The following is a 546,232-nucleotide window of genomic DNA, read 5'->3' on the forward strand; positions in this document are numbered from 1 at the left end:
CTAATTGTATAATTAGTATTAATTAATCAATAAACTTCTCGAATATTATAATTAGATTAGAAGTGTCAATGAGAATGTTGTATAGCAACATGAGAAACTCCTGATACAACTTCCTGTTGCTCAATACGTGCTACATAAAAGTGTTTTTCCGAGCTTGAAAGAAGCCCGCAAATGCGAGCAAGATTGCTACGCGACTGGCCGCTCGAGGCCAAGTGCATTTTTTCACGTTGTAGAGGCCATTCAGAAACGGCCGATGCAATTTTTTTGAGGCCACGTACATGCTGCTCAGTAATATTCTTTTTTTTGCGTTTAACGAAAGCCCGCGAAATATGAAATAAAACCACGTGACTGCGCTCATGCGCTATCGTATTCAGGGTGTCTACCAACCGGCAAAACCAGGAATACTCAGGGATTTTGAATAGTCTGGAAATACGCAGGGAAAACTCGGGGAATTTCTGCTGTCAGGGAACATCAGCTGTTATTTCATTGAAAGTGAACGAAAGTCGCACTAATGCTCGCTCGAGTAACAGAGAGGAATCGTGACGAATCATCTTTTGACGCCGTGTCGTCGGCCGGAGGAGTTTCCAGTGTACAATCAAACGACCGGCTTTCAGGACGCCCGATAATTCGGATGGCTTCGCTGCACCACTACGTACCCCATAGAGTTGCAATGTATAAGAACGTCTGAAATTTCGGACGCAAGAAGCCTTCGCCGTCCGAGTTTCCGGACTTTTTGCCGTGACCGTAGGTCCGGAAAGCATTAATCAAAGCCACCACCGCCACCATTTTGATTATTTCGCCGCCTCGAACCGGCGCTCTCGCAGGCAGATTCACTGGCAACCGCAGCCAACACCCTGGAAACGCTAGGCCTAGCTGCTTCGACGTTCGCTATTGAGCTTCTAGCTGTTCGGTGCCGTGCTTTTCATTAAATAAATTCGCCGCTGTCAGCAATATAACCGACTCCGCCTTTGTAATTCTCGCGACTAACTTCGAAGCTCGGAAAGCACCGCGCGTTGCATAATGCCGGTTGCCGAAAGTTAGCTTCGTCTATATACAGAAATGTAACGTGGTGAAGCATACGCAAAGCATTGCGGTGAAGCTTAATAAGCTTGAGAAGGGGCAATTGTCACGAGACACAGTGTGTATTCCTTAATTATACACGCGTGTACCCGCCGTCTTCTGTGACAGTACGCGCACCGATATGCCTAATAAGCGTACTGGCAGTCCTTGAGAACTTTTTCAGACGTGCCTGTGGCGATTTGATCCCTTAAGGGCTTTGAGAGACATGCATTCATATTTTCGGACGTTTTGGCGGCCCCTAGAGAGTCCGAAAAATTGTACGTTGACTGCACAACAGACCAAGAGGATGCTTCAAGCGGCCCATGGGGCGAACGCGCGGCGAAACGACCACGAGAACAGAAATGACCGTCTCACTGAGGAATGGTCGGGAAAGGAACTGTGCCGCCTCTCCTTTGAACTCAAAAAGCAGTGCTGGCTGACGCCGAGATGCACGTGACCCTGATCCAAACCAAAATAAGCTCTTTAAAGCAGTGAAACGCAACACTGAGGTGTTGTGCGCAGGCTGAGAGTATGTCAGGACAGTTGAGGTTGACTTTCCAGCCGCTGAGAGAGAATCTCACATGCGACAAAGTTCGGGCCTCATACCAGTTAGCTTGCTATCAGGTGGTAGAAATAGCTCAAATTCGAAAATATTTGGTTTTGTAGGCGTCTTTTTTTTTTATTTGCACTTGAAGATGTTCGACTCGATTTGCAATGGGCCTTACCATTTCTTTCGTAGATATTTTACTCGCTGCGCATTGTACTAACCCGTCCCTTCTGTTTTCTTCTTGAATAAAATAAACACTATTCCTTAGTATTCAAAATGCTTTGTCATTGTTAAAAAAATTTTAACATGGGTTTCAGCCCGTCTTGACGTAACACAAAGTTCTATGTCACTGGCGAGTTTTGCGAAGGCACTCAGGGAAAACCTGGGAAACTCAGGGAATTTGAAAATGTCAACTTGGTAGACACCCTGGTATTGCAGTGATCTCAACTGTGCTTCGAGCGAAGGTTTCCAAGGTGTGTCCACTTGTACTGACTCTCAATAATGACGCCAGTTTGGAGGTACGCGTCATCAAACTTGCCGTAGAAATGCGCTGTTGTTTTATTACTTTTCTTAACAAAAAGCTATTTCATGCATTGAAGCACAGAAGCAACTGGAACGCCCATGTAATTCGTTCCACACTTTGGGAAATAATATCACGAAACTGGCGTCATCTTGGAAATTCATTTCGAGCGGATACGTCTCGCATGTTCACTTGGTGTAGAATTCGTAAATTGCAATATGTGCCGCAAAGTAACTAATGAAGAAGTTAATTAGTGAATTTTCATTAATTAGTTCAATGTGTGTTTCGATTTCTCGTGCTAGTAATGTCCTCTTCGAATAATCCAGCTCAAGGACAAGAATTAGGCTAGCTGCCACAGGCAATATTTAAAAAATCCATAAAACTTACAAGTGATTGCCCTGTGTGACCTGATATATCAGATAATTGAGAAAATCGAGGCATTTGCATGCGTCATACATTTAACCGCAGCTTGTGTATATAGCCCCATATATGCACGCAGAAAAATCAAACGATTGCACGCGCAAATTTTTAACTATAGCGTTTTCCACTACATCCTATATAAAGTTTCTTTTATTCGTCAAATCTCCCTTCTCGCTTTCTCAGCGATATCACGCAGGAAAAACGGCAGCACTGTTTAGCGAAATTCGAGAAATTGCAAAAATGTTAACATATGATGCATCAGTTAAATTCCACCCGATGCACCCAAATATTGCTGATTGGTGATGGCAGGTGCGGTCGTCTTCAGAACTGCGAAATACATGACCACGCAAAGCATTAAACAACTGCGCCAAATGTATGTATGTATGTATGTATGTATGTATGTATGTATGTATGTATGTATGTATGTATGTATGTATGTATGTATGTATGTATGTATGTATGTATGTATGTATGTATGTATGTATGTATGTATGCATGCATGCTTGCTTGCTTGCTTGCTTGCGTGTGCGTGCGTGTGTGTGTGAGCGTGAGTGAGTGAGTGAGTGAGTGAGTGAGTGAGTGAGTGAGTGAGTGAGTGAGTGAGTGAGTGAGTGAGTGAGTGAGTGAGTGAGTGAGTGAGTGAGTGAGTGAGTGAGTGAGTGAGTGAGTGAGTGAGTGAGTGAGTGAGTGAGTGAGTGAGTGAGTGAGTGCGCGCCCTCACCTGATGTAGACGTCCTCCAGCGTGCAGTAAGTCAGGCTCATGAACGCGATGCCCAAGATGGCGCACCGCTTCTCCAGGTAATGAAGCATGGTGGCCATGCGGTTGGTGTGCTGCGCGATTAAAAAAAGCACATACGCATGCGCAAAGGACTACCCGACCCACCACTGGACACCTGAGTCGTGCGATCAACGGCGCCCAACAAGTTTCCATCCCTCTCCAGCGAGTTTACAAGCGATTCCTTCAACTAACGACCGATGCATGGAATTTTTCCAAATACACGCAGTCCGACAAATAGGGTGGTTTTGGCGCATGCATTTACTACACAGAATGGAACCGCGGCAAGTCAAAAATAGCAAGGCTGCGTGCGCAAGTTCGCAAGTACACAGGGATGCAAAAGCTTAGCTTGAATATTGATATTCGATTCCACATTACTGCAACTTTTTTTCTTTTCCGCATCATTGGGGTGTCCGGACAACAAAATTTTCGAATACGAATATTCGAGAATAACGACCGCTTAACAGCAAATCGAGTACAGAACACTTTCTCGTTTCTTAACAAAGAACAATCGTTGCGTGCCGTTAGTTTGGTAAGAAGAAATCGCATATTTACTAGAGGTAGGCGAATTTCGAATATGAATGGAATAACGCGCTCTAATTATTTCTAATCGTATTCCAAAAGTAAGTATTCGGTATTTTCGAATACCGAAAGTTACCAAATATTTCGAAGAAGTCGACTGCTAATGCCTCGTTACTGTTCAGTCTGCTAAACAAGATACCGCAAATTATGAGAATTGAAGCAACGACAAAAGTTTTAGCAGAAATGAATACAAGTTTCGGTTCCGGCTTTGCGGCGGAAGCCAACACGACAACCTGTGAGTGTTGCTTGGAGTCTATCATTTAGTATATTTAGCACTTTAGTCATGTACCATTTCTATTTTTCACGCTATGGTCAGTTATGTTTTTCTTGCAATGGCTTGCGTTTACATTTTTACGGCCTACAATTCCTGCAGCAGCTCTTTTTTCTTTTTCCACTGCTTCCTACTTCTTTTTTTTCGGCAACCATTTATTAGCATTTTCCAAAACCTCCATTTCATACAGCAGTCATTCATTCTTGGAAATCTTGTTTGCAACCAGGCTCTAAAAATTTTGAGATGCTATTTTTGCAGCTTCCTAATGACATTTGGTAACATTGTGGTTAAACTGGTCTCTTGTCTCTCATAGTCAGCTGTTGTTTTTGAACTAGTCAGTACAGGCGTGGTACTGATCTATAGCGAAATAACTGTGCCTGCCGTAAATACATCTATATGCATCCGTGTATATACATCTGCGTTTCTCTATTCAATATCTGGTACTTCGATTCCATTCGTGCTCGAAAAAGTTGTATTCGCCGACCTCTAATATTTACATCATTTGATGCATGTAATACCGTTCACAGTCAGTACACCCGGTCAACTAAGGAGCTCTTGAATAAGAAAAACTGAAGTGTTCGTACCTGGTGCATTAATTGTAACACTGAAAATAACGAAACTGAGGAGGAAGAGCACGTAAACATGTGGGCGTAGTTGTGTTCGTTAAAGGATATAAGCGCACTGCAGCACCGCACATCGTTTTAAAGAGATATAAACGTGATAGGATTTGTCAAATAGCTAATTTATTTGTCTAGACCGAGACGACAAATATATTAGGCCGTGTTAAAAGGAAGCTTTAGCCTGGCGTCACCGGTCTAACTACACGTGAACGGAGAAAAAAAATTGTTCTCGACCACTGCGCCGAATTTAATAAGGCTTTTTGGCGTTAGAAAGTTCAAATCTGGTGACTGTTGGGCCGGATTTGCAATTTATACCATCAATTGGTTTAAATAAAAAAAAAATCACCCGAGTAGTGGGTGCATTGCGCACGAGTTAAAAGATCCCCGGGTGGTCAAAATTACTACGGCGCGCTTCCAAAATCAGATCGTCGTTAATGGCATGTTAAAACCCAAGAATTTAATTTTAATCATAGACATAGCTTATTTTTTCCCCTGCGTTGAAGTATATATAATCTGCATGCATGCCTCTCATGCCTTAAGATTTCGTGTGTGTGTGTGTATGTATGATCTCATTTTTTTGTCCGGCACGTAGCGGCTCAATGGCTATGGCGTTGCACTGCTAAAAGCGCGAGGTCGCGGCTTCGAATCCCGCAGGTCGCACTAAACCGGATACCTCCGCAATTGGCGTCCCGCATAACGTACTGTATTTACTGTATTTCATTCTTCTTATTATTATTATTTCTCTTTTTGCAGATCTCGTGGACATTTTTTGAGTTTCGGCCTTGTCGGTACGATATCTTTTCCAGCGTTTATCGCAGAAACACCAAAAACAAAAAAACGAGACAAACGCACACACACAAACACACGCAAACACACACGCGAGTGTTTGTATGTGTCTCGTCTGCTGTCCGTCGGTTTTCTTCTTTCTTTAAGTACCTGCGTTAAACGCTGTAGAAAAAGGCCTTGATGCAAGTTAATCGCAACTGGTACCAGTTGACATTTCTCCCGATAAGACCACTATAGTGAGTGCTATCTCGTATGTTCGAACAGAACTAACAGCAAATTTCATTTCATTTTATTTCCTTAAAGGCCCCATTGAAGTGGTATTACATAAGGGGTGGGTATATACATACATAAAAAAATTGAAGGCCATATTTTTATTACAGGGTAAGATAATTTGTCGCGGTGTTTAAAAATGTGCTAGGACAGGTTATGACTGATTTCGTTGGAAAGGCCGTTCCAGTCTGTTGCTGCTCGAAAAAAGAATGACGACGAAAAAGTGACAGTGCGTGTACGTGGGCGCGCGACCTTGTTGCGCGTGACCGGTGCGGCTGGATATGCGTGCCGGGGGGAGAATGTATGGTGCTTTGCCAAGTGAGTTGTAAAAGAACTTGTGAAAAAGACAAAGACTAGCAATGCGGCGGCGAGATGCAAGCAATGATAAGCCAGATTCTGTTTTTAGTGCCGATAGACTGATGTTGTAGGAGTGCTTAGAATGAATAAATCTTGCAGCTCGATTTTGAAGCGGTTCCAGTTGATTGATGAGATATACTTGATGAGGGTTCCAAATGGGGGATGCATATTCTAATACTCGAATGTCGAATGCAAATCAAATTCCAGCATTGCCATTTGTTGGGCGTGTTGGTGAACTGACATTGAAAGCATTGAGCGCATTGTGGCGTCGTCTCCCTTCTGTCCTCGTTCGCTGGCGCTGAACGGGCTTGCAAATCAAATACCGGAGACTTTTTCGACTTGCAATTTTTTTTTAAATCGAACATTCGCACATCCACAAAAAAGCATAAACTGATCCTGAAATGCTTGTATAATGCGAAGAAAGCGAGTCTTCTACGCGACCTTTATCGCACGTCTCACCTGGAGAGATTCGCTCAGGTTGAACACCATCTCGAGCTTGGTGACGCGCTTGGGTTCGACCGCGCCCATGTGGTACTTGACGACTCGCGTCACGTCGCGTTCCCTGCGGCCGCGCGCAGGGGGACGAGTGAGAGCCGATTTCCGTGTATATTTAGGAGTTTACCAGACAATTCCCAATTTATCGCACCCCGAACAAGGTTTTCCTTTTTTTTTTTCAGAGTTGGTTTAGGCCCGATTACTCCTCGAAGTTATAGCGCTTTAGTACTGGATAATAGTAAATGTAGGTGTTTAATGAATGCTGACTCCATATCGTGTGCAAGTAGTCAATATATATCATACCAGTAATAGTATTCATGCGGTATTCAAACATGAATATCTGAATATGATTATACGATTCATACACGAATATGATATATACTTCCTTTCGTGAGACCTTCAAGCGAAAACTGGCATACAGTATAATTTATTCAGTGCCTTTCGATTTTGAGTAAAGAAAAGCTTGATTATTTATGTAGTCGCGTTTACATGACTGCGAGAATCGCCCATCGCACCGCATTTTTCCGCACGTCGCATACATGTGAACGGCGGCAATGCGCTAGGAAGCGGACGTTGCAACGCTGACGTCGTTGCTTCTGCATTGTGAACGGTATAGCTGTGTCGTTGAGGGGACGTTTGCTCAACGTTACTTTCACAGAACGCTGTCAAGTTGGTTTGATATTCCAATAATTTGGTTACAAGTACGGACGGCTTGAAACGGTAAAACGGCACCACAACAGACAAGAAAGAAATGTCCAACAGGTACATAGGATGCACACAAATATGCTCGAAAATACGCACGATAATGTATGTATGACAACGAGAGCTCGTAAGACAAGAAAAGGCATCTGGCCTCTTGCGAAGCATGCCCGTGTGCAATAGTGCTTTTTTCCCCTCTTAGTTATAAGTAAGGTGCAGGGAGATACGATAAGGAGCTAGAAACCAACTACATTTATTACGCAGGAAAATGTGGCTGTCCGTAAGAAAGTCCTCGGGAGCGTGATTTCTGAAATTGTACAAGAGTATTTGCGAAACGATCGACTGACTGTTATCGGAAGAGGGTCGCAAATCGACTCGCATACACGCATGAAATATAAACAGAATATTTCACGTATACTGTCCCAAAGCGAGTTGTACCCCTGCGATCGACTAACAACTTTCCAGGTTTTTTCACCAGTCTACGAAGAGCAGACTAAAAAAAAAAAAAATCATGTTGAAAGACGGACTGTAATTGGTTGTTGAAATAGTGCATCGCGGTTCGCTGCATTAAAGGCGTTCACAGAATAAATGGGGAGAGAGCAGGAAAATACGTGGATTTAGAACACTTGAGTTTCACTGAAGCAGTGGAGCTGTGCGCAGGAAGGAAGGTAAACGCGAGAGCTAAAATACAGAGTTGCGCGAGTGTCAAGCCAAACGCGCAAAGGGCGCGGGCTGTACTTCAGCCTTGGGGTACTATTATATAAGCACCATCCCGCCATATTGTCGAGTTCTGCCATGTTGGCATATTGAGCCAATCGGAGAGTCCGTAGCGGCCCAGTGAGGCAGTCAGAGCTGATGAGATGGTGAACTTGATAAAATGGCGGAATATGATGGCACCCGAAATAGCATCCCACTTTTCGATTGACAAACACGGGGGGCAGATTTTTTGTTTGCTTTGTTTTGTTTGTTTGTTTTCATCCTCCAGGCGGCTGTACTTCAAATGCGATTGCTGGCATCTTATTTATTTAATTATTTATTTATTTATAATCTTACGACAGTGAACCATTGTCGTAGAACTAGCTTCTTTCCTGTCTTGGAGACGAACAGCGCGAAAAAAAAAACACTTATTGCGAAGGCGAGGAGTATACAGACACAGTGCCCTCACAACTAGTCTTACATTCGCACTTCTCGCCCGAAAATACTGGAATACCAACTCGGCCAGCAAACTATCCTTCTTGTCCTTTCTTTCTTACTTAATTCCATAAAAGCACCCTTATCGTCGCGAATCATCGCGTATGCATACTGTCGACTCAACTTCTCACAAGCGCACGCCAATCTGTTTCCAGGGACGCGTCCGCATGTGCACACACACCTGAAGTTGGACAGCTTGGTGAATCGCAGGAAGAAGCCGGAGTCGAACTTGGTCTTGAGCCACGTGGGGGAGCCGGCGCACACGACGCGTCCCTCGCGCATGATGACCAGCCTGTCGGCGAGCACGTCGGCCTCCTCGATGCTCGAGGTGGTGACCAGGACGCTGCTGCGCCGGCTCAGGCGTGCCAGCACGTCCCACACCTCGTGCCGCGCCTTGGGGTCCATCAGCCTGGTCGGCTCGGGGAAGATCACCAGGGGCGTCTGCGCGTGCGCCGCAGCCGCGACACGGCGCGTGCGCGTTACGGAGTGATGTCTGAGGCCGCGGGGAGTAGGTGTTCTGTGGCGGAGCTTTCTTTCGCCGTTTCCGCTGCTGACACCGTCGCACCGTGTGAAGTTTTCTACTACGTTGAAAAGTTTGCTAGGGAGACTCTGGAGCTAGCTCCTGCGCTACACCTTAGTGTCCCCTTTATATGCTACCGCGTGTACAGGACGGGCCACTAAATGAATAAACCGCGCAGCACAGTTTTCCTGGTCTCTACAAACTACCTGCTCAGAGCCTCGCATATACCCCACTTCCTTTCGGAGCCGGAGTAGTCGCGGTCCACGGTGAGAAGTTTCGCAGTCGGAGGCGCATAACTAAGTGGCCGTCCCGCATGTAACTGCGCGTAGAAGTCTCTGTTGCTTTCGGCGCGGTTCGTACAGTTGGGCGCGCTACACCCGAGTCATACCGGATCGCAAGTTGTGTCAGTGTGGCGTGGTTCATATCACTCAACTGCGGAAATACGAGAGTAGACGGGGGCGATATTCTCCAGCGCCCGATTGCGATGTCAATGGCACTAAACCGTAATAATAAAGTTGATCAGAACATCTGACATTATTTCGGAGCGCGTGATATAGCACTCGGCGAACAGAGCTGTTATCGCTACGGAGAAAACGGTCGCGCCACTCTGCTCTCCCGAGGGGGGATTATGGAGGGACACCATATCGGTAGTTGCAAGTACGACAATTCGGCCAGCGTGGGAATAATGCGTAGTATACGCGTGTTCGTCCCATACTCGTCCTTCTGGCTTCGAACGCCCTGGCGACTTTGCAAAAAGAGCATTTTTAGACACAGGTCTGCTCTACTAAATGCGGCGAATAACAATAATTGTGCATCTGCGCGGTTACATTTCTGGCTTTGCCGTGTTTACGAAAGTACGCTTTTTTTCGGATTTCGCAAGATAAAGCGCATAAAGGATAACGCCACAAGAAGAACTTCTGAAGCCCCGAGCACGACTATTGGACGAACCTATGCTTACTATATACCCTTCGTTGCCATGGTAACCGAACTTTGGCAGCGCTGCAGTTCCCCCTCTAGCGATTTTTGTACGAAGCTCTATTGTTTTGATGGTTTGCGCTGCTCAGACCATCGCACACACTAATGTCGGAAGCTGGGTGCCGGGAAGTGCTCCTATGGTTATTGTCGAGCACTACAGCCCCGACGAATGCGCAAGCGAAAATAACAGGGTCGGGTAAACTCGGCGATTCCAGTCGAATTACTTTTCTTTTCACGCTAGGCCAATAGTCCCATAGAGGCTCCTACGTTAGTTAATGCGAGCATAGGCCGGTCATGCGGGTTATAACGAATAGCATCGAGTGAAAGGAATCGTTAAACAGTATGCCGGCCCCACGAGACGGCTGACCCGACCCTGGTTGGGTCAGAGCCAATTGGTGACCAGCAACTGGATATTTAAAACAAGCCCACGTGAGGCGGTGCAGCAGATTATAAACGAGACAAGAAAGTGAATTCCTTGAACAGACCTAAAAACGCGGATTAGCCTCAATTCAAATTACACCTTCTGCGTTGCATCTCTCTCGAATGCGCTTTGCGAGATCCAGCTGAGAAAAGCGGTGTACGAAAGTGGACGCCGTCGTTTAATACAACGAAATTACGGAACGTACTCCGCCTTGCGCTAGGCAGTGATCGTATTATCCGTTAGCTCATTCGTACCGCGCTTTCGGCGAGAGCGAGCTTAGGCTGCGCAGTTCAGGACGCGTGGAAAACTGATAAACCACGTGGGCCGCAGCTCGGCGGCGTCAGTGTTGCTAGTGTACTCAGGTTCGCATTAAACAACTCTGGCTACAGCCGAATCAGCCACCAAATCATCCGATATACAGCGCTTATTTCCTTATAGTGCATACGTTGCTTTGGCTAAGCGTAATCTAAGCGTAATGCTAAGCGTAATCAGTCTCGCTGTGAAAAAAATACTATGCGGCCTCGCGCGTATGCATGTAATACCTGTTCGACGTCATCCAATTTACAGCACTTACTCCCATATATATAGCGCAGACGTTCCTTTGGCTAAGCATAATGTAATGTAATCTAAGCGTAATGCTAAGCGTAATCAGTCTCGCTGTGAAAATACTCTGCGGCCTTGCGCGTATGTAAGACCTGTTCGACGTCATCCAATTTACAGCGCTTATTTCCATATAGTGCATATACGTTGCTTTGGCTAAGCGTAATCTAATGTGATCTAAGCGTAATGCTAAGCGTAATCAGTCTCGCTGTGGAAAAAAGATACTCTGCGGCCTCGCGCGTATGTAGTACCTGTTCGACGTCATCCAATTTACAGCGCTTATTCCCATGTAGTGCCGACGTTGCGTTGGCTAAGCGTAATGCTAAGCGTAATCAGTCTAGCTGTGAAAAAAATAATCTGCGGCCTCGCGCGTATGTAATACCTGTTCGACGCTATCCAATTTACAGCGCTTATTTCCATATAGTGCAGACGTAGCTTTGGCTAAGCGTAATCCAACGTAGTCTAAGCGTAATGCTAAGCGTAATCAGTCTCGCTGTGAAAAAAATACTATGCGGCCGCGCGCGCATGTAATACCTGTTCGACGGCACAGGCCGCGATGGCGACGCACAGGACGCGCTGCAGTCGTGGCGACAGCTGGGACACCAGGGTGTCCTTGTATTGCTCGATGTTCAGCTGCCGCATGAGCGTGGCGACGTACGCCTCGCCGGTGTTCCCCGGCAGTTCGCGGAGCTGCGCATGCGCAGAGCGCCGCGACGAGGCAAGGTATTATTGTATTTTTACCCACTTTATAAGGGGGACGTTTTTTCTAGCACGTTTTATGGCAGCTAGCCTGACAACTTCATTCATTGTATTTTTGCTTTTTTTTTCATTTGCTGCGCTGTGGCTAGAAGTCACCACCCGTCGCGATGCAGCTTATAATGAACGTGGTGTTGCGCTGGTGAGATCGAGGTCGCGGGTTCGATCCTCCATGGCCGCGCCAGCCGCATTTCGATGGCGGCGAAATGCAAAAAAAAAAAAAAAATGCTCGCGCGCAAAGATTGAGGTGTACGTTTTAAAGAACTCCCGACGGTCAAAATTTAACATGAGTCGGGCCCCCACCCCTCCAGAGCTCCAGGGCGTGGCTTATTATCATATTGTGATTTTCGCTCGTATAAAACCTCTTAATTCAATTAAGTACATTCGCTACTTGTTCCTGGGCTATAGTTGGTTCATACTGGGTGTGGTGTAAAAGGACGCGAAGCGAAATGAAGCGGAGATTAACACTGTGTTGATCGACACCTCCGCTGGTTCTCCGCCGTTATATATATGGTGCTGATGAAAGAAGGACACTACGGCGCTGGTGCTCTGTCCCGTACCGTCTTGTACTTTGCTTCATTTTGTTTCGCGTCCCTTGCCCCATAGGCTATAGAAGTCTTCGTCACTGTAGTATATGCTCCTCTACGTGTAATGTTCATCAAACGCTATTTCGAATCCGCCGTTAATAACGAACTTTGCCACCGTGACCCTGTGGTATGTAGTCCTTCACAATGTCCTGCACCGCGCCTGCGATCGCAATCCATAATCGCGAATCGTCTTATCACATATCACTCCACTTCGAAGTCTCTCCCCACCGCGTTTTCTATCTCCTGTTATATATCCGCTCTGTTATTTTGGTCAGTCGCCGGTTACCTGTATGCCGCACACTGCGTGTCCTGACCAATATCGCTCCTTGTTCTTTGCTTCTACTTTACTCCAACTCACGCTTTATCTCAGACCGATTCTGCTTTCTTTTAGTGTGGCGTCTGTCATTCTCTCTTCTGATGGTTCTTCGCATGGTCCTTGCTTTACCTTTTGAGTTTATTTGATAGCTTCAAAGCGTGTCTCCGCTATGCTTCTCTGTGGGAGAGCATTGGCAAGTCAAACTGATTAAGGGTAAAAATGACACAGTGTGGGGAAAAAACAGAAGCAGGGGGAAAAAACAGAAACACAGGAATATGGCGCTTTTGTTTTGGTGTGATGTGTCGTGCTGTTAGGTTTTAACTTTACCAAGATGTACAAACAATCCTAGCTGAGCAGCGTGTTCTCCGATTCAAGATTTTTTTTTTTAAGAAGATCGGCGTTTCATTATTTGGAAAACTTACTCTATATGACGGAACGTATTTTCCGACGAATGTTGTATTGTGCGCTGTAGGGCGTCTAGTCTCAGTCAGGCATCGAGATTCACAGTTGATAATTACGCAGCCGTCATAATATTCGATGATACTGCGAGTGAGACCAACAAGGAAGGTGCGGGTCAGACGATTTTCTTTCTTAATTACGAAATAAAGAAAGCAGACAACGGAGTCATGGAAAGCGTAGCGTAAGCCAATTGTTACGTTTACCCGAACTGTAAAAAATAATAAGGAAAGCGGACGAAAAGACAACTTGCCGCAGGTGGGAGTCGAACGCAACAGGCTCATCACGTGTGCGATGCTTTAGCATTAAGCTACCGCAGCGCCATCCTCACGCCCGAGTTCTTGGGTGTTTGTGTGTTATGATAGCATTTACATTTGCAAGATGCGTAAGGGTTTCCTTGACAGCGACTGTCTCGCCTGTGAAATAGTTTTTTTTTTCCTTCTTTGTTTTGCTTTTTTTTTTAATTCGATAGTATATCTTGAAGTACCCCAACCGAATTCTCGAATCTAGCTATCCGACCTCGAAGCTTTACCACATAACCTACGCAGCAGGCTCTATTTGTCAAAATAATTCGCCTCTATAGTCAACCAGATTGAGTTCTACACAAAGATATTTTAGATTAGTTGATATATTTCAGATATTTTTGATATTCGAACTGTAATACCTAACATTTCAGATTCGTCTCACAAGCTATGTGGCTTCGAAGCTGCACCAACGTAAGGTAAGGAGAAAAAAAACTTATATATGTTGTTTATATTATAACCACGGCTTTGACACCGGCATATTGGGTTGCCCGTAAAAAAACAAGACTACAATTCTAGCTTTATTCACCGAGTACACAAAATGGCTTTAACGGGTCACAATAACGATAGTACCACAAGATATGAAATCTATTCTTCCGTGATGAACATTAAGCCTCAGATATATAGCACCCACACCAAAGAGCGGATGTATAACTGATCGTGTATTCGCGTGAGGTGTGCGAAATTTTTCAATTGGCAAGATGTTTATGGGCCTTTCGCATGCACCACTTCCTGTTTTCTGTCATGCACAGTGAATCGTATACAGAGCACAATAATAGTCACAATGAAAATATAAGAACATATAATTTAGTCGCAATTCCACGGGAAGAAGCAAAGTAAGGCCAGAGAAAACGTAGAAAGGGATTGCCATTTTTAATTGAAGTGCAGCATTATTAAGGTACAGGGAAACGAAACTGTACGAAACGGTAACTTGCCGCACGTGGTAGTAAAACTGCCATCTTCCTCATTACGCGTGCCGTGCTACACCGATTATGCTACCGCGGCGCCATCTTGCCGCCCACTTTCTTTGGTATTTGTTTGGCATGCAAGATTAGCCCTGGTAGTGTTAGCCAGCACCTGTCACGATGCTGGCTGCGGATGTGCAACATCCTTTGGGTCGGCGCATCGTAACGCTGAAACGATATCGCATTCCCTATAGATAGTCATTAGGTACGGTTTCTGCAACATCTTTTTGGCGCTGATCCCGCTAAAATGTGCCGAAGTTAAAAAAAATATGGCCACGAGATGGAGCTGCAAACGCACGTTCCGCTTGGTGGCGCAACCCACCGCCCCGTTCCAAAGGGGACGCTCATAACATCCATCCACCCATCCGCTTGGGAAACCCTTCAATTATGCAGCCGAGTTCTTGGCAGCACTCACGAACAAAAAGAAGAGCAGGTGCTCTTCGACGGTCAAGTCGTCGTACAGCTCGCTCTCGTTGGGGCAGACGCTAAAATACTCCCACGTTCGGCCCGAATAGCTGGAAGCGTCGAAGTTGCACACGTAAGCTTCGCCGCCTGTCGGGAGTTGCCTGCCTGCAAAGCAAATGCCCGCCGCCCCATCGAAGGACGCTGTCAGTGAGTGCGACGAGTGACAGAAATATGCATCATCATCATAATCATCATCAGCGTCATTAACAGTAGCAGCAGCAGCAGTAGTCTATTTTTATGTCCTCTGCAGGACGAAGGCTGCTCTCAGCGCTCCAATTACCCCGAGCTCAATTATCCCCGATCTTTAATTAGGCGCAAGCCGATTCCAACTTGCGCCTAAAAATTTCCTAAATTTCATCACCCATCACCCCACCTAATTTTCCGCCGTCTTCGACTGCGCTTCTCTTCCCTTGGCACCCATTTCTGCAACTCTCATTGTCCACCGGTTATCTACCCTATGCGTTACATGGCCTGCCCAGATCCATTTTTTTCTCTCTTAATGTCAACTAGAATATCCGCTATCCCCGTTTGCTCTCCGATCCTCACCGCTCTCTTCCTGTCGCTTAACGTTACGCCTAACATTTTTCGTTCCATCGCTCCTTGCGCGGTCCTTAACTTGTTCTCGGGCTTCCTTGTTAACCTCCAAGTTTCTGCCCCATATGTTAGCACCTGTATAATGCAACGATTGCACACTTTTCATTTCAACGACAGTGTTAAGCTCTCAGTCGGTGGTAATGCCTGTCGTATGCACTCTAAGCATTTTTTTTTTATTCTTCTGTAAATTTTATTTTCATGGTCAGGGTCGCCTCTGAGTAATTGACCGAGATAAACGTACTCCTGTACAGACTCTAAAGGCTGACTGGCAATCATGAATTCTTGTTTCCTTGCCAGACTATTGAACATTACGTTTGTATTCTGCAAACTAATCTTCAACCCCACTCTTGTACTTTCTCGATTAAGGTCCTCAATCATTTGTCGTCATTCATCTCCAGTGTTGCAGAACAGGACACTGTCGTCTGCACACCGAAATATGCGTACAGTGGTATTTAATAACTACCGACTTAGTTTGCAGACAAACGTCTCACATAGTACGTCAGTACGTCAGGTGCACAGTGCTGTACGTCTACAACAACAGTCGCCTATTAATAACGATGGCCTACTAATGATATCATAAAAATGTGAGCATGTCTGTTGATTTGTCATCAATAATGTCACTCAATACAAATAAATCCTTATCTAGAAATCCTTATCTACATGATGGTATATTTCTTCAAGTGTTTGGCGCAGTACGTCAACCGCTTATCTATTATGAAAGCCTATTCTTGTGATCGTAAACATGTGAGGATGCCGGTCGATTTGTCATCAGAAACGACAATAAACATTTATTGCAGGCTTTGTTTATGTAAAGGCAAACTGTTTTCTTAGTTATCCAGTAAATTTTCACTTGCGCTTCGGCATTACTTCACGTGCTTCCATCACCACATGCTTGACAAGCACGACTGCATGAAGTTGGCGAGGTCAGTGTGTGCCATGGCTTGGCTACGGCAGCCACAGTGCGCTATAGCCGTGGGCTGTGTCCAATCGCGTGAGCGCAAGCGAATAGTTTGCTTTCAGAACCGTTATGAGATAGCAGGATGCAGATGCCTCGCTTCCGACAGTGTTTGGCTTTGCCTCCTTTCTGTCGCTTCTTTCTTTCTTTTTTTTTATGGAGGTTTCACTACAACCGAGAAAGTGAATCAGATCAGCAGTCCACTGTTCCGCGGCGCGCTGCCGTTTTACCATGAGTGAAAAGCCTATTCGGCACTACAGGTATGGTCCCAGGACCCGCCACGGGACAGGTATTTCGGTACAACTCGGGGTCCGGAGACGCCAAAGCGGGACAAAAAATCCCGTCCCACACGTATAAGCCACGGCATAGCGGGGACTCCGGCGGTCTGATCATCTTAGGCTAGCTTCCAGGTGGCTGCCAGGAGAGGCGACTGTCACGCAGCGAGTCTAAAAGCGTATTCACACCAGCGATTTACGCGGGTCGCGCGACCGACCACGACAGCCGACGCTGGAGTGAATCTCGGCGACCAATCTTCACACATGCCGGCAAGCGTCACTCCGGAGTGAGGCGTACGTCACTCCGAAGTGTCTCGTTCAAAGACAACACCTCTTGTAAGTGGTGCCATGCGCGCCTGCTTTATCAACGAACGAGTTTCTGCAGACACAACACACACGAAGTAATAGAACAGCTACAGAGATGCGCCTCTGCATACCAGCGCGAACACGTCAACTGCAGGGGGAGAATTTCTGCCGTGTGGCAGTTGTCGAAGTCACACGCTGAAACATTACGGGTTTTTTTTTTTTTTTTTTTTTGCTTAGACGTTATCTGTGAACGGTTACAAACAACATAGTTTTCACCTGTAGAGTTCAAAATGCAATTTCATTGATATGCCTTGAGAGGTTGAATGCCACAGTCTCATGAACATGCACGGTATTTTTCTTCCCCGAAAGAACGACAATCTTGGTGTGCACCATAAACAGGAAGAGGCAACGTCCGCTCACCAGTGATAATATCCAGGAGAGTCATGTGTCCACAGTCTTGTGGGCCGAGTATCACAGTGATCTGCTTGTTGTAGATGGTCAGGGTGATATTCTTGATGTCGCCGCCGTTCTGTTTGCTGGTCTGTGCAAAGAAGCACTGCGGCGTCACAAACTGGCATGACCGGCAAACTGGCAAGCCGACTGGAAAATTACCGCGAGGGTGATTATGATGGCGATGAGGTTGATGATCCCAAAACGTATTCCCTTTAAAGTGAGGTGACGACAAAAGAAAAATCGCCTGCCCTGTGCGAGCTGTTATGAAATCACAACGCTACACGACAGCGAGTTGTTCACGCGTAAGTAAAAGCACAGTGTTATTTCCCCGCTTGCGAACGGATAACAAATGTCGGTCATTAGAACATAACATTCCCTTCATTTCGAACGTGTGTAATCGCCGCACTGTACATTTCACGAAGGGCGAACGTCTGCGAAGTATTTTGTTAACTGCAGAACTTAACGGGGTCTGTCGCAAACTCTTCTTTCGTGTAAAATGTCGTAATATTCTTAATGAGTTCATTCGTCTCCTTTATCTGTTATAGTTACCAATTATTTACAATGTACTTATGTGTTCTTTTTTTTCGTATCATGTATCGTATACTTATGAATCTATTGCACGAGACACTGTATTATGGTTTGATTGTTCATTGGTACCATTCTCTTTTCTCTTGCTTTTTCGGTGTACTAATTTTACCATTGTGTGTTCTCGCATTTTCCCGAGAATTTCGTGTTGCTGTATAAAACGGTTTTCTAGGCTTCGTCAAACGGCAAAAAGAATATTTTAATTCAGAGATCTTCCTCTCAAAAATGAATTGAACCTAGCATGGGGGACCGCAATATGACAGTGCTGCTTTGACGAAGTGCTCACACAAAACCGAACAAAGCTTTGCTTTGACTTGGAAATGAGTTCGCAAGTATCATCATTACCGCACGAAGGGCAACAAAGAATGCGTCTTACGTCCCAAAGTTCTGGCTTATTCTGCTACCGTGGAATTTTCCTTTTTAACATTTACAGCAAGGTTATTTGCAGTAATCCGATCAGGCATATCCCAACCTAGCAGCCAAGCGAAAATTTGCACCTAAGTGGTAGATGGGCGTATAGTCGCAACTACGAATACGTATTTCATCCAGAGTAAATCGGAGATTACCCTCACCTTTGGCGATGCCAGACAAAATTATAAAGTAAAACACAACCATTTTGCTAGAACAGTACGGCGAAACCGTTCTCTGTTGAGGCAATTCGTCGTTACAGTGACGCAACCGGTTAATTTCTGCGATTTTTTTTTTCTTTTGCCCGGCGCTGCCACACAAGACGTGTACGTGTGATTTTTGTGTGGATGAAACAGGTGAAGTATTAGACTGCATGCACAACCAAACGTAACGTCAGTGCAATATTTCACACGAAACTAGCCAGCGCTATAGCCAGATGAGTTGAAGCTCTTTGCTTACGCAACGTTCAATGCGGGGTTGAACACAGTGTCGCAAAGTGTCTAGCTGCGTATCCACAATCGCGCTAACGTGGCAGGAGTAATACGTGTGCTTGGCCGAAAGTTCAAATTTAGTGCATTGAATCTATTCGAAATAGATTCGATTCAGTAAATAGATTCAAATAGAAAACTGTACTGTACAAGTGATAACGGGTCATTACTGCAATATTTATTTTTCGAAGTCACACATTGTCTCTACACGGCCTATTGACTTATGGCCTTAACTTTGTTCCCGCTGTCGTCTACATCGTACATGCATGTATAAACGACTGCTTAGAAATGTCCGGACCACAAATATACCAAAATAACATACATAAACCAGTCAATCATTTTTTTTTTGCCTGTGAGCGCTCTTTATTTTTTATAGACAAAAGTACAAGTATATACATGGAGGCCAATGCCCTCTATAAATAGTTTATAGACTGCTTAAATCTTTTTTTTTTTTATCGCAGTTGACTCAACTCACGGCGCTCAAGTTGATCAAGTGGACGATGGGATCGGCGTTCTTGGGGTCCTGTTCGAAGTACATTTTGTCCTGAGCGTTCGCCGTGTTTCGGATGTTCCACTTTCTGTAAGGAGACCAGTAGTCGGCCTGCGCAGAAAAAAAAAGAAGAGCGGTGTCAGTACTCACTCGAACTTCCGTAAATTAGATGCGCGGAGAAAAAAAAAAGCGAGAATTCTTTCAAGACGCCGCGAAAGGAGCGTCAATGCGGCGCGAATTTGCTGTCCCTGCATAGCCCCGAGCGTCGTGGCAAAGCCGATGCGGGAAGTCCTGGACGGCAGCCACATTACAGCGTATTTGCGATGTGTTTCAAGAGCGGAGTCACGTCAGAAGCAGAAAGAGTTATTGCTAATTTGTTCCGTATATTAACTAAAAAGCTCAGTTTTTTTTTTTTTTTTTTTTTGTTATGCGAATGGCATTTCTCGCACACTCGGAGCAGATTTCTTTCTGACTACCTACCTGTCCACCTATCCTGCCAAAAATATGGACCCACCCCGGAGATAGTGCAGTCTAAAAAGAAATGCAGGCCGTTCTCGCAGGTGCGTGCCACTGGATACGGGCTGTTACACTCGGTGAACGTCTCTGACGCCAGCTGGAGCCGCTGTGTGTGTGGCGCTGGGTGTACCATGGCCTCCGAGATTTATACCCCCACGCGCGTTTAACGCGCGCACCGCGGTGGATCTCGGAGGCCATGGGTGTACGCGTGGACTGCGTCGGGGGGTGCACCGCCAGCGTGCACCCCCACGTGGCAGCTGGAACGCTTCCTCGCTTATGCGACGTGCGAGTATGGCGCAAAAAAAAAAAAACTTAAAGAGCGCCAGATGAAACAAGTACCTTAATATAGAATACATTGAATTTAAGATGAATGTTGTGCGCACAATATATAAGGTGGAAAGAAAACAAAATGCCCAACTGTTCAGACTAATAACATGCGTAGTATAATGACACACTGGCAATTATTTAACTGAGAGATACTGTCAGCCTTGTACATGCTTTTACGGGAAGTGCGTTATAAAGTGCACACAGTAGCACATATGGTAGACATATTTGCATAACGCAACAACAACAGCAGGCACAATAAACAAATAGTTAAGCCTCGTTAAGCCTCACAATCTGGGTTGGCGATAGAGTGGGCACTCAAGACAATTTATTTAATTATTTATTTATTTACAATACTGCTACTCTCATTTGAGAGCGTGGCAGTTGGGCGATACAGTATACATGTATATGAGTACGCATTTAGGCAGAACAGTTAATCGAAAAAAAAATTAGCAACAAGAAAAGAATACACGACTTTAGCAGACAAAATCGTGTTTGAGCGGCAAACATTTAGTTAAGCCAGTACGAACTATTTTTTATGTATTATGTTTATGTTCTAAGCTTGTAGCTCAAGTTCGCTGGCTGTACGAAAAATAACTTTTTAACTCGGCAGATGAACTAATATTTCATGTAAAATTTATCAGTGTTCGGAGACGAAGACAACTTTACCTCACTGCAGTGGTCATGCAGTAGTTGTATTAGATAACACCAAGGAACCTACGGTATTTCTAAAGATACGATGCTATGGAAAGCTACCCGAAAAAAACTCCAGTAAGTTAGCGTTTCATCGAACGACAGAAAGGTTAGAAAAGGGAAAATAAATATATGAGAGAAAAATACATTGTGATTATTTGTGCAACTGTTGATGTGTGGAAGTCCTTGTCAAGCCATCCCATCTGCAAACAGCTTCCTTTATTTCTATATTGTTGTATCCATCTTGATGGAATTTGAAACAAAGAATTAAGTGCGTGATAGCTAGCCGAGTCAAATTAGGCAACCAGCATGGGTATACTACAGTTAATGACGTTTTTAGGAACATCAGTGTCGGTGAAGATTGCTCTTCTTTTTTTTTTTTTTCAAGGCAGGTGCGTTTCCTTTGTGCGGATTGGTGTTACGGATCTTTCTGTCCCCAACGATCGTAGAGGTTTATCTCAAAACGACGTGATATCGTGCCGTTTGGTGGTCATCGCAGCGAGACATTCTGAGCGCGGACGAAACACCAATAAGAAGCCGGACAATTAAGCGCTTTTTGATGACGTCTCGTTGTCACTCAACATGTACCATTGTGGGATTGTTTTTTTTTTTTGTTTTTTTTCCCGAGCCTGGTGCGTTTCGTTAGTGCGAACTGGTGTTACGGATATTTGTGGCCCAAACGATCACAGAGGTTTATTTCAAAACGACGTGATATTGGGCCGGTTGGTGATCATCGCAGCGAGACTTTGTGAGCGCTGACCAAACACCAATAAGTCGGACAATTAAGCGCTTCTTCGTGACGTCTCGCTCTCGATCAACATGCACCGTTGTGGGACCATATTAAAAAAACCACGTCTCATTAAAACAACTCAGCACGCGCTATACGAAACGGCCGTTAAGAAATCTCCGCTGGGCTTGTAGTATGCGCATGCGCCTCGCGTCCACGTTCATTATGCATCACGCTCCCGGTGCCCGTTCAAGGCGCAATATGCGCCCATTCACGGCACATAATAAGCGAACAGCAGCAGCCAAGGGACCGGCACACCGTGTGTGTATACACATACGCACCGAGAAGATGAAGTACGGAGGCTTGGGGACGCCGTATCCCCAGGGTACCACGTTGTCCAGGTACCAGATGAGGCCCACCATGACAAGCGCCGAGGACAGGCTGAGCAGGCTTAGCTCGCCCACGCTCACGTTGTCCAACGTGGTGGCGCTGTCGAAGATGGTCTTCCACGTCAGCCGAACCTCTGCAGGATGATGACGTCATTTGGTCACAGTTGGCGAACACGTTGCCGCCAGTGTAGCAGAGGTGCGAAGCCGCGCAGGAGTAGTACTGTTAACAATGACGGACTAGTTTTGCACCTGTAAAACTCCTGGTGCGATGAGGAGGTACCGCCCGTCTTCCCCCAGAATTTTTTTTGAGCTGTGCCGATGCGTTCGAAAGCTGACAGAGAGCGTATTCGATTGGTTATTTCAGAGCGCTCGGATTGCGCTGAAGAAAGTCGCGTAAGGCAGCAACTGGGTTTTATTGCATGCATAAGAATGCTCCACTTGCCATAGTGAAGCCGTATCAATATTACTAGACACGCTTAATCGCCTAATTTTATACGATACAGCTTTGGGTTGTTTTACCCAGTTTTCTTTACAGTGCCAGAGTGCTCTTGAACGACCGGAGGAATGAGTCATAAGCTTCGCGGAGTTGCCTGCGTGTGGTGATCCGCGCAACAGTCTTGTTTATTATGACGAATTCTGCATCTGCAGTGCGGTCTACATTTAAAGGGAGCACTCCAACGAGTGGCTCACTTCGCTGGCGCTCCAGCTGCAAAAAAGCGCCGGCTGAGGTGACGTCACTGGTGCACTGTATAAAGGTAACAGAGCCACTAACCACACGTGACCTGCTGCAGAGCCAGGCGGCTTCCACACTTGCGCCACAGGTGACAATATGCACGTGTTCCACCCTCGCGTGTCCCTTATAGACCGTGCCACACTCTGTCCATGACACTCTGTCCGCGGAGGAGGGAAGATAACCGATGGTCATTAAGGGTTACGGACTGGATTCCGAAGGAAGGGAAGCGTAGCAGGAGGCGACAGAAAGTTAGGTGGGCAGATGAGATTAGAAAGTTTGGAAAGTCAACATGGTCCCAATTAGTACATGACCGGGGTAGTTGGAGAAGTATGGGAGAGGCCTTTGCCCTGCATTGGGCGTAACCAGGCTGATGATGATGATGATGATGAAGACGACGACGACGATGATGATGATGATGATGATGATGATGATAATGATGATGATGACGACGATGACGACGACGACACTCTGTCCATGACCAGTAAAACTTGCCGCCCGGTTCGCGTAGGTCAAGGACAACGAACGTCCACGAGTCCGCGGTCCTATCGATTCTTCGATAGGGCGGCGATTCGCTAACCGCGTACGCACAGACTGGGCGCGGACACAGCTCTCACCGTATTTCTCGAAGCGCTCGATGACCCGCAAGCACCAGTGCAGGTACATGAAGGGAGTGAGCGCCGAGACCAGCTTGGTGGGCCTCGACGTCAGGTAGTATCCGAGCCCGAACGGGTTCTGCAGGAGCGCGTACGGGCACAGGCCCAACGCGAACCAGTAGATGACGGCCGCCGCAAACGCCACCCCGGCTGCGAGGGCATGCACAGCGCGGAGGCAGGCGTTGTCCACGAGACGGGCGTCATCATATTTCTCTTCTACTATATGCGGTCGCACCGCAAGCCTTACTCTCGATCGAGCAATTTTTATTGGCGTGATTATTGTTACGAATTATTCTAAGCGGTCCCGAGAGACTGTTTATTAAGTTCCGTGCGTCGTCAACGTTTCATAGTCAAGTTTTATCATCCGTCGCCGCACTGTGGCCGTACGTTATGCAATAAGTGTTACTTTTGCCGTTGCTGTTGTTGCTGCTGTCGCTGTTGCTGTTGCTGTCACGGCTGCTTCTGTTACGCTGCGGTCGTCAATACAATTAAAAATGAAGACACGCTTCACTGTGCTTCCAGCCGCACCCCATATTTTGCGGCTCCCGCTTTTACAAGGCACAGCATGTTCAGCGTTTTTTCGGAGCTGCAGAGAATGTAGCGTTAATTTGAGCGATTTGGTGGGCATTCATGAACGTTGCAACCACAGGTATAGAGTGATTCGCTTTGTGAGGTGCTGTGATTATGAAATTGATTGAGCTGGTGTCGCTCTTTAAGGAACCGAACGCTCACATGACCTACTGTAATCAAAATTGAATTCTGGGGCATTACGTGCCAAAACCACGATATGTTTATGTGTTGCGTTCAGGAATATGTGGCTGTCCGAAAATATTCTACGATTGAATCGCGCCGCTACTAAACTCAGCACATTTACCCAGATGTGTACACGAGTAACTTTTACTGTTACAGTTACTACATGGTATCCATTCCTCTCTCCTATCTTATCTGCTCCTGTTCATCCAGTCTGCCTCTTCTGGCCACCGTTGAGGTGTCTGCCGCAACGCTACAGACATATATAGGGAGGTCAGCAGGAGTTTTCTCCTTTCCACCGTTAGTATATTAAAGCAATGGTATATAACTACGTCTTCAGGATTCCCGCAGGAACTTTGTTTTTTCTCTTTCTTTTATATTGGTCACGCTCGGCCTGCAACAAGCGCAAACGTTAAGCTCGCGTGCTTACGTCCCCAGAGGAACACGGAGAGCAGCATGGCGTGCAGTATGGTGAGCACGCCGAATAGCAGCAGCACGGTCATGAAGACGACCGGGTTGGCGAACTCGAGGAAGGCCGTGCCGCTGGGGTTGCGGATCACGAACAGCGGCACGTACATGAGCAGCACGGCGCAGAGGACCACGAAGCCGGACTCGAAGAAGTGGCCCAGCCAGTAGGCCACGTCGCTCAGGCCCGCGCGACGCAGCATCTCCTACAGGGATCAACGGACGCGGGAGAAAAGAGAAAAGAAAAGAGGGGGGGGGGGGGGCAAATAAAGCCTGCTAAGGGTGGGAAACCAGTTTATGAAGGATAACAAACAAACATGGCAAAAGGGAGAGATACATTTTATTGAGCGCAAAGAGGCAGGTGGAGAAATACTTCAGTGCTACTCCACCAGCTGGCACCCCGAGTCGGCCACACATCTTTTTTCGAAGTGAGATCAGGATGCCTTAGAACACGTAGTTATAGAGCGAGGCACACCAAGGAAGAAGCAGCATGTGCTTGCGGCGGTAAAGCTAGCGAAACGATGGAACAAGTTTTATTGGAATGTGAAGATATTTACACAGCTGTCAGTGTATAGCTCCGCTAGCCTCCTTCAAGCCCTTGGGTACACGGATAGCAGGGGTAAAAGAAACCCCACAAACTCCTCTAGGGGTGGCTTAAGTATATGCGTAAGCATTGTGCCACGTTTGCTTATCTCCACACAGCCCGGTGTTATTACCAACGTGGTGAAACTTTATCCGACCAGTAAAAACCTTTATCAGCCCTTACCGGTCGTTATCGGACTAGATTCGACCCTTATCAACCATTATCGGTTGTTATCAACCTTATCGAACTCGATCCGAGCCTTATCGAGCCTTATATGTAGATCCGAGACTCATATATCAACGCTTATCGGTCGGAATCAACCTTATCGCAATCGATCCGATCCTTATCAACCCTTAACTGCTCTAATCAACCTTATAGGACATGATCCGACTCTTATCAACTTTTATCTGTCCTTATCAACCTTATCGGACTTGATCCGATCATTACCAACCGTTATAGATGCTATTAAACTTATCAGAATTGCTCCATTATAAGCCCTCATCGCTCCTTAGCACCATATCCATCCGCGTCGAACCATTATCAACCTTGATGAGACTCATAACTCCTCATCACTCCTTGTTGTCCTTATCAACTAATTGACTGCTTATCTGTCAGTCTTGCGCGACGTGAAGAGGATGAGTCCTCGGAAATCCGTGACACTTCGGTCGGTGAAGGAACGCTCCAACGGAAGGCGCAACTCGCGACCTCCGAAACGCATCGAGGATGTGGCGCGTTTGGCATTAAATTTTCGCGAAATATGAATTTTCCTGATGTCTAAAGTACTCCAACTCGGCTCTACATGTGGTCCTACAGCTGGCTTTTATTCCACCGTCACCAAATATTTCAACAAAGCCTTCATAGAAACTGTTCTCCCTTGACATTAGTTTTGTACCGCCGGTAAAACACATACTAAGTTCATTAGAATGCCTACCGCAATTAGAAAGCCTACCGCGAGGTGGAAAGAGCGAGAGAGAGAAAAATTAACATCTTGGGGTTGGTTACGGCCGACATTGAGGCGGTTGTTCATCGCAGATGCACGTAGAAGGTTAAGCTTCGCGGAATAAAGTAAGGTGTGTGTTTGGGCATGGTGGAAGGAGCACGCTGGGGTGGCGAGGTATAGAGATGGATGTGGAGAAGGGATAACCCGTCGAGCTTGGCGATGTGTGGTTTAAGGGAAACTTGTGAACAATCTGAAGACCACGCAAGGAGCGAGGAAACGAAAAGTCGTAGGCGTGACGATGACAGGCAGCGGCGTCAGAGCAAACATATAGCCGATATTCTGGTGGAGATGAAGAGAAGAATCAGGATAAGGGTACACGCCGCGCATCGCGTCGAGGCGATAACCGAGTGCCATTTAGAGTAACAAAACGTTCGAAGCAAGAAAAAGACGCAGTCGAGGACGGCAGAGAATGAGTTGGTGCAATGAAATCAGTAAATTCGCAAACATATAACTTATAGAGTCAGCTCGCGCAAAACAAGGGTAATTGGAGATCGTTGGGAGAGGCCTTCGTCATGCAGTGGACATACAAATAGGCAGATTATGAAGGGCGAGGGGAGGGTGCACCTCCTGCCGTGTCGCATATACCACCAATACTGTATACGGTTAGCACGTCGCCACTGCGCTACCGTTACCGTCACACACTGTAACATAATTTACGCCCTTCTTCGTCTTTGTCTTGTTAGTTATCTAACAGTGCAGTCTCCTCCACCTGTCATCTTCGTTAGTGCTAGCAATGACTGGGCTAAGTGCACTGTGGACTCCGCGCTTGTACATGCAACGCTTGTAAGGAGCAGAAGTGATAACGGTAAGGGTATCGCGGTAGCGGTATGTGATAAAAATCTCGTTTAACCAACATCAAGCTTTCCCAGTTCTTTCTCCTTCCGAGGACTGACTGCAAGCCAATGCTGCTTCATGTCGGAGACGTGACGAGGGCGGTGAATCCGACACATCTCACGCACGCGAGGCTTTTGAGTTAATCTTATCGCAAAGCCAAAATGTGAATGAGTGTAAGTCGATAATAAGGACACTTCGTCTCGTCGGAAAGTGAATCCATACTGACGAGAGACATAATGCCAGCCAATAATTAAGTGATCTCCGGCCTCACTTGCATCCGTGCGGAAGGCGAAACCGCGTGTAAGCCAGTTGATCACTCGACTTTCGTCGGCGTTCTGTCTTTCCTTTCCTTGCAGTGTGAGTGACCAAGTGGAAAACCAATGAGTATAGACAGCAATCTCTCAACAAAAGCCAAGATAAAAAGAACCGGATGTCTGGACTAATCCGACGGAAGCGGTTTATCTCGCAAAGTAATTGTTGTTGATACGCGGCCCGTGCAACATTGAACTTTCGACTTGCCTTTCCATGCGCGTTTAGAGATGCAGCTTTTTATATATGTGAAACATCTCGAAAAGCCTTGGAAAATATTTTGTCGATTACGTCACTATCTCGCATAGAGCAGTAGTAGTCTTTTATGTGTTCACTTTTTCGACGCGTCTTAAGCAGCTAGGTAAATTTTTCAATCATATGGACCAGTGGACGTTGAAGACAATCATAGCCCAAAACGAGACACGTACGGGTGAGGCTAGACACCCGAGCGCCAACTTTCAACAAATACTTATTTGAAACAGGACAGAAAATGCATACGCATGATTTTGCAGAAAGTGCGATGTCACAAAGTCATGGGTTTTAAAAGGTTATCTATAAAGTCGGTCTGAAGAAACTACGCAAGCTATTTTCTGAGATGGCGAGCTCATTTCAGCCTCACTTACCTCTTTTACTAGCCTCTCTCTATTCCTCCGCATTATATTTACATCAACTTCTCTAAATTGTGGCTGACGTCCGCAGACGTTGCGAAATGAGGAGCTAACAGACCGTCCTTTTCATTTGTATGCGTTGCCGTGTTCCCTCCGTCCGTGTCTCGCTTTTGCGCGTATGTACTCTGTTGTTACCTATCAACAAGTCCAAACTTCTCATATCAACCGTGAAGATAAGCATATGTGAAGGGAATCCGGTGGGCAGCATTACGCGTGCAATGTTTTGGAACAATAACCATGAATGACAACAAGTCTAGAAAGCCGCGAAGTTCGAGTATGTCGCAGGCGAACAGACGAAAACAAATTATATCTGTTTTTAATAGGCGTAAAAACTAAAGAAGATCATTTTCTGCGTGTTTTACGTGCCAGAACCCCGATCTGATTATGAGGCACGCCGCAATGGGAAACTGCGCAATAATTTTCGCCACCTGGGGGTTTTTTGACGCGCACCTAACGCATATCGCTAACTGAAATGCGGTCCGGTATACTGTCGAAGCCCGCCATATTGTGTTTACCATCTTGCCCGCTCTTGGCTCAAGAGGAGTCTATGCCTTCTTTAATTCGCTGAAAACAAGCATAGCGAAAAGGCAGCATTTTGAATGGGACGATTACAAAATGCAATTGATTGATTGATTGATTGATTGATTGATTGATTGATTGATTGATTGATTGATTGATTGATTGATTGATTGATTGATTGATTGATTGATTGATTGATTGATTGATTGATTGATTGATTGATTGATTGAAGCTGACGTTTTGGAGGGCTGCAAAATAGCCTGCTCGTAAAATAACACGAGCGTTAACAGCGTCCCTATTACGACGCCGTGCTGGACACGAAGCTTTGCACCTCAGCCTTCTGCGCATTTTCACAGCCAACATTCACGTCCATTCACGCTTAGACCTTGTCGAAAGCACCGGGAGCAAGTGGCTGCAGCTTCGCGCAGAGTCGGGATCCGTCCCTCTGCTGAGGCCGGCACTGTCCTGTGAGCGAGCGTTGCAAGTCTTTGATGATGCGGGATCGGGCATCCTACGCATGGTGTAATAGCGCGGGGGTGCATTTCTCGGCACAGCTGCAGGGACCTATGATCTCCCGACTCTCCAACCCCATTGGCCTTAATAAGCCGATGAGTCGCCCATATTTTAATTATTCTTTAGCATCATCATAGGGAGCAGTGCAGGGGCTGGTTTGCGCTTATATTGTTTTATTAAATTTGTGAGCCTCGCAGCAGCCATTTTGCGTTGGTTTGGGCAAAGAAAACACCTGTTCACTAAAGCTTTAAAGAATTAAGCGCTATGCTTCTTTTCTTGACCAAGGAGCAAGCACCACCTTCGTCCGTGATTTTCACCAAGCATCTCCAAACTTACATATCCAAGACAACACTTCACTTTAAACGTTTGTTATCACATGATTTTATTCGCACGCTCCATTACCAATGCGCCATTCTACATGCCCTGACCAGGCTCGAATACGACTAGGCGGAGCCTAGGCCAATTGCACGGGTATTTACCGCTGTACGATAAACGTAATCCCAATTTTTTTTTTTTTGCCCAATTCTTCCGTCATAATTTGGTAGCAAGGCCCGTGCGACAACTCAAGAGCTTCCGAAGTCTTGCGGGTTGTCGAGCGGCAATCTACATGAATATTTCCGCGGAACTTTTCGCCACGTTTGCGTCGGTTATCTCGGTTGGCCGGTTTCCGGAGTGGTCATCATCCTCTCCGCAGATATTCTGCCATTGCTGAACAGCTTGGACCACTCGCTGCTTGGCTGTGGCTCCTGGTTTCGTCACACCAGCTGCCTGCTGTGGCATTCGACGGGTATCCGCGGTCGTTTTTTTTTTTTTTTTTTCAGTCCAAAACAAGACTTGGAAGGTGTAGGAACGTAGAGTATATGGGGAGCTAGACAGGTATATGTTGGTGGCAGAGCGCCATCAACAAAGCTTTACGAAAGCAGACGGTGGGAATGAGTGCTACTATTCTCGACAAGTCTGCATCGCTTATCAAAACACAGTCTTTACTGCAAACCTTTCGTAATGGGATCTTTATTATCGGGAATATTGAGACAAAACATACCACGGAAGCACCATCACGGATTTGTAAAGAAATTCTTAATGTCCCCTGAGAGAGGGGAAGGAGTGCGCTGTTTTACACAATAAATAAGATTCATCAGTTTTACATACACCAACTCTATAATGTCGATAACACGATATGTACACCCAGCAGCAGAAAAATGTTGAGACCGGCAATGGTCGACTCGCTTTTGCTTTTTTGCAATCGGTGGTAAAGAGTGTGTTATGTATATCGCGATGTAATTAACATACATACATTCGTAACTTCCTCCGAGCCATGAACAACACAGGATATTACGATAGTATACAGTGTCAGCAATAGGTTGGGCGGGTTTATTTTGATGAATGCATCATTACCTTTTCATTGACGTTCGTGTATATATTCCACACTTCATGCTGGCTATTCATATACAAGAAAATATTAATAATTGATATTTATACCAAATATTGATATTTATACCATATGGTATGATATTTATACCACAGATATTTTATAGCGAGCATCGCGATATTGATGACGTATGCGAGCATCATCATCTAACACATAACATGACCGACGATTCCAAGAGAAGTGCATAGTTTAATTCCTGCAATGCTACTCGTACAGTTTTTGCGAACATATATACGTAATATACTACAAACTTGAATTACAACAATACACACGAGAAGTGATTACAAACAGGTTACATACATAGTATTAGCACGTAAAGTAAAATGAATGCTTTTCCGCGTATTTTACAAATATCGCGATGTGAATGACACGAGTTCTTAACTTCACGTATATACGTGTGCTACGAGTACAAATGTATACCGCAAGCACGTACATTTGACAAATATATCAGGGCGTGCAACGTACAACTTCACCGCGATGCCGATTACACACGCACATAATTCTTAACCGTTATACGTTCGGGAGCACAGCTGCGTACAAACGCAATTTCCGCGCGGGCATATGCACACTCTTCGGACGAATATCGTCGCCGGTTGTCGGCGAATGTTAACACAAGTGTCACGAGCTTATATACGTGCCCATATACGTTCGCGGCCACGACAGCCATTGTCGCGCGCACCTTGGCGCCGACGCGCTTCTCTTGCACCAGCTTGACGACGAGCGCGCAGAAAGGCACGAAGAAGGCGATGCCGAACCGCAGCACCACGTGGCTCAGCGTGCGATCCTCGGAGCCGTAGAAGAGTCGGGGGTACGGAAAACGCATCAGCTCCACCTGCGGGACCCACAGCGGCACGGGTGTACATGTATATATAGGGCATGCGCAGCCGTATGTGGCCCCACTATCGACATGTTTGCACAGCGCAGAAGACGAGGGCTGAAGGAAGAACACAACACGGGCGCTTCCTCCAGTCCTCGTCTTTTGTGCTGTGCGTGCACGCGTCGATATTGAATCACCAACTCGTCCAAGCTTTCACCTTATCAACGTATGGTCACAATTTGCGAGTGGTTTTGGGGAGCACATGTCCAGGGGGCAAGTGGAAGTGTGCGTGCAAAAAAAAAAAAAAAGTATGGAAGGGCCGCTCAAAGAACTGCGATGTGTGTTCCCAGAACAGCTATCACTTTACAGCTGTGTTCTTTGAGCAGAAAAAAGCGATAGTTGGACAGAAAGTATATAATTTCCGGGTTCAGAGGAGTATATTAATTAGGCTGGATTGGTCAGTTAGGAGTTCTCGAATCGCAAAAAAATAACAGTTGCGTTATTGTGGTAAGAAGCGCGATAGTTAGTTGCTCGATTCGTTAGATTCGTCGGATCGGCCCGCCCAATCGTTGCAGTATAGTGTAGTCTAGTTAGTTAGTTAGTTAGTTAGTTAGTTAACTGTTAGTTAGTTAGTTAGTTAGTTAGTTAGTTAGTTAGTTAGTTAGTTAGTTAGTTAGTTAGTTAGTTAGTTAGTTAGTTAGTTAGTTAGTTAGTTAGTTAGTTAGTTAGTTAGTTAGTTAGTTAGTTAGTTAGTTTTAGTTATTTTTCTCATGGCGCAAGCGTGACCGAGTCTGATGCTTAGCGCATGGTTAAAAGCATACAAGATCGACGTAATAAATAATGTGGATTCAGAACAGGCATTGAGAGCCACCAAAAGAGACAACTTCTCTTCCAAAAGTGTAATTTCCCACTTTAGCTTTACCCAATGCATCTATTTACTGTCTCTTTATTGTTTGCTTAGGTGCCTAAGATGTTAAGTAAAGTTATCTAACAAGCAAGACATACGTGAATGAACTGCAAAACTGTTGTCGCGACACTGACGAAATCCATCCTGGTAGCAAGTACTTGTTTGCAACGCTAGCCCTTATCCCAATATTTGCCAGCTCTCATATGCGTTCTTACAGTAAAAAAAATCTTTATAAGAAAACATTCCGGCTCCAAGAAATGTATTTTTGTAGCGATCCTTGTAGTATTTATTTCTTTCCGTCCCCCACTGCGAAGGGTACGATAGCAGTGTAATATAATTTACACCCTTAAAAGCGAAAAAGGGTGTAAATGTGTCTATAGCTCGCACCCGTAGGGTGTGATTTATATAACTGACACCCTAAGGGTGTGAGTTATAAACACATTTGAACCCCTTTTTCACTTTTAAGGGTGTGAATTATTTTACATTGTGAGCCATCCGCGAGGACATTACGAAGTGAACGTAAGCGGAAGAAGAAAACAAAATCATGTACCAACTGTGGCCTCAAATCTACGTTAAGCGGCACTCCGCCGCCCAATCAGGCACCCATTTCACAGTCGACGTCACGCAGGAGATAATGAGCGCGATATCTGCTTCCTCTCGCAATTGTGCCGCTCACCTTTATGTTGATCTCTTTCTCTAGGGATTCGGCTATCATGTGTATATACGTCGATTCGACGAAGTACTGCAGCGGAAGCAGCAGCCCTGAAAAAAAAAAAAAGATCGAGTGGTTCAGTAGACGTTTCCACTGTTAGAACTCGACTCCGATTTCAATGCCATTTCGCTGATAAAGGTTGCCGTACTTCAGGGCCGTAGTTAAAAAAAGTTGTTTGGTAAGAACCAAGGAGGTTAAAGAAAAAGTTTTTCTTTAACGTCGTTGGTAAGAATTGATGGCCACTATTCGCGCCCCCCCCCCCCCCTTCGGCCGATGTGTAGCTGTCACGATTGGTCGACTCTTAAATTTGCTAGTAACATGGTAAAACAGTGTACTGTATTTTTTATAGATATGGGGTAAAAATTATAAATAAGGAATGATTGAAAATACAGGAGATATAGGAGTTCGTAGTGTTTACGAAAGAAGGAAAGATCAATCCAGTGCGAAAATTTACGGCAGGCAGGAAGGCCGAATTCGCAAAGCTTTTCGATCGTAAGTGCTTTTCCCCATTGACCGTCGGCTCTTCGTTTTATATGCCCGACATCATATATCTACCCTTACAGAAAGCAATATAGCCGAATACCGTTTTGTGAATGCAGGCCGTGCTCTGTATACGATGTCCATACTAAAGTAATTTGGGGTCCCCTCGTTTAAACAGCCTATAATATGCTTTTTAAACAACCTAAGATGCGCTTTTCTTTAACACTTAACTGCTTAAACAGAGAAAGTTAGTGCGGGTTTACGGCGTTAACTATAAGAGGGCTGCAAAGGAAAGGTCAGCAACGCAACACTGTGACGCTGCCCTTATATACATACTTTGTTGAGATTGTTAATAGTAAGGCATTCGAGACATAACAATAAATTTTGCTGGCCAAGGTTCGAGCAACGAGCCTATGTTCACAAAAAGTTATTATACCCTAAAATTGATGGCAAGAGAAGATGCGCCAGCCATTCGCGCGATGTCGGGCGTATATATTAGAGACGGCTGCCGACCAACGACAATATGCAGTTGCGCACAATATACTTCGCGAATTTGGCCCTACAGAATTTGAGCGGTATAGCCGCCAACACGGTTACCGGCAGGCAAATTTGCACTAAATTATTCCTACCTCATGACTTTAGGGGAAATATTTTAAATTGAATTTGTAAGAGCGAGCCGCTCAAAGCATCGCCTTTTTATAAGGCGCAGCGTTCCTAGCTCTCAAAGGACTTAAAGTATGCACAGAAGTATACGAGGCACCCATAGTGCGCTTTTTGGCTGTTGATCTCGTCGTCCTGCATGCACACTGCCTAAATTAGCTAGGAATACGCAACAAACTCGTCTGTGCCTACGCACTTTTGGTTTCTTGCAGCGTAATGCTAGTGTCGCACTGAGTGCCGTTTCACGGCTATAACTTGCACGCAGTAAAAAAAGTACGGGTGGGAGAATACTTGAAGTTTCGAATACGAGTCGAATATTGCACACTGACTATTCGTATTCGTATTCGAAGAGCAGCTACTCGGTGTTTGCCAATATTCAGAACAGGCCGAGTACTTCGACACAACCGAACGTTAGCCTGCTTGCTGTTCCCGCCTGCCGCCTGCCAAACGAAGTGCCGCAAGTTATCAGACACGATTTCTTTCTATATTTCCGGATTCGTGGCCGCATCTTACATGACAACTTGTGATCTTTAGTAGTATGGTCCTTCATTTTGCATTTTTGATACTGTATTCATGTAGCAGTTTTCTCTTTTAGGTTAGAAGCGGTGCTGTTATCGTCACAACTGGCACGTTAACAGAGTCTATAGGAAACACTAGTCCAACAGTTTTCTTCTTTTTTTTCTTATTTAAGAGACTTTTCATCTCTTTGTACAACCATTTAGCGTCTTAGAAAAGCTACAGTAACACAGCAGTCGTTGTTTCTTAAAAAGCTTATTTGCAACCGCACTCTAAAGATGGCTTGCGGCTATGCGTGCATTTTTCGTCGCTTTAATATGCATCGAGATTTCCTGTAAATCGGTCTTGCGAAGAATTCTAATCCAAGAGTTGTGAGTACGCACCCATATATGCATACGGCGGGAGAAGGTTGTCGCATAACATATGGGACCTTGTACCTCCAAAGTCAAGATGGGGGCCGACAGATGCAAGCACAATGTGGGATAAAAGTTGCACGTAAACAGGTGTAAAGTGTCTCAGACAGGCTGGCCAACGTTTCGATAGGTGCATGCATTCTATTGCGATAGCAATTATATCGACACTCGAGACGAATTTTCGCCGTCGCCGTGAGGTTCCGCTCACACACATGCCGTATATGCAAGGCAGACGCTATACTGTTCAACCGCTAAAGTCAACCTATAGGTCCATGTTCTTGATTGAATTCCGTACTTGAGAATCGCGGCGCGCGAAGAAATGTTTTAAACTCGTTCATAGCGTATGCATTTTATCCTAAATCTTATGACTATTAAAATAATGTACATAATGTAAGGGCTCATAATATCAACACGATCTAATTTCAGTTGCACCGCTCTTTACGGGCAGTTAGAAAATGTAGAACACCGTCCGAAGAGTTCAAGGGCAACACTAAGCCTTGCTGTCGCTGTCAGTGAAGCACTGACAGCGAAACCTCTATCTTCTTTTATCTATCTATCTATCTATCTATCTATCTATCTATCTATCTATCTATCTATCTATCTATCTATCTATCTATCTATCTATCTATCTATCTATCTATCTACTATCTATCTATCTATCTATCTATCTATCTATCTATCTATCTATCTATCTATCTATCTATCTATCTATCTATCTATCTATCTAGCTCCTTTTTACTTTCTCTCTTATTTAGGCGGAAGCCTTAGATGGCTCATAGGTCGAAAAATCGCACGACCATCCGGCGTTATGGCATCGAAATTCAAGTGACGTTTTAGACAGAGATAAGTCTAAGATAAGATAAGTGATTAAATGTGATACGCTTAAATGTGAATGAAGTGTTAGAAGTGTTCAAAAAAAGGTGAATTAAGCGAAGTAATACAGTTAATGGCATGATAAGTTATTGGAGGTGATACGTATAAAGGTGAATTAAGCGTTTTAAGTGTTCAACGTGAAACTAAGGTAAATTGTTAATCAAGATGTGCATTAAGTGAAGTGAATTAGAGTGAATCAAATGTGAATTAACGCGAATGTAAGGTGAGAAAAGTTCATAAAATGTGAATTATGTGCCTACCATGCCTACCGCGACCAATCATATGGTGTCTACGTGTACATCCGATTAGGCGCGCCATTGAAGAAACCGTGCGATGACGTGGCGCTTCGTATAAAAACGCGGTGCGGAGGCGGCGCACTTGGCTGTCGCGTCCTACTGAACGCGCTGTGTGGCGTGATGGAAAGCACGTCTTCGGAAGACGTGCTTTCCTAAACCTAAACCTATACAACCTAAACCTACAGCGAAAAAGAAAGCAAGCAAAGCAAAAACAAGTAATAGGAAGTAACAACGCAAGCGGAAGTAACGCAATCGAATGAGAATGTCAAAGTAATTTAATTAATGCCTCGTGAGCGCGCACGCTTTCGCCTCCATCATCTCTAGCGCATGCTAACGTGACTGCCAACTTTTATTATTCTTTTTTTCTGTGAAAGGCGCCTTCGACAAAGACAGGCCCACCTCATCGAAACGTCGGCCAGCCTGTACACAGTCTGAGCGACTTCACCCCTGTATTACACAATGTCTATCTGACTTCGCACTCGTATTAGTATGTATATTCGTTAGGCATCGCTCAACTGGTCTCGTCTTGGGTGTCGATGTTGGCCGGTCCGGGCACGAGCAGGCTGCGCTTGTAGTCTTCGCGCAAGTCGAAGGCGGCTTCCGGAAAGCGCACGTGGTACGTCAGCTGGTCGGTCTCGGGACGGTCGAACCACACGGCCACGCGTCGGTGCACCACGGCGCCATCGTGGCCGGCCGCCGGTGAGGGCGGCTCAGCCTCGGTGGTCGCCTCCGCGTACTGCGTCGCCTCGGCAGCGTCGTTGAAGGGCATCGGCGCTGAAGACCGAAGACGAAAGATTGATTTGAAGATTATACAAGACAAGACAAGACAAGACAAGACAAGACAAGACAAGACAAGACAAGACAAGACAAGACAAGACAAGACAAGACAAGACAAGACAAGACAAGACAAGACAAGACAAGACAGACAGACAGACAGACAGACAGACAGACAGACAGACAGACAGACAGACAGACAGACAGACAGACAGACAGACAGACAGACAGACAGACAGACAGACAGATAGATAGATAGATAGATAGATAGATAGATAGATAGATAGATAGATAGATAGATAGATAGATAGATAGATAGATAGATAGATAGATAGATAGATAGATAGATAGATAGATAGATAGATAGATTTTGTGCATTTCTGCTACCAAATTCATGTAATCAGGCCTTCTCCACTAATCCTCTAATCTTTATATTCATTTACACCTCGACCTTCGCAGGTTAATCTACTCTTGGCTGATATTGAAATCATGAAAAAACGCGCACATACCACGCACTGTGAGAATCAACGTAAGCCAAGCTTCTGTGCTGCTTGCGTTCATTGACGATATTTGGCGGTGGTGTGGACGGCACACGACAGTCGTGGTGTGACGTTAAAGGGACACTAAAGGCAAATGCTAGCTAAATGGACGTGCACTATTGTAGTAGCATTCTAGTAACCTCGTGGCGCTTGTTTCGTGCCAAGAAAAGACTTACGAAGGCAAATCAGAAAGTCTTTGCTCCTATTTTTTTAGCCAAATTACGGCTGTAGATGTGAAGTCAACATACCCATTCCCGGCGGTGGACCTTTATTGGACCGACCCAGCCTTATCATATCCATTCCCAGCGGTGGGCCTTTATTGGACCGACCCGGCCTTATCGCCGGTAGCTCCGCAGCACGGCGCTGCTATCAGTTGTTGAAGATGGTGGTTGTGCTTTGCACGTCGACGGCGTACGAGAAACGAAGTGTGATTCGTTTTCTGTGGAGAAAAAAGGGACTAACGCCCATCAAAATCCACAGGGAAATGCAGCCCACGTATGGGGAAAGGTGTATTACTTTGACAAGTGTGAGGTGATGACGTTGTCAGTTCGCAAAAGATCGTGAGCGCAAAAGAGCGTGAAAAGAGCCGGACGAATTCTACCACAAGGGCATCACAAATTTAATGCTGCGATGGGACAAATGTCTGAACAGGTGTGGGGACTCTGTGAAAAAATAGGGTAAGGTACGTAGAATAGTACGTAAATCTAATTACCTGTATGTACCTTGTTTTGGCGCATAAAAATAGGGACAAAGAATTTCTGGTTCGCCCTCGTAGTTCACGAGAAATCGCGTACCTTTAGCGCAATTCCTATCACACCTACCGATCGAGCGGGGGAGAGGTGACGCTGCCTACGCCATCCCCGCCTTTTACTGCCGTCGGTGAGTAAAACGGCGCCCGACAGACGGCGCTGCCGTTTTTGTTTCAAACAGAAGAGCTATCGGCCCCGGGTGCCAGACGACCTATAGCTACGCCACTGGTTTCTGGAATGGTATGTAAACAGTACCCGTCGACTTAGTATTTGCCTTTAGTGTCCCTTTAAAAGCTGTGTGCGTGTGAGTGGTGGCTGTCAAACGGTCATGTTAATCAATCAATCAGATTATCTCAGTTTCATTACAAAAAGAAGCCGAGGGTGGCAAAGGAAAACAAAACAGTCTTAACGACAGCTTGGCATCCCTCGCCAACAGATCAAGCTTACAGATCCAACAATTTCCGCCGTACCTAAACGATACGGTACAGTACATTCAGAATTACATACGGCATGTCGTAGGTTGTAGATAGCAATAGCTTGCACAGGCATAGGGGAACATAAACACTTTTTACATTTATAAGCATAATAGACACCAGATTTCATGTGGTACTTGTGGTGACACCGGCATAGTAATATGACGCAACCTGCACGTATATATGAATGCTACGAAACAAATATAAGCAGTCATAATTAGAAGTTATTAAATTTAAAACCTGCGGCATGCAGGGTCACATTTATGTGGCGCCCCCTGCATCGTGTCGCGTACATATATACACCGATTCTCATCGATCTGTGGAGTAGCATTGCGCTTCGTAAATTGCCGTGAGGAACGCCAACTTATTGTTAGTGCCTACTGCTGGCAGCTCCTTTTCTGCAGCGGTTCATGTGACAACCTTGAACGAGACAGTTTCCAGGGCGGCAGGGGCCATGATCGCCGTCGAGCTTGCGTTCTACGCATGCGCACCATTCATTCGAAACTGTCTGGCGTGCGTACGTACGTACGTTGCGTACGCTAAACTAAAGCTGTCTAATAGAAAGATTTATCTTGATTGCATAAACTTATTACCGGGTTACCGGAGAGACCGGTAACCCGGTAATACCGGTAGTGACATCTTGTGACGCGGAGTTTAACCAGCGGGCACACAAAGCTAATGCAGCAGCGACCTATCATATTCTACATAACAGCTGGTGCTAGAAGGAGGCTAGTTTGTGAATGTTCATTATTATATTGCGCTTAGTGTTACACTGACGATTTTAGGTGAAGGACAGGACGTGGGCGTAGATTATATTGCGCTTAGTGTTCACTGACGATTTTAGGTGAACGGCAGGACGTGCACGTCCTGTCCTTCACTTAAAATCGTCAGTGTAACACTAAGCGCAATATAATCATGAACGTTCACCAACTAGCCCCCTTCATTGCTTTAAAAAGCTTCGTAAATTCGGCACCCGGTGATCCGTAAACGGTTATAGAAAGTTTACGAACAAGCTTAAAGACCCTCCGCCGTCAGCCACTCGACTCACTCCACTTCGGTCCTAGTGACTTGCAGACCCTGGTGGCCAGGTCCGCGAAGAAGGGCTGGTTGGGCGCGAACGCGAGCGACCCCTCGCTCCAGGACTCGTTGGGACGGCCCCAGAACTCGGTCGCGTCGGCGCTGTCGAAGAACTGGTCCTTGTTGGGCCGCGCCCGGTACGGCGCCACCGACTCCTCCCACACCGAGCTCAGCAGGAGCAGCATGCACGCCAGCTCGAGCAGCGTGACCAGGTAGTGGCGCCTCACCCGGGCCAGCCACACCTGGCGCCACATCACCAGGCCCAGCTGGCTCCAGCAACCCGCGGTCTCCATGGCGCGCCCTTGTCGTTCTCGCCTTCAGACTCCGCGAGGCGATCAGGCTCCGAGACGGTCTGCTGTGTATGCGCGCGCGAGATGTGACAACCGAGGATAGAAAGTTGCGCGAGTTGGTACGTTAACTCGATCTTGGATTGTACCGCGAAGTGACACGGACAGAGACTAGAAGCAGACAGGACGAGCGCTAAAGAGTTAGCGCTCGTCCTGTCTGCTTCTAGTCTCTGTCCGTGTCACTTCGCGCTACAATCCAAGATCGAGTGTGCAGGTCGAACCTTCCATGTCACGGAGAAGGGAACAAATTTAAGATAGTATAGACAAAGCGTGGCCAGGCAAGTCAGACGTACTCGAGAGAACTCACCGTATCATTCAATAGCTGCATCATAACGTGGCCCTCGAGAAGGGCCGGTAGGCGCAGAAGTTCGTGAAAAGTATCGAATCTGACAAAAGCTATAGCACATTATTGCGCATTATTAGATTACGAGCAAGTTTGGTCACTTCTTGAATAGAGGATGGCGCGAGGCCTAGTTAGAGAGGAGGGAAACAAGGATTACCACTAATTGTAGTCCTGCAGATCAATCTCCATGACAAGAAGTAACAAAATGTAAGAATTCCCACGCTGCATAATTGCAGCGTTCAGCTGGTCGTGCAGAATTCCGCGCTGGCTCTGATATATGTGTGTAAGTGCGGTTGGTTACGGAAGGCTTCTTATAGTTCTCTTGGACATTATCACAAGTGTGGAACATCGAACTGTACTCTCAGCACTGAACACATGCCGCGTGCACTGTTGAGAATCACTGCTGTCTGTACGGATTGATCTCAACGGCAGGCGAACAAGGGAAGCGCAGCCAATATGTTTCGGCAAGTCTGATCCCCTTGCCGAAACGTCCGCTCCATGCAGGCTGAGATGCACCCCTTGTTTGGCCGCAGTTTATCTTCTTGTGATTCCCTTGTCTGGTTTGGACTGATGCGAGCAGTAGTAGTGACGTGCAAGGTTCACATAGCGCGAGAGGCTTTGGTCTACATAAGGAGCAGCTTGCCGAATTCGCAGGCCTAACGGTCTACTCATGGTCATTCCTGTTTGGCGGAAATAATCGGCGAGAAACGCGTGCTCATAAACAGCCAATGAAGTCGTTTATATTGCGTCATCTTTAACGTGGTTGCATTCTGCGTCGCCAGTGAAGCACGAGAAAGAAAAAAAAAAAAGACCAAGCTGCGCTTTTGCCTGTCTGGATGGCAGCGCTGTCAATCGTGTTTTCAAAGAACGAAACCCGCGTGCCCGTCCTTAATAAAGAAAACAAAAACGACGAGAGTGTGTGTGTGCATCCACCGTGGAGTGCCTGCCTATATCATTATTTAGGACCATGGCGGATTTCGATACGTCTACGAACAATAGACTGTCATATTTGTTTAAGGTGTACCAATCTATTTTTGGAAGTTCTAGTTACACGAAACCCCCAGTGGACAGTAACTATATGATTCACAAGTGTGAGCCGTCCTCACTATAAAGGCGGGCCTCCGACTCAAAGCAACCACTGTAGCGACCGGTTACTGTGCGGTCGGGTCACCTTGACCTTCGAGACTGCAAGCGTCTCGTGGACAGTTAGGATTTCGCAAGAACCATCAGTCGCGATTTCCTCTGCATTTAAGTATGCGCCAGATCCCAGCCTGCATAAAACAAACGTCGCGAACACCCATAGGTTATGAAGAATCCACAAGCCTACATCTAACACTTTATCGGTATACATAGCTTGTGGAATCTGAACCTGGCAACGTTTAACGCTAGAACGTTATCTAGTGAGGCGAGTCTAGAAGTGCTATTGGAGGAATTAGAGGGCAGTAAATGAAATATAATAGGGCTCAGTGAAGTTAGGAGGATAAATGAAGCATATACAGTGCTAAAGAGCGGGCACGTCATGTGCTACCGGGGCTTAGCGGAGAGGTTAGAACTAGGAGTCGGATTCCTGATTAATAATAATATAGCTGGTAACGTACAGGAATTCTATAGCATTAACGAGAGGGTGGCAGGTCTTGTTGTGAACCTTAATAAGAGGTACAAATTGAAGGTCGTACAGGTGTACGCCCCTACATCCAGTCATGATGACCAGGAAGTCGAAAGCTTCTATGAAGACGTGGAATCGGCGATGGGTAAGGTCAAAACAAAATACACTGTACTGATGGGCGACTTCAATGCCAAGGTAGGCAAGAAGCAGGCTGGAGACAAGGCAGTGGGGGAATATGGCATAGGCACTAGGAATAGCAGGGGAGAGTTATTAGTAGACTTTGCAGAACAGAATAAGATGCGGATAATGAATACCTTCTTCCGCAAGCGGGATGGCTGAAAGTGGACGTGGAGGAGCCCGAATGACGAGACTAGAAATGAAATAGACTTTATACTCTGCGCTAACCCTGGCATCATACAAGATGTGGACGTGCTCGGCAAGGTGCGCTGCAGTGACCATAGGATGGTAGGAACTCGAATTAGCCTAGACTTGAGGAGGGAACGGAAGAAACTGGTACATAAGAAGCCGATCAATGAGTTAGCGGTAAGAGGGAAAATAGAGGAATTCCGGATCAAGCTACAGAACAGGTATTCGGCTTTAACACAGGAAGAGGACCTTAGTGTTGAAGCAATGAACGACAATCTTATGGGCATCATTACGAAGTCTGCAATAGAAGTCGGTGGCAACTCCGTTAAACAGGATACCAGTAAGCTATCGCAGGAGACGAAAGATCTGATCAAGAAACGGCCAATGTATGAAAGCCTCTAGCCCTACAGCTAGAATAGATCTGGCAGAACTTTCCAAGTTAATCAACAATCGTAAGACAGCTGACATAAGGAAGTATAATATGGATAGAATTGAACATGCTCTCAGGAACGGAGGAATCCTAAAAGCAGTGAAGAAACTAGGAATAGGCAAGAATCAGATGTATGCGTTAAGAGAAAGCCGGCGATATCATTACTAATATGGATGAGATCGCTCAAGTGGCTGAGGAGTTCTATAGAGACTTATACAGTGCCAGTGGCACCCACGACGATAATGGAAGAGAGAATAGTCTAGAGGAATCTGAAATCCCACAAGTAACGCCGGAAGAAGTAAAGAAAGCCTTGGGAGCTATGCAAAGGGGGAAGGCAGCTGGGGAGGATCAGGTAACAGCAGATTTGTTGATGGACGGTGGGCAGATTGTTCTAGAAAAACTGGCCACCCTGTATAAGCAATGTCTCATGACTTCGAGCTTACCGGAATCTTGGAAAAACGCTAACATAATCCTAATTCATAAGAAATGGGAAGCCAAAGACTTGAAAAATTATAGACCGATCAGCTTACTGTCCGTTGCCTACAAAGTATTTACTAAGGTAATTGCAAATAGAATCAGGAACACCTTAGACTTCCGTCAACCAAAGGACCAGGCAGGATTCCGTAAAGGCTACCCAACAATAGACCATATTCACACTATCAATCAGGTGATAGAGAAATGTGCGGAATATAACCAACCCTTATAATAGCTTTCATTGATTACGAGAAAGCGTTTGATTCAGTCGAAACATCAGCAGTCATGGAGGCATTGCGGAATCAGGGTGTAGACGAGCCGTATGTAAAAATACTGAAAGATATCTATAGCGGCTCCACAGCCACCGTAATCCTCCATAAAGAAAGCAACAAAATCCCAATAAAGAAAGGCGTCAGGCAGGGAGATACTATCTCTCCAATGCTATTCACACCGTGTTTACAGGAGGTATTCAGAGACCTGGATTGGGAAGAATTGGGGATAAGAGTAAATGGAGAATACCTTAGTAACTTGCGATTCGCTAACGATATTGCCTTGCTTAGTAACTCAGGGGACCAACTGCAATGCATGCTCACTGACCTGGAGAGGCAAAGCCGAAGGGTGGAAAAATTAATCTGCAGAAAACTGAAGTAATGTTTAACAGTCTCGGAAGAGAACAGCAGTTTACAATAGGTAGTGAGGCATTGGAAGTGGTAAGGGAATACATCTACTTAGGACAGGTAGTGACTGCGAATCCGGATCATGAGACTGAAATAATCAGAAGAATAAGAATGGGCTGGGGTGCGTTTGGCAGGCATTCTCAGATCATGAACAGTATGCAGGTTGCCATTATCCCTCAAGAGAAAAGTATATCACAGCTGTGTCTTACCAGTACTCACGTACGGGGCAGAAACCTGGGGGCTTACGAAAAGGGTTCTACTTAAATTGAGGACGAAGCAACGAGCTATGGAAAGAAGAATGATAGGTGTAACGTTAAGGGATAAGAAAAGAGCAGATTGGGTGAGAGAACAAACGCGAGTTAATGATATCCTAGTTGAAATCAAGAAAAAGAAATGGGCATGGGCAGGACATGTAATGAGGAGGGAAGATAACCGATGGTCATTAAGGGTTACGGACTGGATTCCAAGGGAAGGTAAGCGTAGCAGGGGGCGACGGAAAGTTAGGTGGGCGGATGAGATCAATAAGTTTACAGGGACAACGTGGCCACAATTAGTACATGACCGGGGTAGTTGGAGAAGTATGGGAGAGGCCTTTGCCCTGCAGTGGGCGTAACCAGGCTGCTGCTGATGATGATAGCTTGCATGTGGCATCACTCTATATTTATACATGGCTTGCATGTGACGTCACATGTGCCGGCTCGTCCATGCGGCGGCCATGTTGAGGAATCACGCGAAGACTGGGACGCGGCCGTGACCGCATACCAGCGGTGACGCATACCAGCGGTGACGTGCCGCAAGCTTCCCAGTCTTCAGCTCAGAATGCCGCCACCTACGCCTAATCAGTGCTTTCACGCTGAGTATACTGCTCGCAGCTGACCGGATCGACGCGTTCACGCTAAGAGTGAGGGGGGGAATGTGGCAAGGATGCCATGCCGCACGCCTTCAGCGGCGCGGTCAGTCGGCTTTCGGTGGTTCACCGCAGTGGCGGATTGCTATCCCATGATTCCAAGCTGTGACGTCAATGCAAGCTATGTATGGAGTTCTCGTCCTTAGTGCCCTTTAATATCGTACAACGTTGCAGCAGAACGGTTCGGATATCGAGTAGAATGTGTTACTGAGCGAGTTGGTTGAAGTCTGTAGGGTGGTACACATTAGCGCGACGCGGAAACAAATTCTTTGTAGGAGGGAGTAGGAAAGAACAGTGCTTAGCGCTCACTCAGTCCTTTGTATTTTGTAGGCCCTCCTACAAAGTGTTTCCACTTCGCGCTAGTATGTACCCCCTGCAGGTTGAGATATCCCTTCTAGGTTCCATCAATCACAGCGCACCTCGTTAGCCGATCCTGGCATCAAGCGGTGGAGAAGTTTCAAAATCACTGTCGAGGAACGCATTAAAAGCAGCTATATATATACAGCCGAGAGTACGGCTCACGTTACCGTAAAGGCGTCTTCGATCGTGTCGATGATGGCCAAAGCCCGAGTGCGAAGCGTCCAGAGGTGCGATTGGCGAGACTCGTTCGGGCAAGCAGCAATCTCGCTCGACCAGGCCTGCGTCACGCAAAGGCGCTGACTGCTATTGCACCGCCGAGAAACGCCACAGGCGAGTGCTTGAGCGTGAAAGGCCAAATGCACCGTACAGTCTACCTTACCCGTTATGCCTTCGACGAATGGGTCACGAGCCGCCACGCGTCGCGAGAATGCGAGGTTTCTTCTTCGTTTCACGAGGACAACGCACGATCGAGCTGTCGATTGGTCTGTGCCAAGCGCGAAAGTGTGAACACGATATCCAGAGGCCGGGCTAAGTGACATATATATATGTAAGCGAGGAAAAATGTTAGCGGTGAGTGTCTTTAGGTAAAGAAATAGGTAATGAAGAAAAAGAAAAAAAGAACCGTCATTGTCAGTGACGCGCAGGAGACGTGCGAAACCACGCTGCGCTGCATGTCCGATGTTCAGGCTCCCGTTTCGGAATTACTGTTCCATTCTCGCGACGCTTAAGTAACGAGTGCAAGGGAACGTTGCAGTGTACCTAATTGGAGGCACTTGTGTTCATTTAATCCCACAGTGGTTTGGTGCCATTATTGAAGGAATCATTATCATCATCATTACCACGGAACCCCCCCACGGGCCAACTGTGAGCTCAACACACTGCGACGAACCCACGACCAGTAAACGTGCTTGGTATATTGTGACGTCAGACGCTCGACGCCTGCTTTTTGGATGTGCCCTGGAACGCGCACGCGATCAGAATGAGGAGTTTATAAGGAAGACTGGACTGAAGCCAGACCTATATATATATGCCTCAAAACTGTACGACCATTGGGTAGTGCAGAAGTTTGCAAAGACAGCGCTGCAGTTCTTGCACGGCGCAAAGTTGTAAGCTTTCATTGAACTTTTGATTTTAATTTTAATGCCTTGCCGCAAATCTTTCCGAATAAAAAAAAAATTGAGACGGACATAGTCAGTACTTTTACTTTTTCTCCCACTTCTGGCGCATGACCGGCTCTGTAAACTGACCTGGTGGTTCCCAACGTGTATCTTTCGTTTCGCTGCATTCGATAGCTCAGAATGTGTTGTTGTTGTTGTTGTTGTTGTTGTTGTTGTTGTTGTTGTTAATTTTATTCGCATCACGCGCATTCATGACGCAGCTGATGCGTCCTGCAGAACAAGTTGTCATAATGGCAGCTTGACAAGGCCGCACTCCCCCGCATTGCCAACTTCACATAGCGGTCAGAAAATCATGCAAAACTTAACATAGAAATTTACAAGCGTTGAAGTTCGTGCACACACACAAAAGAAGGAGTACCTTCAACTTATATGGCGTCGCGTTACAATGTCCAAAAGTACCAACAGCACGCATTCAAACCTCAAGACACCACACATCTAACAAAGTTTAAATTTACAGTGAACAAACATAAGTTACTGCATACATTCAAATTTCAAGACAGCGTACATCTAAGAAAATTTAAATTCACAATCAACAAACAAGTTGCGGCATTAATAAAGATAAATCCACATAGTGGTGGTGGTGGTAAAAACGTTAATTCGTCAACAGAAAATGATCTATTAGATTAGATGTGGGAAGTCATGATGGCTTCGTGAGGTGGCCGTCAGACTGTGTCTTACGGCGACTTCTAAAGTCCAGGTCACGGCCCGCAGTTGAACCGTGGGTTCCGAGCTGGTCACCGCAGCCTCCCACTGCTCTCGGTTGGATAGCTGCCATTCGGCTCTATAGTTTGAGCTCAGGGCATCCGTGCAAGATGTGTGCTAAATCGGCTTTGTCGGCCTCGCATAGCGTAGATTCGGGGGCGTGTATCAGTGGGTAGACTATGGAAGGTTTTTACGGGTTGGGGAAGGTGTGTGTTTGGAGTTGCCTCCACGTCGCCTGCTAGTTTTTGGTTAAGGAATTGTCAGGGGGTGGGTATTCGAGTCTTTCGTTTCTATAGTATTGCGTACTTTCGTGGTAGGTTATCATGCGCTCTTTTGCTCCTCGCAGGATCGGTTGGCTCACTGCCCGGTTGACGAGTCCTCGGGCGAAATTGTGAGCCGCTTCGTTCCCGGGATGGGACGAGTGCGCAGGGATCCAGATGATTTTGATCTGGCGGGGCGTGAAATGTACTTTCTTTAGAATTTGTAGCGCCGGTTCGTGGGCTCTGCCTTTGGCAAAATTACGCACTGCCGTCTTGGAGTCGCAGAAAATTATTTTGGCTGCGGTATTTGTGATAGCTATTGCTATCGCGGCTTCTTCCGCTTCTTCCGCGTGCCTTCCAAAAATGGTGACCGCGGTGATTGGTTTGAGGTCGTTTCCTACTACCCCTGCATGCGGAGAAAGCGTCGCGTTCTCCGATTTTGGCTACGTCTACGTAGACCACCTCCTCGTGGTTTGCGTAGTGTTTCTGGAGTGCTTTGGCCCGGGCCTGTCTCCGTTTGGTGTGATACTCCGGGTGCATGTTCTTTGGGATTGCGTCGACCCTGAGGCGACTGAAGATGTCTCTGGGTATGGGCCCGACGTTTATTTGAGTGCTCTAGTACGGGATGTTTAATTTCCTTATGATGTGTCTTCCCGCAGGTGTCTTGGTTAATCTTTCGTATTGGGCTGTTCTGTGTGCTTCAACTAGTTCGTCGAGCGTGTTGTGGACGCCCATTTTCAGGACTCTCTCGGTGGATGTGTATCTCGTCAGGTGGAGCGCCGCCTTGTAGGTTTGTCTTGTGAGGCAGTTTACCTTTTCCTTCTCCGCTTTATACAGGTTGAGATATGGGAGGGAGTACACGAAACGGCTGAGCACGAAAGGCTGGATTAGACGCCTAAGATCCACTTCCTTCATCCCAAAGTGTTTGTTGGCGATGCGTCGGATCAAACGGTTGGTTTGGTTCACCCACGCCGTACGTTTGTTGATAGTCACTGTGTTTTTGCCGTTGCTTTGTAGGTGCATACCTAGTATCGGATCGTTTGGACCTCGGGAACTAGGGTGTCGTCCACGTATATTTCTATAGGGACTGAGGTTTTTCTATGGCCTCGTGGATTATATCTCATGACGAGAAGTTCAGATTTTTGCGGGGAGCACGATAATCCTATCTTTCTGGCGTGTTCTGAGACTACGTCTACTCCAGTTTGCAGTAGGTGCTCGATCTCTCTGTCGTTCCATTTGGTAACCCAGAGTGTAATGTCGTCTGCGTATAGTGAATGCAATAGGTTTGGTATTCCTTCGAGCAGCTGTGCCATGGGTATGAGCGTGACATTGAAAAGGAGGGGTGAGAGTACCAATCCTTGCGGCGTTCCTCTGCTTCCCAGTGTGAAATGGTCGGATGTGAGTGACCCGAATAAATCCACATAAAGGCTTGGCTCAAGACAGAGGACATAATTCCAATAGTGTATTACCGCCGTAAAGATGTACAAAAAGCATTGTAATGGAACTAAAGCAAATGGAGGGCTAACGAAATGATTTCCTTTTTTTTTTAATTTAGTCAAATGTATTTAACAATCTCGGTAGCCGGTTCTTTAACGCTTTACGCATCGAAAACCGCTGAAAATTCAAGCCTCCCGCGCTGCCATTAAATCGAATAAGTCCCTCGTCTCTCACCCTAGATGGCGCAACACTCAAGGCGCGCGTACACGGAAGCCTCAACCGGTCAGCAGTCGAGATCAGCAGGAGACGTGTAGAGTATTGGTGTGGGAAAAAGCAGGAAAGAGATTGATACGACTGGTATGCATGTATATAGCATACCTGACTAACTCAAGCAGACTAGGTGACTATTTGTCACCGCCCTGTTTCAAAGGGGATGCCAATAGATCACCATCATCATAAGCGTTTCATCTGCAGCGGGCAAATTACCAAGCAGCAGCATAAGCAACACTTCCCGTGAAACGCCCTCCCCGGCCCCTTGATGCCATAGAGCTTCATACTCTACGCTTGATGCCATAGAGTTAATATAACAAACTCTAGAGGTAGAGCTCCCCACAGCGCGCGTGCTTTGAAGTAGGTAGCCGCAGGGGCGCCGCCATGTTGCTACTCTGTGCAGGCGCGCAGGTGCAGACGACAAGACGCGATTCTGGCGAGACGCGTAATCTACGCGATCCCGAGCTACAGTAGCCACTGTACCCGAGCCTCCCTCTCTATAGTAGCTCCATCTAGTTCAGGAGCCTGCAAACGCATCCAATCACGCATCATAAGTTTTCCATCAAAATTTGTAGGCGTAGCCATCAGATATTCATGAAAATATACGGAATGAACTTCACGCAGTATCCACAGGTACGTGCTGCGTGTAAGTGCTTATTTGTGCATCATATTTTGAATATATTTAGCGTTACAAGAATGATAGGTAGCAACATGGCGGCGCATTTGCGGTTATCACTTTTCTCACCCAGCTTTTCCTCTAGAGTTCGTATACCAGCTCTATGCTTGATGCTATTGTGAATCCAACCGTTACATGGATACTCAATTTTGTAAAGAATCCCAGTTTCGTTACTGTTTCTTTAACGTCAAATAAGCACGAAGATATATTGGCCTATCCCGGAACTGACACGTGCATTGGTACCGTGTGTGCGGCAGTGGCGTAGCCAAAATTTTTTCTTCGGTTGGGTAGGGGGTGTCACCCATTTCACCGGGGACGAGGAGGGTAAGAAAGGAAGAGGGGAGACCGCATACCAGCACAGAAATTTCAGGGAGGGGATGAGGCACGTGCCCGGCGTGCCACCCCCTGGCTACGCCACTGGTTTGGGGATTTGGCAGAGCGAGGACCCTTATCAGATTCCAAAAACTGCAATCCTAAATTTACCGCGAGGCCGAGTCCACGTCTCTGCTTTTTACATACTGGACTTGCCCGTTGCAACCCCGCTCCGTCATGAGGAGCTGATTTGGGTGCCCGCGCACTGCGGGAATCCTGGTAACGAGGCCGCCGACTTGTTCTTCAAACCGGGCTCTTGCAGCCTCCGATCCGGGATTCACGAAGGATCGTGCGCACACTTTCAACAAGCTCACGCGCGCCTCAAAGGTGGCGCGTCAGCTGTTCCCTCCACCACACAAGTTCCTCAGCAATCGACAAGGAACCCTCTGGCACCAATTATCTTCTTTCTTTCTAACTATCACCCACTTTTCCTCAGTTCAGCCTGCAAAATCTGTCCCGAACCTCGCTCTTAATTCTGCTCTCCATCTCCTTTCTCATTGCCCGGCGGATCCTCCCCTCGCGGGGCTATGGAGCACTTGAAGACCTGGGAGAACAGGGAGACCCTGTTGCGCTCTGGAGACCCGGTCGTGCAGACCATGACTGTACTGACCGGGCTGCAAGCGTAATGGACCGACGTAACATAAACGCTTGAGTGCAGTGGGTTCGTGCGGGGGCCCGGGAACCTGCGTTCTCCAAACTCCTCAGTCTCTACAATAAAGTTTGATGACGATGATGATGATGAGCTTTGGCCGACGGTGCGGTCAAGCATATGATGCCTGTGCTATGCAAGTTCTACTCAGATTCGAGCGTATACAGAAGCATGCGCCACCACCTGGAACTAATATACCGCAAACAAACAAAAATGCTACCTAGTACCTGCATCATCGGACTTCGGGAACAGCCTCCCTTAGCCACTTTTCACATCCTAGTTGTCTTATCTCAATGCGAAGTGTCCCTGCTCCCATAACGACCCTTTTCTCGGCGATCTCTTGGGCACCGCCATGTTTGATCACGTGGTGACGCGTCCATAGCTTGCCTCAGCATGTGTTTACAATGGATGTTCGTGACGCCCGGTGCGGCTCAGCAAACCTCTGTTTCGGCGGATATCGTAGACGGTAATTGGGTGGGCGACACGAAGCTTTCGTCACAGCTTCAGAGGACATATGTAAGCACTTTTGGCCTCATTACGCCTTGTCCAAACAGCTCGAGCAGCGTATACGGTGCTTGTATTAAAAGCAGGATTATAAATGTATTCCAAGCTGTCCAAACTTTCCGCTTATGAATTAAATCAGGATCGGTGTGTTTTGCCCTTCGTTATTTTTTTATTTTTTTTGACAATCTTTGAATCAGCGGCTTGTCGTGTTTCTGACTCCGTAAAGTTCCTCGGTGCGGTCACTATCTGCCCAAGCGCTCGTAAGTATGCTCAGTTGCGATAGATTTCTTCTTGCTTAGCACAAGGCTTGGAACGTAGATGATCGGTACTTTGTAATAAACTGTAGGAAAACACTTTTGACCTCATTACGCCTTGTCCAAACAGCTCGAGCAGCGTATACGGTGCTTGTGTTAAAAGCAGGACTATAAATGTGTTCCAAGCTGTCCAAACTTTCCGCTTATGAATTAAATCAGGATCAGTGTGTCTTGCCCTTGGTTTTTTTTTTTTTTTTTGGCAATCTTTGAATCAGCGTCTTGTCATGTTTCTGACTCCGTAAAGTTCCTCGGTGCGGTCACTACCTGCCCAAGCGCTCGTAAGTATGCTCAGTTGCGATATACTTGGAATTACTCAACGATTTCTATTAGACCCCAAATCGACATCTACGGCTGCGGAACTTGCGGGAATACGGGAGGCTGTCCGTTTTATGAGAACGCAGACACCCCATAAATGGACGATATTGTGCGATGCCAAATCAGCGCTACAGGCGCTAAAATACTTTTTAAAGAAAGGACCATACTATTTGCTCGTGCTGGAAATCGTCGAACTTCATCACAGTGCCGAGTTAAGGTGCCACGTGATCACCTTTCAATGGGTGCCTAGCCATTGTGGTGTTTTTGGTAATGAACTCGCTGACAGTGAGGCAAGATAGGCCTCCTCTTCCTCTGATGAAGTACGGATTGCCTACTCGCGACCTGACACCAACTCCATGATCAAGGCACTCATGCAGGACCTTACAAAGGCTTACAGAGCCCACTCTGATAACATTCACAGACGTCTACATATGATTGACCCAGACGGTAAATTCTGTTTGCCCCCGAAGCTTACACGGAGCAAAGCATCATTGCTACACAGGATTCGGCTCAGCGTTGCTTTCACCCGTCGCTACGCACACCTCATCGGCCAATCGAACAGCCCTGATTGTGTACATTGCCAGATGCCCGAAACACTGCAACACGTAATGTGCGACTGCCCAGCATATATGCTGGAGCGAAGGATGTTAGACAGTTTCCTAGCCAGCGTTGGCAGACAACTACTGTCGCAGGAAGCGATCCTCGGCCCATGGCCTGACACTGCAATTTCAATGCGTGCAACAAAAGTATTGTTGAAGTTCCTGCAGGATACCAAGCTCGACGAGCGGCTCTAGCGAGGCAACTGTCTCATGTACATAAGCGCTCACCACTTCTCTTATCATCATCATCCATCCCAATACTTTCACTCCCCTTCCCTCTTCCCCAGTGCAGAGTAGCAGACTAGAGCGCACTAGCTCAGGTCGACCTCTCTGTCTTTCCTATCAATAAATTCTATTCATTCATTCAGTTGCGATAGATTTGTTCTTGCTTCGCACAAGGCTTTGAACGTAGATGATCGGTACTTTGTAATAAACTGCAGCAAAGATGTATGATCGCTAGTCACTCGCTTACTCTGTGGACTGTCACGAATCGTTCAGCTTCGAACATTCGTGTGTTTTCGCTGCCACTCATGCTTCGACGCATTGATTTAAGAGTGAGCCCATTCACTCATTCATGATACGTGGGCGTGATATAGTGCGCGGGAGTTTGTGTGTAGATAACGTACGTACGAGAAACTTGCTTTGCGAGGAAGCGGCGCTACTCTCTTTGTCACTGTGCAACGAATACGCGGTACTCCCTCTTGCCGATGTTCCGGAGTCCTCTCATTGGAGGTTCGTGTACAACGCTGACGGTGGAGTGAATTTATCCTCGAGGAAAGACGCGCATCACGCAAGGCGGCCGGCGACACGTGCAGGCAGTCTTTATGTAGCAGTGGTCCGTGGACTTGGTCCCACGTATTCATTGCATTCCTTAATATGCCAGTCACCATTTTTACAGCCAGCTACTGCACGTTTTCAATCCACCGCTCCACATTTTTGCAGCATGAAGGGAGCGCGGTGCGTCAACGAAAACACCCGTTGCATTTCCGACAGCATATCGCACAGAAACAAGGCCGAAGCGGTAATGGTTTCGTATCCGTGCGTGTTCGCTTGAGGCAACGTGCGGCGCGCCGCCGAAAGTGCCATCTGTTTTCTCCAGAACAAACTGCTCCGCGAAAAAGGTGAATATTCCACGCTCGGTAGTTCGAGCAACACCTATGTCACCGCTTTTAATGCACTCTGGACCGTCCAGCAGGTCCACGACGCCGCCAGGAAACTGAACCTCCCGGTTCCGTCGTGGGAGACGCCCACTCCATGAGAGCCGAAAGCTCTCGTGGCCTGCAAGACCTCGAATAAAGTTGATTTCCTTCCTTCCTTCCACCGTGTTTTGTCTGCAGTGTTTCAGTACGTTTCAGATGACGTTGAATTTTTTTACACACGGTTAGTGGCAGCCGTATTGGGCCTCCAATAAAAACTAAACTGGTTGTGGGAATTCAGAAACGAAATAAGAGCGTCTGTAGAGAAGAGGTTCTTGAGGGGAAAAGAAAAGGTTGACGCTATTTTCTGCAGCCCTTGTGGGAGCACGGGTCAGTGCCAGGAAGCGGTGCGGCTTCACCCTCCTCAAGTCTGCGACATTCGGGGATGTCGGAAGTGCTTGACCTATCGGGAAGGAGACGACCGGAGTGACTGCAGAGGCAGACTAGGCAAGGGAAGAAAAACAAAACAAAACAAAAACATTCGCACACTTTGACCACACCCCCCTACCGTCCGCCGCCACCGCTTGGAACCCCAACGTACGTAGCTATTCCGCCGACCGCAAACTGCCATGTTTTCTTTTCTTTTTTTCCACGCATCTTCTGGGGTGTCTTTTGTGCCGACACTGTTCTCGGTATAGCGACATCCCCCCCCCCCCCCCCCGGAGCTCGTTGTCGCACGTCGCGTTTTATGGTTTTCCGACTGGTTTGAGCGGTTGGGAACCACGTTGCGTCCTCCCCTCTCCCATTTCCCTACCAGACCCACTGCAATGGGAGACGGCGTGAGAGAAAATGGTCGGCTAAACCACGTGCGCAGCTTCCGAAGCTGTTGCCGAAGAAATGCGTGCTAACGTTGTTGTCTCGCTGCGGGACGCCTGTTTACCGCGTTGGCCACGTGCGTCCACTGTCGCAGCACCCACAGCGCCCTTAATTGGCGTTTCACCCGCCGCAGTAGCCACGTGGCTATGGCTTGGCGCTGCTGAACTGGAGGTGACCCCGACCGCGCATTCCAATGGGGGCGGAATGCAAAAGTGTGTGTGTGTGTGTGTGTGCGTGCGTGTGTGTGTGTGTTTGAGTGTGTGCGTGCGCGTATGTCTGTGTGTGTGTGTGTGTGTGCGTGTGCGTGCGTGTGTGTGTGTGTGTGCGTGTGTGTGTGCGTGTGTGTGCGTGTGTGTGTGGTGTGTACGTGCGTGTGCGTATGTCTGTGTGTGCGTGTGCGTATGTCTGTGTGTGTGTGTGTGTGTGTGCGTGTGGTGTGTGTGTTTGAGTGTGTGCGTGCGTGCGTGTGTGTGTACGCGTGTTGTGTGTGTGTGTGCGTGTGTGTGTGTGTGTTTGAGTGTGTGTGTGTTTGAGTGTGTGCGTGTGTGTGTGTGCGCGTGTGTGTGTGTGTGGCGTCTACAGTATCTACTCGTCGAAGAGGCAGGACGTATGTCGAGTGAGCTCCTGAACAACACTTCGCAAAAAGTGGTGAACGCGGCTTAAATCGTGAATCCGGTTACTCAGAGAGGCGAGACGTGATACAGACGCATTTCTCTCGTCTCGCATTTACCGTTTCGTTGCACTGAATTTTTTTGTTTTAATTGGCGCCCGAACTAGAACTGATGCAGATAACAGTAGCGAGTGCTGTATTGGGGGGGAGGGGGGGGGGGGGGCTCGTTGTATTTCACGTCGAAGGGACTGACCACGTATACGTGAACTTTTTTATTTTGCTTCTTTTTGTGTGGATGTACTAACGGAAACGTTACCTACGCGCTGCGACGTTCGCTAACCATGTAAAGTCCGCGCTGCAGAGCTGGGGCAATGCTGGAACGTGGAGCGATGATAGGTGCATAAATGTGTCTCTCCGTTTGTGTCAAGGATTGTGTCAAATCCTTACTTTCGTTGGGCTAATTGTTTTCTAAATTTGAGGATCATCATCATCAGTAGCAGCAGCAGCAGCCTATTTTATGTCCAAAGAGCTTACCTGTTCAGGACAACGCGGGTTGCTGGAGGACTATTCCAGTACGAACCAGATAATATACGCGGTCAGCGCTGAGGTGCTAAGTACATGCAGTGTACGAGGAAAGAAGGGGAACCGAGGGGCCCGATCTTTTTGTTAGTCGCACCCCTGTGAAGCCCGGACGAAAGAATGAAGCCAATTAAAGCACTGCGTAAATTGTTCGTTGTTGTTAGTCAAAATTTAGAAATGACAAAGCTAAGGGAAATGAAAGTGGACGAAAAAAACAAAAAAAAACTTGCCACTGCGGTGGGAACCGAACCCGCAACTTTTCGACGAGTGCGTCCACAGGGTAGGCACAATCGACGCCCGAGGTTGCCTTGAGCATTCTTCCCTTGGCCTCGGCGTGCGATACTGTCAAATTGACGTTCTAGAAATCATATCAAGCGAGGCTAAGTACTAACATAGGTGTACTCGCTGCCTCTAGATACGTTTTCTTTCGTTCCCTTGAGACGTAAATCCGTCGCTGTAAAACCATCAGGTTTTGCTGTGAAAGAATGAGAAAACCAAGGACGATGTATAAAGCTTTCTCGGAGAAAACACTTATAACGTACCCAGGTGCCTTCTTGTTTCGAATGCATGCAAGTTGCGAGACTTACCTTTTGTGACAAGCAAGTGGTGACAGGCGAACACGTCCAACGCTTCGTGCTGCTTTCGAAAAGCCCGCGGTCATAAGAGCGCATGCGGCTACGCATGCGTAGTCTCTTTAATCGACGGCTGCGCGCATGGCCTCCAAGATACCGCGCACCCACAAAAAAAAAAAAAAACCTGGCCAGCATGTGCAATCTCGGAGGCCATGCTACGCGCAAGGAGGTTGCGGCGTTTCGTTACCTCCGCGTTTGGTTTCGGTTTTATGGAGCACAGGCAAGCGCAGATGCCACTGTGGTGATACCCAAGTAGTGTCTTTTCGTATTGAATAAATAACACATCACATATAAAGTTTTTCATTCTTGATAAAAAATTTCTGTCTTTTAAACGGTAAGTTCAAGTTCGAAACCGAATACGAACATAACACTTCGCATAGCTAGCGCCGTCTACGTTAAGACATAGCGCGCTATTGCGCGAACTGATAAGCACTTTCATGTAAACTTAAAGAAGAGAACAAATGTTAGAATTTATGGTTTCGGTTCCTGCATAGTGCGCTAGCTTACCGCATACCGCAGAACATTTACATATTCTAGCGATACGATTAAAGTGAAGCAATATGTAGGTTGTAGCACCAATCTAACGCACTTCCCATCTGTTGTCGGTAAAACAAATAATCCTCAAAATTATGAACTTTATATTTACTCTAAGGCAACAAAAAGACCAATGTGCCGTTTTTCATATTCATTTTCAAGCTGCCTGACCACGAATTGGGGGCGCAATTCGGTGTACGACACGCACCTTCAAGCGACAGGCTTACTGTTTTCGGCGTTATTGTTGAAAAATGCCAGAGCGCTCGCGAAGCCGATAAGGTCAAGGGTCAGCACAAAAAATATGCAGCTATGTAAACGGCTACTATTCCAGCTCCATCGCGTTGCTTTGCAAACGCTCACGGTATTTCCAGCGAGCTGTAGGCGTTGCGAGATCCCCGGGCACACTATTTCGGAATATGACCTTCAGGTCGCCTTTCCTAGGCGAGAAGCAGACAAGAGCAAAAGAGCGTTTATGCATCGCCTCATCTCGTTCGTGAGAGCTGCGAAATAAACCAAGTATACAGCGCCTCTCGCTGCTAAGAATCGTCCGAGCGATCAAAAGACCCGCTAAAAGGTGAAGTTGCGTAATTCTTCCACGGTAAACACTTCCTTTGCGTCTGTCACACATGGCGCATTGCAAAAGGAAACAACTGGACAAGGAGTCAACATAGTGCGGCCACCGTACGAAATTTGGAACTTCAAACGCGAGTCAAGCGCCGCTCTGCAAGCCTTACAATGACTACCTGTCGCCTAGCGTAAATACATCTAACAATAAATTACATTTAAAAAACTAAAAATGCTTTTGTATATGCCTAACAGAGGGCGCGACCATCGGTAAGTAGTCAAAAAAGGCTGCATAGATTGTTTACAAATTGATGTTGGAAGTGCGTTTCTAGTTACTTTATTCAGTGAGCGGAAGGGGGCTGGGATGCACGCCGACCAATGGCGTGCCGACGCGGTCCGTCACGTGACGACCCATCACACATGGCGTTTGCGATCATGGAGGCAGTCCATGGCCGTCGGCCCTTGCGCACCGCCGCGGTCGTCTTCGGGCGACCCGAGGTCGTCGATTAAGCACTCATGGAGTTACGGCTCCACAGCCCCGCCGGTGCCGAGCCGGCGGTCTACCCCTGGCCGCTCTCCACCTCGGTGAGTACCTTATAGTGAGAGCAAAAATAGCGTGTGAACGAGGGGTAGTAGCCCTTCTTTCTACTGCACTTCGGGTCCCATTGGAGGCTTAGGCCTAAGCTCGTTTCCGAGCTCCGATACTGGGAAAGGAGCGTCGTGGATACGTGCCCGCCTGCACGTCGTAGCGTTGGGCTTCAATTTTGCGCATGCCGACGTGAGCAATTACCTGTCGTCTCATCGGCTTGTTTCAGACTGCCTGCGAGAGCTCTGCGGGCACGACGAGATGATGCCCGTGTCTTATGTGTGTGTGTGTTTTTTTCTCTCTCTGCCCCATTCGCAGGACAAGCATGACGGTGCCATCGAAATCGTCGAGACAATACGGTGAGTCCTTCAGCGGGCGAATCATCGGTGCTCGATCCAAAGTTCGCAATGCTGTCGTCACCTCACCTATTTATCGCTCGGTTTCCGTGTGCTGCCTTCTACGCCAGCAGTGTGCGGATCGGCTTGCTCGCGCGCGCGTGTGTGCGTGCGTGCGAACTTTCAGCAATGTGCACAGCTTGTGTGCGTGGAGTGGTGGTAGTCGCACATCACCGCGACTCGCGCAGGTGATTGACTTCACGCGTGGCTTGCTCCAGGCAGTACACGAACGTAGCTCTTGGTAACGCTGCAACAGGCGACATTTGCACCTGTCCTCGTTCGTTCGTCGCCGATCGTAAAGAAAAGTGTCTTTTCGTCTGTGACGATACACTGTTGCGCGCAGCAACTTGGCGCACGCCGGCCTTCCAATTTTGTTTTGTTCTTATCGTTGTGCGGCGTCGCTCACGTATCTGCTCGGGCGCACCTGCCCGTAAAGCCGAGTGCAGCGTAAATTACGGCAGATGTGTGATTCGTTGCTTGCATGCGGCGGCATTGTTCCCGGCGGAGCTTTCTGACGGGGTGTTGAGAACTCGATTCGCGTTCGATAGTGGTGTGCTGCTTCGCCTGTGGCCCGCACGGAACCTGTTAAAACCGCCCAGAGAGCGAGCGTCGCGGATCTCTGCTTTTCCGTCGCCTCGCAGAAGTGCAAAAAGCCTTCTTTTTTCCATCGCCTCGCAAAAGTACAAAAGTGTTCTTTCTTTTTCTTTTTTCTTTCTTTTTCGTTCATTGTGCCGTCGTCGATGTCGTCGTCCTCTTGTGCAATGGTGTCGTGGAGAAATGGTTGATCGTCCGATTGTTTTGGTTTTGACTTCACGGTCCGAGTTCAGTTTCTCGTGTTACTGTGCAGACGTGCGTGTCGCGTTCGTACCTATTTCAAGCGTCTCGGCTAAGCTGTTGTTTTATGCGCTTGTTCATTTCCTAGCGAACGCTGACGTGTGCGATAGTTGCTGGGGGGCATGAATACTAATTGCCTGCAAATGTCGATACATCTGGAGCCGACATTTCGGTGCAGTTAAAAGAAAGAACCGCAGGCACTTGGCGATATTGCGTGAAAAAAAAAAGTAAACGTGCATATTTTATTGGTATAGCACGTGCAGTTAATTGTAGGACGTGATCGTTTGAGAATTCTGATCAGCATTACTTCACGCAACGTTGTTCTTGATTCTGTCGCAATAAAATTAACAGGAATGGCTTCTTTTCAGACTTATGTATGCGCATTTCGACAGTGAAACATGTATCGAAAGATTCAACTTTTGTGCCTATGTGTCTCGCATAAATGTCACCAATCTGAAAACCAAGGTCCTGGTCTTATCAGAAAGGTCATTTACATTTGCTGGCTGCATTACGCATACCATTGTATGCCTTCTTTTTCTTTCACGCATTTTTTGTTTATAATGCTGTTGTAACAGTAATGGCATCAGAGGCTCTATCATTTCGTGGTGTCATTGACACTTGCGTGAATGAGGAAGCCATCCAGACTACAAAGGTCTGTGCTGATATTTAGACGTGCTACTAGTTGATTTTTATTTCACCACAATGCATATCTGATGTGTCTTGCATAAAATCAAGACTTGTATCTGTCAGGTGTACTTCAAGGCAGTGCCTGATGTACATTTGTCTCTGTTTAATTCTTGGTTTTGTTGCCCTTCAGGCATAATTCTATTTACTTCACTTGCGTGGGTGCATTTGGCTATAATTGCATGTGCACATTGGATACTTCTTATTTTTATTTGTAGTACTTCCTGCTTTTTCTGACTAAGCTGATCTGCAAGGTGTGTGCAGATGTCAGCAAAAAAGCAGTTCAAGACTTGCTTCAAATCTTCAGCCCACTACTTAAATCTAGAGTCCCCTGTCAAGTTTTGTTTGTTTTATGAGGGAAATTAGAGGTTTGGGTTGTCAGGTGCCCAAAATTCTGGACATTCTGGTAACTTTCACTAACAAATAGCACAGGCAATTATCGCCTTTTTGGACAAATATTTATACAGGCGTGTGAACAGTGTATTTTGTATTTTCAGCCTTTCTTGATGTCCGCTTTTGTTGAGCCCTTGAACGTACCTTAGTTGGGAAAGAATCCTTTTAATGTCACAGCTACCGTCTGCAAATGTGGCTTGTAAGAAGGCCACACCGTTTTCTTCACTGAAGGCCGGCCAGCATTGAACATATTGTATAGTATATCGTTCCTTGCTAGACTATTGAGTGATAATGAAGCATATGTGAGTAATAATAATAATATAAATCTTGACCACTTGTTCATACTAAGTGGGGAATGTTCATTGGCTTTGTAAAACCTGCTATTCTTGCCCTTTACGAAGGGTTGGAACTTCAAGGAGAAATCATGTTTGACCAGATTTTAATAAAACTTGTGTAGGTTGAAAAAAAATCAATTATTGAATTTCCATTTCGTTTGACATACCTTGTGGGGAAAATTAAAATTGGAACATGTAGACCATTGAGCCAACAGGCATGATTTTCTAGAAAACATAAGCATTCAGTGTTTTTGGTCTGGGAGGTGAGGTGTGTAAAGCAGCAGCTGGTTATGGTATTCATGGTAAGGGTTGTAACAGTGCAACCAAGACAAGGGCAACAGAAGGATTAAAACGACGACACAGCGCTGTTACAACCCTTACCATGAATCCCAACCAACTGGCCCAACTTGCTGTTCTGATGGTTGTGGTATGTTGACAAAAGAATATTGGTGGTGCATCGGTTAACAATTATAAATAAATGTGATTGGACATGAGTCCTCCTCTACAGCTTACCTCATAATGAGATAGTGGTTCTGGCACGTATTACCCTAGAATTTACTCGATTATTGTTTTGCTTTTTTAACCTTGGATAGTCAGTGTGTCATTAAGTCAGTTCAATCTTTTCTTTTAAATAGTTTTAAAGCAAATAACTGCTTTGCCTCTTTCACCGATTTTCATGGTTTGTTGGTGGTTGAACTTGGAATAATTTTGTTCGTTTGGACCATTCGTTTACATTGACAAAGTGATTGTCAATGGTTTCTGCTTAATTTTTTTCAATAATTTGGTTTACGAGAAAACTTAATGCTGTAAAGCAACTAGCAAGCTGTGAGAAATTCTGTGCCTAGGGATTCCAGATTAATTTGGACCACCTGTAGTTTTTCTAAAGTACAGTGTGACACATTTTCCAAGCTGTAGCTCTCCCACTTGCTTCTTGCTTGTAAATTGATGATAGTAAAGGCTAAACCCCATTAGCTCGATTTTGTGCGCGACGGATCGGGCCGTCGCTTGAACAGATCGCTCGGTCTTGTCGCGCGATCGCTCGGTTTTGCAAATCTAGAATCCGTCGCTCGTCGCCCGAATGTGCTGTGAGCGACTAGCCAATAGTAGGCAGCCAGAACAGGATGTACATTAATGACGTACTACCGGTTTGCGCACATGCGCGCTTCTCAGTATACAAACGGAACGAGCAAACTACCAAATTTTGATATGTAAACAAAATAAGCCTATTGCAAGGCCTTCAGAAGACTTTACGTTACTTCGTACAGCCAAACAAATTAACTTAAACAATTATGGCAAGTGCCACGCCAGGTTTGGCGCTAACTCGATCCCCTCATACCGGCAACACTGGAGAGCTGTCGCGCGAAGCGGTCGCTCGCTTGGAGTTTGACTTCTGGGCGACCAGCGAACGCGACAGCCATCTCTAGCGCGTCGCTTGTCGCTGTCGCGCAAGAAATCGCTTGCATGGGGTTTATACTTAAGTACAAAGGGTGAGAAATGCTTATAAAATAAGTTAATAATTTGACACTAAAGTGGGATGTCCACCATGAGGAGAAAACCTAGAATTTGGGGGAATTGGTCAGTGCTGGAAAAGAAATTCAGAAAATAAAGAAAATTCTTACCATGCTTGCTTTGAACTGGTGAAGTTGGGTACCCACAGTGGTTATGGCAAAGCTAGAAATATGTGAGTAGGAAGCACAGTTTTCAAGTGAACCTATGAAATCTGCAGATAAGGGTGTCCTTTGCTGGTTCTGTGAGTGTGAGTCTGGCCGGGTGGCCGAAATGTTGCATAACGCTGGATTCAGTCAAATCTGACAGTGCATCTCACCTGATTAGCAGCCTAATGGCAGTGGTAGCTGAAAATTATGGTCTGACATAGTAACTTGGCAGGTTATAAATTACCATTTCTTTCTTGCAGCTGAGCCTGTGGTGTCCCAGAAAGCTGGGGAATATTGATAAACATATTTCAGGGAAACCATGGAATTTAAAAGTGCCAATGTAGTAGACAAAATGCGAAGTTGTCTTGAAGTGTCATAACCAGCATCATCAATTTAATAATACTCTGCTTTCATCATCACATCGTTAACGTCATCCTTCTGTAGTACAGACGGTGTAGGAGTGTCAGGGACAATATTTGGCCACGTGACTTCATTACATTTGTATACGTGTTCCCGTAAACATGCAGACAGTGGCGGCGATTCAAACGCAATAATCGGCCTCCACGGCGGCTGGCACTTCTTGCAGCACAAGCGAGCGTTGGGTGATTGCTGGGGGGGGGGGGATTCAGTCACAATGCTTCACAAATTCCCTCGCTTTCATTGCGCACCATAGTGCATAAGTTCGGTGTCCCCAGCACCCACCGGTGGCACAAAAAGCACCGGCCACCTTGTGGCCCGATTATTGCGTTTGAATCACTGAGCACTTTACGTTAGCTTAAGCTATCTCCATAAAAACAACGTTTAAACTCTCTTGCTTCACTTTGCACTACGTGAAGCTGAGCGAGAGAGATGAAAAGCAGAAAGATCAACCAGAATAATTGTTCAGTTGGTTACTCTGCAGTGGGGAAAACGGAAAAGATAGAAAAGATAGGTGAAAGATATGAAAAGATTCTGTCCACACAAGCAGGAAGAAGGTAAACTGACGACGACTAGTCTTTCGCACAGTTCCAACGCTTTTAAAAGACATGCTTCAACTTCAGCTGACATCAGCAGTCGGAGTGAGGCAACTCAGGCCAGTGTTAGTCCAAGGGAGCTGTTTTCAAGCCTGTGCACCACAACAAGGGTGTTCACACAGAAGGTGCCTAACCATCTCTCTGATGAGTATCAGTGCCTTACACCACTGAGGCAGTCCTTGTAATTCTCTTAAAAAGTAGCATGGACAGAGTTGCACACAGAGCAGAGTGATTTGACTCAGTTTGTGACATTTATAGGGCTTGTTTATGCTCGGTTCCTTGTCTTCTGTGCCATTTCAGGCTTAGATTATACTAGCAGCCCATCCCCAAGTCTTGCCGACTTTTATTTGTCTGCTGTGGTTGTATTCTTTCCATGCCATATTTAAGAAGAATGTTACTTGATTTGCCCACTCCGGTAGTCTACCATGGTCGATTTCCATTTGTTCCTTGTGATACCATTATGTCTGTCTTTTTTATTTGTTTATTTATTTATTTATTTATTTAATACATACTGCAGACCTCAATGTGGTCTAAGCAGGACAGTCACGCATAACAAAAGGCAGATACTTATAAAGCACAATTGTGAAGATTGTAAACATATTTATAACACTATTGAAAACACAATCATAACAAACAACAAAAATGAATATGTAACACTAATGTATTGTACATCACAAAATAAAAAGTCTAATCCACATGCATTTCATAAGGCTCAGTTAGGCAGTTCCAGTCAGATAGTGTATGTGGAAAAAATGAAAACTGAAGCATGTTTATTTTAGGAAAATGTTAAGTTGGAGAATGGGCTCAATGATGTTTTGTATGTCTCATGGACAGAGGAGATAACTAAATTCTGGGGTCAAGGGCGAACTTATGATTTAGAAGGGAATAAAGAAAGTTTAGACGGTTCTTTGTCTATCGTATTTTCAGTGTGTCAATATTTTTGGCTGTCATGAGCTCACCTGGTGAGTTTGTAAGCTTAAATTTAGCATACATAAGCCTTACAGCCGTTCTTTGGATAACTTTTAGTTTATTGATATTAACTTTAGTAAAAGGATCCCATATGACACAAGAATATTATATTTTAGGTATATGTACGTGAAATAAGTGAACTTTAGCTCAGAAAAGTGAATTCCTAAGCTTATGTATTAAAAAACACAACTTGCAGAAGGCATAAAAACAAATGTTGTCTATATGCATGTTCCAGGAAAGATCACTAGTTATTGTAATGCCGTGGAATGTGTAGCTAGCTGCTGATCTGTTTTAGTGAAGATGAGCCCAGTTTATAAGTGTAATTAAATGTATTTTTTTTTTTCAGGGCTTGTAGCCATGCTAAGTTCCTTACACCATTTCATTATTATTATTATTATTATTATTATTATTATTATTATTATTATTATTGAGATGAGTTCAGTTTATTCTGATCAATAGTACAAGTAATTTCGTTGAACAACACACAAGCATCAGCACACAGTCTGATTTGTGCTTACTACGTTTACAGTATCATTTACATAAAGTAAAAACAACAGAGACCACGGAATGCTGCCCTGGGGCACACCTGATGTTACAGGAAGACTGCTTGAATCAGTTCCCTCCACTGAAACGCGCTCATTCAGTTCGGTCAATCTCCAATCTATGCAGTTAGTATATCGGGCAGAGTAATAGCTTTGGGATTTGAAATTAGCTTTTGATCCATTGCCCTGTCGAATGCCTTACTAAAATCTTAAGAATATGCCATCAGTTTGATCATTCTTATTCAGAGCATCTGCAAATGCATGAATTATTGTAATTAACTGCATTACAGTCGAATAACCTTTCCTAAATCTATGTTGGAGGTTTGTCAATATAGAGTTTCTTTTTTTTTTTTCAAGAAATTGTACAATGTGATTACATGTTCAAGGAGTTTACAAATTGATGTTAATGATACAGGATGGTAATTCTCTAATAATTAATGGTTACCATTCTTAAAGGGACACTAAAGGCAAATATTAAGTCAAGCTAAAGGGATAGTTCAGTGCTTGAGAACTTCTGAAGTGTCTATATTATAGCGAACATAGCTATAGTAATTGAGAAACTGTGGTAAATGCAAGACAAGATTAAACAGTCCCCCGGTACATCTAAGTACTAGCACAATAATGGAGGCACTCCTCAATATAATTATGCGACTAGTACTCAACCACTCACAATAAAAAATAATTGTACTGCATTGTAAGACTAAAGAAAAATGCTACTTGTCCAATCCTATTTGATTTTTTAGAAGAAAACAAAGTTCATTAACGGTACCCTTGACAATGACGCGATCAGTCGAAAAGTTTCGTTTTCTCCACTCTGTGCCGCCTGCTCTTTTGCATTTCAGTGGTTTCATTATCGCATAGTTCTGTACTGGTTTTCCTGGCTCACGAAACTTGCTCGAACTGCAAGTAGCAGCGAATGCCACGTCCATGTGATGTCACGGAATTTCCGAGGGGTCCACGCCGCTTGACCAAGTGCAGCTGCAGCAGCAAATACAACGCTTTGTCTTGGCCCCGTTTCTCCATGGCAGCGTGTTTGCATTTTGAGGAGGAAACCGTAGCTCCATCTGTCAGGCACCGTTTTACTGACCGAGGGAAGCGAAAGGCTGTGATGACATATGCAATGTCACCACTCTTATGCCTCGCCTTTTGTGCGACTACCTGCCCCATCGGACACAGCGCGACTCCGGCCTGTAGCAGCTTCGTGGTGCAGTCGTGGGCTCGAAGCCCCAACAGTACTTCCAAGTGTTTCTGAAATCGTACACGGCAGAATTTGTGTGCTTCGTGCTGTCGAAGAAAGGGAAGGAGTTCGGATTCTGTACCACGTGGGCCTGTGATGTGAACATCTCGCGTGGCGGCAAGTCTGACATCAAGGTCCGCATCGCTTCAAAAAAGCATCAGCAATACGTGCGAGCCGCGAACAGCCAGCCAAGCCGAGCAAGTTTTGTACGCAGTGACGATGACCTCGATGGGATTCGTGCAGACTGCCTCTCCACAGCGATTTTAGTTGGACACAACATCACGCTGAGTGTTAGCGATCATGCCGGACCGTTTTTCTGGAAGATGTTCTCCAAGTGCGAAGAAGCAAAACTCTATGCCTATGGACGAACAAAGACGACGTCAACTGTTCAGGAAATTGCCGCCAATGCAGAGACTCCATTTCTGGATGCCCTTAAACAGCAAGTATTTTCGATCACTGTGGATTGCAGTAACAATAGGGATACGCAGCTTTACCCTATTGTTGCGACATATTTCCTTAAAGGGACACTAAAGGTTACCAGAAACTCAAGTTAAAGTGGTAGAGCAATGTTCTAGAACGTCTAAGGCGTCGATATAATCGCGAACAGAGCTTTAGTAACCGAGAAATTGAGGTAAATGCATGACACGATTTGAGACCCCCCAGCGACATTCCGGTACTAGCCCGATGACGAAAGCACTCCTCATAATTTGTGTTACTAATACTCAACTACTCGTATTAAAAATATCATTTCATTTGATTATAAGATGGAAAAAAATGCTACTTGTCTACGTCTATTCGATTCTAAGAAAAAATAATATTTTGAGGTTACCCTTCAGTAATATGGGTGTTCGAAAGGTTTCGTTTTCGCTCGACTCTGCGCCGCGCACGCTTTGGAGTTTCAGTAGTTTCGTTAACGCGTCGTGCTGTGAGGGTTCTGCTGGCTCGCGAAAGTTTCATTTGGAACAAGCAGCGAGAATGCCACGTCCATGTGATGTCGTGGGAAGCCCTCGTTGCTTTCCCGCTCCGGAGAGCCGGTGTCGAGGCCGCCGTCGTAGTACGCAATGACTCCGGCAGTGCGAGCCCTCAGCAGCAGGTCGCGCTCGTCGGTGTTCAAATCGCTGAAGTTGAGCCCACCATCGCGAGCCAATCTGTCGGTGTCAGGGTCCATTGCGACGAGCGTCGAAGTTTGCGTCATAAAATGAAGTACCAGCTTATGGGCGTCTTGCGCTGGAGTTTGAGGTATAGTAGCGGCGCCTGGTGGCGGTGCGGGAAACGACATTTGGGTCGTGCCAGCTTGGGTCGTATTGAGCCCTGGCTGTGGCGAAGCACGTTTCTAGGCCGAGTTTTGCGTCAATTCGCACTTTTTTATGCCCTGTTGCAAGTGCGAAAAGGCTCGTCACTTCTCACAGACCACGCTGCGAGCTCGCCGCAGCCTATAGTTTAACGAAAACGGACTCTCCGTGTGCCGTGGGACATAATGTGGGACGCAATTCGTTTCTCCTTCCGCTAGCCACCATACTCCCGCTTTCGCTCTGCTGTCGGCTCTGTCTTGGCTCTGTTTCTGGCCGCGCGTTTGCGTTTTGCGCAGAAAAGCCGTAGCGCCGTCTGCGGACGCCGTTCTACTCACCGATGGCGCAACGTCACTATGAGACCATGATGTCAGTACTCCTCGATCGGAGGGTGGGCGATTTGAACTGCGCTAGAGGTACGCGGGCGCTTCAGAACGCATTTTCTCTTAAAATAAGTCTCTCCTTGGCACGAAACAAGCGTTTCGAGGTTTCTGTGATGGTATTTCAACAGTCCACGTTGACTTAATAGTAACCTTTAGTGTCCCTTTAAAGAAACGAGTAGAGTCGAAAGCCGCCTTCTTTGCCTTGGGACAATCCAAGGGAAAGCGACGGGTCACAAGATTGCAAATTTGGTTAGATGAAGCCTCAGAATTTACCTGTTGGAAACCTGTTGGCTATGTGTCGGACAATTCCAATAACATGATCAGCAAGAAAAACAGCGTTTCTACTGTATTCAGAGAGGCTCAACCAGGTTTCATAGGGGTTGGTTGCCCGTGCCATCTCATCAACTTGGCCACCCAAAAAGGAGCTTCATGTTTTCCTGTAAATGTTGATGAGGCTTTGGTTGGCATTTTTTTTTACCTAGAAAAAAGCTCAAGGCGGAAAGATTGACTTAAAAAGTTCCAAAAAATGCCCGACGCCCAGGTCAGAAAGATGTTGAAGCATTCGCAGACACCTTGGCTGCCGTTGGGAAAGTGTTTGTCTAGGCTGCTCGACCAGTGGAAACCATTACTCAGCTTTTTTTTTTATTCGAAACAAAGCAGTGCAACAAGCAGAGCTTGTTTTTGGAGTCATACCAAATTAGTAGTTGTACCAATCAGTAGTCGTACCAAATTAGTATGAAGTATGAGTCCTTTGCCTTGCAGTGGGCGTAACCAGGCTGATGATCATGATGACCAAATTCCGATTACTTCCTCACAAACCCCCAAGAATCTTGCATTGGCCCCAAAGTCTGCTACACATCTTCACAAAACTGCTGCAGGCCTCGGGCAAAAAAAGCACTTACGTCGATGAACGCTCGCTAAAGAGGAAAGAAGCTCATTCTGGAACTCACGCAAAAAAACTGAAACTTCATACCAAGAATTCTGGGGAAGCCAGTCACAGGACCCGTGAGGAGCGGCTGTTTTATTTTTTGTCATCAGAGCTAAGCAGGGCATGCTGTCTTTTTCTCCAAAATGTTATACCGCTTTTCGAGAAGGCAAACTGCCTTCTTCAGGCACAGGCTCCTCAGATTCATGTACTGAGGGGCCTCTTGAACCGCCTTTTCGAGGATCTCCTGATTAGATTTGTGTGCCCAGGTGTTGTCAAGGCATGTCATTCATTGCTGGAAGTTGACTATGGAGCTGCAGAGAACCAGAAAGGTGATGAAGACATAGTCATTGGCAGCACAACCTACTCTGTGGTTGAGATACTGAGCTGCATTGAGAGGGAGCAGTTCTCTGCTGTACGTATGTACTTTACAGAAGCATGCAATTACACTCGCCACAAATTCCCGCTAGAAGATGTCAATCTCAATATGGCTGAAGTTGCCCAAATAAAAGCTCTGGAAACTGCTTTATTCAACGGCATACATAATTTTATTATGGCGTTCCCTGCTATCCTACCCCAGCAGAGTGGCAAATCAAAAGAAGGAGCAATCGTCGACGCATTTGAAGTCGTGTTTGCCAACTTGCAAGCATATCAGTTTCCAGTCGACATATTGAATGAGCCAAGGTGTGACGTGCAGCGGTTGCAATTAGGAGGCGTTCAAAGTGTTGGCGGGTCGCTCAGGTTCCACAAAATTTCAATGGTTATGCTGGGTATTCTCTCCATTCCCCGCTGCAGTGCTGAATGTGAGAGAATATTCAACACTGTGAACAAAACTAGGAGTTTCGCTCATCTGTGTGTAAGAAAACATTAGAAAGTCTGCTGATGGTCAAGGGGCACCAGAGTAGTACTTGCTTTAAGCAAACCTACACGGAGAAGTTTCTGAAGCAGGCAAAGTCAGCAACAGCAGAATCATTGTAGAAATAAATTGTGCCCCAGTGGAGATTTCGCTCTTTGCTCTCCAAGACACGGATTTCACTTGTGGTTGTGAAAACGTAAGCTTGTTGCAAAAAGCAAATCCCTTAAAAAAGAAAGTGCTGCCGCACAACCCCCCCCCCCCGCCCTCCCCCCTCCCTAACACGATAGTTTTACGAATTTCCAAATCTTCAGGTTGGCAGTTGTGCATTTTAGAATTCTGCGCATTTTTAATGCAACTAATGTCGTGATCATGGTAGCTGCAGTGTATGCAGCAAGTTTGCGGCAGTAATATAATAAAATATTTAGCTGGGGAAGGGGAAAAGTGGAAATGGAAACTTAACAGCCATATTTCAGGTGGGAAAACTACTTTAGAAGTGTGTGTGTGTGTGGCTGTAATTAAGAGTGGTGTGGGAGGGGGCTTCATTGCGCGCGGTTAGTTTTAATGCCACCAAGTATATCCATGTAGCACCAGGTGAATGGCACTAGTGGGCACTAAAATAATAATTCCAGCTGCATTTGGTGAATCACCCTTCTACAGTACCAGAAAATCCTCTCGCGCGCCGCGATAAGACACCTGGAAAGAAGGAAAGCCAGGTGGCGACTCCGCCGTGGAGTTCCCGCACCTGCTTGCTGTGACGTCATTGATTTTGATGGTGTCTGCTAGGGCCAAGTATAGGTTGTTTATCGGTAAAGATTTAATACTTTATGCTCCACGGAAGCCAGATTCCTGAACGTGGCAACGTTTACGAACGTTCTCTGATGCAACGCGGCCCAAATACGACAAAAGATACTTTGAAATTTGTGACGTCACGCTGACGTACTGAAGGGGTTTCAGCGCGAAATTTTAAAATGTGGTAACTTTGAGCTCCATTTTCTCTTACGATCAACCCATTATCACAAGAATTAACAACTAGAGTTTTCAAAGTATACTTTATCAGTCTAAACTGACAGCGTTTATCTTTATAAGTAGTAGTGTTTGTTTTGAAAACATGTATACACGCTTGACAGGAAATACTGCCAGCGGAAGAGGCACAGCGCCTGACTACTGCTCTTTGGTGTTCCTTGAAACATCAAGGCATCAAGCAGTTGATGTCGTGTGTTTCTGTGCCCGTCTGGGCGCGGGTACTAGTTCTGGGCACGCACGGGTGCTAGCCCAAGGTAATCTACAGCACGCACTCCCAACTCGAAACTGCCGCGGCTCTTGGCAACGTCGCCGGCAGCACTGCAGGCAGCGCGTTCTCAATCAAGGAAGTTGCCGTCGCGACTCGTCGCCGCGTCGCCGTTTCTCTTACTGGCGCCAGGAAGTTGACCTTGCGCGATCGCTTTGGTTACCGGTGGTGAGGACGTAACAGGACAAGGAGCACGCATCTAACTGGTTACCTGGATGCTTTTCTTCTCGCGTCCCACACGCGCGCGCTGCCAAAAAAAGAAACATCCTGTTTTCCTCGGACGGCGGCATTCCCGGGGAGTTTTCTCGCGTAGTCTAGAGGCGCGCCTCCGCGTACCTATATACTTTTTTCTCGGAGGTCCGTTTTGCAGAGGGATGCCGTGAGTTCTTTATCACGCCATCCAGTTCTGCAATTTTTCGTTATTTTTTTTTCCTCTTTAACGCGCACGTGGTTGGCGCGTAGTTGTATTCCGGGTTGTGTTGTTACCTGGCGGCAAGTTTCGCAGTAGTTTGTGTTTCTCTGGAGGTACGTAACCCCCCTTGCTTCCGCGATTTCCCGATGGCGCTCGCGGTACGGCGCTCCCGGTTGTCGTTTATTTCGTTCCTCCCCGCGTCCGCTGCCCCCTGCGACCTGGGCGCCACCCCCCACCCCCCTCTGAGCTCCCTTACCGGTTATTTTGATAGCGAATTTCGGGGCATTGCACCTGTCGACCTTGAACTGGTGAAAGCACACGACCTCCTTACCTATGCCAGCCGGCGGAGTGGCGTGTCGTCTGCCCCGCTCCCAGCGGCGCGACTTCTGCTTCGCGTGCGGCTCGCGCGACGTCTGCGCTCGCTGGGGGCCCGCGTCGATTGGTCAGTCCGGGGCGACCGGCACGTCTTTTCCGGCCTGCCGGCGAAAAAGAGGATGTGCGGAGAAAACAATAAGACAAACTGGTCCGCTGCCCTCTTTCTTTCGCGGGCCACGTTCGTTGCACCGCTGGTGGACGCCTGCGCGCACACACCCTTGAGATCGTTGTGCTGCCCGTGAGCCGGAGGGTCGCGTCGTTTGGCGGCGCCGGATGGATTTTTGTTGGACTTTTGGCTTTGCGCCAGTTGCCGGACGCCGCCGCCGTGTTGTCCACATGCTGCTGCCCGTCTCGTGACCGCGCGCGATTTCCCCATCGCCGCTCGAGATACATCACGAGTTCCATCAGTCATGCCAATTGCGGAGCAATTTCACAAGCCATCCTTCATCCGTGGCCACTTTTCGGGCGCCAGCAGATGCAGCCGGCCCCTGTTAGCAACTGAAAGAGATAAACGCGTGTTTATCTGTAGTAATCTGCACTTAACAACCGGAGCCCATTATAGTTGTCGGTTCGCGGAGGCTGCGACATCTGTCATAGGAACATTTATTGTTTTAGCAGTCGAGTCCGCTGTTAAGACCACTATCGCGCGGGACATGTTCGCTTTATCCGAGAGTTCATAAGTAGCGGGATAACCTTAAGGGAGGCAAACATTACTTTGTTTATCCGAAACATGCCAGCAGTAAAATTATTTCTTCACCTTGCACTTGTAACTGCGGTTTCCGGGCCGTTCGGAACCGACAAGCCTTCGTCACCGAGGCCTCCGGCGAAGGCCCGCTGCTTCAAGGATTGTGTATACTGAGCAATTGCGGCTGAAGTGCTCGGATCGTTAGCAGCGCTACTAAGAAAGCAAGGTGGTGAACAAGGCACGTTCAGCAGTGCCAAACAAGCTTGAGGAAGCGTGCAAGCATTTGAAAACTACAAAAAAGCTTGAGTGATTCTTGTCGACTTTGTCATTACTGTCAAAGAAATGGTAACCCAGGAAATTCGTGCTCAGTGGGCCGCGCGCAGTGAACAAATTTGAGCGCGGCGGAACGTGCCGCTGTCTCGGGCCCGCGGTGTGCGCTTGTGCTAGTTCGTTATAACGAATTTCGGTGTCTGGTCGTGTTCGTTATATCTGGCGCGCGGTGCCATCGATCGACGTGCAAATTGTGACGGTCACACTGTCACTCTTTGTTATCCCCGAGTGATCGCTGCAACTAGTTGAAACCGGTTATAAGGGAATTCGGGTGTTCCAAGTAGATCCCTCAGAACGATTATTATATTACCGAAGCGAGGATTGAGACAGGAGACGCACTTCACGTTGGGCACACCACAAACAGAACAAACGAACGCTTCGCCGTTTCGAACGCACCCACATACCTCTGGGAAGTAATTTTCCAGAAACTTGGCCACGTGACATCTGTTAACTTTGCCTTCCAAAAACACTCGTGCCAGTAGAGCTTTTTTTGTGTGTATTTTCACTAGTTATATATTTTTTTTTTTTTTTTGCCTGCACTAAATGCGATAGCAGCGCCACCTCGTCTTCGTGACGTAAGTAAGGCTCTGCAGCTTGCCAGCTGCAATGCTGGACACTTTGGGCGAGGCTGTGCATTTTATCCATGAGTAAAAATTTTCCCGCGCATTGGAAAGGACAAAGGAAGGGAGATGATGATGACAAAATGTATTTATTAAAGGATGGCGCGAAGGCCTATAATGGGGAATAGGAAGAGGAGGGGGGAGGCGTATTCAGAGCCGTCCTAGAAGCTGCGCGTCCTTGGCGAAAGCCAAGAGCGAGTCCAGAATGGCCCTGTCAGAATCCATCGAGCCAGTTGCCGGTCTAATCCACTCCTCGTAGGAGGACACTCGCACCGCCCTCAGGTGGTGGTCCCGCTGTTGAGCGTGTCGCTGGCACTCCCAAAACAGATGGACTGCGGATGGCCGCGTGGCCATGTCGCAGTCAGGGCACTTGTGTGTCGTCTGGAGTAAGGAAGGGAGAAAAAAAAAAGCAAATGGACAGAAAGAACGCTGGTCTTCGACCCCCTGATTTCTTACTGTACGAAAAAGACATTACAACATATGTGACATCAGATAGGGATATAGTCAATGCGCACGCCCATCGCATGCGTAACGCGCAGCCGCTGACAAAGGTAACCAAATTCTTGAAATCGCGATTGACGCTGTGCTTGCGCAGCTGTCGCCTTTTTTATTGCGTAAGGCTTCATGTATCAATCTGCCGTTTTTCATTTCTCTACTTCCCCCGAACACGCCTGTCTTCAAACAGAGGTGTGAAGTGGCATCTTTTGTACAATTATCTACAATATGTACCGACCAGCGTTCCTTCACGTTTTTCACCAAACGCTGGAAAATTTGAAATTATGTCATGGTTCCAACTAGACCAATTTTATGTAAAAATTTGGCGGAGACGCTTAGAACTGCTTACGCGTGGGAATGCGAAACATTACAGTCCTTTTGGTGACGTCTTTATTTTTTATTGCGAAAGCAATACTGCTCGCACTTTCGGCCCATCGGTGGTCGTGGCGCCTCCTTACACAGTTGCGCGTCACGTGACCGTGTGACGTCACGCCAGACCGAGAGACGGGGCCCCAGCTCGCGGCATCGATGGTGGAGGCGAAGCCTTGCGCGCCGCTGCTGCGGCGCTACCGAGAGAGGGCGCTCGCTTGTATGACGTTAGGATGGATAGTTGGGCGTGTTGGTTAAGCATGATCTGAAGTGAACGCGCTAAAATGACGTCATGCTTGTATGACGTCACGCTAGGAGGATAAATTGGGCCACAGCTCGGCTCCTCGCAGTGGTCGGCGCGCTGCCTTGCGCTATGTCGGATGATGTATAGCCATAAGTTTAACAAAGGGCAACCATGTCCACACCATCAGCCGAACCAAGGCGCAGCCAAGGGTATTGCTTTCGCAATCTTCCAGGCTTAACCAAGCTGAGCCGTCAGCCAATTTTTTTCTGCGCGTTCCTTGTATGCGTAAGCTCTCGCCTGCGTTTTAACTGCGACTAATGAAAACGCGCCAAGCGTCTCAACGCTCTTGCTTGCCCGGGAGTAGTACGTAATTCGAAGGACCGCTCAGCGGCGTTCAATTGGTCATTAATGATTTTAAGGCCATAGCGTTAAAGGTCCCCATGTCGCAGAAAATCCAGCGTCGACCGTCGTTTCGGCAAAAATCATTTGGAACCGCGCGTACCGAACCACTCGGGCCCTCCATGTAGCGCAAGGAAGTTACTAATTGAATTTCTCCAGGTAAAATACGTCACAGAAATCGTAAAATACGACTGACACAACCTGCAGGCATGATAGCGTCGGATTGTAATTTGAATATACGAGAAAACATAATCCTGTACCGCGAAAACTCAAAACACAAACCCCTTTTCCAGCGTGTTTCTACCATTCGTAAAGCGGCCGTGGCCTCAGAGATTCGAGCGCGCCGGCGCGCGCGAATCTCAAATGCCATAAAGCGGCGCGCCCGGTACCTTGCAACCATAGAGTTTCTCACAATAATTATTGTACGAAACTCTATGCTTGCAACACCTCCAACTCGCGCTCGCATCCGCCGCATCGCGGCCCTCGCAAAGGGCCGCGTTTCTACCAGCAAAGCTCGCCTTCGTGCATATAGCGTTCGCCGCCAGCGTTTCCCAGCAAACATTATGGTTACATAAGCTGCAGTTGCCGGGAAGCGTGAGAAGCAGTTAGTGATCTTTGCATGCTATCGCGTTCCACTCTTTAAAGGCGAAGCTTAAGCGTCCCCAAACTTTTTATTTTATATACTAGGTGGCGCCACCTCCTGCCCATTGGATGCGCTGCCACCTGCCAAACGACGCACGCTGTAGGTCACACGTTTAGTCAGCCAGATGGCTGTGATGTGACGTGCGCAGTGACACACGCACTACAGGCACACATTTACTCAACCAGAACCGTGGAGCCGCCTTGGCGTCGGGGAAGCGCCTCGAGCTCCGGTGGCACGGGTTCGACACCAGCCAAAACCGAAATTTACCTGATATAATTCTCAAAGCCACTCGTTTACTTCGTCTACAGGAAGCTCCCCGAGAAATTGTCTGACGTCAGTCAGCGTATTTCTCGACATATTTTTACTCTTTGCCGTCGGCCATTTTTGGTACCATCAGTCGGTCGCACCGCCGACTACAACGCCGGGTTTTCGCGTTATGGGGCATATAATGTTTTCGCATTATTTTTTTATTTATTTTTATTTGTACATACTGCAGCCCGTAGGGCTATGGCAGGAGTGGGTGTACGTGCGAGTAAAAATAATTATGATACGCGGAAACGGGAACATAGAAATGGAAAAATGTAAAGGAACTATACATCAGCAATAGCGTTTAAAAATTGAGAAATGGGTGACAAACGAACTTCGGCAGGTAACAAATTCCACTGTTCAATCATGCGGGGGAAAAACTGTATTTTAAAGCGTTGTTGCGTGGATGGAGTGGTCTAATATTAAAGGCATTATAAGCTCTAGTTGAAGTTGGGCAAGCAGGCGTTAAAAGGGAGGGATCTGATAGGTGACAAATAGAGTTCTTATAAGAATAGGAAATCTTCAGAGATTCTATGTGCCGCCGTCTAGAAAGAAACTGGAGGTTTAATTCAGCAAGAGCAGCTGACGGTGAAAAGTCTCGTAAACACGGTAAACAAAACGAATAGCCTTCCTCTAGACGGACTCAGTACAATCAATTTCGCATTGTTTATATGGGTTCCATACGGAAGACGCATATTCTAAAATTGGGCGAATCAGTGTTTTGTATGCTGCTATTTAATGTCCCTCGGAGCAGCAGACAAAGTCCGGCGGATGTAACCAAGTTTTTGTAATCAAGTACTGCGTTGTGGGTGTGCTCGACCTTTGGAACAGCCTGTGTGATTTGCCGGTTTCTCGGTCAGAGCGCTGCGTAACAGGTGTGCTTGGTGAGCTTTTCGTAAAAGAAAAGAAAGTGGGTGGGCGTCTAGCATAATGGGTGGGCGTATAGTCTTGGCAGGGCGGATGCCCATAGACTGTTGTGTTTGCAGTGGCGTCCTCGTGAACTCGTTTCCATCGGGGGCGGAAGACAACGACTCCTCCGCAGGACGCTGCCAGCGGGGGAAGACCCGCGACAAAACGGGCCCGAGATTTGACGGCTGCCATCGGCGTGCCGTAACGCGATTAGATACGTGCGAGCGCCCACTCGGCGAGAAAGTTTCACTTTCGCTTGTCGCCGCTCGGTGGTCGCGTTATCTCGCGGTGGTCGGAAACACGTGTGTGTTTGCACGCGTCGCGTTGGTCTGGCGCCTAATCTGCGATCGAGTGGCACGCACGTTGTAATCGAGCTTCATTGCGTATCGCTGTTTTAAAAGGTCACTGAAGGGGGGAAAAAAAGCTTCTTTCTTTTTTAGCTGCATTAGTAAAACACCCTTCTGCATTGTCGAAAAACTCTTACACTGCGAAAGAGGCTTCACAAGTTATGATGGCGGTAGCGCACAACTGAAACGTGGGACAGAAAAAAAAAGTGTTAGAAGGACATAGCGCTTGCATTCTTGGTCTTTTGTCGCAGTTCTTTGGGTTGTGCGCTGACCGCCATCACGACTGAAATGTTGTTCCGACCAAAATCTATTAACGTTGGTTCCGACTAGCCTAAATCGATAGGCTGAATGACCTGTGACGACGACGCCTCGAAATGTATTCACAAAGAGCCAAGGAACGAACTTGACAAGTTATAAGAACTTTTACTGAACATTTTAATTAAGAACTTTGACCTTCATGTGCTCTTCTAGTAATAAACCTATTACCACAATATTAACGAACATAGAGAATACTTTATCAGTCTAATCTGATTTAAACCCCTTTAGATACCCCTTGGTTTCTTTCTTATGGGCGGTCCCGACTTCAATTTCCGCAAACTATAGATGGTGTGCCCATGTGAATTGCGCGTTCTTGATTGTATGTATTTTGTACTGCTTTCGAAGCCTTACACTCGCAGTCTCGCGTCTAATGGTTATGTATGTTGCGCTGCTTTCCAAGCCCTACACTCGCAATTTCGGGTCTGATAGTTTTTGTGCTGCTTTCTAAGCCTTACGCTCGCAGTCTCGTGTGTAATGGTTTTTTTTTTTTTTTTGTACGGATATCTAAGCCCTTTACTCGCAGTCTCGCATCTAATAGTTATGTATTTTGTGCTGCTTTCTAAGCCTTACGCTCGCATTCTCCATTCTCTCATGTAATAGGTTTTGTACTGTTTTCTAAACCCTAAACTCGCAGTCTCGAGTCTAATAGCTCTTGTACTGCTCTTACGCTCGCAGTCTCGCGTCTAATAGTTTTTGCATTGCTTTCTAAGCCTTACGCTCGCAGTCTCGCGTTTAATAGCTCTTGTACTGCTTTCTAAGCCTTACACTCGCAGTCGCGCGTCTAATAGTTAATTTTGTACATTTTATCCGGCGCGGTAGCTCATGTGGCTAGGACGTACTGCTCCTCAGCGCGAGGTTGCGGGTCCGATTGCCGGCCGCGACAAATCTGATCACCGTTGCACGCTTCAAAGTTGCTGCGCGGGTGTGCACCCCCTTCCCTTGTTACGTCACTGTTTCTGTCCCAGTAATTCAATTTCCAGCTAGCCCCGACGCAAGTAGCAATCAATGCTATGTCGTGAACTTGACTGCAAGATGGCGGCGCCCACGTTTCAAGAATGAATGTACGAACGAATGGGTACAGCCCTTACTGTTATAAAGCTGGCTCTGTGGCCCAAATGTGAAGGAGAGAGGTGGGTAATGATGTCTATAATTTCCACGGTGCGCGTCGTACCGGCCACGAGGAGATATTTTTTTTGCATTCGCCATTTTTCGTGTCTTCGGCCCGTCGAAGAAAATCTGCCGCAGGCGCGTCTCATCGCGCCCAGCTACCCTGTCTCGGCGTACGTGAGGCACGATCGTCAAATCGAGCGCCGCTTTTCTTTCTCCGTCGGTCCGATGATCGCGCGGGACGAGGGGCGGCTGCGGAAGGGATCGTCTGTCGGCGTCAGGCATTCCGTCGACCTTGGCCCTCCCCCACTTCTTTTGACGTCGTTCGTGTTTGTTTTCTCTCTGTTGTTTTCCGCATCCGTACCCATTTTTTTTTTTTTTTTTTTTCTGCCGTTCGCGGGCACCGCGTCATTTTCGAGCGCTACCTTTTCCGTCGTCGATCCTTCGGTCCATGTTTCCGTGTCTGCGTGCGTGCGCGCAATCTGTGTGCGAGTTAAGGTTGTGGGGTTTTTGTTGTGCTTGATGCCTGACCTTGAATTATTCGTTTATTGGTGGATTTACGAGCAGGCGTATCGATAGAAGGGGTAGATTGGATGGTTGTACCGATCTCGTGTCGATATATGGACGGATTGGATTGAATGGATCGATAGATCGAGCAAATTCAACGTCCTAAAGCAATGCATGGGCTAGGGAAAGAAAAAAAAAGCCATTGTAGTGCTCCTGCTTATTTCTGCGCGTCGCCCTTGTCCGATTGTGGCCGGGAATTGAACCCTGAACCTCGTGACGAGCACCAGAACGCCATTGCCACTGAACCACCATTGCCATGGCACCAAACATAGTCATCCATTGTCTCCACCTGCCTTGGCGCCTTCCTTTCGTTTCGGGAGCCAAACCTGCAGATCCATTTTATTCACCCCCTCCCCCCATCCCACCCCTTCCAATGGTGGGGGTGGAGATCCAAAGGTTGTGCACTGGGAAGTCTCGCGTTTGAATTAGTAAAGGCAAGGCGCACAAGACCAGGACTCGAGAAGGACGCAGACAACAGGATGCCGGTCCTGTCGTTTGTGTTTTTCTTCTTGAGTCCTGGTCTTCTGCGCCTTGCCTTTACTAATCCAAGCATGAACCAACTAGCCCAAGCAAGAGTTTTACTTAAGTCTCATGTGTTTTATTATTATTATTATTATTATTATTACTTTGATTTTTTTTTCTTTTCCATCCGTGGCGAGCACTTGTGCACTGTGATTTGGCACTTGCAATTTCGAGTTTGGATTCATGCACGCGAAGCCGCCATGCCGACAAAAAAAAATGTGCGAGTATTGAACGGTAGTATTCGATGGGCTTCCTGCAGTTTCGGAATAGTTCTGCATGGTAAGTTAACTTGCGGAAGCAGTAGAATGAAACATTCATGGTTGTTCGTGCCTCTTCTCATCTTCTGCTCGATTGTTGATAACAGTGGAAACGAGAAAAAAAGAAAGCCAGCAATAACGAGAGAATGCGATAAATAAAGGTAACGAAGGAACAAAGAGGACAAATTCTGGTCTAGAAATGAAGAATTACTTTGCCACTCTCATAAAATGGTGTGAAGCTTTTACCGTTGCCACTGTCAGTTTGTATGCAGGTGTGGTGTTCTTGCATGCAAGCCTTCTTTTTTTATTTTATTGTGCTTGAGGTATTTGCGGAGTGAAGCAGGGACTCCTTTAAAGCGAGGTAGACTTATCTCAGTTTTTTTGCCGTGCTTCATGTCAATAAGCCTAGAGGGTACTGAAGGGCCTTCACGGCTTTTTGACCACTTGATGTGATTGTGCGAACATGAAAACCTTCAAACATAGAGCCGGTAACACTAGCTCTGGTTAGGCCTCGAATAAGATTGCCTTTTGGCAGATTGGGACATTTCTAAACTGTATCGAAGTCTGCGAATATTTCATGGATTTAAAGGTCTAGAAAACCCATGCTGAAACATATGGTATGCATATCAGAAAGCTAGGTGGTGAGAGTTGGTTACAGTATTGCTGGAACTTTATTTTAGTCTTTGGGCCCAGAACGAGAGCATTGATACGTTTGTTTCTTCTGCCTGGCACGATTGCCATATTTTGCTTCTATGACCCTGTGCCATGCCATGAATGAATATCACTGCAGCCACATTGGTGCTATTTCTGATTTATCAATGCAAGCTTTGACTAGCAATAAAACTTTGTCTAAAAGCTGCACTTTGACTGTTTTCACAATTCTGTCCATACAAGGTGCAACAGATTCCTGCAATGCTAGTGCTGTCTTTGCAGTCAAGTTGGACTTCACTGTGTGGTTAAGCCAGCTGATACAAATTTACAATGTACATAAGTTAGGGCGGATCTCTGGCACTCCTTGCAAGAGATCATTGTAAAATGCTTTTTATGTGTGGCTATTGGAAAATTAGTATTTGTTGGAGATGCTTAGGGGAATGAGCATCCCAGTTCAACATTATATAGTAGAACCCCTTTAGTATGTTTCATATGGGACTACTGCAATAGAAGCTGGTTGCCAGGAAGGAAACAGAACTGTTGCCATCCACCAGAAAATACCGGAAACTCAAGGCACACTTGCGCTTTAAGTTTTTCGGTAGTCTGCTCTTCGCCTACCATCTGGTTAGCTTGAGCAGTAGCACGACAGCCTCGGAAAGGTAGTAAGTAATGCCAGGTTTGATCCTTAGACCCACATGAGTTTCTCTTGTATCCTTGTGGCTACCTTCAGGAGGATGCCAACAGTTTCATTCTTGAAACTTGCTTCACCATGTGGATTTCCACTGGCTTTGTTTCCTTATTCAGTAGCCAGGATAGCTATCGCATCAACATGCTGTTAGCAGCGGGAGCAAGGCTTCAGCGATGTTAATAAACTGAAAAATACATCAGCCCTATAGACATTACCAAGGTTCTACTGTGATTGCTTGCATTGTTCATGCTCACAGATTGCATGTATCAACCATATTTTACAATGCTATTATAAAATGCCCAATTTTTAGTGCTCATTTACAATTTTCGTATTGAACAAATATTTTACAATTTTTCATTTGCATATAGTCTAGGGCAAAAATAACTAACCTTGAAAAATAAAGCCAAATACAGTGGCTGAGTGATTTTTGATGGCCCAATGTTTTGGACCCATTGATTATATGGACTGACCCTTGTGGCAAGGACATCAACTGGCAAAACCAGTTTATAACAGCAACCTAATCTTCAAAAGCCATTAGGGGAATATGTCATCAATAAACTTCATGAGCATTTCTGGTTACTGCAGCGCAGGTTATTGTTGCTGCGACTATATGGAGCAGAGTGGCTATTCACAGCATCCGTCAGAACAAAGTGTGCATATCTTTAATAAAAGTCAACATGTTAAATAACTAAATAATGTTGTGGTTTTGTTTGCTTGCTTGTTTGTTTGTTTGTTCAAGCGTCATGTTTCTTTAAAGGGACACTAAAGGTTACCAAAAACTCAAGTTAAAGTGGTAGAGCAATGTTCTAGAACGTCTAAGGCGTCAATGTAATCGCGAACAGAGCTTTAGTAACCGAGAAATTGAGGTAAATGCATGACACGATTTGAGACCCCCCAGCGACATTCCGGTACTAGCCCGATGACGAAAGCACTCCTCACAATTTGTGTTACTAATACTGAACTACTCGTATTAAAAATATCATTTCATTCGATGATTATAAGGCGGAAAAAAATGCTACTTGTCTACGTCTATTCGATTCTAAGAAAAAATAACATTTTGACGTTACCCTTCAGTAATATGGGTGTTCGAAAGGTTTCGTTTTCGCTCGACTCTGCGCGCTCGACTCTGCGCCGCGCACACTTTGGAGTTTCAGTAGTTTCGTTATCGCGTCGTGCTGTGAGGGTTCTGCTGGCTCGCGAAACTTTCATTTGGAACAAGCAGCGAGAATGCCACGTCCATGTGATGTCGTGGGAAGCCCTCGTTGCTTTCCCGCTCCAGAGAGTTGGTGTCGAGGCCGCCGTCGTAGTACGCAACGACGCCGGCAGTGCGAGCCCTCAGCAGCAGGTCGCGCTCGCCGGTGCTCAAATCGCTGAAGTTGAGCCCACCATCGCGAGCCAATCTGTCGGTGTCAGGGTCCATTGCGACGAGCGTCGAAGTTTGCGTCATAGAATGAAGTACCAGCTTATGGGCGTCTTGCGCTGGAGTTTGAGGTATAGTAGCGGCGCCTGGTGGCAGTGCGGGAAACGACATCTGGTTCGTGCCAGTTTGGGTCGTATTGAGCCCTGGCTGTGGCGAAGCACGTTTCTAGGCCGAGTTTTGCGTCGATTCGCACTTTTTTATGCCCTGTTGCGAGTGCGAAAAGGCTCGTCACTTCTCACAGACCACGCCGACCACGCTGCGAGCTCGCCGCAGCCTATAGTTTAACGAAAACGGACTCTCCGTGTGCCGTGGGACGTAATTCGTTTCTCTTTCCGCTAGCCACCATACTCCCGCTTTCGCTCTGCTGTCGGCTCTGTCTTGGCTCTGTTTCTGGCCGCGCGTTTGCGTTTTGCGCAGAAAAGCCGTAGCGCCGTCTGTGGACGCTGTTCTACTCACCGATGGCGCAACGTCACTATGAGACCATGATGTCAGTACTCCTCGATCGGAGGGCGGGCGATTTGAACTGCGCTAGAGGTACGCGGACGCTTCAGAACGCATTTTCTCTTAAAATAAGTCTCTCCTTGGCACGAAACAAGCGTTTCGAGGTTTCTGTGATGGTATTTCAACAGTCCACGTTGACTTAATAGTAACCTTTAGTGTCCCTTTAATTCTAAGGCTGGCTGGCCTGGTATAAAGCTCTGAGGTCACTTTCAGTTTTTGCATTGTCATTCATTCTCATAATGTCGTGAACATGACATTGTGCTCTAACTTTTAGCATGTGTGTTACATTTTCTGTCCTTTCTTTCTTTTATAGCTGGGTCTGTGAGGACTTTCCAGAGCTCAAGGCGGCCATGGAAAACCACGTCCTCAATGACTATGATACCAAAAGGTGCGTGCGGATTACCCAAGCCTGGTTTTTAGTTCTGTGCCCACAGTGCTTCAACATGCAGAAAGATTTATGAGGTGTAGGATCGCACAGGCATTGCACTCAGATCATAACAAGTTGTACTGTGGCGTGGCATCATATTTACAGGAAACAGTGATAATGGATTGAACAAGGGAACACACAGATGCACACACACACTGAGCACTGATGTAAACATTCTGGCATTGGAGATGTCTTGAAATAAGAGAGCTAGAGAAACGTGAGGAACGGTCAAGGCTGACACAAAAGGATGATGAGTGGTGTAGAAATATACTGCATTCAAGTCTGAATCTAAGCTGTTTAGTTGAGCACCACATTGACAGGGAACCAGATTAAATCTAGACTTTCAGTTCGGGCTCAATGTGAGAGCATTGGATTGCCATTTGCTAAGCTCGAATACCAAATAGCGCAAAGCTGGAAGAGTTGCACAGGTCACTTAATGAAAGCTAAATCATGAAATTTGTGTGTGGCTCTAAACTACATACCATAGCTGGGATTAGTTGCTCTGACCCATGCTGTTGTGCCCTCTTGCACGAAGGTTTGATTTGCCCATTCCTTCTTTTTTTTTCCATGACTGCAGCTATGAGAGCATGCGGACCCTGTGTGACAAGTACAACCGGGCAATCGACAGCTTCTTGCAACTCGTGAGTTGACCTTCGAAGCTGCAAGCTTGGCTTTGTTGATAGGGTGCTGTTGGCTGTGCCTTGGTCATCTGCTTGTGGCACAAAAACTGTGCAGGTTGCACTAGCATGCCATTGAATATAGTCAATGTTGCCAAGTTAGAGTCAGATGTCTGTTCAGAACCTTGTCGGGATTGGGGGGGGGTTGCCAATGGCCTATGCCTCGGGACACTGAGTGCCGCAGTTGGCACATGCCTGCCCGTCAACCGCAATATGGTACAAGCTCGAGGAAACAATAAACAACCATGTGTACACTCGGAAAGAATTTATTATGATTGCAACTAACACTTCAATCAGGCCAGCTAGGTAGAGTTGATATCACTGGGGGTTCCCTTGAAGAGAACAATACGCTAGGTAAAGAAGGGCTTTCGACTTACCAGCTGGGAATATGGGTGGCCGCGGCGATTGCCATGATAAAAACGCAGTTGACTAACCTTCAGTAAAACAAGTTCTTGGGCGAATTGGCAGGTATAACAGCAGCAGCAGCAATTGTCCACGTCTGTCAGTGTTCCTTTCTTTCTTGTGTGTTTTTTGGCACTGCTGTTAGTGCCTGCAGTTGACTCACCCCGTGCGGTAAACGGGAGCAGCGGCAGAGACTTCCACACCCACCACATGCTGGTGACCATAGAGAGTAGGGCAATGTCAGAGGGATCTCATGTGACACACCCGGTGGCACTGATAGTGCTTGCGAATCCTGCGTGCCACCCGCAAAAGGACGGTTTCCCCTGTCTGCAGTGTGCTTGGCACGCGTGCGCCCGACGTGACGTTCGTCACGTGTGCGACAGTCACGGAACTTGAGAATTCACAGAACCCAAAGGCCTAAAGTGCACTCAGAATCGAAGTGGCATGCCTCTAAGCTGCACCCTTTTGTTGCCAACAGGCATTTCTAGGTATCAAATGCAGGCGGAGGCATTTTCAAACACCACTTTCAACAGTTATTTTCATTGTAAGCTCTTGAGTTGTCCACACCGATATGTGAGCAGGACAGAGTACAAATGCAAGAAAAGTACTGTGGCCAGCTGTCTGTAACCTACTCCCAAAATCCTTTATAAAGTGCATGTACACTACCCTTTACAGTTATAGTGTATGGACTGTCGGGTACTTACTGGGAAGGTTGCCAACAGAGGTGCTGTTTGTAGAGGGCATTGACTGTTACAACAGCTCATTGTATGTGCTGTGATTGTCAAACTTTGCCGATATACAAGCTTAGTTCAACTTTGCGCCATTCAAATGCATTCTATTAACTACATTGTTTCTAAAACATAGTGAGCCCTAGCGAACAAGTGCCACGGGTCCTTGCTGTCCCCGCTTATTTCCCTTGCACTTGGAACGTAACGTAAGTAATGTCTTTTTCTCCCCCCCCCCCATACAAGTCTCAGTTGTCAGCGCCTTCTCAGTTGTCGGGGCTCTGGCATGGGCCCTCTTAGTGAAGTTGTTCCCCTCATTGCCTCGGTGAAGTCATGCTCATGGCCTTGAACAATGTGCGAACGCTTCTCCCCTCGTCCCGATTCCTTACCCTTGTTGCTGACACGCTGTCTCGCTGCTGCCGTCGTTTGGCCGCCCCAACCCCTTATCCCGCTTGGCCTCTTCTGCCTCCTGCTGTGCTGACTACCCGCCCTGCCCCTGCCGTGTGCGTCACATTCGTACCATCACCATCACTGCTGCTGCCACTTCGCCAACCCCTGTGTCTCCTTGGCTGGCTCTGGGGATTGCATCACGCCAAACAACGGTTACGTCACTTCCTTGTCACGCATGGGGGAGGGGAACGGAGTCTGTCAACCCCATTATTTCAGCATAAAATGCTTATGTAGGTGGTTATGGGCAATGTTACTTTGGTCCTGAACCATATTCTTGCACAGCCTTGCTCTAGTGTTTTGCTCAATGGCTGTGTGAGAAATTGAGCAAAATTTATGTCCATATATACAGCCATGTTCTGGAGGGAATGTGTATAGTTTCTAAGTTGCCTTTTTTTTTTTTTCCCAAGGCTCAGTGAGTCGAGCGGTTATCTATATTAGCACCTGCAAGTATGTGAAAGAAGCAGTTGTGCAGGCACAGCAGGTAACATATATGGAAGGCTCTAATGTCAGTGATAAGCTGAGGTATGAACTTCTTAACGCAGCAGAATGCACAGGACTAAGGAGTTAGTCAGATGGATTACCAACTAGCCTTAACCACTAAGCTTATAAGCTAAAGCAGAACTCTAACCTAAGCTAAACGGGTATTCTACCCTTTGGAAACCTCGTAGTGATCAATTTGGGCTTGAAGCAATATGCCTATTCAGTAAACACATCTCAGCTAAAGCCTAAGCTACGTTTTGTTCCCAGACTCCTCATGTACTCGGACTGTGGAGGCAATACGTGTCACTGCATCATGTCTCACATGTTGATGTACTTTCAGGGATTTGTTTATTCCTTGGTTTCGTTGTTGCATAAAAATTCTACACATCTCACTGCACTGAATTTTTCTTTGTGTGTGTGTAGTGTACCGTAACAGTCCTCATATGAAATTACAAATACAAGAGGCAATTTTTTGGCCACGAAACAGAACTAAGACGAAGACAGTGTAAAGAACTGATGGGTTGAAGGCTGAAATTATGTGAGAGGATAGGTCAGTGACACATTAAGGCAGCATTGCTGCCGACGAAGTAGGAGGAGAGTAAATTCATCTCGCCTTTCGCTGTCCAAGAAGTGAAACCAGAACAATGTCCAAGATGACTGAAGCCAGCCATGAGTAGATAATACTGAAGTGTATAGTGCAAGGTGCTAGATGAACGACTATAGTGCACAGAACTGCATCATTCCAAGCTGTATCAGCTTACTCAGGATTGCTAATGATGTGCACACATAAGCATTTCTTGCTTAATGATGTTCTCGGCATGTAAAACAGCCGCCAGTATTTTTTCAACACTGGATTGCTTCTTAGGAGCACCTGGCTCTTTCTTTTTTTTTCCACCCATCGTATGGAAAATGCAGCCTGCTTCTTGGATGACTTACACCTTCAGAACCATTGTCCGGCTTGCCTTGCCACTGTCCCACCCAGCAGCATTCTCTTCTGCTTGTGCATGATACTGCGCTATGCCTAGTCTTCTGGCAATTCCCACTTTTGAAGACAAGGTCTCCTTTGCTGACTTCACATGAGTTTGGCATATCTGGGATCTGGCTATCTTGTAACCACTTCCAGAAAAAAAATGGGGGTCATTCAATTCTCGACACTTAAGAATGCAAGGTCTGCTTAATTGCTTGTGAAATAGATATGAATAAAATATAAAATGAGTGAATAATGAACATGAAAAAGAAACAGAATAGCTAGATATAATCAACATTAATCATCGAATCATTTGAAACACCATGTACATTGACCTTGTATACTTTATTTTTATTGTTGACACTTGGCTGACCTTTTCTTCTTTTTTGATAATATTATGCAACTGTAATTGCTGATGTGCATGTTCTGGATCACATTGTGCCTTGCCATTTATTGTCATGGTGGCACACCTGTGTGGAAAGAAAAACTGGCTTTACCGTTGTTACTGCTTTCCTTACACTGGCACCTCTTTTGTTATACCCAACTTAATTTGTGGGCGGGTTCACCTATTTGTTCTGTTTCTGTTTTTGTCAGATCTTGTCTATTTGATCTCTTCTCACTGTCTGATTGTCTTCCGAGTTGGTCCTAAGCCCCCTCTGTTGTTTGCCATAATCTGACTGTCACTTCTGCATGCTGTAATATATGCAGTGAGTAGTGAAGGATTCTGCTTCTTCTGGCCGAATTCCTATCTATAGTGTGTGTGTGTGCGTGCGTGCGTGCGCCCGCGCGCGCTTATACACACACATACATACATACAGGGTGTTTCAGCAAACACTTTCAAAAATCTTCATAAGTTGCCTGTGGTGGATATCACAATTCTAGTTCATGAGCTGGTCTACTTGAAGCGGCGGACAGTTAGATGCAAAATGGACTAATTAATAAAATTTCACTAATTAAGTTCTGAACTAATTACACTATGGCCCATATTGCAATTTACAAATTCTAGCCGTGGAGTTCCACTTGGAACGAATTTTCTTGATGACACCAGTTTAGAGATATAAATTCCCCGAACTTTGCGTTCCAGTTACTTCTGTGCTTCAGTGCATGAAACATTTTGTCAACAAACTGGAACGCCAATGCATTTCTTCGCAAAGTTCGGGAACTTATATCTCGAAACTAGTGTCGTCCTGAGAACTTGTTCCTAGTAGATCTGCCTTACGCAGTCCACTGCTAGAATTTGTAAATTGCAGTATGGGTCATAAGATCATTAGCTAAAAGGTTACTTGGTGAATTGTTAATTAGTCGATTTTGCATTTCATTTTTTTGTACAAGCAGTGTCCGCTGCTTCGACTAGACTGGCTCATATAAACTAGAATTGAGCTATCTGCCACAGGCAGGCAAACATTAAATAATTTTCAAAGTGTTCGCTGAAACACCCTGTATATATACAGGGTGTTTCAGTGAACACTTTCCAAACTTCTTAAAGGTTGCCTGTGACCGATAGCACAACTCTAGTTCCTGAGGTGGTCTACTCGAAACAGCGGACGGACGCAGCTTGCAAAAAAAATTGAAATGCATAGTCGACTAATTAATAAAAAATACTAATAATTTTTAACTAATTACCTTATGGCCCATATTGCAATTTACAAATTCTAGCCATAGAGTTCGAAGGCGTTGCAGTTACTCTTGTGCTTGAATGCATAAAATGATGTTTTGTTAAGAAGGCAACTGCAACGGCAATGCATTTCTCCGCAACGTTCGGAAATGTAAATCTCGAAACTGGTGACATCCCGAGAGTTCGCTCCAAGTGTATCCACCTTGTGAACTCCACAGCTAAAATTTGCAAATTGCAATATGGGCCAAAAGCTAATTCGTTAAATCTTTATTAGTAACTTTTGGTTAATTGGCCGATTATGCATTCATACTTTTTGTGAAAGTAATGTCCGCCTCTTCAAGTAGACTAGCTCATGAACCAGAATTGCGCTATCTGCCACAGGCAAGCTTTAAAAGATTTTGAAGTTGTGCAGAAAATTCTTTTTGCCGAGTGGTCTTAGCCTCTTTTGTTGGGAGCGGTACTATGAACAAACTCTACAGCAAAGTGACCTTTATAGCGAAGAAATTCAGAGGTCCTCAACGCTTTGTTATAAAAGCATTTGACGGCATGTGTTCATGTTAACGAGTTGGGCATGTGGTCTTGCAATGCCAGTGATGAGCTCAGTGAATGCCTGCCCTCACAAGAGCTGGTAACCTTAGTGTTTAATGGAACCATTCTTCTTTGGTTTGAAGGGTTGAACAAATGGCCATTATGCCAACATACAATTGATGACAGAAGTGTGTGGGACGTGGGCATTGTGAAGGGAAGCTGAATTCGCACGGTGACTGCAGTGAACCGCACATGCGCACTAGTTTTCTGGTCACTCGAATGTGCCTTTCAAGCCGAGGCTATGGGCCAATGTCACAACATTATTTATTCTTCTTGCGTGAGTGCAGCGCTTTATAAACCTTTATGGCTGGTTATACCTGCTGCACGATTCTTGCGAGCACATTTAGTCCCAGAGCGTGACGTGTGGCTTGCTTGCCAATTGGCTGGACCGGCAGTGTGAGGGCTGTTCGTTCAACGAGGATGCCTCTTGCCTGTTTTGCAGTGGAAGGGCACGTCACGTCCTGAGCGCCTGCATACGCGACCATCGACGGCACTCCTGCGGCACATCCTGCAGCAGGTCTACAACACGGCCATCGTTGATCCTGAGCGGCTCAACTCTTACGAGCCCTTCTCCCCCGAGGTGAGCGAAACGGGATGTGGTCAGCTTACAGCCAGTGGAATTAGTCATTTTTGTTTGTCAAATAGAAATATGTCTTGGACTTACTGGTGTTGTGCTTGTGCTGCAAGACCAGGGAATTCTCTTCCTCCTCTTCTTCCTCTCTATTCATGTACTTTCGTTTTGGGCACTATGTTTCGATTAGTTAATTGGGTAAAATTGGGAAATTAGGAAAAAGCATTCTTAAAGGCACACTAAAGAGAAACATTTCATCTGTTTAAAAAGTTTCCTTTAACCCTTTCGCTGTCACTGACGTACCGGTACGTCATCGCGCTTCCCCCCCACGGTGTCACTGACGTACCGGTACGTTCTCTATCGTGCGTTCAAAATTTCGCGCCTGAGCGCAAAAGCAGGCGCTCCTGGATTGGCCACGCCATCTGTTGACTCTTTCTACAAGTTCGTATATTCGCTCCGACCTGTGTTAACCCATGTATTGAAGAGTACGGTGCGACTGCCACTCCCCACTTTCTCTTTGCTGAGTGGCGCGGTGGCTCCGCGTTCGCTGGATCATGCGTCGCGCGCGTGTGGTTATGGGTTCAAGGGTTGTTCTGTAATCTCCGCTGGTTTGAAGGTTTTTATTTTTCTTCTGTTGGTGTGCCTGCTACGGCGCGTCAAGTTCAGGCGCACGTGCCGTTGCCTCTCCAAAAAGGGTGACTCGATTGCTGCTTTCGCTCTCTCGCCGCACCCTCGCTTCCGACTTGCAGCAGTAAACGTAAAGCCCTTCGAACTTTGTTTAGCCTTTTTCTATCTCCCTCTGTCTTCTTGATCATGCAACGTCCCATTTCTCTCCGTTGCGCGGGCGACTGAAAGCGCATCCTCCCTGCGCGCGGTTACTTTCGGATGGCTCGGCGCGCGGGACCTTCGTCTGCTCATGGGAGCGGTGGCGGAATTCCGATTCAGAATACGAGCCGAGCTCGGATTCGGACTCGGACAAAGTCGCTTGAGACGAAGAGGGTTCCGCATCGTCAGATTCGGATGTTGAAAAGATTTTATAGTCAGGCTGATGATGATGATGATGTTTACTAACAACAGCTGCAGAACACTGAAATGTGCATATTGCATTGACTATGTTATTTGTATACCAATCATAATCAAAAATAAATTGCTATGTTCATTCCCTGTTATGCTCGTTCCCTGAAACCAAGCCGACACTGGGGGTGCGTCACGGCCAGAAACGTCCGACAGCGAAAGGGTTAAAAACTGTATTTCAATTGATTTCGCGGTGATTGGTTGATTATTTGCGAAGAAAAAGTAAAGGTCTAAGTTCCAGTGTTCTCGAATTTCACACCGAAACCCCCATACCTGTACGTCAGTATGATGTCATGGATTTCGAAGCATTCTTTTTGTATTTGGGCCATCGTGCCTTGGTAAAGGTTTTCGAAACTTGCTCAGTTCAGTCTTTGGCTCTCTTAAGGTAACTAAAACGGTAACTAGACCTACGCTGTCAAAATCCATGACGTCGTTGCAAGCAGGTGCGGCAACATCAAGGCAACATTGCAACCTGTCTTTAATTTTTGCAGTTTTATTAATTTTTCCAAGCCTCTTCTCATGGTAAGAGTGGCTTTTTTGTTATTACGGGAAGTCAGTATATTAATAAGGCTCATACGATTTATATTAATATTAATAAGGCTCAAACTTTAGGGACAGCTTCTCTGTTCAAGTTACCCAGCTTTGGTTGCAGCAGTATATCCATACTAGCGCTGTTTCTGTTCACTAGAAATACTCAAACTAACTTATAGTGATGGAAACCACAATCCTGGAATGTGATCATAGCATAACACCAACAATGTAGCTCTTTGCAAATTCTACTTTCTCCTTTGTTGGAGACCTGGGCCGTGATTTCGTAGCAATGCTTTCTGCTTGATTATGTGCCACTCTTATCAACCACCTTTCACGGCCGACTGATCCCATTGATAATGTGGGTCCCTCTGGTCACTGATGAAGTGCTAAAGGTAATAGCATTGGAGAAAGCATCCCTACAAAATCAAGGCCTTGACCCTCAAGCTAAATGCATAGATTTGTTCTGTGTTAATGCGTGTGGGTCAGCAGGACCAATTAACCAGTCAAATAACCCTTTAAGTAGCCCATTTTATTTTGAATGTTGTTGCGAATAGAGATGGCCCGTTGTCTCACATGCCTTGTCTGCTCTGTGCCTTGCAGGTGTACGGCGAGACATCCTTTGAGTTTGTGGCACAGATGATCAACGAACTGGCGTTCACACCCGACGATGTCTTCATCGACCTGGGCAGCGGTGTGGGCCAGGTTAGCACTGGTGGAAGCGTTTTGGCAATTGCGCCAAAGTTAACCACAAATGCAGTGTTGCTGCATGTTCAGTGCAATTGCCCTTCCTCGTGATTACTGCACACCTTTACTCAAGACACGCCTAAGCTACAAATAGGCGAGAAATTAAGCGACTATGTCCACATGAAAAAATTTGAGGTGAATTCCATTGGTTGATCTGGAGCGGGCTTTTCTTGCTCTGCAGTGGAGAATTAGTTTTCCATTGGTTGATTCTGAGTGCATTCACATAGTTTGTTGGCTGTTATGGGTCAATTTGTACCACGGCAGATTGCTTTTTCTTGTTCCATTACTGGGGCACTGATTCAACTGGAACGCTTTAAAAATGCATAAACTGGAGTCCCTGGACAATTGTGGACAGTACTACATAAGCTCACATCGGCTGTGCGTTGCAACATTTTCATGATCTGGCACGGCATATGTTGTCTCTCTAGGCCAAATCTGCATTTGTAAAAACAAAGCGTTGAGTCAAGAATTCGGGTTGCACCTACAGGACAACCAGTGGAATTCACCTAATATTAGCATGAGAAGATCCAAGACCAACAGTGCCAGCGCCAGTTAGGCAAGCCCATCAAGCTTCATACAACACAGCAACAGCAACGTGAAGTGCATTTTGACCACACCAGCCGATCCTTCAGCATGGCCATCACACAGCTCTCTTCAGCAGCAAGCATGTCACATAGCTTTCCTAGCTAGTAAAGATGACAGTCTTCGAAGCAATGTCAATCCACTCGATGTCGATACATGTGACGTTTCCAACTCTGGCACTTCTCACTGACATTAAGCAATTTTCAACCCTTTCAATTTCTCTGTTGTTCCTTGATCCCTTAGATACCTGAGCTAACTTGCTTAGGGATCGCCTCAAAATTTCATGCACCCCTTGACCAGCCAGCGGGTCTGGCCACTGTGGGTCTGGCTCCCTGCGTTGTGCTGCTTAGGCGTCTGCACTGGTAGATCACCTGTAACAATTGACACTTGCCTGCACCTATAGTTTTTAACTCTTGCTTCAGGCTAGGCCACAGATATATCTACAGCGCTCACGCCAAAACTGTAGCCGTGATTTGTTATGTGTAGCTGCCATTTCATATGTGTGCTGTTGGTAAAGCAATGAGGCATCATTGTTGTGGCTGAAATAGATCACCAGGTAATTTCGCTTTCATAATTCTGTATGCAACAATAGTGGTAAGCAAAGTGGATCTGTTACACAGAAGCCAAGTAGTATCCAAGAAACTTTCAGCTCTCATGGTTTAAAAGTAATTTCTCATGAAGGATGTCACTGCAAATTATGTGCATGTTGTTACCATATCTGAAAATGCATATAAGCCTCAACTCGAAGGATTGAAGGTTATCTAGTATGCTTTGGCTAGGCTGTTTCATAGGAATGCTGGAATCGAAAGAATATTTAGCGAGAGTTGCCATTTCTTGAATGAGTGCAGCAAGCCTTCCAGTGCAAATGCAAATGGACTCGTTCAACAAGAACACTTTACCGAGTATGTGGCCCACATGCATCACCTGTTCCGGTGAAAAGTCTAGTATGGTTAAGCATATCAAGATCTTGTACAGACTGTACTAGCAACAGCTTTCTGCAAAAAGCATGCTGTCAGCCAAGAAAATCGTATCTTACCAAGATATGAGGTTTTCAAACATGTCTGAAGACTCGAATGTACATAGTGTACGTGTGAAAATTCAGCCTTTATATATGATGATTGCCAACAGAGAACTGCATCAAAGAGGCTGAAGGCTAAAGCGCATCATCATATTTAATATATATATGTGTGTGCTACTAAACCAAGGGCAATCAAAGCATGCAAATTTTTACAAGCTCAAGGAATCGAGAAGCAAGTCTATCAGATGCCTGTAGGTGTGCAATTTGCAGTTGTACTTTTGTCTGGCTTAGCACTTACCATACCCTTTAGGCGATCATTGTTTGAACGGTACCTTATATTCTCCAGTCGTGAGCGGCATTTTTGAGCGAATGAGCTTTGCCATTCCTCTTGAGAAGTCCGTATCATTCATGCTAGCCTACAATCCCGATCTGCAACATCTGTTGTGCTACTAGAACCTGCATCAATCAGTCGGTGAACCAACGCGGTGAATTAGCCTGACCGATTGCCATGGTATTCCTGTCCAGGTGGTTCTGCAAGTCGCATCCTCTACGCCTTGCAAGATGTGCATTGGCATCGAGAAGGCCGAGGTGCCGTCGCGGTATGCACAGTCGATGGACGCGCACTTCCAGTTTTGGATGCGCTGGTATGGCAAGACGCACGGGGACTACCGGCTCATCAAGGGCGACTTCCTCCACGAAGCACACCGGGATATGGTCATGAATGCCTCGTGAGTGAATGCGCATGTTTTTACTCTATCGAAAAGCAAAAAAAAAAAATTTCGCAAGTTACTGCGTTCTTTGGGGGGGGGGGGGGGGGATAACTGTTACAGGCTCATTTCCCTCACTTGAAATGACCTTGATCTATCTAGCTCTACCTGCATTCAGGTTGCTGGGGTTGTATGTGGCAGTGGCAACAGCAACCTTGCACCTGACACCACAGCATCTTTGCACCAGTTTGGGTGTCACACACTGGTGTTGAAGGTTTCAGTCAGATAAAATTAGTCGTTAGAAGTTTTCTACAGGATAATATAAGGATGTATAACTTCTGATTAGGCCTCTTTTACTTCCTTCAGTTTGTGTAACAGAGCTGGCTCACGTCAACAGTTGTTCAGCAGCTATCAACAGGGACCTGATAGTGTTGCCGTCAACACTGGGCCTCTTCAACGTGTTTCCCTGGCCTGTCCAGGACTGCCTTAGACGCTGCGCACACCACATTCATTGATTGAAAGCACCGCCTCAGGCAGCCTGATACTGTCAGGGATGGATGATGGAAGAAGTCCACCGTGTCAACAGTTAAACACATCAAACGTTGGCCATGAACTGGCCCTTTTTACAGTGCTACTTGAGCCATTCCTGTGTAGAGTCCTGTTCACTATTCTTTGCAGCCTACTGTGCGCCGACGTATACAGTGCCTTCTTTTCCCCCCTTTTTTTACACAAAACAGGATTGTTTTTGTCAACAACTTTGCATTTGGACCAACAGTAGACCACATGGTAAGTCTACCACTCCTTCACCCTTTTTCATTCTATGCTGTGTGCAAGCCACAGAATGACCCCCTGCTCCCTCCGCGTCTCCATTTCACAGCTGAAGGAGAAGTTTGCCGAGATGAAGGATGGCTCACGGATTGTCTCCTCCAAGGCCTTCTGTCCTCTCAACTTCCGGATCACGGACAGAAACCTGAGTGGTGAGTGACGCTTCGTCACCTCTTGTTTCCAACAGGAGTGATTGACGTGAGACAATGCCACTGCAGGGTTTTTTTTTACGAGTGCTGACCACAGTGCCCGCCCTTTCTTCTGCTTTCTCGCCCTCTTGTGCCCAGACATTGGAACCATCATGCATGTCAAGGAGATCCAGCCCCTGAAGGGCTCGGTCTCTTGGACGGGCAAGCCAGTATCCTACTACCTCCATGTCATAGACCGGACAAAGGTCAGTCGCAGTCTTTTGCAGTTGCTCAGGCTAGAGATGAGCCTCTGTGGGCCGCATTCTTGATTGGTCGCTATCATTACTGTTGGCCTGAATCAGTTGAATGAATCAGTTCGTGCAAGATCCTGTTTTCGCAGAACAAAATCGGCGGGGGCATTGGCAGCGTGGGCTGTAAATGTGATGTTACAACTACAAACGCTCACCTCTATGCGAAAAACATTGTCAGGGTCTCGGTAATGCGAAAGTGAAAACATTGCAGAGTTATTCAAGAACACGGCCCCAGCTGCTGATGCTTCTTGCTGCAAAACGTGTTCGTCCCTTGCAATGTTTCAATGTGCCTCAGCGACATCAAAATTCATGTAGAAATCAAGTCACTGGTGAAAGCACTTATAATGTTAAGCATGAAAACGATGACCATTAGTGCTAGTAATTGTTGGTTATTGACGGGGGTGATTGCTAGCTGGCTCATTGTGAGAAACTTGAGTGTTTATCTAAAAGTAAGTTACGTGTAGTTTTTCCTTTGTAGCTACTCTAGAGATGCAGGATTGGGCTGTGTTGTGTCTGTCTTTCTGTTCTTGCTTTTCTTCCTGTCAGACGCCCTGAGCACAGATAAAGTTACTCTTGCACACTAAATAACCCTGTAGGGCCTGCAGTTACCTTCAGTGCAGTGCTTCACAGTGTGCTCGCGCTTTTTCAGTCTGCAAGGAGGCTGGCCTCGTTTCGTGCTTGCCTTGCTGTGACTGAATTATGGTTGCTTGATTTGCAGCTTATACACGTGCTAGCATATTATTACAAATGAAAATTGCACTTAGTCCTGGAGCAGCATAAGCGGCGGAAGGTGACTAGTCTAAATCAAGCTATTTAACATAAAGAAAAAACTATTTCTTATAAGGTGCAGCTTATTTCTTTCTCTTTTCTTTTGTTTTTCTTCATCTTTTTCTTCATAGGGGCATCTGTGTTGCATGTTACGGCACTCAATGGAGGACTCCATTCTCTTTTTTTTTTCTTTTATGTCTCATTTCCATTAGCAGTCTGTTCACACAAAAGTTAACAAAGTATCATTGACTGTCTGAACCAGTGTTGTCATCTCCTCTTACACTCCCACAGATTGTGAAATCAGTTAGGTGTGGTTCCTTGACACATGCTTGTGTGTGGGCAGCAGTTGCCCTACATTAAAGTACACCTAGAAGAGTTGTGCTAGTTTACTAGGGGTGTCATTATTGACTATTGAACAAAAGTTGCGTGCAAGATATAAATTAACCGTGGCTGAACAAAGGAAGGCATCAGCCCGGAGCCAGCGTTTCAACAGAAAGGCACTTGTCTCCTTGTTGAAATGCCAACTTCAGGCAAAGTATTTCCTTGTTTATCTGCTGTTTATCATTTCGAAAACTCCGTCCTCCTGCGTGCTTCTTGTCTTCATAAAAGGATTCTTCAAGGTGTAGCAATGCTCAATATGTTGTCTTCAGGTGATGCTTCAAGATCAGCTTTGTCACTGACAAGTATCAGTTCCTTTCATCACAGCACAGGTGGCAAAAATTAAAGGAAAACAAAATAAATAAAGGCTTAACTTAGAAGTGACAGCAAAAATGCAGAATAACGTGCTTTTTGCATCAGCGAGCCTAACACTTGCTTTGCTGTGAGGCGGGGCAGTGGCTTGAGGTGGAGGAGTGGACTACGGGTGGCAGTGGCGTCCACTCGCTGCCAGACTGGGAGGTGGTGACGAGATCTGGCGACGGTGTGGTGGACGCAAAAGGATGTGGTGACGTTTGGCGAATGGCGCGCGCGTGTGGCGATGTTCGAGAAGGGCGCAAGGTGGCATCGCCGCTTGCGCTCGTGCAAGGTGAGAGGTGTGACGTGAGCGGCGTGTCTTAACGGAGGATTCGTTTTTTGTTTTTCTTTCTGCCGACCTTTTCAGCTTGAGCAGTATTTTCAACGCCTCAAGAATCCTAAGCTGAGGGTGAGGCTCTTTTGCATTTTGTGAACGTCCCTTGCCTAGTTAGTGCATAGCGATTTGCATATAGTATTTTGTTCTCCTAAATCAAGGCCTCGAAGGGTCTGAAACTGAGAAAGAAAAGTCTGTGTGGTCATATGTTCAGGGTGGCCTATTAAGTTTTTGCCCAAGCGGTAGCTCGTGCAACTAATAGTGCACCTATTAATTATTAAGAGTGCTAATTGATCAGCTCTTTGAAAGAAACAAACAATGCTTCTGCAGTATTACTGTCTTTTTCAGTTCATTACTTTGAAAGTAGCTTACGCCACCCTAGTAGTACTATATTGTTCAGTTTGAAAAAGAGAAAAAGCTCTCATACTTCCTTCATAGCAGCTTAAGGTAACCAGTTCAGCTTATTTTTGCCATCAATATGTGCTTTATAACATCATATTTTTCTCTGCACTTTAAAAAAATAAGGAATATGACATCTTTGCTATTTTTACTGTAAATGAAGTAGAGGGAGATGGGAGAGAAAGTATTGCTTAGTGTCATAGTGTTCAAATTAGTGGCTCGTTAAGCGGTGGTAGGATAGAAAGAGGCCATCATAAAAAAAAAGCTAAAATTCATTTATTACGGCTAGGCATCGCTCAAAGTATTGAGCCCGATTAATTGCCTTATTTAGCTGGATCTTGGTGTGATGCATATTCTACTACTGCTATTCATGCATGCATAGGCCCAAGTTCAGATGCAGGTATGGTCACGCGTGAATGCCGTTGTCATATTGGATCACATGTGCAGTACCTTAAATATTGCGAGTAGTCGGTTTGCATTGCCGCTGTGACCTTTTTTATGACTTGTGAAACTTTTTTTCTTCTTCTTTCTCGCGAAGCAAGTAAGACAATTGGCAGGTTAATCAACATGCTTAGGCTTATCAAAAAAGTTAGGTATGAGCAAGGTGCGTCTTGTCTGTCTTGGGCAGATGCGCTAGAGTCTGAAAGCCTTGACAGCTTGTGCTTGTGGTGGAGGGTTGTTCGTGGCAAGACATCTGCTGTCCACTCCAGCCAGAACTTGTTGGATGGTGTTGACCGGCAGATGCGACGTGTGGAATGAAAATAGATTTGGAAGTGCTCCGCCGAATAATTGCTCTTGGCTCTGCTTGTTACATACAACCTGTGCTGAGATGAGCTACCATTTGACACCTAGTTTGCTTTAGGCTAATGTTAAGCATTGTTGTAACGGGAACTGCCATTGGCAGACTACATTATGCCATGTTCAATATTTACTATCTAGAGTGAATTTGATTTACCATGTCAATGTTAGGTGCACAGTATTACTCTTGATTCAAACAGGGTTGCAACTTGCTTCTCACTCATTCTCCATTTTTGTGTATGCTACTGGGTCATCTACAATAATGGAAGCAGTTTATATTATTACGGTAAAGATATCCTGTGGTAGGTATCACAGTTCTGTCACATCAGCTGGATTATGTAAAGTGGAAGGCACAAACTGCAAGGCAAATTGAAGAGTGATGCCTGCTAATTAACAAAATTTACTAATTGATTATGTCATTTAACACTGTAGAGCACATATTCCATTTATTGGATTGAATCCACGCAGTAATGAGGTACTAATTTAGTATCCAGTTATCAAAAACCCTGCGCTTAGCACAAGTGTTAAGGAACGAGTCTCCAAAACATGGCGAAATGCATTGATGTTCTGGTTAACACTTCAATACTCTGAAAAATGAAGTGCTGATAATTGTTAACTGAAACATTTCACCTCAGATATCGGACATATTTTTTTAACTGGTTCTAGGTGCAGGATTTCGGCTAAATATATTACTGCTCAGCGTCATTTCCACAATTGGGATAGGTGTTCTAAAGTATTTTATTACAAACTTGATTTGTTAGATTTTTCTAACCAGCTAACCTAGCTAGCAATTACCTTGCAAGTAGCGTCCGCATTTTAAGTTATCCAGTTGATGTGACAGAATTGTTATATCCACGACACATCTCCTATAAGTCTATTTCTATTAAAGTAGGTAACCCAGTATATATTTGTTCATGGGATTGCATTGAAGGCGTATGTTGTAGTTGCTGTGGTTTTCAGTCGCACTCCAGTGAGTGTCTCGTAACGCTGTAGCTGGCATTATCTGATGATGCCTGTTCAGCCGAGTAAGGCGTATGGGCAGCATTGTACAGGGGAAGCCATTGTGTCTTGCGCACGCCTGAGTGTTGGGCTGACTCTCACCACCCGTCACAGGACGACGATTCATCATGCAACTCGTCGCGGAGCCGCCGCAGCAATGGCCACAGTGGCCACGGGACACGCTCGGCAAATGGCAGTGTCTGCAACGGCAGTCTGAGCCACGACTCTTCGTCCAATGACTCGAGGGTTGACGACTGCCTCGTGCTCGGACCCACAACACGCCGGGCCTGGTCCGACTGGTGCAACAAGGGGCCGATGCCGGGCGCGAAGCAAGGCAGCAGCGTGTCTGCCCTCAGCAGCGGGCACGAGAGCAACGATGAGAACGGTTCGTCTTGCGCGCTGTTGATTTGGGCTACCATGTCGGGAGACCCACTAGTGGGGATGTGTGCTAAAAAAATGAACAAAAGAAGCTGCTGTTCTGGCAACATATTGTGACACTATGTTAAAGCAGAGCACAACATCAGCCGACTGTATTCAGATTTTCTGTTAGCGTAAACATGTCAGCACTGACGTAGCCATCACAAAGTATTTCCATGTCTTTTCCTTATCAAAGAGGAAATTATTGCGACACAAGCATGTTTTCCAGCACGAGATAGCACCACCAGAGCTGCCGTTTTTCTGATCAAGTTACGTTTGTGCAAATACAACTCCACTATGCTAAAACTCTCTTCACGATTTCAGACACTGAGGTTCATCTTGGGATACGTGCATGCAATGAGGAAATGGAAGAAAAGCCACTTTCATACGCGCATGTCAGACCCAACTCCTGTCTTTTTTGTGCAGAGCCGGTAAAGAGACGACCCAAGGCACCTAGGCGAACACCACGGCGAAAGAAACCAAGCAGGGTGGACTCCGGGGCATCATCAGTGGCATCGGTTGAGGTGCGCAAGGGACCGGGCCGACCAAAGAAATCGCCCCAGCGTAACAACAGGCGCGTAGGGCGTAAGCCAATGAAATTCAGCGGCCTCGATCTCCTGCATGCCCAGACGGTGCTGAGCACGTCTAGTGCAGGTGAGTGGCGAATTTGATGTGCACACAGTTTCGCATTGCAAATGTATGTGCTGTAAGAAAGTTTGCCGTTGAGCGACTTCTAATCGCCACTGTCTGTGCAGCTGCCATGCACACAGAGCCTGCTCCTGGCTGTGTTGACCAGAAGCTCGGGGGCCTGGCTCCGGAAGAAGGATCACTCTCGAGCGAGTTGCCAACCGGCTTCCACGAAGTGACTGTGAAGACCGAGCCACCCACAGAAACCTCCATGGACAGCATTGCAGCAGCTGCCATGACCAACTCCATGGCTGTGTCCGGCCCACCGCCACGTCCACTGACGCCGTTGGCAGAGCCGCCTGAGCTGAAGGCCATGCTGAATGACTTCCGGGCACAGTACATGGCCATGTTGAACCACATGCGGACTGAGCAGTACCGGCAGCAGGTCAAGGAGCACATTGCCAGGGAGAGGGTCAGTGTTCTTTCTAAGCTTACGTATCGCATAAATTTACAGTAATGGCTGTTACCTTATTTACTCAATTCCAATGCATCCTCGATTGTAACATGCACCCGTTTTCCGTGACCAAAAGAAAGGGGACAAAAAATCGCCCTCAATTGTAACGCGCACCGTCACCTGAAAAAGGAAAAGTCCTTTACAGTACCGCACACCTCATTCTTTCATTTAGAAATGCAACTTTCTCTCATTTGGAAAAACGAAAGATTTACCACAGTGCACTAAGGTTACAATAAAAAAGTTGCAGTTTCGCCCGAAAGGCAAAGCATCGATTTCGATAGCAAATTAGTCGACAGCTATACAAAAAGTAAGGATAGTTTTATCGGCCGTATAATCTTCTAAACATTGGCTTACTAACTAAATTAACAAACGTGGTGTCACGTGCACAAACAATCATGAACACATCACTCAATGACCGCAGAAACTCTTTATTAAAACGCTGGAGTGAGGAAGTGCGGTAGCTGGAGTGAGCGAATTGACATTTGTGTGGCCTTTCGCTTCAACACAAACTAAGCGACGAGGACACAGCGCAGTGTACCTAGATGCATAGACTCTCTCCATCGCAGATCGCTTTCAAAAGTGCGTGTTAGATTCGAGTAAATACGGTATGTGGGCTTCTCCCTGGACTTTAAGCTAAAAGCGAACAGTGATTTCAGTGAAACAGATACAGTGAAACCTCGTTAAAGGGACACTAAAGCGAAACAATAAATCAGTTTAGACTAATGAATCATTGTTTGAGAACCCTCCAGGCAGTCATTTCAAAAAAAATAGTTTGATTATTAGATGAGAAAATGAAGGTGCAAGTATCAGTAGTTGAATTTCGCGCCGAAACCTTAGCGCCGTTACGTCAGCTTGACGTCAGGGATTCCATAGTATGTTTTCGCATTTGGGCCACGTTGGCTGAATAAAGGTTCCCGAAACTTGCCATGTTTAATATTTGGTTCCTTTAGAACACAATGCAGTCAATCTGTACCGCTATATATAATTAGTAGGCCCTAGAAGATGCCATCAAAATCCAAGACGTCACAGCCCCCAGGTGCGAGAACTTAAGTAGGCGTTGCCACCCATATTTCGTTCTTGCGCTTTTTCTGACTTACCAAACGTCTTATCGTTGTAAGAGTGGTGTTTTTAGTGTTGTAGAACGGTAATTTCCTGATGCAGAAGAAGCCATATTTCACTATAAGTGTCCCTTTAAACCGTAGTTGGCTTGAGCTCAGGAAAAGTACGAACTAAACGGTAGGTAGTGCTTAACCGAAATAGCACGAGATCGTCCACTTGCCAGTCAAAAACTGAACTCGGAGAGAGTGCAATGAAAGGGTAAAAACTTGCAGTATTTATTCACTTCGCACGATAACTGTCTGTTATTTTTGTTTGATGCCGAGGCGACCTTGTAGCAATGACAGCAGCCTCAAACCTACTGAAGCTGCAAGCCAGCTTTTCAGCCGGCCCCTCTTCTCGCCAAATACTCGCAACAGCAGATTCCTCGTTGGCGTTGCATATTCTCTGTACATGGGTGCAGTAACGCTGCAGGAGTCGGTGGGGTGCTGTTCCCGTCGCAACAATTGCATTCATGAGGCTGACTTAACGTGCAGCTTCTGTCACTGCTGGGCCTGAATCGCCCATGCTGTCGCTTTCCATGCCGTCCTCATCACTGCCATTAGGCAATACTTCGGCTATAACAGAGGCGACGATGGCGAAAAGGCGAACCTCGTAGCCGACATCTTTTCGCGGTTGCAGCAGCGCTGCCAAGCAACCGCCTCTCGTTCCAAATGCCACACATTGTAGTCAACGGTAGATCCCTGTCGCGTGCCAGCGCTGACTTCTTGGTGCCACATTCGATCGCATGAATGATGTCCTATTTTTCTTCTATGCTGCGCACCCGGTGCTTTTTATACGAGCTTTGGCATGACGCTAGTGCCGGCTTGCACGCCATAACAGTCTCTGGCATGGCGCCGAAATGACATTGACGTTGATGTGGCTTCATGCACAAACACACAGGGCGCTTCGAGGCCATTGTTCTGATCTCTGAGGTTTGTTATTATGCTGGGCCGCCCGATGGGGACAATGCAACGCCGTGATTGCGCGACGAAAAGTGGAAACACTACGTGTAACCGATACGTACGCAATAACTGGTACAGTTTATGCAGATACAAAACGCATTATATTATGTTCAATGGCTGCTGAGTCGGGGATTTGACTTCACCACTTTTTAAGCGAAACTACTGTTTAAGCATGTACGGTTTAGCGAGGTTTTACTGTATTTACATGAGATGGTAAAGGCTGATCATGTTTAACTGTTAGGAATTTAGTAATTTGTCGTCACCATTGAAATAATGCCTGGGCCTTCATGAATGTCATGATGCAGAACTTCACATTCATTTTCAGCATCTGAACTCTTGCACTTTCGGGGAAATGGAAAGTGTAGACTTGTCTTAAACTTTACACGCACATGTTATGAAGGTATGCCTAACGCCGGCCCCGCATTCTCTCCCGCCCTTTTCCTTGGGCAGGAGCGCAACGAGAGGCTAGTGGCCAAGGCAGCGCACTTGGAGCGACAGATCAAGCACCTCATTGACGACAGCGTGGTCCTGTTGAAGGCGCGCATGAACGAGCTGGGAGTGCAAAGCCATACGCCCGCTGACCTTATCAACATGGTAAGCACCTGCCGTCAACTTGAAACGCGTAGTTTCTTGCATACTAGCCATCAAGCTCCCCCACCTCAGTAACGCCAAATTCTGGTGGCATATTAAGAGCACTTCTGGGGTGCAGCGTCGTCTGCTCTGTCCTGGAGCAACGTTTGCCATACTAATAGACAGATCGAGTTGAGATCACTCCATGGAGAATGGGAGACTGCTCTGCTAAAATCGCATGTGGGCTCAAGCTCCAGAACATTGGGGAACACCGGAACTGCTTTAGCAAGTGCATTCTCTAGCCTCCTTTATGTTTGGATGGCGGTGATGGTGTTCTGGTTGCTGGTTTCCAGTTGTTGCAATATGCTGTTAGATGCTGCCTGCTTATAGAGTTGCTCGCCTGCTCTGTATCTGCCATTGACAGTGTGATGTAACATTACTAGAGCGTCTGAAATTGAACCTCACTATGAGGATACAGTTGAACCTCGCAATAACGAAATCGGCGGGGAAAATTCGCTTTTGCGAGAATTTCGTTGTTGCGAAAAGAGACGGCATAGATAGGTAATACATTGCAGAACGAAACTTTACTGTCCAAATTCCATTAGCCTACTTTGCAAGCTTTGCTCGAGGATATAGAACCGCTTTGCCGACAGTACAAAGTATGCCACATGCATCGACCAGCAGTGGCAGTTCTGCCGTAGCGCAGTATTCTCGGTCAATTGCTTTCGGAGATGCGATCACCTTGCGAGATTTTGCGTAACTCGGCACCAGACGCAGAGCAACGGTGCATGCAGCAGCATTTCTCCAGCGCATGCTGTTGCCCGTAGGTGCCAATCGCTAAAGTGATCGTATCTCGTGTATGCGAAGGCAAACGATCGGAGATAACGTCCCTTTCGCGCAAATCTACGTCCGGCGCCGAATCCGCACACGATGCCTGTCGGTTGGCACCACCAAAACCACCGTTCTTGAAGCAAGGGATGCGTATTCCCGGATGATCGCTTACTCATGGCCCGCTGCGTGACACTCCATACGCCGTAAACGGATCTCAAACGCCGTAAACAGTTCCATGTAAGTGGGACGTGGATGTTTTTGTTTTTGCTGCATTTTGCTCACCAAGGCTCACATTGCACAGTGCGTTGCCGCCCAGTGTCGCCTCACGCAATTGGCCGAGGCCTCGCCGAGTCATCGGCCGCGGGGAATGCAAACTGAACGAACAACGATCTCGCCTAGTAGGCGTGCAAACACCGTCGTCACATGTCAGTAGCAACGTGCGTGCAGCTCATGGTGGCGCTTCAAACGGGCAATCAACAAACAAGATGGCGGCCATGACGTACTTCCAGCACACTGATCGCTTCCGGCGCTTGGTTGTTTTTGTGAACAAAAATGCCGGCGCCCACACAAGTTTAATGTGGTGGTGCTTTACACAATTTAGTGCAATACAGTCGCATTTGAGCACATTTTGGAGCCCGCTAGCCTTACGCAATATGCGGAGTTACGGTCCAGCAAATTTCGTTGATGCAGTATTGCAGTACAGCGACATTTCGTTGCCAAGAGGTACGAAATCCTTTGAGTCCTATGGGCGTTCGCCGGGGATACGATAATGTTTCGTTGTTGCAAGAATTTCGTAGTTGCGGTATTTCGTTATCGCAGGTTCCGACTGTGTACTAGAAGGGTGTTGGTGCTGGGTGTCTGCAGGTGGTGCCAGTATGCTGGCAGATACAGCATGGAAACATGAGATGGGACATTGCCCACCTATAGTGTGCCTATAAAGAGCGTGCAGCTTTTTGATTAGGCCTGCTTTGCAAGGCGGTATTGCTTACCTAACGCCTTTTGGACCCTCAGCTGCGCCTGTGTAATTGTGCCAGATTTAATTGGGTGGAGCGCTGTCGAGACTGTACTTAACAATTTGCGAAACAGTTCCCTGGGAACAATAACAGTGCCAAGCGGACTTCACAGTGTATATCACCACGTCAAATTGTTTGTACAGTGTCATCTTCTGAGAGCAAGTGGCTACAGCCATCGCAGGCTACTTCAGGTAAATAAACGTTTGTGGCAGAATACTTTGACAATTCAGTTGGTTGATTTGATAATGCAAGCTGATCTTTAGTATGCCTTGGAGAGGTAGAATGTCGAATCTTGTTGTAATGAACACTATATACTAGAAAGGTGGTATGTAACCAAAACTCGGTGTATAATTTCATGTCAGCACAATTCAACTGACAATAACTCAACAGGGCTCCCTGTGTAAGGGAAAAAAAATTGGCTCTGAGGTGCAGATTGCTGTCGCAAGTGACAGCTGCATGCAGGCAACACGATGCAGGCTCGGTGCACTAATCTTGATAATGCAGTGTTAGGCTTTGGCACCTCTAGTTAGTAAACACACCTCACAATTTTCGCTGTGATTTGACTAAACGAGAAAGCTAAGCAGTGGCACCACAACCATTTCAGCACCCACGGCGCAGTTGTGTCGGTATTGAAAAATAAAGCAGCCACACACTTCAAATTTTGCTTTTTACTGCGCATTCCTGTAATACATACTAAGCATTGCCATGCTAGATGTGTTATGAGGCACTCAAACATTTTTCTTGACTTTTTTGTTGCACATAAAAAAATTGTGAAAACGGGAGCAGAACTTAGCGTTTAGGTTTGTATCCTTACTACAGTAATCGCAGCAGTGATTAGCATGCTGCGTTGGGTTTGCCAAGATGTTCTCCACCTCGGTGCATTAAGTAATGGAGCCTTGCCAGAAGCACACGTTCAGCTGTGTAGTGTTTCATTCTGCTGTTTACTTGGGAAATCTATCAATTATTTCTAGAAATGCACAACCGTGCACTCATGCGTGCGATTCCGCGAGCAACCTTGTTGCCACACAACAGCGATGAGTTAAGCCATGACCATGCTCTTGCTGGCTCAAATAAACGGCCATGGCAGCCTTGTTTCCGCAGTTGGGAAATGGCTTCCGAAACCGGGAAGTACACCGTTGCATGGGTCGTTTGAGAGGTCATGGTTAATAGGAAGCTTTAGCTCACGTGCTTCTATCTAAATACCTACATGTAAACGGAGAATTCATTTTTCTCGGCAACCACTCCACCGAACTTGAAGGGGTTTGTTGCATTTAAAAGAAATACTTAAAATCTAGGGACTGTTCATTTTGAATTTTTGATTTAGGTCGTCAACTCCTTTACTAAAAATTGGCAAAAATCACTAATTTTCAGAAAACGAAACTATCAAGTTAACAGCTCTGTAACTCAGCAATGAAAAATTATATCACAGTTCTGTTAGTTGCATCTAATGGCACACCTAAAGCTGACAAAATTGATATCTTACACATGAATCTCAAAGAAATTTAGTAATATGGAAATACAGCTTTTGCAGAACCCCTTTACACAACATAAAAAATTCATGTAACATATAAATTGACATACTGAATTTGTCCACTTTGAATTATATAATGGACGACATTTACAGAATTGCGATATCTGTTCTTGATGGAGAGCTATTAATTCGTAAACTTCGTGCTTCTACTTTTTTCGAACTTCTGAATATTTTGAAATTCTTTCAACAAAATTCAGGCCTTAAATCAAGAATCTGCTTCCAAAAGTCACTAGAATATAACTTTCTCTCTCAAATGCAACAAATTTCTTTAAAATCGGTCCAAGGGTTATCTCAGGAAAGCATTCTTGCGTTTTAAGTGTATTTGAATAGGTCACGTCGGAGTTGGGCCAGAGCTAAAGCTTCCTCTTATTAAGCCATTTGTCCTGCGTCATTACACTTCTGAGCTCATACGCAGGCCTGCCGCTTGCATCTGGTGTGCTCTTCTCATGCTGGAAATTCAGTGTACCCATAGCGTAGCCAAGTGGATTCAGTGCACATAAATTAAAATGCATGTAATTAATAAAACTTAATGAGTTCAGCAACATAACCGGTAATATGTTATCCATGTTCATTGTAACAATCTTTCCGTTTGCACAAGTGGGACAGAGTGGTGGATGTTGGGTTTCAAAACATGTTATGTGACTGCAAACACATGACTGCAAAGAAATGTTGCAAGTTGGAGTTTCCCCAGTTGTATAACACGCAAGGCTGTCCGTGTGAGCTTCACATAACCAGGAAATAGTGCACCCGCACAGCAGTTGGTGCTGATTGGGTCATTTGCAGAACGCATCATTGATTGTCTCATTTTCCTCTCTCCTTTCTTTCTTTTTCCCCCCCTGCAGGCAAAAGAAATTGTGGTGCGCCACAAGGAGTTGCAATCGAAGGCAGCAACCCTAGAGCGAGAGGTGATTCACTTGGAGGAGCAGCAGGCGGAACTGCTGGCAAGGCAGGTTCCCAGTGCCAGGGTCCCACCCCTACCCTCCACACCAGGGGTCGCCAACCCTCCTGCTTCAACCGGAGGAGACAGCACCACCACTGCTGCTGTCCCCACTATCACCACCTCCGCGGCAACTGCGGCAACCACCAACGGCTTTTTTCTGCCCCCCAACCCAGAGGTAAGGCTGTGCTGGAATTTTTGAGAGATCTCTAGAAGTCCTGAGCAAAGAGAGGAGGGAAGGCAGGAAGGTTATAACGAGGCTGCTCCCTTGGTTTGCTAACCTACAGTGGAGGAGAATGAAAAAAATAAGAGTCCTCGCATGGGAACGCCAGACTCTGTGACAGCCGCTGACAGCAATAGTGGGATGATGGGAAGTCTCTCGTCATAGTTGCATAGACTCATCATAGGTGGCGCTGCTCACACCCCTATTTGCCAAAACATGGTCACGTGTGTTGAACGTATCCTTCCTTGCAGAAAAGCGAACTTCACAGCTGTGCTGCACCCCCCCCCCCAAAAAAAAAAAACAAGGAAAGAAATGCCATGCTCTGCACTGCAGTTTCTTGTATGCTGCATTGCATGTGGCATCAGTTGGTCCAGTTTTGAAAGATCAGTGCTTCCCAGCATGGCTGAGTTACAGCTATGACTGAGTGCTGCGCAATAAATTGCATAAACTGAGCAGAAAATGCAGGTGACTCGGTAGAATGGCCTGTAGCACTCCCCCATTATTCGCTAGACACTAGAGGATTGACTAGAAATCAACCACAGAACAAACTTTGAGCCAAAGACGATAACAAAGCGTAAACTGCAGTTGGATGGGAAACAAGTTCTGCATGTATGCTGCAGAAGATGCTGCAGACTCTGCATATAGCTCAGCCCCGCCTTTCAGCACAGCCATTATAAGAAAGAAAAAAGAAATGTAGACTTATAAGCAGCCATGTTGTATTAATTTGAAATAAGTAATTTGCCTGTGTGTCCATTTAATTCAGTCATTCACATCCTCTGTGACAAACGCCTCTTGCAGGGCCTGAGCCAGCTGTCGCACGAGCACATTCTGCGTGAGATCAGCAGCACCTTGTCGCAGCGCCGCAAGCTTCACAACAAAGTCCAGAAGCTGGAAGGTGAAGTGCAGGAGCTGGAGCGCACCCTTGTCTCGCCACCTCCGCGGAGGCCGCCCACACTTGCCTCTCCCTTCACCACAATGCAACAGCAGCAGCACCTACAACCTTCAGTGCCACTCTCTCTTGCGGGACCAGTCCCCGACATTGTCTCCGAGCCTGGTGTGATGCAGCAGGCCGATATCAAGCCAGATGACTTGTCAAACCGAGCGGTTCGTACGGCAACACCACCACCGCCAAAACTGGGACCACAGGCAACTGCCACTTTGCCAGCTGCTGCTTGGTCATCCTCTTCTGTTTCAGCAAAGGCACCCATTCAGGAGCCGTCAGCACCGACAGATTTAAGCAGTGTTGTTTCAGACCGTGGCCCTCCCGACAGTGGGCCACCTAGTGTCATACAGAGTGCCCCTCCAAAGGAGAAAGGCACCAAGGACAAAAATATTGCCGCTTCTGTTCCAAAGATCGCAGCACCACTGACATCAACTGCTGAGGAGGCCCCGCCCGAGAGACCACGCCCCCCAGTAATCCGAAGTGGTATCAAGGACATTGTTGATGCGAGCTGCTTCTCGATGACCTACTCGCCAGTCACACCTGGGCGGGTCCCAGGCACGCATACCGAAACCATGCCAGCTGCTGCACCCTCAGCCGTGGCAACGAAGACCGCGGATGTGTTGCACACGAGCCGAGATAAGTCTCCAACAAAGTCAAGCCACCACAAGACAGTATTGCCTGTGCCACAGCGGACGGCCGCCCCACCAGAGTCACCGGTGCATTGTGCCACCCAAGAGGAATTGCCGCCGACGCCAAAGACGCCTGTTGAGGATTCGTCTGCTATGAGCAGTAGCAGTGGTGCCGCACACCAGTCGTCACGCAAGAGCAGCTCGCCGTCCAAGTCCAAGCACAGGAAGTCGCCCCGGAAACGGGAGCCCAGCCCTCCGCCGCCACCTCCACCGCCGCCGCCGCCACTGCCGCCGCCGGTGTCTGTGTCACCGTCTCCGCCTCAGCAGCCCAAAAAGAAAGCGGAGCTTGACGATGCAGCTTCACCGGCGGCAGTGCCGCTGTCAAAACCGTCCAATGGGCTCATCTTAAACCTGGGCAGCCTTCTGGCTTCACGAAACGGCTACAGCCCAAAGCGGGAAGACAGAGCATCACGAAAGCTCAAACGAAAACACTCGCCGCACAAGCTGCGGGGTACAGAGGCGACGGCGGAGAGCATCAGGCCTCCCTTGGGGCTTGGCGACAAGACTGTGTGCATACGGATGAAGTCAGAAACGGGAGTGGATGTCGAAGGTAAGCGGGGCCAGACTAGTGGCATTTGTTGCTGTGCAAATTTGGGCCTCTTGTTTTTAACTACAGCTCAGAAATTCTTCCATCTGAAGTGATCACAAAACTGCAAGCTATGTATTCTCTTGTACAGTGCACGATGGCAATGTGACATTTAGGGACGCCTTGGGAGCCATTATTGCTGGGGCATGCTCATTTTGTGGCACAAAATCAGTTTAGGGAACCCCACGGGGCAGGGCATCTGACAGGATTTGGAAAAAGCAGTGGCTTAAGTGACCGGATGCAAAACAATCTCCCATTTGCTTTGTTTGATGGCTAATTTAATCATATTTTCACTTTTGGGTCATGTGAAATATTTATTGTTATGACTTAACTAACAAGGCACACAAGCTGTGCTTGTGGGGAATACGAGGAAGCAGAAGTAGAGATCAGCTCAAAGGCACTGGCCTCATAGGACTCGTAATGATTGTGTATGTAAGCAAGCACTACTTGCCTTGCTGTGTTTAAAAAACACTGAGTGCTTGGTAGAAAATGTGTGACAAATTACGTCAGAAGAACGTTTGAGGCCACAAGTATAAATATTAGACAAATCTGTGTACTAACCATTATTCCTGTGGTTACATAACAATTAAGCACCACAGTTCCTTCTATTAATTTTTGGTGGAACTGCTATGGCACGTGCCGAACAACTTAATAAGCCAGTTTTTTTTTTTTTTTTTTTTTCATATTATCGGCCAATCAGCCAAGTTTGACAACTGTTGTGCGTGGGACAGACCACTGACGGATTCCCTTTAAGGCAGACATAATGGTACTTTTGTATTCAGATCATATTGCGAGACTATTAGATGCAGTAAACCTATAGAGAACTGAAGCGATATCCCAAAACTCTTCAGCTTGTTAGGGAACACATCAGTCTGCAATATGCATAAAGCACGTTTTCCATCTAGAAAAGAGCTGACAATGTTTGCTTTTCTGCTAACACAAACATAATGAGTGAACCATTTGGTGTGGAGTGTTCTAACTTGATAATGCAAGACCATGGCTTTATCGTAAGTCTTTGTGCATAATAATGCTGCATGAAGAATGCTGACTTTTACAAGGTCTAGGCGCTGAACTTTTTAGTGAAACATCGTTAGTTCATAACATTTAAACATCACAGTCGTTGATGCTTGCCTTTAGACTCCATGTCCCTTGATTTGCTATCGACTTTAGGTTCTCTCATGCGTTTTTAGGCATTAAGACAGTGTTGCTTGTGTCTACAGGACCTCTGTGTACACCTCTCATGTTATGGCACATGACTGAAGCTGGTGACCATATTCTGCTCCTGTGAATATCACCCTGACTGTATCCTTGCTCGTTTCTCTCTTTGCCCCACCTCCTCCCTGCTGGCCTCTGCTTGATCTCCCTTTCCACCTTTGGTTTTGTCTTGTCTTCTCTCTTCACACTGTTCAAATCACTTTGCCTTTCCTTGCACCATTATTTTCCCCTTGACTTCACGCACCCCTGGCCATCTCCCTGTTGGCACCTACCCCTCTTCCCTTCCCCCTATGGCATTCTACTTGGCCCCTCGGCTTGCTGCTGCCCCCTTTCCCCTCATAGAGAAGTTCACCATCAAGGCTGAAGCACTGTCCCGGAGGCCCGAGGGCTCGTCGCACGGCCGCCACCATTGGCAGGCGCGCGTGAGCAGCGGCTTCGACAAACTGGTCGCACTTGCCTCCTCCAACCAGCAGCCCGAGTCGGTGCCGGCCACATCACGAAAGGAGCCAGCGGCCACCACTGGTGGGGCCTCGTCGTCCTCCACATCGTCTTCGTCCTCATCATCCTCGTCGGAGCACTGCGAGGCCCCCCGACAGGCAGCTCTGCAGCAGCAGCCGCACAAGAAGTGGGTGGTCGATAGGGTTCACCGGAAGGACCGCGGAGGGGAGAGCGGCACGCAGCTCGAGAGCCTGTCCATCAAGATCAAGGCCGTGAACGCGGGCCCGCCCTCGCCCACGGCCCGCAAGAGGCACCGGAGTCCGCCGGCGCCTTCCCCCTGCTCCTCTTCCTCCAAGAAGGGGGGCGGGCCGACGACGGCCGGCCGTTCTCCGCTGCCCAAGAGGCGGGGCCCGCGCACCCCGCCAGACACGCCCCCTCGGACTCCATCTGCCTCCCCCGAGCGGCCCGTTACGCCACGCACGCCGCTGTCACCCACGCCGCCCTCGCACCGTGTCCGCCGCGACGATGAGCGCCCGCACAGCCCCATCAGCAGCGTGGACAGCCCGTTCAGCCGGCGCAGCCGGTCCACAAGCCCGCTCCCCGGCAGCCCTGTTGAGGAGGACGATGGCGACGATGTTGACCGTGCCACGCCACGCAGTGGCACCTCCAGCACCGACGACCCGCCGCACCCGCCGCTTGATAACACCGTGTATAACAAGCTAGGGCTCGGCACCCGGGACATTTCAGTCACCTCCGAGCAACAGCAGGCTTCCTCCGTGGGCATTGCTCCTGACAAGGACGGTCTCTGGGACTGGGCCAAGGAGCAGCCGGCGGCCACGACAACCCTTCCGGGGGCGCCATCTCGCTCGGACCCTGCGTCGTCGTACGCCGCCGCTGTGTCGTACGCAGCTGCCAGCCTCGACTCGTCGTCACTGCGGCCACAGGCACCCCTGATGCTGGTCACGTCGTCCAGTTTGGCCCCACCTCCGATGCCACCCCCGCTAACGCCGCAGATGGCAGCGGCCCCTCCTCCCCCACCGCCTCCGCCACCACACTGCTCGCTGCCGCCACCGTTGGTGGCCAACGTGTCGGTGCCGCCGCCCTTCAACATGCCTCCTCCCCCGCCCCCTCCACGCACAGCACCCGTGTACAACCCGTCGCAGTTGGTGTTGCCGGACACATCAGTTCCGCCCCCATTCCTTGGCCCCACCTCCATGGCACCTCCCCCGTGCAACTTCACCGTGCCCCCACCCAACATACTGGCTGCTGCAGCGGCCGGCCATCCGGCTTCGCAGCATACAGCGGGAACTGAGCCGCCGCCTCAGCACAGGCCCCGCCCCCACTTGGCCCCGCCCCAATACACGGCAGGGCCTTACACGCTACCCCTGGAGTCGGCTCAGCGAGTGCCCCATTACGCCGCGCACCCGCCAGGACTGACGCCTCACAAGATGCCCCATCCTGGTGAGGCTGCCTCTGCAGTCTGAGTTGATTTGGCCTCTTTATTATGCTATGCTTATGCCATGAATGCAGCTTACTTGCTTCACTAAGCTTTTATCTCAAGTACTTTTCACATCCGGAGAGCCAAATCTTAGGCCTTATCACGTTATCCAACTGTCTGAACTTCTGCTCTGATCATTGCAGTTCAGCTTGTGTGACTTCCAGTTGTGCAAAATGGAAAGTGTAAACTTGACTGGTGCTGTTCGTGTGGATGCAGTCATCATCTGAACATGCAGCTGTCCACCATCGTAGTGTGTGGACAATGTGCTATGGAATAGTGCTTTTAAATATCCAGTGAAGTTGACTGAAGTGAAAGGTGCGTAAGGGACAATTGTTTCATTTATTAAACTGAAAGAAGCGAGTGAACTTTTTAGTAGTCAACAGCGCTAACAAGAACAACGTAGCGCTAGCTTGCTGTTGCTTCACAGAAAAGTAAATTAGTTGAAGTAGTTTTACATGACAGCACCCTTGCCCTTCTTTTACATTTACGCCAAGGTATTGCAGATGTGTAGCTTTGTCCAGACGAAGGTTTAGTTGCTTTTTCCTTGGTATATACAAGGTTTTATGCAGAGGCAGTTGGGCTCAGTGTAGCATACTCTCAACGATTTCTCTCTAGATTGAGACATAATTATCGTGGCAGTTTTTCTGCTGCTACCCAGGAGTGAGCAAAGCAGCTCCTTTGACATGTTTCCAGCACCATGTGACCGTTTGCATTTGCAAGGCTTAGTTTCCATTTCTCACTAGTGTGTGATGTGATAAGCCTTCAGGTATCAGTTTCACCAAACATTTTCAAGGACGTCGGTGGCCTCTTTGAGCGATGCTTGCACCTTTGTAGCAACTGGCAGCCTGATGATGTGGCACCCTGTTTTCGCTCTCCACACAGTGCACACACAGCACTACCTGACTTGACGTCGGCGTCACCGGGGCTCGACCCGCAAGCGGAAACGACGAGATTCTCACCATCGCCACCCCCACACTGCCACAGCGCCCGTCAGCGAAGCGACAAGCGCAGAGTCCCTGGGACACAGTTCGGTCGATGCCTGATGATCCTACGTGACAGAAGTGTGTGCAGACGTGTTTGAAACAATCTTGTTTTGTTCCATTTTAAATTTCTGCGGGCCAACAACCGACGCTGGAAAGTGAAGAGGTGATGGGAGTCATCGTCATCGTTCGGTTCCTCGGGTTCCGGATTTCTCCTCAGAAAGGCGCCGTGTCGTTTTTCTTGTTGTTTATATTTTATGGGGAGGGGAGGAGCACTTTTGTTCTGTTTAGAACAGGGTGTTGCACATTTAGGTACTGTCCAATGAAAAGCTCTCGCATTAAAACTACTGCATTGCGTTCATGACAGCCTGTTTTCAGGAAACCATGTTTCGTGGTGCATGCTATTAACTTTTTTGTTCTTTAGTTATTTATTCAGCACGAGCTGTTGATGCAGAGTGAGTTGGTGGTAAGCAAATGAAAGGAGAATGCCATGACCGATGGCTTACATAATATGGTTTGTAATTGGCCTCTGAACTACACATGGTCATAAGCATGAATTGGAACTAGGCAATGCTTTTTTTTTGTTGTTGTTGTCCGTGACCATTCAGGGGTTCTACCTGATTGTGCAGCTCCCTGGTCTTTCGTGCCTCTTGTGTCTGATGTTAGAATTTATTGGAGGGTTGCCCGGCACGGTCAAAAGCATGTTTTACACAGACTTTTTGAACACGGCCGTGAAATCGGTCACCAATTTGTGGACTGCCCACCATGCTAGGGCTCTTGCAGACCCCATGGAGTCTCTGAGCTATGGAGTCTGCATATATGCACCGTTACTTGTGGCACCTGATTGAATTGTGTGGCAAACTGGTTTCCAGTGTTTTTTACAGAGCAGCAAGCGCATTGAAGCTTCTGTGTGCTGTGAAATTGTTGAGCTTCTGATACTGGAATGCTTATACCAAGCGTATTTATGCTGTTTCCATGGTGGCCTGCTTTTTGAATCGTGTGCAAAGCTTGTCTAAATGTTAAGGCCCTCAGTTATCAGCCGGAAAACAACCCTCCTCTGTGCCGTTTGCTTGTTGTATTTATTGCATTATTGTTTTCCTGGAGCATTTCCCCTCCCCTAACCAAAGCGTGCCATGGATAGGCACTGTAGCTCATTAAAGACTGATCACTGCCACCAACATTTTTCTTTTTTTTTTTCATTTTTGATGCAAAACTAGTCAGAAGAGTGAATCGTAGTGTTCTTCCTCTAGTTTGTTCATGTCCTTACTCTCTGTTTCCCCTTCCCAGCTTTAACTTCTGTGTTTTCCACGTAACATGGGAGCAGGGAAATAAAGGTCTTAGTTGTTTTTTTCTTAACTGTTTTGTACACATTCTTTAAGGAAGCAGTTTGTGCACAGTAGTGCTCGCAAAAGCTGGATAATTTCATGCAAAACGTAATGTCCCTTTTTGTTTGCAGGGCTAACAGGCTGTGCATGCTTCCATGCTTAGTGTTTTTTTTTTTTCCCAGACTGACATGCAGACTTAGTGCAGGTGCTATGAAAGCCAAAAAAAAAAATTGCATTTTGTAGATGCTTTCTTGCAATGTTGCGAAACCAAGAGACCAAAAATAAGTGAGCCAGTGAGACCAAAGTGTGTTCATTTGCATGACTGCTGGTTAGTCCACACGGGACTTTGCTGTCAGCTGTTTGTTGGCTTTGTCTTTCCGGTCTTCCTTCAGTGGCAGACTAGCGGACCTTTTTGTTTAAGTTGGGGTGGCCAAATTACTGGAAGCTGCTCTAATGCTAAGAATGGCACCTCCAGGCAGCCTTTTCACAGAGGCAGAGGAGTTCTTACTTTACAGCTTCACGTTTCACATTTTCGTACGGAACGTATTTGGAAACCATACTGCCTGTTCTTTGCTGCACAGTGGCCAAGTTGCAAGTTGCAGAAGTGCTTTTGACTTTTCACAGAATTTCCAGGCAACTTGGGAGTTTTACTTTTTGGTCTTAACATAACTTGGCCGTCATGTCTCACACTTATTACTCCGTTTCAGCTGAGATTTGGATGAAAGTAGCATAGAGGTGCATGAGATTGCTTTGAGAGCACTCAGGTTATAGTTCAGGAGCATTTGGGTACAGCTAGAGTTTTCGCTAAAGCAACATTTAAGCAGAGTGTAATGAGCTTGCCAGCTTTGAATTGCCTACTAGTTGCCATTCACAAGCAATGCTTCGAAACTGCACCTTTCGGCTGATGACGCTTGCAAGAGAGGGAGTAAACTGTCTCCCGAATCTTGAGGCCAGTACTGCCTACAGGATTGAAGTGTCGCGGCAATTACTAGCGACAAGTTGCACAGCTAAAAGCAATGCAGATTACATCTCTTGGTTTGAAGTCCTGTCTATTGTTACATGGCCAAGGTTTCGGAAAGCTTCAGCTGCTTTTAGCTGCTCATTAAGGAGGAGCCATTTTTTTCCTCTTTCATGGTGTACGAAGGCTCCAAAGAAGCGCAATCACGATGTCGGCACCCTTGGCCCTGCTCAAAGAAACCTGCTAAGATCTAGGCAGCCAGTGCGTTCAAACGTTAATCAAGACACTCCCCGTGTTTACTTTGGCAGCGTTTCCAACTGTTTCCTATGCTACGCTGCAAATTTGTACATTGTGATGCCATACGTGTCTTGGCTGACGTCTCTCTTGTTGTGTTGTGTGCAAAGGTCTCCTCCAGCCAATTGGCCTCTTTGACATTGACGAGCTTGCTTCCTCGTGTATTTATTTGCCTTTTTCTCTCCAACCTGCTTTTCCTCCGTGCATCATTCCACGTCGCCTGGCCAGCAGTTAATTTTAGAAGCAAAAAACAATCACTGCCAGTGTTTGCGTGTGAGAACATTGTGCACCGTGGTTCTCCCGACACCCTTCGATTGTGCACTCCAAGATGCCGATTGTGAACGAGTGACCTGAAAGACCCTCTTCAAGAAGATCCCCTCCCTTTCTTTCCCTTACGGTTGTTTGTCTCCTTTGTGTTGCCAAGCAAAGCAAGAGACTTCCCTCTCCGCGGCAGACTATGATGTGGCTACATGTTCCGATTGCTGCTTTTTTACCATCGTGTGCTGCAAAACACCTGGCTTCCTTCCCCTCAAATCCTCTCTGCCTGCATTTGTTGTATGTAACCCCGCTATGTGTACCTGTGCCGGAATGCTTCAACTTTTTCAGGGAGTCTGCCTTTTATACGTGGGAGAAATAGCGCAGGTTTTGTTTTCTTTGACGCTTGTGTTTGCTCTTTCGAAATCTAGTGCGAGAGGCATGCTTGAAGACACTGCTTCTTGTTGGACGTGCATGCTCTCCGGGCGTTGCAGTTGTGCAGATTGCTTCCTTCGCTGGTCAAGGTTTATTCTCGTAGCCGCATTCTGTTGGGTTGACGCCTTCCTTTCTTTTGTCTGATCTGTGCATATTTTTGTCGGGGACGCGAGTAGTGTCTCGTCGAGGACCCCGCAAACTCACACACCTGAGAATAAACACTGCCACTTGATGCATAGCTTGTACATTGTCTATTCATGCCACGATGTTGTAAAACATTACTTTTCTGTGCGTGTGCGTTTTAGCATCCATTGTTTTAGGTGAAGGAACTGTGCGAAAGTGCTGTGCTTTGTTGTGGAGGGCTCATCCTCGTGCACTGTCAGCTGCTAGAAAAGATGAGCTCGCAAGCTTCTCTTCTGTTGCTCCGGGTCGACTTTAGAGGAGCGTGAGCGGACGCGTGCTTGCTGCTGTGTATGTGTGCGCAAGTCTCGGCTACATTGGCAATCTCTATTTTCCTGTGGCCGTGTCTACACGCTACCCTTTTCCGAGTGTGCATAGCTGTAGCATGACAAGTTTTTTTTCCTTCCTTGCTCTCGTTAAAGTTTTGGTGATGGAAGATGGCACAGTATTGTAAATAGCATTTCTAGTGCTGGCGCACGAGAATCAAGCAGGGATTAAGTCCCACTTTGCTTTTGGTGAGAGGAAAATGATATGTTGAGAAAGAAGCTTGTATATGTACACATATTTTTTCCTTCTCCGTGAGGTAAGCTCGTAGTTTGAAGAGGGGACGTTGTGCGTTGGTATGGCCGCCGAGTAGTTAGGTGTTGTGATTAAGCTTGCTCGCTAGACTCGTGTTTCCGGTAGCCTCAGTGTAGGAACAGTGCGCATATGGTCATGGATGATGTAGGAAACCTATTTATAAGGAAGCAAGTAAGCTTGGCCGTCATGCAACGTGTCGAGTCATGTATGGTTCGCGGTACGAGAAAAGGTGGTGGGAGTTTCAGCTTGATAGCATGCACGCTGTTCATGTTTACGCCTTATATGCGACACCTGGCATCTTGTGGGATTCCCCCTACTGCTTCAGAGTTTTGCCAAGCCTGCATTGTCTGAATGGCTTTGAATAATTGGCTACCATCTCTTGATGTAGCCATAGCTGATGTGCGTTTCTTGAGGACTGCGTAGTTGGGGCATCTGGTGTGCTGCCTTGGGTTCTTGTCTAGAAAGTAGAAAAAAAAGGGGGGTTGGAGGATGGAGCCTGGCAAAAGAAAGCTTTAATCTGGAATTCTTATGACTACTTTTGTACAGCAGCAGTGGTAGCTACCAAAATAGGGAAGCATGATCATCTGTTGAAATTTTTACCTGTTATAAACCTGTCAAGTGGTAGCTTCTGTCCTTTTTGAGTGAAGCTGTGTCAAAATTATTGAGCACACTGAAACATAATTGATCCCCCTCAGAATGTTGATCCTAGTTGATATGCTTGATCTCCAAGTTCATTTAAGGTTTCTACTGTTTTGCATCTGGTAGCCAACTGAGTCAGAGCATGTCAACAGCAGCCTTCAAGAACACTAGAGGTTTTTATTCTGATTAATGAAGCACTCAAGCAAGATTGAAGGCACCCATGTGATAGGATATGGAAGTTTAGCGAAAGTAGCTCCTTTTGGAGTGCTGAATGGAATATGTGTAATAATTTAACATACGCATTGTTTCATACTGCATTCTTTTTCTGTTGCTTATTGCAACACACTGACAGGAAACCAGTGCTGAAAGCATCTGTACACAGTAGTTTCTAAACCACTGCAGCACACCATACTCCACTTTTCGAACTACATGCAGTACAGTAAAAGCTGTGGGTTGCGTAAACCAACAAGGAGATTGTCTGCTGTTGATTGCCCTCTGTGCAGTGCTAACTAAGCAGAAGCATCATGGCAGTATCAGCATTAATGGCAGCTGGCTGTCCTGTAGGTTGATGCAAGCCATACACTTCACTGTACTGGATGGAGTATATCAGTGTTGAGGCGAAATGATGCAAATGTGTAAAAAACGTCCTCTGCCTTTCCTTAGCAAAATCGTAGCCAAGCAGGAATGCGGGTTCTTCCAAACTCAGATCGGCTGTGGGAATGACGCGAGGTGCCTGGAGTTCTGCACGCGTATTAGAGCAGTGATATTTCGTGGCTGCAAGGGGTGAGAACACTGTGTGCATTGTTGCCGACGAGCCCTTGACAGGGCAGACTAAGATCATCCTAGCCTGCCAGATTGCAAGTGCATACAGTGTGGTGTGTTATGCCTGGTGATGTTGGAACGTTTGTTGGAGGTGATCGCCGGAAGTGTTGTTTTAAATGGGTGTTGTGAGCACATCCCCTCTGAGCTGCGGCTACAAGGACTTTGTGCGTTGTGGGCATTCTCAAGGAGCGTCGCTTATTTAAATACACCCGTTTTCTTTCCATTCTTGCTCTTTCGCTCTTATTTTTCATGTGTACAGACACCGTTTTTGTTGGGCATTTTTTGAAGTTGGAGCACAACCTTTTCTTTCTTTTTCTCTGTCTTCACCAATGTGGTTTACTCAGTATGTGTAGTGGATCACATTCTGTTGCTGGCACTGTATGGAAATGCACAACATTCTCAATTGCAAAGTGAGTTGGTTGTGGAGGGGGGGCTCTCTTTCCTAGTGTTGTGTGTGTTACTTAGCATGAGAAAGCTTGGCCTCATTGTGATGGAACTGTTTCATTGGCTTTCTTGCGTAACCAAACATATATCATCAGTGTGACTATGTCTCATCGTAGCCTTAGTTCCAGACAGGTGATGATGGTGCCGTACACGGCGTGTATTTTGTGGAGACCCACAAATTTCCCTTTTTTTTCCGCATGGATGAGCCTAGGCGAGAACCGTTTATAACTTTGTGAAAACCACGGAAGCTTAAAAGAAAGCATCACATGTTTCTTCCCCACTGCCCAAGAGTTCTTGTGCCTGCAATACCAGGCCAACTTAATTTTATTTCCATCACCCTTCAGCAGCCCACGGGGCGCGGAAGATGTGTACCTGTGTCCAAGATGTCCACTGCGGTGTGGCGTTGGTGTACCATTTTTTACTGCCAAAACTGCAACTCCTTGAATCTGGGATTGAGTTTGTTTGACTTGAACTCTGAGACTCGGGAGGGAGCTCTTGTGCTTGAGAGCAGGGTACTTGCACAGCCAAAGTTTGTATTGAATTGCAGCCTTTTCACCTATAGCATTCAGTGGTAAATGTCTTGCTTCATTCAGATGTGTACCTGAGTTTTCAAAGAGCTGCCAAGCGTCACATCGCTGCACTGTTACCTGCTTACACCTCTTAAGAATTAACCATCTATGTGTTCGTTTTCGACACAAGGCATCAGTATTTCTGTATGTGCAGCGAGTGAATTCATATTCATGCTGCTTGCTCATCAACCATCTTAATTTATTCTGTTCAGTATGACGGCCAAAGCGCGTGATGCTATCAACATACATGCCTGCTTGTATGTGGTAGGTTTCCTTTTTTTTCTCCATTTGCTATTGCTCTAATGACGTTTTTGCCATTAGACAGAATGACTGGTGCACCTACAGCAGGTTGAGTTTAATACATGCCTCAATAAATTGTTCAGGACTTTGTGCGAGTTCAGTTTTTACATTATATAGTGTCTAAGGCATAAATGTGTGCTCAGTTGGGTAGTTTAGTTAGGGCACTCGTGCATCGGAGAAGCCAGTTTATTAAACTAGTTCTTCAGTGCTAGCACGATAAAAAAAAAGCAAACTACATAGCTGTAGAATTGCTTCGTTCAAAAGAGGAATGTTGCTCCAGATCATTTAAGATTCGAGGTGAGGTAAGGTTAATGAATACATTTTGTAGCGCACTGCCTCTTTTTGTGCTATTTGTTTTGTATTTATTTAGCTGCTAGTTCAAATGTCTCATCATGCCATACCGCAGTGGACACAGTGCCACCCGAGGTGCTGTGGTACACTATTGCTCCCACAGCGTGTGTAACAACTGTGTCCGAGTTTTTTCTTTTTGGTGCACATACAAGGACGCTGCTTTGTCAACGCGTTCTATCAAGCTGTCGCAGATCAATTGTGCCGAATTTGGAAAATGCCAATAATTGACTTTTTTTGCAAGTGTGGAACAGATTTAACGCAAGGATAATAGTGTGACGGGTTTACCTTTCTTTTCCTTTTTTTTTTCCTATTGTATTTTTAGACAGAACACTGAAACTGTTGCATGTTACCCAGTTTGTTGTTGATGCTGTGTTTTTCATTTTAGAGATATTTATAAGCCTGTACAGGAAGCACACACTCTACGACTACTGCCGACAGAAATCATTTGTACCATACCTCAAAAGTGTCTATTGTAACAAATGGGAAAAAGAGAAATCCACACTTCCAACTGTAGCATTTGGAATTAAAAACACCCCTCTTTTTAGCAAAACTGTGTTTTGAGTGCCTGTGTGTTTTGTTTTATATGGCTGAAAGCAGCAGTGGGCCAATTAATTTGAGTTTCTACTGCCACGCAGGCACAAAAAGTGACATTCAGTCGTTAATCTCATAAGTTCCCTAATGACCTTCTTTTTTGCCTACTGAAGCTGCCACACATCCTAAGGGACACTAAAGGTTACCAGAAAGTCGAGTCAAAGCGATAAAGCAATGCTCTAGAACGTCTAAGGTGTGAATATAATCGCGAACAGAGCTTTAGTTACCGAGAAATTGAGGTAAATGCACGACACGATTTGAGACCCCCCCAGCGACATTCCGGTACTAGCCCAATGACGAAAGCACTCCTCGTCATAATTTGTCACTAGTACTCAACTACTTGTATTAAAAAGATCATTTCATTAGAGCATAAGACGGAAGAAAATGCTACTTGTCTACTTCTATTCGATTCTACGAAAGAAAAAAAAAACATTTTGACGTTACCCTTGAGTAGTATGGGTGATCGAAAGGTTTCGTTTTCGCACGACTCTGCGCGCTCGACTTAGCGTCCCGCGCGCTTTGGAGTTTCAGTTTCTTTATCGCGTCGTGCTGCGGTGGTCCTGCTGGCTCGCGAAACTTGCATTTGGAACAAGCAGCGAGAATGCCACGTCCATGTGATGCCGTGGGATGCGCGAACGGTCCGCGGAACTTGGCCAAGGGCAGTTGCAGCGGCGAATCCAACGTTACTTATCACTGTGCCAACGAGTGAACCTCTCCGTTCGAAGTGGTTAAGTGCCGTACCTCTGCCACAGCGCGCTGGCAAAGCGCCGAAGAATCACGTAGTGTGCTCGCTGCACTTTCGTCCAGAGGATTACGAGTTCAACACCGACTTACTGAAGTCGCGTGAAGTGCCTTTCAAAGCAGGCCGTCGTCGTAGTAGTACGCAACGACGCCGGCAGCGCGAGCCCTCAACAGCAGGTCACGTTCATCGGTGCCCAGCATCGCGAGCTAATGTGTCGTTGTCAGGGTCATCCATTGCAACGAGCATCGAAGTTGGCGTCATAAAATAACCAGCTTATCGTCGTGCGCTTTCCCTTCCGCTAGCCACCATAGTTCCGCTTTCGCCATGGCTTTCGCGCTGCTGTCGGCTCTGTCTTGGCTCTGTTTCTGGCCGCGCGTTTGCGTTTTGTGCAGAAAAGCCGTAGCGCTAGTAGCGCTGTCTGCGGGAGCAGTTTTCCTCGCCGACGGCGCAACGTCACTATGAGACCATGACGTCAATACTTCTTGATCGGAGGGCGGGCGATTTGAACTGCGCTAGAGGTACGCGGACGCTTCAGAACGCATTTTCTCTTAAAATAAGTCTCTTCTTCGCACGAAACAAGTGTTTCGAGGTTTCTGGGATGGTATTTCAACAGTCCACGTTGACTTAATATTAACCTTTAGTGTCCCTTTAATGACATTTGACACGAAATCCAAAGCCCAGAAGCAAAATGGCGCCTGCTGCGACAAGGCCTTTGCACTGCCCACCTGAAAAAGTTCGCTGCATGCAGCTTGTGATAGAAGCTTTGTAGCTGAACATTAAGTATAAGTTATTTTTTATAGAATAAGACGCTGTTTTGCATACTTTAATTATACTGATCTGCATAAGCTATGGCATCGACAGTAAACCGACGAACGCGCAAAACTATGGGTAAGGAGAATGACATTGGGTTTGTCCGTGTGGCATCATGCGTATGGCGTTAAAATTTCAGGCATTAGCAAGTTGATCTTTTTGTGCCTGTGTGTGGCACAAGGGGGACTTCGAATGCAGAAGCGCAGATGAAAAGCTAAACGAGGCTATCATTTATCAAGCTCAGTTATGTGCACTTGCAGAGATTACAACACTTAGGTGCGCCAGTATGCACTGTAATAAAGTTCTGCAGAAATGCGGCGTTGATCGCTTTCACGTGACGGCACGGACCCAGCTTATCGCCGTACCAGTGCACAAGCATGGCGACTACGATGACGTCAGTGCAAGCCATCGAAGTTTGAGCATTTCTCAACCAACAAAACATGCCGCGTGGATAACGCGGTGACGATCGTATCCATAATTTATGTACAGAGACGCGCGCCGTGGCAGCTGACGATTCAAGCAAAGGACTGCGCTTGTAGAGGTACTCTACCCGCCAACCAAATGACGTCGCACACATGGCGACTGCAAAGCATAAATAGACTATCGTAGCGCGAACTTTGGGATTCCAGTGAAGTACAGCACCCAAATCTGCCTCGTGAAATGCGCCGCGCAGCAAGAAAGAATGAATGGGGCAAGGGTCGTTGCCAAAGGAGGAGGTGGACTGCATAAAACCCCTTAAACGTCGCAAAGTAGCGGCACTCTCCTCCTCCGCCTTCACTCCTTGTTTCGCTCCCTCCTCGACCGTGGCGCCGCCTACACCGCTCGAGCGTAGCAGGCGCAGAATAGCAATTGCCAGGTCACGGCAATTGAAAGGTGATACAAGCTGCGTAATAGCTGAAGCGCATGGTCGCCGGCGCTGATGCATCGTCTGTGAAGCGAGAACCTCTGCGACGCATAGCGACTGCATTTGGCCCCAAGGCGATCACCTAGAGCTCACCTGTGACACAAAAAAAGGGGGAGGGGAAGAAAATGGCAGCCGCGTTCTTCGAGTATTGCTTTTCATTAAAATTAAATTATGGGGTTTTACGTGCCAAAACCACGATCTGATTATGAGGCACGCCGTAGTAGGGGTCTCCGGAAATGTGGACCACCTGGGGTTCTTTAACGTGCACCTAAATCTGTATTGCGTTTCAATTGCTGAGAACTGTACATTTCCGACGCTGATTTGTTATGGTCTAGTAGTTCTAGCATTGAAAAAGGAGCCGTTCATGTGCGCAAGAGCTTCGTGTCCCGGCCGCGGGAATTGCCTGTCTTCGCCTGCGCAGGAGTAACGGCTCCGGAGCTTGGGCTACGAAGGCGAACACTCAGATTTGTAGTCGTCGTTTTAGCGTCATATCCGTGCATCAATCTTCCTTTCAGGGTATACATTCCTTCCTTGCGCTTCCGAACTCTACTTGAGTCCGGCACATGACTGTTTGCTGTGCATCGACGGCGAACGAAAAACGCACCAGCGTGTTCACACTTGCCGCCACCGACGGCTCTCGTCGCGCTAAGCTGTGTGAAATGGACCATGACTGAAAATTGGGCACGTTTTTAAGACATTACTGTTGCCGAAGCATTGCAAAGATAAACATGATTACAACTGACAGAGAACGGTATACTTACCGACACATGTGTGATCGACGAAGCAACACCGAGAGACGCTGGCAGCGAAACCAGTGCAGGAAGGCGAGCTTTTTGGTAGAAGCGCGGGGGCCGATCTTCTGTTATTGTTTCGAACGTTTGATATTTCAGTTTTTGTGAATAATTAACATAAAAGGCATGCGCTGTGGGTGTTTTGTTTCGTGACATTTGTTTGTGGGCTGCCATTCTCAAAATTCCGAGGAGGAATAACTTTGTAAGGAATTTTGTATGAATGCACGTGTGCTATGTGCGAGATCGATGTAGCGTATAGAAAAAGGTCACTATTTGAAGAGAAATTCGGAATGCGTTTTCCCGTTGGCGGATTCGAGCCCAGGCCACCCCGAGGAAGCTTTGCAGTGAGACTCATAGGCGCTACCTCTACTCCACACGAGCAGGTGTTATCCGCGAGACGAAAGAGCGCCTAGCGGTTCGTGACGTCATGGGAGAGGGGGCTTCTCTCTTTCGCGCTCCCTCCTCGACCGTGGCGGCGGCTACACTGCTCGAGCGTAGCAAAGGCGCCAACATGCGCTCCTCCCCTCGCCACTCCGTAGGCGCTTCTCGAGCAAAAATGGAGCTGATGCATGGCGCGAGGGCCCACGTGATGCTGTTAGGCCAATAGCGACACGGCGTCGGCCTCGGCCAGAGTGCGCGAGGAGGAGGCGGCATTCTTCAAAGTGTGGCACTGCTTTACGAAGTTTAAGGGGCTTTACGGTGCACCTGTGGCGCGTCGCGCATACGGGTCGTGACGTCACGGGAGAGTGCTCGCCACTTCTATAAAAACGACGCGCGCGTTGGCTTGTCTCCATTGCGTGTTGCGAAATGGATCCAGGAACGCCTACTTCGGTGGCGTCTACGAAGTCACGTGGTCGACCGCGAAAGTACGCCTCGGAAGAAGCAGCACGTGCCCAGCGCAACGCGGCTCGGCATGCAGTGCAACTGTAACGCAATCACGTTTCTAAAGTATGCATCTACGTACTTTACGGACCATAAGATAATGAACGTTGGCGTTGAACCTGCTCTGCCAGCAAGGGCACCGTCACCTCATTTGTCAATGGAGTAAATAAAGAAGAGATTGTGATGGTTCTGAGTTTGTGTGTTTCCATTAAAACGGTCTTCCCTACCATTGGGGTCGAATAATACACGCACAAGCCTACATGTTATAGCTCATAACCACTGCAGTCACTCTGGTAATCTTTGTAGTCTTCTGACAACTAATTCGTCCATGTATGATCAACGAGAAAATCAGAACAGTCTTTGTGGACCGCTTCGGTAGCAGTGCAACTCTCTTAGCTCAATATATCCCATGAAAAGCAAACGCGATGTTGAAGGTCATGTTTGGCATGAATGCGCTTATTGAGAGCCGAAAAAGAAAAACACGAAAGCCCCACAACGTCGACGCCGACCCTCATTTGCAAGAAAAAATTTGAAAGACGCTTAAGCGTCGCACCCCTGACTGTTTCCCACGTTTCCGGGCAACTGCACCTACATCTCTCATTCGGTGTGTAGATTTTACTATCTCTTTAAACTTTAATTAGTCTATTGAAGCAACAGATCAAACAAATAACTGTTGTTGCCTTGAATAATTCTCAGTCACGTGCCACTATGAGCGACGTCACAGCACTGCCATGTACGTATGCGCACTTGTGCGATATTGACCCTTTTTGGCGGATCAGTTAGTTCTAGAGAAACGAGATGGCGCTTTTGGTGGCACGTCGCCTCGGCGACAGCGCACGAATACGAAACCATTACCGCTTCAACCTTGCTTCTGTGCGGTCAGCTGTCAGAAATGCAACTGAGTTATCGCTAGCGCACTGTGCTCCAATCATGCCGCATTGAATCATGTGGATTGAAGACCTGTGCAGTAGTTGGCTGAAAAAAATAGTGACTGGCATATTAAGGAATGGAATGAACCTGTGTAGCGAAGTTCGCGGACCGTTGCTGCAACTGTCCGTACGTGTTACCGGCACTTCGAGATGTACGGCTTTCTTCAAGGGTAAACAGAAATTTGATCATCCCCCAGCGTTGCATCGCTAACCTTCAAAGAAAGTGCTTCAGCCCCGGAACATCGGCAAGGGTGAGTGCCGCTCGTTAAACAATGACACCGAGAATAGCACCGCTTTCTTTCATAGTACGTTTCGCGCATAGTATCTACATACATCTACCCCTACTGGCACGGAATCTTACCCCAACTCTATCGCCAACGTGTCAATAAGTGATGGGCGCACTTGAATATATGCGCACAATAAATGACGGACTGCACCGATAGCGCACGAATGGTCGAAGCTGAGTGTTTTGTGACGGTCTACAAGAGTAGGCGAGTTACTAGCGATTATACACCTTTACTACAAAGTATTATTACAATGTACAAAACGGCAACGTTTCAAGCCTTTCGCGCGGCAAGAACAAATCTATCGGAACTGAGCACACCCGCGAGCGATTAGGCAGAAATAAGCAGATAGTGATCGCCCCAAGGAAATTTACTGAGTTAGAAATGTTACAAGCCGCTGCTTCAAAATATTTATCAAATAAAGAACGAAGAGCCAAACTCGCTAATCCTTATAGAATTCATGAGCGGAAAGTTTGGATAGCTTGAAATACATATTTAGCCTTGCTTTTAAATTAAACGAGCACCACATACGCTACTCGCGCCGTTTGGACATAGCTTAATCAGTTTCCAAAGCGCTTTTGCATGTTCTCTGAAGCTGTGGCCAAAGCTTCTTGTCGTCCACACAGTCACGCCTACGATATCTGCCGTAACAGAGGTTTGCTAAGCCGCACCGGCGTCATACACGCCCATTGTAAACGCGGAGGCAGTTGAGGCAAGCAATGGACGCGTCACCACGTAATCAAACATGGCAGCGCCTACGGGATCGCCCATGGGATCGCCGCAAAAAGGGTCATTACGCTGACTCTCCGGCTGGGAGCGCGGTGCCCGCGAGGAGGAGAGCGAACGTCGTTTGGTTTTTTAGCTCTTTCCACGGCGCGCAGAGATGTAATACTTAGCAGGCACGATGGTTAGTGCGCATTGTATGCACTGCGCTTGTCAGCTCGAAATGGCCAGACCTGGTGAGGGGCCCGCAGTGGGAAATCACTGGAGGCACCGTGACCGCCTTCGTACCATCGTCTGCTTCACATGGCAGTGCTCTGACTTCTGCCGTTCGCGGCGAGTTTAACTCTAGCACGTCGCTGGCGCCTTGTGACGGCCGCCCGGTGCCTGGCGCCGATTGGCGTTGGTAGAGGATATAGCCCGCCTCCTCGCACCATTGCTTTTGAGACATTCCATTTGCTTCCATCGCGGCTGAAACTAAGTCCTTTTCAACAATCCATGCGTTAGAAGGCTTTCTGGCTGGTGCTTTACAAATTTTAGCGTATAGAGTCAACATTCCCGACGGAGCCTGGCTAGGGGCTCTAAATTGCAAGGTTAGATTATTCGACAACGCTGCAAACTTAGATCGACCGATGTGGCATTTCCACGACAGTTACGTGAAAGCATGGCCACTTAATTTCGTGCGTTTCTTACTTCACATTGCGCATATATGCTTAGGTATGTGCACTTAAGAAATTCGATGTGATGCGACACAGGTAGGTGCCGAACAATGGCAGAGATTGGCCTACGCTGTTCTGACGTTGACGACGCTGCGTCGGTTGATACATGTGCTATGTTGTACGTATACATTTTGTTTTAGCTAGTCGTCCCTGCATGTTCGCATGCACGCGTATGCGGGGAGAAAGATTTATCCGACAGATAGAACCGATAAGGGAGAGGTTAACCTAGCTGGCCGGCTGAGCCTGACTGGCTTTTCCTTGTGCTGGGGAAACGTGAGGAGAGAAGCTGCCAGTACGCACACTGGAGTGTTCATATAGTTCATTCAGTTATAGTCATAATTATGCTGCACCTCGAAATACGCAGCATCGCTTTTGTGGCCCGAAGGGCAAAACCTAGCCCGACAGGTGAGTTTAATTCTTAAAGCGCAATCGAAGTGATGGATACGAGTACGACAAGTATCGAAATACATTTAAGGTTGTCGCGGACAGTGGCACGTACGTGCACTGTCTCCTATAACACTTGGCTAATCCGCTATCCTGGAGGACTGGCCTGTAGAGTGGACACATACGATTGTAACACGTGCATATATCCATACGTATGCAGTGTCTCAAGAATGGCGGGACCCAAATATGAACTTTCTTTCTTTCTTTTTTTTTAGAGCGCACTTCTTAGGCACCCGTTCCTGCGTTGAGTGTCGGTCATTGTGTCGGAACGTAACGAAAACGATATTTTTGACCGGAACGAAAACGTAACCGAAACGTGATTTATTCTTTCTGTTTCGGAGTGACACCGAAATATTTTTGATCGGTTTTCGGTTCAAGGGGAAAATCGGCAATCCGAAACAATCGACGTCAGGCAACGTCAGAATTAGCGTGCATCTCGGAGGTCCGCATAGAGGCAGGGACAGTGCGAACGAAAGCTGGTTGAGTACGCCACTCTAACCTAAGCCTGCCGCTCGGTGCGCTAGCAGATCGGCACCGTAGCAAAACCCAGGGCTAGCGCGCTGATGAGCTTATCGTTTCGTTTTCTACGGATACAACGCTTTGCTGCCGAAATTCTACCGTTTGTTCAAGTTCGTTTTATCGGCACAGCGGTCTCGCATTTCGGCGAGTACACTCCATCACGTGGTGCTTCTGACATCATGTTCAAGGCATTGAGCATGATCTCGCAATTCATAATTCACTTATTGATAAAAATAAATACTATGTTTTTATCGTTACATTGCTTAAAAAATTTTTGCTTGCGAACGAAAACCGTTACGATACGTTATGGATCATATTTTTTTTCGTTCCGGAGCAGAACCGGAACGGGACTTTTTTCAGTGGAACGAAACTAAAACCAGAAAGCAAAACATTTCGTTACACACCCTCGCGTCAGCCTCAGCGTAACCGGCAGAACGAACGAGCGGAGGGCACTGGAGGTTGAAAGACGGCGATAAAGAGAGCGCGAGGAGGATAGCGGCGAAAGGGTGAGGAGGAAAGCGGAGTGCTGCACGAGGCGACGAGACGTTCGATCATTTGAGGGATCGCCAGTCGCTTGCGCGCAGGCGCGAGTAAGAGCGGGCGCGAGAGAGAAAATCTGGGGGCTTTTGCTCCTCGAACGTATGACTACAGCCACCATAGTATGACTCTGCCTAGGCACTACGGAGGAGGTTTCTGAGCATGCATTGTAGCATTTGTCCCCTAGACATGCCGGCGTTGTGGAGTGAGGTCGAGTTCACGCTCCGCCACTGGCTGCCCGCGCGGTGAGGCAGTGGGCACGGACGCCCCATTTGGTGATCGCTGTGTCCGACGGGGCAAGGTTCTGACTGGTGTTGCATAAGTCGCTGGTCGCTTTTTTCGTCGCTACGATAGATTGTACTTTTTACAAGCACTGCTCCAGGAGAGCACATGTAACCGGCAAACGGAGGCCTCAGGAGCGCACCTGAGGTTATAATAAAGCAGGCGGCGCAGAATCTCCAGGGCATCCAAGGGGTAGCGGGGGGTCAAAGCTGGAAGCAGGGCGGCCCGTGGGTTGGGGCCGCGGACGCCGAAGCGTGCCAGGGGGTGTTCGCATAAAAAATTGAGTGTCCGCCATAGCGGACAGCCGATCTTATACACCTCTGGCACGCGCAGGCTTCGGCGAGCCCATGGTCCGGTCCGGGTTCTAACTTTGGTGTCCCCGTTGCCGCTTTGGTGTCATGGAGGCACCGCCAATAATACGACATAATGACGCGTTGTTAAGATTAGCAAAGAAACACGATTGAGTAAATATAATTACGTCCAGCCGCCAACTTGTGACGCTATATATAAGTTCAACAGTACTGCGCCCCGCGACTTTTGCGACACCAGTCAGAACTTTGCCTCTGAAGGTACGTCGGACAGAATTTCTAGCGCCTGTGGCGCTGGTGCTGAGTCAGTCATCGTCACCGGCGGCCTTCCAGCCACTTGCGCTCAACCGACATTGCTTAGGCGCGTTCTGCCTCCTAGATTTTAAATCTATGCGGCCCGAACTCTACTAAGGTCGCTACTGCTCCCACACAAACATATGTGATGTTATTTACAAGGTACATTGCCGCAAGGCGCGAGGAAGCTACATCCGCCACGACTGACTTAGCACGAGCGATGCAGCTTCCGACACAGCGGTCGCCAAATCGGGCGTCAGTGTTCCTGCTGCTTCACCTATTGCCGGAACGCCTCGGGACAAACGCCTACAACACGCGCTAAAAAACCTCCTCCTTAGTACCTAGGCAGAGTCATACATTCAAGGAGCAAAAGCCCCCAGATTTTCTCTCTCGCGCCCGCTCTTACTCGCGCCTGCGCAAGAAGGACTGGTGATCCCTCAAATGACCGTATCGTGTGGTGGCGTCATCGTGGCGTGGACTGCACCCACTGCTCCTTATGACACGTCAGTGAGGTCCCAAAACCTTTATTCAAGTAATAAAACACAAGTTTTAATAACGTAGGTTTAATAAAAAGTATTGTCTGTTTCTTTCGCGAGAAATTGCACGTTAACTATGTTTGACGGTTACTATATGTACATTTATAGATCCAATATCTACACTCTTAGGCAAAGTTACACCCTGTGGGGTAACCTTGTCTTTGAGGCACTCACCCGCAACAAGAACGCCATCCCCTCTGTGGTGCTTGAAAAAGCATCCTGTGTACCTTGCTGTTCCGGGAATAGTGAAGAAAGCTAGCCTGACCACCGCGGCTCGATCTCAAGCAGATCACATTGCAACTTTTGCATTAATTGTTCATACGTTAACCGAAACCATGTTTACGCGGATGGTTCCGTCTCGGAAAATTCGACGGGCGCCATTTTTATACCATCTCAATCGGTCGTCATCAAGTTTAAGACTTCACGCGTAACGACATCTACAGGTTCCGAACTGGCCGCTCTTCGCGCTGCTGTCGAATATTACATTGAAAAAGAACCACCCAACAAATGGGCAATATTTTGTGATTCGAAAGCAGCCCTCCAGTGCTTGCGAAGTTTACGACGTGGCAATTATGAACAGCTGGTGTCACAAATCAACGAAACTTGCCATTGCGCTTCTGAACGAGGACATGATATCATCTTTTAGTGGCTGCCGGGACCTTGTGGCGTCGTTGGTAATCACCTCGCCGATGATGCTGCCCGACGTGCCCAGGCTGGCGCACCGACACTCCTTATACCTTTATCGAGGGTAGACGCTGCAAGAGAGCTTCGCAGTCTCGCTCGTACCATCACGTCAAGTTACTGGCATACACCACAGAAATCTAAGTGTCATTTATACAGCCTCGACCCATCACTGTACCAGCGAACCTTTCACGATGTGACGCAACACTGCTGTGTCGGCTGTGGATAGGAGTAGCATTCACCAACTCCTACAGCTATCGTATGGCGGACTCACCAATGTGCGCTAAGAGCAAGTGTGAAGAGACCATCAGTCATCTTCTGTGCCACTGTTCTCGCTTCGATAATCAACGTCAGACTCTCCAGTGTGCCTTGAATAGACTGGATGACAGGCCATTTACGGAAGCGAAGATCTTGGGAGCCTGGCCTCACAGTTCATTAGCCCAGGAATCAGTTCGAGCGCTTTTTCACTACCTGAAGGCAACAGACTTGAGTGCCCGACTATAGACTTCCTACACCTAACTTTTCTCTCTCTCTCTCTCTTTCACTCCCCATTCCCCTCCGCACGTGTAGGGTAGCAAACTGGACTAAGTCTGGTTAACCTCCCTGCCTTTCCTTCTTCCCTTCTCTTTTTTTGGGGTGTATCTCTGCCACACAACGATAATCGTCATCTGCCTTGCTTGCGTTTCCTTTCTTGAAAAGGCCGCGCCCGCTACTTTCCTGTCGGGAATGCTAAACTCTATGGCTATGTCATGCTGATAACGCGCATGCCGTTCATTACTGAAAAGTACCGGGCTCGTCATGTTAAAGAAAGGAAATGCGGAGAAGACAAATGACGATTATAGTTGTGTGGCAAAAAGGTGTAATTTTGCTTAAGAGTGTAGCCGCGTTGAGCGCCCCTAGCAGAAAAAATACAAATGAAACTATGCGACCAAATTACAGTCCCTCCCCTTGCGCGCTTATGCTGGAACGCGCCGCGGTTGATTTCTCGCCCTCTGTGGCGATCACTAGAACATGAGAGTGTGCGGGGCCTGGTACGATGCCATCACTGCACGCTTCATTGCAGCCTCATCGTTGGAATTGTTCCGTAACATGTCGATGAGGGCCTTTGTCAGGCTGCTCTTCCCTCCTAAAGCCTTGTCACTTTTCTGCACAAGGTTGCGCAGTGCTGTCCCTATCCTCTTCTGGACGTGGTTCAGGCATTGCTCTTTCGAAATGGGGACCAGTCCACAAACATTTTCTTGCACAAGGGCAGAGAAGGTGGCGCTATCTCCGTCAGACACGAGACGTGAGAAAAGGCCGGATGACAGCTGCCTCAGCCTCCATCCTCCCAGACTTAGTGTTTTTCTGGCACACGTGATCCTCCTGCCAGCTAGCGTAGCCTGGGTCGCCTGGCTCTCCAGGCTTTGGTCCTACTTGGCAACCAATACACTGGTTCGATAAAACAATGGCGTCTAAGGTGAGGCCCGTATGATATTCAATTATTGCACCAACTCCAATATGGGACGTGTGGCCACGCTTGTGCCATGTTCCATCAAAGTTTACTGTGACATCCCTGCTGAAATACGGATCCATTTCTTTCTATGAATGAATGAACTTTATTCGCCTTTTAAGAGAGGGGAGGGGCCGGGTGGGAGAGAGGGAGGTCTTTGTAGGTGGTTTTCACAGCAGAAGCAGATTCTGCATAGAACTTGTCTATGCACTGTGTCTGTGGTTCCCTGAATTTCTTCAAGTGCTTCTGAAAAGTCTTATGATGCAGGCCACGATGGGACACGTTCATCGCTGCCCAAAAGTCATTGAGGGCTGTTTGTCCCTTCCCTATCTGTTTTTCTTATATTCGCGTCAAAGGCCATTGAGTCATCCTGACGAGCAGAACTCCACGAGCTTGCAACTACTCCACATAGCAGCTCAAGCTTTGTTGCAAGTCCAAGTTGGGTGCCTCCTTGAACCTTCATCCCAGTCGCGAAGCACCGCTGGCACGGGGTCCCGGATAGCAGGTCGCCTAAGGCATCCATTTTCACAACGAGAAATTTTTCGCCTTCACTTGTAGCGGTGGGAGCTTCAGGATCGAGCTCCATTGCTTGAAATTTTCGCTCCGTCGCTGACATAGCGCCAAGTTCTCGTTGCACAGCAGCGCGTTTTTTATCCGCCGCCTCTTTCTCCTCACACGCCAGGAAACGCGTTTTCAAGTGCACAGTGGACAACGTGATCGCACTATCCGAGGCAGATGAAAGAGAGGACGTGGAAGCCGCTATCGATGAGCACGAGACACCAGGCGCACCTGTCACGACAAATTCTTGCGCCGGTGGAGCAGGAGTCACGTTGCTAGAAGCGTCGACGCAACCACGCTCTTGCGTAGATGAAGCAGAAGCTGCCCCACATCGGTGCGATCAACGTCGGCGCGCGGGCGAGCTTCATAGAACGCTTCCTTGCACTGAACGCGTGTAGCGTCTTGAGTTCCTTTGGGCGCATTGTGGCCGACCGCACAAGAATCGGCAGGCTAAACGCAACGGTTTCGTAAAGACGGTAGAAACTTGGAGAATATGCGAATGGCTGCAAAGATAGACGATGGCAAGCGGAACGCACAAAGGGCGCCGGCGATGGAGGAGCCGAAGCAGACGACGGCAGGACGTATTACTAGGTCATCGCACGCAGCAGCCAATGCGAGTCGCGGGCTCGCCCGCGTCCTTGAGGAGCGCCGCGCTTCGCCCAATCTCAGCTTCGCGTTTGAAAGCTCTCGCAAACCTTCCAATCATGAGCGATTTACGCCTCTCCCGCGTAAGGTTCCTCTATAATTTTTAAGGGAGCGACGTTAAAACCCCTTGATAATTTGAGAGCAGCGACACTCTCCTACTTGCGGCGCTTTCCTCCTCGATTCTCCTCGCCCGCCAGCTGCGCACGGCACGCTTTTTCTCCTAGGCTCCCGCGGACGGGCCGCAACATTCTATGTAGGCGTTATTTTGGGCCAGTTACGCGCCCCAGTGGTGAAAATTTTGAGAAATGCTGATATTTACAGCATCGATAATGCTGAAGGCAACGTTTATGAGGAGGCTGGTTTTTTTTTTAAAGCCGTACGAACGGGGTATAGCGATGTAAGAGGACTTTTGAGGTGAGTTCTATACTCCAATTTTTCTGCCACATGATGAGATGCTTTACTTTGTGCATATAATATAGTATTGCTTGTGGCACATCCCTTTGTGTGTGGCTAACTAAGCGAAAGCCTTTCGCGTTGTGAGCTACAGAAAATATCACGCAAGCGAAGGCAGGCCGGTAGCGAACCAGAGCATGTGCAGCCGTGTATAAGAGATGATTATTGATTAACAAAGTAATGATTGATTAGTGATTGGATAAAGATGAATTAAGGTTATTACGGTTTATTAAGGCGTATTAAGGATAATTAAGGTGAATTAAAGTCGTTGAAGGTGGCTTAGAGTGAATGAAGGTAGGTAAAGGTGCATTAGAGATGATTATGGTAGATTAAGGGGATTACAGTGAATGAAGAAGGATTAGGGTGGATAAAAGAGCATTAAGGTGCATTGAGGACGATTAGGGTGGAATAAAGTCGATGAAGGTGGATTAGGGTGCATTAAGGAGAATTATCGTGGATTAAGGTGAATGAAGGAGGATTAGGTTGGAGTATCATGGATTAAGGTGTATGAAGGAGGATTCGTGTGGGTTAAGGAGGGTTCACTTTCACTTTATTTCCTTAAAGACCCCTCTTCGGGGTATTACCTAAGGGGTGGGTTACAAAGAATATGACAAACAAAGAATATCGAAATGTTATAAGGCATAATGTGAGGCAATTCCTTCTATGAAGGCAGATGAGCTGGGTATAGAAACGACGTTGTGCGCAAGGCCATTCGAGTCTTTGGCTGTTCGAGGGAAAAAAGAAGATGCAAAAGTGATAGTACGCGCCTGTGGACGAGCTACGTTTAAGAAATGTCCTATGCGATGGGATATGCGTGATGGTGGCAAGATAGATGCACAATTGAGTATGCTGTGGTAGAATATGTGAAATAATGATAAGCTGGGCAATTAAACGGCGGTGGGAAAGGGTTTGTATGCCAGATTCCGCTTTTAACGAAGTTACGCTGACATCGTATGAAAAAGCGGAGTGAATGAACCGGATGGCCCGATTCTGAAATGCCTCAAGGGCGCTAATGAGGGAAGTCTGGCGAGGGTTCCAAATGGCTGATGCGTATTCTAGTTTGGGTCGTATTACTGTCTTATAAGCTAATAGTTTCGCATGCTGAGGTGCGTTTTTTAACGCCTCAGCATGCGGGGAAAAGAAAATCACAAGAATGCACGACCACCAAAATGGCGGCGCTCGGGGTAACGGTGGAGAAATAGCGTTCGCGCCAAGTAGGGGTATTTTGAGTACTCGTTCACCGCTCAAGGGCTGCCGCGGCTCGTTGTAAACTTTATTTGAAACATTTTCGCCATGAATTAGACGTTGATATTTACAGAAATGGTTGCTTATAAGACATACTGCCCGAATATGTGGTTTTCCAAAAATCGACTGTTTCGCGATTTTTCGGTTTTAAAATGCATTTGCAGTTTTCATATTTATATTTATGTTATCAGCATTTTGCACATTGTTTCCCATGACAGGAATGTGAGTTATGCCCATATCGCTGGCTTTTGAAACATCTATTTGAGTTCAGGATGAATAGCCTGACTGGACAGCTGAGGAAAGCTAAGCTGACTTCACGCAAGCACATTCGTTTAAGGTGAGGGCTAGATTGTTGTTTATCTCCATCGCTTCCTTTTTTATTGTTTTGCACCCAACCGCAGCGACTACTTGGTCAAGCAGTGTATATAGAATGACTGTCTTTCTCATTTAACAAATCTCTTTTAAGTAGGTTATAGAAATAAAAATACAAGAGTGTGAGGACCATACTAAGGTTGCATGTGCCATTATGCATGCCATTTTTTCCCTTCCAAATAATTAGATATAAGTCATTGTTTCTTCTATATTATCTGGGAGGAAGAAACGACACTGAAAGGGTTAAGGATGCATAAAAATTGAAGGGCCTTCAGTCCACGAGAACAATGTTTTATTATGAAGCAATTTTCAAGGTTCTCAAAGGTCTGCAAGGATCTTTATGAGCAAGAAAATTTCATACCAGTGCATTTAGTATCACTGAAACCAGTTGAATCATAGTAGGAATCAAAAAAGCACATAATTGCATAATTTCAATTCCCGAGAAAAGGTTGTTTTAACTGCATTACATAGCAATAGTAAATAGCCACTCAAATTCTCTTGAAGTGTTCAGCACAATAAATGCGAATTGAAACATTACATGCTATTAGTGGAAGTATTGAAATATCAATAATTAACAAAACCCAATCCCGAATTTTATTTAGTGCATTGAAACGAACTCGCACAACTGATTTAGTAAAGAGCAGTTAAACGCTTTAATACAGAAAGAAGTGCTTGTCTGCAACAAAGAGCTTAAACATCATAATAACGAAAAGTGAAAACTTACAATGTTTCATCCTAGTATAGAACTACAGGCCTACATGCATGCAGAGCTTCCATGGAAAAACTAAGGAAGACATGAAAAGCAAGAAGGAACAATGAGGAGTGCACACAACTCAGCACTGCTGCACTGCATGTGTGGTGCACTTGTGACAAGGTGCCTATTGAGATGGCTTTTATGTCCGAAGGTTTGAGGGTAGAAATGGCATTGAAACAGCCTCTTGCTTATGTGGGTTGTGCATGTGTCAGTTCAGTGCGAACTTCTGCAAGTAGCTCTGAGGACATGAGCCCTGACATGGCGTTTCCCCGAGTGGATACACAGGTAATCCTTCACTACGGACTGTATGGACAAGCAGGTGTCGGTACAGTGAATACTTCGATGACAAGTTCTCAGGACATGAAGGACCCTGAAACAGCCTCTCACATTAGTGGAAGTGAAGTTCAGTGCAAACTTCCATGAGTACATTCGAGTACATGAAGAGCATTGACATGGCCTCTCGCTGAGTGGATGCACACATGGTCCTTCAGTAAGAACTTTTGAGAATTGCTGAGGGCATGCAGGGCACTGAAATGGCCGCCCGCCTGAGTGACTGTTGGTTTAATGCAGGCTTCCACAAGAACTTCTCAGGACATGAACAGCTCTGAAACAGTCTCTCACTTTAGTGGAAGTGCAGGTGAACCTTCCATGTCGACTTATGTGAGAAGCTTTGAGGGCATAAGGGCACTGAAATGGCTTCTCTCCTGTGTGGGTGCGCAGGTGTTGGTTCAGAGCATTCTTCTTTGAAAAGCTCAGAGGGCATGCGAGGCACTGATATGGCCTCTCACCTGTGAGTGCACAGGTGTTGGTTCAGAGTATTTTTCCGTGAGAAGCTCCGAGGGCATGAAGGGCATTGAAATGGCTTCTCGCCTGTGTGGGAGCACAGGTGCTGGTTCAGACTACGCTTTTGTGAGAAGCTTTGAGGGCACGAAGGGCATTGAAATGGCTTCTCGCCTGTGTGGGTGCAGAGGTGCTGGTTCAGAGTACTCTTTAGTGAGAAGCTTCGAGGACACGAAGGGCATTGAAATGGCTTCTCGCCTGTGTGGGTGCGCACATGCTGGTTCAGACTACCCTTTTGTGAAAATCTCTGAGGGCACGAAGGGCAAGGAAATGGCTTCTCGCCTGTATGGGTGCGCACGTGTTGGTTCAAAGTACTCTTTTGTGAGAAGCTCTGAGGGCATGAAGGGCATTGAAATGGCTTCTCGCCTGTGTGGGTGTGCAGGTGTTGGTTCACAGTATTCTTTTGCGAGAAGCTTTGAGGGCACAAAGGGCACTGAAATGGCTTCTCTCCTGTGTGAGTGCACAGGTGTCGGTTCAGACTACCCTTTTGTGAAAATCTCTGAGGGCACGAAGGGCAATGAAATGGCTTCTCGCCTGTATGGGTGCGCAGGTGTTGGTTCAAAGTACTCTTTTGTGAGAAGCTCTGAGGGCATGAAGGGCATTGAAATGGCTTCTCGCCTGTGTGGGTGTGCAGGTGTTGGTTCACAGCATTCTTTTGCGAGAAGCTTTGAGGGCACAAAGGGCACTGAAATGGCTTCTCTCCTGTGTGAGTGCACAGGTGTCGGTTCAGATTACCCTTTTGTGAAAATCTCTGAGGGCACGAAGGGCAATGAAATGGCTTCTCGCCTGTATGGGTGTGCAGGTGTTGGTTCAGAGTACTCTTTCGTGAGAAACTCTGAGGGCACGATGGGCATTGAAATGGCTTTTCACCTGTGTGTGTGCACAGGTGCTGGTTCAGAGTACCCTTTTGTGAAAATCTCTGAGGACACGAAGGGCAATGAAATGGCTTCTCGCCTGTATGGGTGTGCAAGTGTTGGTTCAGAGTACTCTTTTGTGAGAAACTCTGAGGGCACGATGGGCATTGAAATGGCTTTTCACCTGTGTGTGCGCATAGGTGCTGGGTCAGATGACTCTTTAGTGAGAAGCTTTGAGGGCACGAAGGGCAATGGAATTGCTTCTCACCTGTATGGGTGTGCAGGTGTCGGTTCAGAGTACTCTTTTGTGAGAAGCTCTGAGAGCATGAAGGGCATTGAAATGGCTTCTCGCCTGTGTGGGCGCACAGGTGTCGATTAAGATTTCTCTTTTGTGGGAATCTTCGAGGACACGAAGGGCACTGTAATGGCTTCTCTCCTGTGTGAATGCACAGGTGTTCCTTCAACATAGACTTCACCGTGAAGTTCCTAGCGCATAAATGGCAATGAAATGGCATCTCACTTCTGGATGTACAGGTGTTGCTTTAGAATAACTTTTTGTGAGAAGCTCTGAGAGCATGAAGGGCATTGAAATGAAACACGTTGGCTTGCACGGATCCCGGTGAGCACTTCAGATCAGTTTATCCATCCAGACACAGGAGTTACAGTGGTAGCGGTATCCTTCATGAAACTGCACCATCTGCATTTGCTGGACAGCTGGAATGCTTCAATGCTGCACCAAGAAAACAAGACAAGTTACCCGAGTAATACTTTTCACTTAAAAAAAAATTAATTATAATATGCCGAAGAAATGAAATGACATAGATAGTAGTGGTAAAGATCAGCCTTTTCTTCATTCAATGTCTTGGTAGTGATTTCAGATCAAATCAGAGCACAGCAGGTCAACCATTTTGATTTGGAAAATACAAATATATTTTATGATTGCTCATGGCCAAGTTTATGAAATTTGCACAAGTTTTTGCTTAAAACATTGTTTAACTGTAAGATAAAGTGAGAAGACTGGGAGCATGGTATTAGTTCAAGCTGCCATTGCAGTCAAGTGCGACAGCCCAAACATTCGGTAATACCATCATGGGCCTGATGACCAAATTACGAACAGCAGCACTTCATCTCAAACTAGGTCTCATGGTATTGTCTGTTGTGGTAGATAGTTACATTTCTGAAATTTATTTATAAATGCTGCCGACTCACTTGAGTCCAAGGAGGAATAAATATACAGAAAATGTAATCAAGGGACAAAAAATACAAACATTTGAAAACAATATTATAGCCAAACAATACAAATCACAAATATGACAACATATCTACTTTCAACAAGTTCTTAGGCTATGCATTCCGTTCTTTGTCTTAGAAAAAAATTACTATCTATAAACATTATTCACAGCACATAGGTCCTGTATCATTCTACTGTGGTACTGACGAATGCTAGCACAAGAAGCAGGACACAGGTAAAATTATTTCATAATGCTGGACTCTGTTGTACACTAAATGCAATAGTTGTACCCTGTCTAGCACGTTTTCCCTGTAACTATTCAAGATGGAGAGTACTCAGCATCTGCAACACACTATCAGTTTTTCTGCAGAAATTGCAGATGAACCTAACTTCTATTTGCTGTAATAACTCTAATTTAACAATACTTTATTGGCATATGGATCCCGCAAAGCTTATGCATATTCATAGCTAGGTCTGACAGCATAGCGAATGTCCCTATACACTGACCTGTATAGGGGCTCCTTTGAAATTGAGACAAAGGTCCATAAATTTCTGAGATCGCTCATGCAAATGTTTTCAATATGCTCGTCCCACTTCATATGTTCTGTTAGAATTACCTCAAGGTACTAATAGGTAGAAACATGTTAGGTGCTGTTGCCAATAAAATGGAGAAAGTGTAAAGGTGTCTCCTTGCTGCTTATCAACACAGCACTAATTAATGTTCAAGCTCATTTTCTACCCTTCACACTAGTGGCAAATCTTATGGTCATTGCTGAGCTTAGTTTCATCAGCTTGTGATTTAACTACCGTGTACAATGCATCCAATCATATTTGCTGTCATTGACTATTAGGAACAGAAAAGGTCCCAAGAATGACCCCTATCCTATGCTACACCTGACGTGAAATGAAATGCCTCAAATACGATTGCCGACTGACGTACTGAACACGGTTTTCAATATAGGCTCTGATAAAATGCAGATTTGGTGTCTATTCGACTGTGTAAAGCTTACATGGAGTTTTATGTTCAGGTACTTAATCAAAGGCATTGGCAAAATCTAAAAAATACTGTCTCTATTTGTTCCCTGTTATCAACTGCTAAGTCGTTATATGAGGCAATAAGCTGAGTGACAGTAAAAGCCTTCCATAAAACCATGCTGGACTCCAAACAGCATGTTGTCTTCATCTAGGTATTGTTTAGGGTGCCAACAGATCACATGCTCTAACCTACTGCAGCAAATTTGGGTCAGTGAGACCGGACGATATTTTGCATGTTTAGGGGATGCACCCACAGTGTTGGAAACAGGCGCATTTGGTAATGAATGGATGGACACACAATATGCTGTATGGCCAACAATAGTATATACTTTAGGAATACTACTTGGCCGGCAGTTTCACGGAGGATATGTTCTTGTTCAACAAGAGCCAAGCCAATAAATGTTCCACAGTGGCCTGCAGCAGCATTCATTTGATGATACGGCACACATCTCTCCCAATGGCACCGACTGTTCTTACAATGAGTCACTTATTGCTTGCGAAACCCATTCGTTCACTATAACTTTGAATTGAAACCATGAAGCAGTCCTTTAGGGCACCAGTTGGAGTGCTAGAGTATAGTTGAGGCAGTGGAGTTCCATAACATAAGGCACAGTTTCCGCCAGAAGGCCATTTGACCTTCTGGTGCAGATCTTAGCACCAGCAAGAAGCTCATTTTGCACTGCAACTAGCACTTCTGGCACAGTGTCGAACCTATGTCAATTTTTCTTTCTTTCATTTAGATTATTCAAGCCAAATTTGGCACAAAACCATATAGTGTAGTTTTAACTGAAATAGACAATTAATATAGCTGACACCTGTTTATGTGCATAAATAAGGCATTCGGGATAAAAAGACCCCAACTTTTAAAGTAATGGTCAACCCTTTGCATACATCACGGTAAGGCTGTTTATTGATGGTATTGCTCAGCACTCATTAATAATTGGAAAGTTTCGTCGTCAGCAGGCACTGACAATATTAACTCTAAATTACTAAAGAATACTGCTCTGAGCAGGTTTTTATTCCATATTTTTCATCAATCTTTAATGACTGGTCAGATTCCACAAGATTGGAAGCCGCCAGTCATACCAATCATCAAAGACGTCAACAAAAACATGGCTGAAAACTACTAACAGATATTGTTGACGTGTATATACTATAAAATGATAGAACATTATGTCACGGTGCGACGGGAGGGACAAAGACGATGATCACCAACAAGACGTAAGAGACGATGTAGTGGGGCTAACCTAAAGTTCGACCATACCGGTTTTATCGGCCGTATCTTCTGCAGAGTAATAATGGTCCTATTTAACCTTATATCTCTGCCCGTTTCATTTTTGGTGGAGGTGCTGGGTATTGCAAAAGACAGAACTCTGCAGCGGGCTTGTCCTCGGCCATCCTACCATGCTGACAGACGACCAGGCCTTGCGAGCATCACTGTCGGGTTCCATCGGTTGTTTGCAAAGACACGTTTGTATATGCCAAGCCATTCTTTGATGTTGACTTTGTTGGTGCCGTTACTAGAGAAGGTGCCGGGGTCGCCTGGATGGGTCAAGATGATTGACGGTTGCGGTGTCGCGGATGCTGAAGGCATGGGTGTGCAGGGCGCTGACGCGAAGCACGGAAAAAGTTGTGGGAATTCGAGAGCGTGGGAATTTTGACAGGACAGTTTAAAAAAACTCAATGCTTTTATCAGTCCTTGAACTGTTTCAAAGCAAAGTTGGATTTGATGGTGGTCGCTATGAGGTAGCCTTCTCATGGAAAGAAGATTGTGGTATAAATTTGCATGCAAATATTTGAACTCTATCACTCAGTGACACTGAAGAGCTGCTTACGCAGCTGCCAGATTGCATTTTTATACAGTAAGCTTCATAGATTTCTCGGCTCAGTTGTGACGCAAACATCTTCAAGACTTTAGTGTCGCAGAACCTAGGCGTGCAATTACGACAGTGGCGACAATGGTCAGCCAATTTGCCACCCCCCGCCAATCCTTCTACCCCTGCGCGGTGCTCCTGCAGCAGCTACATAGGACAGACGGGACGGTGCCTAAACGTCAGACTGCAGGAGCCTGTCCGCGCCTATCCTGTGGTTTCCTTCTTTGTCCTTTGTTGTTTGCATGGTTACATGATGCATTCCAATAAAATAGGTCTAACCTTTTTGAACCAATTCTACAGTCACGCCGCATTGCATCAGAGGATCACCATTCCAGTGGCAGCATTTTGTTGGCCAGCAGTGTCAGAAATTCAATGCAACTCTCACAAAACAAGTGCATTGTTCAACAGTACTGCTCTCAAAGGAGGTTTGAGTGGAAGCTTATTGCAGAAAAGGCAGCATGGTAGTGAGGCTTTTGGGAGAGGATGTTAATAACTGCAGTTCCAGCCTCCAGAAGGTTCTCAGCAAGGTGAAGCTGATACCTCAAGAATTTGGGAGTGTTGTATAAGGTAAAGGCAGTAATGAAACGCAGGCCTGTAATTAAATGTCCTCGTCACCAGAGAAAATGGAAGTAGTTACTCCAGTCCATTTCTCTAATGGTAAGCGACTCAAAAGGCTTTCTCTATCACAAAAAAGAGAGACATTTCAGTTCCAAAATCCACAGTGACGAGAAGATACTGTTATGGCACAGTTCGTTGATAGGGTGTCTACCAAGTTGACATTTCCAAATTCCCCGAGTTTTCCAGGTTTTCCCTGAGCCCCTTTGGAAAATTCCCTGAATGAGCCAGAACTTTGTTTTATATCAAGGCGGGCTGACACCATGTTGCCCGATGCAGTCACTCTATAGTAAGCATGTTGAAACAAAAAAAATGATTTAATCCAGTTTGAATAGTAAGAAGTAATAGCTATATTATTCAAAAAGAAAACAGAAACAAGGTGACAGTAAAATGCACAGCGGAAAAATGGTAAAACCCATTCCGAATCGAGTCGAACATTTTCAAATACGAATGAAAAGGAGATGCATACACAAGTAAATGTTTTCAAATATGAGCTATTTCTATCTACTGATAGCAAGCTCATCAGTATGAGGGCTGAACTGTGTCACAACTAAGATTCTCACTCAGCAGCTGGGAAGTCAACCCCACCTGTCCTGACATACTCTCAGCTCGTACACATCTCAGTGTTGGGTTTCACTGCTTTAAAGAGTTTATTTTGGTTTGAATGAGGGACACCTGCAACTCGGCGTCAGCCAACACTGTTTTTTGAGCTCAAGCTCCTTCAAAGAGGCGGCAGCAAGCTTCCTTTCTCGTTAATTCCTCAGTGCGTCGGTCCTTTCTGTTCTCATCCTCCTTCCACCACGCGTGTGCTCCATGCATCATTTGAAGCATCTGCTTGGTCAGTTGTACAGTCAAAGTCCTATGGGCTGCGAAAACATCCGAAAAAAATGAATGCATGTCTTTAACTGCCCTTAACTCTTTTGTTACCACGCATATTAAAATCGATCACAGGGGATTGATACTTTAGGTCGCCGATTTCGACATGTTGGAGCCGTTTCATATCCACTTCGTGCCATTCAGGCACTGAGCTTTCCGAACCAGTTAAAATTTTCGCACTCCGGTGATGTGATTTTTTTATGGACCTTTTTGTGAACGAATGCGCATATGTTGTAGTGAAAAGAGGAGTGGCCGTCACCTTCACCGCATTTGAGAAAAAATCATGTCGCTCACGATTACACTGCACTAGCATCAAAATTTTGTAATAAAATGACTCCCAGCACGTCAAGAATTAAATTATATCGCCGGATTTGCCGTCCGACAATGCTGAGTGGTGATAATTAACTGAAAATGACGCCAGCTGTTTACTAGTGAGCTTCGGTTTGGAGTCCGACTCGTTTTATTCCACCAAAGTGATTTCTGAAGGTCCGCCGCATGTCTAGCATGTGGACCTGGCATTTTCAACCAGTTTCCAAGAGCATCGGTTTCGCTTCTCTTGTAAAATTCAGGCAAGGGGGGCCGCCGGTGTCACTGCGCAGTTATTGAAAGTGGCTCGCAACGCGTCATCCCGCGCGGCTGCGTTGTGAGAAAAGCGTCGTGCTCGAAACTTTGCTGCACCCGCACTTGAATTTAGTGATGAGGACTCTAGCTATGATTCCGAAGATGAAAGCAAAGTAGATTCAAGCTCAGACGGCTACTATGTTTTGAGTCAGCATGGGACATCCGCAACTGTTCACTGGCGAGTTTAGGTTACGGCCTTGAGCGGTCTCCTTCCTAGCACGCACTAATCTGCCGACTTTTTTGCACAACCTGAGAACTCCCCGCCCGCCCGCCCGCCCGCTCGCCATCCATCCATCCATCCATCCATCCATCCATCCATCCATCCATCCATCCTCGTGCCTCTCAACTCTAAGGGTGAATTTGTGTGCAAGTTGCGAGTCAGCCCCAGTAGTGTGTGTCGTTCTTCGCATCTGTCCTGCATTTTATTGTATTTTCTTTGTGCCCTCATATATAGAAATGCTTATCATGTGCCGCGATCGTCAAACTTGCAGTCAACATGCCTCGTTGAGCGATATTGTATATACAATTGCAATGCTCACTCCAAGCAGCGATTCTGAAAGCTTGTGTGGTAGAGCTTAATTTACTAATTCGTTTCGCAGCCGATAAATGTAGTTCGAACAAAAGGCCACCTAATGGGCCACTGCTTCGCTAAACAATCAAGTGTCAGCCGTGTCCCACCGAACTCGTAGGATCTCAGCAGCCGCGTTTCGCAGCGCGTTCCATGCCGATGGCGTTGAAACATTTAGATCCCAAAACGAGAGACGAAACGCAGTAATATATATGTATATTTACGCTTTTCTGCCAAAGGACAGAAAACACTCAGCTTGGTGCATTTTACCCGTGGGTAAACTTGATCACGAGAAATGCGAAAGTGGCCCAAGACATCAGCAAGACTACAAATTTGGTAGGTATCTTGTGTGCCAGTACGATACCTGGGCCCTCTTCGTCCTGAGACAGCCACTCAACCAACTGTTCCATAAGAACACCGAGTACACCTGCGAATGCTATGAGTACATACTAGAAAGCCTTTGCATGTAGTTACCATTCATTTACCCTAAAGGCCACAGCAAATGCTCGTACGATATGCTCGCACGTGCCTGAAGCGGAATACACGAATGGCCAACGATTGACAAAATGTTTGGAGAGAATTGGCTGCCAGTTATAATTAATCTTGGCGATCGAGCTATAAGCATGGAATAGGGGCTCTCTGAACTAGGAGCTTGCCAAAGGGTGCCCTTTCCCAACACGCTGAAGCCTTGTGACGGACGAGCAGGCACAAGTCCTACCTAACCTAACCATACCTAACCCGTGCGGTTAGGAGAGAGAGCGACAACTCCTTATTGCCAACACCACATTTTGATGATCATTTCTAAAATCCCGTTTGAGACAGGGCAGCGGCAAATAGTCACATAGGCTATGCTGCTTGAACTATAATCAAGTTCTACTACATCTATATATATATATATATGTAAATATATATGTATATGATCATTCCCTGTGGTCCCGGCTGGGTGAATATATTGGTATTCCATTACGTGCCGAGTCGCCTCCCAATTTTTTCTGCAGAAGGCGCACGTGCCTAATTCTGTTGCGAATAGTTGCTCTCGTATTTAAGCCATCGCTGTGATGTTCCATATAAGGTCCAAGGGTGATAACGTCGTCGTCGCGCGCTGTATGTGCCAGTGAAAGAGTGCGAGGGCGAGCGATGATGGCGGCTCAGTCTTGCGCGCGCAAGGCACCGGCGAATGGGGCGGGAGAGGGAGCGTTATACTGTGGCAGCGGCTGTGCACGGCGCGGCCGCGTGCTCGGGCCCCGTCTTGAAAGCGTTCTGCGATCGGGACAGAGTGCACCGAGTGTTGATAGCTTCATGTGCGCTGTTTTCGCCGTTCAGTTCGCGTTGAAGCGATAGGCAGCACGAAGGTCAATTCAATCGCTGCTGCTGCGGTGCTTCGTCACTCCAGCGTATTGAGAGCGAGTTCCCGCAGTCATCGAGCGAGATCTGTTCATGTTTGCTTATGCGTGCGTGACACCATATGCTTGTTAATTTAGTTAGTAAGCGAATGTGTACCAGTTTATACAGCCGATAAAATTACTATCCTCACTTCGTATAGCTCTGTCTACTAATTTGATATCGCAATCGATGTTTCGCCTTTCAAGCGAAACTGACTATCCTCAGGCAGATCGGGGCCTCAAATAGTTAATTGGTGCTCTTTGCGTTATTGCAAAAATTTTATCCATCGATTTCTTGTTGTGCATTTGCAAATCATCAACATCATTTATTATTCCCTTAAAAGCCCCATGTGGGGTATTACATAAGGGGCGGGGGGCAAACCAATAATACTAACATCGAAGGAATGGTCATGTACAAAGCACCAAAAAGCAACTGAAAAGACACTAAAAGAACAGGTTTTTGCATTATTACTTGCAAATAAGGGTGGGTAGTGACTCTCGAAATTTCGAAGGGTTTTGCTCTACAACAACGGATTCCGGGAGCCAGTTCCATTGTTCTATTGCAACGGGAAGGATTTGTTGAAAGCGTTTGTAGAATTATGAAAGCGTTGGATACTTAAAGAATTGAATAGGCAATGTGATGAGCTGACGGGTGGAAATAAAAGTGAGGAACGAAGGTCAGGAAAGTTATAGTACAATTTATGAAATAGGCAGAGTTGCGAAATTATACGTCTTGATGCTCAAAGGGGTAGACCAATAGATAACTTCAAGTTAGTAACGCTGATAGTGTTGGCATAATTTGATAAGATAAAATGGGAGGCATGATTTTGAGTAGCTTCTAAAATGTACTTCTGATGCGGATTCCAAATAGTAGACGCATATTCTAATTTGGTACGGATGAAAATTTCATGTGCTAGTTTACGAATCAATAGAGGAGACAAGGATTGGGCTCTTCTAATATAGTTAAGGGATCTTGAGGTATCAGCGGCTATTTGTAGAACGTGGTTTAACCAATTTATTTTGTTAGTGATGACGCCAAGGTAGCAGTAACTGTCGACCTCAGATAAATTCACATAGCCTAAAGAGTATGGAAATTTGGATATAAAGCGTTTACGTGACACACGCATTAACTTGCATTTGAAGACATTTAGTTCCATCATCCAGCGTGAGCACCACTTGTCAATAGACAAGTTAGGCCATTTTGCAGAATGGGCTGGTCAGTGTTAGTACTGACACGACGGTAAATAACAGTCATCGGCGAATAGACGTATTGTAGATGATATGTCTGTTGGGAGGTCGTTAATGTATATTAGAAAAAGGAGTGGGCCGAGGACGGATTCCTTTGGTACACCCGATATTACTTTGGTAGTATCTGAACAGCGACTGCTAACACAGGTGAAATGGAGGCGATCTGTCAGGAAGCAAATGATCCATGATAGGATTAGCGGGTCGAGGTGAAGGCATGAAAGTTTGGACACTAGTTGATGACGACGGACGCAATCGAAAGCCTTTGAAAAATCTAAGTAAATTACGTCAGTCTGCAATGAAGAATCTAAGTTTAGGTGATCTGTGGTGAATTCAAAAAGTTGTGTTTTGCATGATAAGCCCAGATGAAATCTATGTTGTTTGCTAAAGAAAAAAGAATTTCTGTCGAGGTGGGACACTATATGGGAATATATGATATGTTCTAAAAGTTTACAGGCAATACATGTAAGTGAGATCAGGCGATAATTGGACGGGTCGGAACGCTTACCAGATTTAAAGACTGGGGCTACTTTGCTTAGTTTCCAGTCTTTGGGCATGGTACCCTCGCCTACAGACTGGGTAAAAATGATTTGTAATACCTGGCTAGAAATGACCTTAGTGGCTTTTAGTATCTTCACCGGTATGTTGTCAGGTCTGGGGGAGCTAGATATTCTAAGTTTATTGATTAGGCTCGCGATACCTTCAGCAGTTACATCAACGGGAGGCATTTCAGCGCTGCAAAATGTTGGTAAAACAGGAATGTTGGTGGAAGATTCACAAGTAAAGACGGAACTATGAATTCAAGACATCAGAACGCTTTTCAACTGGAACATGGGACCCATCAGGATTAGTTATGGTAATGTTATGCGACTGATTTCTACTTGGTGCGAGTATTTTCCTAAATTTTTTTCGGGTTTACACGGACGATATTGAGAAGATCCTGGTGATAAAATTTTTTCTGGGAAAGCTTCAGAAGGTTGTATTCGTGCAGGCAGGTGACATATTTCTTCCATTTCGGGGCAGAACCACATTTTTTTGCCACTCTAAAAAGGCGCTTTTTCTTCTGTGCTAGTTTTTTTAGTTGGTTTATGTACCAAGGCTTTCCCATGACACCACGAATGCAAACAAGGGGTATGTAATTATTAAGCTGAGTAGCTTTTGCTTGTACAACAGCCAGTTTCCATCAACAGACCTTCTGAAGGCAGTTTCATTAAGGTAATCAAAAAAAAAATATTTAGTTCCCTGTTAATTTTGGAACAGTCAGCTTTATTGTAGTCCCATATTAATTTTATAGAATGCTGTTTGATTGGAACAGGGATATTCAAATTGAAAAGGACAATACTGTGATCGCTCAGCCCATTAACACACACTAACGACTGATTGTATTCAAGTTGAGAAGTGAGGACCAGGTCAAGGGTGTTTGGGCCATGTGTAGGAAAGTTTACTGTTTGTGTAAGGTTGAAGTTTAAGGCTAAATCAAGGAAATCTTTTGACTGGCGGGATGATGCTGTTAAATTGTCCCAGTTTATATCCGGAAAGTTAAAATCACCACAAATAAAATAGTTAGCCAGTGGGAATTGAGAGGTTGCATCTAAAATGACAGTGTTAAGTTTGTCGATAAAGAAACGATCATAATCGGGTAGGCGATAACAAGATACGAATATGCATGTACATGTAGGCATGGATATCTGTACACAAAGAATTTCGTGAGTCCAATTGTTCGGGAGCTGGCAACAAAAAGTGCTGTTTTTCATGAAGACAAGAACGCCACCACCCCTTCGTTCCTTCCTATCGCGTCTGAAAACAGAGTAGGAGGAATCTGCATGCAGTAGCTCAGTGCTATCTATGTCAGGGGTTAACCAAGACTCAGTGAAAATGGCCATGTCTGCATTATTGTCGTCGAGAAGGGCTTCAATGATATCTTTTTTGACATGCAACTGCAAACATTAGCCAGTATAACAGATAGTATGTGATTGCGTGATGCGTCAACAGGGTTTAGTAGCGGCTGGAAGGGAAAGGAGAGTGCTGGGCAAGCCTGCAGTGATGGCTAGGATTTAACTTCTAAAACTGAGTCGGATTGCACGTCATAAAAAAACTGCCTTTCATTCATCTGAAGCTTATCGAAGCGTATCTTGAAAGTGGAGGCGTTGTTTTATTTCGTATAGGGGTACAACTTTTTCCTAGCAAGCTGGACGCGCGACGAAAAGTCTTTCCGGATAGAAATTGGCGAACCTTTAAGCTTTGGCCCCGGCAGACAGAATGCTACACTTATCTTTGAACCGCGGAAGTTTCACTATAATAGGTCGGTGTTTACCGGCCTGGAAACGGCCAAGCCTGTGTGCGCATTTTATGTCATTTTTGGTGATGGCAATTTGAAGTTTATCTGCACACAGTGAAATAACACGAGACTCTGATTGCTCCCAATTTTTATCACGCGCATCCTCAACACCGAAAAAAAAGTAGGTTGTCCCGGCGAAGGTTGTTTTCCGAGTCATCGCATTTCTGTACGGCGTTGTTCGCGAAGTGAGTTTAATTATTTCAGGGTTGTCACTGGATACAGGTATCGAGTGACTTGATTTATGAGCGCCTACAATTTTCTCAAGGGCGTCGACACGGGTGGATAGACGACCGACCTGGTTTTTAATGGTAGCCTGTGTAGCACGAACTAGAGCGAGCTCAGACAGAACGGTGTTCTGAGAGGTTTCCAAACGGGATAGGACGCTAGCAATGGATTCAAGGGATACCGGAGTGGGAATGTCATTAACAGGACCGGGGTTAAGCTCAATGTCCCCAGAAAGGGCTTAGTAAACGAAAAGTGAGGTGAGCATTCACACATAATGAACATAGCGAGTGGCACAAAATTTTCCGAGTGGCATCAAATGTGTCAGAGGGGCACGACACCGCAATAAACATTCGGTCACTAAAACGTACACATCTTGCACAAGGTAGGTGACTAACCTGTGCAAACAAAGTCGGCGTTAAGACCACGCTCGGTGCGGTGCCGTGCCCGAAGTGGTTCCAAGACGGAGGTAGAAATAACGAGTCTCCCGCGCAGGAAGTTGCTCGCTGTGGCCAGGCAGAAAGCACGGTTGGGGCTAGAATTGGCGGGCTTGAGGCTGAATTGGTTGGAAATGGGAAAAGTAAGAGGCGATTGGTAGAATAAAAGTAGGGAAAAAAAACGCAGACATACAAAAGCACAGTTTGCAATAGGGGATCAGAAAATTTTGTTGTGGGAATTCATAGTGTTTCTTTTTTTTCTTCTTTTTTTATTGTTTAATCTAGGTAGGACATTAGACAGTATATAACAGCAAGAGCTTGGTGGCGCAACCCACCGCCCCGTTCCAAAGGGGGCGCTCATAACATCCATCCATCCATCCATCCATGGTTTCTTCGTTCAAAGGCAGGGAAAGTTGGCAGGCGATGTCATTCCAGTGTACAACGTTCGCTACGCCGAGCTAAAGCGCAGAGTCAGCCGTGCTCAGGAGGAAAATGGCGCGAACGAAAAAGAAAGACACAAGCAAAACTCAAGATCCGCGCGTTTCCAAGGGCAACGGCAGGGAGACCAATCGTCGTGCAGAAAAACGGGGGCAAAACTGGTTGCCGCGGGGGAATGCGCAAGGGGCGAGGAGGTCGCGCGGCGGCGGCAGAGTTCAAAGAGTGTCGCTACTTTCTTTAAAACACGTTGGCGGACTAGTTGGTTAGAATCCATGGTAGTGTGTATAAGCACGACTGGACGAGAACGAAGAAGGAAACAGATACACAGACACAACGCTTTCTGTCTGACCCTGTCTGTGTATCTGTTTCCTTCTTCGTCCTCGTCCAGTCGCGCTTATACACACTACCATGGGTCGCTACTTTCAAATTATCAAGTGACTTTGGGGCTACTTGGGCGCGGAAAGGAGGAGGCTCTTCCTCTTTGGTTCGAGTTCGGCAAGCGATGCGGACGTTCCGCGCTTGCGCCGATCCATGCTTCTGCGAAACCGTCTCGCGAGGCCACGTTCGAACGCGCCACCGTTCGCCTGACCGTACGCGCGAACGACCAGGCGTTGATGGTTCGCGCGTACGGTCCCGCATGGGGCGAACATATTTGCTCGTTATCCGGTCGCGGTGAGTCGGACTTGCGCGATTTGCAACTCGGCTATCAGGCATTGGTCTATGAAAGGTGCAATAAATGCCCTTGTGATTGTTTGCACTACTGTGTTGTCATTCCTTTGTCGCAAGAGCACGGGTGAGAAATCCACAAATTACTTCACTATTTTTTTTAATCGCACTCGAAATACGGCACACAGCCCCCTCAGAAATTTGGCAACGCACGCATTCGTGCCTGCATTGATGGAAACTCGCGTATGTACATGTTTTTCATACTGCACGAATCTTACCAGAGAACCCCTGTTTAAATATTGTGCAGTTCAACTCTTTTCGATACTAATACCACCTGAATTATTGTCAGTGCCGCAATCCAGGTGGCAATTAAAACTATAAGCTTTAATTCACCTCTTCTGTTATGGACCAGCAGGTGGTTCTGTTCCCCGCTCCAAGGTGAATTGCAGTCACAATTGCTGCTTCTTCACACGAGGAAAACGCGAGAAGGTTTCAAGTTTTCTCCCGAGTTCAGTGTGCCTCCAAGCAGCATGCAGCATTTGCCAACTCAGTGTCAAGCTGCTTTTGAGTAAATTGGGAGAGAAAGAAAGAGCGGAGGGAAATAACATGTTAATTTTCCTATATTAAAGGCATCCCTATTTCGATGCCTTAAGGTCGGGCCACCTCTTGAGCACTCAATCGTGACCAGCTGAATCTGATCCTCGAGATTGGCGATATTTTGCCTGACTCTTGCAGAAAAATACCTCGAGTAAAGCAAGGCGTGAACTAATGTTAGCTGAGAACATGGCTCAGTAAATACCAAAAGCTTCATGAATAAATCGGAAAAGAAATTCTTTGGTTCATTGTAACACTTAAGTGACGTCTAAACCCACGTCTGAGTGGCAGCTCTCACTAGAATTCTTTACGTAGATCTTGATGCCAATGTTGTGTTAGGTGCATACGGCAGAAGTAATTTTAGAGCCGGAAAAATATGCGGAGAGATTTGGACACCATCTACACCATCTAATAGACACCTGCAGAACAACATTATGGTGTACTGGAATAAGGTAGTGTGTCGTCCGGCAGCGAAAACGTGCCTCTTTTTGTGACGAAGGCTGGGGGGTGCTGGAGCACAGATGAATGGATGTTATGATGGTCCCCTTTGGAATGGGGCGGTGGGTTGCATCACCAAGCACGCTAGTCTACTGCAGCGTCACCTGTCGCTGCAGCTTGGGGTCATTGCTGACAAGAGGGAAAATAATGGTGCAACACAGGGCCTCCGATATTGACAGTTATGGTTGTCACGGAGGTCATGCATGTATGTACGGAGCTCGCTGATTGCTTGTTGTAGTTTTCCCTGCCGCGTTCGCACATTATTTATGAGCACGGGAAGTACTGGATTTCTAAATATTTGTGTATGTGCGTGTGTATTTGTTCGTTTTCTTCAGTGAAACCTGGCAACTGCCTTTCTGGCTCAGGCAACATGAAAGGAATCCCCTGCAACCCACCAGGCACAGTGCAGGCACTCCTTCCAGGCTTCTTATCGTCGTGTGTTTCGAATGACTAAAAACACATGCGTGCTTACCGAACAGAACGAGTAGACGAGTGTTTGTTTCATCTTCTGCAACCAAAACGCTGAGCATACGAACAGGAACACTGCATGATCTGTGGCTGGAAACGTGCAAACTTAGACGCTGTTTCGATATATCCTACCAGTTTGTAGTGCTTATTTTTTGTGAATTATACTAATCTCAATTGTTTTGAGAGGGTTTTAGTTCATAAATACAGAAAGTCTTGCACAAAATATTTAAATTTTGCATGCTAGGCACACTAGTCGATCGCAGCACCCCACTGATGGCGTCCTTGCAGAAGCCAACGTTGGCAGAAGCGTCCTCGGTTCTGCCATTGTTTTGCTGTACGGACGACACACTATCCCATTCCAGTACACCATAGCAACATAAAACGTTTTGGCGACTTTTCGCTCACGAAAAATTAAGGTTTGCCTATGTTTGAGTTACATTTTAAGATCATTTGGCTATCTTTTGTTGGAACCATCTGGCAACCCTGACTACAGCGTCTTCTGCTCTAGCGTGGACGACTAAAGTGCTTTCGCATTTGGTCGGCAGTGCCGCGGCAAAAAACAAATCGCAAAAGCAGCGTTGCGCTCCCCATAATACCTCAACCAGATTACAATGACGCAAGGTGTCATTCCATCCTATTGCGATTGACAGCGAGCCGAAGAGCAGGCAGCTTCGAAATGTAAAATACGCCAACGAATGACGGTGCCAGCTGCTTCGCAAAGCTTTCGTCGACACGACTCCGTCTTGCCAGGTGCCACTAATTTTCTCTACTTTCTGCTTGTCTCTGAAAACAGGCGGTCCAAACTGAATTTCTGCATGACAGTAGGCTCTTGCTGTTGCTTCGTCATCCGTGCACAATAGTAAGCTCTCGCTTATTACGCGAAATGCGTTACGAGCAGAAACAAAATTTGCCTTGCGTTAATTGTTTCGTACTTTGCTAACTGCAGAATTTTTTACGTGATCAGTCATAGTGAAATCGCTACAAATCGTACCGCGCTTATCGCATGTGTCTCAGAACCTGCCTTCTCTGGAAGCATTGGGTTATAATGCGTGTTACCGGTAACTGCTGCATTTGTTGGGGGTCCTCTAGAGTTATGCGAGTCAAAGCAATCACTGCAGACATGCCCCACAGTGATGGTCTGGTACATTTCATACAGTTTTCGCCTAAGTACACTTTACGTCACTGCAACGGAGGTACAAAGGCTAGCACATCGGTTGCCAAGAATAATGTGCCGAGCTTACAGATGCAACGAAACTCGCACCATGCACGCTTGCTGTAGTGTTGGCGATTTATATGGGGCACTGCCTAGCTGAACTTCCTGCTGAGTGCTGTCGGGCATACTAAATCTCGTCAAGACCACGCGAATCAGGACCATACTATGCTCGATTCATTCCGAGTGACAGAGATGATCTAAATATGGCTTCCCCCAAATACAGCAGAGTTCATTACTTGTGCTTGATTGCATTATCCTTATAAGAACGCACTCACATGCACTGGATCGGTGAAATGCATATTCTACATTGCATTGCCTCTCGCACTTATATGCCAAATATAGGTCACACATTATGCATGTCATGGCACAATGTACATAGTAGGCCTCGATACCCAGGAAAACACATGCGCGAAGCCATAAGTTGCCAGCCTCGTTGGCTTTTTTCCTGTCTGCAATGTGCACCTTTGCCTGCACCTTTTGCAGTTAACATTTCTAAACTGATGAATTAATAAATTTCTACCACATTTGTTTTGGCATTAGTCCTGATGGTTCGTGTTCCTCTGGTACTCGCGCTACACGACTACTGTTAGCTGTAGATGTCAACACAACTGTACCTGACTACCACAATGTAGACAAGTGAACTTCTTTGGCATTGTGTTTATTTACACATGAATGATGATGATGTGCCTGCCCATTGAGGGCAAGGGAGGACGGGCTATCTGCTGAGCCGGAGGAACATGGCGTGCTTGCACTCCTTGGAGTCAGCTGGGAAGTATTTGTCGTAGAAATCCAGGATGAGTTCTTCCACCTTGAAGCCAAACTTCTGGTACAGAAGTATTGCTGGATTGGTTGCAGATACATGCAGTGTGACATCCTTTCCCATGCACGTCTGCACACAGAAGAAAATGGGTTACATTTGTTGTCCAACCCTTTGCTCTTGACGTGGCATGAAGCCCAACATTCATAGAGCACTGTGTACATACTTGGCTACATTGTGTAAGCGTATGTGTCTTGGAACTGGTCTGCACCTGTCATGAGTCTTGCATAGGTGGTAGATAGGTCTGTACTACAGGCCAGATTTTGGTTCACAGATACTGGCCATAACACAACTGTAACTGGTAGCCAAATACTAAATGGGTGCTCCCTTTTAAAGGAAACTAAAGAGAAAAATAATTTCATCTATATTAGTAGATTACCCTTGTACAATTCCAAAAAAGCCGCTCTTACTTTGAGAAGACGCTTGATGAACTGGAAAGGATGCATGAATGAAAGCTGATTGGCGATGCTGTTTTTAAGTTACTGCACCACCTTACTGTGATGTCATGGATTTCGATGGTGTTTGTTCAAACGTAGTTCATTTTGTGTTAATGAAGACAGTCTACACTGTATTCTAAAAGAGTAAAAGAAAACCTAGAAAGTATCAAAAACATTTACTGAGCCACAATGGCCCAGTTACGGGAAGATACCTTGAAATCAGTGATGTCACACTGATGTACTGGCACGAAATTTGATAAATGAAAGTGTAACAAAGAAGAGTAGCCGCCTGCGCCACAGCACCATCGCCACCGGCATGAGCTCGTGGTTGCTGTCTTTCGCTGAACGCTTGTGACAGCTACCCGTTCGCACCCGTTGCTAATAAATCGCTTAGCAAGTGGTGGAGGTGCTGGGTTTCGACCACCCTGGAACTTCGGAGTCGCACTCTACCCCCCATCATGCCTGACGATGCACGCACTCCTCCAGCTCCTCCAACGGCGCCGGCCACCTTGGTTTGTGCCTGTGCCTTGCGTCAGCGAGATCCCCCTATCTTCTCCGGCACAGATGACAAAGACGTTGAAGATTGGATCTCGTCTTATGAGCGAGTGAGTGCCCATAACCAGTGGGACGACGTTACCAAGTTGAGAAACGTCGCATTTTATCTTACGGACGTTGCGAAACTATGGTTTCTAAACCATGAAGCCGACCTCACTTCGCGGTTGGTCTTCAAGACCAACTTCACCTAAGTTTTCGGTCGGCCTGCAGTAAGAAAGCTTCGTGCAGAACAACGTTTGCGCACACGATCCCAAGAGGCCGGAGAAAACTTCACAAGCTACATTGAGGACATTGTCGACCTTTGCAAACGGGTGAATGCGTCGATGTCAGAGGAGGAGAAGATCAAACATATAATGAAGGGTATTCAGGACGACGCATTTCAATTGTTATTATCGAAGAGTCCACACACTGTCGCTGAAGTGATAGAATTGTGCCAGAGTTACGACGAGTTGCGCAGGCAACGGCTTCACACCCGACGTCCCACCCCACCCGCCGACTCTCTATCAAGCCTTACGACAACCATGCTGCTCTCTTCGTAAAAATCCAGGAATTCGTTCGCGCAGAGGTCGCCCGCCAGCTATCTTTGATATCTTCTGTCCAGGAACCACCCCCTGCTTTGCATCCTACGATCCGCGACTTCATTCAAGAACAAGTCTCTCAAGCCATTCCTCCAGCCGTTGAGCAGACACCAGTCACGGCTCCTCTCACTTACGCTGAAGCAGTTTCCCGATCTCGTCCACAAACGCCCCTGCCGCCCTCTATGCATCGACCACCGACATTTTTGCTGCCATCTATGCCGCTTCACGACCGCCGGCATTTTCCTCCTATGCCGCTGCCCGACTGACAGCATTTTCCGAATCCTCAACCGCGACTCGGACCTTACCCCCACCAGTGGCGCACCTTCGATGACCGCCCAATATGTTTTGCTTGCGGTGGTGCTGGTCACGTGGTGCGCCATTGTCGTCGTGGCATGCTTCCTCTTCAGAACATCCGGCGAGCGCCACCTTTCCCCGCTCCGTTTTCCTCTTCGCCTTCTAGCCTTCCTACCTCTTCCTTTTCCCCTGACCGCCCAACCGCCTCTACTCGCCGCTCACCATCTCCCCGTCGTTGCTCGCTTTCTCCGATGCGGCGTCGTCCCGTGTCCACCAAGCAGGAAAACTGATGGCCGCAGTTCCCGAGGCACGAACTGCGTCCACGTCGCAACGCCCAAGTCCTCGTCCCTCTCCAGCCAACGTCATTGAAGTCTCTGTCGAAGGAATCACCGTCCTGGCACTTGTAGATACAGGAGCCGCCGTATCCGTAATTTCCGCCGAACTCTGCCGCACACTACGAAAGGTTTTGACGCCTCTCTCCGACTTCTCCCTTCGAACCGCGAATGCTCAAAATATAACGCCTCTCGCTGCCTGTACTGCTCGCGTCTTCATTCAAGGTCTACTGTATACCGTCGAATTCGTCGTGCTGCCCACTTGTTCATATGACATCATATTAGGCTGGGACTTCCTTGCAAATAATAACGCCGTTATTGACTGTTGTCACGCCGAACTCGAACTTTCTGCACTTCCCGACGTCGAGCCTATCGAAAACGACCCTTCCAGTGTTAAACTGTTTGTTTCCGAAGACAATTCCGTCCCTCCACGCTCTTCCCTGCTTGTGCCTGTGTCGTGCGCCGCTATTTCTGATGCCACTGTTCTCTTTACGCCCTCTGAGCTGTTCATTCACGGCCGATGTTCTCCGCTGCCCTTTGCTCTCCTTACTCTTCGCAATGGCGTCACGAAAATGGTCGTCGACAATCCCACAGCCTGCCCTTCAGCTTTATCTCATGGTGAATGCCTAGGCCTTGTTCAACCGGTCGACACCTTTTGCATCTTTGACACTCCTGCCGTTTCTACTTCTGCGGGCCTTGGCGCACTTACTTGTGACTCTGCGATTGATCAGTCACTCCTCGACGCTTTCCACTGCTCCATCGACGATGGCACGTCATCTTCAGAACGAAGCCAGCTTATTGCTCTCCTGCAGAGGTTCAGTGCTTCTTTCGACAGCCATGCTTCCGGTTTAGGCCGCACATTGACCGTTTTTCACCAGATAGATACCGGCAGTCATGCACCTTTACGGCAGCGCCCTTACCGAGTTTCCGCCTTTGAGCGCCGTGTCATTGACCACCAGGTTGCTGACATGCTCAAGCGTGGCGTTGTGCAGCCTTCCAACAGTCCCTGGGCATCACCGGTCGTCCTCGTTAAGAAAAAGGATGGCTCTATTCGATTCTGCGTCGACTACCGACGTCTGAACAAGATAACGCGCAGGGACGTTTACCCGTTACCGCGCATCGACGACGCCCTCGACTGTTTGCAGGGAGCTGAGTTCTTTTCTTCGCTGGATTTACGTTCCGGATACTGGCAAGTCCCCTTGGCACCATCTGATCGACCTAAAACAGCATTTGTAACACCTGATGGATTGTACGAATTCATCGTAATGCCTTTTGGCCTGTGCAACGCTCCAGCCACTTTTGAGAGAATGATGGATAATATTTTACGCGGCCTCAAATGGAACACATGTTTATGCTACCTGGATGACGTAGTTGTCTTTTCCGCTGATTTCCGAACCCATCTCAGCCGTCTCGAGCAAGTTCTCAAATGCCTTACTGACGCGGGACTTCAACTTAACTTAAAAAAATGTCGTTTCGGCACCCGAAAGCTCACTATTCTTGGCCATGTTGTATCACGAGACGGTGTCCTTCCAGATCCAGCCAAGCTCCGCGCTGTCACCGACTTTCCGCAACCAAAGAAGTTATAGGAGCTTGAAAGTTTCCTTGGTTTATGCTCATACTTCCGACGTTTCATTCAAAATTTCGCTTCCATAAGTGCACCCCTGACAGGCCTTCTAAGTGGCGACAAAGAACTTTCTGCTTGGTCACCCGCCTGTGATGACGCCTTCACGAAATTACGCCGCCTGCTAACCTCGCCACCTATCCTCCGCCACTTTGATCCTGCAGCGCCCACAGAGGTCCACACCGATGCCAGCGGCGTCGGACTTGGCGCCGTACTCGCACAACGAAAAGCGGGCTTTGATGAATATGTCGTTGCCTACGCAAGCCGAACTCTGACAAAGGCCGAGGCTAATTACTCTGTTACAGAGAAAGAGTGTTTAGCCATTATTTGGGCCCTTGGAAAATTCTGTCCTTATTTGTATGGCCACGCTTTCGATGTCGTCACTGACCATCATGCCCTTTGTTGGCTGTCTACCCTTAAAGACCCATCTGGCCGACTTGCTCGCTGGGCCCTTAAGCTACAGGAGTACGACATCCGTGTCCTCTACCGTTCCGGCCGCAAACACACGGACGCTGACGCCCTTTCTCGCTCACCGGTCTCCGCTGACTGCGCTTGCCTATCCGCCCTTGAGCCCACAGTACCATCTCATGCACTGCGCAACATGCCGTCGGAGCAGCGCAAGGATCCCTGGATCGGTGCTCTCATCAGCATCCTTTCTGATCCATCCACCTCTTCACCATCTCGCGCTCTTCGCCGCCAGGCTACCCACTTCTGCATTCGCGACGGCCTTCTTTATCGTCGTAATTACCTCTCTGACGGTCGCAAGTGGCTTCTCGTGATACCCCGCCATCTCCGTGATCTTATTTGCGACGCTTTCCACGCAGACCCTCAGTGCGCACATGCCGGCCTCTTCAAGACCTATGCTCGACTACGCATCAGATTTTATTGGCGCGGCATGTATAACTATGTCAGAAAGTTCATTCGCTCCTGTGCTCAGTGCCAACGCCGAAAATTACCTCCCGGACAAGTCTACCCGTCACAACCCCTTCCCTGCCCTCGTCGGCCCTTTGATCGTGTTGGTATCGACATCTACGGACCGCTACCCTCCACTCCAGCAGGCAACCGCTGGATTATTGTTGCAGTGGATCACTTGACCCGCTATGCTGAAACAGCTGCTCTGCCGACTGCCACCGCCCGCGACGTTGCATCGTTTCTGTTACGACATTTCGTTCTTCGCCACGGTGCCCCTCGCGAACTTCTGAGCGATAGAGGCCGCGCCTTTCTTTCCGATGCTTTGAAGGCACTACTCGACGAATGCCGAATCGTTCACCGCACCAGTACAGCGTACCATCCGCAAACTAACGGCATGACTGAGCGCTTCAACCGTACTCTTGGCGATATGCTCTCCATGTACGTCGCCTCTGATCATTCAAACTGGGACCAAGTTCTCCCTTTCGTGACGTATGCGTACAATACTGCGACCCAAGCAACTACTGGTTTTTCCCCTTACTTTCTCCTATACGGACGAGAACCTTCTACTACTCTCGATACCATTCTGTCATATACACCTGACGCGTCCGAAAGTACTCCGCTATCTGAAGCTGCTCGTCATGCCGAGGAATGCCGCCAGCTTGCCCGCTCTTTTTCCACCGAGGACCAGTGGCAGCAGCAATCCCGTCAACCTGCCGGCCGTTCTGCACCAACTTTTTTGCCTGGCTCTCTTATATGGCTTCGGGTACCCGCTACTACACCCGGCCTCTCCTCAAAACTTGTCGCAAAGTACCTAGGACCCTACCGCGTTCTCGAGCAAACGTTCTCCGTCAATTACATCGTAGAGCCGCTCACGCCATCGACGGACCTACACCATCGCGGCCGGGAACTTGTCCACGTCTCTCGCATTAAGCCGTACTACGACCCAATAGTAGTCTCTTCGCCTTAAGCCGCCAGGATGGCGCCTTTTTCTGCGGAGGGCGATTGTAACGAAGAAGAGTAGCTGCCTGCGCCACAGCACCATCGCCACCGACATGAGCTCGTGGTTGCTGTCTTTGGCCGAACGCTTGTGATAGCTACCCGTTCGCGCCCGTTGCTAATAAATCTCTTAGCAAAAGCTTGGTCTTCGTTTCCTCTTCTAGTAATCAACCTCTTGCAGGAAAAATAACGAAAATATGGTTTCAAAGAATACCTTATCACTCTATACTGACCTATGTTTATCTTTAGGGGCCCTTTAACCCTTTAAAGACAAGATATAAAATACCTGAAGGAAGCAGTCACTGTATTTGCACCTAAATAACGTGACCGCAAATATAATGTGAGGGGGGACTTTTGGGTCTCTCTCTGTGTGAAGTTGTGCCGCAAATAAACAGAAAGCTATGCATAAAATCGGATGCCTGCAGGGCTTTATTCATCATTATTGTGAACCGCCATTGCAAAATAAAGGAAAGGACGAATGCTGATGCCTTTGTCGCTATGGTGTTGTGGTGTGACACTGGTGTTGTGCTATGTGACACCCTCCAATGTTATTGGACTAAGCACTCCAGAAATGTTTGCGACACAATCTAACATGGCAAAACTGTTCACAGATTGTGCGATGATGCAACGCCTGACATCAAAGACTGCTCACCGACACATCTGCTCAATAGTGCTGATCGTCTTGTTCAAGGTTGCAATTAACACGCCATAACCACATTGATTCAGCACTAACGGATTTCTAAATTAGCAGGAGAAAGACTGCACAAAATGCACAGTAGCAACTTGCAGTTTGTTGCTCTTGCATGCGTGCTTCCGATAACATGACGCCACAGTAAGAAGCAGGCCATTCTGCTCGGGTCATCAAAAGACGTGAGATGAGGCAGGCAGCAGCCATGCACTGTATTCTAGTTTGGCCATTCTATGCACTGCTGGCTTCTAGGAGCACACAACTAATTGTGTACCGTGAAGGTAACTGCTCTTTCCACAGTTACAGCATGCATACAGTGCTCGAGAAATAAAATGCGACAGAGAAACTGTCAATAGAACTCTCCATACAGGCAATTAGTACTCAAAAGTACCATGTCGTCACGCTATGAATCTGGTCACTAAAGGTGATGTGAAAACTGATCTAGGTGTACAAGTCAAAATTATGTAGACATCACAAGAATGCAGATGGTGGAAACAAAAGTATGCACATTAGTTAGCCGTAAAATGACGTGTTTCATTCGATGAGCACTGTACTGACTCCAAGACATATAGCCTGACAAGAGGCCTCTGCAGACATATTTGCAGAGCTCCATGTCATTTCAGCTTATTATAATAGAGTCAAGAGGGCTAGCCACTAACTGTAATACAGAGAAATCTTCTCAAGAAATGAAAAAATTCAGCAACTCTTTCATATTTTGGGGTACAGCGGATACAGCCATGCATGCATGCATGACTTCATGCATCTGACAAAAGCATAAACACAAAGTTGTGCAGTTAATTTGAGAATTGAACATATAAGTGGTGATGAGGCAGATACACCTGCTACTTACAATGCAGCACTTTCTGGCCACTCCCCTAGGTCCATATCTTCTGATACATGTTCATCATGAGCTTCCAATACTCAAGGACACTACTACCATCAAGAGTGGCTGTTAACCAATAAGATATTACTACCAGCAGTAATGTAAGGCGCTGATTTAGGTTCCATTTATAGTATGCGTTATTGATGTTATTCCAAAATTTACCATGTAGATAAAATTCAAAGTGACATTATGTTGTAGATACAGAGCAATAAATCTACCTTGCTGTGTCAGCTAATTTAATCCTGCAAAAACTTATTAGTTCATTTTTGCATCTGAGAAACTGATCAATAATTAGTGATCCTAAGCGGCATGCCATTCCACTGACCCAGCACTGCAATGATGAGCCTCAAACCCACGAACACCTTTTCCAACAAGGATTGCCTCGGAGGTGCCACAATAAGCTATTTTGTAGCATTCACAACTGGCACACGTCAGAGTACCTGAATGAGGTGGTAGAGCATGAACTTGGCAATGCCTGATTTTCGCCACTCGGGGTGTGTGAAGATGAACGGGATGTATGCCTCGTTGAACTTGACATCAGGCACCATGAAGGCAAAGCCCACCACCAGTTTCCTGCAAGGCATTAGAAGGTTTAGACTAAGTGATGCAAACAGCCTGTGTATTCAGGTACGGTCGAACCCACTTGCAATGATACCGGTTTTAACAATATATCAATATAACAATGTGCAGCAAATGCATCGTCATCTTTTGGGCGTATTTTCTATGGTGAAGTAAACTGCTTGCTACAATTCTCCCATGTCTCATTATCGGTTGTAACAACTAAATCTGCCTAATGGGTGCGTGTGTGTGTTGAAAGGGCAAAGAGCGCAAATCCTTGGAAAAAAGAAAAAGAAAGTGCGAGCCACCACGTTCGCCAGTGTGCCCCACACCTTCACCACACCTGCCTTTGTTACTATACACCCTGCACAGCATGCATTTGTCACTTCGCAAGCCTCGCGCACTCCTCTCCCGTTTCCCTTTAACCTCCCCAAGGTCGGCGCAGTCAACTCACTCATTGGAGAGGTGGAAGGAAGGCAGAAGAGGGGTGCGCAAAGCCCGCAATGTGACGAAAGCATGCCGTGCAGGGTGTGTGGCACAAAGGCGGGTGAGGTGAAGGTGTGTGGCACGCCGGCGAATGCAGTGGCTCGAATTATTTTTTCACGCACCTGCGCCCCTCTTTTCCTGAATTTCGCATTCCTCTTCGTTTCGGTGCAGAGACCTAGTAGCCAGATTTAATTGTTATAGCCAATAGTGTCGCATGGGAACATTGCAGTAAACAGTTTTTTACACACAAACGTTCACAGTGTGGCAGCTTCTCATTGTTGCATCTAAGTAGTTTTGTTAAACCTTGTGGGTTTAACAACTATAATACATAGCTACTATAACTATAAGTGGGTTCGACAGCACTTTTTTCTGTCTAATTAAAATCTTTGGTTGCTTATCCCCTTTGCTTTTTTCGTGCAATCCAGTTATTACAATTGTCAGTTATAACAATGGGATTTGCTAGGCACTTCAATACTGTATAAGTAGGCTCGACTGTACCACCAGCGGCAGCACGTGCTGGACCCTGAACATTCAAGCCTTCCTTAAAATTTTTTACGCTCATCACAGCATCCTCTATTTTTACAGTGCCTGCCAAATCACACCAAAATACATGGGAGCCAGTGTCTCCCTATACTGGTGCCACATTTCGAGACATTTCATACTTGTTAGGATATGGTCAAGTTATGCTGTGCACTGGTTCCACTGTTCTGCTCCCGCATGAAACGCGACGAAATAGGCTTAACATGACCCTAACCATGCCTGATAAACTGTGACCAACTAATGGAAAAGTGGTGCCCTCTATGTCAGCCCAGATTGTGGTGTCACAGGGCAGGCATAGAAAAAATACAGTATTGAGGCTATGACTCAACGCTCCATCTTGATTCCAGAAAGTGGAGGGAAGACCTGCCTTTTAAGTGAGATGGTCGCCAGGCTACATGATGCTGTTTCTTGAGTCTACATTTCACAGCAAGGCACTCATCATGGCATGAATTGCTGAGAAGTGTTACTGATCTGTAGCGTCCCCTATGTTCAAAAGGCACCATTGCTCTGTGCTTTGCAAGGTTGAGGAAAAATGGCAAGTTGAGGTCAACTTCAGGCCATAGGGGTTGAGCTATGGAGGAATGCCAGCCCTGTGCCTTACACCTTGATTTGTAAATTGCAGGGTGTAAAGCCATGCAACATAGTGCAGCACTATCGGCTGAAGTTCTATGCAGCATGGTGAGGTTTTTAAAGGGGCCTCTAGTTTAACATACTGCATTTTTCAAGGTTTAATATATGTCACGAGGTGCACGTTGTGCTGCAAAAGAAAGCTGACGACGACGACGAGGATGAAGGCACGAGTATGATTGTGCAATGGCACCCGAAAAAGGTGAAAAAGAAAAAGAATTTCCGGGGAGCCTCATGGCGGGAGCTTGGAACGCGGGAGTGGCGCCATTGTGAGGGAGAAAGCCGAGAGAAGGAGGCAGCAGCAGCGGAAGAAGCAGCCTGTAGGACGATGGGTCTGGGCTTCTGCATATGCCTGGTGCTCCTGAGCCTGTTTCAACCATTGAAGCTGGTGTATGTCTGCAGGGTGTCCAGCGGAGCACAGCCTCTATGATTCTGGACTTCCCTTCTTGCCTACGTTCCTGGCCCGTTGTTACAAGTCATCTCGCCGCGCGGCCCCAGCTGGGTACATCAGCAGCAGCCCTCTCGATGCCTGTATTATTCCAGCCGTGACCTCCTCTGACATCCAACACCGAATCGTATGGTGAAGTGTGAACTTCCAATGAATTAATTTTGTAGTGTGCAGACTAGTTAGACTCCATACCTAGAAGTGTTCCATAGTAATGTTTGTTCAAAGGTTTATGTCGTTGAATTGATGTAGATATGTTTGCATGTGTGTGAGTGAGAGTATACACTCCTTATTTTATTTCCTAAATCAGTATGTATTCACCACGTTCCAGAACCTACTACGGTGAAAATATCTATGCTGTGACAATATAGTAATGACAGGGGACTGGACGGATGAACAGCCAAGAGGCACATGTTGTGTGCATACTCGCACCTGTTTGTTTTTTTAAAGCTGTTAGCATTGCATGCTGGTCAAAGAGTGGGGCGATTTTAAAATCGCCGCGGCACAATAGACAGTTTGCATTGATGTCATCGTAGCCACGAGAGGCTGCATAAACAAGAAACACGGGAGCATGACGGGATGCATTTCTTGTGGTGCAAGCACATCACACGGGTGTTTTCTAATGGCTCTGGCACAGGTGCCAGCAGCATTCTGGTCGGGCCTCTATCGCAATGAGGTGGCAGTGGATATTCTGCACCGACATCATCGCAGCCGCCATGACGGTAAACCAGGACGGCGAAAAGCCACGTCCCTGACGTCTGCTGAAAGCTAGCTATAGAATGTCATTGTTGACGCATATACAAAAAGAGTGGAGATAAGAAAGTACATTTTGGTTAAAAAGAAAAGAACAGCTGAAGTGCATGATCCGAACGGGGTATCTTGAGTGTCCTTAGACCAGTTGTACAAATTGGGGAACACAATGTGGTTCTACTGCATACATACATATTTGAGACCTCAAAAACTTAGAGCCCTTGTGTTATGTTGAGGTACATAATTAAATATGGCAATTGATTTAAAGTTGTTGTGGTAGAGGTGCCTATCAGGGCAGCACCTATAGTAATGCTTACCTGTACATGGCGACACAGCTGAAATCTGGGTACTGGAGGCTTTCCGACACTGCAAAAATGTGAAGGGAGGATGAGGATTCGGACAAAGATAACTTAGGCCGTATGCACTAGAGTGCACTCTGCTATAGCCACAGACAACACGCATTCCTAATTTAGTCTGGATAGTATGTACAGGTGCTTAACTGGCCCACAGGACTGCCTTTTAAAACAACGTTCTGATAATGCTTGACCATGTGCAGTCAAACCTCGATTTAACTGAATTTGTGATGTAATGACCTATTTTAATTTCCTGATCTTGGTTCCATTGGAAACCATGCATTATCTTTTTTCTGCGATTTAACGAAGTAATTTCGTGACACAGTTTTCATTTAATGAAGTTTTCAGCCAGTTCAAGGATGTACTTGGAGCCTGTATAGCCAGTATATCTAGCAAAAATGTATAAAAATGTCGGCTGAGGCAAATTATTTCAAGCGGCCTACAGGAAAAAAAATTTTGAGCAGCAAAAACGCCGTCAAAGTGCACGCATTGGGACACTGTGGGCTGGGCACCGCTGCGCCATTCGTCGCGTTGATAAACAATTTCTTGCAGGGCGCGGAGTAACACGAGAGCTAACGATTCCTTTTGCGCTAAGGGGATGCAGAAGGAGTGAACGTGCGGTAACGTGAATCAAGAATGCGTTAAGGGAGGGGGGTAGGGGGGCAGGCATGTGGGCTTATGTGCCCTCTGTTTGTAGCATGCACGTCTCCTCTTTGTGCCTGTGCATACACGGGCCACATGCCGTATCTTGGAGGTAACCTTTCTTCCCTGCATGCGCTCATAATTGCACTATTATGGCCCGACCTTCACGCAATTTGTTTACTGCTAACAACATACTATTTACCAGGAATTCTCAGGGAATTTGTGAAGTTGTTTTTGCTACTGAAACATTAAAACTTCTAATTAACGAAATTCGCGATTTAGAGAAGTTTTTTGCTGAAAGTGCAATTTCCTTATATCGAGGTTTGACTGCAGTTTACTCTGAAGAGTCCCGACTATATGAACAAACTGCTCATTTATTCTCAGAGCTCCATACATATTTAATAAACCCTGCTTCGTTATGTTTGATAAAATGACTGACAGTATTTGCTAATGTTGTGGATATACAAGAATGTGAATATTGTTTTGTATAGTGAAAAAGGCTGTTCATTACTCGGCTAGATTTGCTTTGCTCACTGTTGGTTTTGTGTTTCATTTGATCCCAAAAATTACTATTCCCATTCTCCTATATTAGTGCTGTGCCAAGTAAAGGCATGTTTCAATTCCCTCCAATAAGGAAAATTGTGTATGTTGACATCAAAAGAGACAGCTTTCTGCATGCATTATGGCAATAACTGTTCTCACAGATACAGTGGAAATCTTACAGTCAATTCCAGGCCAAAAAAAGGTTCGGCACATGGCGTTGACAACAGGTATGTGTTGTGGGCGTACGTAGCAGAAGTCGATGGGATGGCGTTCTGCAGATTGTGTCACAGACTCCTCCCTGAACCTGTTGCACAAATGAAAAATAAAAGAAGAACGTAAGATACTATTGGGTGAGACATCACATGACCACAGATCGTGTGAATGCAGCACTTGTTTTTTGTGCTTTGGAGACGAAGTTGAACATTCTTGCCTATTACAGTTGTATCTTGATATAACGACTTCCAGACGTAACAAATTATTGCATATCATGAAGTAAATATAAAATCTGGCTAGCCTTATTTTATTTCAATGAGCATTTACTTCCATAACGAAACCAATACTCTAAGATCCACAAAATAATTTGCAGCGAGGCAAGCATTTGTTGACTCGCTGCTAAAAGCATGTATATTCTGGTAGCAAAAATGTCACATAGGAAGCCATAGCAACTTGAAACAGCACATTCCAGGCACACGTACATGTTTCGGAAACGGCTTGGCTTGGATGGCCCATAGCCAGCAAGTCACTGTGCCACTTCTGTACGATCACACCAATTACATGAAAGTGCGTTAACGACACTCTCAAAGACGTTTTTAATTTGGCACTGCTCACATGGCACCAGTAAGCCGCTGTTAAAAAAAAAAAAAGATAACTACAGAAGACCCTTTGCTGACCTGTTGGAATCATCATGGGTACATTTCTTTCCCACAAAAAACAAATTGTGAGATTCTTTTCACGACTCACAATTGAAGAACCACTGCATGCTTTCTTTCAGTAAACCAGCCCGTCAAGGTAATTCCAAAATGAAATGGCTAGTGCACATGCATGGCTACAACTTCAATGGGATTTTTTTCTCTTTGCTTGTGACTTGCCTCGCATTGAGCTTGTGGGACAGTATTTCTTCCAGAAGTTTCAGCCTCAGTGGCCTCGCTTCAAAGTCCCTGAAGATGAATGGCTTCAGTGTCCTGGAAGCAAATACACCATGCAGTCGATGTAAGCTAAAGTTATTTATTTATTTATTTCAAGATACCTTATAGGTCCCATGAGGAGCATTGAGTAAGGGGGGGGCACCATTGCAATACAGTTGTACATGTGAATACAGCAAAGATGAGTAGAAATCATCATTACAAAACAGGATTATGGATGAAGAAGATGCGGTAGCAAACAAAACATTAAATAAATTTTGACATCCACACTGCTTGCAGGCGTAATCAAACATTGTGTAAGAAAAAGTGTAGTTTAAAGCATGAAAGAGAGAGAGAGAGAGAAAAAAAAATCAGCCTGACATTACATAGATATATAGAATGACACATTTTTAGGGCAGAAGCTGCATGTTCAGGAGTTGCCTAAATTTATCTCTGTCTGTTTGCATGACAGTGCTGTCAGGAAGGGAATTCCACAAGCGGGTGGTGGCTCGTGGCAAAGCTGACAAACGCATCCGTGTTTCCGTAGATACATGTACGAGCGAAGCTTAAATCATTATGCAGTCGTTGCGATGTGCAACTTGCACGCTCCAGCAGCAAGGATGATGACTTCATTTGATGAACACATTTATGGAGCAAGGACAGCAACGCCACGTCACGACGACTGCTTAATGGATAAAGTGAAAGGTCAAGTTTCATTAGAGTTATGCTTGACTGCCTATAGTAATTGCAGGAAATGAATCAACTAGCTCAGTTTTGGATGGCTTCTAATATGCAGAATAAGTACTCATGATGAGGAAACAATATCGGTTATGCGAACTCGAGCTGCAGATGGACGAAAGTCAGAAAGGCTAATTTTCGGATGTTACGTGGGGATTTACGTAGGTTGCGACGAATTTACCCTAGCGCTTTTGAAGCAGTAGCACATATGGTTGTTACATGAGAGGCCCAGGGAAGATTTGGTGTGAGATTAATGACTAGATATTTGTACATTCAAGAGTCAGACACTAGATCGAAATTTATATAGTAAGAAAAATTTGAGTTAAAGCGTTTGTGTGCGAGTCATTACCTTGCATTTAGATGAATTAAGTATCATTTGCCAGGCATTGCACCAGTCGCTAATGCGCTGAAGGTTACCTTGAAGAATAAAGTGGTTTTCAAAGCTGGCAATCGGTCAGCATGTTATACAATCACTGGCAAAAATTTGCGTGTAAGAAGAGATGTTATTGGGCATACCTAAATCATACATATTCATACCTATTCATACCTATTCCAAACTTACACCTGGAACTCTCATCGTGCTTCAAGTGCCAACCTGCAGAAATTAATTGGCTGATGTACACCCAGTGTTGTGACCAACTTGAACATCTTTTGGATGTGTCATTGACTGATGACATTGCCTATTACTTGCTAAAAATTGCTCGAAATGGCACATCTGGGTGAAAATACAGTGCTGATCGTAAAATATTGATATGTTACCTATTACTTTTTTTCCTTGTTACTGTGCTGGGAAAGTGGTGTTCTATATTTATTTTTGGTGTCCATATGTGATGTAATAATCAGCAAAGCCCCACAATACAAACACAATGGAATATCACAGGTACCCCAAGAGCGGTATACAGTGAAACCTCGTTGATACGATTCTGTTACATACGATTTCCCGGCACCAACGTTAGTAATCGAGAACACAAGAAATGACGCAATACAGTTACACTTCCTTTTTCTTGGTTCATACATTCCTGAAAAACGCGACCTTTCGGCACCGATCATCAGCACATTGCCAAACTGAGATCGCATGATACGTTTTCCAGCCGCTAGATGCCATGCGAGCAAGAAAAGAAGTGAGGCATGTGCGACAGAGCAGTAAGTACCTACCATGGCAACTTCTCCACAGTACTCACCCACCCATGTCACGTGACAAAATACGGCACACACTCAGTTTTCTTTTTTTGGTAGTGCTAACAAATCTCCTCTTGGATCGTAGGAGGTTGCATTCACAGCTATGGCCGCCGATCATATTGCAATAAGCATCTTCACCTATCTGTTTCACAGTGCATGTAGCCTAGCACCATTGGAAGCATACTGCACGGCTTTAATAGGTGGTAACCAAAACATGCCGCCGTTCCCTGCTGCAGGTTACGTGAAGTGAGCATCTGGCGGCATTGTATTCCAGCACTGAGTGCTAGCTTGATTCCGCTTCAGTTTCACGTTGTCGTCTTAAAACACTATGCAATAGGAAAATGACGTGTGTCGTGGGTTGCTCAAGCCCCGCCAGTTCGATGCATGTCAGAATCTCATTAATATGTTGGCACGTTAGTGCGTTAGTACATTCTTTTCTCAAAACTTAAGAATGAGATTCTGCTGTACTTAAGCATTAAAGTGATACAATGAAAGCAGATAACTGGACTGGACTTGTGCTATGGAACCTACTTAGGTGGAAAAAAATATTGTACTCATAAAGTACTCTTTTAATTATTTCATGGTAATTTCACGTTGAAACCCCAGCTCCAGTATGCCAGTGCAATGTCGCATATTTCAAAATAATTTTTCATATTTCGGCCATTGCAGCTCAATAAACATTCTTGATACGTACTCGCAAAGTTCAGTCTTTGGTTCCCTTAGAATACAATGTAATCCATCTTTACCTATGAAAAATTGACTAGGGCTAAGCAGGTGCTGTCAAAACCTTGTCGTCGTGGAGAGCTGGTGTGTGAGCTTCGTGGCATCCCCACCCATCTTTTGTTTCTGCGTCTTTTCTTGCCTTACCAAGCCCTATCTCAGGGTAAGAGTGGCTTTTGTTGGTAATTTAGAAGGGTGTAATGTAATAAGAAAGGTGAAACTAATTTTCCTTTTTAGAATCCCTTTAAGAAAAAGCACTCTCAAAAGTGTACAGAAACAACTAGTACTTGAATTCTGCTGGAGTGTCCAGTGGAAAAGCTTCGCAGTCCTGCAGTGTTCAAAACGCCACTGCGTAATGTCACTTCTGAGTGGGCGAATGGGAGCACACTGCGAACATACTCTCACGAGGGCTTGCACTTGTGTAAGCGGTGTTGCCAAGACAAGCTCGAGCCACGGCGACAAAACTTTTTGAGAAGTTACACAAGTGGCCTCATTTGCTTACGGGAAAGTGCTATCAAGAGAGTGGTTGTTACAAGTGCCGACTTTTGCATCTTACACTGCTTACCTCTGAGTGTACGGGCTGGCTATGCACTCCAACTGTTCCTCTTCAAGACCAAGTATGCGCGTCACGAATGACACGTGATTTGGGACTCCCACCATGCGAGCAGTTCCTATAGTCACCTGGACAATGAAAGATGCAGGTTAAACAACACCTCGATTCCTTTCAGCATAGAGAGCGGCTATCCAAAGAAACAATCGAGGCGTTCGAGATAAGAACATTAGATCATGCACGTGGCAGCCATCCTTCGAATGCTTCACCTGGCTGCAAGTGTGTGTACCTGCACGCATGTAGCAAGCACAACCAATTTATCCCAGTTTTCTTGTTCTCTGCATGTAAGCAGAGCTGCAGGTTGAGGAAGTACTGGTACAAAATTCTTTTTATTTGTAATTGTTCTTGTGTTAAATGAAAGTCTTAGCTCTCTAAGCCTCAGCAGAAATACTGCGAGCATCAGTGTGCTCTGAATAATTTACTAAAATACTTGTTTTTATCAACCAGTTTTGGTACACAGAATGTTAATGCGTCATAATCCAAGAGCTCATTTCATTTCTGTGATCACTGTATCTGCAAAATGTGAGCACAAAGAGAAGAAACCTGCACCATACTTTTTCTTTCCTTTTTTGTTAGCAGTATCATATAGCCTTACGCTACATGATGTCATGATAATGTTGGTGACACAAGCACAGCATTTTGAAACAAAACTTGGTACTAAATTCAAACAGTAAGCATGTTACGTTTTCCGTTCTTTGTACTCATTTACTGCATCCTTTTACATGCAAAAAAAGTGTGTGGTATAGGGTTTCTACAACATCAAAAATATGTGTCTGTGCTCCTTTATTCAGTGTGTGCATTTTTTTAGCGCTGTTGAGCATTTTCAAACTTCGATGATGTATTCTGGACTATTGTATTTATGCGAACCCATACCAGCTAGCACAGCTTGCCGTTTTTCTCACGAGAGCTCAGACACTGTATTGTGGCACACACCCAATATAAAGAGGCCTGAACATCAACTGAGCAACTTCAGTAGCAAGCAGGATGCATGGAAAGAATCACACAGCACAGCTTATGAAGCAGACCACCCAACCCTGAAAATGCAACAAGAGTGCAAAGATTAGCCTAGGCATCTTCATTCTGTGTTGTCTCGTCTTAGCACTGTTTTGCATGTAAGAATGTAGCATACTGAGCGGGCAGACTTGGTGTCTCAAAACTTTACAACACACTAAGCACGCTGTGCCAGCTTGCAGTTCTTAATTTCGAAACGCTAACAATGATCACAAAAGTTGCCGAATGCAGTTAGCTTTGCATTCTTTAGCAGCTGGCAAAACATCAGAGACATTGCATGGTTGCACAGTACTCGCAAGGCAAATGCAAAGAAAAGCAAGTACAGCTTTACAATTTCTCAAACAGCTTGCGGCACGCACCCTCAATGTAAGTGCAATGCAGCAGGCACAAATATGAACACCCATGGCCAGACGGAGTATACATGGCGAAAATGTGCAAAGCATGTGGCAGTGCTTCTTAAGTTTTTGTTACTGTTTTCTTGTTCTCATATTGAGTGAAGATGAAGAGTGTGAGCACTATGTGAATTACGGCACTCACCTGAAATCTGTCCAACACGTCTTTCGTGTTCCGCCTGGGCTGGTGAACTTCCTGTACCAATGAGAGAACACTGATTTAATGATCTTGCCACCACACACAGCAGATGATTTGCTGCTTGACTTGCTAAAGTTGGTGCACTAGGCTCATTAAAAACAGCATAGTTTAAGAGTGGGGACCATTCTGTGGATGAAATAAGGCGTGGATAAGAAGCTGGCCCACAGTAGACTAAAATCACTTCTGTTGTCTTTTTCTTTTTGTACATGTCTCTATATCAGGCAGTCACACTGGCCCTAAGTGCCTACCTTAGTTGCAAAAAGAGAGTGTTATAGCTAACTTTTCCTGGCATGCGGTAACAAAAATGATTTTTCCTCAATTTTCGTAGTGACACAATGACAAAAGGACAAAACACAACACAAGATGCAACGTGTTCGTCTTTTGTCACCTTAGCCTCCTGCTACTAACATCGAAACTCAAGTACCAGCACACCCACACTTTCCCCATTCTTTTTGTTCAGGGTTATGTGCTCTATTGCATGTTGTTAGTAGCTCCACCTACCACAGTTGCTCAGTGACTGCTATGTCATTCTGGCACACAGCACGAGTATATGAGTCGGCGAATATATGAGTCAATATGGAGATTGTCGCATGTGTAAAACACCAGGTAGCTAAAAATAAATGCAGAGCCGTCCACTACCATGTCATGTTTAAGCAAGCGCTGTGCAAAGACACTTTCAAGTGATATCTTGAAGCTGCATTGCCTTGTAATGTACAATGCCAAAAAAAATGTGTAACCTCTCTGGATATCAGGTGATCTTTCATGGCAGACCTGTCATTGGTTCTTTCAGCTGACAATGTGTCCATAGTCCAAGAAACTAAACTATGTATATACCTGACTGAACTTCTATAGCTGCTACAGGTATATGAAGGTTGTTCAATGCTTATCCTAAATAAATTACCTACATGAACAAGTTTACTTCATTTGTGAGATAATTACTTTACTTATTGTCATTAACCTTTTCTTAACACCAGAAACTATCAACTAGCATGTTGATAACTGGTTGGAAGTCTGTTTTACTGGCTAGAGCCTCCCCATGAGTGTCTACGCCATTGGCAAAACTTGTACAGCTCCCTTATTCTACACAGACTAGACATTTTGGTTATGCGACGGTGTGCAAACTTTAACTTTCCTGACTGTAGTCCAGGTTCACTTAATTATCTTTTTGCACTTGTCCACTGTACTGTGGCTGCAGGTGACTTGTACGTGTACACTACTACTTTGTTCTTTGTACTCGTTTGTTCTGTACTATCATAGCTGTATTCACCATTCATTAAAGCCTTAGCTTTTCTTCGCTGGTTGCAGTCTTGTGCTATTGGTGCCGTTCACGCTTTCTGCAGTGGGGGCCGATCCAGGAGATAATGCAGTCTACATTTCCCATGGGTATGTGCTGCTGGGTATGTAGTCATGCCAGTGGGCATGTCATCATCGTCTTGCTGTCACCATCATCGCCACGGCACCTCCCAATTATCGCCATAGAGTTGTTGTGTGTCTTTGTCATACCATCATTGTCATACAGTCATCATCATCTCAATGTTGTCACAATGTCTTCATCATACCACCTTTGTTGTTCCATCGACATAATTTTATCGCAATCATGCTGTCATCATTCAGTCGTAATTATGACACCGATTTTAAGCAACTGTGGTCATACACTTGTGTCATACCGTCATTGTGGTCGTTCCATCGTCATCATCCCATTGTCCTCATGCTGTCATTGTCATAGCGCTTTTGGTTGCGCCAGTGTATGCTTTGAAGGTTGGTAAGCGCTGAGCATCAGAGAGGGGCATAGAAGTTTAAACGAGAATGTTGTAAACCATCCTTTGCACTCAACTGTCAAGGAAGAAGCAGGACCTACAGATGCCGAGGCGATTCAGTGAGCTCAAGATCAGGAGCGAAAATGCCTGGTCCACACCATAGTTAACGCTTAAACATTCGTGTTGTAAAGTCGTAACCATCCTATGAGTTTCTTTTTACTCTGTTCACCATCTAGATTGTTCATTGCACAATAAAGGAATGTTTCTGCACAAAAACATGCCCTCTACCGAGATGAATTCTGCAGAAACCTGCAAAGTGGTAAAAGACAACTGAAACTTTTTTTTTTTTAATCTAGTGAATTATGAAATACTTCCTTTTGCATACGCTCTATGTTGTCAACAAGGCTTACACAGGAGAGTTTGCTGTTGGGCTAGTTGGTTCATGGTATACTTGAAATGAAGACAGTGCAAAGAACTGGACAAGAAAGAGGCATAGACACAGCGCTGTGTCTCTTCGTTGTCCCACTGTTTGCAGTGTTTCCATTCCAAATGACTTACATAGTACAAACAAAGTGACATGGAAGCAATAACACCTCTTCTTGACATCTTACCTGTTGCAAATCTTTGTCTGGCCGATGTGAAAGCTGCCCCACTAGGGCGTCAAGGTCAAAAACTGGAAGATTCCGTGCTCGCTTGATCTAAAAAAAGATGGAGAAATAAAAAGACTAACACGGTACCAAAACAAGTAGAGATTTCAGAATTCTAATGGCCTGGAGTACCAGAAACGCCACTGCTAATTATCATTTATATACAAGGTAGAACGTGTCAACACAACTATAGTTTCTTAGGTTGATTACCTTTTCTGATTCATTCACTCATGGGGAAGTACAGACTGCATGTACTGCCTGTCTGATATCTCTGGAAAAGCAATTTCCAATTGTCTTTCCAATCTTAAATCAATCTGTAGTCCAGAAAAATAGATAGTGGTTGACAACTGTACTCAATGTTAACACTGTCTTGCTTAAGCCTGGAAAGCCCAAAATTTCATTTCTGCTGCACCGAGTTGTTTGACAGCTCAAAATATGCATTCAAGCGTGTGACATGCAACGCCCATCATAGTGCTTTTGATACGCTGGAGCAAGTGTCAGTTGTGGATAGTTCAGCAAAGTGATTACTAATTAAGTAATTACTATGCTAATTAATTTATTATACTCTAGTAAACTTTCATTGTTTTGCTGGTAAAAATGTACTCTTCATGCCCAGACATAAAGTTGAAGGAATTGTTTTAATTTTCCTTGGTATAGATTATGGGTATAAAGGGTATAGAATCAATACCCTTTAATTGAATAATTATTCAAATAATTGGATTTACACACGTAAGTGAAAAAAGTCAAAGCCAGTGTTTGTCATGATACATAATACACTTCGAAGAAGAAAAATCGATGGTTGCCCTTATTATTACTTCAATGAAACTCTGCGAAAATGGACATTCAAGCATGTCTAACCCAGTCAACTCCCCCCCGCCTCACATTTACTTTGAATTCAAACTTTCCTGCGAGGTTTCCCTTCATACTCCTACAGTCATTCATGCTTGCACCTTGCTGGAAATTTAAAACACAGGAACACATAAAATTTACAAGTGTCTTGACGAGTTCAGGCTCGCTTTAATTTATCAAGTCGTCAGCTCTCTCGGTCAAAAAGTCGAAGGGGGCGATGTCTGTTTTTGTTCTGCGCCACACCTCCTATTTTGTTTAGGCACCAAAGGAAAGTAAGATGTCTTTGGCGATTTCTCCTTTAATTTTTGGCTAGAGCACACAACGAGGAATAATAAAACTAAACAGTTAATAGATTTTGCTTCAATTGCGCAATGCATATGTATGGTGGCAGTCAGTACTCGTTCCCTTCCTTACTATTAGCAAGAGGGGGTTCAATGCTGGTGCCAAAAATTGTTCTAATTAAAGCTTTAATTGATTAATTAATCAATCAACCTGTCCTAGTGTGGATTTCTGTCGGGTTTTGTGGGGTTAATAGAGCACTGTTTATAGTAAAAGCGGCATGTGTTTTATAATTTATTGATATACTTACTAAAGACCATTGGATTCGTGTTTATAGTGCATTTAATCAGCTGGCAACCCTCAGAGGAAATATTTCATAGGAAGCAAGTAGTTTGTCTATTTTGTGTAATTACATTCGCACACATTGACATGTTACATGTTGTGTTTTAAGTTAAAGAACTACAGATGGTCAACATTAATCCGGTGTCCTCCACTACGGTGTGCTTCAAACTCAGATTGTGGTTGTAGCACGTAAAACCCCATAATTTGTGTTTTAAGATTACCCATGTACATGTCCTTCCTGTTATGAGCCTTGATGGGATCTACAGTATTAACAGAAAATTTGAGTTTTCTTGCACACTTACCTGCCTGACAAGGAGCTTCCTTCTAAGCCTCTGTGCTTCGGGGGGAAGAGGAACTTTCAGGGCATACTTCTCTATCTGGCTCAGCAGTTGGTGCTCCTCGTAGATGCTCATGGGGACACACCTGCATGGCGGATAACAGAAACAGCAGCAACTCACTTGTTAGGCTTGTGTTAGCTTTTGCTTTCCACTTGGTGGCGAACTTTGTAGGCTGTTGCCTATTGGCCATTTTGTGAGCATATCTATGCATGATTTGCATATCTATGCATGATTTGCATATCTATGCAGGCAATTTTAAGTTTAGAAAGAAAATAGTCTTTCTTGATTGTGATCTCCGCCATGACTGAGTTGCCACTCGGCACGGAAAATTTGCAGAGGCATTCCCAGAGACGCAGTGTACTGGTCCAGCTTGAATTAAAGGAAGTACTGACAGAAAATTATTGTCTCTTCTTTGTTGCTTTATTGTATATGTACCTGTTATCCAGTAGTTACGCTATGAAGCCTGAATTCCCCAAGTCCAACCAATAATTAATTATGTTACATTTTAACGCAACAAGTTCAAAATGTGCGCCATGAGAAGCGTGGCTTCAGCTGTGAAAAAGGCAACCCACCAGGTCACTGTAACCTGTTGTGATGGTCTTGTTGCACTAGATACCACTGACATGTACAGGCACCGACAAAAGTGGTATACTCCACGCAGTCCACGCAGCGGGAGCCAGAGCAGCGGCACGCTGCATCGTGACGCCATCTCTGGGATCGAGACAGCCAATGGGTGCCCTTTATTATCGGCAGACATGATCCCAGATGCTGCCTGTAGATGGCGTTGCGATGCAGTTTGCTGTTGCTCCGGCTCCCGCTGCGTGGAGTATACCACTTTTGTCGGCACCTGTACACACAAACTATAGCTGTGCAGAGTCTATTGAGCACTTGGTGAGACAAGAGGGGAGAGCATGTCCTGCAGCATTTCAAAGAGAAAGGGCCTGTAAGGAAGCTTTTGGTGAGACGGCCATTGTATGGCCTTCAACAAGCACACTCTGCCATCTCCACTTTTGCTAACGAGATGAGTGTCCTTTTTCATGCCCGAACCTGCGCTGCACTTGACAAGCGTTTCCAACGGGTTGTACAAAAGGTGCTGTTATTAATAAGTTGCGGTGCTCTTGGAGGAATTGAGGCCTCATACTGTAATTATGGACTCGACAGCCACTTAAAAAGGCATGATAAGTGGAACAAAAATTTCTTTTCGTCACTACTCCTTCAGAGTAGCTCTAACAGCACTACCCTTGAAACCTGAGCAACACGCTGGAATAAATGAGGTACCTTTCAAGGACTTATAATACTGGAGTAATTTTTTTTTAAATACTTAATACGAATGGAGATATGTTTACATATCTAGATATGTAATGTTGATATTGACACGTGTACTTATCTTTATCGGGCGACCACGTTTCGCCGTTTAACAACTGTAATCGCACAGCGCGGGACGTGCCTGCATGTATCCGAAGTTTCTGGAAAGTTATCGATACTTCTACCCGGCTGTCTGTTGTCGCCGAACGTTGTGTTATCTGATTTCATCGTGTGGCGCGAATGGTGTAGAACTTTGTGGAAGGCACGCGGGTCCAAACGATTAGTCTGGAACATTCGACGACTGCTCTATAAAAGCCGACGCGCTTGACCCGCTGGTCAGATTTTCGACGAGTTCAAGCACATCAACAAGGGCACGACAATCGCATACATCGAGGAAATTGTGGAAACCAGCAATGCCTTTGTCCTCTCGGATTCAGCCGCGTCTACCCCGATGAGCATTGTCCCTGAACCAGACTTCGACGTGAATCCAAGTCTTCCTATGAGTAAGCAGCAACAGATCAGAAGTCTTCTCCGACGATACAAAGACTGCTTTTTGATGTCATCGAGGATTCGACAAACACCAGTTGCAAAGCATCGCATAATAACCGAAGAGAGCGCTCGACCACTCCGCCAGAGCCCTTACCGAGTTTCGACGCGAGAACGTGAAGCTATTAGGGAACAAGTCGACGAAATGCTGCGCGACGACATCATCCAGCCGTCGAAAAGCCCGTGGGCTTCTCCTGTAGTCCTGGTAAAGAAAAAGGACGGAACCCTACGCTTCTGCGTCGATTATCGTCGACTGAACAAGATCACGAAGAAGGATGTGTACCCCCTTCCACGGATAGACGACGCATTGGATCGGCTCTGCAACGCTAAACACTTCTCGTCGATGGACCTCAAGTCTGGCTACTGGCAAATAGAAGTCGACGAGAGAGATCGCGAAAAGACTGCCTTCATCACGCCAGACGGCCTCTACGAGTTCAAGGTCATGCCATTCGGACTGTGCTCGGCGCCTGCAACGTTTCAGCGCGTCATGGACACGGTGTTAGCCGGACTGAAGTGGCAGACGTGCCTTGTTTACCTGGATGACGTCGTTGTCTTCGCCGCAAATTTCGACGATCACCTTAGGCGGCTTGCGACAGTGTTAGAAGCCATCAAGTCATCAGGGCTCACTCTGAAGCCGGAAAAGTGCCGTTTCGCTTACGATGAGCTTTTGTTCCTAGGCCACGTGATTAGCAAATCAGGAGTACGCCCCGACCCACAGAAGACAGCTGCCATCACAAAGTTCCCGCAGCCAACCGACAAGAAGGCAGTGCGCAGATTCCTTGGCATGTGTGCCTACTATAGGCGCTTTGTCAAGGACTTTTCACGCATCGCGGAGCCGCTAACACATCTAACCAAATGTGATGTCGTGTTCAAGTGGGAAACGCCGCAGGCCAAGGCATTTGAAGAACTCAAACGACGCATGCAGTCGCCGCCGGTACTTGCACACTTCGACGAGGACGCCGATACCGAAATCCACACTGACGCCAGTAGCCTGGGCCTCGGTGCCGTCCTAGTCCAGAGGAAAGAAGGACTTGAAAGGGTGATATCGTATGCTAGCCGGTCGCTGTCAAAAGCGGAAAGCAACTATTCTACGACTGAAAAGGAATGCCTCGCCATCATTTGGGCTACAGCTAAATTCCGTCCTTACCTCTATGGCAGGCCATTCAAAGTCGTCAGTGACCATCACGCATTGTGTTGGCTAGCTAACTTAAAGGACCCTTCAGGACGGCTGGCGCGGTGGAGCCTCAGACTACAAGAATATGACGTCACGGTAATATACAAGTCCGGAAGAAAACACTCCGACGCCGACTGCTTATCGCGCGCCCCCATTGATCCCCCGCCGCAATACGACGAGGACGACGACGCCTTCCTTGGGATAATAAGCGCGGAAGACTTCACTAAACAGCAACGAGCCGACCCGGAGCTAAAAGATCTCGTCGAGTATTTGGAAGGGAACACCGACGTTGTCCCTAGGGCATTTAAGCGCGGGTTGTCTTCGTTCACGCTACAAAACAACCTGCTCGTGAAGAAGAACTTCTCACCAGTCCGCACCAGCTACCTTCTTGTTGTACCGTCAGCGCTGCGTCCAGAAATACTGCACGCCCTACACGACGATCCAACCGCTGGGCACCTCGGATTCTCCCGGACGCTGTCGAGAATACAGGAAAGGTATTATTGGCCGCGTCTGACCGCCGACGTCGCCCGTTACGTCAAGACATGCCGAGACTGTCAACGACGCAAGACACCACCGACAAGGCCAGCAGGATTACTACAGCCGATCGAACCTCCTCGCTGACCATTCCAGCAGATTGGGATGGATTTGTTGGGGCCATTTCCGATATCAACATCCGGGAATAAGTGGATCGTCGTGGCGACGGACTATCTCACCCGTTTTGCTGAAACTAAAGCTCTACCAAAAGGCAGCGCAGCCGAAGTGGCGAAATTTTTCGTCGAGAACATCCTGCTGCGACATGGTGCCCCAGAAGTCCTCATCACCGATAGAGGAACGGCTTTTACAGCAGAGCTCACCCAATCCATTCTGCAGTACAGCCAGACAAGCCACAGGAGGACAACTGCCTACCATCCGCAGACGAATGGTCTCACGGAGCGCCTGAACAAGACCCTCGCCGACATGCTAGCAATGTACGTCGACGTCGAACACAAGACGTGGGACGCGGTCCTGCCGTATGTAACCTTTGCGTACAACACGGCGGTGCAAGAAACAACACAGATCACGCCGTTTAAGCTGGTTTACGGCAGGAACCCGACGACGACGCTTGACGCCATGCTGCCGCACGTAACTGACGAAGAGAATGTCGACGTCACTAGCTATCTCCAGCGCGCCGAAGAAGCCCGACAGCTCGCCCGCCTGCGAATCAAGAGACAGCAGAGGACCGACAGCCGACACTACAACCTCCGACGACGCTTCGTCGAGTACCAGCCTGGCGACCGTGTTTGGGTCTGGACCCCGATACGCCGACGAGGACTCAGTGAGAAACTACTCCGACGCTATTTCGGACCCTACAAGGTCATCCGACGTATTGGCGCTCTGGACTATGAGGTCGTGCCAGACGGCATTTCGCATTCACAGCGGCGCCGCGCACGATCTGAAGTGGTCCACGTGGTGCGCCTTAAACCCTTTTACGGACGCTGACGAACTTCGTCATTTTTGTTCTTTTCTTTGCTACGAGTGCTTTTGTTTATTATCTTCGTTGGTTTGCAGCATCGGGTCGATGCTTTTTAAGAGGGGGGTATTGACACGTGTACTTATCTTTATCGGGCGACCACGTTTCGCCGCTTAACAACTGTAATCGCACAGCGCGGGACGCGCCTGCATGTATCCGAAGTTTCTGGAAAGTTATCGATACTTCTACCAGGCTATCTGTTGTCGCCGAACGTTGTGTTATCTGATTTCATCGTGTGGCGCGAATGGTGTAGAACTTTGTGGAAGGCACGCGGGTCCAAACGATTAGTCTGGAACATTCGACGACTGCTCTATAAAAGCCGACGCGCTTGACCCGCTGGTCAGATTTTCGACGATCACCGACCATGTTCGCCGCTATCGTTGTGCTATAAGTGTAGCCTGTTTTTGTGGGCACAGGTTCGCCCAATAAAAGTTAGTTTTGTCTTTCACAGTACTATTACTACTGTGTTCTTCAACGTCACCACCACGTGACAATATGATATGTTAGATATGTTTACTATGTCTACATTCCCATTCCACCTCAACACTGTTTCCTCTCAGCTGGGACAGCACTGATTAGCAAGGCCCTGCCTATTCCTCCTTTCTAAATTCTTTTGCATACGGTTCACTTATGCTAGCCTTCCATGGTTGGCATCTGGCAACGGAGAAGCGACAGGATGGGCGGAATGCATTAACAGCTGCTGCTTCCTTCTATCTTACGTTCGGAAGGGTGGACACACGTGCACGAGCTTTTTTTTTTTCTTGCAATTCACGGTCACAAATGATTGCCCACTGGTTGGCGTCTCTGGGCTGTCATGCCGGCTGTAACGCCATCGCTCATTCCACATAAAGCGTAAAACAAAGAGAGAGAGAGAGAGAGAGAGAGAGAGACGGGGGCCACGCAAACTGCAGGAGAGAGAGGAAGTGATCTACTGTGCGAGGTTGTAGGTTCGCTGCTGCATGCAGTGGCAAAATCTGCGATTTGCGTATTCACAACAGCATCATCCGAAGATCGGAAATGTTTTGTTACTGTGCTCAACAGGTGTTTCAGTGCCCTTTAATGTTTGCCTTTTAGTTACCCCTGAAAATAAACTGATAGCAAAAGCCCAGTGACATCTCCCTGGATCTTCTTGCTGAAGAGCTATCCCGAGGTGCACACATCCTTTTAAATGCAGGCAGAGCAGGATGCTCCATGAAAAATAATGTCGTCACCTTTTGGCAGTGACAATGCTAGGCATACACAAATGAGTTAACTTTTAACTCCAAGTGTTCATCACATGGTGTGGTCGTGTAAAGGAATAGAGACATTTTGGGAAAAGTACTGGCCTTAGGAGGTAATGTCATTCGAGGAATGGGTCTGGCCACATGCTGTCAAAGAGAAACTTGACTCGTTATGGAGCTTCTCATGAAGAGCCTCCATAGCGAGCCAAACTTAGCCTGGTCTGCCTCCCATTTACCATTACCTCAAATAAGCCTTGAACCATCATTTTAATGCTGTACTATTGTTGCACTGTCTGACTTACTTTGGCTTCTTGGGTGAGGCTTCTTCTTTGATGGTGGCCTGCCGTCCTCTTTCGTCCATCCTGTGCTTTCTCGCGGTCCCCGATGCACGTGAGTGAGATGTCTCTGTTGAGCAGCTCTCCGAGTCGCTCACTGGTTCCTCCTTGATGCTTGCCACAGATCCGTCGTCGTCATCAATGTTGCCTGCCACAACCTCTTCAGTTGCAGCCACTTCACCTGCAAAAGAGTGGAAGCAGTCTCGGTGGATGTTTCTGAGCCTTTTCTTTAAGGCAAGGTTTCAAACTTGCATTGGGAATTGTGTTACACTGTAGCATTTCATTTGGTATAAGCAGAGGAAGAGTTGCCTAAAGCTTATAAAACTAAAAAAATGGGGGGGGGGAGAGGAGGAAGATATTTTCACATGGAAGTGACTAGTGCAGACAGGCCATCAGGCGAGGAAGACCTTCGTCAAACATATACAGCTCAGCTTGGCTGTAACTGTGATGTATAAGGTTGAAATGTGATGTTTAGGTTAAAAGAAATATCCTTGTACAGTAAAACCTGGTTAAACCATACCCGCTTAAACAGTAGTTTCGTTTTTAAAGTAGTAAAGTCAAATCCCTGACTCAGCGGCCATTGAACGTAATGTGTTTTGTATCCATATAAACCATGCCCGCTTATTGCGCACGCATCGGTTAAAACGTAGCGTTTCCACTTTCCGTCGCGCAAACACGGCGGTGCACTGTCTCCATCGGGCGGCCCGGCAGAACAACAAGCCTCAGAGATCGGAACAATGGCCTCCAAGCGCCCTGTGCGTTTGTGCGTGAAGCCACATCAACATCAACATCATTTAGACGCCGTGCCACAGAGCGTTGTGGCGTCGTGCTAGCGAGGACTCACGTCATGCGGAAGCTTGGATAAAAAAAGACGCCGGGTGCTCAGCATAGAAGAAAAAATTAGACATCGTCCGTGCTATCAAATGTGACACGAAGAAGTCGGCGCTGGCACGTGACAGGGATCTGCTTTTGACTATGGTGTGTGGCATTTGTAATGCGACGAAGTTGCTCGGCAGCGCTGCTGCGACCACAAAGAGATGTCGGCTACGAGGTTCGACTTTTCGCCATTGTTGCCTCTGTGGTTGCCGAAGTGCTGACTAGCGACAGTGAGGAGGACAACACGGAAAGCGACGGCACGGGCGATTCAGGCCCAACAGTGGCAGAAGCTGTGCGTTATGTCAGCCTCATGAATGCAATCGTCGCGACGAGAACAGGGGTGCGATAACGTAACTCTATTCCAAATGAAAAGTATTCCAAACTCCGGCACCCGGCAATGAAAAAGGTGCCCCGGGACTTCTGCAGCACTACTGCGCGTGCACGGAGAATACGTAACGCCAACGAGCAATCTTCCATGCGAGTGTTTGCCGAGAAGAGGGGGCTGGCTGGAAAGTTGGCACGCAGCTTCAGTAAGTTTGAGGCCGCTGTCGTTGTCCTAGGCCACCACGGCATCAAACGAAAATACCACTTTTGTTGCGTGAAGTGAATAAATACTGCATGTTTTTTTTCCCCTTTCATCGCACTCTCTCTGAGTTCCGTTTTTGACAGGTAAGCGGGCGATCTCGATGCTATTTCGGTTAAGCAGTACTACCGTTTAGTACATACTTTTTCCGAGCTCCGGCCAAATACGGTTTAACGAGGTTTCACTGTACGATAATTATTTTTCGCTACTGTCGGTGCTTTTTTACTATCATGAGTACCAAAGAAATATTTAGGCAACTTTCATGCAGATTCATCTCGAAACAATGTGAAAAGACTGGACGTGGTGACGGAAAAGACAAGACAGCGGCGCTGGCTATAAACTGAATCTTTATTGATGAGAGTAACCTATCATATGGGGTGATACACAATGTTGGTGACAATAAAGCAAATGCACGAAGCATCAACAGAAACAGACACAACACTGTGGCTTTAAGGCTACAATACTTCTAGAGCCATTTCTTTCTTTGACAGGGCGATAATTGGCTTGCTTACACATAACTAAAAAAAAAAAAAAAAAAAAGATTATGGAGTTTAACGGGCCAAAACCACTTTCGTATCATGAGGCATGGCGTAGCCGAGGACTCCGGAAATTTCGACCCCTGGGGTTCCTTAACGTGTACCTAAATCTAAGTATACGGGTGTTTTCGCATTTCGCCCCCATCGAAATGCGGCCACCACGGCCACACATAACTCAGCTTCTTTGTCTATATGTTAAGCCTCAATTATTTTCTCATGTTTTGATAGCGATGCCCACACAATATTACGTTGTTGTTAAAGAAAGCAACATAGCCACATTCTTGGCTATGCGCACCTAAGTGCGACATTACCTTTTTTTTTTTCTTTTTTTTTTTTTTTTTACTGCATCCTTGTGTTTATTCAGGCGCACACCCACATACTGCCCGGTATGACTGACGTCTTGTCTTCGTGTTCGATCTTCTCGCGCTGTTTCGAGAATAAAGCAATGCCAACTCGCCAGACTTTCGGTACTACAACTCCGTGCAGATATCTGAAGCAACTACGCAGGTTGTGTAATGTAGTCATACACGCCAAGAGCTGCCAGAGCCAAAATTAGTACTCACCATCGGTCTGCAAGATGCCGACAATCTCTTCAACCTTGGGAGACCTCACGCCAAAGTAGCTGGCATCCATGGTAGCGGCTTCTTGGACGTTGAAATCTTCCAGGTCCAGCATCTCATCATCTTCAACCTCTACTTTCACTGGCAAGAGGCCATCTGTGAAAGCATGGGTGCATGATATGCACACTACTGACACTACTGAGGTTCACAGGAATGTGGAGACTTGGCAGTAGCCAACAGTGGTCAAACCAAGAGAAACCTCAGGGTTCATTCACACTATCAAACCACAAAGACTGGGCAGCCAAGTTGGTCGCAAATGGCTGGTTTGGTTGAAAAGGAATCGTCAAGGGTCAGTTATTCGTTGCTTGATTTTTCAATTTCGCAACTGCAGCTGTAAGCTGACTCAACTAACCCGCGACAAAGGAGAAGGATGTCTGTATACGTTGACACTTATTTTACGTAGCGATGGTGGTGCGAGCCGACGTGAACAGCATCAATCGCGACACATTTCGGCGTGGTGACGGGCAGGTCGCACTTGCTAGTGTGAACATTGGTCATCACGACTCACTTCTCGGTCACCAATTGTGGTCAGTCGTGCAACCCCTGTCAATGACTGGTATGAATGCACACTTAGACTGAGGCCAACGTTTTGATAAGGGGAGTTATTTTCATCAGGAATCAGGAATGGGACTTGTTCTTGCTGTGATGACGACAGGTTTCCCTGCTGAAATGTTGGCTAAAGGCTGAGGCTTAACCTTGCTCAACCCAAGATGACAAATGCGACTGTTTAAATTATCCAGCAAATATTTCCATAAGAAATTGCATGACCTCAGAAGATTTACGAATTAGCATTCAGGATTTTGAGTAAACCAATATTTATCTGGCTAGGTTTTAGCAGACACAAGCACAGCTGACAGTTGCGCTACAGTAATTTATCACCAGCAAATTAACTGCAGCTAAAGAACTTTGCACAACAGCAAAATACAGCAAAATGCAACTCTCTACTTTCGCAGTTAACACAAGAAAATGGCATTTTTGTCTTCAAGCTCACCGGAAGGCGTAGAAACAATGTCTACAGGATCACTTGCAGGCTCGGGCACATGAAGCAAATCTTGCCGGAATAGGTCGCTACCGAAGAGATCGTGGTCAGAACTCCAACTGCACAAACAAAACAGAAAAAACAGTGGGCAAGCGTTTTAAATAGGGCCACCTACAGTTTGGCACAAGTGTCATCAAACCAGATAGCTTTGAAATGTAAACCCTCAGGACCACATGTGGCCATGCAGCACATGGGAACTACTCAAGCGGCACTGTGTAACGCTCCGATAACACAGACGTGACATGCTCACTGCACAAGTAAGGGCATTCAAATTCGTATTATGCGAATTTTGGGAGGACATCAGTGCTCCAAGATGATGTGCTTCCCAATGATTATCAACTGTAAAAGCAACGAACAGACACAAGACAAGCCCCATACACAGCGTGATAACCTCTATTCACAATGTTGATAGTGCGAGACGATAGCACGTGTTCATGTTGCAGGGCTGACGCCTAGGAAGGGGAGTGTAGCCTATGCACGAATAGTAACTTCTGGAATACTTCTTAAAAATAATTATGCCTGCATTTTGAAATGTGGCCATGGCACAATGATATACAGTATTTAATAATGATGATGCTTAGTGTAGTCATGGTAACATTCTTTGTACTGGGAAAAAAACAATCAATGAAGTAGGCTTGTCTAAACAAAAGGTTCCACTGTGGAGGAGCCATCTCACATGAATGCTTTTCAAGAAGCTACCCACATGCAGTCACTTTCAAAACCATATTAAAGTTTGCATATAAAGGTTATCATACACAGTTTCAGAAAAGTGGGAAACGACAACAAAAAAAAACCCAACAACTATAAGCTGCCACAAACGAGCTTGCAAAGAAAATGCATGACATATGAAAGTCTAAAAAATATTACTGGAAGTCCTCGGGCGTCATCAGGCTGTCGTGCATGTCGAACGATGAACCTGTTGTATCATCATACGAGTCTACAGGCTCCGTCTTGATGCAAACCTTCTCGGGAGTGCTTGAGTTTGATGAGTCTGCTGCAGGCTGTGTGAAAAAAGAATAAATGAAGATAAAATATGCATCACATTTTTCTGCCTGGAGGCTTTTTCTCAAAAAGATATTTCTCAACTCAAACGAAAATTCCACCATGCTGAACCTAAATGCTTGAACTTTAGAGTTCACCTGAACCTTTATTTTACAGCATTTAAGTGAGTTGTAAATAAATTAATAGTACTGTGATTCAATGCCAACCACACAAGTTGTGTAACTAGGTTCAGATGAAAAGCGAAATTCTGAAAAGCATGCACCCAATTGGTCACCACTTTTACCGGAAAGTACATAAAAATGTTGGATATGTTTGGACCGTGCTTGAATAGAACATTTAGAATATTACTGCAGTATTAAATGTTGAGTTCATGATGCCAGTTGCCTGGTTGTGCATCATGAATTTGTTCCAAGAGAACACAGATTCTCTTAGTAGCACTTCACCTGTATAAGCTGTGGATGACTATGTTTTTTGAAAACTGTTGAATGGCTAAAGTATCCAATTCCTCCGAGATACACAAGATCGCGGGAGTACCGGCACATATATTTTCGAATTTGTAGAAACTCTACCACACGCATCTCACATGTAAAAGGATCACACTTAGCAAATACAAATGTTTGGAAGTGTTTATAAGACGTACTATTATGATTACTCAAGTTAGTATGTTCCGCATCCACCTGCCATGGCTCTCAGTGGCAGTAGCTAACACTCCCAGGGCTAGATCTAATACACATAAATACCCAAGTTGGTGGACGTATTGACGGCCGTCGCTGTAGCACAATTGGTAATGCATCGTACGTGCCATGTGAAGGCTGTGCGTCCAGTCCCCACCGGCAACAAGTTATATTTCCCTCCACTTTAATTTCTATTTATTTTCATTATATTATACATTTCAACATCAACCACAGCTACTTACCTCTATGCTTTCCTTGGCTTTATCTGGTCGTGATTAAAAAAAAATTGAGCCCCTCTGTTTCCCTTCTTCTCAATGACTAATAATAGCCACATGTGATCTAAGCAGTAGAATTTTAAAGAGGTAAAGGTGCTGGATGCATTGCAAATGTCATTACATGATGAGGTTGCCTTCAAATGTTTTTATACCTCGCACTCAACTGCACTAGATGTGACTATCTGAAAAAGTGAAAATGTACAGACCTTGAAAGTGTGCAAACACATTCCTGCATTTTTGTCAGTGGTTTGGGCCTCTAGCCCAGGTTTGTTCCATTCATTTCAGTTTAGTCATACTATGGAGGGAGCAATACCTTTAGAAAGATGTGCAGGTAACTTCCAATTGGCCAACAATAACATGCGTGCATATTGCTATGAACAGTTCTGAGCAATCCCTCACCAATGAATTAGTGCGCCTCCCTCTCCCAGTCATTTTTCTTTTCTAACCTTGGTAAGCAGGGACCGCTTCTCCTTGAGGTTTATGGCTGCCTGCAGGGAGTTTGCAACATTACGGCGGCGAGGGCCATCCAAAACTGGTGGATTCTCATCTACCGCTGCTGCAGGATTCATCTTTGCCTTTCGGCACTTTGCCAGCAATGTGTTAGGGCCCTCTGAAATGAAGCAAATTGAATTATGATCAATTGATTCTTGTCTGAATGCAGCATCATGGGCTGAAAGGAACACTGTAAGGCTGTCGCCCGAGTTCATTTTCAACACGGAGGATTCTTTCTCAGGGAATTAAGAAAAAACAAAACAAAAAATATATAGGAGCTACTTCAAATTCTTAGTGACAAACAGTTGACTTCACCTAAACAGCACGTTGACAGAACACAATTCTAGAGGAACGACAATGACATCTATGGGGTATGGTACTCGTTTATGTCCTCCTGCTCCTCTTCATCGTCATCCCATTTTATGCCCACTGCTGGACGAAGGTCTGGCGATAATTCTAATCTCTGTACTATTGTGAACTAATGAAATTTTGTTGGATGGCCTTAAAGGGGTCCTGAACCACCCCTCGGGCTTGGTGAAAAGACAGTCCACAGATAGTATATGCTGCTGTGAACATCTCAGCCAAGATGCAGCTGCTATTGGCCAATAGCTAACATCAATCAAGAAGGGTGTTTGGGTCAGTGCGCCAGTTCGCTTCTGCCTACTGCTACTGTGTATATTTATTGATGTAGTTTAATAAACAGGCTGTAAGCAAAACCTTTCTTTCGAATTTCGATAATAATTACGCACGTCCGGAACAAGCCGACTATGGTCTGCTAATGCTCGGCCGCGGCCCCCCGTGAAGGAACTAAACTTCGGCAACCCTATTAGTGCCGTAACTGTCGGGTCTGCTTAATTGCGACTAGTTTTGAACACTCAACTAGCCTATAACCATGCGAAACTTGTCAGACCACACGCACTCTTGCCAGCGCATGCTCACTCCTGGCCCCTCCTGGTTAGAAGTCTTGGCAGAATTTGCTTCGTATTGAGCTATTGACAGCACTTCAAAAGGTGCAAGTTTGATGTGGCTACTATCCTTCGGTCAAGCTGGTGCAGGACAAAGCCAGTCTGCACCACCTAGCACAGCCAGGCTGGAGCATATGAGGGCGAGTGGGCACTCAAGCCCTGTGGTGCACAAAGCAAATGCTGTGCTTATGCGCTGCAGTTGCATACGCACTGCAGTTGCATACGCACTGCAGTTGCATACACGCCACAGTTGCATGTAGTTGTGGTCTGCCACATAGGGTAGACACTGAGGCTGGCGCAGGGTGCCACAATTAGTCGACTGGCAAGTGCCCTGCAGCTCACTGAGAGGCGTTTGGCATGTCGTAAGCACAATAATGAGAAATAGTGGCATCTATGTGAACATTAAAACCAAATTTGAACTGTGTGCCACGGTGATGCTCAGTAGGTGGAGCATTATGGGCACGTCGCATTGTGGGCACGTCCTGCTTTGCCGTAGCCTTTGCAGTGCAAGTAATTGAAGAAGGAACGGAAGCACTGCTAATGTGATGTTTGAGAGCCAATAATTCTGCTTGTGCTGAATACATTGAAGTACAGTGAACTCTCGTTAAGACAAACTCGTTTAAGACGAATTCTTGCATTTTTACGAACAACATGGGAATGTTTGCTTGGTTTTCCAAAGATTCAATGCAAAAAAAAAAACAGAAAGAATGCTTAGACGAACCGACTCAGATGTGCTCTTCGGTTAGGACGAACATTCGGAGTGACCGCCACCGCTTCTGATCCTGGAGGCTAGGGTGCCTCGATGCACCATGCCCGGGGGCGTGCGCATCAAGGCACCCTACTGGAGGCTTGCGGCGCACAGCACCCGTGGACAGAGGAGGAAACAAAAAATTTGGAGGACGCTTAAGCTTCGCCTTTAAGAGTGGAACACGATAGCATTCAAAGATCCCTGACTGCTTCTCATGCTTCCCGGCAACTGGAGCGTATGAAACCGTAGTGTTTACCGGGGAAATGCTGGCTGCGAACGCTATGCACGAAGGCAAGCTTTGTGGTAGAAACACAGCCTCTTGTGTGGGCCGTGATGCGGCGGAGGTGAGTGCCAGCTGGAGGTATTGCAAGGAACCGGGCACGTCACTCCGTGGCCCCGAAGACACCCATTGCACCGGCGTGCATAAAATGGAGGACGCCGCGGCCGGTTTATGTGCATGAAGGGGTTTCTTTGAGTTTTCGTGTAACAAAATTGTTTTCTTGTATAGTCAAATTACAATCTGAGTGCTATCATGTATGTAGGTTATGTGTAAGTCGTATTTTACGATTTTTACACGTACTTTATCTTGAGAAATTCAATTAGTTCAGTAAATTCCTTGCGTCAAATGGAGGGCCTGGGTATGGGTGGTTCAAAAATCTTCTTGCAGAAACGTCCGACGCGGGACGCTGACGTAGGATTTTCTGCGACACAGGCGCCTTAACGCTATCGCGTTAAGAGACAGTGACATTTCACTTCGTGAATGCGGATGACGAGCATGTGATAAAAAGCTATCGGCGCTCGGTGCCCCTGGACTGTCCGCATCGCAGATCGTATTCAAGACAGGGCTCACGTGGCCACGCCATATGCAGCTGCCAGCGGAGTAGAACCTCCCTTGCAAACATTCGCCTACTAACTAAACTAACACATCACACTCTATGACCACGGACGCTCACTGTCAAAATGCTGTCGTTTTGCAGCAGCAGCGAGCGAAGTGACTCTCGTGCTCTCTATCACTTCAGCACAAACTGAGCGGCGAGAACACAGCGCACACAAAGCTACGAGCCATCGGCCCACCTAGACTGTGCCCCCAAAGCAGATCGTGTTCAAGATAAAGCCCCCACGACCGAAGTACAACAACCCCCTCCCTTCCCGGTGTCATGCGCGTGACGGAAGACGGCGCGCTCCCCCTCCCCCTTTCCTCCTTAGCGCATGCGAGATAGAGCTGCCATCGTCAGCTCACCGGCGCTCACTTTCACTCGCACACACATTGTGCGGCGCGCGAGGACGATGTTATCCCGATACGGACCCGGTACGCCCATATCGCAAACGAAAGCTGTAGCAACTGCCAGAGGAGGTCAACCCAATGCGCTTCTGCCTACCTTCCTGCTTCGCGACGCTTCACCTTGTTTCTCCTTCTCCAATTCGCTTGACATCACCTAGACTTTCCTCTAGGTTGCATTGCTTTGCTGTGCGCTCCTCCGTACTTTCGCTAGCTCGGAGCCTGCACCGATAACCTGTGACGTAACAGATACCTGCTTTAACTCCCTAGTGAACTTTTTCCAGCAGCATGAAGTCATGGAAGGACTTTATATGTCATTAGGCGAGATGACATCATTTGTGGCTGCTTGCCGATTAGCACAGAAGCGCCAAACATCCATCATGGACTGGATGAAATCAAGCAAGAGTACCACTTGAAAACAGTTCTCTATGAAGTTCAGCTAAATAAATGCTTTTTCTTATCCCCCCCCCGTCTACTGCATTTACCGTTTTGAAGTAAGATATTTGGATGCACCTGGCAATGTTTCCAATACTTCTTCTGATAAAACGAAAAAATTTTCATGGTCCCTTCAAGTTCGTCTTAAAGGGAGTCTACTGTACCTTTTGTGGCATAGTATTTCTGAAGTAGTCTAATTTAACGTCAAGAGAATTTCTAGACGTCAATTAAAAGCGGTTCAGGGCCTGTTTAAAGGGCAACTCCGGTGATTTTTTTACCATGTCAAGGTAATGAAATATTTAGGTTCCGAAGACCCCCCTGAAAGGTGCCTGATAGTAGAATTGTTCTGCAAGTTTGACATTAATTTTAAATAAGCAAGAAAATGGAAAAATGAAACTGGAACCTGATTGAGCAGCCGAGTGAGCCTCTTCATGTGACGTCACGAGAGGCACACCAGAGGGGAGGGCATGCAAGGCCTTGCCAGCGGGACAAACGAAAGCAGCGAAGTGCAGACGCTCAACTGATTCGTGACGACGATGGACCTTCGGGTGACAATGTCAGCTGCGCCGGCTCTTTGGATGCGCACCCAAAGCTTGCTACTCAATACAATGCCACATTACAACACCACAGATAGAACAGATGACAATACCCACCTCCACAAAAGACCCTCTCATGCGCAGATGCTGTAGCATGGCGAAAATTACAAAATAACACATACCTCCATTTAAGCAGACTACACGAAATACATCCTACACTATACTGGTACAGATGTCCCCTTTGTAACGACTACGCCTCCCTATACCATACCACATGGGCGTGCCCCAAAGTAAAGGCAGCCTCACAAGCACCCAACCCGACGCCCGAGTAGTGGGAAGCTGTGCTGACTAGCTCGGTGCCTCGTGACCAGCAGCAACTTGTGCGGTGGGCCCGGAAAAGCAAGAGCAGCGGGAGCCCTGGACTGAGGGTGCCTCCCCACACAAGCAGAAGGACACCTGCTTGTCTTTCTTTTTTCAATAAATGGTTTTCCGCCTCCTCGCAAGTGTTTTTGCATTCAGCCCCCATTGGAATGTGGCTGGGAATCGAATTAGCGTTCTTCTTGTGCTCAGCAATCGAATGCCTTAGCCACTGCGGTGAGGTATGAATGACATGTGAGAAAGATAATTAAAATGCAAATGTAACAAAAAAGGGTATGTGTTGACGAATTTTGCACGAAGGTGCAACTTTTTTCCGACAAAGAACAGTGTATTGCAAGCTGATGTTCTGATTGAATGAACACTCTAATGAGTCTACATCAAGCACAATTGTTTGATTCCACTGTTGCAGTTTGAATTTTCTTTCTCAGGTTTCAATTATCGACAGTGGTATGGAATATGCAGTTCTGAAGAGAGTTCTTTCTTTTATTTCATGTTAGGCAGGGGAGGTGTACGATAAACGGCAGAAAAGCTCTTTATCTTGCACACCTGAATACCTTAAGTTATCAGGGCATCTCAAAAAGCCCTCTACAATCGACCCTAAAATTGGAGCCACAAGTGTGCATGCGTGAAGAACCTCGTAGTGCATGCTATTGCCACCCAGGAAATACTGTCCCCTGGAAAACTGATGTGGTACCAAAATCAGCAGGCGACGGGGGCTTCATTGAGGTCAGCGTCCACCATCCACTCTCTCCAAGTTCAGCTGATCCGGAACGAAACAGGAGTGGACAACCAGATGACAGCACTCCAGCGACTGTGCCGCGAAATGTAGCTGTCCGCTTCCTGTGGGGCCATTTATATCACCCAAGAGTTAGTGAACATTGCAAAAAATTATTAAATGAAAAGCTACCTGAGTGTGCCAGACACAAAATAGCACGCTATGTGTATTTGCGTTAGTTTCTAATTTTGCACTGGCATGCTAGCTTAAGAATTTTTTAGACAGAATGAAAGAATGATGACCTCTGCCCCCTTCACAAGTTTGCACGTGGTTGTGGTTGTTATTCAGCACTGTCTAAACTCAGCGCTAACGTGTCGAGAAACAAGTGCTTGTCACTGCAAGCCGAGGCCATATGTTCGACTGATCACTCTAAGGGCACTTCTACATTTGCACAAATGTCCAACTTAATGCCTCACATGGAATTTAAGCATTCTGTCAATGAATTTGAGAACTATGTGATGTGAAAGCAAGGCTGATGAGATGTGTGCCATTCCTTTAGTTATAAGCACTTTCCCTGGCATAGCCAGTCAACCTGCACTGAAAGATATTCCCAGAAGTGGTCAACTGGAAATATGGGCCTTGATATATCGTGTCAAGCAAGCAGATGCACAAGATACAAGCTAGTGAAGTTATTTTTATTTGCCTTTTAAAAGCTACTCGCACAAGTTTACACCAATTTGTCAGACTAGCTGGCTTTGGAACATGCGACTCCTCCACAAAGATTTTGTGAAAAAGGCTGCTGTGCGGGAGCCGAAACGTAAGTTGTTCTTGCTTTGAACCTTCAGGTCTTCTTATGCAGTAAGTGCTCATATGTTTGCACAGCTGTGCCACTAAGTATTATGTCTGACAGAATGACACCACAAATAACTAAAGTATAAGAAAGAGGAGTGTAGCACCTACCACACAAAGGACATTCAGTACAGTAACCTTTAAATAAGACAGAAAAAAAAGAAGACAGAAAAGCCTAACTTTTTTATCGCCTAAGTCTTCTGCGTACCTTGATTCTCCAAAGAATATTGTCCAGTGCCGGTCGATGAAGTTGCAAATGTGCTCCCGCCAGCGGAAGTAGCCAAGCTTTCCACTGGCGCCAGTGACGTGGAGGTTGTACAGGGTGAGCATGATGACCTGGATCCTGCGGTCACATGTCAGTGGTGAGAGGTCACTCTTACCAAAAGCAATCATCATGTTACCGCCAGAGCAGAATGAAACACGAACTGAAGAAAGCAAACTAGAAGGTTCTTTTTCCCCCTCCGCATCTTGCAAGCGACACTTGTGCCATTAGTTTTCACAGACAGCTAGCTTCAGGTCTAGAGCATGCCTGTTGGCAGCGTGACAACGCCCCTAGCAACTTCTAGGAATTACTTTATGTCTTCCTATTAACAGTTTATTCCAGGGTGATAGCACAGAACTCTTCCATGGGATTTGATGGCTTCTGTTCACGCATTCTCAATCACACATACATTGTGTGTGCAGCAATGGCTGTGCTACCTGTAGTACAGCCAGTGCTACAGGTACAGTGCAGTGGACAATGTAGTGCAGGATTCCAGATGAATCTTCACCATCTGGTGTTCGTGAACATGCCCTCATACCCAAGTGTATGAGCATTCTCGAAATTCTGCCCTCATTCGAACGCAGTTGCAACAGCTGGGAAATGAACCCGTCGCTTCATTCCCGAGCCCTTGAGCCACAGAAGCGGGCTATGAAAGGGGCAGGTTTGTACAGATAAAGCTAAGAAGGCATGCGGTGCAGTGGAAGAGCAGTGCGTTCAACTGCTTTGCACCGTTGTCTACTTTCTCCTTTGCTACGTTTCAGTTCAGGAAAGTGCGTCCAGCAGTGGAAAATGCTATAACTGCTCAGCCACTGCTGCGGGTTGTGTTGAGAATTGTTGTTTAAGAAATGTTTTCTGTTGTGTACAAGTCGGTACCATGTGAGGACACCAGTGTTGTATGTTGGGATCATGAAACAACATGAGGGGAATCTGTACTTGCCACTGGTATTTGGTCATATAACATGAACACACACATAAAACAAAATTTTACCCTTAACAACTTTGAACCTGGAGCAACACCTTGTGTTATACAGTGATTACAACGAAGGCGCCAAATAAAACAACAGATGTAGGAAGGAGACATGAGACAACCACTTAGGCGTGGTTGTATCGTGTCTCCTTCATACGTCCGTTGTTTTATTTGGCGCCTTCATTGTAATCATGCATAACCAACTCACCCACCAGTACGTGCTCAGTGTTATACAGTAAACCCTCAGTTGTATGAACGTTGGTTTAACGAATATTTCAGAATAACAAACCTTTAGAAAATCCTTGGCAGTTTTTCTATGCATTCAATGCAAAAATGTTTCAGTTAAACTAATTTCTGAATAGCGAATATTTCCCTTGAGCTAACTTGATCAGTGGACCCGGGCTCATTTTTGAAATCAGTTCAATGAAGCTTTGCGCTCTGCAGCACTGGCGTAGCCGATGCCTGCGCCCCCGAATCACCCCTCCAGCGGTGGCTATGTGCACTGAGCTGGTTACCTGTGCTGAACTATCAGGTCTGGAAATTGTTGCCAGTTTTCGTCCCGAAGAAGAAGAGTGCGACGAGGAAAATGCAATGGCCGAGGCAGATTCAAATCCTGTCATTCTAGCCGAGGCTGTAGGATGCCGTGGAAAGTTGCGAGACTTGGTGTCTCAGCAACAAGCTGTGCCAGAGGTAGTGCACAAAAACATAGACTCTCTGGACAGCTTTGTTACTTTTCGCGCTTTAACAGCAGCAGTGCAAATGAAAATTACATGTATATATTTGTTCAAAATGACATAGGCCCAGCAACATAACTTTTATGGATTTCGTATATACTGATGTACATAACTCCATAAATTGCATTTCACACTTTTGACTTGATGGCTGCTGTGCCCCATGCTTTCCATATTCTAGTGAATATTCAGTTTAGTAAACTATTTCCGTGGGTCCCTCGAAGTTCAATGGAGTGAGATTTCACTGTATGCGAGTTTATGGCATATGCACCAGCCAGTTATATTTGCAGATTCTCTTTCTCTATACTTTTTAGGATCCGAATCTGTGCGTTCATTGGTCTCTGTTCAAAAGATAAAAGCTATAGCTGTGGCTATGGAGGGTTTACCTTGGCCTTTAGTGATGTGTCTTTGTGGCAATGCACACTGTGCAGTTCATGTTTCATGGGGAGGACTGACGGCGAGAGGGCCTTTTAAGCGAGGGTCAAATTTCTCTATACTACTGTATGCACACACTGTGAGCTAGCTGTCTTTCTTGTGACCTACTGCTCGTGCAAATGGTGTGTGACTGTGGAATATGTTTGTTGCCACTGGGGCATTCTGTATGTGCCTTCGTAACTCCCCACGAATTAATACAAGCAATATAGGGACGGAGCAAAGGTGCCATGCACTCCTACATTCTTCATGCACTCCAGAGTATCACTACGGCAGAGCAAGATGTGACCTGCTGGCTGCAACCCTCTCGCCCTGCTAAGCTGCCCTGCTGCACGAAAACCGTGCCTGCAGTATACAAGAGGTGCTATGGCAGATGACTGGGCACTTTTTATCATATTGATGTAAAGTTGGCACTACTTTTCAGTATAAACGCGTCTCGTCAGTCAGCAGTGTATTTCTTTTCAAGCCCTTATCCTTCGTGCTGCAGTCACAATCCTCCTGACCGATCCGTTGGCTGATCTACATGGTTTTAAAAGTAGCGCTAACGATTATATGAAAATCGCACCAGTCGTTTCATTACGTCTGTTGTGAATTTTTTTACCCTGATATTACTACAAGTAACAGTGGTTTATTATTTATTAAATTATGGGGTTTTACATGCCAAAACCACTTTCTGATTATGAGGCACGCCGTAGTGGAGGTTTCCGGAAATTTCGACCACCTGGGGTTCTTCAAAATGCACCTTTAAGTACACAGGTGTTTTTGCATTTCGCCCCCATCGAAATGCGGCCGTCGTGGATGGATGGATGTTATGAGCGTCCCCTTTGGAGCGGGGGGTGGGTTATGCCACCAAGCTTTTGCTATTATACTGCCTAACGTGCTACGCAGATTAAACAATAAAAATAAAAAAAAAACACTATGAACTCCTACAACCAAATTTTCTGATCCCCTGTTGCGAATTGTGCTTTACGTCTCCGTTTTTTGTCGTTTCCTTACTTCTACCAATTGGACATGTTTACTTTTCCACTGCTCTCGCTGAACCCAAGGGCATCAAGGAGGCCAGTGGTGCCTAAATCGACCACTGGGCAGATGTCTTCACATTCAAATATAACATGCTCCATCGTTTCTCTCGGGGCCGGGATTCGAACCCGCCACCTCGTGCTCAGCAGCCCAACACCATAGCCACTAAGCAACCACGGCGGGTCAAGTAACAGTGGTCAGAACCACACAATTCATTAAGATGTAGAGAATTAATTTAGCTCCGAGGACTGCTCTGGATCACCAAAACAGTCCTCCAGGCTTCTCAGGCGGCTCCGCGAAAAAAAAAAAAAAATTATTGCACATGTTTTCTCCAAACGCTGAGCGACAATACCTCGAATCAACCAGCAGGACTTGGGTGAGCAACAGCTACCAACATTAGTTACCATTGCATCTTCAGGCGCTCCAGGACTTCTACGTTATCAGGGGTGCATCGGTCGCAGGTTAGCTTGAAGAATAGGTCGCCGACAAGTGTGCTACGATGGCTGCTTTTCAGACACCCTGGAAGAGTCGGTAGCTGTCAGTTGCTTTGCGCGGTCACACATGATCCGCCGCGTCGCCGAAAAAGAAGAAAAGTTTCGTTCCGAACTTGCCTGAGTGGAAATAAAGCTTGCACCCAGTACACTGTAGCATCATCGTACGGTCAACGTCCGCTGTATTGCAGTAACAGTGCAGAGAGTCCATGGCGCAAGATTTCAGCGCCGACTCGCTTGAGGGAATCTGCCGAAGCTATCCGTCCGGCTCGGTTGCCGCCGAAGCAGGCATGAATACTCCCGGATCAAAACTGAAATCTAGATAGTCCGTCTCAGAAGCGATGTCAAAAGAAAAAGAAAAACGCGACTTAACTAGGCGAACCCATTCAAAGACCGGACGACTCCTACGGAACTCCACACGACGACGCGCTCATGTAGGCTGCCATCTTTGATATGCTCACCTCGTGGATGAACACAAACCAACGGAAGAGGGCGTTGGCGTACCATTTGCTTCGAGCAAAACAGTGCAGCGTTACTCCAGTTGCAAAATGTTCTCTATCACATGGGGCCCCCTGCAAGCAACATAACGCGGCGGCTGCTCGTATTTCGGCTTGTTTTCGTGCATAATTTTTCTCACAATTTTCTTGATGTAAACGCGTAATACGCTGTTACCCCGCCACGTCGGGAGTCAAATGAAAGACCATGGCAGCGGAGGACGTGGAAGAAGTCAGTGCTTTTTTTGCATCTCTCCCGACTATATGCTTGCGAAAACTGAGCCCAATTTTGTTTTTGTTTCTTCTCTCTGTCGCACCGAGCTCGGCGCGTATGGTTTCTAAATGTGCGGGCAGCGGCTATCGACTGAACTCCTTCGGCGAGATATCCGAGAGTAATCGCGCTCTAATCTTTCCCTCGCCCTCTCTCCGTTCTTTTTGCTGCCAGCCGTGTTTGTCTCGGGCGGCGCTTATCAACTTTCTCCCGGGCTCCGTTCTCGCAAAGCGCACCCGCAAGCTGCGCGATTGTTTCTCGCTCTGTCGCCGGTAGTTCGGCGCCTGGATGTCCGAAAGACACGCTACAACAATGCCCTTTTGAAAGCTGTTTTCTGTGCTCGCGCCTCACGTTGTTTCCGGAGCTTGCTGCGGCGATGATGTGACCCATAAGTTGCACGTTGATCGGTTCCTGACCGGCGCCCGCGATGTTTGCCGTGTCCAAAACGCAGGGATCTCCACCGACGCTGGAGGCGGACTGCGTTTACGTGCAGATGAAGAAACAGTACCGCGTGTCGAGGTACATCAGGGCGCAGTGGTTTGTCAACCAGATCGGCAAAGTCATCCAACTGAAGCATCCATGCGAGGTATATGCGTGTCTTTTGTCGTCTGGATTCTGTGTTCGTTCACTGTGGTTCGTAGCAGCGCGTGATTTCTTGGGTTTGTGCAGATTTTTTTCACGCTAAGGATGTACAGTTCAGTTGGTCAAAACATTGTGAGCTTTTTCGGGACAACAGCCTGTGTATAGACTGTTTGCTGTGGTTATTTTACAATCATCTGTTTGATGGTAATCAAATGCACTTGCGCAGCGGTATCAGGCTCATTGCTTTTTTGAGCGCTCGTCCGTGTCGTTTCTCCCTGCTTGTCACCGTGAAAACCGCGCTGTTCCGTTTCAAATATGTCTTACCAACTCACCTAAACGTCTGTTTTAACATGCTCATTGCGCTTGCGCCAGTGTTTGCAGGTGTGCCACAATATTGTCACGTTGTAGTGACAGACAAGACCACAGTAGCAAAACTGTGAATGATGACATGAACTCTTTATAGGGCAAACTCGTGCCCCTAAAAGCAAGCGACACTCAAAGCCCAACAATAGCAGCGAACACAGTCGGCGATCGTTGAAAATCTGATCTGTGAGTCAAGCGCATTGGCCTTTATACATGACTCTTCGAAGGTTCCGGCGGAATCGCTGGTGCTCGCGTGCCTAACAGAAAGTACTACACAGTTGGCATTGCGCATACAATTTGATTACACAAGGTTTGGCAAGAACGTACAGAACAGATGGAATCAACAATAACGTTCGAGTAAGTTCCAACCATGCAGGCGCGTCTTGTGCTGAGCTGAGTGCTGAGTGAAATGTATTCCCCGAGAAAGGAATAAATAAGTACGCATGTCAATATTTTGAGTTGTTGCTGGTAGAAACATAAACCATTGCAAGTCTGTTCTCACCCGAAGGCCCAGCTACTTGCAAAGAGGCTAGGGATGAAGTTTTTTGGCTTTATGTAGAATGCAGTGCAGCTTGTGCACATAGCACTTAAGACCTTGACCTAAATATAGGCCCACTTGCTTTGCTTGCAACTCCTCAACTAGCTTGCTAGATGGGACACTGCAATTCGCTTCACCACTGCAACATGACATCATGTGTGTGTCGCCACTCATTTCATCCGGTGAAGGCTGAAGGTGAAAGGTAGTTCATGGTTTGTGTAGGAGGTGATTTGAATGGACCCTAAGGAAGGCATTTTCAATTTCTTCTTCTTATGGAATGCCACCAGTTTTTGAGACATACTGAGAAAGTCCAGTGGCCTTATTTTCCCTAGATTGCCTCTGCATGCAGTGATGGCTAGATGCATGGCCTTTGTGTTTAACTTTCTAATTCAGTCAGTCATATCGTTGAACTAATTTATTGCTGTAAAAAATGAAAGCATCAAGTCTCTGTAGGATTCAGTTACATTCGGGTCAGGTATGACATCTGCTGCCATTTCCGACCACCTCTGATGCTTACCTTTTTTATCGGTCTCTGTTTATCAAGTCTCTGTAGGATTCAGTTACACTCGGGTCAGGTATGACATCTGTTGCCATTTCCGACCACCTCTGATGCTTACCTTTTTTATCGGCTTGTGCCAAAAGTTGTTGCTCACGGACATATTGTAGTGGTGATAAAAAGAGGCACATCCACTGTTGCCGAAAATTAAAAAGCACATAAGCAGGCTACATTCGGGTGCATGCATCAGGATGTATGCTTGTAGAGCAAAAACCTGCTGCTTGCAGTACTCTGTGTTCCCCTAATTACAACTTTGGAATCTGTGCTATAAGGAACCTGCAATGGAAAATTCTGTAACGTAATGCACACAAGTAAAAAGACACGGAATGTGTGTCAGGACTTGTGCGATTTTCGGGATGAAGGTTGACTGCAGTTCATCAAGGATGCACTAAAGGTGATAAATGGCAATGCTTAAAAAAAAAAAAAAATTCTCGGCATTTGTTTTGCACCTCAAAATCACTAATTTGCTAAGTAAATTTTGATTCAAAGCAGTAGATCTTCCGAGAAAACAGTAGAGTATGTATCATTCACTCTCGTGTGCTGTGCTCGTGGTCCTGGAGGCCATGCCTCACTAAATGCTACTGGCCACTGCATATCAGAGGCCTGCGTAGAGTTTGCACTGCACTTCCACAACGAGCGGTGCAAAGTGGTAGCATTATTCTAGAAGAAAATTTAGTTAACAGCATCTTCTGATATGTTAAAGCACAGTGTAGTTATTATTATTGTTTGGCTGCACATAGTGAATTATGATCAGGACCATGGTTGCAGAGATGTCATCTCAGAATTGGAGCTATTTTGGAAACATTTAGTTTCATTCTTTCTGTAAAAGCCCGGAAGAGATTATATGTATATAATAGTCGATTCTGCAGGGATGGAATGGGAATGGCATTGAGCTCATTTTGGTCAGGATGGAATGAGAATGAAATGACTTTTTTTCCATGGACGTAATCGCTTATGGCACTTAGTTGCTTATGGTGCATTCAACTAGTCGCTTTCAAGTGGTCTCATGATGCAATTTGTATTCGGCTGGTCGAATTCGAGTGCTCTGAACATGTTCACTTGGTTCATTCAGAGTGCCTTCCTCCAGCTTGGAGAGCTCGGAGGGGCTCACCATCACGCTGGGAGCATGACGGAGATCCAACAGAATCTCGGTCATGTAGTTACTCTGATTCTCTGGAAGCAGCTGAATGGTTGGCTGGGCTGGCTTTCTCTGACTTTAATATCCAGAAGGCTCCGCATAGCTGCGGAGCAATTTAGAGTGCGGTAGGAACCAGTCGAATGTACCATTACTTTCACCCTGGTGACGCCGCACGCATCTACAAGAATGCAGAAATCTTCCACAATTCCTGCCACGCTGTATAGAGCCCAGGAAACTCCATGTTGCCAAGGCTGTTATCGGATTCGGCATTTACCCCCCCCCCCCTCAACACCTACTAGGTGCTAAGATCAGCTAGTTCAAGCAAACTTTGCCACGGTGTCAGTGCTATTCTCCTCTAGGAATGCTGCCAGGCTGGCATCGGCCCTTTCACAAGACCTTGAGGTGCTCTTGGAAAATAGCACTGCAGTCTTGGAGTCTGTTGTGAGCCCCAAGTGCCTGAAGGTAGACAGGAGTCGGCGGGTATTCTGTTCCACCACTCATTGTGTTATGCCTAATCCTCTTGAGTCCTTCGTTATTTGTTTATTCTGCAAGTTTCAGTCGGATAGGTGTATTTGAAAATTATATGCAGTAGCATTTTATCTGTAATGGCTCAAGCTTGCTTGAACATGTCCTTGCAACATGGTATCAATCTCCTGTCCGTGAAACACTTCCTCAACTTCTTTGATGCAACACTGAGCAATGTAGCTCCCAAGCTTACAATTTATCCTGTTGTTTGATGCAGCAATTCTGATGGCAAACAGTGCAACTATTGTATGGTGCAAATGTGCGAGTGCTTATCTTCACTGATGACCCCTAGAGGTCGCGTGACCGTTTGTCGCTAATGGTCACTTTGGTCTAAAAACGACTGTTTCGGTTCAGGAGCAGGATGTTAGTACACACTGACACTTACTTTACGTTGCGATGACGATGCAAGCAGGGTGAGCGGCACATATTGCGAGACATTTGGGTGTCACTATGGGCAAGTCGCACTTGCTGGTGTGACCTCGGTGACCGTGAGTTGCTCCTTGGTCACCATTCGTGGTCGGTCACACAGTCTCTTTCTGTAGCTGGTGTGAACGTGCTCTAATATGTTGGTCAAACTGCTGTAATGCATTCTTTACAGAGTGACATTGCAGAGGAGGTCGAGGTTCTCTCGGCTCTTCCGAGGGACAAGCCAACTGGATGGCGACCGAACAGGGCGCATGAGTTTGCGTATTTGGTGACACCGGCAACAAAGGTCACTTTCCTTGCCAAAAAGTACCGCTTCGTCTTTTGCCTTGACCTCAGTGTCTCCATCGCAAATGTGGTGAGTATTATTGATTTACAAACTGTGGGAAATGTATTTCGTTGTAGTCCAAGCAGTGGTGGTAGGGGTGGGGGTGGTCATGGAATGGTTACGAGTGTCTTTGATAAGAAAAGTACAGAAAAATACAACATGCGGATAGAAATAATCGAAAGGTTGAAACAGTACTGCGCAGTGGGGAGACCGAGAGCAGATCAGCGCTGAGCAAAGGTGTCTTGACAGTGACGTAAAGGGACGTGTATTGATAGAATAAAAATTTCCTATATGAATCATGGGTGAATGGTTTGAAGGGTGGATGTGGTTACAGATGATGTGGGAAGATTGTACTTCTCCGGTAATCCGGCTAACTGCAAGCGCCAAGAAGTTTGAGGGCTTGCTAAAATTCTCTAGTATTATTATAATGAGAGTCGCACACAGCTTGGCGATCTATTCGGATTGTGGCAACGTTTTGTTAATGGAACCTGAGTACGCTTGGGATTGTTGCAGCCTGCACCATAACTTCAAGATAGCGCTGTAACCTGTTTATCTATGTCCACAAGTTTTCCTTTTTTCTTTATTCATCGTTCTTGCAATGTGTTGCACTTATCTGAGCCAGTATCATTTTGGGGGAATTTCCATTGTTTTCCACGGTTAAGGTTCGTTCCTGCACATTGACCCTTGTGCTTGTGGAGGTTGCTTGTGTTGGCATTCCTGCTGCCCGCTCATTCATAAGTGTAGGCGACCGACATAGACTGTGCACTTTGCGTGTTACCTTTGCATCACACTGTGCGGCATGTGAGATGTCTTGTTGGTTTTAATCTTTGCAGGACATTAGGAGTGAAACATTCCTGTTTGACGAGGTGTTTGCAACGCTTTCGAAATGTGTCGAGAAACTTGTAAAGCCTGTGAGTACCCCTTGGTTTTATTTAGGTAGCACAAATAAATGGAGCCGTGTGAATATTTGCACATTTCATTTGGCTTGGTATTCGATCCTTCAAACGAATGGCTGCAGTTTGAATTTAAGTATTTCTTCAAATAGCAGTTTTTGAATGAGCTTACACCGATACAGGGATGATTGCCAAGTCGATTTAAAACAAGGTTGGTGTTATTTCCTTTTCTGAATTATGAATTCAAGGACAACAAATAGGCTGTCAGCTGGCTTAATCATAAAACTGTTAAGTAGGTCTTGGCAGTACTTGATTTGACACTGTTGCAGTAACATTTACATATTTGGCTTATTAGCACAATTGTCTGATTCATATTTTATTTGGCACCATCAAAATCTGATTTGTATTCTGTTTGGTGTCATCCAGTTCTTATTTGATTCAGTTTCTAAGATTACTGTTGTCATATTCTTGCATACTACTTTCCCAAGCACATAAGCTTTTAAAAATTACTGGATACTGTTACGACTTTGCACCGCTGCACCACTATTACGACTTTGTGGTCCCGTAGCGCTCGTCACCCGTTTCGTGACAGAGCGTTGGTAGCGAAGACTCCGAGCCAGGCGTCGATGAGAATAACAAAAGGGACTTTATACACTATATACAGGTCATTATACAGGACATGAAGGGATCGGCACTGGGGCCGAGAGCTCACTGCAAACGCGACTGTTCCCGCACGGCAACGTCCGGCGAAAACGCGTGACACATCTCGCTCCAGTCGAGAGCGGCACTGGCTCCCGGTGGGTCGGCGGATCCGGTTTTTCAGGCGGCACGCCTCCGCTTATAAGCCCCCAAAACCATTGTCACCCAACACAAAGCGAGCACTCGATGGTCGTCCGAGAGGTCCAACCGGCGACCGCGCTGGCCACCTGGTTCAATTGTGGCGGGCGCGGTGACCTTCAGGCAAGGGCCGGAGGTCACCTAGTGGGTGTCTACGGCGCCGGGCTGTCTGGCACTTGGCGACACGTCCGAACAAAGTGGCTCGCCGATGCTTCTCTCGCAGGACACCGCTGCCTGACGGCTCAGCATCTTGACTTTTCAAGGGAGAATTTGGGCGCTCGAAGGATAATTTTGCATCTTGCAGATTCGGAATCCGGGCTGGAGGTAATGGCACAACAATACGGAACGAGAAGCCAAATTATGTGCAATTGTGCTTGCACATTAGTGACAACACTGATCATATTCATGCCCTTGCCTATCATATGTGGACTCTATATGGTATGTAAATTCTTGTATTGTGTATGCAAATGTTTGTTTGTCTTGCAACTGATATATCAGTCTATCTATACTACTATAGCATGAGGGCAGTGGATTTATACAAAACCATATTTCTGAAGGCTAAATATAAGCTTTGGGAGGTGCATTTTCAATTAAACTATGCGCAGGATGATTTGGTTCTAAAAAAAATTGCGGAACGCCACTTAAAACATGTTATTTTTTTCTTTGCCCTGTGTGAAATTTGCATTGTTTCCATCAAGACTCATAGGAAAGCTTTGTTGAGGGGGAATCTTACTTTCACATGACTGCTGTACCCAAGGTGTGACAAAACTGAAGCATTTCAAGTGCAGTAGAACCTTGTTGATGTGTTCACAATTTATATGCTTGCAATAGAGAACATTGAAAGTGCCTCACCTGGCTCGTACAAATCAGATCATGAATTTTACCTGATAATGGGTTACCTTTTGAGGCGAAGCTTTCGTAGCCTCTTCCCCCTTTCTTTGATGTCCATTTCTAACCACTTGCCATTTCTAACTTGCTTTGAGTGCGCTGCCCACGTGCTCATTGATGTCGAGTGAAAGCTGTCGCTCAGCAAAAAAAATAAAAAAAAATAAAATAAACGCCTGGTGTTCGGGGTATTGAACCTGGTTCCCCCAGCACAGAAGCCCGATGCTCTAACTGTTAGTCCTCAAACGCATGCCTAAAAAGGTGCAATAAAACACCACCCTTATGATGTCGTGCAAGCCAGTGCTTTGAGATGCTTGGCACGTTAGCCGCGTTGCATAGTGACAATTTACTTGTAAAAAGTGAGTGCGCACACTTTCTAGCCGATGATAAAAACAAAGGTTACGGGATGTATTTGTTGCCAGAATTTGCTGCACGTATCGCATTGTACCGTGGCGCATTTCCACAAAGCCGAGCACGTCATGTCCTGTGATTCAATGCATTTTAATGCTGAATAAACCTTCCCATTGCTCTGCAAGATCTGCCATGGTGGCCGCAGAACTGAGATATGCAGTTTTCCTCTTGATATAATGTGCCATTTTGGCCTCGCTGGCTCATGTAAGCTTTGCGTGCACCGATTCCCATGGAGCATGGGATCTGTGTAACTTTTTTTAATCTCATTCTTCTTCTAAGTATATTCACAATTTCTCACTAAATTATGATGTGGATGTGTTCGTTTATTTTAGTTTATGGACAGGCATGGTGGTTTGACACTGCTGGTGTAGCACAGATCACTTGTCATTATTGGTTCATGGAACCGATAACAAAGATAATAAGCAGGTGACATTTTGTTCCTGTGCCTGAATGTGTTGTTTCCACAATGCAGCATGCCACATTTCACATTCAAAATTTTTTGAACTGCGTATAGTCAATTTATCCAAGTATGCTTTAATTGTTGCTGTGAATCAATGCGCTAGGTTTTTTTTTTTCCACAGCAGAGTTGTTAAGGGGAGTTTCGCAGCCATTATCGTGCAGCGAAGGCTGACTTGCGGGGGTTTGCTCGGTACCAATCTGTAACGCAACCTGCATCAAAGACATTGATTATCAATAATTATAGTGAAGTAAAAGTTACCTTGCATACACCTTACACAAATAGATAACAGCTCCTTTTGCGCTGCTTTTTTAGCCAGTAATCCATAGTTTTTGTTTCTCGCGTCGTGTTTTACTGGCTCCACATTGGAAATCAGCTAAGAGTTTGTATAGCTGCAGGGGTAAAGAACCGCCAGCAATGTAGCCTTCGTGGGAACCCTGAAGCGACCGTATGACCAAGGCATCAGTGAGAATGTGTACGCAGCACTATTGATGAATCATCAGTAAGAAGAGCCAGAAAATGGACCCCTGTCCGAAGGGTGCGGGAACTTGCTTGTACTGCTTCACTATCCTTGATGTGTCAGTTGCTCAGATTCACGTACGTCTGCGATGGTTTTTTTTTTACAACTTATTACGGCTTCCTGTGTGCAGTTCAATGTTCCGGGGAGCTGCGTGGTGTTCCAGCCCGAGATCTACGTCACTGTCATTGCGTACATCCCTCACTATACCCCATCGGTGCAGCAGGTGAGCCGTACACATTTGATGAAGGTACAAAAGTCCGAAGTTGGGGTGGTTGATGTGCTTTCAACCTGGTAAAAACTACAGGTGCCTGAACAAGAAAGACAATGAATTTGCCTCATCTCTCTAGTGCTTTGTCATCTATGTTGTTTCTCATGCTTAGGAATAGCCCGAATTAGATGGAGTGTTACAATCAAAGGAGCTGCTTAACACTTGCCTTGTTTGACTTAAGAATGCACATTGTGCATTAAAGTAAAACCTCAGTAATTCAACTTTTGTTAATTTGGAAAATCGGATCATTTGGACTAGTCCTCTGGTCCCGGCAGGTGTATGCATTATTTAATGCAATCGTACTCTTGTTAATTCAGAGGTATTTGGCCGCACCTTGGTTAATTCGGACAACTCTCGGAGCGCGGAGTGCCGCAAATGTGTGACAAAATAGAGCAAAAACTGCACCAGTGACCAACTGAAACGAAGCGGTGGAGTCCACATTTCCATAGTCATCAGCGGAAATCATATGTCAGCGACAGCAATGTCGGAATGCTTCGTGTCTATCTCTGCTTTTGAAGCCTTTATTCTTGTGTTTACTGCCGCGCATAACACTACGTCGGCTGTGCGCCTTCATAGCCGTGTAGTCGCCATCCACGATTGTGTCAATAGCGACTGTGGTTTTGTCCGCAGAGGTGCTGGCCAACAGTGCTTCTGTTTTGACTTCGCGCAAAGCTGTTACAGATCAAGAGCACCAGATATATCGTGATGGACGGACGGTCTGTTGGTGACCAGCTCACTTGTGAAAAAATAACCGGGATGTGTGCATGATAGTGAAAAGCGTGTCTCTGATGAAGGCACGTGCTGCGGATGCGCTGCGAAGAAAGTCGCGAGGCCTTCACCACTGCGAGAGCCAATGAGGCACGAGATGGCGAGGATTGCAGCTTTTGCACTGGTTTTGCACAAAATAGAAACAGGAGTTGCTCATTCATTCAGTAAATAAAAGCGTGTTGACGTAGTAAGCATTTGTTTATTGTTTTCTTGATACCCTCGATAATTCGATATTTGGTTCATTCGGACATTTTTTTTTCAGTCTCATGAAATCTGAATTAACAAGGTTTTACTGGATACTGTTACACATGCTTTTACATGTGGCTGAACTTGTGAGCAGTCCAGAGGAAAAACTGAAAAACTTGTGATCATTAATTCCTCTGCTTCACGGTGGGGAATGACAGTCATACCTTTGGGTTGTTAATTCTTCGTGGAGAGCTCTTGTGGTGGCAAAAGCTTGCAAGGTATGGGAACTCCATGCTACCGTGTCCCTAAAAAGTTTCTTGTGCGCCCTTGTGCTACTTCTGCCCTCTTTTAGTGTCAGCTGCATAACTCTTGTGCCATCTCCCATTGTGTGTGCAACTGCAACATGATTCTGAGACGACGTTTTAGAAATTCTATTGTGTAACTAAGATTTGCAAATGGGGCCTGGTGAGGCACCCTCTAAAGAAGGTATGTAGAAGGATTTCACTGACCACTTGCACAAGCACCTCCCTGCTAACAACTGCTCCTTCCCCTTTCTTGTGTGGGTACGTGTCACTGTCGAGTTGTAACAGCAAAGGTTGAAGCACCTGTTGAATCCTTCACAGATGTACAGTTATAACTCAGCCTAACAAAACCCGATTTTACGAAGTTCCCCATCTAACGAAGAAATGTCCATGCTCTAGCAAGTACCCATAAGGCTCAATGTTGTCATCAACCCGAATTAACGAAACTAGCTTGCATTAAAGCCGATTTAATGAAGCTTTTCCAGAAATAAATGAGTAAAAAAAAGCTGCGATTTCTTTCTAATTTGGACGCAAATGGGTTTTCCTTCAAACATGTGTTCTAACGCTATCGTGTTTAGACATCTAGGCACCCTAGTCACGGCCCGAGCTCTATTTTGACGAGGCTGCACGCCGCACCCATGCACGGAACAATGGACTCTGCATTCGCTAGCGTTCTTACATACCAGATGGCGCTAGGTGCGGCAGCAGTTGGGCTGCCCTCGCGGCCTTTTTACACGCGCAGGCGTGGGTTAGTGGCAAATATACTGCCACACTACTTTTGGGTGTCACTACTTTACAGTTTTAGATTTCGGAGGACTGAAATACCTCTTACTCGATTTTCTAAACTTCCCAACTTAACGAAATAATTAGAGCGTGGTTATCACTTCGTTAAATCGAGTTTCAGCTGTATCAAGCTAAAAAGCTCCCTTAGCAGGGCAAAGAATTTGGTGGCAAGGAAGTGATGGAGGAAATTGAAGGTGGGTATTCAAGAGCCAGTTTACATGCAGCTACAGACTTAACACGGTCTCTTGTGGGCATCATGTTGCATGGCAACAAGTTGCTTATAAAAGGGAGAGAGTGCCAGTTTCTTCCAATCGTCTCTCGTGGCAGTTAGCAGTTTGAGACGGTGTGATAGACTGCACCCGCCATCGGAATCGGCCCGCATTCCCCAGTCCTCACCTCATAGTAGGTGGGTCTACATCTACGTGTGACATTGTACTGCCTTCAGTATATGCTCAGGTCACGGAGCAGATTGTAACGTTTCTTCGCTGGAGTGCAATAAATGTCAGTTCTCACACCGTCACCGCCATCACTGTCTTGCTGCTGTTGTCACGTACACATTGGCCCATCTGGTAATGCTTTGCAGGACCCCAAATGATATCCAGATAGCTTGCAAAATACCATCCACGACATTGATTCCTACAGTGTGTGGGATCTGCATAATTTTATTTCTTGTTGACGTATTTTTTTCTTTATTATCAATTGTTGTTGTTCTGTTCTGTTGCTTGCTGCATTCTTGCACCATGGAGTCAACAAGGGACATTTCTTTTTCTTTGTTTATTGCCTCATAAAGAAAAGTGTGGCAGTTTGGAGACGTACTTGAATCCTTGTTGTCTAGGTCCTGATTCAAGGATGGCCGTTGACACCAGACAACTGTGCCTTGTTCCTGAGCAAGGTGTCGACTGGACTGAGCGAGATCTGCATTGTCCTGGCTGAAGCAACAGCGGGTGTTGCTGAACTCCATGACCAACTCCGGGTGTGTACTGTCTCTTGCGAGGATGGTGGCATCGACCTTTGGGGAGGCATAAACTTTTCCTGGAACAGTATGTAGTTTTACCGGGTGTTCCAGCTAACATGGAGCAAGTAAAGAAAAAGAGGAAGGTGAAGCCTGGGCAGGTGATAGCAGCTATGTGTTGTTAGCAAAGTCCTAAAAAAGCCTCGAGGATTTTTCATTGTGATAATTAGTAGCGTGTTATTAACACACATATTTATGACCACATTGTCAATACAAGGTTTGGTGAGCACATTTGAAAACATCACTTTCAGTTGTCTGTGGAGCAGCTGACTGAAACCAGTCTCATTGCAGACACTACGCTTTGAGCTGAACTCATAGCGCAAGAAACATCCTTGAAAGTACTTGCTGGCATGTGTAATTTGCCACTTTAAATACACGGTCCAGTTTCGCTGCTGTCTCATCACTGCTTATTGATGCTGCTTCACTTTGCATTTACGACGAAGGGTGCACTTTCGTTTCAAGCCATTAATTGCTGTGTGTCGACGCTGCTCCGTTTTTTTCGTTGTGAACTGAATGTTCGCTGCATTGCTTTATTTTAGCACATTACCTTAGTTGCTTTTGCCACCGCTCCCCCAATGCGAGTGTACGGTGCACCGACCACACTAAAACAAGACAAAAGCCATGACAGTATTCTGGCACCGTCTGCAGGGCTCTAGTGTTGCATAGGGAAAGGATATGCAAACCGTTACTAGAGGGTGCGGCTTATCAGTGTGAGAGTGCTTGTGTGATCCCGGCTGCTGTGTCTACTCTGCAAGGCAGCAGTAGCAGCAGCACTAAAAAAGGAGGGTGAAGAAGCAAAGAAAGCGTCACTTTAAATATAGTCAGCATGCCTTCATGCCATAGTTTAGCTGTTAGCTGTAATCAAGTACTAATGACAGGCATTCACTGCAGCCGTTTTGGCTGTCAGGTCATCGGGCTCAGCAACGACGGCTAAAAAAAAAACTCAACGAGAATGGGCTTCATTTGTATGGCATGGTTACACAGATGGACATCTGAACTCAGCTATCGGTATCAATCTTGTGAATACGACAACCTAGAATAGTCTTGTAAATGCACTTGCGTCGTATCATTCTTTAACCTTCCAGTTGACCGTCTCCTCTTTCCACAACTTGCTCAAGAGTCTCTCCCCTCCATGTGCAAAGTGTGCTGTTGTATGCCTTTTCTTTTTTCTTAATGGGCACCATTGGAGGCCTTTGCATTCACCTCATAGAGCCGAAACACCATTCCACACCAGAGAAAATTAAACCAACTTGTTCACATTTATTTCTGACCATGGAAAGTATACTTGTATGAAGAAAACAGTTAAAACAACAATCGAGTAAAATAATTTGTACAGTAATTACATGATTTTTTTGGAAAAAATGCGCTGTTATGCACAGGGACAGAACTGAACGGAGCACACATCGCACAGAGTATGAATTAGTAACTGTTTATTTTAGATTTAGACAATTTGTTGAAACATATTTATAGTTATTAAAATTCAGAACTGACACAAGGGACAAAGAAGAAAATGCACGACACGAGCGCTCATGTCGTGCATTTCCTTCTTTGTTCCTTGTGTCTGCGCTGATTTTTTGTAATTATGAATACGACATTTCAACTAGTCCAATTAGAAGTCTTGATTCAACATATTTATACCCATGTGTTAACAAAATGATTGCGCAAAGACAGACAAAGATACAAGTACAGCGCACATGCATATTCCTTTTACATCCCCAAGATCAGGTTGGTTAGCCCAAATTACTTAATTAGTGATTAATTTGCTGAAGTATCCACAACTGAGACCCCCTCCAGCTTATCACAAACGCTAACATTCTATTCTAAGAAAATGTATCAGCAATGCTAACTACATAATTTGCTGACTTTGCTCCAGATAAATATGCCTCTCTGATATTTCACAAAGATTGATGCGTTGCATCACACTGAGGTTCGGCCTCTGTGATATATCCTTGGAGTCTCTTGCCTAACGCATATCATCTGCTTTAGGTGGCACAAAAATGATCTTCGAATAAATAATCTGTGGCCATATTACACACCATTGTAACTGCAAATTGAGAAATCAGAAAAGCTGCAAGCTGCTTACACCGCCTTGAGTTGTTGGCAGTTCACGAGAAAGACCCTTAATCCATTGCCATGAATGCCAGTGGGAATCTTTTCTTTACTTTCCCAGTCTTTTGTCTGTCCAGATGCATATAATATAAAACAGTCACTTCATTGAAAAAATTCGGACCAAAAAGGTTGAAAATGGACTGTAGTGTATGTTCTATCTGTTGCTTGAATGCAAAGGTGGTATCAGTCTTGCTGTTTGCACCTTCCCGTTGATGAAACAGCTCCAGTCCGAGAAGTTGACGGGAGGCCTGTTCGAGGAAAGTGACGAGCAGGCGTGCACCACACCCCTCGTCAACATGGTGTCCTCGGACATGAGCACGCTGAGCATGCTCCGGTATGGGATGCTGGCTCTGCAGCTGCTGCCCGAAAACAGCAGCGCAGGTGAGTGTATTGTTGTTTCTCGGAAAGGCGAACGCCAGCTTCCCTTGAAGTTCATCTGCCATTTGAATGTAGGAAAGCTACCATGTGCTTTTTCCATGTGAAAATGTGACACTTAACAAGTGGGAAGATCTGGAAACACTTGTAAGATTTTAATTTTATATTGAAATCGGCATCAATATGCCGAACCCGGCTTCATGAACATTATTATGCCAAATCAGTTTTGCAGAAGTCTGCTAGGTAAAGGCAGTTTCATGAAAGAAAAAAAAATGCCATCCACCCAACATTAGCACAAAGCTATAAGGAACCTCATATGGGTTTCTCAGAAAGAAAGCGTTGCAGTTCTACTTGGTTTGTAGCTTCGGCTCACTTTCTAATATTCATATATTTTTTTATACTGTAAACTTCTGTTAATTAGACCCTGATGAGACTGACAACATTTTCTCTAATTATCCGGCGGGGCGAATTAAACAAGGTGCAGAAAAAATGCTAAAACACACTGCTGATTCATTTGGCACCATTTGCCTGATTCTAACACGTCCCCGAAAAAACTGTGCCCCCTTTCTATGTGTTCAAAGTAGCAAACTAATGTGGAAATGACATTAACGCTCTAAATAAAGCAGAAATGAAAACGCACCCGATTTTTAGCGAGAAAAATTGTCACACAATAAAGGCTGGTTTCTTATGGTCAGCTTCACTGTGATACATGTATGTTATGCATCAAAGCTTGCGAACATAGCTATGGTAGTTTTGGTTTTGTGTCGGATAAACTGTAGTATGGGAGCTAGCTGAGCGATTCGGTGCATCTGAATTATTATTACTTAAAGCGTGCACTAAAAACACGGACACAGAAACGCTTGTGTTTCGTTTCTCTTCTGTGTCCGTGTTTTTAGTGTGCACTGTAATAATAATATTTATGTTCGATTGCACCTCGCAGGCAATTTTCTGCCCAATTTCCTTTTTAAGAACATTGTGCACATTAGAATCGGGTAAATACCATAATCAAACATTGTGATCTATGGCTATTGCTTGAAAGTCTTTCTAGGGTGAGCTGAAAATAGACATTTTCGACCAGAGATGACATCTGTTCAACGCATTCACTGTCCACTAAGCCGTGCTGAGACAGACACCACCACTAAAGGGGCCACTATTGGGGTCTCTATAGGGGTGAGGTGCATGTGTGGTGACTGGTTAAGTTCGAATTATCCGGCGAAGGCCAATTTTAGGATTGAAATAATGGAAGTTTGGGCCAATAGAAATGCATAAGTGCCGGCCGAGATTGAATTAACTGAAAAGTCTAATTAGCTGGAGTTTAATTGATGGAATTGAACCGTTTTCTATTCGATATTCAGCTTTTTCTTTCTTAGTCTATCAATACTCAAATTGAAATCTACTATTTGGTAATTGCATGCTCCTAACGAAAGGGCTATTTAAGTAAAATAAATAGTGTGAAGTGATAGCCAGCACAAGACACAAGTTCATTGCAGGGGCCATGCCAAATAAGTTATCCATTACTTTTGGCCCTTCAGCCATGGATTACCAGTGAATGTTTACTCATGGCAGTCTAGGCAGTGCAACCCGAAGTGGTCGACTGAGAATACAGAACTGGACTGTTGAAAAGGAGCCTGGCATGCACAGCACTCCATTTCACTAACTTTGTGCAATGCAGTGAGCGCTGCGGCTTGTGTCAGTCGTTCAGTAACATGTGCCGGCTGCGTGTTCCAAAAAATGGGAGGAAGGCTCACTCATTGTGCGCTGCTAATCCTTCAATGATGCTTCCATTCAGTTGGCTTTACACGGACGGGGATCAGAGGTCGACACTGGAGGAGCCCTTCCTCTGGTTCTCTTCTCCAATTGGTTGATGCAACCCATAATTTTACAGCACTGCATGGAGTCACTTGGGTGGAGCACGGAACGTAGCACAAAGCTACGAAAAATTGTAGCTTTGTACCACACTCTGGTGGATGCCGTTTCACTTTCATGAATTTGGCTCCACCATCCGGATTTTCACAATGCTCCCATGGAAAATTGGACTGTTCTTGCAGGCATTGTGGTGATCACAGACGGTGTGATCAGCGTGCCCAATAGCCAACAGCTGGAGCTCCTCCTCGGCAGCCTGCGGGGCGGCACGGTGGCCTGCTCTTTCTTGCATCTCGGCGGCGGCTACCACGCCCAGAGCAGTCTCGGATATGTACCATACGACGATCTGATGCGCTTCATAGCGCGCGCGACTTTCGGTGCCTACCTCAACAGTGGTTGCCTGGTTGGACCGGTCAGTTGTGTCCTGCTCTTGTATCGCTGGTGCTAATTAGATCAGTTGACATTCACCTTTTGAAAACGTTGTGGTGGCTTGGATTCTTTGGTGTTCTTTTGGGAATGGGGTCATGGGTTATGTTCATGGGTCAGTCACATAAAAGATAACAGTAGGTAAGGAACTTCATTAGGTGTTTCTGAACACGCTCTACAACTTCTTGACTGCGACTTATGCCCTAAAACATATATTTAAAATTTTGCTTCAACCCCAGTTTAAGCACTGGAAGCCAATGTAGAGTTCATACTACTGTTTTTGATATGCTGGAGGGAGTTTTTGGTCATGGATAGAGCAAATCAATTACAGTCAAATCTCGATAATTCGAACTTGAAGGGGCCCAAAATTTTGTTAAAATTAAAAGAAGTTCAAATTAAAAGAAGGACTTCTTTTTGAGGTATTTGCACACCATAGCACGATGCACAAATGGTGCAAGTTGTGAAATATTGCAGTGCGCAAGCACCCAGCGAGTGAGAACCACAAAACTGCCCATGCCAACCTACGCTTGCTTCTTGATAAAGAGAGAAAACGAAACTTCAAGGAGTAAGCTAAGTTGGCGGCGCCATCGCCGGCGCGGAGACGGGTGTGCACGGATACTGTCAAAGATGAGGGAGTTGAGAGGGAGGGCGACAGGAGTGTAGTTGCAAGGGCGGGAGGGAAGCGTATTTGCTTTCCCACCAGCTTGCTGGATGGCACTAATTACCTCTGCCACCTACTGCCACTGAAGCTGCGGAGTTGCCGAGGCCAGACTGGGCCTCCATTGCTGCTTCCCTCTGCGTGCTCGCGTGTTTTTTCCTTCGTCTCCGGAAAGATTGGCGCTGTGTTTACCTTCTTCGTCCTGCTTTCTTAACGCGAATCATGTCTTATCAACGTGACGAAGTCGTTGCTGCTGATCATAATCATGTTGGTGTGCTCCCTTCTGTTGTGGCGTCGCCGCGTTCATAAGACACGGAAAAGGAGGTACTGGGTGTTGCCTTCGCGACCTTGTATTCAGGGTCTGTCTTGTCATGCGGAATTGGATATGGCGCACCATCTCCAACAACCTTACCATCGGGACGTCTGGGTTTAGACGTGCCATTGTAAAAAAAAAGTGAACGAGACCAACCAAGCCAACCAAAACAAGCACGAGCAAGAGCTGACGCGAGCAGATGACAGTGCGAAACAAGCGGTCCAGCAGAACCAGACGCGAGTATGAATAGGGCGGTCGGGCGGGTCCGCATGATCCTAGTTTCCCGTGCGTACATCACTCTAGAGGCCACTCTTATTGGTCTCCTCTGGTTATTGGTCTCCTCACTGCCGTGGTGAGCCACGAAAAATCATCCCAGGACTGATCCCTTCCGTGGCGCGCATTTTGCTGCTAGTGTGGCTGGGGTATTATGGCGCGGTGCTGAAACGGCGGCCTTGCCATTGTAGAGAGAGTTAAATTTCAGCCATGTCCCCCCCTCCCCCCCCCTGCGTGCGGCGTTGAGCGATTTCTCCTTAGCCTTTCTTTTATGGCGGGGTCAGAGCAATGTTGGTCGGAGGTGCCGCCGTGATTTGGTGTGCTGCTGAGAGCAATGTCGGAGTGTGGTATGTTTGAATTAACCGTTGCAAACGCTTGCGCTTTCGAATTAGCAGGCATTTTCACCCGTTGGAATGCACGTGACGTTGATGGGACTACACCAGTTCGAATAAACCAGAAGTTCTAATTAAGTGTGTGCGAATTAACAAGATTTGACTTTACTAACTAAGTAATTACCGTCCTAAATAACTTTTACTCAATTATCATTTCACTGTTTTCTTCATACCAATGTACTTTCAATGGACAGATAGATGTGACCAACTTGTCTTAATTTTTGTTTCTTTTTGCATGTGAAAGGGTGTTTAGGCTTTGTGGGGTTAATTAAATATAACTTATTTGTTAACTAATTACACTTCAAGAAATGACTACAAACGATATGCTGTGGGTTTCACTTGTCTAAGGTGTACCGCCTTCTTTTTTTTTTGGTAGCTTGGTTCTAGTTGCATGAGATACCTGGTGCACAGGGTGCCTCATGAGGGAGAAAACTGGGAGTGGGTTTGAACCACAAAAGGGAGCAGCTGCCCATTGACTGTATTGACGGACTTGCAGAGCTGATCGAGTAGCCTAGCACGAGAACTGTAGGCCACATTGAATTCTGACAAAAAGTAATTGTCACTGTTTTTAAAGTCAAGCCTTTTTAGTAAACCTCCCCAGGCTTTACTGACCATTTCTGCTGGGTGCCGCTGTGTCGTTGAAGTTGCTCACATACAGGAAACGAAAGAGTTAAGTGTTGGATGCTGGGGCAGAAATTCAGACTCTCAGCACAGCAGTCCAGTGTTCTAGCCATTTGGCCGCAATCGCACTCATACTTCTCTTGTGCCAGCACCAAGTAGCTCTTCGAGATGATTGGCATGTGTTTCACATTACGTAGCACATGTGTGCGAGCGAATGCAAGAAAATGCAAGAGCCTGTATGTGTGCATGAGAGAACTGCTTCACAAAAGCTTCGATTCACATAGATTCCAACATGTGCACTGGATATGCATAATTTTTTTTTACAATGTTGTTCTGGTAGTTTTTCTTCTCTTGTTGTGGGCCGGGACAAGAGATGATTTTTTAGGATTAGGTGATAGCTTGAAATTCTGGAGAGTCTCTAGTACAGGAAAGGCATAGTCTCTATTCACTGTTTTATGTGTACAAGAAAGGCATAGAGAATTGCCTATGTGGTCTAGGATTTTACATTGACTTAGAGTTTTTCTTTTCTACCATTGAGGGAACATTGAAATCCACTTTTGCTTCTATGTCTTGTTCGACACGGTCACTGGAAGCTGTGTGTTGGTCTTGTCGGGGCACACTCTGCGTGAGATTAGGGCTGAAGGCAAACTCCGGATCTAGCCACACAGTCATTTCGTGGTACTCCCCAACCCATAGAACCAGCGGTGTAAACTTAACTATGTTTATTGCTACAAGCAATAAGTAACACTTGCAGAGGGAAGTCCACTCTGTAATAAGTAATTAATAAGCTTTCCTCATTGTGTTTAATAGTTAGGCAAATAAGCCAACTCACGGGTTGCAGCAGGTGCAGTTAACATCCAATTTTTCTGATTCCCTAATGGCCATGAAACCGTCCGAAAAATCGGGCAGTCCGAGAAAAACGAATGCATGCTTTTTACTGCCCCCAAGGGCTGAAATCACCACAGGGACGTCCGAAATTGCTCTGAAGGCCTGCCAATACATTTAACAGGTGTATTAGTGCTCATACTGTGACAGGAGATGGTGGGTGCATGCGTTTGTAATTCAGGAATACTTGCTGTGTCCCGTGGCAATTGCCTCTTCCCACTTTTGGCATGCTTCACCGCAATACTTTGCGTATGCTTCACCGCTTAACACAACTATATTGAGGCGAAGCTGACTTTTGGGACCTGGCGTTATGCAATGCGTTTTGCTTTCCGAGCTTAGAAGCCATTGGTGAGGATTACAAAGGCGAAGTCGGCGCCATTGCTTACAGCGGCGAATTATTTTAGGGAAGAACACGGCACCGAACAACAAGAAGCTTGGTGTTGCATGTCCAGCAATCCAAAGATTTTCTTGACACAATCCTTACATTCAACTTTACTCAGATGGTTAATATGGCAACCTGTGGGGAGAACATTCTAGACCTTGTCCTTGTCTCTAACCCCAAAATAATAAAATCGCTATCATCCGTAGCTGGTCTAAGCGACCACAAATTACTGCTATTTAATCTCTGCATCCCAGTTCCTTTCAGACAGCCCTCGACCAAATACATTAGGGACTACAACAAAGCAGATTTTAGCAAAATTAACACTGAACTGAACACTTTCTCACATTTTTTTCGTGAGACTGCTCCTTCTCGTACAGTAGATGAAAACTGGTTGTTATTTAAGAATAAATTATTATGGCTTGTTGAGAGACATGTACCTCTTGTTCGCATTCGCGGTGATTTAGGAAAACCCTGGTTTTCCAACACACTTCGGAGGCTGTCGGGAAGGAAAAAACGTCTGTTTCGTGATGCGAAACGCTCTAAATCTTGTTCAAAGTGGGACAAGTACTTCAAATGCCTGCGCAAATACACTAGCACTTTGAGACAATCCAAAAAGAAGTTCTTCCACCACGATTTGCCTAACATCATACGTGTCAAACCCAAGAAATTTTGGAATATTTTGAAACCAAACAATAGCTCCAATAACATTTCCTTGACTTATCCTGACGGTTCAAACGTGCCGCTTGATCAGCGGTCAGACGTAATGAACTCATATTTTTCTTCTGTTTTCACTCGTGAGCCTGCACTGAAGGACTTTGATTTGCCCATCCACAGTTTTCCCCTCATGTTTCCCATTACAATTACTTCTCAAGGCATTATGAAACTTATTGATAACCTAAAGATTTCTAGTGCCCCCGGGCCAGATAACATCACTGCTAAGGTACTAAAAGGTACGAAAGAAATTTCCAGTCATATATTACAAATAATTTTTACCCAGTCCATTACTGACAGTTCACTTCCAAATGACTGGAAGATTAGTAAAGTGGTACCGGTATATAAGTCAGGCAGCCGCTCTGATCCTTCCAACTATCGCCCCATTTCCCTAACGAGTATTCCCTGTAAACTACTAGAACATATAATATATTCGCAAATAGCATGTCATCTCGGTGATCATTCCTTCTTTTTTCACAATCAGCATGGTTTCCGGCCTGGTTTGTCATGCGATACACAGCTTTTTGAATTTATTACTGAACTTCACCTGAATTTAGACTCATCACTTCAAACTGACGTCATATATCTAGACTTCGCCAAAGCATTTGACTGTGTTCCCCATCAGCGGCTTTTGGCCAAACTTTCATGCCTCGGTCTCGACCCTCTCGCACTGTCATGGATCCGTTGCTTTCTTACTAATCGATTCCATTACACAGCTATCGGAAATCATTGCTCAACCACTGCTAGCGTCATCTCCGGAGTACCACAGGGGTCCGTCCTCGGTCCCCTTCTCTTTCTCATCTTCATAAACGACCTTCCCAACGGCATATCATCCAATATCCGACTTTTTGCAGATGACTGCGTAATCTACCGTCGCATTACAGACCCAGCCGACCATGCAACGCTCCAAAAAGACTTACATTCATTAGAAACCTGGTGTTCCAACTCATTAATGAAACTTAACATCTCCAAATGTAAAGTTACGCAGGTATCCCGTAAACACTCTAACAAGAATCACTCGTACTTTTTAAACTCGACAGCCCTATCCACCATTGAGTCGTATCGTTATCTCGGTATTACTATTAATAGCAAGTTGACCTGGTCCGACCATATAACAAAATTGGCTACCGACACTAATAAATCACTTAGTTACGTCAGACGTACCCTTGCGCTGTGCCCCTCATCCACAAGAAAACTAGCTTATGAAACTTTTATTCGAAGTAAACTTGACTACGCCTCAGCTATTTGGAGCCCGCACCAAGCTTACTTAATTAATATGTTAGAATCAATACAAAATCGTGCCGCTAGATTCATCACTTCCAGATACAGCCGTGAAGAAAGTGTCAGTGCGATTAAATCATCTCTAGGACTCGAACCATTGGTGTTGCGTCAGAAAATTGCGAAACTGTGCCTTTTCCAGCGACTTTATTATAACTTCCCCGAACTGCATGGAAGGCTTCTAATCCCACCAACCCGTACATCTCGTCGCCTTTTTAACTCTTGCAGCATCCAGCGCTTGCATGGTTCAACAGCTTCCTTTAATCAATCGTTTTTGCCTAGCGCCATTATAGAGTGGAACAATTTACCAGATAGAGTTGTCAATGAGCGCAACCCCATTATCTTCAAGCAGCTGCTTACTGATCACCTTAAACCCTAACCTTACAATGACCGTACTGTGCCTTCATTCTTTTGCGATTGCTGTCTCACATTGTGACTGTTCTGCTGATTTGCTTTTGCATTCTATTCAGTGTGCCTCTTGTTGTTGTTGTTGTTTTATTTTTTTATTTTTTTTTTAATGCGAATCCACAGGCTGAGTCTTGTAAGAAATTGTAACCATATCTTTGTTTCTATCCTTATCTTCTGTAACCCCCCCTTATGTAATACCCCGACAGGGGTCCTTAAGGAAAAATAAATGATGATGATGATGATGAAGTAGCTAGGCCTAGCATTGCCGTGGTGGTAACTATGGCTGCCAGCAGATCTGTGTGCAAGAGCGCCTGTTCGAGGCGGCTGGATAATGAAAATGGTCGCGATGGTGGCTTTGATCAATGCTGTTTTGAACCAGAAAATCGGACGCCAAAGGGCTTTTTCGTCTGAAATTTCAACGTTTTTATAAATTGACTCTATGGGGTGCTGTGAAGGCATCTGAATTATTGGGCATGTGCGAAAAATCGGGCATCTGGAAAATTGGTCGTTGACTGTTTTACTATCTGGCAGGTTCGAGATAGGGGCGCTAGAGAGAAGGAGTCTCCCCCGGTGATGCTGTTTTATGCCTTTTTACCTTTGTGAGAGGAATATCCTCTTTGCTAGTCTGATACCTTCCCCACGAGTAGGGGGAAGGGTGAGCGCCTCGTAAGAGTGAGGGAGAACCGGGAGAGGGCGTAGTGCGCCTCTCCTGTGTCTACCCCAGCTCTCGATGCATCCGTAGCATGTGAATGCGACAACATGAGTACGTGGTAAGGAATAGATGCATGTGCTCCCCACAGTCTACAAGAAACGGCTCCTAATGGGTAATTCAGTTTTGCCAGTGGCATTGCAGAATGTGTCATAAAAGTCTGCCGTAGCATCTTAAATTGTCTGGGGGGCTCATTTCAATGCTGTGCTTTGGTGTTGATATTATCTAACTCAAATTAGTGAAACTGTGTGATTAAGTCAGGCTGCAGACATGCTTGATGGGTTTTTATTTTCCAGGACGAAATCGAAGGGTCAACAGGCACAGAGAACATATTCCACAGGGCACTGCTCTTCTGGAGTTTTCAGGAGGAATTCATCAATCAGCGACTAGAGCTTGCCAAGGACGCCGGAATGCAGTACAAGCTGCTGGCTTGCAAGTGAGTGAGCTCGTTGGCTAGTAAGAACAGACATTGGTTGTTGGGTCAGAAAGTGACTTACAAAGATGCTGTTGACAAATGTTCGGTGTCATTATGCTTATTGTTGTTTTATAGCCTTAGCACAACTGCTGTACTTCAGAAAACAAAGTAGGCTGTCCTCTGGGGCAGTGTGAAACATGGCATTACACATTTTTTTTTTTTTTTACATACAAGGCATTGTGGCTCTAGAAATTCAGTGCCTAATGTCCTAACTGTGAACAACACTTATGTGCTGCTGCACAAAGAGATGTAAGTGGATTAAAACTCAGTCATCAGCACTCCACTAAACTTCAGCAACTCATTTGGCCATCTGATGCAGTCTACGGCTCTTTATTTGTGCTTTGAACACTTGTGTTGACATGTGGCTGAACAAGTTTGTTCAGTGGGCCTATCTGTGAAGTGTAAGAAAACACTCACCTGCTCAGTGACTTAGTGACTCACTTATTTTCACTGTAACTTGCTCAAACTCTTGAATCTGTGAAGTGAATGAACCATTGCACTAACAAAATGCTTTCTTGCAAACTCATCTGCTTGGCTGCTCACTCGCTTTCGCACTTGCTCACTCAATCTCTTCCGAGCTTGCGAGCTCACTCAAGCTCGCGAATCTCTTCTGTACGGTAAACAAACCTGTGCACTAACAATGTGCTCTCTCACTGACTAGCCTACACACATACTTGCTTTCTCACTCAGTCGCTTGCCCGCTCGCTCGCTGGCTTGCTTGCTTGCTTGCTTCTGCCTTGATTGAGTGCCATTGTCTAGATTTGCTATGGTTCCTTACAGGGGCAACACGGCATTTGAGCCGAACCAAGGTTGTATGCCGCAGCTGCGCAAGAAGAGCTCAGATGGCAGCCTCAACACGTCGTTGTCAAGTGTCCTCTCCTGCAAGCTTCGTGAAGGCTACGCCCTGCGGAGCATCTCTACGGCCAAAGGTAAGTAGGCGTTGCAGCATCCACGTGTGCCCTATACCTCAGAATGACCACGCTACCATGCAGTCACATGTGGAGGCATTTCCCAGCTGTTTTAATGTGCTGGTAGAGCAAAAATAACTACGCTATGTATCTTGGCAGCAAAAAGGTCAGGTGGACTAATGCGTATCAAGAGTAACTTGATAGATTTAGTCTCTAAAAAAAGGTGCTTGTATTCTTCATGTCTTTCTTTCTGTTCCACGTGTTTCACGCTAGTTTAACCTTTTTTTTTATTGAAGTCCTGACTGGCCAAAATGTCTATCCTTCTGGACTTGTTCTAGACACACTTGTGAGTTCTGGTGAACAGCTAAGCTTGGCTCGCCCACAGCCAAGAAGCCAGTGTACCAATCCTGTATAATCACGCCGATTGCACAGCTGCATATTAACGTCAGCGCAATGTGCATGTTTGTAATGTAGCATTGTTTACGTGCTATGTATTGGCACAGAAAGCTACCTGATGGGCCACCAATCTTTGCTGACTCGCCACGGGCATCATGCTTGCATTTATTTCGTATATACCATATTGCGAACTTTTATATGATATATTTTATATAGATGTGACTTTGTTATAACCAGGTTTGATTGTATTACACATGATTTTCCTAACTCCAGAACTTCAGCAAACAAATGGCAGGTCTTCTCAATTTCACTGCAATTTCACACGCACCAGTGTTTTTAGTGCTACATATGATAGCACACATGTTGCATGATAACATGCGAACTTGTGTAAGTATGGTGTGGAGCTTATGTGCTTGTAGCATATGCAAATGCACTGTGTGTTGGTGATTACAAAAACTATATGCAATAAACATCCGTTAATTCAAATCCGGTTTGTTTAACTTTTCGGTTAATTTGATTCTGGCCGAAAGTCCTGGCTGGCGCCCATGCATTTCTATGGGCCCAAAGTTTCGTTATTTTGATCCTAAAATTGGCCTCCACCAGATAATTTGAACTTGACCACTCATCACACACATGCATGACCTCTGTGGTGACCCCGATAGTGACCCCCTTTAGGGGCAGCGTCTGTCCTGGAAGAGCTTATGGGACAGTGAGTGCGTTAAATATGTCTCCTTTCATCGAAAATGCCTTTTTTCGGCTGTTACTAGGAAGATTTTCAAAGAATAACCATCGCTTACAATGTCTGATTACGATATTTTCCTATTTCTAACATGTGCTTTTTTTTTTTTTCGAGGCAATTGGGCCGAAATTTGCTTGCATGGTGCAATCGAACACAATACCAAAACAGCCTTCACGGCGTTTGTGTGCTTTACCGCATAACAGTAATACATTGCGGCGAGGCTGACTTTCAACTACTGTGCAGCGAAGCTGACTTTAGAAAACTGGCCGCTGTTGCGCAGCATATGTTCACCCCTTGTCCATTTTCCTTGCCAGAAAATCGGGTGCGCGTTAGAGTTATGCTTTTGTGTAGGAGTTGTGTGTCATTTCTACATTAGTTTTCTACTACGAACACAAAAAAAAGTGGGTGTGTATTTGATTTTGTGGTGTGTTATTATCAGGAAATACTGTGCAATGAATTGGTGGTGTGTATTGGCGTTTTTTCTTCATCTTGCTTAATTCGACCTGCTGGTAATTCAGTCAATTTCGTCGGTCCCTTTAGGGTTGAATTAATGGAAGTCAATTGTATATGTTAACTGCTTTTGTCGTCATATCGCAGATCAAAAAGCACTGTGCCATCATTTCACCTGGCTCAAAGAGCTCAGATGGTATCTGCATGACTTGTTCTTTCACACTGATGACTCCAATTCCTTGGTTTTTGAACAACAATGACAGTAGCAGTATTAGTAGTAGTAGTATTAAATTAGCAAACTATTGCTCATAGGCCAACAACTAGTCCAGTAAGTGCAATCAAATGAACAGCAATAACAGTATGTGAAATGAAGAGTGATAACAGTATCTGATGACATTTTGTTTTATTCCAACTGCCTTTTTGTGGTAAATGGCATTGAAGGGCATAAATCAACAGCAGTTTGCAGGAACCTTTTTCTTTTTCTGTAACTTTTGTTTAGGAGAGCTGGAAATCAAGCTGGTGCTTCCATGGAAGTTCGATGTGAACATCGAGTATGTTGTCATGGTGCCATGGCAGTCTTCAAGCAAGAAGTAAGTTGTGAAATTTGTGCATTTTCTTCAAGCATTTTTTGTTGAAGATCATTTACAATTATCTTTAATACAGTAACATTTGAGTGCTCTCTTTAATAACACAATTGAGAATTTATTGGCAATGATAATGCCATTTTAATACTGCCATGATTTCATGTTTGTTTTTGTTGTTACAAGTAACAACATTTTATTTTTTTACATGTTGCTTTACATTTGTATTTTGCACAGTGGGAGTCCAAGTTCCAAGTTATTCGTGTATTAAACCCATTGAAATAGTTGCTATTGGTGTGCTTGCTATACTGTTATGGGTGCAGCTTCCTGTCTGTCTCAAATATGTCATTCCATACAAGAACAGAATCAAAGATGCTGCCTGCTATTTGCGAGATCCTTTCAGAGTCCTTGAAATGTTCCATGGTTGTTGAAATGTTGCTCAGATATTTCCTTGCAAAGACATCATACAAACTACTGAAGGTGCTCTCAATGTTCTGTTGTAGACAAATTAAATGCAAACTAGACATTATTACACCTCCTACAAGTAATAATTCAAGAGTGTGATTTCTTGTGGCTATTGTCTCGCTGCCAAAGATGGTGCAGGTCTCAAACTAAATGTACCATCAGTATACATTGGCATGTGAACAGGAAATAACTGATCACAGTACCTGTTATGCATAATTACATGGAAGTGGGACGTGTAATAGCTCTCTAGCCACTTTTTAAGCATGAAGCATACTTAACATATACAGTAGAATCTCAGCAAATGAAAATAATAAATATGGAATAGTCGCTTAAATGGACAACTGCGTTACGATTGGTTGGTTTTTCATTAAGCCAGTGCCACAAAAAAGCTCATTAAACAAAACCACATTTTTTCAAACTCTAGGTAAACAGAACTACAAATATTATTGAAAATGAAACTGAGTGGCCAGTCTCAGCACCATTGTGTTAGGCATTGCTGTTAGCGCCTTTGCTTTTTAGCTTTTCTCATCAGTTCTCTACATTGGCCACGGCGGCCGCATTTCGATGGGGGCGAAATGTGAAAACACCCGTGTACTTAGATTTAGGTGCACGTTAAAGAACCCCAGGTGGTCGAAATTTCCGGAGTCCTCCACTACGGCGTGCCTCATAATCAGAAAGTGGTTTTGGCATGTAAAACCCCATAATTTAATTTAATCAGTTCTCTACATTATTGCTAAGGTGGCTTTTGCTGGGTTTTGTTGGTGCTGTGGTTAGTGGAGCTCTGTCATGGTTGTGATTTGCTTTGGTTTCTTTGTGTTGGCAATATCGATGAGCTCTGAGCTTGGTTAGCGGTTCCAATGCTGGCACAACAATGCCTGCTGTAGACAATCAAAGTTATCGATGACTTTGAGAGTGTTGCTTCACAAAAATGGCAACACTTTTTTTACTAAACGACTTCTTTTTCCTCTTTGTTATTATCTTTTGTGCTGCTAGCTCTAGTCAGTGGTTGTGTGCAGGTAGAAACTTTGTAAGAAGAAGCTTTCTTATCAGATCTGCCTCACCTATTATCTGCTGTTGACCATAAATTATCTGCCCCTTTCAAAATCTCATCTTGTGTACCCTCGGGCTCAATCTTGAAACTCCTTATAAATGGAACCTATTTTTCTGGTCCCTTGTGGCTTCGTTAAATAAGTGTCTATTGTATGTGCAGCAAGTTGTCGAAATTAAGACATTAAACACTACCAGTGTCATAGAAATGTTTTTGTAATCCTAAGTGCTATGTATAGTGTTGTGTGCTTTGTATACGTCTTTTCAGCCTGCTTAGAACTACGATGCCTATTATGTTCTTTTGCTTTAAATGTATCAGTGTTTTGAATTCTTTTCCTTTTTTTTCTTTTTTACTTATTTACACTGTTTTTACACTTTCATTGCTCCTGTTGAGTGGGTGGTGCTTTGTCAAGCTGCATTAGTTTCAACTTTCTTACCACTGCCCTTTTTCAACGACGTAAAATGTTCGGTGAAATAAATGCTGATTGATCAAGTGGTCCCAGTGTACGTTGGGGAGTCTGAGTTAGGCCGCAATTACAAATGCAGGTGAACCTGGAAACAGAACAGCACAGTGGAGTAGTTTTGAAAATATTTGTGTTTGAATTTGGGCTGATAGTACATAGTACAAGTCAACATCATGGTGACACCAAGCAAACTGGTGAAAGCGGAAACAAAACGACGCCTTCCAATCAGCCCCAACTTCTTCCCGTTCAACTCGTCTGCAATAGTGTACACTAGCATCGCATCGCATGTTTCACGCTTTGTCACTCAAGTTGTCATGATACTATCCCTCTGCACATTCTCGAACGTGTGCTGGCTGGTTGAGCCTGCGTCTGGACGTCCTCGTGCGCAGATCTTCCTAGCTGGACCCTTCTTGTGGAGACACAAAGAAAATATCTCCCTAACAGTAATGGTTGCCATCACATTCATCTGCTCAAAGTTATTATGCGTGTTTTACAATTTGCCAGCTTATTTGCCATATTGGCTGAGTGTCCGTAACGTTCCAACGCCGAGCACAAAGTCCCAAGTTTGAGTCCCAGCCATGACGGCCACATATCGATGGAGGCAGAGTGCAAAAATGCTCCTGTACTATGTTTCAGTTACAAATTAAAGAATTACATATTCCTCAATTTTCTTTTAAATTTTTGGCGGTGCGTCTTGTACAACTGTGCGACTTGTACATGCGTAAAGCCATGTGTGCTGGTGCAACTAACAGGCCTATAAGCATTCTTTTTTTATGCATACAAGAAAACATGCACGGCAGCATCGTGAAAGAAATCAAATCTTGTGCGAACAGTGCAGCGAAGCATTGGTACAGATGCTAACTCCTAGGTCTTGCTGTGTAGGTAGTGCGGCAGTGGCAGTGAAGGTCGCCAGTGTGGCCTCGGTTAACATAGGTGGCTCCGCGACGAAAGATCATGCGTACTAGTTTACTGTTACAGTTTAAATTTTCCCAATGAAAAGAGTAAACCCATTCAACTGAAGCAGTAAATAACTAAAGGGTGCCATAGATTTTTACTTGTACATTGTGGCATCCGAAATACACCTGTTAGAGAAATCACCACCTCATCACCTCATCATCAGTTACCTGCACGAGAAGTAGCAGCATTTCCAGCTTCCATTTGCTGCTTCACTTTTGTATGCACATGTTCGGGCAGCTTCAGGAGTGTTGTGATCGTTCTCGTGTTCTTCCAGAGCAAACGACGCCGCAGAGGCAACGCCAGCATGGTGCCTACAGCGTTGCGTAAAAGTTATTCAGGGGCTGACGAGACTTACCCAGAGATGCTGCTGGCTGAAGTTCTTGATAGCGCACCAGAGGTTGTGACCTTCGATTGATTTGAGTGAACTGCAATATTTGTTTTCTGTGTCTAAAAGGCGTGTGGGTCTAGTTTTTTTTTTTTAAGCTAGAATTTGCAGCTCGTAGAAATTTTGTGCTAAGAAATTTAGTGCCCCAAAATGGGTAAGTACGGCATTTCAGAATGACTGAACTTGTGCGCTCCATTTTGTTATGCAGACTGAATTAAATAGGTGCAACTTATGTACCAATTTTTTTCTTAGAGACTTACAGAAAGTGTGGGGGTGGGACTCATACAAAGGTGTGGCTTATAATGGGAAAAGATGGTTCTAGTGGATAGAATGAGTTTGTGGCTCCTCACTGGGCTGTGTCTCATAGTCATAGCTTGTGTGTCGTGTTGGGATGTTCAAGCATATCAGCCAATTAATGAATCAATCAACCAGTCAGTCAACTTGTTTGCGAAATGAGGTGACTGGTTATTAAATATGCGATAGAGCAGTCAGTTACAGTTATCACTTTGTGTGAAAGAACCGAGCAATCATTTACAAGATAGTAAAAAACATGTAACTTATTACAAGTGACCAATTTCCAATAACACATTACATTGCAAGTACCGTATTTACTCGCATATTGATCGCACTCTCTTGTAAAAAAAATTGACGCAAATTCAGAGGTGCGATCATTACACGGGTTAAATTTCCCACGAAAAGAAACATTTTCTTTTTTCATCCCGCATTTGTTGCGGGATGATAAGCAGGCAGCTGCTGCTGTCAGTGCGGGACACTAAAACAAAAATGGCGGCCGGAGGAGCAAGCCGAATGCACATTACATTACCCGCATTGAAACAATTTCTTCCATATCAGTAATGAATATTATCGTTAATATCGGCAAGTTTGCTACAATAACATAGCCATGGCCACTTTGAGGGGACAGAAACAGAGATGGGCAGCCTTAGCTGCCAGTGACATGGAAACACATGGCGGGCATGCTGCGAAAACTGCGGCATTTGTTTTCACTGCCATTCTAATACAGCACGTTTCCGCTAAGGGTGAGCGAATATCTTAGCTGCAATACAAGCGTCAGCATATATATGGGGTAGACTTCTAATGTATCAGTGTAAACGTGGCCACTATCGTTGCTGCTCGCGATTTGTTGTGTGCCCATGAGTGCAGATGAGAAGAATCGAAACGCACCTTTTTTGTTGTTGTTGTTGACCGAAACCCTTATGAAGCCTACAAATAATAAAGCCGAGGCAAGTTTGGTTGTAGGTTTTTTTTTATAGAAGTGCGGAAAGTGATGAACGGAATGAAATGGGGCATCTGCTTAAGAATGTTGGGTGCGTGCAGACCGCTTGGTATGTCTTCAAGAGTCGTTCGCATAGCATTCGACAGATGGCAAGCGCGATCATTATTAGGTAGACTTTGCACACGACATATCGCTGAGACAAGTGCAGGGCGCGATCATTACACGAGAAAGGAAAAAAAAATCGAATTTCGATGACAAAATTCAGGGGTGCGATCATTGTGCGAGTAAATACGGTACATTGGAAACATATTCATGCATGCAATGTGTCGATAAAAATAGTTGGTGAGAGTTAAGAGTGGCTTCTATCAATGTCTGCAGTCGAGATTCGTCTGGGAGTGGCTCACAGCCTAAGCAGCGGGCGGGCTGCAAGTTCGAGGTATGCGTGGAGGCCAGCTATGACTTCCTGCATGATGTCACATGCGAGTACTTCAAGCCCAACAAGACCCGCAGCCCCTTCCGCCTCATGGTGGCCCAGCAGTACTGGAATGCGCTTAAAAAGTGAGCATAGCCCCTTTGCAGCCTTTTCTTATAGATGGTTTTGCACGCACCATAGTAGCAGCAAGCATGCAGTCCCAAAAGAACTTCCAGTTGCATGTCATTGGTCTACTATGCCGTAAAAAAGCATGTTTTCGAGTTAGTCTCATGTACTGCATACGAATTTTTTACATTTCCAGATTTAAAAAATATTGCATAGTGCTTCAAGACTGACAGTCATACTATATATATATGTATATATATATGTATGGCAAACTGGTAAAATTGTGATTATGTGCTTCGGAATATTGTTGAAAATCTGCTGGCTTCTGTTCTAAAACACTTCTGGTACTTGGCTTGTTTTTCTTGTCTGCCAATTTTAACTGTCTATGTTTCAATGGACAAAACCGGAAGCCGTGCAGGTCCCCATGTTGTATGCAGTGAAAGGGTTTATACCTGTGCACACAGGTGTGCAAAACCACTATGGGGGTTCAGTAAACGAACCATTACTTCTTCGACCATCACAGATTTGACTGAAAGAAGTTTGAATGTGTTGGCAGCCACGCTAAATTGCATTTCCCGCTTTATGTAATCCATAAAAAATTTCCCATCATATGGTAAGGCTTACATTTTTGGTAAAAGCCAGTTCCAAAGTCTACCTTGAGACAGTGGCACATGTCTGATTTTTTGTAGTGCTTGTTTTGGGAAGCAAATGAGTTGACCTTATCCCTGAAATAAATTTTATTTCACACTTGTAATATTCAATTCTGGTACTGAAAGGTGGAGTCAAAATCGGAAGGTTCAGGTTTTTTTTTACTGATCTATTGAAACAAAAGGCTATGAAACGAATATTGAGATGAGCTGTTAGATGTCTAACTAAAGTAGATGTTAGAATCATTTGAACCTACAAATGTCCAACATTGTTTGTGGTCTGGTTTTTACTGAAAGTGTAAGCCCAGCCGTATGATAAGAAAATTGTTTTCATGGATGAAATAAAATGTGAAACACAACTTTTCGCATCACCAATGCATTCAGGTTTCTCAGTTGAATCCATGACAGTTGAAAAAGACTTATTCACATGGCAAGGAATGGTCCTATGGTGTTCTGCCCCACATGAGGTTGTGGGTTTGATTCTTATATGCAGTAGCCACATTCTGATGGGCATGGAATGAAAAAATAATCATGCGCTTCTATTTAGACATATGTTAAAGAACCTCCAGCTGGTTGAAATCGCAGATTGACAGAATAAGTGAATGCTTATCGATATTTTCACAGGCTATGTGCTCACTTGCACTCATGTGCACTCACTCTCATCATATACTCACATACCTATCCGCTCCCAATCATACTCCGAAAATACAGTCAAATTTCATTAATTCGACCCTGGCGGGACTGGCGAAATTGATCGAGTTATCCGGCAAATCGAATTAAACAAGATGCGGAAGAAACGGCAAAACACACTGCTGATTCGTTTGGCAATATTTGCCTGATACTAGCATGCCCTTGAATCAAATGCATGCCCTCTTCCAGTGTGTCCAAAGTAGAAAACTAACGTAGAGATAGCATTTAAGTTAAAAAAAAAAGAGCAGAAATTTAACGCGCACCTGATTTTTTAGCGAGAAAAATGGTCAAAGGTCTAATACGTGTAGCACAGTGGCAGCCAGTTTCCTAAAATCAGCTTCGCTGCGGCAGAACATACGAGCGTCGCGAATGCGGTTTACGGCTCAATTTTCTTAAAGAAATAGAACAAGAAACATGCGCATTATAATCAAGTAAATATCATAGTCATGCATTGTGAGCTACCAGTATTGCTTGGAAATCTTGCTGGGACAGGTAGAAACTAGGCAATTTCAATGGGCAGTGACATTGTTTTCAACACATTCACTGTCCCTCAAGCTCTTCTGAGACAGATGCCACCAGTAAAAGGGTGGCCAAGTTCGAATTATCCGGTGAAGGCCAATTTTAGAATCGGAATAACGAAAGTTTGAGCCGATAGAAATGCATGTGTGCCTGCTGGCACCTTCAGTCGGGACCGAATTAACTGAACAATCGGAATTATGCAGAGTCAAATTAATGGAAGTCTACTGCACCGACTCGCATTCGTTGTCACTACGATTCACACTTACAGGCACCCACACATACTCACAGTTGCATTCACTCACCGGCACTCACCTAAATAGAGTGTTTTTTGTTTGTTATTTTAGCTGCATCAAATTTTTAAATTTGCCTGCGGCAAAAGTCACTATGATAACACTCGATCTAAATTATTCGCTGAGGCAGCCATTACTTTTCTTCAGGAAGCCAACATACTTAAATAAGTACCATAATTATGCTAATTACATTTCTAAATAATTACTTTACGGCACATATTTCAATTTAAGAATTTTAACTAGTGAGTTTGCAAGGCATATCGACCTAGAACGAATTCTGAGAATGGCACTGGTTTCTTCTGGCTCTTTGGCTCGTGTCTATGCATACTCGTGTCTATGCACACTGGCCAACAGTCACTCACACTCGCTCTTACGTCCACTCAAGATCACCATCACTGACTTTCATTCGAATTCACGTTAACCGGCTCTCATTTCCCTTTATACTTGCATTCACTCATGCATTCAGTCGTCCTTTGTCACTCGCTTATGTGCTCCAGTGTCCATGTCATGCCTGTAAAACGAGTGGGGAGTGAAAGTGTACTCATGAGTGACTATGCCAACCTATGGTTGAAAATAATCTGGCGCCCATCACCACAGGTGTTTCTCATACATCGCCCGTATGTTGTTTTGGGATGTCAAACCCCCAAATTTAGCTTGATTTTATTTTGATGTGGGGCGCAAGAAATGACTCTAAGTGTTTTAAAAAAGCCTTAAGGTTTAATGTCACTCATTTGGTGCCACTTCGGGCAAACTGGACAACATTAGCCATAGTTTCAGTCTCTGTTTGATGTGCTTTACACAAGTCGCTTGCCCATTAAATGTCACCACTTGATTCCATTCTTTGCCCAAAGTAATAGTTTTTCATTTATGGTGGCAGGTTATGTTTCTCAGCCATATGAAGGGTCATTAAGTGCCAATATGAAATGCAGTTCAAATGTTTTTCTTCTATAAAAAAATATTCAGCTCATAAGATGTTCAAAAAATTTTGATTGGCTGAGGCTCTTTAAACAAACGTACAGAAGCCTCACTATAGGTTCCAGTGACACGCATAGTCATATGCACACTGGCCAGTGGCCATAAGAGCTGCTTCTTGTGGTGTGTTTGGGGAAAAAAAAGAATAAAAAAAGAGTTGCTGAGAAAAAAAAAAGTATCAAGTGACGAACGCAGTACATAGCTTTTGTGTTCCTGCAGCATCTCGAGCACAGACCAGCTCCTGGTACACCTGCACTCTTTCAACCAGAACCCCGTGTACTACTCGGTGCCTGAAAGTTTCCGCAATGGTGTCCCTGTGTTTGTGATGCCTCCCAACTCTTCAGGCCATCCGGTCCTCTCCTCCAAGTGAGTGCCGAGTCATCTTACCTGTTCACCTGCTATTCTTTGTTCCCCCATGTAAGGTTCAAGACATTTCGTAAAAGTTTCGGTACACATATGGTTGTTTGAATCCTTGTGCCGTGTCCAAACTCTGCCTTGCCAGCTGCGACCTTCACCCCATTCTCGCAGGTGTACATGAGATGCTTGCCGGCTACTGTGGGGCACATTCTTGGTAACAAAGGAAGAGATGATGCAACTGTTCAAACAAAAGGCATTTATGGCTCTTGTGTGCAAAATGCTAGCTTGCCTAAATGTAAAAAGTGCCTCAGAGATACTGTGCTGAGAAATGGATCGTGTTCAACCAAACATGTAGAGAAGTTTCCAAAGCATGATCGAAGGGGCATCGTTTGCTGGTGCCATCCCACAAGCTGAAGTGTGTCCAAGTGATCATTTCTGCGCCTTCGTGGCCAAGTTAAAATTTGCCCTAAGTTTGTTCTGTGACGCTGGCAGACGATCATATAATTAGTCCATTCGTATGCGCTAAGGTCTTCGGAAGCCAAATAGAATGAACCATATGCATCAAATTATTCGCACATCAGTGCTACCTATGTTGTCGGGCAACAAAAATGTTGAAGTGCTTGCTCCACTTCCCTTCGTAGGGGCCGGAAATATGACGAGGTTCTACTGCACATGAATGCTGTTTAATACCTGGTGTATCTGGTGGCAAGGTGGAGTTCTTTTACTTTAATACAGGCAGTAGCAGGCTTGTACGTGTCACAAAAACTAACGGATTACAGTTACTTCATACAATTCAAAATACAATTCATTACAGTGGCCAATTACTGCCGCGTAACAACCACTGTTCCGCAAAAGTAATTCAGCAATTGATAAGAGGAAATGGTTACCTTTACGTTACTTTGTTCCCAAATTTTGTTGACCCTGCACAAGTACAGCAAATAAAATAAGCTGGCCTGGCTCTTTCAGTGTGTCCTCTGCAGCTTTTTGCATGTTGTTTATCTTCAATAACAGTGACTTTTCACATTTTTCTTTGGCCATCTTCTCATGTTCCATTGTGAGGGAATCAGCTGCGACATCGAAAGCTCGCTCAATGTGCGTGCCTGGAAAGATGAGCAGTATTGCAGCTTACAAACACTGAACAGGGAAATTAACAGTTCGGAAACTACAAGATGACAATGGAAAAAGGGAAGTCTGACCTCACTGAACATGAGTGTTCTGACATCCGGCATGTCGTGAATGCAGCGTCAACCATATAAGCCATGTGACCTGCCTTTACGATAAGGAAGCAAGTACTGACTGTAGGGTTTGCCTGTCCCAACATGCGCATCTGTGAGGCTGCTGCATCTTACAGTTGTGGGTGTTCTGCAGTGGTTCCCACCAAACTCAAGTGCTCAAAGCTGCGTCGCGTGTTACAGCTTGTCTCATCAATAAAGTGACTGGTTACATGCAATTGGTTGCTTAAAAAAAGTAATAGAATGACAATGAGTGTTACTGAGCAAAAATGTAATATATCAATTACAGAATTTGAAAAATTGTTTACAAGACTACATGTAATTGATTGCAAGTAATTAATCACATGTAATTCATTGTATACAATTCTGGATAATATTGGCGATTAGCCTTTTTGGAGATAAAATGGACACATTAACTGTTTGCCCAATATGTCAGCCCTTCACTTGGCGCGGTACAATTTCTTGTGGCCAACATGCATGCAGCGTGAAATTCACTGGACATGTTTACATGGTTTCTAAAAGGATGCCTGAGGAGCCCTTTAAAGAGAGTTAGATAATCTCATTAATTCTGGACACTTCACTAGTATCCTGCACTGCTCCCACACTTCTTAGGGTGTATCCTCGTGATAGCATTTTACTTTGTATGCATTTGTTTATTTCAAATACTGTGGGTCAACTTGGCCTGTGCAGGAGGTGCAGTGTAGACTTTCTATACAGCTACTATCACAGATGTCATAGTAACAACACAGCACCACCCTGCTGTCGCATTTGAATGTTCTTCAGTGAAGCATTCAGATAGGCTGCCTGACTTATTGGTTGTTTTGGAGTGAACTAATTAATTTATGCCAATTTAGTTGCAACAGCTTTTGCAGAAATGGTTGCAAATTGGTCACCTTACCTTTCGCATTTCTTTCAAATATGGGATGCATAGCAGTGATGTGACTGGTTGTTTCTTTTGGCTTGCAGTGTGAAGAACAACAGCGCGTACGCACCTTTTGTGTCCTTCTGGAAGCCAGTGTGCATGTTGGACATCAGCATCTGGTGGGTTCCTTGATCGAGATCTCTTCACCTCTTAGCGATTTATTTGAAACCAGCTGTGATGACTGGTTTTCAGCGTTAATTCGAGAACTTGCTTTCTTTTCTTTGTGACCAGTTAGATCAGTGTTAGTTTTATGTCACTACTAAAGCCTCGAAATTAATGGGACACTAAAGAGAAAAATAGCCTGAGCTGCATTAGTCAATTAAATTAAGTTAACCTTCTACAATACCAAACTAGACTCTCATACGGTGATGAAGAAAGTTGATTGGGGTAAAAGGTGAAAGCAGCTCAAATGGTGGAGCATTGCATGGGTCATGCAGAGGCTTAGGGTTTGACTTCCACTGGTATTTAACAAGGAGAGGTGGGCTAGTTGGTGGTCGATATTGGAATGCATCACGTAACTGCATGTCCGTTCGTTGCATCATGTAACCACATCTCATCATGTCCGTTGTCGTGTGCGTGGTTACATGATGCATTCTGATTTCCACTGGTAGCAGGTTGTTTTTTCTTCCACCTTCATTTAATTTTTTTCTCGTAAATACACATTTCAGTATAAAAAAAGAACAGTTCCCCTATGCCTTTCTTACCTTCATTGTCGGTCTGCTTCATACGGTCATTACTGAACAACAAATTAACCCCCTCAATTTCTGTCATCATGTACAAATGCAAAAAACATGCCACTCTTTGGTTCTTGTTCCTTCTTTTAGCTTCTGAAAACACTTGACACCGTGTCTATGAAATCGCAGTAAGTTTTTTTAAATGATGAGCAGTGCCTGTGATCTATTCACAGCAGCACCCATCACTGATTGGTGCTGCCTGTCAGAAAATTTTGGCGGTTGCCTCTGTGCAGGCAGCGATGGATGCACATGCACCGGGTGGGCATGCTCTTGGAGCATGACCTGCCGCTGCCCAAGCACCTGCAGCAGCCAAACAGCAGCGGCCGCTACGACTCTGTCCAGTGCCGTCAGGCCCTGCACCGCCTGCTGGCCCTGCTCCGGGATCGTTCCAGCTTCGTGCTGGCCGACGGTCATTCTTACGTCACCTTCCTCGGGTGAGGGCGGTCTCCTTCAAACGCCACTCGAGAGGAAGCTTTTGCTCGAGGCCAATTCCATTTTCAATTTCTCCGTTGAAATACCACTCGTAAAACACAGAAGTGCTTTTATGAGACAACCACCGGACCAATTTCAGTGAAGTTTTGCTGCATTTGAGCGATCAAGTGAAATTCTGGTGCTGCTAGGAAGCAGAATTTTGATTTAGGACCTCATACTTTTCACATATATTGCCAAAAATTGGTAAGCTGAAAAAAAGAAATGGCGTGATGTTTACAAATCTAATTGTGCACGAAAAACAGATATCGCAGTTCTGTAAGCTGCATCTGTTAGAGCATCTCAAGCAGACAAATGCGATATAGTCGAAGAACGTTGTAAGGAAGTCGCGTTGAACACAAAAATAGCTTCATAATATCCGATATTCATAATAAGCTTACGTACAAATATTGGTGAAAAAAAACAAAACAAGAAAAACTCTATAAAGTGTATGCGAAAGAAACAGAAATAGGATGGAACAACAATAAATTAGTACATACATGCGCTCTGCAAGCACTCAGCTATGCGACCGGTATTATCGCATTGTATTGGCATGTTGGTTTGCCAACTGCGGTCCAATGAAGCCTATCCACTGGCCAAAGCGTGCACGCCACAGACAGACTTATCAGACACAGAGGGAACCACACGTGGATTTGTATCCCTCTATTATGGCTGTCAATCTAGCCCATGCATCTGGTCTCATGCTTGATTGCCGGTAAGACCTATAAATGTGAACATACTGGTACAAGCTTCCTGCGACAGCATGTGACCAGCTGCTCTTCTGGCTGCATGGCTTAGGCCACTAGGCCTAACCAGTGCTGCTTTGCCGTGAGTCTGCAACTGAAGTTGCAGTTCCGTGTCAGTCGACATGGCAGCAACTTTTGTTCATGGCTGGCCTGTTTGCGGCATTGCATGCACAGTTCATGCTCTACACCCCATGTGGTATCCGAAATTCCAGTTTTTGTTGCTATGCATCAGTGCTAGGGGTAGGTGGCAGGGCTGCAGGAATCGTGCAGGTTCAAAAAATAAAGTGTGAAATATCTATATATTCTAGAATACATATATTGAGGCAGGTACAAACAAAAATTTGCTTTGCTATAACCGACACCATGTCGAATATTGAATCTTTGGTTACCTCATAGCAGGAGAATGCTCCAGTGAATTAGAGCATAACCAACATAATTTTTTATTTACTTGTTTACATCCTATAATTCATTATATCGATGTTTATTATATCAAGGTATGACTGTATTTGCCCTTCACTAAATCTCTTTCTTAAATTTTCTTTTTGCCAGCAGACACTGTATCCCTCGTGATTTGTTAAGACTTCAGAACTTTGTATCTCTTCATTTATGTAATACGTGGCATCCGTGCAGTCAAACATGTCGAGCTTATTGAAGTGCTAAATGTCGTGTCATTTGCAGGGAAGGTGAAAAGCCGCCAGTGTCGTTCTATGTGACTCGGGTGACCTACAAGGCGCCCTGTGTGGTGATCCGATTTGCCTTCCTGGGTGGCACACCCGGCGAGCAGCGCAATGTTGTGAGTTCACGATTCTGTCAGATGAGGTCTGTGTCGTCATGGTGGTTGCAGGTGGTCGGGCACACGTAATTGCACACCCGACAAGCTTCTAGAAGTAGCTGTGAAATGTGTGGCGTCAAGTAAAGGGTCTCCCAGAAATCATATATAATCACCGCACATACGTGAGAGATTTGAAAATGGATACCACCAGAGAAAAATGAAGCCAAAAGGCACCGCAATGTGTGGGAATGAGTGTCTACGACCTGTGCGGAACACAATGCAGATAGCATGCATGTATAACAGCGCGGCAAGCTGTCATCACCTCTTGTATCACAACACCTCTTAAGGCGAAAAGGTGCATCAAAACATTAGAAGATAATGCTAGAAAGTATGAAGACCTAAGGTTGCTGTAGCCAATTGGCTGAGCAAGGCAAAAGTCCTCAAGCGCTTCTGTTGCAATGTGTCAGGTCCCCACAAAGGTGGTGGTGAGCACCCATTGACTCCTTTTTGTCATCTGCTAGCCAGAGAGCTGCCATACTCCACCAGATGCCAGACTCCACCAGATCAAAATCGTACTGGCTGTTTCTGGCAGCCAGCCCGTGTGCAGCCAGAACAGTCCAGTTCGATAAAAATTAATGCGCAGCACGGTGTGCGGAAAAATTGAAAGAAAATAACGAAGGCATTCTTGATCAATTGTAATAGCCATTGTGATGACAATATTTTTTTTACCTGCTTCTTACGACAGTAACAATTATTTGTCATTATTTGTGATTATTGCACTTGGTAAATGTTCACTTGAGGTAAGCATTCAGTAAAAATGAAAAAAAAAGTGAGTAGGTTTAAATGAAGAATGTTGTTATGTCCTGCTTGTCACTTTTGTTTCTTTTGCTTGCTTTTCATACTTGCTGCATCTTGAGCTGGCAACCACCACGTGTCCTGGAAAGGCTGTGTGCAGGGCAAAGCTGACCGTGCGTCTTCGACAAACCGAACAGTAGATAATTCAATTTGTGCGTTGGACTGCTTAAAAAGTTATTGTTTGGTTCTCGCTCGCATATTAAAGCGAAAGGTCATCAGGATGAGCAAGAGCTGGCTCTCAAGACTGCCTTTGACTTTTCATGTCTGTTCTGGCTGCCTTTGTAGATTGTGAAGGACCTGACTCAGCAGATCCTGAGCCTGGAGTTGAGCAAGCGTGTTGCCAAGGATGCACACTCAGATGGCGGCCTCTGCATCCGGCCTCCTGTGCCACGAACCTACCGCAAGGCCAGCTGCTGCATCCTCTTCCGCAAGCCCCTTGAAAGGATCCTAATCAGGTAGATTGTGCGCTCCCTCCCAGTGGACTCGAGTTCAGGGAAATCGCCATTCCTTGTGTAGTTAGCATTGTTTAGGGGAGAGGCAGACAGCATTGATGAAGCTCCCCTAGGCTTCTGGACAAGCTTTGATGTGAAGAAAAATTTCCAGTCACTTATTACAGAATGCTACAAACAAAGCCAAGTGTCAGACATTATAGTGGATAAAAAGATATTTCTGAAAGAAAACGCGGCCTCTAGCAGCAGCCTTCGCACGCGCTGGGAAGCTGCACTGCTCAGCCCTGCCCTCGAGGATCAACTATGGGCCGTCCAGCGGGCCGAGGATGCCGCCAGGACCCACAAACTCCTGGCCGTCACCTAGGCGGGACCTTTGGCCCTCCCCACCAGCTCACAGGGCACACAATAAAGTTCTTTCCTCCTCCTTGTGCTTTCTAGGCACACAAGTGAAGTCGCCCATAGTTGTAGGCCATACACGAGCATGCAATTCTAACTAGCTGCTATGAGCTAAGCACACATATTTAATTAGCAGCGCTGTACATAAGCCCTTGTTTGTATGTACACGTCAAAAACATACTAATATTTAAATGCGATTGCAATGAATCCTCGACCGAGTTTCTACAGAATCTAATGTACAGTAGAACCCCTCTAACACATTTTCCACAGGACTGTGAAAAAGAAATGTAACACCTGGGAAGCATATTGTGCGAACAAGGGCCATATTCTGTATCGGTTCACTTTGGAACCGGTTCACGAACACCATTGGTCGGCGCTTCATTGTCATCATACCTGGTGGGCATGACAACAAATTTTGTTGTTGTCACACAGGTTGTCAACCATCTGAAAAGGAACCCATCATCTGCTACGAGAGGAACTGCGGAGAAGTGGTTTCCTCAAGGGTCGCGTGCAGTGGCGAGCATGATCTTGAGGGTTGCTAGAGCAACCATGGCCATCTGCTAGTCTCGTGCTGGCCGGCGCGACGATAGGGATACCAATAGTGGCTTCTTTGGTTGTGTTGCTGGCGAGCGTTGGCCAAAGACAACGACGTGATGAGAGGCAACGGTGCGACGCGTACGACATGAGCGAAGGCGAGTTCCGAAGGCATTTTAGGTGCCCCAAAAACAAAATGCGATGGATTTGCGACAAGCTAGAATATTGTGGACCACAAGATTTAGTATCATTTACACTACACTGTAAGTGCTTTGCGGCGTACTTTTTTTTTTGCTACGGTTGTTTTCAGCAGTGCATCCGGAATGTAGAAGCTATTGGGTTGTCGCAACCGTCAGTCAGTCGCATCATTACCGCCGTCGTTAGGGTTATTACGGTTGAGGGAAAAGAAAAAGGGGTGTGAGATTTCTGTCCACACTGCAGGAGAAAGCCGCAGTCGGGAACGCTTCCTTGACCGCAGCAAGATTCTCGAAGTTGTGGGGTGTGTGAACGGAACTCTCATTGTAATCGTCCGCCCTAAGAAGCTCAGCCGCGGCTAAATGAAATCGTTTTAGAGCTGTGGCCTAAACACAGAGAACCGCTTTGATTGCTTAACGTATGGCGCACCACCTAGTGACAAGAAAATAAATAAAGCAATGCAGATAAAATTAAACCACTAGCTGTCTGCGCCGGAAGCTCAGAAATTGCAAAGCTGCACGGCCAGCATGGTGATGCCGGCATCGCCAGTGGGCTCCCGCGCACTAGCACTCTCTCAATCCACGATGGCACAGAGTTCGAATTATTGGTGGTGAATTAGCGGGACGCATTGCGTATTGCTTTCAATACATTACTGGATGGATCGTGGTGGCTACTTCAAGTTATCCGAAATTTCGAATTAACCCTTTCAGGGTCGATTTTTTTAGCCATATGCTACCGCCCAGGGTCGATTTTTTTGAAATGCAGATTCCAATTCTTATGAGGGACCTATTTCGAAAAAAATTTACCTACATTTTTCTAGGGTGACCGTAATGTGAGAAATAAATATTTTGTGTTGGTATATATGTACTCTTTATTCGTGAATAACAGCAGTAAAAGAGGCAGTAAACTTAGAATAAAAAAATTGATGCATTGTTATAGTTCAAGGCTTAGAATATGCGCACACGAGAATATTTCACAAGTCTCAAATGTTCCTGCTCTTACACTAATATTTGCTTCCATAGCCTAATTGAACTGTGAAGTGAGCGCACCCAAGAAAACCATGTGATTGTGTGCCCGTCAAAAAGCGAAACGTGTGACAAACTTCTGGTAATCTTCATCTTATAGCCAACCAGAGGCAATTAGATATTGCGAGTCTCCCCCCAAAAAAGGAAAGGAAACGCACGCACGCTGGCATCCTTCCTATGCTCACCTCTGTGAGCACTAAATGAGCAAGAAACAGGCGGCCGACCTTTGAGCGATTAGTAATGAGATAGCCATCAGTTTTGTGAGCGCAAGAAGCCAATGTATGAGTGGTGGTATATGAACTCGCTGGAGCAAACTAGCTCTAAAACAAACCATGCCATGAAAACTGAGATAGGGAGGCGTGAGAAAAAAATTCCCTGTATTCCCACATAGTCACAGCGCATGCCAGGAAAGAAACAAATTAGGAAATTGTCACGCTTTTTAAACGTACAGACAGCGTCATAAATATATGGCATCGACCATTTTGGACTTGCTTGCGGCGCCGTATATTTACGTCATTGACCCTGAAAGGGTTAACGAGTTGGGAATTAACGAGCTTTTACTGTGGTATTCGGCAGAGCATGAGTTTATTATTCCAACAGTTTATTATTCTCAGATTGTCACTTTCGGGGATACGTTATCTATCGCAAGATTTTGCATGAATAGCGCTAGAACACATCGGCATCTACGAGCAAAAGCTTTCTTGTCACAGGGCTCGTTGGCCCGTCTGGTGCTACCAAGTTTGTCATGCACATGATTGCCTGTGACCTGGTCAGGCCGTATTTCGGCCATTGTCATGCCGTTGCTACAAATAGACAAAACTACAGTCAATGCATGTACCAAAACTTTATCCTCTAACAACATAACCGAAGTAAACTGAGTTGCAATAGCTGAATGATCACGGATTTCTTGCAACATTCATTGTCTGGCACTTCCCTCACGTAATCACTGCCCTTGTCTGGGCCGACATTGAGGTTGGAGCTGGTGTCACCTGGAACTGCATGAAGAATTCAGCTGGGATCATGTCACTATTAACATGCTGGACATGCAGAACTCGCATGACAGACAGCAAATGCAGCTTTTCAACACTTAGCAGTTTGGCGAGGCTTGGCTTAGCCTGTCCTGCAGTTTGAGTGGGTTCGGTGGCTACTGGATTGACTAGGTTTCGCTAGTTCCTGTTTCGAGGAGGAAGTGGCGACATGGCCGACAGTGTAATAAAACCAAAATATAGCTATTTGTTCTCATTTTTGTGACCAGGTTGGCATGTGGTCGTGCAGAAGGAATCCCAATATGAAAAGGCGTGCTGTAAGGTATCTGAAATTTAGGAAATTTCTGCCAATACAACACCTGCCAAGACCATGGCGTGTCAAAAGCGCACATCGGTCGTGCTAGGAAATGCACAGATAAAGGGTGTCTATCACGGCTAGTTCACGATTTTGTTTAAGATTTTTTTCGTTCTATGCGGTAGAATTGATATTTCTTCATAATTATGCAACAAAGTTGAAAGTATTGCGCGGAAACGTTGTGGAAATGACGATGTATGTAAAAGAATTCTAATACATAGGTGTCTATTAGCCTTTTGCCAGGGCTGGGCTTCAGCGACGTTATACCAGGGAAAACATATGAATAAGGAACAAATCTGCGGGGTTCTACTGTATTGGCTGACTGATTAAACTGTAGTGACTTGTCGCAGGTCTACCATTTAATGCATGCCAGGACCTGCCACGGTATCCCAGTGGCTGTGGTGTTGTGCTGCTCAGCTCGAGGTCACAGGTTCGATCCCGGCTGCGGCGGCTGCATTTCAGTGGCAGTGAAATGAAAATATTTTTATGTACTTAGATTTAGGTGTGCATTAAGGAACCCCACGTAATAAAGATTAATGTGGGGTCCCTCACTATGACCTCATAATCGTATTGTGGTTTTATCGATTATAGCCCCAGTATTTAAAATGCTTGCCATGATCATTTTTTGTCGTGTAGGGGCATTGCCTCGGCTCACCATGTGAGTGATGTCATGCTGCATTGCAGATCTTCTGCGTGCTTTTTTGGAAAGCAGTGAAGCAGGTCCGCCAATTATTTCAGCTTCAGTGCGGGTGCAGAAATGCCTGGTAGGTTCGGATAAGCGCTGGAAATGCACAAATGTGTGGCGGTGGCCTCGGCAAAGAGTACAGCCACTCCAGAAGAACTTCACTTTGGCCTAGTTGGTATTTACTGCATATCAAATTGACCACAAATAAAGACGGGGACAGAGGGAGAGAACACATAAACAGCACGGGCGGTTTAGTACAGCCACTGGCAGGCACACCTCTATGTCGCCGCCAATGTAACCGGTGATGTTTTTACCTGTCCCTGTGGTGTTCTGTCGTACTTGTGATTACATAAACGGAGACGGCACTATTCAGGTGTGAAAGTCAAGCACACATTCAACAGAGGACTTGACCAAGATACACAATTTGCTGAAATGGCCGTCGCCCTTTCTCTGATTTCTACAAAGGCACGAGAAGATTCCGAAGGACATTCTTAGCCCCATTGTGGCGCTTATGGACGTGACACTGGCGCACCCGCTCCTGCACACCACCCCGCATCTGCACCGGCATTCTAGCAGCGGCAGCAGTGGCTCAGCAGCACGCAAGGGAAATGGCATCACTACTGTGGTGGACCCGACGGGCCAGCTGAGCCGGTACCTTCACCACCGGCGGTGGATCTGGACTGTGCAGCGGCTCCCCAGCGTGCCCCTTCCCCTGCACGCCATCACCCGTATCCTCAAAACGCTGGCCAAGTGAGTGAGGGGCAATTGATTAAAGAAACTGAGCCATTTGGGTATAACTGCGCAATCTAATTAACAGAGTGGTAAAGACAAGTATGAGAACAAAAAGCACTTTACAAGCACTGATCTTAATTCGTGCTCTATACTGAAAACGTGTTCAAATAATTTACCTGCAAATGCAAACTTCTCTGGGAAGCTTCTAAGAAAATATCAAAATGTGGCAACTCAGTTGAAATCATTCAATTGAATGATACAGAAAGTTAGTTGAAGTAATTCACCACGCAGATAAAATTTCAAGGGATGACATTAGAAATTGCCTTTGGAACCAAAGGGTAATACAATAGGTGGCACTATGTTCACATAAAGTGTGTACCTGCATATAACTGTTTCCCTACACGAATGTACAATGAAGGTTTCCTGCTTTAGGATGCCAGCTTCAAATAGGTATGTTTAGACTTAACACTGGCATAAAAGAAGTATGAAGATAACAAACAAACTATGCATTTAAGCAAACTCTCAAGATAGATTGCCTAAATCATTTTAAGTATGTTCTTTCTTTGCGAAAAAGCTGGCAATCTAAAAGGCCATGTGTTGGAGGTCCCTCCCCGGTCTTTGACTATGGGACCTCCTAAAGTTACTTTTTTTGTACAAAATTTAAATCGCATTAATAAACCGAAACTGAAAACTGAAATAATAGTCCAGTGTTTCTGTAATGCAAATCTTTGTTTATTTGCGGGCGGTCTAGAGAAAATGTACTTCGCTTTGTGCTGCCTCGAAAAACAAACTACTGCCTCATTTCAATGTTTGCAGCTGATAAGTATATTTTTCTTGCTTTGTGTTCTCTGTGCAGGATGCGCCTTGAAGAAGGCTTTCATTTTGCCCACTCAAGCTCAGGCATTTTGAACATGGCCCTAGAGATTGAAATGAAGGTGAGCCTTTACCATCATTCTTATTTTCCATGCTTTGCTGCCTTTTGTGACTTGCATGGTGATGTGACTTGCTGCCTTGTGTGAAGCTAGTGTGATGGAAATGGATTTAAACAATAGTTCTAGAACTGTACTGAAAACCTGGTCAAGTAATTTTACCTCCAAGTCCAAGCTTCTTTGCAAAGCTTTTTAGAAAACACTAAAATATCTACTTTGCATCCTTTCTCGGAAGTAAGGAATCTGGGACCTTTGCTGTAGACTTTTAGTATGCACCCACCAAAGGGCTGATGTGCTTCTTGAAGACAACTGTGCTAGATGAGCACTTGTGGCAACCTATTATCATGTGTACAACTTGCCCTCTGCACATAACCCACACCCCCACTTGCAGCGCGGCATAAAAAAGAAAAGTGTATCCTCACCTATTGCCTGCACATTTAACTGTGTAAAGCTGCACCCAAGCTACTACACAAGAGCAACACGACACATTTGCAAGCACACACACACACACACACACACAAAATTCATATTCTGTGGGGATGCGTGACTCTCACGCCTCCCCTGAGATCTAGTTTTCCCGCATAGCTCGTCTCCTGCAGGGAGGCTTCGCCCGCCGCATGGCCTAGCGCCCGCGGCGGTCGGAGTGGTTGAAGCGCAGTGCGAGAGATGGCACTAGTGTTGCGCTTCGGCGGGGTTACTTAGGCGCGGGAAAGAAAGGCTCTTGGCTCTTGAGCGGCGGACTGGCGAACGCGCCGGACATACCGCGCGCGCGCGCCAGTCTATGCTTCTGCGAGACCGTCTCGCGTGGCCGCTTTGGAACGTGCCACCGTTCACGTGACCGTACACGCGAACGACCAGGCGTTGGGATCCAGCATGGGGGCGAACATATTCGCTTGCTCGGTGAGTCGGACTTCTAGATTTGTCGCGCGCCCATCGGCATGTTTTCTGGATAGCAACTCGGCTAGCTGGCATTGATCTATGAAAGGTGCAATAAATGCCCTTGTGACTGTTTGCACTACTGTGTTGTCGTTCCTTTGTCCCAAGAGTACGGGAGGAGAATCCCACATCTCCCACAATTCATACACAATCACCTGTTTGGAGCTTTCTGTCCACATTCAAATTCCAAAAGACAGACCAACTTAGTACACAGACCACCTTAGTACACAGGCATGCAGACCCGAACGCCACTTCAACAGCTGTCAATCAGGCCATTATAGGCCTAACCGGCGTTGCTTTGTTGAGCGTCGGTGGCTGAAGTTGCGGTTTGGTGCCGAATCAACTCGGATCTATTTGGAGCAGCCGCATGATACTCCGAAAGCTGACTTCCTCACCAATGAAAGCGAGTGTACAACATAGCACCCAGGTTGTTCACGGCCGCCGTATTTGTGACGCACCGTATGACAGCCTCTTGTTCCCAGTGCCCTATGTAGGCACACATCAGTCTTTTTTTTTTACCTTCAGGCAATCCCTCACAAGACTAGCTGTACACTTTACGGCGTGTGCAAAGGTGTCATGTGACTAATACGCTGACCACCCGGCTGCAGACATCAGCCCCACCACCACTTTACCACTTTAGTTGTCGCATTTTTGGTGAAGGTCATTTGTTCAAGAATACGGTGTATATAGAGTAAACATTCATCCGCACACTGAGTCTCCATCTCTCGACCTTGTCTTTCTTTCTCCTTTACCCAAGATGTTACTGATGCTACTCTAACGCAGATTTGTGTGATTACTAGTTAGGCTTGCTTAGAGCACACATTAAAAGGCGTGCTCTAAATTAATAAAAAGCAATCTTGTAGGTAACAAATTACATGTAATTGATAAATTAATTTCCTAACTCTGTGACTGTAATTCAATTGCTCTTTCTGGTAGCCAATTACATGATGTCAATTAATTCATTAACGAGACAAACTGTAACTGGCGATGCAGCTTTGCGCTCTTGCATTTGGTGGGAGATGCAGTAGAATGTCCACCTGCATGCCCCAGAGCAGCCTCTCAAATGCACATGTTTAGACAGGTAAACCCCTGTGCTCGGTATTTGTTTACTCATCTTAAATCCACACCGGACCATTGCAGACGAACTGAACCGGCGCTTCTGTGTCTCGATAGCCAGGGCCACATCGAACATTGATCGCAGGAAATTGCCTGCGGACAATTGTTTCAGCTTTCCATTGGTCCTACCAAGCGTGCCTTCTCTGAATCTTGGAGACAAGGAAGCACTGTGCTTCTTAGAGGGCCCGGACATGAGCATTGGGCTATTCAGGGAGCACAATCTTGTGCACAAGGTGTTTGCATTTTACAACACCAGCCTGCTCTTCAGCACACATATTGAAAGAGTTTTCGGTGTTGCTGCAGATGGTGTTAGAAAAAAATGAGGGGATATGATCGAAGAAAATTATGCAAAGCAATTGTAACTGAAAGTAATATTAGAAGAGCTGTAGAGGATGCACTGAAAGAGCTAGGCCAGATTATCCTATTTACTGTGCTTGTGGTAAAAATTGTGAGGAGAGTAATGCAAAAGGAATTGATTGCATTTTAGTAATTGCTGAATTACTCTTGCAGGTCAGTAATTGTTCCCTGTAATCAATTACATTTTTGAACGAAATCACTGTAAGCGTAATCAGTAATTTTTTTTTTTTTCTGTAACGTGTCGGTAACAAGCTGCTAACATGTTTCAGAAATGTTCCAAATTGTTAGTGTGATGCTGGTAATAGCTCTTGCAGTTATGAAATCTACCATTCCATGTAAGCCTACCTGCCGACTCCCCTAAATTCTTCGTAAAGTTTACGAATTCCGACTTGTTTTGTGGTTTCATAATTTTTTTGTTATTTATTTGATTCATTGAATACACACAATACACAATACTGTTTGGACCCATAACCTTGGTGGCTAGTTTGGGGTCCAATAACAAAATGTACATAAGAAGAACAGCATACTTATTGTACAAGACAACTTAAGCACACATTATTTTAAAGCATTTTTACAGAGAAAATGTAGGATAAACAAAAGACTATGTTATGGCAACAGGGGATACAAATAGAAAGACCCCGTCAGCATTCATGAAACAAGTTTGTTTAGGCACTGTACAAAGTTTTGGCTAGTCTTTACACTGTGTGGGAGTGCGTTCCATAATATAGCACCATTGAACTTCACCAGTCTCTGTCCATATACATTGTGACGTGGTGGTAAGTTAATACAGTTGTTAGTAGCTGTCCTCGTGTTTCGTGCCGGAAAATTAAATATTGTGATGGGTAGCAGATTATTAAAACGTATTACTGTGTTAACTGCCTGAGCAACATTTACTTTATATGCCTCACTGAACGGCAGAACACGAAGCAATTGTAACAGAGGTAAATATTGCATCAATATTTACGCAAAATTACTTCTTTTTTTTCCAAAAAAGTTTTGCATCTTCAGTCTCGAGCTTTACATCTGAAGTCTTTTGTAGGTAAAAGGATGCAAGAGGGGTGGATGCTTGCTTCAAGCTAGCTTATACAGACAAGTTCCTGAATCAGGCAGAATTGGCAACGGCAAATTTGCTGGTAAAGTCACTGTGATTTAAAAACATTGTGCTTGTCAGTCATTGCTGCTGCTTATGTGCTGCATCTAAAGGTAAATCATCATTAATAAAGTGCATACGTATCTCTAAAGGAATGTGTGGATCTTTCAAAAAAACAATAATGTGTGCTACACCCCTAATCGTCCCCTTTCTTGGGGTCATATCTGCCAGATTTTAACAAATTCTAATGTTCACAAGTTGGCAGGTAGGTGTTATGGTTCATCGGCTTGTGTGTCTTATTCTCTTATTTACTTTTCATTGGTCTTGACACCTTTATGGCTCACCAACCATAATATCCATTGCTTATGATTCATGGTGCTTCTCATTTTCAATTAATATACAGTGAAGAACAAAAGGGGGAGCTGCATTTTTATTGCCATATATATTTTCTTCTCTCTCAGAATACGGTGACAACTGACTCTTCAGAAGCGTCTTTGCTTCCATGCGTGGTGCAGTACATGCTGTTTCCTCCTCACTCGAACACTACTATCCGGGAGAGGTGAGTGCACTTACTGTCAACTTTGCATATACCCTTCAGGTAAGGCTGAAAAGAAGGGCAGAAAATGCTGTAAGCAGTAATAAAACATCACTTGTCTCGCGGTGCCGGTTAATGGCTTCGTTTTCATCTGAGCTCATCCTGTATTTGCATGAGCATTACGTGACCCAGCTTTAGTGCTGCTGTTGTCGTCGTCATTGTCGTCGTGTCGTGGTTGTGCCTCGATTTCGTCACCTCGTCATCATTGTCAAGACATCATTGCCAAGACATTGTTGTCGTCGCTGTTACTATGTTGTGTCGTTGCCATACAGTGCCATCACCACTGTTATTCCTCAACTATTGTTGCTGTCATTGTGTTGCCATAGTGCCATTGTCATTGTGCCTTCATCATAATCATGCCATTCTCATTACATTGCCATACATGCTGCCGTTTTCATCGTGCCTTCATCGTGCCATCATGATTGTCATTGTGCTGCCATACTGCCCCTGTCGTCGTGCCTTCACCATTATCGTGACACCCTAATTTTCACTGTCGCCAAGCTGTCATTGTGCCTCTGCCATATTGCTGGTGTCATGCCATCATGACGGTGAGGCTTGTTTCTGAAGTGGATTCTCCCCACTGTGCACAGCCTCTCGGATGACGAGGACAATGAGATGGAGACGGCCGAGGCAGACGGTGAGCTGCAGCTGGTCAGCGAGTGCTGGGTGGAACCACAGTGCGGCGTCGTGGTGAACTGCCCTTTCTCCAGCTCCTACCTGGACGGCAAGCAGTACACCGAGATCCCAAAAGCTGTGAGTGACCCTCGGGCTTCTGTTCCTGGCATTCTCATGGGCAGGGTGCATGAAAGTCATGCGTGTCCTTTCTTGACTTGGCAAAGTGTGTTGTTGGACGAGCTGGTACATACTCAGGTGTTAGAAACGAGTACAGCAACAACAAAAGATTTGTCAGGCTTTACCAGTTTTTCTGGTTAAATGATTGGCTGTGACGGCTGCAGGCTCTTGCAGTAGACGCTTCTCTCAAGATCTTTTTTGCGATGCATACACCATCGCTTTCGCCTGCTACATTATTGGCTGTTGTGGTCTCCGAAATATATGCGAGGACACCACCACCCTCGTGGTCTGTGTGGTGCCTAGAACCCCTTGCACATACAAGCAAACTCGTTCATAACTAACTCAATATTTCTGAGAAAAGTGGTCTTTGTTTCAGTAGTTGGTTATATGTGGACTTGCCCTTCAAATCACGCAAAAATTAGCGACACTGTAGCTGGAGTCAGCACTTGGTGATTCGGCACTACTTTGGTCCATAAACAGGATTTTTAGTGCCTTCATTTTTATTTTGTTCCTGGAATTTTTCCACATTTAACTGCAAGTTTACATTAAAAACGTCATCTAAAGGGCAAAATGCAGTGTTGTAGCCTCTTCAAAACGGTGCCCGGTTGGTTCCGATCACCTGCCATTTCGAAACTACAATGGCAACCGCCAGCATTTTTCCCTCCAGAGCTTGTGGTATATTATACTCGCAGCAGGACATCATTGGATTCTGCATACTATAGCAAAGCATTCTAGTTTACTGGAAGCGGAAACTACTGTGGTATGCCGACATTTTGCTAAGATCTTTCCACTACGGCTGCAGCATTGACCACGCATGCTGAGAGCTGTGAAGTGAAATTTTTTTGTAACCGCCATTAGGAACTGTTATCAGCAACAGCACAAACGAAGCGCTGACAAACTTTACCTGCCGACTCTTTGCAACTTTACGTGGTGGCAGCACGTTGTGCGTCCAGTTTGGTCATGCTTCCATGCTTCAAAACTTCGCGTGCACCCTCCTTTTACAGCGACTGGGTTTTAACTGTTCATTGTAACAGCACGGTGCTTTTGAAAATGTTCTTTATATCTGGATGCCGTTTCAATAGGCCAAATTGGAAAACCTTAAATGTCGTGAAATGGGGTCATTAGAAGCGATAGATCATTATATGTGGGATCGTTAGACGTGGTTTCAACTGTATTACCAAGTGGCAGGGCTGCCCCGGAAAGCCGGTTGTCCCAGGTTTGAGTCCCAGACCAGGACGAATTTTTCTTCAACTGCGAGGCTATTCTTTCGAGGAACCCGTATGGGTTTCCTTTGTTGCAATTGCTACGAACGGGTGGATGTCTGCTTTTCCATTTATTAATCACTTCTCTCCACCTTGTGGGTTTCCACAGAACAATTACGTCAAACTCTTGCCTTTGCTTCGAGTTGTTGACAAATTCGACTTCGCCCTGCCACCTGCTAGCCGCCTGGTTAGCTCAGATGGTAGAGCGGCTGCCCCGGAAAGTTGGTGGTCTTGAGTTCGAGTCCCGGACCAGGATGAATTTTTCTTCAACTGTGAGGCTTTTCTTTCAAGGAACTCGTATGGGTTTCCTTTGTTGCAATTGCTACGAATGGGTGGACGTCTCATTTTCCATTTATTGATTGTATTACCAAGTGCAAGTGCTACATGGCAGCCCATTGATAACCATGTCCTGCTCCCATGTGCAGATTTCACAGGGACGTGAGTTCTGTTTATGCTGGTGGACAGTTAACTGTGAGCAAGCACCCATTTTGCTACACTCAGTGCAGTTTTCCGGCATCCATTTAAACCAAGGGTTCTCAATCTTGCTGGCCTTAAGGGAACCCCAAGGCCGGCACTTATCCTGGTCAGAACACATACTCAGGCTTGCTGCTGATACCTCCAAGACTCTCATCTTCATCAAACGATCCCTCACTCCTTCTCCCCCTTTCATCCGTCGGCTAGCCGACGAAACTTTTTCCGCACCAGACTTGAGTATGCATCCTCCACATGGAGTCCCCATCAAGCTTATTTAATCGACGCGTTAGAAGTAATTCAGAGCCGAGCCTCACGTTTGATTACATCTAAATATGACGGAAATATTAGTATTACCAATATCAAATCATCCCTACGTCTTCCATCTTTAGCAGTGCGCCGCAGGATCACTCGTCTTTCTCTTATCCACAATATATACTATAATTTTCCGGATATTCAGGGTGTTCTCCTGCTGCCTCCTAATTGTACTTCCCGCCGTATTTTCAGTTCTTGTAGTTTACAACGATTCCACGGATCTACCAAATCCTTTAATCAATCTTTCCTACCATGCACTATTGAAGATTGGAACAAACTTCCCAAGTCTATAGTCAATGAGAGAAATCCCTCAAAGTTCAAAGGTAGCCTTACAACCCTTTTTATTACCTAAATGTGTTCTTGCGCTTTTTGTCTTTCCCTCAGGAAGGAAGAGACAACTTTATTGAATCACCAGTCAATGAACGCCATGAGAGAAATCTCTCCCCCGTCGCCCCTTAACACTATATTTTCTGTATGTGGTTCTTGGTATATATAGTTGGTCTTTAATTCGCTCTTTATTTCTTGTTCACTCTTATCTTTTATGTCATAACACGCCCTGTTTTCATGCAAACGAACAGTCGATGCACAAAATTTTATTTCATTTTTTGCAAACAAACATTAACAGTCACTCGCAGTGTCGATTTGTCTTGTATATACTCATCAAAACTCTAAGCCTAAATGCCCGCGTCGCCCGGCAAGCTGCAGTGCCCCTGGAGCGGATCAAAATGCTTGTTGTGCGTTTTTGTGTTGAAACAAGCGCAGTGCAGTAGTAAGTCAGCCTGTTGAAACTGCGTTGTGCCTGAGCCACAAATAACAGGTAAACATGCCCTCCCGTGTCAGTTACAATGTGTCGTATAAATGCGGCCAGTATCGTCGTCCCTCAGCAACAAGAGTCGGCCATGCAGACAAGCGGCTCTCAGCTTGCAGAACTTCTGAGCTGGTTCCCATTCACGTGTTACAAACTCTGTCGGCGAGCACGAATTAAACGGTGCTTGGCACGGCCAGCGTGGCCTGCAAATCGTGCAATGATGAGTCTTCTGGGCCGATGCTGGATGGGTCTCCCGCTTCTCGCAGACTACAGTAGAACCTCGTTAAACCGTACCCGCTTAAACAGTAGTTCCGTTTAAAAAGTAGTGAAGTCAAATCCCCGACTCAGCGGCCATTGAACATAATGTGTTTTGTGACCGCATAAACTGCACCAGCTTACTGCGTACGTATTGGTTAACACGTAGTGTTTCCACTTTTCATCGCGCAAACACGGCGGTGCGTCGTCTTCATCGGGCGGCCCCGCAGAACAACGAGCCTCGGAGATCACAACGGGCTCCAAGTGCCTTGTGTGTTTGTAAGTGAAGTCACACCAACATCAACATCATTTCGGCGCCGTGCCAGAGTGTGTTGTGTCGTCGTGCAAGAAGTGCGAGCAAGGACTCGCGTTATTGCCGAAGCTCGGATAAAAAAAAGACACCGGGGCTCAGCACAGAAGGAAAATTAGACATTGTTCGTGCTATCGAACGTGACACGAAGTCGGCACTGGCACGCGACACGGGTCTACTGTTGACTACGGTGTGTGGCATTTGGAATGCGAAGAAGTTGCTCGGCAGAGTTGGTGTGACTGTGAAGAGATGTCGGCTACGAGGTTCGACGTTTTGCCATTGTTGCCTCTGTTGTTGCCGAAGCGTCGCCTAGCGACAGTGATGAGGACTACACGGGAAGCGACAGCATGGGTGATTCAGGCCCGGCAGTGGCAGGAGTTGCGCGTTACGTCAGCCTCATGAATGCAATTGTTGCGATGAGAACAGCATCCCGCAATGAAAAAGGCGCCCGCGACTTCCGCAACGCTACCGCGCCTCTGCACAGAGAATATGCAACGCCAACGAGGAATCTGCCATGCGAGTGTTTGCCGAGAGGAGGGCGCTGGCCAAAAAGCTGGCTCGCAGCTTCAGTAAGTTTGAGGCCGCGGTCGTCACTGTTAGGCTGCCGTGGCATCAAACGAAAATAACACTTTTGTTGCGCAAAGTGAATAAATACTGCATGTCCTTTTCCTCTTTTCATCGCACTCTGAGTTCTGTTTTTGACAGGTAAGTGCGCAATCTCATGCTATTTCGGTTAAGCAGTACTACCGTTTAGTACGTACTTTTTCCGAGCTCCGGCCAACTATGGTTTAACGAGGTTTCACTGTACCAATGTGTGACTGTGGCATGTGATGACTTTACTAAATTGCAATGCGAAATTTCTTTTCTAAATTGATAAATTGTGTAAGTGAATGGGGAAACATGCAGATGGGGTTAGATTCGTTCTGACCTCTCGTGAAACCCTAAGTTGCCATTAGCAGAATCCCTGTGTACCGTGAAACCCAGTTTGAGACCCCTGGTAGAGCATGTGCTCTGGCAACTTCTTTTATTTTGGCCTTTGGTTTTTTTTTTTTTTTGAGCAGCGGGTTTGCAACAGTCACTGAAATTGAGACGTCATAATTGTGGCAAGTGTATCAGTGACCTGCCAGTTTTGTTTGGGAAAAGTGAGTTCAGTATGACTGAAGTTATGGCCTTGATTTTATGCAGCCTTGATTGTTTGATGGGACCGATTCAGATTGAGGCAGTATACAAAGACGCATATAAGCGTACTCATTAGTGTCACACTTTCATATTTCGGTTGAAACTGCAGATTTTTTCTAAATCATGTAGTAATGCACTTTAACACTTTCAGGGTCAATGACTTAAATATATGGCGCCGCGAACAAGTGCAAAATGGTTGATGCCGTATATTTACGGTGCCGTCTGTATGTTTAAAAAGCGCACCAATTTCCTAACTTTTTCTTTTCTGTCATGTGCTGCCACTATGTGGGAATAAAGGGAATTTTTTTCGTGCTCCTCCCTCTCTCGGTTTTCGTTGCATGGTTTGTTTTAGAGGTAGTTTGCTCCCGTGCATCTATATACTACCGCTCGCGCATTGGTGCGCGTTTGGGCAGGCGGCAGTTTGGGTCTTGTTCCACGAGCGGTTTCGGCTTCTTGTGCTTGCAAAACTGATGGCTATCTCATTACTAATCGCTCAAAGGGCGACCAATCTCACTGGGGTGCGTATAGGAAGGATGCCGCCATGTATGCTTTCCGTTGCTTTCTTTTTGGAGACTCGCGAAAACTAATTGCCTCTGGTTGGCGATAAGATGAAGATTAGTGGAAGTTTGTCGCACATTTTGCTTTTTTGATGGGCACACAACCACAGTTTTCTTGAGCGAGTGTACCTACGCAGTTCGATTACACTATGGATATACATATTAGTGTAAGAGCAGGAACATTTGAGTCTTGCGAAATATTCTCATGTGCACATTTTCAAAGCCTCAAACTATGTGTATAACAATGCATCAAATTTTTAATTCTTATACGTTTATTTCCTTTTTTATTGTTGTTATTCATGAATGAAGAGTACATATATACCAATACAAAATATTTTTTTCTCACTTTACGGTCACCCTAGAAAAATTACAGTAAATTTTGTTTTGAAATAAGTCCCTAAGAAGAATTGAAATTTGCAATAAAGAAAAATCTACCCTGGGCGGTCGCATATGGCGAAAAAAAATCAATCCTCAAAGGGTTAATTCAGTTCACTTTATTTCGACACCATAATGTTGAGAACTGCGGACAAAAAGCCTTTGCTTAGCTTGATGTGGTCTGCGGCTCTTCATAACAGGCAGTAGCGGAGCAGAAGGTGAAGTGTTACATATTCAAGGAATGAAGCACAGTACAAATAAAAAGACAAGTAACATACATAGAAGAAGAATTTTATTCATTCACTCAAGGAAACAAAGCACAGCAACAAACATACAGAAGGAGATCCCAAAGCTCAGGGCTGTAACGGGACCTCCTGTTCTAATTAAAAACAAAAAACAAATTAGGTTAAAGCAAATTCAGCAAAAATATGTCAACAAGTAAATACACAAGACAGCAAAAGAACTAAAGCATGATATAATAGGATACAGAATTACCTCTTATGCAAGTTAAAAAGAACAAATCAGGTTAATTCAAATGCAGCAAAGAGGTAGAAGTGTCAACATGTACTAATTTAGAATGAAACAAATCAGGTTAAGTGAAATGTAGCAAAGAGGCAGAGTTGTAACAAGTACTAATACAAGAAAACAAGTGAACTGAGATATGGTGAAACATTACACAGATATTATGTTTGACACCACCTAAGTAAAGCAAGCAAAGCATTCTAGATTGCATCACCACAGTCACAAGTTGAGTAAATATAAGAATAAATGCTTTTTAAAACTGCCTATACTAGGAGACAGCTTTATGCCAGTTGAAATACAGTTCCAGGAGGACATTGCTGTGAACACGGAAGTGAATTTACCATAATTAGTTCTAATTTTAGGCATAAGAAGTTATTAGCTGTTGCAAATTGAGTTTTATTGTGATTGCCATGTTTAATTTAAGTAGCTTATGAATTGTGAGAATGTGATGCTCTTGCAAAAGAGCAGATGCACTACATTGGGGTGAGTGGAAACCAATGATATGGATGGCCTGTTGCTGAATGTAATGTAAAAGAGCAAAATTACAGCTATATGTGTTGCCCAAGATGCAATGAAGTAGGTGAAGTGACTGTGATTGAACACATGATAAAGAGAAAGCAAGGTTAGTGGACTAAAGTATGGACATGCTTTTATAAGAATCCGGATGCCATATGTAATCTTTTACTTTAGATGTGAGATATGGGTAATGTGCTTTAAATTAGAGTCAAGGACAACCTCCCAAAATCAACAATAATTAGAAGCCCATATAGAACATTGGAAATGAAAGAGAGAGAAAAAATAAATATAGCTCAGTCTAATTCTCATTGCACATTGCACATACAGTCAACATTGCAGAAGTAAACACAAATGTATCAACTAATATATTCTGCACTGTACAATTCAGCAAATACATGGCTACAAAATACACATTTATTACTTTTTTTGTGCGTGTGGAAACGAAAGAAAGAAACAACGGCAAATAGTAGATAATGTACATTTTTCTTTGGCAAGACTGTAATTCACACCCCAAGTTTGGTAAGTGTAATCAGTCCTTGCCCTTGGTATCTCCAAGAGTTCGCTACTGCACATATTTGGCTTAACTTCTTATCTCTCATTTTTAAGTTTTGGCCGTTAAGCCGCTTAATTTGCGTTGTTTTTTTTTTTAAATGGTGTTTTAGACTGTGTGTTAAACCATTGCGATAACAGTGTTGAAAGACTCAAGCTGCACGCTTGTATAAAGTACACCTGATATTCAGGATGTCGAACAGCATTGGCGGTGTTTCTTGTTCCTCATGCTCCACTTGGATCTTGCCTCTTTTGCGTTTCTTGACCACGTGCTCTGAGCCGCTTGGCCGAGCTGATAGCCTTAGCATGCCCCGTTTATCGAGACCCGGGCTTCGTGCGCAACATCACTCAAGTTGTTCTGGGAAAACACTTGTGCCACGGTTGCCGATAGATTGTGCACTTGGGAGCGGCGCCTTATCTTGGAATTGTTCTCTCACGATGCGGCTCCGGGTGGACCGCGCCAAGGAAATGGCGTGCTTGCTAGTCCGATCGCTCGGACGTCACACACTTTTCAGCAGAGATCCTTTTGAGATTCCGGTACCTTTGCACCTGAACTGCCTCGTGGGAGGGTTGAAGTGGTCCTCAAGATGCGGCGTGCGTTGGTGTGATGCATCGGTCGTGCACTGAAAATTAAGCGAGGATTAAGAAAAAAAAAAAGCTGAAACATGGGTCATTTTGAATTTGTTAACTTGTTAACTACTGCATCTACATGAATGTACCAATGCCTTGTGATTGCTGATGCAATACAAACAATAGTGATATCAGGAACAGTAACTTCAGAAGTTCTCTAATAGAATAGAGGAGTTTTATAGTTGTTTTATTGCACAGGATCATCAATTATGCCTTCTATTTAACGTACAAATATTATTGACAAATAGAAATGCCATACATATGACAAACACAGTTTTGTCATGCAGCGTATCACGTAAATGTTTTGGTGACAGGTACACAAGCATTGAAAAAACTTTAACACCGCAGAAAGACTTAAAAATGCTGTCACTTCAGCTTTAGTTTATCTGCGCAGTGTCACGGTGTACTGCTGATATCAGTTGTGGTGTCTTGGGCTGCAGGCCTGCACGTAGTAAGCTTGCTAAGTTATTGATTCAGCAATGCCTACTGGGGATTTTGGCAAGGTGGGTTACAAAACAAAACTGATTACCAAATTTTCAATATTGTACAAATACATACGCAAATTGCAGCATATAAAGCAGCAGAACACTGTTCCAACAAGTAAAACGAAAAAGAAAAGAAAGAACGAAAAGCAAGAAAAATGAAAATAATAAAAAGAAACACAATTTCATGACATTAGTTTCAAAACAAGTCAACACTTGACTGAAGAATTTGATCATTGGTTAGATTGTTCCACTTGTTAAAAACTCACAAGTGCTGATAATGATTGATAGTATTTTGCATGCCAAAGCTACATGTGGCCTTTAAATTCCACTATGGATGGCTTCAGGTTAGTCTAGATAAACTGGGATTCTGCATTGTGCTGTTGAGAGTGCACAAGTGCTATTGCAATTCTTGTTGGAGTCGAACCCCTGACCTTGCGTTCAGCAGCAGAACAACGGGGCCACTGTAGCAGGTAGAAACCAAAAAGCTGATTTGATTTATTGATTAATTGACTGACCTGACCTGACCTGACCCGACTTGACCTGACCCGACCTGACCTGACTTGACTTGACTTGTATTTAATGTCTCAACAACACACAGAGTCTATGAGAGATGCCATAGGGGAGGGCACCGGGTTAATTCTGATCAACTGGGTTTATTCAGTATGCACTCAGTGTGTGGCGCATGAATGCTTTAGCATTTGGCTCCCATATGAGTGCAAGCACCGCAGTTAAGAACTGAACGGGTGACTTTGTGCTTAGCAGCAAGACATTATAGCTACCAAGCCGCCATAGCAGGTGACTGAGGAACAGCTGTGTGCACACACATGCATGCACATGTGTGCAGACATGCAAAACACACTCGGTAAACAGATCCAAGCAATGTGTAGAAACTGCGAAAAAGTGCATCATGTCGACACTTCTTTGCGCTACTTTGGTGTGGTGGGGGTGGCTATACAGTTCTAGGCAGAAGTTTTTAAATCACCGTGTACTACACCGTGGTGTAGTGTTGCCATGGTCCTGCTGCTCCAAAGTGCTTGAGGAGGAGCATGGGAGCTCTTTTCATTCTCCAGTACTCAGGAGAACAATGGCAGTACCAAACAGCAAGCTGGGCGAGTTTATAGGTGGCCATAGTTAAAACTTACCGTTGCAAAAGGCAACACAGATGAAGTCATATAGGGATGCTGCATTCTCAATTTAGGCATGCAGCACCGCATACAGCATTAAGGGACCGAATGACAAGCACTGACGCAATTGAATTGCATAGTACTCATGAACTGCTTCTCTATTTGGTGATGCAAGACAGATTTCTTGGTAACACCTGAGGCGTACGTATTCAGGCAGTGCTGACAATGGGACGAGAAGCAGATGGGACACGTGCGCATGTACGTACCTCAAATTCCTTGAATAATAATTTTGAAAACATTGCATATCTGCCAACTCTTCTTAATTTTTTTGTAATGTTTATGATTTTACTAATGTTGCGTCAATATTTACGAAAAATAAATTCAGTACACGAAAAAGTTTCCCTCGTCGTCAGGCTTTGAAGTCTTCATATTCTGAGAAGACGCAAGAGGAGTGCTTGCTTTGAGCCAGTTTAAACAGACAAGTTTCAGAAACAGGCGACATTGGCAGCAGCAGAGTTGCTGAAAATGTCACTGGGATTTAAGAACTATGTCTTGCTTGTCAGCTTCTCCTGTTCTTAGTTTACTGCTGCTGCTTGTGTGCCGAGTCTAAAGGTACGCCATCATTAATAAAGTGCGCATGCATCCCCATAAAAGGGGTGTGTTCGGGGTGAGCTTTAAAAAAAGTGCACTTTTGTTATGTCCTTTCAAGCTGTCCTTGATACATTTTACTATGCTAGCCAAGTCTTTGAAAACAGGACAATGCTTTTTACACCTGACGGCACAGTTCCTCATTTAGCCGGCACTCTTCCATGAAACAGCTAGTTGACAGCATTGTGTGGGAGACAACAGAATACTGGGAGATTCAGAACTCACACGCTCAGAAGAGCGCCAGTGCATTTCGCCAAATATCAATAATCACCAGTGTTCTTTCGTGCTGTTTCTTGACGTGAATGCATCACCACGTAGAAATTCTTTCAATAGGCAACCACTTATTTGATTTGTATGAATTTTGTTGGTTTGGTGAAAAGAAGTGAAATTGTAATGGCTCTTTGGATAGAGGCTTGGGCAAGGTGGTAATTCATGGGTAAATGAGCACAATGTGGAAGACGGGGACACGGGGAACGGCACCATGCATGTCTTTCTTTTTCTTTAGAAACCCGATGTTCCTGAGCCCGACTGGCTCCTTCTTCAGGAGTGAGGTGGAATGAGGCGTAGCAGTGCATAAATGTGTTTTTGGCACTTTGACAGGCGTACAGACACTTTTTGTAGACCTCGAGAACAAACAGCGGGATCTGTTCTTGACGAACAATTTGTGTTACCCGGTGGTTGGAGTTTTCCTTTTCTTTAATTCAATTGTCCCCAACCAGGCAGATATCTGCCGAATGTTTACTTTGATGCATTTCGTTCTGTGCACCTGTCTTCTATGCTTTGCTCGTTTTGCCATTGACTCTTAGGAGCTGTTTTTTTTTTAGACTGCCAATATTGCTTAACCCTTTCAGGCATCACTTCTTGCTTTAGAAAGTGAGAGACACATATCTCCCTGCAGTTGCAGTGAATTAGGCCCATTAATAGCAGAGAGATCAAAATTTCACTGGCTGTTTCAATTTGAACTTACACCCTAACATGCATTGAAAGGAGTGTAGGTGCTTACAAAACCTAATGAACACCTCTTTAAACAGAAAGTGGGCTGCTTTTGTCTCACGTGGGGAGACTGCAATGTCAATACCATAATTGGAACCCATGTCAGCACCAAGAACCGTGCCTGGACTGGGGTACTATAGTCACTACTGAGAATCATGCCTGGCTATCAGCGCGTAGGGCAGCTATGGAGACCTCTGAGCAAGCGGACAGGAGGGCAAGCATAAGAGATCGCCAGCTCAAGGTGAAAGTTCGGAGATAGGATGCAGACTTATTGTTCTCCCCTCGTGACTTCGTAACGCGTGGGCTGGGAGGAAAAAGAAAGAAAGAAAGAATGAGATACGGGGGGAGCAGCAGCTTTTGCATTGACATTCACCTTGTAGCCAAGGGGCTATTGTCCTGCATTTGCGTATCAGTTGGCCTTAATGCAGTTTCAGGGCACCCTTCTTGGACACCCAGCACATACAGACAGAGGTGTGGGAAGAGAGGCATCTGAATGCCCTAAATAATTTACTATAACGCTTCTTTATACGAACCAGTTTAGGTACCTAGGGGGTGGATGCGTCGTTACGCTATGATAGGATTAGCTTGCTTTGTTCCTGTGATCAGGATAGCTGCCACACACAAATGCTGCTAGGAGAAATGTGCACAGTCTTCTCGTTTTATATTCTCATTATGCCAATCCTTACTGCTACATGTGAGCAAATTTTGCTGTGTAATGGTGTCATGATAATGTTGATGATGTCTGCCATTTTGAGACCAAATTAAAGCACCTCGTGTTTCCCAACCTTCCTTCTTGCTACGCATAATCCTTTTATGTGCTAGAAGTGTGCAGTAGAATTTCAACTTCGAAAATATGTGCCAGTACTCATTTAAAGGGTTTACTTCTTTCACCTCGTTGGTGAACTTGAACTGCCCACTTGCACTGTGGTGGGCCGAGAGAGAAGCACTGTATTGCGTTTCTTTGTTTAACTTGACTCTAGACAGCGAGGCTCTCAAAAGTCGTGAGGCAAGGCGGGCTGAAAGGGCTCTCAATGCATGGAGAGGGAGCAGGCAGGATGGGCACCTGGCGAGGCAATGATAGCAGGTCACTGTGAAATGTAGGGGAAGAATTGATGGTCTGGCGTCAAGGGGCGATATCTGTTGGCATGACTCAGCTGTCTGTATATTTTAGTATCTTTCTTTTTTTTTTCTTTTAATCTATTCTGGTTCAGGAAAATGTGAGGGAAGGGGGAGGGGGGGAGGAGGTGAGCGCTGATAGCATTATCTCGTGTTATGCCTGCTGTACAGCAGTGTTGTGCAGTTTCCTCCTAACGTAACTCAAACACTGAAGATGCATATCTAGTGGTTTAACTTCCATAAAACTAGGTCTGTAAGCAGGGTACATTGAAATCTTTGGAAGGAACACAATATTAAATCTGGCACATTCGAGTTTGGCCAAACCAGAAATCTCCAGCACCCTTTGCAGGAGAAGCAAAAAGGCACTTTAGGCCTGTTCAAATTATTATGGAGGCTGTGTGCGTAGAAGGTTGTGTGCAATAATTGATTCCCATTGCTGACATCCTTTTTCTTCTCTTGGTGGCCTGCAGATTCTAGAAATGATAGCTGTCGGTTATATTGGGTATTTTAGCAAGGAGCTTCGGTTTGATGAGATGGAACAAACAGGCTTCACATCATCTCATGTTAAATCGTCGCTAGCACTACTGTTTCATCTGTTCTCGTGGCTTTCACGGTGGAGTTTCTGTTGATTCAGTGATGTGCCGAACTGACCTAACTGATTGGGAAAATATAATGTTGCGCCAACGGTTTGCAAACTTTATATTTGTTAACTATACAATTTGCGTGTCTGAGTTCCACATCTTTGACAAGCTCTGCCCCTCTGACTGAAATTAAGTCGACTGTGCAGGCTGAAATTTAAATTTGTCGAATTGAGCAATGACCTGCTGCAGTGGTTCAGTTACCTTATGGCCTTTTGTTGCTGAGAACAAGGTTCCCGGGTTCGATTCCCTACCATGGCAGTTGCAATTTAATGGCGCTAAAATGCAAAGAAAAGCTCATGTACTTAGATTTAGGTGCATGTTAAACAACAGAGGAAATGAATTTGAAAGAAATTAATCTGAAACCTTCCACTATGGCTCATAACCCCCTGTGCTGTTTCACAATGTTCCCCTATTTAGTTTAATTTTGATTCAGACTGATAAAAAGCCAGAACTTAGTGCTTCGTTGTAGTCAGTAACAATCGTGCACCACGTTTCATAAACAGCACCTTTCATAGCTTGTGCATTGCTTTGGGATGTTGTCTTCACCACTCTGTCTAGTCAGTGCACTCAGTGTGCTAAACGTGAGGTCCCACAGAGAAAGGCCAAATTTTGCATCAGCCACAGTTCCGAGGGAGTGGCAGACGTGCTGCGTCATGCACAGGCACAAGGCTTGTTTGGTGCCACTGTGTTTGTGTGCCAGTAAGCATTACCATATTCTACTTCAGGCGACAGAGCTGAGTACAGTGAGTGTTTCGTAGTCTGGACAAGCATTAAGAGTGTAATCTTGATGGCATGAATTAATTTTTTATTTGCTATAGCCTCAGGGCCAGAGGCATTACAGAGGAGCATGGTTATGAACAATGAATGAGAAACAATGAAACATTCAGGTTGCTTACATACAAAGAACCTAGCTGCTAACACAACGTTAATATTACTGGTAACGGAGGATATAAACTTAGAGCAAATGCAAAACAGTGACAAAGTAGTAAGCAGTGGATAGTATAAATAAGAGCAATTTAGGCAATCTTAGCTAATGCTTGGTTAAAGGCTTGGTTATCGTTTATTGCAACAATATCAGCAGGGAGGTAGTTCCATTCTTGGGATGCGCAAGGAAGAAAAGACATGAAATGAGTGTTCTTGCTACATGAAATCGTCCATACCTTATGATGATATTATGATAGCTTCAAGAAACTCTAGAGTTGCTTTCGCAATGAAGTCACGGGATCAAATCCTGGCCTAGACGACCGCATTTTGATGGGGGCGAAATGCTAAAACACCCGTGTACCGTGTTTTGAGAGCACGTTAAAGAACCCCAGGGGGTCAAAATTATTCCGGACTCGTCCACTATGGCATGCCTCATAATCAGATTTGTTTTTGGCACATAAAACCCCAGATTTAAAAAAAATTGCTTTTACAATTTCATGCAGGTAAGGTTGTAAAACTAAGCCCACTGTCTGGACATTAAAACTAAGTCGTGCAGCAGCGGTCATCAGTACCTGTAGTTGAGGAACCTGTATAGTGTTCGCCAGCTTGTGAACCCACAGTTCATTGACATGGGCTGCTGTATCAGAATTTGCATTCACTGATGATGTTTCATTGACTCAGTTTTAGTCGCTGTTTCTTGCAACACGTCATTCTCCTCATTCATGCTTCACTGATACTGATAGCTGAACAGGAATCACGTGCTTCAGGCTAATTATTGCACTACGCTTGGCTTATCTAAGCATTCTGCTGCTGGTGGTCTTCCATCAGTTGTCTTCTCTTGGGTTTTTGCTGAATTAATATTGCACAACATCTAGTCTATCAGGTAGTAGCAGGACTATATTGCATTGCATCCTCGTGATCAGCATATCAGTTGCCATGTTGTATTGTTTCATGCACTTGCCACAGAACAAAGTCTCGTTGAGCAAACAGCTGGGACGTGTGTATCCGATAGAGATCAAGGGCTGCGGTTTTGTCCATCCACTTGAGGGGCTGTTTGTTTGCCTGTTCTCGTTCAACAGTGAAATAAGTGATGTCAGCAGTGATTGTTGCGTGGCAGGATCTTGCTCATCGCTGACGTGGAGCAGCGTTTATCTCCTAGTTGCACAGCACTTTTCTCTTACCTTTGGAGCATTACACATACTTTTTAGCTGAGACAATTACCATGGTGCAGATGTCGGCAGCATATGTTTACGGCATAGCGCTAAGGTGGCAATTTGGACAAGTTGGTTGATGTTTACTCTTGAAGCAGCATAAGAACCACTAATTGAGAAAGGAAACACGTGTGAGGGCTGATTACCAACTGTAGGTTTAATTGACTGGCACAAATCTTCTTGTGCACAGATAACATCTTAACACAGAAGCATCCATGACAACACGTGCAGAGCAAGTAAAAATCATCACATGACACATCTTACTCAACTTTTTTTGTTAAATGAAAGTCGAAACCCTTATAAACATTAGAAAACTTACCGGAAATCTCCATATGCATAGCACTTTTGATTATTTTTTTATGAACAGTGCCATATTATGCATGATGTCAGCAAATTATACTTTATATAATGATGCCAAAATAATGTTGATGATGAAATTAAATTATGTGTTTCCCAACCTTCACACACTCCTAATGTGGTTCTTTTACGTCCAAGAAGCATTTGTATGGTTCCTGTAATTTTGAAAATAAGTGTCAGTACTTGTTTAAAGAAAATGAAGTATGACAAATTGAATAAGTAGGCTCTACAACATATGATCATTATTGTACGATGAGGATTTGCCACACAATTGCTAACAGCTGCATTTCAGTCTTATTGTTTGATAAAAAGTTGTATAAAAAATCTTTGCTGATAAGTGTTGTTTCAGCTCATTCTTGTTTAGTAAGTTTGCTTATGGCACTTCCTCTACCTAGTCTGGCTAGTCCTTCACTGCATCATCAGCCCATTTGCTTGGGCCTCTACATTGTAGATTTACTGTTGTATTAAGTTAATACAGTCTTTGTTTGCTTAACATCCAATATTGTTCTGCTTTCTACCAATACAGGTTTGATGTATCTCCCGCCGAATTACCATCTTTCGAAAGCTTCATGGATATATTCTTTGCTTACGTAGTAGCTACTTCACGTCTGATTTAAATATAATCTTGTTTAAACCAAAAAACATAATAAGTGCAACCACTCCATTCTATTCTTATGCAGAAGTTACAAGTATGAAGTAGAAGGAACAAATAGCGATCAACGTATAAGCACTGTTATTATTATTTTTTTACAGAGAGGGGGGGGGGGGGAATGCTGATAGAAAATATATTTAAGAAAGGAAGGGAAGTATTACAATATCTTAAATGAAATCTGATAGTTTATTTTTGCAGTGAACAGATAAGGAAGTGGAAGCATGCCTGACAGCATGATGATGTCGTGAAGACACCCTCTTAGGCAAAAATAATTGTCACTGTAATGCCAACTGAAGGTTCTTTTCGTTTATTATATTTTTTATCTGTAAAGTTTACATAATTGTAATGTTTTTATACATAAAACAGCATGTAAGTTAAGTCTTGCTATCATATGGACCTGCCAGACCCAGCAGTAGCTTGCTCACAAAAAGTATTATGCTTTTTATTCACTTATACCTTTGGTTGCCGAGGGTGAAAAGCACTACAGCTGCATAAGCTGTCTTCATTACATATCTTTTAATTGTGAACTTTGCGACATACCATGTTGCAACTGCTCAACTCCCTCAGTTCTGGCCAATTCCCTTATCCTGACCACTCTGTGATTTACATCCCATCATCTGGTTTGGCATTCTTGCAGCCAAAAGGGAAAAGGTCCTCGTTTTATTGCTGTACGAATACTCATCATGGAAAGCAATAGCCATAGTTGTTTTCTTTACACAAAAGAATCGTATGCCCCGCAACGTCCTGGTTTCTTTACGCATATCCAAACTCCTGCAAAACTCTTGCGTCTGCTCTGAGCAGTCATTTCCGCTCCGAGATGGATCGTTCCTCGCCACATGGTGGCTTGTGCAGGGCGGGGAGTGAGGGCAGGAGCCCTCTTTGCCTTATCTTATCAGTGCTTCTCAAGAGGGGCCCGAAGCTGAACAAATTGTGTTATCAGCAGCCTGCCTCGTGGGCTGTTTGCCGTCACCTGTACCTTGCTTCTTCTTGGGTCTGCTGGCGGCATCGGCGGCGGCGGCGCTTTCCCACTGTCTCTCGAAAGAATGTGCGCTGGCAGTCTCTTGAAGTGACCTCTGCTCCTTTGGCGTTGCTTCCTTCTCGGAGGAGGCACTCGAGATGACAGCAGCTCCTGCAAGTGGCGGTCATCTCCCCTCTCCCATTCTCTTTCTCTCTACATCGTGGGTGGCTTCGAATCGGGGTAGACGAGATGAGGAGGAGGGAAAAGAGTGGTGTCGGTCGCCCTCGTCGTCTCCAGCAAGCTGGCAGTATCTCGCTTGCCTTTCCACTCCTCTTTCATTGTCTTCTTGTCCTCTGCCTGTGCTCAACATTGGTGCTCCGGTGCCGCTTCTGTCGTTGCCATTCAAGAAAGACTGCAGTGATGTTTGCGTCGAGTGGATGCTATCCGCCTCATGAGAGCGCTGATTCTCTTTCATTTTCTATTTTTTTGCTACTACTTGGTGTGCAAAAAGAAAGAAGGATCAAGGAATCGGAGCAGCAACCTCTCGACCTGTTCTTGAGGAAGCAACCACTTTACTGTCTCTGGTATTCTTGTAGTTATCTTGTTTCTTTCTAATCTGCCCAGCGGTACTTCTTCAAGGTAACCTCATTGAATTTCCTTATCCTCTTGCCTCATTGCCAAGGCCTTGATGGCTTGCAAAGGTAGATATTTTTTTTGCATGACCTGGGAGACATGTCAGATGTCTTTGTGCATTGAAAATATGCGTTGCTGTTGTTTCTGTGGTTGTCTGTATTGCTCCCTGCACTGTAATTGTGTGCTTAGTGCACCTTGTCTGACTATGCTTTAATCAGGGCAGGCACTTAGCACCTCGTGGTAGGAAAGTAAAAAAAAAAAAAAACTGTTGAACTGAGTTTGGTCTATTCCAAGCATTTCCACATTAATGGAAGCTTTTTTGCCAGAAGTGCTGTGGGTTTTCTTGTCGATTACTTGTGATCAAGAATTGCTAGCTATAGTAGCTACTATTTGATATTGTTCTGTTGAGCTCCTTACAATCTGGGGATTTAATATGTGTTTCAATTCCTGCATTCCTCAAGGGCATTGGGCCTTGCATAGTGGTGAGTCCCTGGAGTTTTCATCCTTTCTCGCTTCTTGAAAAGCTGCGAGCAGTGCGTGTTGCACGAGCGCTTCCCTTCCCAATGACCGGCCATTAGGCATACCTTTGTGGTGCCGTGCCGACAAGCCCCTTTGAAGAGGCGGCAAGGCGCTGGCCACATTATCTTAGGTGCTCTAGTGCTCTGGCGACTCTTTCGCTCGACGCCCTCCTGTACCCGTCTTCTGTGGCTCACTCTCTTCGCTTGCTTCGTCTCAACCTTCTCTCCACCCCTCCCTCTTGAAGTGGTCGCCATTGTGCATTCACTCCAGTTGGCGACAGTGCTGATTACTTAAATGGGAGGACATCTGGAACGTTCAGCCTCTTTCTCGGTGTGCTCTAGAATGTCGTTCCGGACCCTCGTCGTGATGTCGTCGGATCACTTGAGCCATCGCCGTCGGCGCCCCAGGTTGCGTCCCTGCCACGCCTTTCGCCTTGTCCGCAGCAGACACTGCCTCATTGTGCACGATCACAGGAGGTCGTCTGCTCGTTTGTCTGATGCTCTGCTCGAGACTCGCTTCTTGTGCTTCCGTTCGCTGTGCCGGCCAGCGTGCCACAGCCTTCCCTCCTTCTGCTGTCCCACCTGAGTTGGAAGTGGGATCCTGACACGTGAGGACTTTCGCTGGTGCCAGATCTAACTCTTCCAGCTCACGTGAGGTTCGAGCAACACGCCGTCATACGTGTTGCTTTCACTGCTTGCTGTGCTTGTATGCATTCTGTTTGTCCTGTCGCTTTCCTGTCTTGTTTCGGATGTCTTCTCCCGGCAGTTAGTATGCAGTTGATAGTTGAATGCTTCCCCATTTTGTATCTGAAATCAATTTCAAAAGCTTCATCATGGCCAGCTAATGTGAAGCTCATAGCTTTTTGCACCAAGTCATTCGTAGTGTAATGAAGCTTATGAATCCAAGCTGTTGTATTGATACCTCGTAGTAAATCACTTTTCCTGGCTTTATATATACTACCAGTGGTATGAAAGGAGACAGACATCCATAACACTCGACTCCAGTTCAGCATTCACTTCAAAGGGAAGTCAGTGCGTGTTGCTATTAAGTGATTTCAGTGGCTTTGCTGTGAGAAACCTTAGCAGTTGGGAGCAAATTTCTTTGTTGTTGATCAATGCAAAGCAGTGTAGGTTTTAGTTAAATTATCTTGTGCACCATCCCAGTTCATTTGCTTGCTGATATTCTTCCAAGGGACACATTTCCGTAGCTTTAATCTTGAACATTGCGTTAAAAACTCCAGCAAGTTGTATTCATCCTGAGATCTCTGCATTAAGACTAAGTTGAAAAGTCAAGTGGTGCTTTTGATTATACAGATTCAGGATATTGTGGCTTGGGTGTAACCATTGTGCACAAGTAAGAGCTAGTCAGAAGGCAGTCATTTCAGCAGGTCAAATAATAATGCTGGCCTCATTGTATGATGCAGGTGTAATTGGGTCTCGTTTGGAATATAGCATGTGCCTGAGAAAACTTGCTAGAGGCTGGGTTGAGGTAGCATTCAAAAAGAAGCAAGTCTGGTGGTATGATATCTAACTTTCACAGCTGCGTTTCACTTGTAGGGTGTTTCCATCTGCTGATATTGCTCCACATTGAGCTGCAACTTCCTTAGTAAGAAGTTAGCTTATTCCTCAGCATGGGGCAATAGGAAGAGAAGTACTGTTCTCTCTTGATTCATTGAGCATGCTAGTGCTGCAGTCCAAGCCACGAAACTGTCTACTAATGTTTTTAGTCGCAAGTGGAATGTGTGGGTATCTGTGTGCACTCGTTGGAGCCTCCATTGTTTGCGAACTCTCACTAGTCCAGGACATCGTCTTTCGTCAATACGTGTTGCACCCAGTTTGGAAAAGGTGGCAATTGTTGCTTGGCAATGTACTGTTCCTTGTTTGTTGCCGTCTGTTGGAATCATTGTCACAGTTCTGTTGGTCTTGTGCAGAGGTGGTGGTGGCCGGCGCGAATTGCCCGCGTCTGTAGGGCATTGTCTTTTGTCTGTTGTGATGCAGGCGTGCACTTGTTTCTCGTCTCTGTGCACATTGTGCAAAGCGTGCCATGATGACCCCTCAACATTCCAGCCGGGGGTGATTTCGGGGGTAAGTGGAGGAGGGGTCTCCTCTCTTTGAATCACTAAAGTGAGATTCAACTCCTCCAACTTCTCTCCGCTCACCGACTCTCACCGATTGATCCAGTCACTGGGACGACGATGTGTGGGTTTTTGTGCTTGCTTACTGTCTTGTGTTATGTTTATGTTTTTGTTTGGGATGAGCGTATGTCTGTGAATGTCCTGTATTTAATGGGAAGTTATGGTTTTACCAAGATGTAAGCAGGCAGATTCAAGTATGTTGACAGCGATGGGAACAATGGGAGTGATGCCGACAGGCAGCTGTGCTTTGATAGGAAGTTGCGTTTTATTTTTTGCCTAGTTGACATGGTGTAAGGTTAGTACTTGTGTAGTGCTGGTCCTTACTGTCCTTGTCTTCTTTGAACTTCTGAACCCGCCACGGTTGCTCAGTGGCTATGGCATTGGGCTGCTGAGCACGAGGTTGCGGGATCAAATCCCGGCCACGACGGCTGCATTTCGATGGGGGTGAAATGCAAAAACACCCGTGTCCTTATATTTAAGTGCACGTTAAAGAACCCCAGGTGGTCGAAATTTCCGGAGTCGTCCACTAGGGCGTGCCTCATAATCGGAAAGTGGTTTTGGCATGTAAAACCCCATAATATAATTTTTAACTTCTGAACATAAATATTTTAAATGAACATCATCCTTGTAAAGTTTCTTTCAGCTAATTTCTATTCCCACAAGTTTATCCAAGAACTCACAAATTTTTTGTTTAGCTTGTTTCACAAAACTTCGGCAAAATCTTTCAAGTGGCTACTCTGCAGAAAGTTGGAGCAATTCTGAGGAGAGGGCCAGACTACATCAACTAGGCAGTCTGCAACATTAGTGAATGCTGCCTCTGTGTACATAGTGAGCCTATTCAGTACCTCTTAATATTGTGGAATAGCTTGAAATTCCTGCATGCTATTAGTTTGATAGTCAAAAGTTGGGGACTGTTCAGACGGGCTTTCTACCAAACAGTTTTTTCATTGGTTCCTTGATTTGTCACTTGCAAGTTACGGTTCACCTCCAGAAGCACACTGGTGAGTTTTCTTTTGCATTGGAACATGGTCCCCGACATCAGCAAATACTGATAATGATAATTATGTCCTTGTGCATTTTACTGCAGTAACAAAATTCAGACTTTGAGCACTCAGCTAAAGCTTTCGACACAGCACAGCAGCAGAGTTACAGGGACATCTTGCTGAAGGCAGATTTTTGAAAAACAAGCCAATGCAGCAGTGTTGAAAATTATGTGATTCATTACCTGTTCTTCTAAACAGGACACTAAATGACAACGTTAATTAAGAGAAATTTGTAAATTGCACTTTTTGAGTTCGAGAAACATGTTTAATTATTCGTTTTTCAATAAGTAGTGATTACATTCTACACCAAAGGGACCAAATTGTCAACATAGTGAACGTCAAGAACTTTTTCCCTCAGCAAAACCTGCCCAAACATGAAAAAAATACATTGAAATTTGTGCCACACTAATGCACCAGTCAAACATAAAAAAAAAAGGAAGCTACTTTCTTCAGTTTATCCACCGGTGATCACCTTTCTGCACTGAATAAATGAAAACCAATCCTTGAAGATACTTCACATTACTAAACTAGTGTTGCTCTTTAGTATCTTGTTGAAGCATACAAATGATCAAAATTGATGCAGAGCTCACCACTAGTACATTGTTTCATAGCTCCAGCTTCGGTTTGGCAGGTTGTATTCCATAAATCATTCACCTGTGTATTTCAGTGCATCAGCAAAAGCATTCCTCTCCAGCAGCTATTCACTCACTGAACCTGGACTCGAATCAACTGCATAACCACGCTTATGTAAAACAGCCTTTCAGCATATGTGGCTCTGAAAAGTTGAAATAACAGCTCGAGAAAAGTACTTCTGTTGCTTTTTTTTTTTCAATAAACTTGCGTTGAACCTATCCTATTCTGCCTCTGTTTGCTTGCCTCTTTAAGTATTTTGATCTTGTGTGTGTTTCCCAGAGAAAAGAGGAAAGAGTCAGATTGAATAGCATGGTTTTAATTTTCTGTATAAATGAAGTTGCGGCATGGCAACACCTGGAGTTTAGCATTGAAGTCCTGTGGTCAGCCACTAGGTCATGTGGACTTAGTATGAGCTTTATTTGAACATCTATAAGGAAGCAGAACAGATATAGAGGTAAATTTTAATGTTATCTATTTAATGTTACATTTGTTGCCCAACATTGACAAGAACAGGAGGTATAACTGTGTTGGAAAATGTTTAATGCACCCCTCCCACTACCCTCCTTCTTGCAGACTCATAACTTTTTGTCGCCCAGACAGCTTTGTTCTATTATGTCAATAAATATGCTGAATTTGAATACAGAAAGAGCTTGGATTTCTTTTCTTTCTTTCGGATCTCTTCACATGGTCAAGTAACACCTTAGATTTTTTTTCTACATGTCTTGCTTCACAAAAAGAAAGGCAGTATCTGACAGCACGTTCCTCCAGTTTCTTCTCTCGGGCCTTGCATCTCAAACATAGCAAAGAACGAAATGAGAAGGAAGAGCCAGAAACAGGTGCTGTGCTAATTATTCTTATCAAGCACTAAGGGCAAACAGTAAAAAGATACTTGGAGATAACCGGAACTAATTGTCACAAGCAGCCAGAATCTTGCTATTGCTGGAAAAATGCCAAAGAAAGAACTCTTAGTGTGTTCCTCTTTCTTTTTTTTTTTTTCTCGCCATTTCCTTCCCCTACACTTTGCCCCGGAGGTGCACTTCAACACTAAGGTCAGGCCTAATCTGCCCTCCACTACCCCCTCCCGACCCCTTCCTGGCGGAGTGTGCGTTGTTGTTTCCGTCGCTCAGTGGTGTTTGCTTTCCGATAACTATGGTTGGCATAGCTACTCAAAGGAAGGCATGCGACGGAGAGCTTTTGGACCGGCATATGTTCGAGGCAAAGCCATCAACATCTCTCTATTTCTTTGCCCACTTGTTCTCTTCCCCGACCTGCAATGCAGGCCACTCTAGGTTGAAGCAAAATGTCGAATTCGGTTCAATGAAAAACCAGTACAAAGAAACACTGCACTTTCAAGAAAGGGTGGCTTGGAAAAGGAATGAGCTTGCAAATATATATATATGAGAATGAAGATGTGTACGCATTGTTTCAGGGATGGCTAAGTAATAATTAAAATTGGTGCAGCAGCAGTAGCCTCCTGAGACCTTATGTCCATTCTCATCAGCCTTTATTCTTTTCCGAATCGAACCAGAACAGATAATCAAAAAAAGAAAAAAAAGGAAGGTCTAACATGAAGTTGGATCTGTGTAGCACCATATATATAATATAATGATGTTCTTCTAGCCATCGGTGTTTAAGAAAAATTGTATTACATTGTGCGAGACCATTGTGGCACCACAAATGAATAAAAATGCCTGCAAAGTGCATTTGCAGTGCTATGAGTTGCACCATTATCCAGGGTGAAGGATCAGCACAACGAACTACTATGTTGGTTAGCTTTACCAATGAATGCCTGTCAGTTACTACAATTTTATCGTAAAATGCCTGTCTTCTTTTTTTAGAGCTTGTTTACTATTGTCATATTGACAGCAATTATTTTACAATGTTTAATTTTGTGTCTATGTAAGGGCAAACCTTATTCTGAAAGAACACAAGTACAGTTGCTCACAGATTTAGCACAGCTTGCTTTTTCTGGCTTGTCATGCATACGGACTTGCCTGCGCAGCAACAACAGCAATTTAAAGAGCCACTTTGCAAAGGCAATCGAAATTTTGGTTACCGTTACATGAATACTTTATGAATAAACTTTGTACACGCCTGTTTATAGTGTCCATACAGAACGAAGTCTTATGAAAATCTTTATTAATAAACAGCCGGCATCTTCAGTAACCAATCAGTTTTCAGTGTCTTACGTCAAACGTATAGTAATTTTTGGCTTCGACTGTAGTGATTGGCAGGTCTATCCGTGTGTTTAGATAAACAAAATAGCTTTTTGCATGAACCATCTTGGGAATGAATTAATTTGCCCACGTAAATGGGGATGCTTCTGTGCATGTGTACCCATGCCATCTGGTCAAACTATGGGTTTTTCATGTTTGTATGTTGTTAACAAGAGCTGACTATAAAAGCTATTGCATCCATAGGTTTCTCCTGGGTCTGCAGAGAATAAAAAGCGAACTTTCTTGTGGCACACTTTTTATGCAGGCAGGCATTGTAAATTGTGATAGTCAATTATGAACTACTAAACGTACTAAATGATTTCTTAATGAATTTTTTGGAACAAGTGAGTACTGCAATGAAACTTTGTACAGTAACAAATCTCGTATCCAAGATTAGCAACACCTCTGGGATCTACGTTCACAAATCTGCAGGAAAAAAAAAATGCATTGTCATTTGACTTATTTTTTCAGGAAGCTTTCCTTGCACACTGAGAGACAAAACTGTGGAGCACCAGCATATTTTGTGGCATATTTTAGGCATGAACATCGTGAAACTCGCGCTAGTTTCAGTATTCCTAGTACTAACCGAACATGCCTTGAGCACCGACCACCTCTGATTTGCCAATTGCAATTGGTTAAGAAGCCTGCTTTTGTCGCTGTACGACGTCAGCGTAAGCATTGGACTCGGAGGTGGTGTTTGTTCATGTTACCAAGTGAGGTAGAGGTGCGTGGAAGTGGTCAGGTGCGCACCGGAGGCTGTTGTGCACCCCTCGTACAAGACTGTCATCAGAGAGCATCATATCTGCTCCTTCAACACTGCCCGTGTATGATTTCCAAGCAACGAGTCACGCAGCAGCAACAGTAAGACAACGCTGACAGTGCTCTGCAGGAAGGCTGGGCTGGTTGAGTAACTGTGTCCAAAGCAGCAACATTGGACAGCCACAGAAAACAGCTACAACTTCAGGTGTGGTTACCCTTTCATTTATGTAACACTCATAAAAGCAATGATGATCAAATCTTTGTTGTCCTTGGTGGCCAGAATTTGTTGGTGGAGTGGATAGCCATCTGTCAGTCGTTAGCACTCAATTAATGACTATTCGCAACTGCAATGCTTCCTCGCACATCATAAGTTTATTCTTTCATTCGTTTATTCATGAACAGCTGAAGGCCTTGGGGATGATCCACTTATGTAATACGAATAGTTTGAAAAATAAAAATGAAACGGAAACCTAAAGTAGGGATACAGCAAAAATGAGTACAAGAAAGTGTAACATGTTCTTCAATTACATGTAAAACATGAAATCAGTGAAAGGGCAAGCATGAGAGTCAAACCTGTCAACATGAAAATGCACCAAATCAAGTTCACATATGTGCTCATCTGCCTTGCCCTTCTTAGCAAAGGCAAAAATATACCATGGATTTCACAGACTGAAAGTACTGCCTAAATATAGGGCAGAATGTGAGGCAATAACCTATTGGCTAGATCATTTATCAGATATCAGCTGGATAACCTGATTAGCTAGATCAGTCGTTTTCAGCTTTTCCTTTAGCCTCTGCTGACTGTGTAGTCTCTGTAGACAACGTTTGGTTGCAGTTTATGACAGTTGTTGATGCTGCATATTGGCTTATATGCCTGCCGAAACTAAAACAACAAACAAATCTAATCCACGGGCTTGCAGAAGATCATACTCTTAAAATGGAAAATTTCTAGGTTCAGAAAACTTAATATGAACTGTCCATCGGCCCTCTACTCTCATAGAATCTGGGAGCTATCCTGTACCCTGAAATCGACGCTTCAGAAAGCCGAATGTAACTGCCTAAATATAAAATTAGAGTTTTATTAAGACCCCACCTCACAAATTCTGATGATGTGTAAATTCTAAGGAATACAAAATTTCCCCCCTGACGAAGTCAGAAAAGAAGCAAACAAGTTTAATGAATAGTTTAAATCAGTTTTTGCTGTAGACTATCAAGTTTTGCCTGCTACTGCATGCCAGAACTTGCACAGCACTCCTCGATTAGGTGACATAATCTTTTAAGAGGCTGGCATCCTATCTCTTTTGCTTCACCTTGATACAAAAAGTTTACAGAGCCTGTTAGAATTCCCAATACATTTTACAAATGGCATGCACAGTGGATGGCTATTTACTTGGTGCTCCTTAAAAAAAATATTAATAATGGGCACCGGTACAGTGCCTAGACAGTGGAAAATTGCAAAGGTTATACCTGCTCTTAAATTCGGAGATGTTACGCAACTGCGTAATTATTGGCCCATATAGCTTACTTGTACTCCCTCGAAAATGCTGGAACATAGAATATTAAAACACATTATAACATTTGTTGAAGATAATAACTTACTAAACCAGAACCAAGATGGGTTCAGGAAAGGTCTACCTACAATAAATCAGCCACTATTAACAATACACAATCTTTCATTTGCAGTGGACAAATGCCAACAGATCAATAAATTTTTTTGGTCTATCAAAGGCTTTTGATCCTGTATCACACCAGAAACTCCACTACAAGATCTGTAATTTTTTTGGATCCAGTGAGATAACTGATACATTAACAGATTAGCTTGCTGAGTGCTAGCAGTTTGTCCAGTTAGAGGTTGAGTCATCCGCTCTCGTTGAGGTGTTATTGGGAGTGCCCCAGGGCACAGTCCTGGCACCAGTCCTTTTTCTTCTCTATAATAATGATTTAGCTAATGACATTAATGCTACAGTTCATATGTTTGCAGGTGACAGCATAATTTATAAGGATATTAATATCTATAATGACCATGTCTCACTTACATATGCTATTAGAAGGTTGTGGAGTGGTGCTGTAAATGGCAGATGAAACTCAACCTCAAGAAGACTTTGTGCATGACAGTTATTAAAAAAAAAGAACAACTCATCTCCCCCTATAAAATTTGGCTCAGAAAAATATGCAGGGTTGAGGACTACAAGTACCTTGGTGTTATTATTTAATCTGACTTTTGATGGGGTAAGCATGTAATTCACATCAAAATAACGCCTTGTCAGCACTCTATTTACTAAAATGTTCTCTGAGCTCTGCCTCTTCTGATACCAAACTGCTAGCATGCACAACACTGGTACATTCTGTCCTGGAATATGCTATTATTTGCTGGTTCTCTCACACACAACAGTATAGTCGTCACAGTTCACTCTCGGAACCTACGAACAGAACCAGCATATCAACAATTTGCACTAAAGCAAAGTTTCTACATCTGAGGTTTATAGTTCTATAAAATAATGACTTTCATATTGACTCACTAAAGTATCTCATACCTCCGAGCTCTAGAAACACAAGAACCAAGCACAGGAAGCATGTTACAAAATATAGATATTATAGTGATCCTTTCAGATTTTCATTTTTTCCTAGGTATGTAAGCTAGTGGAACTTACTCCCAGGTGTTCTTGTTAATGCCTCTTTAAATTGTTTTATTTCGGGTCTTGTGAATTCGATTTAGCATTCTACTAATCATGAAATTGCCTGGCCATGTTGCTTGTTAACTTTTTAATGCCTAAGCGTTCTAAGGCTGCTTCCTTCAGAAACTGTTCATCTGTCTGTAATGCGGGACATGATGCACTCTATAGGTTTACATGAGGTCATATGGGGGCATGTATGAAATGCCTTATGACTGTGTATGACTACTGAGATTTATGATTATGACTATATTGTCACATAGTAGTGACGGTGAAAACACAGTAGCAAAGGTGTGAATAACTTAACTAATATTTTATTGGGTGAACCTGTGCCCACAAAAGCAAGTTACACTCAAAGCATAACGATAGCGCAAATACAGTCGGCAGTCTGCGAAATCTGACTTGCCGGTTAAGCGTGTCGGCTTTTATACACAAGTCATTGAAGTTTCCAGAGTAATCACTGGTGCCCATGTGTCTTCCAGAAAGTGCTACAAATTTGTATTGTGCATACAATCAGAATACACAAGCCTTGGTGACAATAGACAATGCATAGAACTATTCATAACATTCCAGTAAGTTCCAATCATGCATGCATGTCTTGCTCCGAGTGATAACCTTAAGTTGTTACTGGGTGAAATGCAGTCCCCCAAAAAGGATAAGTAAGTATGTGTCAATATATAGCGAGTACTGAAGAGGTGTTAAAAGTAATTAAGGTTAATAAAATATCAGTAATATTGTTGTGAAGAAATGGTTTTATTTACAGGAGATGGATGATGATCGTAGCATGATCGTAGCGCAGTCCGGCCTCTCAAACTCCTCGTTCTCTTCGTCTTCTCTTCAATTTCTTCTTGTACTTGCCTTTCGTATTCATTACAATATTAATTATGATTAAATAATTAAGTAAGGCTAAGGAAGCCCGATGGAGATAAACACAGTGAAATTACTTAGGTGTAATGGTGATTAATTGAGGACAATTAAGAATGGTCAGGCCTATTAAAATTATTTAGGTTAAATTAATTAGTCTAATCAATATTAGTTATTATTAGTGTTATAGTAACCTGAATTTTGAGTTTTGTTGTACCTTGCGAATACAAATTATCTATGTGACTTCCTACAATGTCCTAATTCCTGCCACAGCCTACATAAAGGCTAGAGCAGTATGATTAAATAAATTGATAAATGAACAAAGTAAATATGCAAATTGTGCATTTCAAAAGACATACTCATCAGAAGTTATTGCAATGCTGTTGGAGCTTTAAAATTAAAAGAAAAATTTCACTTAAAGGGACCCTAAAGTGAAAAATGATTCCTTCTGCATCAGTAAATTACCGTTCTACAACACCAAAAACACTACTCTTACAACGATAAGACATTTGGTAAGCCAGAAAAAGCGCAAGAACGAAATACGGGTGGCGACGCCTACTTGAGTTCCCGCGCCTGGGAGCTGTGACGTCTTAGATTTTGATGGAATCTTCTAGGGCCTACTAAATATATATAGCGGCACAGATTGACTACATTGTGTTCTAAAGGAACCAAATATTAAACATGGCAAGTTTCGGGAACCTTTATTCAGCCAACGCGGCCCATGTGCGAAAACATACTTTGGAATCCCTGACGTCACGCTGACGTACCAGCGCAGGGGTTTCGGTGCGAAATTCAACTACTGATACTTGGACCTTCATTTTCTCATGTAATAATCAAACTATTTTTTTTAAATGACTGCCTGCAGGGTTCTCTAACAATGCTTCATTAGTCTAAACTGATTTATTGTTTCGCTTTAGTGTCCCTTTAATTTTGATTTTTGTTGAACCTTGTGGACACAAATTATCTATGCGACCTTGTAGAATGTCCTAATTACTGCCACAGCCTGCATAAAGGCTAGAGCAGTATGTTTAAGTAAATAGATGAATATATAAAGCAAGTATGCTAATAGTTCATTTTAAAAGACACTCATCAGAAGTTATTGCGATGCAATGGAGCTATAAATTTAAAAAAATATTTATTTTGTGATTTTCTTTAAAATTTGTATTAGGAAGACCATCTCAAGTCAGCAGTTACATACTGCGGGCTCTTGGGACTTCTTGAGATAATGTAAGGCATAAATATTGCAACGTTTCTTCTTTTTTTATGTCCAAATGATGGTACAGTCACATTAAGCTAATGGACAGTGAAGCCAGGGAAAGCATATGGAAAATTAACTTTTTGTTTATTTGTTTGTTTGTTTGAAGTGTAGACCTAATAAGGAAAAAGGAAATGAAAGTGTGCAAGAAGTGCAAATGGCAGCTTAATCCACATTTTCGACATTATGTTTGTGATGCTCTATCATTGAGCTACTGGGGTGGCTGTCCGCCCATGCACTTTCTTGCGGCATTCGTGTATGTGTGCTGTGGGGTCTCAAACATGCTCTTGTGACAAAAGAAAGGCAACATGGTAGTGCAAACAATCAAAAGGGCATTGTGCCTTCTGTACAGCATTCTAGCCAGCCGAATTACTGCAAATAGAACATGCCGATGGGCGCTGACAAGTCGAGGAAGTCCAACTCAGCACAACAGTATGTTGAGCGAATATGTTCGTCCCACGCTGAATGCCAATGCCTAATCGTTCACTTTTACAGTCATGCAAATGCTGGTAAATTCGAACGATTGCTTGAACCCTTTCGTGGGACAGTTCCGCCAAGCGCACCGACGGGCACGCGACGCATCCACTTGCTCCGCCAACCCCAAGCCAAAGAGAAGGAAGCTCGCTCCCTTTATGCCCGACTATCAACAGTGTGAGGTAACGCTAGCATCAGAACATCAGCACCATCTCTCGTACCGCTGCGCAGCTACCGACTGCCGGTGGCGTACGTGTAACGCGAGGAAGACAGATTTCGGGAGACGCGAGAGCCATGCGGAGAAAGCAACATCGGGGGATGCAAGGGTCGGGCTTCCCCTTCAGTGCTAGATCTATCGCTGGGAATGTTAGCTAGCACCACTCACGCCCATGTTATGTCACATGTTGCGTGAACTGAGGAGTGCGCAATTGACCAAAAGCCCGGCCACACCGAAATGCATAGGAGCTAATTGGTGGTGCCATCTTCCCCGGTGGTTTTGTCTGTTGTTTCTTGAACATAGACAGCTTTCACTTTGTGCTGCTTCTGCTCCCTGTATTCCATGTGCAACACTACAAGCTCCACTAACGAGCATGGGCAGTTGTCGCCTCCCTAACCATGATCTGTGAGCGGTGACCACCCAGCAAAGTGGCAAGCCTCTAGTGGCCCTCTAGTCTTATCACAACTGGGCAGCCATTGTTAAGATTGCACAGGAGCATGTGTAAAAAGGTTTCAGGTGGGCACACATGCGCATGAGTGAGCCATGCAACAAAGAGGATGTCATATTCGAATGAAGGCTTCTGTTTCTGCACAAAACCAATGTTTTGGTACAACATTTGCATATAGGAATGGGTTGAAAAGCAAATAACAATCTCTCTATAAAGCTCATTATTTTTGCTGCAAGGCTATGTTATGTTACGGAGAAATCAGAAAATGTGGAAAATTTTTAATCAATACATTATAGATTCTGACCGAGCTTGAGCAGCAGTTTTACAACTTTTGAAGTTCTCTTTCCTGGTATTTATTTGCAGAATGCATACCATCAAAGGCTGGTTTCTTGTGTCTACTGATCAGTTCACAGGGCTATATTTGAAATTGAAAAATTCTTATTTTTCGTATTTATATGCACAAGGTCTTGTATGTGTGGCTGGTCAGTTCAAAGTTTCGTATAGGCATAATACGTCCAAAGGAAACATCTAAATCTTCAGAGGTTCTAAACTAAGAAAAGCACCGCAATAAAACCAACAAATATAACAGGGCAAGAATCACTATAAAGAATAAATGCTCAAATGGAGAATGATATTGCATTGAAGACAAGGTACAAATATGTGCTAGATGTTTTCTATAATTCATGACCTTATGTATTTCTTAATTTATTTTATGGTTGTTAGTGTTGGGTACACAGGTAAGCTATTAAAGTTAAATGGCACATAAAAATCAGTTCTTTACCCATAATTTATATATATATGTATAATATATGTCGTATATGTAACATATTAAATTTAGATGACACATAAAAAGCACATGTGCTTTTTCCATAGTTCAGTCGTGGGCCAAAATTCAACATGGTGTTAAAATAGTCAGGACAAAAAAAAAGGGGTGGGGGGTGGGGGGGGGGAAACGGGAAATACACCACAGCTTTCATTTGACTAAAAAGCATCCATTTATTGTTTTTGTTCTGGGTCATTCCTCTTTTGTTCAGTAGTTGGTTGGAGCCAATTTCAAATCGCTGGAAAAGTGGACAAGGGAGTGCTTGCACAGGTAGAGGTGGTTGCGTGGGATTTTACGCTAGTCTTTACAAGCTGACTATACTGCTGCCTAGGTTTATTTAATCAACAATTCCAAGGAAACCCACTTGTTAAGGAAGAAGCATGGCAAATAAAGTTAAAGCAAGCACTTGCCGTAGTGCAAAAATAAAACAACTAAAGATTGACGTTTCAGGGTCTGTTGGGTCTCTTGAGCATCTTTTGTTGTGCATTGTAAACAGGGCAGCCGTACAGGCCGTAAAATGTCAAGTTTTAGTCTTTTTATTTTTACAATTTGGCAAATCTCTGCTTTCTTCATATTTTTAATTTTATTTTAGCATGTCTAGATTTACATAATTGAAAAAGCAGGCCTTTTGTGTTGGAATGTATGGCTTACAGAACGCTCCTTCTTTAGTGACTGTTCTGCCAAAACTAGAAGCTTTTCCGCCTCTTCCATGTTGAAGTATCTGGATTAGCCTGGCTTCCTGGCGAGTGGTTCTGCATACTTTTTGGTGCCAGGCTCTTTGATGATTGAGATGATCGAGGAAACTGTGAACTTTAGTTATGGCTTTGTGCTGATAGTTGAAGGAAAAAAAACAGTCACGAAAGACAAAGGACAAGAAGAGAGGTTCACACCACAACGACTGGTGGTAGTTGTGGTGTGAACCTCTCTTCTTGTCCTTTGTTTTCGTGGCTGGTTTTTTTCCTTCAACTGTGCCAACTGGCCCAGATTTTCAGCCCTTTGTGCTCATGCCAGCCTAAAATGCCAATTGCAAGGCAGTCATAGCTGAACATGTGAATAAAAGCAGTTCAGAGGCAACATATGTCCAGGCATTGCTGTTCAGTGAATCTGAATCAGTTCAGTAAAAATGAATCAGTTTAAAGTATTGTCTGAAAACATCATCTTCATTAATTTCAGGGCAGGACATTAATCACTAAAGGAGAAAATGAAGGGCCAACTCTGATTTTAAAACTTTTCTGCTGATACCCCAGCATCGGTACGTCACTGTGCAGTCATGAATTTTTAAGTATTTAAGTGTTTAAAAAAATTTTTATTTAGGTCATTGTGGCACAGTAAATGTTATCTAAGCTTACTTACTTCAGCCTTACAGCATTAGTTGATCTTTAGCATTAAAATAAGTGAGAGCCTGCCAAATACATAACATCATTGCTACATAGTGTGGGAACTTAAGGCACTGAACCACAGTTCTTTCATTTTTGTGTCTTTCCTGGCTTTCAATATCTCTTGTATCGGTGAGACAAGGTTTTTTTGGTATTGTAGGTTATTAATTTACCAATACAGTTCAATTTATTTTCTGTTTAGTGCCCCTTTGACAAGCTTTTTTCTTTCTTTTTTTTTCTCCACATTATAGCTCTCAAATTCGTAAGCGCTGTCCTCGCAATATCTCTCATGCCATGATAAGAAGCACTCACTAAGTAAACACTCAGTGAGTAAGCTCAGTAATCAGAAGGCAACGATAGTGCTGTGTGCTTTGATGTACAGCATGTTATCGCACTTTTGTTAACACTAAGGAGACAGTGGATTGTTACATCACTTGTTTCTGAGCCTAGCCAGTCTTCTTCTCATCGTTCTGATTGTGCAAACAGAGAGCTTGCGAAAAGTGCAATGATATTCGGGGTGTGAAGGATCGCTGTAGATTGTATTGCACTGGTACTGTCTGGCACATTGCCCAGCTTCATTTGCTGGCAGGTGATAGCTTGATCTGTCCGCATGGCCCCAAATGAACATTAAGGAAATGCTTGTAGCTTACTATAATATTACAGCTGCATTAGAAATTGTGCTATAGTCACTAAACTTTTCATATACACAGATCCAGTGATTACCTCTTGAATTAATTACTTTAGGAAGCATATTGCAGTTGCAGTTTGGTAGGATAGACCGCTTTTACAAGGAAACTAGAGAGAAACACTAAAGTAGTTTAGACTGATGAAACATTCATTCATAACTTCGCTTTTGTTAATTGTGCCATAAGATGTTGACTACTAAAATAAAAAATGAAGGCCAGACATGCATTTGTTGAATTGTGCATCGAAATCTCAGTGCCAGTACGTCAGCGTGATGCCACTGATTTCTATGTATTTTCTCGTACTTGGGCCATTGTGGTGCACTTCGCGTTCTTGGAACTTGCCGAATTCAACCTTTTGCCCCACCTTTACTGTTTCATAGTTAACTAGGCCCTAGCAGAGGCAGTCAAGATCCATGACATCATGTCAGGCTAATGCAAGAACTGCAAGACAGTATGGCTATGCTTCTTTCGTTTTTGTGTCTTTTCTGGTTTATCAAGCACCCATTCACTGTAAGAGGGACATTTTTGGTATTGGATAAGAGTAATTTACTAAAGCAGCTCAACTTGTTTTCCCTTTGAGTGCTCCTTCAAAGCATGTCCGCTAAGAAAGAAGTTAGCTGGATGTTAGCTTCAGCTTCTAGACATACATCTGTAGACTTAGCAAAGTGTGTTGGCTTTTCGTTCAGGCACAATACTATGTGTAACACTTATGTATTCTGTTACATATTGCGGCTGTGAATAACTAGAATACAGCATATCTTCTTGATTTGCTAATGGAAAGGTAATATTGGTTTTAGGTAAATTTATTATTGCACAAATTGTGATGTCAGCAAGTACTAACAATGTGTCACCAAAAAGGTAATCTCTGTGCCTCTATAGATTACTTCTGCTTCGAATAATTACCATGCTTACTCGGTCGTAACATTCACCTGATTTTCATGGCCAGAAATGAAAAAGCAATGTCCTTATGAACCAAGGTTTGCAGCATAAAAAATAAAATGGACGACTGAAGGAAGACACATGAAAACAGGGCCAGTGACGGTTCTGTTTTGATGTGTGTTACTTCAGTCCTTTTTTTTTTCCACTGCAAACCTTTGTTCATTATGAACCAACTAGGCTACTCTAAGATTCTTCTGCAATAGCTTGGTTTATCAGATTTTATTGTAAGAGAGAAAGTAATGACAATTTGTTTGCACTTAGGGGAAAATAAGAACATTGCATTCAAGCAACAGTAGACGAGAGCCAGTATAACATAAAACTATTCCAATCTGTTTTTATTCCACATTGGTCATTAGCATTACGTTATAGGTCATTAACCCTTCGCGCCCATGGGCATGCCGCCCGCCCAGAGGGGCTTGACCCGAACCATTCTGACCTATTATGAAGGGCTAATGGCCAATTTCGAATAAAAACAGTTTGGAATAGTTTTACGTTATACTAGGCCAGGCTTTGTTTATTGTAGCCATTGCAGGCCTCCTCGTTACTATGTCAACAGCCCATAGCATCTTTGGTACCATCCATAGCTTCTGAGATAACAAATTTCTTAAGCGCTTTGCAGAATATGGCACTCTGATGAACTTGCAAAGCAAGCAGAAACAATGTTGCAGCTTCTAACGACGCAGCAAGCATGTGGTTTGTTTGGATAACAGCAATCTTAGATGCTAACGAAGATAGCCTGTCGCTATTGCAGTTTTAGTTATCAACTCAATTCTAATTCACATGTCGTTTTTTAGCAGTTTTTTTTTTCAGAAAGAAAGTTTGCATTAGAATCGGGTAAATGCGGCACTTGATGTCATTCCTGAAACGCCCAGTGTGTAAACAGCTCTTGGCTATCACATTCAGTTTTGCATAGCGCTACGCAGCGATAGCTTCTTTTTTACCTGAACCAGCTTAGCCGTAACTATTGACAGCGTGAAATGGCACAAACTACACAAGAAAGATACACGAACAAGTGCTGACTATCAACAGACAACTTAATTGAAAGCACACACATAAATAAGCGATGATGCCACATGACAACAACCAAAAATGACGCAGTAAAGGTGCACTTGGCATTAAATGGCGGTATCAGCAAATCCCTAATGAAACTTGTTCATGCCTTTCGCGCTGTCAATAGTTTTAATATGGAATACCAGCGTGCCCAACGTACTGCTCTTTTGCAGCTTAGCTGTGGCACATAACACATCATCATTATTAGGCCAATTAAATCTACTGTGGCATGAAAGCCTTTAGTAGGATGAAAGTAGGATAAAAGTAGGATGAAAACCTACTGTGGATGAAATGCATCTCTGCACAGCTGAATTTCTAGTCAGCTTATGCACACTGCCCAAGGTCAAGGAGCACATTATTCTCCACATGTAATTGTGTTCCCTGCAGTGCATCTCACACTTACAGGGGACATCCAAGTCATCACTGCAGTGTGGCTTGTAGTAAGTGGCCACACTAATAACATACAATGAAATCTTGATGTAACAAAGCTGTACTTTCAGAAAGCTTCGCTAGGTTAAGAATTTCATTAATGTAAGGTGTTTACTTTTCAGCAGTATTCCAAAACAACTATAATGCTTCCAGGTTGTTTCTGGTGGTGAAAGCTTTGCCTGCTGTCATTTATTACCCTGCAATGGCAAAACACTGTTCCTTTTATTTCTGGTCGAGTACCTTTGTGCATTTGTAAAAAAAAAAAAAAAGAGAAGAGAAGAAACAAGAGAAAAAAAAAAAAACAAGAATGAAATGATATTTGAGTTAACCTTATTTAGTATAGTAATTAAATAATTTTAAATTGGTTTCTGAAATAACTTCAACAGAAATTTCGCACCAGCATATAAAAAATATGCTAGCATAGGCTCTGTGTGAATTTTTTCGTGTTTAAATCAGAATTATGAGGTATCAAACTTAGCAAATGAAAAAAGATATTTGGGCTTTGTTAAGTCACAAATTTATTATGTATTTGAAAGTTCAACACCATGCAGCACGATATTTTATTGTTTTAGCTAAACATGGTTGCTGCTTCTCCCATTTACCATTATGTCTAAGAAGTCCAATCTAAAGCCTAGAAATTTATGAAAGTCATCATTTGAGCACGTTGTCTTTCCTGATGCCTACATTTTACTTCCCTTGGTGTCTACTACTTTTCTTTTCTTTTTTGCATTGATAATCTACTATTCATCTGTTCTGTAAATTCTGTGTCCTGCCCAAATCCTCTTGATCCTCATATATTTAGCAGTAGCATAATGCTTTGACATCTCCTTTGTATTGTTTGTTGCTCTCTTTCTTTAATGCAGTGGGCTCTCATTAAATGGAACCTAAATGAATCAGAGAAATAAGTTCTGTTTACCAGGAGTTCCATTTACCAAGAGAATGAGCTCAGGGGCACACACGATGCTCTTTTGGAAGGGGTCGAAATTTTATTGTCAACAGCAGGTAATAGGTGCAGCAGATCTTATTACAAAGCTTCTTATAAATTTTCTACTTGCATGCAGCCGTTGACTAGAGCTAGCAGCACAAAACATAATTCTCTCTGCCACCCCTCTCACTCCCCCCACAAGAAAGAGAGAGAAACTGTAAAAAAAAATATCTCCGTTTAGTGAAGCAACCAGTCTTGAAGTCATCGGTAGCTTTGGCCTTCATCTCAAGTTTGAGCGCATCGTGTGGGCATATCTGTGTCACGATTGGAGACACTAACAAGACACCAACACAAACAAGCTACAGAAAGCTGTGACCATGGCAGAGCCAGAAAAACCACGGCACCAAGAAAATCTAGCAAAGGCCACCTTGGCAAAAACATGGAAAACTGTGAATCGGAGACGCTCCGCTGCAACCAAAAGGGAATCGGGTTAACAGTCCCGAACACGGCTACAGAGATCGGTCCTTCAGGGCCCAGTGCGGCAACGCAAACCAGCTAACTAGTGAGAAAACCTGTAAAGGAAAAGCGCAAACAGTGATGCCTCTCGTGATGATGCTGAAATTGGCTGTTCAGTTTCCTTTTCGGTAATATTTTTAGTTCCGTTTACCCAGAGTGGGTAAAAAATGTGGTTCTGTGGAACTTCTCTTTCCTTTGCCTTAATACAAAGCTAAGCAAACATAAGACTGTTGGTCTGTTTAAGCATCAATATGGTTAAAGTAATTTCTATTTACTAACATTCTACTGCATTTTCTTTCTACAGCAATGGGCTCTTGTTGCCAAGTAACAATGGTAATTTCTTGATTCTCATTTTCTGCTGCAGAAATGATCATGGTACAGTTGAACCTCAATGTTACAAATTATCAGATATAACTAAGTAAATATAAATTTCATGACTTTCTTTCTTGCTGATATTGGCATGTATGCTTATAATGAATATTGTATACAGCAAAGTTGTTTTTGTGTGTCGGATGCAAATGTCTTAAGGAAATAAGGCACTATAACAGCTATTGAAGCTAGGACATCTAACTCTTAGAATTAGTGCTGGAGCTGACACTGCCATGACAACATTGTCAAAACATCAATGTTTAAGGCATTAATTGCTCATGGGGATACAGAGGGCAGAGAAGACATTCTTAAACGAACAGGCCAACAAAGAAGATCTCACCGTTGATGAGAAGGGTGTTGGCGCAAACGCCCGAGGGGAAAAGTAATTTCTTGTCTTACTCGCTGTCTTCGAAGAGTGCGATCATCTCAGTGAAGCTTCACAGATGTGCACCACTGCCGCATGTCGTCTGCTGTGGTTGATATTTCCTTGCTCCTCTCAGCAGCTTTGGTGGCTGCACATGTGGCAACACAAAATGCTCTGCATGTCTGCCACTGTTCTTCACCGCATCTTGTGCGCCAACCAGAACATAATAGGAAAAGGACAGACGACAGCACTCAAGGACAGCGAGCAATGGCATCCTCTTCCTATTGTGTTGTGCCTGGTGTTTAAGACCCATGATGAATCTGTACCAACTACATAATAAATGTATTTAGTTTGCTTACATTGTCTTTCAAGACAGCTGTTGGAGTTGTTGGCTCTCTTGTGAAGACAAGACACCTGGGCACTTTCAAGAACCAGTGAAATCAAAGATAATTGAAATCTGTGATCCCTGTTGGCTCCATTCCATGAGCTCGCACAAAGGAGCCAATTACGTCATAGATTTCTTCAACCCTTGGTTTCATTTTTTAATACTCTATGTAGTTATTGTAGGTACAAATTTATTCATTGTCTGTAAAGTGAATAAGTGCTGCATGAAACAAAATATAAGTAAATGAGTGCAGAATTCATTGTAAGCAGGCACCCAAAGCAAGACATAGGAAAGAAAAGACAGGACAAGTATTATTTTGCAACTGCAGCTTTCTTGAAATGAAAGGGGTGTTGGTCCCACATGAAATCAGCAGAATGGCATGCTCACATGCACACGGGCAAGTGCAACAAAGCCTATGACCAGATTGCACAATCGAGAAGAACGCCTTTCGTATGGCATTTGATTGAAATGTGTGTCCAAATTTTCATATGCTTCCGTGGTGTACCTGGCGTGTTGGTCTCACTTTCTCTAGCTTGCCCACGTTGCCGATGTGGTAGTGCAGAATTTGAGGACGAGTGTTTGCTCGTGAGACATGGGCTGCTCACTAGCTTTCCAGTTTCAGCAGCTGCATTTTGATAGAGAGCAGTTGCAAAACCACCAGTGTGTTAAAATCATTATGTGCATCGGGCATCATAAGTGATGGGATTAACCCAATACCATTCACTGTAACACCTCCTGGAATGTTTTTTATGGTTCCCCACATATATCTCATCTGCAGCTTTGAATCACATTCTTGTGATTAGTGACTGTGATTATGTGGCTGAGTGGGTTGGTAAGCAGTGGGGAGCTAACTTTACATTGGAAAATGTTTTGCAAATCAAAGGGAAAAGTTGTTGTACACTCCAGTGTAACATGAAGCTATGTCGTGTTTCTATGGGCTTTCTCAGAACTGATTTTCCATATGGAGAATGTTCTTAGGAACACGACCTAACCTACGCTCTTTCAAGTTCTTAGGAACGTTGTAAAGGCATCTTTTTTAAAAAATTAGAACCTGTCATGCTTGCTCAGTACTTGCAGCAACCTGCTGCTTAGTACAAAGTCGTAGGTTTCATTTCCGGTCATGGTAGCCACATTTGAACATACCTTGGTTTAGATACATACTGTAGGTAACGTGAGGTGATAGAAATTAATGTGAAGCCTCCCACTACAGCATCTCAAATATTTCGAGTGTTGCTTTAGGATATTAGGCCCCTTCATTGAGTCAGCCAGTCTTGCGTAAGATGAACTGCGTTTCAGTTTACTGTGGGTTGGCCACCACTTGTTACTTTGACACACTGAGCAGCTTTTCGTTTGAGTAATTTTCATCTTGACAAGTGCACAATGTACCCTTTGATATTATACAAAAAGATGCAGATTGTAGCGCAGTGGAAAGGCCTCCCATGGTTGCTGATTGTCTGCTGCAATTGCCATGTTCCTTGGTTGTACCCATTGCCACCAAGAATAACTTAGGTAAAAGTGAGGACGACAGTGTACAGACTGCTTCACACCAAAAAGAGAAGGAAACAAGTGGACGGGTGTCTTATCGCCTTGATAGGCACGGCACCTCAAGTGGCTGTCCCATGCCCCTATTGCAAGATCATTTGCCCAATCCCTATGCTTTCCAGGTATCTATGGGGCAGAGAGAGCTGAGAAACATGAAATGCGAAGTGAAGCAGATAGCAATCTCTGATTGTAGTTAGGTGTCTCTGTCTACTGTGTAGTGCTCACTGTCTGCTTGTGTTCCATCTACACCGTCAAACATGTTGATGGTGTCCCATTATGTGACTTTGTCATTGTGTGCTTGCACATTAGTTTAACCATGTATTTAATGTATTTGTCACACGCACGCACTGTCGGGCACTGTTTAACAGTATTCATGGATGTCTGGGGCAGGAACAATCCTCATGCTGCAAATATATCTGAGGCTTTCTGCTAGTTACATGATTTCTGCTGGCCTCCTCATATATAAACTGATACTTTAAAACAGTGGGCTGTGTTAACACCTACTAAGCTGAGCAGCAGTGCAGTAAATTTTCATTGAATCAGACCCAATATGACTTGCAAAACCACTTCAAAGTGAAAAAAGTGGTTAATCATAGGAACATTTTGAGACTTTTAATGATTCACATTAACACTCATGTCAAATTAATGAATGTCAGCTGCACAGAACTAAAGAAGTAGGCTAAGAAAGAATGCTAAAGCACAGGTGTATACACTTGGGCATGTGCTGGTATAATGTAGATGATAACAATAGTATTGGTGGCAACATGTGATCATGGCTGTCTGTGACTAAAGTATGCAAAACCGCAATTGCAGTGAGCAACTATGTTCCACTTACTAAAGCTTTTATAGACATGTTGTCAGTAAAGCAATTACCATGAAGGTACTTTTTGAGGTTTCGTATGCATGTTTTTCTTTAAGGAGATTGGTTACGTACCACAGTAATCTTTCTAATGCATTATAAAATAATGTTACACTGCATCGATGAGTGCTGTTTTTTTGGGTGTCTTTCACTATATTAAAGGCTGGTACATCTATGCTATGCTAAAACGCTACCATATCATCTTTTTGTTTAAATTATATAATAGTTACAAGTTAGGAGTTATGAATGCAAAGCGTCTGTAGAAGTTGTGGGCGTTATGCCGACACTTCAGGTAGACTTTTTGAAGAGGCTGAAATGCTCCAACATCTCTCAACACTACCGTCCCCCCCCCCCCCCCCTTTTCTTTTGCTATAAGATTTATATTAAAAAATTGTGGATACCAGTTGGGGTAGTTTTCTCTTCAGCTAAACTGCCTAATAAAGAGGTGAACTTTTATTAGAGAGAGAGAAATTACAATTAGGCACTTAACAACATTCTTCTAATTAACTTCTTAATTGTTTAAAATTGAAGCCAAGCTGCAGTGAAGTCACATGCTAGTAGCAGAAATTCCGAGACAAGCACCAGTTTAGAGATGTCTGTCCTAAAAAACAAGCCACAGAATGCATTGGTGCACTGCACATTTTTTTCATTCCGCAGTAAACAAACTTTTGCGTTTGTCCATTTCTCGTTTCTTGGTCCTGTTCTTTGTGTTGTTTACCTTATAAACTCTGAATTTCAAGGTTGTCATGGAGATTTACGCATCACTTTTTTGTGGCATTGCATATTTTGACAGTGTGAAAAAAAGGTCACAATGCTGGGGAAAAAAGGCTGTGGAAGCCATGTTTCGATGGGGGCTGAATGCAGATTGAGCTCATGTACCATGCTGGGTGCGTGTGGAGTACCATAGGTGGTTCAAATTAATCCCAAGCCCTTCACTGCAGTGCCCTACATAAGCCCTTGTGCTGCTTCCTGACGTTGAATTCCACTAGTCGATTTTAGTGGCATCTGTTTGAGGCTGGTTACAGTTATGCATAAATAGGATAGGGCCACATTGTTGTCGATAATCTGATGAAATTTCATCTGGTTTGGAAGAATGACACACACACACACACACACACACACACACACACACACACACACACACGCACGCACGCACGCACGCACGCACGCACGCACGCACGCACGCACGCACGCACGCACACACACACAAAGTGGAAAGACGTCGGCTAAGAGAAAGAGATTAACGAAAACTTAATGTTTTGACTCCCACATGGGAGTCCTGTTTGTGAACAAGGCTCCCGTAATTTCTCTATTTTGGTTGGTGCCTGTCTTGATTTTCTTTTTCAGAGTTGCATGGTATTTGAAACTAAATAAGGACTTAAACCTGCAATGTTTAGGAGCCTTTCATGCACAAAAACAGCCAAAATACATGAAAACTTCTCAATTTCTTTTCTTCTCCTCCAGTATTTATGCATGAAATTTGTTTCCCAATACAATTGCTACTGCGGATGCCCATTCATGCCTACAATCACTGTTGTGGAGTTTGCTTTCCTAAATGTAATTAGTTCTTGTTCCTTCATTCAGATAGTTGCAGTGCTTGTATTTATACTTGCTGCTTTTGTTAACTGCAGATTTGTACCTCATTTACTGTTTTTGACTCAATTTCTTTCTTTTTTTAAAATCTTTCATACTACTACTGCCATACTGTCTTTGCTTTCAAACTCTTGGCACCATTGTGTTGTTATATGATATGCTTCTGCCATGGTTATTTTTCCTAATGCCATTTAGAGTCCTGAGCCTTTTTTGCTTCATAGTGTATAATTGTCTATATCTTTTTACAGTGAAACTGTATATAGCTACCCTCTGGCAGTAGTCGATGTCTGTTCGTCTACGTGTTGCGTCGACACGAAAAAATTTTCGTCTCCGATTTCTCGCGAATGCTCTGGAACTCTTAATCTAATGTAGGTATATTGGAAAAAAATTATACTAAAATTGGCTGCTAAGACAACTCCGTCATTACGCCAAGTTTCATTTACTTGTCATAATTAGTTCGCAGTGAAGTTGTAAACGTTACAAAATTCACATCTGCTGTCAATAATACATGGCCACCTGTGGAGGGAGAATGGTTACAGAAAACGGCTTTAATTCTTGTTTTATCGAAACTATCCCGAAACAGATTACATGACAATTAGCCACTAAGGTGACTCAAACATTACGCTGAGTTTCATGTACTTTTCATAATTGTGTAGTTCACAGTGAAGATGTAAATATTGTGGAATTCTCGTCTGCCTTGCGGTGGTACTTGCACACATCACTACTTCATAAAAAAATAAGAATAAATCACTCCAGAGTCAAAAAATGTATTCGTTGTCTGTGTCCATCAATAATAATAATAATGATAATAATAACAACACCTCTATATACATGGATGCATTGATTGAGGTAAAACACACCACAGCTTTGCTACTCATCCTTCACAGAGTGGAAGGGCTGATGATTTTTTTTTTGTATCCTTTGCAATGTGCCTTCCCTAAAATAATGCTGAATTATTATAATGCTGAATGAATTATAATGAATATATGAGTGATTTACTTATGAATAATAAAAATATGTATTCTTGAACTGATATCATTGGTGCCATGATTAAGGAGCGAAATTCGAAATGGAAAGCCTTGTCCACCATCATTTTAACAGGCTGTACCTATGGGCAAGTCAGTAATCCATGATAGCAAGTATTTTTAGCCCCAGAGGAAAGATAGGAGCAATGAGACTGCTTGTGTATAATCTTGTCATTGTCCCCCCCCCCCCCCCCCCTCTTTCCCTTTTTTGCACTAAGTATTCTTTCTTCACCATATCTGCTAATAGTTAACACTTTCATTTTGCCAAAGAAATTCATAATAATTTTTGAAAGGATTATCTACCAGTCTAAACTGATTTGGTGTTTAGTGCTCTTTTAGTTACCTTGTAGCCATAGTCATAAGCTGTGCTCGTGCTTTGCTTAAATATTGGGTCATTGATGCACTCACTATTTGACCATATTGCAGCAACTAGTGCACATTAGCCATATTGTCATGTTCTAGTGATGATGAAGAACCAGACACATGTGACCAAATTGCAGTTTAAAAATCTGCTCTCTTTTTGGCTAAACTTGTGCCCAGAAAGGCAAGTGCCACCCTAATCACAATGATAGAGGCGAGTTACGTTGTCGGTTGTCGAAATGTAATCTGTTCTCACAGGTTGTGTTCGTTCGCTATTTATACATGTCTTGCCGTACATTCCAGATAGATCACTGGCACTCATGTACATTCGTGAATGTACAATATTATTTGCAACACACACAAAGTGTGATCAGACATACGTCCTTCATCATAAAATTAGTGGCAACAATAAAGAAATTGCAAGTACTGTAGGTATGTCTTGTACTGGCCAACAACTTGGTAATGATGCTAATCCAGTGAAAAGAAACGCTACTAAAAAGTAAAACAACAACACATGACAATATGCCTGGCGTTCTTTCTGTTTTGTTTCATTGTTGCTGTGCAAATTTTATGATCTTCATTATCGAAAAAAAAAAAAAAATCCACAACAGGTTTTGACATTCGTGAGAATGCATGGTAGACATTGACCAGTCACAGCAGTCACTCTTGCATACTATTGCCATATTGACGAAATATGATCCCTAGTTATTCAGTGACAAGAATCGGGGACTGAGGGTTTCAATCTTTAACAGCAAGCGCATACTAAGCCAACGGGCAGGTCTAACTTTAGTCATCATTGTCGTCATCATCATTATTTTATGTGCTCTGCAGGACAAAGGCCTCTTCCGGCAATCTGCCAATTATCTCCATTTTATGCCTGCAAATTTTTCTAATTTAATCACACCACCTAGTTCTCAGCTATCCTCTACTGCACTTCCCCTCTCTTGGCACCGATTCTGTAACTTTTAATAGATTCCCGGTTATCTGCCTTATGCATTACATGGCCTGCCCCACTCGATTTCATCCTCCTCTTCTCAACTAGAATATTGGCTACTCATGTTTGCTCTCTAATCCACACAGCTGTCTTCCTGTCTGGATTAGACAGGAACAATTAATACCTTGGCATAGGTGCCAAAGAAAGTAGATGGGATGACAGTGCCTGCCATAGCTCAGTTGGTGGAGCACTGCATGCATTATGCAGAGGTTGTGGGTTCAGTTTCCACTGATGGCAACTCATCTTTTTTCTCTTTGGTTTCTTTCTTTTACTTTATTAAGAATAACTAGCTTATAGCAGTATTAACCCTCACTCACAATGTAACATTTTCGATTTCTCATATGCTTTCCTTGGCTTCACTGTTGACCAGCTTGATGTAGTTACAAACAGTAGGGTGGTATGCCTGGCAGCCATTAGTGTATTTGGTCAAGTTTAGTTTTGGCTTGATCTAATTGGACACTCATCATGATGGCACCAGGTGCACAGGTAAAGCTGCATTAACAAAAAATTGCAATGGCTATGACTTGGTGCAGCTGTCACGGTTCGCTCTGCCAACCATGAACTTTTTTTTACTTAAAATGCTAGAGGGGATTCCGATGCCCATGTCCTCATGCAATGCCAATGGGATTATTCAACCAACATGGGAATAGCGGGAATTAAGAGAAAATGAGGCATTCACCCAATCGTAGCATTTGCTACAAAGGAAACGCATATGGGTTCCTCAAAAGAAAAGTCTTGCAGTTGAAGAAAAATTTGTCCTGGTCCGGGGCTCAAACACGGGACCACCGCCTTTCTGGGGCAGCTGCTCTACCATCTGAGCTAACCAGGCGGCTAACAGAGGGCAGGGCGAAGTCGAATTTGTCAACAACTCGAAGCAAAGGCAAGAGTTTGACGTAATAGTTCTGCGGAAACCTGCAAGGGAATAAAATTAAATTATGGGGTTTTACGTGCGAAAACCACTTTCTGATTATGAGGCACGCCGTAGTGGTGGACTCTGGATATTTCGATAACCTGGGGTTCTTTAACGTGCACCTAAATCTAAGCAAATGGGTGTTTTCGCATTTTTCCCCCATCAAAATGCAGCCGCCGTGGCCGGGATTCGATCCCGTGACTTCGTGCTCAGCAGCCTAACACAATAGCCACTGAGCAACCATGGTGGGTTGCAAGGGAATAGTGGAATGTTTATGAATTCGCCAAACTTTGTTCTTCTGTCTTTAGTTGATCTCGTGGACGCTCGTACTAACATTTTTGAAGCCCATTCCTACATGTTACATGCAAGCATCTTCTGTGTTCATGCCTGCATAGCTAAAACAAAAAGCAATTTCCTTTTACTAAAACCCCAGTCACCTCCCATTCGTCAGATTTTACTACATGCTATCATCATTGCTCTCTTATCCTTGTTGCCAGCACCCGTGCTCAGTAAAAACTAAGTTTGCTGATCTAAAAATTATGTTCCATCACTTTTTTTATGTCACATGCATTGTGAAGTAACTGCTATGGATCTGAGTTCATTTGACGATACATTTTCTGTTGGGACATAGAAAAGGGGTTTCTTAAAAAGTAGTTCTCAGTCACCTTAATATCCTTTATATGTGTATGTATGTAGCTTTGCTCCGTTGCTGAAAGTCTCTAAAATCATTGTATTTCTCTTTATAGCATAATGCTATTTGAGTGAGTGTAGTGACATGAATAAATGAACAAATGCAAAGATAAATTCTTCAACTTAAGTGTTTCCCTGTGTATTAAAGGGTCCATAGTCAAGGGCTTCCCCCTCCCTTCCTTATATGATTATTCTGGAAGTAATATGTGGTGGAACTTTTGATGTTCTTTGTTGCTTGCAATGTTGTAATCTTGCTAGCATAATACCCCAAAGAACAGCAAAAACTACTTTGCCGTGTGAGGGTGGTTTCGAGATTGTACATGTGTTTCATCTCAAGCCACTTATTTGAAACCACGGCAACAGCGATCTGTAGGAACTTCGATAGGAATGGTATGGCTATTCACAGGAAACAGAGAGAGAGAGAAATACAAGACAGGAAAGGCAGGGAGGTTAAGGTTTGTTCTGTAACTGTAGGGTCCACACCAGTAGGGACCAATAAAACGTAAGAGAAACTTCTTAGCTGGTTTAGGCAAGAAAGAAGCTCGGAATTCAAGGTGAGGGTCGCTTACCTCTATGTGCGAGGGTTGAGCGTTTTATTTCATTTTTCTCAATTTCTACCTGCTGCAGTATCTTGGTGACTGTGGCATTCTGCTACTGACCATGACGTCGTGGATTATATACCCCGCTGTGGTGGCCATATTCCAAGGGAAGGCGGTGGAATGAAAAAAAAAAAAAAACGCTTGCGTTTTTAGATTAAGATTATGTTGTGAACAACTGCAGCTGGTCAAAATTGATTCGAGGCACCACAGTACTGCATCCTTCGCAAGAAAGGTTCTTTACAGTACGTTCCAGAAGGGCCCACTCTGCATATGCTCCACCCAGCCATAAACATGAACTTCCTTCTAGCTTCTAAGTGGATATGTTACAACAAAAAGCTTTGCAGTAACAAAGTGCCAGTTTACATTGGTCTGCGGCCGTCAAAGCAGTATCTACCTATCTTTTCTCCCCTCAGCACTGCATACTCAGTCACTTTGCTTCCCTTGCCAAGAATTCTTCGTGCCAGATCTTGTGGCCAAGCATAGTACTAAAGAAAATGTGCTGCGGACAGGGAAAAAAGATTATATACAGGTATACAGAAGAGGTGCGTCTCCATTCCTAGACGACATGTGACTGGGCCCAGCATACGTGGAGGGGACCTTTCTAGAATGTACTGTAAAGAACTTTTCCTGTTCCTCAGAGCCACAGTAGTGCTTTTTGAGGTTAAAATGAATGAATGAATGAATGAATGAAAACGAACGGACAAACGAACGAACGAATCAATCAGTCAACTAATCTGTCAATCGAAAATTTATCTCAGTGTTGCCTTTTTTTCTTTTTTTTTTTTGTGGCCCAGCTCTTTGAAATGGACTTCGAGTGCCTCTCATCACTCATCACGTTAGAGCACCTGAGCCTGAGCTGCCTCAAGCCAGAGATGGCATGCCTGGTGAGCGCACACTCGCAATGCCCACCGCCACCGACACCACCAGTCACGCCTGCCCTTGCCGGAGTCCAGCCGTCATTTGTGTCCCGGTCCACACCTGACATCACACTGGCACAGGTGCGTGCAAGGATATGGGAAGAAACCTGAAAACGAGTTTGTGCATGGCCAAATATTGCTCATAAAGTTGGGTTCTGCACGCATATAGAGCGCTGCTCTTAGGCATCCATTCCTGCGGCGAGTGGCGGCATTCCCGGCATAACCGAGCGAACGAACATCACGAAAGATGAGAATGAATGTGGCGCACAGCGGGGAATGAAAAAATGACGATCGAAGAGGCATGAGGAGGAAAGCGGAGAGGAGTATGTTACTGAACCATGAGGCAGAAAGTGGAAGAGGGTAGGGCGAAAGCGTGAAAAGGAGAGCATAGTGCGCCAGTGGGGGCTACAAGATGGCACCAGAGTAGCAGGCATTGTCTGGGAGGTTTGGTGGTGGCGGTATTTGTGAATTGCGCCCCTATGTCACCCACGCGCTGGCCCCACGCGCTGGCTCTCGCAATCTCCAGATTAGGGGGGCAGTGACGCCACACATTGCTGTGTTTTCAATGTGCCACATGAGACCGATTGTCTACCAATATATTGTGAAATGAAAACACGTATAGAGCTGTGTTCAAATTTCTCATTAGAGAGTATTGTAATTGTCGGTGAATTTTTTTCCAGTTAGACAATGAGAACGAATGTTTCTAGACACCAGCCTGCCTGCATTCGTTTATGTGCCGAAATTGTAAGCGTCACATCCGTGATACCGACATTTGCACAAGCTGACAGATGGTGTTCATTCCAAGTCAAAATAGATACAATGATAGTAAATTAGATAGAAAGACCTGCTTATGTACCTCATGCAGAGTGTTGGGGTTTTGTAACACGTCTGTAACTTCCATGCTGCAGCAGTATGAGGCATGAAAATGTTTTGCCATGGTCTCAAAACATCAAGAAACACTTTTTAAGTGCAAATGAAATACCTTTCTTCTGACAAAATAAAAAAAAGTTCTAGTTGTAAAAGCTGGAGGTTCTCTTTAGTGGCCCTATGCTATTTCTAATTTACGTTTTGAATTTATTTTGTTTAGGAGTGTGCAAATAGTAATCTTTTTGGTTGAATTGAATAGGGCCAGAAGTAAATCAAATCTAATCGAATGTTGAATACTTTTCAAATAGCCTTTGAGTAATGAACAGCCATTTTCACAATTAATATAAAGTGATGTTCACTTGGGTTACTGTATTCGTAACATTATCAAGTTTGTGCCATTACATTGCACATTATGAAGCGGTGTTTATTAAAAGCACAAATGGATCATTATAAACAAATAAGCAGTTGGTTTGCGTACCTAGGACTCATAGGAGATTGCATATGATTGCTGATAAGTCTGGCCCCCTGAGGGACGTAGCTTGTTCCAGTACAACGCGAGTTCTTATGTTTTCCTATACTATGTCTGCAAGGATGAAATTTATTAGACTTTTGCTCCAATTTTATGTTTGATTGCATGCATTTGGCATCCCAAAATATTAGAAAAATATTCATGTTTAAGAATTGTCTAAAGTTGCACATTGGGCTTGTTGGTGCTATATCCTGATGGAGGCAAAAGGCGTAGCGCATCAAAAACAGGAAAAAAAAAAATAATAACACGGCATTCAAACATGTGTGTTGTCTGTGTTCTTCTTTTGTCGTGTTTCTGATGCGCTTCGCCTTTTGCCTCCATTAAGAATGGTGGCTGTTTTGATTCAAAGACCGAATTGGTTAGGACACTATTCAATTTGTTATTCAAAGGTTTCGAATATTCGCACACCCCTAGTTCCCCTGTTGTGCACTAAAATAGGAGGATTATGATGATGGCGCTTTTACCTCTTGCCTTGCTTACACCTGACCAGCTGAGCACCTTGCCTTCATGCCTCTCTGTTAATCTTGCAGAATATGCCCCTGCTCCAATCGGTGGCACCAGAGCCAGCCGTGAGTGTGGTGCCATTTCCATTTAGCATCATGAAGTTGCTGTCCAAATGCCAGCAGACCGAGATCCTCTTCTCCACCTTCATCCAAGGTCAGAGTTCGCTTTATCCCTCATTTTGTGGGCACAACTTGAGCCCTGAAGTAACCTTGCCCAGTGCCAAAACAGCATCATCAAGCAGGGTTTGTAGTGGTCCTCGAAACCCTTTAAAAATTCTTAGATGTGAAACTGCCATTTTCAAGGCCTTTAAAAGGCCTTATGTTTCACAGAACGATTTGGAACCCTAGAATTTTGCTTTTGGCTAAGCTTAGTGGACTTTATTTGCATATTTGACCAAGGCGCTTATGCAACCCAAGGGCCAGTCCAACCCAACCCATTTAGCATCTCTTTGGTAAGGAGCCATCTTGTTTGGGTGAGCTGGTGATGGTTTACATGGAAAAGGCTTAGTGAATACCTTTCTTCTTTTCTTTTCTTTTTTGTTCCATATGCAAGTAAACAAACGTTTGTTGGTTGTAATGGAGTGCTTTTTTCAAGCTGTTGAGCATCATGGCGCTTTTTTCTGTGCTTCGAAAGTCTTGAAAACCTTTAGTTATTTTTGCAGAAGCTGCTACAAATTTTGATCGTGCTTGATCTGGACTGGGCATGAATGCGACCTTGTTGCATTGTTTCTTTGCATGTTGCACGCTGCCACTTCATGCTATGCTAAATGCTCATTTATGGCAACAGCCGTTTTGGTTGTTCCTGCCCTCAAAATGTCTGTAAGTCATCTGTCAGTAGTGTCTCAAGACCAGCTATCCCACAAAGCCTCCATAGTTGCTTTGGTTACCTGCGTGGAGGTTTATTCAACCCTTGTAATAGTCCTGGGGCACTAATATCATTAATAGAGAATTCTAATGCAAGCATATTTCTTTTAACCTTCTACCACTGTTAACACAAAGGTGGCTCTTTTGTTCAATATTATAAACAATATCAGGGAATTTAAGATTGGTAGGTGCCCATCTTTGGCCAATTCCCCAGAATGAGTGTTGTAAGGTGCCACAAGTGGTATGCAAACACCCATTGTGGAGGGTATTTGCATACCCTTTGTGCAAATAGGGGTGGGTATGCAAATACCCCACAAAAGCTAGTGCAAATATAAATTTTTTGTGAGGTGAAGTCGAAGCAAATAGTAATTAGTGTTGAATAATTTTGTAGCGAATAGTTCGGATAGTTGTGGGACATGCATAAAACCTTCACATAAGTACCAGATGTTGAAAAATCTAAGGAAGCTCGTTTGTTACTTATTTAAAAAAGAAAAGTTCATCTAGCCAATTTATTTTCAAAGTGCCGTTATTGAGATATTTTCATGCAAAAATGCAAGAAAACTCCAGCTTCATGGAAAGTTTGTTTACAGACTTTCCATGAAGCTGGAGACTGGAGACATTTACAGACTGTGCTTCAGTCTACATGGTGGTTGAGGCTGCAGAAGCATCTTGTGTTCGCCTGTTGTGCATTGTTGCAATGCTGCGAAGTGAGACCTTGACTGCATGATGCCTGCAGTTTATGCTGTGTTGCGAAAATTCAGCTTGATACTTTCTGTCTACATGCGAGCTTAAACGTTCTGTTCTGCAAGAAGGGCGCAAACGAAATTTCTTTTTTTTTTTTGACAGTAAAATCAGGTTGCGGGTTACATGCGAAATTCAATTTCAGGCGTGGCTTCATAACAGTGCATGTTTTGCCTCGAGATGTGATTTCACTGCAATGTGTCTTGCACTGCCATAGAACCACCTTTAAGGCAAAGTTCGCCGCCATCAATGGCGCCGAAGACATGGGGAGCAGAGCAGCTAGCTGAAGATATGACGTGGACGGTTTGTGCAACGATGAATGGAGTCTGTTCTTTTTTAAAAAGAAATCGAGTGTTGTAAGCAATTATTGTCCTGGAGTTATACATGTTAATTTTTTTTTTCTTTCTGGGGTGTTGTAATTAGGGGGTGCAACTTATACACAGAGAAATATGCATATTCATATACTCATTCGTTTCAAATTCTATCGAATATTAAAAGGTTTCAAATATTCCAACAAGCCTAGTATGTATCCTTACACAGCACAGTGCCCCATGCACAACAGAGACCTCCTTATCGAATGCTTGATCGGCATTGCAGCAGAGTTTCAGCCAAAATAATAAAGATACTGTGGGGTTTTAGCTGGGGTCGTGATATCATCCATACCATTTGGCATTGTGGTTGGCAGTGAGATTGCCACTTCATGCATCTGTGGTGTCAATACAGTGCGTCGCTACATTGCATTAATGCTAATTGCACTAATGCTGACATTCATCATGAGGTGGGTTCTGCTGGAATTTCTTGTTCTTTTGTAGTTGACATGTGAAAGTCATGTTCGTTTGAATGCTAATTAGGTGTCTTCTCTTGAAGTGGAGTGTACTGTACTAACGGTACCAATTCAGACGCAAGCAATTCTGAAGCTGCTCCAGTGCATTCTTTTATTTTCAGGTTCACCTTCACTTGTAACAGTGGCTTACTTTTTAGGCTCCTAAACATTCACTTGGGACCACTCCACGCTTAGAAACCAGCTGCAGGGAAATTACATGTCATATTTTCATGTTACTAGTCCAAATAGGCATTCTGATCGGCTATTCCCTGTTTCTGCTTCAATTTATGCTGGCGGTGCACGTACAGCAGTGACCCTCGAAAGGTCACTGCTGCTAGAAAGGTTCTGCTTCCGTTGCCTGCTGTCATATGCATGTGTTACTAACACGGTCACACACCACAGCTTTTCACAAAACCTGGTCTCATTTGACATGGGTTGTGCTTGCAGAGCTGAGGCCCCTTGGCGGGGACGGTGTGAACAACCACCCTGTGGACTGTGAGGGGCGTCCACGTCCTCAGCCCAATGACCTCCTCTACGAGCAGCTGCTGGACAACCTGCATGCAATACATGACCGCGAAGTGCCACTTGGGCTTGAGGAACAAGCGCTGCTGCCGAATGAGATTCACAACCGCCCACGCGACCAGCATGCCTACACCGTGCCATTTGCTGTGCCCCCTGTGCAGGGAACTCCTGTCTCGTGAGTAGCTTTCTTTCTTTTCTTTTTCCCCTTTTGTTTTTGTGAATTTGTTCCTTGTTCGCATTTATTTTTTATGTTATCCTCTCATCTCTCCCTTATTGCTCTCCCTTATTGCTCTGCCTTGTTGTGGGCTTTCTGGCTTGAGATAAGTGCAAGTAGTACTAGCAGTGGGAGGAGGAAGAGGTAGTAGTAGCAGCAGGATCAGGAATAATAGTAGCGGCAGTATTAGTAGTATTTGTAGCAGTAGGACTACAAGCAGTAGGAGTAAAAGCGAATGGTGGTAGTAGCACAATAATATTAGCAGTAGTATTAGAGAAAGAAGATGTAATTGTAGTCACAGTAGTAGTAGTAGTAGTACCTTATTTTATCAAAAAAAAGCTTCTTTAATATTTCTCTGTACGTACACTGGTGAGCTTGAGAAAATTACAATAATAGGCTCCATGTGGGCAGAGGAATCCACACAGTGTAAATCACTAAAATGCCATGGCACTAATTGTTCACTGAATCAGGTACTTTACACATATTCATGGCTACTAAACCATGCGATTTTGCATTCCTTTCCCCCTTCTCCATTACAGAGTAGCCAGCCAGAGATATAATTTGGTTAACCTGCTTCTATTTCCTTTGCCTTTATCTCCCTCTCCCTCTTGTGCACGATTTCAGGCTTGTGCTGTACAGATCAGTTGGGCCACAGAAGCTCTTTTGCATTCTTTTTGCATGTCTTTTTGCAAAGACATGCAAAAGGTATAAAGAATAATGAAGGTGAGCGACTTGTGGATCACTGCAGGGCTTGCACCGATTGTTTTCCACGGTTCCGCGAAGCGAGGATTTTGGGTAGAGGCATGCATCAGACATCGCGTGAAATATTGGAAGCCTTCTACATCAAGAAAGCGGGTCCTAACTGTGTTAGTGATACATCGGTTTTTCTTTACGAGGCTGAGTTGAAGTTTCTATCACGCCTACTCTGATAAAACTTCGTACTCCATGATGCGTTGTACGCATGCGCGGTGTTTTGGAGGGCTATATATGTCGAGTGCTTTCACCCTCATTAAACAGTTGAAGTAGCGCCCGTGGTGTCGTCGTCTTTCTTGTGTGTGTTGTTTTTTGGCGCAAAATCTTTTCGGTATGCAAGATCGCCAGCTAGCCCTGCAGTTAACTCTTCTAAAGCATATGTTAAAGGGCCTCTCACCAGGTCTGACCATTTTGAGCTGACAAGCGCAGAGAATACCTTGCACGGTAATGATCGCATCTGCAGAGTATTGCATCGCTACGTGCTACGGAAAAAACTTGAAATTTAAAACCCTAGGTCATTTTCACTTCTCCTCGCGGCTGCTGTACTCCAAGCTGGAGGAGGACGTACACGTGCTAGTGCGCCTACACACACGTGTTCGCACTGTGATGTCACTCGTGGTGACATGTGACTTCGAGAATTATTCAAGGCAACATCTGTTATTTGTGTAATATATTGCTTGAATAGACGAAATAAAGCTTAGAGAAATAATAAAACACACAAACTGAATGTCTGCATGGTTTTGTTTTACTTCGCACCGCAGCAAGAGATGTACTTCTGTTTCGTCTGCTTGTTCCCATGTCATGCAGTCGCATGCACAGACACTGAAACTATGTCATTTTCTACCGTGTTCCTGCACGAGATCATGTTCTGTGATCCACTTGTGTCTGCCTCATTATTCATGTAGCACAGACTTATACCACTAGTCAGGTGTCCTCGTGCACAGCACGCAAAATGGTGCGCTGCGCAAAACTAGACAATTGCAACAGCTTGCACGTGATGCTGTCAGTGGAAATGTGCCGCGCCGTGAGAAAGTGCGGAGGGTAAAAAAAAAAAAAATGAAGGCGGGGCCCGTGACGTATGTGTCATGCGATCCTTGAGGCTCGGTATGGGAGAATGCAGGGAAGGAATTTCGCTTGAGGAGGCTGGACGGGGCAAGTGGAAAGAGTGTCCCACTTGGTAGTGGAGCTTGCCTCCTGAAATCATGGGTTCGCGGCACTGAAATAGTATTTCTATCTCGGCTATTAATGAACTGAGTAGAAATTTTTTACAGCAGAACGCTCCCTAGAGGACACGTAACAACTTCCAGTGTATAACAAAAATTTGCTATGGGGCCTGGTGAGGGGCCCTTTAGCACTTTATTTTATGCTGAGACAATTGTGACACAGCTCAAGCATGGAAAAGATGAAAAAATTGCGTGGAAACCATCAACAATGATTGTCCATGTAAGCAAATAGCCCTAACGAATGAACAAGCGAGCGAGCGACAGTCCCTCCCCTCCTTGCCACCCATCCCTGCAACTAGGTTGCCCGAGAGCCATGCACCCTTTCCTTCAGCACCTTCCCTTGCATTGCTGGAGTTTCTTTATGGCAGCCGTGCAGAGAGAATGTGGCCATTTGCTCTCCTTGGTGTGGTGTCAGTGCCGTCATTGTTCGATGGAACGCTCGCCTGCTTCTGTGATGTATTTCTTGTAGGCAAGAATCCGCTATGGATTCTTGTCTGCCGTATCATCCACGATGGGCTAGTCACTGTTGGGCAGCCAGCAATATGAGCAAAAGAGCAAGCGACAGCCTCCCCTCCTCCTCCCACCAGTTTCCTTGCCGCCACTCGCTTGCCTGAGAACATGTGCCCTTTCCCTCGTCTTCCCGGGATGAACGAGTGAGCTAGCTAATGAGTAACAGTGCAAACCCCTACTCCTCCCTGCCACTTCCAATCACTTGGCAACAATCCCCCTCTCCTCCACTTTACCCCTCGCCTCTCTTCGCAACTCGATTGCTTGAGAGCATGCGCCCTTTCTTTCAGTAATTTCCTCGCCTTTCCTCACCCAAATTCTACCACTTTTGTGCGGCCGATCTATCACAATATCGTCCAAAAGAGCCAAAGAGAGCTATTCACTTTGAAAATGCGTCTAACTGCCTCACTGATGAAGCCACTGCATGCCTCCAGGCTCATCAAAGTTTGGCTCTCCTCTGCAAGGCAAGATATTCCCCATACAGTATTTGAAAGGACTGGCGTAGTGAAATCTTGCACAGTCGCCTAACTCGAACGCACCACATTTTAGAGGGTACAGCCAGCAAAACCAGCTGGCGAAATAAATTCATAGTTTTTAACATAGCTTTCACTACACATGGTGGCATTCTGTTGTCCCTGAAAATTTTGTGTGTCCTTAAATCTTGCGACATTTTTCTATAGCAAAATTCATGTAAATTAAGGATAGGTGAAAATAAATTGTTTTACAGCATATTTTGTGTGTCATTGATGCACTAGTAAACAATGACAAAGCAGATCGATAGCCATTAATGACAGCCTTTGCAACTACATGTCACTGTACTGATGACTCAGTTCATCATGATCATCATCATCAGTCTACTCTAAGTCCACTGCAAGATAAAGGCTTCTCCAAGAGATCTTCACTTGCTATTTGCCTGCAGCCAATCGAACTTAACCTATGCTCGCCCATTTCTTAGTGCCATTGCACCATAATCCTTTGTTGCCCTCAACTGTGTTTCTCTTACCTCAGGTTCCAGTCTGTTGCTCTGAGCAGGGCCAGCGTAAAGTAAAACTACTCCACTCTTTTTATCACAAATCCGCCATTAGCCCTCTGTGATTAGTAGAAATGGCTCGGGCCCCGCCCACTATAAAATAAAGATATTCCTCGCTCACATGGGGGGGACATGGGCCATTTTGGCCAATTACAAAGCGCTAATGGTGGATTTGGAATAAACACAGAATGGTATAGTTCTACGTTATCCCAAACTGAATATCATGAAAGTTGCCGAAGTGGTGCCATCATTAATTCCTAGCTAAGAGACTGAGTGCAAGAGGAAAACGATGACTAGCGTGCATTGTTTCATGTTCGTAGAATGCTTTGCTTGTGAGCGATGGGTGCCTTCACAGTCTCTCCCTTTGCAGCTGGCGCTGTTTCGTGGCCAGCTTTTCAAGTGCCAACAGCACTGCGGGAAGCAGCCCTACCACTCCCATTTCGCACGTGGTTCTCACCTTCATTCCTGCGACGTTTGAAAACCTCCAGCGCCTCATGATGTGCCCAGACGATGAAATTGCTTCACTGGAGGCAGAGGTTCATCACAGTCATGGCAGTCACGGTACCAGTGGTGTACCTAAGGACTATGCTGTGTTGAAGACTGAGTCATCGTCCGAGCCAGTCGCTGTCAGCTGTAGTGACCGCGATGCTCTCACGTCGTCTGCCGCAGAGGATCCTGCTGCCGGCGAAGTGTGCGATTTGTACAATGCAGCAGAATCTCAAACTTTTCGGCAGCTGGCGACTTCACACTCTGACCCAGCACTGTCTTCGCACGGAGCCGAGAAGCATGAGTTGTTGCCACGGCAACGATCGGCTGACTTGCCAGACTTTGGCAGCCAAAGTCAGTGCAGGACTTCGACACCGTGCCCGTCTGTTGCGAGGGACGACGATGGCAGCACATCTCCCAAATCGCAGGAACCCAAAGCGGCCGCTCGGCGCCTGGTGTCTGTGAGTCTTCCGGTGTACGTCTACGATGCGCCAGTGTCGGCTGTGATTGGCCGACTGGTTTACCAAGGCGGTGTGAGGCAGTGGAAGGACACATACCTTGACCTGACAACCCGATCAGAAGAGAATATGCGGGCTGGCTCAGAACCTGGTTGGGTGGAATACAAGGCAGATGGCTCAGAAGGTGAGTCTCTTGGTATCATCACTCAGCCTGTGTTATGGGTTATCATTCTTATCAATCTCAAGCATTGAGAGATTGGATGCTTTCTTAAAAAAAAAACTTTAGTCACATCAACTGCAGGCACAGTCAGGCTAACTGATGTGAACAAAGATGTGAGATGATGTGAGCTTTCTGCTCCTTTTTTTGCGATAGGGACTACAAAGCCATGACTGACAATGCCACCACAAATTTCTAGGCACTTGTACAATCTCACCATCAAAGTAGGTTATGAAAGCATAAGAACAGCATCAGTGAAAAGAAGTGACAGGCGAGCGAGTGTACGATAAAATGCAGACTCGCATGTGACCCATTGATCCGGGTCACACAAAGCTTTGTATACTTGAGGTAAAGAAGATCATCTTCTGTGTTGTCTTGTCTATTATGCTACTTAATCAAGAAGGCCCAAGCCCACTCATTCAGTGTAAAAGCAGTCATGAATGGCATCAATCTCAAGACCGTTCGGTGGGGTGACAGGCAGCTTGTGTTTGCCATCGGTCGCTGTGAGTCACTCCTTGGTGACCATTCACGATCTGTTGCCATTCACAGTCAATCGTGCAACTGTTGTCCTTTGTCAGTGTGGGTGTGCTTTAATGGAAATGATACAGCAGACAAGATGAACAGGAGCAGACACACAGCACTGTGCATGTCAATTCCTGTTTGTGTTGTTGACTACACTTCCAGGTTTTCTTTTATGCCAGATTGTGTGCTGCACTAAGAGTGAAACCGAAGTTCCTGGAATAAAGTGCTCATAAAAATTGTATTTGGTCAAAAGGCCAATAACATACCTAAATATATATATATTTTTTTTAATGGAAGAAGATTTTATAAAGAGACATGCAATGTTGTATGCCACGAAGACATCATATGGTATATCCTTTATCATTGCACGAGTGGAATTTTGTTTTCAGCAGTTAATGTTCTTATAACTCTTCTGTTAGCTCCTTTACAACATCTGAATTACTTGTTCTACCATTCTCAGTCAGCTGACCGCATATGTATGCGAAAGCACTTGTGGTTCAGTGTAGCTTGGTAGGAAGGCATTGCTTGTTGATAAAGCGTTGTATGCAACATTGTTTCCACTTTATAAGAAAACAGAGAATTGAAGCCAAGTTTTATTTATTTGTGCATTTCAGGCAGTAAATGGGAGTGAGCAATGAATACAGAATTCTGCAGTAACGTAGCATATGCTTTGCAACTAAAGAAAAGGATCTACATGACAAAGAACATGTGCACGCAACCGAAAAAAGCATACAGTCGACTTCCGTTAATTCGACTCCAGTTGATTTGATTTTTTTGGTTACTTCAATCCCTAACGAGGGTCCTGGCTAAAGTTGGCTTTCGCTAGGTAATATGAACTTGATCATTCAGCACGCACATGCCTGACCCCTTGGTGGCCCCAATAGTGCCCCCTTCAGTGGCAGCGTTCGTCTCGCAAGAGCTTAGGGGACAGCAAATTCATTGAACACGTGTCATCTCCCGTCAAATAGCCTATTTTCAATATGCCCTAGGTAGATTTTCAAAAAATAACAGTAGCTCACAATGTCTGATTACGGTGTTTACCCAATCCGGTGCTCGTCTTTTTTTTCTTTTTTTTTCCTCAAGAAAATTGGGCCAAGAATTGCCTGCGCCGGTGCAATCGAATACAAAACCAAAACCACCTTCGCGAAGTTTGTATGCTTTACTGAATAACATGAATGTATTGCGGCAAAGATGACTTTTAAGACTGTGCGGCAAAACTGACTTTAAAACACCCGCCACCATTGTTCAACACATGAGATCCTTGCCTCTGTTCTTGCTAAAAGATCAGGTGCGTTATTAGATTTCTACTTTATTTAGGAACTTTCATGTCATTTCTATGTTAGTTTTCTACTTTGGGCACATAGAAAGTGCGGACACATTTCACTCAGGGGAGCGTTATACCTCTGTCACAGTGTAAATCAAATGGGATTTCTAACGAATGACATTTGCTGAGGTTAATATCATTATCGCCGCACGCTCTCACACAGTGAAAACTAATATAGACAAGAATAGCGTCAAACCCACCTTTGTCCAATTATTATTTTCCAGTAAGCTAAACTTCGTTTTAATATGTGATCCTCCCTTTCATACCGTGCTTTGGATCACTAACTTGTCGACACTACCAACCAAGTCGAGTCAAGCCAAATCGAAAGATCAACATGACTGAAAGCACGATGGGTGCATCCGCTACTTCTGCTGAAGAGGAACGAGAACACCAGTTGTGTGTCATTGCCACTCTGATGTTCATGTAGGTCTCTAACATCCACATCGTTAGTGCATGCCATAGCAAAACACACACATGCATTTATGTAAATTCAATCGGAGTGCCGTCTGATTGCTGGATTGAGAGTAGCTTTCTTTAATTATGCAGTGTGATGCACATAAAGGTCATTAAAATAATAATTAGGTAATAAAATTGACAGAACAATAGTTAGTGTTTTTTGTTAAAAACAAAAAAGCATATACTGCTTGCGAAGCTCACCAGCAGGCTCCTGATGTCCAGGATACACACCAGGCTCCAAAACGAATGCGAGTGAGTTTGGCAAACTCATTCGTTTCGAAATGTTGTTGTCAACTAATGTCATTACGTTTTACGGTGTGATGGCAAGCAAATGGCAATATGAACAAATGTCATTCGTTGTAAATGACATTAGATTTGCTGTGTAACAGGGGTACGAGAATCGGGGAATTATTGCCAAATGAGTAAGTGGTCTGTTTTGGCATTTTTTATGCATTTGTTTAGTTCGATCGGACAGACAATTCAATCAATTTCGTCGTTACCATCAAGGTCGAATTAACATCGACTGTTAAATAGAAGGCTCCCAAAGCACACTCTGATGCACGTATGTATTGATATAGCAATGAACTACACAAGTAACACAACATATAGGAATGATCAAACCAAGCAATGCAAAATATATTTGGAAGAACACTTACCAATGTAATTTAAAAAAAAAAGTTGTGTGGTGTAAAATGGATTGTTAGTGCAATAGGAAATCACAGTTCAGTGTTGGAAATCGCTTGTAATCATGAATCTCATGTTAAACATGCGACTACATCTGCAACTAGAACATACCAGTTGGAGATAGTTTGAGGAAAGAATCATTTTTTTAAGGAATTTGTTTTACGTGCTTACTCAATTACTTTCTTACGATATGCATTTCATTGACATCTCCGATTGTTAGAAAGGAGGGATTCAGTACTAAATGATAATTTTTCCGGACAAATGTGCAGCCTGTGCAAGTTAGTGGGCTAGCGTCTACTAATTATCCCTTTAAGAGTTTGGCACGCACTTCGCAGTTGTGGAATTGGCACCATCTGGGCTCAAGGTTGTGGGGATGCGTTACTCTCACGTGTCCCCTGATATCTTGTTTTCCCGCATAGCTCCTGTCTTCTGCAGTGCGGCTTCGCCGCGTGGCCTGGCGCCCGCGATGATCAGAGTGGTTGAGGCGCACTGCGAGAGATGGCACGAGTGTTGCACTGCTAGCGCCGCCTCACGGCAGGGTTACTTGGGGGTGCAGGAAAGATAAGGGTCGCTCTTGGGCGGCGGGGCGGCGAGCGCGGCGGACGTCTCGCGCGTCCCCGATCCATGCTTCTGCGAGACCGTCTCGTGTGGCCGCCTTCGAACGCGCCACCGTTCACGTGACCGTGCACGCGAACGACCAGGTGTTAGGATCCAGCATGGGGCGAACATATTCGCTCGCTATCCGGTCGCGGTGAGTTAGACTTCTAGATTTGTCGCGCGCCCATCGGCATGTTTTGTGGATAGCAACTCGGCTAGCAGGCATTGATCTATGAAAGGTGCAGTAAATGCCCTTGTGTTGTTTGCACCACTGTGTTGTCGTTCCTTTGTCCCAAGAGCATGTGTATGAGAACCCCACAAGGTACATCTACTTGGTAGAAGTCCTAAGGCTAGCGCCAATTTTCAAGACATCCATCTTCAAATTGGCAATGAAAAGCTTCAGTGTTCACTATCGCAACTGACAGCCAGAACCTTCAAGATGACCTTGATATTTGTCAAAGTGGGGCAGTGACTGGTTCATGAAGCTTAATGCTATGAAATGTAAAATCATGCATGTATCCCATCTACCTAACAGCTCGAACATGTGCAAGTATCTTAATGGCACGGCCCTCTCATCTGTTGATGCATATGAGTGTCTTAGTATCCACAATTCCAAGGATATCTCATGGAAAATGCATGTTGCTAAGGCTGCTAACATTTCTGACCGCACCCTAGGATACTTAGGTTGTAATTTTTCATCTGCACCCACATCGCTGAAGCTAACCCTCGTAAAACTCTGGTAATACCTAAATGGAATATGCATGCACTATATGGGACTCAAATCAAAAGTGATCTTAGTCTAACCCTTGAACTCATCCAGAATCGCTCCGCTCGTTTTATTCTGCCAAACTACACTCATGACTCTTCTGTCATGGTTATGAAGAACGCCCTTAATCTTCCAGCCTTATCACTGTGCCATAAATCCACACATTTATGCCTCTTCCACAAAATATATTTTCATAATCCAGTTTTGAGAGATTCTCTCCTTACTCCCCCTCAGTACATTTCTTCTTGCATTTACCAAAGACACAACGTAGCTGTTCCGTCTTGTCATACCAATGCACATAGCCACTTTTTTATCCCAAGAACTTGCATCGACTGGAGCCTCCTTCCTAGCACCATTGCTGTCATTGGTCAAAAGGCCAAAGACATGAATATTTTTTGGACTCTTTTGATGTCAAACCAACTTTAGAGAATGTTCTTTAGTTTACGTATATTGTCTGTCTTTTTTTGTCTAGCCCAATGCACCAATGTAATTATATGTATTGCTAATCAAATGTATTATGTTACATCATTTCCCACTTTGATTGTGTTTGACGTATTGTGCACTTCCAAGAATGCCTTACCACTCCTTTCTGTAATTCTCTCTCTGTGTGTGTGTGTGTGTGTGGACACATGCATGCACATGTTGAAATTTAGCAAGTGTGTGCCTCGATTAAAGAAGTACTGACACATTCTGTCTTGTAATTTTTTTTAAAGTTAAATGAGGGACCATACCTTCTAAACCTAAGAAGAGAAATGCTGGCAAGCACCAGAGCTTCCTTAAGGTGGTCTGAACCACTTTTTATCAAAGTGAAGAAATGCATTTGAAGTTAAAATAGGCTATTTCAGAAATACTTTGCTGCAAAAAGAGCTTCAATGCATTTAGTGGAGGCAGAGTTATTGGCAATCAAACATGCCCTTTGTGGTGCTTCTGCTCCTTCAATGCCTTGCACTGTGAAGGCTATGAAGGAACAGGGCGTGCCCACAACGCTCCACCTACTGAACGTCACCATGGTGTGCAGTTCAGGTTTGATTTTGGATGTTAACGTAGACGTCGCTACTTCCGATTTTGGTGCCTATGGCGCTAAACTTAAGACAAACACAGGTGTTCTCAGAGAGCCAAAGTGCGCTTAGCCAGTGGACTCGTCAGGAGATGCCGTGAAGGCTGCGGTATCTATGCTACATGACAGACTACAGCTACATGTAACTGGAGTGCATATGCGCAGTGTTTGCTTTGTGCACCACAGGGCTTGAGTGCATGCTCGGGCTCATATGCTCTAGTTTGACCGTGCTACACGGTGCGGACCAGCTTTGTCCTTCACCAGCTTTACCGATGGATAGCAGCCGCATCCAACTTGTGCATCTTGAAGCGCTATCAATTAGTCTGCCAATGCGTCTAACCAGGAGCAGGCAGCCAGGAGAGCCACTGGCAAGCATACATGTGGTCTGACCTTAAGTTTTGCATGGCATGAGGCTAGTTGAAATTTGCGGGGCCCAGTGGCTACAACACCAACCAATAAGTAGGGTGGTCCAAGTTTTAATTCCTGCGCTGGCGGCCGCGGCTGAGCGTATTTCTTACGTATTTCTGGAAGAAATACGTAATGATTATTGAAATTTGAAAGCATATTTTCGTTTACTTCAGCCTGTTTATCAGACTTCGTCAATAAATATGCACAGTAACAGTAGGAATAAGCGCACTGATCCAAGCACCCTTCTTGATTGATGTAAGGTATTGGCCAATAACAGGCATGTATGGGAATCTGCTATATTACGAAATAAAGCATCCAGAAAAGAGCGAGGAGCAGGTATCTGTTGAAAAGAGAATGTTTGAGAGAAAGGTGACTTCACACTCCCCTTGCAAGCTCTGTGCGCTGTGCACAACTGCAAAACTTGACTTAGATGTTCACAGCGGCATATGCTATTCACGGACTATGTTTTTTCTCCAAACCCGAATGGTGGTTCAGGACCCCTTTAATAGTTTACCATGATACTCGTTTCCACTAACCAGCTTCAATTTCAGTACACCCAGGATGTGGGTGCATCGTGATGTGACAATACACAGGATCATTTCATTCCTGTAATCACTATGGCTACCACATGTCAGTGTAGCCAGACTAAACTAAACCAAACTAAAGCCGAATACCCCTGACGACTTCACTGGTTGGGTAACGGACAGCAAGTGCCTGAATTCATTGCTGCAGTGCGTGCATCAAACAGGGCTGCATGCATTTTAACAGACGCCTCTTGCCAATTTTTGCATGCATGCAGCACTCCTGTTACATGTTTATGAAAAAACATTAGCGTAACTAGCCTTACCGTTATATGACGTCAGCAAACTTTACTCCACATCGAGACATCACAATGTTGGTGACCCCATGTCCAGCATTTTGAGACATCTTTTGTATAATATGAGAAACCTCATGAGTGTTTCCCAACTTTTTCACTTCCCAAGTGTCATCTTTTTACGTTTGAGAATTGTGTGGTAGAGGTTCCACAGTTTTAAAAATATGTGTCAGTACTCCTTCAACCCTCCCAAGTTCTCTCATAAAAAGGAATAAAAGTTCTTGTATATACATTATATTCGGATTCAAAAAATGTGTTACATGTACGGTTTACATGTTATATTCACCCGAATGAAATACACCTGCTCTAAACAAGAGGCTTGCCCTCAGCACAAATGTAAGGCTCGACTGTGATTGTTCAAACAGATAATAGCTAGACGAATAGATTAAATGCGCAGCTTGAACTGAGTTGGTTGACCTGGCTTGTTTCTGGCAAGCAAAGCAGAAGAGGCTGCAGCCTGGACAAGTTCGTCTTTTAGCGACGTTAGTACAAGCAGCTAGGATGATTACAGTTCAGGATGGGTAGTTAAAGGGTCAATATGTATTTTTCTGCATTGCATGTTTTCAAATCTATTTCAGGCTCACCTTACAAGACCATTTCGCCAGAGCCCAAGTCGGATGACTCTGAGCTTGGCAGTGACCGCTTTCCAGCAAGGAAGCACTGTTCACGCCTGCGCAAGGCTTTCTCCAAAAGCTTTGTGTATGGTGTGTTTAGGTAAGTTTGTCATGAATGCCAGATGGGTGACAAAGGAATTGCTGCCAACAGACTTGCCTGTTTGTTGGCTTGATTGATTCCTAGTCATTTTGTCATCCACTTCAAAACTGTCTAGTACATTTAAGAGCAACATAGCAACTGCTTCAAGAAGAAATGCCAACTTTCTTGAAGACAATGCAGTACAACATCTCGGCTTGGCAAAACTCCCAGACGCAGTGTTCCAGCGCTGTTCGCATTAAATGCCTATGTGTCTCAAACAATGCATGAGGTTGCTTCAGAGGCAAGTGAGAGAAATTCTAGCCTAACTTCATATGCCACAAAATCTTCACACATGCAAGCCCTCGTGACAATTTTTTTTTATTTTGCTCTTGAGGTCTGCCTGGTAGCACGACCTCATGAATCTCGGTATATGCAGGGAGCGAGAGAAAAGAAAAGAAGAACCCAGACTTTGAAAAACAACCGAGACTTCTTGCAGCATCAGCTTTCTTTTTACATCTAAATATAAAAACTGGAAAAATAGAAACAAGAACAATCGTGCAGTCAATTGCGACCCCATTGCCCTTATTAGGAATTCCTTATTCAAGGGGAACAATTGCAAGCCCCTAACCCAACCGTGAAAAGAAGTTCCATGGGTTATCCAGTCTTTTCAGATAGGGATAAAGGTGTGCTGCTTCCTTCAGTGTAAGGCGCTTGTGGCCCCGGACATCTGAGGACATCACAGACCTGTTATTGCTCTGTTTCGCGCGGCTAGGAGCCGTTCCTCTAAGAAGGTTGTAAGTTGCTGGGAACCCTGCACCTACTTAATAGGCTAGTCTTATTCATTATCGGAATTAACCAGACAAATTGCTCCACCAACTAAGAAAGGCCATGCACCACCGTCCGCTGAATTAAGAAAGAGCTCTCAATCTGCTAATCCAGTTTTGGACTGCGTAATAAGCATGGTTTAAGATAATGTAGATACAGAAGATTGTCCAAGCAACCTTTAACATTTGAAATACGAGTGGAAATGTCACGAAAATCCAGCAAAGATAGCTCTTTTTGATAGCGAAACTGAAAAAAAATATCGCCATCACTGCTCGTCAGAGGTCACGCATTACAACTCTTTGGCAGGACTTTCCAGATTGCAACTGCGCACCCATGCAATCTCGGAGGCCACACTGCTGCGTAGCGTAGATACCATGGCTGCCACAGGGTGCCGCGACGAGCCGTCTCACCATCTAGACATTGGGAGAAAAGCATGCTCTGATTGGTCTCTGTGGTTCTCCAGGTGCACTGACGCACAGCAGCCTGAGTGCCTGACACCCACAGCACACTTGCTGGGATTTACCACATTTACTTGCATAATGAACGAACTTTTGTGCCCAAAAATTTGTGCAAAGTTCGTCATGCGGGGTAAAATTCTGAGCGATTTTTTCTTCCGCGGCCACCTTTAAAAAAGACCGTTTCGCCCAAAATGCGAACCATCGATTGCGATAGCAAATGTGTAGACAGCTACACAAAGTAAGGATAGTAGTTTTATCGGCTGTATAAGCTTCCAAACATTCTCTTCAACGCAAACTGAGTGGCGAGAATGCAGCGCGCGTGCACAAAGGTGTGAGCCGCCATTGACTCGGCCCTCGACCCAGATCACTTTATTTTGTATTGCGGGGCCTCCTTCTGTACTAATGATGAATGATGTAAAAATAAAAATAAAATAATAAAGATAGGGTGCGCCACAGCCGCGCATTGCGCAGTTGCGGCCAGAGTAAAACAGCGCCCTCTTCCCCCGGTGCCATGCGCGCAACGGAAGCCGGCATGTTTCTTTCCTGCTTTCTTCCCTTGTTCACGGGAGATTCAGCCGCGATTGTCGGCGCCTCTCGGGCGTGGTTTTGCAATATCCAGTTGCTGCCAGAGTACGATGCTGCCATCCCTTCCTCTCCCCCCCCCCCTCGCCCCAAGGCCTCTTGCACGACGAAGGACAGCGCGCGATATTGAGCCATGCTCGTCGGCTTCCCTCGCATGCTTTCACTCACACCTACATCGTGCGATGCGCGGCAACGACGGTGGAGGCAAAACTGCACCTGGGGCGTCCACGTAATTGCTATCGCAATAAAAGTAGGAGACACGGTGCGATTTGGCATCCGACACGCCATTGGACACAATCGCACCAGCCGAACGCCATATCAGATGCCAAATCGTACCGTGTGTCTCCTACAATCACGGCAGCAAGTTCATGGTGCAATCATTATGCAAAAAAAAAAAAAGGAAAAACACACTGCTTGATTGGAAAAGTGGAGGCTGCGTTCATTAGCGAGAGCATTCATTATGTGAATAAGTACGGTGCATCATAGCGACACCACCAGGTGCACACATCACCTGCTTTGGTGCTGTTTAAAGGCTGCTAACAGAAAAAAACAAATTACCAAGATTGCTTAAGTGGTATATACTACTCACTTCTAACAAATTTAGCCTAATGGAAATTTTGTTGCAGTTCGCCTTTAAATAACATTAGTCTGTAAGTCTCTGCTGGAATGCCCTTGTATACGCAGCATTTCTCTCTCAGCTCTTAATTGTTCTCACTTCTCAGAGCCCTTTGTGAGGGACTCCCCGTGGACATGCAAGATGTCTCGACCGTTGTGGAGGATGCCTGCGAGGAAACGGCTCTCACTCTCGACATCACGGAATTCATCCAAGCAATCTGTGGTCACACTCGCGACTTCCGCATCAAGTCCACTGTCGAGCACTCCCACCGCACGAGCACTGGAGCTCTTCGGCAGGATGGCACTAGCAGCAATGAGGCCAGCTGTGAAGGTGCTCTGGGTCCGCCCGTTGAAGAAGCAGATGCCACCGCCAGTGCAGATGAAAGTTGTCACCCTTCGAGTGATGCGTAAGTGTTGCACTGCTTCATTGGTCGTTGTGTGGTAATGTGCATGCCTCCTTGGGTGAGTGGCACTAAGCAGACTGCTTACACCTGCTTCCTCGCATCTTGAGTCTATGTCATGTGTATTATACGCACCTCGGCGTGATGCTTAAGCTGTGGGGTTTCAGATGTTCTTGGTAGCAAGAGACAAAGCACACACAATAGTGTGAACATTGTGGGGATGCGTGACTCTCACGCGTCCCCAGGTATCTTGTTTTCCGGCATAGCTCCTGCGGTGCGGCTTCGCCGCGTGGCCTGCGTGATGCCTGCGGCGGTCGATGTGGTTGAGGCGCAGTGCGAGAGATGGCGCGAGTGTTGCGCTGCTAACGCCGCCTCACGGCAGGGTTACTTGGGGGCGCAGGGGAGAACAGGCTGCCTCTTGGGGTCGGGACAGCAAGCAGTGCGGACGTGCCGTGCCGCGCGTGCGCCGATCCATGCTTCTGCGAGACTGCCTCGCGTGGCCTGCCTTCGAACGCGCCACCATTCGCGTGACCGTACACGCGAAGGACCAGGCGTTGGGATCCAGCATGGGGCGAACATATTCGCTCGCTATCCGGTCGCGGTAAGTCAGACTTCTAGATTTGTCGCGCGGCCATCGGCATGTTTTGTGGATAGCAACTTGGCTAGCAGGCATTGATCTATGAAAGGTGCAATAAATGCCCTTGTGATTGTTTGCACTACTGTGTTGTCGTTCCTTTGTCCCAAGAGTACGGGTGAGAGACCCCACAACATACAAAAAGGTCATTCATTGCTTCTTCTACTGCCTATGCAAGAATGACAGCAGGCTGAAATGCATACAAGGCATAGTTCCTCAATGGAGACATGCTGAAGAATCGAGAGAGGTAAATTCACCAGGCAAGGTTATTGAGTGAGTGTTTGCAAATGCTTAATTCCATTCATGGGTGCTGCTGTGCTGCAAATTAAATCGCTTCTGAGTGATTGTGTTTTCCCAAGGCAGCATCACACTCCAGCCGAATTGTAACCTTTTACAAGGTAATTCTGCAAAGCGCACCACTAAGTGTGCAGTCGGTGCATTGCCATCCACAACTGAAGAACCGGAAGCAAGCACCTCTTGCGACCCAAGTTATTCACGCCCTCAAATGGAGCCACTATCTGAACACTCGCACTATCTCTTGTCATAGCTGCATAACTATGCACCGACTCTCCCCATCGTGTTTGTGTTTTGTGGGGAAGCCGAATGACGGGAGATGCAAGAGTCATGCACGGAAGACAAGTGTCATGGGATGTGAGAGAGTTAAGCTTCTCTTCACAAAGCAGAGCTAAAAGTAAAGTTCAGTGAGTTTTTCTCTGCACTTCATCCTTTTTTTTACTCTTTGTTGCCTCGTGAGCCCCTGCATACTCAACTAGGCCAAGCCTGTCGCTTCTCCTGTGTCATGTCCTGCTTGGCAACACCGCCCTTTTACATGTCTCGACTCAGAGTCGGTGCATATTGGTTACTTTCACCGGCATAATTTTGGACGGGTGGGGTAGAAAAGTATGTTCATGTTCCTCCTTATCTATTGTCCCTGTTTAAAGTTGGGCTGGCAAAAGGCAGTTTCTGCTGAGTCTGCGGCTGGTTCAATAATGGTGGCGTGATTTCATTTATAAATGTGGTGCTGTTGAGTTTATTAATATGTGAAGGCTACGATTGCTGCCAATAGATCGATTTCATAGGCGCTTCACTACACTGCTTCCACATCAAGGTATGCCAGGGACTGTGCTTATCAGGCTAAATGGCATCTATTATGGGAAACACGTACTTTCCTATTGTTATTTATTTAATGTTTCCTTATCATGGGGAGATAACATGGAATAACCTTTCTGATGAAGGGGCACAGAGGTGAAGCTGAGGAAATTAGGAGAGGTACTGTTTGGATGGAATTGAAAAGATTTGCCTGCACCAATACACTATGTACAACTTTGCCTCGCCCCTCCTGAAAGGGCAGAATATTGAGAAAAGAAAGTGCTAATATGTTGTAAGAACAGCTGCCCTGATTGTTCAACTGAAAGTTAACTTTAGCTTGAGTACAGCCAAAACTCCACGAGATCTACTGGCACAATGGCATCACCAGGACTGGTGTGCTTTTGAGCTCCAAGCCTGGAGTTGTTAATGCCATTGCCCTTCCAGTGATCTACAGCACAAGGAATATATTAATGTCGAACTTTTTCAAATGTTTCCCAGACTTCCACATATGTGGATGACTTGAAGATGTTTCGACTTTTTTTTTTCTTTTTTTGCTTCTTTGCCAATGCCAGAGTGAGCAGCCTCTTCCCAGTGAATCTGCTCAAACGCCACCACCCGTGCGATGTAGTGCAGCAGCTCCACCTGAGCATTAAGCAGCGCTTCCATGAGCTGCTTGAGGAGGTGTTTCAGCGCATTCCTTCACACCCAGACTACTATTACTTCTGCCCGCCATGCCATGCACGAACCATGGTGAGTTTTTATTGGAAGGGTATGGTGGTAAATAGAAGGAATTTATAGTCACACTGGAAGATCTGTTGGTATTTGCATTGAATGGAGTTGACATTCAATGTCACTTGTTTGCTATTGTGCAAGGACATTTACAGTCATTACATGAAAGCACTTGTAGTCGAACAAGTTAGGTTAAAAAAAGAAGTCTTACTAAAATGGGAAAGTAAAGCAAAAAAATTTGCTTTCATGAAAATGTCATTGTGAAATGAGACAGGACAGACAGAGGATGCACTGAAAAATGAAAGTTCACTGTCAAAGTTTCATTAGCCTACCTTGGTGAGCCTTGCTTGAGACTATTCAGAACTGCATTGCCGACAGCGCTAAGGGCTCCCCATGCACCAATTAGTCAGCGATGGCGACATTAGCATGGACGGGTATTCTTGATTGTTTTGCGGGGTGCAATCACTTTGTGAGATTTCACTTGACTCTGCGCCAAACAGATCTATGAGCAGCAGCATTCCTGCAGTGATAAAGAAGTCGTTATGGCACTGGAAACACTGTTGCCCATGAGCTTGGAGCGTTGTTGCTTGTAGATGCTGCAGCAGCCGGTACCAAGCCGTGCACAATTTCACAAAAGTGATGCACCAAGAATACAGGCTCCTTGCGGCATACCTGAGCCTGGCGACACCAAATCCTCAAGCGATGCCTGCTGTGTGTCGCCGAAGCCAGCATGATTGAATCAGGGGCCGTATCCCCGAACAATAACTTTCGTTGACTCAATACAGCCCCAGTACTCAATCACGACGAGAGACGTGGCGACCCATGCAGTGGCCACCATCTCAAGTGCAATAAAAAAGTCCATGTGTGTGCCCTTGTCAACTTCTTTGTCTTCGCAGCACTTTGTTTTTTCTGCACACTAGAGGTAAACAACGCACACTGAGAGGTGGAGTGTTTGCACGCACTACGCATGGTATGCAAATTTTTGTCGCATGTCAGTACCACTCGTTGGTCATGTGGCTGTACCATTTGAAATGGGCAATTAACAAACAAGATGGTGGCTATTACATGTTTTTGTCACTCCAGTCGTTTCGTTTGCCTTGCCGTTTCACTAAAAAAAAATAATAATGGCGATGGCCACGTAAGCATGCTGTGGCAGTATTTTACGCAATTCTAGACGACAGAAAATACATTCGAGCAATTTTTGAACTCTGTTAGCGTTACATGAATAAATAAAAAAGGAGCTAACACGTCGTCAAATTTCATTAATGCGGTATTCCAGTTTAGTCACATCTCGCTGTCAAGAGATATGAAATGCATTGAGTCCTATAGGCATTCACCAGAGATCTGAAAATATTTCTTGTGGCGAGCATTTTGTTGTCTAGGCCTTTCATTATTCCAAGGTTTGACTGTACTCCATGGCAAAACGGGCTGCTTATGGCACAGGGATGCCGACACGTGTAGCAAGTGAATGTAAAGATGCAGATGAAAAGATGTACAATTTGTTTTTCTTTGTGTTGTGTTGATGCTCACTTGTTACATGTGTCTTCTTGAGTGAGTTGGGGGGTGAGAATGGGGCAAAGTCACTGCACAAGGCACTCTATCGTGTCACCCCCCGCTTGAGGAGAGTAGCAGGAGCGTTGGACTGTTCAAAATTTTTGATGCACCATCTTCTGGATCGGCCCACATTTTTACACTGCGCTATCTCCAGGATTGGCCCATGAAACAGGCTAGAAACAGACATGCCTGATATGGAAAAAGGGGTGGTAACTTGTTAAGGAAGACATTGTCATCAAAAAAAAATTTTTTTTTGATTGCGGAGCTGTCATAGAAACTCGTATAGATGTACCTTTGTAGATTTATCATAGTCTCAGGTGGACAGCAACTTTCCCTTCCATTAAACTTCCTCCACCTTGCAAGCTTCTGCAGAACTGATTTGCCAACTCTGTTTACATTCGTGTTACCCCGTGTCTTTTTGTGTGCTGCATATGTGTTTCGCGTTTAGGTGTCAGTCTTGCAAGTAATTGCAGCATTTTCCCACCATCTTGCCTGCCACCTAGTGGGGGCTGACCGAAGGGGCTGGCGGTGGTGTTCCCCACAATGCTGATGCGAACGCTGAGGAAGAGGGTGCGCTGTGTGACTGGGATGACACTGACACGGACCGGTCTCACAATGTCGAGTTCTCCATGGACGCTGAGCGTAAGTGCTGCATGTCTGTAACCATGCATGCTGTGCCTTCAAAACGAAATGCCTATTGACACGGACCGGTTTCACAATGTTGAGTTCTCCATGGACGCTGAGCGTAAGTGCTGCATGTCTGTAACCATGCATGCTGTGCCTTCAAAACGAAATGCCTATTTGAACTGATGCACAAGTGTACTTGGGGCGCACAAGGAAGGAAGAGTTTTCTGAAGGTGTGTTGCTGGCAGTTTGCTAAACTGACGTGAAGCAACTAATCTTTCTGCCTCGAAAGAATAAACATAAGCATAAGAATAAGCAGCAGAAACACAATATCATTGGGATAGCAGGCTCTTTGGTAGCCATACCTCCCTTTTCTTTTTTTGCAGTTAATAAGCAACAACAGCATAATAAGAGTTGATGTACTGCAGAACAGAAGGTAACACGTTCTCCCTCCTTCACTGTTGTCCTCTTCAGTCTCATTTTCACCCAGCACATAAAAATAAATATCCTTGGGCATATTTTTATCTGCATTCTCTGGCTATCACATGCAGGAGACAGTGCCTCATATGAGGCGTTGCTGTGTAACGCAGTGTCATCTACATACAAGCCCAAGGTTTTCCACATTAAAGAATTGAGTCATAGCCCTTCCTAGCCACACAGACACCTTTTTGTTTACAATGTTTTACTGTCCAACTCATGCTGTGCTGTTTCAAAAGGTAATTGTTGACTGCTTTCTCTTAGAAATTTCTGTCATTTAGGTGCGTATGGTTTTCGGGGACTTTTATTACGACAGTGTATCTTTGTTGCAGTGCACACAGTCTTGCTGGTGATTAGCAGTATGCCAGTGTAGTGCCCATGACTCAGTTGTTCATTAACAAGGAATTTGTTCAGCTTCTTTGTTTTACTCGCTGCTTTACCGTGACGGCAGTTGTATGAAAAAAATGCGCTTGGCCTGAAGCATGTCGGAGCCATGTCGTGGAGACTACACTGGTGGCCTTTTCTCAGCAGGGTAGTCATGTGGCAGTAGCTCATTGTTGCGCCCTCTTGTCCCGTGTGGGCATTGCCGAGACTGCACGCCTCGTTTTACCCCAATGCTTTGTGCAAAACCATTGCCATACTGCGGTATCACTTTCGTCAATTCTGATTTGCTTTCCGTCTTTCAGCTGCTGAAAAAAATAAAAGGGTCTTGAACCTATCTTTGCAGCAGATGCGTATTTCTGCCATGCGTAGCATTAGACTGCTGTGTTAAATGTGCGCTTCTGCTGCTAGTGTGGCACTAATGTTAGTGTAACACTAGTGTTACACTAAAAACGTGTCTTTTGGCTTAGCAGGTAATGCCTCGTCTCTTTTCTCTAGTGCATTACCCTCCCTCCTTAAGCACAGAGCTACCTTCCCCCAGCTTTTTTCTGATACACGCACATAACAACGGGGGGATAGGGGTCTCCGTACTCCTCTGCTCCCTGTTCCGGCTGAAGGTGGTCACGTCATGTGCAACCCATTTGCTCTCTGTGCTTCATTCAGAGTAACATGACACCTCATCTCAAGGTTCTAATGCAACAGCGTTAAGAAGCCCATGTCGCAGAAAATCTGGTGTTGGCGTCCGGCGGCGGACATCGTTTCGGCGAAAAAATTTTCGAACCACGCACACCCAGGCTTTCCATGTGACGCAAGGAATTGACTGAACTAATTGAGTTTCTCAAGCTAAAATACGTGGAAAAATCGTAAGCTTTGACTTACACACAACTAAAACATGATATCTCTTCGACTGTAATTTGAATAGACGAGAAAACATAATTCTGTTACTCGAAAACTTAAACAAACCCCTTTTCCAGGGTTTCTACAATGCATGGACCGGAGACGGCGGGGTCCATTTAGGCACGCCGGCGCGTAAATATCTCAGGGTCCACGGAGTGGCGCGCCCATTTTCTTGAAGCACTTCCAGATGGCGCTTGCCTCCGCCGCATTGTGGCCCCTGCAAGACACCGCGTTTCTACCAGAAATTCCGCCTTCAGGCATAGAGTTCGTCGCCAGCGTTTCCCGGTAAACATTACAGTTACATAAGCTGCAGTTGCCGGGAAGCGTGAGAAGCAGTCGGGGATCTTTGAATGGTATCGCATTCCACTCTTAAAGGCGAAGCTTAAGCATCCTCAAAATTTTTGTCTACGGAAGAGATTGAATTACACACACAGTGGCAGGCTACACCGAAGTACAAGGGCGAGCAGATAGCATGATGGGCATTTAGCTCTGTGTGTGGCTGCACAGGTCAGCATCATGGCCCAACGGTGACTTATACGCTGCTGCCACTGCCTTTACGTGATCCGTGGTGGTAGTTTGAAGGCTATGGCATTCTGCCTCTGAGTACAAGGTCGTGGGTTCGATTTTCCATCGCTGCCTCTGCTTTCCACCTTTGGCGGAATGTAAGAACACTTGCATCTACTTAGATTTAGGAGCTTGTTAAAAACAAAAAACAAGTAGTGAAACTTAAACCACAGCTCTCTACAACAGCATACCCATAAACCCAGTGTTTCTTTCTTAATTTTTTATTTATACATTACTGCAGACCTTGCACAGGTCCAAGCGGGGTGTGTACAAAAGCATTTGAACAGACACAGTAAAAGAAAGTAACATATTTCAATCAGTAGTAGGTACAATTGGGGACGGCATCAATTTCTGGTTGTTCGTAGTTCGTGGAAAAAGGAATTTCGACTCAGTAAGCCGAATTGAATGAAGTATTGTGCACATTTGCATAAAACTGGACTTATTGTTTGTTTATTCTGTTGCTTTAAACCAGCTATGCTGACCAAATCATCTACCCCTTCAGCCACCTTTCCGGATACCTACATAGTAGGTTATGCAGAATGTCATTCTAGAAATTAATCTAGAAAACACAGAGACAATTATCACTCAACTTTATTGCTACTGTTGCTTGTATTTCATACCTTCGTGCAAATGTATTGTGAATGTTATCTTGTCAGTGTGCAACATTTCTGCATGATGCAATCAGGGGATTACCCACAGATTTCTCTATATATATGCTCTATTACTGCGGTGACCAAAGCGTCCGAGCAGCCAGTCGGAGCAGACACTGGAGGGATAGCCAGGCTGGTGAGAAAAGCTTATAGAGCGGAAATTAAGAATGTTTTGCTTGGAGCTGACATTTCACAGGAATATCTTAGGTAGGTTTTTTTCAGTTCATCAATGTTGACACAGTTATGATGGCTACTCATGCAAGGACTACCACACATGCTGAGGTTAGAGAGAAACGATTGAACAAGGATGGATAGCATTCTTGGTAGCACTAGCAGCATGGCAAATACAAGGGAGAAGAAAGACCTGCGACACAGCACAGGCGCCTAATTGTCCGTCTGTGATCGCCTTGCCCAGTTCTCTCTCCCTCTTGAAAGATAGAGAAATGGGCAAGGCAATGCTCTGTCTCCCCTTGAGGGAGAGAGAACTGGGCAAGGCAATGCTCTCTCTCCTTCTGGAGGGAGAGAAAGCATTGCCTTCTGAATTTACGCCTTGCTTTCTAAGTCTGCTTCTTATGACATGCATGAGATCTTTGGCTGTGAAATTTCACATGCAGCTTGTGGAAACATGCATGTGCTTCCTGATTCACCCGTGGCCGTTAAAGACACCGAGACCGTGCAGAACTACCAAAGTTTGTTGTTAGCTCCTGTCAAAGGGATCGAGCCTTCACTTCAGAGGAGTCTGCGAGCCCGGAACGACTTGACAAGAAATCCACTGAATGCTACTTGCTCACTGCTTATCAATCCTAGCAGTCTTGTGCTACAGCCCGTGGTCATGCTCTTTTGCATGACCAGGGGCTGTAGTTTCAGTTGTCCACTTTTAATGCATTAGCAGTAGGAGTGTCAGTGGAAAAAAGTGTGCGTGTGAGAAGTGTGGGAAGTTGGTGACATTGTAGAAGTAGAAAGAGGATGAGAGAGCTTAGAAGAGCATGTAGGTATGTATGTGTATGTATATATATATATCCTGCCGGATACCATATTAGTGTCCCGTGAGCTTACAATTTAGAATGAGTGGAGTCGCAAAAGATTCGGTCACATTTTATGAATAGGAGCTATTCGAAGGATGGCATTTATTAAAGCGAAAGTTGATTTAATATATATATATATATCGTGTAACAGGTAGTGGTCTGCTCTGTACCACCGTCAGTTGCACTTCGCTCCTCGAAGAGGCCGGGCACGTGTCAAGTGAGCTCCTGAACAACACTTCACGGTGCGATGAACGCAGCTTAAATCATGGATATATAACCTCATAGAGGGACGTTGTAATGCTAATGCATTTCTCTCACATTTACTACTAAATTGCTGCTGCATTTTTAAAAAAATATAATCACTTTCATGATATTTTGTGGGACGAGCAAGTGGATGCATTGATGTTTACGGGTGACAGCTTTCCTGGAACTGTGCTAAGACAGCAAGCTTAGCGCTATCAGGAATGCTGTTGACAGCATCCAGTGCTACACGTGTGCAATCTTATGAAAGTGATTGAGTGAGAATACTGCTCCAGAGAATAAAGTGCAAGGAGCACCTAGGACATGCACAGTCCAACTTTCAGGTGCAGCTGTACTCCAGAAGAAGGTATCCCACACACACTGATCTTGTGCATGAAGCATTGGAGCATGCATACTCACAGTGCGCAAGCACCATACAGAGGTCGCGGAACTGATACAGTGAAACTGGCCTAGCTGTGCCCGCTGAGCACATCAGGGTGCGTGCTTCTTGGTACTGACCATACATGGTGTGCCTCGCTAGTAGTGTCTCCAGTTGCCACCTAGTGTCATAACACAACTGTTGATGAGGGTGATGACAGTGGGCCTCCTTCCTTCTGAGCACAACGTAACCTGTGGTGGTGGCTTATCACTGCAGCTGCCCCCGACACTGGCCAATCATGCGATGAGAAGGGAGCAGCTGCAGCACATTCCAAGATGGGCAACGCTGCTGCAACTGAGGTCACGAGCATCGAGTCCTGCGCCGGGTCGGCACGATCGCCCCCTTCGCCGGGCGAAAATGATTCTTGTGATGAGGATGAAGAAGATGAGGAGGAAGTGATGGAAACCATTCGAGAAGCAGAGCCCATAGTTCCACCCCTGTTCGCCCACCTGACATGCTTGGTGACAACAAAATCGGGCTGTGGGTCGTGTTCGCTGACCTCACTGCCGACCTGCCTTGGTGAGTGCCCACTCTTGCTCCCTCAGTCCACAACAGAGTCTTCAACCTGTTCCTCGACTCTGTTGAGCAGAGGGCAGCACCTCCCTTACACTGCTGTAGTTTTGGTTTTGATTTCACTTTCCAGTGATTGCTGAGCTGTGGTTTCATGATCGAGTATTTTCAGCTTCCAGAGTGCTTAAAGTGAAAGGGTGTCCTTAAGGCATGCATCGGAGGAATCGCTGAAGAGACTTATTAAAATACAGTGACATCTTTAGACAAGGACTAGTGCTGCCTCATAAGGATCTCATAATGGCGTGATGAAGCTGCCGTCGGAAGCAACCATGTATTGTAAGGCAGACTAAGAGCATTCATGGCCAAGCATTTTGCATCCCGGCAACTATGCAATGCCTTATACTGTAGGACATGTGCAGTGATAAATTTATTTCAGGAAGTATAACAAAATGTTTTAGCAGTAGGTTTACAATGTTTGGCAGCTGATGATTTTTTCACTGAAGAGGAAATTTACACGGCTGTGATCACATTGTGCTCTAGGCCGCCAATGCCTGTATTTCACATCAAAAGTTTGCTTCTGTATTTCACATCAAATGAAGCATCGCTTTATGGAAATTCATATACACCTTGGTACCACATATTTTCAATTGTAATTTAACATGAAAGTCTATGGTTCAGTGCTGATGTCTACGTATATGAGTTTCTTGGTGTAAATTGCAGCGTGTTCAGATATTTCAATGTACCAGCCTTCAAAGTCGACTCCCAGTGGGATAGCCTGATGCGCTTACTCTTAAGCCACAATTGCATCCATTCTTCAAATGAAGGTTTTATTTATTCAGTATTCATACAAAAATGGTGCTTTCTTTTTCTTATTGGATATGAATTATCGTCTATAAGGCGGTATTCACACCGCTGACTGAGAGGTTCCTGACCAATGCAAAGAAGGGGTAAGGCATGCCGACACGGACACATGAGGAGAGAAGTGGACAACACGAATGCCCGCCTGACTAGCTCAGCTTTCTGTTATTCTAAGTTCTGGACTAAATTGGTTACAAAGTGACAATCGCCAGTGATTGCTTTGGCCAAATGTAGTGATAGGGTTGTAGCAACGGCAGTGCAAGTAGACGGGAACAGTACAAATTGTGAGAAATTTCAGTGTGGTGACAAGTAGATTGTGCTCTTTCATACCAAAGCGCTGGTATGAAAATCAGTGGCTGTGAGTAACTCTTTCGTTGCCAGTCGCAGTTGGACGTGTGACCTCTGGCAGTTGCCGGTGTGAATGCCGCCTAAGGGGCCATGATTTGGGATTGGAACTTTTCACTCTCCTATGTCCAGGGGAAGTCATCAGCTGTCTTGACGAGTCCCAGCCCGAGGTGGACCTCGAAAGCATCAAAATCCGACTGGATTTTCTCTGCCTGACATTGCCCCTGGACGTTGAGAAGCTGTCACCTGGTGATGCACGCCTGTCATCATCGTCCATCATGTTTGATTCAGAACGACAGCGCCAAGATGAGGATGCTGAGAGCGTCGCCTCCATTGGGTAAACTTCAGAATCCAGGCTGTTGGTGGTGGGGCTTGTGTTCAGTTTTTCATGTATGCCCATTGTGCCAGATAACACATACAGTTGTGCGAGTGCTACTTGTTACTTTTGCAGTTTGGCAAGCCATGGCTCTTATAAAGGTTTGTTAACATGATCAGAGGGTCCGATAAGCAATAATATTTGGCAAATGGTGCATGTACTGTACACTGGAAGCTGTGGGGCAGCTATCTACTTCTTGCAGCTTCTTGTGTTATGTGCCATGTGGGGAAATGTTAGGTACATAAAAGAAATGTGATTGCTCTTTGCACTGCTCTGTGCGCATCAATCTAGGGTGCTTTTCCATGAAGCCGAATTACTAGACAGAATTTATATATGGCCGTGCCTTCTCACTGTGTGCTTTAAACTTGATTTTCTTGTATGTATATAACTTGTGTAAATGTAATGTATAACATCTTCCTCACTTTTAATGTGAATGGCATGCCCTGCACATTCTCACAGGCATTTATGCTTGCATGCATGGATATCTGTGTGCAAATGCAACACGTGTCGTAGGAACTCATGGACCGTATACAGTCGATCCTGGATATATCGAACCCGGATATATTGAATCTTTGTCTGCGGGGATCAGGTGTGAAATCCTCTTGAATATCCCATGCAAAAGTATAGCGATGCACTACGCATACATCGAACTCCCGTTCACTGCCACATTTGATATATTGAATGCTGAGCTGTGCCACGTCCCTGCAAGTGCGCTGCTCCTAACGGAGGCACGATCGCTTCTCGCATTGTCAAAAAGATTTTATGCCGACAAATTTTAAATGGCGCTGTTTTGGCAGATGCTGTTAAACAAGAGATTGAATCCGATGGGCAGTACGTGCCTTTGAGGAAAAATGAGCAGGGTGCTCTCAGTTTTGCTCGCTGTGCATATTGATGGCTCGTGCAAACTATGGTTGTTTGTTATTGGCAAGATCAGATCGCCACTGTGCTTCAAGAATGCAAAAGGCCACCTGGCCCAATATGTATTCCACAAGAAAGCGTGGATGACATCCAGTCTTTAGTTTTGAATGGCTCCGGGCATGGTGTAGGCCGAACTGGAGATGCTGCTCCGCCGGGTTTGTCTTCTCGTAGATGAAGGCTTTCCACAAATGGCGTTACGATTCCGTGAGCTGCCAAACTGAATGCAACTCTAACCTCCACTTGGACGAATCTTTACATTGCAGTTTGAATTTAACAAAACCACCGCATGCCACATCCCAGACTTTGCGGAAGGATCCCCCCCCCCCCTCTAATGCGGCAGTGGCACGCAAGACTCATTGTCGTATCATTTGTGGGTCCGCATTGAACTTGCTTCATTCATGCTCGCATCTTTACCTGTGAATGGGATGTTCTGCAAGCTGAAAGCCATACTTTCGAAACTAACAGTGTGTGTGTTGTTTTGACAGTCACCGATATAGGGGCCGAAGGGGAAGGGCCGATAACAAAGGGACATAACAGCCACGATGCATTGAATTGCTAAGTGGCGCTTAAGAAGACACATGTGGACTTTTTTCGGGGGTTCGATAAGCGAGGATTACTGGTTCCAACAGGAAGTTGGTTCCAAAACCTGACATCCGCCATGCTCGTTGCCCACGTATGACAATTGGCCATTTAAGTGGCATATTGTAACGGACACGCGACTGGGCATATTCACATGCAATACGCAATACTGGTGCACTGATGGCGACACAGTGCATTTTCATACAGGCTAGTTTGCTTCTGTACTGCATTTATTTTTGCCTTATCTTGAATTAAAGCATGCAAAATCACTCCGACACGTGTGCAGTGCACCACGATCTCGTGTCCGGGCTGTGCAGGCTTTTAGGATTAGCATTCAACATAGCCTTGGAGAAGGAGATTGGTTTTCGTTGTTGATAGTTAGCGCCTGTCTTCGTCTTCGTTTGTTCTTGTGTCTTTGTTTTGTTGCGCTAACAGATACCTTTCTATGGTAAGTTTCTGCTTTTCATGGTCTCGGGAAACTGTACAAGATGTGCATAGATCTCGGATGAGCTTCAGATAGGCATATTTTATATTTAAAATTATCGATATATCGAACTATTTTGCAATACCCTTCGAGTTCGATATGTCTGGGATCGATTACAAATATGCAGTTAGCTATTTTTTAAGCCAAGCCCACAAAAAGTTAAAGAAAAAAAAAATTGAATCATATATTTGGAAGGGGAGTTGCAATAAATGTACTGCAACAAGAGAGTTCAAATTAAGCAGGTACGTTTCTGAATGTGCAAAGAGTGCGACTGGATATTTAAAATTTTTAGCAATATCTTGGTTTGGGCGAGTTGATTCATCTTCACATTTTTCATAAAAAAGCACTATACAAAAACAAAGCTCACATACGGCAGGACAGGCACTGAACTTCCAACTAACGAGATCATTGTTTGAAATAAACGCCAGTTGGAAGTTCAGCACCCGTCCTGTCATGTGTGTCTTTTTGTCTTTGTCTTCAGTGTTTTTTAATGAAAACTGTTACATTATTAATGTTTGTATATATAGCTTAGATGGAGTTATGAAATTCTACAGGTGCATCATCGCAGGTGTGGATTTTTGTTGGTAATTTCTACAAGATTTCAAAATGTTGGCATTTCCTGAAATACTATATTACAGTGGCTCTGCACTCCAAGACTCTCTAGCATTTAGAAAAAAAAAGAAGTCAGGATAATTGAATGTGCAGCAGAGAGACAGTGCCGCTCCCAAATTTATGACTTGCAAAAATATTTTTTTAAAGAAAGATGCACAGAGAAACAACACTAATGAGCGCAATATACATTTGAAGCTACAAAACCGGGTAGCCTTCTTTTGAAGCAGCATTGAAGGATCGTTTTTTGACAGGAAAGCAAGCTTTATGCTCCTTTAAATTACACCAAGATGACCTGGCTCTGATAAGGGGTTTTGGACTTTAAATGGCACAAAATCGGTCACTTTCGGAAGTTTCAAGGACAAAACTGAGTATCTTGAAGTATAAGTACAGTGTTTCTTTCCCCAACGACATGTCGTATTGAGCTAGTTTTTTGCCAGCAGGGCTGCGTCATGATCTGCAGATAACGAAATAGCAGAAATGAAAAATAGGTTCTTTTATAGTCTTTTTGTTTCCAAGGCCGATGTCCCCTCCTTTAGGCAAGTTCTACTAGACTGAACCGTCTGATCTACTGAGCAGTCTTGGTAGATGAATTTATTCTGGATTTGTTGTGCTTCTTTTAACCTTAGCTTGAATAATTTCAAAGTCCCTTTGGGTTTCTCCTAAATTGAGCCAACTGCATAAGGTTTCGATAGACCAACTCAAAAACTAGTTTTTTAGAACGCAACTTTAACTTGTGCATTCCTGCGGCAAGCATTAGCATCGGTGCAACCGAGCAAATGAGCACAGCAACGAATGAAAGTGCGAACGCGGAGTGCAGCGGCAGATGAAAGGCAGTGATAGCGAAAATAGTGTGAGGAGGAAAGCGGAGGAGGAGGATATGGTGAAAGCATCAGAAGAAAAGCGTAGTGCCATGCAAGACGCAGGCTCCACAGCGACGATGGCTACTAGATGGCGCCAGAGTAGCATGTGTCATCTGGAAGTGCTATCTGCGGCAATGCGCTGTCGCTTGTGATCTCCAGATTAGCCAGGCAGTCACACCACACTTCACTCCATTTACAACGTGCTGCATATGACGGATTGTCTGCGTCAGCCAATATATCGCGAAATGAGAGCACGTATAGAGCTGCGCTCAAATTTCACATTAGAGAGTATTGTAATCGTCAGTGAACTTTTTGTGATTGGGTTGCCATAAAAAATGGCAAACTTACTTCTGTGCTTGAACCAAAAAAGGCCATACCCCTGCTACCTTACCTTTGCTATCTGATAAAACCATTAAAGTATGCTGTCATATGCACTTTCATGGTGAGACAACAGTTGGCAAACATTGACTACGGAATACACACTGCTATTGTTCTTCAGTTATCAGCTGGAGCTTCCGAGGGACCCACTTCACCACTTGCCTGAATTCCAAAACGAAGTCATCAGCAGGTGCATTGAAAAGGTGAGCCACCGTTGGCACTGAGCTTTAAGGTGTCATTTTGACAAAAGTGATGGTTGGGCAAAATGCCGATTATGCTGTGCGGTGTGCAAGGAACCACACATCTCTTCATCTCATCATGCTTGACTTTACATCACCTATTACCCGCACTGGCTCAGATGTGAAGATTCCTCTCCTAGAAACATCTTGTTCCTGAGACCCCTTGTGCATTATGTTGCACATTCATTCAGTCCTTCTCAAAATTTACAAGACAGAGATTACATGGCATATCCTACTCACATATGATGCTAAATGCATGTGGAACTGTATGAAAGTGGTTCAGTCAAATTCTAGCCACCACCTTTAAAGAAAATCGACACCAATTTGACAGCACAGATCGCTGCGTCGTCACAGACAATAAAAACTAAGCATGACGTGTGTTTACAGTGAAATAGCAAGAAAACCAGGATGCAGAGTCAACATAGCAACTTGGCACACCGTGTAGCATCGTCATCTCCATTTTTATGCAAATAAAGAAGGCAGTATTTGCCATGTCAAACATTGGGAAGTGCTTACTTTGTCGACGTACGTGGAGGTGCTGCTTCTGGTACCTAACAGTAGGCATTTAGGCTATAAATTAATTTCTCGGGAGGTTGTACTGGCTGTTGCTTACACTTTCCATCGCCGCCGCTTCATTGTGCAGCTGAAGTGGATGTTGAAGGACGAGATGGCCTCGGCTGCCCTCAACAGCTTCCCGCTGACAGCGGAGGCGTTGCACATGGTTGCAGACCATGTTCGCAGCACTGCGGAGGCGCGCACCACCACACGTTTGCACGCCACTACGGGCGCCCCCGGGTGCCAAGTGCAAAAGGTGCCACTGCAATTTGTCTTTGGGCCTGAGCAGAGTTTTGGCAAGTTTCTGCAGGTCAGTGGTGCTACAGGGTTGTCGCATTCTGCTTGTGGAAGATAAATGTGCATTTACCTCCTTTCTTTTCTTTATTATTACTTTTTTTTAGTCTCCACATTAAACAGCATGTTCTGTGCATGCCTTAGAATCATGTGAGCAAGCATCTCGGGGTAACACTGAATGATTAGGAACGAGATGGAAGTCTGTTATCTGGATGTCCATAACCTGAAGCAGCACATGGCAATACCACATCTGAACCGCACAAGTGCGGGCAAGAGCACACAGCAGTATACAAGATGAAGTGTGAATAGTACCTAGGCCACCGCACCGCGTTGGTAGCCATTGCGGGACAAAGCGAGAAATCAGTTCTGGTTGAAGTGGTGACAGTACAGCAAAGAAATTTTGTTGTTTTTGTTGTTCAAAACCACAGATGGTTACAAGCACCTCTGGAGTGATGATGCGTGGTGGCACTGCATTACAAAAAGACACAATTTTTTTTTTTTTCGAATTTGCAGTTGACACCCTACATGTACAAATGTGATGCTAAGAACACTTTTGGGTAGGATCTTAACCCTTTAAACCACAAATTCTTTTGTAAAGAAGTGTAGAATATTTGTCACTATTTTTTATTCCAGCAGACTATACTGCAATGCACCCAGATTTTGAAAATAGGTTATACAGTAGAACGTCGTTCGAACGTTTTAGAAAAATGTGCCAGAAAAGACATACTAACTGGGAAAACGTACAGTGTGAAGTCAAGAAAAAGATTTGGCAGCCTCAAATTTAGTTGACATCTACGTAATGCGAAGCGTTGCGCAAATCGTTGCAGCACGAGACGTCGACGCGTGTCAAGCCACTGTGGCCCGAGCAGCTCAAGAGTTGAGTTGTCGATTTTGCGGCTTCGGCAAACTTACGTTTGCGTTCCTTAAGTTAGGTCTGGCCAGCAACTTCTTCAGGCAGGGAATTTTGGCGGGAAGTTCTGATGTGTACACTCGGCGAGGAGTGTTGCCGCACAAGATGCCTACGCGAGATGCTGACGCGCATTGAGCTGGTGGCGCTCCAGCAGCCGACAGGAGATGCCCTTCGCTGTTTTCCTATTGCGTAGTGTTGTAAGATGGCAAAGGGAAGCTAAAACAAAATCAAGCTGGTGCGCAATGGCGGAAGATGATACCATCATAGCGAAACATGATGCTCACATCGCACCGCCTGCATCCGGGAACGGCAGCCCATTTGGATTATCGCCTACTAAAAGCGTGTAGTAAGCTAGAAATGGCACTATGCGTCACGCGCTTTAAAAACAGATAGGCAAAGATGCTTATTTTAATAGGTTTGGCGGCAATAGCTGTGAATACGGCATGCGACGACCCGGGCGGAGATTTGCAGGTACCGGAATAAGAAACTGAGCGCGCCGTCATCTTGTGCATGCCGTCGTGTTCATGTGAGATGTGCGGCTATATACTGTTCTCAATTGCGTGCGCCTTGCGCCTTTTCTTGTTCACACGGGATCTACCGGCCGGAAGACGTATACGATCGCAGTCTGCAGTAGGGAACAGTGGTGTGTTTTGGTTATTACCTATTAAAAGCATGCACTACGCTTCCAACGGCACCACACACTGTGAAACTGATAGGCGAAGATGATTATCGAAATAGGATTGGTGGTGTTAACTGTGAAAGCCGCATGCAACGACCCCGGAGAAGATTTGCCGGTACCGACATGAGGAAGTGAGTGCGCTCTGGCATTTTCACGCGAGACGGGCGGGCGAGTATTGCAGTGAAGCTGGCGTGGCAGGCAGTTATATACTGTTCTCGATTGTGTGCACCTCGCGCATTTTCTTGTTTACATGGGACCTAGCGGCTGGAAAACGTATAATACGATTGCAGTTTGGTGATGCACTGAATGTTGCTGCTGAAAATCGTGTTTTCCGAGAACATATAAACCAGTAAAATATGAGCATAACTCTATTTGGTCATCTTGTTCTTGATAACGAACATTGATGCCGGGAAAATGTGCTTAACGGGAACATATCAACGAGGTTCTACTGTAATGTGGGGAAGCTGCTGTGGCGAGTGGTTGTTCTTGATTGCATGCACCTCTTGTCCACATAAGATCTTGCAACCGAAAAACTTATCATATGATCACAGTTTGGCGATTTACTGAACCTTGGTGCCAAAAGATTGTGGTTTCTGGGAACATATTAACCAGCAAGAAAGGGTCGTTCTTTGTATTCTCAGTCGCAAACGTTGGCACTGGAAAATTGTACGAAACAGGATCGTATCACCGAGGTCCTACTGTATGTGCATTTTACCACTTATAATGACCCAAATTATTAATGAGACAGCTAGCCTAAAAAAATTCTGGCAGAACCCATCCCATTTCATGATGAATGTTGACGTTAATGCGATTGACATTGAAGCAGTGTAGCAGCACTGTATTGCCACTTCCGAAACAATTAATGTATGTGGTGTGTACAGCAGCCGGGTTCCTTTCTCGCCCTTCCCTTTGCTGTGGCATCTAGTGGTGCCTCTGTGAAGAACGTGCATTGCCTCAGAGATGCTTGGCATAGTAGTGCATGCAAACTCTGAGAATTTCTCCCTCGCTGCCCACGCGCATTGGCGTGTAATGCGCTGAAGCATCAGGCTGCCGTGCTTGAGGGACCCATGTGACATGGATTCAGTTCCACTGAGCACCAGAGAAATTTTAAATGACTCCTTCTTCTTTTTAAAGAGCGTGGCATATACCCATTCTGGGGGATTTACAACAAGAATGGGCACATACCTATTGGCGTATACCCAGTGGCCCAAATTGTGCCATGACCCGCCGTGGTTGCTCAGTGGCTATGGTGTTGGGCTGCTGAGCACGAGGTCGCGGGATCGAATCCCGGCCACGGCGGCCGCATTTCGATGGGGGCGAAATGCGAAAACACCCGTGTACTTAGATTTAGGTGCACGTTAAAGATCCCCAGGTGGTCGAAATTTCCGGAGTCCTCCACTACGGCGTGCCTCATAATCAGAAAGTGGTTTTGGCACGTTAAACCCCATAATTTAATTTTTTTTTTTTAAATTGTGCCATGAAAGAGGTTGCATACAAACATACTACAAAGTGAGTGAAGTTCCCAAAAATTACCAGTCACATTAAAAGGCACTTTCCCTCATCGCATATGTAAACTGCAAGCGTAATTGTCTGCGCAGATGATAACGAAGGGAATTGAAATCATTGAAGGATATGTTCAAGTTCTGATACTCAAAGGCATGGTGACAATTGAGTTTGAGGCTCGCCTTTAATGGTGCTGGTACAAACAGCTTGGACAAGTACAGCTTGGGATTGTTAGTTAAAGGGTTAATTTGTTCTAGTTCATTGAGCTACAGTTTATGTACCACTCCGCTGTGCTAATGTCTATGACTTGTACTTAAGGATAAAAAAATTCAATGATTATGATACTCCCTAATGTGAAATTTGAGTGCAGCTGTATATGTGCTTTCATTTCGCAATATATTGGCTGGCATAGACAATCTGTTTCTTGTGGCATGTTGCAAATGGAGTGAAATGTTGCGCGACTGCCTCGCTAATAGGGAGATCGCGAGAGGCAGCGCATGGGCACGATTCACAGCAGCCACCGCACACAGACCTCCACTCATGCAACGCTTTGTTTCCATACAGACGACGTGCACTACTCTGGTGCCATCTCGTAGCCATTGTTGCCGCAAAGCCTGTCTTGCACCGCATTACGCTTTTCTTCTCACTTTTTTAGCTATACCCTCCTCCTCCGCTTTCCACTTCGTGGTTCTGCTGCACCCTCCTGCTCTGCTTTCCTCCTCACACTCTCTTCGCTATCGCTGTCTTTCATCATCTGCTGTGCTAAGTGTTCGCTTTCATCCTCTGCCGTGTTCATTCGCTCGGTTACGAGGGACAATGCCGACTCTCGCTGCAGGAACAGGTGCCTAAGAGCTGTGCTCTAAAGGAAGGACTCATGTAGTCATTAATTTGCTTGAGGAATTCTTTCCCTCAGAGACAAGATGTTTGACAGGCACAGCCACATCAGGCATGGTTTGACAGGGCTGTCTTACCCTCTCAAACCACGGCCACGCCAATTGTCTCTTCGCTGTGCTCCTTGTGCAGGAGTTCAAGCACCTCACGCTGCCAGGCTACCAGCTGGAGCAGGTAGACAAGGACCACTACTGTGTTGTCCTGGATGACAAGGATTCCAAGGTGGTGCGGAGGCCCTTTGGGTCGCTTGTGCCTCCCCTTGGGGTGAGTCATGTGCCCTTAAAGATTAAGAACCTTGCTGCCGTCTTAAGGATTGAATACTTTGACCCATAGAAACATACTTTATAGTTGCATTTGATGCTGTCGGTGCGGCAAGATTGTCTGTATAACTTTGGACCATTTGCTGTCCCGTGATAAAGCGATTGTAACCCCTTATTACCTCAAACTCTTATGTTTCAATATAATCTAAAAAATTCTTCCTCCGCAATGTTAACACCATGTGTTCTTCACCCCTTATCTCGAAAAGTTCTTGCACTGAATGTTTCGAAGTCTCAATTCCAGTTCTACGAGGGAACGCCTTCCGTTATTCTTCTCGTACGCATTTCAGGAAATAGCTGAATTAGACCGCTTGTAATGTAAGTCGCTGGAGCTAATATCTGCTCTATAAGCAGCATTGCACTTCAACAAAAACAAAAATTTTCAGAAACCTGCTCCTGTGCAAAGCATGTAGACCAAGCGTATGCTATCCAACAGTATGCTATCTCCAACAGTCCAACAGTATGCTATCTGACGCACCCCATTGAGAAGCACTTCTGAAGCTTTTGGCCAAAACATTGCGTAGTTCACCCAGTCATTGTTGATGACAGCTGTCGAAACAGCGGCTTGATGCTTTTCGCACTGGTATCACTTCTGCCATCGTGGACAGGCACAGTGGAGGCTGTGGAGGCAGGCAAGGCAAGCAGTGGAAGTGTCACCACGTTATCAAACATTGTGGCACTCATGGTAGCACAGTGAAAAGCATATAAAAAAATTTGTAGAGCAATTATAGTGTTCAAGTCAGCATTGGAGGTCACTATCATATAGAAGGCGTGTTGATGGGCAAGCTGATAAGGTGTGGTAGATATAAGAGCATGAATGGGATGATAAGGACAGAAGGTGACACATGATAACACCTGATCATGTGTCAGCATCCTTTCCTTCTGTCATAGCAACAACTTGATTTGGGCGAATCGGTTCGTTAAGTTGAAGCAGCGCGAAGGGATGACGACATGAACGAGAAAAACAACCACAACAGGACGAGCGCTGGCTGCCAACTGAAGTTTTATTCCAGAAGCACCTGCCATTTATAAACAGTCAAAAGCACAACAAGAACCATCAGGATTGACAGGTCAAGCAGAAGATAAGTGCTTCAGCGTGGTGCCACTTGGCTTATCAAAGTTAGAGATGATTTTTCTGGTTGAACACCTGGGCACTTGGTAGTGCCCCTGTGTGGATGCTTGTCGATCCTGATGGTTCTTGTTGTGCTCTTGACAGTTTATAAATGGCTGGTGGTTCTCGACTGAAACTTCAGTTGGAAGTTAGCAGTTGTCCTGTTGTGGTTGTTTTCTTGTTCACATCCTCGTCTCGTCGCGCTGCTTCAAGTTATAGTCCTTCTGTCTTTGTGCCACTTGTGCTCTTATTGTAATGTAGTGCACCTGAAGGGATGAAACCATGCAGCTTTCTCAATCGTCCAGCCTTGTTGAATCCATGTGTAAAACTACGTAACAATGAGAAATGGGGGATATGCTTACCTGATGTTCTGCCCAAAGCGCTACCGCGAGGTGATTGCGTTTAGCAGAAAGACCAACTTGTCTTTGAGACAATCTGGATGCATACGTGCAAAGGGGGGTCTGCGAAGAAATAAAAGTGCAGCAACGAGGAAGGATAGTATGTCATGCAAGCCCACGCCTGTACTTATTTTGCGAATTATAAATTGGCATTGTTGGCTCAGTTGGCATTAGAAGCTTAACACAATTAAAAATATTTTTTGATTAATCAAAGGGCCCTTCTCACATCATATTCAAGGTTGCATTATAGTCATGCAACTATGATTCAGTCAAACATCGACATAATGAACACACTGTAAAAACTGGAATATAGATTGAGTTATTATATTAAAAAAAAAAAAGTGGACAAATGCCTATTCGTCTTATATTGGGGTCTTTGGCACAATGTCACCTGTCATCTGGCCACTACGGGACAAAGAAAGAAGAACGAAGAGACAGTGTCACCATTTTGTTGCCATTGCAGACTTGCGAACTTTACAAACGAAATGCAAACATGTGTTACTGCTGTCTCAGGGTGCAAAATTAGCAAGTTTTGGCTTGATTTTAGTGCTGCATTCAAAAATGATGCAAAAAAAAATATGTGGAATCGAATAGGAGCACGGTAGTGGCATTGCACTGTTTGATTTCCGTGAATTGAAAGTGAAACTGTGCAACCACGGTGGGTGCGACTTTTGATTTTCACTGAAAGCTTCATGTCGCTGTTCATGCTGAACTGAAGACGTTGTGGGGGAATTTATTCAACTACCCACCGGAACAAATTAGCGGCACGGAAGAGAGGTCTCGTCAGCCACCACGGTCTGCAAACATTGTGTGAAAAACCTGAAGCGGCTGTTAGCGGGAGCTAGACCATCAAAACGAGTGAATGTCCCGCAGTCAGACAAGGATGCCTACAGTTAGCTGCAGTGATCTCCAGCATGCACCTTGGGTGCCTAGCGCTTATGCCACTCATTGCTCGATGGCCTGCATAACAAATGCTTTGAACATCACCAATGATGTGGTGTGAGATGTCATACATGTCTAGCGGCCATCGCCGGATGAGTATCCAAACAGTTAAAGTGCGGTTTTCATCGTTGACAATGAATGAGCTTATTGATAGAATAGGGTGTGTTCTGTAGTTAACTGCATTGAAGCAATCTTTTTTTTTTCAATTTTATTCAAAACCAGAGGCCGATGTATATTTCGGTTTTTACGGTACATATAAGGAGTTATCAGATACAACAAAGTAAACCTTTAGTAAATTGCCAATATCGTTGTGTAACAAATATTCACTTATAATGAAAGTTGGATGTTACAAAGGTTTTCTTGTTGGACCAGGGTGCGACCACATTGTAACTTGGTTTGACTGCACTTGATTGCAATCCTAGTTCACAGAATAAAGTCCATTGCAGGGCCTGAATTTCTTTGTTGTACCATTTTCAAAAAGGTGGTAAGTATCGGAGAGTGTGAAAGGGGTCATGACACACACGACACAGCTGAACTACTAAAGCTGAAGCTTCAAAGATTGGTGCAACGGTGTCGTGCAGCTGAGAAGCAAGGCATTGGAAATGACAGCGGCACTGCCTCACGAAAAGGCAGGCGCTGACGTCACCGAATTGAGGGTCTCGCGCCAGAAGGCCGTCGGCCCCGACGCCAAAGTGAGTGGCGAGCTTAAGAGGATCTCCGTCTCGCATGCCTTGTCAGTAGCATTAGGCATCGTGGCATGCAGAGCTCAAGTGGCAGAGTGGCCAGATGAATCTGAACCAAGAGACAGACAGCCCTCCCCGAACAGGCCTGAACGGTTCTTTCCAATGACCCGAAACAAACGACATGCAGAAATTGTGGGACACACAAACAAGGGCCACTACCTCCAACTGCTTAATGAAAAGAAGGTATCGAAACAGTGCATATTTTTCTATACATATGCACTTCATTAGCGGTATTGTATGCATCTGTGAGCATTATGTGCATATTGTGCGTCGTCTGCATTTGCAGACAGTTTAGCCAGCACGTGTCTGTGCCTGCATGGCAGAATTCAGTCTCTATTTTGTCGGCATCTGTGTAATGCATGTGCTCATACAATATGCACTGTTTCGACGCCTTTTATGAAACTTATGGCAGTGGCACCTGTGTGTGTGTTTTCCCATATTTTGTGTGTCGTTTGCTTCACACAGTTGAAAGGAAGGCTCGGCAAACCACATCAACTTACTTGGCAGCATATTCTTTTGAAATTAGAATGTTTCAGTATGAGTGGGATATTTCGTTCAAGGAACTGGCTGAAAACATGGCCTTAATTGAGTGAGTTGGTAATGTACCTCTACACTGCTTTTCTCATACACATTTTAGGAGGTGGCTGAATTAGTTTTAAGCATTGATTAAAAGCCACCAAAAACGTAGTCATTTAAATTGCTAACTTGAGTTAAGCAACTATGCTGGCAATGTTTGTGCTCTTTTTCTAGTTTCTGACAATTTCTGATATTAACCTAAGATGCTTAGAAATTTGGCCATCTAGAGAAGACTCACAAATGTGATTTGTGTAACGATACCTTATGAGCAAAGTAAAGCCTGAAAAGCTGCAGCAGCTGACAGGAGAATTTTACAAGTAACTTAGCAAAATTGATTTCTCATAATAAGTGGAACTGGTCACTCTGCCAGGAGAGCAAGTCGTGGGGCTTTCCGTGCGAGATGCTGACGATAGAGTGGTTGCTGCAGTCCGTGGTCTGCTTGTCTGGCATACGCATTCCTTGACTGGGAGGGGACGACAAAAACATGCTGAAGTGTTGGTAGTGATTTGCTTGTTGTTTGTTGTTTGTGGAAATTTTGCCAGCGTTTGTCATGGTGCATGCACATGGCTGGTGTAACAGATGTGGATGTGTCTAGATGTGGAACTGCGAGCATTTGTTCCCAGTGGTGTGGGAGCGTATTCTTTGAGACTGCTAAAAAAATATCATTTAATGATGCCGGTTCTTCACTTTCTTGCATAGCATCGTCAAAGGATGTCTTCAATGTGAATTTGCTTGTTTGTTATTCCGTATGTGTGCTTTAACTTGTTGTGAAGTAATGTAGGTAGTAGCAATGTAGGTAGGAGTCGGAAATGGCTGACCAGAACGGCAAGATGCAGCAGGCATTTGTGGGCTAACTATAGTGCTTCGTTCCTGTCATATCTGAAGGCCACTATTATTCAGTGACCTATGAACCTCACAACTATGTGGACACTAATGCTTAAATTGATGCTTCATTGATGAACTAATGTACAATAACATACATTAATGAACATACGCTAATGCTTAGTTTGGGGAACATTTTCCTTGCACTGAAATGCTAGCCATTTATGTTGTACTACCCTGGAACACCTTGCAAGCTACTTGGTTGACAGATCCTCTCCTTTGTGCATTGTGATTGCCTGCTTTGGTGTCTTTCTGGTGCAGATCATATGTTGTTGCATGATTGGTGGGATGGATGTCATCAATTGCCATAGAAATTAAAGATCGCATCTCAGTTGAGCCATGTTAGCTGGTTTTATGTAAGTGTATGTTGAACTGCAATGTAATGAGCGATTACCATTTCTTTTCTTTTGGTACAGGATGTTTGGAATTGTCAGATTGCTTTTAAGTCCACTTTAACTTTCCTGTTACCTTATCATTTCTACAATTCAATCAAAAATGGCAAGTAATTTCCTCAGTGCTTTCTTTGGCTTCATTAATTGTTGGCTTCATATAGTTGTGACCAACACAAATTAAGCCCCTCTCTGGTCCCCTTCTTTTCACTTATGACTTGCAGAGATACAATACTATTATCAAAGCTCTTAATGCTTGCCTTATGTTTATGTGGATTTCAAAGAATGTGGTTCTTGCTAGTTCTTAATATTTTAATATAGCATTCGCCTCTAAATTCTTCCAACTATGTGCCTAGTTGTCTGTTTTTCGTGGGAAGCTTACAATTATGTTGTGATCTTGTACACTGTTGTCCGAAGGTGTCAATCAGCCACTCACGTTATCTGTGAACACTTAGAATTGTTCATGGCATGCTGATAAATGGCACAATATTCATAACATAGGGTTGTCCTGTAATTGTTCATTGACAGTTTTGTTCATGGCATGGCTAATCAACACTGCATGCACATTATTCATTACTGTCATTAACGTTGCCTGTATGGTTCAGATGTGCCAGACGGGCATGGTTAAGTGCATTAAGTTATTGCACTTAACTTTTAACTTCATTAAAATTTTTATTTATCGCTGACGCCATTAAACTTCTAAAATTGCAACTGCTGTATGTCAGTCTTGCCATGCATGGACACTTCGTGCACTTGAAGGAGTGTAAACAGAATAATTGTCAATGCTGCCTTAATGTGAAATCATAGATTTTGACCGATGCAATTATGGTTGTTTGCTATAGCCAGAAACATGCACATGCTATCAAAAATAAGCAAAACACTCAATTACATGTTTCTCGTGGAAGGCCCAGGTACGCAAGAACATGCAAAAATATTAGCCATCACAGTGATGTCATTATTCATCGATGCTGAGGTTTAGGCATGAAGTTCATTTTCCTCCCTAATGTGTTATCCTTTTCCACGACACTTTACAAGTTTTGAAAATGTAGTTTAGTGGTCTAGACTACCTCCATAGTTGTCCATGGGGCAGAAGTGTAAATTGCGGTATTAAAGAAATAAACTAATGCAGTTATCAGATGAAGATGAGTCCGGTGACGGAGGTGCGCCACACACATCCTTCCGAGCCTGGCGGCGGCAAACTGGAAAAAGCGTGCGGACGAAAAGTGTCGAGCGTCGCCTGGAACGAGCGTCATCGCTACCGCTGGACTCTTTAGTGACACAAGAAGAGCCAAAGCCAGAAGTTCGGATTCCAGGGGCGTCGTGTCCGCTGGAGTTACTCGACCTGCGACGGAAGCTTCAGGAGGAAGCTGACACTCTTGAAGCAGACAGCGGCACGGCCGATCACGCTGCCAATTTGTCATCGGAGACCATTGTTCAGGAGCAAAAGGCGGCAGACAGCCAGGTACGTGCTTATCTCAACTGAACTATTCTTTCAGTGTCATTGCCAGTTTATTCTGAGCTCACTGCAGGATAATAGCTGCTCTGAGAAATCACTGATTATCCATGTTGTGCATCAAGCAAGGTCATTCTATGACTGTGAATTTCCTGAACTTGTCATTCCAACTGATCTTCTGCTAGCTTGAATAGCATCTTTTTACCCCTACCGTCTGATCCATTACTCTAGCACATCATCTGTTATCTATTCAACAAGTTGGATGACTTAAGCCACTCCACATCTTTTTCTTAATCTCACTTAATACATCCATTTTATATTAATTTGATCTCTAGCCAATAAGAGAGATTCACAGTGGACAAAAGTCTTGCCCATCGATGTGAGGAGTACGCATCATGTGACAATGCGACAGTTTTGCGAAATGACATGATGCCGGCTGATGTCCCCAGCGGAAAGAGGAGCTTCCTACTGAGTGGAGTGAACCATCCCTGCTTGGAAGGGCATACAACAGTATTCCGTGCTGGTGGCTGGTACCAAATTGCTGCTCAAGAGGGTGGTAACCATATCGCAGTTGCTTTGTTATTATGGTTACTGAAGTTACAGGGACCCGGTGACACTTTGGAAGGCGTGTTCCATGTGCAGGCACCGTGATGGCAAGATGAGTCAAGGATACTACAGTCAGCTACCATTAATTAGACTCTGGCTAATTCAATTTTTGATCCCAACCGAAGGTCCCGGCTGGTGCTCTTGCATTTCTATTGGCCCAAGCTTTCTTTCTTTCTTTTAATCCTAATGTTGGCCTTTGCAGGATAATTCGAAATTTACCAGTAAGCACACACATGCCTGAGCCCTCTGGGGACTCCAATAGTGGCCCCTTTAGTAGCAGTGCCTGTCTCGGCTAAGCTTAGGGGACAGTGATTGCCTGGAACACGTGTCATCTCCCATCAAAAACACCGATTTTCGGCCGGCCAAGTTCCGACGTGCACTGGTTTTTAAAAATTTTTAAAGATAATTGGGTCGAAAATTGCCCGTGCGGTGAAAATACGAAACCAAAACTGCCTTCGCGTCTTTCGTAGGCGTTTCTGCATAAGACAGTATCACGCCGAGGCTGACTTAAGGAAACAGATTACCATTGTGCCACACATATTAGACTCTTGCCCATTTTCCATGCTAAAAAATTAGGTCCACGTTAGAGTTCTACTATGTTTGGAGCTTTAATGTTATATATAAAAATTAGTTTTCTGCTTTGGAAAAATAGAACGTGGGCACACATTTGGTTCGGGCAACAACTGCCAAATGAAAGAGCGGTGTGTTCTGGCATCTTTTCTGCATCTTATTTAGTTCAACACACTGTATAATTAAATCAATCTCGTCAGTCCCATTAGGGCTGAATTAACAGAAGTCAACTGCACTCTTAACGAAGTGTGCTGGTGCTGCCATCATCAACAAGTGATCAAAAGTGGTGTCGAAAGTAGAAGCCACCAAAGTAGTCTGACAACAGTGATTTCCCTCCGTGATCACCTCACCTACGTGAGCAGGGTAGGTCTACAGGGAATTCTCTGTGGCAAATGATGCCACATTGCTTCTCCCATATCCTCCACATAACATTTACTGTCTTACTGTTACCATTACCATCCACCAAAATTTTGCATGCATGCAGTTTGGTAATTTTGGTAATTTTACCAAAATGGCTTCCACTGGTTACCGCGACTGCGTAGCAACATGGCAGTACTCGGATTGTCCACTTCAATCCTAACTCGCCTGTGTTACTTGCTCTCAGCAGTGACAGCAAAAAATAAATGGTGAAATCGGCCATCACTTAGTCTCGTCTTATTGCAGAGGACAAAGTATGAATACTGTTTTGTTGTTATATTGAGATTAGTTGCTCAATTTGACACTGCTAGTCCTAGAGGGACGGCACCAGGATGGGAAAGGTTATCGATTTTCGCCCAACCGATGGCACAACAGCACTACACAGGGTTTATAAATGCCAAGTGCTGTGGCAATAAGGCACTGTCGCTATGCTAAATCTCTCTGCTGTTCGTTCCCTCGAGTTAAGAAGCTGCGGCATGTTGATCTTTATTACTGGCATCCTAACAGGCGGCAGCTGAAGCTCCTGCAGAGCTCGTAGAGGAGAGTGGCTCCTCGGAGCAGCAAGACGGAGGGTTCCGCGATCGCACTGACAGCCTGGCCTCGTCCCTGGGCCACGGCATGGCATTCCGACCACCACAACACCTGCTGGAGTCGACACGCTCCACGCCCAACGCACTTAGCGAGGTTGGCGGGCAGATCAGCAACACCGAGGATGGTACGCCTTGTGGTTATTGATAGCTGTATTTATTCAGCCTTTTATTGGGCCCAGGAGAAGAGAGAAAAAAAAAGTTAATGAACAAGTTTAGGCGCAGCATGACAGGCTGTTGGATTCAAGTGCACTTCGGTTTTTGTAGCCTACTGTTGGAGCCAAATACAGAACCCTTAAAATTGAAACCTATGAATGCGTTCATAACTGCATATCCTTTGCGATCTGCCTTTGTGGGTTTTCATTAAGCTATTTGTTTGTTTTTGTGAGCCTCAAGGCACAACTAAGCATTACAGATGGGAGTGCTACATACGTGTAATCACAAGCAGCAAATGAGCATAAGAATATTTGATTATAACACTTCCAGGTTCATGTCAGAATTTTTGCATGTATAGAAAGGGAGGGAAACAGTGACAAAACAACATTCATGGCACAAGGTCACAGGTCATAAAGCACGGTTGTGTTTGACTGCTAAGGTGATAATTTAAACCTTAATTAAGGAACCTTGAGAATAAAAACCAGCATCTGAGAAATGCAGTTCCACTAGTTGATTATTTGTAGTGAAAAAAATAATAGACAGCATTTGTGTCGCATAAAAACAGTCTGTCTAATCTTAAGATGATTGTCTATGCACAGTTATCTGCAAGATACACAATGGGGTAGACAAAAGCAAGTCGCTGAGTGCATCGTAGACTATTAAGTTAGACTTTTGTCTGTGCAACTCATGTTATTAATAAAGATCAAAATTACAGGCGTCTCTCTTTATGAAGGGGCTCTTCTTTCTGATAGTGGTTAACAGAAATGCAGTTCATCATATGGTGTTGGGTTTCACAATTTGATCAACTTATCAGTCTTTACTTACCTCATTCGAAAAACACTAGTGCTGTTTTTTTTTTTTTCAAATCTTTATCTCTTATATTATGGAGCTGAAAACTTGTACATGAGCCATTTTATTGGAACACTAACTATATGGACACCCTAGGCAAATTTTTGCCATCCCTAGGCACTCCTTTATGAAGGCCAAGTGCGACACAATGTGCTGCCTGGACATCATATGCTGTGGGTGTGCAAGGGTGAGACCAGAAGATTGGTGGCTTGATAAACGCCATCCTTCTGCATGCCCAATGTTGGAGGTTGATGATCAAGCACATGCTTCACTCCCCTAGCCCTGTTGTGGCTGGGTGTAGTTGTTCCTTCACCTGAGTGCATATTCGGCCCGCACACCATGTGTACGAGGTAATCTGCGAAAGTGTCAGGGCTAAGGGCGAAGGAAGGAAGAACACATTATTGCATGACGACTCTAGTCCGAGACACCCCTGCATGTGGAGGTTGCACTCCGCGGTTCCAGTAGACCTTTTTCAGGCAATTCTACAATGCTCCACAGGTGCGCGCTGCATTGTAAGGAAAGAGTGTACGTTGAGCAAGCAAGCTCGCCCAGCTGCCCATTTGCCGTGTTGCAGCCATAGGAGTATGAAAAAAAAAAAAAAAATGGTTGGGCGCATATGTTGTGAAAAGGAAAGAAGCAAGGCGCCGCTTCTTTCTTCATGCTCCTCACGACATACGTACACGTGCCCACCAGCATGAACGTTTGTGTCTCTATGCAACAGATGGGAAAGAAATAATGCTGTCTATGCAGTTATCACCGAGCTGCGACTCTTTCACGAAGAGCTAAGCTCTGCCATAATCATATCTCCTCAATAATTTTAACCTTCATTTCCAGAATTGTGCGTTGCTGGGCGGTGCATAAACAAAGAGACCGTGCCTTCCTAGAAGAAAAGGTGTATGCACCTCTTCTGCTGCCATAGTGGTCTGACAAAATAAGCGCACATACATTGTGAAGTTTCAAAAATGGCCAGGGCACTCATGTATTCTTAACTCTAAAAACAGTATCTTTAAAAGAAAGAAGAAAAAATAAGAAATGTCGCCTATGCTCCTTATCTTGTTCATGAGAAAACATTGTGCTAGGATCGAATTTATGACTCGGCTACTGCCAGTACTCATTCATGTGCTACGATCTTCCGAAACTAGGTACTAGTTCGCAGTGCTGTTTTCATTTGAGCACATTGGTCACAAGTGATGTAGGTTGCTGCTTCACGGTGACAATCTCTGTAAAAGTCAATCTATTCAGTTGGTATACATAAAAAAAGTTAGTAGGGCGTTTTCCTTGTATCTCTGGGCACATGCCATATGCAGCACGGCTCAGACATTGAACTACCAATTGCATTTAAGCAATATGCTTCGTCAGAGCACTTACACAACATCGTGGAGCACATAAAAAATTTTACATCTTCCCTCTCAGATGTGGCGCTAGACATTTATGAAATGGTGCACTTTCCATTACCGCACAGCAAACGCGGAACAAAATTAATTGATTTTTTAAACTTTAGGAAATTGTGTGGGATACTGTAAAGCAAACTCTTCTCGCTTGACTTTGCATTAAAAAGTCAAATAATGTTCACTTGCAAAAAACAGATTATTAAATAACGTGGACCATTAACCAAGTCTACCAAGCCTCTGCAACAGTGGAAGATGCTGCTGGATTTAGTATTCAATCTGGACATTGTTAGCTATGCCAAATTTTAAATTTTGGCCATCACCCAGGATTATTCAGTTGGAGAGAGAGAGAGACAATGAACTTTAATGGAAAGGATGTCTCAGTGGCTTAAGCAAGGGTGTGGGTAAATGGTGGAGATGATCAAAGAAAATAAAAAAAATCAAGAACAAAAAACAAACAAAACACTACATGTTCATAACCTACCGGCCAAGCTGGCCAGAGGGGTTTGTACACTAAATAGGCAAAGAGGGTTCCCAGCTCAGCTGTTAAAAGAAGAATGATAACAGTGGTGCGTAGGAACACTAGACAGTTCACATCACAAGGAGGTGAGAGGTAGTTGCAGCCATACAGTAAACAAGATGTTCTTGTTTGTATTAGGTAGTAACATGCGCCACTTTGCCAAATTTGGTGCAGTTATTGCTGCTGACAGGTGCTTGCACGGTGCAGGAGGAAAGAAAAAGTGTGATGCCCGTCTCTGCTGCATACACACATTTCCCAAAAGCACTTGCATGGCCATAAGAAGCGTTCTCTCTGCTGCCAGTGCTCCTCATCTTGTCAATGTTGGGACGGCGAGTGCTCACGGTCATCGAGTGAGATCTGTTTATGTTTGTCGGTGCGCATGTGACACCGTGCTTGCTTAGTTAGTAAGTGAATATTTACTGCAATTTATATGTCTGATAAAACTATGAACCTTACATCCTGTAATTGTCTAATACATTCGACTTCGGATATTTCGGCCCTGATGAAATTACTGAAATTGATCGCATTATCCGGCAGTACAATTTAAACAAGATGCAGAAGAAAAAACGCCACAACACACTATTGATTCCCGCGGCAGTCTTTGCTCGATTCTAACACGCCCCTGAACCAAATGCGCACCCACTTTTTATGTGTCCGAAGTAGGAAACTAATGAAGAAATGACATTAAAGCTCCTAAACAAAGTAGAAATCTTATGCACACCCGATTCTTTAGCAAGAAGAATGGGCAAGGATCTAATAAAATTGCACAAGGAAGGCCAGTTTTGTAAAGTCAGCTTCACCACTATACATGTATGTTATGTGGCAGAGCGTACAAATTCCGCAAAGGCAGTTTTGGTTTTGTATGATTTAGAAAATTTTCGGCCCATTAATTTTTTTAAAGACCTGCATTGCAATCAGGTAAATGCCATAATCAGACATTGTGAGCTATGGCTATTGCTTGAAAATTTTTCTATGGGAGTACTACATACATGTAATCACAAGCAGCAGATGAACATATGAACATTTGGTTATAATACTTCAAGAAGCATGTCCTTCTCAGATAGGCGATTTCGACAGGAGATTACGTGTTAAATACATTCTCTGTCCCCTAACCTCCGCCGAGACAGATGCTGCCACTAAAAGGGACACTATTGGAGTCATCATATGGCTCATACATGTGCATGTCGACTTGTCAAGTTGGAATTATCCGACAAAGGCCAACCTGAGGAGCAAAATAACGAAGGTTCTGGCCCATAGAAATGCATAGGCACTGGCCGGAACCTTCAGCTGGGATCGCATTAACAGCAAAATTGAATTAACTGCAGTCGAATCAACAGAAGTCTAGTGTGCTTTGCTGTCGCTATCAATGCTTTGCCTTTTGGGAAATAATGGAACTTTCTATGTGCTTATTTTCAGTATGTAATCCATTTTTATTTATCTCACCTTTGTTCTAATTTTATGCAATATTTCTAGAAATTCTAAATTTCCTAATTTTCTAGAAAATTTAGCAAAATATTAGTTACTTTTATCTCGCTTAACTTTATATCAGTGGCTTCTGAATGATTTAAGAAATAATATAAGATCAGTTTTATCGTTCTGTCTTATCTAGAACAAGCGTTGCGAGACTTTGAATAAGACTTCCAGAAAAACACTGTGTAGGTGAAACTGGAAACACTGCAAAACATTGCCCTTGTTCTCACCTTATTTGTATTTGAATTCAAGCTGATAACACGTGTCTTACTATTCAGGCGCTGACTTTATTGGGTAATATCTGCAGGCTATGATGGTGACAGCAGTGAATCGGACAGTGACCGTGACTGGATGAACGCACTGGAGACCCAGCGTTCCCACTTGCCTCCCTTCTGGCTGATCCTCTGCCCATTTCTCGACCACGTGGACATCTTTTTCCACGTTCGGTGAGACCATGTGCATCGTGTATTAGCTTGCTGTGAGAAATTTGTATGTACGTACATACAACACTCGCTATAATTGACCATAATGGTCCAGCGGAAAAGTTCATTTTATCCAAAAATGAGGGCCACGGAATGCTAAAATAATTGCAAAAGCAGTGGAAACATTGAAATTAAAATAAATAATAGAAAAATTTACCGTTTGTGACAAGCAGTGAACACTGTCAAATCAAGTTTAGCTGTTTAGCTGCTCTCATTTTAATGAAGCCGCATCCAGCACAAAGATATCTTCAATATATCCAATGGTTATAAGTATATATTCATTATTCATTAATATTGCAGCAAAATTGTTTATATTTACTTCATTCTGGCCGATTTCATTATATCAAGGTTTGAGTATATTGGTAAATTGCACTCTGAAATGGCTCAACGGATAGCGTTGTTGTGAGAGGAAGTGAAACATGATGCTTGATGAAAAAAATTGAATATACTAGAACACGCAATAACAATACCTGGTGTAGTGATATTGACAGTCTGGAGACATGCAGAGCCAAGGCGAGACCTGACCATTAGGCAAGATGGCTAAAGGGATGGCTGAGCAAGCATTTCACTAAAATCATCTTTATCGCTCTATCAGACATCCTTTTCATCCTTCTACTGAGTTGCTTTGTGCAATGAATGAATGGTGCTTTATTTATGCATAAATATTGTGGGGAGATATGGGGTTCTCCTCCGTACTCTTCGGACAAAGGAACGACAACACAGTAGTGCAAACACAAGGGCATTTATTGCAGCTTTCATAGATCAATGCCTGCTAGCCGAGTTGCTATCCACAAAACATGCCGATGGGCGTGCGACAAATCTAGAAGTCTGACTCACTGAGCGACCGGATAGCGAGCGAATATGTTCGCCCCATGCTGGATCCCAACGCCTGGTCGTTCGCGTGTTCGGTCACGCCAACGGTAGCGCGTTCGAAGGCGGCCACGCGAGGTGGTCTCGCAGAAGCATGGGTTGCCGCGCGCGCGGGACGTCCACGTCGTGCGCCGACCCGCCGGGAAAAAGCAAGCGCCTTGTCTTCCGGCGCCCAAGTAACCTCGCCGCAGCGCAACACTAGCGCCATCTCTCGCACTGCGCTTCAACTACTCCGACCGCCGCGGGCGCTAGGCCACGCGGCGGGCGAAGCCGCCCTGCACGAGACGAGCTATGCGGGAAAACTAGATCTCGGGGGGGGCGTGAGAGTCACGCATCCCCACAATATAAGTAATCAAATCACCTCTGAACGTAATGGAAATGTGGCATTTAAATGCTCATAATAACAAAGAACACAACACACAGTAGTGCAAACATATTCGGGTTTTACGAATAGTAGTTTTCGAGTTCGAAGCGAATAGTAGTAACTTTGGCTGAATACTTTCGAATCAAATAGTTGCCATTCAAAAATATTGGCCGCCAAGTGGCATGCAAGATAATTATTGGATACAAGCAATTATTAACCCCATAAAGCCCAACATATCCTTTTTGATATATTGAATTTAGTGCCTGAAAAATCTGGTTTAGTGCTGTAAACCCAACCAACGTACAGCCCATATGGAAGAAGTGTTCAGTTGGTAAACAGTTCAGCGAACAAATTACTAATTAAGTAATTACCCCACTAATCAAGTTGTACTCAATTATAATTTTGCTGTTTCCTTCATGCCAACATACTCTCCGTGACCCGAAATATGTGTGAGCAAGTACTTTTAATTTTCTTTGATGTGAAATGGTGTTGAACCTTTGTGGGATTAAGTGGGCTAATTTATGAGAATGATACCGCAATTAACTCAAGTATGACTTATTTATTGAAACTCCGGGCTTCCTTTTTAGGGAGAAGTTTGAGAAATACTTCCAAACTGGATTTTTCATGCTATCGTTCGAGTCCATCTTGACGATGGGGGGATGCGCGACTCTCGTGCATCCCCTGATGTGTTGTTTTCCCGCATAGCTCCCGTCTCCTGTAGTCCGGCTTCGCCGCGTGCCTTTACGGAAGCTGTCGATATGCTTGCAGGTTAGTACGAGAGATGGCGTGAGTTTTGCTCTCCTAACGCCACTTAAGAGCGGGGTTACTTGCGTGCAAAAAAGGAGATGGGTCTTGGTTCTTTGGCTTGGGATTGGCAAGCAGCACGGACGTTCTGCGTGTGTGCCGATCCATACTTCTGTGAGACCGTCTCGCGAGGCCTACCCTGGCATGGACGAACACGATCATTCGAACATGCCACCGTTCGCATGCACAAATGACCAGGCGTTGGAGTCCAGCATAGGGCGAACATATTTGCTCACTATGGGATCGCGGTGAGTCAGACTTCTGCGATTTGTCATGCGCCCATGAGCATGTTTTGTGGATAGCAACTCTGCTAGCAGGCATTGGTCTATGAAAGGTGCAGTAAATGCCCTTGTTATTGTTTGCACTACTGTGTTGTCATTCCTTTGTCCCAAGAGCATGGGTGAGAACCCCACAACGACCAACCGAGCTTCTGCTATTTTGATAATGTTGACGTCATTCACTCATTGCTTTCTTTCTGAATATAATTGTTTAAATGTCTTGAAACGATGTTTATGAGTTTTCTCACAAATAAGAGCTTATAAGAAAGGAAGGTTATGAGAAATTTTTAAAGGTATTTATTTTTATCCGAAACTTGTTTTGCGAAGTTACCCCCATATTCAGAAATGCATCTTAACTTGAAGCCCACGCTTGACTTGATTTAAATGACCCCTGTCATGAATGCACCAAGGTAAATGCAATAAGTGTCTTGGGCGCATTCGCACCAGGCGTCGTTTATATCAAGTCAAGCATGGGCTTCAATTAAGGTGCATTTCTGAATATGGGGGTTAGTGTATGGACGCAGTGGTGGTGAGAAAAAAGTGCGGGCAACCAAGGCCGCAAGATTGGCATTGATGGCACCAGCATATACCGGCATATCTGGAGCTTGTTGCTCAGTTTCTATTGCCCGTTGTTTAATAAAGTTGATGAATTAATTGCAATTAATATATTTGCAAGATCCCACTATAATATTTATACAGTTTTGCCAAACATGTGACTCTATTCTTATTTTAACAATCATGTCTTACTGGTTACAGTCAAGGTCTAATTTTTCGGACTCCCTAGGGGCTGTGAAAGCATCCGAAAAATCAGGCAGTTTGAAAAACTGAATGCATGCCTTTTACTGCCCCCTATTGCTCAAATCGCCACAGGGATGTCCGAAATAGCTCTGAAGATATGATATACGCTCCGAGATATGCCATTACACTTATTAGGCGTATCAGTGTACTTGCTGTGACAGCAGATGGCAGATGCATGCGTGTATAATTAAGGAATGCATACTGTGTCTTCTTCCCACTCTGGGTACGCTTCACCGCAATACTTTCCGCATGCTTCACCGCGTAACTTTGCTGTATTGAGGTGAAGCTGACTTTCGGTGACCGACATTATAGCAATGCATCGTGCTTTCCGAGCTTCTAAGCCATTGGCGCGGATTATAATGGCGGAATCGGCGCCATTGAGAACAGCGGCGAATCGTTTTAATGAAAAACACGACATTGAATACCAAGAATCATAGTAACGAACGTCGATGTAGCTAGGCTTAGCATTGCTGCGGTGGTGGCTACGCCTGCCAGCGGATTTGCATGCGAGAGCACCTGTTCGATGCGGCGAGATAATCAAAATGGCGGCATTGGTGGTTTCAATCAATGCCGTTTCGGACATGCGGTCATGGCAGAAAGACCGGAAAATCGGACGGTGACGGGTGTTTGCGTTCAAAATTTCAGACGTTCTTATCATTGACTCTATGGGGTACCATGGCGGCGCCGCAGAGGTGTCCTAATTATTTGGCGTCCGGAAATTGGGTCGTTGACTGTATTAGACTGTAAAAAAAACTCATGATCATGAGTTTTCCAGCACTTCAAAAAGCACGAATATTATAGCTGCTCTCGAAGCGAATATAGAATAGTGTACTATTCGAAACTACTATTCGGAAATACGAATATTTGCATAACACTAGCAAACATACAAGAATGGAATTTTTTTTAATTCTTTTATGGAACAATGCCAGCTAGCCAAAATATTAGTAATCATGCTGAGAGAAATAAAACTCTCCACACAAGGATACGAAGCGAATGTTAGTTCATGCTAGTCAGCAATTGAGGCCCAACCCATTTGAATCCACGGTCCTGTAAACAGCAGTGCGTTTCAGCGATTCTGTTTGCCCATTCCAGTGCCACACTCCTAACCTGAACGGGAACTTTTTTGCTGCAGGCTTGCAAAGCACACTGTTAAAGGCACGGTGAATTTGTGCACATTGCTGTTCTCCAGCCAAAGAAAAGGAAGCAAGTTGTCACACTCGAATATCTACCTGAAAACTAGCGTTGTCACTTGTATCTGCATAATGATGTCACGAACTCCTACCGTCGCATGTCGTCATGCAGGGAAGCTGAACATCAGATGCGAGTCTTGCAAGGAAGACAGCCAAGATTTGAGCATACCCACAACTGGCGCTGGAAAAATTCAGGGGAGGGGATGGGGTTTCAAATGTGTAAACTAATCACAGTAATAATTGCAGTGATCATATGACTTTATTTGCCTTCTTTTACAGAGAGCAGCCAGGCGAGAGTACAGAACTCAGACAGGGCTTAGTTGTGTTTGAAAGCATTGTGGGACTGATCCAGGACACCTGCAAGATTGTTAATCAGGTAAGAGAACACAGATTTCCATTTGAACATGGAAAATAGACCTACCCCGCAGCTGAACAGTGCTGTTATGAACACTTCAGTCAAACTTTGTCAAACCAGCTTTTTCTGAATTCCATCTATATATATGTATGTATAATTCCTTGCACTTGAAGAAAATTTTTTTGACCTCAAAGCATTGAGTGGTGAACTGATGGCGCTATATGAGTATGTACAAGACCTCATAGTAGGAGACAGTTCAATTTTGCAGCCTGAGTCCTCTCAGTGGTATAATCTTCCTCCATGTAATTGTCACATACTTGGCTATCACTAATGCTGCTTCACCTTTCCGACAAAGCTGCAGCCTCTCTGTCTTTTTTTTTTTTCTTTTTCTGCGAGTCCAAGTGTAAGTGCTCTTGTGCATGATTGCTGTTGATTCTGATTTCAAGTGAATCCGGCTTGGCCTCATTTCAGTTACTGAGTGAATTATACTGTGTTCCCCAACTATTATGTACCAATACATTAATAAAGAGCAGTTGCGTTACTCGAAGAAAGCCAGTGCATATTGTTTCCAGTACAGTGGAGTAGCCGCCAGTAAATATTTCGTTATTGAGATTTAATTCGGTAATTGCAATTAATTTTCTAACTCGAGAAGTACTGTCCTAATTTTCAGAATGTCAACGCGGCATTTGTAGGCACACCAAAATTACATATAAGTGCAGCGTTTTCAGCGACCTACTAATTGCATATAATATCTTTCCGACTGGAAAAAGACCTCACGAAATATCAAAAACACCACGTGAGTGCGCTCTCACCCGCATAATAAAGCAGTGCGCTCAAATAAGCTGATTAAAAGCAACTGCATTGTCTGTCGCAAACCCAAAGAGACAGTGCATCACCTTGATAATGGCACGGAAGGATCGCCAACAGCAGGTTTCGCGGCTTCGCAGCTATTCCTCCCTCTCATTTCTATGTCACCCATATTATCCGTCTCTCAAGGCCGACTGATCACATTGATAACAAAAGCCCCTTGATAATGCGGCTGAAGTGCTGCTCTGACCACGCACGCAATGCAAAAAGCAATGTAATAGGCATAGGATGTTTCAAAACCCCGGCATTGCTCACACCGCATCGAAAGAGTGCGCACGAAGCTATATTTCACGCCAGAAACTTGCTTCGAACGAAAGCCACATTAAAGTGAGCATTTTCTTTTTCATGAAAGTGTATGCGTGCTGCAAAAACGGGTTCATGTCAAAAATTAAAAGCGAAATAAACGTACAGGGAAGCGACCAACGTGTAGAGAAAAAGCAAAACCGATGCGTTCAAGAAACTAAATATACCACTTCTAAATGAGCCCAATTGACCGTCAGGATGTCTGCAAAAAAAATAATAATACATAATACCTAATACATAATACATAATACATAATAAATAATACCACAGAAGTGGAAGACATGACAGCGGGACTTCGCTAAGAAACCTATCCACCACTCCTTCAAGGATTTCGTTCATGTAACGCTGTCCATGCAGTCAGTATGTGATTGAAGAAGATGGAACCGATTATAGCACCGGTGTAAATTCTGAACCACACGTTCAGCGACCACTAGTACCGTTGCAGATTGCGCTTTGCCCAGTGTAGATTGGAGTCCTTCCATAGTGTGCATTATGCAAATTTACCTAGGTGTTTCTGCGAAAATTGGCTTCATCTGTTCACGTGATGTTGCTCAAAAAGTCCGGTGATTCATTGGCTTTTGTGAGGACCCAATTAGAGGAATCTAGACGATTGTTCAGGTCCCTACCTTCCAATAATTGGTGCTGGTTAAGGTGGTACGGGTGAAAGGCCGTCATTTAGAATCCTCCAAACCGATGACTTGGAAATTGGTACCTGGGCGACCACGTCCTGCACGCTGGCATGAGGGTTTGAGGCCATAAATGCTAGAACATCCGTGTGTAGGCTAGGATGGAGTCCTCCGCCACAGTTTTTTGAAGCTGCTGGTTTGTCACAGGTTTTCATAATTTCTGATGATAGTTGATTCGTTTGGTCTACCACCACACTTCCACGACTGATATACCTATATATTTTCGTCCTTCCTCTTGTTGCCATTTGCAAATCCCAATGCAAAAACCACGTTTACCTTCTGCTCATTAGAGAAAGACATGGCGATTCGGACGAAACAAAACGCACATTTAAACCTTTGCACTGACATTGTCAATTCACTTTTGTGGGGGTAGGTTTTGTGGGAAAAAGAAAGACATCTGTGCACTTTATCTACGTTAAGACTACAGCTATCACAGCTTGTTTCCAACTAACACCAAACGCGATGTGTTGCTTCAACCGGGGCACGGCAGATAAAGCACTAGCTCGATCACGATGTTTTTCTTTATTTCTTTATTTCGTTCAGAATAACTCAGAGGGAGCCTATTCAAAAGCTCTGTTTATGATCTGGGCAGGAGCGCAGTCACATGGTATTCTCCATATTTCGCGGGGTTTATTTATCGGTCGGAAAAAGAATTGGTACTCGATTAGTACGTCGCTGAAAATACCCCAGTTAGATGTCCCTTGGCTGTGCCTTCAAATGCCTCATTGACACTTTGATCATTAGGATAGTATGTCTTGACCTCGATAATTAATTACAATTACCTAATTAAATCTCAGTAACAAAACATTACTTGCAGCTACTCCACTGTACTGTAGACAACATGCACTAGGTTTTCTTCGAGTAACACACTGCTCTTTTTTTAAATCTTGGAGCATGATAGTTAATTGGGAAACTTACAATGTTTCCATCCCTAATAAATGTTGTAAATTATTAGAAATGTTTTTTCCTGAGTCATTAGCACAGCTTACTGCAAAGAGAAGCAATACTGAGACACACAACATTCACATGCATTTCACACGCCATTGATAAAAAACTCAGCCGAAGGGGTCACTGAAGTCTTTAGGTTATTTTCATGGTCCAAAAACCACGCAAAGCAATTTGAAGCATGGTGAACCTACAGCAACATATTTATTCTCTAGACATAGGCTATCTATACCTTCAGAAATAATTCTTAATTGGCTACCTCCATCTCTTTCGAAAATATAATAAACCTTTTCCTGTGCGTATATATACATAGATTGTATATTTAAATAGATTGTATATGTGCACGGTGTTTACAGTGGAAATTTAAAACAAAGGTGAAGTGAGAAAATATGGATGAGGCAACCGCCGCTAGTGCTTCTAATGCGTTTGTCCTCCTATTGTCAGGATTTGCAGAAATAAAGCGAAAGTATGAATTAAAGGTCATGCATGTCCCTGCCAACAATGATGCGGTAAGTTATTAGTCACAATCAAATTTTAAGTGAGAAGGTCGAGGAAAGTCAAAAGAAATATCAAATGATGTGGGTGACAAAGCTCTGCTAATGGCACCTTAGGTGTGTGTGGGGGGCGGGGGAGGGGGCCTCGGCATTGCCCGGGGGCCACAGCCCCCCCGCCACCCCTTAGGAAACTCCAGAGGGGGCTTGGGCCCCGGAGCCGCCCCTGTAGTCAGTGCCTGTGACGTGTGACCACTTGTTTGTTTGCAACAGATCCTGCTGCTTCAGCATCTCAACAACACACACATGTGCAATCGGCTGCTTGTGCCAGAAGCATCTGAGGATATCTGGAACCGAGAGTCTGAGATTGAGCCCAACAATAGCACGGCATCAGTGTACGGTATGTACCCATTATCACCTCTTAGACACACTGGTGTGAGTTGTTCTGTCATATATGTGCGGCACGACTGCTGGAAGCTGAGTGTAACAGACATCTGTATTAAGAGCAAGTAGTTGCTGGTGGGCTTGGCAAGCCTCGGGTAGCACTCTTAAACTTAGTGACTGCAACTACACCTCATAAATTGTCGAGTTTAACAGTGTTGTGAAGCTGATTGCATGAAAGAGTATGCTTACTGTGCGTACTCACATGCATCTACTGTAATAAATTTTTAGAATAATTAGATTGTTACTTTAAGATTGATACTGTGCCATAGGAGTGCAAACAAGTTACCTGTGACCACAATTGCGAAAACAAAAGGATACTGCTTAAGTCTGAAATATTATTGATGGAATCAAGACTGCATCACAAATGTAGAATTTTGGTGTGTCTTGGTAACAAGGGAAAAAGGCAGGGAAGGCAAAGACTGCTAGAAGTCCTACAAGAGCATACAGTAGACCACCGCTAATCAACCTTCACGGGACCAACTAAATTTAATTGTCCGTGTTCAATTCAAAGAGAGGCAGAAAAAAAGACTAAACGCACTGCTGCTTAATTTGCCAGTGTATATCTGATTCTAAAATGCTCCCCAATCTGACACACATTCACTTTCTGTGGGTTCAAAGTAGAAAACTGATGTAAAAATGACAATAAAGCTCCTCAACAAATTAGGCATCTAATGCACACCACATTTTTAGCATGCCTCCAAATCTGGCAGTCAGAAAAAGATTAAACGAGCAATACTTACAGTTACAGAATGGACATTTATTTACCCTTAATGTCCATCGTCGTCACTCTCAGACAACACTCTGTCGCTGTCTATGGACCCTAACATGTCACATGCCTTCCTTACGGGCCATTGCATGTTTTGTGTTCTGCATTTGTTGAATGCCTCTGCCGCAATTGCAAATGGGATGGTTTTACCACGCCTAGACTAAGCACTTCACCAGTTCACGTGGCGAGCTATGCACTTCTCAGCAACATTGAAACAATGTGATGCAACTTTGTGGCCACTGGCTTAGCATGTAAATAACCTTTAAAATAACCTTTAAAATAAATTAGCTTTTGTAATTAAAGACTGAAAACAGTGCATAGCCTTTGTCATTCCATCCAAAAACTTATTCTGTTGCCATTTTAAGATGACGGTAATGATGCCGCTTGCGCTGAGAGTAAGCTGATGTGAATGCGTTTTTTTAATTTCGTATCCAATTCCACCATGCAGGTAATTTTTCGACCAATTTTCTAGGGAAAAGAAGACACAGAATCGCGAAAATATGGTAATTATTTATTTAAGCTGTTGTCACTAGGAAATCCTCATAGCGCAGGCCAAAAATAGTCATTTTCAGGGGGAGGTTATGTCGATGCATTCCCTCTCCTTTAGCACCACCAAGACAGCACCGCTATGGCCATTGGCGTCCCCATTGAGATAAGGCACGTTCACGCTGACCAGTCAAATCTGAATTATTCGGCGAGGGCCAATTTCAGAATTCAAATAACTAAACGTTTGACCCATAGAAATGCATGGGTGCCAGCCGGAACATTCAACCAGGGTCAAATTAACAGAAATGTAAAATTAACTGGAGTTTAATTAACTAAATTCCACCATATTTTACATTTGTGGAGAGATTGGAGTAAGTGAAACAAGTACTTCTAACAGCATGCAAGTTGATGCAAGGATGTGCAAGTTGATAGTATTAAGTAGGAATCTTTCAGCTGCTTAAATGGTTGTCAGTAATATAGTACCTAACTTGGAGTGTCTGTACCATGAATGAAAGGTACAGTACTCGTCTGTAATTTTAGTAGAAAGAAAAATAATGAGTAGAAAGAAAAATAATGAGTGGCCTCACGAGCACAATCATTTTGTTAATGTAATTTATTCTTTGACAATAACATAGGGTGCAGTAAGTTTGGGTGTGCGACATTTGTTTCTCACGATACTTCAGATTGAGAAACATCTGACCAGCAACTTTTGATGTTCCTCTAGTCTTTTAAGGAGAAAATCTGAGGAAAATTTTTAAAACGTACACCATGTGGGTTTGGGCTTCTACTCGTGCTCTCACTTCCCTTTCTTAAAGGGACACTAAATGGAAATACTAAGTCAATGTGGACTGTTAAGGTACCATTCCAGAGCTTCACATCGCTTGTTTCCTGCCAAGGAAAGACTTAGTTTACAAGAAAATTACATCTGAAGGGTCCAAATACCTTTACTGCAATCCAAATCTCCCGCCACCTAACCAGGGAGCGGTGACGTTGCATGCACCATCACCACCCTTTGCAGTCGTCGGTGAGTAGAACAGCGCCAAACAGACGGCGCTACAGTCTTCGGCACAAAACGCAAATGCGCGGCCATGGACAAACCGAGCCAAGACAAAGCGGTGAATTCGCCTCTGCAGCTGCTTTTGGTCAAGTGGCACAAAATATTCGGGCATCCCGCGACATCACATAATCGTGGAATTCTCTACTGCTTGCAGTGTGTGCGAGTTTCATGAACCAGCAAAACCAGTGCAACACTAGGTGATAATGAAACGACTGAAATGCGAAAGCGTGGGTGGCGTAGAGTCAGGCAAAAACAATATGTTTTGACCGCGTGCGTCATTGTCAAACGTAATGTCAATGAGTTCTTTTTTCTAGAAATGAAATAGAAGTGGTCAAGTAGCATTTTCTTTCGTCTTATAATGCAATACAATGATTGGCTAGGTACTGTGAAAGAATTTAAATGAGGAGTGCTTTCGTCATAGGGCAAGTAGTTGAATGTCCCAGAGGAGTCTCTAATCGTGTCCTGCATTTACCTGAATTTCTTGATTACTAAGGCTTTGTTTGCGATAATATTGATTCCTTATATATAGATTGTCAAGCTCTGATCTGTCACTTTAACTTGACTTAATGTTTGCATTTCGTGTTCGTTTAATCTTTCTAGTGTGTTTAAATTTGGGCTTTTATGTCTTCATAATTTATGAAATAATTGATCCATCAACAAGGATCTTGCTTGTTTTTTTCTCCTAAAGATAATGATGGTTCTGGAGAGGGCCACGGCGATTACCTGGAGGCAACGCTCAAGTTCAAGCCGGGGGCCTTCGACTGTAGCATTGTGTGGTCCACCCACTTCAGTCTCCACCCCCGGCTCAACACGGGAGCTGGAGGCGGACGCAGTGGCATTTCTCGAGGTGTGTCACATTTTGTCACGCGTGTGTTGCTAAAAGTTGAAACATGCCATGAGGCCCGGTTCATTGCATCTGTTATTTAATTTTTTTCTTCTCTCGCTTCATTACTATTTAGGAAGCCGCTTGCTTCCATTCAGTTGCAGCTTTAGTCTGTGGTGAAAGCATGTTCGAGGGTACAGCAAGTCTCACGGGACATGCACTAGTACAACATCTTCTTTACAAAGGTGACATTTGGACAATAAAATAAACTTATTAAGTGTTTGATGGTACAATCGAGCCTCGGTCTCCCAACACAACAGCCCGGTGCTCTAATCATTAGGCTACAACCACCTGTATATTTCTCTCAAGGCAATGCCAAGTAATTCTCTGAGACAATTGGCATGTATGTTACATCGAGTAGCAGATGCATGCATGCAGTTTTCGTTAAATGGACACTAAAGAGAAAAATGATTTGAGCTGTGTTGGTCAGTTACTCTTTCCACAATGCAAAAAAAGCTACTCTTATCATGAGAGGAAGCTTGGTAAGCTAGAAGAGATGCAAGAACAGAAGACTGGTGGCAACATCCCCTTGAAATCCCCGCACCAGCTTTCCATGTGGTCATGGATTCAGACGGTGCCTCTTTGAGCCGAGTTAAATTTTTATCTGTAAAAATGAACTAAATTGCATTCTAAAAGAGTCAAGGACTGAACTTGGGAAGTTTCAAAAACTTTTACCGAATTACAACAGGCGGAATGTGAAGAAATAGTTTACAATCTGTGACGTCACGCTGATGCACCAGCCATGGGGCTTCGGTGCGAAATTCAATATTGGAACAGTAACCGTCTGTTTTAAAAGCGAAGCTTTTCTTTGGGAACCGCGCTGTGTTTCGTGACCGTGGGAGCTGTTGCCTGGCTGTTCCCTTGCTGAGTTGGCCAACCGATCACAGTGCAACACCTGAAGTTCATAACTCGAAGGACACACACACTAGGCACACCTTTAGTCAACCAAAATCGTGGAGTCACCATGGCGTTGAGAAAGCATGCTCGTCTCGCACTCCGGAGGCCCGGGTTTGATTCCCATCCAGAACGAAATTTTCCAAATTTTCTTTTCAAAGCCATTGATTTACTTTGCTTACAGGAACCTTCCTGAGAAATTTGACGTCATTCCGAGCAATTTTTTACGCGCTTTTACTCTTTGCGCCTTCGGCCATTCTTGGTACCATCACTCAGTGGTGCCACCGCCACCACTTTATCTTCACATAATGGGGCATATAATGCTTTTGAATTAAAAGCAGTTTCTACAAAAGGAAGTCGTTTTTAATTAAATACAGGCTACCAGTGCAAACAAACTGTAGGAAATTTTTGCATGCTTCTTCTTGTGCCACAATCATGCATTGCAATCAATTAGGGGGGGGAAATTATTAATGTAATTGTGTGTTTTTTATAGTGAACATTGTATTCCATGATCTGCTATCTACTTCTTCCAGGTTTGCAATCCCTGAGAGCTGTGCTGACTAGCTTTTCGGTCAACAACCGCAAGAACATGTTTGTCTATCAGGAGAACTCAGGCTCCGTCTTCTACCTGCGGTAAGAAAAGGACAGTAACTAGTGCCATCTAGTAGCGGCTTGTAGTAATTAACCAGCATGCATGTGTGCACGTGATGCATAGTGAAGCTTATCCCCCAAATTTTCGTGCTCCAAAGTGGGTGTGTGGGCCTTACATGAGGGTGGGCATTACACAAGTAAATACAGGATGTAGTCAGTATGAGGAACAAGTAAATTGCTCTTCACTAATCGAATTTCATGTTAAATTGTTGATGTTTGTTTTTCTACACTGTGTAAGCAGTTTCCATTTGCATTTGTCATTTAACAGTCTTACCTGCTCACATGAGTATTTGCAAACCACAACCTTATTATAGCTTTGCATTTTTATCATCTTTATCATATATCTTTATTCATGCTAGCACAGGCTGTGAATTTTATTTTCGATTTGCTTTTGCCTTGTCACAGGCTTCACGAAATGCCCTGTCATGGACGACATGGCCGTGCTGAAGATGACGTGTCATTTTCAGGTATGCTGACAAGCACTTCTTTAGCGCACTCAACTTGTGGGAATGACTTGGGGAAATGCATAGCCCAGATGGAGCGACTACTAAACTGTATGTTGTAGGAGTTTAGCCTTACCAGCTAAAATGTGCTCACCATTACAACAGTAGTTTCCACCAGCCGCGAGGTGTGCATGTCGTCTGCTTAGGAGCTGCAGGCTGCCAATAAGAAAATCGGACAATTACAGTCGATCCCGGATATATCGAACTCGAGGGGAACTGCGAAATATTTTGATGTATCGATAATTCGAAATATGAAATATGCCTATGTGAAGCTTTATAGCTGAGATCTCCGCATGTGTTGGACAGTTTCCAGAGATTCTGGAAAGTAGTAAATAACCTGTGTGCTTTTCAAAGGCCATGTTGAATGCACAAAAGTTGAGTTATTTCTTGTTCACGAACATTACAAGTCGGTTGTGCTGTGGAATGGTCTTTGACACAGCAGAACCTCGTTCATACGGTTTGGTAAAAAATGGGGGGAAAAAATGTACTAACCAGAAAAACTTACGATCTGAAGTCGCTAAAAAATTCAGCACACTCAACTGTAGTTGACGTTTATGTAATGTGAAGCATTGCATGAAGCGTTGCAGCACAAGATGCTGGCATTTGCCAACCTGGTGGGTCTAAGTGGCTCGAGGCGATTGTTGCTGTTCTTGCAGTTTCGGTGAACTCACGTTTGCGCTCATCAAATTTGGCCTTGTTGAGCAGCTTTTTCGGGCAGAGAATTTTGGCTGGAAGTTCTGACGGGCCCACTCGGCAAGAATTGTTGTTGCATGAGATGCCGACATGCAATAATTCGTGTATGATTCACCGCGTAACACTCCTGCATTGAGGCGTAGCTGACTTTTGCGAACCGGCATTTTGCATCGCGTCATGCTTCCTGAGCTTCCAAGACATTGACGAGGGTTACAAAGGTGGAGTTGGCGCGATTGCTAACAGTGGTGATTTGGTTCAATGGAAAACACAGCACCGAACAGAAAGGAGCTTGATAGTGAACATCAAAGTAGCTAGACTTAGCGTCGCTGCGGTAGTGGCTACGGCTGCCAACGGATCTGTGTGTGAGAGCACCGGTTAGGGGAGGCAAGATAATCAAAATGGCGGCAGTGGTGGATACAGTTAGTGCCGTTTTAGACCTGCGGTCATGGCAAAAAGTCCGGAAAATCGGACGGCGAAGGTTTTTTGCGTCCAAAATTTCAGATGTTCTTATACGTTGACTCTTTTGGGTACGTGGCAGTGCCACGAAGGCGTCCGAATTATTGGACATGTCTGGAAAATTGGGCATCCAGAAAATTGGATGTTGACTGTATAAGAGTTTTGACTTTAGGCAAGTTCAGACACATGTGCACCATAGTTTCTTTATTTCTTTTTTTGCTTGACCAGGACCTGTTGGTGTCATAAAACACTTCGCCCAGATGCACCATGCAGAGATGCACCATGCTTGTGCATGATTTGTGCAAGCATTAAAGAAGAATTTTCACATTCACATAGCAAGTTGCATGTTACAATGAAGACCTTCTCATTTCTTATGACCGTGAAAATCAGATACATATTACGCATGATAGTCTGTTACAGTCAAGTAAATATGGTGCCCTATTCGCACAATCCAGATTAGGTATTCAGTGTACTGGGGATCTTTCGATGCAGTACTACTGTGATATTGGTGCCAAGAGTTACAGAGCACAGAATTTAGGAGAAAGCTGAATTTGTGTGAAGTGTGGGCACACAGCCCATACTGAAACTTTTGAAAGAGTGCCAAACAAGCTTTCCTGTGCCATACATTGCTCAAAATATGGTGACTCACAGATAGCATAAGTGCTGATTAATCTGAGGCTAGTGTGTTCTTTTTGCTTTTGTACATTCCTACGCATCATATTTAACTCATGAAAGCATTAACAGAGCACCAACTGCAGATTAATCAACATTTTAAGAGGGTGCTGGCAGCCATACATTGGGCATTTCGGCATTGTAATGAAAGCCAGCTTGGCACTTTCCTAAAAGGGCTGTGACCTATCTGCATGACCAACACGAGTACTCCACTCACTCACTGGCTGCATATGTAAACTGCACAGATATTCAGCCTGTTTAGGACTCGTGCCTTCTACTGCTTTGAAGGTCAATGCCATAAATGCATGTGCCGTGAACAAGTCCCAAATGGTTGATGCCATATATTTACAGTGCCATCTGTATGTTTGAAAAACATGCCAATTTTTCAACTCTCTGTTGCCCAGCAAGTGCTGTCACCCTGTGTGGATACAAGGAATTTTTTTTTCTCCGAAGTCTCTTGGTTTTCATTCCACAGGTTATTTATGCTGGCATTTCATTGACCACTTGTGCATCCCCGCATGTGAGGGCGCGCAGCGGTTAGTTTCAGTTGTTTCAGTTCAGTTTCAGTTTGGGCTGTTTCTGTTCGTTGTGGTCGTAAAAACTGATGTTTGTCTGCTTTCTAATCTCTCGAAGGTTCGTTGCTGGGTGCTTGCTCGTCTGTTGCTCACAGGGATGTGATTACATTTTTTCACAGGCCGGCACTGGCATATTACAAGCAATGCCGCCACATACAAACAATGCTGCCATGCTTGCGTTTCTTTTCTTAAGACATGGCTCGCAAAAACTGATTGCCCCTCGTTGGCAACGAAATGAAGGATAACTGCAAGTTTATGACTCGTTTGGGTTTTGTGACGGGTGGACAACCATCGAGTTTGCTTGTGTGCGCTCACATACACGAGTTGATTACGCTATGGCCGTGTGCATTGGTCGCTCTGCTGCAAGAGAGCCGAGTGGCGATTCCTCCAATGCACACTATGTCCCATGTGCCGAATCGCAATATATCTATTTCAGTGTGTCTGCATTTTTATTGATATTATAAGTATTTGTGGAAGCCCATCTGAATTTGTGAATAAACAATGCATGTCTACCTACGGAAAATATTTTTTTGTCACTTTATGGTCACTCTAAAAAAATTGCAGTAAATGTATTTTGAAACAGATCAGTCTGAAGATTTTAAATCTGCAACAAAAAAATTCGACCTGGGGGGTCGCATTTGGTGAACAAATTTGACCCTCATAGGTTTAAATAATTGCCGTCATTTCTGAATATGTTACGAGCTTGCACAACAGCACATTTTTGAAAGTAGAAACTCTGTGGTATCCAGCGTGTCATTCTGTTTTTACAGTTGTCCTCAGAACTCGCCCTGTTCACCTGTTCTTTACATTATCATCATCGTGTTCCCGACAGGTTCAAGGAGCTCCTCACTGGTCAGCTTGGTACAGAAGAAAGCAGTCTGCGATCAGGATGAGGAATTTGTAAGTCTCAGTTGTGGATTTATTTTAGCTACAATTTGCCTACAGATGCTGATTCACTTTCTCTGCTTTTCCTAGTTACACTTTGATATATTGAAAGCCAATGAAGAATTCTTTATGTTACTAGTAATCTATAAAAAGAAATGAATTTCCCCAGAATTTAATTTAATTTTTGCCTTTAGAAGAATCAAGGAAAATTTCAACACCAAGGAACCCAGATATGTCCTCAACAACGAAGACTCCTGATGGGGCTCCTTCCACGTCAGCACTGTGGAAAGACTTTGATAAGCTCATTAACCAGCAGCAATCTTAATGCGATAACATAAAGGAGCCCCTATCGCAGAAAATCAGGCATCAGCGGTGGCAGCCCGTATCTGCATCTGGCATTGGACATCGTTTCGGCAAAATGATTTTCAAACCACACATACCCAGGCTGTTCCTGTGACGCAAACACTTCACTGAACTAATTGAATTTCCCAAGCTAAAACACGTGGAAAAATCGTAAACTACGACTTACACACAACCTGCATACATGATAGCTCTCGGATTGTAGTCTGAATATACGGGAAAACATAAATCTGTTACGCGAAAACTCAAATAAACCCCTTTTCCAGCATTTCTACAATGCACAGACTGGAGACGGCGTCCGCCATTTGCACGTGCCGGTGCGTAAATATCTCAGAGTCCACGGAGCGACGCGCCCGCTTCCTTGAAACACTTCCAGATGGCGCTCGCCTCCGCCGCATCGCGGCCCATGCAAGAGGCCACATTTCAACCAGAAGGCCTGCTTCGTGCATAGCGTTCGCCGCAAACGTTTCCTGGTGAACATTGCAGTTACATACGCTGCAGTTGCCGGGAAGCATGAGAAGCAGTCAAGGATCTTTGAATGCTATCGCGTTCCACTCTTAAAGGCGAAGCTTAAGCATCCTCCAAATTTTCTCTTGCTTATTGCAACAGCTCTCACTGCCATAAGGACAGGTTAAAAGATATCTGCATCATTAAATTTTGGGTCGAGAAGAAGATCCGTGGGAGTTGGGGTGTAAGCGTGGTGCCCACTGTTGACGTGACTTACGAAGCGATATCTGCTGATAACTTGTAGTTGAGAATTTCGTTGACCACAAGGCATAATTTTCCTGTACATTATTTGCTGTGCAATTAACTTGCTTATCTTTTTCTTACGTTAGGTTGATGAAAACGGCTACATTTTTGCAAAATCAACAGTACAGTAGAATCTTGTTAACTTGAACTTTGAGGGGACTGGAAATTTATTTGTATAAAATGGACTGCAAACTGAAGAGAGCCCCTTTAAACATAGCGCCCGATCAATAGTCTGGTACAGTGCACAAAACCAAAACCGTGACTGGGCTCGCATTTAAAAAGTGTTATCTGTGTCCTCCATCAGCACACGACATGTACCAGAGGAAGCCTAGGTTCTGTATAATGTCCCAATGCGATAAGGTTGCACGTCACGCACTGTTTGTTGTGGGTGCGAGGGAAAACATGTGAGAGTGAGCCCAGAAGGATGGCGACTTTAGGCACGTACTCTCGCTTGCCCAATGTTGGAGATGATGTGATCAAGTGCTCGCTAGGAAGGGGGTGTAGTGATTGTTCAGTGATGTGATCAAGTGGGCTCTGGGGGCTCCTTCCTGCTCCTTTTAAGCCAGATGGGAAAGGAGGGCACACGCTGCTATACTTGCTCTGGTTTGCTCTTGGCTTTCTGTGCACCTTTCCTCATCATTTTTACGGCATGTCACATTGTGGTCATGTGCCGTAAAAATTATGAGGAAAGATGGGCAGGAAGAAAGAGTTACATGCTTCGAATTCGCTGGAGTTTTTCTGAATTCAAATGCATAGGTCTTTGCCCTGACAAAGGGAGCAGTTTGAATTATCCGTCAATTACGAATTAAGAGGTTTCGAATTATCGAGAGTTCACTGTATTCGTATTTGAAAAATATTTGAAAATAATTCTATTCGACTCGCACTTGGTTTTTCATTATTGGAATTAGCTTCGAAATCGAAAATTTGATATTCACACTCTCCTAATATGAGTGTATGCACTGTGGTATAATGGAGTGTGACTGAGATTATATAATTGCACAGTCCTTGTGATGACATCTCTAGTTCACGCATCACTGTACTACTTAGTGAACCAATTGTGTGTATTGGGTAGTCTGTGAAGCTGTAGGTAAACCCATTCAGGCATAAATTAGTGCACGGCAGAAAAAAAGTGAATCATTTCGATGTGAAGTTAACCTTGGTAAAATGTATGAATAATGACAGAGACACTGTACATATCATTCGGCAGATATTTATTGCATATTTCTTATTAGGATTATGTTATTTTCAGACATTTTCACAAGACCAACGTTTATTTCTATTGCATTGCACTTGGGGCAATTTTTCAGGCTTAATAGAAATGAATATGTACAGGAAGAAACAATCCAAAAAGTAGCTTGAATTTATGAAGAGTGAGAAGTGGTGCACGCACATGTGTAAGTCCCTCAAAGTGATGTTCTTGTGGCATTACAGGAATTGACGCACTTGAGTGGTGCGTACATCTTTGTCAGCATTTGGAAATTAGAGCCTGATCTTTCTAATTATAGCAGTCTTGTCTTGGAAATATTCATTGGTGCACCTCTTGTAGGGCCAGTTAAGTCGTGTGATTCCAAATTAAATTACTTGGATAGAAAAAGGTTAATTGTTCCGCACTTGTAAACTAATGGCGGAACAGATTTGATGTGCTTTTCAGTTACTTTCTGAGCATTGTTCGCATGGCCTTTTACTTTGTTACTGATGACAGGACTTCCGACCCCGGCTGAGCTCAGGTCACTCAGATCGGGACCAGTCTCACGATACGGTCAGTGTGACGTCGCATGCCTCGGGCAGCCGCAGCAAACCACAGCAGTGTGTCGTCATGAATGTGCACGGAATTGTCCAACCAGGTGAGAGAGCAAGGATTGGTTAATTTTCACCATGATCATTTTGAAGAACTTTTTGCAGCTATTGCTATTATTATATCTTCGATCGTTATAAGTGGGTTTGACTCTATATTTCAGGTAAAGTACATGCACCCTGGTGTGAATTCAAAGCATGTAAACCAAGAAAGTGAAGAGATTGTTGGCATACCTTTTCAGCTTCTCTGCAATGCATTGCTTAGACTAATGCCACCTGTATCCATCCTTGAACGTTTCATTTGCCAGGGAAACAAAAGCCACAGGGAAAGTTATTTGAACAGTTGTGGCAACTTGTACTTTGTGGGCACACAAGTAGTACTCTTCTCTTCACAAATTGTGCCGGCATCAGTAACCAGCTTCACAAGATATTTAAGCCTGCAAATGGCAGGGAAGGGTCAGTTGAGGGCAAGTCTAGTTGAAGTTTTCAGGTATTCTTGTGTTTCGCATTGAAGGCCAGAGTGGTGCAGACTGCAAGCACTGGGCTTTACTTAAAGGGCAGAAGTGTTGTTGAGAAAAGTCTTTCAGCTGGCCTCATTGTGTTTCTCATTATTAGTTCAAGTTTGTGGGCCCTCAGGTGTTCTTTGCAACAAAGGACATTCAGAACAAAGTAGTGCAAACATTCAACAAAGGGCATTTATCGCTTTTTGTATTTCTTTTATACAATACCAGCTAACCAATGTACATACAATAGATAGCTTCTCAATTAAATGTGCTGAGGAATAGAAAAAGTTGGACCCACTGCACAAGGATAAAGAGTGAATGTTGGCCCATGCTGGACACTAATTGTTGCCCAAGTTATTCATTGGCGTAGTCTCGCTGACAGAAACGTGTTGGAGTGAACACGTATGCCCAGGCCTGCACTGTGCTCCGAATCTGTACAGGAAGCCCTTCGCAGGACAGTTCCACTAAGGGCACCTGTGAGGGTGCAGTTGGTCCACGTATGCGAATATCTTGCATTGAAAGAGAGGGAACCAAATTCCTCACACTGCTGAGTTATCCACTTCGTATGGTGCCAGTAGCATTGAAACACTTGTGCCATCTCACCCTGTGCCCGCAGCTACAGCACCAACTCTCTCTGCTAAATGTGTGTTGCGGGGATGCCGAATGTCGGGAGTCGCAAGATTTATGTTATGCGATGAAAGTGAATGTCAGGGGACGCAAGATAGGCGAGTGCTCTCACAAGTTTTAGCTTCCATTGGGGAGCAGATGACTCACCCATGTTTATTTCCTGTGCAGGTTTTGCCATCAAAGAGGACCTAGTCTCAGTCATGCAGAATCGTCTGGATGATGCAGTCTTGGAAGTTCTCACAACCACCTTGGCACGAAACCCTGCGTGCAATCTCACCATTGACGATGTCCAGGTATGCAAGGATTACAAGAGTGATTGTAACTCTAGTAAAAATTTGAATATGAAGGTGGGTATAGCAAAAAAATGGGTATATAAAAGAAAAAAAGAATATAAGCTTCCTTAATATATTCAGAGCAATAGGAATAGCCGTGCCATTGAACAAAACAAAAGTAATAAGTACAAGGAGGAATGCATGAGAAATTGTGACTTCGGGACAATGACGAAGTAAACGATTGTACTCACCGAGCTGTCAACTCACAGTTTCAGTAATTGTGACAATCTGTGCAATTACTGACTGCCTTGAATTCTTGTCATGGTGGTCACCATGCTTTCCTATCACGGTGCACTTGTCAAATGTTGGCAGCGTCTGCACATGTGAAGATAGCAGTCCCTCCTTTCCTTTGGTCTGCATCTTACGCACTAACAGTGTCGTGCAGCCTTAGGCAATGCAAACCATCCCTGTGAGGCTATCCACTGCTTGCATACAAGTGCCAATGTTGGGTTGTGTTAACAGAGTCTATCATAAGGCTATCTGAGAAGTGTAGCGCAGGACAGAGGCTATGATGTTTTGTGCTGCACTTGGCTGTCTGGATTGTAGCGAATCACAGCAGACTGCGCGTCATCTTCTGCATTAGCAGACGAAAAGCACCTGACTTCGCACATTGCCTGACTTCGCACCCACTGGCTATATAGTCGCTCTTGCCTGAGCACTAAAAGCTGATGTACTAGTTTCTTTTCATCAACGAATTTAGACAAACTGCACCTAAATGCATCGTGAATGCACAGTGCAAGAAAACAACTTCATTATGCATGTAACACAGTACGGAGTCTGAAGTAGCCTATTCATATATACACTATCCATGAGTAATACAATTCTATCATGTTGGAAGTTAAGGTCACCTTTCTCTGTGACACACGGTCACTTCAGCACTTTACTGCCATCCGTGCAGTATACCACGTCACTGTCGTCGCCATATATGTATACCGACTGCACCGACAGTCGCAGACAAAATGGCACCACATGTTTGCGACATTGCATGTTTGTCGTCTGCTGCCTATACTCATCGAAACTGTGGTGTAGAAAGTGTAGTTTTCATGCTAAACTTCTGCTGTAAAAATAGCTTCAGGTAGGTAGATGGAGCTGCACCTTTCTAGCATAAATAAAAGAGAAAGAAATGATGATTTTTTATACTAGCTATACTCTTGTTTCCAGTACAGTTGCCGACCGTTTATTCGGACCTCATGGGGACTGCGGAAATGTCTGAATAAACAGGTGTCCGAAAAAGCAGATTAAGAAAAAAAAAAAGCAAAATCCTTTATTTCCACGCACTTATTTGAGCTCGGCAGTAGGCTTGAAGAAATTGTGAATGTGCCGTTGTACGCCGTTTCATTTACGCACAATCAGATAAGCCTGAATCTCAGAGAGGGGCGTACGGTCACCATAGGCGGCTGAAAGCACAGTCACTGCTTGTACATGCTCCACATGTGACGGCAGCGTAGCACATGGTGCGTCATCTTCCGACTCGGAGTCGTCATCCGGCGGTGCAGCAGAAACCTGACCAATGATCTCGCCGTTGTTGAGTTCTGCGCATGTCAGTGCAGCATCTGTGAAACTGTTAAATGAGACGGTGTCCAAAATTGCAATGCAACCACTGCGCAGGTCTCGGCAGAACATTTTCGGCGTTAGTAGGGAGCACACTGGCAAGCGACAAATTTTAGGCCTCCTGGCACCCGCTTGCCGGCATTCCCCAGCGCAATCTGCGCGGGCACTGTCGGTGCCGTTAGACACTTGACGCGGTGTTTCCGTATGCCGTGTACAGCACACATAGCAAACACCACCATGCCGTCACGCCGACACCAGTCGCACAAACGAAAAATGTGGCCTACTCGCAGCGTCATGCACGAAGAAAGAAACAAATCAGCTGCTGGATTGTCTTGACATGGCCCACTAAGCTGAGACCGGAACTGCTGTAGCCACTCTATCAAACCAGGCAGAAACGATGATGATGAGTGGGGATTCGCAGTAGTGCCACTTCATGGGGCAGCAAGGAGGCTCCGTTCAAAACAAAAATGGCGTTCAGCAAGTCGAACCATGCACCGGTCAGAGTTGGTACATGGTGCTCTCGATCGAGTTGGCTCAACAAGTGTCCGAAAAATCAGATGACAGGTTGCAAGTGTCCGAACTTTTGGCAGTTGTTATGCATTATGGTCTATGGGGAGTATGGCGGTGCCGCGAAGCAGACCGAATAATCGAGCATGTCCGAAAAATCAGTCGGCAACTGTATAGGCAAAGAGAAAATACCATATTTACTCGGATCTAAGGCAGCCCCGATTCTAAGCCAACCCCATAAAGCCAGAAAAAAAAAAGCTTGCTTTGAATGTAGACTGAACAAAAAAGCGAGGATGGCACTCAAAAATTGAAAACAGAATTTATTGAATGTGAACATGCCAAGCTCATTCTATGTCATCATCGCTGCTGTGGTCCGGTAAATGCCATCCTCATTGCAGCACAAGCAAAGAGCATCTCCCATTGCCACCTCCAACAATGGAAGTTTTTAAATGCGTAAGCATTTCTATACCTACCCAATGAGAAATTTGTCCATCACGTAAGATAATGAATGGCTCATGCCCACGTAACGCAGAGGCAGTAAGTGCTTGGCAAAGTGAAGCGAACAGTGCATACATTCATTGAAATCACCCATACAACACGCAGAATGGCATAGGTTGTAGTAAAGAACAAGCTGAAAACAAGCATCCTAACCAACAATAAGGAATTTTATACCCCCGTCAGCAAATGTAGTAGTAGTTTTGCAACAGCTTTGCTGAATTAACCTTAATTCACCTCAACACCAAAGTTCATGGGTTAGACTCCCACCAAAAGTAGAGGGTTTGAGTGCTTTGAATTAACAATGTATTAACTGTGACTAATTAAATTAACCCTGATTAACACCAATGGTCGTGGGTTCGAGTGCTGTTAGGAACTCTATCTTAATTAAACCTGCCTTATCATTTTCGATGGCGAACATGATAAGCGAACGACCAATCAGGTTTGATAAGGGTTTATACTGGTCAGATCAAGTTCCATAACATTGATAATGACACCAGGCTGCGTGGAGACGAGCAAGTTGCACAGTGCTTGTGCATACTTAGACAACTACCAGAGGAGTTACTGCGTGAATTTTTCTCTTCGATGCCGAAGTCCCGCCCTGCTTGAACGTTTGAAGATGCCTCTGCGGCTAGCACAACTTTTCGTTTGAAAGCGGCACTATAGTGGCATTGCCTGTTTGGTGCCATTACGATAATGCCATGCCACACATCGATATGACACAGGTCAATTGCAGTGCCACTCGTATGTTTCACTTGGCTACTGGCACATTAGTAGGAGCTGCGTTACTGACTTTTCTAAATGGCACTAGCTATGTGCCATATTTATCAATTTCAATTAGAAACTGGCTCATATTTTTTGAAATCCTCCAATCTAAGCTGACATTAGAGTTTCATATATAATTATTTGAAAAAAAAAAAAAAAACTGTTGGCCTAGATTTGAATAAGTACGGTAGCCCTCATGTCAAAACAGAATGTTCCGTCTTGACTTGACAAGCAGAAGCTGCTTTATGATGTCGATGCTGAGACAATGAAATACAAGGGCATAGCCAAAAAAGGGTAATCTGTATTTCAATAAAGAAGGACGTTGCACTCTTTTTATTGAAAATAAACCAACCATGCTTAGAAAATTTTTTATCGGAGTTACAGAAAGGAAAAACAGTGAACTACAGCTATAGCAAAAGTACTGATACTAAAGCGAATATTTTTTCTGGTCCCAACGGCCTCACTATAATGAAGTTTTACAATCAAAGACACCCTGAGAACACTGACCCTGTTTAAATTGTGCACTTACAAGGCATATGCTAAAGTAATTCAAAGTAATTTTTAGTTAATTAGTGACTGTCACATTCACTAATGTCTGCGGCTGCCACTGTTATGTTGCCAAAGAAAGACATTATGGTCTCCACTGCACTGATAGTAAGCAGGTGGTAAGCAGGTTATTCTAAATGTCCCCAAGAAAGGATAGTAATGCAGCGGTGGATGTGTTCTTATGGAACTGATGGTCTGCATATAAGTGAAGTCACAAGGCACATCAGTTATGGCGCTCAGTGCTACAGATGTCTCCCACTTCTCGGGTTGGATGAGTTATGAGTTCCTTCAAGTGCAGTTTGCCAAATTCTTCACGACAGCAAGCAGCAGTCGGTCGAGCATTCTGTTGTGTTCCCTCTGATGCGGTGCAGTTCATCCAGAAGCCCCAGAAGGAGCCGACGACACAGCTGTACTGCACAGTCCAGGCCCAGCTGCTGCCATACCTGCAGGCACTGATGGAATACTTGCGCCAGGACCTGCACACTTTCTTGCCAACACCCAAATACACTGACCCCAAACCAGAGAACCATTTCAAGGTGAGGGCTTAAGAGACACATTCTCTGACTTTTTTTTTTTTTTTTTTTCGGTAAGGAAAGTGCTTGTTTATGAGGAAAGCATTTCCTGTCCCCTTTTGCTGCAACAGCAGTTGAAAGGTCCTAACTGGATTTGGTGTGTCAATCCTTTTTTTTTTTCCATTGTGCCACTGGCCTTGTAATTGTCAAGACATCATTATTGTGTAATTATTGACTCAGGCCACCTCTTCCTCAGCTTTATCCTTGACATAGGGTAGAGAAAATATTGTACAGAAGCCATCAATGATGATTGTCAATGTGAGCAAATAGCGTATCCCATTCCTAGGAAACTTTAAGTAAGTTATCAGGGAAACGGTGCTCTGAGAGTCATCGCTACTAGGTGCCATGTTTTTTTCTTTTCTTTTTTTCGTTAACTGCAAAAGCATGGCTAAACACTGAGCCAAGACATCACATAGACATATCTTATTCTGCTGCTTGCAGTTAGTATAAGCTTCAAAAGCCAGCAAAACCAGTGCTGCACTACGCGATACTGAAACTACCAAAACGTGAGAGTGCAGGCAGTGTGGGATTGAGCAGAAACTAAACCATTTGACTGCCGGTGTTGTGTGCCAAGGGTAACGTCAATGATTTTTTTTCTCAGACTGAAATAGAAGTGGACAAGTAGCATCTTCTTCCGCCTTATAATTCAAGGCAATTATCTTTTTATTATCAGCGGTTGAGTACTAGTGACGCTGTTATAATCGGGTGTTACGACATAATCAGGCTAGTACTGGAATCTCTCGGTAGAATGTCAAATCATGTTTTATATTTACACTTTAATTTCTTGCTTATTAAAGCTCTGTTCCCTATAATAATGACGCCTTAGACGTTCTCCAGTATTAATCTATCACTTTAGCTTAACTTAACATTTGCCTCTAGTGTCCTTTTAACTCTTTAATGATAGCACATATATATATACCCAAGTTCATTTTCTATCTAAATGTGCTAAACACACAGAGGATAAATGTAATAAACAAAAAGAGGAAAATTCTTCTGGGACCTTTTTTCGGTGGGAAACCCCAGGCAGAACGCTGGAATTGGGCTTCACCCCAAGTCACCCATGGCTTCATTTGGAATTTGCACAGACAGCTCTCGTCACATGTGAACCATAGGTGCACATTTCATATGCTGTACATCACTTATATGGCAGCACTGCATCTGGTGATCCTGCATGTCTCCTCTGATTGTGATTTCAAAAGAAAACGAGTCGCACATTGGACTTCTAGCTCATCCGGTGTTCCTCCTGTAAACCAATAAAGAATGCTGCTTGCTTCCTATCATTCAGGATTGGACGAAGACATTTAGCTAGAAACTTCGTACTGACTACCACAATTCAGCAAGAAAAAAAAAACATTTTTTTTCTTGCTCAGGCCGACCTCTCTGCTTTTCTGTGAATGAATTTTTCCCTCTCTCTCTCTTTTTTTTCTTGCCTTACCTCTAGAATTTTCAGTAAAGGCTTAAACCTTAAAAAACCTAACTGCATACTGAAAGCATATTTAGCGCCAGCAAACAAGGACAGAAGGGAGACGACACCACAATGCGCTATAACAACTTCATTTTCAGGAAATACACCTTTATAACCCATGCACAGTGGCACCACCTCATCCAAATCTTAACCATCCAAAAAAGCCGTCTCCTTATCTAACAAGTCGACCGAAGAGGCACTAACACACGTATCACTATTCCGCCAGGTAGCCTGAACCTCAATAATCGTCTCCCTTCCGTCCTTGTTTGCTGGCGCTAAATATGCTTTCAGTTTACCAACACACCCAACAAACGGCAATGCTAACTGCATAGATTGGTCCCTAAAATAATCTTGCTTTTAATATATGGAGTTAAAATGTGTTGCTTTGTTGTTGTTTTTTCCCTCTCATTTTTGGTCTAGTTCTCTGTCTTGAAAAGTCGTCTGAAAAAGCATTGTGTCATTCAACCTAAATTGACAACCATTTTTGATGCGTTATCACCATTACTATAATTATTCAGCATTGCCTGCATCTGTACACAGCAAAATTGAGAAGAGATCAGGGACTGAGAAAACCTGTAAAAAATGTTGTTCCCCATGTGTTCTGAAGTAAGCGTTGCAGATACTTTTAATGGCACGCTTCGTATCGTGCCCAAGAAAATATGCTCATTATGATTGTCGGTCCATTTGTCTCATCGCCCCTGTTAACAATGGGGACAGAGTTTTCTCTGTCACCCATTGACCTCCTAAATGTGTCATATGCGCCCCTCTCCCCTGTTGCTTTTCAGTGCTGCGGAGGGATCCCCAGTGCCTTTGTTACAAAGAACCAGTGATAGAGCTGTCTCCAAAATACTGGAATTTGCACTGTTAAGACACTGTGTAATTGTGACTTGTTTTGGCCATATTGGGATTTGCAAGACTGTTTAATTTAGGCTTGTGCGAATATAAATTTTTTAGTTCAAAGTGAAGTCGAAATGAATATAGTTATTAGTTTCAAATAGTTGAAAAGTGGATAGTTCAAGCACTGTATTTTCGCATGTATAACCTGCCACCGCGTATAATCCGCAACCCCCAATTTTAACAGCCCGGAAAGAAAAAAATTACCCCCATGTATAATCGACGGAAGTAACCGTATACATGTACAACACTGCTCAGATCTTTGCAAAAGCAGTTTCGTCGGCCAGCAGCTCTATCCCCCCATTCTTCGGCCATGCTGACAAAGCTGAATTCACACACCGGATGTTATCATTGACGAATCAGTCACTGATATGGCGACCGAGACAAAGATCACAACGGTGATTTGGCTCACCGCCATATTGCAAAGCACTTTGCGCAGACTGAGGGAGCGCCACGGGAATGGGTGACATATGAGTTCGCCGGAGCTGCGTGCGCTATTTGCTAACTACTAAACGCAATATGGCGACGTCTAAAGCGGAGGAGAATGGGCGACTGTGAAGGAGAGAAGAAGGGAGCTTAACATGCAGGGGTGAGGAGAAGTTGGGGTTCCCTAGGAGATAACGATACTTCGAATGGCGAAGAACCCTGCCTTGAGGTGTTAAAGTTTTGTGGTGGTTGAGGCCATTGGAGCATTTCACGTTCGCCTGTCATGCATCACGATGATGCTGTGAAGTGTGGGCTTGACTGCATGGCTCTGGCAGTTCATGTTGTATTTCACAAATTCACCTTGATGTTTTCCATCACATGCAAGCTTAACCTGTTTTGCTGTGTAAGTGGACAGACAAACTAGGTAGGCACGCTTGCTGGTCTTGAGCACTGCAGTCTAGCCCACGTGCTTAATCTGAGGCATGATCTGCAACAAAACTCCTGCAATGGTTTGCAGTCCACCGCCGTTTTGCCAAGCATCAGCCACCAAAGTCATATTTTAATGCTGCATCGACGCAAATCTATTCAGAGCATCCTTACGCTCTTGGGAAGCTGTGTGGCTGCTGCAGATAATTTTTGAATAACGTTTGGCTCTCTTTCTGTCCCTTCTTTTTTCAACTTAGCTTTCCTTGCACCAAAACCACATTTAACGCATAACCCAACTAGCCCAACATTGCATTCTGTTGAATAATCGAAAACAAATTCGTCTTTGCCTTGTCTTTGCTGTGACCTATGTGATGCAACTTACTCACCAAAACCAAAGCTGCTGATTATACCTGTTTTAAAATTTACAATATTATAATTTTTTTTTCATTTATTAGTGAAATCGGGGTTTGGGTTTAAGGTGAATTTCGACTTTAGGTGTGGCTTCACTGCAGCGTGAATTGCCCCTCGAAGTGTGGTTTCACAGCATCATGGTCTGCGCTGCCATGAATTTGTCTTTGGGGCAAAGTTCTCTGCCATCAGCATCGCTGAAAAGGTGGGGAACAGAGCTGCTAGTCGAAGATACAGCTTGGACAATGTGTGCATCCACGAATGGAGACTGTTTTTCAGAGATTTGGGCATTGTATGCAGTTATCTCTGTGGCTTATACAGGCAAGTTTTCTTTCTTCTGAGTTTTGTCATTGGGGATGCGGATTATTAGTGGAAAAATGTTATATTCGTCCATTTGAGTGCTTCGAAAATTTCGAATACTGAAATTCAAGCCGAAGTGAATATCAAGTAGCATGATATTCTATCGAATATTCGAAAATATAGAATATTTGCACATGCCTGGTTTTGTGGCTAATGGTGCGTGTGTGCTGAGCTGAGAAGGTACATTATGCAGCTCCTAGCTGACCGTGCAGTGCTACTTGGCATAGAGTTTTTCTTAATGGTGCCACTGTGATTAACATTGTTCATGTTGCTGTAGAACACATTTCTGAATGTGCTTGTGTAGTGCCAATTTTAATAATGTGTGCATGTTTACAGCCATACGTGGAGCACCCTGCGCATGCCTTGTTCCACAAGGATGAGGATGTCTTCCTCTTCAACCGTTTCATGGCCAGGGGCACTCCCAGCAATGGTAGGGTGCCTGTGTACTTTCAGGACCTCTCTATGCTTTGTTGTTGAATGCCAGCTCTAGCACTGTTCGCATGGATAGCTTAACTCATTAAGCACAGAGAATGAGCACATTTTGTCCACGTCTCACCTGACTGCCCCGGTAAAACAAACAAAAACAAGGATGCCATCGGCTAGTCATGTAAGGCATCACTAATACAGGTTTACTCTCTGTTTTAGTAGGACAGCCATTGCTGATTCTTCTGGCTTCTGGCACGCCCATTCTAAATGTGCCAAAATACTATTATTTATTTATTTATTTTTTAAAATTTGTTTACAAGTACTGCCATCTTGCATAGCAGGATTGAGCAAAGATTACACGCAAACATAAAAGCAGAGAATACAGAGTGTTCCCTAGTGTACGTAACAGGAACAAAAAAAGAAAGTAATGAAAAATCACACAGTTTCAAAATTGCTTAAAACTTATCCAGAGGTATGCACGGAACCTTCTAGATGATTCCACTGCTCAATAGTGTTAGGAAAAAAAAAGAAAATTTAAAAGAATCTAAATATGACCTAAGAGGAACAATATTTAGTCTTATCACAATAGATGAAGAAATAGCTAGAAAGAGCACCCAGTTTTTTTCCCCTTTCATGGTTCAACAATGGGCCTGGTACACACAAGTCATCTCCATGCCATCATCAGTGCTCTTTTCGACATGTCATTATTGTGTCGGTATCATTGCACTGCTCTCATCATTGTGTCATTGTCATCTGGCATGACACATGTGCAATTATGAGAGTTGTGCGGATATGATGTGAGAGGGTGTGGGCGTTCTGATGCTAGCGCCACCTGACAGCATGGGTAACTTAGGTGCAAGAGGAACTTGCAAGAGTCAGCACGCATAGCACAACCGCAGGCTCATCAGCACACATTTTGGGCCGGTCCCCCAGAATGTTTCCCATTTGGCTTCGGAATGCATTCCGTAGCCGGGATTGCACTTGCAAGTGACTTAGGCCTCTGTATCTGATGACATGGGTGAACATTCACTAAGTAACCTTGCATTGCCAATTGAACCTTCTCTATTCATCAGAGGAACTATTCTTAGTGTGTATTTGGTTAGCTGGCAGTGTTCTTTAAAAGGATGAATAAAATGCCCTTATTGTATGTTCACACTACTGTGAGTTGTGTCCTTTGTTACCTAGAGCACTTGACACCCCACCTGCTTCAATGATTATTATTGCTTTTGATTAGCTTTTTTCTTTAATTGCAATTTATCACTTAGCTAGTTTCTCCTGGAGACTTAGTATCAAGGCTGTTCTCATGTCTCCTTGCCACCTCTTCTTATTTGTATGGAAGAGGTGGCTAGGCGTCTTGTTTCCTCTTGCCACCAGCATTAACTGTTGTTGCCTCCTTGACAGTGTTGCTCATCAGGAAAAAATAGCTGAATGCTATGCTGATCAAATCTCCATTTTGATTTCAACAAGAAAAATTCAGTGGCAATTTAGCAGTGAATGCGGGAGAAATGCGTGAGCTATCATCACACTTCCTTGAGGTCCTGGATCCATGATTTGAGCTGTGTATACTACATTGAAAAGTGGTGTCCAGGAGCTCACTTGACACACATCCTGCTTCTTCGTGGAGTGAAGTGTAACTGACGGTGGTGCGGAGCTTACCACTATCAGTTGCACTATATGTATTGTACTTGCAGCGAAAAACTTCATTAAATTGCGAATTTCGTTAATTCGCGGTTTTAAAGTTTCAACAGTCAAAATAATTTCACGAATTTCCAGAACATTCCTGGTGGATAGTATCTTGTTAGTAATGACTTATAAACAAATCACGAGTAGGTCTGGCCATTATAGTGGGGTTATGAGCATCCGCGCGCGCAGTGCAGATCGTGCTGAGAGCAGTGCACTAGCATGGCTCCTGGAGCCCGAGATTAGCATGTTGCATCGTGCGGTGCCGTAAATCTTGGACACATGGCTGACCGCGCTTAGTGCCTGCATTGTGGGAGATACGGGGTTCTCCTCCGTACTCTTGGGACAAAGGAACGACAGTACACAGTAGTGCAAACAGTCACAAGGGCATTTATTGCACCTTTCATAGATCAATGCCTGCTAGCCGAGTTCATATCCCCAAAACATGCCGATGGGCGCGCGACAAATCTAGAAGTCAGACTTACCGCGATCGCATTGCGAGCGAATATGTTCGCCCCATGCTGGATCCCAACGCCTGGTCGTTCGCGTGTACAGTCACGCCAACGGTGTCCAAGGCGGCGACGCGAGACGGTCTCGCCGAACCATGGATTGGCGCGCGCGCGCAGTACGTCCGGCGCTGTTCGCCGACCCGCCGGGAAAGAGGCAGCGCCTGTCCCTCGGTGCCCGAGTAACCCCGCCGCGACGGTGGCGCCATCTCTCGCACCGCGCTTGTACCACGCCGCGGGCGCCAGGCCACGCGAGCCGTGCGGGAAAACAGCATATCAGGGGATGCGCTATGCGGGAAAAACATCAGGGGACGCGCGAGAGTCGCGCATCCCCACATCCCCCCAACCTTAAATCACTTCTTATTCCGGCGAAACATGTGACACGGTCTAACATTAACCCGTGCTTCGCGAACAAGGTGGTACATGCAACAGTGGCCGCGCCGGGGAAATGTCCACACGCTGTCCGTAACATGCGAGCCGACTGTCCTTGGGGTACACCGCTGGCGTCCGCCGGTCACAGCAGCAGCTTTGCAGACTCGACGGCATCATTCCAGGCCAGGACTCCGGAGACGACGACGCAGTAGTCGGTACGAGCAAGCGTCGCTCGCGCCGACGCGCCCTGCTGGCAAGAGCCGCCGTAGCTGTCGGTGACCGCTGGCTCCTTTGTCCGCCGCCGAGGGTTGTGAGCTGGATGCAGGAGGCCGCCGAAGTCGCTGCGCCGAACTGGCCACAGCATCACCATCGCCCGGGGTGACTCGATCGTAGTCCGGGGCAGCAGCGGACGATGTGCAGGTGACAGCAAGCCAGGGGTGACTCCAATCACGCTGCGTAAACTCAACACACTCGGCAAACACTACAGTAGTGCAAGGGAGAGGAATTCTGCATGCGCATCGCCCACGTGGTACGATGTTCAACTCGGCTAGCAAAAGATCGGGCAGCTACTCAGATGCTAAGTTCACGTGAACGAAGCTCGCTTTCTTGAGTCGAACGAGTAATTTCAATTCGTGCGAGGCTAACTAGAATGAGGGAAGCAACTTGCAACACCTCAACGCCACGGTCCACCAGGTTGTGTCCCTCCACGTGCGACAGGCAGCTTCGTAAAGCCTTAGGCCTAAAGCGTCGCTACTCTGACAACAACCGGCATCCAAAAACACTCAAAATGAGCGCAAAACAGGCAGCCGCGAGGAGACGTTAGCTCTGTGAGGTGGTCCTACTCCGCTCGGTGCACACAGCATCCGAGTTGACGGCGCCCACCGTCCCAGACGGTGTCGGAGCGCCCGGTGCCAGGCCGCAATACCAGTCAGCCCGTCGTGGCACCCGTGGCCCGCGGCCACCCGGCTCCCAGAGCCGCGACTTCATCCGAGTCAAAGAGATAGAAGAAGCTATTTACATAAGAAATTCGGACCACCCACGAGGCTTCCGTACTCACTCGCTTCAGGCTTGCCACTGCTCCGCGGGCGCTCAGCCTCGCTCTCCCAGGATGCAGACCACGTGGCTCTCGTACCAACGAATGCCATTAAAAAAAAACACTTGCGAAAAGGCTTAGCATGTTGACATGTTCAAACACACTACAGCCACCGTCGCCTCGCTCAAGAACGCACGCCGCCGACGCTAGCGATCAAAATCCACGCTAGGCCTACGCTTCGGTTCAAACAAAGGTCTCGAACGAAGCAAAAATGTTAACTCTATCGTCCGATGCCCCAAGAGCCCCACGTTGGGCGCCAGATGTGGGAGATACAGGGTTCTCCTCCGTACTCTTGGGACAAAGGAACGACAGTACACAGTAGTGCAAACAGTCACAAGGGCATTTATTGCACCTTTCATAGATCAATGCCTGCTAGCCGAGTTCATATCCCCAAAACATGCCGATGGGCGCGCGACAAATCTAGAAGTCAGACTTACCGCGATCGCATTGCGAGCGAATATGTTCGCCCCATGCTGGATCCCAACGCCTGGTCGTTCGCGTGTACAGTCACGCCAACGGTGTCCAAGGCGGCGACGCGAGACGGTCTCGCCGAACCATGGATTGGCGCGCGCGCGCAGTACGTCCGGCGCTGTTCGCCGACCCGCCGGGAAAGAGGCAGCGCCTGTCCCTCGGTGCCCGAGTAACCCCGCCGCGACGGTGGCGCCATCTCTCGCACCGCGCTTGTACCACGCCGCGGGCGCCAGGCCACGCGAGCCGTGCGGGAAAACAGCATATCAGGGGATGCGCTATGCGGGAAAAACATCAGGGGACGCGCGAGAGTCGCGCATCCCCACAGCATCTGTCATCTGATGGCGTGCTCAAATTCAAGACAAACATGTGAGAAGATACAGGTATTTGCCCTGAGAAAAGAAAAAAAGAAATGTTGCAGTTTCGCCAGAAAGGCAGAGCATTGATGGCGACAGCGAAGAGACAACTACACGACGTAAGGTTTGTAGTTTTATGGGTGTCACGTGCACTCAGGCAAAGATTTCACTCAATGACCATGCATACTCGCTGTCGCAACACGACAAACGCTTCGCAATGTGCCTTGAAAACTTGAGGTTACGCGACTGCCAACACTAGAAGCGTGCAGACAAAATGTGCATCAAGGCACCAACCATCTCGATTTTTTTCCTGTGCACTTGCCAAAGATTAACACCAAGATACGGCACATGGCCCCCATATGGACAGCTATGTGAAGCTACAGCTAGGGTAGAGGAAGAGGAGACAAACATGCTATGCTAGGGGAAGAGGGCTGATAGATGCGCATTAAATTGAAACCATATCACGAAATTACTTCATTAAATCGTGAAACAAAAATAGTTTGTTACATTGTGAATTTCATTAAATCGAGGTTCATTATATTGAGGTTTAATTGTATATAGTGTATATATACAGTAGAACGTTGTTGATACATTCCCATTAAGTACGTTTCCCCGGCGCCAACGTTCGTAATCGAGAGCGCAAAAAATGGCCCAATATAGTTACACTCATTTTTTACCTGTTCACATGTCCCTGGAAAACAAGTTTTTTTGGCACCAACGTTCATAACATTGCCAAACTGTGATCCTACGATACATTTTCCTGTCGCTAGATCCCATGTAAACAAGAAAATGCGCGAGACACGCACAATCGAGAACAGTATATAGGGCTGCTCGGCACGGCAGCTTCACTGCAATACTCACCCACATGTGAACGTGCCGGCGCATACTCAATTTCTCATTTCGGTACCAGCAAATCTTCCTTGAGGTCATTGCACGCGACATTCAAGGTTGTCACCGCCAATCCTATTGCAATAATCATCTTCACCTATCTGTTTCACAGTGCATAGTGCCGTCGGAAGCGCAGCACATGCTTTTAATGCGCGATAACCGAAACGTGCTGCCACTCGCTGCTGCACACTGCGATCATATTCGTTTTTCGGTGGCTAGATACTATGTAAACAATAAAGTGCGTGAGGCGCACGCGATGCAGTAACAGTATATAGCGGCCCGTCATGGGAGCTTCACTGCAATACTCTCCCACCCATCTCACATGAGAACGCCAGTGCACACTCATTTTCTAATTTCTGTACCAGCTAATCTACCCCGGAGTCGTCGCATGCCACATCCACAGCTATCTCCGCCAAACCTATTGCGATAAGCATCTTCACCTATCTGTTTTACAGCATGTGTTGCATAATGCCATTGGTAGCATACTGCACACTTTTAGTAGGCGATAATGTAGGTGCAGATAATGTAGGTGCACCGGTGCAATGTGGGCATCACGTTTCGCTTCGGTGGCATCCGGCGTCGCCCACCAGCTCGATTTCGTTTAGGTTTCCGGTTGCCCTCTTAGAACACCACACAGTAGGAAAACAACAAAACGCGTCTTCTCTGGCCACCGGAGCACCACCAGCTCAACACGTGTCGGCATCTCATGCTGCAAAGATCTGTGCGACGCTTTGCATTATGTAGATGTCAACAGTAGTTGAGTCTGTCAAATTTTTTAGCTACTACAGATCGTATGTTTTCTCGGTTAGTACGCTTTTCTCACATTTCTTTTTCCTAAACATATGGGCGAGGTTCTACTGTGTATACACACGCCGTGTGACCAGTTTCCCACACTTCACAAATGTGCACTTTTGTCCACTTAGCTTGGCCAAGCCAAGCTAAGTGGTAGGATATAGCAGTGCTATTATTGCAGTGCTGGACCCATTCACGGTGCAATTCGTTGGGGGCATTTTGTATCTCACAGTGGCTACAGAACTCGGGCCACTAACTTGAAAACGTGTGAGTACAACAGCCCTCATGTGCGCCGCAATGCACTGAACAGCTCTACCTGCTCTACCACTCCATTCGTTACCATGAAGGCAGCGTCGCTCATTAGCATGCACTTCATTTACTTCGTAATACACATAGAATAAAGTGTAAATGCCTAATAATATACGAACTGCAATTTTAAGCAATAATTTACTAACAACCGACTTACTTATAGTAATCTCATATACTACATCCGAAGTACCAATACTTCACTGCCAGGCCGTGCCAGTCACTGGTTTTTAAGGTTTTGAGCAAACAGCGTGCTAAATTCTATCACTATAAATGATGGTCATTTCATTTCTATCAACGTCTCACAACACACTCTGGCCAGTTCTCAATAAAGAAGAAAAGAAGGTCGTACTTCTAGCGTCTGTTGCTCCCACTTGAATTTCTGTTGTACAAACATTTGTGTTTTTCATGCTGGTCACTTTGCACCATTTTCTGTTTTCATGTTCGCATTTGATTTCTCCCACTGCGCAGGGATTGCCTGCATCATACTGTCCGTGGTGGACGCCCAGGGACGGCCAGTGCAGTTCCTGAACAGCCCAGTGCTCAACGCGGGTGCCTTCAGCGGCACCGAACCGCCCACTGAATACCAGGAGGTCTCGTTTCTCTCTCACGAGGAAGTCAGTGATGCCGGAGCCGATGGAACACCTGGTAAGAGATTCCGAGTTTATTAATGCGTGAGCAAGCGCTTGAATGTAAACAAGTTGAGTTGCGTACCGCGGTGAATGGAAATGCAATTTCAGATGACTTTGGGTGACTCCATAGAGATGGCAGCACCTTGTCGAATATGCAAAAAATATTGAACATAGAATCAGTGCCGGATGTATGTCAAAAATCATGCAGGATGGATCAGCAACATGTGTAGCAAGAATCCTCAAATGGTTGAGCTTGCAAAAATTGGGTACACATTAGATTCAGGGGCGTGTTAGAACCATGCAAATGCGGTATATGTTTACGAATATTTAATGCAAATGTAGAAATTTCGCTAAATCATGGCTGCTTCTGATTGTGCAGAAATGTCATGTCCTACCAGTGACCAATCAGTGTGTCATGGCACATCTAAGGTATGCACATTTGACTGGAAACTGGTAGGTCACATCATATACCATGTGACTCACAGGTGCAAGAGTGGCCTTGGTATGGCATGTATGACACTATATTTACATGTGTAACGCCCACACTTTTCGTTTTTCTTTCTTTTTCTTTTATTTTTTTGTAAGATCTTTTACAAGGTGCAGGCCTTGCACAAGGAAGGCTTATGGCTACACACTAAAGTCTCGGACTACGTTTGGACTGCTATGCAGAATAATGCACCCAATTAGAGTCAGCTGTCAATGCTTTTATTGTCCTTGTCGGTGCCTTCCCAACGCTGGTTGTCGTCCATGCCATTTGAGTTGTTTGAGATTCTGTTCACTTCATAGCTATTTACGACATTTTTCAACAGAACCGCATACATATGCAAACCTCTGCAGCTTAAAGGCCGGAGCAGGTACTTCCCCATCGTTACATGAGCGGAACGCACCCTAAACCACGATGCAGCTGAACGATTCCCAGCATCACAGCTGATATTGCTGAAGTGTGCTGGATTTTCCTACGATATCCGGCAAGGTATGAGGTGGCGATGATGGTGCCATCGTCATCTGCAGAACAGTAATCAGTCCCTTCTAGTAGTGGCTTGTGAAAATTTGGTAGCATATGAATATGTACGTGGTGCCTACTGAAACTTTCTTTTCCCAAGTTTTTATTTTTACACTTCATCACTTCAATATGAGCGTGCAGCCCTTAACGAGGGCAGGCCTTACACGAGTAAATACAGTATGGCATGTGATGCACTGATGAGTTGTGATGTACAGGGTCATCCACTGTTCGGGAGACACCTTATTTCCATTCAAATGCTCATAGTAGCTTCAATTTGCCATGAAACATTTTAATAAATCTTTTGCTAATATATATCTACATAAGGCATTGTACTATAAGGCACATGTACAGCATGGTGTGGAAGAAGTGCTTAAATTACACTAGCTTGAGTACTAACAAGCTATTTTCCCTAGGATGGGTGACCCTGTAACTATCGGGACACCAAAGAAGTCAGTTTAGTCTTATAAAGTTTTATTTTATTTTTTGTCATCTTCAAGGTACTAGGTGGACGAGCAGAAGAAAAAATGATGTTCAAAGTTTCATCTATTTAATTTCACATCAACAGCCCCAGCGTTAGTACGATAGTGTAACGCCACAGCTTTCAAGGCTCTTTTTTTTTTTTTTTTTTACTAAGTGCAGTCATTTAGAATACAGTGAGAGCCGATCATTGTTGATTAAAAAAAATTTAATGAACTAGGCTTGAGCAGAGACTGTCCATATCCATGACATCATGGTGAGCTGGTTTGGGAACTTACACTGTCACCGGTCTTTTGTTCTGGTGGTTTTTCTGTCTTACCAAGCTTTTTCTCTCGGTAAGGGTGGGTTTTTTGTTTTGTTGAAGGGCAGTTTAGTAATAATTTTTCTCTTTGGTGTTCCTTCACACCTCTTACACAAGACTGGCCTGTCCTTGTGCAGGACCCATGGCGATGATCCGCTTCCAAGTGTGGTGTGTGGGCAAGGACTACCAGGAGCACCTGGTGCAGCGCCTGCAGAGCACGGTGCAGCACGCCTACTGGGATGTCCTGATGGAGTACCGGCTCCTCACCTGTCCCGTCTTCCATGAGGCCTACGAGGAGGGGGAGCCCGCCTGCTTCAGCGAGCCTCCGACGCCCGTGAAAGGTGAATGGGTTTTTCATTCTAAGCAAAGCTTTCTCTGCCACTTCACTCCACTTCGCATGGCCGACTCCTTCTCTGAGTAAAGTAGGTTGAGACCGTGGACGATGTCCTACCTGCCAAACTCTCTCGAATTTTTTGTAAAGTTTATAAATTTGGGCTTGTTTTATGAGTTTACAAACGTTGCATCAACTTTTATGAGCAATAAACTGTATTCGTGAAAAAGTTTCACTCATTGGTCCCCGAACCTTTAGTTGGAAATCTGATGGTGAAAGGACACAAGAAAGGGTACCTGCTCTCAGCAAGTTTCTAGAAACAAGCTTCTGAGGTGGACAGAATTGGCAGCCGCAAGGTCACTGTGATCTAAAACAATGCGTTGCTTGTCACTGTTCGAAGTTTGCTGCTGCTTGCTTGCTTTGCCTAAAAATAAGTTCTTTGTTAATAAGGTCTGTATGTATCTCTCAAAAGATGTGCCCTACATATGAGTCAAACTTTTTTTCACTGCAAATACATCTAAACTGTCGTGAATGGTTCAGTGTACGTACTACATGCTGCTCCATTCTGCGACGTCATTGTGCAACTGCGACAACGCACCCCTTTAATTTTAGGCCGATAGGCAAAGCTGGAAGAAATTTTTTTTTTCTTTTTGTGACTTCTATGTTTCTAAAGACTTATTTCCCAATCCGATGCATACTGCATAATGTGAAATCTGGCAGCCTGTGGTGTGTCACCTTGGAGCAGGAAGGTTTTCTGCAAGTATAATCGTTCTTCTGATTGCAGTGCGCAGAACAGGTCGTGTCCTTGCTGAACAAGCACGTGACAAGCCCTTCCTGTTCGGCATGTTCACATCCCGAGGCAAGGAGATGTCTTCTTCTGTGCCTGACGTCTCTGAAAAAGTCAAATCGCCCAAGGAAAACCCTACTGAGTTCAATGTGAGTACGTGGTTGTATGACTTGAAGCAGGGTGCACTTCCCAGACATACCAGCGGCAGTCACATTTGGGCCAATACAATAGAAAGATTACTTTCGTACGATTTTGGTGCATTATCATTCTGGGTCTACTTCCCTCGGAAATCTGTCCATCCGTTTGTAACGCGTGACATGATGTGCTCCATAGCTATACATGGGGTCTATGGGGGTATACATGAGAATGGCTTATGACTACGTCTAACTACTGAGGTTCACAATTATGAATATATGTAGTGAGTGCTGAAGAGGTGCTAAGAGTAATTAAGGTTAATAAAAGACTAATAAGATTGATTACAATGAAATTATTTAATTTATAAGACTCCTTAAGACTAATGAATAGTAAGGAAGCCTAATGGAGATTAACTACGACAATATTACATAAGCATAATGACAAGTAATTGAGGATAATTAAGAATAGTGAGGTTCATTATAATTCATTATTGCTAAATACAATTGCCCTAATTAATAGAGTAATTAAAGTTAAATTAAGGCAACAAACAAAGGCAACACATAGAAAAACAAACAATGAAACGGTAGCATGAAACTCCACAAGCCACAAACTTGCAGGAAAGGAAGCTATGATGACAATTAACTGATTTGTTATGTGAGCAAACACTGCAAGGCAGATCAGGATAATCTTTTATACAGGGGGGCCCTGCCACGACGTAGTAGAACCACGCAGGCACAGCTAGGCTATATCACTTCTTCCAAGGGGACGTGGTAGCTCGCCTGGGCGCCGTGTGGAAAAGATAACTTCTGGGCAGGTTCGTGCTGTTTGAAGTTCGATACATCAGCAGTGGCAGCTATATTTGTTCGATGTAAGCATACTTTTTGCTATATATTCTCATTGCAACTTTACGGTGAGAAATTGTTCGATGGAAACGATCATTTAATGCAAACAGGCTAGATATAGCCTGGTCAAAATATAGTCAGGGGCGTCCATATTCGTTACCTGTTACTATCAAAAACATTTCTAGATTTACATCGTTATATTGGATAATTTGTTATTTAGTGTTCGTTATGTTGAGTTTCAACTTTACTGACACATGATGACTGCCATTTGTGTTCCTTCCAGTTCTCCGATTCACTGTTTGCCGATGTTGCACCATCTTTGACTTCTGGTGGCACCAAGGGCCCCATGCGTTCCATGGAGGCAGAGTTTCTTGCATCCGACAACTGGGCCTCGAGCAGCAGCAAGAAGCTCAACGCCATGTTTCAACATGGTGTCCACGGGTTTCTTGAAGGCGGGGTTCAAATCCGTAAGTGACAACATTATTGAGTGAAGATGTAATTAAGGTCCGAGATAAGTTCCAAGGTAATACTATTCTTCATTTCCTGTTCTCCTCCTCTAATCCTCCCCCTACATGAAGCTCCCCCAGCCTCCCAAAAGCTTCCAAACCTCTTACCGTATTTACACGATTGTAAGTCGACCCCCATATCACGTGACAGGAAAAAAAAAAAAAGAGCATACCCAACGACGCATTCCATAACGAAAATTTATTAGTAGCTGGCATGGTCACTGGACTACTCGTCTTCACTTGTGCCATCATCCTCACTAGTGCTGCCATCATCATCGCTGCTACGGTCTCACAGCACGTCGTCGGCCAGCGAAATTCCACGTTTGGCAAACGACCGTACTACGACATCTTGGGGAACAGCAGCCGACACCAAATGCACCCAACCACATGCAGGCTTCAGGGAGACTCTTTTGACAGGTCCGGTTGGCCTAAGTTTGCGGTCTTCTACTGCCAGCCACTCGTTGTACTCACGGCGGTGCATGTCCTTAAAAGGCGAAGATCCAGGCGTGTTTCATGACCATGTCTCACTTCACTGGCAGGGACCGATCATGCACTTCAGCGACGTACCCTGCAAGCTCCGGAAAGCGTCTCTTACAGCTCCAGAAAGCGTCCCAACTTCGGCCTGTGGAAAATTCTTCGCTTGCCGTCACAGGTGAAAATTTCGCTTTGCTGCAGTCGCCACTCTTGCACCACCTGTTCAGAAACATCGAACTTGCGACCCGCTACGCAGTGATTTGTTTCTTCAGCGTAAAGGATGGCAGCCCTCTTGAACGCTGCTGTGAACAAGGGCCGAATGTTTAGTGGGCCTGAAGTACTCATGACGACTGAGAAAGCATGGAAGTAGCACGTAGCCGAGTCGAACGCATCTCTATGCTAAGACAATGGCTAAGAGCTACAGGGAAATAGAAACATGTGAGCAGCGCCTGCTCTTCCATGAACTATCGGTACTTTCCATAGAATAAAGAACCAAATGACTGCCTGCAAGTATCGCCGTTCTGGGGTGCCGCCACGAATGGAACAGCAGCACTTCCATCGACTATTGACACGCCCCCATGAGTGTTGTGTGCGCTGTAAAACTCTAAAAAATGTTGAAAAACCCTTCCGAAAAGCGAACAAGTGTGCGGGATAGCGAAAAATACGGGTAGGGCCATAGAGCAATCATAAAATGGTAACTACGTTGTAGCTCCCCTCATATCTCGTTGGTCTCACTTTTTTGGTGGTGCCATGCTTTGGTTTCGATCGTAAGTTAATTTAAAAAATAGGTTGACTTACAATCGTGTAAATACGGTAATATGTGTACAAAAACAAATGGCTTCTAGTTTGGGTCGTTCATGTGCAGGGGTAGGAATCCTGCACCACTTGCATCATTCTGATACTCAAGCAAATCTGTGTACAAAATTACACAAAAAGCGGAACAATGACCAAAATTGTGCCACACTGCGCCAAACTGGCAGCTTTGGCTTTGGCAGGAATCATTGGAAGACCACCAGTGCAGTGAAGGGCGTTGTGTCATTGGTTATCTTGGCACCTGCGCTGCCAGCAAGGGCAGGTGAAAACGTCTGGGGCTTTTCCACGCCTCCCTATTGGTTCAGTGGCGTCACAGGGTTGTGCTGGCGTAGTTTTCGCGGAAACGTGGGTGAGCGTCCGCGCACTGCTGGCAGTGCCTTTTGTTTTCTTGTCTTTTTTGTTTTGACTCGTGCTGGCACCCTGACAGTTGCTCTTGATCATGATGCACATCCCCACGTTCGCGGTGATAGTGAATCCTAATATCATGCCGATCGCATTGCTGCATAGCGCGATAGCTGCAATCAAAAACTGAAAACTGAGAGGATGAGTGGTGAAAGAAGATGAGTATGTCGAGGAAGGGGACTCCATAAAGGGAAGTGCAAGAGAGGAGGAATGTCACCCCCTTTAGCTTATTCAGGTGGCTCACACCCAATCACTCTATCAGAACTGCAGATGTCTAGGTATTCCTAGTGAGTCTAGTGAGTGGCAAAGCGAAGTTATTCACATGTAGAATGTTGATTTGAGTTAATATGTGCTGTCAAATTACCTTGAAATGCCTTTGAAAAACCACTGTGGTGTTCACTAATTTTAACTTCTTCACAACCTCTGTTGAAAAGCATCTCCAGTCACTTCACCAGCACATGGTAAAAGTACATTACCATGCGAAAACAGCCGACGCATGCGCAACTTCTACTCCTCCCAAGACTGGTGCATCAATGTCAGTTTTTTATTAATCATCTTTTACCTACTGTAATGTACTTTCGAGGTGTTAAATATGCACATGTCTTGGGAGGAGTTGAAGATGCGCATGTGTTGGAAGCTATGTGTGGCAATGTGAATTTCAATAAAGTACACTTGAAAGTCCGGCATCCGTCCGTGTCTAATGCCTTTTCCTTGTCTGCGCATCCTTTGTGTTTCGCTGGTACCCCCTTTTTCAAGTTCATCATGCACCAAATGGCCCAAGAGCTTGCGCTAATGCTTACAACTGTATAGTTGAAAAAAAAATATATATATATAACTGTTTTGTAAATTTTACCTACTGGGACATTTAAAGCAAGCAAAATTGATGTATTATGCACTGCTCAGAAATATACTAAAGGGTGCGACACAAGCATTGCAACAATTTTACGTGAGCTGTAAAGTTGTGCTATATTTTTTTATTACTATATATCTTTGTAGACACAATTTCTTGGGATAAAATGCATTTGTCTGCTTCAGGTGCTGTAACAGAAGCTGCTTACAGAACTCTGATATGTGTTTTTCGTGCATAGTTACAAATTTGTAAACTTCTGGAGTCTCACACGTGCTCTTAGGACAAAGGAACAACAACGCAGTAATGCAAACAATCACAAACGCATTTATTGCACCTTTTGTACACGAATCTATAGCCAGCTGAATTATTACCAATAGAATGTGCTGATTGGCGTGCGACAAATCGAGAAAGTCCGACTCACCGCGACCGGATACTGAGCGAACATGTTCGCCTGCGTGCTGGACACCAATGCTTAATCATTCGCGTGTACGGTCACACGAATGGTGGCATGTTCGAACGATTGTGTTCGTCCATTCCGGTGCCTTGGTCCTAAGCCTTTCTCAGAACGGTCCCACGAAGGATGGATTGGCGCACGCGCGAAACATCTGCGCCGTTTACCGATCACAAGCCCAACAGGAACAGCTTACTCCCTTTTGCAACTGAGTAACCCTGCCGTTAGGTGGCGTTAGGTGGCCATCTCTCGTAAGAGGCTGCAACCACACCAACCGCTGGTGGTGGTTAGCTATGCGGAAAAGCCAGATTACAGGAGATCTGAGAGCCATGCGGGGAGAACATCAGGTGCACGTAAGAGTTGAGCTTCCCCACAAGCTGCAGTTCTTTTTTCTTTAGTCTTGCCAATTTATTCCAGTTTTTTGTTAGAGCTGTGAGGCTCTATATAAAAATTCTGCTTCCTACGGCCGGTAGAGTTTAGCTTTTCAACTATATTGCTAAATTTCATTCGAATTGGTTGGCTACTTGTCTAATGAGAGCATTTTTGCATTTAGAACCTATTTAAATTGGGAAACTGAAGTTGGTCCTGAACTGAAAGCCTCCTATTAAGCTAAATTGTTATCAAATGAAGACCAGAGGTTCACCTGCTTCGGGAAACTGAATCGAAGACTAGGCATGCTTCACTCATAAGAGCTGCTTGTCATTGGCCTCTCACTTCATTGTCGAAGATTTTCACTGTCGTCATTGCCCAGTGCCTTTTCCCTACAAGCTGTTCTTCACTATGAACAACTTTGTGTATCTGGGCCCTAGTACCAGAAACATTAAAGTCAAGCTTTCTTTGCAAGCCCTCCCTGAATTTGCTAGCCATGGTTGCTCCTGTCCTGCCAAACAGCTTAAACAACGGACAGCCCTGGTATAACGAATCATCTTATCTGTAGCCGCATCTGTAATACCTCTGCAGATTTGCCTGTGGCCTGCGCTGTTCTTTACTGAATTAGGCTGCAAAACAACAAATGTTACCCTAAATATCCTCGCTGCAACAAACATACACCTAAAGTGCATAATTCCTTTATTAGAGTGTTAGGCCTTTTTTCCTAGGCTTTCCTGAGGCCAGTTTCTCACAGAGTAAAGGGGGCTGACCCTGGAGGCAGTTTCATTGCAAAGTGGGCCAATCTCAGAGACATTAGAGAGCTTTAGAATAGGGAACTCAAAGCTTTGGGAAAAGCTTTGGGGACCCATTTGCAGGGTTGGGTTGCACGCTTGAGATGGTGCAGTGGGGAAAATAGAAGATGCTTGAAAGCAAAAAACCAGCAAAAAGAGGAGTCTTTTTAGAAACAAAACCTAAACGAATTCATTTTTTAACAAACAAGACGGTTTGAAATCAAATATGTAATAAAATGATAACTATGTTATTATTTGTGCGACCTGTTTCTGCCCTTTCTAAGCTACCATGAGGGGGGGAGTCGAAGGATGCCGACCTGACCTCTGCTAGCGTCTTCTTGCATTGCGCTGCATCTCTTGCCTCTGAATATGCCAAAAATCACCTGGAACATGCTGAGTTTGCTCTGCAACTAACTGTTGTATGCCGATTTAAGTTGGAGTGAAATGTGACTACGCATACGAAGCTTTGTGTCCAGTCATGCTTGGCGTCATAACTTGACTGAGCGACATGATGGCTGCGGCTTGTATGTTTCTCTTGGCTATCACGCGACTGATTGTCGCCTGCTCAAGCCACCCAAGGCGGCTTGGGGACCCACGCTATTTTTCAAGTTTAGGGTCCTTGTGTTGACCCTAACGCAAAGAGCCAAGGCTGCTTTGCATTCTGCGCATTCTCAGTGGTGACCCACTATCTTCTTGGAGCCCCTAGGCGCTTGGGGCCCAAATTTTAAAACTCTCCATTGTAATGGGCAGCCACATGGGTCCCATGGTGGGGGTCTCGGCGCTTTGCTGCCAGGCAGACATGTAATCGCTGTGCTGCAAAATGCTGTGCAGAAGGTAAACAGTTTCGTAACATTTACTAAAGCGCTTCATAAAAGTTTCACTTTCCAGATTCCAAAATGTGCGTTGGATCTGTCCACTTCTTCTTTTTTTCTCACGCACCTTTTTTTTCACACTTTATTTCTTTGGTCAGGTGTTCCCAGCTTGGCTGTGCACCGCTGCACCGTCAAGGCTCGACGGGCTGTCCCGCTGATCCTGAAGGAATTCCAGAATGGCCTCAAGAACCTGGCACCTGAAATATCACTCACCATGTTCACCGAAGAAGGCACGAGGCGCCCAAGCCGGCCCACCGAATTCATCCACTTCAACCCGCTCGTTAAGCATGCTATGGTAAGCTTAGTGAGCTTTCACTGTGGCTGCGTGGTGTCGGGTAATGCAAGTTACGCAAACTTTTTTTTTAAGGGTAACTTTAGTTCTGGCAAGTTGGCATGGTATCAATAATCGACACCATTAGTGTATTTTAAGGGGCATTGAAACACTTTATGTATGTGGTAAGAAAAAGTTCTATACCTGTAGACAATGCTGCATGTGAGCCAGATATTATTCCACTGTATGCAGCATGGTGCCTACGATCTTGCATGATACGTCACTTGCTTTCTCTTGGAAAGTGTTCCGTGGGCTTTCTAATGTAGAACCTCTTTAACTCAGATTTCACAGCACTGAAAAAAATGTCCGAAGTAACCAAAAGTAAAATTATCGAGGATATCGAGAAAGCAATAAACAAATGCTTACTACATCAAAACGCTTTTATTTACTAAATGAAAAGGAAATCCTGTCTTTATTTCGTACAAAAGCCATGCGGAAGCTACACTTCTCATCTTTTCATGACTGATAAGCACTCGCAACGGTGAAGGCCTCGCGGCTTTCTTTGCAGCACGGCTGCGGCGTGCATCTTCATCCAAGACATGCTTTTCACTGCCACGGGAACATCCTGATTATCCTTTTGCCAGTGAGCTGGTTGCCAGCAGATTGTCCTGGCGCTCTTCAACTTCGACAGCTCCCGCCATGTTTGGGACGTTGCGCACGCAGCGCTTGATTGCACTGATTTAAAAGAAAACTACTGTTTGGCGCAACTGCTGTGGACGAAACCGCTGTCGCCATTGGTGTAATCATGGATGGTGAATACACAGTTATGAAGGCACGCAGCCAGTGTGCTGTCCTGCATGGCAGTAAATGCAAGAATAAAGGCCATGAAGGTGCAAATAAACGTTCTGGCATTTTTGTCATTCGCATACAATTTTCGCTGCTGACTATAGCAGAGCAGACTCTGCCGCTTCATTTCAGTTGGACAATAGTGCCACTTTTACTCTTTTGTATGGCACATTTGTGGCTCTTGCCAAGCTCCGAGAGTTGTCCAGATTAACCGGCGTGTGACTAAATATTCCGAATTGGTGAGAGTTTGATTCCCATGAATAATGCATATGCCTGTTGGGGCCAGAGGACGAGTTTAAATTATCCGATTTTCCCAACTAATAAAGGCAGAATTAAGAAGATCTTACTGTATCTTCTTTACTAGCTGATCTGTGATTGTGATTATATTCAGCCATTCAAATAAATACCAATGCCAGTGTACATATTGTTGCAAAAGGAGTATAGACAACGATATGGGCACACAACAAAACGGTTATTGCTGCCTAGATTTTCTTTGCTGTCTAATGTGACAAGTGGTACTGTAAATACACCCCTGCTTACAGCTGTATGTCCATTTCTTTCTCGCAGTGATATACAGTAATGCGCTGTTGCACTCCCCAGTGTCACAGAGATTATGGAAGGTTACAGAGGAGTGAAACACAGGAAAGGGCTAACAGCATTGTTGGAGAGCTACATTATATAGGAATTTATGGGGCATCTTTCGTTGTTGAATAGGCACAGTAACTTAACACATCTGGGGATGATATGTATATAATTACTCTCATTGTGTAAATGTGCATTTGTAACTTTACAGTAACATTGGTGTAATTGTGACCACAATCCCAGTTTCCCGAGAAGTACGCTGAAACAGCTGTTCCTGGCAGCCAGCGATGTTTCATTGTCGTTGGTCGAGACATGGCCCAGTGGAAGGCTTTCATGGGGATCTCGAGCTTGTCCACTTATCTTGAGAGCAGCCGGACAGCCAAAGGTGAGTGATCATGCTGCCGATTTGCGATTTTGTCTGCTGGATGTTTCGTTTACATTAAGGCTGTGTAGAAAAGCTCCACAACGGCTTTTTTTGCAGCACTGTGGTCTCTATCAAAGGAATACAGGTGCATAGTTCAGAGTGAAGTTGACACAGTAGAGCTGACACAGTTTGCACGAACGTGCGTTGGAAATAACGGAGAGTACGGAAGTACTAAGTAAAGCATTTGAAAAAGCTTGGGTATACTGAAAAAATTGCGTCGGATATGGTGAAGCAGGAGTACTCTTGTTGGGCTAGTTGGTAGAAGGTAACTATTAGAAGAGGTTGAGAACAAAGGAGGTCAGTGTCCTCCAATTTGCATCCCTCTTTCAGTAGTAAGGTAGTGTAGTGTTGCAAAGTCTCAGATAGATTTAGGGCACTGGCATACCAGACCCATAGGACTTGCACAGGGTTTGAGAACTTATGCAGCTTCGCTGCTTTTGATGTACGAATAGCTAGGATTTGCGACATCACAGTGACTTGGTGGTGATGGCGTTGTGCGCAAAGTCGGAGGATCGATTCCAGGCCACCAGCGCCACATTCCAATGGGGGCAGAATGCATAAACACTCGTGCGCCATGCTTTAGGTGCACATTAAAGAACTCTAAGGCTGTGCTCAAATGCGTACTTGCCTAGACTACAAATTAGGTGGCTTTGGCTAAGCAGACATTCTAGAGAAGCCGAAAAAAAACCAGACAGGATCGTAGTTAACAAAACTGGTGAGCTTGTTGGTGTGATTGAATCTGTGAGAGCAGATATAGTAGCTGGAACAGAATTTATGCTTAACCTAACAATTGCAGATGTAGAAGTGTTCAGGCGATTTCATCACCTATCGTAGATATATGCCTCACCTTGGCAGGGGCATGTTATTACTGATTCATTCTACTCTGAATTATTCTTGTGCCTTAGATACAAACTGTGATAATATTGAAACTGTGTGGGTGAAAATTGCTTGTCTGCTTGCTTTTCGTTTGTTGTTGGAGCAGCTTATCGACCACCAAGCTCAGATACGAGAATGCTCAGTGTTCTGTATCATGTTGTTCTAGAAGCTTCTGGTGAAGATATGTTGTTGGGTGGCGATTTCAACCTGCCTGATTTATGTTGTCGATTTTAATACTGCAGTGAACATTGCAATCAAAAATATTGTTGATATGTGTGGCCTATTTCAGTATGTTATAGAGCAAACCCATGGGAAGAACATATTAGGCTTGTTATTTTGTAACATGCCAAGCATTATCAATTCCACAATCATACCAGGTATTAGAGATCATTCTGCTAATATAGCAACTGCCGAATGTCAATTTCATTGATGGGTATCCTGTGAGAATAGAATATTCTTTTTTGATAGAAGCAAGTTTTGCAGAATAGACAGCAAACTACTTGATTACTTGCCATTTCTGGAGTAGCTGGTAGAGGATATCAATGTGCATGCATTATTGTCTGCATTTAAACTGACGCTGACTGAAATAACAAAGTGGTACTTACCATATACATTCATTCAAACTGAAGATGCATCGCAAACCATGGGTAAAATGGGTAAAGCACCTGTTTTAGGTTAATAACAAAAACAGAATGTGTATTTGCAAAGTTCAAGAGAACTAAAAGTATGTTTTACCTAGAAAAACTGCTCTAAATTACCCAAGAACACAAAGCAAAGATAAAGATTGCGAGGGACAAATACTTCCAGGAACTGAATGACAAACCAAAACCTAATTTAAAACACTTGTGGAAATATAAAGGAATGCAGCTATGACTCCTTGGGCATACAATAAATTGCGTGCAATAAACAAGGGCTCACTGAAAGGAGTATTACTGAGTGGAACGGTTTGTCTGAAGAACAAGTGTGCTGTAAAAATGAAGACGTGTTTGTTTTTTGAAATGTTATAACCCCCCCACGCTATAACGCCTTCTGGCAATGCAGGATGATTTCTGAATAAAGAAGAGGTGGAGAAAATGACGCAGGCTGCTGTGCTGTCTGAACAAGATGGTGGCTGAGCTGGAAGCTTGTAAACTCTATGGGAAGATTGCCTGCTCGCAGGAAAACGTAGTCACGCTTTCTTACATGCCTAACGCAAGGGATGTGTTTTTCATAGGTCTGCGCACGCCAAAAGCTAAACTCAGAGATAGTACAGTGAAATCTCGATAATTTGAAATTGATGGATAATTCGAGCCGCTTGTTGGTCCAAGCAAAGTCCTGTGTTCTTCAATAGTGAAAAATCCCATGAATTTGAACTCCAAAGACTGCACAATGGTCATTTCAAACAAAATTCCTCACTCCCATGGACCTTTTCAGACAAACTCGAGCCGTGGACGAAGGTTCCGTGTGTCACTAGTTACCGTACTGTCGCATGAGGAAAGGTGTACCCTCCTTTCCCATCTGGCTTAAAAGGAGCAGGAAGGAGCCCCAGGGCATGCTTGATCATTTTACCACTCACTCAGACTGTCTTATGATGCTGGCCAGGATTGGAACCCACCCCAAGGGGTCGAAATTGATCCGGAGCCATTCACTAACGGTGGCGTCTCTGATAAACTACTGTGCAGTTTTAGGATATAATGTGCCATAACTTAATATCTGCAAAGGATTTACTCCCTCATCTGACTGCAGGAGCACAGTACTTTTGCTGCTGTGGCAAATTCAATCTCGTGAGGCCACAATGTTGTGGACAATATACCAAAAGTAGAGGGTATACCATTACCTATTGTCAGGCTGATATTTGTTTGTTCCTCCTGCAATATGCAGTTCAATAAACAAATGTTTACTGTACCTTATACGGCCGATAAAACTACAACCCTTACTTTGCTATCACTATCAATGCTTTGCCTTTCAGACGCAATTGCAACTTTTCTTTTTGTTCTGTATTTTCTCATACAGTATGTCTTAAAAAAAATGAAGAAAGATAAAAAAAACACACACACACACTCCTCCAGTCTTTCACAGTGCTTTTTTTTTTTTTTTTTTTTTTTTTTTTTTTTTTTTTTTTAGTCGGGAACCCTATTTTACCTGATGATATTGGCAGGAATCATTTGAAATTTGACAAGGTTTGACTGCATAACCAAATTTTTTTGACAGGCCCTGGCCCCTCACAGTGCCTGAGGTAGTCAAAATTAATCCGGAGCCTTCTGCTGTGGCATTCTTCACGTCCGACTGTGAAGCTTTGGAACGTTAAAAACCCTGTGATTTAACCTTTCTTAATACAGGCCACAAGTCCACTCAGCTTTTCGAGCCACACATGCTGCCAGTGGCAGCTTCTCTGGACACACCCGCCCTCTGCCGAACGCCAAGCACGCCATCATCGGTGCCACCAACCATCGTCGCGCCGCCAGAGAAGGCCAAAAGCGCCACTGCTGGGGCCGATGCTGGGGAAGCTCGGCAGCCAGCGTTGATACCCAGGCAACGACTGCTCTTCTTGCGAGTGGAGGACAAGTCTGTGAGTTTGTTTATACACGCACTGTAAAGAGGGGGGAAATGCTAAATCAACTCATTATTCTTTATCAGTGCCAGTGGCCATTAACAGCTTAGCATCATTATCAGCTACCCTTAACAGCTTTAATCATTATTCTTCAACGGTTATGATTGTCAGTAACCATTAACGGCTAAATAAAGCCATTATTCTTTATCATTGGCAGTGGCTGTTAACAGCTAAAAAATTCATTATTCTTTATTAGTGTCAGTGACAGTTCACAGCCTAGCACCATTAATCATCATCATCATGATGAATGGTGCTAGGCTGTGAATCGGCACCATTAATCAGTGACCGTTTATAGGCAAATGAATTTATTATTCTTTATCAGTATCAGGAACCATTACCAGCTTTAGCACCATCAGCATGGTGCCCATCATTAAAAAGACATTTAAAAGAGCTGCTAGACTCATAAGTGAATGTACAAAACAAAAGAAATATCTAATACAGTCCACCCCATTACACTGGATCTGCATATATAATGTACTTTCAGATATAGCAGACTGTTCTTATCACTTAGTTTGGTCAGCCTATGTTATCAATGCAACAAATTCTGCTTTTAATGGATACGGGTATAATGAACTGTCAACTACAATGGGCAAATTTTGGGAAAGATTGTGTCTAGGTGGTGTAAAAACAATATACTTTGCTGCAGCAATGCGTGCATATTCACTGCACTGCACGCAACTACTTGCAACTACAGTGCACTGCATGCAACTACAGTGCACTGCATGCAACTACTTGTGTGAAAAAGCACTTTTTCATGTGTGAAAATGCAATTTTTCTTAAAGAACACATTAGCAGCAAGCTTCTCGCAATGGCATGCTGCGCAACGTCCAAAAGAGAGTTTTCGGGTCGACAACACAAGCGGCTCACTGCCGCCCACAGTTGCCTCCATGTGCTGAGGTTGTCACTAGGCCTAACCAGCTTAGTTGATCACTTGATCACTTGATCACTTGATGCAAAAGATTGTATTAAGACATCAGTTTATTCTATCGACCACTGTATTGTGTGAAATACTGTAGCCAATGTTTGTGTAACCATCAACGGCGACGTGCTCGGCATGACGGGGAAGCCGGCCAGCCATTAATCTTACCGTTGAAGGAAACTGCCATTTTTCGGCTACCAGCGTCCAAAAACAGTGAAAGGCAGGACACCGTGCCGCGAGGTAGTACAATCACCACGTAAACCCATTTATCTGTTTGTTGAATTTCGATGTTTTTATAATTTTTGCAATTACCTTTGGTTGAGACTGCGGTATATGTGAAGTTCCGCCATTTCACAACATACCACGGACCTACTAGATAGAATAAACTTCGGATATAACAGACCTATCTCGCTGGATTATTACAGTTTGTCGTAATGAGCGTCATCTGTAGCATACAAAAAGTTAAAAATTATGAAGGTACCTGCAGCCACTGTGATAAAATAGGGTATTGTACAGGCAAGTGATTATGAAAGGCACCGTGACAGCAGGGAGGAACGTTAATGTTTTGGTGAAACACTGTAAGGGAAACTGAAGGACAGTCTTGCTGCATTCAAATTTCTCATCCAAGCCATGCTGCCGATAAACTTAGTATGGGCATTGTGTATTTCAGGGTATTTTTGTTGTATTTTCACCTTTGTGACCGATCATTATTATTATTTTTTTTTCATGCAGCAAAAGCTTGTAAAAGTTACCACATTGAGTCTTTGGATACTTCTATGAGTGATTTATGTGTATTGTGCTCATTTTGTATTTATGAACAATTCACTAGACCCTATTAGATTCAGTCAAAGTTGGTATTATGTGACCCTGGTACAGGAATCCATGCCCTGTCTTTCGTTTTAGTATCCTTTCTAGTTTGCCAAACCTCCACTTCTTTCAACAAACAATTTCATTGTCTGTCTGACACAATAAGAGAGCAACAATGTAGCTGGTGAACAGCTTGACGCTCACTTTAATGTTACAACTTTGCAGACCACATAGCAAGCATGCTTCAAGCTTACAGCATGTTCGAAATGTAATTTACACACTGCGTTTCAGAAGCACTTGCTTGAAAAAGAATTGCAAGAAAAGCTCTGCTGAGAGTAACAGTGTTGTTTGTTAACAGTGGATGATTGTTGAAAGCATATGCTGGCTTTTTGCTCTGAAAATTTGTAAAAAGCTTTATTCTATTAAAATGATGTTTTTGAGATAATAATGCTCTTTTCTCTCACTCTGTTAAGTTTATTATCTTGTGTAAGCATCTTAATTATAACATTAATTCATCGTTCATTTGTTTCACATTTCTTCAATTTTGTTATCATAATTTAACCTTAGAGCATCCCTCACTACCATGACTTTAAAACGGTCTTACACAGAGGCTTCTTTTCTTATGTTTAGCACAGTCATCTGATGGTTTTTACTTTTCTTATAAGTGTGTCACATGTTAATAGAGAACATGTCGACCTATGTTGACCACCTAACTTTTGGTGCTCTTTGCACTGCTCTGACCCTGAAGTAAGTAAAATCTTCCCATCTCACTATGTTTGCTGCAGTTGACCCTTTACCTGTACAACTGGACGTCCGATCAGGGCCAGGAGCTCTTCAAACTGCTGGGCCACCTGGTCGAGTGGCAGGACCTGCGCAATGACTTTTTGCGGAGCATTGTTGTCCAGAAAATGGGGCTGTTCTTCCACCAACCTGCGGCAAGCACCCCCGCTCCCTGCCTACGACAGCAGCAACAGCAGCAGCAACAGCAGCAGCAGCAGGTCAGCTAAACCATTGCCGGGCTGGTCGCTTGTAATTCATGAGAACAGTGCGAGGTAGGCATAGCAGTTGAATGGTTGAAGAAGCAAAGCACTAAGTCTGCAACCAGCATTTCGACAAGGGGACGTGTCTTCATCGCAGTAGACAACTCTTTTGTCAGGACTTCAGAAGGGTGGGCAGCTGGGCTAGTTGACATACGTATATTCATGGTATTGAGGTGCAAACAAAGACACACGCTCAGAGTGATATACAAGAGTCGCTTACTGAACTCTCTTGTTTTCTTTAGACAAAGCAGCAGCACAATCTTTGACACTACGTAAACTGCCCACTTCTGGAACCCTGTGTGCAACTGACCATGCAGTTATAGGTCATAAGTCATAGTCATAGGTCATAGTCATAGGTGCCATGCAGTGCTTGGGACCCATTCGCAGAACATGTAGTGCTCTAATAGAATCTGACAACTCGCCAGGACCATCACATCCCACTTCTCGACATTCATCTTTGTCGTCGTAGATAGGGTTGGCCGCACAGTAGAGCACAAAAGGTGATTGCCGAGTATCAAGATGAGATGTCCTGGTGAATTGTCAGGTTTCATTAGAGCACCTGCATGTTCTGCAGGTAAAACAGACATTGTCCAAGGCATTAAACCTTGCCTCGCTTTCACGGCGTTGTGTTTCACAAATTCTTTGTAGAGACATTCAAAAAATTGTCATTGCTAAAGTAAGCAAAGCTGCTAAGCGAAGTTCTACTGTCTTGGCTTCCTCTCACCGTTGTCGAGCTTTTAGTCTTTGGCTAAAGCCGCTTCGCATGCTGAGTCGTTCTTCACTGATCGATGGGCCATTTCATTTGGAACTGTCTCTGTAGCATTAGAAAATGTGCTAACCCAAAAACAGATGTGATGCGCCACTGAGGCACATCTCCTCTGCATAACCAAGCACATCTGCCATGGTGGGCATGACGTCATCACTGATGCAACCATTCAGTTAGTACCATGCCAAACACATCCCTTACCTCTCCACATTTCCCTCTCCTCTTGGCAATCTGACCATCACAGCATCGAAACCCATCTTGCTCCACAAAGAAAGCTTCATTTCAACTTTGCAGGCAGTGACTGGTCATCAGCTGCACAGCATGGCTGTGGCAACACAGACATCAGCCCCGATATCCGGCATGCCGAGCCACCTGTGGGCTTTCGTGGACCACATGGTCTTACGCCACAACCCTACGAGCCGGCACCAGGAAACCACGGCTGCGGCGACAAGGCTCGCAGTGCACAATCTCGTTGGGCAGGTTCTGCGTGGTGTGAAGCCGAGGACGCCCATGCAGGGAGCCTCATACGCGAGCTGCGATGACCCCGTGACTCGCCATGGGCGCCAGGTGCAGGAGATGCGAGGAATGCGGAGAAGGGGTGAGCAGTGACTCCACAACATTGGTGAAGGGGGTAGTTGGTACAGATCCAGTTGAAGAAAAGAGGCACATAATAAAATATACAGGGAGAGGTCTACACTGCCCACCTCATCTATGTTTCTGCACCTCGTGTTATTTGTCTGTCAAGCCGCGTAGACGGGGGCAGTGCGAACTGGAGAACAGCACAACACGTGTTACATATTCAATACGCCATCATTTTGCTGTCGTCACCGTACACAACGCTGCTCGCTTTACACGAACACACTGTGCCACCTGGTAACACACTATGGAACCCCAGCTACCTGCAAAATGTCTAGCTTAACATTGTTTCACACTGTGCATGGAAGCTGTCTAATCATTCTTCCACACATTTCGTAATTACCTTACTTACAGTAAAGCTTCATTTATGTCTTGGAAAATGAAACGCAAGGGCAAAAAAAAAAGACATATTAACCAGGAAAACATACGATCTGAAGTCCCTAAAAAATTTGGCAGACTCAACACCAGCTGATATCAACATATTATGAAGTGTTGCACAAATAATTGCAGCACGAAACACTGGCGTGCACCAAGCTGGTTGGGCCTGGGCGACCTGAGATGCCCATTGTTATAGCGGCTTCCGCAAGCTTACGCTTGTGTTTCTCAAATTTGGCATGGGTCAGCAGCGTCTTCTGAATCTGGTAATAAGAAAACGATGAAACGGACGAACTTTACCTGCAGAGGATAGAAATTTGCTCGCCTTATGTCCATGGTCATCACTCTCAGACAGCACTTCATAGCTGTCCATGAAGAAGCGCAGCATGTCATCCTCCATACAGTCCATAGCACGTTTGATATTCTGCACTTATCAAATGACTTTGCAACAATCACAAATAGGACAGTGCCCATGCCTAAACTAACCCCTTTGCTAGTTCGCCCTGCAGGGCATGCAATCCTCCGTAACCTGAAGAACATGTGACGTGACCTGTTCCAACTAGCTTATTACTACGTAAAATAATTTGTCGTTTGTATGTCATTTCGTAAACAGACTGAAAGCAGCGCATCATCATGCTATGCGAGCTTTTCTGTTGCCATCCATAATCATCATCTTGTGATGCTAGTAGCAGTGATGCTGGCTAGGCTTGCTCAGATGTTAGGTTCTTTGAAACACTGTTTTGGTTTTGGTTTCGTATTGTATTGCACAGCGTGGACAATTTTCTGACTACATTTCTTGGGAAAAAAGGCGCACATTAGGATTTCGTAAATACTGTAATAATTTATTGTGAGCTACCATTTTCACTTTTGAAAGCTCCCCGTGGCAGTCCAAAGATAGGTGTCTTTGACGGGAGATTACATTTGTTCGACGCATTAAGCGCACCCTAAGTGCTGCCAGGACATGCTGTCACTGTTAGAATCACTGCTGAAATCACTATTGGGGTCAGGCATGTGATGTGTGCTGACCAGCCAAGTTAGAATTAATTTCGTAATCGAAATAACGAAAGCCTTTGTCCACAAAAATGTAGGGGCTCTGTCTGGGACCATCGGTCAGGATCGAATTAAACAAAAATTTTGTCAACTGGAGTCGAATTAATGAAAGTCTACTGTACTGTAATTAGCCATTAAGGTCCATAATAAACAAAGCCCTTGCTGCCCAGGCATAAGTTCCACTTGTGGGGATTCTTGTGTCATGTTGCTTCTCCCTTCACCATTACGTATGCGAAGTACATTGCTAGTAAAAGCACCGCCTATGTTCTGTTTCAGAACTTGTGGAATTCCACCGCATCTATGACGACAAAGGCACCAGCGCCAATCTTCTCGTCATGGTAAGCAATTTCAAAGAGCATCAAATATCAAGTCAATGGAAAGCATAGAGCACGAATATTCTCTCTGCTCACTTGAGCAATGATGGACAAAGCAAAAGCTTAAAGGGATCCTGAATCAACCGTCGGGCTTGGTGAAAAAAACAGTCTGTGTATAGCACACGCTGCTGTGAACATCTCAGCCAAATTTTGCAGTCGTATGCGGTGCGGGGAGCTCGCAAGTGGAGAGTGAAGTCACCTTTCTCTATAACGCTCTCTTTTCAACAGAAGCCTGCTCCTCACTCCTTTCTGGACGTTTTATTTCGTAATATAGCAGATTTTCATATGCGACTGCTATTGGCCGGTAGCTTACATTAAAAATGGTATTTGGATCAGTGTGCTTCTTCCCACTGTTACTGTGTACATATATTTATTGATGCAGTTTGATAAACAGGCTGAAGTAAGCTAAAATCTGCTTCCAAATTTTGATAAGAATTACGCACTTTCGGAAGAAGCCGACTATCGTCTGCTCACGCTCGGCTGTGGCCACCCGTGTAGGGCTGCCCTGCTTACCGGTGTCGTAGCTGTTGGATCTCGTTAATTTTGACTATAGTTTTGAACACTCAACTACCATAAAATCCCGAGGGATGCCCCACCCTTGACAGATAGCCCACCTCTGTCTTTGGCACGATTTTCTGGTTTTTCAAAAACACGGATAGATAGCCCACCCCTGACAATACCATTCCCGGCATTCATAATCCTCAAAGAGCCAACTGGCCGGTTCCCTCTGAAGGTGTTGTTCACCCTCAGCATTCCAGGTGAGATTTTTTTTATGTTGCAATACCATTCATACAAACACTTTGTTATTCTTGTAATTTACAAACTGAGAAAATATTTAGCTCGCTCGCTCACTATTACGATTCTTGTTTCCTTGCGGTATTTTTGCCCTTTCTTTTTCTTGTTTCTGTTCTGTGTTTTGCGGGTACTGCGCTTGCGGCGTACAAGTTAGGCCTAGCAGCATACTTGGCCCGATAGCGTCGCTTCTGCGCTCGAGCCTTTGCGTTTTTATCTTATCGGCCCAAAGATTTAATATGCATCAGTAGATGGAGAGCTTCATGAGCGGCTTCCTCCAGCGATCCCCCCTCCCGCTGCCCTGCCAACCACGTCGAACATCGTCCGTGAGAAGGTTGTCGACCTTTTGTTTGAAAGTAACAATGGCTGTTCGTTCGATGCTTTCGAGAATGAATAAATTCCGTGCTAATAAACGCGTGTTGATTCTTTGGCTGCTCTACATTTTTCGACTTTTATTTACTGCACACTGAAAGTTATCCCACCTCATATTTTCACTCGGTTTTCTCTCGATTTTAGGTGGGCTATAACTCGAACCATCCGAAACTTAAGGTCAGACAACACTCACGCTTTCGATCGCATGCTCACTCCTGCCCGCTCCTGGTTAGATGCCTTTGCAGACTTCGCTTTGTATTGAGCGTGACAGCGCTTCAAAATGTGCAAGTTGGAAGTGGCTGCTATCCATGGGATAGTAGTGTTATGTTGCGCCATCATCTGGTTGAACATTTTGGGCGCGGTAGTGGTTGTCTTCACAGCTGGTGCCCTCGTGTCTTGTGCCCTTGCAGGAGAAGATGCTGACCCAGGTGAAGAAGGAAGCTCGCCTGGTGCACTACTGCCTGACGCCGCTGCTGTTCAGCCCAACATGGCGGCTTAAGGTGGCCCAGGTGCGCGACCACACCCTCGAGGCTGCCATCACATCCGGCCTGCCATCGGACTGCCCCGCTGCTGCACATGACCAACCACCTGCAGGCCAGGTGAGGCCGGTGGATAGGGTCGTACGAAATGTTGCATGAGGGAGGGAGTCGGGTGGAAATGACTTGGCTGGCTGAAGTGCTGGCTGTTTAGGGCATTTCGTTTAATACTGTGTTTGGATGATGTAATTGCCTGCTTAGTCTATAAAACATTTGAATTGCCCCGAGGGATTCAGGGAGGGCAGTGCCATTTGTGCTTGCTGGGGCAAAACATGGCGCTCCATATTTTGCCATAACGGCAACAGATGGCGCCACTACATCACTGCCGAGAAAGTCTCAAGCCACGTTTCACTGTAATGAGACAGTTGGCAATTGTTTTAAATTGGGGTTCCTTTCTTGGGTGCTTTTGTGGGCTGGTGCATGTGTGTTAGTGTGGTTCCTTGTGCTCTTAAGCTGTTACCAAGACAGATGACACTCCTCTCTCATTGTTGAGAGAGTTTACATTTCATATCTGTGTTTCTATCTAACAATTTACCCGCCTACCTGGGTCATTGGGTAGTCCATGGCCAAATGGGTGGTGCATCGGGCTGTCATGCTGAGGCAACAGGGTACCAAAACTAACCATCTGACCTACTTAGGTCGCTGAGTGTGTGGCAACGTGCACATGCATGTCGTTCATCAATGAACCTCTTTCACGCTGACATAGGCCACTGTAGGGGCGGGACTGGGTAGGTACCACTGTTCAGTGAAACTCTTTGGCGTCGATTTGGAGCACTGGGTATTGGCCACTCAGTTTGTGCTGGTCTTAAATGAACCTCTTTAATGCCAACTTGGGTTGCTGGTTGACACACATCTTTGACACCAACTTGAGTAAGTATCTAGTGCCACTTGGAATGTGCCTCTCTCCAATGACGAAAAATATCCTGCAAATTTCTATTGCGTGTATGTGTGCTTAGGTTAGTACACCATCTGTCTTCCCGTTTTCTGTGTTTGCTTTATCAGCATGGAAGTGTGGGCTAAAAACATGTGATGCCACAATTAAAAGGAAAGTGATAACGTATGCGGAGACGGACGAAAATTGAAGCTTGTGCGCAGGTTCCATAAGTGTTTTAGGCATGAACCTTATGTGTGACGCCACAAATATGGCAGCCATGGACTAAATTGGCACCCTGTTGACTAGGCACGAAACTACAACTTTGGTTGTCAACTTCCGACAGAGCGGCACTGGTTCGGCCTAGTGCCGTAAGCAGTGCGGCCAGCAGAGTGGATGGGTGGCAAGCCGTTTTGGGACGCTCATTGTCAATACGTTAGCACTCGTAGATCTTATCAGCGAACGAGCATGAGATCCGATGCACTAGCTAGACTGGCAATTGCAGTGGTGGAGTACAGACCCCCGTACAGTTCCCTCTGTGTCCGAAAAGTCTGTCGGCAATGTGCATGTTTTGCCCACTGGCTTGGGTTAGTTGGACTGCAGATAGCAAACCAATGCCCCAATCCCACGTGATAACACCACTCATATCGTTGTGCACTTGCAGTGATTCAGAGTCCATGTGCATAATTTATCGTTGTTTGCGTGCCTCATTTCGGCATGGAAAAAATATGGACAGGCCATAAAAATCCACAGGAGACCCTTTGCCAGCCTCTTTGGAGGCACCCCCCTTGTATTTCTTTCACATAGACCTGATTTCATTTTTTTGCTAGTATCTGTGGGTATGCTTAAAAGAAATTTCGGATATGATAAAGGTATTTTCATTATAACGAGGTTTGACTGTGTGTACATCAGTTGCAAAGACAAGCAAGAAATAATCGCTGAAAGGACACCTTGACACTTTGCCATTCAAGCTAAATTAACCACGAGATATCGCCATTTTTTTGTAGTTCCTGCTGCCTTACTTTTTGAACAGGACAGCTTACACTTAAGTAATTTGTACTATACTAAATGCAGCGCACACGACACAGCTCCGGCGGGAGCCAGAAGAGCATTGGTGGAGATGCATCCAATGCTGCGGCCACGCGACGGATGCGCCGCTCGAGTGGAGTACCCTCTGTCACCTCGGGGGGGAGTGGAGGAGGTGGTGGTGGGCAGCAGTCATCACCCAAACAGCACCGGCGGTCCACCAATGAGGAGACGTGGCACATGACGGTGTGCAGCCATTACATCCAGGAGTACATCCAGTACCTGCAGAACCTGGGATTCATGGCCATCCAGACCAAGCACACCGCGTCACGCAAATCCAGGTGCGCTACAGCAGGCAGCCTCTGGTTTGAGTGTCTTTCCCAAAATCGGCCGTTTGTAACTTTGTTCAGTCAGTCTCTGTAATCACCTTTGGGCAATTTCGGCCCAAAATGCTATGTTCAGATTCGCTTGTCACGGGTGCTCTTCTCAGATTCAAATGATGCTTCACCTCGCACCCGACCTCTGTTTTCCCCATACAAAAAGTAGGAAAACTTAAAGGGGCCTTGAAGAACTTTTGTTACTAATCATAGAATGGCCTCACTATTAAACTACTTCGTCCCACGAATCTCATGCCACAAAAATTTTTTAAATCTTTCAACTAAAAGGGGAGTCGTCACACCAAAACCCAGCTTCCTCTCTCTTCTTGTCTCCGCTAGCACACTGGAAGCTACATAGCGGAGAAGCCAAGAGGGCAAAGCCCAGCCAAAAGTTTAGTGTTGCGGCATCGAAAGGACTCGTTGCGGCACCCTGTGGTGGTCACGGCAGATTACACTACACAGCATGCTGCTGCCATCCGGGAGGCAAAGCGCAGCAAACACAGCTATGCACAGTGCAAGGATGAAATGATTTTTCGGTCTTTTTCAGATCAGACATACACTCTTAAAAAAGTTTCTCCCCTTTTGGGCTTATCTTTTCCCACAACAATAGTTGTCATCTGCTTTTCTTGCATTTCCTTTCTTGAAAGCTCTGCACTTTGCTACTTTTTTATTGAGAATGCTATGTCACGCTGATGACACGCATGCTGTTCGTGAACTGGGAGTACCAGGTACACAGTGTTGAATCCGGGCAAAGTAGATGAAAATTGTTGTGGGAGAAGTCCCAAAGGGTGAACACTTTTCTAAGAGTGTACATACTTTTAATTTATTTAACTCAAAATGAGTAATTATGTATTACTGAGAATGTTCTTGCGATCATAAAATCAGCCAATAGCATTGGTCGGCCAACTGCTTTCGATCAGCTTTTGATGACGATATTGCAGATGCGAGTGCAAGCGTCTGTTCACTGCTTCTGACACGAGGTTGTAAATTCCTTGCTGCGTGTGTCGCGTGGTTGGTGCCGCGCGGGGCACAAGCACGCAGGGACGGACCGAAACGTACAGCCACTTGCTTGGACGAAAAGGGAATGCCCCTTCTTTATTGGGCCCGAACATATATAGAGACACACACACAGGTCACAGGGGGCACCACACTCTGGTGGCAGCCTAACAAATGAGGCTGAACTGTGGCGACCTCTACATCTCCCCCCTTGAAGCATTGGAGGTTAGACGGGGGAGATTCAGGAAGCCAAACACATCAAAAGTTTCACAAGTTCAAACGGTGCGGCGGAACGATAGGCCGGCCGTAACGTGTTCGTGTCACACTCACTGCGGTCCCTGGCTGCTGGGGACTGTTGCCCAGACTGTCCGAGGGGGACCGTCGATTCCACGATGTTGGCAGGCCGAGGCTCCTGACAGGGAGCTTGCTGTAGTGGTGGTGGTTCCTCTCCGGAGGCAGTAGGCCCAAAAGGCACTAGGTGACGCCGGTTGCGCTGTAGGGTGCCACCTCGCTCCGTTTTGACCACGTAGCTTCTTGGTTTTTGCCCCGGACTGAGAACCGTAGCCTGCACTTGATCAGGTCGCACCCAGACGCGCTGACCTGTTTGGAGTGGTGGTAAGTCTCGAGCTCCATGATGCCTGTTGTAGTTGTCGGCCTGCTTCTGCTTGTAAGTCGCATCCTTGGCGACGACTTCTTTCATTGGGGGCCAGTTGGGACATAGCTGGGAGCCTTGCTTTGGGACTGGGGTTCTGAGTTGACGTCCCATCAACAGCTGGGCTGGACTAAAGCCGTTGACTCCTGGAGTGTCCCTATAGCTGAGCAGAGCCAGATAAGGATCCTTTGACTTGCGAAACAGGTCCTTGATAGTACGCACCATCCTCTCCGCCTCTCCGTTCGACTGAGCGTAGTGTGGACTGCTGGTCCTGTGGTTAAAGCCGTATGATGCTGCAAATGCCGCGAACTCTTGCGACGAGAACGGTGGGCCGTTGTCTGACCTGACTTCTTGCGGGATTCCATGGCGGGCAAAGATGGATTTGAGAGCGTCAATGAGTGCCTGAGCTGTCGTGCTCCTCAGGGTCACTACCTCAGGGAACCTTGAATAATAGTCCACCACCAGGATGAACGTCTGGCCGTTGAGGTGGAACAAGTCCATTCCAAGGAACTCCCAGGGATGTCCAGGTAGGGCCGTGGAGAGCAGGGGCTCGGCAAAGTTCACGCGGGTGGAAGCGCACTGTTCACAGTTGGCAACGAGAGAGGCGATGTCTGTCGAGATACCGGGCCACCAAACTGTCTCCCGAGCTAGGGCTTTGGTCCTGTTGATGCCCTGATGACTTTCATGCAACAGCGTCAAGACCGCTGGCCGAACGGACGATGGGATGACTATCCGGGCACCTTTCAACAGAACTCCGTCGCAGACAGAGAGCTCGTCTGCCACCGAGGCGTACTTTGAGAGGTGCAGTGGTGTCTTGGTCTTTTGTGGCCAACCATGCTGGCAGTAGGAAGCGAGGGCTTTGCACTCGCCATCGGACTCTTGTGCCTGTCGCACGTCTTTAGGGCTGGGCGGCAAGACTTCCGACGTGCAGCCGACTACCTGTGCTGCAAGAAGTTCGATAGTGTCTAGAGGAGTGGGTGGCTTGCAGGTGATGCGCGACAACGTATCAGCTGTGGCTAGCAGCTTTCCTGGCACATGCAGCATACGGAACTGGTATCGCATGGTCTTCAGCCGTAGTCTCTGAATACGAGGCGGCAACATGTCCAGTTCCATCTTGCCGAGAAGCGAAACGAGTGGCAGGTGGTCACTCTTGACGTCGAAGGGGATGCCACGGACGAACTCGTTGAACCTTTGGATAGCCCATGTCGTTGCCAAAGCTTCTTTTTCAGTCTGGCTGTAACGCTGCTCGGTATCGGTCATTGACCTCGAAGCGAACGCAACTGAGCGGCGCTCTCCTGAGGGTTGCGTCTGTAGCAAAACTGCGCCGAGTCCGAATGAGCTTGCGTCTGCAGACGCCGTATTGGCGTACGACGGGTGGTACTTGGCCATGCACCTGTCTGACGTCAAGAGTTCCTTGATTTTCTCGAATGCTGCCTTTTGCTCATGCTGCCACACCCAACTCGCAGACTTGTTCGGTAAGGCTCTGATGGGAGCTGTGACGTCCGAGATGTGTGGCAAGAACCTGGCAAGACGGTTCACCATTCCGAGCAGTCTTCTAACGCCAGCAACGTCCGTTGGAGCTTCCATGGCTTTGACTGCTTCGACCTTGCCCGGATCAGGCCTGATGCCCTGGGCTGAGACGACAACTCCGAGGAAGGAGACCTCGGGTACCCCAAAACGACACTTGTCCTGGTTCAATGTGATACCTGCTTTTGCAAGGCACCTCTACAGCGTGCAGTCTAGTAATTGACTCCCATGATCACGAGAGCCTTGTTAACCGATCGGCATCATTTTTTTACTATGTTTGAAAAGCTTTTTAGTGCCTCTTTAATAACCTCTGTTCAGACAATTTCTGGACCAATTTAAATGAGGCTTAATTATGTTTCCTATCTGAATAATGTTAATTTAGTGACTTTGAAAAGCAACATCTTTATTTAGGCCCTCAGTTTCAGAAGAGGTGTCAGTTACAAGATTTGGATATTTTTAAGTTCATTTACAACCTGTGGTTGGGATAGGAAATACATTTATCTAAGTTATAGGGGATCCTTATCACCAGAAGGAAATTTACAGGAGAATTCAAGTTTTATTTCTTACGTTGAACCTACAAAAATGGGCTGCGTGTTAGAATCTTGTAAATGTGGTAACTGGCAGTACATTAGAATTATAGAATGGGTACCAAGGGAAGGGAAGCACAGTCGAGGATGGCAGAAAATTAGGTGGGGCGATGAAATTAAGAAATTTGCAGGCACAACTTGCAATCAGCTAGTGGTAGACAGGGGTAATTGTAGAACATTGGGTGAGGCCTTCGTCCTGCCATAGGCATAAAAAAAAAGGGTGACGATGACAACCTGTTAGTTCAGTGATAGGAACAGACATTATCATTTCTTCAAGCAAAATGTCTAGGTGACTGAAATGTTTGCTGCCCTGGCATGCCTCAAGAAAGGTGGGAGTCAAATCTGCAACCTTGGGCTCTGTAGGATGTTTTTCTTTTTCGTTCTTTCTTTCTTTCTTTCTTAGTTTTTTTTTTTTTTAGCTGTACCAAATTTTAGAAATTGCCTGTAGCAGGTATAGCACAATTCTGACCCTTGAGCTAAATTACTCAACCAGGTGGTGATCACTTCTATGAGAAATCAAAACTTTTCACTGAATAATTAACATAATTACACTTATCAACATTTTAATTAGTTACTTTGTAGCATATATTTCAATTTGCAAATTGTAGCTCGTAAGATTGCAAGGCATATCGACTTGGAACAAATTCTGAGGATGGCACCGGTTTCAGTATGCACCGTCAAACTCGTGGTAAAAATGCACTATTGTTTCGCTTAGATTTTTAAGAAAATGCTGCTTTATGCATTGAAGCACAGAACTAGCATATTCCTGAGGCTGCAACTCGTAAATTGAAATGTCTGCTCTAAAATAATTAATCTAAAAGTAATTATGTTAAGTATTGAATTAAGTATTTTGATTTGTCGTAAATGTAGTGGCCGCCTCATCGAATAAGTTAGCTCAAAAATTAGAATGGTGCTATCTGTCACGGGCATTTCCTTTTTTAAATTTGGTGTAGCTAAAAAAAAAAACCCTTGGTGTACTGTGCCACCGTGACATTTTAAATCGGATGTTGACAAGGCAATCGTTTTGCAAACAGATGGGCCTAATTACCAAATCCAAAAAGAGTTGTTGGGCCTTTTAAGCTGTCGCCGCAACTGGAATAAGGGTCTTACTTCGATTAGCACTTACGGACTCGTTCACCTCTGCCTTAGTGATGTGAACGCACCCTACTTTGGTGCAACAGTGCCCTAAATGTCCTCTCTAGTCTGTAGATAGATATGTAGAGAATGGTCTGTAGATGGTGACACATTCTCGTGCATCACTTCCTTGTATTTGTTTTTGAGCTCCACTTACTATTTTACTTATTTAGCTGTAGATGATATTGTTACTGTAACTGCTTGTAAGCTGTTGATATTCATGTTTCATGATTTTAATAAAAAAAAGAAGTCCCATTTCAGTATTATACTCTGGGACCTCTTTCTTTATACTACCTTAAACGCAAATGTGCATAAAAGACAGTGTATAAAAGAAGGTAGGATGGGTAACCGGTGGTCCACTAGAGTTACAGAATGGGTGCCAAGCTAAGGGAAGCACAGTCGAAGATGGCAGAAAACTAGGTGGGGTGACGAAATTAGGAAATTTACAGGTGCAAGTTTGAATCAGTTGGCGCAGGACAGGGGTAATTGGAGGTCGCAGGGAGAGAGGCCTTTGTCCTGCAGTGGACATAAAAAGATGATGATGATTATTATTATTATTATTATTATTATTATTATTAATTGAACACTACTACTTAGAGTAACTGTATCCCAAAGGCAGCAGTGTTGCACAGCTATCTTCCATCTTGCACACCAAATGAACAGCGATCGTTTGTGAGGGAAAGCTACACATAAGTGCTTGCAGGAGGTCATGCTAGGCACCATGTGAATTATAAATTCATTTTTGAACCGCTTTATCTCTGTCTCTTAAGCATGTTTGTTGCAAATAAACACATTTGAGGGACAGCAGTTGCATGATTTCTGTGCTACAAATAAAATATCCGATTTTACATGCGCTGATGCGTCGCCTAGTGCAGGATTCTTCCCGACCCAGGTGTGATCTGCCACTTGTAGAAGCACATGCCAATCAACAAAACTGCGAATGAGATAAACACTACATAAAAGGCACTTATCATAAGCTTACCTTGAACTTGCAAAAGAAAAAAGAGAGAGAGAGAGAGAGACCAATTTTGAAAGCGATTATCTGGGCATTAATCTCAAGACAAGGGCTTCTTATGTTTGGTTGCGCAAGGCCTGCCGGGTGATAAGAGAACTCTGGGAAAAAGGAAAAGCCTTCAATGTGGTGCAATCGCCGACCAATACAGGCATTGAAGAACCAAGAAGGCAGGCAGCAACAGCATTACTGCTTTTAACAACTATGCAGACCAATGAACAGCTGAACCCTTTTGTTGGCGTGCGCACCATTATGAATATTCTCAGTCCAGCTTTGCTTCGTTTCTTAGTGCTGTTCAATGCTTGGTGGCATGCGGAGCGGAAGTGCAAGAAGCTGCAGTGTCTCGAGGAAGCGACGCTGTCTTTGCCAATCTTGTTTTCCCCCTAGAGTTGCCTTCTCTTCATTGCATGGCTGCTTTTTCCACTACTTGGCTGCGTTTGACGAATGGAAGCACAAGCATTGTGTGGAAAACAAATGCACAGCTCTGCTCCCTTTGGTAGAATATGCAGTAACTAGTTTCTCCTGGCTGCAGCACAATGTCGGTGAGGAGGCGCGAGTCGGATGCCAGCAGCAAGCGCCAGAGTGTGGGGGCCCTGTCTCTCGGAGAGTTGCCACGCCACTGCCTCTTCCAGTGGCACCTGGGTGGCCTGTACTTCTTTGAGGTCGGCTTCTGCGACCCCTACGTCGCCTGCAACCTCTTCCTCGTTGAGCGGCAACGCCTCCTGCCGTCTGGCACGCAGCTTTACATGTCACAGGTATGTGCACCTTAGATCTTTGTGCCGACGTTTGAGATATTAGCTCACGTGAATGCTTTACATTTGCTCTGTTCTGTTGCGTACCGTGCTACCAATAAGGGTACTTAATACTTAACCCTTTCAGTGTCACTGACTCGCCAGTATGTTTCCGCATTTTATTAGTTTGTTGCGTGTTTTATTCTTTTTGTCAGATAGGAATGTGAAGACCACACCAAGAGAGCATTTGTCATTATCTGTGTCATTTTTTTGTCATTTTGGGACAACATGGCCACAATTAGCTCATGACCGGGCTAGTTGTAGAAGTATGGGAGAGGCCTTTGCACTGCAGTGGGAGTAGCCAGAATGATGATGATGATGATGGTGATGATGATGTCATTTCTTTATCATTTCTGCATAACTAAAATTAAACTATTGTGCTCGTTTTATAATATCTAAGAAGAAAACAAAAAAAAACAATGCTGGTGGTTTGTCACCTCTGAAAAAACCCAGCAGCAAAAGGGTTAAAGCACCTATGCTAGTTTTTGCTACTGGTCCAACAACCACTGTGCAAAGAATGTTTATAGTATAAATCTGCCCCAGGGCTCCCCCAAGGTGGGCTTCCCCTTTGCTCCTCTTGACCGTTCACTCCTATTGGTGAAATCGATGGTTTACTGATAATACGTCTAGTCGGGAGGGGGCATAATGAAAGGTAGGACAGAGAAATGCCAACCAAAAATAAAAAGGTTAAAAAAAATTCACGACGTTTCAGCTTCCACACGGAAGCCTTGTTCACAAAAAAGGTGGCTCAACTAGGTGAGCTTATGTTCTTTTTAGTTTGTGACCAAGGCACCTAGCATACGCAGGTGGAAGATTGCCATCATTCCTGTTTAGCATTTTCTTCATAGTCTGGATAAGAAGTGATTCCAGATGCTGACGAGAACACCAGTTTCTTTCTTTCGCTATTATGCTTGCCTTGCCCCAGTCAACCTCATGATAAGAAGTTGCCGTGTGTTCTGCAAGTGCGTTAGAGACAGTGTTCTTCTTTCTGACGTCGTTCATATGGTCATTCAGCTGTCTTTAAAAATTTTCGCTGTCGCCGATATAAACGTAGTCACAGTCTGCACAGGGAATTCTATAAACAATGCCTGGAAACTTTTCTTTCTTGAGCTGGTCTTTCACGTGCACCAATTTGTGCTTCAGCTTAAGGGCGGAAACATGCGCCACATTTACGTCAAATATCTGCAGAAACTGTGCCAGCGCCTCACTGACCCCTGGCACATGAGGGACATCTGCGTGGGCCCGTGGCCAATGAGGTGCCATTATGTGTGTGCCATCCTACGGAATGAACAAAACTGCCAGGATACCCATAACCGGAAAGTTTGCGGCACACTTTGAACAGGTCAGAGGCATGGTCATCTTCGCTGGAGAAAATCCTGTGCACTCTTTGCATCAGGGAAGAGGCAACTGAGCGTGAAAGATAAATTGTCATAAATGGGCATGAAAGATAAATTTGTCAAAGACCTATTTTTTGGACATGCTCACTAATCCGGATGCCTTCGTGGCACTGCCACGTACCTCAGAGGCTCAAATGTATAAGCACGTCTGAAATTTCAGACGTGGAAACACTTCGATAACCGTTTTTTTGAACTTCTTGTCGTGATCGTAGGTCTGAAACGGCATTAGTCAACGCTACCGCCCCCGCCATTTCGATGATCTCGCAGCCTCAAACCGGTCCTCTCGCACCAAGAGCGCCAGTTCCAGGCCGCTCACAGCAGTAGCCACCGTATCCAGCCAGAGCCACAACTGGCAGGTGTAGCTGCCATGGCAACGCTAGGCCTAATTGCTTTGACATTCCGTACCAAGCTTCATCATCATCATCATCATCATGATTTTATTTTATGAAACCAATACAACAAAACATGATTGGACCCTCAGCCAGCTCGGCTAGTGAAAGGTCCAAATACAAGGTACTCACTAAAGAAATGGCAGAAATTCAAACTACATGTACAAAAAGACGTGAGATACTACAATAGCGGTATTACAAATATGTAAAGCGCATACATATTATGAAAAACAACAGAAAATAGGTTTATAAATGTACAAAACCAAAAACAAAGGTATTTAGTCCCACAGTTCTGGACAGACAAGAAAAATGTTTACCGACTACCTTCCTGATCTTCGACGCAGTGTCTTAGAGCGCAGCTCTTAGGCGCCCATTCCTGCGGCGAGCGTCGGCATTGTCCCTCGTAACAAAGCGAACGAGCACAGCAAAAGATGAAAGCGAACACAGAGTGCAGGGGGGGATGAAAGAGGTGAGGGGGAAAGTGGAGGAGGTGGTGAAAGGGTGAGAGGAAATGTGTAGTGCTGCGACGGTGGCTACGAGAGGGCGCCAGAGTAGTGCGCATAGTCTGGGAGGTCTGTCAGCGGCGTCTACTGTGAATCGTGGCTACTGGGAATCGTGCCCACACGTCACCCACACACTGGCTTTTGCAATCTCCAGATTAACGAGGCAGTGGCACCACACTTCGCTCCGTTGGCAAGTGTCACACAAGACAGGTTGTCCGTGCCAGCCAATATATAGCAAAATGAAAACGTCTAGAGCTGTGCTCAAATTTCGCATTAGGGAGTATCGTAATCGTCGGTGATTTTAATCATGCTTTTAGCTCCCGTTGTCAGCAACCTTCAAGTGACCTTGAGCCAAAAGCCAGAATCGTTATCCAGGCACTCACTCAAACGTCACCTTTGTAACCTTTGCCACTGGCTTCGAAACAGGAAAAGTACAGCAAGGGTCAAGCGTTGGATAATGCTGGTTTCCAAAAGTCAGCTTGGCCGCAGTGCAGTGGTTAAGCGGTCAAGTAATGGCAATGTATTGCAGTGAAGCATACCATGAGCAGAAAGGGGCCACTGTCAGAGAACACAGTATGCCTTAATTATACATGCATGCATCTGCCATCTCCCGTAACAGTACAAGTACCAATACACCTGATAAGTGTACTGGCAGACCTTCAGAGCTGTTTCGGATGTTCCTGTGGTGATTTGAACTTTTCGGGGCAGCAAAAGGCATGCATTCATTTTTTTCAGGCTGACCGATTTCTCTGACGTTTTCGCATCTCCTAGGGTTTCCGAAAAATGAGACGTTTACTGTATACCCACTGGTGACCCTTTGAGATCAACTCTATTGCGATGATACTGCTATGTTAAACCTAGAAATTTGGTTGCACAAGAATTATCACTATTGTTGATGGTTTACAACTGTTATGACTATTGAACATAAAGAGGTTGTAGAGCCCTAACAAAAGCAATAAACAATTTTGTGCAAGCATATTTCTATGTTTAACATTGTTAGCATTTTCATCACAGTTGAGGTGATCTCACTGTGATGCCTTCATTTTTGTATACATTTATGTATAAATTCTTTGCACAGTGGTTGCTAAAGCAATAGCAGAAGCTAGTGCAAGTTCATCAAGTACCTTTTTTTACAGAGCAATGCAACTATGCTACAGGTAACTAGAACACAATAGCTATATATCACATGTGCACATTGTTTAGATTGGGAAAAAAAATCATAAAGAGCCACCAAGGCCACCTTGGGGCCACAGTTATAGCAGAAGCTGTTTTGTTATCTGGCACCCAGTTGCATGTAACGTTACCATAACAACAAGGTAATTCTAGTAGTCCTGCTTCACGCACATTTTTAATAATTTCTCTCTTGGATTGTTTTTGCCAACTATTGTGTTTGTGCATGGCTCCAGGTGACATCCGAGTTCACTGAGGACCTGGACAAGATCAGAGTGAATATGCACATGCACTCATTCACCTATGACTACCACCTGCGCACAATCCACTCATACATTTCGGGCCAGCAGCTGCTCTTCAAGCACGGATACCACCTGACCAGCTTCTTGGATGACTTTGTCAAGTACTACCAAAAGTCTCCTAACTATGCCCGCAACCTCATCTATGCAGGTGAGGATCTGCTTAGGGTGGCCGGTTCCTTTCACAATTTCGTTACGTGGTTACACCAATTCATTACACAGTTTTAAAGGGGATAGCTTTATTTGGCTCTTCAGCCGTTTTCATGGTTGGTCGGCAAGGAGAATGTAGAATGTTTGTTCGCTTGCTCTCTCTCGCTCTCGCTTGCTCTTTTGTTTGGGTGTTCGTTCAGGCTTGTGACGCGCAAGACCCGCGGCAAGCCAGCCCAAGACCCATGACGAGGAGCCGCGGTTCTCGGAGGCCAGGCGCGGGATCGACGGTAGTTGACTGAGCGACGAACAGGTGGCGTGAGTGCGGGGAGGACAGCGGCGCGAGCGGGCGGGAGGAGTGTGGTTGTGTGGTGCGGAAGGTTGGCGTGCCGGAAAATAAAGCGGTAGTTCGGGACCACGTGTGGCGTGTCGTCGATCGTGACAAGTGGGGGCCCGTCCGGGATCTACGTGAACATGGAGACAGTGGACGTTCCCGAACAATTGGTACAGCATCTGCTGGGGCAGACGAGCGGATCTACCATGGAACGCGAGCAAATCGCGGCAGCTGTCAGACAAAGACTGATGGCGGCCGAGGCAGTGCCTATGGGTTCTACGACAACGGCGGCGGCGGTTCAACCGGTGAGCGACTGCGCTCCGCGCTCCACAGGAGGTCAGCCAGGTCAGCCTCCAAGGTTTAAGGGGTTCAACGACCATCAGTCCCCCGAGGAATTTTTGGACCGGCTTGAAACGTTTTGTTTGGTCAGCGGTGTCGCAGCTGACAAGAGGCTTACGCACATTGTGCCTGCTGCGCTGGAAGGTAGCGCGAAGTTGTGGTGGCGATTCGTGAACTCGTTTGCGTCGTGGGAGGAGTTCACTGCGGCGTTTATTGCGGAATTCTCCTCCATTGACGCGAAGCGCCGCTTGAAACAAGAGCTGGAGCACCGGACGCAACATCCCCAAGAAAATTTAAAGGAATTTATTTATACCATCGCGGCCTACTACGACCGGATTGGCGGCGAAGTGCCCGAGTCGGAAAAGGTTGACCGCGTGCTGCGGCAGATGCACCCGCAACTCCAGGATCTGGTGGAGGGAAGACAGTTCGGCAGTCTCGCGGAGTTGGCGAAGGCCGCTGACGGTCTCATGGAGCGTTTCTGGAGGCGCATGCAGTACAAGCCACCACCACCCCCGACTGACCAAGTCGCGAGAGACTTGGCCTTCCAATCGACTATAAACGTGGCCGGCGTGCCGGGAACACAACCCGGAGGGTTGATCACAGCGGCTGCCGCGCCGTTCCAGTATCCGCCGGCGGCATCCCCCTGGCCGTTGCACCCCGCGGCGATACAGCCCTCCTACCACCGAGACCAATTGCACGGATTGGCCGCATTCGCCACAAGGACGCCACATCTCTCAACGCCGTCACAGCACCAAAGGTACCAGCCGCGTGACCAAAGAGAATTCAACTGCCATCGCTGCGGAGGCGTCGGTCACATGGCCCGCGAGTGCCCTACAGGTCGGCGTGGCGGCCCACCCCGCTGCTACCAATGCAACGGGATCGGACATATCCGCTCTCAGTGTACGGGAAACGGGGGACGGTAGGTGCTGCACCGGCAAGCACCTACGAGACTGCGCTGCAAGTAGTGGCCTTGGCCGGCAACAAGGAGCCTCTCCTGGAAGTGCAGATCGGGAGGACGACGTTCCAGGCCCTACTGGACACAGGCTCGAGTGTGAGCTTGCTTGGATTGCCGGCGGCAAGGGTAGCGGTCGAGGCGGGCGCCAAACCCAAGACACAGGAACAAGCACTCCGCCTGGCAACAGGTTGGTCTCAGTCGACGACTTCCCTCAAGTGCAAAATAAAGTGGGCCACAAGCAGCCGCAATCAACGCTTCCTGTGTGTGCCAGACTTGTGTCGGGACATTGTGCTGGGCAGAGATTTTTTAACAGCAACAGGCATCTCTTTACATGTATCGCTGGGTGGGTGGACGATTGGAACCGATCCACAGTGCATGGTGCCATTTGCTAAGCGTGAAAGGACCCAGCGACAGCACTTGCAATAGAAGATGGAGAGTCGTACCACTTGCACAGCCTCTTTGAAGAAGTGCTTGTAGTTCCAGGCATAGAGAACATGCATCAGGCTGGCACCAGGGAACTACACCCAAGCATGAGTAAAGTTCTCGATGACTTTAACCATCTGTTTACTACAGTTGCGGGATGTACCACCCTGGCTCAGCACCTCATTGACACGGGGGACAGTGCGCCCGTGAGATGCAAGCTACGTCCAGTGAATGCGAAGAAGCAGAAGATCATTGAGGGCTGTGTGGATGACCTCCTACAACAGGGCCTTATAAGACGAAGCACCAGCCCATGGACTAGCGCCCCAGTGCTCGTTGCAAAGAAGTCTGGAGGCTACCGGCTCGCTGTGGACTACCGTCCGTTAAATGCACGCACCCGAGTACCTGCCTACCCAATGCCTCGAACTGACTGGCTGCTAGCGCAGTTGGGCCGAGCAATGTGGTTTTCCAGCTTTGATCTCTCCCAAGGGTTTTTCCAAATTCCTGTTTGCAAGGCTGACATAGCTAAAACGGCCTTCATTTGCCATCAAGGTACATTTGAATTTACGAGGATGCCCTTCGGGGTGGCAGGTGGTCCAGCAACTTTTCAAACCCTAATGGACCGGGTGCTGCAGGGAATCAATCACCACTTTGCTATGGCATTTTTAGATGATGTCCTTGTATACTCAGAGACACTGGAGAAACATGTTGAACATGTAAGGGAAGTGCTACAACGCATTGAGGGTGCTGGCCTTACGATTAATCCAGATAAAGTACAGGTCTGCCGTCAGTCCCTCAAGTTTTTAGGTCACATCATCTCCCCTGGGCAGTGCAGACCAGATGAGGACAAGGTGCGTGCAGTGCTGGATTACCCTAGACCCAGTACAGTTAAGCAGCTGCAAGCCTTCCTGGGACTTGCCGGCTACTATAGAAGCTTCATCCCTCACTTTTCACTGACGGCACATTCACTGACCAACCTTTTGAAGAAGAACGAGCCATGGCAGTGGGAGGAGTGCCAAGAACAGGCTTTCACTGCACTCAAGCAGGCCTTAGCTCAGGATGCTGTTATAAGCCTCCCAGATCTAAATCGACCCTTTGTGGTGGAGACAGATGCAAGTGGCATTGGCATTGCAGCTGTGCTGCTGCAGGCTGGCCCTGATGGTCTGCAGCCTGTTTCCTTCATTAGCAGAGTCCTTACAGCAGCCGAGAGCCATTATACTGTCCAGGAGTGGGAATGCCTGGCAGTAGTCTGGGCAGTGGACAAGTTCAGGGCATATCTTGAATTTACGGAGTTTGAAATACACTGTGACCACTCCTCCCTGGCATGGATGTTTCATACCGACCAAGCTTCACCCAGGGTCAAGCGTTGGGTTCTTCGGCTGCAGGGCTTCAACTGCCGAATCAAGCACAGACGAGGGCTGGCAAACATACCCGCTGATGCCTTGAGTAGAGCCCCTCTCCAGTGTGAAGACAACCCAAGTGACAACCTACATGAGACGCTGTTCCCCATTGCTGCTCCAGAACCTGAAGGCAAAATTACATTTGATGAAGTAGCTGTGGCCTCGGAGGTTGACTCTTCGCTGCTGAGTGACACAACACAGCTGGTACAAGAACAGGCTCGTGATGACCGCCTCTTAAAGCTGAAGGCAGTGGTCCAAGGGACTCAGCTCCCAAGTTCGGACCCTGATCATCGCCTCTTTCGTGATCTGGCCGAAACAACGGAACTGCAGCCAAGCGGATTGCTGGTTCAGCAAAGAGGCAACCACAAGGTAGCGTGGTTACCTAGTCACTTGCGGCAGCTGGCACTGAAGGTGGCCCACGACCATCCCACTGCAGGCCATGCTGGATTTTTCAAAACTCTGAGGCGTGTGGCTGCACGATTCGTCTGGCTGGGCATGCGAGCAGATATATCAAAGTATGTGCAGTGCTGTACTGTCTGTCAGCGCACAAAAGCTCGGCGCAAGAAACCAGAGGGCCTCATGAGCAGTCAGTGGGCAACATCACCCATGGAAGAGCTCAGTGTTGACATTATCGGGCCCTTGCCATCTACACCCCGGGGCCACAAATACTTGCTGGTCGTTATTGACAAATTTACGAAGTTCCCAGAGCTTTTCCCTCTACGAGCAGCAACAAGTGCGAAAATACTGGAGTGCATGGTGCAAGTCTTCTGCCGCCATGGCACACCTGTGGCCATCACCAGTGACAATGGCAAGCCCTTTGTTAGCACACTATGGCGCAACCTCTTGAAACACTGGGGCATCAAAGATCGCCACACAGTGCCTTACCGGCCGGCTGGCCAAATGGTGGAGCGTCACAATGGCACAATTAAGCAGTGTCTACGGGCATACTGCTCCAACCACAAAGACTGGGACCGGCACATACCTGAGATCGCCCTTGCCATGCGTACTGCCGAGAGTGTTGTCACCGGATATACTCCAGCATTGTTGTGTTACGGCCGCGAGTTGCGCACCCCATGGGAACCTACAAGTGACAAGGAAGACACAGAGCCTCCAAAAGCAGCACACCATGCACTTGCTGCGGAACTCCAGCGGTGCCTTGGAGAGGCCCTCCAGTATGCTCGGTCACATCAACAACCATCAAAGAGGGTGACCTTGTGCTCCTGGATTCCCATACCTTGAGTGATGCGGCCAAGGGCGTTTCGGCGAAATTGGCACCGCGGCGAAGTGGACCTTATTGTGTAATCAAACGATTAGGTGACAATAACTTTGTTTTGAGCGATCCTGCTACAGGACGTCATCGAACTACTGCCCATGCTGATCAGTTGATGCTCTACCATGAGCCATGGCCCCTCCCTACCAGCACAGCTTCACGATTCGAGGGGGGGGAGAGTTGTGACGCGCAAGACCCGCGGCAAGCCAGCCCAAGACCCATGACGAGGAGCCGCGGTTCTCGGAGGCCAGGCGCGGGATCGACGGTAGTTGACTGAGCGACGAACAGGTGGCGTGAGTGCGGGGAGGACAGCGGCGCGAGCGGGCGGGAGGAGTGTGGTTGTGTGGTGCGGAAGGTTGGCGTGCCGGAAAATAAAGCGGTAGTTCGGGACCACGTGTGGCGTGTCGTCGATCGTGACAGGCTATTCACTAACATTGACAATCATCGTTGGCAGTTTCTGCACAATTTTAGGGTTGTCCGTCCGTGCGTGCGTGCGTGCGTGTGTGCGTGCGTGCGTGCGTGTGTGTGTGTGTGTGTGTGTGTGTGTGTGTGTGTGTGTGTGTGTGTGTGTGTGTGTGTGTGTGTGTGTGTGTGTGTGTGTGTGTGTGTGTGTGTGTGGCTAAATATATTGCTGAGTGAACCACCCTCGGGATATGACCAGTGTCACATGATGATAATGTGCTTGATTACACTTGCGTACTGACAGTGAAGTCTTTTGTTGGATGTTTTGTTATTTGAGTTGTTTATAAGTGTTGGAAGGATAATTTGGCAGCACCACTCATGAAGCCAGAGTAGCAGTGGCAGTTTTATATCAACAGTACCGTATATCACTGCACCTTTTACCGCCAACTTGATTGCAGAGGATCAATGATGTTCTGCTTAAGGCGGTATGTAATTGCACAGGATTGCATAGGTTTGGGTGTCTACTAAAACAGATGTTTGCTGTGTATGATTCTGTAAGCACTAACACTAGCAGATATCTGGTTATTATGCTTAAAATGATATTTCACATACAATATGAAGAAAACTACCATATTGGTGCATGAATAATGCGACCGCAATGTAACAAGAGGCGACTTTCAGTATCTCACAAAAATATAAATAAATGTTGTCACAATTATAACGTGAAGTGATGCAATTGGAAATGGCACATAAAAGGCGGATACCCACTGAGCTTTATCCATCGCTACCACAAGCTTTTGTCACAAAGTAAAATGCAAAATTATGAGTGCATGTACAATTTACTTGTTGTCACTTCGAAAATCTTTCTCAATGTCAGCAAGAACAGCGGTGGTGTCCATGCCTTTAAGGTTATTGGACAGGCAACGCTTCAGAAATGGCCACGTCTCTATCAAACACGGCAAAGCCTTCTATGCATCGGCGATTCACAGCATGACTTCAAAGACTGATGCAGTCTGTTGGCGTCAGCTGTTGATTGTCGTCTTCCAGCCACTGATCATACTCCCTTTGTGTGAGGTCTTTGGAAGACTTGTACGATGACATGCACCCAGGTATGACCAGATATGACAAAAAGGTTGTTGTTGGCCCTGTGAGCATGGCCTTGACCTCATTGGTAAGGTGTCCTTCAACTACTTCCAACTAGAGCTGTGCATGGGCTCGAGCCGGCCCGAAAGCCCGGACCCGGCCCGGCCGGCAGGCCGGTCTCGGGCCATTTGGAGATTCTCCTTCTCGGGCTTGGGCCGGGCCCGGGCCAGGCTTTCTATGTCTCGGACGGACCGGTCGGGCTCCCCGATCTCGACTGCGTACCTTATGCGAAAGTATGCTTGTCGTCTCGCATGTAGGTACAGCAGGAAGTGCAGTATATTTATTCATCAAAAATGGAATCTACAGGGACGGGAGAAAAGTACAAATGCCAACAAAAGGCAAATGAAAGCTAGTGGAGGCTCGAAATGCGTTTTCGGTTCTACCAAGTACCGACGCTTTGGAAAAGCCGCCACTTGCAGGCGTCTCCCAGTAAAAAGGCTGAGAAGGGAAGCGTTTGGGAAGCGAAGATAAGGCTGTGTACGGCGCACACGGGGTCACCTTTGCCACACAAACAAATTAGCCAAGCGGCAGCGTATAGGGGGCTTTTCCAATGGGCAGTGGTATTGCTTGAAGACTGGTCGTTGACCGAAGTCGACAGGAAGCCACGTACCCAAAACTTGCTCTTCTTGCTAAGAGGCTATTAGCCATTCCGGCCACAAACAAATTAGCCAAGCGGCAGCGTATAGGGGGCTTTTCCAATGGGCAGTGGTATTGCTTGAAGACTGGTCATTGACCGAAGTCGACAGGAAGCCACGTACCCAAAACTTGCTCTTCTTGCTAAGAAGCTATTAGCCATTCCGGCCACCAGTTCAAGCAGTGAACGAAACTTCAGCGCTGCCGGATTCATAATGCAGGAGCGCTGCACTTGCATTAACCCTTCATCAATGGACAACTTGTTGTTTTTGCACAATAGCTTGGAATAACAAGCCTGTGCGCGCTGCATCTGTATATATTCACGATTTTGTCACATGGAATGCAAGAGTTCAACATTATAAGGTCATTTAAATAAACTGATTTTCCTGATATTGTTTCTTTTTTGTGTCGGCGTCGCCTTATTGCAGGTCGGGCCGGGCCCGGGCCGGGCCTTAACCCGGCCTAAGGCTGAGCCGGGCTGGGCTGGGCGAACTTGGGCTTCTTTAGTGTCGGGCCGGACCGGGCCGCCTGTGGTAGTGTAGGGCCCGGGCCGGGCGCGGGCTCAGAATTGCGACCCGTGCGCAGCTCTACTTCCAACACCACATTGGGAGAATCTTCAGTATCGCACCTAGACGATTGCCCCACACAATACGGATCCGCTTAGTCTTCATGGTGCTTTCTATCCAACCTTTGTCATTGCACCTCTTGTGCATCTGATCCAGGGTGGGAAAGTTTCGTTTTTTTGGGCTTAGCGCATCTTTCTCTTGAATATGTGGAAAGGCGGCAGCTTACGTTCGTCAGCAGTGCATGCTAACATTGCTCTTATCTGTTTCTTTTTGTTGAGCATTGTGCAAACACGTACCTCTTTGGTGGCACGCTCATCCACAACATAACCAGACAGCATATCCAACAAGATTGGAGTCTCGACAGCATTTATGATCGGGCCTATTGGGTAACTGCAAACCCTATGCATCTTGATAACTTAGCATCTGAAACTCCAGGGGTTAGTGCTCGTACTCAGCTGGGAGCTTTTGGAAGATTGACCTTTTTTTTTTTTTCTACTTCTACACTCGTGTCCGACTGGCCTTAAATGAGTCGCTAGGCATGCCGGGCTCATGCACAAGCTCTCTTGCTGTAAAAGCAATTCGCATAATATGCATACACAGGCAATAACTGCCAGCAATAGCCCAGATTATGCCTACCAAGTCCTTCTTGGTTGCTCGGTAACAGCCTTTCTTGGGCCCACGGAATGCTTTCCGAGTAGGTGCTTTCTGAAAGATGCAATCATGATGCCACAAATTGTACATTCACACAGTCCGGGACACCATGTCATATTTGAATTTCCTCTCTCTCCGGACAACAGGATTGCCTGTTTCTTAAATAAGGCAGCGTACTGATTTCTCCCATGTATTGCACTGTCTTTGTGATATACACAAGGTTGACACAAAATTAACTGATGAAAGCTCGAAGAAGAGCGAATCCTTTCTGGGTGGTTTTGTATTGCTGCAGGTGAGCAGCAATACGCATGCCAATAGCATACGTATGCATCGATTGCCATGTGCACAGGTGTCAGTACACGTTAGGTGTCCTCCTACATCGTAGCAATTGCAGTGGGGCCTAGTGGCTGAGCTCTCTGCAATTTGAAATGCGAAAGGGGAAAAAAAGAAAAGTGCTATGACACAAAGTGCCACGCTATGTTGGTTCACTTTACCCTCCCATGTGTTTTGTTTTGTGATGTGTGAATTTGGCTTGTGCTCTCTTGCTGTTTCACTTTTGTCTCGTGCATTTTGCAGTTATGCTTTAACTAAGTATACATGCCAACTTTTGTGATCATCCACCAGTTTAAGAACTCTCAACCCAGCCATAGACCAGGGTGACTACCTGCTAAAATGAGAAACTGTGGAATGAGCAATGAGCTGTTCTGATGCCTACAGCTCTGTTCTCATCTTTGCAGGCTCGGTGGTGATTCCAAGCGTGAATGTAGCACCCAACCAACTGTACAACTACATCATTGGCCACAACAAGCTGTATGGCATGAAGGTCATACGCATGGTTCCTGTGGTTTGTGACAGCAGCAGTGACCTGGTGAGTAGTTCTGCTTGCTTTTTTACTGAACCTGTTGCTTCTGTGTGCACTGATGCTTTATTTCCTTTTTTTTTTGTATTAATTGCAATTTAAAGGGCATGAGCATGAATTGCAATAAGAAAAGCAGTCAAAGTTTTTAGTGCTTACGGGAACTGTAGAGGGTTGTCGTGACATTACAGTATTTCTACAAATAATGTTCCTTTCTTTATTTTTATTGGTTTATTGTGAAGCGTAACTTTCATAATTGCATAGATATGTAGCAAGCATAGTCATGTTAACTTTGATGTGTTTGCAAAGTTATGGGTAGTCATATTTACGCTGAATGAAGCTTTAGTAAGACTTGAATATATGAGGCTATAATTGTTTATCATAACCATTGTTTTTGTTACTATATTTGCTTTTCTTTTGCACTCCGTAAGCTTGCTACTACTGTTGGCACATTTTTGGGACATGGAGAAGCCTCATACAGGCATTTTGTCGGTGCCCCAAAGATAAGTACAGTGTTGAATAAAGTTCAGTTATTGTTTTTATTTATTTAAGGACAAAGAGTTGCATCACTCAGAGGGCTAAACTACTGATAAATACTGATAAATACTGATAAATTTCTAGTTGATGGCTTGCATAACTGTGTGTCTCTTCCAACAGCCACGCTTGAAAGTGTGACTACACTCAACTTTATAAAGGAGCTTGGGCATTCGCACTTGAAGATATCTTTATGAAAAGTGCTATGCTGCGAAAATTACAAAGCCTGATGTAGTCTAAAGAGCATTGCAAAGAGAGTTGTCCCACCTGACCAATGCTTTATTGCTTATGAAGAAGCGTTCTTTAGCACACTCATAACATCACTCCCCATTGAGGCATTGTGGGCTTATCCTAAGCATGAGAAAAGCATGTGGTTATTGACTTGTACTCATGCCACAGTTCTGTATGACAAGCATTTCTCTCCCATTTTTACTGGAACACAATTTCAGTTCTGCAAACACTACAGTGTTTTAACGACTGAGAAGAATAAGGGCGTCTGAGGGGCTCAGTTTTTTGTTTGTTAAACCCACATGAAGTAAACAGGCGATGAAGCCAGGGAAAGCGTAGAGGAAATTATAATTATTATGTTTCAATAAAACAAAAATAATTGTAAAAGGGGAAATAATAGTAGATTACAGTTTTTAGTGAGACGTGTGGGCTTCTGACCTGTGCTCTTCGGACAAAGGAACAACAACACAGTAGCGCAAGCAATCACAAAGGCATTTATTGCACCTTTCATAGACTAATGCCTGCTAGCCGAGTTGCTATCCACAAAACAAGCCGATGGGCGCGCGACAAATCGTGATAGTTGGACTCACCACGACCGCATAGCGAGCGAATATGTTCGCCCCATCCCTATGCTGGACACCAACACCTGGCCATTCGCGCGTACGGTCACGCGAACGGTTCGAACGATCTTCGTCCATTCTGGGGTAGGCTTCACAAGATGGTCTCACAGAAGCATGGATCGGCGCACGCACAGAATGTCCGCGCCGCTTGCCGAACCCGAGCCAAAGAGAAAGAGCCTTCACCTTTTTGCGCCCAAGTAACCCCGCCGTAAGGTGGCGTTAGCAGAACAACACTCGCACCATCTCTCATACTACCCTGCAAGCATACCGATTGCCGCAGTAAAGCCACGCGGCGAAGCTGGATTACAGGAGACAGGAGCTATGTGAGAAAACGACATATCAGGGGACGTGTGAGAGTCGCGCATCCTCACAGACAACAGCGTAATAAGCGACACAAAAAATTGCAAAGTAAAAGTCGGAGAATACAACTTGCTGAGTTGTCATTGTTGTACTACATGTACTACATGTACTACATGAGACATTGTGAGTACTGCAGTGTGTGTAATACTGAAATAGTTACTACTGCCACTTGGTGTGCACATTGGTCATTACAGTCGCCGACTTATTATACGAACATAGATTATTCGGGCATACTTTATTATTTGGACAGCTAAACAGCACTGCCTCATAGACTTAATGTACAAGGACGACTGAAATTTTGGACACCTTACAGCGCACCATGTGTTAATTCAAACTCTGACTGCATAACCGCAAGCTAATTTGGTCACTGAATGGAGAAGAAATAGCAATATTTTGGTTTCCTTGTGTCGCCAGTAGAATCGCCGGCCTTGCGCTTCCCAATATGGTTTCGTGTATGGGGTGCATACGGTGGGCAAAACAAGGGCTCAAATTGCCACAGCCATGTCAGAAATAGTTGTGGAGGCCTTCCAGTTACACTTATTAGATGTATCGGTGCTCGTATTGTGGCAGGATATGGCGGGTGCGTGCGTGCGTAATTGAGAAGCACGTATGCCCCACGACAGTGGCTTCCTTCCACTTTTGTTATGCTTCACCACACAACGCAACTGTAGTGCGGCGAAGCTGATTTTAGTGCCTCGGTCATTATGCAACATTTTTTACACCCTTGCCAGCTTTATTATGTTGCCAAGAGATCAAGATTTCGTGCAAGCATTGACAGAACTTTTGTCAATCCATCGCAACAACATGACAATGGTCAAAGTACAGGCCATGATTTTGTAGCCATACCTTTGGCGCGATCTTATGCCACACTTAACACCTGCCAATCACGGTCTGCTACTCCCATCAATAAAGCGAGTGGAGTGGAGCTCAGACCACTGACAAAGCATGACAGCAGGAAGAGGAATAGTAGCTACAAAACTGTGGCCAAGGACTGTCGAGGCCAAAGTCAAGCACACGTGCACTCGGCAATATGTTGACAAACTTGGGACGTATTCTCAGATGGCCACTTTCGCAATATTTTGTGTGACTTTCACCGCATGCGCCGATGGGCGGCAGCGTTTCTGGCACTGTGATAAGACACAGTGCACTTGGCACTGTCCCAAGAATGCGTCGCTTGCGCTTGTCATGCAAAATTAAAATTGTATGTGTTCCCGGATGTGTCAGTCAGAGAATACAGCACATCTTTTCTTTTTTGGCCCACTTGTGGAATATGGTCACTTATTTTCTGATGAATTTGATATTTCAGACTCCCGAATAATTGTACTTCATGGCAGGGTCCCCTTTGAGTCTGAATTATATGAGAGGAATAGAGGAGAAATAGAGGGAGAGGGACATGGCAGCGGACTGGTGCACGTCAAGAGAACCCCAGATGGTCAAAATTTATCCAGAGCTCTCCTTTGAGCCCCCATACCCAACTGTGCAGTTTTAGGGCATTAAACCCCATAACCAGAAGAAAGTGCGCATTCTGTTGCGTTGGCCCCTTGTCCATCCTTCATCGTCCTTTATCGCCAAGTTCCCTGACCCAAGCACCTTTTCTCATATCATGCAAATGTACTGCTGCTCGCAGGACACCGAGTACGCCTTGGTCGAGATCTCCAACAAGAAGGTGAGCTACCGCGATGCTAACGATGTGCAGCAGACGGACAGCTTTTTCGTCGGCATCCTCACCATCCACGACACGGCGCCGGCATTCATCGAGCACAACCTGCTCGCCCTGGGCTTCTACATCCTGCTGACCAGCCAGCGGGAGCTCTTCCCCAAGTTTTCCTCAACCACGGGACCTCCCGGCAGCAGTGCCTCTGGAAATGCTGACGGCACCGGCAACGGTTCCGAGGGCTGCTTCCGGCCCGTCCGGACATTGGGAGGCACGCCTGGTGTGTCGCAGCCCGCCAGTGCCGTGCCGTCAAGGCGGAGCTCGTTTGTGGTTGCCTCCGCCCCAGTAGAGCGCTTGCGCACATTGACCATGCTGCCTCCACAGTTGGTCCTTTCTCCGGAAGACGTGGCAGGTGGTGGCAGTAATGGAGCAGCGGTGCCCGCTGGCATCCCTTCCGTGGCGTCGTCAAGTTCTCTGGGAAGCAGCAATGCTGGTGGATCGAGGTGAGTGACCTTTGCCTCATTCAGCACGAAATCTCTTATTCCTTTCTCATGTAAATTTCTTGCACGCGGCACGGCGATTTTTTCACGAGACCTGGTCAGGAACGTCCCCTGTAAATATGTTAGACTTTTTAAAGTAAGATACCTGGAAGTACTCTAGTGCGAAGTAACCCACTGTAGTGGCGTAGTAACTACAACTTTGCCGGTGCTCTGCTAAGCACAAGAGTGCAGGATCAAATTCTGGCCACGGCGGCCGCATTTCTATGGAAACCAAATGCAAAAAAAGCTTGTGTACATTGTACCCAAGCATGCATTGGGTTCTAGCTAATGAACCCCAGCTGGTCAAAACTCATCTGGGTCCCCCACTACGCTGTGCCTCATAATCATATCATGATTTTGGCACGTAAAATCCCAGAATTAAATTTGGGGCAGGGTATACTTCTGCCCAATAAGTGCAACCAAGAAAATATATATATAAATATTCCTATTGCTGCAGCAGCTGTGATACAGCTGGGATGCCTTTTTATGGCTTAGAAAGCAAGAAAAGTTATTCTTTAAAAAGTTTTCATCCCTCTTTGTGATACTGCCCGGTGTGCCAAGTGGCACATAGCCTTCCTGGTAAATGTACCGTGCCCACTTTCATGCTACCTTAATGCTACCATGCTTCACGCTACCTACCTTCGTGCTACCTTCAGTGCCGTCGCATATATTCACATCAAAACAGACCAGCAGCAAATTCCGAGTAAATGATGCTTTTTGCACCTTCTGAAGCCACAACTTCCAACTTTCGTCCAAACTGCTCGTCTCTGAAAGTGGGCATCTAACAAATGCACTGCGTCACCACAACATTGCGTATCAACGGAGTTGAAATCTGAAAGGCCACAGGGTACTGCCACACTGGAACCGTAACACCAGTCACCAGCAAAGCAAAAACACCATTGATTCAAACAAAGAACAAGTTTTTGAGTTTGGAAGACTTGCCTATAGATTGCATAGAGAAAAGAAGGTACAGGTTGCCAATGTAACACTAAAAAGCGTGAGATTTAAAATTTTTTTTTTTAATTGGTCAATTTTGCCGTTATTCAAATGTAACACAAGGGTCTACTTCAAGCTATGAAAATCACGGGAAAAAAAACTTACGCTGCAGTTGAGTAGATACAGTACTTTTAACCCCTTAACTGCTGATGACAAGGTAATTTGTCATCACAATGAGTCTCTCTGGTGGTCATGAACATTCTGCAATTTTTGCACACATGTACATATGTGTAGTTTTATTTCATTTTGACAAATAAATAATGCACAATGACTTTTGCAATTTTTTTCGACAAGGCTAGTAATAGTGCAATAGGGATTCCTGCTACTATCATCATGTTTAGAAAAACTTGGCGCAAAATATACAAGTCTGAAAAAATTCCAAACTCACAAAAATAAAATGCTAAATTAATCATGGCAGTTAAGAAGTTAATTGCCTGTGAAAAAATACAAGAATAGTGCTGTGCATTTAAAGAAATCTGTCATGTTGCTGCATGCATCCTTGTTTTCGATGCATATTGTTTTGGAGTGTCCTTGCAGAAAATTTTTTTTCTCCTGTTAGTCAGAGTGACATAGAGCAACATTCATGAATGAAATCTGCCACACTTTGGTTGCACACTAGATCGAAAGGGTGCGGTATGCATTCAACATAGCCGAAACCAGACATTAAAGTATGGGTGCAGGTGCAGCAGCACTGTAAGGCTCATGCAGATTTGGTACTAAGTTATCATGTAGTCACCACAAAGTCATCACATTTACTGAAAGTTAGATTATAGATAAAGATATATGAGGATCCAATGTGTGTGCGTGTGTGTGTGCGCACGCACGCTTGTGGTCAAGCCTGCATATATGCATGCACATGTGTGTGTTTGTCATCGTGGGAGCTGCTACAGATATATCTTCTGTTGTTATTAAATGGACTGAAATGCTGCCTGATACGGTGTGACTGGTGGCCTACGAATGTACCTGCTCTTTCATAGCGCGTGTATTGCTATAGGTTGAGAAAATCAATTCGAGCTGCTGTTTTCACGAACTGCCATCAATTCCAGGTCAAGAAAAACATCCTTCCGAGGGATTTGTGAGGAGGAAGTGGCCTACCTCGGCTACTACAGCTCCCACGAGACGCTCATGCAGAAGGTGAGATATTTATAGCAACCTTGTACAAACTACATGTGCAGTGTGCTGTGCTAATTGTTGTGGAGGAGCTCAATTTACTTTGTGGGCCCCTCGCGGAGACGTGTCTTGGAAAACAATCTTCGAACTAGTTTTCAGTCACAAGAGTGTTGGAAATGCATTAGAAATTTGCACTTTGAAAAAGCATTTGGTGGAGGAAAAAAAAAATTTACTAGTGACTGGAAACCTCAATTTTCTTTTGCTCAGTCTTTCACTTTAGTTAGTGCAATACCATAATAAAATTTAGGCACAGTTTGGCTTTGGCCAGTCGCCTGTGATGCCTGCGGTTAAAAAGACGTTCCGCATCAACGCCATGGCTGTGAGAGGCTGGCTATCTTTACCAGAACTAATCTGGCATACACACAAATACGTACCCTAGGAAGTTTACGAGAGAATGGTTGCTGCACTAGGCTTTAGTTGGTAAATTACCACATGTGTAATACGAAAGACACTAGTTTTGCTCCCACCTACGGCAGGTCGTTTTTTCTTCCACTTCAATTTCCCTTTTCCTTATTATTTCCACATTTCAATTAAAAATAATGATTAATTCTCCTATACTTTTTCTGGCCTCCATTGTCAGTTTCTTTGTATGGTGGTAAGTAATAAAAAAAGACGAGCCCCCTGATTCCCCTTATTTATCTCTCTTTTTGCATTTCTTGTAACACTGTGCAGTTAACTTGCCATAGGAAAGCTTAGAAACACAATAGGGACTGATACATTTGTAGTGACCAGAGTTGTGCTGCATGCAAAGTAACTAATGGTTTGCTGCTGTGCTAGTTAGAATGTGGTAATTAGAAATCGTTTTGTTGGCTTGCAGGTAATGTCTGAGCAGGCAACGGCTGTGGCTGACCACCTGCGGGAAGTGGTTGCACAGGCCTCGCTTCACTGCCGACGTGACTACCTCTGGAAGTGCCTTATGTGGCGTCACAAGAACTCTGATGACGCCAGCAGTACAGTTCGAGAGAACATTGTAAGTGTACTAATCAATGTGGAAGTCTGCTAAGTGTGAAATATTGGCGAGTTGGTAACTTGTCCACAAACATGTAAGGGGCATGCAGGAATGTGATGTTAAAAGCTTGATGCTTGTTACCTTTTTTTCTCTGTCATTTCCTTGTCCTTGATCAAACCATGTAATGCGTCGTGCAGATAGCTGGTTATCTATCAATAATTCAGAATGGGTGCCAGGGGAAAAGGAGTGCAGTCGAGGACGGCAGGGTGGTGTGGTGAGACGAGGAAGTTGCAGGCATAGGATAGAGCCAGCCGATGTAAAACAGGGGGAATCGTAGGTTGATGGAAGAGGCCTTCGTCCTGCGATGAACATAAATGAAGCCAATGGTGATTCCTTTTTGGCACGTACACTTTGTGCATGCTTAGCCCATGACAGCACACTAACAATAGTATCCCTGAAAGTCAACCGATTGCATCTGCATCACTTTCACGAATTTCACTGATGCCGTTGTTGAGTATAGAGGGCGGTCTCTCACTGACAGGCTCGACCATCCATCAGCTTTGGTGAGCTCACTGAACTGCTGGGCTATGTCAAGACGGTGCCGCTGGACCAGTTGGACCCACAACTGGGGCCTCTGCTGTCTTCTCATTTTGGCTGGTACCGGGGTCTGCTGCGTGTGCTGATGCAGCGATACGTAGACTGCCACTGCCTCTTTGTCAGCCCCGACAACAACGTGCAGTACCTGGTGGGTGTGCTTTTTTTGATCGAGTGGTTCAGTAATCATAATAATAGTAACGATATTGTTCTTTATTATTATTAGGGAACACTGTACATTCATCAGGCTTAAACACTGAGGTGCGCGCTAAAACAAGGGCGTGAGACATTATTGCAGCTAAAAGGACGCACACAAACCATGGACACTAAGGAAACAATCACGACAACATGGGAAGCACTTCTAACTGAGGTACCGCATTTACTCGCGCACTCGCACCCCTTAATTTTGGCGTCAGAATTCTATTTTTTTCTTTCCCGTGTAATGATTGCACTCTGAACTTGTCGCAGCAATATGTCGTGTGCCAAGTCTAGCTAATGATTATCATGCTTACCATCTGTCGAATGCTACGCGAACGACTCTTGAAGACATACCAAGCGGTCTGCACGCACCCAACGTTCTTAAGCAGATGCCCCATTTCATTCCTTTCATCACTTTCCGCACTTCCATGAAAAAAAAGCTACCCCCAAACTTGCCTCCGCTTTATTATTTGTAGGCTTCATAATGGTTTTGGTCAACAACAACAACATAAAGGACGCCTTTCGATTCTTCTCGTCTGCACTCATGGGCACGCAACAAATCGTGAGCGGCAACGATAATGGCCGCGTTTACACTGATGCGTTGGAAGTGTACCCTATTCATACGCTGATGCTTGTAACGCAGCTAAAATATACGCCCACCCTTAGCGGAAACGTGCCGTGTTAGGATAGCAGTGAAGACAAATGCCGCAGTTTCCGTAGCATGCCCGCCATGTGTTTCTGTGTCACTGGAAGCTAAGCACGCCCATCCATTACTGTCCCCTCAAAGTGGACATGGCTACGTTATTGTCGCAAACATATCGATATTAACGATAGTATTCATTACTGATGTGGAAGAAACTGTTTCAATGCGCGTAATGTACTCACGAGAAGAAAAATAATCGCGTTCGGCGCGTTCGGCTTGCTTCACCGACCGCCATTTTTGTTTTGGTGTCCTGCACTGACAGCGGCAGCCGCCTGCTTGTCTTCCCGCAGCAAATGCGGGATGAAAAAAAGAAAACGTTCCTTTTCGTGGGAAATTTAACTCGTGTAATGATCGCTCCCCTGAATTTGTGTCAATTTCTTTGATAAAGAAGTGCGATCATTATGCGAGTAAATACGGTATTTAGAATGCAGACCCAAGAATAAATATTAGGAGTGTGTGAATACTGAATGGTTGATTTCAAATTGAATATAAGATTGAATTAAAAAGAAAGACGTATATTAAATTAAATACGTTTCAAAATATGTGTCACGACATTGAACCTTTACAAATTTTGGTGTTGGAAAAGACAGGGCTTGACATGACTAGCTTGTTACATAGAAAAATGTGACAAGCTATCAGTAACTTGGGCACACAGAATTCCAGATATACAGTACGGTCTTCTCTTACTAAAAGAAACTGCAAATTAGTGTGCCAGCACTGATTTCATATCAGTTCTAATATGTACAGTAAAACCTCGTTAAACCGTACCCGCTTAAACAGTAGTTTCGGTTTAAAAGTAGTAAAGTCAATTCCCCGACTCAGCGGCCATTGAACATAATGTATTTAGTATCCGCATAAACCGTACCAGCTTATTGCGTACGCATCGGTTAAAACGTAGCGTTTCCACTTTTCGTCGCGCAAACACGGCGGTGCGTCGTCTCCGCCGGGCGGTCCGGCAGAACAACAAGCCTCAGAGATCGGTACAACGGCCTCCAAGCGCCTTGTGCGTTTGCACGTGAAGCCGCATCAACATCAACATCATTTCGACGCCGTTCCAGAGAGCGAGAGAGCGTCATGGCGTCGTGCAAGCGAGGACTCGCGTCACGTTTCCTTCCTCCGTGACTCGCGTCATGCCGAAGCTCGGATAAAAAAGACGCCGGGTGCTCAGCATAGAAGAAAAATTAGACATCGTCCGTGCTATCGAACGTGACATGAAGAAGTCGGCGCTGGCCCGCGACATGGATCTGCTGTTGACTACAGTGTGTGGCATTTGGAATGCGAAGTTGCTCGGCAGCGCTGCTGCGACCGCAAAGAGATGTCGGCTACGAGGTTCGACTTTTCGCCATTGTTGCCTCTGTTGTTGCCGAAGTGTCGACTAGCGACAGTGATGAGGACGACACGGAAAGCGACAGCACGGGCGATTCAGGCCCGACAGTGGCAGAAGCTGCGCGTTACGTCAGCCTCGTGAATGCAATCGTCGCAACGAGAACAGGGGCGCGATAACGTAACTATTCCAAACGAAAAGTTTTCCGAACTCCGGCACCCGGCAATGAAAAAGGCGCCGCGGAACTTATGCAGCACTAGTGCGCGCGTGCACCGAGAATACGTAACGCCAACGAGGAATCTGCCGCGCGAGTGTTTGCCGAGAGGAGGGGGGCTGGCTGATAAGCTGGCACGCAGCTTGAGTAAGTTTGAGGCTGCTGTCGTCGTGCTAGGCCGCCGCGGCATCAAACGAAAATAACACTTATGTCGCGCGAAGTGAATAAATACTGCATGTTTTTTCCCCTTCCATCGCACTCTCTCTGAGTTCCGTTTTCTACAGGTAAGTGGGCGATCTCATGCTATTTCGGTTAAATAGTACTACCGTTTAGTACGTACTTTTTCCGAGCTCCGGCCGACTACGGTTTAACGAGGTTTCACTGTATAAAGGTCTGGAAGATATTCTTTATGAATAGAATGTCGATTAAATATAGTCATTTGCTTTTTTCATTATGAAGCTAAATAATTAGTGACATTTTGTTCTATTGAATACCAATCAGGTACTCATTTTGGTAGTGGACCTGTGTTCTGTAGCAATCTTCTGGCAATCTTTTGTTGCATAGAATGTTTTCCTTTGAAGCTTTCCTCCAAGGTACAGGAGGGCTTTTCCATCTTTATGGCAGGTGTATTATCGTTAGGTTAATCTTCTTGTCTTCTGACGGCTTGCTTGAAGCCACAAAAAAGACCAATGTGCATCTACGAGCAGCATCGCGAAAGAGAGGCTGCCGTACGATTTGTCCCCAAGAAATTCAAGCAACTTCATTCCGTACACGTGCTTTCTTTTGCAAGGCACCCTGTCAGCTTTCTGAATGTCGTGCAACTGCTGCAAATAGAACTGCATCGATTCGGCACCAAATTGTGACTTTAGTCGTTGACGCCCCACGAATCAGCACCGATTAGGCCTAATAGCCTAGACAGTGTGGCCATGACTAGAGAGAGAGAGACACAAAAGGGGAGGAAAGACGGAGGTTAACCAGTGTAAGTATTGTCTGGCTACCCTGTGCTGGGAAAAGGGGTAAGGGGAATAAAAGGAGAAAGAAGAAGGGAAAAGAACTGAGAAAAATTAACACAGTAATGCGATGCTATGCACTACAACATTCAAAGACGGTCGCACAGTTCGCATGCCCTTAAAAACTTCAGCAGACCTCTTAAGGCCTTGAGTCCTGAAATCCGTCTGGACTAGTGTCCGTGGCCATGACGAAAATTCGCTGCTGTGAGTAGAAGTGCATTGAATCTGAACCAAATCGTAACTTTAGTCGTTGACGTTCAATGAATCGGTACTGACTAGGCCTAATGGCCTAGGCAGTGTGGCCATGATGAAAATTCACTGCTGCAAATAGAAATACATTGATTCTGCACCAGATCATGACTTTAGTCAGCAACACCCAATGAATTGGCACCAATTATGCCTGATGGCCTAGGCTGTGTGCGCATGATGATAATTTGCTGCTGCAAATACAGAAGTACCTCGATTCTGGACCAAATTGTAACTTGAGTCATCGGCACTCAACGAATCGGCACCAATTAGAATGGCCTAGGCTGTGTGGTCATGATGATAATTCGCTGCTGCAAATAGAAGTACCTCAATTCTGTACCAGATTGTGACTTTAGTCATAGATGCCTAATGAGTCGGCTTAGGCTTAATGGCCTAGACAGCGTGGCCATGAGAAAAATTTGCTGCTGCGAATAGAAGTACCTCGATTCTGCAACAAATCATAACTTTAGTCATCAACGTCCGACGAATCGGCACCGATTAGGCCTAGTGGCTTGGGCAGTGTGGCCATGGTGAAAATTCACTGCTGCGAATAGAAATACATTGATTCTGCACTAGATCATGACTTTAGTCAGCAACACCCGACGAATTGGCACCAATTATGCCTAATGGCCTAGACTGTGTGCACATGATGATAATTCACTGCTGTGAATAGAAGTACCTCAATTCTGTACCAGATTGTGACTTTAGTCATCAATGCCTCATGAATCGGCCTAGGCTTAAGGCCTAGACAGCGTGGCCATGAGAAAAATTTGCTGCTGCGAATAGAAGTACCTCGATTCTGCACCAAATCATAACTTTAGTCATCGACACCTGACGAATCGGCACCAATTAGGCCTGATGGATTGGGCAGTGTGGCCATTACGAAAATTCACTGCTATGAATAGAAGTGCATCAATTCTACACCAAATCGTAACTTTAGTTGTCGACTCCTGACAAATCAGCACCGATTAGGCCTAATGTCCTAGGCAGTGTGGCTGTGGCCATGATGAAAATTCGCTGCAGCAAATAGAACATCAATTATGCACCAAATCGTAACTTTAATCATTGATGCCCGATGAATCTGCACTGATTAGGCCTAATATGGCCTAAGGCAGTGTGGCCATCACGAAAATTCGCTGCTGCCGATGTGGTAACAGGCCATAAGCCGTTATGGAATGCTTTCTGCTAATAGGCTCATATGGGTAGCTCATCAGTGATCGTTCCCAAGATCACATGTGTGGGGTAGATTGATGGTTGTTGAAGCGACTTTAAATTTGTCACGCCGGCTAATCAGCCCAATCTTCGCATATGCTTTCGCACTTTCTGAAATTTACATGGCTTTTGTTGCTGTTTCGCGTTGCATCATTGTTTTGATCAGCCTTGTTGACCTGAACGAACCTTGTGCTGACAAGTGCAGCCCCAGCCGACAGAGCGCCATTCCGCAAAGTGCGGCGTTCGGACACCGTATGTGCGATCCTCGCATTGGGCCAATGTCAGGAAGCGCATGCAGCAGGGCAGCAGCACTCGCAAAGACAAAATTCACTGCCGCATCCACAACATGCTAAGCACTCCTATTGGAACAACAAAGTGAGGCGTTAGCTTGCGCAGCATTGAGCACTAGAGGCTCTGCGGCGCACGCAGCACTATGTGGGTCTCTACACCGAATATACCGAACGTTCGAAAAATCATATAGTAGATACTGAAATGACAAATCGGATTATTCAAATGTTCACTATTTGATTCGGTTCAGTGGTATTTCAGTATTTGCGCAGCCTTAATAAACACACACATGATCGCATGTGCAGAAGGCATCAATGGCACCTGACCGGACAACCGGCATTCGAACAATCTAATCTCGGAGTTATACAGCTGTATTGACATATCACTTGTGTATGCACAATCTTTTTTATGTAGTAGGGCTCCATCAATTCTCATGCTTTCTGATTCTTGCTCCTGCTAAGAATCTTTATAGCATCATGAAACTGCCCTTCACGCTTGCAATCATTGAAGTGCGCAGGCAGGTGTGCCAGTTCATTTTTCTTTAAATTAAGGCCACATTCTGTGGCTCATTCATTAAGGCTGCCTCCCTTCAGCAGCACTTGTGTCTCACAACAAGTGCAAACTAGACCAACAAAAAGTTGTGAAGTTCTTATTAGGAACGCGACTGGAAATTTTAATGAGCAGCCCACAAATTCTACAAGCAACGGGATGCAAATGTCAAGCTCAAATGTGTTTATAAGTGGAATTGGGTGCCCCGTGTCCCACTTTCAAGGGATAGTCTCACTATAAGCACATACTAAATAATTTTTGCTGAATCATCACACGTGCAACCAGTGTTATTGCGTCCATTAACTGTTGCATGTTATCATTAATGCGCTGTCATTCTTTTATACCTGCTGCTGTTGATAAGTGGCCATGGTGATTTGCTGTGGCGTTTGACAACCATACAACAGGCTGCCAATTCTTAACCCTTTCCGTGCCGTGAAAAATCGAGAATATTGTATGAAATTTACCAGAATTATTTTGTTGCTCAGTTTGTAGAGCTTTTTTTTTTGTTAACAAAGGTGTACCATTTTCTTTCACTTCAGTAAGGTTTATTTCCCAAATTTCGTTGAATAAAGGTTTAAAGGAAGCTTCCTTGCACATCGCTGAACTCTTGTGGCACAGTGTCCTGAGAGGCTCGATACACTGCGAAAAAAAAGAAGCATACGAAAATAAAATGATCTAAACACTGCAAAGAACGGTAACACAGAGAAGGGAAACGCGGTGGTGGTGCAGGCGGATTTGCCACGTCGATGGAGAAACACTCCCAGGCAGCAGCAGGATCCTCTAGTCCATCCACAGAATCCTCGTCGTCAGAGTACTGGAAGGCGAACACTTTACATTCTCTTTCTGAGCAAAGCTCTGCAGAGCATTCTTCTGACAAGGAGTAGTCAAAATACTTCCCTTTGCATGCATTATTATTCCCATGTGGCAGAAAGGCATCTGTCACTCAAGGTGTCGGAAGAGGCGGCAATAGAGAGCACGACACAATGGCACAACATGGACAAGTGTGAACATGTAGTGTCAAAAATTGCAACTGTGCACAGTTTGATTACTATAATCGCCATCGGTTCACTGTGTGGGACATTTTTGTTCGTGACAGCTATACTCGTCAGCGGTAAAGAAAGGGTTAAGATAAAAATGTAGCATGCCCCCTACATTTGCGATTAGAAAAAATGAGTAGTGCAGAATTTTTCTTCACAGAGGGAAATTTTTTTTGATGAGCTTTCATAATGAAACAGCGCATCATCGTTGCCATTTGGGAATCATTGGCCACACATATCAAGCACACAGGGGCGGTGTTGTCGAGCGATCACTTCAGATACTGCGGTCACTTTTGCAAGACTCTGCATCAGACTTGTTGAAGTATGTGCACAGTGCCAGAATTTATGCTGATGTATTTTGTGCCGAGTCGCGCAAAATTTCTCGAAAGTCATGGTATCTCCGAAAGTTATTGGCTGAGAAATCGCTCTAGATCGTAGTCGAGCACAGTATAAACCAGTAACAATCTTCACAAAAACATGCTCTGTCGCCATTTTTTGATGACGATGACGCAGCGTCTGAGGGCTTGACGGTAGGCTCTAGCCGATTTCATGAACTTTCGGTTTTGTACCCGAATGCAATATGCAGGCAGTTTTCGAACTCAATCTCTCAGGAAAAAGGTGCGCATTGTATTTGGGTAAATACGGTAACTGCGTGGGTGCCTTCTAAGTGTGCTAGATGTGAAATAGTTGATGTTGTCACGTCTTGCATTCTTGTTGAGAGTTCTTGCAAGGAGTTCACATTCTATAAACTTGATAAACTTGTTGGGGAATTAAAAATTATTCCGTTCTGCAGTTATATGCTTTTGACGATTCTGAAGATGCCAGAATAGTTGAAACTAAATATTCATTGGACATAATTAATTGATACCTGAAGGAAAAAAAGAGGCTATGACGTTCTGTCGCAGAGTATGAGGTTGCAGGTTCAATTTCCGGCAGTGGTGGCTGCGTCTCAATGGGGGCAAAATGTGAAAACACAGAACACTCTTGTGCTTAGATATAGGTTCACAATACAGAGCTTCAAGTAGTCAGAATTACTTTAAAGCCCTCCAACTTGGCAGCTTTGGGACAAAAAACGCCACGAATCAATCGGCGAATCAATTCTTCCTTTTATGCAGGTGGTCATGTCCCCAAGCTGTGCAGACTCGTTTATTCTGCTGACGATCAACACCCAGCTAAGCCGTGCTGTGAGTAGAATTGCTACACTTTGTCATGCACTGTGCCTTACAGATGATGTGGCCACTTGTGGCCATTTGGCACACATAGTTTACAACATACCTGCTAGCTCTCTGGAATTTTTCATAAAGTTTATGAATTTTGGGTTCATTCTATGATTTTGCAAATTTTGTGTAAATTACTTGCTGTTCCCATAAATTTCTATGTATTACCAGGGATACCTGGCACAAAACTACATGTGACAACACCCAGCTTTGCCCCCCCCCCACCCCCCCACCCTCAAATAGATAAAGGAATTCCTCGCTGCACCACAGATTGCCTTCTGCTGGTGCTGACATGTGGGGCAGAAACTTGGAGGTCAGCAAAGAAGGTTCAGAAGAAGCCAAGGGTCGCACAATGAGGGATGGAACAAGAAACTTATACATGTAACATCAATAGAAAGAAAGGCTGTGTTGGTTAGGGAGCAAGCAGGGTTAGCCAACATATTAGTTGAGATTAAAAAGACAAAATGGAGTTGGTTAGGTTATATTGCCCGAAGGGCAGATAACAGGTGGTTTTTAGAGCTACAGGATGGGTGCCAAGGGAAGGGAAAAGTCAAGGACAACAGAGAACTAAATCGTGCGATAATATTAGGAAATTTTGCAGGCATAAGATGAAAGTCAGTTGACGCAAGACAGGTGTAATTGAACATCGATGGGAAGGGCTTTTGTCCTGCATTGGATATGGACTAGGAGGATGCTGATTACATCTTGATTAACTGCGCATGGCCCCTTCTAGGATCTGCGCCTCGTGCACCGGGAGAACGCCCAGCAAGAGAAGTCGTCTGTCGACAAATCCTCCTCTGGCCTGGCCACTCTGCACGTCCTGGTCGAGGAACTTGTCACCACGTGCTGCTTCCACGAATGGGCAGGCTTGCTCACTTGACAGGACGCCATGGAGGAGTCGGTCCTCCAGAACGCTTTGTCTCTTCCGACCCATCTTATGTGATTTATTCCGTGAGCGATGATTTGGCACGTGTGTAAATCCCAACAGTGCTGTGCACCTTGACATCCGGGTGCAAATTGACCTTTCTTCAGGTTGTGGGTTGCACACGTGTTCTGCCATAACATCAACAGATAACTCCATGATGATGACAGGCAGGCATTACAATGCCAGAAAATGTTGCCATGGATATCACCAGGCATGACACCCTTGTCAGTCAGTCAGGCAAAATAATGTTGTGCCAAACAGCGTCTTCAAGCTCAACTTATCTTCAAGTGCTTTGGTTTGCATTAACTCACTGAGTAGCTGTCAGATGCAACAAGTCGATTTTGAAAAATTTTTTTCACACCAAGCAAACAGGTTTCTTTTTTATTTGTAACAACAAATCATGGAGCTCAAGGCAAACGATGAAGCTAGCCCCTTTGTGCATCATATTTGACATACAAGAAGTGGTCTGGCTCATCTTGCCACCGCCATGTTAAATGCTGTGCAATTCCAGCAGTTCATAGCTCGTGTGCTGTTACCTGCATGGTGATTTGTAACTGCATGCAGCAGCTGGAACTGTATGCCGAACGATCATTCGAGCACTGGGTATTAGCAACAAGAAACTTCAGTGATGTGGTGTCAGTACTTGTAACGTCACTGTTTGAATGTGGTCGCATTGTGAATCTGAGTGTTTTTCATGAGAACGATTTGTATGTATTGTTCCAGCCAGTGGAACATTCATAAGAGCTTGCTTCTTATGGTGCTCTCTAGTTGAAGCGCGGTAGGTTGTGTCAGTTTAATTGGAGCGACCACCTGCGACGGCGAGATGACAGTCGTTGTTTTTAAAGAGCAACCACAAGGAATGCGCTTCCAGCACATTTTTGACGTGAGATCACCTGAGCAGCGGTGCATTTATTTTGCACTCCGTGATGAGTGTGCTTGTTACCAAGAATGTGTACTGCTAGCAAGCTGAATCTTACCTTACGTGGTGTTTAAGCTGTTAAGCTTGTACTGCAGTGATCAATTCCAGGCTGCAAAGAAATTGGGTCTCTTTCTTTTTCCCCTGGAATCCTTCGTCCATGTGCTTTTGCTGGTGGGTGTACCACAATGTTTGTGTGTCGGTTGGCAAATGCATGGAACACGTTACAGTCAGCATTACAGTGCATCCATTAAGCAGTACAATATGGAGGCTGTGATGCTGAGCAGCAGCTCGTTAAAATATGTCGAAAGCCAGCTCCTTGTCTCCCTGCGATCTGTCTAGTGCTGCTTTAGTGCCATAACTTCGTGACAGAAGCTTTCTTGTCATATGTTCTGAAGTACTACAATGAAAAAATTGACACAGTTTATTTTATTTTTTCTTGTGTGATTGAGCAGTTTTGACCTTGTCAATCACGTTACATCTTTCGTGCACCCGCAATAGCAGATTCATCTTTTAGATTTCAATGAAACAGGCCGTCAGCTGTTGGAAGCTTAGCATTTCTTTTTTACTCAGTCCACTTACCAAAGCTTTTTTCTAGGAATTTTTAATGTGATACGAAGTGCCATGTTTGGAGAGATGGGTAGAGAAAAAGGAGGTTGTGTTGCATGGATCATTTTCTAGCAAGTTTTATAGAACCTTGCAGCTTTTGAGTGTAACATAGATGGTGTTGTATTCGTGGAGACAGTCAGACTGTAGTACCGCACTCACTCAAGAAATGATCAGTACCGCATCTTCGTTTCTTTAGCTTGCCATAATGCCTTGCTTTCTTTTCAACTAATGCTTGAAATTAAAATTTCTGTGTATCTGTAGCTGCATGAGCGCATGTCATTGATGGGAATAAGTGTCATGGCGTTCTGCTATAAGTTCACTGCTTAGTAAGCCTTGCTGATGGAATTATTTCACCTCGTGTTTAGACCTTACATAAATAATGTTGCCAGGATTGCTTGCCACAGGAGGTAATATCTTTTACTATGCTCAAAGAGGTGCTGTTTTTAGCAATTGAGAAGTCACTTTTATAATTGCACTTTCAAGGCTAGCACCGTAACATAAGTGGCACCTGCTTCTGGCCTTGTTATGTGGGAGTCCCCTGTGCAAAGAAATTTCAAAAGTGTCAAATGGGAATAGTTAATTAAAAGTATGTTTGGCTAATTGAGAATATCTTGAAATTGAGAGTGTTCAGCCTCACCTTCTGGTGTAGACCTTTACAGTTGACTGCAAGAAAATGATTTACTTTTCCAATATCAATAAATAAAATTATAAAAAAGAAAGTTCAATCAGTACCAGCCTGAGGTCTGTTGCAGCACTGCTAGGGTTTGAGAGTAGAGAGCTGGCCGCAGAAGGACCCCTTCACATTTTAAAACAAGTCTCTATACTTCTCGCTAACGTATCTGAGCTGCTATTTCTTCTTCCATGCTCAAGCTTGGTGACACGTGACCATGCTTATGTCACGTAAATGTACCTATTCCTTTTTTGCATGTCTGCAGTGTTTCAGAAACTGAGATAACTGCAACAGTGACATTCCCGTCTCGTACTCTAGCTTTGCAAGCACGCTTCGTCTTTCCCAGTTACTTTGGCTTTTGACATGCAGTTTTGTACAAATTTTACAGTTCTGTGGCTTCATTCTCCGTTCACTCATACCTTTTTCTAACACACTGCTTTAGTTAGAGGAGGTGTAATACAAATGTCCACTTGCTTAGAGCTGTTGCCATTTGCCGTCTTTGAGGTATATCTGGGGCTTTTGCAGCTTGTACATATACTACCACTACAAGGTAAACTGAGGCGGACGCTTAAATTGTGTAAGTATGGGAGTGTGGTACTTTTTCAAGTGTATTTTGTACTCCCATAGGCAAGATTGTCTACTGTGATATTTGGGAAGACAACATAGACGAGCTGCAAAACGTGACATCATTATAATGCATTGGTGTGGCACGGTAAGTTTCGATGTAACAAACATTATGGCTGTCTCCATTGAGTGATGTGAGCGAGTGAGTTCGTTGACGTAATCGAACTAGTGCTATCATGACAAACTATACTGGCATGACTTGTGCTTGAGATTACCTGCAGCTTGTCTATACAATAATACATTTGGGTGTAAATAGGACACGTAGTTAGTGATACTTGCCATATGAAAGTCTGATGTAAATAATAGCCCTTTATAGAGTTTTTTTATTGAAACGTGAAGCTTCTTGCTCTCAAATAGCCTTTGAAGAAAGGTGACTAAGGGTGATTAAGAACTTGCATTGCCCATTTATCTGTATTTAAGTTTGCAACACAGCTGTGGTAATATTGGTTTAACTTCAAGTTCTCTAGTTTTAGTATTTACTGTTTTCATTGATGGGCTTTCTTAATTAAAGGCCAAGTGCAAGTTCGTTTCTTTCTTGAATTCTTTTCATGTTTGTATTTCATGACTTATATGGGCCTGCACAGTGCTGTGACGCTTTGGATGGCAGAAATTTTGGTTGGTGCGGTGAATAAGTAGAAATTAAGAAATAAAAATAAAAACATTGTTAATGTGCCTGTGAGGTGCACTGTTTCGTATGAAAACACTTTTCTACCACGGAGTGTGCGACTTGCCTGTTAAAAAGTGTTTTGCAGTTTGTGTACATGAACAGTCAAGATTCAATAAAGTCATCATTTCGCTGGAGTAACATGTCCCTATTACTTTATACTGGCTTCATGCTTTTACTGCTTACATTTTGGTATTTTGGCATGAATAAAGGCCTCTTCACTGCCTGGGCCTGCCTTCCTGGCCGATGCTTTCCTGCTGCCAATTAACGATCATGAACGCAACAGTATGGCAGTCATAATCAGCGGCTTCATCGTGACATTTTGTACAGCAGTGGCAATATGCGGCAGCATGGTTGGTATCACTTGCCAGCCAGAGAACGGCCACCTACACCCCCTGCGTCAGGACCCAGAAGCGACTGTATGACCAGGTGTCGGTGAAAACACGGAGCCAGACACTGGCCATTTGTGGTAACCTGCCCATACCCGTCAACTTTTGACTTTCTCCTAAAATGCCCGATTTCTAGAGTTTGCTTACGATTGTCATCCTGACTCCAATAATTTTACATTTCTTTAATTCATGTCCTGTTTAAGGCAAAACTGATCTCAACAAGCATGCAAATGTAGTCGTCGAGTAATTTTTCAGAGGCTGACTTTTCAGACCTGCTGGCAGCAGCACCACTGACAGGTGAAAATTCGGCCAAATTTCGGGCACTGTTGCGTGAATATTTAACGAATAAATATTATGAGCAGCTCTGTTTTCCTGTGATGGCGGTAACAGGGACACAGATAATTTTTGCTATAGAGCAGCTTGCCTTTACACAGTGTCTCTACGCAACAGTCTAGCAAATTTTTTATAATAAATAGTGTACTTCTTGCATAGAAAACTGTTTTTTTTTTATTTCTTGCCAAATTTTTCTTTTTTTGACTTTGATGGTGGTATTTTTTACATCTTAAGGATGGCAGGTCTGTCTATCACTAAGAACACCCAGCACACTGCACTGCAGCCCGTAAGTAGTTGCATAACCAGGCTGTCTGAATGCACCACCACACACTGGCTTTGGTAGAGATGGCACAGATTACAGTTGGATACAGCGCAGAACATAGCAGTACTTAGCTTGGATACTTTGGAGCTTTTGGTAACGCTCGGGTGTAGTGAAGGAATTGCATTGGATTTACTGAAGTGTTTGCGTAATCTTGGGTCATTAAAAGTCGGCACATTGATATTGAATTAACATTTTTGGTTTACTGAAATTGGCTGCATAGCCAGAGGCCATTTTCTGTAACAGTTCATTTTCATTCTTTCAGCATTTCAATTAGGATGCCACTGTGCTGCTGTTATCTCCAGATTACGCTACTCCATAGGTGTAATGAATGCTAAAAGATTAGAAAAAATAATTGTTGCAAAATACGACCTAAGGAGTTTATCTGGATATGGGGGTGTGGGCGCCCTTGAAACAACTGACTATATATATATATATATGAAGAAGAGTACGACGTACGTTCAAGAAGCACAGTATATTTGACTGACGTTTCAGCTGGTGGACCAGTCTTTGTCAAAGTCTTTGAGAAAGTGACTTTGACAAAGGCTTGTCCACCAGCCGAAACGGCAGTCAAATATACTGTGCTTCTTGAACGTACGTCATACTCTTCTTCATTTTACTACCGGGGCCAGCGTGATTTCCTCAGCCATAACTATATATATATGTATCTTTTTGTATTCTGTGATCGCGTTGTGGCATCGCCATTCAGCGGCATCGATCGCGGCTGCTGCGATTTTCGCATTTTCGAGCTTGACGTAGGCTTGTTCAGACCGCTTCACCGAACACAAAGTAAAATTTCGTGTGACGTTTTGCGTGGTTGAACAGTCTACCACAGAAAATATAGCAAACAGGCAACATATGCAGATATATATACACGCATCGTTATATGCATGGTTCTCCTATTCACGCCACATGAACATCAAAAAATCGCACGCAAGGGCGAATTCGCAAGCAAAATTGCGCAATGTGAAATGGAGCCTGCGTTTTTCAGCGCGTTTCACTGCGTTTTGTGCAGCTGGGATTCCGTACTTGCGAGCTTCGCGATGCCAATCTACAATCCTCCTCTTTCATTTTCCTGTGCTGCCCTCTGCCGCATGCCGCTGAAAACGTTTTAGAAGGGTCCCGGGGCTTTCGCCGGTTGATTTGTGTACCTGTGCCCACGTTGAGTGCGAGTCGGTTGTGCGTTTCGTGGATCGCAAATTATTACTAATGGCTTCTTTGGGACAACATGCCGTTCCTGAAGCAATGTAGAACTCAATGACTACTGGGTGATCAGGCCCAAGTGCACTGTTCTGCAAACAGTGTGGCCTATAAAGGCACGCTGAGTTCCGTTTGGTGGCACGGCTGCCTTGGAATTTGTCACTGATTTTTGCACTTGGACATCACTCTTTGTATTCTTTTTACACATTATTTAGACGTTTCGCATATTCAAAAAGTCTTCGAGCGCAGCCTTCTGTGTCGGTTTTATTAAAGTGGTGCACTTGTTTACATCGACGTCTACAGCCGCAGGCCGTCGTTATCGTCTAATATTGTGGAAAAGGCCCATCGCTGATATGAAATAGTCTCAAAATGTAGCAAAACATATGTGCCACATTGTTCCACCCTGAGACGAGTCAATATGAGCGGCCGAACCACTTAAACAATGGCAACTGTGATCCAGATACATATATTACAGGTTGTTAACTCGTTCTCGCTTTTCTTTAACTCCATTATACTTACAGTTTTAGCGTGCCATAGAGCATTATTAGAGAAAACTGTGCTCGCATAAGCGTTCATTTGTAGGCCATGTTGTTCTCTCACGAAAACGCGCGGATGCCATCGCTCACATGGCATTGGTATAAATGAGCGAGGCTGTGGTTTATACTGCTGTATACCGAATACACAGTCTCTTGTTTACTTCTTGGCGCAAAGGTAAACAATGCATCTCTGAAATTGAGGAATGTGTCGGCAAAGCAGCACGTACAGGCTCACCCACATACGTAGCAAATGCGGCCGACAGCCTACACTCTAAAACAAAATTACACCCTTCGAGTCGTATCTTGCCACACAACAATGAACGTCATGTGTCTTGTCCGCATTTCTTTTCTTTAACGCTGCAAGCCCGGTACTTCCCAGTAACGAACGGCATGTGCGTTATCAGCATGACATAGCATTCCCGACAGGAAAGTAGCAGGCGCAGCGTTTTCAAGAAAGGAAAAGCAAGCAAGGCAGATGACGATTATCGTTGTGTGGCAGATACACCCCAAAGGGTGTACCTTTGTCTAATGTTGAATTCCAATGGCGGAGTCGGAGCAAGTTTTTCTGCTCGTTTCGGAGCAAGTTTGTTCCAATGGCAGAGTGAGGGTGGGAGTAAGGTGTTCCAATGAGAGAGTCGGAGGGGATTCAGAGCGGGAGTCACTCCGTAGAGCAGAAAAAGCTGCTCCGCCAAAATCGGCGGAGTGGACCGGAACTCTGCGTGACGTATTTCCTTTACCACGTTTGTCCGCTGGGAGGCGCCACCGGTCACGACTCGCGAGGAAGCAAAAGCTGCTGCACGCTTGGCGAGATATCCATTCCGCACTTTTAAAAAAACAACAGGTGAACGGCGCTGAAGAGACAAGTGACCGGTGCGGCGGTGCTGGGAGCAAACAGCGGAAGCAAATGACAACACGCAAGGTATCCTGGGTAACTCGGTGATAGAACTTCCGCTTCCGCCTTGCTCCGGTGGCGCAGGTTGTGTTCCACTCGCGGATCTGGAGGCGTTGCTCTGCGCCAGAGTCGAGTGCTCGCTCGCGGAGTCCGTCGGCTGCTCCGACTCCGCCATTGGAATTCAACATAAGAGTGTACAGGTACGGTGACGTACAGATGTTGGCACAGCGCTGTGTCGCTGCTTACCGCTTATTGTGTACGCGCCATGCAAAGTGAAGTGTAGCTGATTTCAAATCGCTAAGGCCAGAATTGAACTATAAAAGCAGTTTCGTTCGACCTAACTGCTTACATTTCAGTTCAGGTCCGCCAGTAGCGAGTGCACGAACGCGACAGCGCTAGGTTAACCTTCGCCGAACAGGATTGACATTGGCTCAAAGTTCGTGGGCACGGCTTGAGAGGTTAAAGCTTGTGCATTTAAACTTGGTAGGCGTGCTTGACCCATTTTGAGCACCATTAACTATATATTCAAGCGAAGACGCTGTCTCTATTGTGTTGTCGGTTCGACGGCCGATTGCGCGGCGTTCGGTCGAACGATGGTTGGCACGCTGATTTTGCTGGTGCCTTCAACAAGAAAGCCTGTCACATGCAGTACAACTCGTGCTCGTCGGTTGCGTCGTTGTCAACCTGGTATGATAAAAAGGTTTCAGTGACGCACAATAGTCGGTCAATCACTGGAGTGAGCGTGTTGTCGGTCTCTTATCGACCTAGTGTTGCCGCACCTTACGAGTACGTGCAGTCAGGAACGCACTGCCACCACCAGCAGGTGAGGACCGACGCTGCAAAAAGACTTCGTCAGCAATGTGATGTACTTAAATGTCGCTCAAGTGTAACGCACGGGTTTTTCTTTAAATTAGCGAGCCATTCACGAAAGGCGGCAACTACCTGTCTCACGGTGCAGTCCGGACAAGTGGGACGATGCCCTGGCCGCTTTCCCTTTTAATAGTGGAGTTGCGGTCTTGCGCTACGCACGTTTTCGGCACCGCACCGCACCGCACCGACGTCGAGCTACCAGTAGAGTTTCAGCGCGGTACGCGGCACGAGTGTTTGCAGCAACGCGCGTCCGAGCGCTTTTCTTTCTTTTTTTCGGGGGACCTTCCGGCGCGCGGCCACGCGAGCGACCCTTCCAAAACGTTTCGCAACTAATCCGCTAGGGCAGGGCGCATGCGCCGTCGCGCCATGAAAGAGGCGGATTGTCGCATGTTTCGCAGCTTGCTAAAACTCGGCTTACACCTACTCGCCAGCTGTAGACAATATGTAGATAAAGTTTTACTTCGCAGTTTTACTAAGCAATACAATCGGTTGTAGCCGCAGGTCACGTGTGTCAGCCGCTGTTCAACGTAGCCGCGAACTTTAGGATTCGAAATTTCCGCGCGCTTTCCAGCTTGTTTTCTTCATCGATTCGTTGTAAAAATAAAACCTCGCCTGCAGCGCCTTCGGCGGCACAACCAATGGACGAACGCCGATCTTGTACACAGGTGGCGGCCCCGCCGCTTTCGCACGCAGGCACAAACCAAACTACAGCGACTACAGCAGCGTAGAGACAAGCAAGCTCGGTGCTAGTAGCTGCCGTGCACCTGGTAATCGGAAGCGAGCGGAACTGCACGCTTCTTTTGTTCTTGCGGCGCTCTGAGCGTTCGGTGCGGAACGGACGACGTGTAGTGCACCGTGTCGCCGTTGATCACGAGAGACTGCACAGCACTGCGGTGAACGCAGCTACGAGGACGCGACAATGCAGGCAGGAGGCTTAGTTGCGTTTCTGGCCCTGGCCATAGCGACGTGCAGCTGTGAACCGCTCCGCAAAGGAGGCAGCTCGGAGGAATTCGAAAGCTGCGAGTCGCACTGCGAGCTGACCTACCCGGCGCACACGTATCCGAAGGTGAGTGGTTGTTTTGTAGCAACGATGGCTGCTTTCCGTTTGCAACGCGCACGTTATCGCGCTCTATCTCAGTCGGGCCCGAGGGTTGTGTTTACAATGGTCGTTGCAGCACCAGCCGTTCGCTGTCAGCTGGTCTCGGAAGCGCGGCTGTGAGGAACCTTAGTAGGTGGGGTCTGTCGAGGCAGCTTGGGGATCGAAGCCGGTTGTTGCGCGGTCGTGCATTTGCTGAAATGCGCCAAGGATTTGTGAGACGTGCTTTAAAATATATGGCGTCTCGAGGTGCCGTTTTTTTTTTTTTTTTTTCCTGTTGTATCTGCTCGTTTGGCGTGGAGCCGTGTCAGTTTCGAGAACGACCGGAATCATTGCCTCGTGCCTTTTCCTGTCGCGATCGGCCTCTAAACGCGGCGTTCCTACCGTCTGCCACGCACGCAAAGGGAAGTGCGGCTTGGTGTAAAGAAAACGCAATTTCGAGAGAATGCAGTGAAACGAAATGAGGGAGAGAAAATAAGTGAACGATCGAAACAGATGCCGCGCGCTCACTAGCTGGCGAAGCCTGTCACACGCATCGCGCGCGCGGGGACGCAGCATTTTGCTGTCGCAGGGCGAAACATCTGTTCGCCCGGTTGAACGAGAGCGCCAGTTGTGCTGTCGTGTGTGTGTGTATTTATATTGCGTTTCACTTTCTCCGCAGCCCGAGCATCTCGACGCATGCAAGAAAGGATGTCGCAACTTCGTCGAGGCCGGCTTCCACGCGGTGACCCACGACATGAACGCTACGCACGCTGCCTGCTTCAACGGTACGGTGGCATTGCAGTGCGCGGTACTGCGCGGCAGACGTCTTTGGCGCCTGTGATTCAGACACGCATCGAGTTGTTTTCGCGATGCGATCGTCGTGTTGCCTGTCTGCTTCGTTCAGCACAGGCGTACTGTACGCACTCTCTCTTTCTCAGGCGCTGCGCGTCTTCCGAGCCTTTCCTCCTTTCCCGTCTATCTTGTTTCATGTCTGTCACCCGCCGCGGAACTGTCGCTGGTGTCCCGAGACGAAAACGGAGACCCCCATAGGACGGCGGTATTGCGGCGGATGGGGTGCATGTAGACGCTAATCTTGGACACACCGAGCGCACCTCAATGGTGCCTGCTTGATAAGAAAGGGCAGAGTGATACAAGTTGATTGCTGAAGCTTGGCGAGAAAGATGGGGCCGGCGTGCAAGGGTTTCTTTCTTTCTTCTACTTATTATTATTACTTTATTTTGTTACTGCATTGCACAGCTGTGCTCATGCGTAGCTGGGTGCAAGTCTCTATGCATTGTTGCAGCTTTGACCGTGGCCACTAGAGCTCTTATATAAACTGCGTCATAGTACGTCCCGACACTTGTGTGGAACAAAAGCAGGTGCTCCTTTCTAAGATAAAGGTTGGATTCTTTGTATGCAGAGTTTCTGCTCTTTTTTTCTTCTTCTGTTCTTTTTTTTTATTACTATTGCAGAGGCCGACACTTACCCTGTCAGAAATATCAATATTAAAAGAACTGAAAGAATCTTGCCATTGTAAAGGGACCCAGGAAATCCATTGTCAACCGGAAACTGTGCCCACGTTGTTACAGTGAGTGATGCACGAACTGGGCAGGCAAGCTTTTTTTTTTTGACAAGGCTGACAGTTGCACTCCTGTCACATGGTCTGTTAAACCGGCATCCTACAACATCATTTTGCTTTCCCCACTTTCTTTTTGAACACAAAGGTAACTGTTAAAATGTTAGAGCTGGAAAACCAATGCCTAGTACCAGCAGCTGTCATTTAAGGTTTCCTAGAGTAGTTGCGAATGCATTCTTGGTGCTTTGCTGCAAGTTCTGGGAACATAAAAAATTGGTGAGAAACATGGAAGTTACACTGTGTTCAACACATTCATAGTTAGATATTTGCCACAGCACATTTGTAACAGTGGAATTACCTGCCAGGTTAGCAAGCCTGCTATGAGTGTTTGTCAGTATTTAAGTGTAAGCCTTGCTAGGTGCACGTGTACAAGCAAATATTGCACAATATACAGCTCAACTAGGAAGCTTGACATCTAGGATTCCCTTTCAAGATAGACTGGTCTTTCTTGTTTGGCAAACTTGCAGCCTTGCAGAGATGACACTTGCATAGCTGCATAGCTGCGAGATCATGCAAGTCTGTATGGCAAACACTGTCCAGATGTTGAATTTTGGATAAGCTCTTCAGGCAGTATGAGGCAAGGTGTTCTAGATTCTTTCTTTTTTAGGATAATTAATTGGAACAGAAATGTGTAACAATAATATATTGCTGCACTTGTAGCACAGAGATCTATATAGAATAAACGTGTGGCCACTGCATCGATGCATAAAATCCACTTGAGTGATCGGTGAGGTAGGGAGAGCGCACCTGTGCAACGGCTGATTATTACAGTTCTTTATCATCTTTTCTCTGACACACATTTTGCTATGTACCTTTTCTTATTGCTGCTTTAAAACAGTAATAGCCAACAGGCCACCTAGAGGGTGTCCTGGCTAACGTTAGCCTATCTGGTTAAAAAAAAGGGGCGGGGGGGTGGCGGTACAATATATGGTTGATGAAACCTATGCTGTTCAGTCATCAACTGTGTTCCATCACCAGGATAATATTTGTGAACTAATTACCCAACTAATTGAAGAACATTAATGAAACAAGTGTTAGTTTTTGGATTAAGAGCATGGCAGATTAAGAAGAAGAAAGCAAACCTCGTTTTAGGATGGCCCTTTATTGCATGCATCTTGCCTTGGTGCCATTTCAGACTTCACCAAAGCATGTTGCAGGTTAAATTATTTTATGCAAGTTTTCAAAGCAAGAGCAATAACTGCACAACACTAAACCTTTGTTGAGAGCGACCATGTTTTTCTCTGGCTGGCCTCGTAAAGAGCAGCAGCGTGTCAGTTTCAAAGCACTGACAGGAAATGGCAAGGTTGCCGGAGCAAAAATGCATTGCTCACCTTTATCACAGGGCGCCGAGCAGGATTTTCTTCTTTTGTTCATTTTATTTTGCGAAGGCTGCTATACTGTGTTGCAGGGGGAAATTGCCTAGCATAGTTTTGTTCAACATATATATGTTGTTTTGGGACCTCATAGCTTCTCCTGATCTGCGGCGTATAAACCTAGCAGCTGTTTTTCATTTGATCTGTTCACACTGTGTGAAACAAGTCTTAAGGTAATTTGTTCTACAAGTGCAAAAATATGCATCCGTAAACATCATACCTTGCTGACACTGACACGGACAGAGTGAAGACAAACAGCGAGTGTCGTCTTTTCCTGTTTGTCTTCACTGTGTCCGTGCGCTGCTCCACCAGCATGGTATGATGATCACTCACCAACTAGCCCAACTTTCCACTTTACTGAAATGCATCTGTGAAGCAGCCTCATGGGGGGGGGGATGCTGAAATGTTTTTAGTGACTGGCAGGCTTCATCTATGATTTCTTTCATGGGACAAGAAAACTGTGCATTGAAGGGACACAAAAGAGGAATGTTGAGTTGAGTTAATGAACGACGCCTCTGCAATATCGAAATGGCCACTGTCACTGTGATTTCAGCTTTGATTTGCCAGAAAAGGTGAAAGAGGAGAAAGCAGGAAATGAGTGGTCCTGAGATGTTGAGGTTCCTGCACCAGCTTGCTGTGATTTCACGGATTTTTTAAGCGCCTACCTACTTGGGTGTACTTTATTCTTTTGTCAGTTAATAAAAACTACATTTCATTCTAAAGAAGCCAAATGCACAACCAGGCAGGTTTTGAAGTATTCCTTGTGATTAAACAGTCCGAATACGAGAAGATACCGTATTTACTTGGTTCTAATGCGCCCTCAATTGCAACTCTCACCAATTTTTTAGGGTCAGAAAGTGCAGTACCCATAATCGTAATGCGCATGGCAATTTGTATACTTTAGAAAAGATGTGAAATGCAATACCCTTGATTGTTTCCTCACCAGATTTTCATGGTAAGAAAGATAAATAGTAATTTGCTCTCACTTGAAAAGAAAAAATTTAATGTTCAAAGGTTACTGGAGGCGTGATCTAATGATAACAATCTCGTGATTGTGGGAGCTTCCATTACCCTCAGTATGGCAAAGCACAGCTTTCGAGATTGGAAGCTGGTTTTCGAGATTTGTGGTGGGATTTGGATACTATCTAATGCTGTTGGTTTTACACTCAATATTAACGTGTACATAGCTTTGGTGAACTTTTATGGAAAAAGGTGCATGTTAGAATCAAGTAAATACGGTATGTACATCGAAATCTGTTGACATTTCGGTGCTGAGGTTTTAGTCCGAAATTCAAAAAAAGCAACGTTTTGGCTTAAGTTTTTTTCTTTTCATCAATAATCAGTCATCTTTTGCCAAATGAATGAAAATATTATTTTGAAATAACGATGAACCATTATAAGCTTGGTGTTGTGTCTTCAATATCCCTCTAAAGAGGCTTAGCATGGGTGCCGCTTTCAAAGGCTACACAGGTTTTATAGATATTTTTCATGTTCTTTACGTTTACCTCCCCAGGCTATTCAAGGAGTTGGGGTCTCCTGGAATACTCATGCCAGGACAGTTTAAATTACTGTTTGTTTACTCAATAAGATAGGCGTTTGTTGTTATCTGGAGTGGGAAATGGCAGCTGATTTGTAAAACAAGGATACAAACAGCTGAACAGGAGTAGCCTATGTAGCAAGGGCTGTGCACGCTTATCACTCTTATCGCTCTTTATCACTCAATGTAGCAATTGCTATGAATGGGTGGATGTCTGATTTTCTCTTTATTCATTACTCTTTATCTTCCATGGCCACTGACAGACAGAGACCATGTTGTGTTCATTAAAGTCATCTACAGTCATCTACAGCACCAAGCCTGCATCTCCTATCAGCTACACCCCATTTTTATGTGGGGTCACTGATCGGTCACTCGCGATTTTGCTTCACGTTTCCTTGATGCCTAGTTTCAATTTCTCCTGTCAACAGGCGTCGGCCGTCATTGCTTCTTGCCGCTAAGGAGCCTATGCAGAGATTGGTATTGGGGCTTTTGCTTCAACTGTTTTGAACGTAGTTTGGAAGCACAGGGTTTGTAGGGTTCTTGAAACACTTAAAAAGTCACAGAATGTAATTTTCAAGGCCTGGAGAAGCCCTTAAGTATCATGGAGTGCATAAAAATGATTTAATTTTGATTTGGCAAATCTTGGTAGATTTTATTTGTGTATTTGACCAAGGGGCATCTGCGAGCCAAGTGTCAAGCCAATCTGATTTGTTTAGCCACTTTTTGGTAGGGAGGCATTTTGTTTGTGGTGGCTGGGGGTGGTTTATGTGACCACTTATTCATTCTGAGTGCAAAAAAAAGAAAGTTTGCTCATTGTTCTACGCGGTGTTTTGTTTTCAAGCTGTCGGGCACTATATCATTGAATCCTTAGAAATGCTCTCTCAGGGCCAGGAAGGTCCTTGAAAACTCTTGAATTGTTTCTGCAAAAGCTGCTACAAACCCCAGCATAGCTTGACTTGGGCTGTTTCTGATTGCATTGAAGCTAGCGCTTTCTGATTGCGTTGAAGCTCTCTCACCAAGATGTTGTGGCGGAGTCCTTGGACTCTTCTCTTCCACTTTGCATATGTCACAGGAGTGTAGGTGCGCCGAGAACACTAAAGTCATACCGCATCTACATCTGAGAATGAAAATAAATTGTGGCATGTTAATTGCCTTTTAAACTACAAAGTGAACAGGAGTGGTGATATCCAACAATGTGCACCGCTTGTGCAAAGTTTTCTCTTCTGGGTGGAAAAATTGTTTGAGAAGAACGTCTGCAGAACAATGTTTTGAAGTGCACTTGGTAGCCACTTTCAAATTGTGATGCAGCTTAGCAATATGTCTGAAAAAAAAAAAAAGTATATTATCAGTGCATTCTGCCTGTACTAAGCTATGGGTCTGAAACTTCGAAAATAACAAATTTGAATTGTTATTATTATTATTATTATTATTATTATTATACATTGAAACATACAAGCACACAAAGGAAACAGGGAGGGAGCAAGCTCACAACTGCCACTGAGAGGGGCACAACGCCTGCCTACTCTTTCTGGAGGAGGGAATGAAAAGAAGAGAAAACATAGGAAAGAAAATAGGAAATAAACAAATGACAGAATTTCAAAAGAAACTCTAAACCATGCAACAAGTGATGAAATAGAAAATGCCTAGCATTAAGACAACATTAAGAAACAGGACAGATTTATGGATTATAGAGTAAATGGGCATAGCTGATATTCCATTTGAGATTAACAGGGGAAAATGGAGTTTCGGAGGCCAAGAAAGTGATCTTGGCATAGTGATGGGAACGCTGTTGGCCTTAACACAGATCATGGCCTCGGAGATTTGCTCCCGCTGGCAGGTTTTGCTCTGACGATGCCAATCACCTGGAGAGCATAATTTCAGGGGTGGGCGTGACCGGCTCTTTCTTCGCACCGTGGCGCCCACCCCTGCGGGCTTTGGTGCTGAGTCGCACAAAATCTAACAAAAGTGTTGGTATCTCTGAAAGTGATCGCTCAAGAACGCTGCCTCAAATAACCAGTTGTCTGCTGGAGTACTGGAGCAACAGAATAAATGCAATCAAGGCTAGTGCAAGATTACCATGAAGTGATGACATTAAAAAATTTGCAGGCCCAGACTATTAGCTGAAGCAGGACAGGGGTGATAGGAGATCTCTGGGCGAGGTCTTCTTTCTGCAGTTTACATCAATTGGGCAGATGATGATGGTCTTGGCCACTTCAGCATTAACGAACCTGGTCAAGTTGACATGGGAATTTTCCACTGTGTTTGTTTGGATAAAATACACCTTTATGAAGGCAAAGAGCTAACATAATAATCTTGTGATAGCATCAAGCAGAATTGTACTCAGAAAAGTCCATAAACCTCTGAGCTCCTGGTTTTACTTGCACTCTTAGTAGCTAGTACTTCTTGTACAACCTTTACTTGATTGCTTCAATGTCCTTCGTGACCATCAAATTCCCTTCCTCTTTACAGTTTTCTAAATTGGACACACATGTTTTAGCCCGTGACAGTAGAATTTGAAAAGGAGTTCACTTTAGCGAGGTAAAAAGGCGTCTTTTATTGTGAAGCAAACCTTAGTGATGTGTGTACGTTGTTCTGCTGTTTAGTGTGAGGTCATAGGTGGAATAGTGGCGTTGAGACCTACATTCTTTATGCAGACTGCATGTACGTTGAGCACTTGCTGCAAGTGTTGGACATTTAACTTCAACTGTTTATCGAAGGGCTGACGTGGTGCAGGTATTTCGCTTCACAGTGATGGCTGTGAAGCCTAAAGGGTATGTGTCTCATGTATCGCATTCCGGTTACTTGCTAGAAGTTTCCAGAAATGAAATCTCTTATCATCTCTGCTCAGGATTCCATGCAGAATTTGCAGCATTTCATTTTCATACAGTCCTTTTCATGGTACTGCGATTATGTTCACCATTGTGCCAGCTACTGCCATTTTAGTTAGCGCTTTAGTCCTTCCTTTGGGTGGTCCTGTACAAGGTTTCCCGACTTCAAGTTATCTTGTTTGCTTTGTATTCCTCTTTTCAAACATCTCTTTGTCAAATTGCTTGTTGTAAACAAATGGCACATGACTAAACAGGCAACTAAATTGCCAAAACTGAGAAGAAGGAGCAGATGGGGCACGAAAAGCACTTCTGTATGGCCCTTCTCTTGACCCCCTTGTTTGTTCAGAGCTTTGTTTGCTTATTTGTTCTCGTTTAGCTGTCCATATCATATCATTTTGTCAGAGTTCACCTCTGTTAAGTTCGCGAAATGAACAGTATTGGGCCCAAACTAGTCTGTGTTAAACCATTTGTAGGTTAATTGCAACACTGCTTTTCTTTCTTTTCTTTTTTCTTCTACAGCCTGCACAGAGGCCTATCCAAGCCAGCCTAGCTACTACGCATGTACCGAAGGATGCGACGAGCAGTTCAGGCATGTGAGCAAAATGGTGAGTTCTGCAACCAACAGCAGAAGGCCCAATGCTCTGCCTTGACTGCATTTAAGCACAGAATTGCAAAGTAGAATCAACCGCTGCCTAGTAATTTTAAGTGAGGTGTTATGAATTATGTGTTTTTGAGGCACTTGAAGTCAACTACTTCTGATGTGATTGCTGAAACTGTGGGGCCTGGCCAGTAGATAACAGCTCTGTACTACACCTGGCAGCATAAATGTAGTCATGCATGCAAGACATAGCTGTGACATGTATTAGGGTTACACAGAAGGAAAGGGCATTGGGCACTAATGTGCCGAATTTGAAAAACATGTAATTAATGTCGTTAAAGGCCACTTTGGATGTTTTCAAAGAACCACTTGTGATACATTTGAATGCGTGCTTGGTAAGCGGTTTTCGAAAGTGATGGCCATTCATTAGAACAGGAGTACCCAAACTTTTGAGCGTTTGAGCACACAATGGAAGTGCCAACACCATAAATCTGCTTTCCAGATTTAATACACAAAATATGAACAGATAAAGGCAATGACTCTTTAACAAGTATTCACATTTGATCATTGAAGTGGCCAAGGTACATGAGTTATTACACAGCAGTAAATGTAGGCATTGCAGTGTCTAGTACAGCCAAACCTCGTTAATATGTAGTCAGCCGGGAACAACGTTTAGGTGCACATTAAACGATGTACGCATTTACCGCCAGTGCCAGTTTTGAAGCTACTTACGGGCCGGAGAACTACGTCATGAGGCTCTCAAGCACACACACTCGGACAGGCTTTATTTGTGGGTAGGCATAAAAAAATCGGCGATCTTCGCTTGCTGCCATGGTGGCCTTGCCGCGACTCCTTCGAACTTGGCCAGGCCGCAAGCGAGTTTGTCCACGAGGCCCTGCTTTTCTGCAAAAGTTCGCATGACGCTCAAAGCACCCACCACGTCAGGTAATGAAGGGCTGAGTCCACTTCCAGATTGTCATTGTCCCCATCACTTGAAGATGGGCGAGGTGCGGTGGCGGCAACACTGTCGCTCTCCGAGAATTCTGGGGATGTAACAACGGATGTAACTGAAAGACTGAAAGTCCCCACTTGCGATATATTTGTGGTTGTGTTATTTACATGCAAATATAGTATTCCTTAGGTACGAGTGTTCTGTCGTTAATTTTGGAATGCCTACTTTTTAAACAAATTTTCGTGCATTACCAGAAGTGTTGCATCATGCTTCATGATGAGCTAGTAGAGCTTTCTTTGTGACCCCCCCCCGAAGCTTTTCTGACCGTGGCTGCTGGGTGGCTGTTGGTGCTGCTGCTGCCATACTGTATAGCTTGCGTGTACAACAGCACTACCATCTTTACTGCCCTTATAGGTGTCCAGGCTTCTGGCATTCTTTCCTGTGGATTTAATCAGTGATTAAATAAATGAAACCTAAGTACCCTAATTGCAGCAAATGTTATTCATAAAGAGGACAACTTAAAAAATTAAACCTTTCTATCATGGCGACATATGTGCAACAGGAGATTTGCAATGAAGCGCGCAGTGCATTTAAAATAAGTAAAAACAAATGAAGAAATACAAGGCAGTACAGTTGAACCCGGATATAACAAATTATTATGTGTAACGGACCGCCGTTAAGTCCCCTTGAAAACTTTTGTATACAATTTTTATATTATATATCGAACTATTTCGCAATGCCCTTCAAGTTTTGGTGTATCTGGGTTTGACTGTATAAGATTTGTCACATTGTGTAGCATGGGTGTGCGAGAGCGCATGCATGTGTACCTGTTTCCTTCATGCCAGAGACGCAGGAATGAAATTAGCAAAATTGTGGCATTTCATTTACCGCTTCATGAAACCTTCGCTTCACATATTCTAAAATGTGCATCAGACCTGCATACTTCTTATTTCTCAAGATCATTAACATTACCGAAATTACATGTTTCATTGCTGGCAATGTCAAGCTTGTCTCATCATATTTTCTATTTTCTTTTTTTTTTTTTTTCCGTATCCCCTGGCGCACCTGCAGTCGGAGCACAAGAAGTCGTCACATCTTCACCCGCTCAAGCTGCTCATGCTGGTGCAGAAGATGTACGAGACGGTGGTGGATCATGTGTGCCGCATTATTCGACGCACGTTTTATGCCGTTTACGTGCAGAAGGACACTGGCCACCTGATTGTAGTGCGTGGAGAGCTCACGCCAATCCGTATCCTCGATCCTCATGCCGGTGAGTTGCACATCTCAGGCATGCAAGCTGCAATTTTCTGCATAGACTATCTGTGCATGCGCATTGGCTTCGAGTAGGCAATAGGGTTCGTAGTGGTCCTTGAGACACTAGAAAAACCTGGAATTCTAAAATAGCATTTTCAACGCCTTGAAAACCCATAAATTTTTTAAAGTACTTAAATATCCTTGAATTTCGCCAATAGGCTTTCGTTCAGCCAGTTTTTAGCGGATGCCTCTTGAATGTCTAGCAACTGTGTACTCGAACCAGCAAAGGCATCCAATACAATCCGTTTCTGTAGCTACAACGCAGTAGTGTGTGGTAGCGTGGTTACAGTGGTAGCAATGACCAAAGCTAAGCCTACCTTTGTTGTGAGAAACATGGTGACGTGGTAATGGCACTCGCGTCTTTCACAGCTGCAGTGTGCTGGGAAAGTGCAATTTCCAGCAGTCGTGGTAAAGCAGTGCTGCTTCTAAGAAGTAGAATTCTCCAGATACGTCTAACTCGCATCAGGCGAAGTGCAAAACGTGTGGGAAAACTTTCAATCTATCATCAGTGAGTGGGTCGGCTCTCAAAAGCCACATGAAGAGCGCAAAAAACATTGAGAACAAGTAAGTGACTACAGTGCATAGTATCATGCAGAGCTACTTGAAGACAACTGTTCATGAGCAATGCATCGAGCAAACTCCAGCAACGTCATTGGATGTGAGCAGCCTGTGCAAAGCACACGAGTGTGTGACTGACGTGGAGATCCCGTGGACTCTGAAAATGGTGTCATCACACTATTCCTACAACTCGTCATCACACACAGGGGAATTGTTGAAGAAAATATTCCCGGATAGCGTAATTGCTAAGGCATTTTCGTGCGGTGAAAAGAAATCGGCATATGTCATGTGCCGTGGTCAGAGACCATTTTTCTCTCATGCCTACATTAGTGAATTGGAGCAGTTTGATGGCCACACCATTCTCTTCGATGAGTCTTTGAATGACTACCTGCAGGGAAAATAGATGGACATCCATTTGTGGTACTGGAGCACAATGCCCGAGCCTGTAACCACGAGTTTTCTGCAAAGTGTGAAATTACTACGTGGCGCAAAAACTGTCGAATCTTCAAATAGAAGGCTGTGTGCCATTCCTCTCTAGGACACTTTGGATGCTTTGGATGAGAGTCAAGGTCAGACTCAGATTCCTCTTCCAAAGATTCGCTGCTTGCAACATCACTGACCCTGGCACGCGACTTCAATTAAGCATCCACTGTGGAACACACAATGTCATCAATGGAAGCGCGCCTTGCAGGGAAAACAAAAAACAAAAAGTCCCTCGACTTCGATATTGGAAAAGGCAGAGAGGGAACACAAGTTGCGGATGGTAGTCAAGGCAAATGTGCAGAGCGTCTGTTGACAGCGATGCTTCCCTCTGGGCAGCATAGTAACAGGACAGTTCTATTTCTTCTATCTCCTCCAATAATGAACTGTTTTGACAAACATCTTTTCAGTAAAATGCTCCCTATGCTGAGTCTTAAGCAGCCAGTGTATAAAAGAAATTTTCAATGGGGCCTGGTAAGAATGGGGACCTTTAAGGAATGCTATACATTTTGCTTATGTAAGAAAATGTCACCGCTATTCTTTCTTTCCTGACAGCTGGCATAAACTGCGTAAAAGGCCAACTGTAAGGAAAAAGCCAAGTTTCGGATAGTGTAGATATAGAACAGCATCCGTGCAAAATATCGAAATATAAGTCGGTGCATCATGAAAGGGTTGCAGAAGTAGACGCATTCAGTACCAAAATGAAAAAAAAAGAAAAGCACCCTCATTACTGCCTGCCAAAAGTAACGCATGGCTTGAAACACACGACTCCTTGGCATCGCAGCTACCGTATTTACTCACATAATGATCACACTTTTTTGTCAAAAAAATTGACGCAAATTCAGGGGTGCGATCACTACGCGGGTTAAATTTCCCGCGAAAAGAAACATTTTCTTTTTTCATCCCACGTTTGCTGCGGAATGACAATGGGTCAACAAGCAGGCAGCTGCCGCTGTCAGCGTGGGACACCAAAACAAAAATGGCGGCCAGCAGAGCAAGGCGAAGGCGCCGAACGCGTATATTTTTCTTCTCATGAGTACATTACGCACGTTGAAACAGTTTCTTCTGTATCAGTAATGAATAATATTGTTAATATTGGCAAGTTTGCGACAATAACGTAGCCATGTCCACTTTGAGGGGGCAGAAACAGAGATGGGTGCTCTTATCTGCGGCATTTGTCTTCACTGCTATCCTAATACGGCACATTTCCACTAAGGGTGGGTGAATATCTTAGCTGCGTTACAAGCATCGGCATATAAATAGGGTACACTTATAAAGTATCACGGTAAACGTGGCCACTATCGTTACCGCTCGTGATTTGTTGCGTGCCCACGAGTGCAGACGAGTAGAATCAAAAGGTGCCTTTTATGTTGTTGTTGTTGACCAAAACCATTATGAAGCCTGCAAATAATAAAGCCGAGGCAAGTTTGGTTGTAGCTTTCTTTTTCATGGAAGTGCGGAAAGTGATGAAAGGAATGAATGGGGCATCTGCTTACGAATGTTGCGTGCGTGCAGACCGCTTGGTATGTCGTCAAGAGTCGTTCGCGTAGCATTTGACATATGGTAAGCGCAGTCATCATTAGCTAGACTTAGCACACCACATATCGCTGCGACAAGTTCAGGGTGCGATCATTACATGGGAAAGAAAAAAAAAATCGAATTTTGACAACATAATTCAGGGGTACAATCATTACGCGAGTGCGGTCATTATGCGAGTAAATTGGTAGTTGGATGAGTTGGAAAGGCACCTAATGTCAGCATGATTGCCGAGATGTGGTGCGTCTCGCAAGTGCTTGTGGTAAGCTGAGAAATCTCGTGCATGAGGTGCATGCGTCATCTGCTTAGGTGATATTTAAAGGCTGCTAACAGGAAAAAGATAATTGTCAGCCCTGCAACTTTTCCAAGATTCCTCAAGTAGTAGGCAGTACTGATTTATTATGAATTTAGTCAAAGTGAAGTTTCGTTGCACTTGGCCTTTTTAACCCTGGCGCAAGCCCTTGATTTGGAAATTGTCCACTGTGCCACAAGATTACTTTGTCATTATGGCTTTCTGAGAAACACACTGGTGTTCTGGGCCATAACATTGTAGGATGGTGAGGGCGTGAGCACATTCCATCACCTCTGTGTGAAAACTATTTAATTAAGTGCGTATTTAACATGTATTTTTGTGCAAGGGGGCTGCACACCTAAATTTCGGCCTTAATATTTTCAGAAAACTATTACTTCGGTGACCTTGAGGCTTCTGGTGGCATGATACGTCTCCTTTTTCATGTCCAAAGCCGCGCTGTGCTTGATGTGTGTTTTGAGTGGGTCGTGTAAAAGGTGATGTAATCAATAATTTGGTGTGCTCTCGAGGAATAGAGGCTTTTCAGCATAATGATAATGTTGACAGCTACCCATAAAGGCAATAAAAGCGGGACACATAGTTTCGGTGTCAGTAAGCCTTTAACAAAGCATGAATTTGCATTTGTCGGGGTACCTGCATCCTGTGAACTGTTAACCTCACCTTTCAAACCTTAGCTTTGAGGTAGGCTGCAGATCCTTGTTTTCCGCCCTCCCTCGCGACAGGTGACCCTGCAGAAGACAAGTCGGCCAAGCCACTGTCGTCTGCCAAGACGGAGCAGGAGGCGGCTGCTGCCGAGACGTCATCGACAGTGTCTGCAGCAGCCTCTTCTAGCTGGCTGGACTGCATCTCTCGCCAGTCGGGCATCCCCGAGTGGCTGCTCATGATGGTCCTGTTCCTCGTCGTGGTGACCATGGTGTGGTTGTGCTGCGCGACCATGGTGACCTCGCCCAGCAGCAGCGTGACATCGTCCACCTCGCCACCGCCCGCCTACTCGCACCATGTGAGTGCTTCTGCGCCTACCCTTCTGGCCCGTTTTCTCTACCCCTTTAGCAAGTCTGTCTTGCCTTTCGCAGTGAAATTAAAGGCACCTTAACCCCGTGCAGCCCAAGGTATCATTTTTGATTCACTGATTTTGTTCAGCAATGTAAAACTTAACATGAAGTCTGTAGCATCTTTGGTACCCTGCGTTGGAATTTCAGTATTGAATAGTTCACCAAGCCAATTATTAAATAGTTTATGTATAATCAAAATTTTACTTTAAAAACACTTCATTGCTTATTTTTCGTTTGTACGAATGTACTCTTCATGACAGAAGTTAAGGTGGTGAAGCGGCGGATGATACTTGCAAGAGAAATGAAAATGCATAATTGATGAATTAACAAAACATCATTAATTAACCTACAAGAAATTTCACAGCACATATTGCAATTCATGAATTGCAGCCAATGAGTTTGCAAGGAATATCCCCGTTAAACAAATTCTAATGGTCGCATGACTTTAGAGATATGTGCCGTGAAACCCGTGGTAAAAGTGCACTATTATCCACTTACCTTTTTAGCAAACTGCCGTTTTACGCATTGAAGTACAGAATTAGTTAAAGGGACCCTGAAACGATTTTGACGATTTTCTACAAACGTACTGAGTCGTTAGAGTAGGTCCTTCTGATCATTAATTGACACTAACTATTCTGCGTAAGGCGTGTAATTTATTATAAGGTTTTAAATATGCACATCGCTGCCGATCGCAGCACATTGCTCGGCGGAATTTTAAGCCGCCCCTACCCATAGACGGAAATCACCCATATGACGTCAGTGGGGCGAGCTATCCGATTGGCTGACCAGGGTGCGGGGTCGATAATTTTTTCAACTTTATGGTAAACAAATGATGTTCGTAATAGTTGGAATGCTGGTTAATTTGTTTTTATAAAAAGAAAGTAACGTAAAGAGAATGCACAAACATTTTTTTGTGCAATTAAGCACTTCCGGCATACAGCAAGTGTCGTCTGCTTGTGTTACAACATGCTCCGTCTTTGACGAGAGCTCCGCCGTCAGTGTCGATCTGTCTTTTCGCGAGCGCTTTCTGTCTTTCGTGGCCGTGTCCCCTTGCGTGTCGTTTCAAGGGATGAACAGATGTGAACTCAAATGTGAATCGTCTGCACGGTGCAGCCACCTGGTGGCATAGAGCTCAACCACACACAGTAGCAGTAACAAAATGTATTCTTCTTTGCTGCTGGTGTAAATGTTTCGCAGGAGTGTAATCGTTAACACGTTGTTTTTGTAAATGTTTAAAATGTTTTACACTTGGTTAGAGCAATATTAGCTCTTTCTTTGGCTGGTTAAGCTCTACGCCAACGGGTAGCTGGACCGTGGAGACCGATAAGGCAGCTCACAAACGTCTACGCTAAAGTTCCTTCATCAGCTTGAGTTTATGCCTCCACCGTTCCGTCGAAACGTTCAGCTAGTGTGTGATTACTGGAATACCAGACACGTTCGGCGCTACGACAGAATTCTTGCAACGCACGCTGCTTTGATAGCTCTCGATTGGGGTCGACGGCCAAGCGGCTAGTGGAGAAGTTTCGCGCGGGCGGGGGCGGGCTCCAAAACAACCGGAAGTGGACGATGTGACGTCGCATCATGACGCAGAATCAGTGAAGGCGGAGCTTAGCCGCGATGTCTCGGTGAACGAGTTGAGGAGGAAAAGCATAGCTAGGGAGGAGGGTAACTTGTAATCGCTTGTAGCTCCATTAATACGCAACGCTTCACTTAAATTGTGGTGCGAATGTTCTACTTAAGCTGTACCCTACACGTCTACAAAATTTGTCCGAACCGTTTCAGGGGCCCTTTAAACCTCGATATAACAAAGAGGGTAAAATTGTCAATTTGCTTCATTATATCGAAATTTCTATATTGAAATTCAATTTTTTGTGCGAATAAATAAGTACAGCCGCTAATGCATTTTTCTTACACTGAAGGAGCCACATGATTTTCTGAGTTATTGGACTATCATAAAAAGCAAATTTGAATGTGAAAAAAAAAAATTTTTGTTGAACTTAAAAGTCGGTGACGAAAGAGGCAGTTTCATGCCATGTTGAAGATATCTGCACATCGTTGGTACAAAGCCAGCCGCGCTTTTGCATCCACTCTGCCTCCTCGTCTGACAGTGTCGTCTGCGGTGGGTTGACGCTATCAAGAAAAGTGTCAGCAGCGGGGAGCGAACACTTCATCTGCCTCTCTCATCAACGCGTCTCCGAAACTCAAGATTACGCAACCTCCAGCACTTAGTGCGCGAGAAGACTGCACACGCGACAGATTACTTCTAAAGAAGTGGTGCATCAGCTGCGTGTCGACTCAGCCAGGCTGATAGCAATGAGCATTGATAGTCGCACTGGGAAAGAAGGAACGCGCCAACCTGCTCCCCCCCCTTTTCCTTTACCCTTGCTCATGCGGGAAGATGGTGCTCATCAAGCCACCATCCTTCTTGGCTCGCCCTTGCAAGCTTTCACTTGCACCTAAGGCGCACAGCACACGGAGCGTAATATGGATCTTATTGCACTTGGACTTTATACGGAAGACGATGCTGCTCTGCTTCAGCGGGCGCCTTAGATGGCGTGCCGCATGATTTGAGAGGTGCGTTCAAAAGCAGCAGCCGCATGTAATTCAACCATTTGACCCTCTGCAAACAAGCAAGTTTACATTTATTGTCTTGGTATCCCTTTGCGGCAGCAGTGTATAGACACACTTCATTACATTCAGGTTCAAAATACACAGTGTTCCTTGTACAAGAAGTTTAGTTCTTCGTTATTTCGATAATTTTGTTATACAGTAAAGCCCCGCTGATACGTTTTTCACGGAACCGTAAACAACAAAAAACTTAAGAGCCGAGAAATAGAAAAAATTTAGAATTAAAAGTGGTGGTGAACTTAGGGTGTCTACAAACCGGAAATTCTCACAGATTTTGAATAGTTTGGAAATACTCAGGGAAAACTCGGGGAATTTATGCTTCTGTCAGGGAAAATTAGCTGTAATTTTATTAAAGGGAACTAAAGTCACGGTAACGCTTGCTTGAGTAACAGAGAGGGATCGTAACGCATCGTCTTTGACGCCGTGTCGTCTGATGGAGGAGTTGCCAGTGTACATACACTCAACGACTGACTTTCTGGACGCCCGATCATTCGCACAGTTTCGCGGCACCACCACGTACCCTATAGAGTCGGTGTATAAGAATGTATGCATAGGCAAGAACCCTTCGCCGTCCGATTTGCCGTACTTTTTTTGCCGTGACTGCAGGTCCGAAACGGCATTAGCAAAGCCACCGCCATCGCCGTTTTGATTACCTCGCCGCCTCGAAACGGCGCTCTTGCACGCAGATGCGCTGGCAGCAGTAGCCACCACTACCGCAGCAATGTTAGGCCTAGCTGCTTCTACGTTCGCTATTGAGCTTTTTGCCCTGTGGTGCCGTGTTTTTCATTGAAAGGAATTTGCCGCTGTCAGCAATGGTACTGACTCCACCTTTGTAATCCTCGCAATCGGCTTCGAAGCTTTCGGAGCACAGCATGTTTTGTAATGCCAGTCTCCGAAAGTTAGCTTCGCCACAGTACAGCATCGTTAGGCGGTGAAACAAGCGTGGGAAGGAGCAATTGCCACGGGACACAGTATGTATTCCTTAATTATACATGCATGCACCCCCATCTCCTGTCACAGTGCGAGCACCGATATGCCTAATAAGTGTACTGGCAGGCCTTAAGAGCTTTTTCGGACGTGCCTGTGGCAATTTTAGCCCTTAAGGGCAGTTAAAGACATGCATTAATTTTTTTCGGACAGCCCGATTTTTCGGATTTGTTTGCGGCCTCTAGGGAGTCCGAAAAAATCAGACGTTGACTGTACAACTGACCAAGAGGATGCTTCAAATGATCCATGAGGTGAACGCATGGCAGAAGGAGGATGAGAACAGAAAGGACCGACACACTGGGGAATTAACGGGAAAGGAAGCGTGCTGCCGCCTCTTTGAAGGAGCTTGAGCTCAAAAAAACAAAGTGTTGGTTGACGCCGAGATGTAGGTGTCCATCACCCAAACCAAAATAAACTCTTTAAAGCAGTGAAACCCAACACTGAGATGTTGTATACGGGCTGAGAGTATGTCAGGACGGTTGAGGTTGACTTCACAGCTGCTGAGAGAGAATCTTAGTTGTGACAAAGTTCAGGCCTCATACCAATGAGCTTGCTATCAGTTGATAGAAATAGCTCATATTCAAAAAAATATTTACTTATGTATGCATCTCCTTTTTATTCGCATTTGAAAACGTTACTCAATTTGGAATAGGTTTCATAATTTTTTTCTCGCTGTGCATTTGCTAACACCTTCCTTCTGTTTTGTTTTAAATAAAATAGATATTACTCCTTACTATTCAAACTGGATTAAGTCATTTGTTTTGCTTCAGCATGCTTACCAGAGAATGACAGCATGGGGCAACATGGTGTCAGCCTGTCTTGACATAAAGCAAAGTTCTGGCTCACTCAGGGAATTTTGCAAACGTGCTCAGGAAAAAACCTGGAAAACTCGGGGAACTTGGAAATGCCAGTTTGTAGACACCCTGAATGTAGTTTGCAATCTCTTTCATAAACCTGCTCCAAAAGTCCATTTTACTGCTCCGAAATGCATTTTTGGCTGCTCCAAAAGCTGGTCCAAAATGGGTTGGGCCAGTAGCATCACTGGAGCTGCACTGGCTTCTCATTACGGTGGTGCACTTGTCATGCGCACCTCTTAAAATGTGTGGAATATCGAATGCTCTGGATGGCACAGATGAGTACATTTGGGCTGACTTTTCTGACAGTTCATTTTCCAAGGAAGCACGGCTTTATTAAGCAATATTGCCAAAGTGTGATAAAATGTTCATGATACGTGCATATTATACAGTAGACTCTCTTTAAACGGAACTTCAAGGTACCAGGAAAATTGGTTCTGTTTATCAGGTGTTCCATTTTCTAAGAGACATTGGAGAGAGCATGGTATGAGTACAAGACAAACCATTAGGATGGTATTCTGTTTAAGCGGCAGTTCCATTTGATTTCTGCTTCTTGAGATTCCTCTGTATGTGGATAACAAGTTTATTGCTGTTCGGAAACTTCCCTTTGTATTCAGGTATTTGTGGTAAAGAAGGTACCTTTGTGTAGGATAGGACAGCATTATAATGAGGTAGGCTGTAGGCTGTGCAGTGCTTTACCACACTGCATACAAATCATCTGCACTGGCGATTGCCACCTGGGCACACACATATCATGTAGGCTAGAACATACCATCGCAGAAACTGTTCTTTCAGTCATGCCCAGTCAATTCTGTGGTAGTTGGTGTATGGTCATGGAAAATAACGTATTGGTTCGAATAAAAGGGGACTTTTTTTTTCCCCAGAATCTCGTAGCCTTCAAGTCGCCCCCTGTCTTATGTGCGTGTTTTGCCTTTAGATGTGTCTTCAAGGCAGCGCACATTCCACCTTATAGTGTTGCTTTGTGGCAGCGCGTGTCACGATGCTATGAAACCATGCTATAAGGTGAAATTGGCACTGCCACATTTAAAAGTAAAGTTTGCATATGTTGAAACTCTCTTCCCCTCTATTTCATAGTCGTCATTTTGCGTTTCACTGTCTTGGTAATTCATTCTTTCTGGCAATCCCCAGTAAGTCTTAATAATCCATCGGCCATTCTATATGGTCTTATATCAGCATGCATACCTATTTTTTTTCTCTGGTCTCCTGACTGGGGCACCTTCATCATCATCATCAGCCTGGTTACGCCCACTGCAGGGCAAAGGCCTCTCCCATACTTCTCCAACAACCCCGGTCACGTACTAATTGTGGCCGTGTCGTCCCTGCAAACTTCTTAATCTCATCCGCCCACCTAACTTTCTGCCGCCCCCGGCTACGCTTCCCTTCCCTTGGAATCCAGTCCGTAACCCTTAATGACCATCAGTTATCTTCCCTCCTCATTACATGTCCTGCCCATGCCCATTTCTTTTTCTTGATTTCAGCTAAGATGTCATTAACTCACGTTTGTTCCCTCACCTAATCTGCTCTTTTCTTATCCCTTAATGTTACACCCATCATTCTTCTTTCCATAGCTCGTTGCGTCGTCCTCAATTTGAGTAGAACCCTTTTCGTAAGCCTCCAGGTTTCTGCCCCGTAGGTGAGTACTGGTAAGACACAGCTATTATACACTTTTCTCTTGAGGGATAATGGCAACCTATTGTTCATGATCTGAGAATGCCTGCCAAACGCACCCCAGCCCATTCTTATTCTTCTGATTATTTCCGTCTCATGATCCGTATCCGCCGTCACTACCTGCCCTAAGTAAATATATTCCCTTACCACTTCCAGTGCCTCGCTACCTATTGTAAATTGCTGTTGTCTTCCAAGACTGTTAAACATTACTTCAGTTTTCTGCAGATTAATTTTTAGGCCCACTCTTCCGCTTTGCCTCTCCAGGTCAGTGAGCATGCATTGCAATTGGTCCCCTGAGTTACTAAGCAAGACAATATCATCAGTGAATCGCAGGTTACTAAGGTATTCTCCATTAACTTTTATCCCCAATTCTTCCCAATCCAGGTCTCTGAATACCTCCTGTAAATAAGCTGTGAATAGCATTGGAGAGATCGTATCTCCCTGCCTGACGCCTTTCCTCATTGGGATTTTGTTGCTTTCTTTATGGAGGACTACGGTGGCTGTGGAGCCGCTATAGATATATTTCAGTATTTTTACATACGGCTCGTCTACACCCTGATTCCGTAATGCCTCCATGACTGCTGAGGTTTTGACTGAATCAAACGCTTTCTCGTAATCAATAAAAGCTATATATAAGGGTTGGTTATATTCCGCATACTTCTATTTAACCTGAGTGATAGTGTGAATATGGTCTATTGTTGAGTAGCCTTTGCGGAATCCTGCGTGGTCCTTTGGTTGACAGAAGTATAAGGTGTTCCTGATTCTATTTGCGATTACCTTAGTAAATAGTTTGTAGGCAACTGACAGTAAGCTGACCGGTCTATAATTTTTCAAGTCTTTGGCGTCCCCTTTCTTATGCATTGGGATTATGTTAACATTCTTCCAAGATTCTGGTACGCTCGAGGTCATGAGGCATTGCGTATACAGGGTGGCCAGTTTCTCTAGAACAATCTGCCCACCATCCTTTAACAAATCTGCTGTTACCTGATCCTCCCCAGCTGCCTTCCCCTTTGCATATCTCCCAAGGCTTTCTTTACTTCTTCCGGCGTTACCTGTGGGATTTCGAATTCCTCTAGACTATTTTCTCTTCCATTATCGTCTTGGGTGCCACTGGTACTGTACAAATCTCTATAGAACTCCTCAGCCACTTGAACTATCTCATCCATATCAGTAATGATATTGCCGGCTTTGTCTCTTAACGCATACATCTGATTCTTGCCAATTCCTAGTTTCTTCTTCACTGCTTTCACCCTCACCTTATAATCGGATAAATATGGTACCTTGGCAGCTGCGGTGTCACTCCACTGCTTTTTCTGAAATGCACCGTTTGGTTGTGGTCTTGATAGTGAGTGGATAAATGTCCATGCTTCTTCTCCCAACAGAAAATGGGTGTCAGCGGAGACCTCGACTACCTGCTCATCTACGACCCGTCCGAACAGGTCAAGATCCAGCCGCCTGTTGACCAGGAGGCACCACCTCTGCCAGTCAAGGTCCCTCTGAGCCAGATCTAAGCCGAGCCGAGGCGAGGCCAAGCAAGCACCACCATTGCAGTTGCAGCCTCATGCACCTCACTCTTCTTTCCTTCCTCACTACACACTTTCTTCTTTTTTAAATTCTTTATCTCTGCTGCGTTATCACCAGCCGCATTAGTTTATCGACTTTGTCTCTGTCGTTTGTGGACAGTTTGCAGATTGACAAGTTTTGATTGTTGTATGGCTTGTTGGGCTTTTGATAGCCACATGTGAGATGGGAGACAAGTATGTCACCTTTGTAGGAAAGTGCAATGGCATTTGTCACCGTGCTTTTCTGCTGATAAGTGAGATTGTTAGCACAGAGGCAATGCCTTCTTTGTTTTTCTCTATATATAACAGAACATGCATATACACATCAGTCCTTTATTTTCTTTAACTTCAAATGCTATGTTTGATAACTTTAGACTTGTAAGTGAAATCCCATAGTGCAACAGAAACAGTTCTTAAAGTTCTGCTGTCATCTGTGTTAGGGATGTTCTCCTTAGGGACTTTCTCTAGCCACTTATCATAGTTCTGCTCTAGTTTTTCAGCATTGTTAGTTTTTCACAGACATATATAGAATTCACTCTTCCATGTTACAGTAAATCCAAGATCTTTTTCACTGTCTGCTAAAACATTGTTTCCCTCCGAGATCACAAAATGGAAATAGAACTGAAACTTGCATTAACTTGGTTTGAAAGGTAGCTGAAGTGCACGTTTGCAGCATCGGCTTACTTTACAAAGTTCCAAACTTTCTAAAGCTTGGCACTCGCTTTATTACATCCTTCATCACCAATTGCTGCTCAATTGCTTTTCAAATGTTGCCGCAATTCAGATTTTATTAAATTTTCTGTGCTGCCATGAATGTTTCCTTCAACCAGTAGTGGCCTCTTATGTAAAACAAAAGGGGGGAACTTGTTATTTTGGTTGTGTTGTTTTAATTGCTCTGGTTAGAACCTTGTAGCATTTTACATTTGTTAGAACTTTTAACGAAAGTTTGTAAGGGTTTTGTTTACTGATGAGATTGGGTGTGACCCATAGGTTCACCTTTTCTCTCCCCACACACTAGCCAAAGCTGCCATATCAGATTTAGCAGCTTGTTTTGATTTTAACCCCTCCCTGCCTCCCAAACTACATGCTGTTGCTGCTTTCACTTTTTAATGTACAAAAGCTTTACTGGAAAGCACAGGAGAGAAAAAAAGAGGCAGCACGTTCTAGGCAGGATCTATAGTCTTTAACATTGAGAAAGCTTATACAAACTTTGGCTTAGTCTGTTGCTTCTTGGCGTTTTGGCCAAGACCCTGAAGTTAGCCGTGAGCTAGCAGCCGTACACTCTAATCAGAATATGTAGGGCTGCTTTCATAAACTGTTTAAGGTGGTGCTTTGTCATGGAACAGAACTCTTGCAGGGCATGACAGTTTCTCTCTTGAAGCGGCCTGCACTTTCTGCAAAACACCATCTCTGAATTATCGGGTGCGTGGGTAGTGTCCACAAAGTGCTGACTCGGCACACCGAAGCGTACTGCAGTTGTGATTTCATGAGTGATCTGTTTTGTGTGCTGAATGTATGCACTGTGAGAACGGCTTGACCGAAGTTGCAGGGTTGTCAAGTGATGAATGGTCTCAAGGACCATGATGGCACAACCCATCCGAGGCAAAAGAATCAGTTGCTTGCTTTGATACATAGAACAGGATGTCTGCAATAAGTAGTTTCGTTGCAATGTATGGACAGTCTGATCTGTGTTCAAACATTGCTTTCTCCATTCGCCCCATTGACAGAATTAGGTTCCTTTTGCAAGCATTAGTCAATCTAAGGAACTTGCTTTGCCCCCTTAGAGCTGTTGCACTTGTCTGAGCTCTCTTTCCCGTATGCGTGCCGACTTCAATCTTCTAGTCGTTTGAAATTTTTCCTGGTTCAAGAAGCAAAACAAAAGGAAAGCGGTGGCCTCATGATACAATGTGCATGTGTTTCAGCGTTCTGTTCCCTTCAGAAGGCCTTTCCCCACTGGAATATTTCGAGCAATTGTAGGTTACCATGTTGTGATATATATATATATACACAGATAGTAGTGTCGATGCCAGGTTACACATACTGTGTGTTGTTCTGCTCACGTTTTTGGAGAAGTTTGATGCTGCTGCTTCTCTTGTGTTCATGTTTCTGTTAAGCTTTTTTTTTTTTATACTGCACATTTGTGGGACCTGGGTACACCTAAAATGAATGGGAAAGGTTTTATTGCACATCACAGGAAGTGAAGTGTGTTCGAAGTTGTCTGCACCCGAAATGTGAACACCATTGATTTCCAGGATTTTTCACTTAGTCCATCCAGCGTACTGTGGGGAAAGCATTCTCTATAAGGTAGATTCACAGGATGGATAAATCTGTGAAAATGTCTGTGACGCCATCATGAGAAGTCTGCTGTCAAACACAGAATTTTCACTTGAAGAAAAATGCCAGACAGTTTCAAATGTACAGTGTTGCCTTCTGCTTTATGCCCAATCAAAGCCTAACAATGCCCTGGCTTGAGAGTACACATGGAGTATACAAAATGTGTGTATTCTATGCTGGATGGCATGTCTGATTTAGTGTAATTGTGTAGCAAAGCTGTAAGATAACTATGCTGCCCTATGGCTGATGGCTGTGCTTTGCTCCACATCAAAAAGGGATTACGAAAATAAGTGTCTCTTTGGAAAGCAAAATGAAGAAAGCCTAGCTGCTAAATTCACTAGCCTTTTCTATACCAAAATTTCCATAGCTTACTGTCAAAATCTGTCAAGGCTTCTAAGCACTACGAGCCATGGTGGCTGTGTGCAAGATGTTGAAGCCCCGATCTGATGCACCGTCACATGATACATGGTCCTGACATGACTTTTTCCATAATGTGAATCCACCTTAGGATGCTGGAGCACCACGAGCACACACAAGCACTCATGCTGTTGCTTTAGGGATGGTTGCACAGCAGTGTTGGCATGAACACCAATTTCAAAAGTGGAACACTGCAGTTGTGTGCAGTCTCGTTTGCTGTGTCACTCTTCTGCTGTCCCGTTGCTGGCCGTTGCAACTGCCGTCTTTGCGTTGCTTGCAATTGGCCCACAGTTTTCTAGAACTTGCTGTATTACGTCAGTAGTGGCCGCCCAGTCCTTTTGCTTTAAAACCAGTTGTCTTTCCGCGCAAGAGCTCACATGCGTCAAGTGAACATTTAGCCATTGATTCTGTATAGTCGAGTGTTTTCTTGTTCACATGCAGTCCTGAAAGGGAGTGCTTGTTTTGCTCCTGCTTTTGTGAGCAGTACATGTAAGCTTATTGATTGGTAAATAAAATTGGATTTGGGTATTGATTTACTGTTTATGAAGGGATAAATATTTTCTAATGTGTTATTACACTTACCCTTAGATGCCACTTCAATATGATGCCACTTGCGGAAGGCAAGGGAAAACACGGGTAAGGTGGTAGATGGAAATTCAAGGCGATGAGCAAAACGAGAACAAGATGAAAGCAGGAGCCAATGTTTCGACAAGTGGACTTGTCTTCTTCAAGGCGACAAATGCTTTCCTCACCAGAGTATATATAGGTGGGGTTCTTCTAAAGGGAAGAGGGCGTAAGGAGGGTGTGTGAGGCAACGGACAAAGGTATGTTAGCGGCAAGGGTGTCTAATTGAGAATAAAGAAGCGTTGTGCACAAGGCCAGGGACACTGCCGTCTGTCAATCACATGTCAATGCCGTGTGTCAGCTAGCGTGTTAACGACGTGCACAGCAGCCTTGTGTCTCTTAGTCTCTTACAGTGTCTCTTACAGAGACGTGATAGCCCACACAACAGAGGCGGCAGTATCGTAATCTGGCCTATTGAAAAGTACAAGAATGAGGCCTCCAAACAGCTGAGCAACCACACCCATTACAGAAAACTCTGCTCTAACCCGACTTCAGACTGCAGCAATACTGTCAAAAACACAATAGCGGAGCACCTGTCCAGGGAACTAATCATGCAATTTGAATATCGCTTCATGTTGCCCAAGAACAAAAAAGCAGGCCGCTTTTATCTTCCAAAAATTCATGAAGTTCCGGTCGACGAAGTATTTACAGCAGAAATCCCAGCTCTGCCTATTGTTCCTAATAACAACACACCTACTGAGTCTATACAAATTCTTAAGTCACCACCTGTCAAACATCCCCACCACGCTCCCATCTTTTGTTCAAGACGTACCGCACTTCCTTCGAATTATCGACGGCATCAACGCCAACCAAATCCTTTCCGACCTCGCTATTCTAGTCACTTTGGATGTTTCTGCCCATTACACTAACATACCCATGAGTGAAGGAGTTGAAGCCGTTTCTAGATCCCTTGCAGCGAGTCCCCAAGTGCACTCTCCTGAAATTTACCTGTTGCTCCTTAGGTTAGTTCTCATGCTCAACTATTTCGAATTCGATTTTATTCACTACCTGCAAAGTTTCGGCACTAGCATGGGAACACCATTCACTCCTATGTATGCGAACATTTTCATGGGACAACTTGAAGCAGACCTGTTGAAATCCCACCCTCTAAAACCCCACACCTTTCTACGTTACATTGACGACATATTTATAATATGGTAACACGGCACAAGCGTGTTAAGCGACTTAATTAGCCATTTCAATCGCTTTCACCCGAGTATTAAATTTACTGCTCACCACTCTCCTAGTCAGATCAACTTCCTCGACACAGCGGTCTACATAGAAAATGGAAAACTGAGAACGACACTTTACCGGAAGCCTACGGATAGCCAGCAATATTTAGACTTGCAACAGTCATCACCCGCGACACTGCAAGCAAGGAATTTTTTTATAACAAGCAAAACGAACAAGAATCTGCAGCTAAGATCACGATTATATCCACCACCTAAATGACCTTAAAACAACGCTAGCAGAAAGAAACTATCCACAAGTTGCTTTCGATAGAGCTTATGATTTTGCGTCAAGATTGGAGAGACAGCCGGAACTGGCGAAGAACGAGCCTACACCAGAATCTGACAGACCGCCAGCCTGTATAACAAAATGTTCTAATGCACTCCCAAACATAAACAGCATCCTACAAAAATACCACCCAATATTATCAAGTAACGAGCGTCTGAGAAAAGCGTTCCCGAATGTACCAAGGGTTACCTGTCGCTGCAGCAGGAACTTTAAATACATGTTAGTGCACACAAAAGTCAGCCAACATCATTCACCCGTAATAAGAACATGTCGCCCCAGGTGTAAAACCTGCAAGCACCTTCAAAGTGACATTAAAATTAAAAGCACCGCAAGTAGTTATACATACGAAGTCAAATCTAGCTTCACATGTTCCAAGTTCGGATGTGATTTATATCCTTGAATGTTCCTTCTGTAATAAACAATATATCGGTGAAACAGGACAATCAATGAACGTCAGATTAAACGGACATCGCGCGGACACAGCTAAAAAGCTTCCCAAAGCCGTCGCCGAGCATTTCACCCAACCAGGTCACAACTTTAATGAACTTGAACTCTACATCATAACAGTCGAATTTCCGTTCTGAACGAGAAAGAAAATACAGAGAATAGTACCTTATCCAAAAGTTCAAGACATTGCAACCAATAGGCATAAATGTTTCGGAGGGAGCTTTGGAATCTATTCGCTATGCTAAATGGCAAGGTATAGGCGACAACACCTAGTGTGGTTTCCTAGCGTTCTTTTTTTCCCCCTCTCCTTGTTTCAGTTTTCTCCCCGTTTATTCATTTATTTATTCCATTTCAGTATTTCCTTTTCTTCCTTTTTTCGTTTTTTTTTTTCACGAGCACCTGTTTCTACCTCTCCTTCTATTATCTCTGCCAGAGACACGATAACCCACAACCACCAGTGAAACAGGTAATAGAGTACTGCTGTGCACGTCGTTGACACGTGATTGACAGACGGCCGTGACCTTGGCCTTGTGCACAGCGCTCCTTCATTCTCGATTCGACACCCTCGCCGCTAACATACCTTTGTTTGTTGCCGCACCCGGCCGCACTCCTTACGCCCTCTCCCCTTTAGAACTCCACCTATATATACTGCGGCGAGGAAAGCACGTGTCGTCTTGAAGAAGACAAGTCCACTTGTCGAAACGTTGGCTCCTGCTTTCACCTTGTTCTCGTTTTGCTCATTGCTGAAGGCAAGTTGCGGTTCTAGCCATGCTCAGCCGCAGTTTAACGTGTCCCCAACCCACAGCGCAAGTAAATCGTAATTATTTCGGGATCGGGCGAATAAGGCAAAATGTAGGGGTATATTTATTGCTATGAACAGTATGAACTAAGCACTGGATGGAGGGTCCTCCACTCCATAAGTGACAAGTAGAAGGACACGCTCGCCTCTTTTTGCATGTAGTTGAGCAGTGAGCTTGTTTGCAGGGCAGGTAAACCCTGGTGACTTAAAACAACAGGCTCGCAAGGAGAGCCTGTCTCACTTTGAGGCGTGCTCTTTTATAGTTTTTACACCTATTCACTGACAGTGCCGCCCTGCTTGCTGAAATACTAATTAGTTTTAGCTTGTATATGTACGTATTAACCCTTTACGAAATACCAGATGGATGACAGTAATAATGCTGGCAGTGACATCTTGTGATGATCTGTGAAACCGCAACGCGCTAGAAACGCGTTTTGAAAACAATATCCTAACTGACTTAATCCGGATTCGGCGTATCTGGATATCTTGTAACCACTTCCAGAAAAAAATGCCCATTTGAGCCTCCATAGGGTTGTAGTGAGTTGCATGAGGTATCAAGATGTAGGTCTCGACGAGACAAGAAGCGAGAATTCGTCGCAGAGCAGACAAGTATGCCTGCTTTTATTATTCGTTTTTTTTTCTTCTATATACATGGTATGGCCGACTTTCGAGTGTTTGTATCAAATTGAACCGCCCTTTTTGACCTTTTAATGTTTGGTGCTCAGTATTTTCGTGCTTTTGGTTACATATATATTTGCTCTTATTCTCCTTTCTTCTCGCTTCGTAACATTTACTGTGCTAACATCGTGCCGATGTGCAGCTCATTCGACCCACTCTTTTGGCCACAGGCCAACTCCCCAAGTGAGCTGATCGTGTCTGATTTCCTTGCTTGACTCACGTCTTATTAAGCTAGTTCTTTTTTTGGTTACATATTTTCCCCTTTTAGCGTGTACGTCCCATTTCTGCCTAAGGCCTTCCGTGAAGGCTGGCAGTAATATGAGATAAATAATAAAGTAACGGTATTGGCCTAATTAGCGCCCATATAGTAGAAAATTAACCTGCGCTATGCCCCTGTGAAGGGTGCACCGCCGTAAACACAGGCGTGTCGAGGCAAAGCCATCATACGGCGCACTTTTGGAGAATGGAGGGAGTTTGCTTGGAATAAGCAGGGCGCGTGCGCGGCAATGTTGTCTGGAAGGCGGCTTTGGTGATGCCGACAAGAAGCAAGAATTGTCGCAAAGTAGGTAAAGCTAATTGCACGTCCTTAAGTACCTAGAACATAGTCGAAAATTGTTGCCCGCTCCTGGAACACTTGACTGCCCTCCCTGAAACGCTGCTTTCTGCAGCTGCCGACAGGCGGCACAAGTTTATGCTTGCGCCGTCGCGGCAGCAGTTCACATCTTCATAAGTGCAAGTAAATTTCCACGTTTAAAAAATACAGGAAATTAGCAGTGCCAAGTGTTATACTAAACGTCGTAGACTTCAACATACGATCTTTCTGCAAAATTTGAACTAGAACAGAGGAGCGGTGAGCGCAAAACCTTTTTTCGAACATACGCAGCGAAATGTATCGGACCCTGTGCATTCAGCCCACGATGAGACAAAAGGGTAGACCGAGTACCCTTACGTTTGTGGGGTCTCAAACGTGCTCATGGGGCATAGGAACGGCAACACAGTTAGTGCAAAGAATCAAAGGCGCATTTATTGCACCTTTCATACACTAGAACCTGCTAGCCGAATTACTACCCATAGAACATACCGATGGGTGCGCAACAAATCGAGGAACTCCGAGTCGCCATGACCGGACAGCGAGCGAATATATGTTCGCTCCGATGTTGGACGCCAACGCCTAATCGTTCTCGTGTACGGTCACGCGAACGCTGGCGCGTTCGAACGATCGCGTTCGTTCATTCCGGTGTCCTGCTCATAAGCCTTTGGCAGGACGGTGCCGCGAACGGTGAGCGAGCGCGCGAAACGTCCGCGCAGCCCGCCAATCCTAAGCCAAAGCGGAAGAGCCTAATCTCTTTCGCGCCCCTATAACCCCTCCGTTAGGTGGCGTTATCAGCGCAACACTGGCGCCATCTCGTAATATGCTGCAAACACACCGAATGCCGCCGGTGCTTAGCTACGCGGAGAAGCCGGATTACAGGAGACGCGAGAGCCGTGCGGGGAAAACAACATCGGAGGACGCGTGAGAGTCCAGCATCCCCACACGTTTCCCATTGCCGCGAAACGGGCCGGTAGTAGCAGCTCTTAGCGCGCTGGTCAACCATGCTACGAAGTGCATTGTGTTTGTACCATGACGCACTGCTAGCCACTGGAGATAATTAAGGCAAGGAAGTGAGAAAAACAATCAAGAGTAAGAGTATGGTTCACAATTAATTGACGCGCGCCTGTGAACTTTTCCCTAATTTTTGCTGCAAAAATTCGGGATGTCATTGTCCTCGGCCTTCCCGTCTGTGTAAAGTGCTATTGAACCCAACCACAACGGGCGCTCACAAAGCTGCTGCGCATTCATTTTTCTTAATGTACTGCTATCCCAATGACTGGGACATAGAACAACGTAATAATAATCAGCATTCTACATATTCTACATAAGACAATTGCTGCAATAAGCCATCTAAAATATTCCAAAGTTCCACTGTAAACGGTAAAAAAAATGAGGCAGTTTAGAAAAGGCATAAACGGCGCACATCGGCTTACCGGGCAACGAGGCGGCCGACGCCCTCGCTAAGGACGCTCACTCCGATCGCTTCCCCATCGCCACCTCCGTCGCCCCTTTCGACGTGGCCAAGACGACGATCCTGCGCACCCTCCGCGCGCAGCACCCGGACCCGCGCGTTGCGGCAGGTACGCCCCCTCGCCTCCTGCCCCACCGGACTCTCCCGCGAGGACCGCTCGTTCCTCCTTCGCCTGCGTGTCGGATGCTACCTGACGGCCGCCAGACTACACAGGCTGCAGGGAAAAGGCAGCCCCGTGTACAGCAACTGTGCCGATGTGGAGACGCTCGGGGACCTCCTACTTCACTGTCCTGATTTCAGTGTGGAGCGCACGGACTTGTGTTCATCGTATCGGCGTTTGGGACTGCCTTGCGACACGACCAACTCGCTGCTTTTTCCTGTAGCCCTATCGTCAAGAGTGCGCTCGCGGCACTACTTGACTTTTGCAGTGCGACACAACTAAGAGCGCGGCTCTGAGCCCCGCATTCGCTTCTTATGTTTTTTTTTTTCTTTGCCGCCTTCTCCTTTCCTCTCTCCATCTTTTTCTCCCCACACCCCTTTCCCCGTGCAGTGCCGTTGAGGTGTCCTCCTGTGAGAGACAGTTACGGCACTGCACTTATCTCTTCCATTCTCTCTAAAGTCACTTCGCACACAACTGGCTGAAGGGCTCTGGAAGTAAAGCAGTGTATCAACAATAATCTGACCATCAAAAATCTTGTTAACGGAGTCTCTTTGCATGTCTAGCACTTGCGCTTTCCCTGTGGCACAACAGGCGTCGCACTGTCAAACGATGCGTGTCTACCCTAGACTAATCACATGTCATGTCTAGCCGCCGGCCTAGGCAGAGCCTTCATCCCTGGCTTAACGATGATTGTATACATAAGTATAATAATTACAGCTACGCACATCAAAGGTTAACCAAGTGAAATCAAGGCTTAACCAGGCTAAACCATGCTTTCGCTTTGCATATCCAGGGTTACCTAAGCTAAGCGGCAGCCAATTCTTTTTTTTTTCATCGGTGGAAGCGATAAGGTGTGCAACAGACATGGATAAACTGTGTGGAGTCTGAGCATTTCGCTCTTCAAAAGTTCGCGGTGCAGTTCATTTCACTGTTGACCCCGTTTTACTAATGAAAATTCACGGCCAACTGAAATGAAACTTGACAATAAATAGTTCCAGCAAAGCACGCGTTTTATTTAATTTCAATAATGAATTAGGCTTTCGCCGTTCCATTATAATATACGAGTGAAAACGCATAAATTACGCGCTAATAATTTAATTTTTGTGGTTACCGCCTTATTAGGGAACAGGGAAAGCTTGAAGTACGAACTATTTGCAGTCTCGCGGAGGAACAGTAGCTGGCGATTATGAGGGTGTCGGTGGGGTTGTATCCGACTATAGTACGTCAATAATAGCCGTTTGCATGGCCATCTTCAAATAGTCACGAAGGTGTCAAAGTGGACAGCTTTGCGAAGACAACGTCGAAGTCAAAAGCGATGCAGGCTACTTTCCTGTCCAAACAAGATGGCGGCTGAGCAGGACGCTTGGAAACACGGAGGAAGGAAAAATACAGGAGCGAGCATTGCGTCACGCAGCCAGTCTTGGCAAGCGAACGCTCCGTGAAGACACTGGCCTTACACGTGACCTCTTGCGTCGATATCACGGAGGAAGAACCGAAATTTGCTGAGACGTTTGGTTCACTTAAGCTATGCCAGTGGTTTTTATTCGGTGCGCGCTTGTTCGGATGCCCTGCCGTGGCTCTGCCTGCAGAGCGGGAACACTGAAACCAACTACGAACTTTGACGGGCGAACACGTGTTGGGCCACCAGATTGGCTTCAACCGCGTTGCGGTATGCTCCCTCCTATCCTTTTCCTTCCTCCATGCTTGGAAATCTGACAGGAAGGTTGTCTGCGCGCAAGAGTACACGCGCTGTCATACGCCCTTAATGCAAGCTGTATCGTATTTGTCATAGGTTGGCAGGCTCAAAGACTTAAAATACAGAAATCATGTTCGCTTTTCTCAACTTCTTTTTTTTTGTCGCCGCGAGGTGGCGTCAAGTCGCAGAAGTGTCTTCCAGGCGGCTCGAAACGCGTTCTATTACTTTGCCTCGAACTTTATTCGTTACTTTGTTATTTGAAGAAGGTAAGTGTGGTAAGTTGGTTCTTTATTCTGTGGTGGTACCACATGGGGCATCTAGTTTTAATGGGTTGCAGACATGGTGAGACTGAAAAAAATGACAATGAAAAATGACAAAGCTCTCAAACTAAAAGCACTTTGATTTTCGTTTGAGAGCTTTGAATGTCGTCAGCTTTCGCTGCCATTCCATCTTCATAGAGTGGAATGGTTGTCATTTGTTTGATGTGTGTGATGGGAGTTGGTGTGTCAGAGTGGATGATTTAGTAAAGCAGTGGTTGATGTTCGATTGAAACCGTTTACCTTGTCAGGGTAGCCGCGATTGCTTTATGATCACTGTGATATACCTCTGCCGCCGTATTGCTTTGTGTGTCCGGCGTCATTGCTCATTCGGAGGTGCCCGGGCTCGCGATTGTCGTTTTCGTTCAGCATCGCGGGAACGTTCTTCGTCGGGGGTCGTTTCGCTCCGGCGCTCCTCGTACGCATGTTGTTCTTCGGGTGTGAGAACTATACGTGTCCGCCCCATTGATAACGCAGCTGTTGAATGACTCACACCCCCTTAATCAATGGCTCATACCCCCGTAGACGCGGCCTCCCAAGTACGACGACAGAAGAGAATTCTACGCTGGAATGATGAGCGGCAACGGAGCCGAGTGTGAAAGACGTGGAGGCTCGCGCCATTGCTGACGATGAAAGCTTTTTGCACAACGGAGCCAGCTGTGAAAGAAGACGACGACGAACGTGCGAGCAGTGGCACTAGCGCGTTTGCGTGGTGGGCGCCTGAGGATTGTCAAGTCCTTTTTGAAAAGTTTGTACGAAACATTTTCTTAATCAAGAACATCTGTTCTTACCCGTTTTCCTGGGACCTCTTTGGGTCTCGTGTTGCTGGAATAGTTCAAGGGTGCTTGGTTCCCGAGCCCACAAGGGCATGTGCCATTGAGCTTGGGCCCGTTCTGCACTATCACCAGGATCGGCCCACATGTTGATTTTTTCTGTTGACGGACGCCGAAAAAGCTACGGAATATATAAACTACGGAATATACAGCTTTCGCTGTAAAATTTTTTCCTTGTCTGAATCAAGTTACCAGATTTACAGGATGCCCGAAACGGGGCGTTTGTATGGAATGACAGCTAGGAACTTGATCAGCAGAACCGATTAGCTCCCGTGCATTAATTCTCTCAGGAACTGTTGCGCCCCTATACGCAGCAGCCAAGAGTCCTCACTAGCATGGGCCGATCACCTTCGAGACTTCAGAAGTGCTGTTACGCGTTACATTCGAATGGAAACGCTGTTCGATAATTTTTAGTAGTGAATTCTGAAGCCGAATACGATCTGAGTAGCGAATACCATTCGGTTAGACTATATGTTTCTACTTCATTTCGCCTACTAGCACGTTGAAGGTGATCGCCAGACAGGCCACGGAGATTACGTTGGTAAAGACTTCCCGGTCTCCCCGATTCAGTCTGAGTACATAGGCAATGTCTTTTCCCTAACACTGCTGTTCATATTAACGTTCAATAGTTGCCTTGATTCCTTCTCTCGGAAAGTTGATTGGTTCACCTGGGGCTGGCGCAGCTTTTAAAAGAAACATGCTTATCCTAGTCGGGAGTTTTCACTTTTTCAATCAGTGCATTTAGAATATTTGAGAATTTTTCTCTTACATATATGTCGTGGATATATATATATATATATATATATATATATATATATATATATATGTACCCTCATATTTACCTAGAAGTGCATCTCTTCGCGCCAAGCAGTTCTTAAACCATGTTTATTTCACAATAATATTGTTTTATTTGATCATTGTCACTGAGCAATATACCACCAACAAGAGGCGCGCATAAAATGACACGATATCAATAATTACAGAGCTTCATGTTGCAGATAGGGGACTTCTGTGGCAAAAATTACGTGTTACTTTTAGAAAACAATGTTAAAAATAGCAGTTTACCTGGCTAAAACTACAATTTGAGTCGTGGACGCACCAATGCAAGTAAAATCATAAAAGAATGTACTGCACAGACCTTCTGCGAGAAAAACTGGGCGTCTGCACAGTAGGTCTCAGCCCCCGCCATAGAGTTAATATAACCTAATATAACATAGAGTTAATATAAGTTAATATAATGGCGGCCCGCAGCGAAGCGCGTCTCCGCCCTACTTTATTTTGCTCGCAGCGCCCTCGCACAATTTTTCCACACTCGGCGCCTACGCTCGGCGCCTCAGCGGGAAAGCGCCGTTCGGACCACTTGACAATTGTCTGGTACGCATAGGTGATCTGGGGTTGAACGATTGCAGCGCCAGAGTTCCGTCTAGCAGTTATTGTAGAAAACTAAAATGTCCTGCACCTGCCCGGTGTACATGTGGCAAACATGGAGTATGCCTGCAGCAAAAAACGCTGTAGCTGCTGTACTTGGTTTTAATGGCCAAGGCAGCTCGAAACGAACGCGGAACAAGCGGTCGCTTTTTTCGCTTGTTTCGCGTTTTCATATACTTTCTTTACTTTCTGATGTATCAAGTGCAGTTGCATTTATTTTTCTTGCTGTCGAGCATACGTTCACGTGCTTATTAGCGGCGAAGACGACTGGTAAGGTAAGCGATTGGACGACGCCTTCGCTTCTCGCCATCTTGTCGGCGTTCCTTACAAACAAGTGCCTGCTTGCTCGCTTAAACCCGACGCGTTCTTTCTTGTCCCAGGCCTGGGATGGCTCGGTCATATTCGCAGCGCACGGTTCGACCCTTAGGCATCAGGGAATGGCCGTACACGACGGCTTCGGAGGCTGGCCTGATCGATACGCATTGCCACCTGGACTTCGTCTTTACCAAAACGGGCCACACGAAGTCGTTCACACACTTCCGTCTCGCCCGCCGCGACACGTTCCCCTACTGCTACGAAGGGTGCGTGGCAAACTTTAGCGAGCCAGAAACGTTCGAGCAGCGCGACAACTGGAAGCGTGTGCTCTCGGACGAAAGTGTGTGGGGCGCTTTCGGCTGCCACCCTCGCAGGGCGCGCGATTACACCGACGAGGTGGAGAAGCACCTGGTACGCGCCCTCGACCACAGCAGCGTGGTAGCCCTTGGCGAGATTGGGCTCGACTACTCCATCTTGTCCGGAGACGACCGCGACAACCTGAAGGAGACGCAGCAGACGGTGTTTCGCAGGCAGCTCGCGGTGGCCAGGCGTCGACGCCTTCCCCTGGTGATTCACTCCCGGGATGCTACCGCGGACACTATCCGTATTCTCAAGGAGATGGTCCCAGCCGACTACCCGATGCACCGGCACTGCTTTACGCGCGACTGGGAAGAGGCAAAGTGCTGGCTGGACACCTTTCCGCGGCTGTGTCTGGGCATCACGCCACTGCTCGGCTTCTCGGGAGTCGAGCCGCTGGTCGAGGCCGCGCAACGAATCCCGCTGGACCGTCTGCTACTCGAGACGGACGCGCCGTTCTTCCTGCCCAAGCGGGAATGGCAGAGGCTCACCTGCTCGCACCCGGGAATGGTCATTCACGTCGCGACTAAACTGTCGGCCATCCGCGACATCTCTGTCAACGAAGTGATCACCGCGGTACGGGAGAACACGCGACGCATTTACCGCATCTGATGTAGTACAAGACGCCGCAGAGATGAGACTGCGACCTGGCCCGTCATCTCGTCGTTCCCCGTTCCAGGTCCACCGCTACAGACCTTACCAGGTGTTGTTCTGTGTCTGTGTGTGTTGTGGCAGTTCCGTGACGCGTTTGGCGCCTGGTATAGAGCCGAGAACGGCAACAGACATGCAGCGGGAGAGGTGCTGCATAGCTTAGGGACGATGACCGAGTGGCGTCAAGAATTCAAGTAATTAATCTAAAACACGGTGTGTGGTTCTTTAAGTGCTCAGCAGCTTTAACCACTGTACTCCGGTCGTTCTCCGGAAAGACACTCGCGGTCTCGACCGGGTTTTGTAACACAGTTTCTATCACACTTGACAAGAGTTTATTCTCAGGACGTGGTCATTAAACCGAAACGAGTTCTGTTTTATTCGTGCTTTGTTGTCAAGTCAGTTGACCGCACTAGGTCGAAACGGTCGAAACCGTTTCGGCCGTTTGGCAGATGACGTGGCTGTCAGCAACCACAAGTTGCTGGGAACCATGTAGCTGACATGTGCGTTCGATGTAAACATGTTCGACTTGTGCACTGGCTATAACCTGGTAACCTGTGACACCGTTGTTGCATGAACGGCACATTTCTACCTTGATTTATTCATCGATAGTCCAGAATCGTCGTTACCGCTATCACTTTTTCGTAGGCATACGGCTCTCCTTCACTGGACGATTTCTTGGCTCCTAAGTGAAGTGTCTTAATTTTTAAGAGCGATGCCATTAAGTCACGGTTGCACGTATAATCTTTATCTTTGGCCACAAATGCTTTATTTTAACCACTCGGCAGTCGCCAGAGTGCCGACGGCTGCGTTCGTCAGGAATACACCGCCTGCGACGCAGCTAATCGGTCTGTACGAGACAGTTTGCACACGTGCGCCGAAAGTGCTCCATGAGCTGTGCATCTTTGATGACAAGCAATTGTTGCCATTTGGTGGCACGTTCCTGATAGAAGACCAGGAAGGGCCAATGCCGTATTGTGCTATCATAAAAAGAACACCCGCTCTTTATTTTTACTGCGATAGCCATATGCGCGAAGTTGAGCATTGATAAAGCGCGTTTCTCATACCGCATTAGCAGTAGCGCGATGACGGAGGAGGCTTGCGCGCGTTAACTATAGCAACACATCGTACACGGCGTGGTATGAAAGGGCACATTAGGTTTGCATTGAAGCTGGTGTTTTCTTTTTTTTTTTTGCTGCCTTTGCACTGAAATAAGAAGTAACTTGGAGGACGGTTAAGCTACGCCTTTAAGTGCGGAACGCCCGATAGCATTAAAAGAACCTTGATTGCTTTTCGCGCTTCCCGGCAACTGCAGCTTATGTAACCGTAATGCTTACCGGAAAACGCTGGCAGCGAGCCCTACGCACGAAGGCGAACTTTCTGGTAGAAACGCGGCCTCTGGCGTGGGCCGATCTCCCGTAACTGTTCCGCACATATAATATTTCACTCTGAAACGATGTAACACAAAGGGTATGTGCTGTCGGGATTTCTTTTTTTTTTTGCGTGAATTCAGTTGTGGGCTGTAATTTTCAAAATTACGAGGAATAACTTTGTAAAGAATGAAAGGCAAGGTATGAGCAACTTTGGTGTTGAAAGAATGGTTGGGTATGAGTGGTAAGAAAAGGTTTTTACCGAAAAGATGGTCGACGCAGGACGCCGACACAGGATTTTCTGCGACACGGGGTACTTAACGCTATCGCGCTGGAAAGTTCCATCAAACGTATTAAACACGATAACCACAGAATCGCAGCGTATCCAACGAGTTGGAACCTATATTATACAACGGAAGTCTTGTGCGAGTGCATAAAGAATCGGAACACGAGTTTGTGTTTATTGAATGTCCGCACAAAGTGATACGGAAGGCTTTATTCAGGCATTAAGATGCTAATGCGATGCCACCGTGGGTGCGCGAAGGCGAGCTTTCTGGTTCTTTCTTTTCTTTCCCCGCACGGCCGGTGCCGCGGATGCGCGGAGGCGAGCGCCGTGTTGTGGTGGCGCTAGGAACCCAGCGGCGCCCGTCCTGCGCTGTGATTGGTTGGCCTATTCGGCTAGAGAACAGCCACGCTACACCCACGGTCACGAAGACCAGGGGAGGGTCGCAAATGCTGGCTCTGCCGTAATCGAGAGTAGATGTAAGCATGAAATGGCTAGCGGCAAAGCAGATTGGTTGGAGATGTCACAACCTTAATATGGGTGCAGTGCGTGTGCGCAACGGCACACCCTACCACACCGCACCACGCCATAATGTGCACTGGTCCATATGGACGCAATAATTTCCTGTCACAGAAAGAACCCCATTGCGAGTCTCGTCTCGGTCAAAGAGCCATCCGTGGTGCGCCGGACGCTACCGACTTGGACGGCGCGCCGGACGCCCCGCGGACCTCACGGACCGCTGGCGTTGAAAAGGGTACAGACAACTCTGTCTCAGCGCCAAAAGATGACAATAAAGTGTACAGTATCTGCCTTTTCACCGTAACAATTGAAAATGACAAATAAAACTTCAGCGTACTAGAGGTTACAGCTTGAGTGATATTGGGAACAAACATTTGGAAGAACTCGGAAGCAATATTTTTGTTATTTGTTTGGGAAGTAACTAGCGTATGTAATGCGGTCTTGACTGGTTGCCCGGATGATCTCGTTTTGTTTTCGCAACTTGCCCGGATGTTCTTGTTTGAGTGCCCGGATGTTTCAGTGCCGGGCAGTGATGCCAACCCTAGGGATTTATCCCTAGATCTAGAGATTTTTTCTTTGCTTTAGGGATCTAGCGTCTTTTTGTGAAATGTAGGGATTTTAAGAGGCCGTATAATTGTTACTTTAAGCGGCCTCAAGGCAGGCGTATCTGATTATATTGCCTTCTAAACAGAAAATGCTATGAAAAATGCTAGTTACTGCTCATCTATTTTTGGTGTTCTGCCAAGCCGATAGATGGCGACAGCAGTTCTGCAACGCGACATAATCGGCTGCTGCACAGTGAGGTGAAACGAAACCATATGACTTTCAAACTGTTTAATCGTGCGTGTGATCTCCTGCGCTACGAGTGACTGCTGCTCTACGAAAGAAAAAGTTGAATTTTGACTTGTAGTGTCAGCATCAACGCGCTACGTTTACGCTCACCGCGTACCTTCACCGTTCAAACGTGCTGCATGTCAGATGGCAACTTCTGGACCAGGAGACTTTGATGATGGTGAGCCAAGCAAAAAGAAAGCGAAAGCGTACGACCAAAAATATTTGACCAAATGGGAAGCGGATCCGAAGTACAGAGGGTGGTTGTCAGCCAGTAAAAAAGGGCCCTTGTACTTTTCCTGCAAAGCATGCAGATCCGATTGTAAAGGTGGAAAATCAGAAATCGACCGCCACCTTGCAAGCTCCAAGCACAAGAAAAGCGCTGCAAGCTTGCAATCGACCCGCACGCTGACATCCATGCCTTCAATAAGTGGGCAAACTCAAGTAGACAAATCGGTCAAAGAAGCTGAAATCAGACTTGCCGCGTTTGTCACGGAACACAATCTACCTTTTAATGCCATGGGGCATTTAGTTGATGTTGTCAAGGCGTCGTGTGACGACTCGCAGATTGCAAAGAACTTAAGTTGCCGCCGGACAAAGTGTGCTGCAATCATAAAGAATGTGCTTGGAGAGGAGAGTCGCGAAGAGCTCTGTGAGCTTTTGCGCACACAGAAGTTCTCCCTTCTGGTGGACGAATCCACTGACAAGGCTACGGTGAAGCATCTGTCACTTGTCGCCCGAGTAATGAACGCCGACGGCGGCATAATAGATGCTTTTTTGGACTTAGTACCAGTCAGTGATGCGACTGCCAGCTCTCTCTACACTAGTTTAAAGGTGGTGTTCAGTGCTGCGGAAATTCCGTACGACAAAAATTTGATTGGTTTTGCGGCCGACGGAGCGAACGTAATGATGGGTGCACATCATTCCGTCGCGTCGCTGCTACAAGCAGAAATTCCAGGCCTCTTCATTATGAAGTGCGTTTGCCATTCGTTCCATCTGTGCGCCTCGTATGCGTGTAAAACACTTCCAAGAGGAGTTGAAGATCTGGCACGCGATGTTTTCAATTACTTTTTGTCGCCGAAGCAGACATCTGCCTTCCAAGAATTCCAGAAGCTGGCAGAGGTGAAACCGCACAAGCTCTTGCACCCAAGCCAAACAAGGTGGCTGTCTCTCCAAGTTGTTGTGACACGCTTGCTTGAGCAGATGCCTGCCCTGATATTGTTTTTCAAAAAAGCAGCCACTGACGACCGCCTGCTTGCTGCAGAAGCCATTCTGGAAAAACTGACTGACCCGTCAACGAAACTCTACCTCGAGTTTCTTGAGTACGTCCTGCCTTTTTTCACTAACTTAAATAAGGAAATGCAGTCGGAAGAAACCAGAATTCACTTGCTCCATGAAAAGGTTTCGGCCATGCTGAAATGCATACTGGAATGCTACATCAAGCGAGACTACCTGGAGGCCACGCCGTTGTCCGATGTGCGGTACAAAGACCCAGCCAAGTTCCTGCCATTGGAAGAAATTTACCTCGGAGCAAAGCCAACTGCCGCACTAGCCGGTAACACGCACGGCTTAAACGATAATCAGGTTCACAACTTTCGGCTGCGGTGTTTAGAGTTTTTTATTGAAGCAGCTCACCAGATCTACCTGCGGTTCCCCCTAAAAAGTGAACAGATGAAAAACCTTCGAGTCATAGACCCGAAAGTTGTCCTGGGAAAGACAGTACCATCAATCGCGTCGCTTGCGGTTTCCTTTCCCCTGATCGTGAAAGAAAATGAAGTGAACGAACTGGACAGGGAATGGCGACTTCTTCGCAACATGGAGCTGAGCGACCACGTTGACTTGACTGCGAGCCAGTTCTGGCACAAAGTGTCTCAAATGAAAAAAGGAGACGGATCACAAGAGTACCCCCTGCTGTCAAGTTTTATGAAGAACCTTTTGTGCCTACCACACTCCAGCGCTGCTGTCGAACGCGTATTTTCGCAAGTCAACCTGCTGAAAACAAAGCAAAGAAACAGATTGTCGACAGACACGTTGTGCGGTTTGCTGCACGCAAAAAGAACATTGATGGACAGCTGCTGTTACAGCTTCAAGATCACTCCTTCTCATTTGAAGAGGATGAACAAAGATATGTACGATGATTAAGAGTTTAAGATTGTGTGCGCGTCTTAATTCCTTGTTTGTGTGCCATATAATAATTCTAAAGTGTTAAGAAACCTATCTTAACGCGTCAACATCGACACTGCACGCGCGTTTACGTTATCTTTGCATACAGTATCATTTGCGTCGTACGTGTTTTTATGTTATTGAAGGAAGTGCTACTGTGCAGCGATTTTTTTTTAAAGAAAAGCATTTTCCACGTATGCTAGACCACTTCGTTGCAACGTGCTGCGCAACCAGAACAACATATATATTCTCAGTTTTAAGGAACCATTTTCTGATTTTGTAATTACCAACTGTACATCTTAATCACTGCTCTATAACTAGCAAGATTACATATTTGGCGATGTCACTTTCTCGTGGTGTCATTTCTTAATCGCTCCAACTACAGTTTGACAATCTTTGATTGAGACTTTGATAAATAAAGAACTGTGCGGTGAGGTACGCCATTTCACCGCTTCTGAGTGTTCTATTTGAGGCGAGAAGGGGACTTTAACAAAGTCCAACATGTTCGTTTTTCTGTGCGCATCATAAAAAGACTGTTAATGTTGTCTGAATAAAATACCTTGATGTGATGACGGGGCTTAGCAGACAATGTCCAGCTCTTTCAACTTGGGACCATTCTTTTTTTAAAGGGCTGCATGGGTTCTTTGCGCGTGAAGATGAGCCTGCTGAAGGCGGTGCGGTGAAACGGGAGTCGTCTGCTCGAAGTTCACTTCAGATACAGAGGGAGTCAGCAGAGTGTCGTTGCTAACTCCCCCTCTATCTGATGGTGCCATCTGTCGACCCTCTATGCATGATAACTCTACAAAAAAAATTAAGAAAAAAGCTACAGATGCGGCTAATACACATTTATTTATCTCTGATAAAATGTATAACAAATGGAACAAAGAGTGAACTGCGCTGAGACTTTGTTAAAGCTGAAATTGCCACATTAACAAGTAAACAAAGAAAATCTAGGGATTTTTCTTTAATCTAGGGATTTCTGGGGGTTCATTTTAGGGATAAAACGTTGACCTGAGTTGGCATCACTGGTGCCGGGAAGCTTTTATTCCCACGCTTTCGCCATACTAAGGTTAGTAATATTAATGACGATTAGTCGATTAAAAGTATCCCGCAACACGAATAATCTTCATCGATGTCGATCTTTCATTTAATCGACTTAATCGATTAGACCATGTTCGGTTAATCGTTCTTTAGAGCTTGACAGGAGTGGCACGAAAATTTTGAAAAAGAAAATCTTACTAAAATGGTGGAGCACAAGTAGTGACTGTGTGGCTGTGACCTGCCATAGTTGCCTAGTGGCTATGTTGTCGGGCACGAGGTCGCGGGATCGAATCCCGGCCACGGGGGCCGCATTTAGATGGGGGCGAAATGCGAAAACAACAATGAACCTAATCTAGGCACCTCGCCGGATAAACCACTGAGGTTAATTGCCTTTTAATATATGTACATATGTAATTTATTCGATTAGTAAACGTCTTTCTCTCTCATTCACTCTTGTCCTCTCCTACCGCCCGATTCCTGGCCTATTTCATGGCCGATTCGCCGTAGTGGGCTGAGCCATACCATTGCAATAGGCACCAAACCAAATCTGGGGTGTCGTCTATCCATGAACTTCGTCAAATAACGCCACTTTGTCGAATTTGGCATTGGCGGCATTTTGATTAAAAATTGCCCCAATCAGAGGCTGTCGGGGGCCTCTCTGACAGGCTCAAAATGCCGTCATTACCCAAAGGGAATCGTACTCCTGGCCTGCCTACTTAAGTGTGTACGTGCGGTGTTTGAGGATCATCATCATGCAGCGGCGCGTGACACATTCCTGGAAGGCACGGGTTTGAGATCACGGGCGTACCCGTCTCTCTGCACCTTTTGGTTTCCTACCGCTCTGAGACTCCTTGCAGGTCAGTGGGAGCCATCTTTCCGATGCATCGCTAATCTAGTCGACACGTGTCAGCACCCTACTCTAGCGACATCAGCGAATGCGTCCTACGTGCAGTATTTGTGAAGGTATTTAGTCACCGTACGACCCCCCCCCCCATTCGGGGATCCAAACCGCGACCTCGAGCTCAGCAGCACAGCGACGTAGCCGCTGGGATATCGAGTCGGGAAAGCCGTGCATCGTGCTGTGTTTGTTTTCTCATTTACGTTCCGTGTTTTCGCGCCCAGCCGATGTGGCGTACTGCTGCGCAAGTGGTGTGTTATTTGACCAATCGGTAGAGAGGAGGAGGCAGGTAACGATAAAAGTGTGTGTGATGAAATTTGAGCGTGCGCTACGTAAGGTTTCACGTGGTCAAAATTAATCCGCAGCGCTCCGATGCGACGAACTAGATCGCGTTTGTAAAGCTATCGAACGTGTAACGTTTATACGATTTGCTTTCGCCCCGTCTTCGACTAGTACCTTGTCGCGTCTCTTGTAGCCCTAACTGTCCTGCCTGCCAAGTTGACGAGCGCTGCCAGCGGGATTGACCGATCTGCGAAGTGGTGAGTGAGAGTGGGTGTTTTTCTGTTGCGTTGTCATAGAGTAGGTCACAGCGACGTAAGACAATTTGTTTTTTATATATGACGTATACCGATACGACCAAAAGTATCAGTTACCATAGAGCCATTGTTGCAGAGCGTAAAATCTGCGAATGCAAGGTTGCGGCGAGGAAAACGCGCAGCCCAGCTCGTGAGTATACTGGCAGAATCGACGGCGCCTCTTTCATGGATGGCTTGCATGCGTCGACGTCATCGTGGCCGCCATCTTGAGGTACTGGCACGACGAGAAGCCGTGTGAACCAGAAAAACAGGAGCAACAGGACAGACACGTGTGTTTTGGCCAGTGACAAATCGATAACAGTTATATAGCGCAGTGAAAAAAAACGGTCACCGCGTCCAAAAGCGAAACAACTTAGCACGTGTGACAGTGTGGTGCAGTGACGTAATCTTAGCCTCCATGCTCGGGTGCTAGCTCGTTGAGGAGCTGCATCCGTGACGTCACGCGAAAACTGTCATGGAAGCCTCGCGTGCCTTCACTCCGACGACGTCATCTGGTAAGGTCGGCATTCGTACTATAACCCGTGCCTAAAAAAAAAAAAAAAAAAAAAAAAGCGCTAAGCATTGACCTCTTCCCTAATTAGAATAAATGCTAAACGACTCCAGCTCGTGTCCAGGTGGTACTTCGCGAGCGTTCACCACGACTGCGACGAGTGTGGGCTCTGTGTCGCGCTTTTATATGAGAGAGAGCCAACGCAACGTCGTATTTTGTAACGATGCATTCCGTTTTCGATTCTTCTTGCCACTTGTCGCCTCGGACGCCGCCGCGCCGCCATTACCTCATGGATCGGGTGATCAGAAAACTTAAATGAAACTACGTGGCCCAGGGCGGCCAACAACAACCAGGGACACGAATGCCTACTCACGGTGCTTAGCGTGACTACCCTGCTTGTGCCCGAGCTGCTCAAATGCATCCTCCATCGCGGAAGTACCAGCTTTCTCGAAAATGGAATCAGACCTGGGACGAACAGTTTAAGCTCCCGCAAAAAAAAAAACAAAAAAAAGTGGCAAGCGTTCCTCTCTGTTCTGAGAGCGAAGTTCGCGTTCGTCATCGTTTAATTCGAAGCGGACGTTTAAAGAAGTCCTAAAGGCAAGGCGCAGAAGACCAGGACTCGAGAAGAAGAACACAAACGACAGGACCGGCGCCACTCGCAACTGTCGTTGTGTGGTCCTGTCGTTTGTGTTCTTCTTCTCGAGTCCTGGTCTTCTGTGCCTTGCCTTTACTACTTCAAGCATGAACCAACTAGCCCAAGCAAGAGTTTTACTTAAAGAAGTCCACCTGCCACCGCGCGCGTCCAGGAAGACTCGTCGGTGTACTCCAGACCTCCAACAGCTGAGCTTACGAGAAAGAGACGATGGGCTACCTGGCGTTCCTGGACTGCGGATGCGGCTGGGCGAGTTGCTGCAGTCAGGTGTGGCTGGTGCTTTGGCGCCACGTGTGGCTGTCGCGTATCCGTCGCCACTACATGGTCACCCTGCTGGAGCTCGCCGGCATGCTGCTGCTGATGAGCTCGGTGTGGGACGACTCCGTGGCGCCGTACCGGGCGAGACCCCACAAGGACCGGTTCTTCGACACCGCCAAGCCGACCGACTTCTGGGGCCGCCGCAACGAGTCCTGGACCCGCGGCTCGCTCGCGTTCGCGCCCGACCAGCCTTTCTTCGGCGACCTGGTCGCCAGGGTCTGCAAGGCGTTGGGACCAGACTGGAGTGAGTGCGTGGTCGGAACCAACACCATTTTTATAACTTTGAAGCTAGCTTTTCCGCGATGCAGTTTGGCAAAGGAGTGGAGGCGTAGTCGTTCTTGCGAACACCGCGTACGAGCGCAGTTTGCAGAAAATGTAGACGTGGCTCTCGTGATGGAACCATGCACAAGAGACAAGGCTGCTAACGTATCATCTTCGTTGGAAACCTTGACTAATGGCGCTAATAGTCGAGCAAAAGTGCAACGCAGAAGCGACTTTGATTATATATCATAAGAAGCCAACAAGCACTGACACCAAGGACAACACAGGGGAAATTACTTGTGCTTAATAAATGAAACAAAGAAACGATAAATTAATGGAAATTAAAGTGGATGAAATGCGAAGGTTGTGGGTTGGGTTCCCACCTGCGGCAAGTTGCTTTTTAATCCACTTTAATTTTCATTAATTTATCGTTTCTTCGTTTCATTTATTAAGGACAAGTAATTTCCCCTATGTTGTCCTTGGTGTCAGTGTTTGTTGGCTTCTTATATGACTAATAAAAATCGGGCCCCTCGGTTAACCCCCTTTCTTCTCGTTTATATATATATATATAGTAACTCTAGTATAACGAAATCGCTTTATTCGATATATCGCTTTATACAATTTTTTTTTGTAGTTCCGGCCGAAGTGCATGCATTTGACATAGGATTGTTCGAAATGCAGTGGCACCAGACTTCGATTAGTACAAGGCGCGAAGCGTTAGGTACACATGGCAGCACTCGCTGCAGAATCCGCGATGTGATTGTTGGATTCCTTCGTTTTAATCTGGGCAGACAACTGATGCTGCGAACGTCACTCCACCACTTGGCGGCAACTCCTTGAGACATGCGGTTGACTCGTGATCGTAACCGACACACGAGGCACTTGCCCACAGCTGTCAGTAGAGTTTCTCAACTGTCTTGTCACCGCTATATCGAGTTCGGCTTCGTCTCGGCGTGCGTGCTACGAGGTCCCGCGCGGTTGTGCAGTGCGCATCCCACATTACTATGATTTTCAAGGCTCCTCCACTTGCAACGAAATACCGCTTACAACGAAGCCGTTTTACCGATGAATTTGTTATAACGAGGAGGTTACGTAGAAAGATAATGGAAAGCTTGTATGCCTGAAATACTGGTCATTGCTTCGCAATTAGAACTCGAAGTAACAACACGTACAACGTGTTAGGATGTACTTGGGACAAGCACTGTATCAGGCGACCGTGTCGAACGCGATAGCTAGGGGTGTGCGAATATTCGAAACTTCCGAATAACGAATTGGATGGTGTCCTACTCGATTCAGTCTTTGAATCAGGTAGTAAGCATCCATAAATACGAATATTTTTTCGAATATTTCTAAATGTCAACTGTGTACAATCAAACGTAATATTGGAGCATTGGCGCAACAAATCTTATAACCACAGACAGTGTAGGCGTAAACCATGAGAACTTACGTTGTGGGGCGTGCTACGTCCTTAAAGAAGCGATACATTACCGGGTATTCAGCGATCATTCGCACACTTAGAAGAATCCTGTGTAGGCGAACGGACTGCCTATTTGTTCGTGCTCCGTTTGTGCTTTTCGTAAACAACGCTTCATTATGTGCAGCGTTAAGACAAAAATTTTTCTAACGTTATGAATACTACCATGTGAAAATAGTTCCGCATTAATTGCAAGAAGAACAGTTCATCATTCTGTAAGTCGTCGAAACGAATTCGATACTCTATTCAATTCGCTTTCGGCACTATTCCATTCGTGTTGGTCTCAGTCTCAAAAAAATTGCTGTTCACACACTCCTAGCGATAGCATAGAGAGCGCTCACAGGCTTTTGTCGTTTATTTCGGGGCAAAATGAAGCGGGCCGATCCCGGAAGCAGTGCAATTGAAGGTGCTGGTGTACCTATTCAGATAACGCTATAGCTCGGCAGTCCATTCGGGTGTGACAGGATCTGTGACTTCTCATTTGGTTGTCACGCTGCGTCAGAGTTAAGATGCATAATACAGGGTGTTTCACGAAACTTGGAAAGAGATACCAACTATAGCGCGGTACGCCTTCCGTGAATACGACCAGGTTATATTGTTCGTGGTTGTCTGAAGAAGTTACTTATTGCAATTTTTCGAAGTTATCATTCAAAAGGAAAGTATACAGTCAGTGCATTTTACCGTTGCTGACATATGGGGCAGAGACTTGGAGACTGACAAAGAAGCTTGAGATCAAGTTAAGGACCGCGCAAAAAGCGATGAAACGAAGAATGCTAGGCATAACTTTGAGAGACAGAAAGAGAGCGGTTTGAATCAGAAAGCAAACGGGTATAGACGATATTCTCAGAGACATTAAGAGAAAAAAATGGCGCTGGGCAGGTCATGTAATGCGCAGATTCGATAAGCGTTGGACCATTAGGGTGACAGAATGGGTACCCAAGAGAAGGGAAGCGCAGCAGAGGACGGCAGAAGACTAGATGGTGCGACGAATTGAGGAAATTTGCGGGTGCTAGTTGGAATCGGTTGGCGCAGGACGGGGGTAATTGGAGACCGCAGGTAGAGGCCTTCGTCCTGCAGTGGACATAAAATAGGCTGCTGCTGATGATTATGATGATTTTTCGAAGTACGATTACTTAGCTGATTACGCGAGCGCCCCTGAAGTGCCGTGCTCCGTCGCCGAGCGATGTAATAATGCGCGCGGCGCAGGTCCGATGGCCTTCCAGGAGGCGGCCGACGCAGCCCAGTTCGCCGACGAAGGCAAGGCCGAGGCTTGGCCGGCGGACGACGTGCAACGACGCGTGGCCGTGTGGTTCGAGCAGCCGGCGCCCCACCGGCTCACATACCACGTGCGCTTCCCGGACGCCGACTTCGACCTGCGCCAGGAGCACCGGCTCAGCCTGCTGGTGCCGGGACCCGCCGACACGGACGACTTCGACGAGATCAGTTGAGAACGCTCGATCTGCACGCAGAGTTGGATCTCTTGGCTGAACCTGAAAGGACTCGTCACGTGGTCGGCTCGCTCGCGACCAGGATGTGCAATCCTGGTTTTGATTCTGGCAGTTGCTAAACGTCGCTCAAAAAGCCGAAAGTGCTTCATAAAACCGGCGCGCGGAACGCGCAATCAGGTTCAATGTGAGCTGCAACATGATTTCCGGCAACTGTCAAAATTACGCCAAATTGCGAAATTCGCCATCTTCCTGCTCTGATTGGCTGACAGGCCGGCTATGCATGGGTTGTTCAGGATAGCACATTTTAATGAACTCCGTATAGATTTTCGGTTTCTTCAAGTTGTGAGCATTGCTTGCTAATCAGTACGTTTAAATTCGCTCTCTTAACGATTAATAAAGTTCATATAAAGCACCCAGCAAAGGTACGTTGACGTTACATTGAAAAGTCAGATTTCTGACTGAAAAGTTGTGGATTACAACGGGTAAAATATAGGTTTGAAAGGTTGCCCGGCATAAAGGAAAAACAAATCGTGTATAAAGATCTTTCTTGAGAATTCTGGGCACACGTTTGAGATTTCTAGGCGTTTGCAGAAGTTCTCCTGGCGACACTGGAGTACCATCACAGTTTTTCGCCAGTTTCGGGTTGCTAACCTGGTGGGTCTTTATATGGCTGCTGTTCGCAGTAATTGAAGAGTGGCAGTCAGTCTGTGGCATGTAGGTTTATGAGCGTTCGCTTCTGTGTCATTCCAAGCATCAATGCTTAAAATAATTTCTATATCTAGCTAAACAAAATTTGACGTTTTCGAACTTTGATTTATTTCAGGGCTTCTGCTTCCACTGCAATATCTGATCGAATCGACTTATATAAATATGACAGCCGAATTGCTGAAGAAACAGATGAACATAACGGTGAGCATGCTTTACTTAAGTAAACCTAATCGTAAAAGATTTTCAAAGTGCTTTTCTTATTTTGCTACGATACTGCATGGGTTCTTTTGTGATGATCACGTTTATTGCGGGAGCCTGACTTTTGTTATTAGCGACTGTTGTTTCGGCTCCTCAAGTTGCCGAAGGGGAAATCGATCCTGAAGATGTTTTCAAAATAAGCTCAGACGTGTTCAGGCGCTGCGTGCAGTGACTTGTATTTCTGCCTCGTGGTATAGGCCTTCGATCGCGCCAGAGTAAATGCAGACTTAGTGGGAAGCAAACGAGGTAAAAAAAAGACCACGTTAGTAAAACCTGACCAAACCTCGCCCATACGGAAAGAACTGTTTCGCTTCACTGCTTCAGGAGGTTTTGTAAACAGCCTAATTATTCGCAATTAGCTAGCGATCCGTATTTGTATGTGACTGACGAGGCGAGAGAACGCATTGACAAAGGAAAACACGAAGCAGACCTACGGCAGACGTTGCTTGTGAATGCACTGTCGCTGGTCTCGCAAACGTTGCAAACGTCTAGTGATGGTTGGCTAGAAGCTAGAGGCCGCTGGTTGAGCTACGGAAGGAAAAAAAAAAACATTCTAGGCCTAACTTCGAGTGGCAGGGACGAAGCAGGGAGGATTGGGAAGCGAACCGGGGTTAGCCGATATTACAGATGAAGGTTAACGGTAAGAGCTAGGCCTAGTTGGGCAGGTCCTGTACCATGCGCGGTAACGCAGTCGAGGATGGCAGACTGTATTTAAGTGACACCAGGAAATACGCCGATGTATATAGGCTGGAGTCGGGAGACGCGAGACGTGGGTGATTTGGGGGATCCATGGGTGAGGCCGCCTTCGTCCTGCAGCGGAAGTAAGTTAGGCTGCCGCTGTTGGTGATAGCGATGACGGCGTCAACGAACTGCGCAGTTGGAACTGATGCGCTTCCCGTACCCACGGCTCTTCTACGGCTCCGAGGACCACACCCTGAGCCGCGTCGTGCTGCGCTTCGGCATCGCCTTCTTCGTGCCCTTCAGCGTGCTCGTCATGAAGCTGGTCCGGGAGAAGCGAGCCGGCACCAGGGTGCGCGCGGCGTTCACGCCGTACGCGTGACGTCAGTGTTGCCGAACGTGTTTAGACGACGTGGTACCGTTACGTTACGGTGCTTACGAGGAAGCTTTAGCTCGAGTGCTCCCATCTAAAGACATGTAAAATGAGAATTAGTTTTTCTCGGCAACCACTGCACCAAATATGACGAGGTTTGTTGCATTTAAAGGAAAAACAAATTCTAGTGACTGTTGGTTTTCAATTTTTCATTTAGATCGTCAATATTTTATAAAAAAATCGGCAACAATCGCAAATTTTCAGAAAGCGAGACTACCAAGTTTACAACTCTGTAACTCAGCAATGCAAAATGATAACAGAATTCTGTGAATTGCATCTAATAGTACATCTAAAGCGGACAAAATTAATATGTTAGACATAAATTTCGACAAATTTATTAATATGGAAATACAGCTTTTGCAGAACCCTTGCACAAAACGTAACGAGTGTACATAAGATATAAATTTACATATCGAATTTGTCCTCTTTGAATGTTCTAATAGATTCCGTTTACAAAACCGTAATATATGTGCTTGATGCAGAGCTATTAAGTTGCAAACTTCGTACTTCTATATTTTTAGATCTTCAATATTTTTGAAAATTTTTAAAGAAAATTCACGCCCTAAATCGAAATTCCGCTTAAAACAGTCACTAGAATTTAATTTTCTCTCTCAAATGCAACAAATTTCATTAAAATTGGTCCAGGTGTTCCGTCAGAAAAACGTTTCTGCGTTTTACATGTATTTGAATAGGCCGTGTCGGATTTGGGCCCGAGCTAAAGCTTCCTGTTAAGAATAGGAGGCATACATGCCCTCATTAAAGAAATAAACAAGACAAATCTAGACGTCTTGTAGCTTTAAAGCAGCGCTAATATGCACGAATAAAGCTAGCGCAGAAACAAACGGCAATTGGCTTTTCGATAACTTGTGAAGTACGTTTATTAGAAATGGTTAGCGAAGTATAGCTCACCAGTATCTCCTTAGCAAACCCTACAAATTATTCCTGAATTTATTGTAGGCCACTTTACTACCTTGTTGACTTTGGGACTTTAGAGTGCCTTGCTGCGATGTTTATCTAATGATAATCATATGTTGTTCGAAACAAAACGATAATTTTACTGACGAATCTCTAAAGCAGTGTCGGACATCTAAACTTGCGCAATATTCGCCACTACGTTTCTTGATTAACAACGCTCAGCAATTGCGGTTTTCTTCATGGCCTTAGGAGGTATATCCAGTATTCAAAGCCGTTCTTCTCCTGTAGGCACAATCTCTTTTGATCCATTTTCGAACAATACCAAGTCAAAATTTGCAGCGATATGCATTGCTGTGCTATTTAGTATAGTTTCGGACCGTGGAAAATGCAGTAGAAGAAACCGTTGACTGGAACAACAATGCATTTCACGGCCCACGTAGGCAGCGGTTGACCTCTCTTCGTGGGGCATATCTCACAATCGAAGCGGAATTTGGTGAAGTTTCGCCTACGAATAGCTCAACAATGGACGACGATATTAATATCGTGCAAATGGTTTCGTTTTTGCGTTCTGTCGCGTTGCATTGCGTTGTTGCGTTGCGTATATAGTACTGCCCTGGCAACTTGGGCAATAAAACCAGTAAATAAATAGGCACATAACCAATTTCAGTTATTGAACAGACTGCGTCGGCTACTCGCTAACTTATTCTTCACTGAAAAATGCATGAGTCATGAAGCCATAATCGCAGTAGCGCTTGACGCTTTCACGTCTAATTATTTATGTAGGAATCCTATAATGTCTCGCAATTTATACCCAACAGGGAAAATAAAAGTCGTAACGAACTTTAGAAATCAAATTGCCGGCAGCTCAAGTTATGCAATTAGATGTACATCGCCGAATTTTTATTCATCTAGCGCGCAGAGATTATTGGTTCCCTCTAAAATAAGTCCGCACGTTCAGTGAACGCGTTTGAGATTAGACATCTTATCGACAACGTTGGAGATCTCCACGTGAGGCGAGCAAAATTTGTCAGGTACGGCATTAAGCAAGTTCGAGCAATTGCTTCCTGTTATCAAAACACTTGTCGTTATATGAGACTTCATAAGTTCCCAGGGGCATAAGAAAATTGTGGCGGATGGTTATCGCTTATCGTGAAAAGAAAATTCGTATTTTATATTTATTATTCTTTCTTTACCTGTTCAGTTGCACATAATATACATTTCTTACGTCAAAATAAAACTGTATAAAAAGGGGTTACGCCTTCTCGTTTGTGAAGAATCTGTATCAGCTCACACACACAAAAAATCGCTATTAAAGCATTCTGTCACCGTAGGGGCCGAAGCTCCGAGTTCACGAAGAAATTCGCATTGGACCTAAGGATCGCTTAGCAAGTAATGAAATAGGAACTGGCAAGTGTAATTATCTTTAGGAAACCGGAACATAACGCTATAAATAATATAGTAGCGACGAATAGTCGATGTTTCAGTTCAGTTTAACTGGAAGTGCTAGAGTAAGCGAGGTCGTAATGTGTGTACTAGACGAACAGTGTGCTACTAGAGCTTACCGCCATGGGCATCAAGGAGAAAAAAACGGCAGTCAAGGTTAGTAAAATATTAGTGGGTATAATTAGTTTACTAAATTTGCTGGCAGTGTTAGCTCACGCAAGACTGGGGTGATTGGAGATCGCTGGGAATTGTGCCCTCCGTTCTGAAATGAGTTGAGCTTCCTACAAAGACTAGCGGATGGAGCAGTGGCGCTACAGTTGCTTACCCTACGCCGAGAAAAAATTGGTATTACATGGATTTGTCTAATCTTTGTGGTTCTGGCTTCAGACGTTCTTGCAGCATCATTAATCAGACTTTGTCCTCCCGAATTTCCCAGAAACCAGATTTATAAACACAGCGAGAGAATGAGTCCCCGCGCACGTACGTGCACGATAATTGTTAACTGTTGCATTTATAACGCAAAGTAATTTCCAATGCGATGAATTGGCAAAGTAGTCGAGCCGTTCGAAGTCGCAAGAGTGTGAGATCAAGGCAAATCCATGTACAGCTTATTATTACGTGCTGGTAAATCTCCATACTTAGAGCTCCTGTAGGCAGTAACACCAGCTTTCTTCTTTCCAGTAAATTTACAGAAATCTATATGCTGGTATGAATATGAATTTGCTGCTGATAATAGGACAAACATTCTGGTCAATGCGCCTTTCTTAAAACCTTAAACAGCTCGTTTTAAACAGCCCTTTCCCGTCAACGAACACCCTTTTTACACCCCAGGAAACAGATACTTGTATAAACTATCCTAAACACCTTTTTTACACCTCCTGAAATCGAAACTAATTTGAACTATTGTAAACACCCTTTTTACACCCCTTTCAAGCGAGACCTTGCGTCGACGCATGCTTGCCTTTGTATAGGAGATGGTACGCCGCGCGGGGCTGGGTGACGTGGCCTACTATATGGGCCACATGTTCGAGTCTGGCTTCATCATTTTCGGCGCCATCCTGCTGATGTACGTGCCGCTGTTCGTGTACCGCAACGCCAGTGGCACGGCCTTCCTCGAGCACGTCAACCCGTTGCTCTTCATGCAAGTACTGTGCACGTGCGGAGCGCAGACTATACTGCACGCCATGGTGCTCGCCCAGTTTATATGGGAGCGTAAGTGTGCGCGGCAATTCTTTAATTGGCTGCTCGGTATAGTTCCACGCAGGCAGGCAGGCAGGCAGGCACTGTGATGGCGGCGCAGAGACCAGCGCGAAAAATCCCACTCTATAGGCAAACTAGGTTTTTATTAGGCAGAGTCATGTGCAGGACGTGGCATGTAGGCGGTGCGTGACCAAGGCACGTCTGCCATTCCATGCCCTGCCATTCCATGCCCTGCCATTCCATGCCCTGCCATTCCATGCCCTGCACTTCCATGCCCTGCCATTCCATGCCGTGCACTTCCATGGCCTGCTCTTCCATATGATGTCATGCCCTGCTTGATTGCTTGCTTGCTTCGATTCGGTGGCAAACGGGTCACCACAAGATATACTTTCGAGACGCATTCGCTTAACGGCAACATAGCAACCTGCATGGGCAACCGCCTGTCTGTTGCAAAGGTGAAAAAAAAAAAAGGTTGACTGTTTCGTTTCATTGCCCAAACAAATGCAAATAACTTAAGGAAAAGCAATATGTATATTGTACATACAACAGATGCTTCTGCGAAAGAGGTTGTATTCGTAGCCATGTTTATCCTAGCCCTAAAATTGATAAGCAAAAATTTGGCATCGTTGCCTGACTTTATAAACTCGTGAAATATAATCCACAATATTTTTGTATTGTCCTTGCAGATGGAGAAGTTCACAGAATGTAAACTTTAATGCGGAAAATTAGTTGTCTTGGAATGCTTTATAAAGAATATATATTCGCCCAGGCATGTATCAGGGTGGTAGTATAATTTTGCTCCAGAAGAAAAGTCTTCATTGGCGTCGAACAAAAAACAAACTGGCGGTGATTCCTTACAATGTCTCCATTGTAAGGGTTCTAACAATATGCGACATTGTGGTACTCAAGTGGAGCTGGCTACCTACATTGAATCGTTAATCACTCATTTCGTTTGCAACACACACGCACATACACACGCACAAACACATGTAACCTTTAATGGTTGCGTGTCAGTCAGTTTCTCATATTTTTTTAGAGTGAGATAGATTTGCTTGCAATTGCTTTTGTTTTCGGGCAGACGCGCGTAGGTTGGCTTTCTTTGCATTTAATTTGTTAGTATATGCAGTGCAAGCGAACGAAGACAGAGGTGACAACGAGACGGTCTCTGTATGTCGGGGCTGTTTGTGCTTGTCCTACGAGCTAGCCGACTATGATGTGTATTCCTTGTTCGCCTCAACAAGTATTTTATTTGTTAGTCAGCGCGTCTCCTCGAAATCCAAGATTCAACTTGTAGTACGCTTCGACACCTATGCACCAGTCAGTTGAATTTGAAGCGTCATGCCTTAACCTGTGTACCGTAAACTTTTGTAGCTGAATGTGCGTACATGAAAATAGCCACGGAATGTATACTGCAGACACTAAACATACAGGTAATACTTTTCGGCCGACGCTCGTTCCTTGTGACAATGATAACAAACGTTCTTGTTGACTCGGTTATCGCGTTCTCTGGGTATGCACTACGCCACCTAAGTCTCTATTTGAATATGTTGCCCATACCGTCGAATAACACGCGTTGCTGCTCACCTTCCTACGTCAGGGATTCAAGCGTTCAGCGAGCCTCAGGAGCGAGGGGCTTAGTAACTTACTAATACGGGTATTCGAATGACAAAAATTTCTCAAGGGCACCGAGCACAGATAGTTGAGATAAACAACCCTTCAAAATCAAATCCTATGTCGAATCTTTTCCCATTTCTAAGCAAAGTGAAATATAAATGTTGCTCGGAGTCATTTAAAAAGAAGGCTTAGCTTATGGCAATAGGTGATGCAGCGTACATGTAAAACCATCAAGAACTCGACTTGAATGCGCGTCATTTGAAGAGCTTGCAGGTAAGTAACAAGTCAGTGGTGATCGTATAAGCCGCAATGGAACACGGGAAGAGCACGTCGCCGGATATGGAAGGGAAGTCTAACACTGCAGAACCGCACATCGCTTTCAATGCACTCAAGCACGGCGAGATTGTCCAAAGAGATTATGAACTGCTCTGCGTACAAAGAGGAGAGGAATAGTGACGGCCCGAAGGCGAGTTATCCTTCACGAATGGCTGGAAATTACCAAGCAGGAATTAGCTACTCCGCTCGCTTTTTTTCCGGTTTTTTTCAGCAATTGTTAACTCTCTGCAGAAAGCACGACTACCCTGCCGCAGGATTGTTTAGAGCAGTCGCCTCTAGCATGACGGCTCGATGGAAAGGCACCGTCTAGCGACCGTGCCTGTAGCAGCTGCCCCGTAGACTACAATAAGGGTTGTTACCCCTCGTATTCGAACCGAAACGGATATTCGTCAGCTTCGAAGAGGGATTTCTGGAGTCGAACGGGCGAATCGAATAGCAAAGAGTGTACGACGCGCGTTCGAAAATTTTCGAATATTCGCCACACCCCAACTTCCTAACCAATTCCTAACCAACCTCTCTCTCTCTCTCTCTCTCTCGCTCTTACTCCGTCCTCCACTGTTGCGTGCAGCCAGCGTGGCGTTCGCGGCGGCCGTCGTCTACTGGCTCGCGATCTCCATCATCCCGTACGCGTGGCTTCAGAACCCGTTCGGGCTCGGATACTACCTCACGCCGAGAGCGGAGAAGATGGCCACCGCGCTCAGCCCTTGCATGCTACTGCACTGGTGCCTGCGGGCCATGGAACGCTTCGAGAAGTACGGTGAGTCGCGGACGGAAAGGGGGCGGTCTCGGCTGCCTACTCCTCCCTCCAACTCCCAATCTACCCAGTGCTTTCCTTGCCGGAGAGAAGGACAAGAGAAAGTTATGTTGAGATTGAGCGGTAAATGCGAGAGAAATGCGTTATCTTGACATCGCGCTTCTTTGTGGTCCTGGATCCATGATTTAAACCATATTTCAAGGTGTTGATCAGGAACTAATTGGGTGTATGTATGTGTGTGTGTGTGTGTGTGTGTGTGTGTGTGTGTGTGTGTGTGTGTGTGTGTGTGTGTGCGTGCGTGCGTGCTTGCGTGCGCGAGCCTACTGAACAACACTTTGCAATGTGGTGAGCGTAAAGTCATGGATCCGGAACCCTTAGAGCTGCGACGTAATGATAACGCATTTCTCTCGCTCTTAACGCCAAGTCTCCACATATTCTTTTGTCTTTCTTTCTTTTTATGCGAGAAATGAAACGTCACAACCTGTTCTGTTGCGACTTGAGCCGATCCCGAAGACGATGCAATGTCGCACAGCGTCTTCCTAGCGACATCTGTGGGGAGGAAAAGGACTGGAGAATGTGGGCGGATCCCGAAGCCCTGGGGGACGTGCAGTCAGCGCGCTCCCGTTCGGGACGTACGGAAATGACAAACTATAGTGCGCATGCGCGTGCTATCGCCCGTACTTTATGATGCGACACACTCGCCTGCCGTCTCAAGGAGCTAGTTAGCGCGGGCATGTCATAAACACGCGTATCTGATACATATGCATGCGTGATCCAAAAAAAGAAAATGCCTCAATTCCACCCTGTGAATGGGGATGTACACAGAAGCACCACCACCTCAAACGACGTATATCGCGCATGTGCGGAAGTACAGTATACATCCTTATTCTTCTAGGCCCTCCGCCAAGCGCAAGTGCCTCATTGAACTAATTGAATTTATCAAAGTGAATTGCGTCACAAAATTTGTAAAGTACGACTTACACGCAAGCTGCAGACAATATAGCTTCGGATTGTAATTCGAATATTTGAGAAAACGTAATTCTGCTACGCGGAAACTCAAAGAGAAAGCCCTTTTTTCCAACTGCCGTTCGAGGTCTGTCTGAGCGGCCGCGCAGCCGCTAGGTGGCGGTACTGTTTTTTGGGTTAGCACAGAACGAGGCCACGCAAAATACCGACCAACTAGAGGCTAACAGCTTCGCTGCAGTATGCGTGAGCTGCTTGCGAAAAGTGACTGCGCCGCCGTTAGCTAGGCAGACAGACCTCGCAGAAAGGCTAGCTTTAGAACTTATGAAAGACGGTTATTTAATGTTTGGAACTGATTTTGCCTGGGGCTGGGGTCGTAATAGCAACACTCTGTCGTCCTGTCCGATAAACTCGCAGAGGTTCCTTTGTCGTGGCACAACATCAACGACAACTACACCACGCTGGACAACGTGGGCGTGGGCTCTCTCAGTGGCGTTGGCATATTCGAGGTGATCGTCATGGCGGGCATCGTCTTCTTCCTGGACAACGCGGCGCCCTGGGGATACGGAGTCCCCAAGCCGCTGTACTTCTTCTTCTCTGTGAGTATCTGCTTGTTTGCCCGTGAGCAAAAAACAATGAAGGGAACCGAGGGGCTCGATTTTTTGCTGGCAAGAACCTCATGAAACCAACAGGCGCTTAAGCAATGGTAAGCGTAAGGGAAATCGACTGTTCCAGAATAAGAAATGCAGAAGTGCGAGGGAAATGAGAGACGAGTAAGGGCACTTGGCCACGGGTGTTAGTCGAATCTGTGTCTTCAGCATTTGCGTGTGCGTATGGTCTAGCCCTGGGAGTTGTTATCCATCGCCACTCCCTGCCGCGGCGGCGGGTGTGCGACCTATCTTGTCAACTGCCGACGACGATGCCGTCTTTTGATGATAGCGGGTGGTTCTGCAGGGCAAACGTTACACTGAATGAAACTGAAATCGTAGGCAACCTTCCTCGAAACATCGCGACGTTTGTTTTGCGACAAAAGAAAACGTCTTTGTAGCTAGCGAAATTGCGACTTAACTCTTCTGGCGACTGTTCCGTAATTCAAACTGCCGGTGACGAACAGGGTACCTTGGCTAGGCACTGTAAGGCGCGTCGGCGATTTTGGAGGTAATGCTCTGGCCAATATTGCTGCCTCCCTCCGAGTCCAAGTGATGCGCAGATCACGTGCAAGTCCTTAGGTCCCTATATAAACAGGAACCCTAGCAAGTCCTAGATCCGCTGGACAATCACTGGAATGTTTCCTGTGATTCTAGCCCATCGCAGTAGCTTTCCAGAGGTAAGTGAGCACGTGGTTATTCTGCCTGATGCGTTAGGCTTTAAGTATAAGTGAGCAAATATCTCTGAAGCATAGGTGGCGTGAAAGCGACAAAAAGGAAAAACAGACGGTGAAATTAACAGCACTTGTTTGTCGATAAATTCTGTGGTTGTTTTGCACGAACCGCGGATATGAACGGCAAAAAAAAAAAAAAGAAAACGCAGACCAATAAGAGAATGAACAAGCATAGTGGCAGCAGCCACATCCCTTCCTTCAAACTGCGACCTAATTAAATCCATACATCTAGCCACAGCGCCGACGGAGGTGTAAAGAGGCGCCACCAGTAAGCTCTTCGGATGAAACTCCAGTGAAACTAGCCAACTTATTTCAGTTTGAAATATAACGAAAACTTTCGTATTATCGGTTGTTGACTACACTTTACCTATTACAAGCGGGACGCGTTACAAGACGGGAGCTCTTTTTGTATTTTCGCAATACTGTCCTGCGTTTCCTTCATTTTGTCGCTGGTATGCGACCGAGATTTTGTACTAGTTAGGAGTGACGCCTTGAACAGCTCGGAGCACTAAGCTGTTAATTAGCCTTGGCGCAATATTTGTCTATATTTTCCTTTTAACGAGATGAACAAAGAGAAACATGGCCCCGGCACACGTCAAAGTTTTACAGAACGTATCACAGCATGCCTTTTAGTATACTGTATATAGCAACAAGACCAAGGCCGGAATAGGGTAAAATTATTCCAATCTGTTTTTATTCCAAATCGCCATTAGCCCTCTGTCATAGGTCAAAATGGCTCGGGCTCCGCCAATTTGGGCGTTGCGTTCGCCCATTTGGGCTTGACTCGAACCATTCTGGCCTATCACGGAGGGTTAACGGCGTGTTTGGGATAGAAAACTAATTTGCACACTTTTACGTTATACCGGCCCAGTACACGTTCCCTTGCGCTCAAAATGTTAAGTCGTAGTAGTTTCAGCTTGTTTCAGAGGATCGAACCTCCCTAAACATTATAAACAATAATTCGGAATAGACCTGGCCAATGCAATACTTGTATCAGAACGCTCCGGCCGGTGCAGGAAGCAATCAGGCTTCATCACGGGACTAAGATGGCTCCGGAACGAATAATGAAGGCCGATAGAGAAAACGTATTGTTTTTCCACGTATAGAAGACGAATACCCCACGGTGTGCATCCCGCCAGGGCGACAGTTTGTTGTGAGACACTGACTCGAGGAGAAGCAGCACAGGACACGCGTTTCGCGTGTCCTGTGTCCCATCTCCACGTGTCCGCTGTCTGTAAACGCTAGAACGAGTTAACTCTGGCATGACTGCGCCGCCGCCGGAGTACTCTTTAGCCTTAGGTTGAGTTTACCACCCACCTAGGGTTGCACTCTCAAGCAACCCGACTCGCGGGAGGCTCCATCCAGGGAGCGCAACGATGGAGACGGTCCTGGCACCCACTCTGGGACAAGCCCCTGTTAAAGGGGGCTTGCATCGTTGCAAACCTCATTTCCCAACCGCCTGCAAGGACGGGGGAAATTCGGTGCTGGGCTCGATCCCGTTTCGCTCGCAGCTGCTCGGGGAAATCCCTGTTGGTTTCTTTACTAGTCGAATGTCTAGTAATTTCACAATTTATATACTCCAAGCAAGCTGTTCCCTATGCTTTAATTAGGTAATGAGAGCGTATTTTAACTTAAGAAACCGAGCGCTACCTCCTCGTGGTACTTCGCAAGCTTCGTTCACCAAATTTCCGAGCGCATACGGTTTCCCCTGAAATACTCGCAATAAATCTAACACCAGCGAAATGAACAACGGTTCGTTTCATCGGTGGCCCATGCTCGACTGCCTCTTGGCGTTCGCCAGGGAGAGCGGCTTCGTTACAGAGACTCTAGCCCTGTTACCGCGGTCGAGTTTCGGTGGCACCAATTTATTTCCTTCCCCTCTACTCCTTCCCCATAGTAGGCTAAGAAGCCATGCCTATCGCAACAGAACATACATCCATATATATCTATTGTCAATGTAGATGTTATATGTCCACATTCCGGTTGTCACGCAGAATCATTATCTTTTTATTGATAAAACCGAGCGCGGGATAGCGTGTGGGAAAGCACTCCGCTAGGCTACTTGGCGACTCGTTGTGGAGTGAGAGTACTTTTTTTTTTTTTTTTTTGCAGATCGACTACTGGACTCCCCTTAAAAAGTGGAACATTCGGAGCCCGGTGCCGCCCAATATCAACCCGGAGTACTTTGAAGCTGCTCCCAAGAGCGTCGACGCCGTTGTCAACATCATCGACTTGTGCGCGGTGAGCTGCTCACGATTAGTCCCGATCACCTCAAAATTTCGAAACTCGTTCACGTGGAGTAACTTTCCTGCCATTCGTGCTGGTAGAGTTGATAACAGTACAGTACACAGTAAAGCAGAGTACATTAATAACTTAATAACTAAGTTTACGTCATTCAGTACACTACGTTTGCCATTTGTATGTATTGACAGTTTTTTTTAAACACTATAGCCTTGTATACAGACAATTTGTTTTTGTTAATTTTATTTTTCTGTGTTGTATTTTCGCGCTTGTGTTTGTTTCTTTTAGTTAGCTTGCTCTTCTTTAATACATCTCTCCATCGTTATTATTAACCGAGGGTTCCGTTGCAGTCTTTGACTTTGGTACCCTCGTCTGTATATTGTCTCTTACCAATTCATTGTATTTAAAGAATAATGAACTGAAACTGAAGATGCAAAGAAAAAGCAGCACTTTACCGCGAGAAGGGGCTCTGTAAGCCAGAAAAAAGATGCACAAAACGTGAGATAGATGGCGCTGGCGCGCTTACCACACCGTTTCGCCATGACGGCATAAATTTTGCCGGCGCCTGCTCTCAGGCATAGTTATCTTTCTTTTTTTTGAAATCGTAATTATGTACTAAATTCTATATTAGAAGAGGCAAGAGGCGGAACCTAGGATGTTTTAAGAACAGTTACTGACCCACAACGACCCGAATACGCAAAAAAAGCCGACCTAAAAATCCGTGACATCACCCTGACGCACATGCGTTAGGGAGTCGGCGCGAAATTCAAAAATAGAACTTTGTCCTTTCTTCTTTTTTATTCTCATAATCAGCCTACTCTAACCCTCCAATAACTGTGAAATTACCGAAAAGGAGTTTCGAAATAATTATTTATCAGTCTAAAGTGTTTTGTGAAAGGGAAGATTGTCATGCAATCTACTGCCCCATTCACGAAGCTTTACAAAGGAAAGCCGTGCAGGTTTTCGAGGATGAAATCTTCACAGTTGAGAAAAGTTCTCCTGGTTCGAGGATCAAACCCGGGACCAACGTCTTTCCGGTGTAGTCGTTCCACCATAGGAACTGCCGCTGTTCTGTTATTTTTACTTGTTTGTCGCGTTTTGTAACGTGTGGTTCTGATAATATAGCCGGTTTGGTTGCATGCTGTGATGCGCGTGCACATGACGATGTGTGCTACTTATCTAGCCTTTGTGTTCAATAAAGCTTTCAGCTGTGAGAGAAGCGCTGTTCTGTCTGTTTTAGCGTTCGCTTTACGTGTGATATGGTTCGCTTCAAGAAGATCTGTTCGTTATGACCGCCAACCAACTGGCCCGAGTCACCACCATGTTGTCTACGTTCTTTTTTTGTTCGGAAATGACTGCTTCAGACGGAAAATTCGCACTTGCTGCATAGTTTGGTTAGGCACCTGTATAACTTCTATAGACAGGCGTTAAAGGAGGGTAGAGGCTCTCCACAGAGAGCCAATTGAGCCAATGTGAGCGCATAGAACGACTTAATGGCTGCGTGTTCTTTTTCTTCTTTTGTTGCGCCCCCCCCCCCTCTGCAGAAAAAGAAAGGCTGCTGCGACCTGAAGGATGTCAACCTGACAGTTTACAAACACCAGGTCACGGTCATCCTCGGGCCGCACGACTCGGGACACACGACCATTCTGGACGTTCTCACAGGTGCGCATACCGCGTCCATTACAGTGAGCGCGTGTGCTACAGTACATTGCTGATGGCTCATTGGGAAGCTAGTGCCACTGTTTTTTTTTTCTCTCTCTCTCTAACACCTCAGAGCTGCAGTACGGAATATACACAAATGTTGCGCGCTCGTCATGTTAGCGTAGTGCTGGCATGACGAAAAGCAGTGCGTCATTCGAATAGCTTATGAATATATTAAATATTTTGTCAATATATGCCTTTACCGCATATATATATATATATATATATATAATCTGGTGTATGTCTGGTGGTGCCGCGAGTAGGTTCGTCTCGTGCTCCAACGGCGTTATTAGATCACACGGCCAGTTTTCAGACTTCGAGCGCCGCTGAAAGGTGAGCCCATGTCCGTAGCTTGGCTAACGTCGACAACCGCGAAGCTTCGAACGCTTTCTGAAGCGTTAGTTGCAGAGCCGTCGTGCGCATGTCTGTTCTTACTATCAGCATAAATTCAAACCCAATGAAAAACGACTTGACAGCTTTGTGGCGTCTACAGAGTGATCTTGGCTTAATTTGAACTGCGAAACCTACGTCTGTGACTATAGCTTGCTTAGAAACCGTGCAGGAGGTGGCCTCACGTTGCGCGTCCACATATTAAGGCGTAACAGGCGTTGTCATCAGTTTTTCAGGTTAAGTTGATGATACGTATGTAGATATCACGTACGTACGGGAGGGTCACGTTTTTCTATCACCGTAGCTAGGGAAAACAAGACACTGTGTGCTTTATCAGTACAGTTAAGCTCACAAATAAGTAAAAAGAAAGTTTATCCACGTAGGGATGGCGGGCCTATTTGGTTGCTTCACTTTCTTTTTTTCGATGAACCTTATCTTAAAGACCTGTTAAATTCGACCAATACTCACCGGTCCTCCCATGCACAGTTCTGTAGCCGCAGCCTCGCCCGATCTCTCGAGAAGCGGCTTGTCTAGGCCTCAAAAAGGAAGCTTTGCGTGGCGCGTTCCTCTCTAAGTACACAGTAACGTAGATATAGTTTTTGCTCGCCAACTACTGAACCAGTTTTGATGATGTTTATTGCATTTGAAAGGAAAAGCGAGAAATCTACCGACTGCTGGTAGAAAGTTCTTGCTATAGGTCATAATATGTTATAAACTTTGAAATTTGCGAAGCTAAAAAAAAAATGTACGAAGGGTCACCACATCATCATATTTTCTCTTCAATATTTACAAAATGTTTGGGGCTGCCTTGGCTGCCTTTGGCTGCCTTGGCAAGGCTGTTTGGTACAGCTTGACGGTGCCAAGGCGCCACTGGCAAGCGGCAGACATTAGGAATAATTACAAACTGTAGTATAATATCTAGCCATACAGGTGAGCAAAACTGGCCTGTTGACATTACAAAAACATATGCGACGCTACACGAAGAGGTAAGTGCACTCACACAGTCACGCAGCACAATGCAGTTAGAAGAACTTAATATAATAAAGATAATACAACGTATTACATTGTAACAGAACTGTTTGTTGGCCTAGTTGGTGCTTGCTAAAAGACACGTTTTTTGCCGCAATTGAACACTCACAAAAGGAAGACACAAAAACTCGTTTGCTAGCGTCGACACAATCGCCAGTTATATCGTCGCAACGACATGCCATGCAAGATACATCGGATTCTGTGTGAAGAAAGGACTGACACCCTGTTAAGTGAGTGCCCTTTTTGGTCATGTTGCACCGTCGAGAGGACACAGTAACCGCCTGTGCAAAATACTACGTTCTGAACTTTGGAGACAAGTACGTTTGCTTAATGATTGGCTTCGTGTAGTCCGTTTTAACAAAGATACTGCTTGGCTAGCAGAGAGGAAGCTGAAGACGTCTAGACGCGTCATCCATCATATGACGGAGTACTGGTGGAACCAAGCCCTAGGACAGCTCCGCAAAGCAGGGTGGAACGAAGACAACAGTAGGAACAAACAACCTGGTGCTGCTGGGAAATGCCAGCATTCCTGAGGATGCCACAAATCTTCTTACGAAAGGACCTAAGTACAGCATTGAGCCCGGCGTTCCTGTGCATGAACTAGCAGCGTTTAACAGGTATGTTGCTAGGAAACCGCCCCAAGAAGACAAAGAAAGATGTTTGCTTGATGGTGTGGGCAGTCTAGAAAAAAGCGTTTCAGGGTGTAGGTCAAGTCGTGATGCTGCGGTTATGCGGAAGACTGTTACGTTTTGCAGAGATCATTACCTAGTTATTTTGGAAGCAGACAAAGAGGGATGTTTTGTGGTACTTCCTAGAGGAATGTACAATGAGAAAGCCGCAGAGGCTGCAAACAAAAACTTTGTACAGATTAAGAAATCTGAATCAAAGGTAAAGAGCAATGTTGTCAGGCTGTGTAAGGCGTTCAGCTTGGACAAGTTGGCCAGAGATATTAACAATCTGAGAGCTACAGCGCTAAACATATTTTTCAGTGCAAAGACGCACAAGCCCAATGTGCCGTTTAGGAGCATCGTGAGCGTACGTGGAACGTGGCAGTTGTTACTTAGTAGGCACATTCTAAAGGTGCTAAAAACTGTTAAAGTAAATGATCCTTTCTCGACAGGCAATTCAGAAGACGTAGTGCAGTTTCTACGATACAAACAATCCATAGGCAATGCGTTTCCTGTGGATGTTGAGGAACTGTTTTATTCAATTCCACATGATGCACTTTTTGTTGCGGTAAAGATGTGCATAGAAGAAAGTGGCATCATAGCTTTTCAAAATTCAGCTGGTGTTACGCTTGAGCACTTTTTAACATCATTGGAAGCCTATCTTTATAGTAACTTTATTTCCTTTGACAAACAGCTTTTCTTGCAAAAACGCGGCATTCGCACTGGTTCGTGTATTGCGCCGCTGCTGTGCAACATATTCTTATCTAGTGTTGACCGCCTGCTCGAAGAGGCTTTTAAACGGGATAGCACTTTAAACATCTTAAAAGCTTTTAGATACATGGACGACTTTTTAATCCTTTTTAACAGACAAGGCTCATTGAAGCGCTGCGATGATATTTTAAACATTTTTAGAGACAGTGGTAAAGGGCTTTAGTTTACGCATGAAGTGCCACAGCGTAACACCCTGCAATTTTTGGATTTAAGAAAAACCTTTCATGATAGACACGCTTGTTGGCAATATTTCCCACGTGCCAAGACAGGGTTGCTACCATATAATTCATTCCATTCCAAAATTGCTATGCTCTGCCTGGAGTCTGCCCTCGAAAAATCGCGTACACACACAATGCAGGCCTCATTCAATAATCAGATTAAGCGACTGAAAGAAGCACGGTTCCCTGACTCGTTGGTGACCTCAGTCACCGAAAGCCTTTTACGGAAAGTTAAAGGTACCAGCGCCACAAGGGAGGAAGAAGGAGCCAGAACCGTAAGACCTGCAGTGATTCCTTATGTTCATAAGGCTTCCCATAACCTCAAGAAGGTGGCAGGCCGGTATGGTGTAACCATAGCCTTTTCTGCCCCCGTCAAACTGGGTCGACTCTGTTCGAAAACCACACGCGAGGAGACCGGTTCGCGAGGCTGTGGCAAGAAGCATAGCACGTCCTACGGGAGATGTGCTACAGGCGTGGTGTACGAAATTCCCCTTGAGTGCGGCAAGTCCTATATAGGACAGACTGGACGCTGCATAAATGAACGAGCCAGGGAACACGAACTAAATCTAATGAAAGATGGCGTGGCACATTTGCCTGCGCACTGCAAGGCCTGCATGTGTAAACCACGGTTTTCTGAGATTAGGATTCTTGGCAGAAGTAGATTTCAAACAGCATGTGAGCTGATGGACGCCTACTATATAAAAAAGAAAGGAACAAATTGCATTAGTGATATATCTGTCGTGCTTTATAAATCAGAAACTAGATTGTTTGACCGCTGGGTAACGTAGATCTGTGAACAGCCAGCGCATACGTGTATGTATGTATATATTCTTGGGTCACAGCCCAAAATAAATCAGTTGGAAGTGCCGCCCGTGTTGTCTTTATGTGTCTTCCTTTTGTGAGTGTTCAATTGCGGCAAAAAACATGTCTTTTATTACATTGTAGAATGACCACACACGTAACAAAATAAAAAAGAAGGATAAAGTTTGAAAGTTGTAACACAAGGTTTAAAACTTCGTAACTCAGCATTAAAAAAACGCTATTGACACGTGTTCTTTATCATCATTTTTTCCGAAGACTGCATTTCACCTGATAACAAATTAAAGTTATTGTTCAGTGCAAGGCGCGGCTGCATGATTTGGAACTCGCTGGAACGTTATTGTTCCTGTCTCTTTTGTATGTTCTCGCCGAGTATTGCGTAATCGGATTGTATGCGCGCCGCGAATAGCGTTGTTGTATGTTCTGGAAGGTATGCGAGCACCAGCGATTGCGTTGGAACCGTCAACGATTCACGTACGCAAGCCGGCGTGCTTGACCCGCAGATAAGATTTCGACGATTGCCAACTGTGCTCGCCACTATCGTCGTGCTTCGAGTGTCACTCGCCTTTGTGGTCACAGGTTCACCAGGCAAAGAGCAATGGTTTCGTAATTCATGGTTTCGCTACTGTGTTCTTCACCGTCACCATCACGTGACAATATCATAATTCTGTAAAGCGCACCCACGAGGCATTTATAGCGGACACAATTGATATATTACGCACCGTTCTGGAATATACCACTAGTTTTTCGAGTAGTGCTTCAGTACAAGTATAGTAAGCGTTGCAACACTTTCTCATATACTTTAAGCTTGTATGTCATATTTGTTCGCTTTAGAGACACATGAAGTTTAAGGAACTACGATGTCTTTCTTTTCTTGTGCAGAGAATACATTTGTAAATTTTGTGCTTGAGTTTTCTTTATTCTTGTCAATTTTCGTCAATTTTTTGTAAAACATTCGAGAACCAAAATCAAAATTTTGCTTGCCACAGTCGGTAGAACTCAAATTTCTCTCTTAATTGCAATTAAGGTTATTCAAATCGATTCAGTGTTGGCGCAATAAAAGCCTTTCTGCGTTCCGCATGCATTTGAATAGGGAAAATTAAAGGTGCTCACGACGTGAACGTTCTCTCAAGTATCGACTCAACTGCCGTTCTTGGGCACCTTTAGCGGACCCGCGTTAGCTGTACAGCCACATTTCGGAAGGTTTGAATATTGAACTTCTTGGTACATTACGAAAGTGTATACGGGAACAGCGCGAAACGACAAGTTTTCCACTCTTGTCGTCCAGTAGTCCTTTTTAGCGCTTTGGCCAAGTACCGCAGGGCAGTGCTGCTGTCGCACATTGGGGTCACATCGACGGCGCGCGAAGTAACGCAGTTCAAATGTCGTCGACGCAGGCATGGTGGCGGCGACGAGCGGCGAAGCGTACATATGCAACTATGACGTCACGGGGCTCTCGGGACTGACGTGGCAGTACATTAGCGTGTGCCCCGAGGAGAGTGAACTCTTCGGCGACCTCACCGTCGAGGAGAACATGCGCTACTTCCTGTATGTGAGTGGCACCGCTCTTCTTCGACGAGCGACCGGACGGATTTAAGGTTTCCCTCGACGCTCTCGACCTCTGTAGTCTGCACTGCAGAATGTGTACGAGGCTGAAGTACGGATAATGCACCAAACACCGGGCATACGTACGAATTCCAGCTTGGATTAAGGTGAAGCATTGAAGCGGGGCAGATTATTGAATGTCCAAAACAAGCGTGCGAGAGAGAGAAAGAGAGAGAGAGAAACAAAGGAAGTTTAACAAAAAAATATTTGGTGCCGGCACCCCTGTGGTTGGTGCTTCCGGTACCAGTGCATGATGGAGTGTCGCATCACGCAAGCGCAGAATGGTTTGGCGAGCCACGTAAGGAGTTACATGAGGGCGAGGAAGAAAGGCGATAATTTTGAAGACCTACGCCTTGTTTTCGGCGCATGTTCTTGCGTAAGAATTGCCCGCCGCGGTTGCTTAGTGGCTATGGTGTTGGGCTGCTAAGCACGAGGTCGCGGGATCGAATTCCGGCCACGGCGGCCGCATTTCGATGGGGCCGAAATGCAAGAAACACCCGTGCGCTTACATTTAGGTGCGCGTTAAAGAACCCCAGGTGGTCAACATTTCCGAAGTCACCCACTATAGCGTGCCTGATAATCAGATCGTGTTTCTGGCACGTAAAACCCCATAGTTTGCTTTCTGCGTAAGAATTATGCATTCGGTATCTCCCCTTGCTTGAATAAAGATACCAGTTCGCTTACCAAGTCCACGTGGAATGCTGTGGCCGCACTGCATGCTTTTCTCGCTATAGAAGCCCCAGGTTTCAATAAGGGCCAAACTAGTATACCTTATAAACTGTGATTGGGAGCAGGGTGAGGTCGATGCTGGCACCCATTGGGATTTGGACAAACGGCACTTTTTTGGGTACTTCTTTGGACCAATTCATGAATTAGCACATTCGTGGCATGTAATCAGCGCAGAAAAGGCACACGCCACGGGACCGGGAAACATGTAGAAGTTGTCTTCAATTAAAAAAAAAAAACAAAAAAACAAACAAGCAAACTATGACTATGAACGAAATTCGAGCTCTTTGTCCTTGGTTGAAGTGACGTCATGCCCATGCACAAGTCACCGCTGTTTCGACGCTTTCTGCAGGCGCTTGATCCAAGGTTCGCCAAGTACAAAACGCAAATTAGTGCGCGAATGTCATGATGACCAAACGCGCAGCTGGATATGTTTTGATTATGGTTTTTATATTATAGTCTTTAATATAACAGTACCGTGTGGCAGACCATACGTTATTGATCCTTTTGATCATAATCATAAGTGTTGATCCTTTTTTTTTTTTTTTTTGACCAAGAGGTCAGGTGAGTCGATCCCGGTGATGGTGAAATCTGTGGTGCAATGTGTTTAATTTTCGACTACATTGGCGCTAATTACGCCCGTATCGTCTATTTTACTTACTGTGGACTAATTTGCGTTGTTTGTAGGCACCGCCGAAGCGGTCTTACAGATTACTCACGGTCTTACAGATTACTCGCTCAATTTCTCAAAAACCTGCCGTACGGCGGCTTTGCCTCAATAAGTATATATTTACAGTGGTGCACCCTTTACAGGGATGTAGTGTAATGCTAAGTTTTCGACTATATCGACACTAATTACGCCCGTATCGTTAATTTTACCTACTCTGCGACTAATTATCGCTTCTTCTCGCGTTGAAACCTACATTTAGAGAGCTCGTACGGCTCACTACGGCGCTTTGGAGGCCCGAAAGGACTGCTTTTTCTCTCTGGAAGTGCTTACAAGAGCACCCACATCCCAGATACGCAAACCCATGTGAAGTCGGCTAAGAAGACCCTTGTTTTCAAAATGCGTGCCACCGAGTTCCATCCAGCGCAATAAAAAGGCAGCCCACGTGGAAGATTGCGAAGCAGACGCTGTTGTTCGCCTGCTGGCCGTCGCGTTATCAATAAGCATCGTGTTTACTGTAGGCTATAGTTGCACAACTATGACTAAGTAATGAGTGATATAACTTTACCTGTGAACTATACCCCACTCACCGAGCAGCAATCTTTCAAAACGTCCGTGACGTCGCTTCCTCTGCACCGACGAAGTTGTTGAGTTCTTCCCACTGCCTTGCGAACGCAGCTTCGCGGGGTTTCGGCGGCCGAGGAGCGTTCGTACCTGGAACCGCTTCTGCTGACGCTGTACATGAAGCCGTACAGGGACACCCTCGTGTCCGAGCTGTCGCCCCAGATGAAGCGGGCCCTGTGCCTCTGCATCGTATTCGCCGTCTACGCAAACGTACGGTTCATTATTTTCACGTCTTTCCGATGTTCTACCACGTTGCGCGAGTTTCCGAGTTCCCGCTCGCTGCGCCACCTCGCGCAGTCAACATAGAGGCTCATCGCGCAGCAGAAGTGCGCGCTAACGAAGCCGTGCGCACTTATATTTTCAATATCTTTTCGGACACTGTGATCGAGCGTTGCTTGTTGGAAACGTTCTTGCGTGGCACAGCTCATTACTTCCAAAAAGACTGAAATATTTTCCGGGTGTCATCGCAGCCGTCCGCTACGCTTGTTGAATTTTGTAAACTCGCAAATGTTGCTTCACCGAAATCTTTTATTTTTTACGGATTATAGGTGTGCGCTTATTTGCACTACTTAGTCGTCTGCGTCCAATTGTTTTATATGCCGTTCGCTGGTAATTTCATTTGGCGTCCATTTAACCTTCGTATATATTCACGAATATATCCCCCCCCCCCCCCCCCCCGCACTAAGAAGTAGCCCCAACAAACCCGGCAGGGTACCAGAGTTGCTGTTTGGGCACGTTGGGATACGGACGGAAAAAATGCGCGTGTGTGTATGTGCGTCTGTTTTCGTCCGTGTCCAGTTCACGCTTCTTTAACGTTCCGGGAGAGAGTAGGCAAGGAAGCTTCGCTTTGGAATCGTTATGTTATTGGGCACAAGTCATGAGCGAGAATCCTATATAAAGATCGGGGTGGTTGTAGTGCAGTGAGACCCGGTTACGACGAACACGGACAGACCACCGTATTAATGCGTTGTCCAGAAGTTTGCTCAGCGTATGGCAAACACGTATGGCAAATTGGAGATGCGCAGGCTCAGCTAAATCGAACTAATCACCGTGCGCGTTGCGATTCGTTGTAACGAGATCTCACGGGAACTTTTTTTTTTTGAAAGTGCGCCACCGTCCGCGTTTCTCTTGTCTTCGGCGCCTTGTTTCCGATTCCGACAATTTTAGGCGGTTTTAGTTTCACGTACGTATAAGCGCTACGTGCGTGAAGATCTTGCGTGATCCAAATGCGCATGCGCCGAACGCAAGGAGGCCCGTGGCGCATCACGTACGCACGTGAAATCTGTACCATTGCGTCGCGCGTCCCACGTACACGTGACGGGCTTTGTGAGCTAGCTACCAGGCAGAGAACGCAGCACAATATAGCACGGACGCGCAGTTCGTGAAGTGCGAGAAACACGCCATGTCTTCGATTACGGCTCGTCTTGAACGAACATGGCGCGAGTAGCGTTCCCGTATGTCGGTAGAAGGTACTAGTAGACCACGCGGAAGCAACGATCTGTTTGCCACGCCTACCTGCACCAGCGGATTCTCGCGTACGCGAAACTACAAGCGTTCCACGGATGCGGCGCGTAGCGCACGCAGATCTCTCATGTTTACGTGCGCAAAGCTTCTGCATACGTGAAACTAAAGCTGTCTAATGAAACGTACAAACACGTGCTGTCCTCGCGCTGTCGCGCGCAGTTCCCTCTGGTGATCCTGTCCGAGCCGTCGAGGCTTTTGGACCCCAGGGCGCGGAACCACGTGTGGGAGACGCTGGGCCAGATCGCTGACGTCAACAGCGTCCTGGTCACCACTCAGAGCATCGAGGAGGCCGAGATGATTGCCGACCGGCTCATCGTCATGCGGGAAGGGCGCGTCGTGTGCGCCGGATCGCCCACGTGGCTCAAGAAGAAATTCGACTCCGGATTCTGCCTGCGCCTGACCAGGCTCGCGAACTTCAGGTGGGGGCGAATTGCGCGGCTGCTTCGGATTGATTTGTTGACGCGGCTTGTTGCCCGACTTGAGTGCTTACTCTGGGTCACTGGCCGATTCCGCCGTGCCTGTAGAATTTGCCATCTCGTCGTTTCTGGTTTGTCTTACGGGGGGTGACTGCGTCAGCTGCTACAAACTGATTGCCTCGAAACGACCGGCGCCGCGTGATTGGATAATCCGGTGCAAGCTATAATGTCTGGAGTGGCACTCCGTGGCTTTGATTCGGCTTTGATTCTTACTCGGCTTATTTTCTCTTAGACTTCACGCGGCCTCGTGTTGGACCATCGATCGGACTACTTAGTGAAGGTTGTGTCTCCAGTTCGACGTCGCAATAAATTTGCGCTGCATTCTTGGTTGACCGCTCGGTCATTCTCAGGATTTAGTTGCGCATACTGAGTTGTAGCTTGCAGCTACAACTGAGCTGTAGTCAACATAGTGCGTGAACACCTGGAGAGCGCGACTCGTAGCATTTAGGACCCCGATCGCGGGTAATACGGTGGCGCCTCTGTGAACGAGATTTGCCGGCCCGAAAGAAAATGTTTCGCAATTTACCTCGTGTTTCTGTGCCCCAAATTATTAAGTAAGTAATAAAAAAAACTTGAAAGAGCGGGCTAGTTGGTATTGCATGATTGAACAAAAAATAGCAGCGCGCTTTTTTTACGAGCACACAAACCGCAGTGTGGATGAGGACCGTGCTTGACCTTGCCTGCTCCTCGGCTTCTATCGTCATAAGAAAGCCGTCCTTCAAACGCGATGGCATTAAGGGCCCTGCATCGTAGAAAAGCGGGCGTCGGCGTCCGGCATCCCGCGTCCGGCGTCCAGTCCAGCGTCGGACGTCGCTACGACAAAAGTAATTTCGAATCAAATTTTGAATCATGCATACCCGACCACTCTTCTATTACCAAAGTTGCTCACACCTTGTCTTTCATTCTTTACAAAGTTATTCCTCGGAATTTTGGGAACGGCAGCCCGCAAACAAATGTAATGAAAAAAAACAAACAAACGTCGACAGCTCATATCTTTTATGATAGCGCTTCCCAGACTGAAATATTAAAAGTGAAAAACAATAACAGGAGATCGAACCAGAAAGCTACCCTTAGTGCATGTCATTCGCCGCCAGCGTTTCCCGGTAAACGTTACGGTTGCATAAGCTGCGGTTGCCGGGAAGCATGAAAAGCAGTCAGGGGTCTTTGAATGCTATCGCTTTCCACTCTTAAGGCTAAGCTTAAGCGTCCTCCAAATTTTTATGTTTCGAAGCTAATTGGTAATAACGTTGCCTTGGTTTGTCTATAGACGGCAGCGAATTGCAAAAGCAATCTCTTCCACTGTGCTTACAGCTTCGAAATGAGGCTCGTAAGCCTAACGATAGCGACTACCGGCACGCCGTATGCTTCGCTACCGTATTCGTGCTCCGTGTGGTCTGCGGCGCTAAACGTGACACAAGATTTTAATTATGGTTGTTAAAGATATGACATGTAGACGCTATTGATTGGTTTATTTTGGCCCCCCAGAGTACCGTGCATCAACAGGGAAGGGGGGCGACTCCGTGTTGATCTGGAAATAAAAAGAAGAAAAGAAAAAGAAAGAAATGTCTCGAGAGATGGGTATCGTAGCATTAGGCGACTCCTGATGACGTCAGTAGAGCACATGGCGGCGTTCTTTTTTTTTTTTTTTTTGCGACGACGCCTCTCATGGAAAGCGCTGTACCTTAGCGCCGTTTCTTTCGCCCACATGCGTCTAAACACGCGGCGTGTTGTCAGAACGTCACGTCCGCTTTTCTCTGTGCCACAGGGAACAGGAAGTGAAACGCGTCGTCCAAAACTACATGGGACCGGTCGAGCCTAGGCGGGTCACCAAGGTCGACGTGGTGTTCAACTTGAGCGATACTCCCGAGGTGAGGACTACGTTATACTACCCCTATAGCCGTAGGTTGTAAAACACGGACGAAAAAAACTATAAATATATCAGGCGTGACAACTCTGGGCCGTCCAGCAGGCCCGCGAGGCGGCGGCGAGGCTACACCTCGACGTCCCCACGTGGGAGACCTAAGGCCCCGTCGGCGAAAGCTCTGCAGGACTCGAAATAAAGTTGTTACCAACTAACCAACAAATCAGGCGTGACCACTACGCGATTTGTGTGTGACATGCACTGCGTTTGTCGATCGCACACGCGTGAATATTCTTGCTATATTGTCGGGTGTATGTGCGGGCTGAGAAATGAGGCTTTCTCTTGAAGCGGTCTTCGACTCCTCTCTTGTCAGTAACTCTGACCCACGGTGCAGATTCGCGACGCTAAAGTGCCACGATTCAATTTCGCAGTGTTCGCAGAAAGAACAGAAACGCCTCGTTTACAACTCCGCAAATCGGCAACAGTCGGAAGCTGTAGTTATGCCAACAGTAGCACTTGAAGCAGCTAGATCTTACGGGTGCCTCAAAACGTACCGGATCCACATGGAAGCCCGTGATGCAGATATAATGATTGCAGATGCCGGAACTATTCGTCTGCATGTTTTATTTAGTAATGTTCAGAGGGACCAATTTGGTGGCCGCAATGATTTCCGGGCTTTTTAAGTGAGACAGACAACAATCAAAATGACAACAGAGTTCAAATAGCCTTGCTTTAACAGTGTCAGAAAGGTGACGAGAATACAAAATAGCCAACTTAATATGGTCCCGATGAACGAGTCAGATGTTTTTTTCAGCAGTATTTTTCCACGGGAGGGTAACATCAGAACTCAATCCCAAGATCACACTTCACACGCACCTCTTCACTTGGCTTTGTACACGATGGCGTAGGGCCCCCAGCATAGACTCGCTTTGTTTCGTACGTCCTTGAGCAGTGTTTCCAAACATGCGCGCGGGGTTGCCACAAGTGTGCGACAAGAGTTAACATACTCCAATTGGGGAGTAGAAGCACAAACTCTCAGCACAGGAAGTTTGCAGAACTCCCACTGTTCATATAACAAGAGAATAATCTACTTTTACTGGGAACGTCTTAATGGTGTTCAATCCATCGTCGATGGTAGGGGCATAAGTTTGGATAGTGGAAAGCTTGCGGCATATTATTCTAATTTTAGGTTTCTACGTAAGACATCAAGACCGTGGAACGACCAGCAGTGGTGCATGGCACCAACTTAACTCACGTGAAGGAGGTTAGTGTTCGAAGAATTCGAACGAGGAAGTTAATGCGGTGGTTGAAGCAAGGTGCAAGTTTTAGCAACTACGTTTGTGTAGAGACCGTAGTTGGAGTGACCGAGGCCAGCGTTTGAAATCGAAGCCTGAAATGATTTAAGCGTTCATTTTAAGCTCTTACGGCAACTCTCGCAGTTTACAAAATTTGAAAGTTCAGCCATCACGATCTGATCCGGAGGTCACATGGAATTGGCTTAATACTGGAAGCTGGTTAAGAAAGAAACTTAAGAAATTTTAAAAAGGACAACATCAGAATGTTCGGGAAGGACTAAAGATAGGGGCAACGTGAAATCAGTAATAAGCATATTTGCTACTAGACAGGACATGATATATGCAGTGAGAGATTAGCAGGGCAGTGGCCATCTGTAATATTGACAATATAACAAAAGCATCAAGGGAATTCTGTACTGTACATGTACTTTTGCAGCAGCCACGTAACCGTGAAGGAATGTTCCATTCCACTGTGCAACTTATAGATGGTGATGTTGCTTCTTCTAGCAGCTTCAACGCATTCAGAAACCAACGTCGTTCTAAAATTTAGCCCTTCTAGCACCTTCAACGCATTCAGAAACCAAAGTCGCTGTTCTAAAACTTAGCCCAATAAATTTCTGTTTGTAACCATATCCCGTCGTACATTCCTTTTTTTTTTGCATTTCAAATTTCGATACACAATAAATGGTTTGTTGGAATTGTTAAAGAAATATGCTATGATAAGTTTTTCTGTGTGTGTCTTACTTAATAGCGCCTGCAAGTAGAAATTTCTTGCGGTGCGTGCTGAATCCACGTGCTAATGAAATATCAAAGAGCTCGCTCATTTGTGGCAGTAATTTGCATGCTTTCGCGCATTTGTGCCGTCCTGACTCGTGCAGAAAACAACGAAGATGACTGCGATGCTTCAGTACCTGGAGAAAAGGCGGAGTATCCTGGGCATCTCAGTCATGAGCCTGTCGTACTGTACGCTCGAGGACGTTTACATCAAGTGAGTCTTCGAGATCCGCCTTCTGTTGGTCGGGAAAGCTTAGCTGCGTTGAAGGGCAGTTTTGCTGTAGTCGTACGGGCTCTTAGAGAAGAGAAGTGGTGGACAAGTCACACCAGGTAGTTCACCGCCGTTCAAAAACCAAATAGAAAGAAAACCCTGAGCAGATCTTAGCACAGTAGGAGTAAAAAAGCACGCATTCGAGTAAAACCTCGCCAATACGTTTCACCACTTATAACGTCGCCGGTCTGATGCCCCTTGCTATGGAAACGCTCACGTCGCTCACGTCGGAGGGTTTTTCAGCTTGTGCGTTCTATTCCTACGAACCCGTGGTGTATGTTTTGTTGAAGTGACACTGGGAATTTTTTTTTTGCTCCCTGTTATCTGATTCGTACGCAAGGGCAGATTCGGAAAATGGGTGAGCGGATAATCGGTTTTGCAAACCTGACATGATACTTATGCGCTTGATTCGAAGGCTTTGTTATCCATCAAACCCCGTCGTTCACAATTTTGCGCTTAGCGCTACGCTTCGCATGAACACCTGTCAAAATAGTGCTGATGTGGAAGCTGTGCCACGTGTTTATCCTCACCTGCCTACGTTGTCTTAGCCCGCAGGACTCGCGAATTTGCAAGCAGAAGCAAAACGCTGCAGACAGTGGGTTTTGCTCGGCGTGTCTTTTGACGAATAGATCGCGCAGTGTTACCCGAGTTCTTGATCGAGCGTCGAGGAGGTCACTGTGTTAGGATGACGACAGATCCCACGCGCGCCAGTATGTTGGGCGCGTTTTTACATAACTGCACGCAAACTGCATCTTTAGAGAAAGATTTCAAATAAGCGTTTGCAATGACGTCGGCAAGTTAGAGCCCGTTGCAAAGTCTTAAAAAACTGCCATTAGTTCTGTGCAGAATTGAAAGAGGCGTGGCCCCCACATTAACCCGCCACTTCAGGGCGGCTTGTAATAGAGAATTGCCCTCTGCATTGAAGTGGCAACGGGTGCCACGTGGACTGGAAAGAAAGCAATGAATATGTAACGTGTATTTTATTATTCTGAGAAATATTTTAAGTCGCTCTTCATCAATCCTCGACCTTCCTCTTTTTCACTACTTAACTGAATCCTTGTGTGTCCAGCCAAATAAAGCTTTATTGGCCCTGCACGGCATGCCGGAGCGTGTTCAATATTTACCTGCATACGCCGGCGGTAAATGCCATCTACGCTGCTAGTAGTGTTTGGTTCTCAGCAGCCACTCCAAGTCTAAAAAAAATGTAGAGCCCCCCCCCCCCCCCCCCCCCCCCCCCTTCAGTAGAGGATTGCAAACAAAACTCTTATTATTTCTTTTAGCTGCCGTATAGAGGCCGTCACTGGTGTTAGTGAGGCGTGGTGACAGTCCAACTGTGTGGATGTACTGAGGCGTTGCCGACCCATGCAGAGAGCCGGCCAATACATCGAAGAGGTGTAGGTTTAGGGAAGTTGGTCAACCCATATTCACAACCAGTGCGGGATTGAGGAGACGGACGTCTTGTGTCCTCGACGCTTTTGCCTGTGTTGTGCTTCTTCTTGTCAAGATTATCAATTCGACTAAGCGTCTTGCCAAGTTGGTTAACGATACTCCAAATACTGTGGGTGCGCGACAGCTGACGATTCGTGCGAAAGGATAGACTCGGGCATGTCTGTGTCAGCGCCAGTCAAATATCGTCTGATTTTTGCGAATTGAGTAGTATGAGTGCGTCCCATTTATTTGACTTTTTTTGGAGATTTTTCGGCGAAGTTTCTTTCAAAGCTCAAGTTTAGTGGCGTCGAAGCCAAGAAGGTGTCTGCAGCTGTTGGGCGATTATTTTTCTCTTTGTTGTGGCAGGTTGGTGACTGGCACTCAGACTAAGGCCAAGAAAAGCATCGGTGACGGCTGCGTTAACCTTCAGTCGGAGCAGGAAGACGCGGCAAAACAGAAACGAGGTACGCCAGGCATGCCTAGCTCGCTATGTTTTATGCTAAGCGTACCAGTGAATTAATATGCTGGCGTTGCTATCACTTAGCCATCGCGCGAACTGTAGCCAGAACCTGTAACGTTGTAGGACTTGGCTCGATGTCACGGGTATATCACATCTTAAAGTTACTTTTTTATTGTTTTGTGCGGTTACGTTGCGCGATGGTCTGCAAACGCTTAATTGGAGGAGATAAGTTGACGGCAAGTTCATATTTTTTTTACCTAATTTGAACACTCTGTAATTCGCGTGACGTGAGACCTATCCCATGTTTCGCAAGATCCACAAAATGTCGTTGCTATTGTATTCTGCCAATTGTATACAATTATTTTCGTACGTAATATCTCGAGAACCATATGTTACTATCTTATTTAAAAGCTAAATAACACGAACTAATGCCATAAGAGAGAACTGCTATTTAAAATGGCCACCACGAGGTAAGCTTAAACTCTAAAGTCGCAGAACCCATGCGGAAGAAGTTGAGGCAAATGCATGCACTTCTCTGATTGCCGGGATACCTGCTGCCAAACTAGAGATCTACGCCGACACTAGTTTTAGGTGTTTCACTAGTTTTTTCATGCGAAACTGTGATAGTCGGCGAGCGTTTTTAGAGTGGTGTGCATGGTTTAATGGGGCAAGAACCATGTGTGGAAAAAGACTACCACTTGTGCCGAAACTATGCTAAAGCTCCACCAAAGCTAAAGTGAACCTGTGCACAAACTCTTCTGAATTCTCAAATTAATTTTACTAAACGCTCCGTACACAGTCACGTGGCTAAACTTCTTTCCCTATTATCTCGTATTATGCAAACGTAATGTGGAGGTTTAATCAGTACCACGGGAACAGTACAGAAGCGTTTCACGAACGTATCCAATGACTGCGAATGCAACAACAACAACAACAACAACAACAACAACAACAACAACGACGACGACGACGACGACGACGACGACGACGACAACGACAACGACGACGACGACGACGACGACGACGACGACAGCTGTAGAGGCTTTTGAGTATTCTTGGGTATTCACTTAGCCCCGGGTATTCACCAGAAACCGTTTATTCACAGTTCATCCACTACAGCGTCACTCATATTGAAAGTGTAGGCGCTGAAGACACGGACACGAGAATAACGAAAAGGGACTTAAAACCTGAAACTTCAAACTATAAATCTTTACCAACTTCATTAGCTTTTTGTTGTTTTAAGTCTCTCATATCTTCTTCTGTTTCTTTTTGTGCGTCTTTAAACCATGATCGCCAAAAGCAACAGACGATGCCTAATAATATTTGTTTGCTATTTGTTTGTAATTATGTCCGCATTATTACCTATTCATACTATTCGCAGTTGCGCAGGACAACTGCAGGGGACAAACCCAGAAATTTTCGGTTTGGTGCCAGGTGTACGTACACCGACATGCTCTCTTATAGGATCTCACCTCCTACCTCGACAAAAGTATGACGGCCTATCAGGATCGCACTGTTTCCAAGATTATAACTCCTCTTCGCAGTAAAATGCCGGAGATTTCGCGTGCGCCCATAATACTTTTTGCTTAACCGCAGCCGCGCGTATCTGTAGCTAAGAGGAAGCTTTAGCTCGGGTGCTCCTATCTAAATACATGTAAAAGGAGAATTCGTTTTTCTCGGCAATCACTGCACCAAATTTTACGAGGTTTGTTGCATTTAAAAGAAAAACAATATATAGTGACTGTGGGTTTCGAAGTTTTCATTTAGGTCGCCAATTTTTTATTAAAATATGGCAAAAATCGCACATCTTCAGAAAACGAAACTGTCAAGTTTACAACCCCGTACGTCCGCAAGAAATAATGGTATCACAATTCTGGGAATGGCATCTGATAGTACATCTAAAGCAGACGAAATTGAACATGTTGCACATAAATCGAGAAAAATTCAGTAATATGGAAATGCAGCTTTTGCAGAACCCTGGAACACAACGTAACAGATTCACGTAAGATATAAATTTACATATTGAATTTGTTCGCTTTGAGTAATCTAACGGATTCCGTTTACGGAACCGCCATATCTCTACTTCATGCAGAGCTATTAATTTATAAACTTCGTGCGTCTGCTTTTTCGAACTTGCGAATATAAAAATATATTTTAACAAAATTCAGGTCCTATATCGAAATTCCGCTTCCAACAGTCACTAGTATTTAACTTTCTCTCTCAAGTGCGACATATTTCATTAACATCGGTCCAGGAGTTATCTCAGAAAAGCGTTTTTTTTTTGCGTTTCACATGTATGTGAATAGGCCGCGTCGGACTTGTGCCCGATCTAGAGTTTGAGGGGGGCCGGACGGCAAGCGCTGACCCGCGAGTCCAACCACGTCCCAGACTCGCAGGCCCTGGCGCAGCTGTGCGAGGCCAGGTCGTCGAGGGCCGGCACCCTGTCGGTGCTGTGGGCGCTGCTGCGAAAGCGGACGCTGCTCTGGGCGCGCGTCTGGTGGACCAGGCTGTTCTCCCTGGCCATCCCCGTCGCGTGCATGCTGTTGCTGGTGCTGTGCGAGCGACTCCTGCTGCCGC

At 45.2% G+C, this 546,232-nt stretch overlaps 10 protein-coding genes, 1 long non-coding RNA gene and 1 pseudogene across 16 annotated transcripts in view; 7 read left to right on the forward strand and 5 right to left on the reverse strand.

Annotated features, from left to right (window-relative positions):
- Window positions 1-3,273: 3,273 nt before the first annotated feature.
- Window positions 3,274-9,020, reverse strand: LOC129381465 (uncharacterized). The gene is made up of 2 exons (XM_055064347.2): window positions 8,774-9,020; window positions 3,274-3,377 (listed from the first exon to the last, which is right to left on the reverse strand). Exons 1-2 carry the CDS (start codon window positions 8,995-8,997, stop codon window positions 3,305-3,307), a joined length of 297 nt encoding a protein of 98 aa, XP_054920322.1. The 5' UTR covers window positions 8,998-9,020; the 3' UTR covers window positions 3,274-3,304.
- Window positions 9,021-11,615: 2,595 nt separating this feature from the next.
- LOC126518233 (phospholipid-transporting ATPase ABCA3-like) lies at window positions 11,616-22,352 on the reverse strand. Its single transcript, XM_050168075.3, has 5 exons — window positions 22,111-22,352; window positions 19,495-19,620; window positions 17,506-17,626; window positions 14,906-15,060; window positions 11,616-11,798 (listed from the first exon to the last, which is right to left on the reverse strand). Exons 1-5 carry the CDS (start codon window positions 22,189-22,191, stop codon window positions 11,616-11,618), a joined length of 666 nt encoding a protein of 221 aa, XP_050024032.3. The 5' UTR covers window positions 22,192-22,352.
- Window positions 22,353-57,979: 35,627 nt separating this feature from the next.
- Window positions 57,980-122,794, forward strand: gpp (DOT1 like histone lysine methyltransferase grappa). 4 transcript variants are annotated; one of them, XM_050168248.3, is made up of 20 exons: window positions 57,980-58,202; window positions 58,522-58,562; window positions 83,480-83,554; window positions 84,171-84,234; window positions 89,940-90,077; window positions 92,274-92,375; window positions 94,543-94,745; window positions 95,462-95,510; window positions 95,602-95,701; window positions 95,837-95,943; window positions 97,856-97,897; window positions 100,133-100,403; window positions 100,862-101,089; window positions 101,191-101,534; window positions 104,087-104,230; window positions 106,194-106,241; window positions 108,424-108,696; window positions 109,540-110,923; window positions 112,517-114,073; window positions 114,993-122,794. In XM_050168248.3, exons 1-20 carry the CDS (start codon window positions 58,134-58,136, stop codon window positions 115,016-115,018), a joined length of 5,265 nt encoding a protein of 1,754 aa, XP_050024205.2. In that variant the 5' UTR covers window positions 57,980-58,133; the 3' UTR covers window positions 115,019-122,794. The 4 variants fall into 4 exon arrangements, with proteins under 4 accessions (XP_050024205.2, XP_050024207.2, XP_050024208.2 ...); XM_050168250.3 differs by having other exon boundaries at window positions 89,946-90,077; XM_050168251.3 differs by lacking the exon at window positions 97,856-97,897.
- A 16,630-nt stretch (window positions 122,795-139,424) lies between these two features.
- On the reverse strand, window positions 139,425-154,049 carry LOC126518235 (uncharacterized). The gene is made up of 2 exons (XM_055064507.2): window positions 152,830-154,049; window positions 139,425-141,154 (listed from the first exon to the last, which is right to left on the reverse strand). The coding sequence occupies exon 2, from the start codon at window positions 140,937-140,939 to the stop codon at window positions 139,515-139,517; it is 1,425 nt and encodes a 474-aa protein (XP_054920482.2). The 5' UTR covers window positions 140,940-141,154; window positions 152,830-154,049; the 3' UTR covers window positions 139,425-139,514.
- A 3,338-nt stretch (window positions 154,050-157,387) lies between these two features.
- Window positions 157,388-202,424, reverse strand: Atac2 (Ada2a-containing complex component 2). Of its 2 annotated transcripts, XM_072285543.1 has the most exons (19): window positions 202,353-202,424; window positions 202,100-202,290; window positions 201,893-202,007; window positions 198,285-198,419; window positions 197,207-197,352; window positions 192,126-192,289; window positions 190,596-190,729; window positions 189,681-189,787; window positions 188,633-188,785; window positions 186,042-186,255; window positions 179,949-180,069; window positions 178,141-178,227; window positions 175,719-175,769; window positions 174,126-174,241; window positions 170,891-170,983; window positions 169,982-170,106; window positions 168,582-168,630; window positions 165,299-165,431; window positions 157,388-157,634 (listed from the first exon to the last, which is right to left on the reverse strand). In XM_072285543.1, the coding sequence occupies exons 2-19, from the start codon at window positions 202,188-202,190 to the stop codon at window positions 157,461-157,463; spliced, it is 2,208 nt and encodes a 735-aa protein (XP_072141644.1). In that variant the 5' UTR covers window positions 202,191-202,290; window positions 202,353-202,424; the 3' UTR covers window positions 157,388-157,460. The 2 variants fall into 2 exon arrangements, with proteins under 2 accessions (XP_072141644.1, XP_072141643.1); XM_072285542.1 differs by having other exon boundaries at window positions 202,100-202,418.
- A 128-nt stretch (window positions 202,425-202,552) lies between these two features.
- On the forward strand, window positions 202,553-459,072 carry LOC126518382 (KICSTOR complex protein SZT2-like). Of its 2 annotated transcripts, XM_050168245.3 has the most exons (69): window positions 202,553-202,705; window positions 203,196-203,330; window positions 207,045-207,227; window positions 208,031-208,108; window positions 211,331-211,423; window positions 214,343-214,480; window positions 216,850-217,009; window positions 219,052-219,278; window positions 226,219-226,358; window positions 227,178-227,326; window positions 229,390-229,480; window positions 234,402-234,581; window positions 237,899-238,045; window positions 240,235-240,309; window positions 241,158-241,358; window positions 242,817-242,931; window positions 244,051-244,220; window positions 248,856-249,140; window positions 249,979-250,057; window positions 254,012-254,109; window positions 254,736-254,898; window positions 302,891-303,094; window positions 304,940-305,066; window positions 307,788-308,037; window positions 311,960-312,717; window positions 320,017-320,152; window positions 322,719-323,018; window positions 325,308-325,485; window positions 327,522-327,660; window positions 332,532-332,834; window positions 334,161-334,365; window positions 338,357-338,438; window positions 339,118-339,339; window positions 343,439-343,570; window positions 346,656-346,766; window positions 349,794-350,126; window positions 352,218-352,425; window positions 356,988-357,126; window positions 361,746-361,842; window positions 365,387-365,513; window positions 368,555-368,713; window positions 370,177-370,276; window positions 370,700-370,761; window positions 374,026-374,093; window positions 376,891-377,032; window positions 378,281-378,405; window positions 382,680-382,844; window positions 387,196-387,289; window positions 394,218-394,394; window positions 396,297-396,500; window positions 397,275-397,426; window positions 398,538-398,721; window positions 403,881-404,077; window positions 405,725-405,866; window positions 409,100-409,329; window positions 411,883-412,095; window positions 413,198-413,501; window positions 415,241-415,302; window positions 416,913-417,101; window positions 418,984-419,276; window positions 425,753-425,975; window positions 429,707-429,920; window positions 438,767-438,897; window positions 442,255-442,784; window positions 444,863-444,950; window positions 445,804-445,956; window positions 446,477-446,680; window positions 454,426-454,494; window positions 455,261-459,072. In XM_050168245.3, the coding sequence occupies exons 1-69, from the start codon at window positions 202,682-202,684 to the stop codon at window positions 455,405-455,407; spliced, it is 12,003 nt and encodes a 4,000-aa protein (XP_050024202.2). In that variant the 5' UTR covers window positions 202,553-202,681; the 3' UTR covers window positions 455,408-459,072. The 2 variants fall into 2 exon arrangements, with proteins under 2 accessions (XP_050024202.2, XP_054920529.2); XM_055064554.2 differs by lacking the exons at window positions 202,553-202,705; window positions 346,656-346,766 and having other exon boundaries at window positions 202,957-203,330.
- On the reverse strand, window positions 260,745-281,377 carry LOC140214239 (uncharacterized). Its single transcript, XR_011891188.1, has 2 exons — window positions 271,814-281,377; window positions 260,745-262,679 (listed from the first exon to the last, which is right to left on the reverse strand). It is a non-coding gene; the product is annotated as an uncharacterized lncRNA (long non-coding RNA).
- A 5,065-nt stretch (window positions 459,073-464,137) lies between the features above and the next one.
- On the forward strand, window positions 464,138-489,729 carry LOC126518385 (transmembrane protein 59-like). Its single transcript, XM_050168254.3, has 6 exons — window positions 464,138-464,540; window positions 465,232-465,337; window positions 472,446-472,531; window positions 474,548-474,746; window positions 478,397-478,674; window positions 486,267-489,729. Exons 1-6 carry the CDS (start codon window positions 464,394-464,396, stop codon window positions 486,393-486,395), a joined length of 945 nt encoding a protein of 314 aa, XP_050024211.1. The 5' UTR covers window positions 464,138-464,393; the 3' UTR covers window positions 486,396-489,729.
- Window positions 489,730-499,728: 9,999 nt separating this feature from the next.
- Window positions 499,729-501,460, forward strand: LOC126518386 (putative deoxyribonuclease TATDN2 pseudogene; annotated as a pseudogene).
- Window positions 501,461-508,448: 6,988 nt separating this feature from the next.
- Window positions 508,449-513,430, forward strand: LOC129381427 (uncharacterized). The gene is made up of 2 exons (XM_055064287.2): window positions 508,449-510,485; window positions 513,183-513,430. The coding sequence occupies exons 1-2, from the start codon at window positions 510,134-510,136 to the stop codon at window positions 513,422-513,424; spliced, it is 594 nt and encodes a 197-aa protein (XP_054920262.2). The 5' UTR covers window positions 508,449-510,133; the 3' UTR covers window positions 513,425-513,430.
- A 5,415-nt stretch (window positions 513,431-518,845) lies between these two features.
- On the forward strand, window positions 518,846-526,594 carry LOC129381634 (ABC transporter A family member 4-like). The gene is made up of 4 exons (XM_072285434.1): window positions 518,846-519,071; window positions 521,578-521,766; window positions 523,144-523,325; window positions 526,220-526,594. Exons 1-4 carry the CDS (start codon window positions 518,873-518,875, stop codon window positions 526,547-526,549), a joined length of 900 nt encoding a protein of 299 aa, XP_072141535.1. The 5' UTR covers window positions 518,846-518,872; the 3' UTR covers window positions 526,550-526,594.
- A 10,286-nt stretch (window positions 526,595-536,880) lies between these two features.
- The window catches only part of LOC126518237 (phospholipid-transporting ATPase ABCA3-like), a 40,383-nt gene continuing 31,031 nt past the window's right edge, over window positions 536,881-546,232 (forward strand). The window contains exons 1-5 of the mRNA XM_055064659.2: window positions 536,881-537,509; window positions 539,332-539,434; window positions 541,601-541,710; window positions 543,562-543,659; window positions 546,044-546,232. The exon at window positions 546,044-546,232 is cut by the window's right edge and continues 88 nt beyond it. Of these exons, the coding sequence (XP_054920634.2) occupies window positions 537,385-537,509; window positions 539,332-539,434; window positions 541,601-541,710; window positions 543,562-543,659; window positions 546,044-546,232 (625 nt within the window). The 5' untranslated portion in view covers window positions 536,881-537,384. The remainder of the gene's footprint in view (window positions 537,510-539,331; window positions 539,435-541,600; window positions 541,711-543,561; window positions 543,660-546,043) is intronic.

Source organism: Dermacentor andersoni, chromosome 11 (genome assembly GCF_023375885.2).
Source record: "Dermacentor andersoni chromosome 11, qqDerAnde1_hic_scaffold, whole genome shotgun sequence".
Classification (NCBI taxonomy): Eukaryota; Metazoa; Arthropoda; class Arachnida; order Ixodida; family Ixodidae; genus Dermacentor; species Dermacentor andersoni.

What these genes read in the sequence shown, in the direction of transcription:
- LOC129381465 (XM_055064347.2), bottom strand. Translation starts at nt 8,997, where the DNA reads ATGGACCCCAAGGCGCGGCACGAGGTGTGGGACGTGCTGGCACGCCTG. An exon ending in ACCAAGCTGTCCAACTTCAG is followed by an intron (nt 3,378 to 8,773) that starts GTGTGTGTGCAC and finishes TTAATCGCGCAG; the next exon opens with CACACCAACCGCATGGCCAC.
- LOC126518233 (XM_050168075.3), bottom strand. Translation starts at nt 22,191, where the DNA reads ATGGTGGGCCTCATCTGGTACCTGGACAACGTGGTACCCTGGGGATAC. An exon ending in ACTTGATCAACTTGAGCGCC is followed by an intron (nt 17,627 to 19,494) that starts GTGAGTTGAGTC and finishes TTCTTTGCACAG; the next exon opens with ACCAGCAAACAGAACGGCGG. An exon ending in TCTCCTGGATATTATCACTG is followed by an intron (nt 15,061 to 17,505) that starts GTGAGCGGACGT and finishes TTTGCTTTGCAG; the next exon opens with GCAGGCAACTCCCGACAGGC.
- gpp (XM_050168248.3), top strand. Translation starts at nt 58,134, where the DNA reads ATGGAGTTACGGCTCCACAGCCCCGCCGGTGCCGAGCCGGCGGTCTAC. An exon ending in CACGGACAGAAACCTGAGTG is followed by an intron (nt 95,702 to 95,836) that starts GTGAGTGACGCT and finishes TCTTGTGCCCAG; the next exon opens with ACATTGGAACCATCATGCAT. An exon ending in AACGGGAGTGGATGTCGAAG is followed by an intron (nt 110,924 to 112,516) that starts GTAAGCGGGGCC and finishes TTCCCCTCATAG; the next exon opens with AGAAGTTCACCATCAAGGCT.
- LOC126518235 (XM_055064507.2), bottom strand. Translation starts at nt 140,939, where the DNA reads ATGCCATTTCATTGCCATTTATGCGCTAGGAACTTCACGGTGAAGTCT.
- Atac2 (XM_072285543.1), bottom strand. Translation starts at nt 202,190, where the DNA reads ATGGACTCTCTGCACTGTTACTGCAATACAGCGGACGTTGACCGTACG. An exon ending in GAGCGCCTGAAGATGCAATG is followed by an intron (nt 198,420 to 201,892) that starts GTAACTAATGTT and finishes ATGTGACCGCAG; the next exon opens with GATCCAGGTCATCATGCTCA. An exon ending in CATTGTTTCTACGCCTTCCG is followed by an intron (nt 188,786 to 189,680) that starts GTGAGCTTGAAG and finishes ATGCTTTCACAG; the next exon opens with ATGGCCTCTTGCCAGTGAAA.
- LOC126518382 (XM_050168245.3), top strand. Translation starts at nt 202,682, where the DNA reads ATGGCAGCGGAGGACGTGGAAGAA. An exon ending in TACTGGAATGCGCTTAAAAA is followed by an intron (nt 234,582 to 237,898) that starts GTGAGCATAGCC and finishes GTGTTCCTGCAG; the next exon opens with CATCTCGAGCACAGACCAGC. An exon ending in GTTTTGGCAAGTTTCTGCAG is followed by an intron (nt 339,340 to 343,438) that starts GTCAGTGGTGCT and finishes CTCCTTGTGCAG; the next exon opens with GAGTTCAAGCACCTCACGCT.
- LOC126518385 (XM_050168254.3), top strand. Translation starts at nt 464,394, where the DNA reads ATGCAGGCAGGAGGCTTAGTTGCGTTTCTGGCCCTGGCCATAGCGACG. An exon ending in GCACGCTGCCTGCTTCAACG is followed by an intron (nt 465,338 to 472,445) that starts GTACGGTGGCAT and finishes TTTCTTCTACAG; the next exon opens with CCTGCACAGAGGCCTATCCA. An exon ending in TATCCTCGATCCTCATGCCG is followed by an intron (nt 474,747 to 478,396) that starts GTGAGTTGCACA and finishes CCCTCGCGACAG; the next exon opens with GTGACCCTGCAGAAGACAAG.
- LOC129381427 (XM_055064287.2), top strand. Translation starts at nt 510,134, where the DNA reads ATGGGCTACCTGGCGTTCCTGGACTGCGGATGCGGCTGGGCGAGTTGC. An exon ending in GGCGTTGGGACCAGACTGGA is followed by an intron (nt 510,486 to 513,182) that starts GTGAGTGCGTGG and finishes CGCGCGGCGCAG; the next exon opens with GTCCGATGGCCTTCCAGGAG.
- LOC129381634 (XM_072285434.1), top strand. Translation starts at nt 518,873, where the DNA reads ATGGGCCACATGTTCGAGTCTGGCTTCATCATTTTCGGCGCCATCCTG. An exon ending in GGAACGCTTCGAGAAGTACG is followed by an intron (nt 521,767 to 523,143) that starts GTGAGTCGCGGA and finishes ATAAACTCGCAG; the next exon opens with AGGTTCCTTTGTCGTGGCAC. An exon ending in CGCTGTACTTCTTCTTCTCT is followed by an intron (nt 523,326 to 526,219) that starts GTGAGTATCTGC and finishes TTTTTTTTGCAG; the next exon opens with ATCGACTACTGGACTCCCCT.